This window comes from Pituophis catenifer, unplaced genomic scaffold, assembly GCF_029215685.1.
Source record: "Pituophis catenifer annectens isolate HBS135680 unplaced genomic scaffold, rPitCat1.0.hap2 SCAF_3, whole genome shotgun sequence".
Taxonomy (NCBI): Eukaryota; Metazoa; Chordata; class Lepidosauria; order Squamata; family Colubridae; genus Pituophis; species Pituophis catenifer.
In genome coordinates, this window is record NW_027256883.1 from 54,306,900 (window position 1) to 54,857,139 (window position 550,240).

The following is a 550,240-nucleotide window of genomic DNA, read 5'->3' on the forward strand; positions in this document are numbered from 1 at the left end:
CAATGATAGATTGTAAACAGTAGATTTTTCTTCAATAAAGGTTGATAGGCATACTCCGTATGGCCTTTTGTTGATACCAGGGAATGATGTTTTCCACTTTCTTTTTTCTTGGCAATGTAGCAATCGAAAAGGGGAACAGAACTAAGTTTATTTTAACTGCAATACCAGTAGCAGTTACACAGATATCAATAACTGGAGATACACAACTGCTTCAAAAGTTATGTGGCCTTTTTTAGTACTTCTAATAAAGTTAATTGGTAAGCTTGAATGTTCAAAAGATTTAAAAAATGGGGAAAAAATGAAATATGGAAAAAAAAACCTTTGTGGAAGTATGGAAAAGATTCTGCAGAACAGATCGAATGTGGACAAAGCACTCCATCAGTTTTCCATGACTTAAACAATATTTCTATTGTTTCTTTGCTCGTTTCTTATGTAGGTAGCACATACAAACCATATCAACCAAGATGGCTGTGTTTTTGGTAGTAAACTAAGATACCAATCACTCATGGTTTCAATTCCTTTCCCTGGTTAACTGTACTCAGTAATATTTCAAATACAGTTTCAGTATTTGTTCTTCTGTCTCAGGACCGTGTGCATTTTTCTATTATTTCCCTTTCCTTAGCATGGAAAAGACTCAAATAGCCCCACCTTCCCAATATCTACTGAATGAATGAGGGGAAGGGATTACATAGACACAGCCCCATACATTGCTTGACTGCAGGAAACCCATCCCTGCTGTCCATGCAGATGACCAATATGGAAAAAATAGCTCCAGACACACAGATTCTTTCTCCCAATGATAAAGGCACGGAGATTGAGGGGCGTGCCATGCACATATCCTAAGCAAGGAATAGGAGTAGCTTACACAACCGAATACTGGCAGTCCTCGACTTACGACCACAATTGAGACCAGAATTTCTGTTGTTAAGCAAGGCAGTAAAGTGGGTCATAGCCAATTTTACAACCTGTTTGCCAGGGGCGTTAAGCAAATGTGGGGTCCCCCATTGCTTGTTTGCTTGTTGGAAGCTGCCTGGGAAGGTTGCAAGTGACAATCATATGACCCCAAATTGTTGCAACTGTCAAATGTATGCCAATTGCCCAAATTTTGATCACATGATAGTTTTAGGTGTGAGTAGTGGTGAGTAAGTCACTTTTTCCAGGGCTGTTGTAACTTTGAATAGTCACTAAATGAATGGTTGTAAATCAAGGCATCCTTGTGCGGTAGTTCCTCTCAATAGGAGAATAATGCCCCTGCTTGCACTCTTGCTCCAAAATAACTGGGACTTGGGAAATGTTGACCTTGGCTCAATTGTGATAAAGCTGTGTAATGATAATCTGTTCCTTTTCAAATCACACCGCAGGGGGTGGAAGCATACTCATCACTTTGTTGTTCCCAGAGAAACATTATTCCACCTGCTCCTTCCAGCTCTGAATCACAACTCTGCCAGCAAATACAAAATTGTTCCTTCTGGCTCCCCTCTCAATTCTGTGCTGGAAGACTCCTCCCTAGCGGGTGGCCATGACTGAGATTCCAAATGCTTGGAATAATCAATTGCCTCATAGCATTCATTGCATTTAAGACCAAGCCACAGTAAAGGAAGGATCTCCTTTTGCATGGCTGCATTCGCTAACCAATTTATAAAGGAAAACCAAGGTTGGACCACTTTCCCCCCACATTCCTGTAGGAGTAATCTGCTGGAAGCAATATGACAATACATTCATGGGTTGATATGGCCAGAGCCTAAAGTTAGCATGGCCCAAGGGTGAAATCCAGCAGGTTCGGACAGGTTCTGGAAAATCGGCAGAGGAAATTTTGAGTAGTTTGGAGAACCAGCAAATATCACCTCTGGTTGGCCCCATGGGCTGGGAATGGAGATTTTGCAATATCCTTCCCCCAGGAGTGGGGAAGGATTGGAGATTTTGCAGTATCCTTCTCCTACCATGCCCACCAAGCCACACCCACAGAACTGGTAGTAAAAAAATTTGGATTTCACCACTGGCATGATATCTACCACATGTGTAGTTTTTGTTTCAGCTGGTAGATTCAAAACAACAAAGAAGCAAACACAATACAATAATGAGAAGAAATGGGGGGTGGGAATCAATAAAATTTAAGGGAGAATTGGTATAAAATGTTTTACAGGTGATATAACTCTATCAATAATTACCAAAGCAGACAAATCATATAACAATATATGTTGGAAATGCAACAAAAAGGAACATTTTATCATATATGATGGTCATATTAAAAAAACCCTCAAAAATACTGAATTTTTGAATTCTGAAAAAAATATAACAAAATATTCAGAAAATTCTAAAAATAAAATTTGAATTGAAATCATTAATATTTCTTTGATATAATTCCAGAAAATATAAATTAAAAAAATACAATTCATTAAGATACATGCTGACATCTACAATTTGCCACAACATGGGAAACTGACATATCTGTATTATAGAAATCTAACCAAATTTAAGCAGGAGCCCACATCACACAGGAAGGCAAATTTAGACATTTGTAATATGATTTCTGGAAAACAATTATGAGATCAATCCAAAATAACCAATTAAATGACGTAAACAGAAACTAGCAATATCCTTCAGAATTTAATGCTATGTGAAGCCATGGAAACAAATAAAAAAGTTCCATAATTTTTTTTCCCTGTAATGTTTTTTATCCATGCTTTATCATTGCAGTTGTTAAATTAGTAACATGGTTGTTATATGAATCTGGCTTCCCCATTGACTTTGCTTGTCAGAAGGTTACAAAAGGTGATCAAATGACTCTGGGACATTGCAATTGTCATAAATATGAACCAGTTGCCAAGCAATCATGTGATCATGGGTATGCTGTCATGTGAAAAACAATCATCACTTTTTTCACTGCCACTGTAATTTCAAACAGTCACTAAATAGATGGTTGTAAGTGGAGGACAACCTGTATTCTGTTTTAAATCCTCATCTTTCTAAAAATCTGTTAAAAACTTAAAAAAAGAGGGAGAGATGGGATGGGATGCATGTATTATAGTGCAGATAGTACACTCCATTCTCTCCCTACTTTGTCTAGTTTTGCACTAAGCCTAGGCGAGCAATGAATGAATGATCCTTTTGGTCAACCTTGACTACCGATGAATGCCTAGATAGGCTTGTGCAGTTGGTAACATTTTTGAAAATGGTTTACTGCATCTTCTTCTGGGATATTTTTTGACCTTCTAGACTAGGACTAAAAGAAAGTGATTGGTCCAATCATCCAACTAGCTTTAACGCCTAAGGGAGCATTAAAGCTCCCTAGTGCCTTTAATCAGTACCCCAAAAGGTAAAGGTAAAGGTTCCCCTTACACATATGTGCTAGCCGTTCCCAACTCTGGGGGGGGGGTGCTCATCTCCGTTTCAAAGCTGAAGAGCCAGCACTGTCCTAAGACATCTCCGTGGTCATTTGGCTGGCATGACTAAATGCCAAAGGTGCACAGAACACTGTTACCTTCCCACCAAAAGTGGTCCCTATTTTTCTACTTGCATTTTTTACGTGCTTTCCGAACTGCTAGGTTGGCAGTTCTAGGGACGCGGTGGCTCAGTGGCTAAGAAGCTGAGCTTGTCGATCGAAAGGTCGGCAGTTCAGTGGTTCGAATCCCTAGTGTTGCTTAACGGGGTGAGGTCCAGTTACTTGTCCCAGCTTCTGCCAACCATTACCCCAAACTGCCTCTAATTTAGATGGTGAATTACACCATCCCAATGTTTAGGACGAGTATGTGGCCACCTGCTAGACTGTGGCGTGGCTGAGGAAGGGCTGGGCAAGCGCCAGGGACTCTGAACGTGTAGAAAGCTGAGCCCCTAGTATGAAACGGCTCTTCCCGAGAGAAAGAGAAAGAGGGGGAGAGAGAGAGGGAGGGAGAGGGACGATTCACACGCCCACAGGCGCGTCCGGAGCAAAGGCTGAACAGGGGCAGCGCCAGTTGTTGCCGCTGCCATTGCTCCCTCCACCCCACCCCCCCCCAACTTCTGTGAAGTTGCCGAGTGAGCAAAGCCGGGCGGCTGAATCACGACCCGGGAGCCAATAAAAACGTTCATTTGAGGCAGCAGCTCCGCATTCATCCGCCGAAGGGCTTGAAATACGGGAGGCAGAGGGGAAGCAGCCGAGGCGACGCCAAAGCACCACAGCCATGAGGGAGATCGTGCACATCCAGGCGGGTCAGTGTGGAAACCAAATTGGAACCAAGGTATGATTTGGGGGGGGGTAAGGGGGGGAGAAAATCATCTCGCATTAGAAGGCCGAGAGTTTCATTATAAGCAGTGGGCGATGTCCAGCAATCCCCTAAAGACGGCCGCGCCTTTCCTTCGTCTCCCTTTTCACCTGTACGCCCTGGCTGCGAACCAGGCGAGGAGAAAGCCTCCCCTTTCCTTCGTCTTTAATGCTAAAAAAAAAAAAAAAAAGGAGGGGGGAGTGATGAGCAGTTTCGCTTCGCTGGGGGAGAAGATTCTTTAAAACTGCCGGCGCGCCTCCTGGCCGCGGAGAGCGCTTCCCTCACCAAACGGGAACTAAATGGAGCCGCTTCTTTCGCGTTGACCATACAAGGCTTTGGAAAAAATTGAAACGGGGGGGGGGGAATTCTGAAGCGGCGGGGAAGGAGGAGGGAGCGATTAAAAGCGGGAGAAAGGGGGGGGGGAAGGTTCCACTAGGATTTGAGGATCTTGAAACCGATTTCTTTTCCTTTGCAATTCCTCGATTCCCCCTGCCAGCCCGCCACACGTTTTCCCTGCTGGGTTGTTGCAGGGAGGGGCGGGGAGGCGCTGGCCTGAGCCTCCCTCAAGCACGCCTGGCATTCGGCAGCTGCTGGTTCCGCCACATGCCTTCCAGGCCGCCTCTGCCTCGGCCGCGGTGGGTGGGAGACAGGCGGGCGGCCGCGCAACGGACCCTGCGGGCTGCTGAGAACAGCGCCGCCCCTAAACCGTCCTTGTCCTTTCTGCTCCTCAGTTTTGGGAAGTGATCAGCGACGAGCACGGGATTGACCCGGCCGGAGGCTACGCTGGTGACTCAGCTTTGCAGCTGGAGAGGATCAGCGTCTACTACAATGAATCATCCGGTAAGTTGTACGGAGTTTCAGGCCTCCCCGCGATCTCTTTAGTGGGGAAGGAGAAAAATGGGAAGGGAGCAACCAGGATGCTCAGGCGTTTCCTTTAGAAAAAAAAATACAACCCCGAGCTGGCACACAAAGAGCAGCACATTCCCTGCCTTGCCTTAGGGTGCCCATGCCCAGAATTCCCAAGCATGGTGGGAAATTCTGGAAACGTCCCAATACTCCTTCGTGTTTTAGAAATTGCTCTGTGAATTTCAGCATACTTATTATCAAGCTGGCTTTTTTTTAAAAAAAACATTTTTTTAAAAAAAATACATACTGTCTCTTGCAGAAATAGGGGTACTGGGGGAGACAGAAATGAAGCATGAGACAAATATATTACATTTTTAATAATATGTGCTTTATTTGGCTCTCAGTAAGATAGCCCAAACTAGTGCCTGTCAGAGATGTCAGATTTTACCCTAATTCCCAATGTAAAAACCACACCTACCGCTTGTGATGCTCCTTTATATTGTTGAATGCTTTACATTGTTGAGTCATTCTTTTAAGAATGTCCCTCATTTGTAGTGAAAAATCTGTTCCTTTGTCAATCCTTGAACTTCATTACATAGTACCCTGAGAGACATTCTTTGTGGTCACATCTTTGGACAAAGGGCTGCTGATACTGCTGCCTCAAATTTTTCTCCTGACACATTTACTCAACTCCCTTCTCAACTGTTGCTGAATGCAAGTGTTGAGTGCAAGCCTGATGAAGAAGCAGAAGCAGCATGCATTGGCTGGAAGAGGCTTGCTGTCAGGAGTCATCAGTCCTTGACTTAAATGGAGAAATTACTTAATGAGCCCTCAGTTCCCAGGAACGGGAAATTGCAGTTCCTCTTCCACTGAGTGACATTTGTGAGTGTGGGTGCATGCATATTTACAACTACAATATGTGTAGCTGACTACTTACATACCATATCTTTTGCTTCCTACAGCATTGGGTGTGTGTGTGTGTGTGTGTGTAGAATAGTTGCCCAAAAGCTCTTTCTTGATTAGAGAAAAAATACGAGCGTGAAGTTTGGAAAACCTCAGCAACTAGCAGTGATTTACTGACATCAAGCCCTAATGTTTTGAGCTATTGTCCCAATCCAAAAGCATGAAATCCTGCCATTCTTTACAATTGTGAGCATGTTAAGCTTTGTCCTGGATTAATTTCAGATGAGGTAGTAGTCCATTTTCCTCTCCCCTTCCCTCCCCTCCCCAGGGTTCCTGACATTTCTGGCTGAATGAAACCTCTCACTAACTTTCCCCTTCTATTGAAGTACACAAGTTCCATTTGCTTATCCTTGCTTTATCTGATAGCATGGTAGGTAAACAAAAGAAGCTCTAATCACTGTCATGTTTATAACCGATGATGGTTATACTGGTTATTCTAATCCACTGTACTAGCATGACATACTAACCTGAGGCTAACAACAGAGCTATCATTCTCATCCAGACATGGCCAAGGACATGCCTTTGGGAAGCCAAAATCTGAATGCAATAGTTGTAATGGTATGTGGGAAAGACCTTGATGATCTGAAACCAAGAATCTCACTCACAAGGACAGTCCTGCAGGTGTTGGTCAAGACAGAGACTTCTCAAAACAAAAGAACAATTCATAATTGGACAATGTGACCTGTTCCATGGGAAGGGGGGAAAGAGCTATATTTTAACATGCGGAGTTGTGTGGGAAACGTTAGAGCTGGTTTTGCATTCTTCAGTGCTGAAATCATATACTCAATAAAGTTTTGCTTTGGGGATTTTGAAGTTCCTAGAAGTATCTGCTTTTGTTGGGTTTGTTAGTCGGACTGTTGACATTGGGCCCGTAAAGGTGTTTAGGCATGAAATTCTGTTTTTATAAACTGCACCAGCTTGGCATTTATATCCATAAATACTCACTCGATATGTCACCTGTTGCATGGATGTTGGAGTGAGCTTTACAGATTTTCAAAATGGGATGGCGTATGTACATTGGCTGAACTTAAACAAAAGCCTTGGTTAAGATTTCAATAAAGAGCCTTGGTGGCGCAGCAGACTAAAGCACTGTTAAGTAACACCAGCTGCCTGCAATTACTGCAAGTTCAAATCTCACCAGGCTCAAGGTTGACTCAGCCTTCCATCCTTTCGAGGTAGATAAAATGAGGACCCGGTTTGTGGGGGCAATAAGCTGACTTTGTATAAAAAAGAACACCGCTTGGGGGAGCCCAAAAGCCCTACTAAGCAGGTATATACAAAAGTATGAAGGCTATTGCTTAACGCATTGTAAGCCACCCTGAGTCTCCAGAAAAGGGCAACATATAAATCGAACCACTAAATAAATAAATAAAGGATAATTATTTAAAAGACATTTTTCCAAAGAACGGTAAGGAAATTGGTCCCTCTTTTTGAAATCAAATAAAAATTAAATAGTGTGGCAAATATTCAGAAATTCATGTAATAAGATGTGTAATCGGTTTTAATTTAATGTACATATCATTTCTTTTAGCCCAAACATATGTACCCAGAGCAATTTTGGTGGACTTGGAACCTGGAACCATGGATAGTGTTCGATCTGGCCCTTTTGGACAACTCTTTCGGCCTGATAATTTTATCTTTGGTATGTTGATGATATTCTGTTACAAAAAGAAAACTTCTCAAGGGCAATGGTTTAAATACATGCAGTAGACAATGCTTATGTATCCTTGCACATTGACAGCTTTGGTGGGTTCCTCTTGTTTCACATTAACTCCAAATGTAACAAAACTTCATACAGTTAGACAATGCATTTTTCTATAGTGCTGGCAGATTAAACTTGAATTTTTAATAAAAGATTTTTAAAAATGCGAACTGGAAAACCTATCCATTTTGGCACTAATGGGTGTGAATGGAATTCCTGCGTTACAGTGTCAGTATACCACAATGTACCTGAATATAAAATTATATGAAGCATTTTCTAAGAATGTTTTGACTATTACCTGGCAGCTTAGAGTTCCCAATATATGATAACACTTTTGAAAATGTTTAAATTTATATACATTTTGGAATGTGAAGATTCACCATTACAGATATTTTGAGTCTGCTTCACGACTTGGTAAATCAGACCTTTTTTCTATCATTTCAGGACAAACGGGTGCTGGAAATAACTGGGCCAAAGGACATTATACTGAAGGAGCAGAACTTGTAGATTCAGTGCTCGATATTGTGAGAAAAGAATGTGAACACTGTGATTGTTTGCAAGGATTTCAGCTCACTCATTCTCTTGGAGGAGGAACAGGTTCTGGGATGGGAACACTTCTCATCAGCAAAATTCGAGAGGAATATCCTGATAGAATAATGAATACATTTAGCGTCATGCCATCTCCCAAAGTATCTGACACTGTGGTAGAACCATATAATGCCACTCTCTCAGTCCATCAGCTGGTTGAAAATACAGATGAAACCTACTGTATTGATAATGAAGCGCTGTATGATATTTGCTTCCGTACTTTGAAGCTTACCACTCCAACATATGGAGATCTCAACCATTTGGTGTCTGCCACAATGAGTGGGGTGACAACATCACTACGTTTTCCTGGCCAACTAAATGCAGATTTACGCAAGTTGGCAGTAAATATGGTTCCATTCCCACGCTTACACTTCTTTATGCCTGGATTTGCTCCTTTGACTGCCCGAGGCAGCCAGCAGTACCGAGCACTTACAGTCCCAGAGCTCACTCAGCAAATGTTTGATGCCAAAAACATGATGGCAGCCTGTGATCCAAGACATGGACGATATCTGACAGTGGCCACAGTCTTCCGAGGTCCCATGTCTATGAAAGAAGTTGATGAACAGATGCTGGCCATCCAGAACAAGAACAGTAGCTACTTTGTAGAATGGATTCCAAATAATGTCAAAGTGGCTGTTTGTGATATAGCACCTCGTGGGCTCAAGATGGCCTCTACCTTTATCGGAAACAGCACCGCCATTCAAGAGCTCTTCAAAAGAATTTCAGAGCAGTTCTCTGCCATGTTTAGGAGAAAGGCTTTTCTCCACTGGTTTACCGGTGAAGGTATGGATGAGATGGAATTTACGGAAGCAGAAAGCAACATGAATGATCTCGTTTCTGAGTACCAACAGTACCAAGAAGCAACAGCAAATGATGGAGATGAAGCTTTTGAAGATGATGAGGAAGAAGTTAATGAATAAAGTTAATGAATAAAGTTAATACAATTCTCAAGTCTGAAGTGTTTGCTTTAGTGCTAACCATTTGCATGATATTAAGAATACCATAAGAGCTTAATTTTCAAAGGATTGATTTAGCCATTTTCTTTGGAATGGATCGTGAATGCTTTGCATCAAAGGTTTCCCCTGATTTATTTACTTGCTCAAGGGGGCTGTGAGAGCAAGACTTTTAACACACACACACACACACACACACACACACACACACACACACACGGCCCAAATTCTACAAAATGAGCATTATCCCTCCCATATTCATTAGGTTGGCTGAAGCAGCAAAATTAGTTTCTTGGTCATTTAAAACTAGAGTCATAAGTATAGTTTATAAATTACAGAGCTATCCCAGTTACATAATGGGCTTATGAGTGCACTTCATTTGATTTGGTGTTGATGCACATAAATGTTATACTGAAATAAGTAATTGTATCCGGCTCCTTGAAAGAAATGGAGATTTTTTCTTTTAAGAAAGTATACCCACCCCCCCATCCAACTGAAACAATTTACACCGCAATTCTATGCACGGTTACTTGAAAGTAAATATTTCTTACTCTAAATGGGATTTCTATCCAAGTAAATGTGTTTCAGAATTGCAGTGTTGCTATGTCTGCTCTTTTCTACCATGTATTGATTTGTTGGGAACAAACTCCATTAATTAAAAATAATTTTAAAATATAGTTTGCATATTCCATATTTATAAATGAATGCTTCAACACTGATGTTTTGGATTCTTTAAAAAAGTAACCTCCGAGGAAGTGGATGATTCTTTTGGAAGGTGAAGCCTTAAATTTCATGATAGAAAGGTATATTCTGAGGCTGTAGTTCCACATGTACCCTACCTAATTCCCAGAATTCTTTCAAACATTGTTACTAATTTTCCACTTTACATGTGATAGAATTAAAAACATTCCATGTTACACTAAATGTAATTTTGTTACATTGAAATGTAAATTAATTCACATGTTCTCTTTCTGGCTTCAGCAACTTTGCCTTTAGCCCCACCTATCTCTTTTGTAGTGCTAGCAAGCACAGCACCAGTCATTCTCTTGGGTAATCCCCATCACGTGGATGAACCAGACAGGTTGTCTGAATAGATGTCAGCACATTCCATAAGAATTCCAGTCTACTTCACCATCTGCCACATTAGATTTTTCTAAATGATCTGCCTGTCCTATGCTGACTTGGGACATTTTGGATTAGATAGTACGACACTTAGCCAGCATCAAGTGAAACAAACCACTTTCCAGCTGAACTCCCATTCCAGGTTGCAAAGATGTATCTCCAAGTGTATGCATATGAAATAACTACTATAGGAACCTAATGATTCATAGGATGAAGGCTGGGTTCTCTCAGATCTATCTAGCCTTTTTGATCCTTGATTCTTGTGCTAGCTCTTGTCACAATCCAGATGATGTGCCATTAGCGGTTGAATTTTTAATATCTTCTTTGAAGATCTCCAAACATGAAACTTTTTAGTGCTACAAAGTGGACTGGATTTTTCATGGGTCTATTTTCCACAATCTTACTATCCTTGTTTTGTTACAGGAAGTTCATAATGTACTATGAAGCTACAGATTTTGCCCCAGTGTTCTTCCTTTTGATAGTTGCTTCTAACATTTGTTGCTTTTTAGTTTGATGTTGTGGGAATACTTTTCTATTCTCTTTTTACTGATCTAGATACTTTTGCAGCAGTAATAGTCATGCCTTCTTTCTGCTTAATACCAGGTCATTTATGAGCAAGTTAAAGGATCTGTGTTAGCAGAGATCCCATTTTTTTTCGTTGTCAGCTGTTCAGTTTGCTTTATTCTAATTACTAATCTATAACAAGAACTCCAGCTTCTTAGTCTTACATATTGTTTGCTAATTAGTGGTCCGTCCATCCATCCTTTCTTGCTTGTGCGATCTATCTCTGGTTCTGAATAGGAAGATCATTATCATGTACATGTGTGTAAGCTCATATGATGATTTTACTTAATATCTAGAAAACAGTACAGAACAGATTATGGTACTTGATGTTATTTTTCATGTCAATTTACTATGGTAGATGGTACATGGTGAATTCTGATTTTTCTCATCTCACAGCCACACTTTATCAGCATGTCTATGGGACCACTAGTGTCCTTCAAAAAGTTACCATGTAATTTTTCATGTCTACATTTTTGTAGTTATTAGAAATCTAACAACTGGTTTATGATCTCATTACTGGCCCAAGGATCCAAGAGAATCTGCCTGTTTGCACAGTCCAGTGTGCTGACTTTATTTGATGTTTCTAAACTGTATTTACAAAATACATTTGTATGCTCAATATTTTACAATCTTATGTAGAAAAAAATCCACACTTTATTAAAATTGCAGTAATATAATTTAGATTTTACACTTCATTGCAGCCACAGACCCATATCTCTAATGAATAAGCTCTTTAGCAGGTTCCCAGTTTGGTCACTGATACCTGCAGGGTCTTTTTATTGGACAATAAGGTAAAGAAAATTGAAATCGGTGGTTGAAAACTATGTGCTTTAACAAAACATATTTAAGCAATGTGGGGTTCCAGGAAATACTCTATGATCAAACCCAACAATTTCAGGATATTAACAACTCACATTTGGTAGAGGCGATGAAAAGATACAAGAATTTTTCTGGTGTTCTGGGAAGTCTTACATTCCAGGGCAGTTTAAATATATCAGGTTACACAATTGTGATACAGATCTGAAAAGCTGCAATTCTAGAAAAGATTCAATGTAGACCCATTAGTTCTATGAACTATACTTTTTAAATCAGGAATTCTGGGAAACAAGCTTCCTGTGGATTCTGAATACTCTGTAGCGGGAAAAACCCACCCTTCCGGTTCATCAACCATGGCAGTCTTCCATAAAGCAGAGGATACTTGGACACCAGATTTTTGAAGTGTTTCCCCTTTACTTTTCAGCGCGCAACATAATACTGTGTCACTTTTATGTACAACACCATCATACTGCAACACTAAAAAGGCACATGTCCTCTGATCTGCCTGGCAATTCCCTCATCTGTTGCCTCTTCTTTCTCCTCACGTTCTTTGTTCCAGTCTTTAAGGCCTTCTGGAAGTGAAGTATCTTCATCTAAGCTGCCCGTGCCTTCAACAAATTCTTCATATGTAGATTTTTCAGCAAAAGGTCGGGGGCCAAGCATTTCAACCATATCACTCTTATCCAAAACCTCTTTCTCTAAGAGCCTTAAAGCCACCTGAAACAATAGGCATACATACATTACAAGGAAATTCAGCCTCTAATTTTTTCACTCCACAAACTTAATATAGTGCTTATGGATAAAAGAAATTCCAGATTTTTAAAACCATTAACCTCTGCTGAACATGTTCTGAGCATATTACAGTACTACTTATTACAAGGTCTTCCAGGTAAAAATATGCCGGATGAACTCTGCATTTCTCTATCCCTGTATTTCAAGCTTTCCAAAAAAGAAATGCATAATTTTTGTTCTGTTATGACTAAAACACCATCATTTATACTAATGAGATATCCGGAAATATCATTTCTGCTGCTCTCAAAGCTTTTGGTCAGTGATTATCGCTATTATTTTTGTATAATTGTAATTTTGAACAAATAACATGGTATGTTCAATAGATACGGATTTTTCTGATACACAGAGCTTAGTAAAACTCCTGTTCTTATACCGTGTTTCCCCGAAAATAAGACAGGGTCTTATTTTTTTTTGAACCCCGAAATAAGGGCTTGGCCTTATTTTCGGGGGGTCTTATTATTTTGGGGCACAATTTGGGGATGGCAGGTGGAGAGGGGGAGAAGCGAGGGGCAGGAAGCCCTGCCATGCCCAGCGAGAGAAGAGATGGCAAGAATCACAGCTGCTTTTGCAGCTGATTGAAGCTGCAAAAGCAGCAGGAGGCCTCACATGTCTTGCGCGCCCTTCAAGAACAGTCTTACCTCAATTGGTTGCCAAGAGCTTGGCCCCGATTGAGGCTCCCTATGGTGGAGCCCGCAGCCCGGCGCTTGAGAGGGTCTTGGGGGGAAATCCCCCTACCGTGCAGCTGGCTGGTTGAAAATCGGGCAGTCCTGGGAACCGCTCCCTGGCTGGACACGGAACTCCAGCAGGAAGGCATCTCCTTTGGGCTACTGAGCGCCCAAAACACACACACCGTTATTTCTTTGGGATCGCAGCAAGGACACCCGTCAGTATTGGAAGGCTGAAGGCTTCAGATGGAGCATTTTGGGGATGTGTGTCTGTGCTGTGATCCCAAGTAAAGAACGATTGGCAGGAAAAGGGGAAAGAGGCCGGCAGCTGGGGAGGTGCTCTGTAGATCTGGGCCGAGTTGCACAGCCCTTGCTGGCTCAGCTGATCAGCGGGCAGCAATTATGGGGCTGAACCTCCAGGAGGGTGACTGGAGAAGGGAAGGGCTGCCTCCTGTGCTGGCAACGCCCACCCCTTCATTAGGGCTTATTTTCAGGGGTGTATATGCGCACGGGCCTGGTGGCTCAGCAGACTGATAGCATTGTGATTAACACCAGCTGTCTGCAATTACTGTAAGTTCGAATCTCACGAGGCTCAAGGTTGACTCAGCCTTCCATCCTTTCTAAGGTAGGTAAATTGAGGACCCAGTTTGTGGAGGCAATAAGCTGACTTTGTATAAATATACAAAAGTATGAAGGCTATTGCTTAATGCATTGTAAGCCGCCCTGAGTCTCCAGAGAAGGGCAGTATATAAATCAAATTAAAAATAAATAAATAAAAAATCGGGCTTGACCTTATTTTTGGGACATGTCATATTTTCGGGGAAACACGGTACCTACACTCTTAAATAATAATTCTTGGTAACTGGAATTTGAAAAGAAAAAGGAATTGGAAGAAATGATTGTCCCCATTTCTTTGATCAACTAGAGGAAATCCTTATGTTCTCAGAAAATCAGGTTTGGACCCAAATCAGCAATGATCTTTTAACCTACTTAGGTAAGAATCGTAAATAGAACAAGAATGCATACCTTTTCTACCTCAGCCTTCTTTCCAGTAAGTAGAGATAGTGTCCTTTCGTAAGCTTTGTTAATAAGTATTCGCACTTCATCATCTATCAATCTTGCAGTTGCTTCACTGTAGGGTTTTTCTAACACCATGTCTCCTTGCCGGGGAAGATCGAATGAAATTTGGCCAACTTTTTCATTCATTCCAAACTGAACAATCTGAGGATAGAACAGCAGAGTAGTTAAGCGATTTTTACAACATTTAATCAAGAATCTAATATTAGTGGGTAGTTGTTTTCGGCGATAACATCTTAACTGACAAGCTGACCAACATTAATTGTTGATATGTTAATATGAAGTTGCCTTCTGAACAAGAACAGATTAAAAGTCCCAGTGAGTACCTCTGCCAGAGAATCGCTGGCCAGGAGCCAGGTTCTGACTTGAAAATCTCTCAGGAAGAAGGATTGCCCATTTGCACTCTGGAAAAGCTACTCCTCACCAAGCCACAAGAATTGAATTTCTTGATCTGTGATCCATTGAGAATTGAGCAGCTTGGGAGCAAAGGGATTTAAAATACACCCTTAAGTGCAGAATTAATGTTCATTTAATCAGCAAAAGCCTCACTTTCTTAATCACATTACACCCTAAAAGAGACATTCCAAATGGCAATAAAGATCAAAGACTCCCTGGATCAGGATTTAACATCAGACAATCAAGCAGAACAATATCCTAATCAAGGAACTACCAACTCAAACAAACAAGCAATAAACAACAGCTTCATTAAAGAAAAAACAACACCTCCACCAAGCTATTATAATACAAACCAAGAGCAAACCTCACCCTCTTCTATCACTGAAGATATTACCTAGTAGGGTAATAAAATGTCTGCAAGCAAACAACCAAGCTCAGAAAACACCAAGGATACCATAATACAATCCTGAGTTAATATAGTTACTTCTAGAGGCGAGGCTGCCTGGATGTCATGAGGGCCAACAGTTAAGTGCCATTAGACAGTAAGTCTTGCACTTGTACGGCCCCTTCTGCCAAATGCTTCTCTCCCAAGAATTGATGGATTGGGATATGACCTTTCAAAACAGTTCTTGGCCATTTGTTGAGTTACTGCATCTCCCTGGCTTCAGAGAGGAAGAGGAAAAAAGAAACAAAGACCACCATTTGCCACTTCACAGAAAAAAACAAAACAAAAACAGGCTTCCAGGGCTGATGTTCATTATTCCCACCTTGAATTGATATATGCAGTTAGCTTCATTGGCCCATCAAGTGACTAGGGCTCCTTATTCTAATTACAGCTTCTTAGTTCTGGCACACAAAAAACATTCTATGCCTGCTACATTGTACCAATTATTGTTCCTTTTATTCTTCTTTTCTTATCTTCAGTCTAAGGCAAAACCCTAAGGGAAAATAGCCCTTCTTTTTCTGTCAAAGGCATAGTTAGGCCTAAGGAGAAGTATCCTTCACTAGATGGAACAAAACCTAAGCCATATGTAAGTAATCCTTGACATATGGCTCTTATGGACCTTGCCCATTATGGTCATATGTTGGATGGTTGTAAAATGAGTCAGTCCAATTTTATGACTTTTTTGCTTCATTGTTAAGCAAACACCATGGTCATAAAATGAACACCATGGTTGCCAAGCCACTCAATGGTTCATTATAGGCATGGTTTTGCTGGTTTTTAGAAAAACTATCATAAAAGACAGACACAGCATCCGTGTGGCTGCAAATGGCCAGAGATGTAACTGTGTTGCCAAGCACACAAAATTCCATAACATGACCATGGAGGAAGTTCACCATTAGAATTTGGATCCAAGCCGTAAGTCCTCTTTTTTTGGGGTCTGTTGTAACTTTAAATGGTTGCTAACCAAACAGCTTGTAAATTGAAGACTACCTGTGTAAAGTTATGAGTGTTGCATAAAATGTGGATTTTTCTTTCTATTTCACAATATTAGTACTAATGAAGATTCCCCGGCATTATATAGCAGAAGATTCAAGATCAGTTTAAATACTGCTTCACAAACAGTATATGAATTAATGAATTTACTACCATTAGATAATATGACAGACACCAATTTAAATAGTTTGAGAAATCACTAGAGAAATTCATGGATTACATCACTATCAACAGACCTGTTAATTCTATTGTACCCACTAAAATTATCGGCAAGATACTTTATATATTAGTTGTTAGAGAGTTGGAGAGCTATTACTCTTACCCTTTGCTTCTATAATGCACTGTATGAACCATTTGTGATGTGGAATACCAGATTAGATAATCTTCACCTGATCCATAATGGCTTTTCTTATATTCCAAAGGAATGTGGTCTTTTAAATATGGATACCAGTCATTCTACTAAAATACTACTATTAATTGCAATTTAATAATTAGAATGAAACTTATACATATCTATTAAAATAAAATATTTAAGCTAATTGCATCAAATTTTGTAACAGACGTATTCAGTAGAAATTAGGGATTCCATAATTATTTAGTTATGAAGCCAATCATACAGGCAGTAGAAAGGATAATGCTGAAGTAACATCACGGAAATGTATGGAACCTGCTCAAGAATGCAATACACACACCTGTGCAGCAGTTCCCATTCATTCCTGTGTTCTCAGAGAGCTGCTTCGGAAGAGGCTCTTCCAGGATTTCACCCAATACAGCCTGTAAAGGGGATGAGGCACATGCTTAATGGCTATCCAGGAAAGTTCTGTTTAGCAATAAGACAGGCCCAATCTAAGCTGCTATGAGGAGACCCGAGCATTTCAGCATAAGTCTCTAGTTTCCCTGATTGCAGTTAATGTCAGTAGTCTAAAAGCCATTTAATTGGGAGATGCTAATCAAAATTATATAGTACTTTGAACAAGGCTAGATGATAAAATTTAAATGACCAAATCTGGTTTTTAATTTTTACATGAAGAAACAAAATTTTGGGAAGAAAGCAAACTCTTTTTCAGCCAGCAAAAGCTTTTTCAGCTTTTTCAACTTAGCAGATTTCAGATGAATCTTTGAGAGAAACTGGTATTGTCAGAAGATATTAAGAGGAAATAGCATGTACCAGCAATATTCTTGCCAAGCAAGATTTCTATAAAGGTGGTGAAAACACCAAGTAAAAATACAGACCTGAGCATATGCACTCTGAGTAACTTTCTTTAGGTCATCTTGGGCCCCTGTTGTAATTCTTGCAAAGAAGATTTGTTCTGACACACGTCCTCCCAAAGTCATACACATTCTGTCCATTAGCTGCTCTTTGGTGTACAGATACTGTTCTTTTGGCAAATACTGAGCATAGCCCAGTCCTTTACCACGAGGAATAATAGATACCTTGTGTCAGAAGAGAAATAAAAGTATTTTTATAATAAATAAACCAACAAATAAACAAGCAAGCATTAGCCTATAACAAATCCGTACTTCATATGATGGCTAGTTTAGTTAGTTTAGTTTGATTTATATACCGCCCTACTCCCGAAGGACTCAGGGCGGTGAACAGCCACAAGATAAAAACACATAAATACAACATTTAAAACAGAATAAAACCGAATTAAACAAATTGGCCGAAGACAGATTTAAAACACCCCAATAAATTAAGAACGAATTAAAATTTGCGTTTTAAAAAGGGAAAAAAATTAGGCCAGGCCAGCCTGATGGAATAAAAAGATCTTGAGAGCACGGCGGAAGGTGCGTAGATCCGGGATCCTCCGTATCTCCAGGGGGAGCTCATTCCAGATAGTAGGTGCCCCCACAGAGAAGGCTCTCCCCCTGGGGGCCGTCAGTCAACATTGTTTGGCTGATGGCACCCGGAGGAGCCCCTCTCTATGAGAGTGTACCGGCTGGTGGGAGGCTACTGGTGGCAGCAGGCGGTCCTGTAGATAACCAGGTCCTAAGCCATGGAGCGCTCTAAAGGTGGTAACCAAGACCTTGAAACGCACACGGAAGACCACCGGGAGCCAGTGCAGCTTGCGCAGGAGAGGTGTTACATGGGAACGCCATGTCGCTCCCATAACGACCTGCGCGGCCGCACTCTGCGCCAGTTGGAGCCTCCGGGTGCTCAAGGGGAGCCCCATGTAGAGAGCGTTGCAGTAGTCCAGGTAGGAAGTGACAAGGGCATGAGTGACCGTGCGTAAGGAGTCCCGATCCAGAAAGGGACACAACTGGTGAATCAGGCGGACCTGATGAAAAATCCTCCCGGTCACGGCCGTCAAATGCTCTTCTAAAGACAGCCGTGAATCCAGGAGGACGCCCAAGTTGCGAGCCCTCTCCGTGGGGGCCAGCGATTCACCCCCAATAGTCAGTGATGGCACCAACTGACTATATTAGGACATCGGAAACCACAGCCACTTGGTCTTGGATGGGTTGAGCCTGAGCCTGTTTCTCCCCATCCAGATCCGCACGGCCTCCAGGCACTGGGACATCACTTCAAGGGCATCGTTGGGGTGGTCCGGGTGGAGATGTACAGCTGAGTATCATCAGTGTACTGACGGTACTTCACCCCGAAACCACGGATGATCTTGCCCAGCGGCTTTACATAAATGTTGAACAGAAGGGTCGAGAGGACCAACCCTTGTGGCACCCCACATATGAGGCGCCTTGGGGTCGACCTCTGCCCCCCTGCCAACACAGACTGCAACCGGTCGGAGAGAAAGGAGGAGAACCATTGCAACACAGTGCCCCCCCCCTCCTAACTCTTCCAACCGGTGCAGCATGATACCATGGTCGATGGTATCAAAAGCCGCTGAGAGATCTATCTCTGCAAAGACATTTTTACATAAGAAATAATGTAAGACATGACTTTTGAATTCAAAGATGGTTAAAGTTGATTTAATAACCTTCCATTCTATATGAAATAGACAGAGGATTAATTAGAGGTCCTTGGTGCTCTCTGAGCTTGCTTGTTTTCTTGCAGGCATTTCATTACCCAAACTAGGTAACATCATCAGTGATAGATGATTAATTCAAGGAATCCTGGTTTGAAAGCCTGCATTGCAAAGTGGGATGCCAGGGAGATATATATAAGGCTCACCTATAATTTATCTCAACTGAGAAGCAATCCTTCAAAAGAACCTCTGTGGCAGATGTGAACATACCTTCAGAAGTGGATCAGCGTGTTCCAGAAACCATCCAGCAACTGCATGGCCAGCTTCATGATATGCAACTGTTTTTTTTTCTTCTGGTTGCAATACTTGTGTTTTCTTTTCCAGGCCTTTGATTGGTTAAATAAATCAATAAATCAATAAATCAGTGCATCAATTTCTGTGGAGCATATTTCTCAGCTGCTGTGCCAATGAGTGGCTAACAAGAAAACATGAAACTAGTGGATATTTTTTTTTTGTTCTCCCTCTGCATGAGTGAGGAATTACCACAAGAGAGGAAGAAGAAAAAATATGTTAAGGCAGAAACCACATTGGCTCCTACATACTATTTTCAAGTCAGAAGCAAAATATCATTGTTGCTTCATAACAGGGGTGCCAAAAATACAGAGTGTCAGCAAAAGCAAAGTTTTGTGGCCACCAAAGCCCCGAGTGGGGTTAAATAAATAAGACTGGGCTTTTTTGCAGTTTAAGGGTTTACAGATGAATGGGCAAAACAGGGGCCTTAAACCTTACAAATTCTTAAGGCACCTGTCTCATCTGTTTAAAACTCCAGCTCCCCTGCCCCTGGGTTGTAACTTTCATTGGGGGCATCTAACAAAAAAGGGGATCTTACTGCATTAGAGGAGCAAAATGCCATTTGACAATCAAAATTTTGACTGTCATGATTTTGTCATTCCTTCTAAATTTTTAATTCCCTCTTCCATCCCTGTAAATTATTCTACGGACACTGCACAGATGTTCATGGCATCAGTATGTTGCATAAAGCCTAGCACTGTCCATATATTAATGAAAGTATTTGCCAAACAAGCAACATTAGAACATGAATAAAAGAACCAACTGATAACAGCACAGATAATGTGTGAGCTCCTCACCTCCTATCACTCTTTCAATCGCTTGCTCAAAATGCTTTTGATTGATGGAATTTGCAAGATGTCTTGCAGCAATTAAGGCAGCTTCATTGCATACATTAGCTATATCTGCACCTAAAGGAAAGAAGGGATAAGAGACACATAACTCCAGGGTATTTTTTTATCATTTACCACAAGGATATTTTGAAATTTTGTATCTCAATGGCTAATGTTCCACCAAAATAAATGCTACACCTGGAAAAATCAAACTCCAAATAAATTTTGAGTCAATTAAAGATTATTTCTTCAGAATTAGGGCAAATAGCTAATATGCTGAGAAAAGAATCCATTCTGTATACCTAAATAATTGGAACCTAAATTAAAAGAAAAATTATTTGCCAAGCTCCAGAAATGTATGTTTGGTGTGCTCGAGGCTGACCTTATTTTGTTATTCACTTTTTTCCTTTGAGGTTCACTATGCCATCTTCAAAATAATCTTGGCATGTAATATCAGGAAGACTAAAAGCAAAGTCTTCAAATTCAGTATTTTTGTTATGCAGTGTATTAAGAACGCATTAGTAATTACATAGGATTACCTACCTGAAAATCCAGGGGTTAGTGATGCAAGTTTCCGTGCTAAATTATCTTTATTCAAGTTAATATCCAACTTAAGAGGTCTAAGGTGAACTTTGAAAATAGATGCTCTTCCCTTTATATCCGGTGGCCCTTGGAAAGTGTAAAAAATACTTTTAAAATGCATTTTTTACAAATATTTCAAACTTCTGTATACTTTTTATAAAAGCCAATAGTCGTCTCTAATTACTCCATTTCTCTCGCCTTCCACGTACAAAGAGTATCCAATTTGAGAATATTTTAGATAATAAGCAATGTCACATATTACGTTTGCTAAGATGCTCCAGGAAAAATAAGAATTTCATTTCATTTCCTCTCTGCGTAATATTGTTTAATATTTTTACAAGGCCAATATAGGGAACAGCTTACCAATGAAGATCTGTCTATCAAAACGACCTGGCCTCAGAAGTGCAGGATCCAGGATATCTGGCCTGTTGGTGCCTGCCAAGACGACGACGTTTGTTGCGGTGTTAAAACCTGTGAATGAATTTTTAGTAGTTACTGATTATTGCAAATATATTATTTTCCAAAATAGACCAATAAATTATGTTTTGACTCTTGATTATTCAGAAAAGCCTAATGAGGCAAAAATGCATTTAAGCTATATTAAACCGAAATTGTGGGAACTGTGCTACAACAAACATTGCTGAAAATTTTTTCCTTATTCCATAGTTCTTTACTGCATTTGTTTTCCAACTCTCAAAGTAAGTTACTTGGAAGCAATAGAATTTATTTCCATTTTATCTCTTTAAGAAAGTAGTTTTATGTTAATACCTAAGTAGTACGATGTACCAGAATTACTACAAAATTTAAATAGTTACCATCCATTTCTACTAGGAGTTGATTGAGTGTATTTTCTTGTTCACTTTGCCCTCCAAAGTTACTCCTTCCTCTCTTTCTTCCCACTGCATCTATTTCATCAATGAAGAGAATGCAAGGTGCATTTTTACGAGCCAGAACAAATAAATCACGAACCTTTGCAAGAGAATAGAAAGTATTTTCAATGATTTAGTTCCACCCCTTGTTTTTTATTCATCAGAAAGTTACAGCAAAGTCATGAAGTCAGGAATATTGTATTGTAGCCAATAAGCTAGACATAAAATGCATTTTGTGCAAATTATAAGATGTTTTAAAATGCATCAAACATACATTTTATGTTTAAACATAAAATTAAACATAAAAGTATTTTGTTGTTTGAGAGCCAAATATATAGAAGAGCTGGATCTAAAACGAATAAAGGTTGATCCAAATTCCATCTGCTAGAGCCGGATCATTTCAATTATAAGTATGCCCTGTTTATCCAGATAATATGAAAGGCTATATATCAGTGCTTACAAACAAAGAAACTTCAGCAAACATAGTAAGTACTATGTTTCCATCTTAGAAATACCAAAACAATCCATGCTCTGTTGCTAGACAATGCAATAAAATGTTACTTTAATCAGAACTGAAGGGGAAAAAAACTGCCTAGATCTCTTCAAAAAATTAGTACTAAATTGCTTCTCCCACATTTATTGATTATGCAATTCTACATTCATGATTCAGTTAGTACATTTCCAACATTGATAACCAAATAGATGAATCAACACTATCCTATATTCAGCTTATTTCACAAGAAACAGAATGTATGTACAGTATACTACTCCATTATTTAAGAAAACTATGAAAGAAGAATACATACTGTATTCAGATAGTATATCCACAACCTTACTCACTTTTATTACAGACAACTAATTGCCTATAATCTCTCCATACAGGTAAATATAATATATTTCATTGGCTATAAATAAAGAATCCAGTATAGCATATTTTGAAGTGAGATTTCAAAATGTGTACGTTAATGAAACAAAGGATTCAAAGTACAACAGTATTCACGTGACTGTTAATAAGAATGTAAAGAATAATAAATTGACATACAGTGAAAAAAACTGACAGTAAAAAGGACTACAGGTAGTCCTCAACTTATGACCGCAATTGAGCCCAACATTTCTGTTGTTAAATGAGACATTTGTTAAGTGAGTTTTGCCCCATTTTATGACCTTTCTTGCCATAATTGTTAAATGAATCACTGTTGTTGAAAGTTAGTAACTCAGTTGTTAAGTGAATTGGCTTCCCCATTGACTTTTCTTGTCAGAAGGTTGCAAAAGGACACAGCAACGGTCATAAATATGAACCAGTTGCCAAGCATCTAAGTTTGATCTTATGATCTCGGAAAGTTGTAACTATGAAAAATGGTCATAAGTCACATTTTCAGTGCCATTATAACTTTGAATGGTCACTAAACGAACTGTTTTAAGTCGAGGACTACCTGTACTAATGCAAGAATGAAGCAGGAACGGAAGGAAAATTTGATATACAGGTAGTCCTTATTTTGCAACCACAATTTGGACTGACAACTTGGTTAAGAGAAGCAGTTGCCAAGTGAAACTACAACTGTCCTTACAATCTTCAGCTTTTCTATGCTTTTCAAATCTGTGAAGGTTGGAAATGTGAGGATTGGCCATGAAGTTACTCTTTCATCACTATCATAAATGAGAAGAGTCACTAAACAGGACAGTCATTAGCCATAGAATATGAAAATGTTACACTGTGTTATGTGAAAAACTCTTAACAGATATGCTCTTATTTATTTTATTTTATTTTTACATCTGACTCCTTATTAGAAATAAAATAAAAGTAAAAAAAGGTAATAATATCTAATAAGGATATGCAAACTTGTGCATAAACTTTTTTAGTGGCATTTCAAGTCTGTTTCGTTCTGAATATGGATTGAAACATTCAGGCAGAAGGCGGTGGTGGGGAGAGATAGGGGAAAAATATCAAGGATGCTGTTGTTTTTGTCTGATACACTATGCAATATTGAGACCATGGGCAGAAGATGCTGGGAAGATGCATAGAGACAGATGGGATATATAGTGCTAGGAGCTGCTGAAGGAAGATGAGAAGAGAGCGGTCCCATGTCCTACTTACTTCACAGAATCATTCTACATTTTGTTTCAGCCAAATCACAGAACAAATGTCTGTGGATGTTGAAATAAAGTATTTTTTTTTGTTTCACACAGAACCCTAGAATCTAAATTATTTTATTCATAATTCTGTCCATATGCTGTTTTAAAAAATGCAACAAAATAGTCATGTTTATCCTACCTAAGGCTTCTGCAATACCGCATTATTAGCAGATAAAAGAACAATTGTATGCATGAAATATTGATAAATTGGAGATGTCAATGAATCACTGAAATTTCAAGACCTAATTAGTTAATACAAATTATACACCAGAAAAAATTGTTCAAGGAACCAGCAAATAATATTTTTCTTTAAAAAAAATCTTCATTGCATAGGGAATAAATTGAGAGAGTATTTTTTTTGGAAAAACCTGATTACTACCACACAGATTTTTATAATTCATCTCTGAACAGTATTATTAAAGCAAATGCTGCAGCTACCAATTTGGAGGAGTCAAGGTTTTGCTTACAAAATGTAATCTGAAATTGTTGACTGTGCTAGAATCTTAGAGGATAATTTTGTGATAGATTGTAACAGGATTTCTCTCTGTTAATCCCTACACACTGGAATATAACCTGTGTCTCCTAAATTTCATAAGGTTCCTATAGTAGTCCTCATTTAACCATTATCATATTGGTATATCAACAAGCTTGTTATAATTACTAATTAAAAGACCTAATATGATCTAATTAAAAGAAACAGACAGAAAACTGCACATCCAAAATAAGATTTCTTATAAACTGAGAGGGGTATCATTGAATGGGCTCAATTAAAAACTTTGGCACTTATAATTTGAAAAAGAACTGTAATCTGGATAATAAATAAAGTACAGAATATTATTAGGTTTTTAGGCTTTCAATGTTAACTATATCATTTTAATCAATGACACTGCAATAAAAGAGCAAAGTCATGGACTTACTCTAGCAGGACCCACACCAACAAACATCTCTAAGAATTCAGACCCATTGACTGTAATAAAAGGAACATTGGCTTCCCCGGCTGTTGCTTTTGCTAGTAGAGTTTTTCCAGTGCCTGGGGGTCCAGTCAGAATAGCACCCTAAGAAAAGATAGGGATTAAAAATTAAGCATGATTAAACACACAGACACAGAACACAGAGACACACAGAGAGAGAATCATCATCATTCATTTTTATCATAGTACTAGCAAAATTCAGCAAAAGGTTTCAATCGGAAGAAATGTGAAATATTTAAGAAGCTCAATTCAAATTATAAGATCTTATGTCAATACAGGGCACATACTTCCTACTGATGAGATGAAGCTAACATATATTAGCTTGCAAGGCAGTCTTTAGATTATAGCTCCCAACATGCACAGAGCAGTGTAAACATGTTTATTATTTTAAAAAAACTTGCAACCACCATTTGTTGAGGTTAATTTATATATAAAAGGTTTCTTTTTGTTTTGTTTTATCAAAAAGGAAGTAATAGGATTAAGTTAATTCAGCAACATCAACAGTGAGTTCTTTTCAATCCATAAATTAATAAACACATTTTTCTTATTCATGCAGATAATTAAAATAAACTAACATAAATAGAATGTAGGAAGATAATAAACTGTGACTAAGTTTGAAATTGCTATTCCATACCAAAGAAATTTCTAGATATTCTAGCTCTAAGTTAATGAACTCTCCTGAAAATTAGTACCTTTGGGATCTTTGCTCCAAGATCTTGATACTGCTTTGGGTTTTTCAGAAAGTTAACAAACTCCATTATCTCTAATTTAGCCTCCTCACAGCCAGCTACATCTTTGAACTTTACATCTATTTCATCTTTTAGGACTTTAGCAGTTGTTTCACCAACACTGAAGAGTCCACCCATTCCCCGGCCTCCTCGGCCTAATCCAGCAGCTCCTCTTCTTATTGAATATAGCAAAAAGCCAATTATAAGGACTGTTGGCAACATATTCAGCAGAAATGAACTAAAAAAAAGATAAAAAATGAAAATTGGCATGAAGCATGGCCTAGCCAAAATATTCAAGCAACTTGTCAAACTCAATGCATGGAAAGTACATTGCAATGCGTATATTTATTATGTTAGGAATCTTCTAAACTTAATAGAAAGGCTAATATTTCCATTAGCAGAATATCTTCTTTAAAATGTTTAGAAACACACCATCTATGTCCTAAGGAGAATACTGGATTTATTTTTCAGACTTTTAGCACTCCTTTAACTTATTGCAAACAGGTCTAAGTGTAAGAACTGCCACCTCGCATTCTGCTATCACTTGGTCCCAGTCTGCCATGAACTCCAGGAGACTGGATGGGGATGGGGAGTACACAGGGTAAAGAAGAGTTCACTGCATCAGCTAAAGATGTGACTTCAAGGTCAGATGGCTAAGAACGGACCGCAGCTGCATTTCAACACTCGGAGCAGCCGTTCTGAAAACATCTTTTTGGAATTTGATTGGACATTTGGGGGTCAGCATGGGATGATCCTAAGGGACAGGATTTTAGACTTGGGGATTTTGATGGGTGAATTTCAATTCTGGTTTAATGTCAGACCTGCCTCAACTTGAACCTTTAAGTAAGAATGATCCTTGACTCCATTCACTAAGAAAGGTAGTTTACTAAAGGTCAAGTGAAATACAGTAGAGCAAAGCCAGAACTGAAATGTGCGTGCCAAAATACCCAACATCCTGTCCCTTAGAATCCTCCCCATGCTGGCCCCCAAATATCCAATCAAATTCAAATTGTTTTCCAAATGATTGTTCCAAGTGTGGGTTGGAATGCAGCTGCAGTAAGTTCTCAGTCGCCTGACCTGAAGTCGCATCTCTAGCTGATACAGTGAACTCTTCGTTATCCCTGAGTACTCCCCCTTCCCATCCAATCTCCCCAAAGTGATAGCAGAGTGTGAGGTGGCAGTTCTAACACTAAGGTTAATTCTACTGAGGTAAGTGCAAACATAACTAAAGAGAACTTTGGATCCCAACCATTATTTAAAATGATGAAAAATGGAATTCAGATTAAAAACAAGGAAGCAATGGTTTATTTCATACATGTTACACACTGAAATAGCTAAAAAAAATCATTTCCCAAAATACTGAAAAAACTTAGCAGCAACTGCTCAAAAACCCGTATGTGAAGGTCATTTTTGCTTTTATCTCCGAGAAACCAACAAAGGCTTTAATGACTTAAATTATTCAAAATCTTATAAAAGCAGCTGCCCTTGCAAAAGTAAATCTTTATTTATAATTTTTTTCAAAAATTTCAGCCTTAGTCTCAATAACCCTTTAGAAGAGTTGTTTAATACTGCCTTCTAGTGATTTTTAAAGGTAAATTATAATGCAAAAATTAAAATATCTATAATTTAAAATGCTTACCCATCACTTTCTGCAGTATACAGTACTGGCAATTTGTTCTCTCCTTCTATGCCCATCTCCTGTTGGGCAGTTTCCAAGTTCCGCTCAAATGTATCCACACTCCCAATATTAAACCAAAGAAATTGCTGTAAATAGACCAAAATGGTAGCAATTTAGTTTTACTTCTTAAAGTAATTTTAGACAAATAATAACACTTAATTTCAAAGAAAAGGATTCCATTATGCATTAAGTGAATCAGAAAAAATATTTGATTGAATTGCTATTCAGCTTTTCATTCAGTTCAAATTGCCACATATAGTACTTTGTTCTATTTTTCCCCACAACAGTAACATGTTTAGTGTATATGTAACTAAGTTAGAGAATTCTGGATTCAAATACATACACTGATTTCAGAGGATTTTAAAGATTATTATACAGTTGAGACCAACAGATTTTCTTTTGGGGTTGATGAACAAGCAGTTGGAGAAAAAAATCATGGAAATAATTTGTTTTGTGCATAACTAAATTGAGACTACTGTATGCACAAAAATGAAAAGATTCGGCATTAACCCAATGGAGAAATGATTGATGAAGGTGATGGAACTTGCTGAGATGCATACATTGACTTCTTTGATGAGAGATAAGAATTATTTTAAAAAATAAAAATTATACATACATACATGTATACCATGTTTCCCCGAAAATAAGACCCTGTTTTATATTTTTTTGAACCCTGAAATAAGCGCTTGGCCTTTTTGCCATGTGCTCAAAAGCCTGATTGGGCTTATTATCAGGGAATGTCTTATTTTGGGGGAAAACAGGGTATATATCAAAAAAAGAGAGAAAAAAATGACCTTATGATTTATGGTTTTGATGATTAGAAACATATTATGACTTGAGATGATTAACAGATTAAAATTAAAAACATACATTTCTTAAAGTGCAGCAAAAAACCCCAACATTTCTGCTCTGCAAGCCATAGTTTTTGTCAACTGTATATGAAGACATAGACCTTTGCCATAATGCTACATAATGGGAGAGTCAGATGTTATTTAATTTATAGGAATGCATACAAGTATAAATGTTGCAGCCCTTGATGTTTGCAGATTACTATAAATTCAATTTACCCCATTAACAGGAGATTTCCCTGGAATAAAGACGACTCTAACAAAGCGTTTGTTCACTACTTCTAGTTTGTCCACCTATCAAAAAGAAAGGAAACATATTATTACCAGTATTCCTTGTTCATGTAATACTGTGTTTCTATTTGTATAAAGGCAGCAAAGTATTAGTACTAGATTTATTAACTTCTCCAAATTGTTCTCCTTGCTAATTAGAGGGTTTAAATCTTGAATCTGTGCTACAATCATATAAAAAAGACAAGCTAATGACCCACTCCCTGATACGATATAATCTCCAGGATATGCAATCTTTATATTCTATTTTTTCCCTCTGGAAATTCAAATCAATTTACATGGGCACATTTTTGTATTAATACAATAATAACAATAATAGAGTAGCTTGGATTGAGAGAGTGGACCCAGATCAACCAATAGGTTTCCATGGCTGAATCAAACTGGACCCCTCCAGTTCTAGTTTTAAGACTTTAACTACTATTCTACTTCAGTTTAAGGATCAATAAAACTGTTCCTTGTGTCAACTTTAGAATACTGTGAATACTATCTTCTGAAACACATGTATCTAGTTATACTAATTACAATGTTAAGTATCTGAACTCTGGCACACATTTGTTAATATACAAGTAAACAATGAGAGCACCCATAATATTTAGAAGCTAAAGTACTTTCTAGAAACTAAAGCACCTCATTAAAAAACTCACATATAAATATTAGTGTATTTGAGTCTTGTAACATGGAGAACCATCATACAGTGATTCTGGTTTCTACTGAATACAGGAAACTGCCTTATGCTAGCCAATCCATCACTCCATCAAGAACAGACAACCTATAAAGTTACAGATTTTGTGAACTTCAATTTTCAACAGATTCATGATAAATAGTAAGGAATGTCTAAATATTTTATCGTTCAGTTATGTCAGGTGAGTTACAGTTGTCCTCTTTTATGACTGGCATCAGTTCTAGGATTTTAGATAAGAGTCATTTTGTATCAGGGGGCATAAAGGATTGAGCCTTATGCATGGAAAACACTAGATCTGGTTACTATTCTTGATATTATATAGCTATTTTATTTACTTATAAAATGTTAACCCAAAACAGACTAAATGTTCTACAATTTTCTAGGCTAATCTGTGTTGAGGTGAGCTTAATCATATTGATTATAAATTATATAGCAATGCTATCTTTCATAAGATTACTTCCTATGGCTACTTACGACTCCTTTGGAAAGATAATTGTTGACAAAGTCTTTCCATGTGATTTCTCTTCCAGAATTCCTGAACATAACGTAATAGACTACCAGAGACCAGAAAAGAGAAGTTGAGATGAAATAATATCGGAACTCTTTATCATCCCAGGGAAAATCACCCTAAAAAGAAAGAAAAGGCATTACTACCTCCAGAAGACAATTATGTATGAAAAGATAACAAATTCTTATTTTATACTAACAAGCATGTAGCTTTTTAAATATCCTACCAATTACAGTATCTTTCAGTTTTATATTCTAAAAATATTTGAGTTCTGTACATTACCTGAAAATTAATTAAACGACAGGCACTATAAATTATAAATACAAGCAAAGATTATAGTTGAGAGAAAAACAGATGCTTACCACAAACACTGAGTTTAGGTTAGAGACTTATAAATTTAAAACACAGAGCGGCATAATTTGTATTGCCTTCTACACTAATAATTTGATTTAATAACATTTTCTTAAATTAACAACATTCCAAACGGAATATCATATGTTAATGTATTTATTTACTAAGTCTCCATTCCACAAGGACTTTGAGCTTATATTCCCTTCTCTCCAGATATTAGATAGCAGCTTTACACATTGCCTGTTTGGGCTAGGGTTAAGAAATAAAACAGGTATCAGTGGACTCTGTGCTAAAGAATCATCTCTTCCAGTAACTTCATACAAACGTGTATAAAAGGGATACAAGTGACGAGTCTTGCAGCACTTCATAACAGAGCAGCCCCAGGCTACTTTTCCTATCTCCACTACTACTGACTGGAACGTCTTCTTCAGAAACTATTGTAAAACAGTGCCTGTTGCTCTTAATCCTTGGGGGGGGGTAAGGGGGGGAATGGCCATCAGGCGAGTCCCACTACTGTATCCCAGTCCCACCACAGATCTTCCATATAGGCAGCCAATAAAGTTTCAGTACCATATTTAGTCTGAATCCCAACTGAAAAGTATAGTGAATGTTAGTCCACCATATTTTCAACAACTTTCCTAAAAAAGGAGATTAGATTATTGTTATTGTTGTTGGGTTGAGTATTCTTCAGGAGGGGATGTATCATCATTTCCTTCAGATAGAGCCATTGTCTCTCTCAAGAATCCATTATCTACACCTCCAACCCAACTTTCTGCTATCTCTTGGAAAAAGAATTGAAACCTTTTGTAATCTTGACCACCAGTTAGAATCTTCTTTCTTGCCACCTTTTTTGCCTCCACCACTACCTCCTCCACTGCCAGATTTGGAAGATTGCTGGGACTCAGCCTCCTTTGCATCTATAATAAACATACATATGTTTCAATGTAAATTATAAAAGATTTATTAAAATTATCAATCTGACATTCTCAGATATGGACAGTTCTGTATACACAATATTTATACAACATTAATCACTATAATAGTCGAACTAGAGCTTCAAGTAATTATACCACCATCAAAATTATATTTTGCACATCTAACCTAGAACTGTTGGGTATCAAGAAAGCATACAAATTTGATTAAGAACACTATTCCATCCAACATCTAATATTAACTGTTGTTGTCCTCTATTTCCCACCTAATTGAATACAGATATCATCATACAGGATAGTGCTATTGCAATACATGATGAGAAAGCTCCAGTCATTTTGGTGTGCCAATAATCTCAAAGCCAGACGGTCCACAACCTGAGGTCTCTGAAAACCTAGAATGTAATCTTGGAGTCTTTCAAAAGTTATCAAATGCCAAGTTTTAATGTAAGAAGGGGGGAATAATTAACTACACCATTATAGAACAATTATACTATTTTAATTAGATTTAAACATTAACAAAATTTTATTTGGGACCTATTTGACATTTTTTTGCAGAATGGTACTTCATTGAAAGAATTAGTGTAGTTGCTATAGAGAAAAGTATCTCTGGCAAGCATTGCCTTCCTTGTGTCAGGAGTCACATGGCTTCTTTCCCATAAACTACATAAAACTGCGAACATCTGATTCTGGAGTTTTTGCAATTTTACAAAGTTTGCGTCTACCCAGTCACTTCAAGATAATAACCTAAGAAAAATACTAATATTCAAATTATGTGATTATGCTACTACCATTAGAACATATAAATACTGAGGGAGACTGTTTTGTAATCAATTTACAAATAACAGATTTCAGGAAGATATCAAGAAATAAATTGATATGACTGGAATGTTTCAAAGACTGCTTGCAATTTTCCAGTACAGTATTGGATTTCAATAAGACAAGAAGCAATGGGTGGAAACTTATCATACATTTCCAGATATATTTATTAAAATATCTGTACTAATGTTATGACCCGCAAAATAGAAGGCTGAAAATTCAGTTTCATCTCCCAGGTGCTCTCTGGATCCTAAGGGAACTAAGGAAAGTTTAGCCTAACAAAGAGAAGGTTTAAGAATGACATGATAGTTGTCTTCCTATATTTGAAAGACTGTTACTGTGAAAAGATGGTTAGTTTATTCTCCAAAATAGCTGAAGGCAAGACAAGAAGCAATGGGTGGAAGCTTATCAGAGGGAGATCCAACCTGGAACTAAGAAGAAATTTCCTCACAGTGAAAACAATTAGAATAGAACAGCTTGCCTAATGGAATTTTGGGTGCTCCCTCACTGGAGGTTTTCAAGAAAGGAATGGACAACCATTTCTCCATGATGGAATAAGGACTCCTGCCTTGGGCAGTGGGTTGGACTACATGACCCCCAAGGTCCCTTCCAACCTTATGAGTCTATGATTCCCTGCATCCTGCTCCTACTTCTTGCTCTGAAGTAGCAGTTTAGGCATTCCTGCTGCAACCACTATCCTTCAGTTGTTCTATGGGCATTTTAACTGCAACTTTCACATTAGCTAAGAAAGAAAAAATCATGAAAGGGAATAGAAAGAAATTTAAAAATCATCGTAGCAGAGTCTCCAATGAATATAGTTTGAACTATCAATGAAGGCTAAACAACTAATTTTGTAACTTATGCAAAGATAAAGATTTCCTGGCATCATGCAGGACACAGATAAAAAAAAATTAGCACCAATTTCTAGCTATCTATTATCTATTTCTTTGCAAACAACTGATGGGGAAGGTGAAAATGTTTTTTGATGGATCTCTGTCCAGAAATGAGAGAGAGATAAACTGATTCTGAAGGAGATCTCTCATTCATGACAATATGACTGTTTGCAGACTAGGTTTCCAACTATATTATTTGCTGTGATTGCCCAGCTAATTCTGTTTCAGCTACTCCATCAGTAATGTCTTCAGGGATGAAAAGGTCAAAATTAGCAAGATGGCAGGTGGACTGTTACAATACAGGCTTCACTTCTTTAAGTAGGATATAATGCTGGCGGGTGTACAAAAGAAGTGGAACTTCCACCAACATTTTTCTTCTACACTCTTGCTGATTTTGACACCCTAGTCCTATGAGAACTATTGCCCTCCATGTTACCCCTTTTCTTCGCCCTCTTATTATTTATGACCACAACTGAAACCAAAATCTGAACTGAATCTGGCTTCCTGATTGACTTTGCTTGTCAGAAGATTGCAAAAGGTGATCACATGACCCTGGGACACTGCAACCGTCATAAATATGTGCCAGTTGCTAAGCATCTGAATTTTGATCACAGGACCATGGGGATGCTGCAATGGTTGTAAGTGTAAAAAACGGTCATAAGCCACTTTTTTCAGTGCTGTTGTAACTTTGAGCAGTCACTAAACAAATGATTGTAAGTCAAGGACTAACTGTAATATACACAACTATTAACAAATAATCAGCTCTTTGCTTTCGAGCAGCACCTTATAACAAATCTGACAATGAACTAGCAATTTAATATGATGAAGTCAAATCTGAAATGTGTGTAAACACAATATATTTTTTTTAAGCTAAAAGTTATTCACAGAAAGTAAAATAACACAAGTGAAGAACAGCAAAATTATCTTTAGAGGGAGACATCTGAACCAGTTTAAGCACTGAATTATACAATAAACATGCATACTAGTGCAAGTGATCATTTGAATTGATGAGTACTAAAATGGAAGTAACCAAGTTAATATTCATTCTACATACAGGCCTCTAATGTAAGAGGGTCTTGGTACCTTTGGGTTCCTCACTGGGATCTTTCGCATCATTAGGTTTCTTTCCCCCAGGAAAATATTTTTCAAATCCTATTAAAATAAAGCAGTGGAAATAAAAATCACCTTAACATTGATGCCCAAGACAGTAAAGTTTCATTATATAAATTATCAGGTGGCTTCCTGATAATTTATATAATGCAATTCAAGGTGCTGGTTATCACCTTTAAAGCCAAATAGCAAATAGCATCACTAGTGGAAGGACCAATTACCACAACCTGCTTCTGCTCATTGGGTGTAATCAAGAAGGATGGGTGTACTCTATAGATTCTGTCTACCTAACAGAGTCACTTTACAGATCCAGTAGGCACATCAATCTGATTGCAGCAGCTGTCTTCTGAAATGATACTTTTCAAAGATTTGTGTGACTCCCACCCTCATGATATTCCAGAAACTGGGGCGGGGGGAGGAGAAGGGGAGGAGAAACTCCAGTTGTTCTCCCAGGCTATGGAATAGGGTGGTAGAGGAGCGCCTTTTAATTTAGATTAATATTTTCTGGATTAAGACAGTATTTCCTTTTTTAAAAAAACATTTTTTCCTTTTATCTGTAAACTACCCAGTCAGCTAGCCTTGTCTGGGATTGATTAAATAAACAAATAAAATAAAAATCCCATTAATAAAAAAAAGTGAGACATAATTGTAACTTAGTTCTTCCATATATTTGTATTCCTAGATCCTTAATTCCATCAGGTGACTAATTCAGTTAAGCTACAGTTATTAAGCAAAGGAACTATACTTATTCAGGCTCACAAACACATTCCTTTTAATACCAAAAGAAGAGAAAAAATATTATCCTGGTGGATTCCAGTATAAAGAAGCAATGGACACGATGACTTCTGATTTGTGCTTTAGAATGATTTTTGACATTCGAAATTTGTATATATGTGCACATTTCTTATAAAAACAAAGCCACATTTAAGAGTACTGTATTTGATTCAGTTGGCATAAAGAAAAGGGACATCAAAAATCAAATATTTACCTATATTATTTATAGGAATGTTTTAAAACCTTTATAAATAATAATATAGTAGACATTTTGGCATTAAGCTAAAAATGTTACATTTCTTTTTATATCATAAAGACAACTCAATGTACTTTCTTTAGTTCCTTTTATCAATATTAAATTGGCCATTAATTGTTCAATTTCAGAAAATATGTCCATTTGTAGATATCTCCTTTGAATTTTTTAATTTTAAATTAAAAGAAAAAAGTATTTTGATTTGAAAGTACCTGGAACTAGAGAAAGTTTTCAAAAATTATGAAAATACATGAATAATTCTATTGATATCATTGAATTTTAAGATGTTGAAACTCAAATTATAGAATAGTTGAAGCATGCATATTATGAGTTTAAATCTCATTGCACATTATTAGCTTCCAATAAGTATTATCGATATTATAGGATTTCAGGAAGAGGTAGCTGCTGTATATCTTTTTAAGAAGGTATAAGGAATTTTCCAAATGGAAATGAAAATTTCATTGAATGCAATTGATTACATTTTAAACTTTGCTACTTTTTAATAAAATACACATTTTGCAGAAAATGACAATACATGAAACAATCATATTCTGAACAATCTTTTGAAATTAATGAGAGCTAGATTCCTTTTATCTCAGTGGATTTATTTAAAGTGACTGAATTTGAGTATTTTAAAAGCGTAATACAATCTGCAAATCACAGTTTCATCTCTCTCACCATTCAGAATAAGTCGTTACCTGTATACATACTTTTACATAAAGAATATAACAGTATAAGCTATATGGCATCACTATTATGTAACAATAATTACCTTTCGGAGGTTGGGAAAAGAGTTTTTGGTAAGCAGCAATTACATTTACAAGGACACTGCTTCTGTTTGTGGGAACCTGAGAGGTCACTTTATCATGAAGCTGAAAAAAATGAGAATGATCATTGTAAGAATGAAAATTTTTTCAATTTTAGGCACATTTAAAAGTAACTTAAGATGCTTACAATAAGGAATACCTGGTAAACTACATCCAATATTCTCTTAGATTTTAATTTACATAAACCTATCCAGAATTATATCTCACCGATGTCACACTTCCACTATATTGTACATTCCCTAATTTCTTCTGAATTTCTATGAGAGCCCCAGGAAAGCACTACTTGGAAATGGCTTTTAACATCCAACGATATCACACACGTACAGAAAGCACATTTGGAATTTCTTAACAGTCATATAAGAGTCTCATATCTAACAATATAGTGATCACCAAAAATGATCAGAAAGTCAATGAATGTGAGTAGGAGATGAGGCACAGATAAACCCTTTTAGCTCTTCCTTTATATCTATATAAGGCATGGAATACAGGTAGTTTTCACAATTAGAAATAAAATTGTCTGATAAAGGGAAAATAGAATGCTGTACCAAATGTATATGGAGATTCTTAGTCATCCAGGTCATGGTTGTCTCAAAGATACTTTTTCAAAAAGCAACTGGGCTACGTCTTTTTTTCCTTGAACAAAAAATATAGTCCAATTGCGTTTTGGAAAAGCATCTTTGAGACAGAATGCCGTACTGTAAAGTTCTGGCAACAAATTTAACAGAAGTCTTATTTTTCTGTTCAACGATTTGTAAGGTTCATATATTGTGCTAAGCTGGGATTGACTGAGTAACAGAACATGAAGGACTGGGTTATGCAAGCAACAAACCGACCATCTTATGGTTTAGCGTGGTAAGTGGTCCAGCCGTCCACTATACATTTTTGTGCTGGTTTTGAAAATCTGCACAAAAGAATCTGCGCTTCTTTTCTACAGCTTATAACTGAACAAAACTTCTTTAAGTTAATCTCTTTCCCAAGTAATATTTTTTTTCTACAATTACTTACCAGATAACTAAAGCATAATTAATATCTGTTAAAAAAAATCATGCGAAATAACATTCTTGCTTCCTTGTGGAAATCAGGCACTTAGCCAAGCATTTTACCAGAATCCCAGCACATGATATTATTAGAGAGCAGGGGATTCTGTTGCACTGTCATGCCTTTTAAACTTTCTGACGATGTCGAAGTTCACTCTTAAATCTGCGACAGAGGACGCCCCGTTTTAAAAGATTATAGGATATTCATTAGGATTAAGGTTGCCCTAAAGTGAGCGATCCTGACTGATCTGAACAGGCAGATCTGTTGCCGCGAGCAAAAACGCCACCGATGCAAATTTGCTTCGTCCCAGCCGCTGGCTCAGTCGATTCGGGTGATTAGGGGCTCAAAGCAGCGCTTATGGGGGGTGGGGGCAGCAGTGGAGACATAGGAAAGAAGACACCCATCTGCCCTTGCCCTGCTTATCGTATGTGACTCACCTGTCTCAAGGAGCGGGAGGGGACGGCTCGACCTCGGGACCAAAACTGCAGCTGAGCTCCGGGGACCCCAGTAGGGGTGCGCCGGCAACAACAGCGCGACAGCCAGAGGCAGCGATGAGCCATGGCCCCCCAAACAGGCCTAAAGGCCCCGCAAACACAACTCTCTCACGCCTCCTGAAGAGGCTGGACCACGCTCCTGGCGCTCCGACTGCGTCATCACGTCGACCTCCTCCTCCTCCTCCTCCTCCTCCTTTTTCCCATGCGCGCGCAGAGCCGTCTCCACGCCTGTCGTTTGCGTGCGAGCGTTCCGTTTCTTCTTGCAGCCCTGGAGCCGCGTTTCTTTTCTTTTCTTTTTTTCTTAATTGTGGAAGCGCCGCTGTTCCCCAAGGCGGTTTTCGAGCAACAGCGCTTTTCCAGAAGGATCTTTACACACATGAAAAAGATCAGCTAAAGTACCCCCAAAAATCCGAGCAAAGAGAATAAGTTTGAAAAGTTGTAAGTTTAGAATTGTATTTGCAGACCTTCTTCCTACATAACGAGTTTTCGCAGAGGAGGAGAAAGATGACTTACTTTTGTATGCTTTTGCTTCAAGACGTTAATTATAATAATAATTCGACTTGAACAGAGCAAATCAAATATAACTGGCTTGTTTTCTTTCAGAATTCTTAGAAGCACCTGGAAACTGGGCTACTAGATTCTACTTTGTGAGGAATACAACTATGGATTCATTGTGTTAAGGAAATTGTCCAGTAATTAATGGGATTTATGTTCAAGTAAGTAGAAATGGAATTGCCGCAATTATGTTAAATAAACATGAATTGTTTTCTAATTAAATGGTAATTATCCAGGAAATAAAAAAAACTTGGTTTCAAGTCTGCTCCCAATCTGAAAACTTTTTTTTCCCCGTATATGTCTATGGAGATTCTCAGTCATCCAGGCCATGGTTGTCCCAATGGTGCTTTTTCAAGAGGCAACTGGATTTTCTGGTTTTTCTTTGAAGACATTTTGCTTCTCATCCAAGAAGCTTCTTCAGCTCTGACTGGATGGTGGGGAATGGAAGGATTTATACTCCTTGTAGACAGCTGGATATTTGCATTCTTTTACCGAGTTAAATTCACCTTTTTTTTCTATACTTCAATTTTATAATGGCATGGTAGGTGTGACTGAACCACCTTGAACAGGAATATATAAACGTGGTACTCTGAGTTCTAGGACATTCTGACAAGCAGCAAGGGCATCAATAGTAAAAAAAAAAAAGATTTATCTTGGCCTTTGTTCACACTACTACGGGTATTGCATCACTGCATGATTGGTCTACCCTTCCTCCAGATAAAAAAAAATACAATTTGGAAAGGACTTAAAAGTGTATTTCACTAAAGGTTTTTAATCCAGGGAATAAAAGAGTTTAAATTACAAGGAAGTAGATTTGTACTGGGCATCTGAAAAAAAATTCTAACATTTAATACTAATCCAGTGGGTTGAACTACTAGAGATGCCTGGGGGGGAATTCTGGGAGTTGAAGTCCAGACCCCTTGAAGTTGCCATGGTTGAGAAACACTTTGTTTCTACTGATTTCGGTAGGATTTGTCCCGATAAAGCAGGACCGGATTGCATCTTTCATCAAAAAAAAATCCAGCAAACCCGAGATTTATTATTCTGCTTTCGGCACAGACTCGACTCGACCGAGGCTGCCTTTAATAAAACTCTGCGCGCGGTCACTCACGCAACGAAAAGCCGCTGTAGGAAAATGAAAAAAAAGGAAGAAAAAAAAAAAGCCGGCCGCTCACAGAGGCGGGGGGCGTGGCCTAGCCGCGTAGCAATGACGGCGCCGACCGACAAGGTGAACTCGGCGTCTCCGGCTTCAAGGGCGTTGCTGTCTTTCCTTGCGCGCTCGGCCCGCCTTTTCCCGCCTGCCAGAGCCGAGAGTGGTTGACCCTTCCAGGAGATGGTCTCTGCCCTTGCCTTGGTGACGCAGATGCTGACGTCTCGGGCCACATTCCTATCCGAGAAGCTCCGCCTTTTCCTTCTGAGCCCAGAAGCCGGTGCCTTCCGCCGCGCAGCCGTCGCCGTCGCTCTTTGCAGGATGAAGATCTGGAGCTCGGAACACGAATTCGGGTAAGGGAGGGCAGAAGGGCTCCGATGAGGTGGGGGGGGGGGGAGACGTAGCTTGACATCCAACACGTGTTCCTCTCTAGCCTGCTCTGTTGAAGATCTCCAGCTTTTCCTAGCTTGCTGTCTTCCCGTCCCTTTAAATTCCCTTTTAATGGGAAAGGCTTGAAGTGATCCGCTCTGCGGGCGTTAATGAAATCATGGTTTATTTCTTGGGTTTGCGTAGTGGGCTAATCCATAACCCACGATTTACAAACCAGGATCCTCGGAACGCTTTCTAAAGATAAAAGGAGGCAGACTCGTTTGGACTGGAGGTTTTTAAGAAGAGCCTGGACAGTCTACTTGTCTGAAATGATATAGGATTTCCTGCTTGAGCAGGGGGCTGGACTAGAAGACCTCCAAGGTCCCTCCCAGCTCTATTCTGAGTCAAGATGTTGTATGAACGCAGCCTGTAACCCCCAACCTATTGGGTAGCGCCAGGGAAACCCGTTTCCTACAACGTGTCTGCCTAATTGCTGTAGCTTTGCCGATCTCGTAGTCGTGATGTTGAAGACATAGGTGAAAAGTGGGAAGAGCTTTAAGTTGCCCTGTGTGTGTGTAGATAAAGGCACACTCATTTTGATTTCTTTAAGGCATTAATTCAGTATTTATAGTAACTAGGTCTTTTCCCCCCCTAGAGTTTCCTTCCTGTCCCTTATTGCAGGGAAAAGTAGTTCTTGATTTGCCCTCTAACAGAAACTGGTAAGAGGACACTTCTGCTAGGATGCTGGAAGGTCATCAAACTGCTGTTTACTTCCTCTATAAACCTGTGGTGATCCAGGTTAGGTAGCCGTTCGTGGATGATCTTAAAACCCTTACCTGTTCTGAGGTTTTTAGAAATAATTTTCTGATAAGTGTGCAATTTTAATAAACAGTTTGATTAAGTGACAAGTAAAATTAGTCCTAAATCTTCCTCTCTGGCCCCCACTGTTTTAACATTTTGAGGCTGCTTTGGTTGTGAAAAATCCAGAATTTGGATGTTGAGTTAAGTCCAAATTCTGGATTTTTCATAACCAAAGCAGCCTCAAAAATGTCAAAACAGTGGAGGCAAAGAGGAACATTTAGGATTAGTTTTACTTGTTACTTAATCAAACTGTTTATTTGTTTTTTCCTGGTTTATGTTTCTCTGTATGTATACATAAGAAACATTTTGCTTTCTAAATCCATTTCTTCTTTGCCTTCTTTTTCAGTAGGGAGTTTGTCCTTTCGGAGACCAAATTAATATAAAACAAACTTTTAGCACTTCAAGGAAGGGTGGCTAAAAGTAAGAGGTAATGTTGTGATATGTCTCCAGATATACAGATATGGAGGAAATAAATTCATGATACAATCATTTTGGAATTTTCTAAGTAGAGAATTTAGGACACTGTAAAAATTGTCTTCATTGTAATGGCTGTTGGATAATTTTTGTTTTGCATGAACAGAAGTTATATTTTCTCTCTAGCAAAATTATGTTTCTTGCATGGAAATTAGAATTAGTATTTCCTTAAATTTATTTGATACACTTGGTTTACATCTAAAGGCTTCAGTGATTGTCCAGTCATGAATAGCAGATACCTAAAAGTATCTGCTATTTTTAAGTAGCAAAATATGCTGGTAAATAGCTATGCTATTATAAAATCTTATGAAGTTTCATGATAAATCATAGGTCTTTCCTATTCACTGTTCTTTTCCCAGAATCTCACATAGTTTTTTCAGATGATACTCAATGTGTATGTGTGTGTGTGTCTGTCTGTCTGATTAATAGAATGAATATGAATAAGCCCAACATAGTATCCTTCAGCTATTCTAATTTTCAGACTTCTAAGTGATTCTGAAAAGTGCTGCTGCTTTAAGCATCACATTGAAGGTAATGAATTGATGTCTTTAAACATTCACACTTTTTTAGACTTCCATGAAAGCCTAAAGAAAAAGAGGGTACTTTAATAAATGGCAAGGTGGTTCTGAAGCATTTAATTTTTTTTGAAGCATGAGGAGTCCAGTTAAGTATGCCACTCTCGTCCTTGTGAGTTTTTTTCCTCCTGAATGTTTAAGGACATCTGAATGTGAACTTACCCTTTGTCACCTTTCTGTACAGTGTCTGGTTAGATTGCATAAGCCTTAAGATTGCACATATTGGTGTGATGAAAATCTTGTAATGTTACTGACATTTCACCAATTTTAAATCTGCATTTTTATTCTGCAATAGATATGAAAATGAGAATACATACCTGTGGCTGCAGTTTCCTACCAAAATTTATAAGACCCTCTTCTAATTACATCAATAATAATCTGCTAAGAGAGGACTTTTTAATTAATATGTGAAATAATTCCTTGGTGGGGGATCATTTTTTTAGAATGAAAAGTGAAGATGGTGCTTTATACTTAGCATATGTCAGTGCTCCTTCTACTAGAAATGGAAACAACATTTTTAAGACATGATGCAAATTGTGATGCAAAGGTAGCGGGTACAATGTGAACAGTGGTAAAAAGAAAAGAACATTTGTCCCAATAATTTAATATGGCTGGCTGCGTGAATGTGCTTTTGTCTAATTTATTGTATAGAAATGAGTATTGGATACGTATATCAAAAGAAATATAAAGGTAACTGACTGTAGTAGAAATTGGTTATTTTAAAGCAAAAAGAGGCAAAGTCAAGAGAAAGGGGTTAGCTTATAAATTTATGAAATAAGAATGCACGCTATGGAATGAACATTGAATACAAAAATGAGCAAGCGGTGTAAAAGAAGAGTGTTGAGATGGCTTGATTATAGAGAAAGAATGAGGATCAAATTGCAAAACGAGTATGTGAAGGAGAAGACAAAGAACATTAGGATTGCATGGAGTTGATGAATTACCTCTTCAAAAAGAGACCAATGAGGGCTTTAAAGAATAAAAACTATTGTGTGAAAAGCCATATAGAAAAGGTAAAAACCGAAACTGGGACATGTATTGAAGGTGTCTTTTCCTGGTCTTATTTTTTGTCTTTTAAATCTTTTGTTTATGTGTTACTCTTTTTCTAAGATTTGCATAACATTGCTTAACTAGACAAAGAACTGCATGATTGGTATGATGTATATCAGTGAACCAACACCCCAAAATAGCTGTCATCTTGCCAAAGTTTATTTAAGATTAAATCCCGAAACTTGAGATAGTCAATTTGAGTGGTGTAATGTAATGTATGTTATGCTTACCTTGTGTTTTTAAAATTCACATTATTATTTGTCTGACATTTAGTATCAAACATTTAGCTTTCAGCAAAAGCCTCAATCTATATGGAAGTGCCAGAAGATATAACTATATAGGTAGAGCTCACTTAAAGACAATAATTTAGACTAGAATTTCTATCACTAAGCAATGAAGTTATGAGTGTGATGTCACATGACCAGATTTCTTAGTGACAACAGTTCCTGTTGCTGATGTTAAGTGAGGACCTCATGTGATTGGGACTTGTGACTTCTTACCAGCTTCCAGCAAGTAAAGACAATGGGGAAGCTGATAGGAAGTTGCAAGTCTCCTTTGGTGGCTTTAAAAGCAGGGCAGTAGGTGTTTGAGGACTTGGGATGCAGACGTATGTGTGTGGGGGGGTTACTTTGTTGTGGTATGAGCCCGACAAGGCCAGCATGTGTGCACAGCACAAGTGCAACCAGATAGGTGGCTGCTTACCTGCTTGGGACCATGGTTTGGGATTTCTTTGAGAGAAAGAACAGCGGGAATTATTTACCATAGTAACTTGCAACCTTCCATGCTGGCTTCCCCATTGACTTTCTTATAGAAAGCCAGCAGAGAAGGTCACAAATGGTGATCACAGGATGCTATAAATGTAAGCCAGTTGCCAAGCATCTGAATCGTAGTCAAGTGATTGCAGGAGTGTTGAGATGGCCACAAATATGAATATTGGTCGTAAGTTTCACATCAACACTGTCCTAACTTTGAATAGTTGCTGAACAAGTGGTTGTTAACCGATAACTACCAGTATGCATTCTTGCCTAAAAAAAAGTTCCTGTCAGCTCTTCAGATTTGGAAAGAAAGAATGGAATGTACTGGCACACTGAATGAGATTGTACTACTGATGTGAATTGGTGAAGTTCTTGTTGCAATTATTTATCCTGTGTAAGACTCATGCTAAAAGATATGTTTAATGTGATTTGAAATTGCCAGTGCACATCAGAAAAGAGAGCATTTTGAGCATTTTATTTTATTTTTATCCTGCCTGTGTTATTATTTATAAATAACTCAAGGTGGCAAACATACCTAATACTCCTCCTTCCTCCTCCTATTTTTCCCACAACAACAGTCCTGTGAAATGAAGTGGTTGGACTGAGAGAATGACTGACCCAAAGTCCTCCAGCCAGCTTTTCATGTCTAAGACAGGTATAGAATTCACCGTCTCCTGGTTCCTAGGCCAGCACCTTAACTACTAGACTACACTGGCTTTTTCCCTGTGTTGGAGGAAATATTATTGCTCCTATTAAATTAAGAACCAAAGTGATTGAAAATAGATCCAACAAAGTATATTTTATTGGCAGGCCCAGATTATAGAAATCTCAGGCCTTCTCACTAAGGAACTGCAGAAGAATCCTGAACAAAGCATGGTTATAGAAGTTAGACATTTGGTTTGTTACTCTAAGTAAGAAAGATTAAGAAAAAATTGTAAATCATAGTGAGACCTTTGAATATGATGGCAAGTAACCTTGCTCTGGTGCTCCAGTATTCCTTCACACAATTAAGATTCCCTCTTGCTGTATACAGTCAGCACATTTTTTAAAACAATAGTGTTTAATGTATCTGCATGCTTCCTCCTCTTCTCTCATTCTGTTAACATTCTGAGGAAAGACTGGTTCTGGTTTCTGTTATCTGTTACTCCAGGGACATTGCACTAGTTTTCATTTCAAATTCTACTGTACAGTAAATTTTAAATTATGGGAGAGCTGTTAACTAAAAGAATAAATGAAGTATAAATGAATTAAACCTCCAGGCAAGTATTAATTATCAAGAGAATCTAACGGAAGCTTGAGCTATGTCATATTTTAGCATATGTGAATTGCAACAGAGCCACTTAAAAGAGAGATGTGGAACAAGTGATTCTATAGAAGAATGTTCTGTTCTTCTCCTTTCAATTCGAGTGATCTAATGGTACTTCTAAAAATCAAAGTCCAGCTTACATGTTCAGAATATACACGTGTTATGTACTGACTTATATTCAGCAGTCTGAGGCAAGTAGGGAACAAAGGTTATGAGTTGTAGTTTGGTTTATCATTGGATACTTCCAGACTGATCAGCAATAGTTTTCAAACTGACCTAGTTTCTTGAATAGGCATGCGTTGAATCATGAGGCCTTTGTCAGATATTTCATTTGCATAGTCAGTTTTCTGGAGCCATCAGAATTCAACATAAATGGAAAATATAAATAGATTTTAAGAGTGACAGATGAGACCTATCTAGGAATTTAAAACTTCCAGAAATACGGTAAGGGGGGAAAACAGACAAACTGTTAGAAATGAGAGAATATTTCCAGGTCAAGTGGATGTGACACAAGACTAAAAACTACTTTAAAAACTCATAACCATAATTGAAACAGTTTCTAAATACATTGTTGGCACTGGTGATTAGCAGAGCTCTGTTTTAAGAAAATCTTAAATACAGGATTGAATTTATATAACCTGAAAGATTTTCCTTTGAGTACAGTAGACCATTCCTAGATAGGAACTTGTTACAGAGAAAATTTTTCTTGTTAGTTTTTAAAATGAATAATATTTGCATTGGTATTATAATAGTATGATGTTCTTGTAATGCTGCTCATACTAAAAGAAATTCTGATATAATTCTTCCAATTGAAGAATAAAAGTAGAATCAGCATTAAAAGTACATTACACATGAAGATTTTATTCTTTATAAAATTAGCACATCATTTTATTGTACATTAATTTTACATTGGGCTAAACTTATGTCCTTTGGATTACGGGTGTGGAGGGCTGGTAATTAAAAAAATTGCATACATTTATTTTCTCCTAACTAACATAATATGGATGGGAAAAGTTGGGAGAAGAATTTAAAAATAGGGAGATTCAGGAGATACTGATTCCTTGGGGGGAGGGGCATTTTTTAATGCAAATTTTAAAAATTGCTGCTTGCATTGGACCTTCTTAAGGATGTATATTGATTAATTCTGTTCTATTTCATTTTTTTCAGGCATCCATGGGATACTGTAATAAAAGCTGCAATGAGAAAATACCCCAATCCTATGAACCCATCAGTGGTAGGAGTTGATGTCTTGGACCGAAGCCTTGATAATCAAGGAAGATTACATAGTCATCGCTTACTTAGTACAGAATGGGGTCTACCAAATATTGTAAAAGCTGTAAGTTACAAAAGCTAGTAATAAACAAAAACAAAACAAATAGAATGTTTTTACCAATTAACTTCCTAAATTATTACCCTCCTGGCTTCTTAATACAATGATCACTTTTGACCTTGCACGATTCTAGTGATAAATATTTAACATCGTTTTGTTAGAAAGAATTACAGTGTCTGTGAAGAACCATACTTTTAAAGATTTATGTTTATTGCATAATTTCTGTTCATGTGACTTTGGATTCTCATTTTTTTCTTTTTTTTCTTCAAGATTTTGGGAACAAATAGAACTGTTACATACATTAAAGAACATTCAGTAGTTGATCCAGTGGAAAAGACAATGGTATTGAGCTCCACAAATGTAAGTAATGAAGTCTGTTGTTTTTTTGCTTGCAGGACAAGAGGCTTGCTGAATGCTTTCTCTGGGTGTCTTTAATACAGTGTTTGAAGATTCTTTGAAAAATATAGTTGTAAGGCTGAAGTGGTAAATGAGGACAGAATACTAGATAATATTCAGTATCTCTGAAGTAAATCTTTGGAAAGTCATGCTGGGGATTATAGGTTTGAGAGTAGGGTGGGCATCCTAAAAGAATCACAATAAATTATTCTGCTTATATTGATATTTAAACTATGAGTCTTGAAACTCTTCAGGCTACAACCCCCAACAATGGGTTTAAGATTTTACCATTTTTTAAATGGTCCTTTTATTTGAGGAGTTGCAGATTTTTTTTCATTTAATATGAAAGAGTAAGTCAGAAATGATAAAAACTAATTTTTGTCTTTATTTTTCTAAGATAACGCTTACGAATCTTGTATCAGTGGATGAACGATTAGTTTATACACCTCATCCTGAAAATCCTGAAAAGTAAGTTTAGATGTTCTGCTTAAACAAAAGCATGAAAATTAAGAATCCTTTGTGTTCTAACTTTTTTTTCCCCCTTCCCTAGAACTCTTCTAACTCAAGAAGCAATTATTACAGTAAAAGGTGTTAGTCTCAGTAGTTACTTAGAAACTTTAATGGCCAACACAATATCGTCTAATGCTAGAAAGGTAGGTATATAATTTTTTTTATTGTGTTACTGTTACTACGATGGGGCCTTTTTAAGACTTAATTAGTACACATTGTCAATCCATTGCAACCCACAACTGACACAAACCTAAACTACATTTAATGTGAACTGATGTGAATTGTGAATTGTGCCAATAGATGGAATCCAAGATGCCCTCAATTAAAAACCTTTTAACAGAAATAAAAGAGTAGTCAAAATGCAGCACTATTTAGTAGTTTTTTTCCAGTATGATGCCATCTAGACATTTTGGATTATAATCCAATGTATAAATTGTCTGGGAGTGATGAGAGTTAAATTGAACAAAAGTCCCTTATTCAACATTTTGAAAACATATGGTGAATACATGATGGATGATGGGTGATGGATTGCCCATTCACAAACCATTTGTGCTTCCGGCAACCTCTGTACTTCCTAAACTATTCTGTCTTTTTTTTTAATTGCAGAGAGCATATTTATCACAGAAGCTTTGACCTACAGCTACACCCCATTTTATTTTTAAAAGAAAGTCATGGAATCCAGGGGATATTTAGAAATAAAAATTATGAGGCTGTTCTTTTGTCTTGCAATGTAGTAGCTTCCTTCTAATTTTATTTTTAAACATTAAGAATGAGGTAAGAGGTTTGAGGATAGGCCAAAGAAATGTCTGAGGCCCCTATTGGAATTCAAAGTCAATCCGTCTGAAAATCACTACATTGCTGAATGGTAGGGAAACATTACATTAAACATTCAATATAATTTTTAAAAAGTAAGATAAAGAACAGGAAAATGGCTATTAATTACCAGTGGTATTGCATATGTACTAATGATTGGGAACAATGGGCTAGGTTTCTTTTTCACATACATTTCTCTGTGTGTATGTGCTAGTTAAAATGGATATTTATAGCTAAAAGAGTAGAACGTATGTGGCTGAGATATAATCACATATTCAGTTTGAACCTGAATTGGAAATGTGACAGCTGGCCTCCTGAACATAGATCAAAGTATAGTATTTCTTATTGCTAATTAGCTTCCCCAGTGGGTTTCTGAAGGCACATAGGATTACAGAGGAAGCAAGCCAATCACCCACTTGCCATTTTTAGCCTCGAAAGTAGGAGAGGAGAAAGAAAGATGTTTATCTATTCATGTCTTTGGTTTATATTATGCATTAGCAACTGTTTAAGGAAGCAGTTACCACTGCATGATATGATGTGATGTGGGCACCTTCCTGAGGGAAATCTGGGAACGGGGGAACTATTTACAAGTTATTTAAAATTAAAATTGCCCAAATGTCATGGAATATAAAGTGAGAAAAGTGTGCAAAAGCTTGTTTTTCTCAAAGTTACAAGCTTGTAGGGACCATCCAAGAGTTCTTTCTTCCCAGCCCCTGGTTTCTTTGCAAATATAATCTGGCAACTACAATGTGGAATTCGTTCCAACTGTTCCATAGATGGTGTCATTGGACAACTCTCATCCAGTGTATCAGAAATAGCCAGTGGTATTGCTTTCTAAGTTCAGTAAGGTATGAAAAACATGGCATACTTTCTGTTATGGCTGCATTCCATTGAGAACAGTCTGCTTCTTCAGGGAAAGCTGAAGTCAGTAATTGACCTGTCTCCACTCTCTGTCCCTCACTTTACAGATTAGTGCAGATTGCAAATACCTGCTCTGTTTAGTGATAAATGAAAAAAAAATTAAGGTTGTAAAATGGTTACTTTAAATGATTGATGCTGCCTTTAAAATAAGGTGTGATACACACAGTCCATATGTTTGAGACATTGATGATAAACATGTTTTTCTCCAGCTATTGCTGGTCTTCATTGGGCATGATGGTTTAAGCTTCTGGAAGTGAAGGTTTTGCAGTATATGAAAAGGTACAAGTTTTCCATTCTGTGTTAGTGGGTAAGAGAAAGCTAGCATCATAAGCATGTCATCCTTTTCAATAATTTGTAGTGCAATTAATTTCAAATAATAAATATGGAGACTAGTCAGTGGTATTTTCATGTAAGTCGACAAGTCTGACAATCTGCAAGTCCCCTTTTTCCCCTGTGACTTTTGGTTTGTCCTAATTGCAGCACTTAATGTTTGCTATGAAATGTAACTTTGGGTTCTGTGAGGTGTAATCCTTATGTCCTTTAGAATTTAATGGCAAAATGTTAACTAAATAGTTCGCTCCTATAAAGTCTATTTTTTGGAAAAGATCCATATGATGAGATGCTGTTCACAGAATTTTGGGAAATATGATAAACAATCATTTTTACATTTACCTGCCTGTTTATAAAATTGTCAATGCATTGCTTGACCTAGTCATTTGCCTGCAGTTTTTCTGCAGTTTCTTCTTTTCTGTCCTAATTCTGAGACCACTAAACAGTCAATGTGCCTCTGTATTTTTCCTCCATTCAGCTGAGGTCACTTTAATTTTGTAACCAAGTGTCTAGATGGCAGTTATTTTTTAAGAATTTGTAACAGATAATCTCAAGTAGATGTTAAAAACAAGCGAGCAACAACACATGGACTTAGTTGACTCTTCAGTATTATATGATGGGATGCATGTTTATATGCTGTCAAAATCCCGCTTTGCTATACGTGTAAACTTTTTTTGGGGTAATCTTGCTTGCTATAGCTATGCAATTAAAAATGTTTAATTTTGTGAGAGGCTCTTATATTGTAGGCTTGATGATGGAATAACTGTTTGCTGCAAGTTGTACATTTTTTCTGTGTTGCTCCAGGGGTGGGATGCTCTTGAATGGACAATTCAACATTCTGAAAATGTTCTAAGCTAGCAGTCTCTTTCTACAGCTGCGTTTTGTACTAACTAGTGGTAACGTCAGCATTTGTTATCTTGGTATAGCATTTCAGCTTCTAGCAAGTACATGCATGTTGTGGTGATGTACCTTTAAAATGTTGCATGTTTTTATATGTATATACACACATTGCATATAGAGGAACAGTGCCCTTAATTCCTTAATTATTTAATCGGGGCTCCTTTGGTATCTAAATACTTTGTCATAGGAAGATTCTTAATCCAAGGGGAACAATTTAAAGTTATTTTTATATTCTTTGTTGTCGCTTTTTATGTAAAAAAGAATATTATTAGAATACTGGAGGAAATTTCTGACATTTCTATGTTGAATTGGTTGAAGAGCTCTATTGTAGCAGTACCTGTCATATCAGATGGATTATGTTTCAGGTCTGGGCATTGCAAGATTAGACGCAGGACTGATGTAGAAATATGATGCCAATTGTATTTAGTTAATTGATTGATAATGTGCCAAGAAGTCGTTATCAACTTGTAACCACCACATAGATTTTTCTGCATGGTGATCTCTTAACAGAACATTGTAATACAGCTTGTGCTAAAAGCTGTACAAATACAATCAGTGTACTCTGATTGTAATCTATAAGTATATAGATTCCAGCTGCTAGAATTTGACAGAGATAGATGGATGCTACCCAAAACCTCCTCATGAGGGGGCAGCCAATTTCAGGTTATTTATATCTCATGCCTTGCCTTTCTTGACAATGCAGTGGGAAAGAAGTGGGGAAGGTAGCAGTCTGCATACATATCATGATATATCTAAGTCAGACTATATGTACTACAGATGAAACTCGAAAAATTAGAATATCGTGCAAAAATTCATTTATTTCAGTAATGCAACTTAAAAGGTGAAACTAATATATGAGATAGACTCATTACATGCAAAGCGAGATAGTTCAAGCTTTGATTTGTCATAATTTTGGTGATTATGGCTTACAGCTCATGAAAACCCCAAATTCATAATCTCAGAAAATTAGAATATTGTAAAAAGGTTCAATATTCTAGGCTCAAAGTGTCCCACTCTAATCAGCTAATTAAGCCATAACACCTGCAAAGGGTTCCTGAGCCTTTAAATGGTCTTCCATAATACCTCAGCAATGCCACAGGCTGATAACATCCATGCCACGCCGCATTGAGGCAGTAATTGATGCAAAAGCGGCCCAAACCAAGTACTGAGTACATATGCACGCTTATACTTTTCAAAGGTCCGATATTGTTCTATGTACAATCTTTGTTTTATTGATTTCATGTAATATTCTAATTTTCTGAGATTGTGAATTTGGGGTTTTCATGAGCTGTAAACCATAATCATCAAAATTATGACAAATCAAGGCTTGAACTATCTTGCTTTGCATGTAATTAGTCTATCTCATATATTAGTTTCACCTTTTAAGTTGCATTACTGAAATAAATGAACTTTTGCATGATATTCTAATTTTTCGAGTTTCACCTGTATATTTACCCCATAGAAAGACAAGATTGCTTCCTCCAAATAATTAGGGGATTGGAATTAAAGTTATCGTTTTGAAGATTGGGCTTTATTTGGAAAGGGCTTCTTGTCTGATGAATGTAAGTCTTTTGTGACATCTAAATAGTCCTTCTCTCTTTTCTTTCACAAACCTTCCTTGAACTCATCTCCATCTCCTTCCTTCCTTCCTTCCTTCCTTCCTTCCTTCCTTCCTTCCTTCCTTCCTTCCTTCCTTCCTTCCTTCCTATATGATTCTTCATCTGGAGAGTGGTTTATGTGACAGAATGTTTGATATATGTGGATGAATGAATGGATTTATTTGCATTACAGTCTATTGATTTTAGAAAGTTATTCATTTGGTAGCCCCAGTTTTGTCTATTTCTGGAGTGTTGATTTTTTTTTTTTTTGTCCATCACATATTCATTTATTGGCAATGTGGAAAATTTCCAGCTGGTGAGTTAACCTCGTTTAAATGTAAACCTTGGGCATAAAATTTTGTCTAGAATTATATTTTTCTATCTACTTATTTTTAAAATTGGTAGCCTTGCGGAACCTTGTCTCCAATTCAGCATTGTCTTCCTTTGGATAAATGCAGTAGATATTGTTATCTTCATTGTTTACAGATACATGACAGCTTTTGTGCTTTTTAAGTGAACAGTCATACAAAACGTTTTGGCTCCAGTCGCATCTAATTCAAGCTAAAATGCTTAGCATATTCTTGAGATTAAAATGGCTTTCTCTTTTTCATTCTCCTTTGCGTATAAGGAGAAGCTAGAACTTTCTAGTTATAATTTATAATTATGCTTGTATCTAGATTAATACAATGAATGGCATAAACAACCAGTTGCTGTTCATTGGAATGTAATGAATTGCAGCTCAACTGAGATGTTACTTGAATTCACACTAATCAAGTAATATTTTCCATAATAAAAGTATTGATTTTATTTTTCTCCAATTGAATAACTTGTTTTCAAAGGTACATATTTTAGTTTCTGATAAAATTGTCAGTTATCTCTAGAAATAAATTTAGATAGGGCCCTTTTTACATTTTTCTATCAATCTTGGAATAGAATAATTTAATTTCTTTGCTTAATATCCTAATTTATAGGTGCAATATAGGTGCAACAAAGATGGTGCAATATTGTAATTTCTTTAAAAACTGTGATTTTTGGAGTGTGTGTATATAGTATGAAAATGGTACATGTTCACCATATCTTTTTAGTTGCCCTTAAATTAAAAACCATTAACATTGTGCCAATTTTGTACTACCATCATATGCATAAACATATTAAAGGTGCATGTAAAGGTGTAAATCTGCTTGCTTACAGTGTATATTAATACACTACTTTGAAGTACATTGCAAACTAATTCTTTGTCAGGATTGCTCTACCCATAACTAAGTTTATTAAAAGTAATTTAATTTATGTGTCTCCTTCAATTGCTATAAATGAAACTGTTCATTGCAACATAAACTTGGGAATTCAGACATTCGCTTATTTATCAGTATAATTGGAATTTGCTGAAATCAAATTGTTATTTCCCTTCCTAGAATTTATTTAAATATACATCCCCAAATTTTATTTAACCTGGAATTTTGTTGACATAGGTGAGAGATTTGAAGTAATGTTTAAAATTTCTGAAAATTGATATATCTTGCACTGTAAGAATGCAACAGTTCACGCTGTGTTTTGCAATCAACCAGTGAATGTCTTCTTTCAGCATGTTATTTTTCTATGTTGATGATTAATTTTCATCATTTTTAAAAAGATTTTTATTTAGAATTTTTAAAAGTAGATCTGAACTATGTAATTTGCAATACTGAAGCATGTTCAGATAGATAGTAGTTTAAAGATGGTTGATTTAGAATGAAAAACGTTGACATGTTTGCTGGCATCAAAAAATATGGAAATATTAACAATGAATATAGTTTGCAAAAATGTGAAACTACCTGAGAAAATAGATAATTGATCTGGATGCTCTTTAATAATTATGCAATTTGAGTCATATCTCTACCATAAAGCCTTTTATTAAGAGATACTGTAGTACTGAATTTAGATAATGACCTCACCCTAGATTCTTTTGGGAAAAGTCATGGCAGCTAAACTATCATAAATTCAGGATCAGTTATACTGTTGCAGGCCTAAAGTTGGAGTATGGATAGTTCTTAAGGCTCAGCCTTGGATCTGCTATATTTACTTGGTGCATTTTTCCTCACATCATAATTAAACTTCTATTAAGAATTCATATTTTTGCAATTTAGGGACAATACATGCAAATAGTACAATAAACTAGCAGATGAAGACAGAGTAGTAAGCACCATCTGATTATTTTTTTAATAAAAACAAAATTCCTGATTTGAGTGGTAGGTTTTGCAGTCATCATAGTAAGTGGGGCATAGGTAAGCAATTCTAATCAAGTTTCCTACTCCTACCTCACATATTTTTACAGAATTATAGTAAACTTGTTAGCTGGAGTATGTGCAGGTAGAATGTGGTTGATCTTGATTACATTAAAAAAAGGTAGGCTTGGATATGGTTAGCGCTTGATGACAAATTGTTGCAAATAAATTGTTGCCAGCTAATTCACTGCGTGTACTTGTGACATGGCTGTTACTTCATGTTGATGAGATTTTAGGTGTAAGTTTAGCTCTCTAAGGTGATTTGATTCTAAATATTTATGATAATTAAAAAGCCTGAAATTTTATTGAACATAATTGGCAGTTATTCACTGTCTATAAATTTATCTAAGTGGCAATAAATACTATTTGGAAGTCATTTTGAGCTAGAAGTAAAACTTTAGTTGTGCTATTTATAATCTACCTAAGTGTCCTTAAAACAGGTTGATGTACAAGTTTTTGTATTAACTTCAAAGATCAAAATATTAGTAAAACAGCACCAGCTATATATGAATATTCAATAGTCATAAATTAGGTAGGGTTTTGTATTAGTTTTAAAACCATTTCTTCAATTAAAATTTTATACGAAATTTATTTCAGGAACTCCAGGGCTGTGAACATGTTGAAAGGTTCTGGATTCATTGTGTTCTTCACCATGATTTGTAATGTCTTCTTTTAATCTTTAGTGTTAGGGAATTTCTCAAAGTTGGAAATAGCTAGCAATTTTTCCTGAGGTCTGAGGGGTGACAAACTGGCTTTTGAGATAACCTCAAGGACTGTAGAATTCTTACATAGCATTATTTTCTAGGACTAGCCCTTGAAGTATTATTTCAATTCCGGAAGGGAGAAAAAGAAATCAGAGAATTTTCTCATTTAGAAAAAGCAAAAAGATACTCTAATGTATTTTCTTTGTTGAGATTGTGTGGTAATGGTGAGTACAGTAATTCCAGTATTCTTAGTATTGTGGCTTGTGAAAAAAATTCACAACTTTTTTATTAAAACTTGGGTCATTGATATGTTTTGTTCTGGAAATATTTGTAAATCAATCTGTCTTTAACAGTCATCTAGAAATGTTTGAAACTTCATATTTGATTTGCTGGATTGAGAAAGTTATTCATTGGCATTCTTGGTATGCAATCTTGTAATTTAGTTGGCAAGGGCATTTTTTACAGAAAAATTGTGTCATTAGGTTAAATATTAAAAATTCTCAAAACAAGTTAAAATTAATGACGTTTCTTAAGAGAAGGAAGTCCAAGCAATAACCCTATCGTTTCAGTAGGACTAATAATACAGCAGCTATTTCATAATCTAGGCAGAAACAAATTACTTTGCTTTTGAAACTTTTTGGGTTCTGCCAGAGGAAAGTTTTACATACTTAGCATTGTTTCCAGTCAGTCAAATAACCTTTTCTTTTTCCATTACAGGGGCGTGAAGCTTTAGAATGGGTGATTGGTGAACTAACTTCAACACGAGACAGTATGAAATCAACAATGGCAGCTGCTTCAATGGAAAACTGATGAACTGTCACAATCTTTATTTTTCAAATACTTTTTTGATATACATATGGTATATAGGCAGGCAGAGAGAATGAGAGAGTCTTTTAATTTATAATCAGTTTTACAGGACACTTTTTTTTCCTCTTAACACTGAAGCATTTGGGGGACCCACTGCATTATAATTAAGTTTATTTTTATGTTTTTATATGGATTCAAGATATAGATACCTAATTCTCCACAGGACAGCGACCTCAAATTCAAGCTATTTACATGGATTTCAAACTGAAAGAATGATTGAAGATTAGTCTACATAAATACCAAGCTGTGTTTTGATGAAGAGCTATGTGAATACACTTTTGAATGTGCTCCTCTTTTTGCTGCTTGAATCTTAGCATTTATTTTTTTAAGTACAGTTGTAGTTCTTTGATGAAGTGCACAGGTAACAAAATATGGAGATTCTGTCAACCTATAGTGGCTATTTATTGTCATTGCACCTCGTAAAACGAAATTAAATGCCACCTTCAGTGTTTATTTGAGGGGGTGGGGTGGAATGCCAGTCCAAAATAATATTTTTCAAACTTGAACAACTTTAAAATATGTATACCTCAACTCCCTGGAAGTTGAAGTCCACATATCTTAAAGTTACCAAGCTTGAAAAACATTGATCCAGAAGAGATATACTGTAGAGGCATGTTCTGATTAATTTCCTTAATTTTGCAGCATGGCTTTTTGTTTTAAAGAAGCCTGTTTGGAGAATATACCAAGCAGTGCTCCTTGGCGAGTTACATTGTTTGTTTCAGGTTTCTGTGGTATTATTTTTGCACTGTTTGTAGAGGGATGAACAAGAAATGCCAACATTTTACCTCTTTATTTATATTCAAAGCACTGCTAAAAATAGGGGAGCAGATACTTTGCTACAAGATAGTAATCTGAATATTTTCTTGCCAGCTGATATTTAGTGTATTATTTATTTTGAAATGGGTTTGTTCTAATCATTTGTCAAAAGCCAACTAATACCTCAGAGGGAAATACTAGAAATAAAAAGCCGGTAGAGATATTTTCATACACTTAGGATAACTTCCTTGCTTAACTCATTATTTCACATCATGGATTAGAAGGTTGCAAAAAGGTTTTCTATGCCAGACTGTATTTCACATCCTGCTTTGAGAATTGGGTTTATCCTATCCATAGAACTGTATCTTTCACATGTTGTGAAACTCAAATTATTGCTCTTTGGAGCCAATAGCCTTCATAAAGTTAGTTCAAATATTGGTTCCGAATTTCAAAATTCAATGGAATGTTCTTTCTATTACAAATTAGAAATAGTTTTAGTAATGAAGACAAATTGGAGAACAGCTGTTTTAAGTTATGAAAGGAGTCTGTAACTTTGTATCTCAGAGAGTATGCAGTAAAAATTGGCTTGGATATTACAAAGATTTCATGAAATAGAATTAGTTTTCAGTCATTTTTAAAGCTAAGTTTTGTTTGCATATCTTTACATTTCATATAATTTAAGTTTTTATTTTTCTACAAGTAGTTCACTAAAGAATGAAAACCTGCTTTGTGGTATTTTCTCTAGAAATTGGAAGCAGGAAACATTTTAAATCATAGCATATCCAAGTAATTTCAAAGCTTTAAAAGGGGAAGGTGTAAGGCACATAATTGCTTTATTCCAGAGAGTTTTTTCAGAGAAACACAAACTGAAGAATGCCTTTACTATAGGAAAAGTACAATCCTATTCCCTATCCGTAATCCTGCTAAATTCTTTCTGTTGCCAAGGCTTTTCCAGTCTATAGATTTATTTATACCACTATTTTACATTTACTCATTCATTTGTTGGCATTACTATGTAATTAGCAACACTAATGGCAGGAATAATTCCCTATGTATGAATGAATGAGATCAACAGGGTCTATAGTGTCAAAATGTGCAAGATGATGGATGCAACATTGTTGTCTTACTGATTTGGAAATTTCCTATGAACCCTGCTGAATGAAGCCCTTCACTAAAAGAAAGCAAAAGCAAAATGTTACTGATCTCCAACTTACTCCATCTCACACTCTAACAGAGTAAAATAGATCAAAGAGAATTGGCAAGGAAAATAATAGTCTTAAGATTGTATTTTCAGTTTAACTGAAGAAGTGTAACCTTTATGCTCTGCACCACTTCCAGAAACTAATAGTGACTGTATGCAAGTGTCTTTTCAGGTTCATTATCTGCCAATGTTAGTTGCATGTTCAAATGTTTAGTTTATACTGTCCTTGAATCCATTTGGTCCTTAATTGGTCTTGTAACTTCTTTCTTATTTGCATGTGTTTTTTGTTTGCATTTAAAAATTCCTCAGTGTAAATTAAGACAAAGCTATGTATCTTCAAAAGATGTAGAAGTATTTGGAATAGGTGAAACTGTTTATGCCATGATCAGAGACATCTGTGCAAATTTTATTTTCTACCTGATTGGCTATTAAAATAGAAAAATGCTATCTTCCCTGATAATGGGGTCCAGTTTCTAGAATAAAGAAATCTTGATTTTAATAGAGATGAATAGACTGATTATTGGAAAACTTTTATTTCGTTTTCTGTTTCGGACAATCACATCAAAATCTCTGGTTTACATTCTTTTAGTTAATGTAGAAAACTGCCATGATTGATGAAAGGCAGCAACTACTTTTCAAATAACATTACTGTAGTGAGGTGAAACATTGAGGCACTCTATTCTAGGTCATTATTTTGTGATTTGAGTGAGTTCTACAAAGCGGCAAATCATTTGATCTCAAGTGTTAAATGCCATAATTTCTGAAATTATAAATTAATATGACCCACCTAGAGATGGAAAAAAAGTCTTGTTTTCTTTAGGAAAGCAGTCTGTTTTTATGTCAGTTGTTGAACAGGATAACCATATGCTGAGTCATAAAAACTAAAAAAGCACTAGCAAGGGTAGCAAATGTTCTAGAATGAGTCACTAAACTAAAGAATAGTTAGGTGTGCAGATTCCTTAATTTTGCATGACCTACTGTATGAAACACTTAAACCAATGGGGAATACATAAAATAGTGTTTATATTTTTTCCTAAAAGCTAGAAACTATACATTCAGACCAAGGGTAATTCTTATTTCCCTTGAGTTTTATCCTATCCAGGTCAATCCACTCCCTGAAATATAATTCATAAAAATGGTCCTAGAGATTATAACATTTTAAAATGTTATTTTTGTGTCATTGCATATAATAGATAATTGTGTTCAGGTGATGAGACAGAAACAATATTACAACTTTTTTATGAGTTTAATAATCCATAAACTGCAGGTGAATATTATGTGACAGGAAAACAAGCAGAAAAAGAATTATTGCCTTTTTCATTTACAAATCGTTATCCATCAGGGTAGCCAGCATGGTGACATAAAGTAGATTAAAGAATTTACAGTTGTGCTTCCTTTTCAAATCATTGCCAGGTACCATTGCAGGTTCAGAAACACAATAAAGAAAATTAAACAAGTGTGCAATTTTTTTCCTTGTAAGCATCCTGACTTTTGGTGAGCTGTATTGTATTGTTTTTTTAAAAAACAGCTATGTAGAAGACAGTAGGAAAAAAGTAAAAAAATGATTTTGACTTGTTTCCCCAAACATATTGTCTACTGGCAGAGAAGAAGCCTATATAACTTCTGTTTCATTACCATCATTTTCTCATTTATAGTGCAAGATAAAGCCATCACTACAGCAATAAGGACTTTCTGAGTATAATCAAGCGATGAAGCCTTATCATTTTAAAAATATCACTGAAACATACAATGGCTTTACTCAGTATTCTAAATCCAGCTCTAGTAAACTCAACTTTCTCCAATAATCCTTCATGCATTTGATTTTCATTTGTTCCTCCTATTTTTACCATATTATGATTTTCTTCTACCTTTGGCCTGGATGAATTTCCGGGTGAGCAAAGCCCACTCAGAAAGCAAGATTCAAAACAGAAGGAAGTCAATGAAGAAAAAAAAGGACAATAGTTTCCCTTCAGATACATGTCTCAAAGCTTTTTTGCAATAGCTTCATTTGCACACAAAAAAAAAAAGTCTTCAGTCAGGAACAAAATCTAAAATGTGAATATCATTATCTTAATTTGAATATAGAGTCATCTCTATACAAGTGAAGAATTATTGTTCTTGACAGCCAGCAGCAGTTTCCAGCAAAGGATTCTTGCTGGTGGAAAGCTGAGTACCTAATTTCTATAGCAGCTCTCTGTGTCATCTCATTAAAGATTTAGGATTTCCCCAGTCTTCCAGATCAAATTTTGAGAAATGGACATTGGCAAAAAGAATTGTGCTATGTATATGTGGCTTTTCCCTATGGATTCAGCCAAATCAAGGAATACTGTATCCAATCCATAGTTGTTAAAGTGACATTGTATTTTCTTATTTTACATATTTTCATGCATTTAAAAAGTACAGTTTTATACATGCCAATGGGCTTTGAAGCTTAGTGCAGATCACAGTATTGTGATACAAGGTCAGATGCTGGAATGTCTTAAGTTTCCTATATTTCGCTTGTGAATAGCATTGAACTGCAGAAAGACATTTGCTTGACGTCCCTTCCTAGTGAGTGGTAGGATAGGATTCTGACCCACCCAAGAGTTCGTCTAATTCTCTTATTGGTTGGAAAGTGTGGTGGCTGCCAAATCTAGGTTTAGTGGTGGTCTTTTTTTTACGTTTCCCACTTTTGGCAAGAATTTATCTTGGAAACAGAAAAGGAAAATCATATAAACTATAGGAATGCAAATAACAGAAATACATAATTTGCAAATGGTTCATTTAACTTTGACACACATGACGTGATGATCAGATGTGCTTTCAGAATCTGTACAGTAATCCAAGTCTTCTATTTGATTTTTCCCTCCTGGGGTGTACTTTTCTTTTGAAAGCATGCAGTCATGGAACATTTGGCTTGTGAAACAGCTTTGTCATATTCTCAACCAATTAGGCACACGACATTTGTGCAAAGCATTAAAAAACAATCACTTCACAAAATGGACCAGTACAAGCTAAATACCCTTCTGCATTGACGCCATATTCTCTGTAAGGTTCAAGACAAATATTTTGAAAACTTTTTCTTATGCAGAGACACACTGAAAACCTTCAAAGCAGCCAAACTGCTGAAAGAGTCTGTGCATTGGCAAAGCATTAACTTGGGTTTAAATTACAAAACAATTTGAGGTAGAGAAGAGAGTCTCAGTTTAATAAAATTCCAGCCAGATGACAATGTTCCTATGAATGTATTTGTTTTTTAATTTATGGGACCTTACACTGGAGTTGATTTTGAATTACATAGCATATGTTGATAAGCAATTACTAGGGGATAATATATAAGTAGATTTAAGCCCAGCTATAAAGAAAAAGGGAAAAGGGAAGTAATAGATTTTCATTTATACAATTTCTTCTTCAGTAGACTTTGCCTTAACAGAAAATAAGCTATTTAAATCAGTTCTGACATTTGTATTGTGAATGTAAGCATAATGTAATTATGACGGGGGTAGTTACGGATCAGAAAAATGGAAAATATTACAACTGTCTATTCATTTTTTAGCTTGAAGTATGGAATTTTGGAGTAAGCTATTTTTTTTAGTACAAATTGGTAAAACATTGTCTATATACAACTGCTGAATACAGATAGACCTCAACTTATAACCATTCATTTTAGGACTATTCAAAGGCACTGAAAAAAGTGACTTACACTTTCGACTGCTGCAGCATCTCCATCGTCATGTGATCAAAATAAAATCCAGACACTTGGCAGCCAGCATGTATTTTAACAATGGTTGCAATGTCCTGGGATCATGTGATCACCATTTGTGATCTGCCCAGCTGGCTTCCAACAAGCAAAATCAATGGGGGGAAAGTGGATTTGCTTAACAGCTGCGTGATTCCCTTAACTGCAGTGGTTCATTTAACAATTTTTGCAAAATAAGATTGTAAAATTGGGCATCTCATTTAACTAGTTTAGCAATAGAAACTCCAATCCCAATTGTGGTAGTTAAGGATTACCTATATTTCTCCTGTGCAGCCCAATACAAAATCTTTAATTCATTCATTTCATTAGAACATCAAATATATGTAGGCAACTATCCAACTATTGTCCTAAACATTTCAGGTTAATCTCACATACCAAAATTTTGTAAATACTTTGCTAGGAAATAAATTGATATATTAATATAATACTTAACTTTTTATGTTCTCCTTGGCCCCACATAAAACACAAAAAAAATGTGAAAACTATGGAAAATCTTTGTTGATGAGGATTTAATAAAATCCTGTAATATTTTATTAAATTTTATTAAAGTATTGTAGCCTACATTTCAAAAGATGGTTTCTGTAGATAAAAATAACCTATTTTTATTTTGTAATGAGAACTAGGTGATATAGCTAGAAGTTCAGCTGCATTGGAAGTGAATGTACAATACGGAAAGATTCTGGATAACTCAGGGTAATAAGGACTACCAGCTTGATGATAGAATGTGTGTGTAGATTTTAAGTTAAAGAGAGCAAAGAACCTAAGAAATTATTTGGTGATTAAGAGAAATGATTACTAATTATCTTGGAGCTTGTCAGTAATCACTCATGTTGTCACAACTCTAACATAGTTTTCAATAAATTACAAATATCTATGATCTTGTAGGATCATCAAATCTTTCAAGATTTGTTGTATTATGCACGAAATTTTAGCTATTTAATTTTCTAAAATTATGCCTTATTTAATATTTATTTGGGATATTGCATAATAATGCCTCTTTCTTGGAAAGATTGCTGACTTATTTTTATTATTACTTTTTTATATAGTTAGTTCATCACAAGATGTTTGTCATCTACAATTTGTTGTGACAGTTTCTATGGGAGCCCAATATTCATCCCCAAAATAGATGAATTCTTGATCCTTGGATATTAAATTTAATATTCAGAATTTCAGATAGGTTATGTAACAGTAAATTGTTTGGGGTATTCAAGGAATAATCAAATCAAAATATTAACGCTCAAGGATTAAGATGACAAAAATTTTGATAGTATATTTCATAAATATCTGGTTGGTAATTTATATAAGAAAATTTTGCCTATTTTGGAAGTGAACTGAGGTGTCACTCATTCTCTTTACAATATAAAAATGCAACCTTTTCCCATCATATATTGTATTTTGATTCTAAACATAAGCTAGGTCATTAAAACATAGCAGAGTAATTCCACAGATGATTTGCAAACAGATTAAATGGGCTGTTATATATATAAAAATAACCCAATTCCATACTAAGCGCCAGTTTTGTTTTAAAAAATCTGACTATAAAACAGTGCAAAAATGTGATGTTCAGTAGTATTTTAACTTAAAAACATTCAGTGTTTCTCCAACCTTTCGAAAACCAGAAAACAAAAACATTTCTTAATCCGAGACACATTGTCCTAAATTTCCAGGAAAAAAATCTTTACAGCCAAGATACTTACCCCTGTAAAAATGGGGTTAATAATAGACATGCTCCCATATTCTTAGCTACAGCAGTACTTACGTATTGCTCTATAATACAAATATACATATTTATCTTAACTTTCTCAGGATTATTACCCAGAGAACCCTAGTTTACAAAAGTTCATTCATATTAAAAACTAAACTTATAATGCATTCTGTCTCTATAAAGGGTTTTCTTTTGTTTATTTATAAAAGCTACAGGTAACACTATCACTAATATTCAGAGTACATTCCAAACAGGAGAAAAAAATATTATTTTGAACACACTAATTTTATTATAGTATAGCAGAAGCTGCAGGAAAATAATTACCCATTCAGGCTTCCAGCTTATTCAGTATTTTATACTAAGACTGAGATGGTATGGATTGATGAACCATTTCCAGCATATTAGCAAATCCTTCTTAATCTTGTGCTATAAGATATCAAGTTCTGTACAATAGGGGACTAGGTACATCAAGTTAACAAAATATGATTAATATTTAACTGGTAGCAAATGCCAATATGGTTTAAAATATACTAACACCATAATTTAGTTTTTCTTTAGATCTATCTACATATATATATATACATACATACATAGACACTCATCTTAAAAATAACTAAGGGATAAATAGGAAAAGTACAAATAAAGACTTCCTTTGTACACTGAACATATACAAGTAGACAACAATCTAGTATAGTTGCTTTCCTCGAATAAAACAAGCTTATTCGCTGGCCTGGTGGTAGGACAATTTCTTATTCTTTCTATAAATTATATAGAGCAGGGAAACCAATAAGCTAATGAAAATGTAAATGATCAAGTAGAACAAAGGAAAGAATGATGCTCTGGTTTTGATGAGTTTTCTAGGGATCTCATGAAGAGTAAATAAGGAGAAAGGCACAAGACTCAGATTTCATTGATAGTCCTCTCAGAAGGAGAGTATTCTGAAGTGCCTGGAGATGCCATGTAGAATGACTGTGTTTTTCTTTTTAATCTGGCTCGTTTGTTAGCCAGAGAGAGGCTGCGGCGGCTTGAATTAATGATTTCCGAAATGAACTTCTTGCAGTCCACGCACACTTCCATAGTGCTCCAGTCCTCCATGAGTTCTTTTGGAAAAAATGGTTCTTCAATTGACTTATCTACAGACTTTGACTTTGAGGACAACCTAAAAATAAAAGAACAATTCTGATCTTACTAGTACCATTCGTCTTTCCAATCATTCTAAAGAATTTCAGAAACCTTTTCAAGATTTTCTAGTTCTTAACATTTGGAGTAAAGAGAAAAAAGAAACCTGAAATAAGTCACTTGAATTTCTTAAGGTCGTTTTATTAATTTGTTTGTTTCTGTCTTCGAGTCACCGTTGACTCCTGGTGACTGCCTGGACAAGTCCCTACAGTTTTCTTGGCACAGTGTTTTGGAAGTTTGTCACTGCCTTCTTCTCAGGACTGAGAGAGAGTGACTGGCCCCAGGTCACCCAACAACACAAAAATAACCAATTTTATATAATCAGAACATTTAATCCCCAGGGAAAAAATTGCTGGTAAGAAAAGAAAGACTTAACTCATGAATTATAAAAGAAGGCAAGAAGGGCTAAGGTATTTCAGTAAATATATTCAAGAAAGGAAAAATGCAAATTTAATGAAAATAGGATGTAGGAATAGGAAATCTTCTTGCTATCTGAGAGACTGAGGGAAGGAGGACCTCATTTCAAGAATGAGGAAGATGTTCCCACTGCAGAGAACAATCCTTGGATCAGAGACCCATTTCCTTACTAAGAAGACTCCTATGGGATGTCAGACAGATGGCTTCTGACAGACATGTGGTATGACAGATTGGAGAGGAAGGAATATTAGATCTAACCAAGAGATAAGAGCTTGTTAGTAGCTCATAAACAGCATGATATCCAGATGACAAGAAACAATTCAAAATATTCCAACAGACTCTGTCTTAATGAACTCACTAATGAGGTTTGGAAACTCCTGCAGTTTCCAAAATTGTGTATTTACTCTTCATACTAGTATTAAAGACACTTCATTTAAGTTTCCCTGAGCTTGCTCAGTTGTGTGAGCTTGACATGTAGATCACATCATGACTTGCCTATTGGGTACAAAGGCATTTAGGCATCATGAGTCAGCTAGATGTAAAATACTAGATAGTGCAGGGAAGGAACAACAGTCATTTTGTTGGCACCAATAATATAAGGAAATATAGTGTGATAGTCTTAAATTTAGGTTAATAAAACAAACTGTAATCAAGCCTATCATACTAGTGTTTTCAGAAATATTACCTGTTCCAAATACAGGACTGGCAGAGCTCAGGAGTCTTAATGTATGTGAGATGATGCACAGGGGTTTATACAAGTGAAGATTCAAAAAAGTTTATATATGCACAAAAACTTTCCAAGAAGGATGCTTTGGTTGTCTGCCTTCTTCACAGAACGTTATGGTGTACTTCACAGAAAGTTACTCTGGAAGGTGTTAAAGGAATGTGAAGGGGAGGTGTCCTTTTGAGATCTGCCTAGAAGTTTGTTAAAATATTATTTATTTTAAGATAGGGAAAACATTTAGACCATAACTTCTAGAATTCTTTCTCAGCCTTTAGAAACAGCTACACTCTGGGTCATGTGACTGGGCAGAAGATAGGGGTGGGGGTGGGGGCTTAGAATTGAAGTGTTGGGAACATTTCAAGTGACTGACCAATTGCCACCTCCATATTGGGAGGAGAAATTCCAAGGTATGAATTTATTTGGAATCTTCCTCCATAGTCTCTGGAGAAAGCCATTTTGAATTCCGTATTTCTAGCTTCTTCTCCACCTCTAATTTGAGTTAGTGTTAGTGTTAATATCCATTAATTTGGAAAGATGAAAGGTGAGAAAGAAGAAAGAAATGAATCTCTGTCTATCGGTCTGTCTCTCTCCCCCATTATTAATTATAAGCATAACTTACCTTGGTATGCCCTTCAGTGACCTATGATGGCTGATGGGAGTTTTATCAGGCCTCATAAAGCTTTCTCCTTTCTGTAAAGCAGAAGGTCCCAGGGAAAAAATTGGAAGGGTGGAATATGGCTTTGATGGTAGGCGCATCTGTCATAAAAGCAGGGGAACAATGGTGAGATATAATTGCCCTGAGACTGCAAATGCCATACCATTTATAACACCCTACTCCAATATATTCTCAATAATATTGTATTGACTTTATGAACCTTAGTAAAATGCTATGATAACAAAACTTTCAACTATCTTGTAAGTATAATATTCCAAAAGCAAGTGCAGATTCTCATATTCAAAACTCGTCATTAAAGTTCATTGCATGACATTTGACCACTAACAATATCTCATTCAAAAAAACCTCTTATGTTTCTTTAGGAATAAAATTGGAGACGGATAAAATTTGAGATGGAATATTATATATACTATCTTGAATTCCAAAAGAAAAGTCAGAATTTAAAATGAACAGATAAAAATGAAATATTTAAACAAATAGAAACAGTTTAATAAACAGATTTTAGATTTTTGTTTTTAAACTTACTTTTTTACAGCACTGTGAACATACAGGCCTACAACATAAAAAAAGATTGGCTTTCTTAGTTCAAAGTAAAATTGTCTCTGGGGTCTATATTGCATTTTTCTTACAAAAATATTTTAAGAGTTACATACTATTTTTGAAATTCACTGGTTATTTTATTTTTCAGCACGAATAAAAAACACAGAAAAAAGCCAGAAGACTGGAACTGGATACCAGAAGCTTGTGTGCCCTTTCTAGATCCATCCCAGCTTCCCATGTGGGCTATTACTTCTCCTGTTCAAATCTAGTCTGCTTCACTAAGATGATTTAACTTGTAGAAACTCTTTTGGAAATAAAGAGGAAAAACCTCAATAGCCAAAATGAGCATCTTTCAAATAGTATGCTCACAGATTTTGGGTAATATATCACAATCTAAAACCAGAAATGGAAGGAACAAAATTCTCTTCCCCTAAGACGATTTAAAAACTGGACAAAGATTTAATTTGAGATTACAGCAGACTCTTATTTCAGAAATGCAGAAAGCAAATTATAAATGTGTGTTATGAAAAATTCAGAGGAATGTTATTCTTCAGAGCAATATAACAATCCATGTACAGTATAAATGCATGCAGTTTGTATACAGGCTTACAAGACCAAGACCGTTAATCTATTTTCTAAGTAAAGATGTCTCTTGCTATTTACTCATTTTATATTAGCTGCATGAACATCGTATGCCATAATTAGCATTGTTAGCTGCAAAGGTTTCCAATTTATATCTTTAAAGGTGCAAACCTTTAATCTGTTCAAATTCTTCTTTACTCGCCAAAAATTATCTTTCCTCCTTCCTTTCATATGCAAAACCAATAACAACAAAGTCATTAAAAATGGTTTAATAAGTACTTCATTTCTATCATTGTATTATTCAGCAATTTTTAATGATAGCCATGTGCTTACCTTTTACAAAACTGACAAGTATAGGACCAAGTGAAGAAAGAAAATCTTCTTGTGCGACAACAAAAACAGAGCTACAAAAATGGGAATAAGATAAGACTATTGATGTCTGTAAACAAACCTCAGCAAAGATACATAATCAAGTAGTTGTACACTTAATCACTTTAATTACATTTATTAAAATAGTTTTTCTCACTCTTTATAAAATACTCATTAAATGCTTTTATAATCCTTTGCTAACTGACATATCATCTTCTATATTAAGCATTTTGACAGCATAATAGAGAAGCATCCTGACGAAGAAGAACTATCATTGAGTTCAAGAACTGGATTCAAACTTATGCTCTGCAAAATTTTACTGGTGTTTGAGAAGGTGAAGATGGTGATTTATGTACTGATTTTTGTTCCTTTCCTCTGTGAATCTTGGTCAATGCTTTATATATAAAGCTACTCCAGAAGGCTGAACGATATTCGGAACAGGATATGATAAAATCTGCAAAAATCACTGTTGTGTCCCCTATTGAACATTTGTTAAAAGAAGGCACTCTACTATTTTCAGAAGAATAAGTCTCAATTTACAGATCTAATCTTTTCCTTTTGCACAAATATTTGAACCCATCTCTGCAAATTTTAACTTCCTGTGTATGATAATTTCTTTTCCATACGCCACTGTCCATATCTGTGGAAAATTAACACAGTTAGCTGTACCTTTCCCTTCTTTAGGGCAGTATAGACATCTTTGTATTGTTGATACTTCTCTAGTTCTGCCTTTACCAGCACTTGACGGATATGCATTACTTCTTCCACTGTGAGAGCCAGGCATTCCACTGGGTAGCAAAACTCCTCCTGAAAGGAAAAAAAAAAAGCTTTTTCAACTGTCTTTCTCAGAGCATTTCTCAGCTATCCATGTAAAGAGCCAGCCACCTGGTTAGTAATTTTAAAAGAAATAGATTTTACAATCAATATCAGAGAACATTTATATGATCACAGGCATCAAAACAGCAAAGACTTCAGAGATGCAGGCTAAAGAGGTTGTCCCTGAAAAAGCCTTTGATGGTTATTAAGCCAATCATTATGATGGTGTCTTTGATACCTTAAGATGCCTAGAGAAGCCAAAGAAACAGTTAGTAATCCAATCCAGAAGAAATTTTTATTCTGTGGTATTTTTTAACACAGTAAAATTATATGTATAATTTTCTTTATAGAATATTTAAAGAATTAGTTGCAAATTTGTACACCTTATATTCCTGCTGTTAGCATGAGTATCAATCCATTACAATTTGTTATAAGAAGTAGTATATAGATCTTTCTTCAACAGTAAAACACCATAATAGGTTATTAATGAGTTGAGTAAATCACCAGAATTGTTGATACCACGGAATAAAATGCACATCCCAAATTCACCTCTTTCATAGATTCTTGCCATAGATTTTGTTGAAAGACAGAATTCTTGCCCTAGCTAAATTATTTGTTGCAAATAATTTCATTTCTAAGTTATATAAAATGATATGCTAACCTTATTTTACTCTGTGAAAGAAAGACTACAAGGTTGGGAGCAAGAGGAAAATAAATAATCAGTAGTCTCCAGATGAATTAGGACATTCATTCATTCCTAAGCAATCTATGTTGCTTATAGCTCTTAAGGAAAAATGGTACAAATTCATATTATAAATGCAGCATAATGCTGCAAAATCCAACCAGATATGATGCTATTTTAAGTATCTTATAATTCTGTCTTTCAGTTCAGAAAAAATTTACAATGCAGAACTGGTAAAGAGAGTATATCACAGCCACCATATTTTAAAGAACAGCTATCTTACCAATCTAAAAATGGATCTCAAATACAAACTTCATCTTGCTCAAGATGCTTACAAATTGTGCCTTTTCTATCATTAACTTATTCATACTGAAGATGATGTGACTTCAGAGTCAAAATTTAGTGTGGTTTGCTATACTATATTAATCTTAGTATTACACTGGAAAATGCTATTTCCCCTACCACATGCTAAAGTCTTCATGTTTTATAGGTGTTTATAACTTTTCATCTTTTGCTTTCAGTTTTATTTATTTACTGCTTTTACAGAATTATCTAACTTATTTTAAAATAGTAATTTCTTTAGTGTTTTAAATTTCCATCACAAGTGGCTAGTCATGGGCTCCAAGACTCAATACATAAACGTTGATGTAGGATAGGATATACAATTACCCAGAAAAAAAATCAAGGAATATGATGGTAGGATTCTTTATATATGTTGATACTCTAATACAAAATGGTCTGCCCCCACATATTTGAAAGATTGTTGCCTTTCAATCCATATCTGAATGCCTTGCTCAGTCACTGATACTAAAACTACATCTGTCTATTGCAGTGCAGATTAATGAAAGTCCCTTTCCAAAAAAATATCATTGTCCTTCCTCCTTTCTGATAATTATTAAATACTGTAGTTATATTCAACTATTTAAATGATTAGTTTAAATTATTAAACAACTTGTCTTTTGCTGCTTATTTCATAACTTTGTTTAAAACTCCAATGCCCTTTAAGGGCTGATTAATTAGAAAAGGTGTGGGAGGAGGAACTAGCTCCTTCTTATCTATTTCCCAACAGTGTTTCTCCCCAAGCTACAACATGGTCCAATAACTTTCGTGACTAAGTAGATATTCCATCAAATAAATAATGTATGTATTAATGTAGATAGTGGTATCGCTGAGAAATTACTAGCTTTTTTATTTATTCATTTATAAAATACCATCAAATTATAAATTCATAACTTTTTGTCTTAGAAATATGATTTTTTTTTAAAAAATGTGCTTTCAGTGAACATCTATAACATCAGTGTGAAAATGAGAAGTCATGTTTGGAAATGTTTAGTACAGAGAGAACAAGTGAGAATAAAGCTAAATTGCTGTTCTCTATCAAATTGGTCAACTCAACTCTTTCTCCTGGCCTTATTATATGTAATAAATTATTAAAGTATTAATTAATACTTTTTGCTAATACTTATTACATATTACACTGGACAATTGAAATGTTTCATGTTATAATGGTAAAGCTATAACCATGAAGTATGACATATTATTTTCCAACTAATTTTTAGTTCTTTAAATTTAAAGAAAATGTTTCATCATGGTCTTCTCAGTATAGCTTCACTGATGTTTATTTTGAATAGCATATTACCAGAGTGTTTGTTCTCTTACTGAAAGTCCGGCTGAACTTCAAACTCTTCACATGTACAGATTGATCCCAACATTAATTCAAAAACAATTGTGCTTGTTGTGTGGATACTAGAGAAAGGAGACATGTGACAAAGACACTCTTGTTTCAAAACAGGAGTGACCTATATGCCTAGGTGGCTTCATGTATATGTGTCTACTAAATCCTTCACATAGGAATAATCCATATTTAAACCTTCAATTATCCAGCCACTCTGGCTATACTTTAAAAGCATTTTGAAGTACTACTAGAATTTTACATTTGACATTTTACAATGAAAACTAATAGAGAGAAATTCTTTAGAAAGTTCTCCAACCTCAAATAATATTAGGATAGTACTGTCGCTAAGACTTTTCTTCTAAAACATTATTGTATTATTGATAATAGACTAATATCATTCCTGATGTAGCTGAACTAATGTTTCTTTTTCATTAGAGGCAATTCAAGTAGCTGCTTGCAGGATGGATACAGTTGTTTACCAAGCTAAAATCCTCAGACAACTCTGAACAAGTTTATTATTATACTGTCAACTACGAAATACTAATATAGGAATAATTTCTATTAAATAACACATAATAAATATATTCGTAGTTTGCAAGTGAAGACTATAGTGAAGTAAAAAACTTTATAATGATAACGCCCAATGTATTTGTTTATTTTTGGTCCAATCCACTGAGAAAAATGCAGTAATTTGTGTAAAACAATATTCAACTACCTTGACATAAATTTCTTAATTGTAAGTTTTATCATCTGTAAATCTTAGTTTGGTTAAGCTTTCATTTAATGTTTGGCATATAAATTTATCTGTATGTAAATACACATTGAAAGATTAATTTATAATGTGACAACTTGGCCAAAATTGACATGTATGATTTTATGAGTTTGAATACGTTCTTAATTTTTCTAAACTATTTCTCTATTCTTGATTTTTTTTTTTTTACTTCTAAAAAGTTAAGATCATAAAAAGCTCCTCTCAAATAAACTTCTGATGTTACATTCTAGTTTGATTATCTTTCCCAGACAATTTCAACTTCCAGGCAAATTGATCAGTGAATACATGCACAAAAGAGTTCTGCAGGCACCGAAATAAATTTTAATCAAAATCCAGTGAAATCCTAAACCGTTAATGTCTTGCCACAGCTTAGGAATCTGTTCCCATTTGATGGGAAGGAAAGATTTCTAGGACAGTTTTAGAAAGCTCACAGTAGGAGGCAAACCTTTGAGACTTTCCACTGGTTAAAAACTCTTTCACATAGATAATACACAGTTCTGGCCATTCCAAACAAAGCTGCTTCAAAAGGATGAGAACTAAGCTGAGAAGTTGTATATATGGTTGCAAAAAGGGTCTTCCTTGGAACCTGAGCATTAGATAGGAAGTAGAAAAAGGAAGGCTAAACATAAATAAAACAGTTGTCTACCATTTTAGATAATATAACCCCAGCATTCATATTTCTTTATTTCTTATTGGGAAGTCAGCTCAATACAACCAGAATTACTGTACGACATAACACAAGCTCCTTGCTAATTCTGCTGGAAAAAACCATCACAAGATAAGCTCCCTGCTAATTCTGCTGGAAGAACCCATTCAACTTCCTTTTCAGTGGAAATGAGATTTATTTAAAGGTGGGATTTCTTTCACCAGAAGATAAGCAGTGACACTCCATCAATCCTGAAGGAAGGAATGAAGAAGGAGGATGTTAAATTTAACATAGGGTAATGTGACCTTATCTATGCCATTTTCTTTATACTTTAGAAACTGTAGAAACTGTTTGCTTAAAATTTTCTTAAATATAACTTTAATGGTATTGTTAAATGATAGTGAAACAGTTGAATTCAATGACAATTAATAAACTATTATAAAATGATATTTATGGCTTTTCCTAAAAACAAAAAATACATGTGATATCAGTTAATTTCCTAAGAAGAAAGCATAAGCTCAATAGGTATATATTTATTTTTGAATAACATAGTATTTTTTTTTAATTGCCATTTTGCATAGCAGGATTCATCCTCATAAACAAACACAACAATTACTGGCATAGGACTATATTCATTATGCCATTTCAGTTAAATGTGTTATTTAATCTTTAAATCTTTAAACAGATTGCATTCTTGTATGTAGATTTTGGTCCCAACTCTAGTTGACTTCTGGAAACTATTTTAAATTGGAACTTTTTTATTGGGTGTTTGAGCTCCGGCATCAGGTTTGCCTATTTGAATGTTAGGTTTTTTATATTTTCAATTTTATCAATATTATTGTTTTTTAATATTGTGATTTGCTACTAGTCTTTATAGAATTGTGACAGGATATAGATGTGCTTGACTGAGGGTTCAATTTCTTCCATGTTTGTAGTTCTCATATACATCCAAATGGAAATCTGCACAGAATACTAAGAGCTGATAAAAAATAAAGTTGCAGAATATACGGTAAGTTCAGGTACTATGGTAGAAAATTCTGACACTTTTAGGAAGTGTTGATGTATTTGGCTGAAATTTTAATCATTTCAGCCATTGCCTCCTGGGAATGTGGGAATTTTGGCATATCACTATAGGATTGAATAGATTCTGCTGCTTTGTGAACATTCATTCTATTTTAATTTTTTTAACACATTATAACTGCCTTGTTTTTAAGGAAACCAATATATAAAATGTTTAAAATAAATAAATACTTACAAGAAGTCTCCTCATTCTCATAAGACCAAACAACAACAGAAATATGGGGTTTTCCTTTTAGTACAAGATATAAAATATGAAATTATTTCTTATTCAGGAACTTCTGTAGTTTTAGTTTTTAAATTAACATTGATTACCCACTCCCCCTATTTGTATGCCATTCCAAGAAACTGATTTAGCAAAGCAAATGCCATGTGTGATACTGATGGTGCTCTGCTTGCTCTTAGGGGCTTATCTTGACCGACAGTGAGTTCTGGTAGATGGCAGTGCCATCCTTTGTTGTCTGAATGAAGGACTTTTCTAGCTTGTTCCTCCCAGAACAGACAAGAGGAAGAAGTCCAAATTAAATAGTTTCTGAGATCATGCCACACAAACCCTGGGAAAAAGCATCCATAATTTGTTAGTCTGAACTACTTTTTGAGATAAAACACCAGGAATAATTAGTTATGCGGCTTATTTTTTAACGAGCCACAATTATGAAAAATTCTGACTTGATGTTTTACAAAAACACAGGTAGTTTAAGTTTTATATTATTATATTCAGAGTTCTTGCTCTACTTTTGATCTCAAGAGCTAAAATAAGAATATAATTGTCAAATAGTATTACTTCTGCTAAAACAAACCAAGTTATAATCTGACTTTTTCTGTTGATAATATTTTTAGGATCATTTAAGAAAAAAAAACATGATGGACCTTATAAATCCACAGACAACTTCTAAAATTATATGATTTATTTAAAAGAAAGATGAGACTGGACTTTTCACAGCACATTTATTAGAAATGCCAGGTATCTCAGAAATGTTAAGGACTTTTTCTGTCATTAAAACATCAAAAACAATTTTTATGTAGTACATAAGAAATAACTGCTACACAAGTTTTTTGTATTTCTGAATGCCTGTATAGCTATACTTCAAAGAATTTTCACATGTACAAAACCATTATTCGCATAAAGCTATTTCTTAGAAAATAATTGCTCTTGTTCTGTACTCTGCATATGGAAATGACAAATGAGTTTAAGATTATCTAGGATCAGAAAGTGAATTCAAGTTAAAATGCATTTAATTTCTTGAGAAAGCAGCTCTGCTCTATGAATTAGTGACGGAATGTAAGTTAACTTCAACATGTTAAAAAATTAGCATCCAAATCAAATCTTCTTGAGCCAATGCAGAATAAGAAGGCTTTTTATTAAAACCAAACACACCCTTCTTCCTAAACCTGAATTCTTTCACTCTTTATCAATTTTAAGAATTCTTTTTACAAAAAAAATGATCTTACTTATAAAAATAGAGCCTTGGTACTACAGTGGTTTAAAGCACCCTGTTATTAACACAGCTGCCTGCAATTTACTGCTGGTTCGAATCTCTCCAAGGCTCAAGGTTGACTCAGCCTTCCATCCTTTCTAAGGTAGGTTAAATGAGGACCCAGTTTGTGGGGGCAATAAGCTGACTTTGTATAAAATATACAAAAGTATGAAGGCTATTGCTTAACGCACTGTAAGCCGCCCTGAGTCTCCGGAGAAGGGCGGCATATAAATCAAATTAAAAAAAAAAATAAAAAAATACAAGGATTTGGCATTCTGCTAGCTCCTAAAACAGGCATTTCATTCTCTTATGACAACTGTGTTTTATTGGAATCTACTTTCAGATAAAGTCACCTAACTCAATGTGCTGTATTTTCCTTTGATCCTTAAATAGATTCAATAATACTATATGACTACATGGCATTCTAGGTTCTTTAAATATAGTATGAGAAAAACTTATCAGCTTTTAATAACAGATTATAAATATGCAAAACCAGCAGTCAAAAAATTCATTTTCATGTACCATATAGAAGACATTTTACTTGCAGATATATTAATTTTATTAGCAAGGTTATATAAGAACATCAGCAATTAGGCCCAACATTCAAATCCTGAATTTAAAAGTTCAGAGTTATTTCATGTAGATCATACTTTCAACTTACAGGAAATAAAATTCAAGAGCTGTTCCAAAGTCTCACAATTTTGAGCTAAGGATTCCTCACAGCATATTTTTTACATATGGATTTTCTTCCCTCAGTGCTGGAATCACTATGTTTGACCCTTCAACCAATGATGAATTTGATCTACTATAATACTTACAAGGGATCTGGAGCTCTGTTTTGTGGGAGGCAAAAACTGCCGTACATTGGTTGGCGTTTCCTTCTCAATAGAATGTCGTCTCTGAGGTGGTTGTCTCCTTTCTGGCTGTGGTGTAGATGATATTGGCAAGAATTTTGGAGGCACTATAAATTTGATAAGGATGAATTATGTTCAGATTTTGTAAATTAATATTTTAACAGTACCTGTAATGATATCATAAAACTAGAATGAAAGTACAGTCGTATCATATATATCTCATCTCATCTTATATTGTATCATAATGCATACACACACACACACACACACACACACACACACACACACACACACAGAAATCTCTTTTAATCCATCCAGGTTCAAAATGTTTCTACTGTTGCAGGAAATCTTATTTGTTTTTAGCATTTTTACTCACCCTTTTTTCCAGGTGTGGTCTCCAGAAACACATCTTCCATCTGGGAGGGAGAAACACTACCACTACTGGATGATTTGGGTATAGACTCCTCCTGGAAATAATAAAATATGGCAATCAGGTGTTTCCCTTCTCCTTAATTGAGAAACAGTATAAACAATATACAGAAAAATATAGCATAATGTTTAATGATGCAGGATATGGAACTATACATGATCACCTGGTCATATTAATGAAAATGCTTCTAGGAAACAAAATATCACTATTTCTTGAAACAGCAGAAAATATTATAAAGGCCATATAATAGGCTGATAGCTATAAGCTTCTTGTCCATATGTGCAAGCTTCATAAACTAAAAGCAATTCAGTGGTGTACTATAGATATCAATAGTATTTATATTAAAGGATCATTCACACTGGGATTTTGTACAACCAAGGGTGAAGTGATAGCAAAGTGGACCAACTGAATGTAAAATGTTACCAACATCAGGAACATTACCTAATCCAAGGTTATTTATTTCATATAGATGGCTTTTCTAACATCTTCTAGCCAGAACTGGATACTGACACACAGACTGAATCTACATTTGACATCACAAAGATCTTTGCGTTTTAAACCTTGTAAAAATATGCAGCTTTTGCACTCTAATTTTATAATTTGGTTTTAATCTTAACAATAGTCATTAGGATTAATTGGATAAAACCACATTTTGTTCAAAATTATCTGAAAATTACTTTTACCAAACATACTATACAATACTTTAAGCAAAACAAGTCCCAATGTGACCAATAAAAGAAGTAAATGGAAATGAACCTATTACAGGTAGTCCTCAACTTATGACTGTAATTTAGCCTGGGTTTATGCCCTGATTTTGTCATTTTTGCAGTGATCATTAAGCAAATGCGGCAATCGTTAAGTGAATGATTGGTTGTTAAGTGAATACAGTGCTGGTTAAGTAAATCTATTGTCCACAATGGGTGTTTTTTGCCAGAAACCAGAAGTAAACGTTATTTTCTGACAAAAAAAAAAAATTGAGGTCATAAATTGAAGTCATGTGAGTGCAGGATATGGCAATTGTAAATGTAGGCTGGCTGCCAAGCACCCAAAATACGATCACCTTACTGCAGGAGGATGACCACTGAAACTTCAAATCTGGGTTGTAAGTAGTTTTGGGGAGGTCCTTCATAACTTGAATGGTTGCTAAATGACCGATTATAAGTCAAGGATTACTTGTAAAAATCTAAAACTGAAGGAATGTATTGTTGCTATGCATCTTACCTCTGAATCTGAGCTACCCAGTTCAGCCAAAGTGGGAGCTTTCAAAAGTCTCTTCCGCTGCACCGTTAATTTCATTGTTGTACCTAGGCCATTTACCTTTGCTTTGGATTCCAAGCTGCCATTTGCTATACAGCTTTCTAATAGCTTTTGGGAAGCTGCTGATGTGGGTACATCTAAGAAAAGCAGAAAAACAGCATGAATAAGCACTACTACTGTGGAATTTATCTTTTCTCCTAAAAAATACAATTATGTCAAGAATTGTGATATGACAGAAAATCAGTTGTGAGAACTAAAGTTTGTGGATATTTTTTTTTCCAAATGTGAAAAAAATGTGCTGGGAAAGTGACACAGCTTTATACATGGGGAGGGGGGCAGGCCCCATTTCATGGGACTTCTTCTCTGTCTCCTACACACACAAACATATCTCTTAAATCTGAGTTGCAATCCTCTCAAAAGAGATTTGCAAAGTGTTCTGTAAGTAAAGAATATTGCCAAGAGGAAGAACTTTCTTGTATCTTATTTGCATGTTAAGCTACTGATAAGTAGTTCTTAAAATGAAACTGATAAACACTATATTACTCCTGCATAGATACTTTGATATAAAATTATATGGAAATAATACAGGTAGTCTGGTTAACAATGGCGATTGGGACCAGGATTTCCATCACTAACTGATGTGGTCATAAAGTGTGATATCATATGCCTATATTGCTTCACAACAACAATCCTGGCATCATTGCCATCATTAAGTGAGGTCTGCAGGTCACTAAGCAAGGACCTCCTTGCAATTTCCTGCCAGCATCCAAAAAAACCAAGTCAGTGGGGAAACCTGCAGGAAGTTGCAAGTCTCAGGCAGTTTGAAAGCAGGCCAGCAGGCAGGTAAGTGGCTGTTGATAGGTGGGGGAAGCTATGTGAACAGCTATTAAGATGTGGTGAGAATGCAAATGGGGCTTTGGGTGCTTGCTGCCAGGCAGGGGAGGGTGCATAGGTGGCTGGTAATGCACAACATGAGTACGGCAGGGCTGACGGTGGCTGCTGCTGGGTGGGATAGACTGACTAGAATGAATTGCAGCCTTCTTTGCTGGTTTCCCCATTAACATTGCTTGTGGGAAGCTGACAGGGAAATTTCAAATCGTGATCACATAACTGCAGGATGCTGCAACTGTTGTGTGATTCTGTTGCCAAGCATCCAGATTGCGATCAGAGGCAGAACTTTAAAGACTGGTCATAATTTCCATTTGTTCAATACTGTCATAACTTTGAATGATTGCACTACCAGTGGTTGTTAACCAAGAGTTATCACATTTATGTATATATGTATGTATGTATGTAATTTATATGCCACCCTTCTCCCAAAGGACTCAGGGCGGCTTACAAAAGGAACATAAAAAAAAATACATAAACATTAAAATTGGTTTAAAATTGATTAAAATAAATTCAAATTCAAATTTTTTAAAATCAACCCTACGGATTCAGCCCATTTGATGAAAAAGCCACGTCTTCAATTCGCGGCGGAAGGAGAGGAGGTCACGGGCTGTCCTGGGGCCGGTGGGCAGCCCATTCCAGAGGGTCGCCGCTCCCACAGAGAATGCTCTCCCCCGGGGGCCGCCAGCCGACATTGCCTGGCTGACGGCACCCTGAGGAGGCCCGCTCTGTGTGAGCGCACCGGACAATGGGAGGATGGCAGGAGATGATCCTGTAGGTACCCCGGGCCTAAGCCATGTAGGGCTTTATAGGTGAGCACCTATAACATTTGAATATGTATCAACGTTGAGTTAGTACAGTATATATTCTATTACAAATTGATACTAAAATAATGCATTTGACATTTGAAATAGCGTTGCCCACATTTTTGAGTAATGGTTTATAGTTTAAAACAAACTGAAACAAAGAACATCTGTTAAGTAATAGTATATACCAAATATCCAGGGAAGCATAATAGCATTTATATGGGAATTCAGAGAACTTGAGCCATAGAATAGCTTGTTACTTGCTAAAAGTTATTTTTCGTCAAGCATGTAATAGGTAACAGATATAAATATAAACATAATTATGAATACATGAAATGGATACATATAAAAGGGAACATTAGGACAGGGACGGTCGGCAAGCTGGTGTGTTTATGAACACCCCTTAGAGACCTTTTAGGAATGGAGTGAGGTCGACAGTAGACAGTCTAAGGTTAAAGTTTTGTGGTTAGGGGAAGAAACCACAGAGTCAGGTAGTACATTCCAGGCATTAATGACTTTGTTACTGAAGTTGTATTTTCTGCAATCAAGTTTAGTGTGGTTTACCATAAGTTTGTATCTATTGTGTGCTCCTGTATTGTTGTGGTTGAAGCTGATGTAGTCATTGACAGGTAGGATATTGTGGCAGATAATTTTATGTGCTATGCTTAGGTCTGACTGAAGACGTCAAAGTTGTCTAATCCCAAAATTTGAAGTCTGGTGGCATAAGGTATTCTGTTGCGAGCAGAGGAGTGAAGGACTCTTCTCGCGAAATATCTCTGGACTTGTTCGATTGTATTAATGTACAATATGCATTTCAGGTTCCAGACAGATGAGCTGTATTCAAGAATTGGTCTAGCAAAAATTTTGTATGCCCTGGTTTGCAGCTCAATATTACTGGAGAAGAAGCTATGCAAGATTAGGTTAAAAACTTTTAATGCTTTTTTGGCAATGTTGTTACAGTGAGCTCTGGCACTTAGATCATTTGAGATGAGTACTCCAAGGTCCTTAACAGAGTGAGGGTCTATAAGGTTGTATCCACCCAGCTTGTATTTAGTGTTTTGATTTTTTTTTGCCAATATGTAAGACAGAACATTTGTTGGTTGAGATTTGGAGTTGCCAATTGTTTGACCATTCTGATAGATAGTCAAGGTCTTTTTGTAGGGTAGTAGCATTGTCGGTGGTGTTGAATAGTTTTACATCATCAGCGAAGAGAATGCAGTTGCTTATAATATGATCGCAAAGGTCGTTTATGTAAAGTATAAAGAGTGTGGGTCCTAAAATGCTTCCTTGGGGGACACCACTGTTAACTGGTGCAGAGTTTGATAGGGCATTCCCTATTTTGACTACTTGTTGCCTGTTTGATAGAAATGCAGCTATCCATTTATGCAGGGATCCAGAAATGCCATAAGATTTTAATTTTAGAAGTCGTGTACTACTGAATCAATGACTTTACAGAAGTCTATATAAATTGTGTCTATTGCTTTACCCTGGTCAAGTTGTGAAGTCCATATGTTTTTGCAGTGTAGGAGTTGCAGATTGCAGGACAGTTTTTTTCTGAAGCCAAACTGCTTGTTAGAGAGTAGGTTGTTTATCTCTAAGTAGAGGGTAATGGATTGGTTTATGATTAATTCCATGATTTTGCATGTGATGCAACATAATGAGATTGGTCTGTACTTTTCAACTAGGCTGGGGCCACCCTTTTTTAAAATAGGGATGACTGTGGCTAGTGACCATAAGCTAGGCATTATAATTTCTGATAAATGCAAAAAGAACACTGAGATAAGTATATTGTCTTTTCCTTAGAAATTTGATTAGAAACAATCAGCAATTCTGCTTTATAGCTTTTCTGCTTGTGGAACTGAAAAGACTACAAACAAAGGCGGGCATATGATTTCTGTAGATGATCCTATGTAATCCTAACTCTTATTGGGCAGAAAGCTCTTAACCCCAGAGGTTCCATAAAGAGGTAACAGAATTGGCGTTAAGACTTCACTAATCCATTGCCAATACCCTCTTTTAAAATGAGATATAAGCTTAAAGCTTGCACCTGAATTAATTTTTAAATTTTAAATCAGCTGCCTTTGTTTATTTCAGTAGAAAATAAAAGTCCCTTCAAAGTGTTCATATTTTAAATTTATCCATGTCATTATATTTTTCTTTGTATAATCAGCAATGGAGATTAATCAATCAGGCACTTGAAATGGCTAACATATTTTAGAAATGAATTTGGTTAACACATCTTGAAAAAGTTTTCTTCAAGTTGACCTTGATTCCTAAAGGTTTCATTGCATATCTTCTTCTTCTTCTTCCTCTTCCTCCTAGCATATTCCCGCAGATCAGGATCCGCTTTTCAGATCATGGATCACCACTTTGCATGGTTAGCTGTGTCTCTGGGGCGCAGGCCCGCAGCTTGCATGTCTTTGTTGATGATGTCTCACCATCTCTATTTTGGATGCCTGTGAGGTCGCTGGCTATTGATTTCTAGTTGGTATGCAGCCCTGGCCATGGTGGAAGGTGCTGCTCTCTGGATATGTCCATGCCAGCAGAGCCAGCCTTCTCTCATCTTATCTGGAATTGGTGCCACACCAAAATGCTGATGAATGGTGTCATTTGTGATGTGGTCAAGAAGAGAGAGGCTCAATATCCATCGGAGCATTTGCATTTCCATGGCATGGAGATAGTTTTCAATCCCTGTTGTTGTCGCCCAGGATTCAGTGCCATACAGTGCAACAGGGCCGGATGGTTGTTTATCATCCAAGGACAAATCACACACATTCCACTCAGTTCCTGAGCCCAGAGAGATGAACCAGGTTTCATCAAAATCAAAGTACTCACCTAGCCTATTACGCCTGACCTCATCAGGTGAAACAGGTTTTAGCTTTCTTTCAGATTTTATTTCTTCCAGAATTCTTTCATGGAGGCTACGTGGCCGTGGTGGAGTTGGCTTCAGTTTTCTTGCAGATGCCTGGAAAGTATAACGTATCTCAAAGAAAAATACTGACAATGCTTAAGAGATGTTCATCAATATACATGGCTTTACCTGAACTGCGTGTCCATTGAAATAAGATAATGGTAAATTTCTAAGCTACAATTTAAAAATAATAGATTGCTTGCTTACAATATAACGATGGTTTTTCAAGCAGCCACTACATATTCATTTAAATAGATTCTAACTCTTCTTCAGCCTAAACTATGTATTAAATATGTTTTAAATGGGAAAAGCACCCCTTGTCTGGCCACTGCACATGCTACAGGTTTGATTTTCTGGCTATCTGCCTAATACCTTGAATTGATATCAAAAAGAAGTTCTTTCTTGCAGAGCAAAGAAGAGACTTGAGAGGGATGGAGGAAGGTTATATCAATGCACAGATGACTGCTGAAAGAACCACAGTTATGAATTAGCACCTTGTTTGTCTTTGTAGTGGAAGTTTTAAGATGAGATTGGACAACCATTTGTCTGAAATGTTATATGGTTTCCTGCTTGAGCAGGAGGTTGGACTAGAAGACCTACAAGTTCCCTTCCAATTTTGTTATTCTGTTATTCTAGTATATGTATATCTGATTCACCCTAATGTGAACACATACACAAAGTCACATTTTCAGATAAGGGACAGATCAGGGGTGAAATCCAGTAGGTTCTAACAGGTTCTGGAGAACCAGTAGCGGAAATTTTAAGTAGTTCAGAGAACTGGCACATACCACCTCTGGCTGGCTCCAGAGTGGGGTGGGAATGGAGATTTTGCAATATCCTTCCCCCAGGAGGGGAGGGAATGGAGATTTTGCAGTATTCTTCCCCTGGAGTGGGGTGGGAATGGAGATTTTGCAATATCCTTCACCTGCCACATCCACCAAGCCACGCCCACAGAACTGGTAAAGAAAATTTTTGGATTTTACCCCGGTACAGATCCTCATATCCAGGGGTGGGTTTCAAAACCTGTCACTACCGATTCACTCATGAGCACACATGCGCTCGTGCATGTGCACGATGCTTCTGCGCATGTGCAGAAGCATCCGGGCAGGTGGGCGGAGCCTCCCACCGCTGCTACCGGTTCACCCAATCCGGTGCGAACCGGTAGCAACCCACCACTGCCCAGATCAGAACAGATGACAAAACCAACAGGCTAAAAGAAATACCAGCTGTAGCAGACAGATCAAATTGATATTGCATAAGGGATAGTGCATAAGGCATATTTCATAAAGGATGCTGATATGAAACAGCAAAAAAACATGAGATTTTATTTCAAAACAATTCCTCTAATGTGTATTAATTTTATATAAATGCATTTGAAGGATGTCAATGCTACAAAATATAAGAAAAAAATATGTGTTTTCTATATTTTAGATAAGACTGAGAGAAGCAATAGAAGAAACCTGAATATGGTTAAAGTAAAAAGATGTAGAAAATTTCTTGTTTTCATTAACTTTGCCCCCCTGCACCCTCCATTGTATTACATACAGGATTTAATGGAGGTCGAGACCGGATGAAGTCCAAGATAATTTCATGGGCACTCTTTTTTAATCGTGGAGGAATATCCCCATTGACCTAAAAGAGAGAAGAAAAATATCTATTATTCTGCTTGCACATCAGTATCATGCAATCCCAAAAGGCAATGAATTCCAGAACAAACATAATTGCAGTGGTTATTGAAATGCAGCCCATTGACCACTGGGAGGCAGGCACTATGTAACCAGTTTTATATTATCTGAAACCTATAAAATATAGCTACCCAGATGTTCAAAAGGTGTTCGGAAATTGAATTCATGGACCTTTGCACTTTAGATTACTCTATATAAAGCATTAGCTTTAGGATTATCACGTGATCAATGGTCACAGGAAGGGATACCTAGAAGCTATCCAAATTTTTTGGTAAAGCATTTATAACTTTCATATATACAATGAAATAAAATGAACTTCAATTTTATAAACTAGTGTTCCTGCTGTGAAGAGCAATTTTTGTTAAATCAATGTGATACAATACAAAAATCTATGCAGCTAGTTTTTATCTGCCATAGAAATAAGGTTCCTTTTTCTTGGGAAATAGCAGATCCTATAACATAGTCACTTTTATTGAAGTCGAGGTGATTTTCAAAATAGCTTGTAAAATTAACTAAGATTCTAATATTTTCAGGGCAAAAATTAAACAAAACAATATAAAACCCCTACAGAAGGCATTAGTTTTTCAAATTAACAAAAATAGTTCTCTTTTTTTGTTCTTTTTAGTAGTCCTAACATAATTTGAGGCTATACAAAGAATGATAAAATTTTGACGGAGTTTACCATAACTTTTCTTAAAGTATAGCGCTTGGATCGAATATCATCCATCAACATTTCATATGGCGTGAGCTGATATTCTATGGGAAGAGGGTTGTACTGACGTTCTTGAACTTTCTTAAGTTTTACGCCATTTCGCAAATCTCTCATAACTTGAACCCAAAACTGTGCCTGAAGTAGTTAAGAATAAAGGGTTAATAGGTGATGAAATTTGTATTATTGTATTTTAAGCCCTACTAAACTTAAATATTTATACTAAAATACTCATTATAACTTCTACATGTATCACAAAACAAATGATGCCTCAGCTTTTATAAACTAGAATTTATTTTATTGAATAGTGCGACAATTATCTTTTTCCAACTAATTTCCAATATTTCCAATATTTCTTTGGAAACATGTAAACAGGGTAAGAACAGTTATAAACAAGTAAGCAGTTAATTACCGTACATTGTCACATAATCAAATAATCAGTTGCATGTCTTGAAATTAATAGAGCACCTTAGAGTCATGTTTCTTAACTTCAGTAACAATAAATTCTTTATTATTTACTTTATAGAGGAAGAACAGATATAATATTAGCCATGATTTTATAGATTTTATATTTGTGCATCTTCGTATACATTTGATATAAACATTTGATATAGATTGTGTTGTCTGTCTATAAGTTTGTAATATAAAGCCATTACTTTATTTAAACAAGTAATCTCACCCAATCAGCAGTTTTTAATTCATCAAGATCAGTGCTAGAGTCTTTATTTCTTTCTTTGTCCATTTCCTGCATTTTCTTTAAATTCTATTAATTAAAAGAAAATTTATTTGTTTACAATAAGATCGATGCCCTACAAATATTGCTGAACTATAGCTATTAATTCTATGGTCAGTGATAAAGGATATTATGCATTATAATTTAGCAATACCTGAAACAACATCAGCACCATTACAGTTTAAAAAGATTTTAGACTCACATTTAAAAAGATTATAATTATCACATGTTTGTTTTGGCATTTGTCACTTCCAAACAATGTTTTTAACAGACACAATAAACAAGATAATTTGTTAACACACTGATATGAAAGGTATAGTGACAGTGGTGAAGGAACAAGATGGTGAGAAGTGAAAAGCTTGAATCTACTGTCAAGTCACAAAATGAATTTATATTAAATATATCAATTTAAAACTAAAATCCAAATAAATATAGTAATAGTGAAAGAGCCCAATACCAATATTGACAGATTTAAGTTATAATTATATGGTGCCACTGAAATCAAAATAATTATGACAAATGTAATTCACCAAAATAGAAGTTTAGTATTTGTAATTACAAAAACAATTGTTTTGGAGTGTCAATACTAAAGAACAGAAATATATGACATTTTTGAAATGCAAAAAGCCAAATGACTAAGTGATTTGTACATTGCTTACCTCTCTAGCACTTTTAATTTTGGCCAAGAATGTGTACAACTCCATTGTTTCAGCAAATAGTGCGCGACATACCGCTTGATAGTGATTTGGCGCATCTGATTGGGTTGGCAGATGGGTAGCGCAAAGCTATGCAAACATGTTACAATAAGATAATGAGTTTTGTTTTACAGAGGAAATATGAATGTCCAATTTATAGTTTAAGTATCAGAGAAATGTAATTTCACTTTTCAGTATCACAAAATATTTTAAACCATACTTGAATTATTCTTCATCCAAGAAAATAAAAAACAAATGTTGTTTATCCATACATCATCTAGCAATACCTAGAGCTATTTTGCCCATGAATATATGCATTAATAAAACCAGTGCATCTACAATAAATCCTAATAAAATAATTATACCAAAGGCTTGATAAAGTGAAAATTGCAATAGGAAAAAAACCAAAACAATGGGAGAATTATTTCTTCTCCAGGTTCATATGGATCAATATGAATTTAGCAAACTGCTTCCATGATCAGTATCAGCTTAAGAATTTCTTCTTCAAGTTAAAAAGCTTGGCAGATTTGTTTTTGACTGTACATTATTTACAATTAGCTCCAGATCTTCACTAAATTAAGACCTGGTTTAAAACAGGGGTGGGCAATTAATTTTCCCAATGGGGCACATGAGAAATTGGGACTGTTGTGGAGGGCTGCCATCATTCTCCCCCACCCTTGCTCCCAGCCCCACTGCCCCACCACTGCCAAGGGCTGGATAGGGAAGCCAAAGGCCTGGATGTGGCCAGCAGGCCGTAAAATGCCCAGGTCTTGTAAACAACCTTTAAGGTTTTGTTTTACAATTTATATGTAAACAAGACAGATTTCTCATGCAAAAAGTTCTTTCTGTTCATTTTTTTAAAAAAAAGTTTCAAAAAAGGAAATTCCTTTGTTTATAAATCCAACCAATCGGTGGCTAATCAGATAAAAAAAAAATCAAGCAATGCCAGTCTGAAGCTTCAGGCTACAATCCCACAACCCAGATTAATTAAAAAGTAAGTTTTCAATTTTGTGTTTCAAAAATAAAAAATAAAAATGGGGAAAAAAAATTTCTATATGAATATATTTCCAACTTTTTGAGAGTCAAGCTAATATCGGTATAAATTTCCCATGTTTCAATTTAAATGTAGCTCCAAAAATAAAGTTGCCGGAGAAGTGCTTATCTTTTCCAAAGAAAGTCTCTCTTTAACTGTGAAGATGATAAAATCCCAAAAGTGATTTAGAAATGTGGAAGATTAGTTCTACTGTCCATAAATTTGGCTATATCACAGTTGTGAACTCAAGGAAAATCTTGTCAGAAGGTTGCAAAAGGGGATCATATGACCCCGGGAGGCTGCACCCATTATAAATGTGAGTCAGTTGTCAAGTAACCAAATGTAAACCATGTGACGGGGATGTTGCAATGGTCATAAGTGTTAAAATTGTCATAAGTCACTTTTTTCAATGCCGTTGTAACTTCAAACGATTGCTAAGTGAACTGTTGTAAGTCGAGGACTACCTGTACAGGATAGCATAGCTTTCTTCAATACGCCAAAAAACAAAAAACAACCCTGAATTTAAAACGGCATTGGCCAAGAAAGATTAGCCTCAAAAAGAGAACACGTAGATACTTAGATACTGTGTAGTATTTAGGTGTGCAGCACTTTAGAATAAAGAATTAAAAAATGCTTGAGTTCACATGAGGGGACAAACATAGTGCCTATGTGCGAATACTTTCTTATTACAGCAAGATGGGGAAAAAACCTGGCTTTTCAAACAAGCCTTTTAGAATTTTTTTTATTTTTAAAGAATTTCATCATTACTTTATCCGAGTATACTTTTGTAAACCATCAAAGCTATCCAAACTCACTACATATACAGAAATCTTCTACCACAAGTAATATAATAATGGTTTAAAAAAACCTATAATTCTCTCACAGAGAAAATAGGCATGATTTGAGCAAACAAGGAAGCAAATTATAATTGTTCTTAAAGTTAAAATTTCGCAAGTGCATTTGTGTCATTGTGCTAGGAAGAAGTTTGCAGTCCAGATTTTGCATAAATATGGAACTGATGGTTGTTTGCTGAACATAGTAAGTGCAGCATATGATGAAAATAAACCATCTGTCAGAAAGGAATGCTTAGTGAAAGGTTGAAAACTGGGTTGGGATGGGGGAGAGCGTCTCCTTGGTTGCTTAATACTGTATATTTGTGGATAAAAGCGTAAGGAACATTTGAGGTATGCGTAAGGAATGTTTGCAGATGATGCTGTGTTATTGGTTTTAAGACAATGCTTCACCAATTTTTTCCTTCTTTATCCAAAACTACAGCAACTTGTGAATTTCTCATAAATGGACATATTTTGTTTTTTTCTAATTGTGGCACAGTCATGTAGACAACAAGTATATCACACAAACCCAAATTCTAAATGCTGTTACCTATGGTACAGTATTGTAGAAGGTTGCTTTGATCAGGTGAAATTGGAAATTTCTTTACCCAAATCTTCTCCTACACAGTACATAATAGATGTCCATTGGATGGCATATAACCAGGTGGATCTCAACAAGCTAAGCAGGATTGTATCTGTTTGATATTAGTTTACCGAATAGCTTTTAAAGTTGAAAGAAATGTTCAAAGAGAAGGCAATAGAAAACCATGCCTACATTATAGGCAGTTTTGACTTATAACCACAATGGAGCCTGGACTTTCTCTTGTAAATCATGACGGCCATAAGTTTAGATACCCATGTGATTGGGTCAGATTTTATTACTTTTTTTGCAGCCATTGTTAAGTGAACACTGTGGTCATTAAAGAAATGCTGAAGTCATTAAATGAATCATATTCTTCTTGGCTATTTTTTGTGGAACCCAGACAAAGAAGTCAGAAACTGGCAAACAATGTCAAAAATTGTGGTCATGGGTTCAAGGAATGCTACAATTGGCCACAAAATTGAGTTGGTTGTCAAATGCCTGAAATGCACTCATTGACTGCAGCTGTTTGACTGCGATGAGGTGTGCAGCTGTCAGACCTCTGGAACCAAGTTGTAAGTAGCTTGGAGGGTGTGTGAGTGGTTGTAACTTCAAACAGTTGCCAAACAACTGGTCATTAAGTGTGGAAGAAAGTCACCAGGAATCAATATTCACTCAAAGGCTATGTTAATATCTAGAGATAGTAACTACTTAAGATGTGAATATTGTATTTTGACAGAAAAACTTTCATGCTGAATTAAAAGGTAACTTTACAATGTTAAATAAATAAGGTTAAATAAAAGACTATTTACAGAAAAATAGTTTTTATGTACCCAACTTTGCATACTGCAAAAAAAATGTCCTTTAGCTTTTAATCTGACTGAGATAAACAGATCTCTCTGGTATGTGTTTATATGAAAATGGAATGTGCTAAGAATGTGTGGGTTGTAGAAGAATATTATATCAATGCAGTGATGAAATTCCCAAGAAGGTTTGTATTGGAATGACTGAAGTAGAAGACAATAGACTCTTGAAAACTGAAATGCAGTAAAAACAAAAAACAGGTTTGTGCCAAGGCACATATCAGATGAAAATAATATTTTAAATTAGAATATACTGTCAGGGTTAGGGTTAGGGTTAAGGTTTCTTAAATATCAACATTGGCTAAATAGGTTAAAACTATACCTTCATGACATCTCTATAAGACTGTATAACTTCAATATTGCCTTTATGTTCATCATCTGCAGCTTCATCCAGAGCTTCATAACCTTCATCTTTGGTTGCATCTGTTTCTACTGTATTAGTCATACGATCAATCAGTTGCTCCAAGGGAGGGCTGAGCTCCCGCTCTTCATTCTCTTTCAAGCTATAATCCAGTGCTTTATAAATAATAATTCCTAGGGATTCTATAACCTGAAAAAGGATTATACCAGGTTTTAGATAAATAGTCATTTTGCAACTTCTATCTTATTTAAGTTACAGTCTAAAATATCTGAAAAGCAACCGATTGCAAAAGACTAGCTTATATTAAATCAGTAGTTAAACAAGAAAAAAACTCTTACCAAATCAATATTATATAAGGAAAAATATATTACAATATAATCCAGACATTAACCAATGAATTTCTAATATGCAGCTTGCCCCCCCCCCCAACAAGCTATCTTGCTGATTGTACTTTTCAAAGTACTGAAATTGGATAAAATGGATGTGTTTAAATTTTTGTTTGTTGCTTTGAATAACCAGGCTGCAACCAGATTGCTTTCAATGTTATGCGATCATTCTTCCTTTGAACTCTACACATAGAAATGTGCTTTTTCTATGTTTCAGCTGTCTTCTGCTGAATAGGTATGACAAAGCTCAGTTGAGTAGAGCATCGCAAGCTTACTCCACATAATATAGGAAGAGAGTCTACTGTTAAGAGATTTAGGATCAGGGAGGAAAAGTGGGGATGAAAGGGAAAGTTCCAAGAGGAGAATGTAGGACAGAAATTAGAACTAATAGAAGGGAAATGGGACAAACATCCCTCTCAGTCTTGTTTTCAGAGCTACCCCTCCTAGTTCTTTCATGTTTGAAAGAGACTGAAATTTAAATAATAGACTTTAGTTAGTTTAATAAAGATAATTGACTTTAATGCAGATAATTAAAAAACTAATATAAGGAAGGGCTCTTTCTCGCTTTGTTATATATTTAATAAACAAGCATTAAAAACCAGACCTTTTAATTATATTATGATCTTTTATTTTCACGTTTCATGCTGTAATACAAAATCATGCATACCATTCTCCCACACTTGAACAGTATAATACAGCATTGTCCATAGGCTTGTTCTTTCCCTGAAGTTCTCATATTCATAAATAAAATAACAAAGCCTCAATGCATGTTTTTCCTTGTAAACAGTAAAAAAACTGTTTTGGGCCAAAATTCTTGCTTCTCTAATATTTCCTCAGGGCTATTTATTTCTTCAGCTTGTTTTTTTTAAAAGTTCAAAGATTATCTGTCATAGCAAATTATGTTTACTCTGCCATGTTAGAAATTTTGGTGCCACTTAATATTCTGATTTGCAAACTTCTGAAACATATCAATCCAAACTGAATGGATTACCACATAAAATATAATACCAATATTAATTAATTCATAGCAATAGCATAAATTACACTACAAATATACTAAGGAATTAGACCAATTGAAATTCAGTACAGATTATTTCTAAGTCGGCAAACAGATGACTAAACCATCCATTTTATTTAGGTTCTAATCAACAGTAAATTATCATAATATTCCATATAAAAATAATCCATATAATAGTTTAGACCACTGTAAACTAAACAATGAAACCAGATATTTAAGTACATACATTGTTCTCTTTACTAGCACATGACTTTTCTTCAACATTCTTGAGAACATTATGTACAGGTCAGAGAAAACTGTTTCACTCTTCAAATAGAAGGATTGTTAATTTTCCTATTTGGATATGTGAACTCCCTCAACAAACAAAGAAACCAAATATATTTAAAATTGTAGCTTCACAATTAACCTTTCATGAATTGCACACTGAAAGTCTATTGCCTATACAATTATAACAGAAGCAGTACTTTTAAATATTTAATTGCAGCTTTATAAATATTAACAAATTGGAGAACATGCAGGTAGATATTTTAAAGTGTCTCCTCTTGTATCAAGTTCATGGTACCTTGTATTGTTTAATGTCAACAACTACAGAGAAAGAACATTTTGGCTATTTGATTACACTGGTAATCTTTTAGATGACTGAATTAGTTCACTTTGATATTAATTAGTCAGTGTTGGATAATGCAAGTAATAAAGATATTTAGATTGCCGATTACTCCATATTTCAAAACTACAACAAATAGCTAGCTGGCCAGCTATACTGTTTTTACAGTTACAGGTAAATGTAATGTATGAATAAAGCATTACATCTGCATGATTGCAAAGTATTGTGAAATTCTGAATAGGGCAAATGCCAATATATTTTAACTAATTGGGAGCATACCTTTTTACATTCAACTAGTTTTGGATATAGATTTTCACCAAGTTCAATTTAAATGAGATCAGTGAAAGTCGTCCGATTGGTTGAATTGATAAGTTGTAGAGAAGTGAGCTCAGGAAAAATGCAGTATCCTTTGTTTGTGTAACTGTCTAATGTTAATATCAATCTGGGAGACTTACAAAAATCTATTTGTTCTTGTACTTTATCTCATAATATTTCTAGTGAACTTGACTGAAATCTAAGGTTTAGTAATAACTACAGACAATAAATCCATTGAATTTACTTTCGATATATTTTGGGATAAAAATGGACTATTTACCTAGTTCAGGGATGTCAAACTTAAGGCCCGTGGCCGGATGCGGCCCGCAATGTGGTCGGATCCAACCCGCGGGGCTGGCCTGAAAAATGTAAGGGGCTGGCCTGCGTCACTTCAGCCCAGTCTACCCAATGCTAAGAGGAAACATTGGGCCAGTGTGGCTTTAGTCCAGTCTACTTAATGCGAAGAGGAAACATTGGGCCAGTGTGGCTTCGGCCCGGTTTACCCAGTGCGAAGAGGAAACATGCCAGCAGTTTGGAGAGTGGTGTCAAACTGGACATGCCCACCCAGTTGGCCACACCCACCCAGTCAGCCACCGCCAGCTAGCCCCCTGAGGTTAACCACAGCCCTGACCTAGTTCCATATTATAGGCATGTATGTCGCTGAAGAGAAGTATATTCCAAACCTAAATACTAAATTAAAGAGTAGCTGAACAAATTAAAATAGAGAGCTAGCAGCAATGAAACAAATGGTTCCTCTACCTGAGGAACAATCTCACCCCAAAGGGATTAGCCTGCCCCACTCACTCCAGCAGAAGGTCATGCTGTAGATCCCATTGGTCAAGAAATTTCAGCTGGCAGGATCCTAGGTAAGAGCCTTTTCTGCTATGGCTACTGCCATAGCATTATACCATTGGAGATGAGATCTGCCCCCACTTTGCCAGCCTCTGGAAGGGCCTAAAAACCTGACTGTGCTGACTGGCTTAGGGCCGTGATGGGGGCATTGCACGCTGGAGTTGGCTACTGGATTAAGAACATCCCACCTCATCCCCTTCATGTAGTAGTTTAGCAAATTTCTTGTTAATTTTAATGTTTTAACATGTTTACATATTCTTTTTTTTGTACGGTAAGCCACCCTAGTTGTTTGATAGTGAGATGGGCAGCATACAGAATTAATTAATAATAAATAAATAAAATACAGCTACTGCAATAGCAGACGAAAACATCTCCCTTCCCTTAAAGAGTTTAGGGCAAAAATATTGGCATTACTTAAATTAAGATATGCACAAACATACACACACCCAATATTTAAAATCTTAACAGAACACCTGTGCTAACTATATTGCATGGAGTCCGTATTTGATCATATTCTTGCCATATATGTGAAATAAACAATCTTTTATTGTTTTATCAATGTATAAAATATAAAGAAAAATAAAACTATGTAACTTTATTGAAAGACAACTAGGATTGGTCCTCATAGTAGTAAACATCATAGTGTACCGCAGTTATGTAATTGTCATTTGGGCACTTGGCAACTGTTGACTAATTATGATGGTTGCTGAGTCTGGCAGCCACGTGATTGCCATTTGTGACCTTCACTTCCAATAAGCAAAGGCATTGGGGAAGTCAACAGGTTACAAATGGTGATCATGTGACATTGTACTTAATGAACACCTGGGATTTGCTTAACAATGGCAACAGCAACTGCCTTTGTAAGTCAACAGAGTTATGTAATGTCATGCTTTATGACTGCAACACTTAGCGATGGAGTTTTTAGTCTCAATTACTGTCATTAAACAAGAACTCCTTGTACGACTTCCTGGCTTCAGCTGTATTCATTGCAGCTAATCACATTTGGTCAGACTGAAATTGTAAATCAATGTTATTAAAAATGTCCCTGAAGTAGAGATGTAAGCAAAATCATTATTCATGCTTCTATTTGCTCTCCAGAATTTCAACTGGTGTATGTAGTATCCAGTGTTTAGCAAATTGTATGATTGGTTTGCTGTTGACTCCAAAGCATATTGGAAGTCTTATGAAACGTTAAACTTTCTGAATTGATCCAGTAAAAGATTTCTGTGTTCGAACTGTGTTTTTTTTCATGCATTAAGAGGGAGGGAGGGAGGGAGGGAGGAAGAACTCTCTGCCTCATGTCAGTGTTACAAATTGCTACTAAAAGCTTGTGACAAAATATATAAGAAACAATACTATGTTTCATATAAATTCTTACCTTTGTTTCAGAAAAATGTGAATGTTCAGATTTACCTAAAAATGTAAAAGGAAAAATTACTGTCACATTTAAAGGGGGGAAAAGTCAATTTTTAAAAAACTGAGAAAGTCTCAGTTGCATTCTGTCTATGAACTCGATAAAGGCAAGATTGAAAACCCTTTCATAATCAAAGTCATGTTAAAATCATCAGTTTTGAATGCATACATACACATCCTCTTTTACTTTGCAATCACATACATAACAAATAATACGTGAACAGAAACCATTTGAGTGTCATCTGCTTTTTTTCTTTTCTTTTTTTTTTAAAGAATATATGTCTATTTCCTTAAGAGTAAGGCCCATTAAACTCAGAGCACCCTCTAAGCGCAGGACAAACACATTCTGCTGGTTTGGTTATTCAATGTGTCCCTATAACTTTGTCTCCATCTTATCTTCAGCACACATCAAAGAGAGCTTAGGGTCATTTTTAACTGCTTGTTTTAAAGTACTGTTTTTCCTCTTTTATTAATATATATTTGGCTACATTAACAATGTAGTTGGTGACATGGGCAATAGTTGAAACTGCCTACCTATACTGCCTACCTATACTGACCACTCTAGGCTTTAGCACCTATGCTCCGTCACCTCTGACCCTGCATACTGTTTTCCATTCTGCTTTTGGGCAGTTGGTTTCTTTACAGCTGAGCTCTTCCTATGTTCTTCCTAGGTTTCTGAAACTGAGCCCCCAAACAAACACGTGGATCAGCCTGAGCCAAAGCTGACAACAGGAGAGGTAAATCTGCACAGTGAAGCAGGGCACAGAAAGCCATCTCTTTCACACCAATTCAGAGTGCAACTCTCCCATTTGTGCTACTTATTAATTAATACTAAATTTACTTGGTGACTGGAAAAGATGATTCTTTACCTGTCAGGTCTCCAAACACATTGATCAGGTTTATGGGACTAGAAATGTATTGGGTAAAGAGCCACCTATCTCTATTTGCAAGCATCCTTCAGCTAAAGATGAGGGGGTCAAACTATTTTCCAAACCACCAAAAGACAAGATGAGAAACAAGGGATGGAAACCAAGGGGAGAAGCAACATAGAACTAAGGAGAAGTTTCCTAACGGTGAGAGCAATCAAACAATGGAATAGCTTGCCTTCAGAAGTTGTGGGTGCTCCATCACTGGAGGCTTTCAAAAAGAGACTGGACAATCATTTATCTGAAATGGTATAGGGCTGTGATGGCGAACCTATGCAATGCGTGCCACAGGTGGCACGCAAAGCCCTCTCTGTGGGCACGCGCACCATCGCCAGCTGCTTTCCTGGGGTCCAGCACGTGTATGCGCCAGACAGCTGGTCCAGCGCGCAAACTCACTGGCCAGCTGCTCTCTTCTGGGTTCTGGCACACGCATGCGCGTCAACCAGCTGGTCTTCACTCAAGACCAGGTGACCGGTGCGCATGTGCGTGCCGAAACCCAAGAGAGAGCAGCTGGCCTGTGTGCATGCATGCCAGACCAGCTGTCTGGGGCGCATGCCTGTGACAAAACCCGGAAGTGCAGGTGGCCGCTGCGCACATGCGCACTGGCCAGCTGCTCTCTTCTGGGTTCCGGTGCTCTGGTGTGCAGGCACTCCAGTTTTGGCAGTCAGTGCTGAAAAGGTTAATCATCATTGGTATAGGGTCTCCTGCTTGAGCAGAGGTTGGACTAGAAGACATTCAAGGTCCCTTTAAAAAAAAAAAAAGCTAAGGGGAATAGTGATTTGAAGCCAGAGAATCCTGTTTTGCAATATAGCTCTCTCAGGAAATATCAGCAATTTTTCAGGCCAACTTTTTAATTCAAAAGTTCTCCCTCACTTCACCAGACTATTCCTCTGGTGCTCATTTGCTATTTTAGGGACTGGCTCACAATGATTGGTGGGTTGATTTGTTTCTTCTATCTCCTGCTGGGAGTCTATCTTCCAGGTGTTCAATCTGTGGCTGACTGAAAAGGGTAGAGAAGGGCTACAGGGAAAAGGGTGAAATCCTGATCCTGATTTAAGGAGTAAGGAAAAAATACCCAATAAAACAGAAGAGCCTCTGTTGTTTTACCAGGCAGCTTTAGAGATGTCCTGAAAATCAAGAGCCTGTTCTGCAGAGGTAAAGGAGGACTGTTGAATAAAGCAGAAAATATTCTTCTGCTTTGCTGGGCATGCCTACGCATCTTGATCTCACCTTGCAGATAAATTCTCTTTGTAACAAGTTTTGCTAGATGGCTAAGCCTATGGGTCTAGCCATGTGTTAAGGCTTGGTTCCTTCCAAGATAGCCCTTGCCCAAGATGGGGAAAACAGTTGATGGGTGTTTTTTCTGCCTGTGGGTGACACTTGACATCAAAGGAAACTAAGCTAGGGAAATTCACCAATAGCTTTGACAGACTTTAAACCTTTCTGACAGAATGTAAACTCATCCCTTGTTCCTTCAGAAACATAGATAACTAATAGGGAATACAGGTAATCCTTGATTTGTGACCGATCACAGCATTCAAAGTTACAATGGACACTCCCCCCTCCCCCAAAAAAAGTACTTATGACCTGGTTCCAAAGTTCTATTTTGGGCATTCAGCATTTACAAGCCATTTGCAGCATCTCATGTGGACCACAATTTTTGCTGAAAACAGGTGGGTTACTTCTGGCTTTCAGTAAAAATGCCCCATAGCAAACAATAGATTCACTTAACAATTGCAGCATTTGCTTAACAATTGCCATAAAGAAAGGTTTTAAAATCGGGTCAGGCATGGGATGGCCCAGTTTATGAGTATCACAACTTACAACTGAAATTGGCAGGTTTCATTATAGTTGTAAGTTGAAGACTTCCTGTATATTTGTTGCCCTTAAACTATTTACTGTATGAATAACTTTTGAGAGAATGATTTTGGAAAGCTAATTTAGCTTAGTGATTAAACACCAAGCTAGAACCTAGGGAACTGTTAATTCTAGTTCTGTTTTAGACATAAATGCCAGCTAGGTGACTTTGGGTGAGTCACTCTCTTTGTTGTTGTGGGGAAAATAGGAGAAGGAAGGAGTATTAAGTATGCTGCCTTAAGTTATCTATAAAAATGAAAAGATAGGATAAAAATACACAAATGTATATACTTGTTCGGATTTTCTATCACTTATCCAAAACCTGCAATAATTTATTCTGTTTTACTTTCAAACACAACTACCTTGGTATTTGATAAATTAATTCATCCTTTCAGATGCATTTCGGCCTTTCTTCTTGTTACATCTAGTAGGAAGGTGTCCAAGCTGGGGTTGTATTTGCTAATTATAAGAAAAGATTTGCTTTTCTATAAGAAAAAATGGTCCCAGTCTTATTAAGTAGAACTGTAGTGAAAGCACTGGTTAAAAAAATGATCCAGAAGATTTAAATAATTATAGACCAGTGGTCAATATAGACTTCCAGACCAAGATATTTGAATATGGTAGGTGACCTGATAGGTGATTAGACTTGACTTTTTTGGGGGGGAGGGGGGATGGATTTTCTAGATCCATTTCCTTCCGAGTTTATGCCTGATTTTTGCAACAAAACTGTGCTAGACAAGTATAACCCTGGACTTCAGCAGCTTTTGACACAATTCTTTATGGTACCTTTCCACAGAAGTTATCTCATCTAGGTGCTTTATACCAGAGTTCCAGAGTATACCAGAGTATACCAGAGTCTTTCTGGCTTTGCAGGCCATCCAGGGCGGAGGGGATATATCTGCATGAACAGTGGGGAAGTGTGCATGCACTCAGCTCCATTTGCACAAGGACAGGACTGCACGCCCACCGCTCACGCAAATGAAATGCATGCATGCTTGCCCGCTGTTTGTGTAAATGGGGATATGTGTTCACATGTGTGCACTCGCCCACCACTTCTGAGGCCTGGTTATGAGTGCCCTCAACAATGGTACAGCTTCTAATGTACTGGAAAAGTTCTTTAAAAATCAGGGGGATATTCAGAGATGTATCTGCCTTGAGATTAGCCCATGTTGAACTGTTCAGCATAGTCAAGTATCAGGAATTGAGCACAAAAACATTTTATAACATTCTGTAATATGTCATAAAATGCTTTATGATAATTTCTATGTCAAAAAACGTTTTATAAAATTTGCCAAATTTCAGTTCTACAGGAGTCATGGGTCTCAGATTTTGGATTCTGTTAAGTCAATCTACTTGAGGTACCTTTGTTGAAAAGATTTTGCCCTATGATACATGATTTTCTTCAGTTAAAGGTATAAACAAAAGAATTTTAGTAGTAAATACCTAAATTACTTTAAAAAGGCCTATCAATTTGTTTGTCTTGGGAAGACAGGGAACCCCCGCCCCCCCAGGCTAGCCTCACCTTTATCTCTGAGGGGTAAGGTGTTGGTATCTGACACCATTCCAAACTTCTGAGATAAACATTTCTACAACTCATTGTAATTTGTGGATAATCCCTCAATTCCTCTCCAAGTCAAAGATAGAAAAATATGTAAGTCTGTACTTATTTTATAATGAGATATTCCATTGTTTTTTGATGTTATCTCCTTAATCCATCCAATTTAATTGGTAAATTAAAGCACTGTATTCAGCTTGCCCAACATGAAGTTTAGAGTGGTTTATGAAATTGAAGCTTATTTTAATTTTAACTCCTTTTTCTTGCTGCAATATTACAACGATGTAATATTCCTTAGTGTTAATCATCAAAAATATTTAGCATAAGGGAATATACACACAGTCTGAAAAGAAATGAAGTTTACAGACCAGTGGTGGGTTGCCCCCGGTTTGGACTGGTTCGCAAGAACCAGTATTAAAACCGGTGGGAGGCTCCGCCCACTGACCCGGACATCATCATAGGTGATCTGCACATGCAGAAGAGCACGAGGATGCGGGAGCGATGTGAACCGGTAGTAAAGGTAAGTAGAACCCACCCCTGTTACAGACCCTTGAGTTTGTTTAGGCTAAGAAATTATTTAGTCTAAGTTAGCTGCTAAGTTTATCAAACCTGAGAATTTACTACTGTTCATAATTCTAGTAGTACTTAACAAGCAAGATTTATAGCATTATCATTTATAGTATTGTCATTGAGTTTAATGTAAAGGCAAATACCTACAGATGTATTCATCAAGGAAATGTTCCCCCCTTTTTAGAATGAAAAGCATATTCTTCCTCTTCAACTATTGGTACCGAACAATGTATCTCTCCTATTTCTGGTTCCATTTCTGATCAACAACTCATCTAACATATAAGACTTGAGTCTTTCAGCATTATTCATATCTTAGTGTATAACGTAATATTGCATCCATCAGTGCAAGAGTTTAGAGACAGCAAAAGTTGTTCACTGAAAACTAGCAAGAAATAAGTGGAAATATATTTTGTATTAAATCTTTCCTAATGTTAAATTTGAATCTGCTTTCATCTAATTTCATCTCATTGATTCTTGTCCTGCCCTCAGTTTCCATAATGAATAGATGGTCCCTTCTTGTATATGCCAGCTCTTTCGATATTTGTCCCAGATTTTTCTCTTGCAAGATAGATATATTCAGTTCTTTTAACTATTCCTTATACAGATTTGTTTCTAGACAACTTGCATTCTGATAGTTCTCACAGTCTTTTTAAAGTGGGAAGCCAACTATAGACTGACTAGTGCTGAGTACAATAAAACTACTACAAATAAAAGAAAGCTACACTTTGACATTTGAATATGTATTAAAAATGAAAATTACAAATGCATGTGTTATTAGTGACATTTTTAAGTCACTCAGCATGCCATCTTTGGCTAAAAGGATGAAAATTCTTCAGCTCAGCAAAAATGAAAAATGAAAAAAGATTGGTGATCATTGATTACTATGTCAACCATGTATATTATTTGCATGATCAAAAAAATATATAGGAACTATGGATTCTTACAAAATGTTTCTGTGTACACAAAGGGAGAGCATATTAGTGGCTAATGTTTCCTTTTGGCAATTCTTTTTCATATTTTTTTCATAATAAGATGTTGTTCAAAATAGATCATTTAGTTATATATCACTTCCTCTGTGGATCATGATCCTAATTTGGATCCCAGATTATTGTGGTCTTTTTTCTTTGAAAGGTAAGTGATTGTATTAATAACACTTTAAAGAAATGTACATGCAATGCAAAAATTAAGCCGGTCCTTAGGAAGATTTTATAAATCCAATATCTATCATTTAGCTAGAAGTCAGTCTCCTGTTTCTAGCCTGGTGTCTTAATCACTAGACCAAACTGGCTCTCACATTATTTCATGTGCAATTCCATATATTTCTTATTCAATTAATAAAACCAAAAGGTTTACATATGAAAGGGGAAGAGGTAAAATCAGGGTTTTAGAGAATTTTGTTGTCTCTGAAGAAAGTAATAAGACCCTGCTATTTGCAGATGGCCTTTTGTCAGACTGAAAGAAAAGAGTCTTTTTCCAAGTTGTTTCCAAGCGGTTCTCTTTAGAACAGGAATGGGCACTTTCCCAGAAACTTCTGCTCCACCCCCTCCTGTTTACAGAGAAGCACTGAGGAATCACCTCTCCTGACACAGAGGAAGGGAATGAATGCTCCATGGGATGGATTTTAGAGAGGGAAGTTCCTTCGCCTTCCAAAGTCTTTTCTTCTGGCAACGATCAGTGGAACAGAATTTTCCTGGGGAAAGAAACTAATACTTAGCTGAATTAGTTCCCCAAGTCTGACTCTAAATTATTGACTCCATTTATTTTTTTAAACAAAAGATGTCAAAATATATGTATTTGAATTGAGGTTTTAAATTCTAGATAGTGAAATCTTAATGACCTTGTGTATTCCCATTAGATCTGCACAGTAGGGAGATACAGTGAATCAATTTAACTTTGACAGTCTCTTATTTTCATTGTATGTACAAATTCAGAATCATGACTTAAATGACTAGTCAAATACTATAAAACTGAAAAGCAAACCCTAGATTTAGCGGTGAAATGCTACCGGTTTGCACCGGTTCAAGCGAACCGGTAGTGATAAAAACTACCAGATCAGGTGAACTGGTAATAAAAAAAGCAACTGGTTCATCTGAACCAGTATTTCCGACGATCAGCTGTGCCGCACAATTTAAAATCGCTAGAAAGTAGGAAATCCTGCTTTCTAGTGAATCTAAATCGCGCGGCAAAGCTGTTATCCCTCCCCTCGCTGTTCTACTTACCTTCCCAAGCCTTCTTTTTCTGTGTAAAGCGCGCTTTTGGCACGTACTGTGCATGCGTGTGCATGTGACACATGTGCGTTTGGCGCGCACAGTGCATGCGTGGGCAGCGAACTGGTGGCAAACTGGAGAAGATATCACCACTGCCTAGATTGATTAATTAGTTCAGTTATCAGGACAACAAAGAAACAAACTGCATCAACTGAAATGTAGCAATTCTGCCATATTTCCAGTGTTTTTGCAAGAGATCTTATCATATTCTGGCATTTTCAGTTGATACTGGTGAAATATTGTAAGATATGGCCGTTTAATTGTTGGTTGCTGGGGCGGGAGGATTTGCATCCACAGCCTGAAAAATATTGTAAAACCTCCCCGCCCCCCTGCTTTATTATTTCTACAGAAATCAAAGCTATAAAAAACATTCTGAGCTTCAGAACCACTGCTTAAGCTTTATATAATAATATTCTATTTAAAAATTCAACACTATAATGTTGTGCAAGAGAGTTGCATTTACTTTCACATTCTCTTAGAAAAAATGCTTAATCTATTGATGTTTAGTTATTAAAGCTAATTCACACTGAATTTGTATCTGAGAGATTCTATTTTGCATTATGGATGGAAATTATTATTTGGTTATTCCTCTTTAGAAAAAAATGTGCATGAACTATTCTCAGAGTTGCTCTGCATAATAGTAAATTGTAAAAGATATGTGAGAAACTGAATCATATTTAACCAAAACTACAACATATTCCCCCAGAGCACAAAATATTTCCATTTATTTTCCTAACATACATTTTGTGTTGTTCAACCTTTATCATGCATGATTAAAATAAAATGATCCAAGTTCAAAAAATGTTAACTCCTAGATTGGCTTCCATTTTTAACTATGTAAAAAACAAACCATTCCACAGAAAGTCTTCCTCCACCACATTCTTAGTGCATATTACAACGAACTTTTTCTGAAAACAACTGAGCTGAAATAATTGGATTCCTGCCATGAAGGAAAAGCATCTTTTGGAAATTTTGTACCAACTGAAGTAATTGGTTATAAAATATGGTAACTGTTCTTCAGTACTACTGTAAATTTGCTGTTATAGATGTATAATTACTTTTTTCTATTTTGTTTAGTGATATGGTACAGTCCATTATAGCTTGTGGAGCCATCATCTTCAATACCTAAATAAGCTCTGGAAGTTAAAAGAACAGCATTTTATATATAAGCAATAATGGGATTTGTCTTTTGCTTTGTTGTATGTGGTTCACAATTTGTGATTTATGGCTTATTCAATCAACTGTGATTTATACTCATGACTAAACAAACTCTGCTTCATGTGATATCAAATTAGATCCAAGAAAGAACTTTTTTTTTATCTTGACTCATAAATGTAAATATAATACAAATATATTATTTACATAAAATATTATATATTATGCATGTATTCATCTGTATTTATATTCTGCCCCAATCCCAAGTGACTTTGTGGCAGACAAAGAAATAAATGCAAAAAGCAATAAAATAATAAAATTCACTAATCAAAATACCACACTCAATAAAATCAACTGAAGCCAAAGTTTACTGAAGCTTATTGAAATTACAGAGATTATAGAACCTCAAAAGTTAAAATGTTTGCTATTTTTATCACAGCAAGTTTAGAGACTGCACTTCTGTCATTATTTTAACAGTCAATTCCTATGATCACCGTACTACTTAATAATCTTAAAAGTGGAGCAATGATAGAACAAAATCAGATTCTCCATTATGTCCAAGGCCTTGTTTTTGTCAAACAGGGGAAGATGTAGAAATAAAAGAGCATGGAAATTTTTAGAGAACAACACCTCTTCCCCAATTCAGTTGTGGCATATATCCAGGGATAAGTTCAGAGTATAGGTATTCTTCAATTTATGACAGCAATTGAGACAGGAATGTCCATCACTAAGCAGTGTGATCATAAAACCTGATCGCTCTGTTCAGTGATGGCAGTCCTTGCAGTCCTGGTTACTGTTGCTAACAGAACCCCACATCATTAAGTGAAGCAATTCTCGCTGGCTCCCCATAGCCAAGTCAATAGGGAAACTGGCAGGAAGTTGAAAGTACCAAATAGCTTGCAAGCAGGTAAAGTGGCTGATGCCAGGTGAGGAAGAGTGCAAGTAGGTGTGTGAGGATGCGAGGGAGATGTAGCGAGGCTTGGAGAAGGTGCACAAAGTTTCAAGGGGATGCATAAGGGTGCAAGGGAGAAACTGTAAGGGTTGGAGAGGGTTCTTAAGAGTGCAAGCCACAACTGGTAAGGCTAAGCCAGCTGTCAAGCACCCAGATTGTAATCATATATCTATGGGATGCTTGGATAGCTAGGCCTCTAGAGGGTTGGTTGTAACCATCCTGCTTTCAGCTCTGTCCTAATTTTGAATGGTCATTGAATGCACAGTTGTAAGTTGAGAACTACTGTACCTGTAATTTTACCTAGCTGATATTGCATCAGATACAACTTTGACAGCTCTTCAAAATATAAATAGATTTGATCAGTATACTGTATACTGAGTATACTGAGAACCACAGGGCAGAAGGCTGGGGATTCCAATTCCCTTTTCCAGAAGGACTTAGGATGTTTGGACACAGCTCATTTTGGGATACCAGATTAGTGGTTTCTGATGTCATCATGTATCTTCCAGGAGATATTCCAGTCATATAGAATATAATAATAATAATAATAATAATAATAATAATAATAATAATAATAATAATAATAATAATAATAATAATTTTATTTCTATACCGCCCTTCTCCCGAAGGACTCAGGGCGGTGTACAGCCTGTTTAAAAACACAAACAAAACAACAATATAAAATTTAAAATAATTAAATAAAGTGGCTCAGATTTAAAACCCCAATAAATTTAAATATCCCAATTTAAAAGCTATTGTGTTGTTAGTCCGGCCTGGTGGAATAATAGGGTCTTCAGTGAGCAGCGAAACGCCCGGAAGTCGGAGATCTTACGAATTTCCGGGGGCAGTTCGTTCCACAGGGATGGGGCTCCCACAGAGAAGGCCCTCCCCCTGGGCGCCGCCAGTCGACATAACTTGGTTGACGGCACCCTGAGGAGACCCTCCCTGTGGGAACGGACCGGTGACCTTATGGGGCTGCATTGCTAGCTCCCCAGAGCTCCTTCTGAATGTTTCAGAAGGAGAGGAAGCAATTGGGGTAAACTAATTCTATATGTGACCAAGAGCCACATTTTATTCATGGGGATTTATAGCGTCTCAGCCTACAATCTAATATGCAGGCTACATTTAAAACTGTCAGTTTTTATGTTTCTATATACTGTACCCATAAAGAAAAAATGGAGGGGTGGGGGAATTTATTTTAGAATTACTGATCAATAATATTAAGTCAGAACACAGCCATATATATTAAACATTATGTCAATTTTTCCTAACCTGGTGCTCTGTTCCAGTTATACTATACTTCATTATTCAAAGATTGAATCATTATCTCCTTTAGCAATGATGGATAAGATTCCGGTTGAAGGCTGTATTCATATCACACCACAATACTATGCTAAAATGTGATCACTAATCTGTACAGTGTGAATCCAAGGAGTATTATAAATGTATGGTTCAATGGGTTATGCAATCCCATGAAATTGAATTATTTCATATTGTATGACTACAAGTGCAATCTATTTGAGATGCTGCAGCTTTAAAAAAAGCATCTTTAGTATTTAATGCAAAACAGTGATTTAAGAAAAGACTAACCCTGAAATTACTGGACTACAGTAATTTATTCTTCAGTCACTTTACTGCAGTGCATCTTTCCTGTTATACAAGTTTTCTGCTTATAGCCTGGACAGCAATATTTTAATGAGAGAAAATGTAACGTTAGAAGTTTGGGCTTTATATTATATTAAAAGAAACTGGATTTGCAAGAAAATGTGGCTCTAAATGCTGCTTTGCTGATCCTAGAATAGACAGTCAATCGTATTCTTTTCTATGAGTTCATAAATTGTCAAAGGTTCAAAATGAAAAATCCATTTTTCCCATCCCCCCCAAGCTTGCCCTTAACTATTGCAAAGACTCTATAAAATTATTTGCATATAGCTTATGTTTTAAAAATATCTTATACCTCTTGCTTTTCAATTTCCCTACTTTTTCTTTCAGCATTCTTCACCTGAGGGAATGATGCAGAAAAGATATGAACTTCATTTTCCTCAAATGGAAATTTTTCTTTCAGCTCAACACATTCTAATGACTTACAGAGATATGAAGGATAGGATAGGACAGGATAGTGGAATCCCTTCTCTAAAAGGAAAAGGAATTACTCCAAGCAGAATGGTTATACTAAAGAGAGATTTAGTGGCTATATGTTTTATATTAATCAGTTAATAACATCTTCTCAAAAATATATTACCCCGGAAATTCAAATTTCCTAGCAATTTTCTTTCTCTTGAAGTTTGTAAAATGACATGACTTGCTTTATTTGAACTATTTGAATTTCTTTAATCCAGCGAAGTTTACTTCATTCACTCAATTTGTTTGTGGAATTTTATGACATATATAATCTTCAAAGAAAACATTGAAGCATTTGATTTACAACATTCCTAACATCAATATAAAGGAACACAAATATTTGTATTTTCTTCCCTTTTTTTCAGATTAAGAAAAAGGACCAATACAGGCAATGCTATCAGACGAATTCCATAAAAGTTTATAAGCCTTTGTATTCAACAACTTAAAAATAATTGTACTCACATGGCAACTTAAAACTTATTGCAATTGTTATTTATCTGATAACATTCTTTATAAGTTTATTTTTCACTACCACATAGTTTTCATTACCAATTGCCACATTTTTATTTTTTTTATTTATAAAGTATTTTTTAAAGAAAAAATTAAGACTAAATTAATCCACTTGTACTATCTTTTATCTAATAATGTATGTTATGTGAATTGACCCATTTGTAAACAATAATATCCCAACCAATTGTGGCTTATTTAACAATCCACTAAAAACCTGTGAATTAAAGTCATTTTGATGGACCTAGATTAATAATGGTATAGGAATATTGAGATCTTTCTGCAATGATCCGATAAATTTTTAAAACTTTCTAAATTAAAACATTGAATGAAATTCAGGAAATCCTCAACTTACAACCACAACTGAGCCCAAAATTTTTCTTGCTAAAAATTGTTAAGTGAGTTTTGCCCTATTTTATGATCTTTCTTGCCACAGTTGTTAAGCGAATCATTGCAGTTGTTAAATTAATAACATAGTTGTTAAGTAAATTTGGTTCCTCATTGATTTTACTTATCAAAAGGTCACAAAATATGATCACATGAACCCACAATCCTCATAAATATGAATCAGTTGCCAAGTGTTTGAATTTTGATCACGTGACCAGGGTATGCTGTAACGGACATAAATGTGAAAAATGGTCATTCACTTTTTTAAGTGCTGTTGTCATTTTCAGTCATTAACAGTCACTAAATGAACTGTTGTATGTCAAGGATTACCTGTAATACATCTTATTTATCAATGTCTGGCAATCTTTTTGATACAGAGCATAATATATTTGATGATGCAGTGTCTCGTTATAAATTTTTTACAGTAGAATGCTTTGTAAGTACAACATTAAATAGGTAATATTACTAAATCAACTTAATGGGGATTGCCAACAATATTGTTTACCTCCCACAGTAACACTGACATGTTTTGAAAGTATTAACAAGAATATAAACAACATGCTCTGTTAAATGCAAGCATAAATATTCCACATGGTTACATTTTTTTTAAAAAAAGGGAGAATTTTCTTTGATTATTACGGAAATGCTGACTATAAACTGAAACTCACAACATAAATTCAGCCTAACTAGAATGCCTGCAGTGTTCTTCCATATTTAATTTTAAGAGTCTGTCGATGCAAAAATAATCACTTGCACACATTCAGACTTTTTTTGCCCTACTTGTTTGCATGGGGATCTCCAGAATTTCCATATCTTTTAAAATCTTAGTTAGTCTAATAAAATTATTCTAATATGGAAGTTAGTAATATAATAGCTAAAAGAAAGAAGACAAGAGGAATACAGTAACTATTTCAGGTATTATAGACCAGTACTAAGAGGAATTATTTTTGTTATTCACTGCATTGGTATAAAAACCTGAACAGAAGGGACAGTCCCTCATCTGAAAACTCTGTGCCCTAATCCCAGACATGGAAATGCATCATAAAAACAATTACTGTGCTTGTGATATAGAGCTAGTATATTATTTAACTAGTTAATATAAGAATGTTAATTTAACACGTGTTTTAGAATTTAAGAATTCATTAATTAATTTTTAAGATTATGAAGGGCCAATATTAAGCAGATATTAACTACAGTAAATTCTATTATTTTCCATACAGTAGAGCATAAAAATCATATATCATATTTAGTTTACCCCCCAATTTTTTATTAGTCTTATTAGTTCTTGCTCTATTTTGTTCACTAGTAATCCATTTTAAAATTAGGATCTTTATGATGTGCAGCATGTATCACATTTCTTATGTAGTGTTTGATTGACAAAAAAAAAGACATAATCTGTTTATTGACAGAATGATTTTATGTTGAGTTGGCATTGGTTTAGGATGTTGACATGACTTTTAAAAATATGTTTATAATGACTACTATAGTCAGATGCTAACCCAAGCACGACTAAGTAAATATGGTATTTTATTACTCACATACATGAAGAGAAAATTATACATAATTGCTGAACCTGTCTGACATATTGTCCATAAGTACAATCTTGGTAGAGGAATTTAACAAGTCATATTTTATTTCCTGTATTCATTCTCAGCTTGCTTTCCATATTCTCGTTTCAATATACAATACTGATTAAAATATGAGATTCTAGATATTAGAACATGAACATAAATTTCTCACAAGACTGCCCATAACTATAAGATCAGGATGTAGTGTGCTATATTCATAGAATGTGTATTCAAATTATCAGCAACCTGATTTGCCTGGATGTAATACACAACACACACACACAAACACACACAGAGAGAGATAGAGAGCCAGTAGTCATTAAAACCTCTGCTAACAGCATGCCGGGACTCTGACAGCTGCTCTCTTTGTTTTGCTTTGCAGTGCCCTCCCCCACCATCATGCTGACCTATATGAGCAGCTTTGCATTGCTTTCTTTTCCAGGCTTTCATCAAGTAGGAGCAAAGAAAATTCTAGCTTGAGCAAGAAGCCAAAGCAATGCTGGTAAACACAGATACAGGCTTATCTTACTGAAATCAACTATAGTCATCCATATTGTGGTCCTGAAAATAACATTGCAATTACACATTTTTTTTTAGGTATTCCAAAATGCAATCTGTACAAATCATTTCCTGCAGACTCAAAAGTGTTTGCTTATATATCAGCCATAATGCAGCATTTGGGGGGGGGTGTCAAATGGTGAGATTTTCCTTTTTTATACATATATACATGTACATATGCATATACACATATATACATACATACACACATATGTGTGTATATGTATATATATAAATATATATATACATGTATATATGTATATGTATAAAAGAGGCCCGTTTATTGTAGGGAGGAGGGAGGGATGAAGAAATGCTAAGCGGAACAGTTTTAGTACAAGCTGTATAACCAGAAGCAATTTTGTACTGTAGGAAAAGCGGGAGGGGATGGGAGGGGAAGAAAATTTCACTAACGGAGGCAATCCATATTCCATTTTTTTTTAATTTAAAAAAAAACCCAGCAACAAGAGTTTAAACGGATGAAGAAATACTGATGGATGGCGGGTTGAAGGTAGGATGAGATTCCCCCTTAGATACTACTGACTAACAGTAAGATCAAGAGACGAGAGCAAATGGGGGAAACCGGGTGAGAGGGAGAGGAAACGGTTCCTCGCAAAAAACAAACAAACACAAAAAACCCAACCATCAAAGCCGAGCAGGGAAGCGGCCGGGCCGAGCCTAAGACCGCACCACCCTTACCTGCTCCGGGCGAGCTTCGAGCGGCGCCGCTTCCATTCAAAGTGACGGTCCCATCCCTCCAGATGCGGATGTCGGCAGGGCTCTCCACTCGGCGGCTCAGGCTTTCTCCGCGGCGACCCCCGGCGCGGAGGGAACCGCAGCACTGGTAGCAAACGGCCCACGCCTGCTCCTCGTTGATGGGCTGGTTGTAGAGCTTGAGGATCTCTTCCAGCGAGAGGGCTTCCCGCAGCATCGCAGCAGCCTGGCCTCCGCCGTAGCCCTCGTCCTCTCTGCGGCTGGAGGTGCCGGGCGAAGGCTCCTCGTCTCCCGCCGCCCCGGCGTAAGCCATTCCCTTTGCTGGAGAAGAAACCCCGGGCGGGAGCTGCTCTATCCGTCGCCCCTCGCTTTCGCCTCGCCCTCGCCTCAGCTGCTGCCCGCTGCCTTCATCTTCTCCCCAAACTCCTCCTTCCCCGCCAAAGCAGCCACCGCAGCCGAGCGCGTGAGCGGTGCAGGACAGCCCAATCCCGCGGGGAGAGGAATCCAGCCGGGAAGAATTGCGGACCGCCGGCCGAGTCAGCCGCTTCGAGGGCGGAGACTGTGGAAGGCGGGATTCACTTCATAGCAACCCAATGGCGTCCGCTGCCACCGACCGTTCTCTCCGGCTCGGCCGCCTCCTGTCTGTGGGAAAGCGGCGCGGCAAGAAGGGGCAAAAAAACGCCCTGTATTTATTCTGCGCGCGGGAGGATGGTACGGTACAGGCCGCCCTCGACTTGACCACCGTTGGTTTAGTGACCCTTCAAAGTTACAACGGCACTGAAAAATGTGATTTATGACCGTTTTTCACCCTTACGACTTTGCAGTGTTCTCCATAAGCATGTGATCAAAATTGAGGTGCTTGTGGCAACTGGTTCATGTTTATGATCTTTGCTGCATCCCAAGGTCATGCAATCCCCTTTTGCCACCTTCTGACAAGCAAAGTCAATGGGGAAGCCAGATTCACTTAACAACCGGGTTACTGATTTATCAGCTGCAGTGATTCACTTAACAATTGTGGCAAGAAAAGTCATAAAATGGGGCAAAAAAATAGGGGGCAAAAGATGGGGCAAAAGAAATTTAACAAATTTCTCACTTAGCAACATAAATTTTGGGCTCAGTTGTGGTTGTAAGTTGAGGATTACCTGTATTATAGTCCATATCAATATCCTGTGGTAAGAGAACCGACTGAGATTTCACAAAGAAGTCTGTCTTATCTTCGCTTAGACTTCATTCCTCAATTAAGAAGAATCTGCAATTCTTTTCCCACCAAGTGCACAAGATCCTGATGTATGCTTTGCTCTAGTGTACAGTACTGCATTCAAGGTTACATTCTGCCTTCTGATATCTACTTATGGCTTTTCCAATGCAATTTTGTGGGTTTGTATGAGACACTGAATCATAAAATGACTGGAATTCTATTGGCACAATTCACAATTTACATCAGTTCACATCAAATGCAGTTTAGGTTTGTGTCAGTAGTCGGTTGCAAAACCCGTTGCTACCGGTTCGCTCGTGTGTGTGTGTGTGCATGTGCATGATGCTTCTGCACATGCGCAGAAGCATCTGGCGCGAGTGGGCGGAGCCTCCCACCGCTGCCGCTACCGGTTTGCCAATCCAGGTAGAACCAGTAGCAACCCACTACTGGTTTGTGCTTTGTCTAAGCACAGCAGACCCTGACAATTACTCAAAGCCTTTGAACTAGCATCAGTGTGAGTAAACAATAATATACACTATCACTATGAGTACCATAAAAACAGATGCATAAGGAAATAGAGATAAACAATGCCACTCAGGACTGGAGTTCTGTTGTTTAGGGTTATGGAAGCATTGGTTCAAGTAATATTGTATAATTCTTTTTTTTTTTTTTTTTTTTTTTTTTTTTAATTTGATTTATATGCCGCCCTTCTCCGGAGACTCAGGGCGGCTTACAATGTGCTCAGCAATAGCCTTCATACTTTTGTATATTTTATACAAAGTCAGCTTATTGCCCCCACAAACTGGGTCCTCATTTAACCTACCTTAGAAAGGATGGAAGGCTGAGTCAACCTTGAGCCTTGGAGAGATTCGAACCAGCAGTAAATTGCAGGCAGCTGTGTTAATAACAGGGTGCTTTAAACCACTGTAGTACCAAGGCTCTTAATTCTTATCAAGAACTAGGATAGAAACAGGTGGAAAATGAGAAATGGGTGAATTTTAATAAATATTTATGCTATGCTTAACCTCCTTCACACAATATGTAAAGCTATAGGCTACCCTAGAGCCAAACTAATAAAATGGAACTTCACTTAATATTAGGCATAAATGAATTTATTTTAACCTGGATTCACTATGTTATACTATATAGAAAGTTTACACTGCACAGATTCAGACATTATTATCCTCAACATGTACATGCTCTACTCAGGCAAAATGTGGTTGAGTGATATACCATTATGTTGGTGTTTATTCTAAATGTAATAGTATATGGAAGTGATCTTGGGAGACAGGTGGAAGATCATTACCTAAGCTGCGGGTCCTTTTCCTGTCTCCCAAAATTATTCCCATATATCATCACTGTTAATGATCACATAGATTTTCTCTATGACTATTTGTCTGCAAGAGGGACACGGTGGCTCAGTGGCTAAGATGCTGAGCTTGTCAATCAAAAGGTTGGCAGTTCAGCAGTTCGAATCCCTAGTGCCGCATAACGGGGTGAGCTCCCATTACTTGTCCCAGCTTTTGCCAACTTAGCAGTTTGAAAGCACCTAAAAATGCAAGTAGAAAAATAGGGACCACCTTTGGTGGGAAGGTAACAGCGTTCTGTGCGCCTTTGGCGTTTAGTCATGCTGGCCACATGACCACGGAGATGTCTTTGGACAGCGCTGGCTCTTCGACTTTGAATTGGAGATGAGCACTGCGCCCCTAGAGTTGGGGACGACTAGCACATAAGTGCGAGGGGAACCATTACTGTTACCTTTTATTTGTCCGCAGCCTGTTCCTTCAGATCCTCCAGTGGTGTGCTATCACCATTGAGTTCATCCCCTTTCTGCTGCTGGTCCTCTTCTTGTCTTTCTTTTCAGCATTACAGATTTTTCCAGAGTTTGTCTTCACATTATGTATCCAAAGTACAGGTAATCATCAACTTATGACCACAATTTAGCCAAAATTTCTGTTGCTAAGTGAAACAGTTAAGTAGGTTTTGCTCCATTTTACCATTTTTCTTGCCACAGTTGTGAAATGAATTGCCACAGTTGTTAAATTAGTACAGTTGTTAAGTGAATCTGGCTTCTCCGAAGGTAGCAAAAGGGGATCACATGACCTTGGGACACTGCAGCCATCATAAATATGAGCCAGTTGCCAAGCGTTTGAATTTTGATCATGTGACCATGGGGATGCTGCAATGGCTGTAAGTGAGAAAAATGTCATGTCATCTTTTTCAGAACTGTTGTAACTTTGATGGTCATTAAATAAAGTGTTGTAAGTGAAAGACTACCTGTATAATTTGAGCCTGGTCATTTATGCATTGAGTGAGAATTCTAGGTTGATTTATTTGATGATCCTTTATTTTTTTGCCTGTTGATGTTTTCAGGAAACTTCTCCAACACTAAAGTTTAAAAGCATCAATACTCTATACTTTCTTTTTTCAAAACACCAGCTTTCAGTTTCAGAGTGATCTTTATAGATATAGATACATCATGACACCTGAATATCTGAGTATCTTTTGCAAGCTGTCTCATTATACTCTACCAGGTGGCATAGTCTGTGGCATATTTCTTGACTGCTAGTTATATTGATAATTGATCCTAAAGGACAGAAGTTAACTCACTCTTTCAATATCTTCACTGTCAATTCTAAAGCTGGTTACTATACCTGTTGTCGTTAATTTGTCTTTATATTTAACCTTACTCCCATATTTTTCTCTGTATTCATTGACTTTTATTATTAGAGCTTTCAGATAATTTCCACTTTCATCAGCATGGTGCAGTTATTGATGATTCCCCCTCCAATTAAAAAAAAAACAAACGTTCTCCCAATCCAGCTTCCCTCAATATATATTCTGCATAGATGTTGAATAAGTAAGGTGAAATATAAGCCTAGTTTCACTCCTTTAGGAGCCAGGCTTTTTGCCAGATTCTGTCAGTACAGTAGCTTTCTGACTAAAGTCTAGGTTTTGCATGAAGACAATGAGTTGTTCTGGAATTCTTATTTTTTCAAGAACATTCTACATTATTGTGCAATCAATAATGAAGCACATACTAATTTCTTTTTGGTATTCTATGGTATTATTTTCTTGGTATTATTTTCTTTCATGTTGGTATGTAGAGTAACTTCTTCCAATCTGTTGGCTACTGCACTGTTCTCCAGATTTGCTGGCATAGCTTAATAAGACCTTTACTGATTCTCCTTCTGTTGCTTGCTGTATTTCTGTAAATATTAATTCCCATAGCTTTCTGAGTTGGTAATAACTGAAGTTATTAATTTAATTTAATTTAATCTTCTTGTGCTAGAAAATTTGTAAGCAGGGATATCTTGATATATTGAATATTAACATCTCTATTGTACATAATTTCAGTATACTCCTTTCATCTTTGATTTATTTTTAATCAGTTACTATCTGTCCATTGGTGTCCTCTGGTATACCAGTTTGAAATGGAATGCCCTCCTAAGTTTACAGATCTTTTAAAAAACTCCTTTGATATCTTTGCAGATGTTGCTGTACTACTGCTTGTCTCTTCTAAAGTCTCTGAAATAGTTAAGATCCTTCTTGAGATCTTTGTCTTTCTGGTGTTTGGCTTCTTTTCTTGGCAATTTCCATGGTTTGTTCTGACATCCAGTATGATTCCTTCTGTTTCTTTTTACATGAATCTATAATGATTTCCTTAAGTGTATTCTACAGTTCCTCTGAAGTTCCAGATTTGAAAGTGATTTCTGATATTCTTCTTGAAAATGGTGGATATATGCTCAATATATTGTAGAAACTGCTTAGTATGTCTTCTACTTCAGCTTAACTGAGAACTTGGACGTAAGCAATTTCTGATCTGTTCCAGTCAACTCCAGCCACCTCTTTGCTATCATAACTGCTGTCTTCCAACTCTTTTTATCAGTGATGTATCAGTATGCAAGAAATCACACGGGGGGGGGGGGGGAGGAGGAATAAAAGTCTTTCTTTAATCCAATCCCAAACAGATAGATAACTATATATTTTAATCAAACAATTTTTAGATGATTTCTTTTAGAATGGAATGTGTTAGCAGCATCTGAAAAATAATTGAGATACCAGCAAAACCCATCTTTGAATAAGATTACATATGCACATATTAAGACATAATTTATCTATGGTTCTTGAATAAACTACAATTGGCTAAAGGTGTGCATTTTGATAAGGCATAATTTGTGAATTGCAAAATGCAGGAGTTTGATTCACATAATATCTAAGGCAAAACCAAACCATCTTGTAGCTTTTTTACATTGTGTAACCTCAGGACAGAAGGATGTAGCATCACAGGGGACCTCCCCCATGGTTCCCTCCCAAAAACCATAAAAGCCAAGGGGAAAGAAATGGACTTGCTGTTGCAAATCATCTTTGCATCAGTAGATAAATTTGGAAGCTTGTAAATTCCTGAAGTTTTATCTAGACTTGGTATCCTTGAGGAAAAACCTATTCCATGATGTGCAAACTTGATTTTTTTTTCTTATTATATGATCTAATGTGTCATATGAATTCAGCCATTAGAGTTTATTTAATCAATTATCTCAATGTGAAGACAAGACCACATTAAAATCAGAATTAAAATACTTCCGGTAAGTATGATGCTAATAGTTCATTTAGGTTACGAGATTTTCCTCGCTCCCAGAATTAGCACAGAATATATATGTATATGTATTTATTGCTAATCCATTGCTGTGAAATACAAGAAAAGAGTAGGTGTTTTGTTCTGCTGATAAAGAGATTTCATTAATATATTTTTTCTGCTTTCCTTTTGCTGTTTATTTTTTTACATGTTTTATTCATTTTAAAAAGTCTAATCTGTTCATGCTAATATGTGTGAAAGCTGCAACCTAATAGTTGCTGAACTTTGATTTAAAAAAATGTTGACTTCTGCTGACTATCCTGACACACCCAAGTTATTTTCTGGGCAACAGTACAGAAGTGGTTTGCCACTGCCTTTTAGGATGTTTTTTTCCCTTCCCAATTTAGCCTGCAGCCTTGGTTAATTCCTGGCATGGGCAGTTAAGCAAGATTTCTACAAACCCAACAGGAAATCATATTGGGCCAGAAGGAACCTTGGCATGAGTTTAATGAGGCTGCTTCAGACAGATGGATACAGTCCATGAATGCTTGTGTTGGGCTTCGAATATTTAGTGAGCTTTCAAAGTGGAATTTGTGCTCTAAACAGATTTCCTGAGATTTCACCGGCAACTGTGGCTGGCATATTTAGAGGCAAGATGGTCTGCTATGCAGATAATAGGCAACTGAACAGGAACTGGCTGGGCTCCTGTTTTTATAAGCAGGAATGCTGACTTCTGATTGGTCTTTAGCCAAACTCTTTTCTGATTGGAACAGGTTGGTGAAGCTTGATGAGACCTCCTATTTCTAGACGACCCTGTTCACTGAATGCTGAAGCACAACACTGCCAAATCCATAGCTCTGTCCATACAGTCTTTACCTAAAATTAATCTAATTATAATTAACCTAATTATAATTCTGAATTTGCAAAACATACTAAACGTAAATTATTCTCATGATCTGGATTTATAAAAACATGTTGGACTGAAATGTGAGTAGTTAATTTATGGTTCAATGAGTTGTATGAACACAATCTATAAGAAGAAACAGGCAGCAGAGGCAATAAAACCTACTCAATCGAATACTGAAGATCTATTAATCTGAGCACTTCCCTCCTTTGGCTCTTTTGGAACTATTATTATTATTATGAATATATTCACTAAATTATGAAATGTATAAGTGTAATATAAGTAGACAGGCAATATTTCCACAAGTAGGCTGAAGGCTGGCTTAAAGCCATTTATGAAAAGCATTGGCTTAGTCTTATTTTTCAGGAACATCAGCAATGATATGTTTAGTTGCAATATAGAATCAAAATCTGAATTGTAGATTAGCTGATCTTGAGTTATGATGGAAGTATGCATATTTATATCACAAACTAATCATTGTCCTTAACCCTTATGGACAGACTGAATCTCTTTTCTCCATTTGATTAGTATTTAGATTTTGTGTAAACTATTACAGTATGATTATACAGGAAGTTCCCACCTATCATTTTAGTAGAAAAACTGTATGCATTTTGCTGCTTTAATTTCTGGATGGTTTTATTGTTGTTAGAAACCTGATTTAGATTTTTACCAACTTAAACTTCTGGAAATCATTCATTATTAACATAAATTTTATTCCAATAAAATATATAAAATATATTATACAATTTCTGTCATGATATACAGTATAAAATTACACAGATCAATTCTAACAGTATAGCAGTATCCTTTATTAGGGATCCACCATATTGTATTCAAATATTTGTTTTTTAAATCTCCTGAAATCAGGAGTGATATGTGCTGCCAAAATCTGGAGGCAATTTACTCAAGTTTAAGTGGCATGATTTTTGTTACTGATGCTGCTTTTATTCAGAATTAAGAGAGTGAGTTGAAATGAGGTTAACTCTGAAAAATAGAATTAACCAAAGAGGTTAACTCTGAAAAATAAAAATCAGCATTTTTAGCTGAATTTTGGCCTGTTTGGCCTTTTTTTCAGGATTTTAAGGATGGGAACAGTTAGCATATAGAAGACAATCATTTCCAATTCCTCCTTTAATTTAAAACGGACCCAAAATAGTGATTCCAGGTGAGTGTGTTTTTTAAAGGCCCTAAAATGTCAGATATCACAGACTGCCTCCTGTTAGCTCTTTGAAAGCTGAGGAAGCTGAATAGCAATCCCAATATCTTTCAACATGAGGGAACCCTCCATAGCCTTAAATAGCTCCTTTAGTGTATATATCTACAGTAAGTAGACATAGAAACTAAGTCCATTAAAATCAATCCAAATGAATTCTATTTAACCAGGTTTGAGACCAGGATCAGCTTGCATTCATAACACACACAATATTTGACTTTCTATAAGGTTTGCATGTGATAACACACAATTTCACCTAAATATGCAAAAAAATTCTTAAAGTATACAACGGTATTTGCAAGCAAGCATGATCCAAACAGCACACGCAGATTCAGGATATGTGAATACTCTGACACGAACTGCAAGTCTCACTTGGTCCCCTCTACAGCACAAAATTTCTTCACAGAAAGGAGATCTATTTGAAGAAGCAGAAACATGAAGCGTTACTGTAATTTGATTGAAATAAATGGTACCTATAGTATATGTTGAGAATACTAATTATTACACAAAAAGGTTAACTTATTCAAGCTAGTTTAGAATCACATTATATAATAGAAGATTTGAAAGGGGCCATTTAGGCCATCAAGTCCAACCTCCTGATTGGGGAAGAATTCAAATGAATTGGGCATCTAGCCTCTGCTTGAACCAAGCAATGAAAAAGAACCTTACTAAACAGGCTCATTATGCTTTGGCTGAACACATTTATTAATTTTATGAGCTATGATCCATCTTGTGGCAGCAGCCTATCATCTATATATCTCAAACCAGGTCTCCAGAAACCAAATTTCAGCTGTTGACATGATTTGCATAGCCAATCAGATTTTTTTAGTTAAATAAATTAATATTCAATGTAATAGCAAGAATGATAGTTGTTTGGATTCTGGCCTTATCCATTGGTCAGGTAATAAAAGTGCAAATAATTGCAGGTAAACTTAGGTGTCAAGCAGTAGTCTTCTATACCTTCTCCTGAACTCAGACCGCGCATAGAGGAATGGAAGCAAATATCCTAGAGTCTCAATCCTGTCAACAGTCCCAAAGCATATTATGGCAATAATATCAAAAGCTAATGACAGAGTCAGGAGAACTGACAAGCTTACTTTCAATTTCTTGGTTCAGGTCATATACCAAGGTAATCAAAGCAATTTCACTATTAATAAAAAGTCTAAATAAAATGGATCCAGAAACTTGGTATCATTCTGAAGCCCTTCTTAATAACCTCAGTAAGAAATGAAACAAATTTTCCACATTAAATGGTGATGGTATTTCCCCACAAAAGTCTTGTTACTTACTGTATGGGGAAGTACATCCAAACTGACACTGTTTCTGCTAGCTATGAATATTGCATTACTCTGTTATTAGATTTTTATTCTGCCTCTTTTATACATAACTCAAGGCAGCAAACATACCTCATACCTCGGCTTCCTATTTTCCCCACAACCACCACCCTGTGAAATAGGTTTAGCGTGTGACCCTAAGTCACCCAGCTAGCTTTCATGCCTAAGGGTTGCATAGGAATCAAGTCTCCTGGTTTGTAGGCCAGCATCTTAACCACTGCACTGAACTGGCTCTTATAATTTCCTCATGATCCTTCCAATTTTCTATTCTGTTTGATTCAATATTGAATCAGATATCTTATTCAGAATGATAATATCAGACCAGTATCTTAGATAAAAATTATATTGAAAAAAAAAGGAAACAAGTTTTACCGAAGACATGAAGCAAATGCTCTCCTAGCATTTCTATACACAAAGTGAATGGGAAATCCTTTGAATGTATGACCATCTGGTACAGCCCTCCTAATAATATCTTGAAATTCTTCATTTCCTGAAGAAATTCCTGTTGTACGTTCAAGTTCATAGGCTGCCAAAGCTGGTGACAAGAAATAAGACAACTGATCGTCCCAAACTGTTGCAAGGCCAAGATCCTGTACATTGACAAAACAAAAAACATAAAAGGAGTTGATAATTGCCATTAATTATAAGAGAAGGAATAACAACTAATTTTGCTGGTTTATCTTTAGAAAAGATTACACACAATTTAGTTAAATAGTTTAATACTCTATTCTCACTCATAATATTTTTAGTTTACAAATCTGAATTATAAAACAATGTCATATGCCCTTCGATATCTATAGAGAAAATAGGTAAAGGGAAAACTATCACTTCTTTGAGTCCTTATTCTGTACTACTAAACTTTGTCACTTGAAAGCAATCATTGTAAGGACATTTTCAATTTTACTATTGCAGGTTATAAATGTTTGAAATGTATACGTTTTCTTAAAACACTTGGACAAGGTCAGAAGGTGAATGTTTAAGAAAGTTCATCACTTTTTTTTTTCTGATAGAAGGCACTTTCAAAAAATGTAAATTACATTACAGACATGGCCAAATTCTCTTGAAGATTGAAGAACAAAAAGATATTATGTTATTTTGTAAGATTTAGCTGGAAATGTGCAGGACAAAATGGGTGTTGACCACATTACAAATTGCAAACACCATAAAGTATTTTTTTTATTCAAAAAAAATGTTGGGGGTGGTGGTGTAAAGAGAATGTTCTAAAAATAAATCATATATCATTTAGCACATAAGTACTTTGAGCATTGTAACTTTTTTTACTGTACAATAAGAAAAAAATAAAAATATTAACTGTCTTGATCTGCCACCTAGTGGTGTAATGAATGACATGGAATCTCTGGGCTCTAAGCCTCTAAGCTTCTTCAGTGACTTTGTCCAGCAGAGTAATATAAAATCTTCAGGCTTTACCATTCTATCCGGGGATTATGTACAAATGAAACCTTTTCATCTTTTCTATTTTATTATTTAAGATACTCAGAAGAAAAATCCAGGATTATGTGAAAATCCTATATTTTTTTCTTTCAGTAAGGCCAAAGTATTTGAAAGGACACAATAAATGTTGTAAATAAAAATGGTGATAGCTCACTAAGATTACTAGGTGCAAATAGAAATACACATTATTTCCATAGCAAGGAAGATAAAGCAGGAATTGTTAATTTGATTACTTTATTTAAAGAGGAAAATATGTTGTTATTTGGATATCGCTTCTGGAATTTTTGCTTGTGAAGAAAAAAATGAAACTTGGTTTTGTTGATTAGAAAGATTTCGTGTTATAGAAATGGCTAGTTATATATTAATGTGTAAAAGCAAAAAGTTGAGGTTGGAGTGTGTTTATTTTGTACTGTGCTACGAAGAGTTGGAAGTCAATGCCTCCTTTTCTTTCTTTTTCTCTTCCCCCTTGTACTTACACCTCCTTTCCCCCGTTCCCATTCCCTCACTTAATTTCCTATTTTCTTTTGTTCTTTGTATTTTATATAATAAAAATATGAAAATCCCTATATTCATCCAGGTTAAAAAGTTAATAACTATACAAAGCAATATTCACTACTGTAAATAAACTTATGGATGTTATAATGAAGAGGAATTCACCATGTACTCTTTTTAATTTTTTAGAAAAATAGCAAATTCATTCCAAAGGGTGAAGGGCTGGGTAAAGGAAGGCACAGTAACATAATTTCTCACCTAACAGCCACTTCACTTAGCCATAAAGTTGACAGTCGCAATTGTGGTCACTAAACAAGGGGTATCTGTACTTCTACTAAGAATTGATTAGAATATAGATATACATTCTCATTTTTAAATTAACAATAATGAACTGTTGTCAGATTTACTTAAGTAACTCATTATCCCTTGCCAGAATTAGTTTCAATCCTACTTGACTCTGGCTGTTCTAAACAACCATACTCTTTTAAACATTAAGCTGTATGAAAAAGATTTGAGTTGATAGCAAAGTAACTGAGTCTGATAGAAAATAGGTCATATGATAGGAATATACTGACCCAGTACTGTTGTAGAACCAAGGACAGAAGATGAAATAGGAACAATTTAAAAACCAGAAGAAGCATTTAAGATACCTAGATGCAGCATTTAAAAATACAAAAGAAATATGAGGCAAATTTTAAAGAAGCATACACTTGTTAACTTAAAAGTAAATTGGCTTTAAAAAGTGAATGTACATATTTCATAGCGCTTACCAATAAAGACACCTACCTTCCTATGTTCTACGACTAACATTCTAAATTGCAATTCTAGTTCATTGCTTGCTGATGCAGCATCTGTTGTGGAACTACAGAGAGGAGGAAAAGATGGAAGTGCCGTTGTGGCCCCTGGAGAACACACAGATTTGATTGCTTCTCCACTCATTGGTTTCCATTTGGATTCATCATGCAAATCAAAGATACAAATTTCTACAGCATCAGAAGGCTGGCAGTTTGCCAAAAACTTCTGATGATTGAAGATACAGCCTATTGTTCTGTAAGGATATAGTGCCTTGGGTTGCTTAACATTTGGAGGATCATCAGGTTTGACAGGATTGTGGATGTATCTAAAGAACAAAAGACATGCCTTAATACAGCAAAAGTTAAATTAAATTTTAAATTAATCTAATGGATTAACTTTTTAGTCGACATTATGTTGGCATAGATGAGTTGCTGATTGTTCAACTTTAATTAAAAATACAGGGATGGGTTGAAGAATACACTTTCATTCAACAATACATCCATAAATACCTATGCAAACTCAAGAGCTAAGCCTGAATATCTGTTCTTCATTTCATAATGCAGTATTTCACCAGGACAGTTAGTTATCCTGTCCTCACCTTTGTACTTTTAGTCACCTTTCATTCTTATGCCAGCAGTTTTTCACCACAAAACAGCATTTCCATTGTGAAATTGCCTTGAAAAGATGGATGTTGTACTGAAACATTGGTTGCCTAAAGTTCTTGACAAATACACAATCAAGCCACCTAACCAGAATTGTGCCACTTATATAGACTACTGAGAAAATATCTTTTGGAGCTATACATATATTCTCATGGAATGTACATGTGGCCAAGTTGCTGACTTTTGACTGCAAAATAGTAATTATTTTGTATGGCATTTTAATGAAGTAGTGTGCTCAGTCTGAACGGAAACATTTTTGTTAAATAATAATTTGATCTACTGATTGGTTAAACAAAACTAAATGCTTTCCAATAGTTTGCATTCTGATATTTGAATTGTCATAACTTGCTATACTTTTACTACTTTTCTTACCTATGTCCTGTTAAACTCTCCCAGAAAGTAGTTATTCCATCAGTCCCGTAAGTCATCACCCATGTGTGAGGAGTGCCTTTAGCTTTTGTTCCTACACAAACAAACGCTTCCATCCCAAATCCCAATAGAAGACTACACAAAAGGTTAGCATGATCTTCACAATCACCCTGAAGAGGAGATATATTAAAGGTAGAACACAAACTTGTAAGAACTATTTTTATTTTTTTACAAAGTAAAACTTAACATCTAATTACAATGTAAGTGGCATATTATAACTAATGTAGCAACTATCTAATAACTGAGTTCTTGGCTCAAAAAAATTACCATTATTTATTGTTATAAATATATAGGAATATGTAAAATGTTCTCTTCCTTTACACATGAATAATTTCCTATGCTGGAAGGTCTATGTTTGTAAAGATTGGATGATCTATAGAAAAAAATGAAAGGTTGCAAAATAATCTCTTTCTAGAACAGAACACATACACACATCTACCATTAGTCTAGATTCATAGATTACCAACAATTTTATTACCGTCCAGGTCTCCTCTGAACCATCCCATTCTTAAATAATTTAGCATCTTATAGAAATAAATTTTCTGCACCATTTCTAGAATACCTTAAACTACTTCGACTTTGAGGAATTTATTTCTGAAATTCACTTCCCCTTCCAGAATATCAGAATCTGAATAGTTTCAGCATAATCCAAAGGAAAAATGAAAGTTTCTACAGTTAGTCCTTGAGTTACAACCGTAACTAAGCCTGCCCATTGCAGCCATAACTCGTGATGGTTGTAAAGCAGGTCAGTCATGGAAGGGCCCAACCTTCCAGAACTTTGAATCTGGTTCATGAGTATCCCAGGTAAATCAGCTGGAACTTCAAAGGACTACCTGTAATGCTCTTCAGGTTTTATTTCCAAATAGTTGGATTTTGCATATCCCTAGTTAACAAGATGAATATATACTATTAGAAAATGACAGACACATTTATTGGAGAAAGAAAACTCAGAACTTATTACTAAAAGGCAAATACCTCGTTATATTATATAGGAAATATATGCTAGAATTTGATCCTTATTTAGCAATACTAGGAAAAGGCACACATTGAACTTTGCTGCTTAACTATAGTTTTCTTTATGTCTATACTATAACATGTAAAATCATCTAAGCTGCTGTTTCATCAGTTCAGAGGCATGATAAATTTTATCACAGGACTTCTGGATGAAAGCCATCATATTCAAAATTGCTTGAACTATGAGTTAATAATATAGAAGAATTTAGATTTAAATTATACCTTGTTTCTACAGAGAAAGGCCAAAAGAGAACACCATTGTTCTTGTTTACTGTTTCCTCCCCCAATGATAGGGGCTTTTTCATAACCGATCACGTTGACAAATCTGGCAGCTTGCCGAGGTGTGTCCAGAAGTCGGCCTGCTCGAAGTGGCCTAATATATGAACATACTGGCCTGTTTATCCCATTTTCATCCTGAATGTAAAAGGTGTGTGAAAAAGCACATTAAATCAAATACAGTAAACATCTGCACACTTCAAAAATTATTATGAAGAATCAGGATGAAAAATAGCTGCCACTGTTTTAAGGAACTCACTTATTTGCTACTGTTTTTTCCCCAGGATATTTCTCAAACCATCTCTCCTTTAGCTTCTAAATCTAGATAAAGTCATATAGGAGATACAACTTAAGATCTTAATTTTAACCCTTAAAAAAACACCTGTATACAACTTCTCTTTTTTTTCTCCATCCAGTTGCTTGCTTCCTGCCTCACCAACTTTGGTATAATTGAAGCACAGGCTTCAACTTCTGCAATTGCCCGCCCAGCATATTCTCCCCCCCCATTTTTTTTTTTTTTTTTTTTTGCTGTTTCTGCTGGAAATGTGAGGGCTATTTTGTGCTTTGGATGAGAGAATAATTGACTATATGGATAGGAAATCAATATGGCCCCTTATTTTATTCCATTTTTTAAGTCTACTAGTGGCCAGGCAATTATACACAAATGTGACACATGCACACATTTATTGGAGAGAGAAAAAGTTTCAGGATTAGTTTCAATAGTTAACTTGTTAAAAATTGACAAAGCGGGAACCTAGTCATTGTACAAGAAATTAGCCTGCATTTACGATTTTTCTGTCTAGTCTTTTTTGCAGGTGGGAACTTAGAAGTGCCCTGCTTTCATATAAATACTACAGTACCTAGCTCAAGGTTTTCTAATAAGCTCCATTGTATTCAACCTTTGAATCTTGGTGTCTCTAGTCCTAGTCCTAGACCACCACTCTACTCCTTAGATGACACTGGTTTTGGTAACCAGAAAGGAATTTTTAAATTATCTGTATTTATATTCATCCATCTACATCTATAGATTATATCAAAAGGATTGTTATTACAGTGAATAAATTGTAGAATTATCATATCTGATAGATTTTTATTTTGTTTCCAGTTTTGTAACAAATTGGAAAAATTATATAACCACCCAGTATTTAATTATAATACAACTTTACTATCAATTTTTTCAACACTTATATAATGTGCAATATAAGGAATGAATTCAATTGTTGTTAAAAGCTACTAGATTCATTATAGCAAAATACTAAAAAGATAAAGTACATTCTTCTTTGGATCAATGGTTTTTAAAAGTGTAGTAGGAAGTAGCAATTGTTAAAAAAACTAGGCCAAGGTTTTTTCTAGAATCAATATGCATATTAAATGAAAATTAAAATACAATTGCATACATACACACAGAAATAATTCATCAATATTCTTTTTAGCAATGCTACCGTTGAATTCAAATGGTTATACTTCCACAATTGCATTTTTGTACTTTAAACAAATAATAATATTGTAAGATAATATTATTCAACTGGGCAATATACAGACAGATGTTGATAGTTCTCCTTACAGTCCTGAGCACCATCCCCCCACACTATTGATAATCCTCTAATTTCCAGAACATCTTTTGAAAGAGCACCAAACAATCATCAAAAAATTATCACTAGATTCTCTTATACTAGTCTGAATAAAACATAGTGATTACTTTTAAAAAACAGGTATGTTGAGATAAAAAGTTGGAACCAAGGCATTTAAAACTACTACAACTGAAGTAGTAGTTTCAAGTAGTTTCAAGTAGTTTTTCCTTCCAATGCATTGTTTAAAATGTAAATCATAGAGTCTATTTTATAATCATCAGATTTCTTGCAGATTTTTGTGTGTATATTATGTAAGTTAAATCTGAGGGCGGATGGTATTGCTGGTGTTTTGAAAGAGCTTTTCAGGCATGATGATGAAAGTGTTTGCTTATTCATAAATCAGCTGTCTAAGTGGGTGGATGATCATGTACATAATTTCATTGTGCTGTAGGGCAACAATTATTGAACTAAGGTAACTCAAATGGGTAATTTACAGAATGCTACTGGTAGGGCCGTGGGAATGAAATTTGGGGAAATTGTGGCTGCTTCAGCATCACCGCATCTTCTGACTACACTTCCCAGAAATGCATAGGTTACATTGTACAAAGGAAGAAGAGAAGGTGATGTCTGCATCCTCCTTTTCACTTCTGTCTGGTCCCTGTACTCAATTGGATGGCGGCAGGGCCCGATGACAGAATGGTGGCTACTTTGGCACAAAGGCTGAAATCTCCCAACAAGGAAAGGATAGGGAAACGAGTTGGATGTCTACTTGTGAGATAGTATTGTATTGACTGGGGAGTGCTCGTGATGACAGGTCAGCCTTCTTCTTCTTGAGAGGAGGCCCTTGGAGACATGCTGGGGAATAAGGGTGTACTTTTTCTTGCTCTCCACAGCTTTGCTCCCCCTCCCCTCTAGAAACGGGCAGACAATTCTGAACATTAGCTGAGGAGGGTGAGGAGTAGTAGTAATTTCCAACACTCCCTGCCAGCTTCCCACAAACAACATCCATGGGGAAGCTGGCAGGAAGTTGGGAATTGCTCCTAATCCCATTGCTTTTTTGCCCACATGTGGTCATTTTGTTTATCTGTTTAGGTAAGAAATATCTCTGAATGAATGACCCAGCTGGCATGGGTTAGTAAATAACTAAACTAAAGTTCCTAAGATTTTGTGGTGTCTGTTTCCTCACTGGCCTAACTTGAAAGGCTAACATATACTGAGTTCAGGGTAAATTTATTTCTACAGCCTTTTATTCCCATATTATATGAACTGTAAAGTCTAGAATATGGAATGGCATATTCCATACCTGGGCAAATATTTTCACTAGTCTTGAACTGTGTGAAGTCCTGATCTGTAAGTATTCTCTCCACCATTGCTTTGCATACACAAGAAACAAACGTTCTTTTTCTGCTGTTTTCTGCCGTTCTAAAGACATCTGTAATTGAAAAAACAACTATATGTTTCAGAATTCTTTTCTGAATTCAGAAAGTTTCATTATAAATCATAAAGCATATACCCTGCTAGTGTAAACTGAACTAATGGCTAGTATAAACATCTTGCTATTAAACAATACAGTAAATATTTATATAATTCAAGGTATAAATAACATGGTATAAATGTTGTAATTAAGCTCTAATCTTAAATCCGAATGTCCTTGGTTAATAAAGTGTAAGATACATTATTATTATATATTCTTATATATAAGAATAGTGTACTTCTGGCTGAGTAACACATTTCAAGAATGATTAAAACTTGATCCAAACTTCTTGTGGCATAGCAAAACAAAGAATACTTTGCCAGTAGTACATTTTTAATGATATTGACCAATTTTCAGAAAACTTTCAAAGATAAAGATAAATCCTTCCTATGAAATTCCATGCTTTTGCCCTGGCTTTTTTTATTGCAAGATTAGGCAAGAATTATCAAATACATACAAAATTAGAAACAGCTTTATTGTTTAGGACAGATTCAACAGTACCATGAATTGGCCATTTGCCACAGAAAATGTGAACTAGAATGCATATGTGATAATATTTTGAAAAACACCGGAGTTACTCATTCCATATTTCATATTCATTTTAATATTTATTACATTAACTTTGATTACAGGTAGTCCTCGACTTACAGTAGTTCATTTAGTGACCATTCAAAGTTATAATGGCATTGTAAAAAAAGTGACACTATAATTTTTCACACAACTTTTGCAGCATCCCCATGTGATCTAAATGCAGACATTTGGCAACTGTCTCACATTTATGATAGTGACAGTGTCCTGTAGTCACGTGGTCACCATTTGTGAACTTCTGACAAGCAAAGTCAATGAGAAAGCCAAATTCACTTAAAAACCATTAATTACTTAACAACTGCAGTAATTCACTTAACTGTGGCAAGAAAGGTCATAAAATGGAGCAAAATTCACTTAGCAACTGTCTCACTTAGCAATGAAAATTTTGGGCTCAATTGTGGTCGTAACTCTAGGACTACCTGTATTTAGGAGGGAAACCAGAATGTTTCAAGAAAACTACATGCTTGATAATACACAAATTTTAACTTGTGAAATAAATATTAAAATTTGCTTAACATTAAAATCAGTCTGAATTATATTAATATTATTGTTAATTAGAACATACCTGAGTATTAACTATTTCCTGAGAAAGAGTCTTGTTAAGTTTTGGATAGATTTCAAGTTTGATATTAAGTACTCCAACAGAAACCTTTGATTCTGAACCTTTGAATCAAAAGTTATAGAACAACTTTTGAACTTAAGAAAATAAACCTTTTACTAGATCAAGCATTCAAAATATATACAATATCCATATATAGTATTACTTAAATTTATAACTAGATTTATCATTATTAAATGTGTTTGAAGCCTGGGAGAAAGTTTTCCCAAAGCAGAAATTTAAATTTAAATAGGATCAGTTTGGACTATTAGCAATCAGCAAAACAAAGGACATAATAGAAAAAGGTCCAGCTATTCTGACTGAAGAATGAAGGGAAGATCAACAGAGAAACTAGACTTTCTGAAGTTGTACCCTAAGATGCCATTCTCTTTCCTCCTACATCTATAAATGTTATTGCTAAAATTCAGAAAAAGTACTTTTGAGAACTTTCTTCTATGAAATACGTTTTCATCACTATTAATTCCATCTTTTTTTCAAAGTTGCACCCAATATCATTTTCCACAATGTTAAAACAGGTTTTAAACTTACCTACACCAAGAAGTTCAACTGCCACATTTGTTATCCTGTTTTCTGCACTAAGGACAGATCGCCATTCTAAGAAATAGGATGCTACTAATGTGGTCTCACCCGAGGTGTCTGTTTTGATCAAGACAATGTGCACTGGATCACATATGGACAGCATAGTGGTAGTATCAACCATTTTGCTTCCTTCACCTGTCAACATCACATCCAACTAGGGTTAACTAAAAACTCCAATTAAAAGCGCTTCCCATTCATATTATTTGTTATCTATGTAAGTTCACTTAAAATTAATAAAAAATATTCAGCGTATACATGACATAATATTACATGAAAGTTTTTATCATGACAATTCAGCAATTCTTTATAACCAGTTTAAATCATGTAGAAAAAACAGCTGGGATTGGAAGTAGGGAAGGAAATATAGGTTTTGATTGAAAAAAAGGTTAGTAGGGAAAGAGTTAAGCACCTTATTCCCATTTGCTTTTCTTCCACCAGGAATCATTGAATTAAAAAAAGAATACACCAAATTCACTATAATGAAGTAGCTGGTTAGCTTGCTGTTTTACTGCAAGGTAATCCACAATGGGAAACAGTATTTCTAAATAGGCTACCAAGTTTTTAAAACTGGTGAGATACCAAATATGCTAAGAAACTCATTCATAAAGGAGCACCACATTTGAATTCAGATTACATTATATGAGAGCCAAGTAATTCTATTTATAGAATACATTTCTAGCTCTATTCATTAAAATGTTTAAAACTTTATGTAAAAAAGAAATCCCTGAAAATGCCATCTTGTACAGCTCAGAAATAAACCCCATCAATTTCTCTGAAATTTATTCCAGGTTAAACAAGTTTCTGAGCTTCCACATTAATAATCTTTTCAGATATATAATTTTCAGTACAGTAAAAATATACAAGTAAAAAAAAAAAGAAAGATAGAAAAAAGAAAAGGAATTAAAAGAGAAAAACAAAGTTATGTCTTCCACCCTTCTATCAAATAATTATCTATCAAAAAGTCATCAATTTGATCTTTTCTTGTTTCAACAAAAGCCCATATAAAGTTTGCAGTCTTTCAGATTAAAAAAAAATCTCATTTTTTATAATGTTTAGATTCTGATTGATGTACACATTTACTTACCTAAAGTATCCTTATGTACTTCAAGCAAAAATCCATCACTGAAATCTGGTTCACAGGCACACGGAACAGGTTTAGAGCTGAAACGCTGGTTCCGGAAATGTAAGTAAAGAGTGAAGGTAGAACAAGTTTGACCAGGCAAAGGTTCGGGTTCCTGAAGATGCTCTAGGAAAGCTTTCCCCCCCAAAACCTGAAGGTAAAGATACCTTCGTGTTGGATCAATATTTGCTGTAAAGTATTGGAAAAATATAAGGTAGTACAAATGGTATGTAAAAATACAGAAAGCATTTTTTAAAAATGAATAAGATCTTCAGAAGCCTTAAAAAGACTCATTTTAAAATAAGAATGTGCTTTACATTGTTCACCTAATATTTATTTTAAATGTATACATTATTTTTCTATCAAATCTATAACAACGTTGTGACTTATTTTAAAGGGAATTACAGAACTGTATTATTTAAGATCTAACAATCATATTTGATATATTTTTATAGGTATACATATTATATTTACCTTTTAGGCGAAAGATTAAGATTACAGATAATCCTTGCTTAGAAATAGAAACTGGGACCAGATTTTCAGTTGCTAAGTGGTTATAAAGAACAATGTCACCTGACTAGACTCCTTAGCAATGGCAGTTCTTGCTTACTATCATTAAACAAATCCTACATTAAATGTAACATCAGGTGATTATCCTTTGTGACCTCCTCCCAGCTTCTTCGTTGAGTTTTGCTCGTTGGATGTTGGTAATGAAGGTTGCAAATGGTGACCATATGAATGTGGGATGCTGCAATTTCATAACTCTGAGCTGATTGTCTAATACCTTGAATGCAATCATGTGACTGCAACTTTTGAAAGTATGAGGACTGGTCATATGTACTACTTGTTCAGCACTACTGAGTCATCATTAAGCAAGGATTACCTGAAACAGAGTTGTTTTATAAACTAACAAATTTACAAAAGGATGTCCAAAATATATAGAGGGGAAAGAAAATGAAAGTGTAAACAAATCACAGAATGAAAATAATCTTATTATTAAAGATTTATTAAGACAATATGTAACATACTTTTTTTCAATACTGCTGGTTGCCTGTCAACAAAGTGTGTAGTTGGCTTTGGAGTGGAAATTCTTTCCCTGTCGTTTATGTCCTACAGATATAATTAAAAGAAAATTAAGATAATTTTCAAATCAGATTTTCTTACAATTCTGTAAATCTTTTTTTTATTCTTACTTTGTTTTATTCTATCAAAATATCCAGCCTAAGGAAATAGCTTTATGATTCAGCACAGCTGGTTATTCCAACACTCATAAGCAAATAAAGTCTTTGGTATGTATTTTTTGAAATATGCATTAAATAAGAACATTCTAATATTTGCACTTCAGCAGGCCCAGGTACATTCTCTTATTTGTTGATTTGAAAACTAGTATATTTTTCAATTTTTTGGACAAGGTTGTAATTGAGGGAGAAATAGGATGCTTATTTATCTTTTATTGTTTGGTGAGAGCACACCAATTGGTAATGGTGGTAGAACTTTCTCATTCCTATTAAATTCAGGAATGGAGAAATTTGTTATGCTTATTCTCAATTTTAAGTACTCAGTGAGGCCAAAGTTGTCATTTACTTTCTGTCTCTTTTTTGAACCTCCTGCAGAATGGATTCTTAAGGATACAAATGAGATGGCATAGCAGGCAGAGGCAAGTTTATACCAAAGGTGGCAATATACACCAGGAATGGCCTTCCCCTGTGTCCTAACCCCCAAAAGCTATTTTCAAATAAGGCTGCATTTTATTCCATTTCACTAAAGAAACAGAATCATTTATATTGTTTTAGATAGATTTATATCACAAAGAAGCCTATCAGAAATTCTCTGTTCAAGGAGAGCAATAATTTTATTATGCTCATTAATATTGCTGCAGAATAGTTTTGTTTAATGCCAAACTGTACTCACAGACACAAAGTTGAGTTCTTTCATAACATCATCAATGATTCCTCGCTGTGCTAAGGCTTTCATTAGATCTTCTTCTGATAACTGTTGATGTTGAGGTGCCAATTCTTCTCTTATGGTCTCAGCAAGAACTGCTCGAATCCTGCTATGAACATCCATCTAAAAGAAAACATCTCTGTTAAGTATTTGTAAAATACATTCTTCCCAACCTTTCAAATAAGTCATTCTAAAACAAGAGCAGGATAATTCCCAGATGAAATTAAGTTCAGATTGGCTCTTCCATCAATAGAAGGCTTATTCCAATGTACAAAGGACATAGGCATCCATTGGCAGAATAATATTTTTGCCCATTCACCCTTCCTTCAGCATTACCTTTTCTGCTGCTCTGCAAGATCTTTTTATCAGAATAAAAAGAATAATATTTTTCAGCATAAGTTCAAGTGCAGAACTACATTGGAGTCACCAGCTTGTAGGACCCAACTGGTAAATTTTCTGGAAGGGACTGTAAACCTACCATCCCCAACGCTACTATAAGTGGAAATCCATTATTGTGATATTCATGATCCAATCAACATCTAAACAATTATAAAGTTGTAGTAACTGTCTCTTTTTAGCTACTGACTTCAAATGCAGTATTAATGTTGTTCTTACAAACTACTCAACAGCAGAAGAATGCACTTTTATATCCATACTTCATAAATATTGGCATTAAATCTTGATATTTTCAGTGTTTCCGTCTCTTCTTCATAGCTAACTCTTTTCAAAATGTATACGTATTTCTGAAATTAAATCCTAAATTCAGCTAGGTAAGTTAGTTTACAATTTATAGCCCTCTATACATTTACACTTCCACTGATTTTACTGATTTGTATGTGTTTAAACACATAATTTTTACAACTGAAAATAAGCTTTTAGCACCAGATTTACAATTTTATTTTCACTTTATATGTAGTTATAAAATGGGCTCAAACAAGTTTTTGACCAACTTATTTATTCTATTAATATTCTTCCTTTCAACTATGATTATAGGTAGTTGATGACTTACAACTACAATTGAGCACAACATTTCCATTGCTAAGTGAGACATTTGTTATGTGAGTTTTGCCCCACTTTACAATCTGGGACAATCTGATCATGGGAATGTTGTAATGGTCCTAAGTGTGAAAATCGGTCATAAGTCAGTTTTTTCAGTGCTGTTGTAATTTCAAAGAGATACTAAATTAAATGTTGTAAGTCAAGGACTACCTGTACTAGATCAACAACTACTAGCTACATTCTAAATTTAGAACTGGCATTTTTCCAGAAGTGAAGTTTTAATTTTAATCTTCACCATCCTGTATCAGTCTAGTCACAACAGTACATTGCCTCTTAACTCAATAATTCCACGAGGCCACTTTTTTTCCTGTCATTTCTTTTCTTTTTTTTTTTTTAAGTTTTATTAACATAAACAAACATAAAACACAAATACATGTAAACACTTATACATTAACAAAGAGTCAATCGACTAACTTCTAGAAAACCTTCGCATCGGTGATTAATGTCCATTTAACCAATTTTCCTTAATCATACTATTTACAAATTCACTTGCTTATACCTTAATATATTCATTGAAGTTCAACAATATCTTTCTACAAACATATTAACCATTTATTTATACAATCCTACGGCTCATCTCATGTATCTATTTCTACAATTCTTGAGTTATGTTCTCCTAATGTCCTATGTTGTTGGCCCTATCCTTCTTTCTAACCATGTGTACCATTTTTGCCAAACTAAATAAAAGTCAGTGTTCTCTTTATCTTGGAGCTCTTTTGTGAGCCTATCCATCTCTGCGCATTCATTTATTTTTGTTATTATTTTTTCTTCTGTTGGTATTATCTCGGATTTCCAATTCTGAGCGTACACTATACGTGCCGCTGTCAATATGTGGATGGTAAGATATTTTATCTCCTTGGTACACTGTGGTGTAGTCATTCCAAATAGAAAGAATTCTGGTTTCATTTCTACACTTTGCCTCGTTGTTTCTTCGATTATTCTCTTAATCTCTTGCCAGTAGCGTTGTGCCTTCCTGCAAGACCACCAGAGATGGTAGTATGTCCCCATTTGTGTCTTACACTTCCAACACATTGGTGATGTGTTTGGAAACATTTTAGCCAAACGTGCCGGAGGAAGGTGCCATCTATAAAATATCTTGTATAAATTTTCTTTGTATGGAATCGACAGTGTCATCTTATAATTTTCTGCCCATAGCTTGTCCCATCTATCCAACTCTATATTGTGACCTATATTTCTTGCCCAGCTTACCATGTTTTCTTTCACTGTTTCCTCCTCTAATTTATACCTTATTAAATATCCATAAATTTTAGATATTATTTTCTCATCTGTGCCTTTTAAAATTTTATCTAGTTCACTTGGTTGGCTTTGAAAATCATAATGTCTCCGGTCTGCTGTATATTTTGACTCAATTTGAAGATATGGCCACCAATCAATCATAATGCCTCGTCTTTCCAGTTCTTGTCTCGTAAGTAGGTCTCCCCCACTACTCAACAATTCTTGATATTTCCGCATCTTTCCTATTTCTATAGTGTTTGGATAAATTAGCGCCTCCATAGGCGACAACCATCGTGGGATTTTACTATAGTGTTGCCTTCTGATATCTTGCCATGTTTTATATAGTGCACCTCTTATTACATGTCTCTGGAAGTACGGATGTTGCTTGTCTGTGCCTTCTCACAGAAAGGCATGCCAACCTCGACTCAGATCAAATCCCTCCAAGTATAGCGTTCTCCTATTTGATAGATCTATCCATTCTCTGATCCAATTCAACGCCGCCGCCTTGTAATATAACTCCCAGTCTGGTAGACCTAGGCCTCCCTTCTCCTTTGTGTCCTGTAAGCATCTTATTTTAATTCTAGCTTTCTTTCCTTGCCAGATGTATTTCATTATTGTCTTATTGAGATCCTTAAAGAAATCTTTTCCCGGACCAATTGGTATCACTTGGAAGAGATATAGGAGTCTTGGTAATATGTTCATCTTTACAGACGCTATTCTGCCAAGAAATGATAGTTGTACCTTATTCCATCTTTCCAAGTCTTTTCTAATTTGCTTCATCAATTTAATGTAATTGTCCTCTCTAATAGTTGTTGCTTTTGTAGTAAGCCAAATTCCCAAATATTTTACTTTCTTCGCAATTTGCATTCCTAATTCTTCTTCTAATTTTTCCTCTTGTGTCATTGTCATATTTTTGGTCAAGACTTTGGTTTTTTGTTTATTGATCTTAAGCCCCGCCACTTTGCCATACTCCTCTATCTTCTCTAATAATTTGACTCCCGCTACTTCCGGTTGTTCCACTATGAAGACCACATCATCCGCGAAAGCCTGTAGTTTATACTCCTCATTCCTTATCTTCAGTCCTTTTATTTCTTCTTCCTTTCTTACTTCCTTTAGAAGGACTTCCAGTGAGATTATAAACAGTAGAGGCGATATCGGGCATCCTTGTCTTACCCCCTTTTGGATGCTTATTTTTTCGGCCATATCTCCATTAATTATAATTCTCGCTGTCTGGGAAGAATATATTTTCTTAATCATTTTCAGGAATTTGTCGCCGAAATTCATAATCTGCAGTTGTGCTATAAGGAATTTCCAGTTCAAATTGTCGAACGCCTTTTGCGCGTCGAGAAAGATTAGCGCTACCTGATTATTGATGTTTTGCTCGTAGTATTCGAGAACGTTTATTATTGTCCTCATGTTGTTTTTTATTTGTCTCCTTGGGACAAAACCATTTTGGTCGGGGTGTATATAATTATGTATAATTGTTTTCAGCCTCTGTGCTATAATTGTCGTGAATAGTTTATAATCTACATTTAACAGCGAGATGGGTCTATAATTTTGGACTTTAGTCGGATCCGTATCTTCTTTGGGGATGAGTGAGATAATTGTTTCAGCCCAAGATTTAGGTGTTTCTGCTTCCAGCAGTGCCTCATTGAGAACTTGTAGTAGTAGTTCATCTATTGCAGACTGGCAGTTTTTATAAAATTCCGTTGGAATTCCATCCGGACCTGGGACTTTGTTGTTCTTCTGTTTCTTTCGGGCTTCCATCAACTCCATCATTGTTATTGGTTTATTCAGTATTTCTCTGTGGGATTCCTCTAATTTCTGGATATTTGCTTTTTGCCTGTCATTTCTTTTCAAATTCATCAAAACAAATCAATGACCAAGTTTAAGCACTGGGTTTATGTCAAAAAAAATTGGCATTATGTAGTCTGAGAGCAATATACACCCAAGGTCTCCTTTTTATGATTTTTGGACCTATTTCTAATCATAACTGCTAATCACAAAGTTTCCTTCCATCTTTATTTAGGTAAAATTGCAATGTAAGCCTTTAAGCAGACATATATCATCATTAAAAAACAATTTCCACAAGCTTTCCTGCAAAAGCCCAAATTCCCTATTTCCCCACCTTTTCCACAGCCCTTCATCAGCCCCTCCTAAATGTTAAAGGTTGCCCAATCCATCACAAAACATAATCAAAAATAGGCTTGTTAGTTCTGGTAACACAAACCCATAGTTTATAATCCTATGTTGTCACAACTTGTCACAACATTCTAACCTAAGCCACAAGCGCCACATTTTGATTTAGCATGTGAAGCAAGCCTGAACATCGCCTTGATTTGATGAAGCAGAATAATGCCCTGGAATAGCTAAGGAGCATTTAGACTTTAAATGAACGAATAAAAATAGGTTAGAATCGCCTTTCCTAGAATTGCAACACTGAGTTCGCATCATCATTAGCCAGTATATTTCTGTCTAGTGTGCTACGTGAACAAAATTCCCGAACTTAGTTTTATCGTTTTCTGTGTCGAAGGAAACCTGACAAGAGCTGGGGGAAAAAACTACGATGAAATTAATCTTGGGCAAGTTGTTCGTTGTGGAATACCGTCAGCGAAATAAAAGACCCTCACCTTCGTCAGCTGCTGGTGAATGATTTCCTTCAGTTCCGAGGCTTTTTCTGGCGGCAAAGCCATCTTCCCCAACCGCCGTTACAAACAGCAGAAATCGCGTCAGTCGCCGAGAGAAAAACCCTTCGCCATCTCAGGCAACGCGGGCCCAAACCGCCCGCACCTCCCGCCCTCCCGCTCACTGGCCCGCGAGCGCTTGGCTTCTGCTCCGCGAGCGCCCATTGGCTCAATCGTCAGCCAACCGCGGCCTCTGACGCCCCACTCTTATCTGGGCAGCGGTCTTTCGTCCCAACCATCTTTCCAAAGTGCTTTGGCTAAGGTCTGTCCAAAACAGTCGCCTGACAAAAATCGCGGCCTTTTCTGTTCCCACCCTTCTTCCTATATTCCACTCTGGCAAGCAACTCGGTCAAAGAGATGTTTCGAAGTTGTTCTTTCTGCTCCGTTAAGCCGTTTTCAGTAAAGCTATTGCTACAAAGGAGAAAGGCTGACAGGCACCGACCGAACACCTATTTCTGTCAAGGACAGTAAGGGGACCTAATTAGGACGTAGAAACCGGCACGCTTTTCTCCCTGGTTTGGATCGCTGCGAGGTGTTTATTTCCTGGCTTCTTTTGTTGTTTGGTCCTTGCCGGGATGTTCGTTTCCTGTGATGGCTGTGCGTGCTCAGATTTCAAAGGCTTCACACTCCTTATGGTAAAATAAGCATTCATTTTCCTGAGTTTTATAGCCAAGTATCTATCTGGTCGTTGTCGGGCAACCAGAGAGCTGCGCACAGAAACGAGAGTGGCGCGTTTTTTTAACTCTGACCTCTTCAAGGGTCCGCTTGGTGAAGTTTTAGAGCAGGGTTGGGAAACTATGGCCCTTTTACGACTTGTGGACTTCAACTCCCAGAATTCCTGGGCCAGCCATGCTGTCTCAGGAATTCTGGGAGTTGAAGTCCACAACTAAAGGGGCTACGTTAATTCCCCACCTCTGTTTTAGAGGCATGTCGAAATCCTTGGGGTACGCTTGGAATTCATGGTCCTTTCTTTCTCCATGTCTTTTTCTTTTTTACTCATTGTGATAAAAAAGACACTATGGCTCACGACATGATCATTCCAGTTTTATAAAATAACTATCATTGGAAAACAATTCTACTTTGATTTTTTTTTAAAAAAAGGAGTAGAAGCTTTCTTTCAAACAAACAAAGACAATCTAGGTTTAGGACTAGATGTAGGACAATCTAGTCACTGGGATTTTTGCAGCCCAGAATGTAGTACAGCCCAGATTTTTGTAGTCCGTAAGTAGTCCTTGATTTATGACCACTCACTTATTGCCTGTTTAAAGTGATGACAGACCCACAAAAAGGGACTTACGATCTGGATTTGAAGTTCTAATGGCTAGGCCCTTTCTGAAGTCATGTGATTGCCTTTTGGATGCTCAGCTGCTGGCCTGCATTTATGGCTGTTTGTAGCATCCTGCAGTCACATAACGCAATTTATGGGTTTTTTCCCCAAAATCAATGTTTAATTCTGGCTCCATCAAAATACAAGTTGGTCATATGCATGCCTTGACTTAGGGGTCATGACATAAAATGGAAATTTCAGACTCCATTACAGTTGTAAGTGGAGAACTACCTGTAGTAGTACCTGAAGCTTCTGGTCTCAAGGAAACCAAATGTACTAATAGATTATTCATATGGTTCAGCAATGTTCTTGTATTAGGATTTTTTTATCAATTAACTATTGTAATGTGTTAAAAACCCAGTGTGCTATTGAGACCTTCTGAAATTGCCTGAAACTTTTGATGTATATGAGTTCAACAGTTTCTTGCTCAGTGGTTCTCTTAAAATTCCTTTTCCCCGAACAGTCACTTTAAGGTCTGCTGTGGGGGTCCCAGATTGGAGTTCGTTTACAATTTCTCTTGTTTTGACATTATTTTTGTATCTTAATTATGTACATTTTGGCAAATTTGCATATAATCCACTTTTAAGTAATCACATTTTGTGTCACCCCCCCCCCATATAAAATTAAATAGAAGTACAATATAATGGACATGTAATTTTCTAGTTCAAAAGTACTATTCAATTATTCATAAGGTAACTATTTGAGCTTTGTTTTAATGCAGTAGATAAATACAAAAGTATATAATCAATATGTTTGCAATTGATCAAGACATCAAGTGAATATATAAATACAGAATGTCTTTCAATTAACTTAAACAATATTGTAATTTAATCTTATGGTTTTACAATACAAAATAGATACATAGTTAATTTGATATGTTTTTCCAGCAAATTAGAAATAGAATTAGTATTTGAGATGATATAACTTAAAGTTGTCTTTTGTCTAATTTTAGCCAGCTGTATCAGTGGGCAATGTGGGCCAGCTAGCTATAGATTTAGTCATTTCTACACTTCATATGCCCAGAGTTGGTTACTTTTATACTGATTGTCTTGTGCCAATGGTTGGAAATAATCCATATGCAACAACTGAAGAAGATGCAACAGAACTATGCATAAATGCTGAAGGTAGGTGGTATAAATATAGTCTTTCCATCCACTAAATTGGGAATAGATTGGGTGCTTCAGACGTGTGTGTGTGATATGATTTATTTAAAGATGCTTTTGCAGAGCAGTTGGATCCCCCAAAAGATACTTACAAGTCAGTTTTGAAGTACTATTATTGCCCACTTCCTGTGTTATGAGACCCCATTTTGGGCACTCGGCAGCTGGTCCACATTTATGGCCATTTGCTGCACCCTGCAGTCATATGACTGCTACTTATGATGATTTTGCCAGAAACCAGGGTTTACTTTCAGTTGCTGCAAAAAAATGGGCCATTGAGAACAATGTATTTGCTTAACACTGCTGGGTTTGCTTTACCTCAAAAAAGCAGGGTCAGTCTTATGATGACCCACTTTGCAATCATCATGACTTACCGCTATAATTTCCAGGATCAGTTATGGTCATAACTTGAGGACTACCTTGTATTTTCATTACAGATGAAACCTTAATCAGTTAGTAACCAAAATGATTCATGCCAATGATCCTGAAGTTTAAAATCATTATGAGATATCAGAAAGATTGAAAACTGGGAACATATAAATGATGGATGTTTATAAAATGTTTTCTCTCTCTTTTTTTTTAAGGGATGCACTCTTGTTCTAAATCTTTTGTGTTAGGTTTTGTCAAAATGCAACAGAGGCATGATTGCAGAGCCCCTCTTAAATTTCCTGGCATCAACTGTAATATGATTGGTTACAGGTAATTTAATGTTAGTGCTGACATGTTGCTTATGCTATTTTTTTCAGTGTATGCAGCTACATCAAAAGAATTGGTGGTTCTACAGATCAGATCACCATTCATAAAGGTATGTATGCCTATGTATGATTATGGAAGGTTGTCACATAAGATGGCATGTGTATGGCTTAAGCATAAAGAAAGGCACAGAAATATAAAGGAGTAGACAATCCAAAGTTGCCTGATCACCTTGGAGAAAGAGGAGATAAATAACAGAAACCAGACTGTTATCTTTCTTTTGATAAGAAGGGAGGTATTGTTTATAATACATGAGGTTAGTTTTTCTAATTTGGCAGATTAGAGTCCCATCAGTAGAGAAGAAGGTAGAAGTGCTGGGATAGTCAAAATAGAGTCATCCCATAGTGTTATCAGAAGTAACATTCTACTTATAAAGGTCACTGTATGATTTACAATGGTTTGTTTATGATTCCTATGCAATTATTCTGGGAGTGTATTGCTCATAACTTTACTTAGTTTGAGGCTCTTTTGCATTCATTTGGATGGGAATCAAATGATCCCTGCACGCCAACAAAAGATACCTTGTGCATCCAAATGCTATGGTTTCTCCTTTAATTGGGCATTTGCCCCACAACAGAGACACAAATTAAAAGATAAATCTTCCTGTCAAAGTTGAATAATCATGATTATCTTACAAATAATTTTGACGAAGATTTTGGTAATGCAGCTTTATGAAAATATTGTTCACTCAGTGGTTTTAACTCTTTAAATTATTTTGATAAGACTGAAAAATAACTGGATCAATCAAATCATTTTTATTTTTCATTGGCAATAATTAAGATTTTTTTCTGCATAACTATACAAATTCCAGAGTGTTAAAACTACAGATGAATTGACAAGATTCAAAAATGCAAAGTTCTAACCTATTGCCTTGCTTTGCTTCCTGGTGTAATAAAAGAATAAATATAGATTGTTTTGTCAAATATTGCTGTCGTGGGTGAAAAACTCTGGATTTTCCAAAATTGTTCTCTTGTCAAGCAGTCATGCTTATCAGCGCAATGACCAACAGCTTCATGGGTAAGTCTTACAGATTATGTAATTGTATGCATAAGGCCAATTGAGCATTATACCAAGAGACATGTACTTTCCTAATAGAAGTTTCATCTCTTTCTGGCAACTCTCCTCATTCCTTCCAAATCTGCCTAGTGAGTTCCTCACATTTCCAGGATGAATCTGGTGCTGTAAGGAAGAAGGTAGAGAGAAGTAGAACTATCCATAGTAAAGTATATTCTGCTAGCTGAAAAGTACATTTAATAAGTTCCAAATTTGTGCAGTCAAGCCACAGTTTTAGTTTGTAATTACTTTTCTGGGCTGATATTATCCAAATCGATGAATTATTAGGAGAAACAAAAAGTCTGGATTTTTTTAAGCTCATATCTCTAGAGACTAGGTAGTTTTATACATATATAATATATATTTTAATTAATAATTATTGGTTGAGTCTACAATGTCCAGTTTATTAATTAGGATCTTAAGATTCAGCAGCAAAATAGTACTTTGGAGTGTATGGGTGTGCTCATGTCATGCCTGCCTGCTTCTGTTTGAAATATCTGGTCTTTTCATGAGATTAATTAGCTATCCTTTGCAGCTGTAGTATGATCTGAGAAAAACATGTTTAGTTTATGGAGTTGTTAGTTATATATTGGTTGTTATGCAAGTTCAAGACAGTCTTTGCGTACTAATGAAATGGATGAGAGTCATTAAGGGGCATAAAATGGAAGCACTGTGAATAAACATTTTTCTTGTCCAAGAATTATTGCTTTGAATAAGAGAGAGAATGTACAAGGCACTTTGCGGCCACAATTGCATTTTTCTAGTTTTCTGGCTGAAACCACTTTTGGACAGAGTAACCTGGTCACAATGATCCATTCATTAGCAATCTCAAGGACTTACTGTATTTTTCGGTGTATAAGATGCACTTTCCTCCCCTCAAAAAGTGGGTGGAAAGGTCTGTGCGTCTTATACAGGGAATGTTGCTGAAGCCCCGCCCACCCACTGGCTCCCACTCTTCGGCCTCTGCCTCCCAGCAATTTACCTCCTTGCAGCAAACAGCAAACAGCCTGGTCAGCTTCAACACAGACTGATTTAGCACAAGCAGCTGATTGGTGGTTGGATCGGCCTCCTGGAATACCACCTATCAACTGTTTCAGGCTGCAGGGATTGCCACTCCCGTCGCTGCCATCGCTGCCCATCGCTGCTGCCACCTATCGCCTCCTCTGTGCGCCCCCTTTTCAGCCTCTGTGTGTCCCATTTTCAGCCTCCGTGTGCCCCATTTTTGGCCTCTGCACGTCCTGTTTTTGGCCTGTTCCAGGCGGTAAGGATAGGTGGCGGCGGGGATGCCTGCTGCCTGGAACGGGCCAAAAACGGGACACACAGACACCGAAAATTGGGTGCGCAGAGGCCGAAAACGGGATGCATGGAGGCCAAAAATAGGGCATGCGGAGGTGGCGATAGGCGGCAGCAGTGATGGGTGGTGAAAGCGGCAACGAGTGGTGGTGATCCCTGCAGCCTGGAACAGCTGATAGGTGGTTTTCCAGGAGGCTGATCCCAACCACCAATCAGCTGCTTGTGCTGAAGCTAACCAGGCTGTTTGCTGTTTGCTGTTTGCTGCAAGGATGTAAATTGCTGGGAGGCAGAGGCAGATTTTTTCCCCCTTGATTTCCTCCCCAAAATCTAAGTGCGCCTTATAGTCTGGAGCATTTTATAGTCTGAAAAATATGGTACTTTATGAACTATAATTTAACTTATATTTTAACTTTCTATAAATATTTTAAAAGATGCTTTTCCCATTTGGGTTTTTTAAAAGTGAACTGAAAATAATGAATTAAACAAATTGTTAACCATTTATTAGCTATTTCTGCTAGATTTTAACTGGTTCTTTCAAAAGGTCATAGTTCTGATTTTTGCAGCTAAACTTAAATTTTATGGTTTGTTGACAGCACTTCATTGCGATACTTGATTTCACCTGCTGTTGACAAAACAGTGGGAGATATTTTGAAAAGACTGAGAGCCATTGAATTGGAGCAGATATCAGCATTTCCTGGAGCAAACGATGATAAAATATTCTATATTCCAGGAGGTGGTATTACAAAACTATTATTCACAGAGAGGTTGGTGAGACAGTAAAATTTGAATATTGAAAAATAACATTATATTTGAAAACTTTTTTTTTAATAGGAGGTAATCAATGAATCATTGCTTGGATAAAAAAAAAATCATAAAATTAAGCCTGAATGTCATGGATTAGTGTTATTTCTCAATAATATTTTTTTCCCATTCGTGTCTAATTCTTGGACACTGCCGGGAAAACTCTCTGCAGTTTTCTTGGCAAGGATTTTTAGAAGTGATTTGCCAATGCCTCCTTCCTAGGGCTGAGACAATGTGATAGACCCAAGGTCACACAACTGGCTTTGTGCTCAAGGCAGGGTTAGAATACCTGGTCTCTTTCTATTGTGATGCTTTAACTATGGTAGTATACCCAACTGGCTCTCATTTCTCCAATAATGGTGTTCTAATTGCATGCAATTGTTTTCTGAAATAGAGGAAAATTTCTGACCCAATTTATGAACTGGAAGTAATACAGCAGGTGCAATTTGAATTTTCCTTGGTCCCTGCTAAACTTTTAGCCATAATTAAAATAGTTCTTTAGATTTTAGTCTTAGATTCAAAAGTAAATGTTTTTTGTGTGCTCCTAATCTGTTAGTTTTCTTTAAAATGCCAGTTTTGTACACAATAACAGTTGGTTTCTTTCTGATTTTGATAAAACCTATTTCTAAGACAATTATTATGTCTTATTATGAGTTAATTAGAACTTTGATATCAAGCCTCTGTTACAACTTCACAAAATGGGCATTTATAAGACTTGATGTTCAATTTTTGAGTGGTTGAAAAGAAATGACTGACTTTTCTCAGGCTTCATGAATACTTCCCTTTCTTTTTAAAGTAGTTGTATCTTAGTGCTAAATCAAAAGTGTAAGAAGCAATAGAATAAAATATAAGCATATATTTTTATAATTAATGAATATCACCAATTAAAATGTAACTGTGACTAAAATGTTTAGTCACACCAACAGATGTTTCTTTCAATCCTTTAAATTTACTGAAACAGTATGTATGTACGTGACAATATCACTGTTAGAAAGCCCAGGAAAAACCATTAATACTTTGTTGAATTATCACACAATTTTCTGAATGATAGAGGCTTGCTTTGCTTTGTTAATGTGACTATTTGTATATAAAACTTACACAATGTGTGATATGTTGGTGCTAAGAAAAGCAAAGATGGATTAATTTAACAGTCCTGTTTTCTTTTGGGATAAAACCATTCTTTAAATATATAATGTATCCTGTTCCTCTTGTGTTCACAATTCACAGCATAATTTACACCAGAGATGAAGAGTTTGCTGAATTTCTCATCCCCTTCCTCATTTTATTTTTATTCCAGTTGTTCAAAAGGAATTCCACTGGTGGTTTTGCTGAAATTCTGCTCTGAAGGAGATAATATTCCTGATGCTTTTGCCCTTGCTGATTACCTTAATGAAACTTTACCACTAATTGCACCTCAGGTAAGTATGTGTTCCACTACTTTGATTTGGGGAGTTAAGGAAAACTTCAGAAAACTACATAAAATTGATTATGGGCCCAGAATTTAGTTGAAAGTGTACATATTTTTATTTTAAAACACCAGTTTTGTGACCTTTGATAGTTTATTGAAATAAAAACATATACACCACTATTTAAATAAATATATATACTATTTAAATTTAAATTAATTCAAATTAAAATGATATCCCAATAATAGTTAATATTTCAATGATTCTGTGTTAATTTATTAGTTAAAATATATCTTAAGAAAGCTTTATTGTAACCTATATTTGGGAAACCAGGAGGATTACAGCAAGGTGAACTTCCTATAGAAAGCTATTCCATAAAACAAATATTTCAGTAGAAAAGTATTTCCTTCTAGTGTTGCCTGTTCCTCCATGTCTCAGTTTTACAGTAATGAAGGATTATTGTAAGTTTTCTGTGGTTCCTGCGGATGGGTAAATTTTGATTGAAGGATAGAATTACGAAAGTGTATAGTATAGAATAAACTGCAACTGCAGATTAACAGAGATTTTAGTAGAAAAGCTCAAAACTACCATTGTGTCATAATGACCTCAAACTTTGCAGAATTATTCAGAATAATTCAAAAAGTTTGGTAAACTACAGATAGTCCTCATGTAATGACTATAATTTGGGACTGACAATTCTGACCCTAAGCGAAGCATCACTAAGTGGGAAATCACATGAACACAAACTATATTTTCTGCCTGGAAAGAGACAAAACAACTTAGTTTCATATCTTTGGCTTCTCTCCTAGCCAATTACATTTTGTACTGTAAGTTGTGCTGTCAAATGGTTGGTAATTAATAATAATAATAATAATAATAATAATAATAATAATAATAATAATAATAATAATAATAATAATTTATTTATTTATTTTGTATACCGCCCTTCTCCCGAAGGACTCGGGGCGGTGAACAGCCAGCAGATAAAATACAGAAAATACAAAAATTAAAACAATATTAAAAACCAATTAATTTAATTTGGCCCACAGCTAAAACACCCCCATATTAAAAAATCCATAATTTAGCAATTTAAAATTAAAGCAACTTAAAAAATATGGTCAGGTCAGCCCAGCTTGATGAAACAAAAACGTCTTTAAGGCACGGCGGAAAGTTCGCAGATCCAGGATCCACCGTATCTCCGGGGGCAACTCGTTCCAGAGGGTCGGTGCCCCCACAGAGAAGGCTCTCCCCCTGGGGGCCGCCAGCCGACATTGTTTGGCTGACGGAACCCTGAGGAGCCCCTCTCTGTGGGAGCGTACTGGTCGGTGGGAGGCTACTGGCGGCAGAAGCGGGTCTCGTAAATACCCGGGCGCTAAGCCATGGAGCGCTCTAAAGATGGTAACCAATACCTTGAAGCGCACCCGGAAGACTACTGGGAGCCAGTGCAGCTCGCGCAGAAGAGGTGTTACATGGGAGCGCCGAGTCGCCCCCATCACCCGCGTGGCCGCATTCTGGATCAGTTGGAGCCTCTGGGTGTTCAAGGGGAGCCCCATGTAGAGAGCATTACAGTAGTCCAAGCGGGATGTGACAAGGGCATGAGTGACCGTGCGTAAGGAATCCCGATCCAGAAAGGGACGCAACTGGTGGATCAGGTGAACCTGATAAAAAAAACCCCTGGCCACAGCCGTCATATGCTCTTCCAAAGACAGCCGTGTATCCAGAAGGACACCCAAGTTGCGAGCCCTCTCTGTGGGGGCCAACGACTCGCCCCCAAAAGTCAGCAATGGTACCAACTGACTATATCGGGATGCCGGAAGTCACAGCCACTCGGTCTTGGACGGGTTGAGCCTGAGCTGTTTCTCCCCATCCAGATCCGCACTGCCTCCAGGCACTGGGATATCACATCAAGGGCATCATTGGGTTGGTCCGGGACCACCGCAATGAGGACTATCTGTAGTCAATACCTTTTGATCCACTAGGCCACTCTAATAACTGTAACTGCCAGTTACCGAATGCTAGGTTTTAAATGTCAGGCCCAAAACCAGAAATGACATGTGGCAGTTTTTCCAAGGTGACTTCTGTAATGTTTCACAGCTATAGACAAAATTTTGCCAGATGAAAACACGATCTGTAATCTACAATCTATTTTGCAAGCTGTTAGGCAGGTCCTATGTTCACTCGCTTTTTCTCATACACTTTATGGGATGAATTGCTTCTTAGTCCCCTGAAATGCACCCTCTCCTTCCTGGGGATCCATCTCATTACATTTCATCACAAATATTTAGGTTAATGGATTTATACTGCTAGAAATAATTTGCTTTTTTTTTTTTTTTAAATCAAAGAGTACCACTTCTCAAGCAAAATCTTCACGATGGAAAATACCAAGTTCCTGGAAACTACTTTTTGGTAGTGGACTCCCATCTTCATTGTTTTAAATAATAGTTTTTCACGTAGTCCATTTGTATATAATCCAAGTTGTGTTTTGCATCTACAGGCCAATGTAATCTTGTATGCAATTAATGATCACTTTTCATGGATAATTTAATTTACCGGAGCAAACTTATTGTATCAAAACTGGGTAAATTTGGACATAAAATATATCCTTGGCATACTTTTGGTTCAAATATCAAAATGTTCCATGCTTCTTTTCATTATTCATATTTAATTTCGTCTTAAGAGTAATAAAGGAAAGCTGAGATGTTCAACATGTATATCACTCCCATTTTTTGGTCACATTTAGATACATGTAACATTTGGACAAGAGGCATTATAGGTTATGTGGTGATCTTATATACTCAGAAAATTGTGTACAAAATGAAGCAGTTTTTAGAAAATCATGGGTATTATATTTGACTCAAGTCGAAACTTAGCTTTGTTAAAACAGGAATTTGAGGCATATAAAAGTATGTGTTCATATTACAGGTATAAGGATGGTTTCGTTGTAAAATTGAAAAATGTGGTTTAGGGTTTTAAAGGGTTGCTTTTTTAATTTCTTTGTAGCTTTAATACTTGAAATTTAAGTACCCAAATTGCTGGATTTATATAAAGTAGTAGTTAAAAGGAAAGCAATGTTTTCAAATGAGTTGTTAGTATTTGGCAAATGTATTTCTAAGCTGGTTAAAACAATTCTGTCACTAAAGAAGAAACTGATATTGGAATGTCCCAAATGCAAAAGAACCTTTGACTTGTACCTTTTTTTAAAAAAATTCTGTGTTGAATTTGTTTAAACAAAAAAGTATTTCTCCTTATGAGCAATAGAATTCATTCGCGCAAGTTCCAGCGTTGTTCCAACTTTCACTTACTTGTCTAAAAATACGGTAAGTCTAATTCATCAACACTGCCATGGCTGAACATAGTTAATTTTAATCCAGATTCTTTAAATTTTTCAATTATTTGTATTTCCTGTTTTTAAACCGTTCAACTTCCTCAGAGATGTGTGAGAGTGGATTTGTATCAGTGAGATAATTATTTTCTTTTAAATACAAATTGATGGGAAAATGAACTTTTGAAAATACTCTGGACAGACCCTCTTTCCTCATTGAATCTTTTAATCTAAAATGTGTACCGTATTTTCCGGCATATAAAACGACTGGGCGTATAAGACGACCCCCGAATTTTCCTGCTAAAATCTAGGGTTTGGGCTATACTCGCCGTATAAGACTACCCCTCTTCCAACGCACACCAAATAAAAATTAAAAAACATCAACTGGCTCACCCACAATGTAAAAGCAGCTGTGCTAGACCCAAAATGGCTCCTGCAACAAGCAGGAACCTCACACAGCCACAAAAAGCCCAAAAAAACAACTTTCACACTTTACACACACACAACACAACACAATACAACACAACTGGCTCACCCACAATGTAAAAGCAGCTGTGCTAGACCCAAAATGGCCCCTGCAACAAGCAGGAACCTCACACAGCCACAAAAAGCCCAAAAAAACAACTTTCACACTTTACACACACACAACACAACACAACACAACTGGCTCACCCACAATGTAAAAGCAGCTGTGCTAGACCCAAAATGGCCCCTGCAACAAGCAGGAACCTCACACAGCCACAAAAAGCCCAAAAACCCAACTTTCACACTTTACACACACAAAATTCCACATACAGCTTTGTGAGATTTACTGGTATGTTTAAATGACAAAATCTGTCTTGGTAGTATTGGATATACCGTATTTTCCGGCGTATAAGACGACTTTTTAACACGTGAAAATCTTCTCAAAAGTCGGGTCGTCTTATACGCTGGGTGTCGTTCTCCTGTAACCAGGCAGACCAGCCCGAAAGGCTGACGAGCCTTAAATGGCTCTGGCGATCCAAGCTCTGACGATCTGCTAATCAGGCAACTCAGCTGGGATCACCAGAGCCATGTAAAAGGAAAAAACTTTTCTCCTTTCACATGTCTCTGGCGATCCAAGCTCTGACGATCTGCTAATCAGGCAACTCAGCTGAGATCGCCAGAGCCATGGAGAAGGAAAAAACTTTTCTCCTTTCACATGGCTCTGGCGATCCAAGCTCTGACGATCTGCTAATCAGGCAACTCAGCTGGGATTGCCAGAGCCATGTAAAAGGAAAAAACTTTTCTCCTTTCACATGGCTCTGATGATCCAAGCCCTGACGATCTGCTAATCAGGCAACTCAGCTGGGATCGCCAGAGCCATGGAGAAGGAAAAGTTTTCCCCCTCCAGCTTGCTTACCTTAGCTGCTTGCCTTGCTTCGCTTGCCTGAATCCATTCCATCAGCAAGCAACTCCCTGCCTACAATCAAGCAGGCAGGGAGTTGTGGACTTCAACTCCCAGAATTCCTCAGCCAGCAAAACAAAGCTGGCTGAGGAATTCTGGGAGTTGAAGTCTACAAGTCTTAAAGTTGCCACGGTTGGAGACTCCTGTTCTATTGGGTAAGTTTTTTTCCCCTTTGGGATCTTTAAAAAAAAAGTTAATTGTGGGTTTTTTTTAGTTCTTTTTTAGACCTAGCCATTTAAAGTTTAGGAAGTTTTAAATGTAGCTTTCATATAAAAATAAAAATAAAATAAAATAATATTTGTGCAGCTTTCTGAGATTTAGTGTGTTTTTGTAGTGTTTCACTCTAACTACACAAACACACAAATTCTCTATTTGTAATAAATTTGATAATGTGTTATGTTCTCACTGAAAATAGAACAGAATAAAACACAAGTAATAATTTAGAAATATTGTAGCTTAAATTGAGAGTATTAATAGATTAAAATAGCATTTCTCAGAGCATTGCCAGTATAATCTTTCTGAACTAGAAAAAATATACACACAACAGCATATAAATTAAAAAAAATATTTAATGCTGCCAAAAATATAAAAAAATACAAGAATGGCAGTACAAAGTATTTTGTGAATGTGATCTTACAACTCTCTACAGTTAATACAAGCATAAAACACGTAAGACAAATTCTCTTTTGCAAAGTCTCTTGCTGGTGATGTACTTCATTCCCTGTTTGTTTACGCTGTAAACAGATATTTATGAGGCCACTTGTGTATTGCTCAGACCTCATTTTTGTTTCCTGAAGAACAGTGATGTCCTGTTTTTGCATGTCAATAGTGTGTTATTATAGCTGAAGAACATTCTCAAGTCTTGGCAATTTAGGCGTCAGTCACTCTCGGCCTATAAACACATAATGTAAAAGAGTCACAAGTTCAGTACAGTCAGGAGTATAATTTAGGGTTTTATAACTGCAGTGCAAATATATTAGTAGCTTAAAACCAAAGATGAATTTATTAATGGATACTGCAGCTTGGATATAGACATACATGTGTGAGTATCTTGCTATAACAAAGTGTTCTTGAACTAATAGTTATAAAATTACAGAAAATCCATATTGCTATTGAATTGGTATAAGAAACAGTTCACTATCTGTTCCCTTTGAAATGAGCCACAAGTAAACTTTTTAAAATGTAGGCTATGCAGTAGTAGTATAGCAAGTATCTTAGCATTAGCTATCACATTTTAGAAAAAAAATCTAAAGAAAAACCTGCTGAATGTTATATAACATTAAAGGGCAAGAAGCAATATAAGAAATCAATATAATGACAATTACTGTTATAGAACTGAAAGAAACTAAAAATAGGAAGGTATTTTTAAAATGTTTAATAACTGCAATTAATTGAATCAATATATTAACAAGAATATATATTGATCAAGCATGTTTTCAAAAATGTATGTATTTATATTCATGAAAATAATGCAACAACTATTTCTTGGAAACTCTTAGAATTAAAGTATCCAGCTGCCTTATACTTTGTGTTTATGATTGGTATGATGTGGATTAATGAACCTGGACAAAAATAGACAATGTATATTCTCTATCAAATGTAGCCAAATGCTTACCGGAGGGAGCACTAAACCGTTAAAAGCTGAACAGAAAAATGCAGGGCTATAGTGCAGTAGAAGAATTCTTGTTTCTATCTTTGTAACTCCCAGGTATGGAAGGGAAACACTTCCAAAATCTTAGAAAGCTGCTGCTAATCACACAGTACACAATGTAAAGCAAGTCTATATTATTTATTTGGGGTAGAAATAGAACAGAATGCCTCAGCTGATTATCTTTGTGTATAGATGTACACCTAAAACAAAGCCTAGAAACTGTTTAATCTCAGAGGGAACATTTCCTTTTACTGTGCTTTGTTTCCTATGTAATAGATAAGTGTGTGTGTATGTGTGTGTGTATGTAACAACAGTTCTGCATCAATGCATGAAAATATTTTTTTAACAATTCTACCATACTTTGGTTTCAGCATCATGCACACATTTTCAAAATGGCAGCATGTCTGATAACTACAGCATAAAATGGAAGAGTTGAGGCCAGGTGTGATTGAGTGCTCTTCAGTTAAAATACACTTTTTATTATCTTTCAAATTATAAATTGTAGGCTAGAAAGGATGAAATAAATGGCAGTTTTATTTCCTAGTATTTATTTCTTTTATGCAATAAAGGGCATGAGGAACTTAGCATTAAATATTTCAGTGCTTTCAAAACATGGGGTGCTATTTTTTCAAGAGCAGAATTTATAAGAAACTTAGAGCATATATACTAACACTAGACTCTGTAAATTGTAATATTTAGCCATAAATTAATTATTGTTGGTTAAACCGAGGAGGTATTCTCACTGGCAACATGGTGTTTTCTTGGGGGAAGATTCCCCAGCAATTCTGAAGAGCTTGCAGGATATGAGAGCAAAAGAACATCCAGTTGCCCCAAACATACCAGCCACTTAACATATGCTGTGGCCCAGAAGTTTGTATTTTCATAGGGATCATATTGATCCATCCACTTTATAAAGTGATCTTTTGGAACATTTAAAGATGGTTAAAAATATTTTTATCAGGTCAGTCAGTTTAATTGTTTTAAGTTAGAGAATCTGAGATGAGGCTCATAAAATACTCATAAATATGGGTGCTATAAATGATGGATACCAAATGCTATGGTAATATTGTGTAGCATATGTGCGAGTTGTTTGCCAGAAACACAATTGGTTACTCTTGTTCAAATGTAGTGATGAAATGGAGATTGTTCCTAATATACAGCCTGTGCTATAGCTCAGTGCCAACAGCTTCAGAAATCTTCATTTGCACCCTCTTTCCCTGTTAAAACTGCATTATGGCTATTTGCTTCCATTTGTAATGCCTTTTTATTTTTTGAAATTACTGTCAAATTGGTAATGTGTTGCCTATTCCAATTATAATCAACAAAGAAGCTATAGAAGAATAGGACTCAAACCCAGTAAGACCCACAAAAAAGTTTCACATTTAATGGAATGTGTAAGCTTTAAATACAAGCTATGGCTTCCAACAGTAGCTGCAGTTTTAACAAAACATTTCTTCCAAAAAGGCAGCTTGAGACACAAGATCTAATCTCCCAGTAGCCTTATAAAATTAAATATTTCCAAATAAAATAGTAGATAAGAATACATATATGCATCTTACAAGTAAATGAAAACTGAGGAATAATTATTTGCTAACATTTAATTTCTGAAACAACAATTTATTAATCATTGCATTGGGAATGGTCCAGAAAGTGAGTTTCCAAGTCAATCTTGAAAAATTGGTGGTAGATTCACCAATCGTTCATTTCTATTGGATAAATTTATACAAATGTAGCTTTTAAAAATACAATTATTTACAAAATGATTATATAGTTATCAAATTCGCTTTATGTCTGCATAGTATAAATGGTTTGTGGTACATTAATAAAGAAATGTAACTTTTTGCATTCAGAATAACACCACACGGTTTATTGCTTCTATCATGTATGTAAATCATCCTTCTGGTGACTTGGCCATTCAGGCTATTATCTATTGAACTATCATATATACAGTTGTTGAAAATGTGCATTCTTTTATCTAATAAATGTATAATTTGAATCTAAGTGGCAATTTGGTTTCAGAAGTACCAGTATCGAAAAATCCTGAGACCAATTTGTGATCACGTTAATCACCGATGACAAGACTTCAATGCTGCAAGTTAAATTGTCACTGGTGAAGTAAAAACACATTTGTTTTGTCAGATGTGGCAGCAAACTTGGATCCATTTATTATATTCACTTTAAATCCCATTAAATCATGGGATATAAGATTCATTGTAGATGCAAGATTGCTCACTTACTTACATGAGCATGTACTGGGAATACAATTTCCAGGAAGAATAAGCTATAACAAATACGACTGAACCAAATCCAATCTTAATAACAATAGGCTTCCAATATAACCACCTTTTTCTTTTTCTTTCAGATTCACTCAGCCTATGTTTCATCTGTTGCACCATCTGTGCTGTGTTAGCTTTTTTATCTTCTCTCAGTCTTTTCCGTAAAGCCCTTAAAGAAAATAAAAACTTTAGTCAGCTTTGAGTTATTCCATATATCCCTTAATTACCAAGATGTATTGGCAATGCTTGAAAAGCAATAGTGAGTTTTAGAAGATTAAATTGAAGGATGCTGTGGGCACGAATGGTGATAACTACTGAAGTGCCTTCAGTTTAATAATCCTTCACCCCTGCTGTTCCTGGTGCCACTGTTAAATACGCAGGTCGTTAAGTGAGCATGGAGTACTTTGGGGGTAGGGCAGGCCCTGGGAGATCCACCACTCAGTAGGGTCCATGGAGGCAGATAAGCATCAAAAAAACTTTGCAAGCTCCATTATGGTTGTAGGTCAGGACAAATTGTAATTAATGTTAATCCATCAATGTACGATACTACTTGCCCTTACCTCAGAAGTATATTTTTTGATATGACATCTCTAGTATTTATAAGATTCTTAAAAACCAAACAAAAATAAATGAAAATTAAAAGCAATTTTCTTCTGCTAACAGAACTTGTCAGTGGATGTGTATTATTCTCTCCATCCTGTTCCACATCCTGGAAGTACATTCAAATGTCTGAAGATAAAATATCCATAGCAGAATGTGTATTGGCAGGGAACTGGTTCTTTGTTTCCTTCAGTGGCAAATAGATTCTCATACAAAGGGTATTTTCATACTGCCTTTCCATGTTCAGTGCTACTGATAAAAATAATTAAAATGTAATTGTTTCAAAATTGTTGGGACTATAAAATATAGAATTATTAGCTGTCAGGAATCCCAGGGGCCACCTCTGTTATTGTTACCACGCTCTAATTCAGCTAAAAGTCTACAGAATTCCAGGATGAATTATTTTATCAATTTAAAGACCGTCTTTGTAAAACTGACAAACTCTTCTCATTTGATACATTAGATAAAATTATTTTTTGTCCACCAGTCAGTTTTAATGTTATTATAAAACCATTACTTACTTGTCATCATTTGTATCTGAATCATTTTGAATGGGAGAGATCAGATCAACATCTCCTGGCTCCTGTTCTTCTAAAACCATGCTATTCCCATTGTATTTGTCTGCAGTAAGTTTAGTTGGGTGAGGAGGAAAACATTCAGAACTGGGTGCTTGGTCTTCTTTTGAGAGCTCCTTCCAGCGATACTAAATGGGAAAAAATGTCTTCAGTAGTTGAATCTTAAAAGAACAGTATACAGGTAGTCCCTGCTTAACTACTCTTAACTGGGACCGGATTTCTGTTATTAAGCGAAGTGGTTGTTAGGGGAAACATTACGTGACTGCAGCATTTAGTGGTGACAGTTCTGCTGGTTTTGCTGCCGTCATTAGGAGAAAGATGGTGAAGGTCAACTGAGAGTGGTGGAATGGAGGGCAGCCAAATGGGCAGAGACGGGAAGGCTATGGGAGTCGAAGCACGCACTGCAGTTCTGATAGTGGCTGAGCTACCAAGCATTGGAATTTTGATTATGTCACTGCAAGGGTGTTGCACTGGCTGTAACTCTGAGGACCGTCAGTAACTACAATGAGTTCAGTGCCATTGTAACTTTGAACAGTAACTGAATAAATGTTCATTAAGGGAGGAATACCTGTATTCTGCTTTGGTGAAATTTACTATGACCCATCCAGTGTGACTTAAAAAGCAGACAATGTATTTACCTGCATAGTGGAATCCCCCCTTATATATTTTGCTCCTTCTATTACAGCCATATATGAAAATCTTAGTTGATCAGGAGTCTGAATCAGTCCCATCCGATAATTTCTCATATTTAATAATATTTGCTTGATATCTACATGAAATGGGTCGTTTCTTTTTTCCATCTGGAAATGAAAAAACAACACAAAGTTTTGGTGGCAAATTAATAGACTAGTTCTCTTCAATTTTCATTTGATTTCAGTTTTAACCTGTCTTAAGATACTTGAGATTTTTTTAAATGAATAATTTTAATTTCTGTGGCAGCCCATTTGTACAATATCTGGGTAGCTAGCAGGGATTCAACATTAATGCAAGAATGAAATAGCCATTCCAAGGGAAGAGATTACAATGTACAAAATACTTGACTTCAATGGTGTATATACCTAGCATTCCAGTCCAATGTCTATGGAAGAAAGCAGGTCTTCGAGCCTTTGTAGAAGGCAGACTACGACTGGCTCAAAATCATCTAGACTAAGGGAGGCCTAGATCTCTGAGTCTACTGATTTCAAAGCCAACACTTTAATTACATCAAACTGCCTCTTCATTATGACAGTGAAAATAAGAACAATACCTTTTCTTGAAGCTGAGACTTGTTTTATAAATATAAATACAGAGCTATAAGAGTTTTGCTATAATAAGCTATTTTCAAATCAGTGAAGAGAATAATGTGTAGATATCTTAACAGTGTAATCCTCGAAATGAAAGGGATTTATAGGATAAAACCAAGACTACTATAACTTTTTTACTTTTCCTGGTAGAAATATGACTATTTCTGCTTCAGCAACCTAGTTTGTTACAGTGATAACAAGCTAGTTTTAGAGGTCTTCTGTTTCTTCATTTTCAGGAAAGACTATTCGTGAAACTGTCCAACCATATCTCAACCTTTGTGGTCCTAATCCGGCAAATCTTTTGCTTTTTGGGCAAGGAATCTCAGCTAGTTCATTCCTACTACAATTCATAGATAAATGATATTTCTTTCACATTAACTCACATTAATCTGGTTATTTTTAGATAAATAAACCTACCACAATAAGACATGTGTCTACCAATGAAAATGTACCAGAGCGTCCAATTCCAGCACTACAATGAATGACTGCAGGTCCATGTTCAGAATTCAGAGATCCAGATTTTCTGACTTTAAACAAGAAATTGAGGAATGAAGCTGGGGATTCAGGAACTCCAAAATCTGGCCATGTAGTATAGTGAAAATGGAATATTACCCTGGATTCAGCAGTCTAAAGAAAGAAAGAGCAATTTAGCAGGATACACCTGATATGCTAATGAAGTCAAGTAAAAGAACAAGTACTAGTTCAAATATGGTGAGGGAAAAGAATGAATTTCATAAAAAAGTCTAGCTGGCCTAGAAAGTAACATTCTGTGAATTCCTCTCTTTGAAAAGCATTCTGAAAAAAAATAATTAAAAAAACAAGACAACTGGAGAAAAACTGATTGATTCGATTGATTAATACTAATATTCAGTTACAAGGCAACACAAGAAATGAATTTATTTAGTAAAACAAAAATTTCAATTAAGTATTTTGATTATGATTTCTTTTTCAAATACTTCAGAAATCTGATTTCCTTTTACCATACTCTAGACTCTATGGTATGAGACTCCCTTCCAGCAGTCCCATAAAATATCAGGTTGTTTAAATGAAGTATTTGTATAAGAAACATTGAAAGAATGCCAATAGTATCTAATCCTTTCTCTACCTGCTTATTATCAGCCATTTCTCTGTGAATCAAGATGTAGGAGAAGGACTGGCAGAGTCAAGGGGATTGGTAAAAGAAGAATCAGCCTAAAATTAGTATGTAGTCACAAATAAACTAAACCCACCCTTCTTGACTGCCATTGATCCTTATCTAGCTGTAATCTGGTGCTGACCATTAGTTGAGAAGATACTTGTGCATAATCTTTTAGCAATACAACAGTTAAATTGAACATTCACATGTGGACCTGGTCTTTTACACCTGACATAAGCAGTGTTCACACTCCAAGTGCTATTGAAAAGCTATACAATTATGAATGATTTTAAAAACATTCTACTGCACTGAAATTTGTCTAAGCAAAATTAAATTAGTGGTAACAATATTATGAAGCTCTTTTTATGTGGTAAGCACAATTTTAGTAACTTACATCAATACATTCTAGCTGGAGTTGTCGTACTGTATAGTACGATTTGACATCTTCAGATTTTAGCTTCACACAAAATCCTGTTTCTCTGAATATAATGGGTTCCTCTTGTTTTGTTGGCCAGTACTGCGCACACTTCACCTACATTAGAAAATAAGAATACTGCAATTTGGCATACACATTTGACATGCATATATTCATTTACAGTTTGTGTAACTTATTTTGTATATTGAAAACAAATTTAATATCATTCAGGTTCACAAAATAACCTTCCAATCTCTACTAGATTCTAGATATTAAAATAAATAGTCCTGCATTTCAATTAAAAGTTGCAAGTCTAGAGTTCTTGATGAGCAGCCATATTAAGTTGGATTAAGTTGTAGTCAGATTTCATAGCTATATTTGGTTATGTCTGTCTACAGCAGAGTGTATACCAGTGGTATTTTAAATTCTTATTTCCTTTTATACATCAATACCAAAGGATTGGGAACCCTATCAAATACAATTAACTAATTTGAACTTTAAAAAAAAAAGGACAACTTACCGAATCTTTCTCAACAATTCTATTAAGCATGACAATTGCTTTGGTCTTTTGTTGCCATATCATTAGCCAGAAATGGCAACATGTGTTAGGAAGTGGACCCTATACAAGAGAAAGGAACACCACATAAACTTAGAACTAAACCTTTCCTGAAAGTCAGATTGTGGTAAAAAACTTACTTTCTTTTCTTTCTTTCTTTCTCCCTTTTTCTTTCTTTTCTTTTCCTGCCTTTATTGTTTTTAGATGGTGAACATGTCTAACATACCTTCCTCCTCTTACTTTTCTTACAACAACCCTGTGAAATGGGTTGGGCTGAGAGATAGTGACTAGCCAAAAGTCACCTACCTGGCTTTCACGGCTAAGGTTGATGGTGACTTTGTAATATACGTATGTATGTGTGCCTATGCACTTTCACAGCCTTATTGGTTAGGTCCTCCACAATAGCACCAGTTTCTCATGTGGCCCCTTGGGAAAATTAATTGATCTAGATTTAGTAACTTTTAGTTACCAGCTTCTCTGTATTCTATTGACCATGATTTAAGCCATCCCAGAAAGCTTCATTTCTTCATAAATTCAATCTTCGGAGAATTATTTCACCATTCACCCACCATAATTTATAAAGAACAGATCAAGTTATTACATTTGTTTCCTTTCTTTTAATTCCAAAGCTGTACTAATAGAACAAAATCCTAAATTATATTAACTCAAACATTAAATTAGGGAAATCTACATTAAAGTTGAGAGCAAGTTTTGTATAGTGATTCATAGCTTTAAACTGGAAACAAGGCTACTGTGATTTCTAGTCCTGCCTTGGGGGAATGCACCAGCTTGCTGATCTTGGGCCAGTAATTCTCTCTCAGCCTTAGGAAGGCAGTGGCAAGGCACTTCCAAAAATGTTGCCAGGAAAACTACATGGACTCACCATGTAGGCACCAACAGAAAAAAAGAGTTAAGAAACAGAAAAGTAAATCAGAGCAAGACTGGAAAAACAGAGAAGTCAAAGGGACCAACATTAGGCCCAGACTATTAGAATAGACTATATAACATAATATGATCAAACTGTGTTACTTAAAAGTCTAATAATTACCTGTGTTAATATATAAGTTCTTTGAGCTTCTTCATTAACCACCAAGCTGGCATTGATGTAATCATTGTCAGTATTCTGTAATATTACACGACTGTGATCATCTTGAAAAAATATTACCAGAAAAACATTAAGTTTCATATTATTAGCAATGCTATCAGTTAAGAAACTGTACTTCGAGATCAGCCAATTGGCCAACAAAATGCTTCTATCAGAACAATATATAATGAATATTTTATTCTCTTTCAGGTCTATCTGGAAAGGGGAAAAAAGACAACATTTCCTTGAGCATAATACTGTAGGGGCAATGGGGGGAATGGAGCGGATCCCAATTTATTTTATAACACATTATTACTTGCAGTATACATTTAATAAAAATTAAAATTTAATTAAAAATTTTGCAGCTTTGGAATTAAAAGAAAGGAAATTAAAAATTTAATTAAAATTAATAAAATAAAATATTCTAATATGAAAATTGAAATGTTGTACCATTAAATGTCACCTCCCTTTTATAGTAGTTCTGGAAAGAATGAAAGCAATTTAAAAGTGACAAAATACTTTAATGCAGAAACTCTAGAGTAATCTCCAAATGAAGAAGTAGCACAAGGCCTCTGTTGTGGTTCTCAGAAGCAAGCAAAATTTTAAGTGACATTATTGTTAAATTGCTTCAATTTCTCTAGGGGCTATCAATAAGTACACTTTACTGTCTCCAGTAAATACAAATTTGTCTCTAGATCTTTATATGTACCTAAATAATGCATCACATTCTGTATTACTTTTATAAATCTCCAGGCCTCCAGAAATCTAGATAAAATATTTTCTTCCTGATACATAGTTACTGTGTGGACACAACATACCATAACCTTGGTTAGCTAGCCATATTTTAGCTCATTGTTTGACTACTGTAAACTTAATGTTTCACATATACCCAGAAAATCTGACCAAGTATACTATTGTTAAGTTATTCATGGGTAGCATGTCATGAGAATATTGCCTGCATACCGTATTTTTCGGAGTATAAGACGCACCGGAGTATAAGATGTACCTACCTTAAGAGTTAAGAGGATGTATAAATCTAAGTAAAATATGATATATAGTTCAAAATAGAGAACCAAGAACATCACCTTAGTCTTCCTATCACTGGTTTAGTTCTTAATTTGATTTTATATAACTTTATGTGTCAGCATTTATAATTTATAATACAGAAATATGCTTAAAAGGTCACTTTTGAGTGTTTTAGATAACTACTTTATCAAGTATGTCAAAGACACTGCCTTTTCCTTCACTGCAGACAGTAGACATAAACAGAAATTTTAGCCCAATGTTAAAAATATATGCACAGAAACTATTGAAAACATGTTATGTCTAGTTAGTGAAATCAAATAAAGATAATCTATTACAATGAGGTTATGATAGCTTCAGAATACATTAAAATAATATTTAAACTTTAAATAGTGTTTCCTTCAACTTCAACTGTTTCAAACTGAATGATTAAGTTGCTTGTTTAGTAGCTCAATTTATTGGAACTTAAATGTTTCTACTGAATAGAAACCGAAGCTTTGGTAAATACTAGATAACATTTGCCAACAGGAAAAACTTAAGACCTTGTTATAGTAAATCACAGATACTGGTACTAATGTTCTCGGAAATATGATGTCAGCAAGTATAGTTTTAACCAATGAATCACCAAGAAGTTCCTCTTTGATTTCATATAACATAGAATTGCTTCATTTCTATGTTTTGTTCTACCAATGTCAATGAACAAGATTTCTCTATATCTTGTCAATCTTCAGTTCTACATACACAAAACCCCATATAGATAATGAAGAAAGAGATACCAACACAACTACCCAGTGAAAGAGAAAGGGTCCTTTCTCTTTAAAAGAGTGTTTTTTTCAACAGTTCCTGTAAGTAAAACATTCAAGAACTTTTGAAAACTGATCTTTTTCAGAAGGTGTATTCCTTGGGACCCCCTTTGTTTAGGAAATTATTATTAAAAAAAAACAAAACCCCTGATTCACGAACTCCTTAGTGTTCTGACCAAGGGCTAACACCTCAGCCAGGTGATTATGGGAAATTTGTTGTACTGATTTGATTATTGCTTGATCCATAATTTGCTAATTTTTGGGGGGGGATGTTGTCTAGTTTTTAAATAATCAAATGCAGAAAGAGTTATGCTTTCAGGAGTTGATCTCAAATAGAATAGATCCAATCCTTTGTCTCAGTGGAACAACCTCAAATTTATGTCACCTACAATCCTCATTTAGAAACTACATAATATACATTATAATATAACAGAAAATATCTACGGTATTTTTTTAAAAAATATATAGTGACAATCCAAAAGGGAAATACAAACATGGAATAGGAAAATAGTCAGATCACCAAAGAAAAATATTTTCGAGTAACTTTGAATTGTAGAGATTGTTGTCAAGAATGCTAAAACTGACTTTGTCCTTGTCTTCAAAATGGGAAGTGAGTTAGTCAGGGGAACTACAGATCAGTCAGCCTGATACTGATACCAGGAAAGATTTTAGAGCTTTTCATAAAGGGATCAACCCATAAGCAGCTAGAAAGCAATGCAATAATTACCAGAAGTCACCATAGATGAATATGTGAGATTTATTTTATTTCACTTTTTGATTAGCTTAGTACAGGGGTCTGCAACCTTAAACACTCAAGGAGACACTTGGGCCAATTTCCTACTAAAAACAAAACACCAGGAGCCACAAAACCTGGGTGGGTGTGGCCAACTCAACATCACTCACTCCCACCCAGTCTCATGACATACCCAGCCATGCCTACCAGGTTCTGTGGCTCCAGGTATTATCTTTTAAATAGCTCTCTCTTTCTCTCCCCCTCTCTTTCTCCCTCTCCCTTTCTAATCTCTTTCTCCCTCCCTTTCTCTCCGTCTCTCTCCCCCTCCCTCTCTATCTTTCTCATCTTTCTTTCCTTCTTTCTTTCTTTTGTTCTTTTTCTTTCTCCCTCCCTCCCTCCCTCCCTCCCTCTTTCCTTCTCCCTCTTTTTCCCTCTCTCATCTTTCTCCTTCTCATCTTTCTCCCTCTCTCCCCTTCCTCCCTCCCTTTCCCTCTTTCTCATCTTTCTCCCCCATCTCTCTTTCTCTTTCTTTCCCAAATATATGAAGCTCTTTTGTCCCCCTGCTGTGGCTCCCTGTCAGCTGGCTGGCCCCCCTGCCTTTCCTTCCTCCCCACTCCTTGCCTGCCCTGAGAAGAGAAGGGTGGTAGAGGAGGATGGAGACTCTTTCCGTATTTCAGAGGGGAATCGAAGCACCCCTCTCCTTGCCTCTTTTTCTGGCTCTTGTTGGGAGACGTGTGACTTTCTCCACCCTGAGACACCAACTGGGCCGCCCCAGCCGATGCTTTGCATCGTAACGGGCTCCAGGAGGAGAAGGAGGGGACGCCGTCTCCCCCATTATGCAATGTGCTAAGGAATAAGGAATAAGGGGAGATGTGTGACTTTCTCCGGTCCGAGACACTGGCTGGGGGGCGTCTCCTCATATTCTTCTCTCCGCCTCCGGGGCTGCTTGCTGTTCTTGCACTTAAATTTAGCGTGCTGCACAATGGTGGAGACGGCATCCCCTCCTGGAGCCCATTACAACACGCATTGGCTGCAGCCGGGGAGCCCAGCCAGTGTGTCTCAGCGCAAAGTCACGCATCTCCCCCAGCGGCTGAAGTGTGCACAGCACCAACAAGGGCCAGAAAAAGAGGCAAGTAGAGGTGCACTTCGCTCCTGCTCTGGAATACAGAGGAAGTTTCCATCCGCCGCAGTCGCTCTTCTCTTCTCTTCTCAGGGCAGCAGTGAGGGGCCACCCAGTGGTGGGATCATCTGACAGGGAGCTGCAGGAGAGGGCCCAAAGAGTCGCAGGTTGCCGACCACTGGCTTAGTAGATCGTAGAAATACTATAGAGCAGTGATGGCTAACCTTTTTGCCGTTGCGTGCCAAAAGCGGGGGGAGTGCAGGGAGGTTGCCCACATGTGCCTACACCCATAATCCAATGCGCCCCACCCCTGCACATGCGTGTCCCACCGCTTTTAGCACATGATGGCATGGTGGGCCCGGTAGGCCTGTTTTTCAGTCTCCCCAGGTTCCAGAGGCTTTCTAGGAGCCTGGGGAGGGCGAAAACGGCCTTCCCCATCCCCCCGGAGGCTGGAAACAGCCCATTTCTCAACTTCTGGTGGGACCGAAAGGCCCAATAATCAGCTGGCCGGTGCACACATACGTGCTGGAACTGAGCTACGGCAACGCTCATGTGCCCACTGATATGGCTCCGTGTGCCACCTGTGGCACCCATGCCATTGGTCCGCTATCACGGCTATAGAGAATATCTCTTGATTCCAGCATAGAATTCAATGGAAATACAGATAGTCCGTGATTTAAAACCACAGCTGAGCCCAAAATTTCTGTTGTTAAGTCACACATTTGTAAAGTGTGTTTTGCCCCCTTTTATGACCTTTCTTGCCTCAGTTGTTAAGCGAATCACCACAATTGCTAAGTTAGTAACCTAGTTGTTAACTGAATCTGGCTTCCTCATTGATTTTGCTTGTCAGATGATCGCAAAAGGGTATCATATCATCTTGGGTCAGAGCAATGGTCAGAAATATGAACCAGCTGCCAAGCATCTGAATTTTAATCACATGATCATAGGGATGCTGCAATGGTCGTAACTTCTGAAAAATGGTCATATGTCAGTGCAATTGTAACTTTGAACGGTCACTAAATGAACTGTTATAAGTTGAAAACTATCTGTATTCCAAAGCAATCTAAAAAGCAAGCCTGTTGTGTATGGGCTGCATAGCATGGAAACAAAAACACATTGCTTGCTCAATACCAAGAGCCTTGGTAGTACAGTGGTTTAAGGCACCCTGTTATTAAGCTGGTTATTAAGACCAGATGCCTGCAATTACTGCAGGTTCGAATCTCGCCAAGGCTCAAGGCTGACTCAGCCTTCCATCCTTTCTAAGGTAGGTAAATTGAGGACCCAGTTGTGGGGGCAATAAGCTGACTTTGTATAAATATACAAAAGTATGAAGGCTATTGCTTAGCGCACTGTAAGCCACCCTGAGTCTCCGGAGAAGGGCGGCATATAAATAATATATATATATATATATATATATATATATATATATATATATATATATATATATATATATATATATATATAATTTCCCAGTTTTTTCTTCAAAATGGAGAGACATATTAAGTGGTTAGAGCTAAATCCTGAATCCTATATTGTTCAACATTTTGTGGGTAAATATTACTTAAATTTGCAGATAAAAAAATGCAGATAAATTTGAAAAGAACAGAATTCAAAATTAACGTATTAAGGGAAATGGACTGACAACACACAAATGGACTGAAATGTAGGAGAGACAAATAACTGTTAGAAAAAAGTAAGAGCAGTTCATAATTGGAACCAATTACCTGAAGACTTGGCCTCCTGCTGAATAAGTTTAAACAGAGACTGAACAATTATCTGTTGGGGATTGCATGGAACAAGAAGTTGGACTCAGAGGCCCAAATAACTCCTTCTGTCCTTTGATTCTATGTAAACATTTTCATCTACCTGTTCTAATACCTCTCTATACTTCTAATACCACTCACAGTGGCCGACAGTTTAAAAAGATAGAACAGTAATTCAAAAAGAAACTGAAAATACATCAAAATGAGAGTGTTAAAGCCCAAGTAAAATATTGGAGACGTCTTGCACTTTCCAAGCTTCTACTTGTTCAATTCTTTAGAATTAGTTAATTTAATTCTATTCAAACATCACTACATTAATAAAGACAAAACACTCAGAAAATAATAGAATCAAATGTACTTATCACAACACAGTTCTGACTGTTTGTTCCAAAGAAGACGCTAAGAAACAAAGGAGACCGAGAATGTATCCACATCTCTTATTTCAATATTCTTAAGGCAAGTTCAGGTACTGTTAATTGTATACAAAAGATGCAGATACACAAAAAATTATAAAAAATATGGTAAAATCACTCAAATAACTGGAGGAATAAACTTGGAATTATTTGAAAAAATAATATATAAAATTATTGTAGATTTCATATGATCACAGAGTGCTGCTGCAGCCTCTTTGTGGTCAGTTTCAAGACAGAATACTGCTTAGAAGTCTTACATACAGTTCCACACTAACTTGAGTTCCACAGAGGTAACATGAAACATAAATCTTAAAGGATTATTTATTATTATTTCATGGGGCTGCTTTACTGGCTGTCCAGGGCCACATGTGGCCCGTGGACTACAGGTTGGACATACATGAATTATAGTAAATGAAATCTTACTTACATGGGCTAACATCTCTGTATCTGTTCCGAGTCCGGTTTTCTGCATACTTTGCCACTTTATGAGGATAATCACTGGATTGATGCCGGATATCCTTGAAAAAATAGTAATAGTTAACAAATCTTAATTGTCTGGGCGAAAAAAGATTTTGTAAAAACAAAAAGATATTACACAAATCAGTCATTCTTTAAAAGACACTATATATTTGATCAAGTTATTTCATCTTTCATTTTCATAGATTGAAAATTGTGCATTACAGGATAAGAAAAAGGCCTTGAATTTATGAGTTCATACCCACTTCTTTTTATACCACACAGAAATTCAGACTTTTGGTCTGTTTAAAAAAAAAAAGTCTATCCCAGTCACCTGAATATGGCAGTAGTTAAAAGACCTATGGATAAAGTTAAGGTAACATTGCATTCATAGTAACTCAACCTGACTTCATACATTGACTACTCCTGTACACCACAGGGGCTCTTGTCAGTATAGGTAGTCTCCGACTTATGACTACAATTCAGCCCAAAATTTCTATTGCTAACTGAAACATTTGTTAAGTGAATTTTGCTCCATTTTATGACCTTTCTTGCCACAGTTGTTAAGTGCATCATTGCAGTAATCGTTAGTAATACAGTTGTTAAGTGAATCTGGTTTCTCCATTGACTTTGCTTGTAAGGTTGCAAAAGCGGATCATAGGACCCCAGGACACTGCAACGGTCATAAATATGAGTCAGTTGCCAAGGGTCTGAATTTTGATCACATGACCATAGGAATGCTGCAACAGTGTTAAGTGTGAAAAATGACCGTAAGTCACATTTTTCAGTGCTGTTGTAACTTTGAACAGTCACTAAATGAACTGTTATAAGTTGAGGACTATCTGTATAATGATACTTTTGTTAACCAACTCATTAGCTTTACATAGAAGGCTGATTCATAAATGAAACACATTGAGAGGTTGCCACAGCACACTCATTCAAAACTAATCAATCCTATTTTAACAGTAAATTTGGGGCAAATATATATTTTCTTATAATTATCACTGTCAATACATCAACGATCCATATGTAGAAACATAACAGTGTTTAGTATAGTTATATTCTGTATGAGAAAAACAAATGTTAATTTCCTTCTGCAGACTAGATTTGTTCTGTTTTTCAAGTCCAAGAATTGGACAATCCCTATAGTTTTCTCGGCAAGATTTTGCATGTTATTGCCTCATTCTTAGAGCTGAGAGAAAGTAACTAGCCCAAGGTCACCCAGCTGGCTTTGTGCCTAAAGTGGGACTAGAACACATAGTCTAGTTTCTAGCCTGATGCCTTAATCAAACTGGTTCAAACTAGAATTTAAGTTCATCCAAACTGGACATAGGAGAAGAAAAATTATACTAGGTGTAAAAGTAGTATTTTTAACATTACATATATTTTATCCATTCACATTGAATGTAATGCAAATTTAACCAGTATGAATAATTTGTGGTTGACTTGTTGTGCAAACCCAGCCAAATGAATGAAGACATGCTTAAACAAATTTAGCTAATGACTTGGTTTCACACTGTACATTTTATTAATAGAAAAGCTTCCATTCACAGAAGATCCTATACCCATTTCCCATTATATCACCTCTTCTCTTGCTATAGATGGTTCCCCCAATGCTCAACTATAAACCCTTAGTAAGAATGGAATTACAAGCAAAATACCCTAGTTCCTATCCTCTGTAATGAGCAGAACTCCATTCAATTCCCTGTTTATATGGCTTTAAAAGAAATCTGAGAAGTATAAAAATTATATCATTGAATGAATATTCATAATAGTAACTAAAATGAAATGGTGGGGGTAATATACTGCTAATTACTAAAGACATAAAAGTACTCATAATTATCTATGCTTGATTTCAATAAGAATACTGCAGATAATTATTTGAGACAGTTCACAATTCGGGAGTCTTTTGTTCTGATCTAACAAGGCAAACCTTATCTCAGAAAACATATAATTATAGCAGAAAGCTTAAACAGAGATGTAAAATCAACCCTTGGCTATTCATATAGAGATATGTTGACTTAAGACTCATACCAGAGTGATAAAAACAACTTAATTTTTCCTACCAGCCTAAGAATTCAATCCGTATTTTCTAAGGCAGGGGTGTCAAACTCAGGTTGTCGTCACCTGACGTATCAGGACCTCCCCCCCTTCGTTTGACCAGGTGTGGGCGTGGCCAGTGCATGAAATTAAAAATTGAATGAGCTAAAACATGGTTCAGTTAATGACAGGGGGGCATATGAAAATACAGATACTGATTCTCAATGGAGTTTGACAATTTCATTCAGATTCCAAAAGTTACAACTTCAAAATCATGCTTAGCTTCTAAGGTGGTTCTAAATTCAAATAGCTGTAATACAAATTATTAAAACTGAATAAAAGAATTTTATGGCTAATTATAATTTCAAGTCCCCAATCTAATTGTTAAGTCAGTTATACATGTCCAGTTTAACACACATCATTATTGAGCATTATAATTACAATTTTGTCCAGGGAGGGATTTTCCTGCATAAGAAATTTCTTTCATCTCTTCTTCTGCTCATATGCTAAATTTCTTAACATAACATTCAATAATCTAGTTAAGTAAAATTCCTAACACAAGAGTTCATGAAACCCAACTAAAAACACTTTGCTTATTTACCAATGAAAAATAGCTAATTTCAAATAAGATCTCTAAATTACTTAAAATCATATTATATTGAGTATACAAATAGGCAGGATTGCGTGCATGGCAGTCACATTTTTATTATGCTTGCACAATTGCGGTATTTCACAAATTGCAAATTGCAACCATTTTAGGAACATTTTTTACCATCTCAGCTGCTGTCAGACTTTTGGTTAAAAGAGACAACATCTAATACTTTAAAAAAAAAGAACCCATAAAAATGGTGTGCTTCAAGTACTAGCATTGATATTTATCTATAAAACTGAAACCAATTTCAGTTTGATGTTTCAGTTCCTATCAGTCTGTGGCTCAGCACCTGGTGATATAAAGCCCCAGGGAGGAGCAAAGCGTAGCAGTAAAAATTCGTCACATTAATTGTGAAACTAGAAAGTTACACAATGGGACTCTATTAAAAACAGGGTAAGCTATATTTTTACTACGCTAAAAAGGTGCCAGTAACCTTGAGCATAAAAGGTTTACTGTATACCCAAGTCAATTAAAAACCTATAGATTAGGGCATTAAATAATTCAAATAACATTCACTTGATTCTCCTAATGGTTAGTTGAAACAGAATATTTCCTAGAATTTTTTGCTATTTTACATCAAAAACTCAAATTGAATTACAAGTCATCTTTAGTACTATTTCTGCTGGTGTTCACTTTAATATTACCATCAAACAAGTTACCTATCACAGTTCTGACTGGAAGATACCAATTCATCTTTTCTGATTTGTATTTGCAATCTTCCAACAGAGATAGGTAATACTCAGTTGTCATTTAGAACTATAACTTCACAACCTCCAGCTAGCATGTCCAACTGCCAAGAACTATAACTAGTAACTAGTATATAACACACTGTCAATTCTATTCCTACAAGACTCTTAAAGGACTTTGAGAATTCTTCTAACAAAAGCATCACACCTTCAATACTAATACTTTTTTTTTCTCCAATTACATGTGCAATGTAAGTAGTAAGATTAAAAAGTGGTAATTCAATCAAAACTTGAATACTTACAAATATGGATAATTATCCTATGTAAGACCATCACAATGAGTACCCTTATGCTAGGAACCATTTATAGATATAAATACAATACAGATGTCTCTCTGGAAATGTTTAGGCAACTATTCAATTGTAAATGTATTATTTTTTAATACTATTCCACCAGTTCATTTCTATTCAGCTTTTGGGGAATATCCTTGTCCTTAGCCTTGTACAGACATGAAGATTCAATGTTTGTATGCTTAACATTTAGGGTCATGCCTGCATCCTGTACAACCTCTTTCCCGAAATTCTATGAAAAGAGGAAGTTTTTTATTCCTTTAAAAAAATACTTTAGTGAACAGTTAAATCTGTTTAACTGTTAAATCTAACAACTCTAGTATCAACCAATTATTCTTGTGAGGACATAAAGCCTTTTCTTATTAGTATTAAATAGGCATAAATATTGACTCTAAAACGATACTGGTTTCATAATCCAACTTCAGTGATAAGTCTGCCATACAAGCTTAGGAAAGTTGTTATTTCGATATTTAGCTATTCTTGTATCCATTCAATAGGATCTAATTGAAATCTACAAGCAAATGCATACATCTGCTGTTTTTGAACACCCTAATGTTATAAGAAGCAACTTTACAGCGAGCTATTTCCAGTTTTAAACAAACTCATTCCATGCTAACCCTAACCAACAATTCCTTCACATAAACTAGGATTAAGGTTGACTAAAGCATCTGGAAAGCAATCAAGGCAGTTTGCTCTAACCTGGGTATCTCAACACTGAGCATGAAATACACTTCACCATATGACAATCGCATCACATTATGATCACTTGCAATTGTCCTCAAGGGCAATAATAATAACCTTTTCTTAGATGGCCCATTCCCCGTTAAAATACAGGTAGTCCTTGACTTACAACAGTTCATTTAGTGACCGTTTCAAGTTACAACAGCATTGAAAAAAGTGACTTACGATCATTTTTCATATTTATGTCCGTTGCCTCATCCCCCCCTCCCGGTCACGTGATTTATACTCAGATGCTTGACAACTGGTTCATATTTATGATGGTTGCAGTGTCCCTTCTGACAAGCAAAGCCAGATTCACTTAACAACCATGTCACTAATTTTAACAGCTGCAGCGATTCACTGAACAAACGTGGCAAGAAAAGTCGTAAAACGGGTGGTGGGGGATACAAATGTCTCGCTTAGCAACATAAATTCGGGGGGGGTGATCAATCGTGGTCGTAAGTCGAGAACTGCCAGTATTCGGTTCAAGAGTGAAGTTCAGGAGCCCAAGAAGCTGGTATCCAGAGTGTCCAGCAAGACAACCACGTGGGAACAAACCAGCGGGAGGTGCTCAGCTTTGCGTAACTTCCTCGCCCCCTGAACCCTTTGCCTCTCCCCGCTGCTTAAACTGGCGACGGAAGGCGCGTCGTTAGAAGCCTTTCGCTCGCTTCCCTTTCGGCCCTCAGTGCTTCTCGCCTCCCCTCCTGAAATTCCCGACATGCGCACTCCTCACCCCGAGCCTCTGCGCGTACCTGAGAATGCCCGTCGGGGCCCGGCGGTTTCTTCTCCTCTTCCGTTTGAAGCGGCCTCCGGGGGTTCCTAAACTTTCCCTCCCCCCGCGGCCCCACCCTCACTCACCAAGTAGCGGGGCTGCCAGTCATTAGCGTCGTCGATCTCCTGGAATTCCTCCTCTATCGTGGCGCTGACGGACATAATGGCGGCGATAGCCAGAAGGTTGGAGAAGAGCCGCTGGCAATCGGCAACTTCATCACCTACCTCCCGCTGCTGACAGGGCGAAGACGGCGAGCCCGCCCCCTCCGCCGCTCGCGTTACCTTCAACGAGCTTCCGCACCGTGCACGTACTCAGCGGGCTCCTCTGGAGCGGGACGCATGCGCATGGGCCGCCTATTGGATTAGCGCTAAACTCCGCCCTCTGTCGGAGAGGAGGGGGGACGAGAGAATGCGTACCTGGGATTGGGTCATTGGTCGCTTTGTGTGGGGAAGTTCCCGGAGTGGGTTGATTTCGAGGGCTGGGTTTTTGCGTCGAGCTAAGCTCCGATTGAATTGTGGTTTATTGAAGCACAGCTAAGCTAGGTTCAAGGTACGAAACGGACCATTACACCATTCGCATTACAACGGCCAGAGTTTGTGAATTATGAATAATGTGGTAATTTGGGGATAAATTGAATTGTGTGAACGCAAATATAGTGGCTTGTAAACGTTGGTTTATGGCTTAAGATGTTGCACGAGTGCATAACTTATTTGGTAAACTATAAGCAATATATAGCTTAACCCGATACGTTGAATCATTATCAGGCTTTTTGGGCTGATTTTTCTAAAAACCAACAGACCTAAGAACTGAATCTTTGACAGTATACATTTAAAACTTAAGTCTGATGGTAGGCGAATAATTTTTTGCTTTGCAAACGGCATAGTTTTATATTGTTTGTAAACCGTTTTGCGTGCCATTCAGTCACTTCTGAAATCTTGAGTCCTAGCATTTTTTTCAACAATTTCTCCAGCACCACATTCAAAGGCATATTTTCTTTCATCTTTCTGAAGGGTCAGCTTTCACAGGCATATGTTACATGAGAAAACCATAACCTTGGTTGTCGTTGTAATGTCTCTTTCAGGTCTCCCAAAATGCCAATGTTTGTCACGATATTTCCCCTCTGACAACATCCAATTTTTCTGGATTCAAAGTTTTGACATTCCGCGTACCAATCATATATCCATGTAGTATCAACTTTTTTTTGCCCCCCACGCATATCCATAGCGGGTCATCCTTTCAGCTTTAATTCAGCCACATAATAAATATAAGGGCATTCACTGCTTTTTAGAGGGCTACTCCAAAGTCTTCATTCCCTACCGGCCCATATTTCACGTGCTTTATCGATTTGAACAGAACTTCGACTTCTGCTAAATTTCTCTCGTAAACTTCCGGGGCTGTGTCTCTTTCCGTTTGAGGCAGTATTTCTTAGCCTCAAACAACTTTAAGACGCCTGGACTTCAACTCCCAGAATTCCGAGATTGGGACTAGGGAATTCTGGGATTGGAAGTCCACGCCTCCGTAGTTCTCCTTAGTCGAGCACACTAAGGGGAAAGAGTGCATGCGCTAGTGGCGAAAGCGACTCGTCGCTTTCTTATGGCGAAAGCTCGACGCTTAACGTAATTGTGGGAGGCCGGGCGCGCCTGTTTGAGCTGCGCGAAAGAGCATTCAATTTCGTGGAGGGAGGCGGAGAAAGAAGGATTCGCTGATTTTGCTGAGGAAAGAAACGTTTTTTGACCGAGACGGCGAAGCCGCCGGGATGTTCGTGGCGCGAAGCATCGCAGCTGATCACCGCGATCTCATCCACGATGTTTCTTTTGACTTCCATGGACGGCGCATGGCCACTTGCTCTAGTGACCAGAGTGTTAAGGTGTGGGGAAGGCTCGGAGCGAAACCCTATACTATATCTATGTCTATGTCTATGTCTGTATCTGTATCTGTATCTGTATCTGTATCTGTATCTGTATCTATATATCTATATCTATATCTATAAATTAATTAATTTAGGAAAATGAGTCAGTCAACATGCTCGTTCAGTCTAGTCGCAGTTTTCCTACGGGGTCCTTTCGCCCCAACTGGGTTTGGTAGAAAATGCAATTGCTGTGAATAGGATAACGGGATTCTTAAAGTTGAGAACCACGATTCAGGTCAGCATGTCAATAAGTAGAGGAGAGACCCACTTTGGCTGGGTTTGCACAACATGCTAAACTGATGGCATTTAGGTTTGGTACATTGCACGAAGCCAACCTTTGCCGTTTGAATTGGAAGCCACTGTTCGTGGTTTAGTAGTAGGTTTGAATCTTACCAACTGTGATTTACTATAGTACCCTAGTGTTAAGCAAACCGCATCTTAGTGTAATATATTAACCCTCTATTGCACTAAAGGCAAAGGGAATGATTAATAAGAATTGTACATTGACATTTTATCCTCTTACACTAGCCATGCTCTCCCTTACAGTTCCCATGTACTTATGGTCATTGGAATTTGAAAACATTTTTATATCAAAGTCTGTTTTTGCATGTTCAAATGGAATGGTAAACCTCAAATCTTACATAAAAATCAGAAGTTAAATAGTCTTATTCTTTCCTTAGTGTAATATGCTACCTAACAAACCCTAATGGTATCTTTTATGTCCTTAGTTCAAAGAGATTTTTGAGGTAACAAAACAAAAGTAAGTCACAAAATGTTCCCGTGACCAGAAACCCAAATTCATTTTTGTAATTGGAGAGGTTTAAATAGCCACAAATTAATGTAGTTAATGTAATGTAGTTTAACTACAAATGCTGTAGTTAAATAGTTGCAGAATTATTATGAAGCCTAATATGGCTAGATATTGTTTGATTTACTTCTTAATCAAAGATTGTTTGTTTCGAAGGAAAAACTTTTTGTACTTATTAAGAATATATGCAGCTGCTTATTTGTCTTATAGGTGACCTGGGATCTAGTTGGAGTGCTTGAGGAGTCTTTTTCTGATAAAATTTTCTACAAGAACTGTTATAAAGAATCATATATGTCTTCATTTTAAATGAGATATGTTTGCCTTACTAGGTTTGGGACAAAGGTGAAAATGGAGAATGGCATTGTACTGCCAGTTGGAAGGTAAGAATTTGAATCTAAAATAATTTAGTGTTATATAGAATATTAGTTGACATGTAAAACCTTAATAAAGGGAAACAATGAGTTCTAAAATCCTGTTAATGCGTACCTAAAGGTAATTTTCTTTGTTCTCAGTGAGACTAGGACTGCTAGATCTGACCTGCAAAATCTGGAGGGTCAGAAGAAGGAAACAAAGAGATACAGAAACTCTCAACACTTATTTATTTTATTTATTGGTTCGATTTATATGCCGCCCTTCTCCGGAGACTCAGGGCGGCTTACAATGTATTAAGCAATAGCTTTCATACTTTTGTATATACCTGCTTAGTAGGGCTTTCGGCCCCCCCAAGCGGTGTTCTTTTTTAAACAAAGTCAGCTTATTGCCCCCACAATCCGGGTCCTCATTTTACCTACCTCGAAAGGATGGAAGGCTGAGTCAACCTTGAGCCTGGTGAGATTTGAACTTGCAGTAATTGCAGGCAGCTGGTGCTACTTAACAGCACTTTAGTCTGCTGTGCCACCAAGGCTCTTTGGTGTCATCTCGTACATCCACATTTTTGCAGCTGCAATACTCACATAGAACTCACATCTTTGTAAATGTGTTTAGGATTGCAGTTTTTTGGGATAATATTAAAAACGGATGCAGAATTTTTGGACTTATTAATTTCTTCGGCTCTGAAATGGAGATGAGCACCGTCCCCTAGAGTCGGGAACAACTAGCACATATCTGCAAGGGGAACCTTTTTATCTACAGAAATCATGCAATCACTGATATACAAATATGGTTTAAATAAAGCATCAACAAATATATACAGGGATTCCTGTACTTATAACAAGGGTGTCAAACTCAAGGCTGGATCCGACCTGCAGGGTGTTTAGATCTGGTCCGTGGAGCCGCTCTGGAAACAGCGACTGGCCCATGGTGACTCTGCCAGTTAAACCATAACTCGGAAGGGCCACGTGCAGCCTCCCAAGCTCTGTTTTTGCTGGCAGAGCGTTTGGGCCACCACAGGTGCCCCCGACACAGGTGATGTTGAGCTGACCACACCCACCTTGGCCATGTGCATAGCCCTCCGTTCCCCCGAGGTCAAACACAACCCTGATGCGGCCCTCAATGAAATTGAGTTTGACACACCTGACTTATAACCACAATTGAGCCCAAAATTTCTGTTGTGAGACATTTGTTAAGGGAGCTTTTCCCCATTTTATGAACTTTTTTGCCACATTTGTTAAGTGAATCACTGTTAAGTTAGTAACATGGTTGTTAAGTGAAGCTGGCTTCCCCGCTGACTTTGCTTGTCAGAGGGTCCTAAAAGGTGATGAAATGACCCTGGGACTCTCTAACTATCATAAATATGAGTCAGTTGCCCAGCTTCTGAATTTTTATTGTGAGACCATGGGGATGCTGCAACTGTCGTAAATATGAAAAATGGCCATAAGTCATTTTTTCTGTGCCTTTGTAACTTTGAACAGTCATGAAATGAACTGTTGTAAGTCGAGGACTTACCTATATAAGATATGTGAACAATACAATATAGGAGATAAGATATTAAATTAAGATAAAACAATAATAAAATCGCCATAGAATTGCAATGGGATAATTCAATATCTAAGAAAGATTTACTGCTTCTGGTGTGACTGCAGTGAGGTCATCCCAGGTGTCTTGAAATTTCCTGAGGAGGACTGTATGTGTTATAGTTTGTTCCAGTGCACCCCAGTCATATTGTGGGCTCTTGTCTATTCCCCACTTAAACAGTTTTGCCTTAGTTCTGGCATGGCCCGTCCTGATTCTATTCAGGTGCTCTATATTTTTGGGCGCAACTGCATTCCTGAAAGTGGTTTTTTTTTGGACCTGGTGATCTGTTCGGCTTGTGGTTATTGAAAATTGCCCATCTTAATTTTTGGACTGGTGGATACAAATAGAATTTTGAGAATATGTTTTAGGAGCATTTACATCATGGCTGCCATTATTACAGCTTGTATTTTCACAATATTGCCTGCATGAGGGATAGGGCCATTAATCAATAGAGCAATTGGTATTCTTTATTTTTTCTTTAGTGCTATAGATACTAAAGCAGACTAGGTAAGGAGCCTGCCTTGTGGGTTGTGTGCAGGTTTGCTAGTGGCCACAGGCATATTGCTTATTCCCATTAAAGGTTGTTTTGGTTTAAATGCTGGGCCAACCTCTGTGATGTTTCACTTCACCAAAGTCATGGTGCTGTCTACCTTATTTTCTTGGATTTGCCATATAAGGTCACATTTGTCATATTTAGAATCTTTAGAACAGAAGCTTCCATTGATTTGGCTGATAGAAAATATGGCCATTGCTAGAATTTCTAGCTCCATGAAGATTCTACCCTTGCTTACTTGCATCCATATACAACTAAGCATTCAGATATTAGTGGATCTCTCGCATGCCAGCTTACGGAAGGCAAAAGCCTCTACCATAATATGAGACCTGTGTTCTTCCCTGATACACCTTTCTTCTGTCTCCTATAATGTCTTTTAATAAAACATGTAGCTTATGTTTCATTGACTATGTATAGCCTAGATGCATAGTCTATTATTGCTGTCTTTTTATCTTTGTTTTCTCATTTGCTCACCACTTTGCTTAATTATTGCTATAAAAGTTCTAAGGTGATGGTTCCAATTCTTCCTTTTGCAATTACCGTACTTTTAGGAGTAGAAGACGCACTTCCCCCCCTAAAAGTGAGTGAAAATTGTGGTGTGTCTTGTATACCGAATGTTGTCGAAGCTCTGCCCACCCGCTGGCCCCCACCCTTCGGTCATTTTCAGCCTCTGTGCGTTTCGTTTTTGGTCTCGGCACACCCCGTTTTAGACCCGTTCCAGGCTGCGGGGATCGCCGCCTCTGCGTCTTGCATTTTCGGCCTCCACATGCCCCATTTTTGACCTCCGTGCGTCACATGTTCGGCTGGTTCCAGAGAGCAGTGGCGGTGGCGGATGAATACCGAATAGCCAGATGAATACCGATGGATGCTGGTAGGCAGAGGCAGAATTTTTTTTCTCCTGTTTTCCTCCCCAAAAACTAATGTGCGTCTTATACTCTGGAGCATCTTATACTCTGAAAAATACGGTGCGTTTATTTGTAACATAGAGAAATAGTGGCTACTAAATTAACAAGGTTAGATCAAAGCACTAATTAATTTACAGTAATTTTAATTTATCTTAATTCTGCAGACACACAGTGGATCTGTGTGGCGTGTGACATGGGCTCATCCAGAATTTGGACAGGTCTTGGCTTCTTGCTCTTTTGATAGAACAGCTGCTGTTTGGGAAGAAATAGTAGGAGAATCAAATGATAAACTTCGGGGACAAAGTCACTGGGTAAGTGTTGAAAAATAGATAGTTTGAAATATTTAGAATTTATGATATCCTTGATAACAGTAAAATTTAGCAAACAAAATATTCAAATTAACAGATGTATTTTATATTTGTCATTTTCTTTCATATTTCTCTTTGCAAAATCCCATTATGAATCCCTATGATCTGTACATCTATTTCATTTATGCAAGAAGTTAGAATTGAAGCCAAAATCCTAGCAGAATTTTGTTTTTACACGGTTATTACTTAACAACCATTTGTTCAGCAACCATTTAAGTGGTGCTGAATGAATTGAGTTTATGACCAGTTCTCAAAGTTTTAGCTGTAGCAGTGCTCTTGCATTAATGTGGTAAAAATTTGGTCCATGTTTATGGCTGCAGCATTCAGTCCATATCTCCCCCATCTCTGCCTTTTTGGTTGCCATTCCTTATCCCAGCACCCCTTGGTTGACCTACTGGTGGTGGTATGGGATTTGTGTGCCAAAAGGAAGCCACTGCTGGATTCCCAATTTACTTCTTCAAAATCGATCAGAATTTTATTTTTCAAGAATCCCTTAATATTCATTTTTGTTTCTAGCACTCCGGTTTTTGTCCTCTTCTGGGAATAATATATTTCTATAAGCCATTTTGAAATATTAAGCAATCATATATTTTTCTTTGTAACTTTCTAATAATCTATTAATAATTTTCTTACAACTGCTGTATTTTTAGGTAAAGAGGACTACTTTGGTTGATAGTAGGACATCAGTTACAGATGTCAAATTTGCTCCCAAACATATGGGTCTCATGCTAGCAACGTGTTCAGCAGATGGAGTTGTTAGAATATATGAAGCTCCGGATGTTATGAATCTTAGTCAGTGGTCACTTCAACATGAAATTTCATGTAAATTAAGCTGCAGTTGTATTTCTTGGAATCCTTCAAGGTACGTTATTTAGAAAAACTACTGAATCATGAAAAAAAATCTCTCTTAATTTGAAACTAATTAATATGCATCTTTTTTCTGCAATTGGCATATAAAATTATAGTTTTTAGTATAGAAATTTTAGAACTGGAAGAAAATTTGGATTTATAATTGATGGATCAGTCAGCAGAGATGTAAGTGACTTTGAGGCTCTGGAAAGTTATTTTCAATCAAAATCTACTACTAAGAAAAAAAAACATTGAATTTCATTCTTATATGTGAATTTAAGCTATAAATAACACAGGGAGAATTTTGGTTTATCCATAGTTGTTTTAGATTAATTCTTTTATAGTTCTAATTATTAAAAATGTTGTCTAAGCATATTTTATTTTTAATTGTAGTTCTCGTGCCCATGCTCCTATGATAGCTGTAGGAAGTGATGATGGTAGTCCTAATATACTGGCTAAAGTACAGATATATGAATACAATGAAAATACCAGGTGAGTGGAAAAAACAGCTTTAATTATTGCTGAAACATTGAAGTATGAATAAAAATTACTAAAATGGCATTTGGGAATGAAATATATTAAATGGTTAGCATGCATTAGTTCTTGATATGTTTTTGGTTTTATAGTATAGCTATAGTGAGAATCCAAATAAAAAAATTCTACGAATAGAATTATATGAGTGTTCATCCATTCCATTTCTGTAGTCACCCATCTCAGTCAATGACTGGGCAGCTTACAATTCAAAAAAATAAAAAAATACTAAAAACATTTTAAAGCCAGAAAAACAATAGAAACATCCAAAATAAATATACATGGCAGTGAAGATACTTGGCTAGTTAACTGTACAGCCAAGAAATGCCCTTTCATAAATAGTGGTCCTCCATCGTAGTCCCCCAAATTAGTTAAGATTTGTTCATTATTCTATTGATAGTAATTGGAATCAGCTTAAAAAAATAAAGTCTGGCATAAAGTCGAGTAGAATTAAAAATTAAGTTTATGTGAAAGAATTTGGTTAATGCTTTTTGTTTTTCAAAAGGAAATTCTGGATGTAAGGTATGTTATATAAGAGAATAAATACTCTGTTTATATGTTACTCAGGAAGTATGCAAAAGCAGAAACCCTTATGACAGTTACAGATCCTGTGCATGACATTGCCTTTGCTCCAAACCTTGGAAGATCATTCCATATATTGGCAGTAGCTACCAAAGATGTACGAATATTCACATTAAAACCCCTAAGGTAAGTTTTTCAAGCAAGTCCTTTAATATAAAACATTTGTGCATAACTTTGTTCTCAAGGATGAGATAATCTAGTAATCTACCAATAGTAATTATTTAGCATTAATATTTAGCATTATTTAGCAATTAGCTCTTTAATAATTATTTTGTTGCAGCCATAAAGGGAAAATGCAGTTCTATTCTATGTTTTACTCTGATTTTTTCAAATGATTTATTATTAATATGTTAAAATGAAAGAACATATTTTTAAAAGTAACATGTATTGAGTAGGCTAAAGTACAATTCGGATGTGTACTTTTTTTAATAGAAAAGAACTGAGTACTTCATCTGGATTGACAAAATTTGAAGTTCAGTTAGTGGCCCAGTTTGATCATCACAATTCCCAAGTCTGGCGTGTGAGCTGGAATATAACTGGCACAGTACTTGCATCTTCAGGTGATGATGGATGTGTAAGGCTTTGGAAGGGTAAGCATCTTTCTTCCTTCCTTCCTTCCTTCCTTCCTTCCTTCCTTCCTTCCTTCCTTCCTTCCTTCCCTCCCTCCCTCCCTCCCTCCCTCCCTCCCTCCCTCCCTCATCTCATCGAGGCGACACAAGCATACAGTAAAATCATAAAATAAAATATTTAACCACAGTACAATTACAACACTGATTATTTTAAAAAGGCTAAGTAAGAGCACTGGATGTTCCAAACATACCTCAGCAGATCACCATTCCCTTGAGACCACCAGGCTTGTTGATATATTCAATTTTTGAGAGATTTCTGGAAGGATGGCAGAGAAAAGTCCATTCTCACCTTGGGTTGGGTAGTGGGGGATAACGTTACACAGAACAGGGGCAATGGCAGAAATTCCATCTCCTGTATCCTGCTAGATATAACTCCTTAGCAGATGGAACCCACAACATATTTCTTCTGCTGTGGTGGGATCTGCTGATGTAATTGAGGAAGAGGTAGCCCCTCAATCTGGTCCATGCCATGAAGGTCAAAATCAGCACCTTGAATTGTAGCTGGAAGCTAATTGGCAACCATGGCAGCTCATGGAACAGAGATGCAATACGTGGCATTCTAGGGACACACATAACTGCCTATGCTGCCACATTTTGCAGTGTGTTTCCGGGTGCAATTCAAGATGCTGGTGAATACCTATAAAGCACTACATGGCTTGGGACCAGGGTTCCTGAGGGATCATCCTTTTTCCAGAGTTCCTACCTGTAACAAGATCAAATAGGATGGGCATGCTGCAGATCCCGTTAGCCAAAGAATGTTGGCTGACAGGGACTAGGAGATAAGCTTTTTCTGCAGCAGCCTCTGCTCTGTGGAACATCTTGGCTTCGGAAGTTAGAAATAATGGAATTGGATAGTATAATAATGCAACCTGAGGCATTCATTAATGAGTTGTGGTCCATCCAAAGATACATAAGATGCAAAGGTGATGAACATGGAGAAATTATCAAAAAAATATTAAGATAACAATATGTGCAAAAGCATGCTTCGAGGAAGAAGGGATTCAGATTGACTTCCCCACAACTTTCTACAATGTAAAGGAGGGAAGGAAATGTAGTCAGACTTGCAAGATTCTGTTAGTGTAGCCAATCTCAATCATGCTGTATCTTTGGGAGCAGGAACAGTGAATTTACTGACCTTTTAAAAAATGCCGGCAGGCCAATTGTGCGGGCCTGATATAGATGATTGCCAGTTCATGCTGAGACCAATGATGGCAAAAGCATCCCTTTTCCAACAGCAGTAATCCTTGCTCAATGCCTCCAACTTCTATTTACGGTCTATGAGCATTTTCTTACATTTCATTTTAATTTTAAGAGTCATTAACTCAGTAAATTGCTAAATTCATTAATTATCAGCCTGAGATTTTTCCCATGGCAAATTTAATTTTTATTTCTACTCTATTGGATAATTATAATCTGAATATTTGATATAGCAATATTCAACTCCCAGCATTTCCCAGGCAGCCTGTATATTAACAGTAACTACGTAAGTAAAACTTTTTGCTAAAAATTCAAATGGGATTTGTATATTTCCATTTAGCTAATTATATGGATAACTGGAAGTGCACTGGAATACTGAAAGGCAATGGAAGTCCAGTCAATGCTAGTTCCACACAGCAGGGAGTTTTTAATGCTCCTGTTGGCACAGCAACTTCAACTCTCCAGAATTCAGTCAATGGAACATCGGTTGGCAGGTATGTTTTTTTTTTATGAGAGCTTCACATTATTAGTTCTCAATTCTCTGAATAGCTGATTCTATCCTCACTAAAAACTTGACCATATCTATCATTATTGTTTAATTACAAAAATCACTTCAGTTGTTCAGTTATGCTTGTTCTATTAGTGCTGCACCAGATGTGTTCTAATATACACAATGGACAAAATATGAACAAGCTTGCTTTCATTTATCAATCATCTATTTCAAATGCTGATATGCAGTAATCTGGAATAGGTGGGGATAGGAAGCACTATTCACTCTATTTTTTTCTGTTTACAATAATTATCTCATTTTTCTATAATTGACCACTAATTACCTTGCTATCTTTCAACCAAAATCCATACTAAACATCTTGAAGGGAGAGAAAATTAAATTTGCCAGCCTTTTAATACCTAGCTTCAAATCTATGGTCTAGCTGCATTCTGGGCCATGAGGTTTGAAATGAAATGTCAGGGCTGGAAAAGATGTAGAAAGTGATCAAAAATGATCAAGCAATTCAAACAAGTACTGTAAAGGAAAGGAGGTCTAGGATTCTTTATCTTGAAAAAAGGCAACTTAGAAGGACAGGATCAGGGTGGGTAAAATTATACAAGATGTAGAGGAAATGGGCAGGGAGATGTTTCTCTTCCTCCTAAAGCACTAAAATGGGTTATTCAGTGACACTGGCTGGATAACTGAAAGGAGATTTAGTGCAGATGAAAGAATTAATTCTTCACACAACGTATAATTAAATGCGGAATTCATTAGATGATGTAATAGCCAATAGCTTGGGTGATTTGAAGGGACCATTGGATAAATTTGGAGAAGGTTTACCAAGGCTAATTGATCTTGAAGACTCCACAATATTTCAGGTAGTAACATGTCTCTCCACTTGCAGGAGTGGCTTGATCCTTTGACTTCATAGTTTCCATATTCCTTTATCTTGAAATGTTTGGGAATAGGATCGTTCTTCAGTTTTGTTCTTTACCTGAAAATCAATTAGTTTAAATACTTTCAATACATGAATTATCATTGACTTACTAACTTTTTAGGACTGTCATTAGAATGGAATATAGCTATAATAGCTACATTGATTGTTAAAATACAAATATGTGATAGATTTATTGCCATTTTTATACAAATACAGGAGGAGATACCTTGATTATAAAATCAAGGTATTGTTAAATATAGCATATGTCTTTGGATGAAGCCAAGGTACTGGGCAGTTTACTATGCATTCAGAAAATATAGCTGTACTTATTTAGATAAATACATTCTTATTTCATAATTTTTTGTCCTAATATATACAATTTTCCTTATATTTGCTTTCACAATTGGATTTTGGAAAAGGGCAGGTGACAAACAGAAGAGAGATAAAACAATTGGTACATGGTAACATTTCTATACTTTTGCTATAGGATTCCTTGCGGTATATTACTGTGTTTCCCCGAAAATAAGACCCTGTCTTATATTTTTTTGAACCCTGAAATAAACGCTTGGCCTTATTGCCATGCGCTCAAAAGCCCAATTGGGCTTATTATTAGGGGCTGTCTTATTTTGGGGGAAACGGTATGTCACAATGATGGTGGTTGATCAAACATGAGGAAAGAGAAAAATAAAAGTACCTAACACTGCTTATGAGCCTGAAGACCTTCTGGGACTGCAGTTATTCAGCATAGCTAGCAAATATACTTTGTATATATTTCCATAAGAAAATAAGAAAAAATAAAAACTCATACATTTTCACCTTTTGTCCTTGTGCTTATTAAACTTACCAGCCTTACTACCAGTATAAATTAAACAAGATCTTGTTTTTACCAGTATTTCCCCTGAAGATTGTGCAAAGGTCTCATTTCAAATAATTTCAGGTTCAGAAATAAGAACATTTATGGAAAAAAAATCACCTGAAAATAATCTTACTTTTTGATAGCAGTTTGAAAGTAGAATAAAACCAGCTACATGTAATTCATTTCCTAAAGATTTTATGACAAGAATGTAAATTCTAGCTTTTAGAAACAAGTTGATGGGTGCTTTATTGGCTCTATGGCACAATGTTTTGGTACTTTGTTAATCAATTCAAGTAACACTACTAATGTGAGAAGATCAAAGTAATTATTTTCTACTTAACATAAAAGTGATGTTTGAAAAGTGATTGGAGAATTAATCAACCTACCAACTACTGCTTTACAGTATTCTTATTGTGCTTATAACCATGTGTGTCTAAAACTGTTATGCATTTTCCTTTCCCCATTTGTATTATGTCCTTTTTAACAGAAAGCACAGCTGATACCAAGCTAACTGGAGTAACTTTGCTGTTTTACTGCTTGTTGCATGCACACAGGAATGGAAAGCGATCTTTTTCCCTTCCCCATCGGCGTCTGACCTCTTCCAAAGACACCAGCAATCTGTCTACTACTAAATGCAAATCAAATCACTTTTTTAAAAAATGCTATATGTGTACTCTACTGCCAGCACAGTATGATCTTGTTGGAATCTAACAAAAAAAAAGTAACAGGATTCTCTTATGGATTCCATTTCTCAAAAAGACATGTTGCGAAAGAAAGACGGAAATCACTAATGTAAAGAGGATTATTGTCCTTGCATTCTAAGCTTGTTAGGAGATAAATCCTTAATGTAAAACAATTGGAGTAACTTTTTCATTTAAATTGTTTTGATTATTTTAACTTTGTTTGGCTTTTTGAAGTGTTCACATAGACTCTAAAACAATTAGTTTTGCTAATGGATTGTAGTATACAATTAGTCATAAACAGTGTGGACACATTGTAATTTGGCAACTGTGGAGTTGATATCAAATTTGGTATTATTTCAGAACTACTTCAGATGAAAATCACAAAACTATTAGTAACTAGTAACTATTAGTAACATATTTTTGTTGTCTTGATAAGAATGATCTGAACATACCTGATAATTGCATGTAATAGTAGCATGAATCCATGCAATAATTAGTAAGATTTCATCTTATTGGTTTTGTGATGGAAATCTAGTCCAAATGAATGTTTGTTCTATGGTATTATTAATTTGGTATGGGAATTATCATCTTGTGACCCCAACCAGTTCCTGCATTGCCAAGTATTTACACCTTGCTCTATTCAGTGCAGTTGTTGCCTTGAAATAAACCGAAGTGGTGTCCTAGGGCAAACATTCAATTAATGCCTTGTTTTATATAGTGGCATGTCAGTGTGGCTTTAAATATGTCTTGTCTCAAAATTTACTAACTTTTCTGTTCTGTAAATTTATGTACATTTCCAAAGATTGTAAAGATTACAAAGTTTTCTTCTATTACGGGTAAGTCATAGGAAGTAGTATGGAATGATCTTTTAAGCCATTAATTCAGAAGTTTTGATTATCTTGTGTTTTTTCCAGAGAGGTGTATATAAGCACACAGACTGTTATTGCAATGGAAAAAGAACTCTGTATATTGTGAAAATCTTAACATTGTAAAGCTATGTTTTTATCTTTAAGTTTGATGTATTCATCTGAGTAGAAATAATCTAAATTGGATGCAAATGAGCAGACCAATCTGGATATATAATTTGTGTCTGTTTTTCTGTAATTGTATTAAAACAGCATGATTTGTAGGAATAAATGAGAAGGCATGCAATAGTTCAGTTAACTTACATGTAGTACTGTATATTCATTTTACAATGAATGTAACATATTTTCTATTGTCTCATATGATAATTTTCCTTCTGAATAGTTTCTAGATTTTAAAAAATGATAATAACTTGAGCTGAGAATTTAATTTTGTTTCTTTCATTTTGTCCCAGCATGTTTCTCTCCTCTCTGGTTTTTGTATTTACCACTATTCTTTCTGTTTTTCCCTTCTGTGTGGTGTTCCTGTCTGAATTGTTTTCAGGTATTTTTTCCCCCCTCTGGATTCCCCATGGGCTGGATCAAGATGGTCCAGTTATGCCCAGCTCTTACCACCGCCACCTCCTCCTCCTCCTCTTCCTCCTCTGATAGAGCACTCTTGTGATGCTGACACTGCCAATATCCAGTATTCTCACCCTCGCAGACGATATATTTCTCGACCTCTTAAGCTCTTACGTGAACACGAAGGGGTTTGATGCATATTTAAAGGTGTATTAAAGCCTAACTCACATGCTTTAAAAAATCTATTTCTTTTGGCTGTTCTTTTTTTTTTTTTTACATTTTTTCCAACCATAATTCAGAATGGGTTTTTAAAGGCATGATCTGTAATACAAACTACAATATTTCAAATTTACTATGCTTAGTTCTGCAGATAATAAAAACTAGTTCTCTACTATTAACTCTCAACAAACTAATACAGCGTTCAGGATAAATTATGTGAAACAGTATTTTATCATTTAAAAACATTCAATTTGTTGTAATCTGTTAGTAATTTACTTTGTATTATTTGGAAATAATTTCTTAAATTTAAATACAGATGGAAAAAACTTCCCTATGGAGTATAGAAGTAAATTAAAAACTCTACATTTTTAGCATAAGAATCTTTTAGGTCATCAGATTCCTTAACTTTTTTCCAACTTTAGCAATTTCCTGAAACAGTCTTCAAAAATAAAGTACACATCCTTACAACAAAATAAGAATATTTGTTGTTTGTGTAAATGTTCTCATTGTATAATGATATCCACTAAAGTTATATAAAAATAACTCAATAAAACTTCAAGAAAGTATGTAGTGTGTTGTCTTCATTTACTTCAAAAAGTATAAGTAAAAATTTGGGAAATGATGGTGTACCTTATCTAAAGGTTTTGTTTATTTTTGTTTATTATTTATTTGTTTGAAAAAGAAATTGCCAGGAGGTGATAGAAAACTTTCATATTCAGAGGGGTGACAGATGAGAGTAATGGGACTGCTATATTAGACAGAAAAAATCTAGACCAGGGGTGTCAAACTTGATTTCATTGAGGGCCGCATCAGGTTTGTGTTTGACCTCGGGGGGCCGGGGTGGGTGTGGCCAGGGTGAGCATGGCCAGCATGTCACTTGTGTTGGGGGGCACCTCGGGTGTCCCAAGTACTCTGCCAGTATGGGCTCCCAAGCTCCGTTTTTGGCTACAAAGGCGTCCAACCGTCTGCCAGTGAAAACAGAACTTGGGGGGCCACAAATGGTCTTTGCGAGCTCCATTTTTGCTGGCAGAGGCATCATGGGTGGGCCTGCGGGCCAGATCTAAGCACCCTGTGGGCCAGATCCAGCCCCCGGGCTATGAGTTTGACACCCCTAATTTAGACAATTGGTAAATATCAAAGAGATATAAAAGCCTTTCTTTGCTGCAATCCAGTAATTGTCCAGATACTTGCATTCCTGAGAGAAATATATGGGCATCTCTACATTTGAAATGAAAAAAAGGGAAAAAAAGAAAAAATACATTAATCAAGAATCATAAGATACAATACTTACAGTCATAGATTACTAATAAGCAAATCATACTAGGATAGGTAATAGGAAGGATGAGAATAATAATAGTAATAGTCTTAGTAAGTAGTTTGACAGAGTTGTGGGAATTAGTTGTTTAGCAGAGTGATGGCATTCGGGGGTGGGTGAGTGGGTAACTCCTTGTGTCTAGTTCTGGTGTGCAATAGTATGAATCCTGCCAGTGTCACAAAGATGCTTTTTCCGAAAGGCAACTGGACTTCTTTTCCTTTGAAAACATTTCGCTTCTCTTCCAAAAAGTTTCTTCAGTTATATTTTTTCAGAAGTTTTTTCTTGGATGAGAAGTGAAATGTTTTCAAAGGAAAAAAAAAAACAAGAAAAAGTCCAGTTGCCTTTTAGGAAAAGGCACCTTTGGCGCAACCATGACCTGGATGATTGAGAATCTCCATAGACCTCCTGCCAGTGTATATACCTGGGAGGAAAAATACAAAGAATTATTTATTTATTGAATTTATATTGCTGCCTATTCGCACATGGTGACTTAAGGCGGCTTGCAGACTATAAAACCTCATTTAAAACAATAAATCTAATAAAAAGAATCAAATAAATTAATATAATGTAATAAAAACACAGACACCCTGCCCTGGTGACAGTGCATCACACACAATATTCCTAGAGGCTGAAGAACAGATTAGCTTCAAAACACAAGTGTGCCACACTGTTTTCTTTATAAGGTAAACTGAAGGATTTATTCTCAACAGCTGAGGAGCTGGGCCCTAATTATATTGCTGGAAGTCTATTGCTAGTTGCTACACAAGGCAATGCGATATATAGCACTAGCACTTAGACTTATATACTGCTTCATAGTGCTTTTACAACCCTCTCTAAGTGGTTTACAGTCAGCATCTTGCCCCCCAACATTCTGGGCCCTCATTTTACCAACCTCGGAAGGATGGAAGGCTGAGTCAACTTTAATCCGAGGCCCTGCAGAGTAATAATGTACTATATTTGAAGCCTTTTCCATCTTGCTCCAGAGCAGGTGTCTTCAAACTTGGCAGCTTTAAGACTTGTGGACTTCATCTCCCAGAATTCCCACCTAGGGTCCCAGTTAGGCTGGAGAATTCTGGGAGTTGAAGTCCACAAGTCTTAAAGCTGTCACGTTTGGGGATCCCTGCCCTAGTGTGTTTTGCCCTAGACTGCCCAAACTCGTGGCTTTCAAATGTATATCTTCCATTATCTCCCCGACATCTGTGTCTGTGGGCAAATTCCCGTGAATCGGGATTAGAGCGCAGGGTGCTTTCGTAGTTTTAACAAACCATCCACCGGTCACCGCTTCCTCAGGATTGAAGCTTGTTTGTTATCTCAGGGCCATTTGAAAGCAAGCGCGTCACTTCCTCTCGTCCAATCGAAAGGCCGCAGCCCTTCTCTTCTTTGGGTGATCTCACAATCCAATAGCCTTCGCGTCTCTGAGCTTCTAATCTCCGCCTTTTTTCTTGAACGAAAGCCTGAGCGGGTTTGCTGAGGGGCTTGAAGAGAAGGTGCGCGTGCGCATCGTTTCGGGAAGAAACGGGGGCGGGGGGAGGGGGGGGAAAAAAGGGGGACGGTGGGTGGGATATTTTCCTTTTCTGAGTTCGAGGGTGGTGGGATTTTTGAGGACTTCCGGGACGCCTTGGAGCGGTTTCCCGCGTGCCTCGAGACGCTCGCGCGCCCGGTCTGGCTCTTGCGCTTCGTTTGGGATTAGGTGAGCGTTTTGTTTCCTGCGCGTGCCGAAAGCGGCTAAATGCGAAGGGGGGGGCGAGGGGTGGAGGCGAAGTTAAGTCAGTTCCCGCTTTTCGTCGCGAGGCGCTCGGAACTTCTTAGTCCCCCCTCCCCCCCACTTTTTCCTACTCTCGCTGCGTTGGTACCGTCGGTTCGAGGAGCCGGTTTCGCGTGCGGGCGACGCGCTGAGGTAGCGGGAGGAGAGCCGGAGCCTCGCTCCATTGATAGGGAAGAGCTTTTGGCCAGGAGACGGAGACGAAATTGCGGTTCTCGTCCGCAGTGTTTTTGGCGGACGGGATTTTGGACACCTGTGAGCATCCCAGGTGTTAGTTACCTGGGTGCCCTTCCCTTACCTGAAGGGAGCCAATGCCGCTTCTGACTCGAAGTAAATTGGATAAACTTTCGCCAGCACTGATCCCCGTAAAACTTACCGAAGGACCCAACCTGTTGCTTTCCGGATATGTTGGGCAATGAGCCTATGAGAGTTAAGACCTGTCGCATCTGGAGAGCACCAGATGGAGGGAAGGATTAGCCTTCACCTTAGAATGTTTTTAATCACTTGCACACTAAGACTTTGCTGAGGAGGTCTGTTTATGCCTACTGGGGCAGAAGACGTGGTCACTAGAGCCTAAATTGTCAAGATTAAGATTAGAATAAATTATGATACAATCCAACTACTGTGAACAGCTGGGTGTTCCTCATGATCATCTTCTTGTCTGCTTCAGATACAGTTTTTAAACAAAACTGAGTACAAGTAACTCATTAAACAAAGGGGTTTTTATGGCAGGCACATGAAGACATAGATAAGTTCACAAAAGCTTTTAAGGATCTTTTCTGAACTACAGTTTATTTCTTCATGTGCCTGCCATAAAAAAGACCCTTGTTTAATGAATTGTTAGAAGTTCTAACAGAAAGACTAGTTTTGCTTTTACAGAAATGTGAGATACCTGTAGTCCTTGACTTACAACCACAATTGAGCCCAAAATTTATGTTGCTAATTGAGAAATTTGTTAAGTGAGTTTTGCCCAATTTTACGACTTTTCTTGTCACATTTGTTAACCAAATCACTGCAGCTGTTAAATTAGTAACACGGTTGTTAAGTGAATCTGGTTTCCCTATTGACTGCTTATCAGAAGGTTGCAAAAGGTGATCACATGACCACTCAACACTGCAACTGTCATAAATGTGAGTCAGTTGTGAAGCCTTGGAATATAAATCATGTGACAATGGGGATGCTGCAATGGTCATAAGAGTGAAAAATGGTCATAAGTCACTTTAAGTGCTGTTGGAACTTCGAATTGTCACTAAATGAACTGTTGTAAGTCGAGGACTACCTGTGTTATGCAATTAACATTGTTGAAGATTTTAGCTGAATGTTTTAATAGTAGAAGACAAGTATGTACAGTTTAGTTTGTTCCCTTGGTTTTGGACCACAATTTTTGCACTCCGTTGTCTTTGGAGGTGTTGGCTGGGTCTAGGGGCACTTGAAGTCTAAATGTTAGGGAGGCAATAAGTTGTTTAGCAGGATGTAAAATGTACAATATGAATAGGACATTCAGGTGTTTTCTGTACCCAAGTCATTGATGGCAATTGCACTACAGCAGTTGTACAAGTTAGGATTAGTTTAAAAATCTTAATAAAAACACATTTTCCCCTTCACTTTTAGCACCCTTTAGATGCTGAACACTCTGAAACAAACTGTTCATAATAATCAACATTAAAAGCTAAAATTAAATCAATGCATGTGGTGATTAAACAAACTGATAATGTTTTGTGAAAGAATTGACCATCCTTTTTTTGTTGCTGTAACAGTTAAATAAGGCTACCTCTTTGGTAAAATATTTAATATTAGTAAAGTGTAATTGTAATTTTCAGAATTATACTTGATTATTGAGCTACTTTAGTTTAGGTTGCAGAAATATATAGTACAGTAGAAAAGTAATACATAGCAATGTTAGAATTATAAGTTTAAAATTTATAAAATTATAAATTTCCTTGTTTATGTTTGTATTAAAACTTTCAGACACTATGAGACAAGAGTAATATGGAAGATTTCAAACATATTGGGGATGAGACATTTCCAAGTGTTTTGGTCAACTCTATAGCTAACCATACCAATGAAATTTTAGACAATATCACACTTTCATCAAATCTTGGTCTTCCAGTTGCCGCTTCAACAGAAACCAGACAAAAACCTGGTTCTCAAAGCAGGTAATGCACTTAATAGAATGTGTAAAAACTGAAAGATTTTTCATGGCTACTAATTTTTGAATCTTAAATTGTTTCCAGACCTAGCTTTTCATTTTGCAATGTTGAACTGTATTTGTACAATGTGCTTAGCCATTGTTAACTTGACCAGGGTTTATCTTATTAATATACTTCTTTTCATTTGCATGACATACTCACAAATTACCCTACTGCATTCTAGCCTAATGTGTTTTTTAAATAAGGGCATGGTTATTTATTTTGATACGGCTTTTTAGAAAAATGGTTCAAATAAAATATTAACAGCTGCTAAATACTTAAAATATAATTCATAATAACATGCTAATAACCAAGTTAAATAATGTAATTGAACTGGCAAGAACTATTAGAAAATTCCATTGGTGCATACTCTGGCTGTCTTGTTCAATATGTTTATTTAGAGTTGATTTGACCAGGGTCTGTTTAAACAACTCCATTAAGGCAGTAAATCAGATACTAACAGTTTAGGTTGAATTTCTAAAATGTAGTAAATTAAAATGGGCTGCTAGTTTGTGTGTCTTGCTGAGTGACAAGCACAACTTCTGCGCTTGGACTGGGGAAGAGTAAGGAGAGATTTCATAGGGACTCATAGAGGTGAAAGGCTGTCATAAAAAAAAAAAAAGGAATAGAATTAAAGTATTTCTTTTTCCAGTAGGAAATTGTGAATGAAATTTGAATTGTGAATGTCATTTTGAATGAAAATTTCAGAAAAAAACAGATCTTGACTAAACATTAGATAAAAAAACAAGAGCAGTTTGCCAGTGGATCAAAAGGTGTCAGTGGATATCTATTTAAACAACTTGTTAGCCCATTGAGTAATATTCCTAAATTTGCACAAGCCAAACCATGAACTAATCACATACACTGGTTTGCTAGTGATAAAAAGTCACTAGCCAGCTATATTTTTTTTAGTGTGTAGTGCTATCTCATATGAGTTGTGGCATGAACTAGATAATCCCTAGATTTCTTAAAATTCTGTAGTGAAGTTCTCAGACTTTGCATATTTTTGGATACATAAATAAATTGGTCTTCCAGTTGCTGGCATCTTTTAATACAGATACCTAATCAAATTTGTGGCTGGAAAAAATGAAAATTGTTTTTATCCTCCTTTATACTACAGCTGTTTTTAATATGTTTTTATACTTCTATTAAAAATTAGTTACTTTTTTTCCAAGTTGAGAACATGAAGGACAAGTAACTATTTTATTTCTTTTCATGCAGACTTTCTGATCATGCTTCTTACATTGAAAGGAAATTTTTGGCCACATTAGCATCTTCCTGTGGTGGTGAACTTGATTCAGATCCAAGAAAAAATCTTATGCCTAACTTTCACGATACTGTGTAAGATTTATATTAACCAATGGTACATTCTTTGATGCAAACTCCATAATTCTGGCATAATTAATAAGAATAGAATCTACTTCAATATTTCCTATGTCTGTTTATGGATTAGAATTTTAGGAATAAATTAACACTATTCATAATTCTCAAAATGCATTTGATAAGTTTCACAAAAAACTACAGATAGTCCTCAACTTATGACCATAACAACTCAAAATTTCCATTGCTAAATAAGTGTTATTTTGTTTTTTGTATTTTGTTCAGTGAATTTTGTCCCATTTTATGCCCTTTCTTGCCACAGTTGTTAAGTGACTCACTGCAATTGTTAAGTTAGTAACACAGTTATTAAATGAATCTGGCTTCCTCGTTGACTTTTCTTGTCAGAAGGTCGCAAAAGGTGATCACATCACCCCAGGATGGTGCAACCGTTATAAACATGAGTCAGTTGCCAAGCATTTGAATTCTGGTCATGTGATCAGGAGGATGCTGCAATGGTCGTAAGTGTGAAAAATGATCATGTCACTTTTTCAGTGCTGTTATAACTTTGAACGGTCACTAAGTGAATGGTTGTAAATCAAGGACTACCTGTAGTCAAAATTTCTTATTAAAAATTCAAATTCAAATAAATAAGCTAATATTTTAATATATATTTCTAACATTTTAATACGTTAGTCTGAATTTTGTGAGTATCATTATTATACAGTATGGTTGCCAAATTTATTTTTTTCTCTAAGGACGAGTCTTAGGTGAGTCTTTTGATTTTCTTCCACATGTGATATTTCAGCCTTCCCTAGATTATATAGTAATTCCTAAGCAAAGTGGCTTTTTAATTGTATATTTATCATCCAATTATATGGTATATTGAGACAGAAATGACTTTATAGTTGAAAAACAATTCTGTGATAAATCAACTTTAAATTTTCTTTTTGAAGCTCTGAAAGTAGATAATATGAACAATTGATTGGTTACATATTTTAAAAAGACAGAAATACACTTATATGTATTTAAAATCTGATTTTTTTCAAATATTTTTCTAAGTTTAATTATCTAAATTATTTTGCTACTAATGTTATCATTTAAAAAGAAACAGATTTATTATTAAAAAAAGAAATTGATATTTAACTAAAAAGTACTTTTTGAGCTTTATAAATCTAAATTCATGATTAAAAACCTAATTCTAATTTTCCCAGGGAAAACTGTAATAATGCTGCTGAGATTATCTTGGAGCCACCCCAAAAAGTTTTGCAGAGAAGACAAAGCCAAAACTCTACTGATGATTGCTTAGACAAAAATCCAAATAGCTTCCATGAAAAACATTTAGAAGGTATGCAATTTCAGTTGTATCTGTTGAGTCTTAACATTATCAGGAAATCCACAACAAACCTAATTACTGGAGTTCTGCTCAAAATGGTGTTTTATTCTAATATGTAAAATGGTGTAATGAATATATGCTGTATTAATTGTAATTGTGTTCTTATTTGTCAGTTAAGTAACATCAAGTCATCTGAAAATAATATCTGTTTCTAAAATAAAAACTCCAACATCTGCATACAGGTAGTTCTCAACTAATGACTTGTTGTTTAATGACTATTAACACAGAATTCAGAAAAGCTATTTATGACCTGTCCTCAAAGTTACGATTATTCCCTTCTTGGTCACATGATTGCATTTTGGTCTCTTGGCAACCGGCTCATATTTAAAGCCAGTTGAGGTGTCTTGCAGTCATGTGACTGCAATTGCAATTTACAACTTTTTTTCTGGTTTCCTCTGTTTTTTGCATTTTCTGGCAAAAAAAATACCCATTTATAAGAATTGACTTGCTTATGACTCGTTTTACCACCATAGTAAAAATGGTTGTAAAATTTAGTCCAATCACAGGTTGGTTTTACTTAAAGCTGCAATGACTTACAACCTCAATTCTGAGCTCCATTATTCTAAGTTGAGGTGTAGCTCATGTTGAATTACTTTCATGTGAGATTGGTAGCTGTATAAATAGGGTTAAATGATACTGTAGTAAATTGAAATATTGAAGAGTTATAAATCCTTAAAAACCCTTGCTTGTAGTAATGAATAACATATAGAGGAGAAAACAAGGTACCGGTAAATGTTCAAGCTAAACTCGTTTTCCATAGACTGAGATTAAGAAATTATTTCTAGCTTTCAAGTTATTACTAGAACATAGAATAATATAATTGGAAGGGACCTTGGAGGTCTTCTAGTCCAACCCTCCTCAAGCAGGAGACCTTAAATCAGGGATATCAAACTGGATTTCCAGGGCCAGATCAGCATTGTGGTTCTCTGCGGGCCAGCTGAGGGGGGGAGACGGGCCTGGACAGCTTCTGCAGCACCACACGCAGCCCCCCGCCCCCCCGCACTCTGTTTTGGCTGGCTGGGTGTTGCAGGAGGCCGTCCATGCTGAAAATGGCGCAAGGGGGTGTCTTAAGAAAAGTGACCTATGACTATTTTTTACACTGATGACCATTGTAGCATGATTTACATGTCACATGATTTACATTTGGGTGTTTGACAACTGATTCATACTTAGGATGGTTGCAGTATCCAGGGGTCATGTGACCATCTTTTGTGACCTGACAGGGAAAGTTAATGGAAACCCAGATTCACTTAACAACTGTGTTACTAATTTTAAAACTTCAGTGATTCGCTTCATGAATGTGGCAAGAAAAATCATAAAATGGACAAAATTCACTTAACAAATTTTTCACTTAGCGACATAAATTCTGGGCTCAGTTGTGGTTGTAAGTTGAGGTCTACCTTTAGTTTATTATCTTATTCTACATATTAATAGTAAAACTATTCACTGATAGAATCTTCATATAATCAGAAGTGCAGTCAGCCCAAAAGAGAATAATATCACATCTTTAGATAAAAAAGTGCTAATAATGGAGGGGGTTGAAAAGGAGAATAAATTTTTAAGAAATAAAACATTTTTGCCTAGACTATCAAATGTTTTCAGGTACAATTCAATTGTAAACTTCCCCAATAATATAGTTGTGATAATTAGATTTTAATTTTTGTACATATTTAATTGATCAGTTTTATTTTGTTAACTGCCTGGATCATCTTGCAGGACAGAAATGGGGGATAGAATTATAAATAAATTCATGAACAAGGTAAAATCTATTAAATTTTTTTGAATTATTGATGATTCATGTATAAGTTCTAATTCAAAAATAACACTCATGTCTGATGTTATTAGGAAGACTTGGTTATATTATGTGCTTGCAATGCAAGAGAAATTTGATTACTAAAATATAAGTGATTGTCATTTATAATTTAATGGATCTGTTTATTAGATTCAAATTCTTTCTTTCAGATTTGACAACTAAAGAATATATTTCCTTGGAAAAAGAAAATGAAAATCAGGTAACTTTTTTCGACCTTCTGTTAAAGTGCACTATATATATCTTTACTATATATACCTTTGCATCCTATAATTTCATTTTCCATTTCTGAACAATTACAGTATTTAAACAAATATCTGTAATCAGCCTAAGGAATTTTTGCACTGTTCAGATTATTTGACACTCCAGTTTGTATTTTATGAGATACTTTTTTCGTAAAAGTTATATGGTAAATACACTAAACCAAAATTTCACATGTGAATGGAGTGCTTCCTTTTTTAATCTGTAAGAACCCTTATGTAAGATTTTTCATTAATAGTTTAGGGGGAAGGATATTAGAACGGGTCAACCATTCTTTTATTTAGATAGACAAAAGATCTGGAAAGTTAATGCTCATCTGTACTGATATTTAATTTTAAAACTGCAAATTTTTGCCAGGTGGTAATAAAATGTGAATAGTAATCATCTATGTTGGCTTTGTGAATGAACTAAGCTGGGAATAGGATAGGATTTGTAAGAAGATACTTTGATACCATTACAGTCCTTTGAAACTACATAGGATTATTAAATGAAACCAGGACATTCATATATTATTGATGGAAGAAAAATTAGGCTTTTTTTTTTTTTTGGTCTTTCCTGGAAGTTCAACAATCCTGATAAATGCTGCTGTTTGTTATTTCCCTGATATCCAATCAGATATCAGGAGATGAGGGAATTAACATTTCTATCCATCCAATAGCACAAAGACAGATAAGAACCTGTAGATTGATTACATGTGCTCTAATATAAAATACCTTCAACCAGTCATTATGTTTAACTGGGAAGTTATTCTTAGCTGTGGTTGCCTGGGTTTGTACATTATGCTCAGCTCAATCTCTTGACCATAGTTTGAGGAATTAAAAAATGGAACACATTCTGACAAAATTGAAAGAATCATGAATTAATATAGGATTGAACCAAGCTATTATTTTTTTTGCCTTCTTTTGTATATTTACACTGTGATGATCCAAAACTACTGTATCCTACAATTTTATAGAACATTCCAAAAGTTGCTCTCTACTTTTTATCTTCTATAACAATGCCCTTATGCTATTAGCCCAGTGTTTCAGTCTTCATCTTAATAAATCTGAGCACAGCTGGAGCTCCTAAATTGATAATTGGTAGTTACTAAACATAATCCCCAAATCTTTTTGTAGTTACTCATTTCTGGGTCAGTGCTTGCTTTATATTTAGGTAGTCTGCATTTAATTGTCCATTTTTTAATTTATGAAATGTATTTGTTGCCCAATTAAATTGTAAGCCATTTAATTGTCTTGCATTTTGAAAGCTCCCTTTGGATTCTTTATCAGCCTGAATAGGTGCTCTTAATACTCTACAATACTTGTTTACCCAGGTTCATTCATAAAACAATTAAACAGAACTAATCCTAGTTCAAATATTTGGAAGATCCCGTTATATTGCTCATCTGTAATGTGTTTCTTTAATCAGTTGCTAATTTGTAAGATAATAATTCTTTTATAATTTAGGATCTTTTAGTGTGAAGCTTTGTTGAAATTTTTTTGGAAGTTCAGATATATAAAACACCTGCATAGTTGTGTAAAGCTCTATGGAATGGTATATAAGCCTAAGTACTATTGCTATATAAAACATCTGTATAGACTATGTATTTGTTGACACTTAAAATATTCCAAATATTTGATAAATCAGAATTTCCATCTTGGTTACTGAAACTGTATAAACTTCATTTTTTAAATTTAATATTTTCCACTAATTCATGTGGTGTACAATTAAGGATTTTAATTTTCTTGGATCTACTTTTAACCATCCATGTGGGATTTAAATGGAATAACTTTTATTATAAGCTCATTTTATCCATCTTGTGAGTTTTTCTTGGGACCTAATTTCTAAGAGTTCTGCAGATTATCAAACAAATAATTTATTAAAATTAATGTTTGCAGTTTGCTTCATTAGATCCTGATCAGAATGATATAGCAAGTGAAACAGCCAGCAATTCTGTGGCTGGGTTTTCCAGATTTATAGAAAATGAGAAATTGCTGAGCTTTGAGAGCCTCGAAGAATGTTCTGCAGGTATGAGATAAAAAGTTAAAATCTGGGGAATTTCTTCTGCTTCTAATGGTGATGTATCATATCAGCAAACAGATCATTGCATATATTGTGTTTTTTCATGCAGCTAAATGCTAATTTTAAATAACATAACTATTAAAAACAACAAACAACCTTCTAGAGATCACTGGTGATGATATGAAACGTTTAATAGCAAACCTTTATTTTCCATATTAGATTATGATATTGGAGATGAAGAATTCTGTGATGACCAGTTGGAAGCGTATTTTGAACAGCTTGTACTGCCAGAAATTGAAGATGCAGAGGAACATGGGGACTATATTAAAAGCATGGAATTAGCTCCAGAACAGGTATCCCTAAATGAAAAATCTGTCACTGTAATATTGAACATTTCAAATTGACAGTTTCGCTTTCTGAAACGATGCAATAAAGTTGGTAGTTTAAAGAAGAAGCTAAAATGAAGATTTATAAAAGGATGTAAATCAGTTGCTGGAAGTATGGAAACATGTAAGCTAAGCATTCTGTTTAAAAACATATCCTCATCTAGGCATGTGTAGAGTATACTGTTTGGGAGAACTATTCAGATAGTCCTTGACTTACAACAGTTCATTTAGTAACCGTTCAAAATTAAAATGACACTGAAAAAGTGTTTTTTTTTCCTCTTTATTTTCAAGATGTTTTTAAATCCTTTGGGGCAAATAGAGCAATTTAGGTATAGTAATGAACATGGCTGACTTCAGAGAGTTCAACTTGATTTAGAGTACAATCTTAATTATAAGAAGTAATAATATCTGGTTTTTTTGTTTTAATTGAAATATTTTCTACACTGGCTTCAATTTTGGTCAAGTAAATTTATTTTTTATTTGTGCGAAGTGGAACTAAAATTAGCATGATTAACATTAAGTAAATAATATTAGAGATTAAATTAGACATTTTGGTTAAAAAGTTGAAATTTAAACCTTTAACTTCTTCAGGAAAATTTTCAGATTCCAACTGTTTATCAACCAACAGTAAGAAATCATTCTCCTATTGCAAGTTATGAAGAATCATATGATGTTAAGGAAAAACATTACAGCATGCAAGAAGAACAATTCAAGTTGCCCATAGTTACAAGGGAAGAGGTACAGGATAATTAAACTTAGTTACATTTTTAGTGGAAATCAGTCTTAATATTGCTGGGACTTGTTAGTTATGAACTTTTGTAAATTGTAAATATATTTATTAACGCTAAATACATTATAAGTTGTCTTTTATTTCCTTCCTATGGAAGAACAATGAAAACTGTAAATTTAATCCTAAATCAGAGTACCGTAAGAGTTCTGATAAACTTTCTGTGGGAACAGCAGCAAATCTTTCCGAAATCAAAAGCAGAAAAACAGATTCTCAACATATTTGTTCAGAGATAGAAGGTAAGCTAACTTTGTAACTTTATTAATGTTTTTTTAATGTGTGTTAATCTGATCTAATTACCTAGTTAAAAGACAGTGCGGTATCTTTGCAAGCTTTAAACACTATTACATATAAATATAGAGTAAAAAAAATGAGATATATGTATTATGTAGTTTAAAAAGAAAACCTAAAATGTTTTAAGGCCACAATGTTGTTGGAATATTTTGCCTTCTAAATACTGGCTACTTTTAATTAAGCAAGAAATTTGAGTTGAGCACTTATGCATTAACTGAAAATTGATGGTATAAAATAATTATAGGCAATGGAAAAGCAATACTCTGGCAATATAGTTCTATTCCCAAAAATATCTTAAATTTATTTTAAAAAATTGGTACATTGCAGCTTTTGCTTCTAAAAACACAGCAGTAGTGAAGCCAAAGCTACAGCAAGGCGCATCATAGCCTTCTAGTTTAGAGAGGCTCTACCCCGAACAGGGACTACAGGGTTGTAAAAAGGGAATTTAGAGGCTGAGATAAAAAACCCAATATGTGCAAACCAGTTATCTGTATACCAGAAACTTAGATAGATTTCGTCTCATGGATTAGAAAATGTATATGAAAAAATGTTAACCATAAACAAATAACCATACATCACTGATAAATACCTATTTGATATTTAGCCACAGATCTTTTCTGTGTATTAATATATTAAAATTGGAAAGTAAATGAGCAAAAGGTATCTTAAATTCTAATTTAGCATTGTTTTAGTTATATATCACACTCTTTCAGCCCAACCCATTTCATAGGATTATTGTAGGGAAAACAGGATGTATATGTATATATATAATAAACTGAAAATTGTATTTATATAATTGCAGATTATCATGACTATGATAGGGAAGATGGAATATTCAAAATTACTACAGATGGCAGAAATGTAAGTTCAGGATGTAAGTCCTAAAATTTTATTGTAATAGACTAATTTTTAAATCTTGTATAAAAAGATTTTGAGTGCTTATTTGATTAAGTTTTTTTGCTTTTGATAAAAATTCTTCCTGATCAATCTTCTTTTGACTATCTATTAGGGATGTTTTGTTGTTTTGCATTTGCAAAAAAATTCTCATCTATTTCAAGTGCAAGTTCAATACAAAATTCTTGCTCTTATGGTTTTAAAACTAAGTTCGTGCTTCATTTTGTTACTGCATTTTGCAAAGTAAATCTTGTCCCAAACATATCTGCTTAATTGTCATACATATATTTAGTTATGACATTTGCACACAAGAAGGAAAAGGGAGACATCTTGACTGCTTTTCTAACTTAAAAATGCCCCTAAAAAGATAACCATAAAAGTTTTAGTCATAATAAAAATATTTTAAAAATAAAAATAAAATATTCAGAAGATTAGGAAGATTAGATTTTTATTTAGTTTTATGATAGGAGTCTAGTTATTTAACAAGCCACAAAAGAATCTAGTAAACCTACTGTGGGGAACATTTAACTGGATATATACTATTATTCCAAAGGTTGTCTCAAGCCTCGGAAGATATAAATCTCATTAGGATTGCTGAGAAAAGCCAATCCTCTTGAGAGAGAAGCATTTGGAACAGGAATTCCATAAGACATTTTACAATTAAAAGACTTTGGAAACAGTTAATACATCCAATAAGTAAGCAGTTAATACCTCAAAAACAATAAGCACATAATATTTTTATGACATGTATTGTACTGGAAAGCACCAATGAAAGTTTTGTAACATCTCCAAAAATAGTTATGTATGAAATACAGATACTCCTTGACTTATAACCCGTCTGTGCGAAGTTATAGCAGATCCCCCAAAAGCGACTTATAATACAGTTTCAAAGTTATAGCAACTATATCACCCCTGAAGTCAACCCTTAACACCAACCACAGGGATACTGCAGCGGGGCCCTTCACCTATCTCCCCTCATCACGCTAGTGGTTTCCTGAAGGCCATTGCCCAGGCATTAGGCCTGTTTTGCACTTCAATAGGCCCCATGTCGCCCATTGCACACTTATCTTTTGAAGATCTCCAGAGCTTGGGTTAGGAAAGGAGGGCGGCCACTCCATTCCCAGGCCATGTGGTGGCAAGCAGCCACCGTTTTTGGGACAGCTTTATTGAATTGTAACTGCTCCAAAATGGCAGCCAATTCCCAGGAATGAAGAGGCCTGTTTTGCTTCACTAATCCAAGCTCTGGAAAGCTCAGAGCTCTTTATTCGACTTTGTGGCATGATCCTGAACGCAGCCATTTTGGGGGCGGCTGCATTTAATTCTGGCTTCTCCAAAATGGTAACTCTTTCCAGGATTGTACCTTGTGGCTCAAGAACAGAATGGTCTCCCCTCCTTTCCTAACACAGCCTCTGGATATCTTTGAATGGTAAGTGTACAATGGGTGATATGGAATGAGAGTGTGGGACCCTGTGGCTTGGGAAGTAGGTCCAAAGTCTGTTGGAAGAGACAAGGGACAGAAAGTAGAGCATGAGGTGCCTCAGTGTGGGAGAATGCCTTGAGAGACCCAGGACAGGGCTTGCACTAGGCGTCCCAGGACCTCCCATGAGGCACTCTATACTCAGCCTAATGACCCATCTGCAACTGCAACAACTGCATCTGAAAGAGCCGGGATGTGGGATTATAATTGAGGCAATCACATAGGTGCTTCACTTAATGGCTGTCACAACTTCTGACCGAAATGGGCCGGTTCCATTATAGTCGCCGATTGTGGACTATTGTAAAACTGAGTAAGAATCACCAGGGTATCATGCAGCATGCTGTAGTTTAATCAGAACATGTTCACATCTAATTTTTCACTCAAGAGCAATAAAAAGCTGGTGCACTGTATCTCCTAAGTAAAAGAGGATCTCACTTCATTATTTTAAGGGTAGTGTGGTGCCTTTATATTATCTATCTTGTTTGTAATCACTAGTTTCAACTAGTAAAAGTTGTCCAATAGGTTTATTGTGTGACTGGCTTAATAATACATAACTATCCCAGAGAGGGTCTCCTCCGGGTGCCATCAGCCAAGTTATGTCGGCTGGCGACACCCAGGGGGAGGGCCTTCTCTGTGGGAGCCCCAGCCCTGTGGAATGAACTGCCCCCCGAAATACGAAAGATTTCCGACCTCCGGGTGTTTCGCTGCGCTCTGAAGACCCTGTTGTTCCGCCAGGCAGGGCTATTAACATAATGTTTTAAATTGGGGTATTTTAAATTTCTGGGATTTTAATTGGAGCCTAATTATTTAATGATTTTAAATTTTAAATTGTTGTTGTGTTTTTTGTGTTTTTAAATAGGCTGTACACCGCCCTGAGTCCTTCGGGAGAAGGGCGGTATAGAAATAAAATTATTATTATTATTATTATTATTATTATTATTATTATTATTATTATTATTATTATTATTATTATTAATAGCACTACATCTTTTTCTTGATAGCTTGAGAGGTTCAGCTTTGGTTGGTCTCTTGCTCTTTTATTTAGTGGTGGATGGAATCTATTTACAAATAAAAGTATCCAACGAAGCAGAATTGTTTCTGGTGATCATGAGCCAAAGAATCTGAGCATTGATAAAGTATTCCAAAGTTAATAAAAGTCTTTTATACAGGTAGTTCTCAAATTGCGATCACAATTGAGCCCAAATTTTTTGTTGTTAAGTGAAACATTTGTTAAGTGAGTTTTGCCCCATTTTACGATTTTTCTTTCCACAGTTGTTAAGTGAATCACTGCAGTTGATAGTAAGCTGGTAATGAATCTGGCTTCCCCATTGGCTTCACTTGTCAGGAGGTTTCAAAAGATGATCACGTGACCTTGGGACACAGCAACAGTCATAAGTATGAACCTGCTGCCAAGCATCTGAATTTTGATCAAATGATCATGGGGATGCTTCACAGATTGTAACTGAAAAACGGTCATAAGTCACTTTTTTCAGTGCCATTGTAATTTTGAACAGTCACTAAGTGAACTGTTGTAAGTCAAGGACTACCTGTATAAGAGTGGATTTTTCTGTTTTGTTTTGATGTCAAAAAATAACCTGGAAATATATCAGTTACTTGATAATGAAAAGAAAGATCATTTTAAAAACATAAAGCAACTTTTTTTTCCTTTTTATGTATTTTTGCTTTTTCATAAAAGAATGCCACAAATGAAATCATCTCTGAGCTAAATCTTGATTCACTCTACTTTAAATGTATTGAGGATAATGCTGCTTCTGAGATCTGGAATACAGAACAACAAATCAAATTTCCCAACCAGTGTCAAATGGCTAATGAAAATCACATTTCTTTAGCTGATGTTTATCTGTCCCCCACTATTTGCAAAGAATCTGAACATGATCAACATACAACAAAAGGTTAGTAAAATGCTAGGTCATTCAAAAGTTCTGGCACCATTCACCTTGCCATACCAACTAGAGTAAATTAGACTTTCTTAATTTTGCTTTGGCTGTTAATCTAAGAAACTCCTTGTCAGCAATTGCTGTGCTTTGCGCTTTATGAATCTGTAATTTAAATAACAAATAGTTTTAGATGATACATTTCATTTAGCATAGATAAGTTTGTTAATAGCTAATGAACAAAAATACAATTGAACCTTAAATATAATATTTGGTATTATAGTTTAGACAAAATAGCAGTTGTCTGTTATTTTGTCTGAAAGCAACAGCTAGTTGCTTTCTTAATTTCTCTTGCTTTTCTCCAGTAGATAGCAATAGCACTTAGACTTATATACCACCCCATATTGCTTTACAGCACTTTCTGAGCAGTTTAGAACCTCAGCATATTGCCCCCAACAATCTGGGTCCTCACCGACCTTGGAAGGCTGGAAAACTCACTTAGCCTTGAGCCTGTCAGGATCAAATTCTTTGCTGTGGGCAGAGTTAGCCTGCAATACTGCATTCTAACCACTGCACCACCAGGGCTCTTAATACAAACTTTCCTTACGTTAATTGTAAATTCTTACACATATGATATAAATTTTTTAACTTGAAATTTTAAAGACAACATAAAATTTATTTTTCAGAAGACCAGTCACATAATGTTGTATACCAAAATGAAGAGGGTAAATGGGTGACAGATCTTGCATATTATACCTCATTTGATAAAGAAGAAAAATCCAATGTTTCAGACATAAGTGGAGACTTTATAACTGGAGGTAAGTCTGATTATACTTTTCTTTTACAATTTCCTACTAGTAAATTTATAATTCTAAAATAGGATCCATTTGCTAGCTCACACTTGAAATAATTAATTTCTCAATATCAAGAATTACAAGAAATAAGTAAAATCACAAAATTACAAAGCTAATGCTTAATAATATGACTTGGTGTATTTGCTTCTAAAAATAAATAATGAATTTTAATATAGCTTCTTCAACTAGGAAACCTGGTTCACATAGAGAGACTACTGTGCTTTAGATTTTTAAAATGCATATAGTATTTGTTATGAGAACAGTGATACAGATACAGTATTCCAAATGGCTTAAATCTTTGGCAGTTATTTAACAGATATATTTTAATAGAAATGCATATATCTGCCATAGATATTCTAGTATAGATATTCTAGTCTATTTTAGTAGAAAGAAAATAATGCCTGTTCTTTTCATAAAGTTTATATAAGAAGTTATAAGAAATTAGAGTCTAGAGTGAGCCCTTGGGCTTCTGTTATAATTTGCCTTTAATTTTATTAAGTTAAGTATTCTCTTTTTTTCTCTCTCTTATTTCTTTCCTAACCCTTCTCAAAAGCTGAAGCGATAGCTATGATTGCCCAAGATCAGGAAGTATTTGAAAGGGAACACAGGTTTATGCAGGTAGGTAACATCAACATTAAATAGATACATTCTAGAATATTTGTATTAAACACCTAAAGATAATTTTTGATATTTTTGTGTTTTGTATAATTTCAGGAAGAGAAAATGGATGTGCAAAATATATCTGGATTAGAAGATGCATCTTGGAAATCAGTTAATAACCACAATATATTAAGAGAGTCTCAAAATGACTTTAATAGAGATGCAAGTTATTTACGACTTTCTCTGGGAGAATTCTTTGGTCAGAGATCTGAGGCTCTTGGTTGCCTTGGTGGAAGTGGTGATGTGAAACGGGTACATATATAGCTGCTTTTATATGCAGGAGACATGGTGTTTTTGCATTGTTTTCAATTAAAATTATTATAGTTTGTTGGCAGATTATTAAAAATAAAGATTCATTTGAAGAGTTTCAGGCAAGACAGAATACTTAACATATCACAATTTGGCTTCTGGAAACTTAATTTAAAAACCTTTGATAGTTCTATATCTGCAAACTACTGTAGACAAGATTGGACATCGATCTATAGAAACTATTGTTACACAGGATATAATATTCATTAGGGATACTTTCTTCAGTTGACTATTAGCAAGACAAACCTTCAAGAAACATTTGATATTGCTAGATTGAGCCCATACATTTCCCTGATACTGTTTAGCTTATCAATAAATGTATTGCTTTCTTTGTGTCTTTTTATAGCCGTCTTTTGGTTATCATATCACTTCTCCAAAGAAGAGACAGCCCATACCTTTGTTGAGGCAATCTGATATATATACAACAAACTTTGGTGAACAGGATTTGAATATTTCTAGTAATTGTCCAGGTAATTTCTACTTTAAATATAATATTTATTGTATGTTTAGATGTACTGATTGTATTTCATTCTGAATAGTTGTTTATTTTCTAGTATTAGATATCTCTTTTTACCAACCCTGGAGGAAAAGCTTAGATTTTTTCTCATGTTACTTACTGTGTGGCGAAGGGAATAGCATCTTTCTCCAGTTCTAGCCAGTTCTAACCTTGTCTTTCTCTAGGAAACAGAAATGTTCAATAGTTGGGGCAATTGTTCCCATAACCATAACAAATAGAGTAGTTTGCCCATTCTTAATTTTGCTTAATTTTTTATTATTTTATTTTAGTGTTTTATAGGCTCTCATGGCCAGCAAGCACATGGATAATAACTTACTGTCCATGGACACAGATTTCTCTGATAGCTGAAGTCAACCATTGATACTAGGTCCCAGTGACATAGGATTATTTCCTTTTAGTACTTAACTTCATTCCCTTCAGGGAAACATAATTAGTGCTATTGCTGCTGATTTACTGGGCATGAGCTGTGTGCTGTTCCTGGTGTGCAGTGAGCTTGTCAATGCTCCTTTGGGAAGCTGGATGGCTCAGACACTGGAATGAATGGAGGCTAGCAGTGCCAGCCACTCATCTCTCCCTCCCGATCCTTTAGAAAAAGAACAGTGAAAGGACACCAATACTATATTTTTTTCAGAACCGCTATTCTATCTGTTGTTGCATGTAATATTCCTATATATATTCCTTTGGAAGGAGTATAAATCCTTCTATTCATCACCATCCAGTCAGAGCTAAGAACCTTCTTGGATGAGAAGTGAAACGTCTTTTACAGAGAGGGCTGTAAAGCACTGTGAAGCAGTATATAAGTCTAAGTGCTATTGCTATCTTCAAAGAAAAACAAGAAAGTCCAGTTGCCTCTTGAAAAAAAGCACTTTTTTGTCTATAGTCAAAGTTATCTTTCATTTAAAAGATAGTATATTTGTTAGATAACCTTGAATTGTTGCTAAACCCTTTCCTAAAGAATCATACTGATCTGACCTCAGAGAGACTAGTTTCTTGGATTATTCATTTTTAGTCCTGATTAGAGAAATCAGACATTTTTCAGCAAGTCTTTGCTCTCTCTGTAAGACAGGCAACCTTACTTGCAGTTTGTAGACCCAGCTATGGCACAGCACTATATTCCTTGCCTAATCAGATGTAAGCTTCCAATATGAATAGAGACTAATGATGGAAATTCCTGAGACTCCATTATTGAATGTGTTGCTCCTCAAGAAACTTACAGTTCTTTTTAACTTGTTTGCATGTTCCCCTAGTATTAGGTATGGATTGGTTCCAAAATCCAGAAATTTTAATTGTGCTATAAAAATGGTCACAGGTTTATATCACATTCAGTATGTTTTCATGAGATTATTCTGTTATTTCTCTCATTTCACAAAGGTGATATTGTTGCCACCTCAAATTTTGAGCAATACATTCGTAATCCTAGTAGGTTGATCTGTTAATCCACTCCTGACTGGTCACACACCAAGAATCAGGCTCTCCTTTGTCTGCTATAGAAATACAGTATATAGGATGTACATGTAGACTTTTTTTGTACAGCTCAAGCAAGGCTTCCACCCACTTCAGGACCTGTCAATTGAAGACAGTGGTCCAGATTTTTTCTCATATATCCTTTCTGAAGACCTTGGAGTTCTTTTCATATTTGTCATTCCAAAAATTGGGAAAGAGCTATCTTTTCTTACAGAAATTAGCATTAAAAGATATCTAGGTCAATAGTAATTGGAAAGAGATATAGAGAATAAGTTCCATGTTTGATAATATTCTGAATCTTCTTTCTGTTTAATTTTCAATGTAAGTCTATCCGTTTTTGCACAGTCCAGTATCTTCCTAATTATCTCTTCGTCTCGTGGTATTTCTTCATTTTTCCAATATTGTGCAAATATAATCTGCTGTTAATACATGCAATATTAAATATATATTTTGCTTATCAAATTTTTCTGGGGCTTTACCTAATAGAAAAAGTTCAGGTTTAAAATCTACATAGTCCTCTCTATGATATGCAGTAGAAAATACTTCATGGACTTCACAATATATCTACTGACTACTTACTACCAAATATGGAGATATTTGCTTTATTTCTTATTGGGTGAGGTTTTTTTGTTTGGGTGAAACTAGATGATTAAAATCTGGCATCCGTAAAAGTCTACAGTAAGAAAATCTGAGCTCTGGTGGCTCAGCAGACTAAAGCACTGTTATTAACATCCACTTACATCTGCTGCCTGCAATTACTGCAAGTTCAAATCTCACCAGGCTCAAGGTTGACTCAGCCTTCCATCCTTTCTAAGGTAGGCAAAATGAGGACCCAGATTATGGGGGCAATAAGATGACTTTGTATAAATATACAAAAGTATGAAGGCTATTGCTTAACGCATTGTAAGCCGCCCTGAGTCTCCGGAGAAGGGCGGCATATAAAATCAAATTTAAAAAAAATCGATTCCACCAGATTTGAGATCCATTCCTACAGTGGACTGAGGGACAAGTGTAACCCGGAGAGCCATGATTGCAGTCATTAAGCAAAGTGGTCATGTGGTATCTCACTCAACTCAGATTTCGGGCCCAATGGTGGTCATACATGGAGGACTACTTGTAGTATAGGTGTTCATAAAGCATTCTTTGTGATCATAAATCATAGTTTATGAAATTATGTTTGGCGAATCCTCAACAATCACTATTTGCAAAGTTTGCTTTAAAATCTGTATGAAAAACTAAAGACCAGCACTTGTTCCTTAAAATGCTGGGCCTCTTTTCTCACTGTTATTAGTTTAACTAATGTCCTAACCTATTTAAATTACCTGGATTTTTGTTTGTCTTATCCGTTTTGTTCATTTCTTTAGGAGATGTAAAAGAAAACATTAAAAAGGAAGTTGCATTTGCTACTTCTGCTGTTGGTGAATCAGATATGCAGTCCAGAGAAAATAGAACTGTAAGTCTGCAAATAGATTTCCAAAATCAAAGCAAAAGTATTGATTAAAAAAGGTTTGGTTTTATAAAACTACTAAAATAGGTTTGCCATTTCTTTCAATATACAGTTATTCGTGTTGAGATTAGAATATAAAACATACTTTCTCTGAGGGAATATGATGTGGCACAATCAGCATTTGTGGTGCATAATGTCCAGTTATAATTGGGTCACTTTTTATAGACAAGTGGGTTGAGTAAGATTGTGATGAGTATTCAGATCAATTGAATCAAACATTTTAATTTTTAAACATTAAACATTTGAGTCATTTGTTTTTCCATTCAGAATCAACCTAGAGACAGAGAACTTGAAAGAAAGCACCTTCAACTTGAGCCCTCTGTCCTGAGTGTGAGCACAATTGCATCCGCGATTGCAAATGCTTCTGTTAGCGCTGAACCATCACAGCTAGCTGCTTTGATAATGGCACTTTCAAATAAAAATAAAGAAGGAATAAATGTTCCAGAAGGTGATAAACTCACAGACTTCTCAGTTGTCAATCAGTTATTATTGAGCAATATAGAAAATAGTACATTTGATATAGAAAAGTATCTCAGAAGAGCTGAAGAAGTTGAAAGTAACAATGAACAAGAAACCCTGATTAAACATGAAGAAATCACCATAGATCGGCACAAATTTTTGTCCACTCATGAATCCAAAACTCTTTCGGGAGATTCATCTAAAAACAATTTCAATACCGATCATGGAAAAGAGAAGCAGCATCTGGAAAAAATATATGAAGGAAACTGTGTTGGAGGATTGCATGGTAGCATTTCTTCTGAGCAGAAAACAGAAGTGGAATATGTGCAAGCATCATCTAATACAGTTGAATATTTTCCATCAAAAGAGCAGACTTCATTACAAAATTCAAAAGAGGAGCCACCTGAAAATACTGGAGTATCTTCAGAGACCGAGTTGCCATTAATGCCAAGTGAGTTTTAATATTTTTTTTGCTAACCTGACTTGAATTCAAAAGGCACTTTTATGACAAACAAGGAAAACAATTTTATATGGAAGTCTTGATTTGCCAGTTTGATTGAAATTGGGTAATAAACAGATAACTAAAGAAATGGAAATATGAATAGGTTTTTTTATTTAAGTGAAACAGCGAGCATTGTCAGAGGTTTCCCATTATACTTTCCTGGCTTATTTGGCATGAAATGTAAAATTGTGCATAAATATAGTAATAAAATATTAAGGTGCAAACCTATCTCTGGTTCATAAGAAGTAATAAAGGAAGTAAATGTAGCAGACAATTATTTGTTCTAGATTTATTTTTTGACTTATTTGGAAAATAGGCATACATGATATGCCTATAAATATGTGTAGTATTTGAGGATCATACAAGCTAGGTCATCGTGTAATTTGTTTACTTTGTTTTGTTTTGTTTAGCATAAAATTTCAATCAAGTTCTTATGGTTTTGAAATCATGGTTTTTGATTTGGTTTTACATATAAAAATAATGATCACAACTAGCTTAACTCTGTATTAAAAGAAATGATGTCATGTTTCTTTTAATACCAAAATTGAGTACTTTGGATCTTACGATCAGTTAAATAAATACATTACTGTAAAAGAAAATAATATTTTCTATTTTATCTTTCTTGCCCATCTAAAAGGAATGGGGAAGTCACATTCTGGAAAACATGAGTTAAAAAAGGAAAACTTGAGAGAAGTACCTAACATTTTTAATTTACTTATTTTTCTTATGAGTGTCCTTCAGTCCCAATTATTACAAATTGATGCATTAACTTTGTATTTTTATTTTTTTTAAAAAAACTAAGACATAATTGTACATGCTTTAGAAATAATCTGAAAAGTTTTTTTTAATTATCAAAATTAATTGAAATATTAAATAATTGGATTTTTATTCACTAAAAAGTGTGAGTTTTTTTTACATTCAAGTGTATTCAGAGTTTTACTTAATATGATTCAGTAGAGCACTCCATTTTACTTGTTAGATAAAGAAATGCATTAACATTGAAATAACAGAAAGCTGTGTCAAGCTAATGTACAGCTAAATGCATAATTTATTTTCTAGGAATGATACTGGACAAATTAGTTATGTCCCAGATTTAATTATTATGTTCAGTGAGAATCTTTCTACTGTTGTACCCATTCCGATTGCCCAGTTTTCAATCATTATTAATATTGATAATTATTTTTATGAAACGGTGCATTTGTATAAGTGAAGAAAATCAACCACAGATAATTGATCAATTGGTAACTCTATTTTTCCCTTTATCCAGCCAATTCTAAATCAGAGGAAAGAGCTAACACGAGCACCCTCCTTTTCGATTTAAAGGTTATACCAGTATTGGTTCCCCCTATTCCTAACAATGAAAAAGCTACAAATAAAGAGAATAGTACATGCTATAATGAAAAACATGTGACTTTTGAAAACATACATCTTGATAATCAGACTATAGTGGGTAAGTTAAAAATATTATACATGGATTTCTGCATGTCTGAGGGCAGTTTAATTTCTTTTTTCAGAGGACAATGACCTGCTATGATAGTGGTGTGTTACTCCACTTCATTTCTGGGGGAGTTTTACTCATCTCTGTTGAATATCTACTACTGTTTTTCAGAGTCTTCTCTCTTTCTTATTCTGCCTTTTATAGGTTAATTTTATATATAGTATTATTTGTACATAGATTGTTAGCTTTTGTTCCTTAATTTGTTGCTTGTTTAGAAAGACCCTAATTAAAAACAAAAATAACAGTGAGAAAGCCATACTATTTGTCCTCTTTCTAGAGTGGAACTACCCATTAAAGGGGAACTTTTCAATATCATATAATGTGTTCATCACTGTAGCTTAAGTTAAAAGGTGCTTATACTAAATTAGAATATTTTGTCAGCCAGAAATCCTGCGTATAATTTTTTTAAAAAACAGTTTTATCAGATTTAAACATGAATAAAAAGTAAATAACCAAAGAAAGAAAGAAAAAAAAAATCAGGTAAAAGTACAAAGAAAAAAAAGGGAAAGGTAAAGAAAAAAAAGAAAAAGAATGGCTTCTGACTTCCTTTGGTACAGATATAGATAAAAAGAAATACACCCAATTCTTATTTAAAATTAACAATAGTCTACATTTCTTATATAAACCCATATGGGACTTCCAAATATAACCTGTTAGGAGTTTTCCTAGCAACAACCGAATAAGCAATAACTATTTTAATTACTAGATCATAATATTGCAAGTTCTGTGGAAGATTCACTAATCCACCTGCTATCTTCTTGGAACATTCTGTTTATATTTGTATAATGCTATTAGGAATAAGAATACATTTTAGTTGAAGAATGCAACCTTTTATGGGGAAGTATTACAGGTTCTGCACTGGAGGGTTGTAAAGATAAATGCTATATTTCATGAGCAAGTGGCTATACTTGCCACTTGTTATATTATCTATGATATATATAATTTATAATAATACCATAAATTGCTTATCTTTATCAACATCCTTTTTCTCTGAAATAGAAAAATAGATGTTTGTGTTTTCTCCTATATATTAGTAAGACAGGGTATCAGAAGTAAATGTTTTACCAAATAATACCTGTAGTATCTCTGTATCAGCTGGCCGCCTTCTGGATCTTATATCTTCTGTGAGCCTCTCTTAGAATTAGATGCATAGTGGATTGTATATTTCCCTTTGGGAATTTCTTTTCATATAAGTTCACATATTTCTATTACTATGGTTTGAGTACTGTATTATAACTATTTGATGGACAGATAGTGGAAAGCAATCTATTTTATTTATTCAGTTTATAAACTGCCCCATTTATTCAAGCTTATTTGTTCAGCCAATTGATTGATTTTTACTTAGTATGTTGGATTATGAACTATAGTCATGATCGAGCTTTCAGCAAATTATAGTTTAAAAAATTGTCCCCCCTCCAGTTTAGTGCACTACAAATTCCTGCCTGATCTGAAAGGCAGAAGACACAGTAGTACATTCTGGAAGAAAATCACAATATTTAAGGAACTGGAAATACTATTTAGACATCACTAAGAAGAATTCAAAATATTTTTTCTAATATTCAGGTGAAGCTGTTGGAAGAACTGAACCAAAGCTTATGACATCAACGCCTGGTGTACAAATTTCAGATGAACAGTATAGCTTCAGACCTTCAACTTCCCCACTGACTCATTCATCTCCAAGTGAATCTTCAGGAGCTACCTTTACAGGGTAAGAGTTCTATGTATCTAACAGATAGACTATATTTATGTATGAGAGACAGATTGTTATGATGCTTTATCCTATAGTATTGCTTCCATGTTCTATATCACCAATTTGGTGTCTCAGGCAAAGATGGTCACCTTCTTTTTTAAAAACTAGGAATACAAAGGATTTGAAGTATTGCATTCAACCACTAAAGTGTCCTTCAGTTGAATTTATTCATCAACCTATCAGAAAATGTTATTTTTGTTTGTTAGGGAGTACCAATTTTTACCTTTGTTTCCTTTGTTAAGAATTCTTCTTTAAAGAGAAACTTTTCAGAAAGTTATTGAAGATATTTAAATTGACATTAGATTTTGCAGTTCCCCTAGTTGTATAAGTCATAGATATGTAGTTATTTTTCTTAAAGTCTCTGCTTTGTTTCTTAGGTCTGACTTTCCTTCTACATCACCCAACTTTAAGAAATCAACTTGCAATGACAATACATTACGACAATCAGTATACACTGATCCTAGCTTAGAACATTTGACTTTTGTTTCTGCCACTGAAAACACTTGTAAAAGTCTAGCTCTATCTAGTCCAACAAGATACAAAGTAAGTACTTTGTTAAATGCTAATGTTTATTTATATACAGACATTAAGGTCATACTGACTTTTCAGATTACACTTCATGGAATTGCAATAGAATGAAATGTTCGACAAGGACATGTATGTTATGTAACATTTTTCAAGCTCTGATTTCTGCCATGAAGGTTAATTACTTCTGTTTTAACTATAAATAGACTACCTCAGTTCAGAAGTTTTGAAATCTCAAATTTACAATGTAGTGAAATTAGTACTCAATTAAAGATATTGCACCTAAATTCACCAGGGCCTGGTGGCTCAGCAGACTGATAGTATTGTGATTAACACCAGCTGTCTGCAATTACTATAAGTTCGAATCTCATCAGGCTCAAGGTTGACTCAGCCTTCCATCCTTTCTAAGGTAGGTAAATTGAGGACCCAGTTTGTGGGGGCAATAAGCTGACTTGTATAAATATACAAAAGTATGAAGGCTATTGCTTAACGCATTGTAAGCCGCCCTGAGTCTCCGGAGAAGGACGGCATATAAATCAAATTTTTAAAAAATTTAAAAAATAAAATATATTTTATTTCACATTATATACAGATAGTCATTGCTTAACAATGGTAATTGGGACTCTAATTTCCATTGCTAAGCAATACAGTCGTACATTCAACATCATGACATAACTGCATTCCTAGTAGTCCCGTTTGCCATCTTTAAGCAAGGACCTTAGATGATCAGAACATGCAACTTCCTGCTTGTTTCCAACAACCAAAACCAGTAGTGAAGCTGGCAGGAAGTTACAAGTCCAGGTCACAATAAGCCTTTCTTCTGGTGGTTCACAAGCAAACTGGTGGAAATGGGTTCTAGTGAGTGCAGGTGGGTCCACTTGCACACCGGAGTTCAAAAAGATCATGTTATATTTGTCAAAGAATTTTTTTATGTCAGTAAATATATAGCAAAAATTAGTACAGGTAGTCCTTGCTTAATGACCAGTTGCTTAACTACTGTTTAAAGTTATGTTGGCCTTGGGAAGGGTATATTTTACAGTATGTAAAGCATTTATGAAATTTATGAAATAAAAAAATATATACACACCCGATCACAAGATTGTGATCTGGGTTCTTGGCAACCTATTCGCACTTATGACTAGTTGCAAAGCATCCCACAATCACATGCCAATATGTGATCTTCTCTGCCAGTTTCCCCAGAAAGTCTGAGGAGGGAAGCTGACAGGGAAGGTTCAAGCTGCTGCCACCTCCTGAGAGGATTCTTTTTTTGTTGCTGGGGGTTTTTCTGAAAGAGTTCCCTCCGTTCCATGCCTGCTTAGATCTCAACAGCCAAAATCCAAGTGGGCATAGAGCTCATATTCTTCTCCTCACTTCCATGAGCTTTCCACAGAGCAGGGAGAGAAGGACCACAAGCTCTGTGTATGCCTCACCTGCTAAAATTTAAGCAGGCACAGAACTCAAAATCTCTCCTCACCTCTACAGAGCCCTCAACTCTCAAAGGACTACTTATCTGCCTGTTGCTCTGTTTGCTTAACTACCCAAGAGATCACCTAATGATTGGAACCAGAAATGCTGAGATTGTCATTGAGTGAAGTGAACACCTAGGCATGTCACTTCACTCAGTGTCTGAGATTCCTGTCCCAATTGTGGTTATAAATTGAGGACTAACTATATAAAAATATTGTTATTAGCTATTTTTAAAAACAGACCTATTGATGATTTGAACTTATGTGTCCTTAATAAAATATTTCATTGTATATAATAAAGTATGTATTTCACCTAAGAACATATGCTGTGAATCCTAATCAGAATTTTAATGTTTTCTGTTTAGAGTAATCGTACCAGTGAGTTGAGTACCACAATAGTTTGGAATAGTCCAAGTTCATTAATGGAGACTCAAACAGGAAAAAACATTGCTTTGCAAAGTAACAAATCTCTATCATTAAGCAAAAATGCAAGAGCTAAGAGTCTAATTATAAATGAAAATGTAGATAATAACAATCAATGTGATAAGAAAAAATCAACTGGAGAACTTCCAACAACAAGCAAAGATCAATCCACACAGAACTGTAAAAAAAATAATGAACTGGATCAGGTTGATATGCCTGCAGTACAGCAGTATTACACAAATGCCGTACATGGACCAGGCTTACAGTCTCCCAAAAAACTGTCTACTTATAATGATTTAGGCAACTGTATTTCATTAAATCAAAATAGAGAGCTTTTTAAATCCCAGAGTGCAGCTTCAAAGCTTTCGTCAATGTCTTCTGGACTTCCAGCACTATTAGCAGGATGTTCTCTTAAATCAACTCCATTTGCCCAGCAATATTTGGGAAGCTTGCCAGCTCATACAAACGTTGTTTTGCCTCGGTACTGTCCACCAGTTCTTAGTGTTCCAGCAGGTCTGATTTATTCTACGATTCCTGTTGGTCACATTCAAAGCTCAGTAACTCCTGGAATAGCAGTAGGTTCCAGCACTGGGTCTGGAATGACAGGAACAACTCAGCGTTGCAATCTTACATCCAACCAAAATATCTTTAGTAGTACCTTGCATCCTGGGCAAGCACCTGATGCTGGGGGACTCAGGCAGAGGGAAGAATCAATGTCATTTGGGTTTGGTAAGTCAGTTAACTTTGATTTCAGTATATCATAGTCATGTAAACTGGATTTAGCAATATTTCTTTTTTTTCTTTTTCTTACCTCATGCTTTAATCCCTTTGGTTTACTGTTCTATTCCTATGCCTTGCATAGTGTTCATTAACTTGAAGGAGATTTTTAGTATGAATATAGATATACAGTAATTTCACAGTAATAATAGAATAATTTTCTCAAAGATTAACAAATTTGTGTGTACCAGTTGATCTGGTTCCAGAGTAAGAGACTTTCTCTCACACAGTTTACTTGATGAAACTCAAAGACTCTTATTCTAAAAAATATTTTCAAATAATTCTAATATAGTTGTTTTATTTTGCTATACTTGGTTAAATCATCTAAAAGCAGGTAACCATAAAATGATAGAAAGAAAGCTCTTTCCCCATCACCTATAATATAGTTTTGTAATATGTGAACATATTTTTCTAATGTTGAAATTATTTCTAAATAATACTTAATAGAATGAAAATCTTGATGGAAGTTGTGCTTTATTTGTTTTTACAAATAGAGTAAAACATAATATCTGATATTAAATGCTGTATTAAATCAAATTAGCAAATCACAGCTAAGGATTTTAAAACTATATGAGTATCTTTTATTTTAGTCGTATATTTAAAAATATGCTTACAACCAAATAAGGAATAAGTATTAACTATGTAACTATTTTTACTACTATAAAGAGGCTACTTGAATATAAAATGTCTTAACATCTAGCCATACTGTATTTTTTTTTACATTAGAACGTGTCAAAGTCCCAGAAGAAGTAAAATTCCCTAATTCTTGTTGTGTGGGTCTGACATCCCATGCTGTCCTTAACATTTTTAATCCATCTGAACGATGGCTACAAGTCAATATTTGCCTTCTTAGTATTATGCTTGATGGTGAAAAGGTATGTAATAAATCATATTCTTTAAAAAAATTAGTATTAAAAAATGGTGGGTAATTTTTATGTGCTCGGGAATTGAGCAAAAATACAATTAGAAATGGAGCTACAGCCTCTAGTAGCCTCAGGAAGATTTCTTAACTTGAAATCTCAGCATGTCATTGTGAAATTATATCAGTCTTGTCTTCTACATATTCTATTCCCAACTATTGGTTATGATTCTTCGTCAAACATCTATGTGATATTTATAATGAAGCTTTTATGTTCCTGTTCAAAATATAGGCCAATATAACCCTTGGGCCAAAAAGCAGAAAGATATTAATGTGATCAGCCCAGTCATACAACTTGGAGATTTTAGCTTCTATTTATGTCTCTATAATATATATGATTCATAATTATATTGAAAATTGTTTGTCATCCTATGTGCTTTTTTTTCGTTATAGGTGGACTCTTTGAAACACAGATGCCTGCTATTTAAGAGCAAAACTGTCATAGGACCTTGTGCTACAGAAGAACTAAAAATGCTCTTTTTACCCTGTCAAGCTGGAGTATTCCAGTGTGTACTTAATATTGCCTCTTGGCCATTTTCTGCAGATCCAGATATCATTGTTCAGGCAGAGGCTTTAGGATCTAGGGTAGTTGTGAATGCAATTGCTGAAAATCCTGATATAGAGGTAAAAATTAGGATATATTGAATACCTAGTTTGAATTATTTACAATAATTTATGACATACTTAAAAATGAAAAACGGTACTAATATTGCTCTATGGATTTAAGTTAGTAAAGCAATTAGGTATTTTTTCTGTGTACAACTGGGTGTATAAAAATAAAAGGTCTTTTGGCTTAAGTCAGCATATCATACTTTTTGGACATATGCTAGCTTGAAGAGTGAATTGAATGAAGATGCCTTGTAACAATCACTCTGCAAAAGTGGTAAATCCTTTTTCTGTCCCCACCCCCAATTCTTTTTTTTTTTTTTAGGTGGAAGCAGGAAGAACAAATTCTCTTGATTTTGGTGATTTGCCATATGGCAGCTGGAAAGCACTCCCATTGAAATTAACTAATAAAACTTGTGCTAGAATGCCAATCAGGCTTGTTATTCATGCAGTAAGTACACTCTATATATGCACAATATTTTGTCCCTTCATGGGTATTCTGAAATTAGTGACTGCTAGGTTAGGCTCACTGTTATCTTTATACAAAATTATGTGGCAAATCATGGATGAAATTGCAAACAATGTCCATGTTACTTTGTTCCAAAATTAGAAAAGCCCAATTGGTAGTAGCTGGATTATTTTTCCAAAGCCTTTATTACTATTCTACCAAGTGCTAGTCTGCAACATACAGACTGCTAGTTCCTTTACTGTTAATAATCAATTTGAAAAGACAAAAGCTGTTTACCATTTCATTATCTTCACTGTCAATTCTAAAACTGGTTGTTGTATTTATTGTCATTGATTTAATCGTTACATTTAATCAGATTCCTCTTTTTTCATTATGCTCCTTTCATCACTAGTGCTTACAGATCATTTGTATTTTCGATACCAGAGCAGCAGCATCTACATAGTATTGATTATTGAAGTTTCTTCCTCCAGTTTTAAAGCCATGCTCATCTAGATACATGTGTCTAGCTTTTCAAGACACATGTATAGTTTAAACTGAAGCTTTTTTAAAAAAGTTAGTGCTAATAATCATATACCTCCTTTTTAAAGGGGCTAATATAGGTTTCAAAATTTCCAGTGATAAAAAATAGGCATTTGGTAATATAGATTATCCCAAAAAGATTTCCATTGACAAAACTTAAAACAGTAGACTGTAAAAGAGTGAATATGAATAAAGCCTTGTGTCTAATACAGTGTGTAAAACATATTTATTTCAGAATGCTGTAGCATGGCGTTGTTTCACATTTTCCAAGGAACCAGTAAATCCATCTCTTAAAAGTGCAGTTCCCTCTTACAACATTTCTCAACTAGCAGCTCCATCTGTTATATCTCATGTAATGAATGCAAGCTGTAATACACAAGTAAGTAGCTTGAGACTAGAATACTGTTACACATTTGTATAAAAATGTATAGCTTTTAGCCACAGAGAAAATATGTTATGTTAAACTATGGCAACATTATTTTACCATATGCCAAAACTGTCCTACTTGGAGGTACAAATTTGATTTAGTAGTATACCTAATAAAGTAGGCCTGGTTGTGTCTTAAGAGGTTGTATATTAAAAAAAAGAATATTTGTACTTTCTATATTTTCACTTTGTATATAGTTTAAGATTATAAAGATTTCTTATATCATTGCTTAGTTTTTTTTACAATCATGGTTCTTTATAAGATTATGTAGCTCACTGAGGTCTTAACTTTTAATCAAATACTTTTAAAAATGGTACTTTCTGTATAATGGTTAATTCTATATCAGTATCTTTCTTCCCAGGATCCTGATGTTTTAGTAGTATGGGTCCAATTTCGTGCACCAAACAAGTGCACAAATTCAGGTACAGATTTGCTATATTCTAAAAGAAATTATGCTAAAAATCCTGTGACTAGGTTTAACTGTACATAAATATTTTTTAAAAAATGTTTGACCAACCTAGTATGGAAATTCCAACACATTCATATAATGCACCATTTATGGGGAAAGGGTGTACTTTAAGCCCAAATTTATGTAATTGGTATAGTTAGTACTTTTGCGGGGGAGGGGTTTGAATGCTATTTTACTCTATGAAGAAGGAGGCAGAAATTGATTGCTCCCTGTCTTTCTGCACAGAGAAAAAAAGTACTTTCCTTATGCACAAAAGGACTTGGAACTAATACAGGTTGACTTGATTTACAACAGTTCATTTAGTGACAGTTCAAAGTGACAACAGCACTGAAAAAAGTGACTTACGACAATTTTTCACACATACAGCCATTGCAGCATACCCATGGTCATGTGATCAAAATTCAGGTGCTTGGCAACTGACTCATATTTATGATGGTTGCAGTATCCTGGGGTCATGTGATTGCAAACCTCTGACAAGCAAAGTGAATTGGGGGGGTAGATTCATTTAACAGGGTTATTAATTTAACAACTGCAATGATTAATTTTAAAAAATCACTGTAAAATAATTATATGATAAAACCTCTATTATTGAATAGATGTTAAAAAGAAGTCCACAATTCTAAACAACTGAAAAGTAAATTAAAAAAAAACTTATGCCAATGATAAATCAAAGCAAGAGTAATAAGCAAAGACCCTAAATCAGGGGTGTCAAACTCGCGGTGTCATGCCAGCATCACGTGATGTATCGGGACTTTTTCCTCCTTCACTAAACTGGGCGGGGGTGGAGCCAGCACGTGACGCATCTGGACCGTGAGTTTGACACCCCTGCCCTAAATCATAAATGAATGGAAGCAAACATATCTGAAGGAGTAAAAATAAAACAAAACATGAAAGGTGGCAAAAAGCTTAACGCATTGTAAGCCGCCCTGAGTCTCCAGAGAAGGGCGGCATATAAATCAAATTAAAATATATATATATACAGTCAGGTCCAGAAATATTGGGATATCGACACAATTCTAACAACTTTGGCTCTATACACCACCACAATGGAGTTGGAATGAAACAAACACAATGTGCTTTAACTGCATACTGTCAGCTTTAATTTAAGGGTATGTACATCCAACTCAGGTGAACGGTGTAGGACTTACAGCAGTTTGTATATGTGCCTCCCACTTGTTAAGGGACCAAAAGTAATGGGACAGAACAATAATCATAAATCAAACTTTCCCTTCTTAATTCTTGGTTGCAAATCCTTTGCAGTCAATCACAGCCTGAAGTCTGGAATGCATAGACATCACCAGACGCTGGGTTTCATCCCTGGTGATGCTCTGCCAGGCCTCTACTCAACTGTCTTCAGTTCCTGCTTGTTCTTGGGGCATTTCCCCTTCAGTTTTGTCTTCAGCAAGTGAAATGCATGCTCAATGGGATTCAGGTCAGGTGATTGACTTGGCCATTGCATAACATTCCACTTCTGTCCGTTCAAAAACTCTTTGGTTGCTTTTGCAGTATGCTTTGGGTCATTGTCCATCTGCACTGTGAAGCTCTGTCCAATGAGTTCTGCAGCATTTGGCTGAATGTGAGCAGATAATATTGCCCGAAACACTTCAGAATTCATCCTGCTGCTTTTGTCAGCAGTCACATCATCAATAAATACAAGAGAACCAGTTCCATTGGCAGCCATACATGCCCACGCCATGACACTACCACCACCATGCTTCACTGATGAGGTGGTATGCTTAGGATCATGAGCAGTTCCTTTTCTTCTCCATTCTCTTCCCATCACTCTGGTACAAGTTGATCTTGGTCTCATCTGTCCATAAGATCTTGTTCCAGAACTGTGAAGGCTTTGTTAGATGTTGTTTGGCAAACTCTAATCTGGCCTTCCTGTTTTTGAGGCTCACCAATGGTTTACATCTTGTGGTGAACCCTCTGTATTCACTCTGATGAAGTCTTCTCTTGATTGTTGACTTTGACACACATACACCTACCTCCTGGAGAGTGTTCTTGATCTGGCCAACTGTTGTGAAGGATGTTTTCTTCACCAGGGAAAGAATTCTTCGGTCATCCACCACACTTGTTTTCCATGGTCTCCCAGGTCTTTTGGTGTTGCTGAGCTCACCGGTGCATTGCTTCTTTCTGAGAATGTTTCAAACAGTTGTTTTGGCCACGCTTAATGTTCTTGCTATTTCTCTGATGGGTTTGTTTTGTTTCTTCAGCCTAATGATGGCTTGTTTCACTGATAGTGACAGCTCTTTGGATCTCATCTTGAGAGTTGACAGCAACAGATTCCAAATGCAAATAGCACACTTGAAATGAACTCTGGGCCTTTTATCTGCACATTGTAATTGGGGTAATGAGGGAATATCACATACCTGGCCATGGAACAGTTGAGAAGCCAATTGTCCCATTACTTTTGGTCCCTTAACAAGTGGGAGGCACATATACAAACTGCTGTAAATCCTACACCGTTCACCTGAGTTGGATGTACATACCCTCAAATTAAAGCTGACAGTCTGCAGTTAACGCACATTGTGTTTGTTTCATTCCAACTCCATTGTGATGGTGTATAGAGCCAAAGATGTTAGAATTGTGTCGATGTCCCAATATTTCTGGACCTGACTGTATGTATGTATGTATGTATGTATGTATGTATGTATGTATGTATGTATATATATATATATATATATATATATGTAGGTCTTTGGTTATTCGGGTCTTCTCCCACGTAAAATTGAAGGTTTCTTGGCCAAGAAACCTTCAATTTTACGTGGGAGAAGACCCGAATAACCAAAGACCTACATACAAACACCCGCGAAAACCTGAGAAAACAAATATATATATATATATATATATATATATATATATATATATATATATATCCCTTTAACGAACAATTTCCATAAAAGGGGAACTCTATAGAAAAGCTGTATCTGCTCTCTGGCAGTCTGGTCATATCTCCGGGTGGATTTGTAAACAAGATACATGACAGTACCTCAGAATTCTGTGGGAATGGACTACACAGATTTCATAATTCTTTCTATGGCCTATTATACCAGAGAGGCATGATTGAAACTAAGCACATGCCCATATCCAATACTTTTATTCAGAGTTTCACTGTACTAATTATTATTGGGATTTCTATGCCACTTCATTCCATGTCAGTGCTAACCTGATTAGAAAAAGGATGATACATTAAATACAATGAAAAAAAGATACAAAAACAGTGCTGTCAGAATAGCCAGTTTTTACAGTCCTGCAAAAACCAGGAAGAAAGTGGTAGACCAGATGTGTGAGGCAATGGTTTCATAGAAGGGAGCCACTAGAACATATTCATTTAGATATTAAGGGCGGGGGGGGTGGGGGAGAATGAGTATTCCATAACCTCGTCCTTTGTTGTCAGTTTAATGCTATCCTGTTTGAAAACAATACCATATAAACAAATAAATGTTCTGGGTATTCTAAAAGATATTCTAAATAGTGTCATTTTAGTTATGGTATCATTTTGATATATGATTATATGATGAACTATTTGAGGACAAAGCTGACTCTAGAATGAGAAATGAGATTTTATGCTTGAACTTTTTCAGATTCTTTGGGACCAGCAGATGAGTACTTTGCAAGAATTGATGTGGAAATTGATTGTCCAGAGCCTGGTAATGTTTTAAAAAGTATACCTTTGAGTGCAAGGTCTGGAACCCCTAGGATATATGCTCCTAAGGGCCTACAGGTATTCTATAAAATCATTTTACAAAATGTAGACTATTTCTGTATTTGTTTTCTAAAGTAATGTATAAACTTTTTTTTCCAGACGTTATATATGTGTGCAAAAATAGGATCAGCAACAAAACAGCAGTTACCATTAAAGAATGCTGGGAATATAAAAGTTAATTTGAAGATCATGGTAGGTTTCTTAATTTTTATTCGTGGGAACTAATTTAAAATGATCAACTATTTAGGAGGTGGTGAATTAGATTAATATAATTGTTTATTATATTTAATAGACTCATTATAAGAATTTACTTGGTTCCATTTTGAAGATAAAATATATGACGAAACAATAATAAAAACTTGTTAATTTGATGAAACTAAAAGAATTTTAAATCTATTCTATAGTATTATGCCACCTTTTACAATTTTTACTGAAAAGTTTAACAATTATAAGAACTAATGCAAAAAAAAATAGAGCAGAGAAAATGAAAAGGGGAGATATAAAAGAAAAAGCTAAAAGTATAGTAAGAAAAAAAGGAGAAAGTAGAAAAAAGAGGAAGAAATAAAAAGATATAAAGAAGTGGCTTCCAATATTCTTCACAGCAGTTATAAATACAATTATATTTTAATATTTCTCTCTAAAGAATTCTGCTCTTTTCTAGACAGTTGAGCCAGATAACTGTATATCTATCAATCCTGAGGATCTGATTCTTATACCTGAAGAAGAACAAGAAGTAACTATTGAATTTTCTCCAAAGAACTGTAAAAATTCAGATAGGTAATATAGCATATTTTTAAAAATAATGATATTAAATAACTACTATTTTTTCTAGCCCATCTAACAATAATTTTGTTTTAACAGTGTTGTGAAAATAATGGTTTTGCCATCTGGGCCAGAATATAAAGTAACAGTGAAAGGTGATGTGTCAATGGAAGAGAACAAACCATTGGTACAAAAGTGCTCCAATTCAGAAGTTCCTCCGATTCTTTCCAACAAGCAGCTTTTGATATGGGGAGGTGTACAGGTTGGCAGAACAGTGTAAGTGTCAAGAACAACGTAAGCAGTGTATGCTTCTTTATTGATTTATAAAGCCTGAGCCACATTTTTAAGCAGCTTATTTAACTGAGTGATGATAAATGAAACCTTAAAGCAAGATTTTTCTAACATATACATGGCTTAAGGCTCTGTATTCCTCTGAGAAAATGCCTTGACATTGCACAGAAAAGGTTGCTACCAAACATACAACTATTTGTTACTCCTGTTACCAGGAGATTCTTACATGCTGTTAGTATATTTGTGAGAACATGAAGGAAGTCTCATTTGCGCCCACCTACCATAGAATGTGGTGGTCTGAATGTTTGATCTTTGAATTGTAATTGCATGTGTAGCAAGGCTTTGAGTGAAAAATAGTACATTGACCAAATGTAAATAGATCAAAATATGCCATATTGGAATATAAAATACTAATTTACACTCACAAAAATACAATTCACACACAAACTAGCTTCCGGCCTGCTGTTGCCCTCTCTTCTAGCAATCCCTTTTCTCCCTACTTCATGAACAATATCTGTCTTGTTGATCTCTGTTCAGTATAATTTACACCTCCAAACACATCTTCAAAAAGCAAAAAGTAAAATGTAGAAAGAGCATGGAAAAACTGCTCATTTTGAAAAAGTCTGATTGTTAGGCAGGATCCCACAAATTCACTCATGAGGGAAAAATATATTCACAATCTTTGTAAGTTAACAACCATGTAAGCTTTTAATGAGAAAGCAAAACAACAACACATTAGTTCTGTAATTGTGATACCGTCTTTTCTAACTTCAACTCTTCGTCTTGGGGAACTGATTTTTGAATATATCTCAACTGATCGGGGGAGGAGACTAACCCAAAACTGTTGCTCCACAATTATAATATTGATTAGGTTTGGCTATGCTTTGCTTAACATCCAAGTTTCCAGTCACAATTATGGTCACTAAACTAGGACTACCTGTAACCCATCTGTGACCTAGTTAAGCATATCATAAAAATCTGCTCTGTGGAATTGAAGAGTTCAAAAATATTTGGAAATATTAACACCACTGCTTTGCTTAGTAAGATGAAGAAAATAGTAAGGTTTGAGTAATTTGTACAACTTTCTCCTCTATGTTCTAACATATACTTAACTGTGAGTCTTTATTAAACTGTACCTTGAATAAATGGATAGCTTGCAAGCAGGTGCAGATCAATAAATTATTTACATTACTTAATAGTGAAATACTTATTTAACAAAGTAATCTGTTAATTGCATCCAAAATGCTTAGCCTTATAGAGCCCAACTATATCATTGCAGATACTAAATACGGTATTTAATCTTTGAAAAGCTAAGTAACTTAATACTTCATGTAATAAAATATAACCCGATACTTCATTAACAGTTAAATTGGTGATTGCTTTGACTTCCAAGTGATGCAGTTCTTTCTTGGTAGATTGAATATATTTCTTTAAAAATACATTTCCTGAGTATAAATAAACTGCCACCAAATGTTAAGTTATTGTAATTTTTAGGCAACAGAAACTAATTCTGAGAAATGACTCTTCATCAACTTCTCAGCAGTTAAGATTGCTAATAAGGGGTCAGGATCAAGACTGCTTCCAGGTGAGACAAAAAAATGGAAAATAAATCTGATTGGGAATGAGGCTATTTTTGTTTGTGATAATAAAATAACTGTAGTCTAGAATAATGGGTTTTTTTCAAGATGAAGCCCTCTGTATAGGATGGTAATTCCTAAGGTTTATAGTCATTGAATTCAGCAGAATTTGTCAATAAATATGAATAAATTACAAAGCTTATATGATTCAAGGCTAAATTTTTGAAAAAGATGTTGGTTTTATTTAATGTTAAGCAACTTTAAAATGTTTAGTGCTAATTTTGTTAAGAGTAAACCAGCATTCCTAGTAATTACCAGTTCTAAAGCCTATCTCTTGGGGAAGTGTTGTCATTTTCTAACAAAGCCCTTCTTCAGAAAGTTAATGCATGTAGATTGTTTTGACTCTATTGAGCCTGCACATGGAAAACATTACAAAATAGAAGTGGGTGTGAAAGGAAGATATTTTCATCCATTAGGATTTTTTGAATTGATGCTAATAAGATTTTAGAGATTTTGTTTGGTCAGAATGATTTGTCTTAATTTATAGAACTGTACAAATTATTTCAAACTAAAATTATTTATTGAGAATTTAACTCAGGTAAATTTAGTATGATTTTTTTTCCTTCTACATTTGTAGTTAAAAGTTGGAGAATATGTATACAATAACTGCGAAATCAAGATCCGCCCAAAGCACGATTATAGTATCTGTCTAACATTTACACCGTATCGTTTAACTTGCATGTTTGCAAAGTTGGAAATGAAACAGCTTGGTGTTCTATCTCAGCTAGGAATCAAATTCACTGTAAGTTGTCTTCTCTACTTATAATTTGATGCTTAAGTATTTTTACTACATTGTTTTTCTTCAGTTCTAAAATAAATTTAGATGATACATATTTAAATTTAAATTGGGAAAAAAATAGAACATGATCAGAATAAGTTCTACACTACCACAGTTTCTCATTCCCAAGAGAACAAAATACCCTTGAACTTCTGATATTTCTTGTCATTATGGACTTTTCAGTGTACTTTTCAGTGTTTACATTTACTATTATCTGTGAAATTTTAAATTTTATTTTTAACATAATCTATTTAGCCTGTCTGAATTCAGTCTCTGACCATGTTGCACTATTGTAATACACTGTGGCTGCTGTTTCCTGACAGAGGGAGTACATATTTTTGTTCTGATTAATATAGGGGAATGAGAACTCAAGAAATTATAATCCCCATCCATGCTAAAATATGTATTACTTCATATTACAAGACTTGTATCACTTAGTGGTAAAATTGTATATTTATTTGAATGGCACAGTTATAAACTTTCTTAAGAAAAGCAGAAAAAAGACGTGCAGATAAAATAAAATATAGTATGGCTTAAGAGATATAAGAGCTTTAAACGCCACTTCAGGACTTTTTTTACAGACATATTTTAAAAAAGATCAAGTTGCTGATTTGATTGTGTTATGCTGCCCTGAGTGGCTGGGGTTCTTTATGGGTTTTTATAACGTGATGGATTTTTTAAAAATGTTGTAAGCCACTAGACTAGAGTCACGTACGTATGAGTTGGGCAGCTATATTTGTTTGTTTAATTAATAAAAAAATAACAAGGAAGGCATTTTCTGGTTCTATCATATGTATATACAGTAGATACTCCTAATGATGGCTTATCACTGTTAACTGCATTTTGATTAAACTTCTTTTTTTTTTTTTGGAAAAAGTTTTAAAACAAACACAATTTCCCCACAACCCCCCCTCCCAACCCCCCTCCCCCTCCCCGACTTCCCAGAGCAGAACACAAGGTATTTCTATTGACCTTTAACAATAAGCTAAATTGCATAACCAATCATTAAACTAACACCCCTATAAAAAAATTTCTTAACCCCCCATATATAAAATCCTATTTCTTAAACATAATACTTCTAATATCACTTATATAACGCTTATACAAATAAAAGAAATCATTCATAAGCTATTTGATATTTTTTGGTCTGATACTTATTTTGTATATAATCAATCCATCTTCTCCAGTCCTGTATGTACCTTTCTTGTGTGTGATCCTTCAAATATGCTGAAATTTTAGCCATTTCAGCTAAATTAGTTACTTTCAATATCCAGTCATCAATAGTAGGCAAAAAGTCCTTCTTCCAGTGTTGTGCTACCAACAATCTTGCTGCTGTTATCAAGTTCAAAATCAATTTAGTCTCTGCAACTGTACAGTCCGTAGTTATACCCAGTAAGAACAACTGTGGAGTAAATTTCAGTCTCTTTTTAAGAATATTCTGCATCACCCACCAAATCTTTATCCAAAATGCTTTGATTTTTCTACAAGTCCACCATATATGATAATAAGTTGCATCATCACAGTCACATCTCCAACATTTAGCTTGCACATTAGAATACATACATGATAATTTTTTAGGATCTAAATGCCATCTATAAAACATTTTATAAAAATTTTCTCTTAAATTTTGTGCTTCTGTAAATTTCACATTTCTAATCTAAATCTTTTCCCAAGTCTCCATCATTACTGATTAAACTTCTTGAAACACTATTCAGTTAGTATTACATATCTAATTAATCTTGTTTTAAAAATAATGCTTGCTGATTAACCATTGTGCTATTCGTGGTCTATATTCAGTGTCATAAGCATGGACCTTGTTCATACAATTATGGATTTTCTTATGTTGTGATAATCCCCTCCAATATAAACTTTATACAGTATGTGGGAGCAAATAGGTGAGTACATAGAGGAGAAAGCAATCTTTCAGACATGGTATCTCTAAGTAGTTTAAACCTTTCTAGTGTTAACATTATGTTAACTTGGTAAGTGGGTGTACCTGAAGATCTTTATGCACTTTCATAATTTAGGATCCCCCTTTTTCTTGAACTAAGCAAATGAAAAGCAATATGAAGGGACTCTTTCAATTAATGTCATTCCTGTTTGTGTTTTTTTTTTCTCTGTCTTTTAGATACCATTGTATGGTTATGGAGGAAAAAGCAACGTGAGATTAGAAGATGTTAAAAAACATGCTAACAGATATATATTAGGATTGCCTGATTTAGCACCTGGTAAAACAAGTCATACTACTTTCTCTGTACAAAATACGGGCTGCCGGGCTGCCTATGTAAAAGCATTGTGTTTTAAAAACATTTATGAAAAAAGTGTCATTGATCCAAATACAATGAGAATCCTTCCAGAAAAGTTCATTCTTAAAGAAGGTTCGAAGCAGGTAAAGCCAGCCATGTAATTGCTTGGATAAATATGACCTTTGTAAATTCTTAGGCATTTCAAGATATCAGTTTAATTATAATTTTGTATATTTTTAATCAAATATAGTAGTGCTTACAAAAATATGTGAAATTTAATACAATAATAACTGTCTCTCACAGAGAATTGCAGTTACATATATTCCCTCTGAAGAAATCAAGAATTCATCATCAGTGTTGTCTACAATTTGCTTATTTTATGGTGATGAAATTTTGAGACAACAATGTTGCAGGTAAGATCTGTTTTTTTGAAAGCCAAAATACTTTAAAAACTCATAGCTATTCCTTTAACAGTCATTCTGTTCACAGTCTAAGATAATTGGTTCAGAGAAAGAGAGTAAATTCAAATATCAGGAAATTAATTCCATATACTGAAATAATTTGCATTTATGCAGGTTTTAATCTATATTATATAAGGTTTTTGTCTGTTCTTGAGATTTAATAGTTCAATTTATTGAATCTATAATTTGTTTAAAATATACTAGATTCAGGGGACTTTTAATGTTGCCTTTCAGTTAGCTTCATTTTTTCTTTATGGTACTAACAATCCTAATCAAATGCCAATAGTACAATGTCAACGTCAATTGTACTATTCACATCAAAGGGCAATTTAACAAGGACCGGTAGATTTATAAATTATTCATTAATGTAAGAGTTCTGAGGTTTGTCTTGACAGTGCTGATAATTGTTAAATTGTTGAACAGTGAATCACAGCATCTCAAATACATTCTTCCATGTGCTTACAATTTTAATCTGAGATTTAGTTGGAAACTGTTTTATACTGCAGACGGCTCCAGTGGAAAGCCTCTAGACTAATGTAATTCCAGTTGAATATGTCCCACCTGCATTTTTCAGAACTCTATTTGATAATCTGAAAGATTCTGATTTTTTTAATGATTCATGCATATTGGAGACCTGTCAGATCATGATTTTTAAAAATGTATTCTAATGGCAGGTTATTATTATGAATCTCTTTAACAGACCAAAAAGAATATTAACTTTGGTTTCAGAAAAACCCATGTTTATGGGTTTTATTAGTTATAGTCTCTAAAATCTTTACTTCTTGAGTCCCATCATCATGTAGAGGACTCAGAATAGATAACTCTCTTCAGGAACTACTACAAAGTGAAATTATTGTTGCTCAGAATTCTTTGTAGATGGATGAAGGAACAAATGGAGTGTTTTATTCCACGGAAGGCATCTAAAGCAAATAATTGTTAGTAAGGTTCTTAGGTTAGACATGAATGTTTAAAGTGTTGGATAATGTCTTTTTCCTTATAGAATCAAAATTACATTGATTTTAAATTTCATCCATTGTTATATTGTGTTTATATATAACAAGGAGTAGCTCAGTAGTAGCTTGTTAGTACTCTTGGATATGCTGCTTTTAAACCGGTACAACTGGAACCACTATTTTTATACCATATAATATTTTTCTTTTATCAACTACTTCATGGAGCTAATGTTATCTTTAAAATCATATTAAAATTTTCTACTTAGAACAATACAACATAAACCTGAACAATTGCAAAAAATACTTTCTCCTGATAATCCGGTAGTAAATATTAAATTTGATGAAGAATTTCTTGGAGAAGAGCTGGTGGAAGAAGGTATTCTGAAATTCTATGTCATATTATATATATACACTTAAAATGTATTGCCTTTTTTGCATTCCTCTCTCACTTTCTAAATACCATTGTATTATAAAACCAATGCAGATGCAGAGATCAGATTCTACTGACATTGATTCTATTTCTACTTCCTCCAGGGTGATTATATCCTTCTCACTCCCTCTGTCATGATTCTATGACACTAGCTATGATTCCCATTAGAATAGAATAACAGAGTTGGAAGGGACCTTGGAGGTCTTCTAGTCCAAACCTCCGCTTAGGCAGGAAACCCTACATCACTTCAGACAAATGGTTATCCAACATCTTCTTAAAAACTTCCGGTGTTGGAGCATTCACAACTTCTGGAGGCAAGTTGTTCCACTGATTAATTGTTCTAAATGTCAGGAAATTTCTCCTTACTTGTAAGTTGCTTCTCTCCTTGATTAGTTTCCACCCATTGCTTTTTGTCCTACCCTCAGGCGCTTTGGAGAATAGTTTGACTCTCTCTTCTTTGTGGCAGCCCCTGAGATATTGGAACACTGCTATCATGTCTCCCCTAGTCCTTCTTTTCATTAAATTAGACATACCCAGTTCCTGCAACCGTTCTTCATATGTTTTAGTCTCCAGTCCCTTAATCATGTTTGTTGCTCTTCTTTGCACTCTTTTCCACATCTTTTTTGCTTTGTGGCGACCAAAACTGAATGCAGTATTCCAGGTGTATCCTTACCAAGGCATTATAAAGTGGTATTAACATTTCACGTGATCTTGATTCTATCCCTCTGTTTATGCAGCCTAGAACTGTGTTGGCTTTTTTGGCAACTGCTGCATACTGTTGGTTCATATTTAAATGGTTGTCCACTAGGACTCCAAGATCCCTCTCACAGTTACTACTATTGAGCAAGGTACCACATATACTGTACATTCGTTGGGCTTTTGACACACACTGCATATACTTGGCATTTGATTGAATGCCAGTCACTTTTGCTAACGAATTGTCAATCAGACATTTTCACTAATTTACTTTTTTTCCCTTCTATTTCTGAAATTAATTTTTGACCTCAGCCAAACGTTTTTTCTTAACTTATAGTTCCTAGGTAGCTTATTAATATTTTTTGTCTTGGTTTGTATTAGTATTTTTATTTGCTATGCAAATAAAAAATTAAGCTCAGGATTAAACATCTCTCCCCCCCAACTCCAATAACTCTTCAGTGTGGTAGGTTGGGCTGAGAGAGGCTGGCTGGACCAAAGCCACTTTCATCCCTTCAAAGCAGGCCAGGTCAAGAAACAGATATGAAAGGGATACCAGGAATGCTGCTTTATTGTCATAATAATAAAGGAACAGAATCTAAAAGCCTGATTCTTTTTCTTCTTGATTCATCTTGTACTAAAATTGAATTATTTTGAGTTTTGTCTCTCATACTTGCTTCATTTTAGGACTGTGTAATCTGTTCTACAAATCTGTTCTGTCCCCGTCTCACACACGCACACCAGCAATCGACCAAGAGTTAAAATAAACCAGCAGGCAAGAATTTCCTTTGATAGCAGAATTGGCAGCAACCCAGTGGCTGCTTGCCAAAAGTTTTTACTTACAAAGGAAGGTTTATCTCCTCCGACCAAAAACATCAAAGTAAGTCCACAAAAGCCAAAGAATAGTCAAGTCCAGTCCAAAAATCAATCCAAGCAGAGCATATAACAAAGTTCCAGAAATGCAGAATGACTTGCTAGCTTTCAGTTTTGTCCGTCACAAAGCCTGAATGGCCACCACACCCCCTTTTATCCCCTGTAGGGTGTGGTCCAGTGACTCAGCTTAACCTCTGGCATGCCTCCTTCTCTGCTGCGCGCGCTTGTCTTTCCGACGCTGTCGGGGATCCAGCCAAGACTTATCTCCGTCGCTGTCTAACTGTGGCTGCTCGGAAGTGCCTGGCTCCTGGCCTATCTCTTCTCCTTCGGAAGACACCTGAGACATTGCCAGAGAGGAGGGTCCTGGAGAGGGAGGCCTTGCCAACTCCTCTCCTTCACTTTCGGAGTCTTCTCCCTCCGATAAGACAGGCTCGGGGGTCAGAGTCACAACACAATCCTTCAGTAGTTCCTTTCTTCCTTCTTTGAGGTTAGCTCTTAACTCCTTTATAATCACTCATTGAGATTCTGTGACTGAAGTCAAACCTGGGTCTTCTGGCTGCTCCAATTCTTTAAGACATCATTCCACATTGCTGTATGTCTACTTCACTTACCATATACAATACAGCCAATTATTTTAAGAATTGTTATAGATATTTAATGGCACTAGCTGGTTTTTCCATTGACATTACTTGGACAAAATTTTAAGAAAAATCTGTTCAGATGATCCAATCCGTCTCAAAAAAGTCCAGAGCAAATAGAAGATTCCTGCAACCCTGTATGTAGAGTCCATTTGTTATTGTTTTCATTACCATTGAACTTGTCTGTGAAATTATTTGAGAACACATTCCACATAAGGTGACACTATAAAGATTTATTAATGGGATGCAAAACTATAATATAGGAATGGTGGAGCTTTTCTTTCATTAATTCAATTTACCTAATTAATTATGTTCTAGTATATGACCTTCCACAACACCTAAATGATCTCCAGTATTTTTTGACAAACATGCGAAAGATTACACTCTCTGTTGTTAATGATTCTGCCAGCACCGTATCTGATACTAGGCCATCTTCAGTACATCAAGTGGCATTGGAGAGGTAATGGCTTATTTACTTTTTTAAAAAGAATGCTTTAAATTGCTAATGAAATAAAATTTAAATCTTTAAATTGTTAATAAACAGTTCCTTATTAAATAAGGGAATTACAAATAAAATAAAAAAAAAATAGATCTTAGCGGACAATTAACGTGCACCAGTAAATTTTAACACTGTGTATCTGAATGAAATGTATTTTTAACTCATGTAGTTCTGATATCTTTTCTCTTTGTTTTATTTTGTTTAGAACAAAATTATAAAGTTTAGAAAATGTAGCCCAAGAATAAGAGTAAAATTACTCTCACATGACACTATCATGGGTATGGTTCTATAGTCCCTTTCTTTCTCAGGAATTCCAGGGAAAGAACAGTTTATGATTCTAGAACTGTTTTGAAAAACTTCACCTAGGAGCTGGAAAAGTCAATGTTTCTTAGTTTCTCCTTTGGAAAATGTGTGAAGTTGAGAAATTTGAAGGGAGGGGAAAAGGAAGCATATGGGGTTTCAAGGAAGGGGAGGACCTGTCTTTTTTTCTTTGACATTTATGTGGCTGTCTATCTTTAGCAAATAACTCTGGGTGGCTCACTATACACAATAGTTTAAGAATGAGAAAAATCTAAATACAAACAGACACAATAAATACACATAAAAAAGGCAAGGCACTTTATGCTTTAGCCTCCATTACAAGTTCGTTGATATTGGGCTCTATTACATTTAGCCCTAAATATTTTGCAGATAGTCTTCGGCTTATGACCCTAATGGAGCCTGCCCATGATCATCATCTGTTGTACCAGTCCAGGGGTGGGTTCTACTTACCTCCGCTACTGGTTCGCAACAGGAGCGCGTGCTTGCGCTTCTGCGCATGCGCAGATCATCTGTGATGACTTCTGGGCAGGTGGGCGGAGCCTCCCACTGCCATTACTACCGGTTTGCAAGAACCAGACCAAACCCACCACTGTAACAGTCATAAAACTTGGTGATTGTCTTTCAGTTACATTTGTCCCTCTTTATTCTCCTAATAGCTAGTAATTAACTAGTTTTTAACTATTTAAAGACCTGGTTTTCCTGAGAAGTCTGCTATGACTCTGGATGTACTACCCGTTAAAGGACCTCATGGCTGTGCCCTATCTTCAAAAAATGATGGCCTAAATGAAAATACCCTTGTTTCTCATGAAACCTGGACTCTTCAACCAGACTTCTTGATTCTCACAGCTCCTTTTCAAAGTGAGTAACTTTTCAAGTTTAGTACATAATAAAAATATTGTTGCAATCTTTTCCCTGTTGATTTAGTCTTATATTTATTTGAAAATTATTAATCATACAATATAATGGGACCTTGGAATGTGATAAATCTCCATCTTGAAAAATCAGTTACCAATTCAGAAAAAATGAATATCATTTTTTGTCAAAATTTACAAGTTTGTTTAAGTAACAGTAAATATATATAATGTTTATAATTCAAATATTTGTGGAAGATATCTGAAAACTCATGCAATTCTTATTTCAAAAGGTGGTGCAACAGTTACTAAATATACACAAATAACGAATAACTCAAACCGATCATTGAAATTTGAACTATCATGGCCTGCTCATTGTCTTACAGTAACTCCTCAACATGGAACTATTGAACCAGGGTATGTACTTCTGTTGTTTCTGAATATTTAATGAGAACAGATAGATAATGCCTGTTGATTCTGTATTCATTTACCTGAAAGTGTCATTGAATTCAGAATATACGAATGGAATTATACTGTGAGTCTAATGAATTTCATTTTGTTATATGAGTTTTTCTATGGCCATGTGTGGCTCCTAATGTTGTCATTTGATTGTAATTCTTGATGAGTTACAAACTGAGTCTGTATAGAGTAAATTGATTGTTCAACTTCAATAAATTAATTGCATTCTAATTGCAAATTTTATTTTTGTCCTATTCCTCCAACTTTGAGGTGTATTTCCTAACACTCAAGAAAACACAACTGCTTTAGAAAGTATGTTTTTTTTGGTGTTTTATAGAATATGATAATCTGAAAGCAGTAGAATCCATTACAAATTAACACTAAAAAGTTAATAGCCTTTCTGCTGTTCACATATCTTTTGTGTATATATGGTATATAGTGAAATATTTTTCCACATTGCAGGTTATGTGAACATGGATATTTTGAACACTTTTTATATACGATATAATTAAATAAGTGGTGTTCTAGTGCTTTATGAATGTTTTGCTAAATGATCCATCAGTATATGAACTTTTTCATTATAATTCCTTAACCACTGTGAAGTTTATGATTCTTCTATACAAATCAAAGTATTATAAATTTATTACGTCAAGTTTTCTCATTTCACTTAAGTTCAGAACTATTGAATTCATTTTCTAGGAGCAATATTTCAATTCATGTGAGTCCGAATCCATCACTTGCAGATAATAAATCAATATTTCCATGGAGTGGCCTTATATACATACTTTGTGATGGTGGACAAAAAGTAAGTGTTTCAAAAAAATGTGCCAAAGTTCTAAAATAAAGCATTACTCATGATATCACACCAGTTTTAATATTGTAAGCATCCGTATTTTCTGAAAAATATGGGGAGGGACTGCAGAGAAAATTGCAATGGAATAACAAATATGAATCTTTGAACTCTGTTTAGAAGGCCTAGAGCTTTATACTTGTTAGTGGAAAAAATAAGTACTTACTGTATTTTTCGGAGTATAAGATAAACCGGAGTATAAGACACACCTTAATTTTTGGGGAGGAAAACAAGAATTCTGCCTCTGCCTACCAGCATCAAGATCAGCCGCATCCACATTTTCACTCGATTTTGATAACGAGCAGCACAGATCTTTTTACCCATTTAAAACAAACCCTATCACTCTACACTCATTTAACTGGAATGAGTGGGTTGGGGGATGATTTTCAAGGGGACAGAAGAGGGACTTGGCACCAAAGGCTCTGATCCCAAGACACCCCTGTCTTCCTACCTATAGCAATGTGAGGAGCCGCCACCGCCTAAGCCAGTGGTTCTCAACCTTCCTAATGTCGCGACCCATTCTTCATGTTGTGGTGACCCCCAACCAGGGGTGGGTTCTAATTTTTTTTACTATCGGTTCTGTGGGTGTGGCTTATTTTGTGGGCGTGGCTTGGAGGTCATGTGACTGGGTGGGCGTGGCTAGCTGGTCATGTGACCGGGTGGCCATGGCTATGTGTATAGGGACTACTCAGAGGGCTGAAAAAAGTAATTTCTGACTGGTCCTCAGACTTTTGACTGGTCCTCACACTTATGACCATCTTCACATTTATGCCCGTGCAGCATTCTTAACAACCATGTCACTCATTTCACAACTGCTTCTCTTCACCATGGTATCCTTTTATGCACATGGACTACTCAGAGGGCTGAAAAAAGTGATTTCTGACAGGTCCTCGCACTTTTGACCGGTCTTCGCACTTATGCTGGTCATCATTTATGCCCATTGTAGCATTCTTAACAACCGTGTCACTCATTTCACAACTGCTTCTCTTCACCATGGTGACAAGATAGGGCAAAAAGGTAAAATGTGAGGACAGTCGTAAGTTCGAGGACTGGTCAAAAGTGCGAGGACCAGTCAGAAATAATTTTTTCAGCCCTCTGAGTAGTCCATATGCATAAAAGGATACAGCAATAGAGAGGGATGAAGGAAGGGAAGGGAAATTAGAGTAGGAGTGAGGGTAAGAGAGGGAGGAAGAGAGGAGGAGAAGGAGAAAGGAAGAGAAGTAGGAAGGAGAAGAAGAGGGGGAGGAAGAGAAAGTAAGAAGGAAAAGAAAGAGAGAGGTGGTAGGTTTGAGAAGAAAGATTGTTGTACAATAAAAAAGATGAAAGGGAAGAAAGCCAACCCCAAACAAATATAAAGATATTAAGATAAAGAATGAATTGTTAAACTTTAAAGAATAAAAGAGAACAAATATGAATAAATAACAATAATTAGAAACACACATACAAACATACAATGTATTTTCTTTGAACAGAGTATTTGGCCGGTTCACAAATTTAAACAGTGTTTAGTCATTTCAATTAAATTTACAATTTCTATATTTCCTTTTTGCCATATTTATTCCTCATCTATTTTTGTAAAAAACCAATATTACCCTTCATCTTCATCTCTAATCTTAATCAAATTCAATTTTTCCCTTCTATTCTATATTATACCCTTCCCATTGTCATCTATTTTTATATCCATCCTCACATTGGTTAATTATGTAATATTACAGTTGTTTAATATAAATTCAACATTTTAATATAAATCAATTAGTTATATAACTACCTTTTTTGTATATTAATCAATATGAACATGAATATTCCAATTATTTCTATGCAATCCAATTTCTTACAAATCAATTAATTATATTTACCAATAATAATAAACCAAATAATTTTCCCCATATATTCCTCCAAACCACAACTTAACCATTTCTGCTTTCAACACAATATACAATTAATAGTATCTCAATTAGTACAATTCCCTAGTTAAATAGATCTTTTTTGTTTTGTGTTTTAAAATCTTGAACCTCCTCTTTTGCCCTAAATTTCCCATTGTTTGCAGTTTTGCACCTACCTTTTTTGGTGAGGAAAAAGAAAAAGAAAAATCTCTCTCTGCCTCATTTTGTCACATTGCAGCAAAGACCCTGCTTTACTTTCAGTTTTGTTTTTCAGCATAGCTAGGGGGGGGGAAAATCTGCTCCTCTCTTTGCAGCTAGCAACAGAGCCCTCCGCAAAACAGCTGAGAGCAAATCAGCTGAGAATCCGGAGGCTGATCAAATCAACTTATGGTAATTAACCTATGCTGAAGCTGAAAGGGGCTGTTTTTTTCTACTTTTGCAGGGACCGGTCTTCTCATTTGTTTTCTTTTAACCCTGATCAGCTGTAGGGCGGCCCTTTGAAGCCCCGCAACAAGAATTTAAACGGTTTGTTTCCCTCTAGCCATCAGCTGGGACTCAGGAGGCAGCAATAGATTGGGAGTGGGCGGGGTAAGCAAACGGCGACCGGCGATCCAACAGAGGGTGAGTGAAGGCGTGGGGGGGGCAAGAGAGGGTTTTGACGACCCCTGTGAAATGGCTGTTCAACCCTCAAAGGGGTCGCGACCCCCAGGTTGAGAACCGCTGGCCTAAGCCCTCTCTGTGCCCAGGAGCCAAGCCGAGCGGGAGCCCCTAAAGTGAAACGTCCCTCCTTTCCAGCCACCACTACCTGTTGGCCGGATTCCCCCAATGCGTTTCAGGCAGCGGCCAGTTCCCCTGCAATGTGCGGCAGGGAACCGGGAACCGTTTTGGAATCAGGATAGATTCCAAAGACAGCTTTCCTTCCTGATTCCAAAGGAAAGCGTTTTCGGGCGTCAGACCCGCGATCCCCTTCCTGAATCCAAACATGGAGTATGCAGAGGCAAAAAAATTGCATCGCGTTTCAGGCGGCGGATCTGGCTAAGAGGAAAGAGAAGGTGAGTCTTCTAAGAAGGAGGACGAGCCACCGTGGTGATGGGATTTTACATTTAGTCACTATGGCATTAGCAATGGAGTTGCCAGTCCCAATTTTGGTTGCTAAGCAAGAGCTAACTCTATATTTTACAAAAATATTAAATCATATCTTGTAGTCTTTGTGTTTTTATCTGCCTTAGTATTATTGTTTTATAACTCCCATAAAAATAAGAGAGAAAAATCTGTTTATGGAAATTTTAGCTATATCTCAATTAGAACAGGAGCAAGAAACTTACATGCATTATGTCATCTGACAAAAAAATTCATCTGGATCACAGGAATTCCTTCATCGCATGGTTTAAATAACAATTCTTGTAATAATAGCAGTGTAGCCAAATCATTCTGATCTTGAAAATTTTTTAAATTCATTGTTCTTTTTAAAAAATTCACTTACTCATTTGAAATCAATGAATCAAGTCTATTAGATCAAGTATAATTGTTGGAAAGATTGTTGATTAAGTTCTATTTGTACAATTAAGAGCCTATAACTGTAGGGAAAAAAACAGTTTCTCTTGCTCTTCTATGTAGAAGCTAATTATTTATTTCTTTTTTATCCTTATGCCCAATAATTCTGATTTATAGCATTTAAGGAACATTCAACATACAACACATAGAGATGAAATTAGTAATTCCAAAGTATGAGTTATTCTTCTAGTTTATTTGGTTGAGATTAATTTTTTTTCTTCCTGTATAAAGCACATGTGATAAACCAACTCATATATAATTCTTAAAAATATCCGACAGTAATTAAATTAGTTGCTTGTTAAAAGCATATTTTAAATTATTAAGTATACATCTTTTAATAATTGCACATTTTAAAACCATCTTGAACTAATAAAACAGACTTTCCCAAAAACAATGTTATAGGAGCTTGATTAGATATAACAATAGAATTTATATTACTGGGATCTAATTAATCAATGAAGGATTGAGATCAGGAGCAACTCTTGTAAGAGATTGAAGAAAAATATAAACTAAAAGTAATGGATTCAAATGTTATATAGGTTTAAAATGTGTTCCATGTATATAATATAAACATACTTGAAATAGTATCATGATCCATTAAAAAAGAACATTGATTAAAACTACCCTTTATAATTATCTGGTAAAAAGTATCTTTTAAAATAAAAAATATTAATCGGTCCAAATATGTAATCACAGAAAATAAAAACTATCAGATATATCTTGGTTCTACAAGTAAATTAAAAAAAAACCTAATCAAAATTATTATTTTGACGTCAGCATTCTTAAACTGCACCTAGACACTAGCAATTGATAAAGTGAGCAAGAGCACACAAAACTTTACATCTTTTAATAAAACTTGTTAGTTGGAAAATATGCTATCAGACTTCTTTTGACTTGCCATCATAGATTGAGACTACTCTCTTTTTACAGTGTCTAGTTTTCTAGCAAAGCTTAAATTACCATAATGTCAAACTGTCCATCTCCCCAGTAAGAAATCCTTATCAGGAAAAATGGAAAATGAAAAATAGAAATGGAAATGAAGATTTCTTGAAATCTTCTCTTTCCAAGTGATCTATTTAAGAAAGTATCCTTCCTTTCATGAACAAATATTAATGCCTGTTACTTTCCACAAAGCAATAATAATATAAATAAAATATATATTTAGTAAAATATATAGTTTTTAATCATATCTATAAATTCATTAATAGTGGAAATATTCGGTAATCTCATACTTTAATAATTCTTAATTTAAAAAATAGAATAAAACCACACAATATTTTTTAAAAATAAACATTTTCAATAGCATCTGAATCAAGATATTTTACTATGTCTTCCTGAGAACTTGCAAGAAGGCTCTAAGCCTTAAATCGACAAATGATGTTGTAAATTCTACTGTTGTACAACAAAACACTTTTAAAAGATTTAAATTCATGTTTTCTATTAAGCTGTTGATAGGATTGTTTGTTTTAGTGGTTACATTTATTATTTTCAAATTGCAGTTGCATTGTAGAAATTAATTCCTTAGTATGTTAGGGTATGTGTCTTAAATGGCACTTCTAAATGGATATCCATATGTTAACTCAAGACAATAGAAAAAGATATGAATTTTATGTCTTTCTATTATGTATAGCTTGTTAAGGTTCAAATTCGGGAAAATATCACTGAGAAGTCATCTGAAAAGAGCTCACTAACTGCTAAAATGGGTGGTCAACAACAGTCTGAACTAGCTCTTACTCACATACAACCATGCCAGAAAAAACAGCTGACCAAACTTGAAGTAAAAAATCGGACCATATTTTTTCCTGAGACAAAATCTGGTGAACATTCAGGTAAATTCTAACTTAGGTATATTGGTATCCTTGGGGCACATGTTTTTAGTGCTAAGAGAGGGAGAGAGAGACACACAGAGAAAGAGAGAGAGAATAAAAACAAAGAATAAGCTCAATTCTAGCATTGCAGAATCTTTTCACTGTCTTTGCTGTCTCTTTTTTTATAGGGATGTAGAAAGCAGGCCCAAAATCATGTAAGCCTGAGATTTCCTGCCATCCCTCAAGGGAGGGTACAGGATGGCTCAAAAGGCAGAGATTGGGGGGGAATGGGGGGAGATAGTTGAAGACAGTCCCTTAGTTTACTGAGGTTCAGGGCTGGGAAGGAACCAAACCTGGAATGGCTTGGCTTGGGATGGGATGGATAGTCAAACCTGCAATTCTTGGTTAACAACCGCAATGCTGAGTGCTGGGATTGCCATTACAGGTCATTGTGGTCACGTGATATCTCACTTGATGACTGTACCGATTTAACAATGGAAATTCCAATCCCATTGTGATCATAAACTGAGGACTATTGCATGAACTGCTGTGTGACTCTTCAGATTCAGCCTTCAGAAAATGCTGGAGTAAGAAGAGAATATTTGTATCACATTGGTCTTCTGTAGGAAAGCAGCAATACTGTAGTTACAACTTATTATCACTTCTGACCAAATAAGCAGCTTAGATTTTCAACAAACTGCTTGTTTCTGTGGACTGCTGTGAAATTTACCATTAGCATTTTATTGTTTGGCCATTTTATTTTACAGAAAAATACCTAGAGATTGAAAATAATGGAGATGAAAAATTGAAGTGGTTTTTGACTTCTTTTGCACCACCCTATGTCAAGGTTAGTTTTAAAAAAATCTTTGTTTTCAAAGATTGGGACAAGAAAATTTTTTAAAAGAAAAATTTCTACATAAATTCTAGTAAAGAAATAATCTGTTCATTTAAGCAATTTGTTTTGTGCTTTTACCAGTCTTTGCAGTCATTCTCTGCAACTATTTATTAAATATGGTTTATTCAAAGCACAGTGTAGGTTAACATGCTTTTCATTCTTCAATTAAAAAACTAGTTAACCAGGATATATGAACAACTGTAATTACAGCTATTGCTAACTTACATACTGCTGATGTAAAAGTTTGGATCAAATCAGAAAGTGAAATCATTTGTATTAAATCTTATATTATTGCAGAAAACAATTTCACATTTCATTCAATAATCTTGATTGTTTTAATAAGAAAGTATTTTCTTACATACAAGAAAAGTTTGTTAAATACCATATGTAGAAAATCTGTTATATCACCAGAAGAGCAGGTGTGGGTAGAATGTTTGGTAAAGCTCTGTTTAATAAAAACCTGCTTTTTATTTTAAGAAAACATTTCAGAATTTACTAGACAACCCATGACCCACCATGTCACCATGTCAGAGATATTTTCTTAACTGATAAGCAGATTGGCCATGGGTGGGCAAAAAAAACACTGGGAGAAGAAGGAAATTGTGACTTCCAGGCAGTTTCTCCCTTGGTTTTGCTTGTGGGAAACTGGGAGGGAGTGTCGGAAATCCCATCACCAAACTGCGGTGGTGGGGCGCAGCTGCATAGCTACTATTTTGCCAACACAATCATTGAGATTTCATTCCTATGGGAGTAGTGGGTCCTGGATTTTGAATGCATTCTTTAAAATAGCTTATTTGAGGTACTTTGATTAAAAAAATGTTGCCCTATGACTGTTTCACCTTGTTGAAAATTACAAAAAGACAAATGTAGATTTAATGCTTTTGAAAATGTGCTAATTAAAGGCAGTATATATCAGGTTTAAAACCATCAGCCTTAGTTTGTTCACTTACATTGTTATATGAAATTCATTTGTTGAGTCAAGGAATGATAGATGTATTTTTAGTGAAAACTTGAAATAATTTTAAGTGTTTCATAATAGCAGTATTGATAAACAAAAAAAACAATGTTCACATAATGGTTACACCATGAAATAAATATATTACTGAAACTCATCATCTCTGGTCAATCAAAAGTAATGTAATTAAAGATTGTTTAAGCACTGCTTCATATAACTAATAGTTTTGATTAATAATTGTTTAATTTTAGGATGTTGATGAAAATGGAGATGTTTACAGAGCTACATATGCTGCTTTCCAATGTTCCTATCTTTCAGGTACTCTTGAAATTTGTGGAAAAGAAAAAGTAAGTCACTATTTGATCATGTTCATAGTAATTAGTTGCATTTTTAGCTGATTTTACTTTAAAGGAAGAGAAGATGTCCCAAACTCCTAAGTTATAAATGATAAAATTGTTCCTCAAGACAGGTTGTTGTGGAAATTTCTATTTTGAAAATAAATCAAGCATATCAGTAAGATTTTATTAGTTGGTCCTAAATATACGAACTTGTCAGCCCAGGTTCAAGACCCAAGTGCCACGTGAAGAAGTGAGCTCCTGTTACATCCTCAGTTAAGAAACAGACATAAGCACCACTTCCTAGAGTCAGAAACAACTGGACAGGGGAAACTCTTACCTTTATACGAAAGCATTATTCTCTGAGTACATTGCACAAAATGAATGCTTTGTGTTGGAATAATTTCCAATTATTCTGAAGTAGTTGCTATTCCAGTATCTTTACCCTTTATGTATTCATAAAGATACTTTTCTTGCCTTTTAACTTCACATTCTGGGTGAATCATGTTACTAGGGGCTATAGAGAGCCAGACTTTCAAGGTCATCGTGTGTTTAGGTACAAACAGGAATTAAGATTAGGTACAAACCTTAAAGCAACTATGTCTTTAAGTTGACATGACTGAGCCCTGCAGCTGATGTGCAAACCCTGGACAAGATATGCTTAGTTTAAGGTGTTTCCAATATATGCTCTTTGCCTTAAGGGTCATCTGCTATCCAATATTAGCAAGATTAATTTTAATTTTGTTACCTTTACCATATATTGTGGCAATTCTGGCAGTTGAGCAGAAAAGAATGGTGAAATACAGGCCTAAGATACAAGTTTTTTTGTTTGTTTGTTTATTTTCAAAAGTTTATCAAAAGTTCATTTTCATTTTCATTTCATTCTGTTGTTTTCAAAGGATAGTTATATTCTAAAGTCCTTGATCCATACAAAAAAAATCTGTTCTTTTTTCTCTATGGCATGTTTTCCTTTTCTTAATTCAAACAGTGAAGAGTGTTTTCTACACAAATTTATAAGGAAAGAAGTAGAATAGGTCAGAGGCATAAGACAAGGCAGTAGGGCAGTTCCTTCTGGGAAATTAGGCTGTTGCCATCTCTATTGCCTACAGTTAGTTTCATCTCCCCGCTCCCCCTTCCACCATCATCCCAGTCTAACCATTTCCATAGTGACCACTAGGTGATAGTAAAGAACAACAAATGCAGCTTTATGCCAAATGGCTCTGGAAAAAATTCCTAAACAAAGTGGACACACACACACACACACACACAAACAGAGGGGGGGGGGCAGCTCAGACTGAAGTCCACCCTCAGCCATAGAAACTTATTGAGAAATTCATCATCTCTCAGCCCAAACTACTTTATAGGGTTGTTCTCAATTAATTTCCTCTGAGATCCTAAAAAGTAAAGGCAAGATAAATTAACTAACATTAAATTACTTTTGCTTCAATGTTAGCTATCTGCTTCAGGCATTATTTATTCGTTAAATATATATGCCTCCTGACCCCCCAGCTATGGTTCATAGCTTAGCATGTCTACTAAACTCACCCAGTTGCAGCTATGTCAGCAAACTGCTTAAACAAATTAGTCTGGAGTGTTGGCAGAGAAGAGGAACTCTTCTAGTAAGGACTGTGTTCTCCTCCATGTGTATGAGACTTGTACTAAAGTCTATATTCAGTAATACCTGTGGATCTTATTGCATGATGGAAAAGAGAATAGCAATACTACACTAAAGACCATAATATTTCTCTGCAAATATTATTGACACATGTCACTACTGCTGTGCAAACTTCATTGGCTGCCTGTTGGCTTCCACATGGAGTCAAGGTGATGGTTATTACTTTTAAAGCCCTTTTATGGCATTAGACTTGGTTACTGAGGTTTCTGCTTACCCAGTGTGTTTGGACCGAGTTGATAAATTCCAGATCCCTTCATTAAATGTTGTCATTTTATGAGACCTAATCAGTGTACCTTCTCTACTCCATCCTCTGGAATAACATTCCCCAGAGATACAGACAGCATGTTGTCTCTTGAGGGTCCAAAAAGCCTTTAAAACCTGGCTTGGTCTCAGGCCTGGGGTTAATATGTTGGTGGGGAGAGTATAGGTGTGGTTGGTTTTAATGGTTGCTTTCAGTCCAGACTGTCTTGCTTCATTTTCTTTATGCTTTTAATTGTTTTAATTATTAATTATATTTCTAAGCCACCCATAGTTCTTAGGTGAACATATTTAAACTAAGTTTTGCAATGTGTTTTTTTTTTAAATAAAATCATGTCATAATGTTCGAATATAGTTCATTCTATTAATTCAATCAAGTTTGGTCAAATAGTCATACAGTCATGATTTTCTATTTTTTTTGATAGATTATAGTGTCGTTTCTACCTAGAGACAAAGGGCACTATTCTCAGTTTTGGGATCTTGAGTGTCACCCATTGCATGAGCCTCATTTGACAGACAAATATAGACTTCAGTTTTGTGGAATGGTAAGAATATGAATGATTTAGTTATTTTTTGTTTGAATTAGAGTCATAATTATAACAATCCTTTTACATAGAATTGAAGAAGAAAAAAAACACCCCTATGGTAAACAATTTGTGTGTTTATGTATAATTGCTTTCTGATTAAAGCCTTAAAATGAACTATTTAAATAGAATATTTTTGTGAAATCTTATGTTATATACTTTGTAAAATACCAGCATTTGATAAAATACTAGCACTTGCCTTTTACAACTTTTCCTACACTCTAGCAAATATAATGATACTAACCTTACTATGAAAGTATCAGCTTTAAAAAGTAGTTTTGGTTTACTTAATTTCTGTTGAATAAAATTAGTTGGTTGATTCGTTTCTGCATAATTAATGGATAAAAAGCATAGCATTTCTCTAATTAGTTATGTTTTGTAATTTATATATTGTAACAGAGTATCCTAAGCAGTAAACAGTTAAAAAACAAAGTATCCACATCATCATTGGTAAAAATCAATATTCGAGATGTATCACAAAGGAGAGAATACCTCAGTATATTTGATCACAACATATGGTATGTAAATTGGATGATTTATAAAATACATTTCTCCATATTCATTCTAAAGAAAGTAAATTCTCAATGTTTTAAATATACATTCTATTTAGTATTTTATGAGATCTACAAACTGCTATGTAATAAAATCAAGGCCATAGATTTGCCTTGTACAAGGATTTGATTTTTAGTGTGTTGGGTGATCTATTATTTTGATCCATGAATCCTGATTTATGGTATAACATTATGTACAAGCCAAGCTAAAACATGGTTATTTTACAAACCATGATTCAATACGGCTGAGCATGATGATAAAATATAAGTGGTGCTTTTCAGTCATGCTTCTCTAAAAATCAAAGCTTATTAAGTGTAATCCCAAACTGATTTTTTCCCCCAGGGAATAAATTTACCCAAATAAAGATCAAACTTCTTATGAGAAACAATAATATTTTACATTCAGAGCCCTTAACAAACACGAGATGCAAAACTATGAAGTAGTCTACATCTAAATACTCTCTACTCAACTAAACATCTTAGTATTGTTCAAAGATTGGGGAAAAATGCAGTTTTATTTTGCGAGCATGAAAAATAATTCAGATGTTTCTTAAGAATAAAATAGTGACATGGATTGGTCTTATAAAAGACATTTTGTAAGTAACTTCTCAATTACAAATACCAATTAAAACAGAGGATTATTTTTAGTAGCATTTTTTCTTTTTTTTAAACCAGGAAAGGGGTATATGCCCAAGAAGATGTCTATACATTTCCTGCAACTAAGGTTGGCGAATCAAGTACATTGAAAATCAGCATGAAGAATTATTCTATGTCTTCCTGCCAGGTATATTGACTTCTAAGCATTGTTTAAAGTTGCATTTGATAAATCTTCACACCAACATACCTAACACTTAATACTTGTTCTCATGTTAAAGTTATTTCAATCATTGTCTTTTGCTAATTTACTTTCCAGTAGAAAGTAATAATTATTAAAATCGGAAACCATATTAAATGTAAATCCTAATATTGAAATATGTATCATAATTTGTAGGCCAAGCTTAGCTATTATATATTTTTTTCTCCCTGGAACCTGCATATGGCTGTTTTAATTGAAATTTATGGCTCATGAGGGATTATATACTTGCTGGGTAGTGAATAAAATAACTCAAATATTTTAAACAATTATTAAATTACAGCTCAACTTTAGAAGTCCTGGAGACCCTTTTTATATCAAGCATTCCCATTATAATTTGAGGTGAGTGAAAATGTATTTTTTTTCTTAAGACGGTAGGAGGCATACAGATACTCCTTTCTTTATAATCGGTCATTTTATGACTGTTTGAGGTTAAGATGGCCATGGAACAATTACTTTATGGCCCATGAAGCAGATAGGATGGTTGTGCCTACAGAGGGAGAGGTGGTACAATGAACTACATTGAAGCAGCAGTTTTGCAGGAAGGGAACATTCCAAGGAGAGGGACAAGACAAAAAACAACACAACTTATATCTGGATCAGAGACAGAGAGTTAGGACAGCCACTTCCTATAATGTCTCAAGGTAAATCCATTATGGTGAGGGTAATATAGGGTAATCTGGCAAGATTCTGGTGTGAACAAATAAAGAACTGAATTTTGGCTGGATTTTTCTATGTGGTTCTTGAGCTGGGTTTGACAGTATCCCCAGCCTTAATAAATGGATACACTGCCCCTCAATCATGTAACTGCATGCCGGGCAGGTCAGCTTTATGACTAGTTGTTGTGTTCCGCAGGCACTTCACTAATGTACATCTACCAGATTCACAATATTTATTCATATCTTATTTTTATTATTTTTATAATAACTCAAGGCAATGAATATATCCAACCTACCCTTTTCCTCCTATTTTCCCCACAAGAACAACTTGTGAGGTGAGTTGTTATTCTGTTTCATTCTTCATTCTTGTGCTCCTACTTAAGTCACTGGGAGGGAGGAGCACAGAGGACTAGTTATACAGTATGTACATTAGTGAGTGTGAATGCATTTAAATGTTTCTATATTAAACTTTGGAGTGAAAATACTGATTACCTATAGCCTACAGCAGCAGCAAGAAATCCTTTTCCATTCATAGATTCACATTTTTAAAATAAATATTTGGGTCACTGAGAGCAGCAGATGAATATACCTGGTGTATAACAATGTCACAGAGTATATGGAACTGAAGCATTGATAAATGGGAAAGTTTGCTGCCAAAATTTGGCAGGACAGTCTGGGAATATGTTTGGTGCCACTTGTGACCCACAAATTGCCTACTCTGTATTAGGTATTACAGTTGCTTTTTAGCTTATTTGATTGCCCTAGGCACCCTTATTTAGCAATAGCACTTAGGTTTATATACCGCTTCACGGTGCTTTATAGCCCTCTCTAAGCGGTTTATAGAGTCAGCATATTGCCCTCAACAATCTGGGACCTCATTTTACTGACCTTGGAAGATGGAAAGCTGAGTCAACCTTGAGCCAGTGAGGATCGAACACCTGGCAGTTAGCAGAATTAGCCTGCAATACTGCATTCTAACCACTGTGCCACAACAGTTCAGTTCTTGTCAGACATGTAAGTTTGTCTTGAATAGTGTTGATGTTTTAGAAGAAATTGTTGTCATTATGAACTAGGGGGTAGTCCTTGCTTAAAAATCACTTGTTCAGTCACAATTCTAAGTTGTGACATCATTGAATGAGTGGCACTTACAACTAATCTGAAAAATTCAAGCCATTGCACCATTCTAACTGCGATAATGGTGCTTTGTAACTAGCTCGTACTTTTGAAAGTTGCAGCACCCTGTGGTCATATAATTGCCATTTGTGCCTTTCCTGCTGTCTAACCCGCAAACAAAATCAATGCAGAAGCCAGCAGGGAAAGTTGAAAGTCACTCTGGTAGGTGCCCCTAGCCTCCCTCCATTTATATAGTGAGGTGTCCTGCTTCCCCCATCTTCCCTGTATTTGCATGGCTCCCTCTTTCCTCTGGCCACCTTTCATCTGGCATAATGGCCTCCTTCTCTGGCCCCACATCATTCCTATGGTGTTGCATGGTGCCCTTTTTTATTCAGCCTCCTTTTGCCTATGCACAGCCTACACCTCCCCCCTCCTCCCTGCAGTAACCCCACAGTCTTTACCTCAGGTTCCCACTGCTTCTCACACAACAGTTTGTGTGTCCTGGAGTTACAACAGCAACTGGGTCTGCAGTTATCACTAAGAGTTAGCAATCACATGACAACACTCTTTACAACCATATTGTTCAGTGATGGCAATCCTGGTTCCAACTGCCTCATGCCTTAAGGACTACTTGTAAACAACTAAGAATGTAATCTATATAGACAGTTTCTGTTTCCTCTCCAGAATAGCACACCAGCTGATAAGCTGTAATATACTATTATGATAAGAAAATACTCTGCTGGTAATAGAGCTCCAGAACTTTCTTTTTCTCAATCTAAATAAGTTGAAGAAGTCTGTTAAATACTAATCTAATTCTTATACATTTTTTCTCACAGATGTCACCACTACTGCAATTTACCAGTCCAATTCAAACCAAGGTCCCCAGGCATTTTCAAATGCTTATTGGTGGTTGAGACAGATAAAAGTGGAACTCTTACTATTCAACTAATTGGTGAGGGTTTGGCAGAAAAATAGTTAAATATGTTGTTAACCATGCAGACTATGACTAAATTATTAAATTTCCATTTTTGTATACAAAATAAATGTATAGGGAACTCAAATATTTGTAAATTTTAATAAAGTAAATTTATTAATGTATGTTATCATGGAACCAGTGCACTTTTGCTGTTGAAAGCAGCAATGTAAGTAACCTTTGTTTTGATTATGATTTCTCAAATGACAATGTATGAATTCATTTTTTAAAAAAAAATAAAGCTTTCTTTAAATATTTTCCCTTTTATTGTGTTTATTGCTAACTCTCCTTTATATTTCCTACATGAATATTTTGTATCTAATAAAATCAAACTCTATAACTTTCAACTGTATTGTTGAAGTTGCCTGATTTGCTGATTACTGCAGTACAAGTTCCCATAATATGGTCTTAGGCCAGATGGCAATGGTGTTATTAAACCTCATCTAGGAATGTTTGAATTGGAAGATTGAATTGGAATTTGTATGTTTAAAAGTGGCAAAGGTTCTGTGAATGTTTTCACTTAAATCATTTCTTTCAGATGGACTGAAAATGATAACATTGTTACAAAGCATTTATAATAAAGTAACTGTCTCAAGGGCAGGCAAATTGTTCTGGATACTTTCACAAATGAAGATTAAATCTGTCCAGAAGTTGAGTATTATATAATGGTTCCAAGTAGACCACTTGATTCCAGTTGATTGAAAACAGTAAATTAATTGTGTGACCTGTGTTGAAACTCTTGGCAGTCAATACTATATAAAAGATCATTGACTATTGTAATAATGAGTACTGGTACTACAGTCTCTACTATGGATATACAGATTATAAGAAATCTCTGATTGTTCTGTTTGGATCTAGCTGCAGTTAATATGTATTATGTTTCCTAGAAGTGCTACTAGAATTTTATTAAATAAGCTATAGATATATTAGCAGGTTTCCCACAATCTTCCTGCCCAGATACTATTTTCAGCAGCGCCCAGTCTGCTACTTACAGTATGGAATTAACAGTAGTTTGCATGTTCACCTCTGTAAGAACAGACATTATATTCTTCTCGGTCTCTGTGTGTTGCCTTGGAGGGGAAGATGATGGCAGGACTTTCTTGGGTGCCATCCAAGCAATTAAAAGCAGACCTTCTAGGATATCAAACCAGAAGATAACTAACTATTTCTGCTTTGAGTAGCAGCACTAAACAGTTTGTTGAGATAACAACATGTCAGGGAGTGAAGGCATATTCCAATCTCTGTCTGACTGCAACAGCATCTCAGCCAGGTGTCTCCTAAATAAACCTGAAGGATTTAAGTGCAGTGGAGAACACTGGCTTCAATATGGGGAACAAAGAGGAGAGTATTAGGCCACCCTGCCAAGGACTGCTACCTCTATGCAGCTGTTTGAGAATCTGCTTCTTTGCATGACAGAAAAACTAAGAGCCACAAAAAGAACCATTGTAAGTGTGTTCAGGTTTGCACTCTTGATAGAAACTATAATCTTATTTTTAGATGTTTTTTTTTGTTGTTGTTGTTACTCAAAGCTTATTATTTATTACCTAAGTTAGCCCCCTCCTCCAGGATCTCATCGGAGGTATCAATTGAATTCTTAAACCAACAATCTTGAATTAAAGTTACTGATCACTGAAAGATGCCAGCAACTCCCGTGCACTCATTTATATACACTCATAAATAAAACAGGCATCTCGTTACCCAAAGTACTAACTTTGGGATGGAGTAGGGTCTCTCTCTCTCTCTCTCTCTCCCTCCCTCCCTCCCTCCCTCCCTCCCTCTCTATTTTTGTATTTAAATTTTTTATTAGCCATTTTCTACACTTTACATCATAATTCCCATCTTTACAACTCTCCTGTACTGGTATACATTCATATTATATATACTATTATAAATACACTATTTAGTTGTTATTTATTTATTTTTACATTCTACATTTTATAACAACTTACTATAATACTATACATTCTTTATCTTTTAGTTTGTTATCCATCTTGTTGATTTCCTAATCATTGCATCTACTATCTAACCAGTTATACCATGCATTCCAAATCAAATAATATTCCGTTTCTCCTTTATCTTTTATTTCCATTGTCAGCCTATCCATCTCTGCGCAGTCTAATATTTTCTTTATCACCATTTCTTCAGCTGGTTTATTTCCATTTTTCCAATTTTGCACGTAAACAATTCTAGCCGCTGTCATTACATGTAATATTAAATATTGGGTTTTTAAATTGTTGTTCCTTGTTAATATGCCTAATAAGAATATCTCTGGTTTTAGCTCTATTTGTTGTTTTACTATTTCCTCTAGCCACTTTCTTATCCTTATTCAGTATTTTTTTGCTATTGGGCATGTCCACCACATTTAATAATATGTTCCCTGTGTCTGTTTACATTTCCAACATTCTGGTGATCTGTTTAGAAACATTTTAGATGGCTTTTAAAACCATCAAATGTAAAGCTAAACTTTTATAATCAGATATATTAAGCCCTGTTGAATTTTGTGAATTTTATTTCTGAGAGGTGTGCAGAAGATAGCGCTGGAGATAATTTTCTATCTTTGGTAGGCAACTTTGGAGTACCTCCAGATGCTTGAGACTCATGCCTTCATAATACCCATCTCTGCATTGTGTTATAAGAGATCAACCAGTAATATAAACTCCAAAAAGTACATAGCTATGACCTCTTTTTTTCTTCTTTCCCAATCCATAATATGAGTATGAGGTAGTTATATAACTCTGATTTTTTTTTCCTCTTCAATAAAGAGCTTCTGTGGATTTTAGCTGCACTAATAGCACTGGAAATGTCCTTTGTTCCTTGAGGAAACTTGAAAGTTCTCTGGCAAAGACACTGTGAAGTTGGAAGGAGCTCTCCGGAACATACTTGGGAATCAAGTCTTCAAACTCTTTGTGTTAATTTGTATGATTTCCAAATTGGAATGCTGAGGGCCATATTGAGTCTTTAATAAACAGTAGGTTCATTAGGTAAGTAATTGTAAGAAAATAGTCCTCTGTAATGAAATAAAATCAGCAGGAGGGTTACTAGGCTACTTCCTTTCTTACCTTCCTTTCACATGTCCTATAGGGTAGCGGTAGGTAATACTCATCCTGCATAGAATTCTCTCTCTTTGTGAACATTCTGTCACCAGTCAAAGCTGTCCAGTATGTCATGGAGTATTGTGTTTGTGTCAGAGAAATAAAAAGAGATTAGAAGGCTACAAAGAACAGAGAATAGGGGAGTAAATAGTGTTTAGGAGGAGAAAAAAGTTAAAGAAACTTTTATCAAAAGGTCTGTTACAGCTGGAACAAGAGAGATCGTTGGGTGTTCTCTGTAACTTGCTTGATACTTGCTAGAAATATTCAAATGCTTATTTTGTATTGCTAGATAGTACATTCACCAGATAATACAATCCTTTCAGAACATGTAAGATTTATGCCAGGAAATGTTAGGAATAGTTTTATAACACCCACAAGGAATATTTGTACTAAATGAAGTCCCTAAAATGCATTTTTACAAAAGTTTCCTTGGAAAATCCATCCAAGCCTTTAATGAGAAACATCAATTTCTTTTTGGTTCAGATTTTTTCCCCCTCCTGAATATTTTCCTCTTGTTTGTGGGCTATGGACATTGCATAGACAGAATAGAATGATTAGAGCCTCATCACTGGGCACAGAGTACCTGTTCTTTTGTAGTTTAGCAGTTATCATTTACCAGAAAGAAATGTCCATTTGCTTATATGCATTTAAAGAATGCTATCTCTCATCTTACTTATTTGAATGAAAGGCAACTTAAATAAAAGTTTTCAATGAAAAATTCCCACAGACAGATTAATACATACCCTTATGTAATTAATAAAGCATTACAAAGTACTTATGCATCATTCAGATAAATTTAAACTATTTTCTCTAGGTGTGTCAATAAGAGAAACAGATAACATATTTGTTCATATTTGTAGCAAATAATTTCCTCAGTGCTCTTACTAATGTCTGAAGTGCATTTGAAATATTTCCCACTAAGTGGGAGCCACCTGTACTTGAATGGAGCCCAGTTGTGGAGTACTTGTAAATTTTGAAGTGCAGGATGTTGCCATAACAATATACAAACCAGCAGTGCATAGCAAAACTCATAAATAGCTAGGAACATCTTGCTCGTAACACAATGCATGTACTGTACAGGTAGTCTTCAACGTACAACCACAATTGAGCCCAAAATTCATGTTAAGTGAACAATTTATTAAGTGAATTTTGTCCCATTTTACGACTTTTTTTGACAAAATTGTTAAGTGAATTACTGCAGTTGTTAAATTGGTAACATGATTGTTAAGTGAATCTGGTTTCCCCATTGAGTTTTCTTGTCAGAAGATCATTAAAGGGGCTCACATGACTCTGGGACACTGCAACTGTCATAAAGCTGACATAAAACTGTCAGCTGTCAAGCATCCAAATTAAATCATGTAACAATAGGAATGATACAATGGGCATTAGCAGGAGTGAAATGTAAAATTTGTTACTACCGGAGGGCGTGGGCATGGCGTGATGAGGAGGGGGTAATGTGACTGGGTGGGCGTGGCCAACTTTTTTTAAAAAAAAACTTTTCAAAGCATTTTTTCTAATGCTTTTTAAAAAATGCCTCTGATGATCAGGCAACTCAGCTGGGATCGTCAGAGACTTTTCAAAGCATTAAACGAATCTTAATGTTAAAAAAAAATAGAATTATTTTATTTTTGCCAATATGCTGGCTGGGGAATTCTAAGAGTTAAAGTGCACATACGGTATCTTAACAGTTGTCAAGTTTGAAAAACACTGATGTAGTTCTTTGCCACAATTTAATGTTAATTAATCTTGATTTATTTTCTTACTAGATTATACCTACTTTTCTGAAAGCTTTGCAAAATATGGAAGTTCAGCAGCCAGACAGACTACAGGGCCTTCTCATATATAATACTATATTTGCTGCATTCTGTCCAAATTACCTGCATTCTGAGCCAAACATTTCCACAAATGGCATTTGCAAGGTTTCAATTTCATATATTTTCAGTGCAAAAGCTGCCTTTTAAAAAGTGCCTCTGTTGTTATTTCAAATTGTTTTATTTTATTATTACTTTTTTTAGCTCCTGGTGACAAGCGCCATTTGAACTTTAGAACCACCCACGCTTTAAATGCAGTAGTGTGAATAGGCTTCAAAATTCCTTTGGGTTTTCTAATCTTTTGTACTTTGATATGGTTTACACAGACAAAAGACTACAGGAGTTCCATTTATCCACTTAATAGTTAAAAGACAAAGGGTGGGAGAGCTGGGTGGGAGAGAGAGAGAGACTTAAACTGAAGTGCCCTCTTACAAGTGTATTAAAACCCATTTTGTTTACTCTCAACTTCCAAAATGCCTTAGGCAGCTTATCATGCCATCTTAGCAAATTACTCATGTTGGGCACAAGCCCTGCTCCTAACAGTCACACAATACCCAACACAAAATCTGACATTTTAATCACTCAAATCACATGTAGATAAATTATCTGTACTCCTTAGTATGTATAATGGCCTGTCAAAGCATAGCTGGTGAATATTTATCAGTGCTTTGGTGAAAGAATCCCATCATTTGAAAAAGTGAACTGAGTTGGGAACTAGCTGTTACTGCCTACAATCTAATTAGAAATTCAGACAGTAATAGAAATGTTGCTACTTCTGTTTTCTAGTTGACTATAATAAGGATAGCACTTTCAATTTTTTAAAAATATACTATTCAACTATCTTTTTGTAATTATTATCTTACTTGCAGTCTATTCAGTACTAGAATAAGTTTATAGTGTAGTAACTATTTTAAAAAAGCAGTGCAGGTTATTTGGTATAATAATGTAATAAGATAAAAGACAATATATTAGATAAGATAAGTTCATTGCTCCTTCTTTGATTAACATTCCTTTGGTGTTTTTATTGTATTAATATTAAAGTCGTGTCAACATTTAACATCACCTTGATTGTACTCAATCTAGTACTGTTTACAGAACTTTTCTATATTTTTCTAGACTGAAAAACGACTGCATCTTCCAATTAATTGCCACATGAAGATGAGACTATTAACTGCTTTTATTAAAAGCAGTAAGCACTTGGGACCCATCAGTCTCCCTATGTCATCTGACATGGTGAGAATCTTATTAGTGAGGAGCAGTCTTATAAGTCTGGAGGATGGGTTGGAAATATGTATTATACCCCGCCATGTACGGTATATCATTTTAATCGAGTAGCTACCCATAGTATGTTCTTAACATTCCAAATGTTCATACCATCTTGTAAATTTGTGTCCTTCATTTAGAATTGCTGTACATGTAACCATTGTTTAAGTAATCGTTCTGGGAAGAATAAATTATGTATTCAATAAAGAATTTTTAAAAATCATGTAGTATACATGAAGGATTGTGTCAATAATTGTCAAGATACTTCCTTTATTCCTGGTGATGAATATTTTTATAAGAGCTTATGGGATGCAGCCAAGCCCCCAAATTCTGACCTGAGGCAAGGTAATGCAAAATAGTGGCAAGGTGTTTTATTTGAACCTTTCTGATCAGTCCTGAACATCAATAAAGCACCTGATTATGGAACTCTAGAGCACTATAATGGCTAACATCATCATAGTACAGTACCAGCAAAAAACACACATTTTGCAAGTAATTTCTCCATATTATATTGAGATAGAATATAACAGAAGTTTTTCCAGTTCTTCCTCTGGATCTGAGCATCACTGCAATGGCACCAGTTCAGGCCATTCTGACTGGACTTCCAACTAGATCAAATAATCCTTCTATGCTCCTCGCTTTGTACCTCTCAAAGCTGGAAACAGTAATAACAGTTCTTAGGTTGCATTTAACATATTAGGAAGATCTATAGCATTTTTGTTGTATTATACAATGTGTTGGTAATCAGTAACCTTTCTAGCATTCATAAAAGCGATGACAAGTAGAAATAACTCTTGTCTTTTTTTTTCTATACTGAAGAAGAGCTTTCTTAGTAAAATTCAATTTTTTTTTATCACAGGTCAGCAAACTAGCCTAAATAAAACTTATTAAGAACTTAGTTTACCGAGTTAGAATCTTTGATGTCTCTACATTTCTTTAGTGTAATCTACTAGAAGCTGGTTTCAGTAGATGGCAGCATCTGGCTGGTCTCAGAGACTAACTTAAGTCTGGTTAGTAAGTGAATTTATGACTTTCAGGACTTGACTGGAGTAGTTGACTGGAAAGCTAAACAGCATCCTAGAAGAAGGCAGTGGCAAACCATTTCTCTACAGTATTATTGCTAACTTGTCCATGCATCTCATCTCAATAGTTCATTTTATACTAGGTTAGTATCACCAACGTGTTTGCTGCTCTAATTCCTACAATGTTTGAGCAGCATAGCTAAAATTTTACTTGGCTTGGAAGCCTAACCTAAATGACAGCAATACAAGAATTCTGTAATCAGTGATATGAAGTAAATGCCCACCTTTGAGTGATTTTTAAAAAAACTTGTTTCCCCTAGCTTTAAATTAGGATACTAGATGGACCGGCTTTGGGTTGGAAATTATGTCCATTTTTTGGTAGTATGTTTACATATTGTTGGTCTTTTATCTTGTGAAGAGACCCAACATTCTGGTCTAGGGTACATATAATAGATTTTTGCAGTTGAGTTCCCTACAAATGAGAGGATCAGTGGAAATAAGGTTAGTTTTATTTAATAGGTAACAAAGGCTAATAAAGAGCATTCTAAATATAGTTTATTATTATCTAAACTAGGTTGTTTTATTTCACTGCAATGAAGAAGGTGAAAGTAGTTTGCTGGGTTGAACATGTACTGTTTATGGTTGTGCTGGCTGGGGATTGTATGAATTGAAATCAAAACACACCTGGAGCATTCAAGTTTGGAACATGCAATTGTAGAAAGTTACTCTCAGTGAAGGCCATCCCTAACTCTAGAAATGTGCATTTGAACGGCTTCTTTTGGAGCTACAATGCCTTTTTTCTCTTGCGGGATGGGCAAAGTTTTACGGAGTGCCTTATTTGGCGATGTGCTATATGAGCAATTGGATAACGTTCTCCATACGGTCCTTTTTTTTTAAGTACAGCGAGGTAGGCTGGAAGAGCCGAGGAGGACTTGCATGCACGATCGCCTCCCCAAAGTGCCCCACAGCAAGAAGGTCGAAACAGAAGCGAGGCATCTATCTGCTTTCGGTGAAGGCGCTTAGAACCGCTTCTAACGTGGAAGTTTGGAAGCTGGTTCCTTCAACAGATTTTGTTCCCCAATGTATTTCCCCAAGAAATTCTCAGCCTCCAGCCGAAGGGGGGGGGGGAGGGATTGACTTTGAAACTGGATCCCCTCCCGCGTCTTCGCTTCTACATTGGCCGATGCCGAGGCGAACTTAAAAGAGGCTTAATGAACTACGGCCAAGTCACGGCCTTCCCTTTTGACAGGGGATTTTTTTTCCAGTGGGGGGGGCGGGGAGAGTGGGAAGAAGCAGCTCCCCGAATAAAACAGATCTGCAGCGTCGACAAGCCTGCAGAGAAGTTTGCACCAGAGCGGCAGAGCACCGGGTTGGTTGCCCTTTGCCGAAAGGGAATTGCGCCGGAATGTGACCAAAGAAGAGGCCCTGCAAACTGTGAAAAACCCAGGCAAGCCCCCGCGGGAGAATAACTTTTCTTCCCTCGCCGCTGGGCCAGTTGGCGGGCAGAGGCCGGTCCGGCTCCTTTGCACATCCGACCCTGCAGGTGTCAGTAGAGGCTGCGAATAGGCGCGCGAGGGGCTGGGCAGGAAGCTCGTCCTCCCTTCCCCCCCCCTCCCTCCTTCCCTCCCGCGGCCCCGCTCCTTTCTTCCCGCGGCTCCGGGTCTGCTGCCTGCTGTCACGAAGAGCCAGACTAGCTGCAGCCGGGCAGCAGCCGGGGAGGGACGGGAGGGGGCGGAGGAGCCGGGAGCAGCAGACGCAGCCTCCGCGCGCAGGAGACAGACTGAAGGGAGGAGGAGGCGGAGGCGGCGGCTGCGAGGGTCTTCAGCTGCTCTGCGAAAGGCAGCCCTCCGCCCTGGGGCGGGTGAGATGGAGGGGCTTTCGGAGGGAAGGTGAGTGGGGACAGCCTGGCGGGCTTTTTCCTTCTCCAGCCTTTGCCTGGCGGCGGGATGCGGCTGTCGCTCCCCGCCAAGGCAGACAGGAGTTGCTACTCCAGGACGACGACCTAGACAGCTAGCAACTAAGTCCCGGGCAAAGTGAGGGGAGGCCCAAGTTAAGGTCTGGGGCTGTTAAAGGGACCAGGCGCTGCCGGGCTTGCTCTGGGGAAGGTACCTCGCCTTCTCCTTTGTGCCTTTGGTTGCTGCCGATCTCCCGGCTCGGCAGGCGAAGTGCGCGCGGGAGCCGAGGGGATGCGCGGATGCTGGCAGGCAGGCAGGCAGGCAGGCAGACGGACAGGTCTCCCTCAGCGAAAGATGCGGTCGGAAAACGCCGGTTAAAACAAGAGGTTTAGACTCTTGACAGCGGCCGGACTTCTCCAAACTGCAGATGGCCGGGAAACTTGGCCACATTTGGACTCCTCGCCTATCTTTCAGGAGGCGAAAAGACAACAGGAAATCTAGAACCGAGTAACCCCGCGGGGCTTCCCTTACCCGCTCGTGTCCCTCGTCAGCCAGGCTTCTTTCTGGAGGCATGTCGCTTACAAGAAGTTAGCCCCGTGCTATTGCTCTTTTATTTAGTTAAAATGGGGGAGGGGGGGTTGTTCTCCTTGGTGAGGGCTTTGGGTTTCTCCGTACGTGTCGTCTGCATGCTCCCGAGTATACTGTTTTTGTTGTCTCATCCTTATATGGTAAATAAAGCTAGAAAGACGAAAGGCATACGTTGGAACTGGTAGTTTAGACGGGCTGTTCTGGAGATCTGAGGAGCGTTTCAGCGTTGTGAGAGAACGGGAGCTGCATCTCATGTAATTTATAAGTAACTCTTTATAGCGTGGGACCGTTTAATAAGAATGAAATGCATTACCGAAAAGGGAGAAATGACAAATAATTTTCCAGATCGGTGTTCGAAGTATATGTGAATATTCTTGTCATCGTTCGGAATAGTTAAGTGTTCAATCCCGGTCAGTAAAAACACACATCCGCTTGACTATGTATTCCAAAATAGTCTGAAGAAACTATCACAAAGGGGACTGTGTGCTATGAACTGTATTATGGAATCATATATGTAATTTTCATAGGAGAGGTGATAAGTGTCCACTTAAGACTGAACTAATGGGAAATCAATACTGGAAGAAATTGTTTTTTCTGTTTGTACATCTTTCAGTTTATATATGCTTACACTTTTCTTTAAGTTCGTTTTTGTTATAAATGATGATAAATTTATACTATACTATTTATACTATAAATTTATACATGTTTATTTTATCTTACATATGTAAAATTTTGCTTCCTTGATTATCAGAATACTTTAATGGCAAGGGTGTTTTTAAAAAGTTGAAATGAACAATCAGATAATTCTATATGTTGCTTTCTTATTTTGACCTTTTTTTTCCAAAGAAAAGCCCAGAAATTGTCATATGGTACATAGCTTAAGTTAGGGTGACAGAGAGGTATAAATCCCTCCATGCTCAATACAACTGTAAGTAGTTGTATGTAGTAGCGTACAACTACTTGTAGTTGAAAGTCCCTGTAATGAGGATACTGACTTTTAGCAAATGATTCTTAATAGCTTCTTGTTTCTAATTGTTTTTGATTAGCATTTTGAATTTCCTTGCATTTCAAAGTTACTCCTGAAGCACTGATTTATATTTGTCTAATCTGATATAAGTCTCATTTAATGGAAATTTTATGTTTAGTTTTCTCCACAACTCTTTGCAGGTGGTACAGTTATTCTGGAGATACTATGAAGCATGTAAATATTGTGGCTTCCCTGTTACTGGAAATAAACGAGATATGTTATTGGTAAAGACATTATGAAGGATGGCATAATTAAAACTGGTGAATGTCCCAACTTCATTGCCAGCTGAAATAGTGAGAAAATGTTCTGCATGTCTGTGTCTGTAATGTACACATATTAAGTTACTGACTGTGAATGAACCACAAATTTGTACAGTGGCAGAATCTTAACTGCAAAACATCCTATATCCACATATATGTATATGTGTTGTTCTTTGACATACTATTTAATTCTACCATAAGCCTTACATAATTATTTCTACATATGCACAGGTGATAGATGTTCCTGTTATTAAATGTTAACAATGTAATGGGATAAGAGAGGAGGAATACAAACCGGCAACTTTGAATACCAACCAACTAACTTATTTTTATCATAATGATAATGTGCATTGAGTCTACAAATGTTTTTCTCCACTTAAAAATGTGAGCAAAATCTGGCATGAAACTCCTTTGTGTGTACTTTTTTCACTCCCCCATTCCAATGATAGCAGTAGCTATGTGGTTGTATCTATGAATGGAAACATTTAGTAATACAAAGATTGATGCCATGCTGCTCACTTGATCTGCTGAAGAGGCAGCATGCGCAAAGGTGTGAGCACCTGTGCCCTGTCCTTGTGGACAATGTGTCTTTTTTTTCTTGCCTTCCCTAAACCTTTCTTTAATTAAACGTTGGTGTCAGTGTAACTTATCATATTGTGAGACAAGCACAGAAAATTGATGTGTGATTTCTAATAGAGGCATAATACAGTTTAAGGGGGGAAAAAATCCCCTAAAAAAATCCTAAACTGTTCCACTTTCTCTGAAACATCACCTTTTTAGTGCAGCTCTGATTCCTTAGGATCATCAAAACATTGTCATATTTAAATTAATGTTCTGATTTATAAATTGTTCTAAGCAGGGGTGAAATGCTCCTGGTTCGGACTGGCTTGGGCGAATAGGTAGCGGAGATTGGGGCTGGTTTGCCGAACCGGGAGCAATGGCTGGCTGGCCACGCCCCCGAACCAGTCCACGGCCCACAGTCCTGCCATGCTTGCCTGCCTTCCACACTGCCTTCCTAGTGTCCTGGCGGCTAGCTTGCGAAGGCAGGCAAGCGGAAGCCCACGTGGAAGGCAGGCAAGCATGGCAGGGCTGCAGGGAAGGAGCTAGCACCTGACCTACTCCCTGAGACTCAGGGAGTAGGTCAGGTGGAGCTGGCTGACTCAGGGCTGCTCAGAAGCCATCCCCGCCGCTGCCAGAAGTTTGGATGCCTCGGCTTCAGATCGCTCCCTCCCTCCCTCACACACATACATAAAAACAGAAGTTGGAGAGTTCTCTTATTTGCTCTCTCTCCGAGTGCCCCATGCACAGCCCATTTGAGGAAAGGGCACGCACAGCTGGGCACATGTGGCTGCAGGAGGAGGCCCGGGTGGAAGGTGGCTTTTTCTGCAGCATCCCCCTCCCCTCTTTGGATCGCCCTGCAAGGGGGAGGCTCTGCCTTTGCAGAAATGGGGTGGGCGGTTTGTATGGAGGATTGGGGGGGGGGAAATGCGCGGCCCTCTGGGATGAAGAGCAGGGCAAGAGAAGGCTCCGAGGTTCGCTTGGGCAGTCAAGCCAGAGGGAAACTCAAAGCATTGGGGGCTTCAGAAAGGCAGAATGTGCTTTTGTGCAGCTCCTGGCTTCTGTGACATTCTGTGAAAGACAGAATGTGCTTCTTTGTCAGAATGTGGAGCTCTTGGCTCTAACAGTGAATGACATGAGTGACGTCAAATTGGCCATGCCCACCCAGTCACATGACCACCAGGCCACGCCCACCAAGTCACACCCACAGAACTGGTAGCAAAAAAATTTAGATTTCACCCCTGGTTCTAAGCCATTGTTTGCTTGGACTTAAAAGAACCCACTATTGGTTGAGTGTACTCACCCAATAGACCAAAAACCATAGTTTACAAACTTTCTTCCAAAATCAAATGAAACACATTATAGCTTGTTTAACCCAAACAGTTTCTAAGATATATTCCCTATTAGGATCTCAGATTCTTACAGTTCTCAAGTCAAAATAATAATGCTATATCTTCATAATTCATTACTAGGAAGAATGAATGAATACTTTAGTATGGTCTTTGACCAGTAGGCAGCTAAAATATATTCAGCATAAAGCACATATTAATGGATATAAGGTAATGGTAAAATAGTTAGAATTCAAGATATTTAAGCTTTTTAAAAGATGCTCTAAAATTTCATATAACAATTTCATCCCTGAGGTTTCTTGCTCATGTTGAATTCTCCTAACTCCTAAATAAAATGCTGTAACTGAATACAGTATGTAGCTTTATAACATCTATCTGCCAATAGATATTGAATAGGAAATGTATCTGGATAGCCTGGGACATTTTAAAAATAAAGGCTAATTTATTTTTAGAAGAGTTGGAACAAAATTTACCATATAAAACGTTGTTTCAGTCTCTCCTGGTTTATCTGGACAAAGTTTCTAGAGCAGTGGCCCCCAATCTTTTGGGCACCAGGGATTGATTCCATGGAGAAAGGTTTTTCTGTGGACCAGAGGGGTCGTTAAATGTCTATGGAGATTCTCAGTCATCCAGGCCATGGTTGTTCCCAAAGGTGCTTTTTCAAGAGGCAACTGGACTTTCTGGTTTTTCCTTGAAGACGTTTTGCTTCTCATCCAAAAAACTTCTTGGAGAGCTGAAGAAGCTTCTTGGATGAGAAGTGAAACGTCTTCAAGGAAAAACCAGAAAGTCCAGTTGCCTCTTGAAAAAGGACCTTTGGGACGGAGGGGTCATTGTTTTGCATGTTGCCTGCATCTCGCAGATGGGGCTTCACTTGTTTGTATGGATTGGTTTCTGGCATGCGACAGCCCGGTGCCAGTCCATGGCCCGGGGGTTGAGGATTCCTGCTCTGGACTTTGGGACTTGTGGACTTCAACTCCCAGAATTTCTTAGCCAGTATGGCCGGTTGAGGAATTCTGGGAGTTAAAGTCCACAAGTCCTAAAGTTGCCAAGGTACATGACTGGAATATTATGGTATCTATGGTAAATACCTATGAAAATTTGGCATAGATTAGAGAAAATAATGGAGAATATTTCTGGATTCCCAGTGTACAGGTCTTAAAAATTCCGTTTAGGTTGTTCTGTGAATCTGTCTCCCAGGTCTGCTGTTCCTGCTTTTGGCTATCTAGACTTACCAGTAATAATTCCTTAGACACAAAGCTGTAGGAATATAGTAACCTTAGATATATAATTGTCCATGATGCTAGAGGAAACAGCCCATTTGGAGCCAAGTTGAGCCTTAGCAAAGCAAATAAAATGACTAGTCAGATTTTGGCTTCATTTCTAAAGAGCTTGGTTTCTAATCTCAGTGCCACATTAGGGACACATCTGGGGTGGGGGGCAGGAAAAAGAATGTTAAAAACACTGATTTTATTTTTTCAAGAGACCTGAAGTTAAAATAAAAGCTTAATTATAGCTATGGAATAACTGTGGAACAAATTTTTACCATTAGCAGTTTTATGTCAGTTGAAATAAAATTCCATCTCTGCATCCAAAGAAATTTTAATATTGTTATGACATTTTTGGGGAGGCATAATTGATGTGAAGTTTTCATTCTGGAGGCTTGAAAAACTTCTAGATATTAAAGATGTATTATCTGCTCTACAGCATGATCATCTAACCATCACTTGTGAATGTCAATGCTACTAGAAAAGATCATGACTTTTGTTTCTTGATAACTAATAGTTAATTGTTGTTCTTTAGGGTGTTGGGTAAAAACCTTGACTGTTCTGAGCCCAATCTGGGTTCATCACTAGAAAGAGATCCCTACTGTTTGAACATGTTTCCCATTACATTTTCTTCACATGCTTTATCTTATACTTTTTCTGCTTTTTAATGTATATTTCATACATACATAAAGCTTTCAGGATTTTACTTGTTCAGTTGTTGATCTTCTATATATACACAATGCTTACTTTCAACAGTGAGACAATTGCGTTCTTTTATTACTACCCACCATAATTTATTTCCTTCAGAAATTCTTGGATATTTGTGAATATAGATCTCCTAAGTACTGTGGACATTTATCAATGCTTTGTGGCATCCTAGTAGCACAGCTACGTAGTCACTTGAGAGTTTTAACTATGCATTTATTATAATGGTTTTAAATAGTGTTTCACATTCCAGGCAGATTTGCAGTTTCCTCAGCCAAACCAGCTTTTAAAACAAATGTCCAGGGTGTTTACGAAATTCTTGAGATATGCCTATGTTTAGCACAATTAAGCATTCACATTTATATGCCTTAAGTTGCATGCCTCATGTAGCAATACATAAATAAATTTAGAAAGAATTTGAATTTCTTAGAAATACTATTATTTGGAATAAATTCAGGAGAAAATTATATTTCAGAGGAAAGACATAGTTGCACTTACTGAATAATTTCTTCTTTAATAATTGCCACTGAATGAATATTTCCTATACATGAAGCTGCCTTTTCCAATGTTTTCTTCCAGATGTCTTGGATAACAGTTCTAATCCCTTCTATTACTACGTAGTGGTCATACTTGCTGCTAGTAATTTGAGTTATATAGACAAACAAATCTGGAATATCAGTCTGGAAGAGAAGACCTAGAAACTCAATCATTATTGGCAATAACAAAAACATATATTTGAAAACAAATTTTTGCCAGTCGCACTCATTTAGCTCAGCTTTTTGTAAAGATTTGGTACCAATATATATGGTACCATATTGCTTCCTAGTTACTGGTTCTGACATGCCATTTGATAACGAACTATGGAAATGATTGGATAACATTTTCAAATGAAGATTGTTATGCTAGCTGTAAGAGGACATTGCTAAGAGATGTTTGAGATGTATGAGTATATTAAACATAGCCAAAGTGAAAGGGATCTTATTTGCAGTAGAAAAAAATCAAAAGGATTAACTGCCTGTATCTTAAGATATTTTCATCTTGATTTTTGATATTCCTTAATGATGCACTGCTGTTCATATATGAGTAATTTTTAAAAACCAAATGTTTTTTAATTATAATTGTTATGTAAGTGGAATTTAAATTGCACTTAAATAAATTTCAATATTTGGTAAACTGCATGGGTATGTAGAAGAAACTGGTTTTGATATACAAGTTTATTATTGTGACAGATCTATTGTTTATTTGCACAAATACATGTCATAAGAAACTCTACCTTTTCAGAAAATGGTCATACTTATATCTCAATTCCATTTCTTGTGAACCTATGGTATATAACAGTGTACAGTAGTTTTATTTGGAGATGTGACTTATACATGCAACTTCAGTTATACTGAACTGCTGTCCAGAGAGGATTTGAAATCATGAAGAAGTGAAGTAAATTTTCTCTGTAGAGTCAATTTTTAGATGAAATGTGATTGACTTTTCTAGCAGGAAAGGAACTTGAGAGAGTACATGAAAATTAATTTGGTGATGTTCTTAGAATGCACTAAAACATAGTGAGGATACAGAATATTTGCCATAAATTTGCATAAACACAAAATAATCCTAAAAAGAGAGAATTTGTAAGCTGCATATCAATAGCCAAAATTACTTTTTCATTGCTGTACTTTCCATTTGAAATGGGTAGACATCTTTTCAGTTTGATTGACTGATTATTGACTGTTAAGTCCTCAGTATTGGTGTGTTTTTCTTCATCTACCTTGTTTAATTAATTCTCTGTGAGGGAACAGAATTTGTGTTTATTTTGTAAAGCTGCAGTCATGCTGCATAATTTGACTTGTAGTTTTATACAATTTAGCATAATTTGGCTTACTTTTGAGAACTCACGTACAGAATTGCAAGATGAAAAAGTTAAAGGTAAGTTGACTTTTAATATCCTGCCTAACTCTTTAACCTATGAATGAGTGTAAAATTATGTTGCAGCTGTGCCACTTTGCATAATTTACATTATGATTACAAGATGTACAAAGCCTTATTTATGGAAACAGTTTTAGAAAAAAATGCTCACTTATTTCACAAATTGCTTGGGAATTATGTATTATTAATGTCCGTTCTGGTTCTGTTTTCGGCTTTAAAGTAGGTCTTGATAGTATAACTGGTTTCAATAGTTGCTTTGTACAGCACTGCTGTCTGTGTTTGACCTCTCACTTTTGGCAGTGTTCTGCTGTGATTCTAATTTTTGTCTGTATTCGAGGCTTTGATATTTCTAGCCTTTTTAAGGTTTAATTTTCTCTCCATTTTTCTGAAACAGTGGTTGTATCAACAATAGGGGCTAAAGAGAGCTTAGTGATAAAAAATGAGAATAAAAATAAATGACAGGAACTTGTCATATATTTGTTTCTTTGTCTACATACAGTATTTCTTTTTCTACATTTGATATAATCTATGGGCTATATATGAATGTCCTCCAACATTTAGCTACAGGCTTAATTTATCAAGGCAGATTCAGATGTGCAACTTTTCAGCCTCTGACATTACCAAAGAAGGAACATGGTGGTATTTGCTTGTACTCTGACTGATTCATGCCCTTACTTAAAGCCTTCCTTATTGGTGTATTAATTGAGGAAACAGCAGAAAGACAAGCTTCCTTACTGGCAAATAGTTACATACATGTAAGACTACTCCCTAATTTATAAAGTGGAAAAGGGGGCTTTAACCGAGAATCCAAGGAATAATATCTGTATACAGGTAGTCCTCAACTTACAACCTGAATTGGAACCAGAGTTCCTGTTGCTAAGCAAGGCGGATGTTAAGATAGCCACACCCAATTTTGCAACCTTTTTTGCCACCATTGTTAATTGAATCACTGTGGTTGTTAAGTGAATCATGTGGTTGTTAAGTGAATTCAGATTTCTCCATTTGTTTGTTGGGAGCCGGCTGGGAAAGTTGCAGATGGTGATCACATGACCCTGGGATGCTATATGCCAGTTGCCAAATAGTCAAATTTTGTTCGCATGAGCTGGGGAATGCTACAACGGTAATAAGTGCAAGAAGTTTGCTTAAATTTCTTTGGTTCACTAAAGCAGCAATGTGTGCAAGAAATGATAGATTTGTCAGACTGTTATGTGACAGTGCAAGCCTGTGCTTGCCAAAATCCAGACAGTCTGTCAACATTACATGTTGGAGATAAATAAATTACTGTGTCTTAAGACAGAAATGTCATTGCATTTGATGCAGTTCTGTGATACATACTTATAGATTTCTGCTAATACTATGTATTCCAGTGAGATCAGGTAACAAGTTTAGCACCTATTTATTTATTTTGTTTACAATCTGAACTTTTATAATGTCTCTTTGTTATTTATGGACAGTATAAACAGGTAGAACTGATTTTCTAAGACAACAATTTAACATGATAACCCTCCGTATATCTCCCTTCTTTAAGATAACTATTACAATATGGAAATTCTTTTGGAAAGAATCAGGAGGACTGTAGTTATGGAATCTCAAATTTTGCATTTTGGTAGTCAGAGTTCCCTTCTTGTTTGGATTGAAGTGATTCGAACTAGAATCCAAAAGCTGGATTTAATAGTGGTCGTTATTACAGGAAAAGTAAAAATTACAAGAATTCCAGCAAGTATTGTTTTCAAATGAGATCCCATATATTATCTCTGTATGTTGGTATATCTTTATATATTTTGCAATTTTAATGTGCAAAACTCTTGTCCACTTTCTCCTCCTTTTTCTGTGCAGAGTGTTGGATATCTTTGTCATTTTGTGAAATACTAGCAGTCTTCATCTGTTCTTTGTTATGGTAAGTGTCAGTCTTCTTACTGTGTGAGAAGTAACTTTCACATCTGCCTGGGAATTGCTAGTGGCAGACTGAAAATTAATTATTGTAAATTATTTTTTGTTTTGAGTATTTTATCTGCTTATCAACTTGAGTTCCACAGCTGTACGCACAATTTTAGGCACCCCTAGTTAGATTGTAAATTTTAGTGAATCCCTAAGTGAACAAAAGCTGACACAATCTCTGTGTGGTAGAAAATTAAACATACTATAACATTGCAGGATCCAATTTGAGTTGGTCACCAGGACCAAAGGTTTATTCTTCTGAGCTTTTGGGCTTGAGCTGGAGCCCATCATCAGGGAACATCTGTCTCTTCAGAATATGGGTATCGGGCTGTTCTACACATTGTATTTATATGGTTCCTGGATGTTTGTAGCTTTTGGTTATTAATTAGGATGTTGAGGGTTGGCTATTAAGTCATTAATTGTTGTTTCCTTGTGCTGCAATGCCCTATGCTCCTAAATGTTTGATATGCTGGTGGTAAATCAGTACTCCTATTAACTAACAAAGGGGGTCCAATAATTTCTCTGGCTATTGTTGTCTTTGCTCAGTCAACAATTGTCATAGTTGTGAAATTGAACACGTCATTGTTCATTACAATGTGAAGCTACCAATGAGTTTGGGTCTCCTCATTTAACTGCTTTCTCATGTTCTTGCAATCTGGTGGTTAGCTTCCTCCCCATCTGTCTCACATAGTGGCAGGGCAATCTGTGCTGGGAATCTGATAAATTTACAGTCGAAGTTTCTCTCAATCTTTGCAGTGCATACTTAGGAGCCAAGACAGGGGTAAAATCCAGCCAGTTCTATCTGGCTCAGGCGAACTGGTAGCAGCGACTGTGGGAGGCTCATGATGTTGCTTTTTTAAGCCTCTGCTCATGCGCAGATGACAGCACGCACACATTGGCGAACCGGTAGGGAAGGTAAGTAAATTTCACCCCGAGACAAGGGTGCAGTGGCACAATGAAACAACAATTAATGACTTAATATCCAGCCATCAACACCCTAATTAACAACATTCAAGGGGGTCAGACTTCGACCTCTTGTGCCTGTGCAAGGATTCCAGACTAATTTCCCGCTGGACTCCTCTCCCTGGCTCTGCCAATCTCTCTTCAGCACTAGTACCACTAGCCCAAATACCTGTTTCATCTGTAGCTTATCCTTGTTCTTCATTCGGTTACCATCATTACTCTTTGTTTAAATTTTACCCTTATTTTTGTAGCAGAAATCCCACCTTGCTGAACTCCAAAAGATATTAGAATGTATACTCTATTTTTGGTTTCTCACCATGAAACTATTTGTGCTCTATGTTACCCATGGGGGAAGCTCTGAAACTGAGAGACAGGAAAGCTGTTATAGAACATCTTTTGACACCTTCATTTTACCAATGAGCCTGGACTGAAGTGTTGCAGAATGTGCATTAATTGAACAACAACAACAAATCCATTCTGGCTCCTTAATGTGAGATGTTGAGAAAGTACTTAAGAATTTCTGATACTCCAAGATCTGTATGAAGGCAGCACTTTTTATTTAAAATTTCCAATTGGAATATTTGTTTGATTAAGGAAAGTCATATCTTTTCCTAGTAATGATCCTTGAACATGCAGGCTGTTCATAGTTGGATTTGAAATAATGAAATTTGTAGTGGTGAATGCAAAATATATATCGCTTTAAACCAAAAACAAATCATGTTCTGGGAGTTATGTTGAATTCTTTAAAATCAGGCATAATTTGGCAGAAACAAAACCTGGAACATTTTGATTATTTTGGGTTTTGGCTGAAATAAAAAAATGCTGTATAGAGAAAGGCCGATGCATGTCATTCTCTTCTTCCTCTCAGCAACTCTTACTGACTTGCATGCCTCTTTGATTTTTCTAAAGCAATTCTAGAATATGACAGATTTTTTTTTCATGTTCTTGCAAGATAGCTTTTTCCAGGATCTGAGCAGTGAAAAGGTAATTTGCCTTTGAGCCAAACAGGTTTTTGTTTCACAGTTTAGTTAATTGCTGTTTCTGTTATTAAGTAGTGTGGTTGTGTGCACATTATATTTTAGGTTTTTTATCCTCTATTATCGGTAATCAAGATTTTTTGAAAGTTAAAAAGAAAGATCAAGGGCACACATTTTGGCTACCCAGTTGTTTCTCCTAAACTGAATTGAATATTCACTTTGAAAGGCTGCTTTGTATGGTGGTAGTCCTTGTCCCTCTACTCAGAGCAAGAAAGAATCAACCTCATAAATTTTGTAATTGTCTCAGCACATTAACACAAACTCCATTGCTAAAAGGTTGAATAGAAAATATTAGTTAGCAATGACATCAAAAGTTCTGAATGTCTAAATATAGGGTATTTAAGTTGAAAATGCATACTTAAATGCAATTATTGGCAGCATGGGTCCTCTGAAACAATTAATTCACCCAGTAAAATGTTAAATTACCAGCCTACTTGCTGACAAAGCATACTTCTGGTTCTGTTTTAAAAAACAAAAACGTAATATGCTACAGGCTACACTTGTTTGCAGAACATTGGGTTTAGAGTCAAAATCCTAGGCTTCTGGATAAATAAATAATACTTTAATTGCCTAGGTCTGTTTTCAGAAAGTATGTCAGAATATAAAATCAACAGATTAATTAGACTTCAATTAAAACAGCATTAGTGTATAAAGTGTAAAATTGCTGCTGTAAAAGTTTTATTCTTAGGTGGCACAAATGTATTCTTTTCATACTGTTAGACTTGTTAATAGCATGCATTCAACATGCATTTAATTGGATAGTTAATGGCACATATGGTGTTTATAAGAAATACACCTCTATGGAGGAAAAATGGGCATACAGAGGTGTTTTTTTTAAGGCATTGCTATGGGTCAAAGGAAAATATTGTCTATCAGATAGTTGTGCAGTGTATTTGAATGGTCTTTAATGATAGTAATTTATTAAATTTATTTGCCGCCTGACTTCCAGTGGCTCTGGGAAGTTTACTAATTGTTAAAAACACTAAAACAAGGAAAATACAAAAATACAAAAACAATCCAAAACAAAAGAACAGAGATGACAAAGAAAGCAAACCTAGATGCGAACAAGGGAAAGGAAGAAAAAGGTGTCAGTTGTCTTTGTCAAAAGCCCTGGGCAAAGACAGGTGTTATCAAGGCTCTTCAAAATACCAGTGGTGGGGGGGAAGCATTAAAAGGTTTGGGAGAATCTGATTATGAAGGGCAAGCACTGCTACAAGTGCACTTCCAAGGTCTGATAAGTGCATTGTTTAATCAATGGATCATGCCAATTCTGCCAGATTGAATCAGATGGTTAGATAGTATGGGAAACAGGGATCCCTCATGTAACCAGATCCTATGCCTTGTAGCACTTTATTGGTAAAGACCAGCACTTTGAATTGTACCCAGAAGCAAATTGAAAACCAGTGCAGCTTGCAAAGCAGAGGTGTTAGATGGGAAAACCTATGCATGGCAATCATTGCTTTGAAGTTGTAGTCTGCACTAACTGAAGCTTCTGGCTGGGCTTCAAGGACAGCCTCATGTACAGTGTATTGCAGTAGTCAAGCCATGAAGTGAACAGGATATGGGTGACTGTCTGAAAAGCTCCCTCTTGCCTCCAGTCTTGAATGTTCTGTTCTACTGTAAAAGAACAATATTATTTCCCTATATTTAATCTTTTTCTAGAAAGATTGATGCTAAATAATAGCACAAAATATTTTTAGGTTTTTATATGACTGTTAGCAGGATAATATAGGTTAGCTTTACACAATTCAGTGCACTTGAGAGGTGTAAAATGCTTCCAAAAGATATGTTGGCTGTGAGTAATGAAAGTTATAGTCCAACACATTTTGAAAACACCAAATTACCGTATTTTTCACACTATAAGATGCACTTTCCCTCCCAAAAAGTGGATGGAAATGTCTGTGTGTCTTATAGAGCGAATATTACGGCGAGGGGGAGGGCGGTTGGTGCAGCAGTGGGGGCTGTCACTGCTGCCGCCATTCGCTGCCACTGGGGAATGCTGGAGCCTTCGCTGCCTAGCAGCTTATTGGCGGTTATTATTAAAGTTATAGTCTAAATTTTTCAGTATTATTATTAATCCTAGTGAGCCTTTTCTCAGATCTGAAGTCTGAAATGTATTTGTATTTCAGGCAAATTAATGTCTCTGAAATTCACTTTGCAAAATGAAGATAACTCTGAGCCATAAAATAATGTTGACATACCTTAGTGCTTGCATGATAGGTTGTAGATCTGTCCACAAAAAAATAGAATAGAATAGAATTTTTATTGGCCAAGAGTGATTGGACACACAAGGAATTTGTCTTGGTGCATATGCTCTCAGTGTACAAAAAATAGTGATTTGGAGGAAGTGTAATATTTTCCTTTTGCCCTATAACAAACTTAGTTTTTCCTTTTAATCTCATTAGCTTCTGAAAAAAAGTCAGAAAAGATAGGACCAGTGGTGGGTTCCTCCCGGTTCCGCCAAGCTGGTAGCGGTGATGATATGACGTCACCAAACTGGCCCACCCGCCAGGACGCTTCTGTGCATGCGCAGAAGTGTTGCTTGAGCGTGCATCCACCCATGAGCAAACCGGTAGTGACGGGTTTTGAAATTCACCCCTGAATGAAACCCATTTTACTAGTTTTATCTCAAACCTGAAACCAATATGAATTACAGACTGGGCTTGTATCCGGGAAATTTAATTTTTGAGCTTTACAAAACCTCCAGCTTCTGACATGTTTTTGTCTTGCTTTCCTTTCAGATTGCAATTATAATTTTGTTTTCATGTCACAGTAGGTTTATATTAAAACATTGCTTCTGGCATCCATTTTTAATAATGAAATTTGATGAAAGAACCCTTGTTAGAATAGAGGCTAAATACTTACGAGCCCATTGAAATTGAGTGGCTAATAAATTAAATTAAATAAACGAATAAATAAGGGTGGGGAATGTAAGGACCTCTAAATCATTTAACCTCTCATAATCTTTATATTTCTTTTGTAACACCTACAATCTCTTGCCATTGTTCATAATGGTTGGAAATTCAAATGATGGAAATTCAGATCCAAAACTTTGCAGGGTTGTTCAATACTTGAATTCTATTCTGTGGAAAAAAGTTGAGATTAATCTGTTTAATTAATCAATGGGAAAAGATTAGTTAATATTTTCTATTGCCTATTTAGCATTTTGCTTTTTTTATTCTCACAACTTTGTTACCAAATAAATGATCATTCATACAAGTTGCCCACTTAAATAATTTTAGACACTAACCTTATATTTCTACCCTGGTGTTCTACTTGCCCAGTTGGCAAGTAAAAGGAATGATTCACAGTTGGGTTATTTCATTTATTTATTTTTATTTATTTATTTATTGTCATATTTATATGCCGCCCTTCTCCCGAGGGATTTGGGGCGGCTCACAGAATAAACAGTCCAACAGTAAATAGAATTAAAATGTTAAAATCCAATTTAAAACCCCAAATCCCAAATAAAGAATACACAGCAGATCAGGGAATTTGCTGAAAAAGCCATGTCTTTAGGTTGGCGCGGAAGGTGTGGAGGTTGGGGGCCGTCTGGAGCCCAGTGGGTAAACCAGTGGGTAATTCCAGAGGGTCGGTGCGACCATAGAGAATGCCCTCATCCTGGGGGCCGCCAGCTGACACTGTCTGACCGATGGAACCCGGAGGAGGGCAGTCCTATGTGAGTGCATTGGGCAGTGGGAGGCTGGTAGGAGGTGGTCCTGCAAGTACCCCGGGCCCATGCCATGAAGGGCTTTATAGGTGAGCACCAGCACCTTGAAGCGGATCCGGAGGACCACCAGCAACCAGTGCAGCTCGCGCAACAATGGTGTTATATGGGAGTAACGGGAAGCATCCGTAACTACCCGCGCGGCCGCATTCTGGACCAGTTGGAGCCTCCGGGTACACCCCAAGGGCAGCCCCAAGGGCAACCATATTTAGTTTAACATATGGTTTGTCTTTTGAGTATTGGACTTCATTTTGATTATTGAATAGTTCAAAATTATTTTGAATGCCTCAAAATTCCTCTTTCATGATATCATTCACTTTCATGATAAACCTAATGGGACTAGAATATTGTAGATATAAATAGCAGGATTTATAACACAATAACAGAATGACACAGTTGGAAGGGACCTTGGAGGTCTTCTAATCCAACCCCCTGCTCAAGCAGGAAATCCTATATATTTTAAGATAAATGGTTGACTAATCTCTTCATCACTTCATCATAAAGTGATGGCATTAAACATTGTGACGGTAACGTGGGAAATGAAACCAGTATGATCCTATCCACCTGACTGATGCTTAGCACATTTTGAAGATGTTAAATGGGTTATCTATGTGAAGAAAAATGTACGGTGTATATGTGCTTTTACATTCCTATATAGAAGATTTCTTTATCCTAGGCATACTTTAAGGAACATACAGTAATTTTGAATGCTTCTGAATTTAGGAGTAAATCTAACAACATAGACAGTTTATTCTCCAAGCTTAGAATACACAATGCATTATTTTATTGACTTTAAGTCCTGTTCTGTTTTGGTTCCAAGCAAATGTATTGATAATGGGGAAAGATTCTTAAAATAAAGTTGGTTGTCATAAGAAATTAGTACAACTTAAATGAAAATGTCTCAATGGGAACAATGACCTTTTAAATTCTAATTTAGGAATGAATTAACTACTGTGAAGTTTTATGAGTCACAGTGAATTATACGTATTAATTACTTGATAGTCTTGCATACACTAAAAGCAGTGGTTATCCAAATGGGTCTTCAGCTGCCAGACCAAGCTGAATGATATTAAATTGCTTGATCAGGATGTCACGTCTTAAAAGTGTTTCCTGCTCTATGATTCTTTTAATGAAGTGAAGTTGAAATATAGCATAGTTAAAACAAGAAATTGACTATTTATTGTCTTCTTGATGGGCTGCAAAATAGGGGAAATTGCTGTTGGCAGACATTCACATTCTGATACCTTGTAGCTAGATTCAGAAATTTTAAATTATACATACTGTATTTTTCAGACTATAAGACGCATCGGAGTATAAAATGGACCTTAGTTTTTGAAGAAGAAAATAAGAAAAAAGCTGATTGGCGGGTGGATTGGCCTCTTGGAATACCCCCAATCAGCTGTTCCCAGAGGTGAATTTTAGCAACAGGTTCGTTGGTTATGAGCTCTGTGCCTTGCTTGTTTTTCAGCCTCTGAAACCTCCATTTCAGAGACTTTTTTTCTGAAGCTCCGTTTCAGAGGCTTTTTTTGCCGGGCTGGGTGGGGCTACATTCAGAGTATAAAATGCACCCAGATTTTCACCCTCTTTTTTTGGGGAAAAAGGTGTGTCTTATACTCCGAAAAATACTGTACTTCTCATGGATGCCTCATAGTATGGGTTTTATTATTAGAATGTAAGCACCAAGGACTTCTAGGAGAAGAACATCTATTATACACTGGTATTTTTTCTCACAGTATTAACTTCGATCTAATTTTTTTAAGTATCTTCCTTTTTTCATGTTCTCTGCAGCTAGATGCTACTGTTATATATTAACAGCTCAAAGAGCATTTAAAAATGAGGTGGTGCTTACTTTTATTTTGTTGAGACTGGATTATTAACTAACTATAAAGTAGATACTCAATTTGGGAACCAGCATTCTTTTATGCAAGATACAAAAATGTGGTTGTCAGTTTTATTTCCCTGTTCTAGAGTTCTATTGACTTTAAGGATATCCCTTAAAGGCCTGTGGGACTGGTCTCAGTGTAGGTAATTTTTCTGAGGATACAGCAGTGATTAAAAATAATGTCACATAATTATGTTTTCTAAGACCTTCATTCCAGGCCTCCCTTACTTGAATCAAACAGATTGCAGAATAGCCAGCCCAGGAAATAATGCTGTGATTAAAACTCTATTGGGTCATTATTGTCTATCATAGTGCTTCTTAACCTCAGCAAATTTAAGACATGGGAACTTCAAGTCCCAGAATTTCCCGACCAGCATGGCTTGCTGGAAAATCCTGAGATTTGAAGTCCACACGTTAACATTGCTGAGATTAAGAAACACTGGTCTATTATATGCAGGGATATTGTGCCAGTGGATGCTTCATCTTAGCATATTTGGAGCTATTCTGAAAATACAGAAGCCCAGTAAAAGAGTCTTAATTATATGGCTTCTATGCTCTGGGGAAAAGAAAACATTTGGACTTTCTGAGCCACCATGTTAAGGGAATTTGGTCTTGTACGGGGTTAAATTGCCTCTGGCTGTGTTGGAAATAAAGTTAGAATTAGTTAGAATAACAGACTTGGAAGGGACCTTGGAGGGCTTCTGGTCCAATCCCCTGCTCAGGCATAGTAGGTTTTTATATTTCAGTAGAGTAGGAATGAACTATAGGGTATACTTTCTAACTCATCTCCAGTATCCCCACTGGCCAGTGTTGAATTATTCATAGTTTGTTGCCACATCTTAGAACTAGCTTGGCAGCAGTTTTACTCAGAAATATAGCAAGTAATAGCCAGGAAGACCAATTGAAATGTACTGCATGATAGTATGTTATTTTAGTTTAAGGTGCTGCATGACATGCTTTATGAAATGACTTGAAAAGAAAGCTTCCATTGATGTTTTTTATGTTATGAAAATGGAAGAATAGAATATCGTAAGTTGTTCATTTTAACAATATAGTAATTGATCTGGTATAAAAATATTGTAAATTCAAAAGCAATGGATAGTTTTTCAAATTCAGACGATGCCTATCTGAGTAAACTAGATCTTGTTGGTTGAGTCAGCCATGCTTCCTTATACACATGTTATGATTACTCAGAAAAAAATTGCTTTCTATTCTTTGCCCAAATACAGAAAAAAAAACTCTAGGCTCCACAATAATTCTTACGATGCAAGATTATCAGCAGCTTCAAAGGCAACCTCTTTTTGATAAGAAATTCTGGTTTGGTAAGAAAACCTGTACCTTGGGGCACAGAATGGTAACTTTGACAGGAAATAATATGTAATTTCATGGGAAGAAAAACCAAAATATGCCTGGAAAGGCAAAAAGAACATGCCTATTGATTGGATAGGTTATTGCCTAGTTCATGCTAAGAAATTACTATTTGTTTGTTTGTTTGTTTATTTGTCAACAAGTACAAGGAAACAAGTAACAGTATAGACATAGACATGGACACATGAAAAAATCTGGCACAAATAAAAGGATATAAATAAGCAAAATATAGCCATAAACACATAAAATGAGTACATATAAATGGACATATAATGTCCTATCTAAGTACTAGCTGCTCATAAACACGAGCACAAAAATCAAATATATAAACCTAATTGAAAACACTCCTTTCCAGAATAATATCCACATTGAAAAACAAAAAGAATAGGCCAACTGAGGATAAGTACTTTTATCTATATAGAATACTGACTGGAAAAAAGGGTGGAGAAATTGTTAGAACCTTAAACAGAAGCACTCTATTTAGATCATAGCATGTTTTTTCCAGAGCTCCACTTTGGGGAACCTTTTGATACTAAGCCAGTGAAATACACTATTGCTCAATTGTGTACATAATTATTTTAGTGAATTGTTTATAATGACTTAATTATATATTTTTTAATAAAGCAGCATTTTGTTGAAGTAGGAAACGTCTTGACTACCAAATGTTAGCTAAGAATAGAAACTAAAACTGAAAGCCCAGACTTTCCATAATTTAATATACGTTTGTCCAGTCATGCTCTTGACTTTAAAAACTGACTTTTTTAAAAAAGGCCCTGTAGGTGTCTGGTTTCTGGATATCTAATTTCAAAGCAGAACTGATCAGAAATGATACTTGCTGTTTCATCTAACTAGGGAAGTACCGTACTTCATAAAGTTGCTGCATCAACATGACATGACATGAGATTACACCAGGTCTGTATGATATACCAGGTTATTAGCATGTATATTGGGTCATTGAACAGTAGGAAATCTCCAAAGATGTTTTGGTATTATAGATACTATATAAAGTGACATTTCATATGAAACTGTAGTAAAGAAACATGAATATAATTATAAAAACAATTGCCTGAGAAGCAATAATCTTTCCATAAGTTTGAGATAATTTTGGAAGGCATCTTGTAATTCTTTTCCTATTTTTTTTTATTATTTACAGTTGCAACAATTAAGTTCCCTAGGTATATTAAAATAATTTGATTAAAAACTTATTCAGTGACATGAGTGAGGAATATTGTTGCCTACATTGTGAGAAAAATTGATATTCAAGCAATTTAGAAGGTTGCCATTGTGTCCAATATTGGAATGTTAAAGGAGAGAAAAAGAAGTTACATTTAACTTCGGCTAAACTTAATTACAGGTATTGAAAATAAATGAAATCTCCATATGAAAATAAGCAGGGTTGTATACTCCTAGGCCAGTTTGAATTCTGGCTGTAATTGGGTCTATTTAAGAATAATAAAAAACTTGTGGGAGATAAATTTGGAAATAATAACAACAGCAGTGAGACAATATTATAGTTATTCAATGCACTATAATAAAATCTTACTAAACGTTGTGAAGGTGATTTGCCCCTTTTTGAATCTTTTTACCAGAAGTATTTGGTCTATCCTGTAATTATATTAAAACAATTCTTTCATGATTTAGCTGCAGCCATTAATGGGAAAAAACCCTCAATTTTGAATCAGCAGTGTCATTTTTCTTTATGTGTTGTTTCTAAAGAAGTGAAATAAGATTATTGAATATGTGCAAATCTGATAAAGCTGACATATACTCAAGATAATAATGACAAAATTATTTTAGACTTGAATTCTGAAACCAAGCATAACGAGAGCTTTGTTACAGTATGCTGGTGTTTTTAACTAGGAAAACAAGCTTGGTTTAATCTTATGAAAGACATAATAAGTCATCTTGTATAATCTTGTATAATCACTACTATTCATGTGAAAAGAGAATTTTTATTCTTTTCATGTTTGTGATTCATGTTTCATATATAAATCAGTATTCTTCTTCCTCATATAACTGGAAAGTCCCTGTGCATTCAATTTCCCTTAAATTTCATGAAACACAGAATGGTGATGAGCTCATTCTTTACCTTTTCATTTCTGAAAAAAAGTTCTTTCATGTTTGTATCAGAGTCAATGATTGTGCCAGATTTTCATCTTGAGATTTCTTCCCCCTCCTGCTCCCACGCAATAGTTTATGAGATTTTGGTGTTTTTTCATGAGATCGTTGGGGGAGATTACAGAAAATCCAAAGACATTTTATGGGACCTGAAAAAATTATTGGCCCTTTACCTGGGTTCAGTGGAAACTTGTTTTCTAAGCCTAATTACTGTGAATATTCAAAAGATAGAGGTGTTGTGCTGGATGACAATATATATTGGCATGTGTTATATTATGTTATGATCTTTTAATGATGTATATTGTGAGAGATGACAGTACATTCTAATCTAGCTATTAACAGTGGTACAACATGTATGTATTTTACATTTTAAATATTTTTTTCAGCTTTTAGGGTATTAAACAAACAACAATTAAGCTTTATAAACAATAACTTAAACAAAAAGAGCCAGTGGTAATAAAGTATTCTGTTTCAAAGGATTAAAAGTAAAATATATTGTGGTCCTATAAAACAAAACTTTAGTAGAAGACCACATAACTTTTTTTTTAATACAATGTATTCTTGGAATTGACCTGCATATCTAGCAATTTCATGAGCATGTTCATACTTTTTTTTTCTTTTGCAGCAGTATGAATATCATCTACCAGTGCCTTTTTTCAGGATGTGTTTTCAATTTCCACTCTGGCTTAGACACCTGGAATTTCCTGGTATTCTCAATTTATGCACTGACCAGACCCAGCCTCTCTTAATTCCTGTCTAGATAAGAAAAACCATGTGGCATTTGCTGAAACAAATTAGGCTTGTAAACTGGCTTAAAAGCCAGTAAAGATGGGCACTGATACATTTTTGTAAAGGTTTTCCAGAGATATGGTTCAGGTCCTGAATAAGACAGGTTCCTAGACTAAACCATTAACTGTATTCAGTTAATTGTAATAATTTGAATAAAATTGTCGTTTGTCTTGGGACTTTCTGCCTGAAGATATGAAAATTGGAGAACCAAATGTGAGCTTACATGCATATAATCAGAGCAGGCTACTCAGCAATTTGAAAACAAATTAGAATCTTAAGACATTAGCTCTTTATAAAGAACACTTTAATCTGTTGGCTAAAAGGCTTTGGTCATAAGAGTTTTCTAGGATAAACGATCCTGCTTAGAACAAGAAGGTTAATACTATACAAGACCCACCAAGAACATTCTGGTCATTGGTGCTAGTTATGAAGAATATCTGTACCTCAGTTGATTGTACTGGAGGTAGGACAGTGTTGGTGGGAGTGGGCTTACAAGTTCTTTGGTTGGGCTGTTTACTGTTGGTTTGTTTGGCAGTTCCTTGATTGGGATATTGTTTACTTGATTGTTGGTCTGATGTTAATTTTGGAATTAATGTATGCTCTTCTGGGTGCTGATTGCTGGTGGGGAGGTCTTTTTGTTCCCTTTTTGGCTTGCTGATTGTCTCTTTTACATATCTCAAAGATGCAATTGGACTATGTTTTTTCCTTGAGGAAAACATTTCGCTTCTCATCCAAGAAGCTTTTTCAGTTCTGGCCGAATGGTGGGGTAGTACTGTGATGGCGAACCTATGGCATGCATGCCAGAGGTGGCACGCAGCACTCTCTCTGTGGGCACGCGAGCCATCACCCCAGTTCAGCTCTGCCATGTATGCATGTGCACCTCCCGCCAGCCAGCTGGTCTTCGGGGCTTGGGGTGTGTACGGGAGGGGGAGAGGCGCATGGGGCCCCCGCACGTGCATGCATGGACCACCCCTGCGCGTACATGCACAGAGGGCGGGGCACAGGCACCGCACATGCATTGCATTTTGGGGGTTTGCACGCACACGTGTTTTGGGCACTCAGTCCAGAAATGGTTAGCCATTATTGGGGTAGTAGCTTCTTCGATCAGAAGTGAAACATTTTCCTCAAGAAAAACATAGTCCAGTTGCCTTTTGAAAAAACATCTTTGAGACAACCATAACCTGGATGATTGAGAATCTCCATAGACTCTTTTGCATAGTATTTAGATATTGTTTATATCTGTCGTGGCTCCATTACCTGAGCCTGTGTCATCGGCAGGAGAGGACACTGAGAGTGAAGAAGAGGAGTTGGCAAGGCCTCCCTCTCCAGGACCCTCCTCTCTGGCAATGCCTTCGGTGTCCGCTGAAGGGCAAGAGATAGGGCCGGGGCCAAGCATGTCCACGCAGCCACAGATGGACAGTGATGAGAGTAATAAGTCTTGGCTGGACCCACGCCAGCATCGCAGAGATAAGCGTGTGCAACAGAAGAAAAGGCATGCGCGAGATTAGGCTGAGTCACTGGACCACACCCCACAGGATATAAAAGGGAGTGTGGTGGCCAGTCAAACCTTGTGACGAACAAAGCTGAAAGCTTCCACGCCATTCTGCATTGCCGGACTTTTGCTATAAGACTTAGCTGGACTATCTCTGTACTTGATTACCTCCGTAATTATTGAGCTGTTTCTTTTGATGTATCAGAAGTGGGGAGAAGTTATCTCTCCTCTTTGTAAATAATAAACTCTTGGCAGGCACCCACTAGGTTGTTGCCAAGTTCCGTTATCTTAAGGAAAAGGATTTTGCCGGCTGGTTTGGTCTTTAACTCCTGAACGTCTGTTGGTGTGTGTGCATGTGGTTGAGGACAGAACAATATATGTGTGTCTATTAATGGATAATTTGTCAGAGTGCCAGGCTTCTAGAAATTCCCTAGCATTTTTGGAGTTGGCTTGGTCAAGAATGGTCATGGTTTCCCATTGAAACATTGATTAAGTCTGTCTCATATGTTGTGAAATTAAAGATTTTTTATCATGTCTTGTGACTGCTAGTTGGTGTTCGTGGATGCATTCTGCCAGTTTTCTGCCTGTTTGTCCTACATAGTGGCTGTTGCAGTCATTACAGTCGAAGACCACTCCCACCAACGCTGACAGGACAAGCCACTAGAATATAAAGTGAGAGCAAATCCCACTCCTTACTAGCACCGATGATGTTACCTAGTTTGGGTAATGAAATGTCTGCAAGAAAACAACCAAGGCCAGGGAACACCAAGGACTTCTAAGAATCTGAGAGATATGCACTTTAAGAAAAGCAAACAATAACGTGAAGTTAAAAACTAATTTCTATTTTGTTAGCATAGAAATTTTATGCTTGAATCAAACTAGTGACTTTTTAAATGCAGCTTTCATAAGATATTGTGAAAATATTAATTTAAGGACAGTGGACCAATGATCAAACGGATTCACATTGGATCTCCTTGGATGGTTGCAAGATGCATTCAATCGCACATAAGGTTGTGAATAACCTTTTCATTCAAACAGTGTGTATGATGTACCAGTTCCGTCTGTTAGCAACTTCTACATTTTTCTAGTCCTGTGAATAAATCAGGTTTATTTTTAGTCTTGTTTTGAACTACTTTACAAATATATGCTCCAGGCTTCCTTCATTCTTGATGCAATTTTATCCACTGGAGACATTCATTATTCTTCTTTCACTTTATGAATATTGTTTTCAACCCAATACATTCAGCAGTCTAACTTTCTTAAGAGCAAGCACCTGGTCTTCCATTCATGTGGAATTACATGACAAATTGTACAATGTTAATGTTCTGAGTTATATTCCCTGTGTGCTTGAATAGAAGGCTACATAGATACTTATCACTTTATCTGTATGCATTTCTGTACTTCTTTATTGTTTCTGAGCTTCTTACTATTTTGTTCAGCACTTTGTACTTATAATACTCTCAAATGAAGCACTTCAATAGCTCATGTTGTTTTATGCTGGCATTAAATAACTGTTGAAGATTCTCAGTCATCCAGTAGAATTCTCTGAAAGGTGAGTCATGGCAACTGTACTTCTTATTGATTCGAAACATTTAGCTGCTTGGAACAAGCTATTTGGATAAGCAAACCAATAAGAAAAAAAATCCATGACTCAACTTCCAGACATATTAAATAACTGGATACCATTCATGTTACTTTGTACTTTCCAGATATGTAGCCAAAAGAACAGGGAAAAAGACTATGGTGGAATGGAAGAGTATGCATTAAAATGCACATATGTAGAGACCATTGGGCTGCTGTATGGTGTTTTGAATGATCCTTTTCAATCCCTTAAAATGAGAAGCTTCTTTCATGTGGCCTTTATCAGATCATTTTATGTAAACTAGGCTGATCTTTAAAAAACCGAGTGTGCGATAATTACTCCAAACTGAGCTGCAATAGTTTTTGTATGTCACCAAAAACAATATATTGAAGAGACATGGCCCCCTATATTTTCTCCCTGACTTACTGAGGGTATCATCAGGTTTTTACCAAGGCTCATTCTAGCGCACCCCCCCTCCTTAAGTGCTGTTGCAGAGTAGATAATTCAAACTCCTCATGTCTTATCCTGCCCCAAGGGATACAAGAGGTAGATTTTGATAAACCCTGTTAAATTGATAAATTTAATAAATAAATAAAAATATTGCAGGTTTTATACTTAATTGCATTAAGATACATAATATTGGACTGAAGCAAACTGGTGCTTTCTTAAAATTTCTGTTTCTTAAAAACGATCTATTTTTTAGTGACTGGAAACTCATACAGTGATTTCTTTGCCTTATATATGGTACTCTTTTTGATGTCTTTTAAGGTTCTACATCTGTACGCTTTCATTTGGTCCTTTGCAGTGGATAATACTCAAATGATTTGAGGAATATATATATATATCATAAGAAACTAACATAATCATAAACATAAACAGAATAAAGAAAACAGAGAAATAAAAAAAAATACAAGTATGATTATAAAGCTATATCTCTACGATTACCCAAAAGGTCCACTTTTTTCAATTATTCATTTCCGCCCCTAATCACCGAAATCACAAGTTATAAATGCATTTTTTTCTATTTCATGCAAAACGTTTATATGGGGTTTCCAATCAGCCATAAATGTAGATACTGTCTTTAATCAAAGAAGTTAATTTAGCCATCTCTGCAAGTTCCTTCATCTTCACCAACAGCCTTTTTATATGTCCACCAACATTATAAAATGTGCTTTCATGTTCACATTTCCAGTAAAGATTTGAACAATGTTTGTACATTTGAGACAATTTATTAGGTGACAAATATCAATGATGCATCATTTTATAAAAATTTAAGGTTAGAACATAATGTAAATTTCAATCCTTTCAACAACATATTTTTCCATTGATTCATTTGTATATTGTAGTCAAAATTTTAGCCAATTTTATCATTTCTTCACTTGATTTTCTTCTTTCTCATATTTCAACAAAAGTGTATACATTTTAGTAATAGCATGATCACTATTAGTACATAGTTTTATTTCAAATTCAGTCTTACATTGTTCAAACCCATACAATTCCTTATCACTTAAAATTTTTCTGATAATTGTACATAAGAAAACCATTGACAAGTATATCTTTCTGTTGTCAAATCATCACTTGGTTTGATGTTTTTTATTTTCCTGTGACTTCTGACTTTTCATTAGGAAGAATCACAATGTAATTTTTTCTTAGTTATGAAGAAAAAATTGAGCTAACCTAACATGATTATAATATGCTGAACATGATAGTGTATATAATAAAGTTATAGCCATCAGGAAATAAACTTATGATTACTGTCTGAAGAATCTTTCCATTTCTTTTGCTCCTTGGTGATATCTACCTTTCTCCTCTTTGTCTTCTAATATAGTTCCTCTTTGTTATCATGTTTGGTTCTGCAAGCTTTCATTTTGCGTCCTTTATGGAATATTTTTAAAAAACCTATGCAACATCCTGTATCCAGAATGGAAGTTCCTATTGTTTTGTATTTAGTGGATAGATAGAGCTGATTTCTCTATTTTCATTTGATAATATCTTTAAATTTACTATTGGTTCATAATGTAATTTCCCTAGATAGTTTAGAAGTAAACATTAGAGAATCTCAAATAAGTTTGTAAAAATAAAATGTGCAAACTATGCAAAATTCAAAGCACTGAAGAAACCATTCTTCAAATCACATCAAAGGTAATATGAAAGATTGGGTTTAGAAATCATCTATGGTCTAGCACAGGGGTCTGCAACCTTAAACACTCAAAGAGCCATCTGGACCTGTTTCCCACAGAAAAGAAAACACTGGGAGCCAGAAAACCCTTCCCATGCCTGACTATTTCTAGAGCGGCCACAAAACTAGCTTATGTAGTTGAATTAAACCTTCCGTTTTCTTCTGAAATTTTTCTTTTCTTGGATTTATCCATGGTTGGCCTACTGGGGGATGAAAAGCTCAATAAATTGTGTGCCGGTGGGTGTCGCACATTGGCGGATGTGATGCATATTTTGAGTAACAGGCAGCCGCAGCAGAGGGATGAAAGAGCCATATGCGGCTCCAGAGCCACGGGTTGCTGATCCCTGGTCTAGCACAAGGTTTTTCAATCTTGGCAACTTTAAGATAGCTGGAGAATTCTGCGAATTGAAGTCCACACATCTTAAAATTGCCAGGATTGAAAAACACTGGTATAGCATTTCATAAATCTGAGAACATAATGTACAGCACCATTCAAGTAATTATGTGCATTCACATTAGCTCCTTTGTAATAGCATAATTTATTATTGACATTTTACATTAGAAGTATCTTATGCCAAATTATTCTTTCTACTTTCCAGATATATTTCTGACTTAATGCTTTTTATTCTCTGCCTCTCTCTCTGTCTCTGTCTCTGTCTCTGTCTCTCTCTCTCTCTCTCTCTCTCTCTGAACTTTGAAGTCTATTATACATCACTTGTGAAGTTTAGGACACATTTCACATAACTTGCTATGTTCTTTCTGTGTGCATATGTCTACTCAAATGTTTCTCTATAGTCTAAGCTTCCAGTTTGGGATGTGCAAGATGCTATATGATTTCCAAATTTGATTATTTATTTAATTGACCATTTCAATTTCAATTTCCATTTGCTACACCATTGCCCAAAATTATTTTTACCATAGCAGTACAGGTGGAATCCTCCCTCTACTTAGTTTGTTCTGAAGACCTTTTTATTACACAAGCATTTAAAATAACTAATAGATTTTCTAGTCTTGACCCATGGAGTTTGAAAATAGCAGGAATAGTTGCACTTTAGTCAGATTGATTCTCTCTCCAATTCCAAGACTGTTATTACACTAATTGGCAGTGGCAATAGGATACTTAAGCATATAATGTAGTAGTTGTTTAGGAAGATCTAACTTCAAATGCCTATTTGACTGACTAGACTTTGTATTTCAACCTAATTTATCATATAAGAAGGAAGGTCCTATGAACTGAAGTGACAATGCATCACTTTAAAATTGGGTCCTTAGAACAATTGTGACTGTATGTGTTAGAGTATATGGGAATTGTATTCATGTTCCAAGCATAGTAGAAAATAAGGGCCTGTACCGGATTTCAACAACTCAGATACATATCAGTTACTTATGTATACTGTGATTAGCATGAAGAATAAATTGGAGGGAAAGGATCAATATGTAAAAAGTACACACCAGAACTTGGGGGTAATTGCAAATTTATTCATACCATCTGTTAGGTGAAAATATTGGCATTATTACACTGAAGTAGTAGTCTCACTGAAGGTGCTGTTCCCTGGACAACATTTATACCTGTAAAACTGTGACATAACATCTGATTTAAACAAAATATTTCTCTGTCAGGATGATGGAAAAATTGTACATGTAGGAATTATCTCAGTGAACATTTTCTTACAGTGGTTTATTTTGAGTACTTTGCTAACATATTTTCATGCAAGTCTAGTTCGTTAAGAAATTGTGATGAAAAGTGTTTGGGATGATCTGAAGAGCAGCACTACTGACTAATATAGAAGCTTACTTGAATGGGAAACCATGTACAAGATGCTTGAAGTCGTGACTAGAAACTCATTGGAAAGTTTCAATTTTAGCTCTTTTAACATTGCACATTTTGCGTGTACAATGAGAGTGTACGATGATAGTTTATACTCTGTAATAGTGACGGGTATTAGAAGCACAAAGATTTAATGTACATTATAATGAAGTTGAAACTTGTAAAGAATTTGGTACATGCATTTGTAGTTAGGAATTTATTGATATAAATAGGTACCTTGTACCTATTTATAACATTATTGCTTATTACTTTTAATGCTTGCCACCTTTGATTTTCTAAATTAGAATAACATCTAGCAGCTGGAAGTTACACTAGAGTTGTTCTGGTTACCATACTAGGCAATTCTTAATGGCAATGTCCTTAAAAGCTGACCTATGATTACAACCCACAGTTTTGCTGTCATTTAGCTAGAGGGGACATGTGTTACTGTCGTAATCAATTGATGAGATTGGATGGATGACCGAATGATGAAACTGTGGGCTGGGTGTTTAGCTTGACATCTTGTCTGTGACAAAATAGCAGAATGGATTCATGGGCAGCATTTCTTCCATCATCTTTATCCTCAAGATAGAATTATCTGTGCACTTTGACATTCTATAATGCTAATTGAGATTAACAAAAACCACAAGTATAATCACATTTTCATATTAATAAAACTAACATGCGTTATAGTACGTCTCATTTCTTGGTAGTTTTTCCTCTGTTCTTCTGTGACAGAAGTAAATATATTCGATGTGCTTTTTTGAGAATTTAAGAATGTATTTTCTCATTAACAGTTTAACAAGACATTTTTTAAATGATGGTAAACCAGATATTTTGCTTATAAAGCAATGATTGATAGTCTCTTTTTGTTGAAGGCCTATCCGCCTTCAAACATCTGTTGAAACAAATAGCTCTGCAGAAAACTAATAAGACACTTGTCTAATGTCTGGCAGCCAGGCGTTCCAAAGCAAAGGGATTGCTTCAGAGAAGCCATGCTTTCACATTCATAGCCCTTTCACTGCTCATGAAAGTGGGATCCTAAAAAACCGTCTGCCCACATGGACTGCGGAGATTCTACCTAGAGGAGGAAATTTACTATATATAGAACTATATATAAGGCTTAGTTTTCTACTTCCTTTCTTTTTGACCCATTCATTATTCCTTTAATCTTTTTATATGGCCAACTGATCTCAGTGCACTACTTTTATGCTGGCTATTCTTTTTATCCCATTAATTCAGCACAAATTAATTCTTGAGTTTATCTTTCTTTCTTTGTTGTACCGTTTCTACTGCATTCAACTTTTTATGTTTCTCTTAAAATATCCAATTGTTGCATCCATATAAAAAAGGAGACAGAAGAAAAATTGATAGAATCCTTCAAAATTATGACTTGGTTTGGAAAAAAGTAGTAAATGACCAGACTTTCGAAGTTTCAGAAGATGAAGGAGACTTGTCAGTGGCATCTATACATTTAATAGAAAAGAAACAATTGAACTTTTCTTCACAAACTCTTGATAAACTTTGGTTTTACAGACGAAGGAATGAACTGATTTATATAAGCATGAAGAGGCGATTTGGGGGCTCTAAATCAGAGGAAACTTTTTTAAAAAGGGGACAATTTTTGCAGTTATATCAACCTCAAATTAAAATGAAAAACCTCCTCAAAATAGAAGTAGGAGGGATGCAGAAAGATTGGAAAAAATATAAAAAGAAAGCAAGAATGGAAGATTAATCTTTTCTTTTGGCTTTGTAATTGTTCTACTCATGGTTAAAAATGATTATGTTGTAGGTATTATAACTACTGAGGGGGGAAAAAGTATAAAGTTAAATATTGATTTTTAAATATGATGTACTAATGGTTGATTAATCCTTTTTGGTTTTTCAGTTTATGTATTAATGGTTAATTATGTTGTTGATTATCTTTTAAATTTTAAAAATTGGAGGGAGGAATAATGAAGGGGGGAAATTTAGAAACTTAAGAAATGTAGAAATTTAATTAGTGAATATCTAAGGTTTATTTTTTGTTATGAGATTTTAAAATAAGAAACCAAGAATGGAAGATTATTTTTTTTTTTTTTTGGCTTTGCAGTTGTTCTATTCATGGTTTAAATTGATTATGTTTCAGGTGTTATAACTACTGAGGGGGAAAAAGTATAAAGTTGAATATTGATTTTTAAATATGATGTATTAATGGTTGATTAATCTTTTTTGGTTTTCTAGTTAATGTACTAATGGTTAATTATAAAAATGTAGAAATTTAATTAGTGAATATCTAAGGTTTATTTTTTGTTATGAGATTTCAAAATATCTGAACTTTGAGAAAAGTAGGAGGGGGAAAAATGTTTTTAGGTTTGAATGTTTAAGATTTGTTAATGGTTTTAAAATTCTTAGAGTTATTGGATTACATGTTACTTTGTGTTTATATAAAGGGAGGTTGATGAAATTGTAAAAGGGGAGTTAAGGGGTCTTGGGAGTTATTAAATCTTGCAGTTAGCTAGTTTATTTTAGCGAATGTTTGGTGAAATCTATGCCCTGTTTTTGTTCTGGGAAGTCGGGGGTGGGGGGTGGTGAGGAGGGGTTGAAGATTGAGTTTACCAAATTGATTTTTTTTTCTTTTTTTCTGATGATAGTATGAATGATTGTTTATATTGTATACTTGTTTGATCAGAAAATAAAAACTTTTTTATTAAAAAAAAAAAGGAGACAGAAGCATATTTTTACATGCAGCCATTTTCACTTCTTTTGACAAACTTTTATTCTTCATAACAAATCTTACATTACCTACTTATTTTATACCAGCATTTGCAAAATTTAAAATGTCTTTTTCCCATCACACACAAACCTACCTACCTACCTACCTACCTACCTACCTATCATCTATTATCTATCTATCTATCTATCTATCTATCTATCTATCTATCTATCTATCTATCTATCTATCTATCTAATCATTCACTCCCATTTTCCCATTCAAATTCACTTTGATCTTTGACACATTAAGTTTCAGATCCATACTCTTCGCGGCATCATAAAATCTAACACCAACTGCAAATCATTCAAGTTCTAATCTAAAGCAACACCAGTTTATCTATGTACAATAATATGTGTCTCCAACCAACACAGTTCTAAGAGTACCCGAAACACTGATATAAGAGCTGATTCCCAGACTGATAAAGATACAACAGCTATTATATAAACAACCAGCTGCAAACTTCTTCACTATCAGCAAAGATCAGAAAAAGGCTTTGAGAAAGAAAATCAGAGAAACTCTACCTAATGTGCATCAAGATATTTTGGATTTAAATTGAAAATAGCTCACTTGCTGAAATCCCTGTATCCCTTACCCTTTCATCTCAACAAACATTGCTAAACAGAATTTTGTGAATATTGTACTTGGAAAATAAACCATTTTTTGTTCAGGCAGCTGCCAAAGAGCTTGTCTTTTACTTATTCATGTATCCATCAAACAAGGAAGGGGGCTATCAAACATGCTTATTCCTAATTCCTGTTCAATGTTGAAAATTTGCTAAGCATTCCATTTATTTTCACACATGTTTTACTTCTAAATATATACCGCTATTACACATTCAGCAACCAACCTTCAATTCATGCAAAACACTCCATTAATTTAAGCTTATTCACTTTATCATATGCTTTTAGTGTATCAACAAATATGTAATTTTTTTCTCACTTTCATACATTTCTCAGTGACTTGTTGGCAAGCTAAAAATGTAGTTTGCTTGTCCCTTCCTACCATAAAGCCATATTGTGGTTCCCAAATTTTGCTCATTGTCACCTGTTGAATCTTTTGAACAGAATTCTGCTAAACACCTTCCCAGGAACATTTAACAAAGTAATTCTGCTACATTCCATTCCCCACTATCCTGTCAGAGCTGAAGAAGCTTCTTGGATGAGGAGTGAAATGTCTTCAAAAGAAAAAAACAAAGTCCGTTGCCTCCTGAAAAAGCACCTTTGGGACAACCATGACCTGGATGACTGAGAATCTCTACAGACTTTAATTCTACTACAGTTTTTTTTTTCATTAATTCTCTCTATCTTTGCCTTTATAGAGGGGAACAATCATGGCATTCTCCTAGCTGCTGGTATCAAATTAATTAACATGGTAATTAACATTGTGTTTAACTCACTTTTTATATACAAGCATAACCTGTCAACTAAAGAACAGAGTCCCTGGGTCAGAGTCAAGATCATCACTCCCCTCCCAGACCTTAACATTATGAATGTAAGATTTGAGACCTTAAATCTGGAATAGGATAGCATCCATTCCCAAAACTCAGAAAATTTGGTAATGCATGCCAGATCACGTAGTCACCTCTCACCAATCATGGATAAATATAATCTCAATACAAATGGATTACCAGCAATATCTTGAGACTAATGTCATTGATGATCCAGGCTTTCAACCAAGCATGCAGCAAATTGCTCTTCCATTAAAGCCTTTCCTAAAGCCCCCTTCAGTGCTTCTCCCAACCTGTCATGTATAGAATAAATTGTCCTTCTCCCCAATGTTAGGTACCTTATATGTCCAGCCCTACCTTTGCTGCAAGCCAGCAGGACCACAGTGGCCCCAGATCATCCCAGGCCCAAATGCAACCATGCTTACCATAAGAATAGAACTGTTTTTTTTAAAAAAACAAACAAACTCTTTCAAACAGGCCACATTCCATGAAAATAAAACATTTAAACCAATTAATCTATTAGTTTATCTGGCTAAATTGTAAAATGTGGTGTAAAATTTTATATATATGATCTATTTCCCAAACTAGATGGTATTCCCTGTTTATTTTTCATTACTGTTTTCATTTGCAAAGGAATAAACAGTTGTAAAATACTGATTCAGTAAGTTTCGGAAAGAGGTTGGAGAACATTTCACAAAGCTTCTAATACTGTCATATGGAAGCAGTGTTCCTGCTTATTGGAAAGATCAAAAGTTTAAACTGCTCTCCTGCACTGTAACATGTTGTATTAACAGCAGATTCATTTATTTCCTAATTAACAAAAAGTGTTCTTTTTATTTAAGCCATCTGGCCACAGAGCATGTTGTTTAACTGCTTGCTGTTACAGTTTGGAGCCACAGAGATGGGAGGGGGGAATGTTTTGGCTCTTATTTTGGCTAGCGACTAAATCAATGCTGTAGGTGTATTAACACACATACTTGTCATTGCAGCATTTACTCCTTATTGATCAGGCATACCACACACACACACACACACACACACACACACACACACACACGATTTCTTTTTACAGGCAAAACACTTTTAACATTGACAGTTGGTTCATGCCACTCGGCAGTTGCAATTGAGTGCTGCCGTTCTCTTTCCATATCAATAGTACTGTCTACAGCAAATATTTTTCAATGACCTTTTGCTCTAGACACTTGGGCACATTATGTGAAAAAAAAATACTCTTTTGTCATGTCTTCATTCATGATGTATAAAAATTATGCATACTTATATTTATATTTATTTAGTTATTTGCTAATTCTGAAAGGTCTGCAGCTTTCTACTGATCCTTTCTTGATTGCTTGATGTATACAGCAGCTATGTTTACTTACCTTGCATTGCACCGATAAAAGGAATTCTGGCTAGAAATCTGATTTTTAAATTACAGACATACCCATTATAGGTAGTCCTCAATTTATGACCATAACAGAGCCTGGAATTTCTGTCATAGATTATGATGGTCATTTGTCAAGACATGCATTTAACCATTTCATGACCTGTTTTATAGTGGTTGTTAAGCAAATGATGTGATTGTTAAGCACATGCATATATCCATATGGATGGTTGGTTTTTTTTTTGCCAGAAACTGGCCCCAAAGGCCAAAAACCAGAAAAACAACTAGTAAACCACAATCATGACCATGGAATGCGGCACCCAGCTGTGAAGGTGACCTGGTTGCCAAGTGCCTGAAGTGCTGTCATGTGACCATGGGTATGTGTGCGTGTGCAACTTTCCAATGTCCAGAGTTGGTTCCTAAGTAGCTTTTGGGGACGGGTTCATTGTAACTTATTGGTCGTAAATCAAGGACTACCTATATATATGAGACTATAAATAATTATACTTTCCAATTGATGTATTCTGCTTTTACTTAACTTTCCAAAGAGAGACAATTTGTTGTAGTGGTTAAGACATCAGACTAGAAGCTAGGTGACTGTGAGTTCTAGTCACTGAGCTGTTGATAAACTATTCAGATTGACGAGTCTGTAGCGTTAGAGGGCCAGATGTGATTTTATGGGCTTCTTGTGTTACTTAATCCTCTTTAAGCATATGTTGCCTCAACAATTGTCTGGGTTCTGTAACCAGATTCCTGATTCCAAAATGATGAGTAGTTTTCCTAGGAAGCACTGAAAGCAAAAGACCTGTTTCCTGTATAATATGCAAAGATTGAAGTGTTTGGCCATATCAGTTTTCTCTGAAGCTCAACATTTTTCCATAACATGACGTCTACCTCAATAAATTAGGAAACTGACATTGTTCCTACAGTGTTGTTGTTCAAAGTCATCTTGCAGTTCCTGTTGAAATGCAGTGCCCTGCTGTATTTCTCTTATCTTTCATGTTTTTCCTCCTTTTGTATTTGTACATTTATTAGCTATTGCATGTGCTCTGTTGCATTGCTCTTCTGAAATAATTTTGATGAATGAGTCCATCCTATATTATTTTTATTGTAAGACTTCTTTACAAATATTTGTAGAAAGTTGTCTGTGATTAGCATCATTTATTTTCCTTTTAAATGGATTTGGCATTTACAAAATTTGAAAAAAACATATACTTGAATTTTCCTCTGTGGAAAGATAAAGATAAAGCAGCAGGAGAGGAAAGGAAACATGATATTGGTTTGGCTCTAGGTTGATTATTTTCCTTTGATCTGAAGGAACGGCATCATTCCTGCAGTTTAATGTGGAAGGAGAAATCAAAAAGTGGGACTAGCTCTGTTTAATTTGAATGTCTGGCTTAAAAATTCTAAATGGTTTGCCCTCATGCTCACTCTCCTCTTTAGTATAAATTCCCATCTAGTGTTGGTGTTTGAGTCATGGTATGTGGGTGTACTTTTAATGTGCTATCATTTATACTAACTTTTCTGGTCTTTTCTCCTTAGGTAATTGAATTGCCAAATTGTACAATGAGTCTCATTTTATAATGTATTAGGAAACAAAACAGCTACATTCTATAAAGAACTTACAATATATTATCAGCAACAAATGATCTAGTTTTCATCTGTAGTTTAAAATTTGATCTGACCAAATGAAATATATAGTAGCAACTAATCACCTGTCAATTAACTTTCATTGTGATATCTTGAAATAAAACACAAGAAGAGCCCTACTGGATAAGGCTACAAATCCAACTGGATTCTAAAAACATTCTAACCATATTTACTATATTTTAGTTTTTAAATCCACATCCTTTCCAGCACTTGGGTTTTAACAATAAGTCTCTGTTGATTTATATTTTGATAAAACCATGAAATGAAGCAGCTATTTTGCAAAATGGTAAAATTAAAATTGTCTCCCTGATTAACAGAATGAGAATTTAACAAAAGAAAAGAAGAATTCTTGTTTATTTATTTATTTATTTATTTATTATTGAATTTCTATACCGCCCTTCTCCCTGAGGACTCAGGGCGGTGTACAGCCAAAATTAAAAAACATGCAGGACAAATATTAAAAAACAATTAAAAGATATATAAATTTGGCCCAATTAAAACTCATTACCAATTAAAACATTTAAAACATTTAAAAAACAATTAAAAATTTCATCTTAAGCCAGCCCGGCTTGCTTGAAAAAATGGGTTTTAAGGGCACGACGGAAGGCACTGAGGTCCTGGATTCTCCTTATCTCTGGGGGGAGCTGATTCCAGAGGGTAGGTGCCCCCACAGAGAAGGCCCTCCCCCTGGGGGTCACCAGCCTACACTGTCTGGCTGATGGCACCCTGAGGAGGCCCTCTCTGTGGGAGTGCACGGGTCGATGGGAGGTCGTCGGTAGCAGCAGGCGGTCTCGGAGATAGCTAGGCCCTATGCCATGGAGCGCTTTGAAGGTGATAACCAACACCTTGAAGCGCACCCGGAAGACCACCGGGAGCCAGTGCAGCTCGCACAGGAGCGGTGTTACATGGGAGTGCCATGCTGCTTCCGTCACTACCCATGCTGCTGCGTTCTGGACCAGCTGGAGCCTCTGGGTGCTCCTCAAGGGGAGCCCCATGTAGAGAGCGCTGCAGTAGTCAAGGCGAGAGGTGACGAGGGCATGAGGGACTGTGCACAGGGAATCCCGATCAAGAAAGGGCCGCAACTGGCGAATCAGGCGAACCTGACAAAAGGTCCTCCTGGTTACAGCCGTCAGATGTTCCTCCAAGGACAGCTGCATATCCAGGAGGACTCCCAGATTGCGAGCCCTCTCTGTGGGGGCTAATGACTCGCCCCCAATAGTCAGTGATGGAGTCAACTGACTATATCGGGATGCCGGGAGTCACAGCCACTCAGTCTTGGAAGGGTTGAGCTTGAGCCTGTTCCTCCCCATCCAGACCCGCACAGCCTCCAGGCACTGGGACATCACTTCAAGGGCATCGTTGGGGTGGCCTGGGATGGAGATGTACAGCTGGGTGTCATCAGCGTACTGGTGGTATCTCACCCCAAAGCCACGGATGATCTCACCCAGCGGCTTCACATAAATGTTGAACAGAAGGGGCGAGAGGACCAATCCCTGCGGCACTCCACAAATGAGAGGCCTCGAGGTCGACCTCTGCCCCCCTGCCAACACAAACTGCGACCGGTCGGAGAGAAAGGAGGAGAACCACCGTAACACGGTGCCTCCCACCCCCAACTCTTCCAGCCGGTGCAGCATGAGACCATGGTCGATGGTATCAAAAGCCGCTGAGAGGTCTAACAGGACCAGAACAGAGGAGCAACCCCTGTCCCGAGCCCTCCAGAGATCATCAACCAACGTGACCAATGCCGTTTCTGTGCTGTGCCCAGACCTGAAACCCGACTGGAACGGATCTAGATAAGATGTTTCCTCCAGGAATTGCGGAAACTATCGTGCAACCACACTCTCAACAACCTTTGCCATAAAGCGAAGGTTGGAGACAGGACGATAGTTGGCCAATATTGCCGGATCCAGGGACTCTTCCAGGCCTCTTTCAAGGTGGTGGGGAAGTAACCCTCACTCAATGAAGCGTTAATAACACCCTGAAGCCAGCCTCATGTAACCTCCCGGGAAGCCAGTACCAACCAGGAGGGACACGGGTCCAGTAAACATGTGGCCGCACTAAGTCTCCCCAAAATCCTGTCCACATCATCGGGAGTCACAGCATCAAACTCCTCCCAGATAACATTCTCAAGACTATTCCTTGTCACCCTGCCCTGATCTACCCAGTCAGAGTCCAAATCCCCTCGGATCTGAGCGATTTTGTCATACAGGTATTGTCCGAAATCCTCCGCCCTGCCTTCCAAGGGATCCTCCCGCACTCCCGGATGGAGCAGGGAGCGGGTTACCCTGAACAGGGCGGCCGGACGATTCCCTGATGACGCAATAGAGGCGGAAAAGTAATTAAACTTTGCCGTCTTTATCGCCACTAGGTAGGCCTTAATATGCGACCTTACCCGTGTTCGGTCAGATTCAGCGAGACTGGCCCTCCAACCGTTCTCCAGGCGTCTTTTCCGGCGCTTCATTTCCCTCAGCTCCTCAGTGAACCAAGGAGCTGCACGGGATCGGCACCGGGTCAGAGGCCGCAAAGGCACGACTCGGTCCAAGGCCCCACTAGCCGCCCGGTCCCAGGCGGCTACCAGCTCCTCAGCCGAGTCATGTGCTAGAACCTCAGGAAATGGCCCAAGCTCCATCTGTAACCTCTTGGGATCCATCAGGCGCCTGGGGCGGATCCATCTAATTGGATCCGCCTCCCTGCGGCGGGGGGCAGCGGTTCGAAAATCCAGGTGAAGGAGTGAGTGGTCTGTCCATGACAAGGGTTCCACATCTATATCCCCAATAACCAGACCACTCAACCACTGGCCAGAAACAAAAATCAGATCCAGAGTGTGACCTCCCCTGTGAGTAGGGCCATGAACTAACTGGGTCAGGTCCATGGCCGTCATGGAAGCCATCAACTCCCGAGCCACCTCAGACGTTTCACCAACGGATGGCAAGTTGAAGTCACCCATGACTAAGAGCCTGGGTGTATCTACTGCCACCGTGGCTATCACGTCGAGTAGCTCAGGTAGGGCTGTTGCCACGCGGCAGGGAGCCAGGTACGTAAGCAACAAGCCCATCTGAACCCCCCGACCCCACCTCACAAGGAGGGACTCACATCCGGCTATCTGAGGCACAGTGGTCTCCCTAGGACCCAGATCCTCATTAATAATAACCGCCACCCCCCCGCCCCTCCCCTGGGCCCTCGGCTGATGGAATGCTCTGAAGCCTGGTGGGCACATTTCAACCAGAGGGACACCGCCCTCCGGGCCCAACCAGGTCTCCGTAATACCCGCCAGGTCCGCTCCTCCCTCTTGTATAAGATCGTGAATGAGGGGGGCCTTATTTACCATTGACCTAGTGTTGCATAACATCAGCCGAAGGCCCAGATCCTGAGTATCTAAGCCACCTAGTCTCCGAGAGGAGCCATGGGGACCGGGGCAAGCAATTGCTCTCAAACAGCGAGTGCAAGCCCCCAACACATGATATGGTCCCCTGCTCCCGCCATATCTGCCCCTCCCATCTACCGTGCTGATGGTACAGACCTCATAGGTATCGTCCCCCATCCTGTTCCCAGTCCCTCGACCAGCACCTCCCAAGTCGTTACCCTGTGCCGGGCTCGGCTCTGACCCTGGTGGATTTCCCCCCCCACCCCCCAGAGTCTTCTTCCCAATTTCTCTAGAAAGATCATTACAAACCCCCCTCCCAGAACCCCTTAAAATCTTAAAAAATTTCCCTAAAAACCCCCACAAATTCTTCCGTGCTCCATGCCATCTCTCTGGACTCCAAAGTCCGTCATCGAGATAGGCCCTCGATAATGTGGAGGGCCAAACCTGCGAGAGGGGAGAATCTCGCAGGGAGAGGAGTTCCGACACCGAATTGTTGTGTTGGTTTTGCCCTCTATAGATAAAGCAAAGAGTTTTCTACAAATACTCATTCCAGAGTTAACTATTTAGAAATAATAATGTTCCCAAGTGCATAAAACATATTCCATCTTTTTAGTTTAAGCATTACAAGATCTCTTCTAAATTTTAAATCCTAAATCCTAACATTTGAGTAAAGGTTCATTAATAACATTATTATGAAGTTGTGGCCCCTGTCTTCGGAACAGCAGCCCTCATGAAGATAGGCTACAGCTCCCATTCTTCAAATGTGCTGGAAATCTCTTAAAACCTGGCTCTGTTTTCAGGCCTGGGGTTAAAGTGTCTGTGGAATCCATGGCAATTTTTCTTGTTTCTGAGTTTTATTTATGGGGTTTTGTTCAGATGGTCATGATTCTTTTACATTATATATTCTTTCAAATATAGTAAGCTGTCCAGAGTCTTTTTGGAGTTGGGCAGCTCAACATCCAATAAACAAAACCAACCAACCAACCAACAAATCATAGTTTAAAGAAATGTTTTACATAATAAGGCAGGTGTCTCTAAACCTGGCAACTTGAAGACTTTTGGACTTCAACTCCCAGAATTCCTCAGCCAGCCATTGCTGCTGAGGAATTGTGGGAGTTGAAGTCCACAAGTCTTCGAGTTGCCAAGTTTGGATAGCTCTGTAATAAGGCCATTGTACCAGCATAAAATAATCTAGCTTGATTATTTTCTTACTTGACTATTTATCTAATGCTTACTTGGTAACTACTCACTTAATTTTAATTTGTTTCTCTTCTAATTGCAGCTGAGAGCTGTGGAAGATTTATCTTAAATTATGTATCCTAATTTATGTATCCTTAAAGTAATCCTACTTTAAGATGTATCTTAAAATATGTACACCTGTTTTTGTGCATATGATAGTTGATATACATACTAATTCACCAAACAGTCCTATTTCTAATTATACAGAAGCAACAACTATACAGATCATTCTGTAGAGAATAGTAGAGTTGAAAGGGATCTTGGAGGTCTTCTAGTTCAACCCCCTGCAGGAAACCATATATCATCATGGACAAGTGACTGTCCAATATAGACAAATGGCTGTCTTAAGTATGCATTGAATGAAACAAAATTGAAAGTAATAATAGAGATCATGAAAAGTTTGCAGCTAATAATGTTACTTCCTGTACTTGGATGCTTCATAGCCCAAGAAAACACATAGTTGTAGCAAGCCAAACATCTGGCTGTCATTTGAAAGAATTTGAATTTAGAAATATATGCATTCTGTTCTACACTTGGGAAAGAAAACTGAAAGCAGTAACGGAGCAACCTGGCATATATAATTTTAAATGTCTGGAGAAAAACTATTTCTAATTGTATTTGCTAAATAATAAAACTAGTAAAAGTTTACTGCATAGGAAATGTTTAGGTTTATAAGGGCTTAAAATTAATTTGGATGATTTATATTAATATGCTAGTTTAGAATGAGGAATGTAGCAACCTGAATTAGATGAGAATTGCCTATATTGGTTCATGCATTTTAAAATGATAGACCTGTGAATTTTAGTTAGGAAATGGTATATAGAATACCGTTTTTATTAGATGATTTACCTCTAAAGTTCCTGGCACATGACGATAACAGGATATGACAAACACAGCCTTGAGAATTTCCTCTAGAATTCTAGAGAGGGATTTTCCAGTAAGACTTGCTCATTTTTTTCTCAAATGTCTGGCTGATCACTTGAGGGTGACATATGGTAGAAACATGCTTTAAGGGACAAGCCTCCTGTATGGCAAACAGTACCATGCAAAACAGACAGATGGTGGCTTATTCAACCTTGGAAAGTTGTTTAATCCTACATACTGGCAAAGTCTAAGTAGAGAGAGACAAAGAGAAAGCTATACAACCCTAATGGCATCTGAAACAAAGATGTGATAAAAATTCTCACAAACAGCTTTGTACTTTGAATGTAACAATGTTGCTCTGGTATAATCAAATAGAACAATCTGACTGTTTCAAAATATATATAGTAAATAGCAGCAAATATAGCCTGTTGTTTGAAATTCATTTTAAAAGTGCATATTTGAAAAGACATTAATTTGAATTGTTCAATTGCTCAGGAGAGGGATGCATTTTTAAAAGTCTATTCTTATTTACTTGTTTGCTAATTATACTTTCCTTTCTCAAAGTCTTTAGTATTTATTATATTTTTTATTTGCATGGTTGATTGATGATGTACTATCATACATAATCTATGCAACTGCATAGATGAGTTTTCTCCATAACAATCTACCCCTAACTTGGTTTTTCCATCTTTAATGGTACACCCACCACCATTGTAACAGAGCCCATGCTGATGGTCATCTTCTCTTTTCTTCTATCTTTTACCAGCATTATCACTTCCTTTAGACAATGAGGTCTTTACATACAAGTGGTCCTTAATTTACAACCACAATTGGGACCAAAGTGCTAAATGATACGGTTGTTCAGTGAGTTCGCCTGATTTTATGAGTGCGTTTTGCCATGGTTGTTAAGTAAATCCAATTTCCCCCCATTGACTTTGCTTGTTGGAAGCCAAGGAAGATCAGGAAGACCCTGGGATTTTGCAACCATAGTAAATGCATGCTGGTTGCCAAGTATCCGAATCACGATCACTTGACCACGGGGATGCTGTGAAAATCATAAGTTGAAGAACTAGTTGTAAATCACTTTTTCCAGTGCCATTGCAATTTCAAATAGTCATTAAGTGAATGGCTGTAAGTTGAAGACTACCTGTAATGTGTCCAAAGTAGGATAATTTGAGCTTGGTCATTTGTACCTTGAGCTAGAACTCCTACGTTGATTTATACAGTAATCCACTTGCTTGGTTTCTTGGCTGTCCAGGTATTCTCAGGAGTTTTCTCCAACACCAAAGTTCAAAAGCGCCAATACTCTTTCTAGCCTGCTTCTTCATTCCTTCTATAATACGTAATAAAAAACTACTGTGTGCAAAATAACATACACTTTTGGAATGTATGTAAAAACAGTAAAAAATACTAGTAAGCTTGTTTAATTTTTTCTAATTATTTTTTAAATATTTTAAAAGCTTGTATGCTGGAAACTATTACTTCTTAGCAATTATGACATAAGTATAATAATTAAGAATAATAATTAGCGAAAGAAAGTCAAGTAGATATTTATTTTCTTCTGTAGAAAAATGTACTATTTTTGTCCTCTGAATAGTTGTTAATTTGTCTTGAAAATCCATATTTCAGCTGAGATCACAATAGAGGTTCATCAAGGTCTTGCTGGAGAAGAATTCTTGGAAATTTAAAACAATTTTTGTCTGTTTCTCTCCACAGAATAACTGAAATTACTGGCTGAACAGGATGATTATTAATTAAATAGAATTCAAAGCTGTACTGTGGCTTCCTGAATCAATTGTGGTGAGTAACACAATTTATATGTTATATATATATAACATATTGAAAAGAGGCCGCAAAATATGAATAGACAAGATGACACCTCTAGGTTATCAAGTATTTGGAAACCTGCACTAACGGAAACTCGAGTTTTAACATCAGAGGATAGGCAGAGATCCCAACAGGCAACCAATGGTGTTGTATTGCCTGCCAGAATCCTTTCCTCTTTGCAGATGATAGCTAGCAATAGGGAGAGAGAGAGAACCGAGCCAGAAGATATGCTGAGATCTCAGCAGGCAACCAGTGGTGCTGTGATGCCTACTAGAATCTTTACCTCTTTGCAGTTAACAGTTAGTAATAGGGAACCAGAGAAAGCTGGACCGTTAACACGCAATCAGGCTGCAGCTAGGATAATGAAGCAGGACCCACAGCTTCTAAACTGATAGTAAAGGCCGAAGATACAAGGTAGAGAGCTTGTTAAAATGTTGCCAAACCTTTAAAGTGTTCGTTAGGATTTTAGCCAGAGTTTTAAAAGACCTTACAAAGTGTTTTGTTGGGATTTTAGAGGATTTTGAGCTGGGATCTTAGCCAGGATTTTAAGCATTTTAACTAACAGACTTTTAATGACGCGGGAAAACACCCGAGAGTTTAACTTTATATATATGCTCATGTGCGCATGTACGCTCATATATTGGAATGATTGGCTGCTTTGTCATTCACATTTGCAAAGTGATCTGCTTAGGTTTTCACAATACCTAATCAAAATCAAAGGTAACACATTCAAATAAGGTTTTCAATTATAGTTGTCCATAGGAGATATTGTCAACTATTTTTAATTTGTCTGTGGCAAAAGCCAACAATACAAAACTCAAAACATTTCACTTCCAGTTATTGTCTTAAATAAAACTAAATTAAAAAGTACCATTAAAAGATGGCATTGCAGCAACTTCCTAGTTGCTTTGCCCAATGTTTCGTCTCTGAAGAGTTTTGGGACAAAATTAGGGCCTTCCACATTGCTGCAGATAGAGAAGGAACAATATAAAAAGAAACAAAACCAGCAACTCTGGAAAGTAGTGGAGCTCTGTCGCCAGAGAACATTTCAAGAAACAGGCGTCATCTTCAGATGCAGACCTGGTAACTCTGTTATATTTCAAATTGCTTTTCAAGGACACAAATATAACAGAAACGGAAAATTGTTTCTGGCTTACACTATCCAGTCTACGGGCTAAGTTGCCTCTTTCACATTGTAGGATATAAAAAATAATTTCCATCAAATTGGTTTGCTGCACACTTTGGTGGCCACAAACTTCTCTTAAACACTTGATTCAAAAAGACATATATTTCCATGTCTACAGGCTACTAGATGAAATGTTTGACACATGCAGTACTTAGGATACAAGCCCGCTGTTTGTGGAAATAGCTTGTCTGCCTAAAAATAGACAAAAGGTTTCATTGTTTCTAGGAAAAATGAACACAAGTGTGTTTTTTGGACATTGTGATGAAATAACAAGCCCATACCAAAGATAAACTTTTTCACCCCTTCTATGTCAGAGAAAAACCATATGAACATAAATCAAAGCTGACAATTTGATTTGCAAACGTGTATACGGTTAATGTTCATACAGGTGTAGTACATAATGCAGGAGAATATTTTAACTCTTCTATAGCCTGTGTAAAAAGATTGTCATACAATACCTTTGTTGTTGTTTTTGTCTTTTATTTGATATTTAATGCACTATAATGTATTATAGTGATTTCTCTCTTGACCAGTTGTCAAAAAGTTATAGTTCTTGACCAGTTATTAAAAAGTAGATCAAAATAGTTGATTGAGCTTTCATCAATTAAACAAAGTTTTCCTGATATCTGGGAATTTCTTCCTCACTTTGGAATTTGATATGTACTGCATTGCCTATTTATTGATTGCTTTTTTTATTCACTTTGTCTGCTTGCTCTGTGAGTAGAGCAAGTATTTTACTGACACTATAAGTTCCCAGTTCTTGAAGACCTGCAGAAGTACCATATCTGATATTAGACATATAATTAAGAAATCTGAGAAGGAAAGAATCTAAAGACTAAATGTAATTCCATTTGTGTGCTATATTGTTGATTAGAAACAATGAATGACACATTGCTACTCTAGTACTTCCATACTTAATTTCAATACTAATATTAAGTCTTGATAAATGCTTGGAACAAAGCCCACTGTTATTGGCTGGAATTCTAAGCAATATTCTAATCAGGAAAAGGAAGTAATTTCTATCACTTCAGATTTTAACCTTTCTCACAGGATGCAATCCTGTTCCCAGATTCCTCAAATCAATAATACTACTGTATGTTTTCAGGTGCAAGGGGAAGAGGAGCTCCATTCCATGGTAATGAAAACTATTCTTGACTGTGGAAAAGAAATCAGGATCCAAATAACTGTGTAATTGAAAATTATTTGGGGGAGGGCACTCCAACAGTGTGTGTTATCCAATTGTATTATACACAGCATAGATTAAACTAAGGTCTCCAGAAACTAGAGGTTTAGAAATGAAACAAACAAAATGTTAAAAAGTTATGATATTTATGTAGTTACTTACCAAGCACAAAATATATAAAAGCATAAAATATATAAAAGTAACCAATCCAAGGCATGTCACAACTTTTGAGCACCCCTAATGTTTGAAAATTGAAAGTTGAAATATTTGACATGCCCTAAATTGGGTAGCGTATGCTGAAAGGTATTAAGGAAGAAAAGGATGGACCCAAGCTAAAATCAGGTTATGCAAGAGAAATTTGAAGAGATAATATTTTTTCCTGATTTAAAAACGTACATTTGAGAACTAATTGGACTTTTTTCACAACGTTCTAAAAGCCTGGGCTTTTTATGCTTTCAGGCAGCTCCTCCTAGAGTCTAGTCTGTTGCACTTAGTTTTCTTAGCAAATCCCATCTTTATTACAGACTTGATTCTGCAGCTGCCTTGCCTATAATTCTTTTGAAGTTCAAATAGCTTCCAACATGGAGTGGACTGCAGACTTTGCCTCTGTGTGTTTTGGTTATGTAACAGATGAGATCATCAGAAGAACTGTGAGATGATCTCAACTGAGGGGAAATGAGAAACTTGAGCAGGAAAGAGAGAATTTTTTAAGCCGTATATAAAAAGTAGCTGCTACTTCCATAGCAGGTATCTTGAAATATCAAGAAAGTATAGTAAAATCATACTACATTTTGTTTTCCCTTCCAACTGGCAAATAATAGATGGAGGATCAGTCAAAGGAGCAGAAGAAACTACTGTAGTCACATTTTCTACAATGTCTTTGATTAGCACTTCATTTTCCCATGTACCTTTGATTCTTCATTCCTCATACTTTGGATATATAGTACAAAGTGTATAGTGTAGTATAGTGTAATGTAGTATAGTATTAATATTGTATAGTATTACCATGTTTCTCCAAAAAGAAGGCTGGGTCTTATTTTCCTTTGACCCCTGAAAAAACGGCTAGGCCTTCTTTTTGGAGGGTTCTAATTATTGACTCACCTCGCAGCGGTGACACCAACAGCTCCGCCCAGTAGGAGCCCGCTGCTAGCCCACTTCTTCTGTGGCCCCTTGCTGCCACTCGCACACATCGCCCTGGCCTCCGTTTCGCCTTCAGATGCCTGCCAGAAGGAATCTGCAGCAGATAACGGAGCTCTATTATCGGCTGCAGATGCCTTCCAGCAGGCATCTAAAGGCGAAATGGAGGCCGGGGTGATGCGTGCGAGTGGCGGCAAGCAGCTGCAGAAGAAAGAGAGGCAGGTGTCAGGGTGTGCAAGGCCTGGTAAGTAGAGCAGCTCCATCCCCCATTCCCACCCTAGCTTATTTTTTACCTGTGTGCCTCGCCCCACCCCCTGCACCCTGGGGTGGGCGGGGTCTTAATTAGGGCTAATTTTGTGGGTGGGGCTTAATTTGATCGCATGCGCTCAAAAACATGATAGGGCTTCTTTTCAAGGTGGGTCGTCTTTTTGGAGAAACACAGTAGTATTAGTATAGTGTATATTAGTGTATAATATAAAAAAAGCATTCTCAGAAAGGTTTACTATAAGATTTTACTTGGAGTAATACATTGTCCATTTTGTAAAAATGTGGCTAATTTTCTTATTGAGGCAAAATTGCTGGTCTCATATGTACACAAACCTATCAAGAATGTTAGAGCTACTGAATATCTCAGTAGATGGCAGCACCTGCCTGACCTTGTTTGAACTGGATCGGGGCTCAAGTCTCAGTATTTGGATGAGAGACCACAAGGGAATACTAGACTATAGGTTAGAGCAGAAAATCAGAAGCATTATGGAAGAAGGCAGTGGTGGTAATTCACTTCCAAAAGATTTCAAAAAAATTTCATATATGCGTTGATGAAATCACTGTGAATTGACTTCAAGTCAAAGGGGCCTTGATCTTTACTGAGAGAGCCATAACAGCCTAACTTATACCAAACACGAAGCCATTGGCACATCATGCTTAGCTAAAACTATGAGTTAATAAGTTCAATAAGCTTATTTAACAAACCAGGTTGTAAAATATATATCTTTAATCTGTCTTGTTTCATCTTCAGAATGGATGTATAGGTGAGCTTGAATACATTAAAAACACTCCAATTTTAAATGTTATAATTATCATATTTATATATGGTCTAATAAGTTGTATTTCACATGCAGTAAGAAGCTATAATGATAGTCCTATTTGTAACATATTTATATCCCATCTACAGATACTATTTTTATTTTATTTATTTTTTATTTTATATCAAATTTATATACCGCCCTTCTCCCTGAGGACCCTATTTTACAGCCAAATAAAAATATAGACTACAAACATTAAAATACTATTAAAAAGATATATATAAATTTGGCCCCGTAATTAAAAAACAATGACAAACCAATATTTTGTGATTAATTCTGGTTTAGATTTTTTTTAATGGTTTGTTTCTTCTAAATTATAATTAAAATTAATTATAGTTTTGGATTCAAACGTATCAGTACATTTCAGTAAATTAAAGATAGAAGGAATACTATAATAAATATGCTTCTAAATATTCTCCTCTTGGGTCTATAGGAAGAGAGGAAAAATGCAGATGCTGAAGCCATAGCCTACTTTAAATCTGGATTGGATCTCAGTGTGGCCTGAAATTAAATATAAGACTAATCAATTGATTATGCTGCATCAGTTATTAGAATCTGAATTTACTACATGCTGTGCCAAAATAAGGAATTGGAAAGCAAAGCCAGTACATTAAAGTGACCTACATATCTGAACATAGTTTAGAACAGGATTGTACTATATTTCTTGGCAGCTACAACTGTGCTGGCATAGACATCTCAGCAATTTATTCTTTGTAGCTGCTTTTCCCTTGGCTCTTTCTCAAAGGAGCTTCGTTTCCAGTTACAAGAAGCAAAGATTTGGGTGCATAATAATTGAGAAGTCAGGTAAATGAAACTCAGAAATAACAGCATGCCATGCATATGTGGGACAAGCAATTTACTTTCTAACCTTTGATAATGTTCAAATGAAATCTCAATTTTCATGATATATTAATGAAAACTGAAGTGTTGCGTTAATGCAGATGAGTGAGCCATTCTTCAAGTCATCAAAAGAGAAAGGAAAAATAATAATTAGAAATCATGCTTGAAAGAACTATCTGTTGTGCTTTTAATGGCAGGTTGGCATTTTTCTCCCACCCCTCAAATCATGCTAGAAGAAAATTACCAGTGAGTCATGATATGCTGTAAGTGCTCCAGCAAGAGCATTTAAGAGTATGATTCATAAATAACTGCTTCAGGAGATTAAAAAAATACCTTACAAAGGCTTCATTTACAGGATGAATGTAATCAGTTTAAGTTTGTAACATGTATTAATTCTAGGTATTTTTAAAGCAATTTACTGGAAATTCACTATCAGTCTCACCCTCTAGATTTTTCTTGGGTAAAATGATATGTCTCAGATGTTTTAGGAATACACCACACAGTAGCTTATTTTGGGGCCTTATCATGGACAGATAGATTTATATACTAATATGCACATTTTCCTAAAGACATCTATGTTGAGTATTAAACGTCTATTTCAGCATAATGATGGTAAATCTGGATTCAGAAGAAATTCATGTTTAAACAATCCTGTCTTCAAATCTTCTGTGTGAAAAAGGACCTGCATAAATGATGGGATCTTGGCTGATCATATGATTAGAGTAGAAATACAAAGTATTTCAGCAGGGTCTTTGAACTGCTGGCTTGGACTCAGAATGACACAAATGATTCCAGGCTAAAGAACTTAAGTAGGGTCAGGTCAAAAACTAATTAAACTAAATAAGGTTAATAGGATTATTTCCCATGTACTTAATTCACTCATATATAAAAATTACAACTTAGTGGCAAGTTTTGTAGAGACTTAAGGATTATATCTAAGTCCTTTGGAAATCACAGGTAGCCTGGTGATTTGGGTTTTCACTGGATTAAAGAAAAGAAAACAGAAAGTGGTAGACAAGTCTTTCATGTAGCCATTGTTATTCTGTCTTAATAGGGATGCTGACACGTAGATCTTGTGGAAGAATAGGCAGCAGCATCAAGATCAGAACAATGTTTACCATTGTTGTATTCCTTTTTTTCCTGTATCTATTTTACTTTCATAAAAGAAAAAAAATATTCACATAAAAAAGATAATTTCTTTTATCTTTATTATATAATAAATAAATAATATAAACACTTAAGATAATTATTTAGATTAAAGATAATGAGATAAAATTATCTCATTATTGGTGACCTTTTCTAATTTTTCCTGTTTATTTTACACCCAAATTAATTTTCCTAACATTGGGGTTGTAATATCAACCTTCATGAGCAATTGAAGATATTGGTGGTTAGTGGGATTTTCTATATGTCCCCAGAGCATTTTTTAAATTTTTTCCCCCTATTTAGTATCAGTTTAACTGAATTTTATAGTTATAAAACTCAGTTAAACGCTTCATTATCAGGGGTCGGGTGGGGAAAAAATGGAAAAAATAAATGTATCTTTGGCTCTAATATCTGGTTGTTCCCCTTTCGGAAGCCATAGTCTTTGAAGCAGTATATAAGTCTAAGTGCTATTGGTATTAAAAATGTCTTCTGCGACATAACTCTTATCTTAGCCTTGTCTATCCAGTGCACATTTTTCCAGAAGTCCTGGTGTTTGTTTAGGTATCCATGAGCAAACTTTAGTGTTGCCGTGATGTTCTCTCCTGACAGCAAAGATTTTCTTCTTGTACATCTGTGCGGGTCTGGATGGGGAGAAATAGGCTCAGGCTCAAGCCTTCCAAGACCGAGTGGCTGTGGCTCCCGGCGTCCCGGTATAGTCAGCTGGTGCCATCGCTGACTATTGGGGGTGAATCTTTGCCCCCCACAGAGAGGGCTCGCAATCTGGTTGTCCTCCTGGATGCACGGCTGTCTTTAGAAGAGCATATGATGGCCATGGCCAGGGGGGCCTTTTATCAGGTTTGCCTGGTACGCCAGTTGCAGCCCTTTCTGGACTGGGACGCCTTGCGCATGGTCACTCATGCCCTTGTCACATCCCGTCTGGACTACTGCAACACTCTCTAAATTGGGCTGCTCTTGAAGAGCACTCGGACGCTCCAACTGGTCCAGAATGCAGCCACGTGGGTGGTTATAGGTACGACTTGTTGCGCCCATGTGACACCTCTCCTGCGCAAGCTGCACTGGCTCCCAGTGGTCTTCCGGGTGCGATTCAAGGTGTTGGTTACCACTTTTAAAGCGCTCCATGGCTTAGGACCCGGGTACTTGCAAGACTGACTTCTGCCACCAATAGCCTCCAACCAGCCAATCCGCTCACACAGAGAAGGACTCCTCAGGGTGCCGTTGGCCAAGCAATGTCAGCTGGCAACCCCCAGGGGGAGAGCCTTCTCTGTGGGAGCTCCTGCCCTTTGGAACGAACTGCCCCCGGAAATACGCAAGATCTCCGACCTCCGCTGTGCCCTTAAGACCCTACTGTTTCGCCAGGCAGGGCTAACTCTGTAATTATTTTAAATTGGGAGTTTTAAATTGGGGGTTTTAATCCGGGCCAAAATTGTGTAATATTTTTAATAATTTTAAATTTTGATATTTGTATATTTTTTGTTTTAAAATGGCTGTACACCGCCCCTTCGGGAATCCTTCGGGAGAGGGGCGGTATAGAAATAATAATAATAATAATAATAATAATAATAATAATAATAATAATAATAAGGCAGGTCTTGAGAATGTTATCTGGGATGAGTTTGATCATCTGACCCCAGATGACGTGGACAGGATTCTGGGTAGATTGAACGCAACCACATGTTTGTTGGACCCATGTCCCTCCTGGTTAGTGCTGGCTTCCCGGGAGGTGACGCGAGGCTGGCTCCAGGGGATTATAAATGCTTCATTGGGTGAGGGTGCCTTCCCCGCCGCCTTGAAAGAGGCGGTGGTGAGGCCTCTCCTCAAGAAGCCCTCCCTGCACCCGGCAGTATTGGCTAATTATTGTCCAGTCTCCAACCTTCGCTTTGTGGCGAAGGTTGTTGAGAGTGTGGTTGCGCGACAGCTTCCCCAGTACCTGGATGAAACGTTGTATCTGGACCGTTCCAGTCAGGTTTCAGACCTGGGTACAGCACGGAAACGGCATTGGTCGTGTTGGTTGATGATCTCTGGAGGGCTCAGGACAGGAGCTGCTCCTCTGTCCTGGTCCTGTTAGATCTCTTAGCGGCTTTTGATACCATCGACCATGGTATCATGCTGCACCGGTTGGAAGAGTTGGGGGTGGGAGGCACCATACTACGGTGATTCTCCTCCTTTCTCTCTGACCGGTTGCAATCTGTGTTGACAGGGGGGCAGAGGTTGACCCCGAGGGGTGCTGCAGGGATCGGTCCTCTCGCCCCTTTTGTTCAACATTTATGTAAAGCCGCAGGGTGAGATCATCCGTGGTTTTGGGGTGAAGTACCATCAGTACGCTGACGACACCCAGCTGTACATCTCCACCCTGGACCACCCCAACGATGCCCTTGAAGTGATGTCCCGGTGTCTGGCGGCCGTACGGATCTGGATGGGAGAAACAGGCTCAGGCTCAACCCATCCAAGACTGAGTGGCTGTGGTTTCCGACATCCCGATATAGTCAGCTGGTGCAATCGCTGACTATTGGGGGTGAATCTTGGCCCCCACGGAAGGGGCTCGCAACTTGGGCGTCCCTCTGGATTCACGGCTATCTTTAGAAGAGCACTTGATGGCCGTGACCGGGAGGATTTTTCATCAGATTCGCCTGATCCGCCAGTTGCGTCCCTTTCTAGATCGGGACTCTCTACACACAATAACTCATGCCCTTGTCACCTCTCGTCTGGACTATTGTAACGCTCTCTACATGGGGCTCCTCTTGAGGAGTACTCGGAGGCTCCAACTGGCGCAGAGTGCGGCTGCGCGGGTGGTTATGGGAGCGATGTGGAGTTCCCATGTAACACCTCTCCTGCGCGAGCTGCACTGGCTCCGGTGGTCTTCTGAGTGCGCTTCAAGGTTCTGGTTATCACCTTTAAAGCGCTCCATGGCTTAGGACCTGGTTATCTACGGGACCCCCTGCTACCACCAATAGCCTCCCACTGGCCAGTACGCTCCCATAGAGAGGGGCTTCTCCGGGTGCCGTCAGCCAAACAATGTCGACTGGCGGCCCATAGGGGAAGAGCCTTCTCTGTGGGGGCACCTACGATCTGGAACGGAGATACGGGGGATCCCAGATCTGCGCACCTTCCGTTGCGCGCTTAAGACTTTTTTATTTCATCAAGCTGGCCTGGCCTAAATCCTCTCCCCTTTTTAAATGTAAATTTTAATTTGTTTTTAAATTATGGGGTATTTTAAATTTAGCCAAATTATTTAATTTGTTTTTAATTTATTTTAATTTTTTGTATTTATGTGTTTTATCTTGTGGCTGTTTACCGCCCTGAGTCCTTCGGGAGAAGGCGGTATAGAAATTTAATAAAATAAAATTATTATTATTATTATTATTATTATTATTATTATTATTATTATTATTATTATTATTATTACACCTCCCATGTATATCTAATGTGCACAGTTTCTCTCAAACAGTAGACTTTCACATATTGACATCAATAGTGGCAAGAGCTACTTGTTAATCATGTTAAAAAACTTCTGGAGTTTTTCAAGACTTCTTTCAACGTCTTTCATTCAGCTCTTATTCCGCACTTTGTAAGATATCTTGACCTGGACATGTTGGCAGTTGTTTGAAATCTTCTTCACTTATAGATGATATTCTAGACAAATGGAATGTTTGATATCCAATTGTTGCCAGTCTTTTAATATCCCTTCCCAGACTCATATGTATCTATAACCTTTGTTCTGAAGCCCTACGTGTCTTCAATACCATATACTTGTACAACAAAGAGCAAAGCATACAGATATTTGATCATATAGTTTGATGTCTGAAGTTTCAGTAAGACAGGTTTCTCCCAGATCTTCTCTATTGAGGATCTAATCATTTGCACCTGATAACATCTGATTCTAATTTTGGGTATTTGAGATAGTACTTAATGTAGGTTTGTACTACATTTTCCACATGTGATATGTACACTATATTTATTTAAGTTACACAGTGGAATACAGAATGTAAATGATGTTTATTATATCTTTTTATCAATGTTGAAATGAAGATCAAATATCTGTATGTTGAAATATGTTGAAAAAATTTAAAAAAACCCTCAATGGGTGTATTTACTTCTTTGCATGACTGTATACAGACTATTTGTTTATTAATTTAGTATAGAACATACCTTTTGTAGTATCTGTAGTTTCCATGCAGGGAGGGCACTTTAGGATAATTGTCTTTATCTTCTTATATATCAACTGGAAACTTGTTAAGTAGACATATTTCAAGTTGTGATATAGCTACAACGAGTGTGCTGAAATTCAACAGCATTGCAGAAAACCTAATATCAGTGGCTGTAACCTACTAGATGTCCTCTACAGAAACACCAAAGTGACTTTGTGGACTGCTGAGACTCAGTCTGTTGCAATTGGCATCAGTTGCTCCAGGCAAGTAATCACAAGAAACTGACCTTGGCAAAAAGCACATTTTACACTTCAGTGCTATTCAATTGTCTGTGTGAGAGAGAAAAAAAAACAAGCAAGCAAGAGGGAAAGAGCTGGCACTGTCCACACGTCTAAAAATTAAACTTTCTGAGATGAAGTATTAATGTATGTGAACAACTTTGGAAATACTGTATTTCTGGGAAGGATATTTTACAACCCCCTTTCCTCTCCTCAAATAAAATGACAAAAAGCAGCTATTTTAAAAATATCTCTCTTCCATTGTGCACAACTCTCAACTATTTTTAGTTCCTAATGTTGCCAGACATACTATATTTCAAAGTAAAATTTGTTTGAAAATTATGGTGCATAATTTCCAGTTTGGTTTGCACTTACCACACTCTGAGTCAATCCCTGTATCTAGATCAGAGCAAGCACATATGCCACTCATTGCAGGTAACAAAAATAAATATGGCTTGATGCTTATTTATTGGACATCAGCAAACATCAGAACAGTTAACTGACAGAAACAGGACAAAGGCAGACAAAAAACAAAAAAACAAAAAGAACCTCCCCTCCCCCCTGCAAACAAGCATGAATTTAGATTATCAATGTATTTATATTAGCATATACATCAAAAGAACACAATTATTTAACGCTGTTGAAAACAAAATTGTTGGTAATTAGCATGAATAATCGCAAAGAGAATAGTCTGGTTATTCCAGTTTTAATTTGTTAATGTACATAACAGCAGAATGGAGATGAAAAGCAAGACACCAGGTGATCCTCTATTCTGCAACATTAAAGGGACAATTTGGTGGATGGGGATAATTATCCTAAATAAAATTTAGGATTTCTAAATCCTTTTAGAATTATTAGAAAATCAGGCCTTAACATGAATCGTAACTACAGGTTGAACTTTTGCAAACATTACTGCTAGATATGTCTTCAAGTTACAATTTTGCTGTTGAAATGTACCATTAGGAACAGAATGTTGGGCTAAGGTTCTGCAGTTCAGGACACGTTCGGTGCAATAAAAATTTTGGGGAAACTTGTAGCCTTGCCCTCCTCCCTCATTTTATTCTCTCTCCCCCTCCCCCACTTATTGGACATCTTTCATTGCCAATCCTTGCCACCTTTGCTTTCTTTATTTTTTAAAAGTATTTTTGTGGTCTGCGATGTGAAGGTACAACTCTATGTGGCATTCAGAGAGCCTTTATGTGATCTCATTTGATCCCACTTGGAGAAACAAATATGCTAAGTGCAAGTGACAGTGAGTTCACTCTGCAGCGCATCCATTCTTTAGAAGTGAAATGTAGTCTGGTATTTTAAAACTTTTTAAGGCCATGGAACCTGTTAAAAAAAAAAAACTAGGACTTTGATCAAGTGAGCAAAATCTCGAGTGATAAAAGAATTAGCTATTAGCCTTTCATGGAAGCCCATCAAATTGTCATACAACCCTAAATTGTGCAGAACACAGGTTGAAAAACCCTTGTGCATTGTGTCGAGGTCAGAAGAAGTCATTACTCCTTTGTTATTCTGCATTACTTGCATCATATCTCGAGTTATTGTGTCCAGTTCTGGATATCCAATGTTAAAATGATTATTGTTCTATGGTGGTCATCCTTCAGATTATCAATCAAAATGACAAGGAGGCGGGAGGGAAAAAACTTGCAAGGAATAGTTTGAGGTGATGAGGATGTTTACTTTTGAGAAGACTGTGGGGATATATCTTAGCTATTTTTAAGTATTTGACGGATTGTTTTGCAAATGATAATGGTTAAGAATTGTTTAGCTTTGATCCAGGAAATGGAACAAGAAACAATTGGTTTAAATAACTTACACTTTGTTCACAAAACCTGTCCAGAGTGGGATCTGAGTAACTGGGAAGGAAGGAAGGAAGGATGGATGGATGCCCTACTGGAAAGAGCTGTTCAATACCTCTGTGGCCGGAGCTGGAGGAATTTCTTTCATTGGAGATATTCAAACTGAACTTGCTCAGTCATCTGTCAGGGTTGTATAATTGTAGACTGCTGCAGAGTGTTGATAGTCTCCTAAGGTTGATCCTTTTCAACCCTTACATTCTATGTACAGAGAAAAAAAGAATATGTGATAATAATGGGAAAAGACTGAAACACTGAGAAACTTTTAAGAAGGAATGGAGAGCAGAGTGTTAAAATGTATAACAAAAATCGAATAAAGTAGGGAGAAAGCCCAGAATAACATTACTATAGTTGTACAAAATTATAACATGTAAATACATAATGTAGAAGTAGTCTTTCAGTTTGGAATCCTAGAATGCATAAGAACCAAGTTTTATTTAAAGAAGTTCCCAAGAAGTCTTATTTAAGATTAGATTTGGATTTTCTTCTGCAATGTCACAGTTGAAGGTTCAGGGTACCATACAAATTGCTGATTATATATTTTTACTTATGTGTTTATGTGTTCACTGTGCGATGTATGAGAGTGTGTGTGGATGTCTTGTTTCTAGTATAAGAAATTTATAAATTTGCATAATAATATTTAAATGAATAGTTTTTTTAATGAAGATGACAGGGTACCATTTGTAAATTTTTTAAGAAACAAAAATTAGCTTATTAGTATTTTTGCAGAGAGTAGTAAAAATCAAATCTCTTTCTTTTTCTAAATCCCCAGATCAGAAAAATACAGATCACAGACATCAATATCTCTAGATAGTATTTTGAGAACCCTAAAGTTGAATGAATGTTTTTTTCTAAAAAAATTAGAAATGACTGAAATTTCAAGAGACTTCTTTGTATTTTGTAGAGTTTACGTGAGATCACGGAGAAGAGAGTTTTGAAACTAGTTATATTTTAGACAACGGGAAAAATTTTTTTTTGGTATCTCTGCGTTAAGTTGCACAGTTGTGCTTAGTACCTGCAATGATTATATGTCATGTAGCTGCTTCATAAGATCATCCTAACTGTCTGCTGAAGCAGCTTGAGGCCCAGCTTCTTAAGACCTTAAGAAATCTCTAGATGAAAATAAAAGAAGAGATTGCAAATCAAGACTTATTCAATCTAAAAAAAAAACCCCAAATGTCAATAGGCAAATATAACCAATACAAAAAAGTGAATAAGAAGTTGAAGTAGTAACAGACTCCTTTTTAGTCTCAGAAAGTTCACAAGCATAATGATTGTAGCTATGATACAAAGAAAAGTTATAGGAGGAAGAATATGATAGCTATACACCAAATGTGGAAGTGAAGGGTCAGTTACACTGACAACAAAGGTATGTGTTTTCGAGCCCAAGGTTTGATATATGGCTGTGAAAGATTGAACACGATAAATTCGTATCTTTGCACTGTGTTGTAAAAATTGTTGATAATATTTTGAATTGCAACAAGAACAATTGCCAGAATACCATTAGACTGCTCACTGAAAAATTAATAATAAAACAAAAGTGTAACTATTTTGGACATATAATACAAAGTCAAGAGTCATTGGAAAAGAACCTGATACTTGGAAAAGTGGAAGGCCATTGAAAAAGAAGCTGACAGAAGACAGGTGGCTCAATATTATCACTGATGACAGAAGCCTGAGCTTGTAAGAATTCAAAGAGGCAGTTGCTGACAGATAGTCCTGACAAAGGGATATCCCTTGGGTAGTGAAGAGTTAGAAGTGACTGAATAACTACACCATTGCCACAGCTTCCACCTAAAATTACACACTGAAGCCAATAACAACATGGCTTAGTAGAATTTACAGAAGAGGCAAGTGTCCCATATTAGTTGTTGAAATTGTAAAGGACAATGAATTTTAGATTTTTAATGAAACAACCAAAGTTATTACAGTGTTTTTGGAATTGAGAATTATTGTTAGCAAAGTGGTCTAATGAATATTTTTTCAAAACATGCTATGTTTGGTTTATAATTAATTTTTCCTCCCTGGTATTCTTGGTTTTTGTTTTCTTTTTAAAAAATATTTAGCGATTTATTTTAAATTGATGAAGTCATTAGAGTTGCTACAAGGATAAATTTTAATTAGTGTTTTGTAAAGCACTTTCTTATATAAATAAGATTTTCAGAACAATTGTAATGTATTGAATTGACTGTTCACAGAAAAATAAAATAGGAAAAAATGATGATACATAGCTGTAAATTTGAACAAATTGGAGTAGCATATGTGATCATTGAGACAATTGAACAGACTTTGTGATTTCAATTCAGGAGAGGGGCACTCTAAATTGGGCGGACTACTAGGTAGGTAGGTAGATAGGTAGATGATAGATAGATAGATAGATAGATAGATAGATAGATAGATAGATAGATAGACAGATAGATTCTTCCACTGTAGTAGGTCAGTATTGAATTCTTGGCTGAAAGAAATGGGAAGAATGGCTTGGATATCTAACTATTTATTGTTTTGTTTAGACTGTTTATCACTTAAATCCCTGAATGATATATCAATGACAAAAATGTTATAACCATTTCAATCATGCAAACATATAAAATATGTTTATAATAAAATTTAATATGATAAAATCTTCTATTCAAATAGAATCAAATCAAATTGATGAAAGATTTAAAAAATCAAAACAATTAAAGATTGAAAAGTATTTTTTAGTTGACCAGAACCTGGCTAAAATAAAGACAATTCTATTATTGTGTTCAGAAGTAACTTCTGCAGAGGTGGCACAACTAGCTAATTAAATTTATTTATTTATTTATTTATTTATTTATTTATTTATTTATTTATTTATTTATTTATTTAATTATATTTTTATACCGCCCTTCTCCCGAAGGACTCAGGGCGGTGAACAGCCATAATAAAACAATATACAAGACGAATTTAAAAACCATATTAAAATAATTCAATTTTGGCCGAATTTAAAATTCCCATTCTAAAACCCTTATAAAACATATTAAAATCCATATTTAAAACCCAATTAAAATGATTGTCCCATCAGACCGGCTTGTTGGAATAACAGGGTCTTCAGCACATGACGGAAGGCACGGAGGTCGGGGATCCTTCATATATCTGGGGGCAATTCGTTCCATAGGGCAGGAGCCCCCACAGAGAAGGCTCTCCCCCTGGGAGTTGCCAGTTGACATTGTTTGGCCGACGGCACCCTGAGGAGGCCCTCTCTGTGGGAGCGTATCGGTCAGTGGGAGGCAGTCAGTGGCAGCAGGCAGTCCTGTAAATATCCAGGCCCTAAGCCATGGAGCACTTTAAAGGTGGTAACAAACACCTTGAAACGCACCCAGAAGACCACTGGGAGCCAGTGCAGCTTGCGCAAGAGAGGTGTTACATGGGAGTGACGAGTCGCCCCCATTATCACTCGCGTGGCCGCATTCTGGACTAGTTGGAGCCTCTGGGTGCTTCTCAAAAAATGTTTAATTAATTTTCTTAACTTCAGATTTCTGGTAAGAGTAGTAGTTTTTAATTTCCAAAATGCAATGGACCTAATTTCATGGGGCTAATGTTTACAAGGCCATATTTTATTCATGTATTATACAATAGAGTTCATTATATGCTGCTTTTCTACATGTTTATTAGGACAGTCCAACGTAATGAGCATGAGAAAACTTAAAGATAAAGTTTCTTTAAGTGTATGATCCAGTGTCAAATCATACAATTGTTGTCTCCTTTATTTTCATAGTGTACCATATAAAACCACTGTGATAGTCTGCTCTGTGCGATTCAAGGTGTTGGTCACCACCTTTAAAGTGCTCCATGGCTTAGGACCGGGGTATATACGAGACCGCCTTCTGCCATCAACAACCTCCCACCGGCCAATACACTCCCACAGAGAGGGGCTCTCAGGGTGCCGTCGGCCAAACAATGCCGACTGGCGACACCCAGGGGGAGAGCCTTCTCTGTGGGGGCACCAGCCCTCTGGAATGAGCTGCCCCTAGAGCTCTGTCTTAGCCCCGACCTGCGTACTTTTTGCCATGCCCTTAAGACCCTCTTGTTCCAGCAAGCCGGACTAGCCTAATACGAATTTTATTATGGGTGTATGTGTGTTTTAATTCGGCCAAACAATGCTGACTGGCGACACCCAGGGGGAGAGCCTTCTCTGTGGGGGCACCAGCCCTCTGGAATGAGCTGCCTCTAGAGCTCCATCTTAGTCCCGACCTGCGTACTTTTCGCCACGGCCTTAAGACCCTCTTGTTCCAGCAAGCCAGACTGGGCTAATACAAATGTTATTATGGGTTTATGTGTGTTTTAATTTGCGGGCCAATTTTATAAATTGATTTTAATTTGGTTTTAAATTTTATAAATCTGTCTGTTTTAATATGGCTGTACACCACCCTGAGTCCTTCGGGAGAAGGGCGGTATAGAAATCTAATAAACTTCAAACTTCAAACTTCAAACTGCTGTTTTACAAACATAGTTTCTGAATTTTTTCAGACATAGTGAAATAGATGTATCTTTTTGGATCTTGGTCTATCAACTGGTCCATTGGACTGAATTGTATACAACATATACATTCTACATATTTCTCTATATACAGTTGCCCAAATGCATTCCATACTCATTAATTTGTGAATGAGTATTCCTGCAAGTTATTCCAGTATGTTTCTGCTAGCTCATTTAAATAGGCATCTGGAATATTTTTCACAGGATTGCCTCTCACCAAATTGCATAGGTAACACATTAGGACAAATGTTTTCATTTGTGTGGGCTCCTGATAATAGCTCCAAAAGCCAGCCCCCAAATGCAACATGTTTCATTGGATCTGGACCATATACACCTTGACTGGTCATGGAGACAGATACTAGATGGATTGACCTCTGTATTTGGTATTTGTTCTCATTTTAAAAAGTATTGGAAGATGTTGGGAAAATTACGTGATATCTATTCATGACTTACAGTACAGACACCAGTAATATTGTAATTTTGTTAATCTTGAACTATTCAATCCATTGACTCCATTTTTGCTTTCATGGGCATTTAACATAATACTGTGCAAACAAAGCAAACCAAAATAAAGCTACTACATTCAGCTATTCCTGAAGAAGGCTTATAATTAATATCCCATTGGCAATTCCCTGCTGTTTCAAGCACCATGTTTTCTCCCTTATTCAAATATAGAGCATTGGACGATGAGATTTATTTTGTTTGGAAGTGTGGCTTTGTCAAAACCTCCAAAATGTCACTGTGAGATTAATCAGACTCCCTGAAAAAGTTCAACAGACTTGGTATTTCTTTTGCAATTATTGGTTTTATTTGGTGTGCTTCTTGGAGCAGATCTTGATGCTTAAATGATACTTTTTTTTACAAGAGGGGTATGTTTTACCAAAGATTGGAGCAATTGATATGACATTGGGAAGAAGGTGATTGGGGGCAAAATTATTATTTCATTAAATGATGTTGCACTTTTCTTAATCATTTCTAGCTTTAGTTTCTCTTTTTGCATCTGTTATCAGATGTTCCAGTTAATAAATTTGCTTCCAGAAGTCAGTTTTTTTTTTAAATAATCCTAATGGCATTTCTGTTAGCTGCAAGTATTTCTTCTTTGCTATTAGGGACTGAAAGTATTGTGAGGCAAATATGTAGATTTTCATGTTCTAAACCATCATTCATTCATTGAGCTATTCAAAATGGAAATTGCTTTTAATGCCAATTTACAGCTTCTAGTAAATAAACTATTATTTTTCACTAGATATTATGAATGTGTGGTGCTTCAATTTGAAAAGAGTTTGTACAAAACAGTTTCTTGGATTTCCTTTCCAAACAAAATAGTCCCTTCTTAAGAGTGAGGCAAAGTGCTAGGTTGCTTTGCCTTAAATTTATTCTGGAGTTTGCACTATGTGAGAAGCGTTCCAAAGTGCTGGTTGAAATGCTTCCAGTTGGGCAGCTTTGGGAAATGATGCATGATTGCTTTCAGTGTACATCCAGTCTTCACTGGATGATCCTAAGCATTAATTTACTAGCATGTGAAATTAAGGAAATTGTTTGCATACTCTGTTACATCTCTTTTCTTTAATATTGGTGTATAGACTGATCTCTATCAATCAGTTGGTCACTGGGTTGCTTTTGTTTGGTTAAAATCTTTACAGATACTAGTCTTCCAACTAGGAATGTCCAGAGTGCTGATCTGACTTCATCTTCCAGGGTTCTTAGAGGTAAATAGAAATAAGTTTTATGGTATCTTAGATATTGCCAGTTCTACAACACAGAATTTCAGGATACTCCTTCCATCTTTGTATGATCTTCTTTGAATCAGTTATTCTCTGTCCATTAGCATTCCTTAGCATACCAATTCAAAATTGGAACATCCTCCCAAGTTAAGAAATCTTTTGGAAGATTTTCCTTGTTTTTCTATGTCTATTTCCATTTTTAATGTCTGTACAGATGTTGTTGTATATTGTTTCTTGTCTCTTTTAACAGCTGTCTGAAATGCTTTGTTAAATTCCTTCCTGAGATCTTTGTCTTTCTTGGCTTTGGTTTCCCTTCTCTTCTTGGCAATTTTCACTGTCTGTACTGACATCCAGTTTAGTTTCTTCTGTTCCTTGGTCTTTGGCAGTCTCTTTTCACAGTCATTCTTAACAATTTCTTTGATTTCATTCCACAGTTCCTCTGGTTTTCTATCATGAGACTCAGAATCTCAAACCAATTTTTATATTCTCCTTGAAAACATCAAGATCACATCAAGAAACCAGTTGGCTTTGTTTTTCTGCTTTAGCTTAACTTGGAACTTGTACCTGAGCAGTTTGTAATCTCTTCCATAATCAGTCTGTGGCCATCCCTTTTCGGTTATAACTGATACCCTGCCCACTACAGAACAGAGATTGGAGAGGAAGGGATTTCAATAGAGTAATCTATTTGCGTAACATATCCCCAGCCTCAACTTGCCAGCATGTTCACATTGCTTTTGATGTATACAAGACAGTAAACAGGCACTTGCACATTCTGTGGTTCTACAGAGAGTGGTTAGGAGACAAGGAAAAAAAAAGGTGTAAAACTGAGTGGTCTTGTTTCTTTCCAGCTGGAAAGCAGTCTCAGTTATTTGATTTACAACTTAGTGACCATTTGGCTTAGCGACAAGAGTTGCTGGTCCCAATTAGTATTGTTATGTAAGCACTGCTTGTAGTCAATTTGATTTCTGTTCATTCTTTCTGTTAATGTCCATGTATAGAGATGTCTTTTTGGTTTTTTTGAAAAATGTTTTGGCAATGAAGAAAACATTGGATTGACAGAAACTGATGAGTTGCTCTCCTGCTTTGTTTCTGTTTTCTTGGCCATACAGTCCAAACGCTGTATGTTTTTTTCCTTGCTATTTTAATTTTGGCATTGCAGTCTCCAATCAAGAGCAGCACAATTTGCTTGTATGTTTTGCCAATTTCAGATTGAGCTTGACCATAACAACTTCCTTCACTTCTGTATCAATGAATGGAGCACAAACTTTGGTAACCATCATGTTAAATGGGTTGCCTATGAAAACTAGTATTTTTCAATTTTTGACTGCCCTGTACCCTATCTTATATTGCCATATTGTTCCTACAATGAATGCAACACCATTCCTTCTTTGTTTTTCATGATTGATAGCAATCACCTTCAATCCATTTCATTTGTTGATACCTAAGATGCCAAAATATAGTTGTTTCATTTAATCTTTCACTGTGTTTCTTAAATTCCATGTTCCTATTGCCATTTTTTTCTTTTCAATTTTGAATTAGTTTCTGCAGCAGTTAGACATCCAGCAGGCTATAACACCGTTAATACTCCACAAACAATCTTCTGCTGCTCATCAGTAGCAGTTATTTGAAGAACCACCTACACTAAGCCATCCTATCAGGAGAGGCTCTTGTCTGCTAAGGAGTTCCAGCTGATGGACCCAGGAAATGAGCCTTTCCTGCCAAAGCACCTACCATTTAGAACATCATTCTCCCCAAGGTGAAACTAACTGTACTGACTATCTGGAACCCTTAAAATGTGATTTCCTCAGCAGGCTTGGGGATTTCATAGTAATAAGGTTCTGCTGGTGTGGTTCCATTGTATGTGCACTTTCCAATGATCTTATTTATGTTTAATTGTTTCAATACTTATTTCAGATTTGTTTTTAATTGTTTAACACAATTTAAATACCATCCACAGTCGTATTAATGAGAAAGTGATTATATAAATTTGAATTAAAATAAATATGTACATAAATAAATAAATAAATACATACATACATACATACATACATACATACATACATACATTTTGAGTGCTATCCAGCCTGAGGGATCCGGTTCTTCTACCATTATTGGTCATTCTATTTTGTCCATTCATGTAATTTTCTTAGTAAAATACAGGATTGGTTTAAACTTTCCTCTCCCCAACAATATAGGATGGTGCATTTGCCATTGTTGCTAATGTAATCATCCACTTCAGTCGTGATGGCGAACCTATGGCACATGTGCCTGAAGTGGCACCCGGAACTTTGTCACCTGGCTCATGAGACTTTGCCCATTCTTGGTGCACATGTGCACACAAGAATCAACTGGCCTTCGTGTGTGCGACAGTACCAGAAACTGGAAGAGTTGGTCTTCCATTTTCCTGCGTGATCATGCGCACCGGCCAGCTGATCGTCGTGCATGCATGTGCACCAGAAATCCAGAAGACTAGCTGACCAACATGCATGTACGCACCAGAAACCGGAACTTCATTTTCGGGGCACGCATGCACCCTGGGTAGCTCCTCTTCTGGGTTGCAGGCCAGACAAGTGCTCCCTTTTCGGCACTCGGTTCCAAAAAGGTTCGCCATCACTGATTTACAGCATCTTCCTATAGTACTGTCGTCTGATATAGATACCTACTAGCTTTGCCTGGACAGCTGGGATGACTTTCATACATTGGACGACCCTGTTGGGAGAATATATACTTGGGGCACATGCCAGCATTTTCTGCTCAACCCTCTCAGGAACAACTCCCCAGGACAATGAATCAGTGAAGAGGGTAGAAAGTGGAGCCAAATAGTCAGAGTTCCCAATCACAACCCAACCTTAGTCAATATAACAAGACAATTTATTATACCAGAGTAATGTGATTGTTGTTTTGAACTCAAGAGAAGATATAGGGTACAGTAGTCCTTGGTTAATTATTATCTGTCCAGTGACTGTCTGAAGTTATGAAGAGTTCCTTGAAATCCCCTTTGTAATCATGATCTTGAGTGTTTGGCAACCACGCTTACGATGGTTGCAGAATCCTATGGTCATGTGATCACAATTTGCCAGCTTCCTACAAGCAAAGTTACTCCACCAGCCACTCTGCATTTGTGCACCCTTGCACATCATCAGTGAACCTTGTTGCGTTTGTGCCATGCCTGTCTGGACACTCACACACCCTCCTTCACCTGGCAGCCACTATCCCAAGGCCCTCCATGTTTATGCTGTGCTTTTCCTGCCACCCAAACAGTCTCACTGTGTTTGTGCCATGCCTCCTCTGATACTCATGCACCCTCCTTGGCCATTTGTGCTCTATGGCACTTCTGCACCACTGAGCTTCTGCTGTGCTGGTCACTTATGCATCCTTCCTGTCCTCTTACATACCCTTCCTAAGCATTGTTGATCACACATCACACCTCCCTGGCCACTCATGCATCCTCCTTTATCTGGCAGCAGACATCAGTAAAAGAAGCCCTAAAGAGTAATGTTGTAAGCATTATGTTAGTTAGAGTTTGTTTATCCATTGTGCACTGTCTGGGTCCAAAATGATCTCTAATGCCATTTTACATTGAAATGACATTTTAAGTATCTTTCACATAACTTGCTATTTGATTCTTTTAGCTGGAGCTGCCAATAACAAAATTTCACCATTTGCTATGTTTGTGTACCTATATAGTATTTTTTCTGTGGCAACAGAGGCACAAGATTTATTTACTTTATGTAGATTTATTATTCTGCTTCATTGTATTGTGCATGGCCAAATTAGGTACAGTATATGAGTGGGGAAGAGTAGCAGCCTTGTGTTCATTATTTAGAACTCTGAAGATAGTTAACCATCAAACAAGGTATAAATTGCTTGGCATGAATAGCATACTACAAAATCTGAATTCTATTATGGTGAGAATTCCTTTATTATAGATCCTTGTAGTCAACATCAGGAGTGTCAAACTTGCGGCCCACAGGCCAGATGTGTCACACGCTGGTCACGCCTACCCCCGGTTTAGTGAAGGGGAAAAAAGAATCATGTGACAATGTGACACCGCGAGTTTGACACCCCTGATCTACATTGTGAGGATTCCCCTAGTACAGTATATGATCACCTTTTCTGCTTCTGCATTTATTGTGAATACTTTGTTAACATTTTAAAAACTAAACAAACTAGATAATTTAGAAATGGAGAAAATAAAGTGTGTGTGTCTCTGTGTGTTTAACAGTGAACTGATCTTGAATTGTGAGTTGGTAAGAAATATTCATGAATATCTGGCACAACTTGAATTCCCCTTCTACTTTAAGGTCACTTCAACATTCAAAACCTCTTCTTGTCTGGAGCATTCTTTCTCTAGATATATGCTAATACACTGTGAAAGTGTTCATCATGCCTGGATGGATCCTGCTGATAAACTACTGCCTGGAGATCTTTCCAAGTGCTAATGTGTCAAAGTGCCTCCGAGCACAGAATGAACATCATTAGTGCTTTCTAAAGGTCGTATCTGCTGAAGTTAGCTCGCACAGTCCGGGATAGATATTCTTTTTGAAGGATTTGGAGAGGATTTTTGGAACCAAGCATTAAAGAAAGAAAATCTGAATTGTTGGGAGGGGGTTGTAGAAAACTGCCTAATTGGTAATATGTTTTTTAAGAAGTAGCACTATTAACTTATTTCACAGTTTTGATATTCTTGGATCCTTTGAAATATTGCAAAGTTGAATTATTCTTAAAGCTGTTTAGGTGATAACAATATAAAAATATAACAGGTGAGATCCAAGGTCTAGTATTGATAAAATTATAATGATATAATTGGCCAAACTAAATACAAGCCATGTTTTTCTTTAAAAAAAGAGATAGTGGAATAGAGTTTATTACTACAAAAAGAATTAAGATTTAGACTTTACATTAATCAGAAAAGCAACCTCTTCTGGGTTAGCGCTGGATGAGGAGATTACATTTTATTAAATAAAATGGAAAACTGATTTGATAGCAACATGAGTAACATAAGTGAATAATAATTAATACTCTGAGATGAAAATTAGCTAAAATAATCAAACACAATGAACAGCCATCTTGGCAAATGAATCCAATATTTCATTTTGGAAATTTAATTTAATTTAATTAATTCAATTTATATGCCGCCCCTCTCTGAAGACAAAGTAAAACATTATGTGACAGTTTTGAATCTAGGAATAAGTGTAGCCTTTATAAAATAAATTACATTTATGTGTTAACAATCTTTCTTTTAGGTTTTCCTATTAATTGATCAATATGCAATCAAGTTTTTAACAGTATTGTAACCTTATGATTCAAAAAGATTCCTACAGCAGTGACTAATCCATTAGCTAAATGTTACCATATAGTTTAATACAAGTGACGAATTTCTTACGGTAATATTACTTCTTTTTGTAGCCTTATATATGTTTAATGTTCTTTTCCATTTAACCAGCATATCTAGTTCTCTTACATTAATTAAGAATATTTTTATTATCCTGCATTTTTACATTAATTTTGTTTTTAATGTTTTATTTTCTAGTTTATTAAAAATGAAATGTATATATTTAGTCCTCAGAATAAATGAGTACTTACTCAATCCTTAATGTGTGTATTCTTGTTCCTTTTTTCAGACAACAGTAATATAACTACTGCTATTATTCCAAGTATTGTGCTTTAGTAATTTTATGTGCCAGATATTATAGCAGTAATATATAATAATTTTGAATACATATTGTATCTTCACTGATAAGAAATCTATATATATTGAATTATTTTGCTTTCTATAGTAAATGATTTTTACCCTATCCTATTTTTCTACTAAGCACTTTATTTTTTTAACATATAATTCATTTTAATTTTTTTAGCTAAAATCATATTTTCATTTTTAAAATTAATTTAATTTGTAAAAGTTTGTTTTAACTGTAGTTATTGTTTTAGAATATATAAAATCAATTCCAAAGCTAAATCTTATTCATTTAAGATTTTTATATAGCTCCAATTACCAGGGGTGGGCTTCAAAAATTTTAGCAAGGGGTTCTCTGCCCGGTTGCTGGGTGGAGATGGCCATGATGGGCATTGCCTAGTTGGCCTCCTGCACAGCGGCGGGGGGCGGCAGAGTTTTTTGCCCTCCCCGGGCTCAGGAGACTTTCCTCGAGCCTCTGGGAGGGCGAAAAGTAATCCTTCCCGAACTTCCAGTAGGTCTGTTTTTCGCCCTCTCAGAGCCTCTACATGTGCCCTGCACTTACCTGCATCCAAAATTGGCTGTATGGGGACTTCTGGGAGGGGTGGGGACTCCTGGGAGGGGTGGGGTGGGTGGGGGCAGCCAGGAGTGGGATTTGGGGGTTCTCCAAATTGCACAGAATCTTAGCTAGAGGTTCTCTCGAACCCCTGCATACCCCCAGCAGCCCACCCCTGCCAATCACACAACTTCGGGTAGTACACGAGATTCTGAAAATGCAATCTTATTAAATAATATAATCTAATAAAAGCAATATAAAATAGATGTCTAGTAATAACTGATAGGTCTTCCTGTAATTTCTTTGATTCTCTCCATTTACTTCATTCATTGTTTTCTTCCTACTTTCCTTAGTCTTAATTAAGGCATTATTAATTTTTGAAAATACTCACTTTACTTTTAAAAGAATTATGTCTTAATTTTGTTGTAACTTATAAATAAGAAAAAATGAATTAAAGTAGATATTTTATTTACTCCCCAAAGTTATAAATTCAACTGAACAGTGGTAGATTTCATTGATGCTAGAAATAGATTTAAATTTAAGTTTCTTGCTATTTTATACTGAGTATAAAATGAGTAATACAATTGGGCTATTTGATCTATATATAGGAGATTTGTTCAGTCTGAATGTTTTGGATGTTAAGTGTAACTTTATCCAATTAATACTTTAAAAAAATACAGCACCACTTATAGGGAATTTCTAAAACAAAATGTCACTTGAAATGATTGGGGTTTTTTTTTCTGGAAAAGAAAGGTGCAACCCTCTTAATAACTAACTGAGAACAAAGGTTCTGTTTTTGCCCATAGTCAAAAAAGAGGAAAACATTTAGGGCATATCCGCATTTATTGTTTAAGTAACTACTTCTGTCCTTTGCTCGTGGAATTTAATGCTAAACTAGTTTAAGAAAATGCTGTCTAGATTGAGATATTTTGGCAAGTCACCATGCCAGTGGACAATTCTTACATTACTGTGCCCTCACTTCTTTTTTTACCTAGAAAAAATAAGTACTTTCTTTCCTGTGGATGGCTCTCCCTGGACACACACAAATGTATGCACACATACACATGTATATATAAAGTTGCAGCATGAAAGTGCATGTAGGCATAACAATCCAGAAAGTGTAATCATTCTACCTCAGGTAGCTAAAAGGTTAATAAAATGGTATATCCCTGGATTTGCTTAAAAAAAGAGGGAGGACTAGTTACCTCAGGAAAAGGAAATAGTAATTTAAAAAAGTTCTGCCAGGTTCTCCTTGAAGGCAAGAATTTTATCAATTGTGCTATTGCAGTATTTTAAGGGAACATGGGGAACACTGACTCTGTTGAAGTCATTCCCTTTTCTGCAAAGTAGTCAATGAACTCCTGGAATCAGCCTGCAACAAACTGCTGTTGAAAGTGGTCAGGAGTGAAAAGTGGACTTCAGAATTGGAGCAGAAAAATACGCCCTGAATTATCATAATCAGTTTCTGCCTTCCAGTAATGATTGTCTGCCAGTTCTAGCAGTGGGACCACTGTGTAATGCAGCTTAATGCAATCTGGGGCTATATCATTTATTCCTTGCTGCCTCAGAAACAGATAAAGATTGAATATTTTCACTCCTCTGTTTCTGGAGTGCTTTGAAATTGTAACCAACCACGTAAATTCTCAGATTACTTCATGGAATTATTTCCAGGTTAAGGTTTCAAAGAAATCCTATCCACTGGGTGAAATTTAAAGTACAGTTTCTGCCACTGTTTTGTATGCTTTAGCAGAATTTGGAAGAATAAAGTTTGTTTTTATCATTGGTTTGTTTAGTTTGTAAAGATAAGACTTCAGAGGAAATGAACTGATCAGTTTGAAACATGATGTCATGGAGTGTATTGATTAGTTCTAGAGAACATAAGAGATAGGCTTTCCTGTCTTTTATGCTTATACTTTTTATTAGATTCAATAAAATTTCTTGTTGCATTTCAAACACTTTTTTCGCAGAAGCATTTCAGTTAATGTCTTTGAAAAACTGCATTATATAGCATTTAACTTAGCACTCTGTTGTTACATATGAAAGTGATGTTACAGAAATTCACATTATTAGTAATCTAATGAATAAAATGTGTTGTGCCTTCAGACTGATACAAAGACACATTGGTTCTCATTTTTAAAATATATATTGCAAACCTTTTACATTTTATAACTGAGGGTGTGTAATAGTACTAGTCGATAAGAACATGTAATCAGTAGTGTGAAGAAATAATTTTTTTAAAATGAAGCAAGGTCAGGGTTAGATCTGGATCTTGTTAGAAAAGACTTAAAAGGAAAAGTCAGCTAATGTCACAGGTAACCAGGGGTGGGATTGATGTTCAAGACGGAAGAGAATTTGAATGGCAGTGCCCCTCCTTGTGCTTGTGAGACTAACTAAAATTGGGTTTCTTTATTTTCTCTACATCTAGCTGGCAATATGAAAATGAGATAGGGTGATATTTACCTGAACAGAATATATCCCTGAATTTAAGAAGACTATATTCCCTGTATATAGTTTTATCAATTTTAGTATGCAATATTTGGATCCAAAATAGGCAAAAGTTGCTTATTGCCTATATCAGTGTTTTTCAAACTTTGCAATTTTAAGATGTGTAGACTTTAAATTCCAGAATTCCCCTACCAGTATGACCTACTTGCTGTACTTGTTGAAAGGAATTTAAATGAATTGTTCCCTTTTTTGAACTCATGTCAGAGCAGCTTGAACTAACAAAATGCATGTTTAAATTAAGAAGGCATTAAGAGGTGGTCATATGTGGTTGTACACCATATTACTGTTTCTGGTGTTGCCCGCTGGAATTCTGGGATTTTCCAGAGCCCCTATAGCAACTGTGGGAGCTTCAGAAAAGGTACAGCTCCTTTAAAAGGTTGCCACAAGTACAGCAAGGGTACCCATGAAAGACCTAAAGCAACTTTCCTGTTTCAAATTCAAATCCTGCATATCTCTATTACCTAGGTTTCTTGACTGTAATTTAAAGTAATTCTGGAGATTTCATGTTCCTTTTTAAATACATGGTAACAATTTTTCTAATATCCTGCAAAGTGGCCAGCATTTTTGTTAGTTATTATTGCTCCCCCTTGCTGGATAAATTAAGCTGATATGACTTATTAACCCCCCATTTCCTAACTCTTTGTTCCCTCTTTGCTGCTAATTTCTTTTATTCCCATGAGTGGAAATAAAATGAAGCCTGTCCCTAAATTACAGATTATTTGAGAGAAAGAAACCTTATCTCTCTAATGGGTAAATATAGCATTATTTTAAGATTTGTTATTGGAGGTCTTGATTTATAAGAACTAGTCCTCTTGACCACTAAATATATATGAATACCAGTGTAGATGATTGACAGATGAAGAGCTATATTTAAAATCCATTCCATATATACTTTATATTCATTGACCCACTAAACAGATTTGGCATGAAGCTGCAATTGGTTTTGTATGCTCATTTGCAATGCATATCTGCATGGTGTGAAATCTGTCCGAAGCTATGAGGTTTCTTCATTAGACATTAATCATTCTAATCAGGATCAGACCGCTACATACTTTTGGGTATGTAAGTATGGAAGAAATTTTATATGCTACAGAAGTAGTGTGACAGGTAGTTAGTCTGGATCCAAAATGTATCAAACATCACAACTAATGAAGCTTACTGTTCTTAGAGAAATATATTTAACAAAAGTTTTCTTAACTTTAGTAGCATAGTATCGCAATGGGGAGCTTTATTGCAATGTTGCTATACAATTAATACTGCAGCCACAGAAGATCTCATAATTCCATTCAAGTAGGTTCACTGGTTTGAATGTCCAGAGGTTGGTTTATCTGACATTATTGAATTGATTTTATTGGCCTATTTCTCATATGTATTTTACTATTGATGTTTGCCTACTATTATGAATGACAAGATGTGGAAATACTGTGCACAAGTGTGTATTTAATTTTATTTTGATGTTAAAGCACTACGTTTGTTGGATTTCGATTGGTTTTTGTCCCAACATATCCAAGAACAAAATACAGGGATTGCTTCAGGTTTTCAGATGTTTGTATATTTTGTTTAGTTTTTCACTAACTTCCTGATAGCAAATTGTAGTTAAAGTTCAAAGCCTTGAGGGAGATGATTGCAGCTACAAGGGATATAGAAAATACTGTTTGAATTCACAGAAAGAACACATTGCTTGACTTCTAAATTATAGAACCTGATTATTATTTATGAACTTGAGAGTTGGTATTCTAATGACGAGTTGTTACTTGAGGGGAGGTTTGCAGAGTTTTGATTAATTGGTCTGCTACTTCTGCTCTTCTGGCTTTCTGAAATTATGGTGTTTTTCTCATTGTCAGCTCTCTTTTGTATTCACTGCCAAAGTAAAGTGATTTTATTTCTTTAATTTGGTTGCACTAGTGGAATTGAATTAACCTCCTAAGAAGTAAAAAGAGACTTCGCAATTATCCAGAGCTTTTGTTGATTGATGAGTTGATAACAGTTAGTACTTATTGCTCTTACTGGTATATACATTTCTGCCTATTACTTCTTGGTTTATTTTACCTTTTCTTAAAGATACCCTGAAAGTTGTGTGCAATAATATTATTGTATGTGGATATTGCAGTATTACAGATTCTGCCTATTAAAGGAAGGAAGTAATTATGATGATTATAATTTTTTAAAAATCCTCTTACCTGATCCCTCTTGGCTACAGGTTTGATTATCAAGGATTCCTGTATAGATATGTTCCATTTCCTTTTTTACTCTTTCCAAGTCAGTGAAATATTGGAAAGAAATTATATAAAGGGTTGCCAGATTCTTTCTATGTGTGAGAAAGAAAACTGAACAGAACAACTGCATTTTTCAGTTAATAGCAATAGAAATAGTACTTTAGGCTTATATACTGCTTCATAATGCTTTATAGTCTTCTCTAAGCAGTTTACAGAGTCACCATATTGCCCCCAACAATCTGGCTCCTCATTTTACCGACCTTGGAAGCATGGAAGGCTGAGTCAACCTTCAGAAAGTGAGAATTGAACTGCTGGCAGTCAGCAGAATTAGCCTGCAATACTGCATTCTCCAGTGATAGCTGTGGCATCGTCCAGAAATGGGTTGCTTCAGTCAGATCTGCATATGGATAAAAAAACTACCATATTTTCTGGCGTATAAGACGACTGGGCGTATAAGACGACCCCCGAATTTTCCTGTTAAAATATAGGGTTTGGGCTATACTCGCTGTATAAAACTACCCCTCCCAACGCACACCAAATAAAAATTAAAAAAACATCAACTGGCTCACCCACAATGTAAAAGCAGTTGTGCTAGACCCAAAATGGCCCCTGAAACAAGCAGGAACCTCACACAGCCACAAAAAGCCCCAAAAAACAACTTTCACACTTTACACACACACAACACAACACAACACAACACAACTGGCTCATCCACAATGTAAAAGCAGCTGTGCTATACCCAAAATGGCCCCTGCAACAAGCAGGAACCTCACACAGCCACAAAAAGCCCCAAAACCCAACTTTCACACTTTACACACACAAAATTCCACATACAGCTTTGTGAGATTTTGTGTGTTTGTGTAGTTAGAGTGAAACACTACAGAAACACACTAAATCTCAGAAAGCTGCACAAATATTATTTTATTTTATTTTATTTTTATTTTTATATCAAAGCTAAATTTAAAACTTCCTAAACTTTAAATGGCTAGGTCTAAAAAAGAACAACTAAAAAAAATCCCAATTAACTATTTTTTTTTAAAGATCCCAAAGGGGAAAAAAACTTACCCAATAGAACAGGGGTCTCCAACCTTGGCAACTTTAAGACTTGTAGACTTCAACTCCCAGAATTCCTCAGCCAGCTTTGTTTTGCTGGCTGAGGAATTCTGGGAGTTGAAGTCCACAACTCCCTGCCTGCTTGATTGCAGGCAGGGAGTTGCTTGCTGATGGAATGGATTCAGGCAAGCGAAGCAAGGCAAGCAGCTAAGGCAGTGGTTCTCAACCTTCCTAATGCCGCGACCCTTTAATACGGTTCCTCATGTTGTGGTGACCCCCCAAAATATGTGTTTTCCAATGGTCTTATGCCAGGGGTCCCCAACCTTTTGGACCTCAGGGACCACCAACTTCATAATTTTAAATTTCGCGGACCACTAATACGAATCCAGTGCACCGCTTGCTGAAGCACCTGGACTCCCAGTAGGGGATGGGGCCCTTCAGGCACTTTCCCTCCTCTCTGTCTCTCTCTCTCTCTGTCTCCCACTCTTTCTCTCTCATTCTCTTTCTCCCCCTCTTTCTCTCTCTCTCCCCACTCTCTCTCTCTCATTCTGATTCTCTCATTCTGATTCTCTTTCATTTTGTCTCTCTCTCTCTCATTCTCTCTCTGATTCTTTGATTCTCTTTGATTCTCTGTCTCTTTCTCTGTCTCTCATTCTCTCTCTCTCACTCTCTCTCTCTCTGATTCTCTCTGTCTCTTTCTCTCATTCTCTTTCATTCTGTCTTTCTCTCTCTCTGTCTCATTCTGATTCTCTCTCTCTCATTCTCTCTTTCATTCTTTGTCTCTTTCTCTTTCTCTCTCTGTCTCATTCTGATTCTCTCTCTTTCTCTCTCATTCTCTCTCTCTCTCTCTCATCTCATGGGCCAGCCAGTGTCTTGGGGCTGAGAGGAAGTCAAGCATCTCCCTGAGAGACTGAGGGCCAGAAGAATTGTGGGAGCGAAGCACTACTTGAACTTGTGCGGCATGAGCATTCGCTTTGGTATATTTGCGCCAGCCGATGGCCAAGGCAGCCCTCATCTCTCTGCTGAAAGTGCAGCATCAGGATTCTGCCTTGGTATATTTGCGGTGCAAGGCAGCCTTCGTTTCCTGCTGCTTGGGACTCAGAGCGGTAAATGGTGACTGGTCTGGGGAGCAGCTGGATTTTGCTCTCCATTGCGGACGCCAGATCAGCCCCCTGCAAGATCTCATCTTTCGAGGAGCGCTTCCTGAAGTGGCACTGGAAACTTTGGTCGGGCTCCTTGAGAGACGAGAGCTTGCAGGGGGCTGATCTGGCATCCGCAATGGAGAGCAAAATCCGACTGCTCCCCAGACCAGTCACCATTTACCGCTCCGAGTCCCAAGCAGCAGGAGATGAGGGCTGCCTTGTGCTGCAAATATACCAAGGCAGAATCCTGATGCCACTCTTACAGCAGAGAGAAGAAGCCGGATTTTGCTCTCCATTGCAGACACCAGATCGCCCCCCTGCAAGCTCTCCTCTCTTAAGGAGCCCAACCAAAGTTTCCAGCCCCGCTTCAGGGAGCGCTCCTCGAGAGACGAGAGCTTGCAGGGGGCCGATCTGGCATCCGGATTAGAGAGCAAAATCCAGCTGCTCTCCGGATCAGACGCCATTTACCACTCTGAGTCCCAGGCAGCAGGAGAGGAGGGCTGCCTTGCGCCACTGGCTGGCACAAATATACCAAGGCGGAATGCTGTTGCCGTACAAATGAAAGTAGTGCTTCACTCCCACAGCTTCCAGCCATCGCAAACGCCACTTCTTCCAGCTTCTGCCGCCCCCTCCCCCACCGCCACAACAGTGCCATTCATTCCGGATGGCAAGGGCTGCTCTCGTTTTTCTGTATTGCACCACCTGCAAAAATGCGAAAATACAAAAATTTCTCCATGGATCACCGGTTGGTGATCACTGTCTTAGGCGACCCCTGTGAAAGGGTTTTTTGACCCCCAACCACTGAGCTAAGGTAAGCAAGCTGGAGAGGGAAAAGTTTTTCCCTTCTCCATGGCTCTGGCGATCCAAGCTGAGTTGCCTGATTAGCAGATCGTCACAGCTTGGATCGCCAGAGCCATTTAAGGCTCGTCAGAGCCTTTCGGGCTGGTCTGCCTGGTTACAGGAGAACGACACCCGGTGTATAAGATGACCCCTGACTTTTGAGAAGATTTTCATGTGTTAAAAAGTCGTCTTATACGCCGGAAAATATAGTATTATAGTTTTTTGACCATGCCTCTGGCTCCTCCCTCTTAGGCTCAGTTTTGACTCAGTTGGCCTGAGAGAAACATATCTTACAGATCTGGCTCTCAGCCCATGTCTGTTTGATTCTTATATATCACTGTAAGTTTTTTTTGACTATTTTAAAGTTTTCCTTTTTCTAAGGGGACTGGTCTACCAGGCTTTTAATTTCTGAGCCTACTGGTCTACCCAGATTTTTTAAATTTTTTTTGGAGCATCCTGGTCTACCAGGTTTCTCTTTCACTCCTGGTGGCTGCCATTTTGAAAACCTTTTTCAGGCGGCCATTTTTATTTTTATTTTTATTTTTATTCCTTTCAAGTGGGCATTCTGGAACTTCCATTACCACCAACTTCTAAAGAGCCCAGAACGCTATACCGCCAACTTCTAACATGCAAAATCTGGAAACAGCTCCAGGCTCACATTTTTCAATCGCGGATGCCCACAGCTTCCAGATTGCCGATGATCAGCTGTACGGCGGCCCTTTGAAGCGCCATGGCCCTTGAAATAGCTTTTTTTTTGCTGCTTTGCCACCAATGAGAGCAGCGGAGAGGCCTGGAAACATTTTGGCCTCATTTTTTTTCTGCTATTCCACCAACGGAGTTTCAATAGGAGAGGTGCTCATTCATAGTTTGCACTCTCCTTGTGGCAATATTCTGGTCACTGGGCTTGATCTCCTGCCTGTGACCGTGGACGCTGGGAGTGGGCCAGATCTAGGGTTCTCCCTAGATAGCCCCTCCTTGAGTAGTATAAGTCCTGCTCATGTGTGTGCTGGCTAGTCCGGTCTTCTCCGGCACAGCCGCCGCCATTTACTCTGCCATGTGGCAAAAGTGAAACTACAGCATTCCCAGTCGCCATCTTGGACACAGTGAGTACAATTTTAAAATGGCAGATCGCTCTTCCCATGGGGAGGGAGCTGGGACTTCCACTGGGAAAAAGGCCACTTGCAAGTGCAAGCATGTTTCTAAGGCAGAGGAAAAAGATCTTGAAAGGAGACACAAGTCTTTAGAAAAGCAAATTTCCAAAGTTGCTGCTAATTTTTTTTTTTTAATTTGATTTATATGCCGCCCTTCTCCGGAGACTCAGGGCGGCTTACAATGCTTTAAGCAATAGCCTTCATTCTTTTGTATATTTTATACAAAGTCAGCTTATTGCCCCCACAAACTGGGTCCTCATTTCACCTACCTTAGAAAGGATGGAAGGCTGAGTCAACCTTGAGCCTTGGAGAGATTCGAACCAGCAGAAATTGCAGGCAGCTGTGTTAATAACAGGGTGCACTAAACCCCTGTACTATCAAGGCTCTTTGACTGATTTGACTGATAAGCAGATCTGTTCCCATCCTAGTACCTCTTCTCCTCAGACCCCTCCCCCAAATCAGACTTGGTCACCAGAAGGGGAAGGAAGGGTTTTTCTTCAGGGGGAACAAGGATCAATTCAAAATCCCTTTGCCTGCCAATTAGCTACTCTTGTAACTCCTGAAGCTGGTGAAATTTCAGCAACAGCAGCTTCTGTAAGGGAGTCTCCTCTACCAGAACAACTTCCAGAGGATCCATTTAAAGACTTGCCAGAAGGTTTGCAACTCCTTATAGACCGAGTCATTGCTTCACGCATGGCATCTGTTTTCCAAGATCATCACTCTGGATCAACTATTTCAGAACATTCCATTCAAGTTAGGGGTTCTCCTTCTGCCAGTTTAACTGGTTCCCATTCACCTGAAGCTTCCAGAGCTAGTGAGGCCTTTGCCTTTGAAGAAGAACGTCACTCTGATTTTTCTGATGATGGAGTGATCCCAGACAAACTTGCCTTTACAGGCCTTTTTCCTCCACATAGATTCCAGTCCTTACTTCATAAGGCAGGAATCACTGCTGCCCTCAAAGAGAATGATTCCCTCACGGAGGTTCAGGAAGCTCAACAAGGCCAACCCCAAGGTTTATTTTCTGAACCTGCTCCTGAACAGTGTTTTATTCCGGCTCCACAATTATTTATAGACATGGTGCAAAAACAATGGGCAATCCCTGCAGCTGTTTCTTCAGCAAATGGGGCAGATAAGAAGTATTACTCTGCTGCCCCCAAGTTTGCCCAATTGTTGCAGGTCCCTTCTGTGGATAGTTCTGTTGCAGCACTATCATCATCCTCTTCGTTTGTGGCCGCGGATACCTCAGATGGTCTCCGCTCTGAGGATAAGAAATTTGACCTTTTTTAAAAGAAGAATCAACAGGCTGCGTCCTCGGCTATTCAAGCGGCTTCCTCAGCCTCATTTTTCAATCGCACCACTATTCTTTGGCTTCATCAGTTGCAGGCCAGGGTGGCCCCTGGCGAGGCTCGCCTCCATCAGGACATTAACAAGATCATTGCAGCTACTCAGTTTTCTGCTGACGCTACGTTAAACACTGCCAAGTACGCATTTAGAGCTCTGGCTTCTACAGTGTCAGCCCGCAGATTGCTTTGGCTTCGCCAGTGGTCAGCAGACCTCAAAGCTAAATGGCGTTTGGCTGCAGCTCCTTATACAGGAGAAAAGCTTTTTGGTGAGTCACTTGAGCCGCTACTTATTGAACAAGGGATAAACGTAAAATTCTCCCTTCATCCACTAGAAGAGCTGACAGGCGATCTTCCCCATTTTACAGGAAGCAATCTTTCTGTGCCTATTCACAGGGCGGCTCTTCCCATCAGGTCTACCCTCAGGGATCAAATCGATTGGTTGATCGTCAGTCCTTTCGGGACAGGTCCAAACAATTTCCTCAGTCCAAGCGATTTTTTTTGCGGTTCAGGTTACCGCCAATCCTGCGGCCACAAATGACTCATCGCCTCCCATTGGGGGCCGACTGGTCCTCTTTGCAGACAGGTGGGAACATTCAAACTCAGATCATTGGGTACTTTCGGTGGTAAAATTTGGACTTCCCCTAGAATTTCTCTCCCACCCCCCAAACCGCTTTCTTCAGTGCCCTCCTTTAAAAAGCTCAACCAGGCGACAACTGATGGACCAGGCTGTCCAACACCTCCTGTAGATTCAGGCTATAGAGGAGGTTCCAAAAAGCCTGTGGACGGGGCTATTATTCCATTCTTTTCGTGGTACCAAAACTTTCGGGGGGAGCTATTCTAGATCTAAAAGCCCTTAATTCCCACATAGTCTACCGAAAGTTCAAAATGTGCTCCCTGATCTCCATTTTACAGGGGATTTGTCCAAATGATTTCCTGGTCTCAATAGATCTCATGGAGGAGGATGATGATGATGATGATGATGATGATGATGATGATGATGATGATTAATATTATTATGACTTCTTTACCGCTTCCTAGTGCTTTACAGCCCTCTCTAAGCAGTTTACAAAGTTTACAAAGTTAGCATATAGCATATTGCATTAGCATTACCATATTGACCCCAACAGTCTGGGTCTTCATTAGCTCCACAGTCCCATTTTACCGGCCCATCACAAGTACCTGCGCTTCAGGTATGTAGGCAGGCATCTACAATACGGGGCCCTTCCCTTCGGTCTGGTCTCGGCCCCAAGGAGCTTCACGAAGGTCCTGGCCACCGTGGCGACTCACCTATGGCTGATTCCGGTCAGACTTCAGGCATACTTGGACGATATATTGATCCAGGCTCCATCATACAACCAAGCCCTTCAAGATCTCAATCTCACGATACAAACCTTGAGCGAACATGGATTCTTGGTCAATTACAAAAAAAGTCAGTTAGTTCCAGTCACCAGGATTGTTTATCTGGGTGCCATCATTGACTCAGTGCAGGTGGCGCTGTCTCTGGACAGGAGGAACGACATACGGGAGTTAATAGCCCAGATTCACAAGAGCCCATCAGTTCCCTTGGCCACCCTGTCCAAGTTACTAGGCAAGTTGGTCTCATGCGTTCAAATTGTTCCCTGGGTGTGCCTTCATGCTCGACATCTGCAGTGGTTCCTGCTTCCTTTTCAACGGGCTTGACAGGCTCACACAATGACCAAGATCAGAGTTCCTCTTTCAGTCAGGCGATCTCTTCATTGGTGGATGTCGTCTTCTCTGGACAAGGGGTGTTTTTCATGGATCACAAAAGACTTGTTCTCACTACGGACGCCAGTCTTTCAGGCTGGGGAGCCCACCTCGATTTTCAAGTAGCACAAGGCCGCTGGTCTGCCAAGGACCTATCCAATCCAATCAATTGGCTAGAGTTAAAGGCCATCCGTCTAGCCCTCAGACATTCTCCAGCGCGCTGCTTGGAGAATCCAAAGCGTGGGTAATGTTCACGGTGAGTTTGTAGAGACTGAGTGTGTATCACTTTAAATTTCTTGCCTCGGTTCCGCCTCCTCTGCTCGACTGATGTCAGTTTAGATCACTCAGTCGAGTGGAAGAGACTGAACTTCGGCTTGCTCTGGCAATTCTCATCACTCATTTCACCCACGCTTTGGATTTTCTCTGCCTTCTTCATTTTTTCATTTCCCCTTTATTTCTGGACTGTTTACCTGGCTTGACATTGGACTGTTTTCACGTTTACGAGGGGTGGTGAGTCCTCCCGGGGCCTTGGCCCGGCCTGGGGTTTGAATCCAGGCAGCAAAACATCTGTCGCTCCCCAATCACTCACGGCACTGACTAACTGGATTGACGGCCTCTGAGTCCCTGCTACCGGCTGGAGCAAACTCAGAAGCTAAACTTTCGGACCGCTTAGCTTGAAGCCCTGCTGCCTGGCTAGCGCGTCCTGGCGCCCTTTTTTCCTCCCGATTCGAGCCTCCGGAGCGGAATCGCCTGAGCGACCGCCGGCTTGCGCCCCTGTTTTCAGGGTCTCGTTGGTTGATCGACCCTCTGCGGCATCGCCCCGATTACCTCCCTGACCGTTGCTGCCGTTATTATTGCCGCGAAGCTGAGGCGGGCTTTTGCAATTTCCCGCCCGCCGCCATTTTGGACTCTCACTTTCTGTCGGCGGACTGATCACCTCCTCGCTTACTAGCCGCGCCTATTTTACTCGGCAGATCGCTTCCCGCCTGCCTTCTCCGTCACTGGGACTGCGTCGGCTGAGGATTCCCCGTATTCAAGGGGGGCGACGGCTTTGCGGCTCGCTGCCCCCGTGGCTGTGTCTATCTCATTGTTTGGCGCAAGCGCACGAGTCTCTTGACCTGCCTTATGCCGTTTTTTTGTCTTTCAAGTTGTCGGATTGTCAGTTTGATCCTACGGCCTGACAGCTCTGACCAGCTTAGCCTTACTGGGACTTTTTGGGGGTGCACTGGTGGCTTTCCCCTTGGATCCAGAGGACATCTGTTGGCGCTCCCTTATTGTCTTATACCACCATTAGTGATCCCACCTGTTATTTGTTTGTTGCCCTACAAATAAAAAAAAATTCATAGGTCACCTCGCTTAGTGACCACTATATTCTTCCATGGCGGATCCAGACCTGTCATCCGACCCCGACCTTTCTGATGGTCAGTCGGTTGTGCAGCCTGTTCCAACTACTAAGCCTGCTAAGTCATGATCCCGTGCCTCGCAGACCACCTCCGCCCCTCCAGCTTCCGCCTCTCAGGCTACTACTGGTGGTCCTTCCAAAAGCAAGGAGGAGCAACGGAGGCACTGCGCCCTGGAGCGCCAAGTTCAGCTGGCCCAGCAAAAAGCCCTGGCTGCTGACCCCAAACCGTTGCCTGCAGTCTTCGGCCCTGTACCCGCCGCTCAGCCTACCTTGGAATCGGGTTCTCAACCATCTTCGGACAGGACTGTTTCACCTGCTGACTTGGCCGGGATCTCCCCAGACGCCGCTCAACCTATGGCGGGCCCAGCACCTCAACGATCCTCAGGACGCATCGCCCCTTCGGCAACCTATACTCCCACAGCTGCTGGTCTCCGCCACGGAGAAAATGTCCATCCTGATCTACCGTTGGACGTCCAGTCCTTTGTGGCGGCTACCATTTCCAATCTAATGGCTTCAGGCACCTGTTCTGCGGCCACCGCTCCGACTCCTCATCCACCTCCTCAGAATCCACCAGAGACCATTTCTGGCCGCTACCTTGACTATGACTACTACCAGGATTCGGCCCACAGTGAGGACTCTAATTGGGAGGAGGAGGACCATAGGGAGTTGGATTTCTCAGAGGACGAAGGCCTCCTGCCGGACAGGCCTCCACTCACCCGGCTTTTCCGTCCTGCCTTGTTTAAATCTCTGCTACACAAGGCCAAAGTTTCCACTAATTTGGTGGATTCCTCCGACCAACAAGCCGTTCCCGCGTCCTCACTCCCTACCGATGGCCTCTTCAACGTCCAGGCTGCGGCTCAGGACTTCATTCCCTGCCCCCAGCTTTTTGCAGAGGTAATTCAGCGGCCTTGGGGCCTGCCCGCTTCCTTACCAGCCCCAGCGGTCTGGATAGAAAGTTGTACTGTTCTGCACCTAATCTCCAGGAGATGCTACAGCTACCATCTGTGGACGCTCCCGTGGCCCAGCTGACGGCGACCTCGGTTCTGACTGGCGACGTTGCGGATGGATTGCGCACTGAGGACAAAAGAGCTGAAGCTCTTATGCGCAAAAACCATCAAGCGGCCGCCTGGACAATTAGAGCAGCAATATCAGCATCATTTTTTAGTCGCGCATCTCTTATTTGGCTCCACAAGTTACAGGACCGCCTTCCTCCTGACGACAAACGTTTACACCAGGACATTAACAAACTGGTAGTGGCCACGGAATACTCCGCAGACGCCTCCCTTGACGCGGCTAAGTTTGCCTCCCGTTCCCTTGCCACTACAGTCGCTTCCCGCCGTCTCCTGTGGCTCCAACAGTGGCGGGCGGACAATAAGTCTAAATGGCAGCTGGCCTCTGTTCCATTCAAGGGGGAGAATCTATTTGGTGAAGCGCTCGACCCCATTCTGGTCAAGGATAAAGACAAGAGAAAAGTGATGCCGACATCTTATAGACAGGGGGAACATCGTTACTCGTCTTACCCGCAGCGGCCGCCCTTTCGGGCGGATCCTGGATCCAGCGGGTCCTATCAATACCGTCCTCAAAATCAAGGGTTCTACAGACCTCCCGACAGACCCAGCTTTCGGGACAGGGGCCGTCCCCAGTCATCTTTCAAGAGACCTACCCGGGGCTCATCCAACCGCCCCTTCCGGACGGGGAAATGACCCTCTCCGATCGGCTCCCATTGGAGGACGGTTACACCTTTTCAGGGCCCAATGGCAGCTAACCACTATGGACACTTGGGTCCAGCAGACTATATCTCTCGGACTTACGCTGGAATTCAGTTCCCTTCCTCCTCCCAAATTCACCCGCTGCCCTGTTCCATCCAACCCATTAAAGCAGGCCTTAATGGAGACGGAGATACAGCACCTCTTGGACATCCGGGCCATAGAACCGGTCCCTCTACAACACCAAGGGACCGGCTTCTACTGCGTCTTTTTCCTGGTGCCCAAAAGTTTGGGGGGATGGAGAGGAATCTTGGATTTAAAGGCACTCAACAAATTCATAAAGTACCATCAATTCAAAATGCAAACACTGTGGTCGATTCTGGACTGTGTTCGTCCGGGCAACCTGATGACTTCCATCGATCTGAAGGAAGCCTACCTGCACATCCCCATCCGTGCAGTGCATCGCCGCTTCCTCCGATTCACCTACGACAATCGGCATTTTCAATACCGGGCCATGCCGTTCGGCCTCTCGTCGGCACCCCAGGTCTTCACGAAAATGTTGGTGGCCGTGGCTGCCTCTGTCCGGCTGCTCCCTGTCCGACTATACTGTTACCTAGACGACATCCTTATCCTGTCGTCGTCGCCTGCCCAAGTGGTACGGGATCTCGAGACGGTGACGTCTTCTCTTCAGTCGCACGGGTTCACGCTAAACACAGAGAAAAGTCATCTCCATCCGACAACCCGGATTCTTCACCTAGGGGCGATCCTGGACTCTCAGCTGGGCATGGTTTTTCTGTCGGAGGAGCGTCTTCTCAGTATTCCATCCCTGGTTTCCCAGGTCTTGTCGCTTCCAAGGGTTCCACTGCTGCTTCTATTGACTCTATTAGGGAAGATGATATCTTGTATATCCATCGTACCTTGGGCCAAGTTCCACTCCAGGCCCCTACAATGGTACCTCTTACCTTTTCAGAGGGCTCGGCGCAAGATCCCGAGTCCAGTTGCCTTCAAGAGTACGCGATTCCCTACTCTGGTGGACCTCGCCATCTGTGCTCTCCGGGAGTTTGTTCCATGTCCCACCCTGAGTGACGGTCACCACGGACGCGAGCCTGCTGGGCTGGGGTGCCCACCTCCGATCCCACGTCATGCAGGGCCGCTGGTCTCTGGCAGAAGCGGCCAACGACATAAATTGGTTGGAGCTCCGAGCGATCAGGCTCGCTCTGCTACACTTCCACCCTCTCGTGGAGGGCCAACACGTCTGGATACTCACGGACAACGTGACTGCGAAGGCACACGTAAACCGCGAGGGGGGATGCGCTCTGTGCCTCTGATGACCGAGGCGACCAGACTTCTATCTTGGGCAGAGCTTCACACTCTGTCATTGACGGCGGACCATATCTCCGGGACCGACAACCGCCAGGTGGACTGGCTCAGCCGACAGCAAATTGACCAAGCGGAGTGGCGCCTCCACCCATCCCTCTTCCGCGAGCTGTCCTCCAGGTTCGGCCATCCTATCTTCGATCTGTTTGCGCATCCAACCAACACTCAACTGCCACAGTTCTTTTCAAGGTTCCAGTGCCCCACGGCAGAAGGTGTCAATGCCCTCCTCTGTCCCTGGCCTCGGGGCCTGCTCTATGCCTTCCTCCCCATCCCGCTCCTGCCGAGGGTGATCCGGAAGATTCTCCTGGAACAAGCGGGCGTCCTCCTAGTCGCCCCTCACTGGCCACGCAGATCGTGGTTCGCCGATCTGGTGGGCCTCTCGGTGGTTCCTCCATGGCGGATTCCGAACCACAAGTTCTCTCTCAGCCAGGGGGTCATACTGCATCCAGATCCCCAGTGGTTGCAGTTGACCATCTGGCACTTGAGAGGATCCGCCTGACCAAGGACAACCTTTCGGGAGGGGTTATCTCAATCATCCAGGCCTCCAGATGGCCTTCTACAACAAGAATTTACAATGCCACCTGGCGTTCCTTCTGTTCCTGGTCCGCCTCTCGTCACTCCGACCCAACTTCTGCATCAGCGGCTGACGTCTTGGAATTCCTGCACGCCGGATTCGATAAAGGGTTCATGGCAAGCACGCTCCGCAGACACGTGGCCGCCTTGGACACCGTTCTTTCCAACAGCTTTGATATTCCCCTTTCTTGCAATCCGTGTATCAGGTCCTTCCTGAGCGGTGCATCTAATCTCCGACCTCCCAGTATTCATCGTTACCCTACGTGGGACCTTCCTCTTGTACTCCAAGCCCTTACGTCTCCTCCCTTCGAACCCTTGGGGTCGGTTGGATTACGTCTCCTTACTCTCAAAGTCGTATTCCTAGTCGCAATAACATCGGTGAGACGGATTTTGGAATTGGCAGCCCTGTCCGTCCATGACGACTTGTGCATTTTCCACCCTAATGGAGTGGTCCTCCGCATGGACCCTTCCTTTATGCTGAAAGTAAATTCAGTCTTCCATCGTGCACAGGAGCTGATCCTTCCGGATTTCTGCCCGGATCCCAGACACTCGTTGGAGAGCCAATGGCATACTCTAGATGTTCGGAGGGCTTTACGTCGCTACATCAAATGTACCTCGACCTTCTGCCATACAGAAGCCCTGTTTGTCTCTTTTCTTCCGGCATCCCTGGGCAAGAAGGTTTCCGCTACTACCATCGGACGATGGCTGAAACCCTGCATTTGCAAGGTCTACACTGTATCGGGTAGACCGCTCCCGGGCAAAGTCCTACCGCATTCAACCAGAAGTGCTTTTACGTCTGCTGCGTGGGCAACTCAAGCCTCGGTTTCTGAAATTTGCAGAGCGGCCACTTCTCCCCGTTCATCAAACATTACAAGATTGACTCATTTGCGGCGGCCGACGCTGCCTTTGGTCGCTGAGTATTGCAATCTGTTGTGGCCTCCAGACCTAACCCGGACCTGCCTGAGGGCCCCCCCTGAGGGACTTACTTGGGTATATCCCACGCTTTGGATTCTCCAAGCAGTGCGCTGGAGAACGGACATTGCTTACCTGAATGTCCCTTCTTGGCGCGCTGATGGAGAATCCAACCCACCCTATCCTGACGGATTCCGGTCCGGTTACTCTGACTGTGGTTGGCAGTCTGCCTTCCTTGCCCTCGTGAACTAAACTGACATCAGTCGAGCAGAGGAGGCGGAACTGAGGCAAGAAATTTAAAGTGATACACACTCAGTCTCTACAAATTCACCGTGAATGCTTTGGATTCTCCATCAGCGCGCCGAGAAGGGACATTCAGGTAAGCAATGTCCGTTTTCAACAGGTGGTGCAGAATCACCATATCCTCATCTTGACAGACAACATCGCAGCAAAGGCACATGTCAATCACCAAGGGGGGACACACTCGAGATGACTCATGGAGGAGTCTTTTCGTCTGGGCAAGTGGGCCAAAAAGAACGTCTTCTCCATACGGGGGGAACACATTGTGGAGACGGAGAACATTCAAGCGGACTTTCTCAGCCGAACTCAGGTGGACAATACCGAATGGCAGCTCCATCCGGACATATTCCTCGACATATTTGGGACTCCGGTCATCAATCTCCTTGCAACAAACCTGAACACTCAGCTTCCTCAGTTCTTTTCAAGATTCCCAACACCAGGGGCAGAAGGTGTCAACACCCTTCGAATCAAGTGGCCCCCCAGTCTTCACTACACCTTTCCTCCATTACCCCTGATTCCAGTGCTGCTTCAGAAAGTCATCACTGACAAGGCAGAAATCATCCTGGTGGCCCCTCATTGGCCGCGTCGACCATGATTCACGGACCTGATCAGTCTCTCCATCTCTTGACCATGGAGGATTCCCTCAGATCAGATCATCCTGCGCCAGGGTGTCCTGACTCATCCAGAACCTCAATGGCTCCAACTGACTGCCTGGCACTTGAAAGGGTCCTTCTGAAGTGAGATAAATATTCAGACAGAGTTATCCACACTGTACAAGCCACTAGACGTAGGTCCACAATTAGGCTTTACAATGCCACCTGGTTGACCTTTTATAGATGGTGCACCTCCCACCAGATTAATCAACTTTCGCCCCGCAGGTACTTGAATTTCTTCAGGATAGCTTAGACCGCAGCCTGGCCCACAGCACCATTCGGCGCCATATAGCAGCTATCTCCTCGGTATTGTCAGGTAACGCAGGGGAGCCCCTTACTCAACACCCAGTCATTAAAATTTTTTTTACAGGGTGCCAGTCACTTACGGCCCTCAAGTGTCCATCGATATCCCACCTGGGATTTAACCAAGGTGCTTAATGCATTGACTGGGGCTCCCTTCGAACCCCTCCAGACTGTCCATCTCCATTTCCTCACTATGAAAGTAGCCTTTCTAGTGGCCATAACGTTAGCTCGACATATATCCAAGTTGGCAGTGCTTTCAGTTAGGGAGGACCTCTGCCTTTTCCGTCCAGACACCGTTGTCTTGCGACTGGATCCTTCCTTTATTCCAAAAGTGAATTCTCCTTTCCATAGGGCACAGGAGGTTATCCTCCCTAATTTTTGTCTAAGACTATCTTATGGTTTGGAGCGGAGGTGGCACACTCTAGATGTGAGACGAGCTCTCAAAATTTATATTAAAAAAACAGCTCCCTTTAGAAGATCTGAGGCATTATTTGTTTCCTTTCTCCCAAATTCATTAGGGTCTAAGGTCTCCTCCACGACCATTGGTTGATGGTTCAGAGTCTTCATAGCCTTGGCCCATCGAGCTCAGGCAATTCCTGTTCCCAGGCACATCACGGCCCACTCCATGAGAAGCGCGGCCACCTCAGCAGCTTCGGCAACACACGCCTTCCTTGAGGAGATCTGCCGGGTGGCCATCTGGTCTTCCCCTTCACCCTTCATCCGCCATTATAAATTAGATGTTTTCACTTCGGCGGAAGCATCTTTCAGAAGGAGGGTGTTACAGCAGGTGCATCAAGCCGGGGTCTCTCCGGGCCCTTTGACATCCCACCCTTGGGAACGCCAAAAACTTTGGTAAGTCCCATGTCTGGACAATGCCACAGCTATCACTGGAGAATGGGCATTGATCCTACCTTAAATGCCGATTCTCAGAGACGCTGTGGCATCATCCAGCCCCTCCCTCTGTACTCAGGGCCTGTAGTGGATTTCTCTAATGTCAAAGGAGTTTTTATTCAGTACGGAGCTTTGGACCGGTATTCTGTCTTCAACAGCGTTGGTTCCTGTTGGAGTATTTCTTCTGGCCTTTCTTCGCCGAAACTGAGCCTAAGAGGGAGGAGCCAGAGGCGTGGTCAAAAAACTATGACTCAGCCCATATGCAGATCCAACTGATCTGCATGTCTGGACGATGCCACAGCGTCTCTGAGAATCGGCATTTAAGATAGGACCAATGCCCATTCTAACCACTGCACCACCATAATAATATGGTGGGAGAATCTGAATTTGAAAAAGGTGAAAAATTGGTCAAAAATTCTAATGCATCATTATGGAGAAACAGAGGGCAGGAGTCCAAGTGGTAGAACTGCAACTATAGAGGGGTTCTTTTTACATCCAGAGTACTCATAATGTAGCCTCAGAATAAGATCTTCATAACCTGAGGGCTCAGGCCAGCTGGAGTTCAGTTCCTCTCAAATCAAAATACTTTTATCTGGTAAATGCTGAGGAAATTAATTATAGTGACTCCTCAGATAGGCTTGGCAAGCATTCTTTCTTACTATAGATACACAAAAGAGTGTATTGATTCATGGATGAGGACATATATGCTCCTTTTCATATCTACCTGGGTTCTTCTGGCTTCATAAGATCTTCATAGAATGAGGACTCAGACCAACTGGAGTTCAGTTCCTCTCAAATCTAAATGTTTTTATCTGCTAAATGCTGAAGAAATTAATTATAGTGACTCCTCAGATAGGCTTGGCAAGCATTCTTTCTTACTACAAATACACAAAAAAGTGTATTGATTTGTGGATGAGGACATGTATGCTCCTTTTCATAACTACCTTGGTTCTTTTGGCTTAAATTTCATCATGCTTGCTTTGAACTTCTATCAAACTCCATACACACACTTCAGTTGATTTGGGTCAAGACTAATGGGGTGTGACTGAAAAGCAAATCTAAAGTCCTCTTGGCTGATGGAACTAATTTCATAGTTCTTTCAATCTATGAGTTTTTTCTCCTTTGGATATGCTATTCCTGATGCTGATTGGATACAAAAAGAAAAGATACAGACAGAACAATACCTGTTGATTTCTGAGTTGTGCTGTGTAAAGACATCTTCATTTTCTTGCCCCCTTTTGTCTCAGCTATGTACAAAATGAAACTCGTGAAAAGGTCTTCATGAAAGTTTATTTGGCACTCTAACGTGAATGATTCAGACGAGTCCTTTTCGATGGAGGAAAGTATACTCCTTGTACTTCAAATGCCAACAGATTTGTGCTAGCCTTCACCCTTGACTTTTACTGTGACTACTTGAAAAACCCTGCCAGACTTTGAGAACATGTTACCTAATCTCACTAAACTTTGCTACATACTGAAATATTGTGCCTTGAGTATTTTTCTAATCTTGATCATGATTTTTTTTTCAATCAGTCCTGCTATAATAATGCCAGAGATCTCTGTTGATGGAAAACAGAAAACAGAAAACAATTGCGCTGTTGTGTGAGACATTGGTCTTCATTAAATGAGAAATCTAGACAAACTATAAGGTTTTATTTCTATATTTGTACACACACACACACACACACACACACACACACACTATATTGTGTTTGAAAGACATGTTATGTTCTGGTTTTAATCTACTGTTGTCCTCTAACAGAAAGTGAAAGAAAAATACAGATTTAAGAAGCTAAATTATATAATTGAAGAGCAACAGATGGTGAAAAACTGTCTGGAACCTAGAGGTTTTTTTTCCATTTCTGATTTTGAAAGTTTGATGAAAAAAAAATCTAAAAATTGGATGCATGCCTGTTATGCATGTGTATTTAAATGCTTTAAAGAAAGTGAAAAATATATTCCATCATTTCTCTCATGAAAAATGTACTCCATCATCTCTCTCCTATCAAATTAATCCCCCATTTCATTAATGCAGGAATTTAAATTAAAATATTCCTGATAGTTAACCTCTGGCCTATGGTTAAACATAGGCAACCAAGTGAAGTTCACCAACTCTCCAGGTAATTGTTATCACTATCATGCAGATTTCTTTTAAGACTGTTTTCTTCACATTCACATTAAATCTGTTTTTCTGCAACATAAATCCTGAATTTATGAGAGAAAAACATTGTCCTATGACATCCTGTCAGCTTTACCAGGTAGACCAGACAGGAAACATGATTAGATAACTAATTCTACATTATTGTAAAACTGTGTTAACAGATTATTGCAAGCCTGAAAATACAATTCTTTCACCTTTTTCTTTACAGTCTGAGAAACTAGGGAGAATCCCTTTTGAACCTCTTATCCTGCCTATAATTCAGCTACAGCTATGATGTCACTTTTCTGACCATTCCCTAGGCAGCATCTCTTTGTTCCACATATCTTTACACGTTCTTTCAAATACTTGAAAAATGCTGTCATACTCACCCTCACTCCCAGTTCTTTCAATTTCTCTTCATAAATTTCCAATTTCTTGTTCATATTGTTTTTCTCCAAACCTTACCCAGAACTATATATAATACTGAATGTTGGTCTGACCAACACAGAATAAAATGGAACAACTACTCCCTTTAGTTATAAACTATATTTCTGTGATGCAGCCTAAAATTGCCTTTACTTTTATTGATAGACGCTGAGGGTAGAAATTGAGGGCTAGAAAGCGAGACTGCTTTCAAGTAGCAGGCCTGATGTCCCTGAGATCAGCTTACCCTTGAATTTCTGCCCTCTCCTGCTCTGGAGTCCTGAGTACTCTCTGAGTTTGGTTGATCGCCTACAAACATGAGTTAACATCAGTGCAAGAGAGTGTAGGGTTTGTTTCCTGTTTTATATATACATATATATCTATATATCTATATCTATATCTATATCTATATCTATATCTATATCTATATCTATATCTATATCTATATCTATATCTATATCTATATCTATCTATCTATCTATCTATCTATCTATCTATCTATCTATCTATCTATCTATAATAGTTTGCCCTGCCAACATTGCTGGGGATGTAATTTTGTCTTTGCTAATTCCTTGATTAGGGTGTTGTTTTCTACTTGATTGTTTGTCTGGTGTTAATCCTTGCTTATCTGGGTGTTGGCTGCTAGAGGGGATATGTTTTCTTTGTTGCATAAATATGGTTTATTTAGGTGTCAGTTGATGGCTGACTTGCCAAGCTTCCAGGAATTCCCTAATATTTTTTTGATTTAGCTTAGTGTAGGATGCTCACAAATTCCCAATTGAAACTATGATTGAGTCTGTCCAAGCTAAATCCAAAAACATTGGTTACTTGGCTTCATCTCTAAACTTTCCCTTTCCTTCTCTGGTCTCATGCAGCTTTGGAGGCCTCAGGTGTCTCCGAGGTTTTGTGATAGCCTAGAGAGCCAAGAAGTACTATACTGGATTCTCCAGCTTCCACCAATGACAGAGTTCTCCCCACTAGCTCATTGGTTGTGGGTACCAGACAAATACATAGAGGCACAGACACATGCACCCTCCACAGAAGTAAAAAGCATTCAGACAAACCCAGAAGAACTGGAAAGAAGGGAAAAAATATAAAATTATAACGTTACAGTGGCCCACATTAACAGGAAATATACCCAGAAATGTATTTTAGCAATAAATTGAAACTGATTAAAAGTGGTATTTGCTTTATAAAATGGCACTGACTAGAAAAGTTACAAAAAATGAAATTTTCAATGGCTCAATTTTATCAATTTATTTTAACAACTCTATATTATAGATGAATGTCTTATTCTATTCTATGATTTAACCTGGGGAGGTAATTGAAGTTAGATTTCTTTATGGAAAAAAAAAACCCTAGTAATACAGTTCATTCAGTCACTATTATTCATTTGAATGGTTGTTGATTTTCTTTTAAGAACATTATAATGACATTGTATGTCAGGATTTTTGGAGTAGGAATTGATTCTTTCATTGTTGTGAGGATTTGTTTGTGTGAGGTACTTGCCAAAATGCTATGAAGTAATGCTGTAGCTGTGTGTGTGTACACTATATATATTTTTTATATATATTAACAAACAAGATGGACCGATGACATCAGCCAGTATTGTGGGCCCAATTGGCAAAAGAAAGCTCAGGACTGTATTGGTTGGGAACATGCGGAAGAGGCCTTCATCCTGCAGTGGATAGACAATGGCTAAATACCGTATTTTTTGGAGTATAAGACACACTTTTTTCCCTCCTAAAACAGGCTGAAAATTTGGGTGTGTCTTATACTCCGAATGTAGCTTTTTTGAAGCTTTTTTTCAGCCGTAACGAGGTGCTAGCGAGTGAAGCAATCTACCTCAGACTCTCAGCTGTGCTTTAGAAGCTTTTTCAGTGAAGCAATCTTCCCTGCTTTGCCTGCTCCATCTGACTCTCAGCTGTGAAGTTTTTTTTCAGCCCTAATGAGGCGCTTGTGAGTGAAGCGATCTCCGTTGTTTGCCTGCTTTTCTCATTGCTTCTCTCTCCAAAGATCAATTGTGCTTTAGAAGCTGTTTTTTATCCCCAAGCAGGGGATAAAAACCAACAAACTAATGTGCTGAAGCTGACCAGACTAAGGACGCTAGCCAGATGAATACCTGGTAGGCAGATTCCCCCCGCTTTTCCTCCCCCAAAACTAAGCTGCGTCTTCTTCTCCGGTGCATCTTATACTCCGAAAAATACAGTAAATGTTACTGTGGGATGCTGCAGTGTCATGATTGTGAACTGCTTGCCAAGTGCATGAATTTTGATCATGTGACTGGGAATACTGCAACAGCTTCGAGAAGTCACCAAACAAGGGGTCATTAAATGAAGATTACTTGTATATTTAGCACACTTAAAGAACATCCAAAGTGCCTAATAAAATATTTTGCCTTTAAAAAGTTGTGAGATATGAGGTTCTAGCTATCTTGAACTAATTTCGCAGTTTATTTATAAATGATGTCACCCAAATATAGACATGTTCATGAAAGCGTATAGGTTTAAATATTATATAAAACTCTAGTGTGCAGTAGTAAGTAACTGAAAGCATTTTCAAAAAGTATTAGCTATCTCTTTTCTTCAGATATGGAAAACTGCTAAGAATGAAAGCACTGTTTTATAATCAAATTCAGTAGGAGCACGGTGGATCGCATGATAAGCATGCTGGGTTGGAGGTTAGCAAGACTGCATCGGGTTGGGGTGAGCTCTCTTCCTTTGCTCCAGCTCCTGACAGGAACATGAAAGGACATGGCAGGCAGCTCCCCTCCGTACACAAAAGGGAAAATGGCTGGAGAAAAGAAACTTCTTTTCGTCAGCTCCATGTTGCAGTTCCCCTCCCTTCCATGGGCAGAAGGGAACTCCAACCTCAAATGCTAATAGAATTTTGGCATGGAGTGTTTTCAGCATTGGGCATGCTGAAACCCGAGAAACTAGAGGAAGTCCTCTTGTTTTTGGGACTGGCTGCAAAAGCCTCATCCTGCAAATGCCCTGTGCCAGAATCCTGCTTGGATTTTGGGACTGACTTTTTCATCCAGCCTCCTTGAAAACAAATGCATAGCTTGGCAGAAAAGCACTGCCCTGCAGAGTGAAATCAATCCATCAAGCACTGCTTTTGCTCTCAAGGAGGCTGGGTGAAAATGTCCCTTCCTTTTTCGCCTAGCGTCCTTGAAAGCAAAAAGCACTTCTTGATACATTGATCTTGCATGGCGGGGTAGAATTTTGTCTGCTAAGCAGTGTTTTTGCTCTCAAGGAGTTTGAGTGAAAAAGTTCCTTCCAAAATCCAAGTAGGATTTTGGGCCTTTTTCAGCCAGCCTCCAGGAACAAAAGGGAGTCCTCTGGGCAGGCAGCAGGAACTTGCAAACTTCCCTGCCAAATTCCCCATTGACTTTTTGGGGAAGCTGGCAGAGAAGATTGCATATGCTGATCACATGGAATGAGTTTGGGCACCAGTTATAAGTCCCTTCGTCCAGCTCCATCGTAATTTCAACAGTCGCTGAACAAATAACCATTAAGCGAGGACTACCTGTAGACACACATAGTCAGGGACACAGTGGCTCAGTGGCTAAGATGCTGAGCTTGTCAATCAGAAAGTTGGCAGTTCAGCGGTTCGAATCCCTAGCACTGCGTAATGGGGTGAGCTCCTGTTACTTGTCCCAGCTTCTGCCAACCTAGCAGTTCGAAAGCACGTAAAAAATGCAAGTAGAAAAATAGGGACCACTTTGGTGGGAAGATAACAGTGCTCTATGCGCCTTCGGTGTTGAGTCATGCTGGCCACATGACCACGGAGACGTCTTCGGACAGCACTGGCTCTTCGGTTTAGAAACGGAGATGAGCACTGCTCCTAGAACTGGAAATGACTAGCACACATGTGCAGGGGAACCTTTACCTTTTTTACCTGCAGACAGATTCTCCTCACTTGCACCAACCATACCAAATAATTATGTTGGGGAAAGGATGGTTGCAATAAAAAGAGAAAGAATGATAAAGGTGAAGGACAAAAATAATTGATGAGTAGTAATGTTTGATAAAGTTTAAGGAAAGAAAAAAGTACAAACATTTCTTCTGAAAAATTAGACTTTTTTGTTGTAGAATTCATTCATTCAAAATGTTTTTTATTTATTTTATATCCCAACACACTAGGGCTGTGTACAGGAAAAACTGCAAGCAGAATGAGCACTGTTCTCATTCATACCTGAAAGTCCTTCATTTCAGCTATTGAAAAACGTATTTTCCAATGACAAAAAGTTACTTTAAAAAGTGACACAATCCCAAATTTTCCCATTACAAATATTCAGTATCCTTTTTCATCTTAAGGGATCAAAAACAGTATATTATTATAGAAAAGTACAGTTTTGTAATAGTTCTCAGTCAGTACCTCCAAGAGCTTTGCAAAAAACAAACAAACAAACCTCTTTGCAAAAACTATTTGACCTTCTGTGAGAGTAAATAGGAACAAAACATGCTGTTAAGAACGTTGATTTGGGTTATGTTAGGCAACAAAATCAATTTTGACAAATCATAAGTTGTTTATGCTAACCTACCATACAAGACATACTTCATGAAATGTTATTTTCGTTTTGATATTATTATCTATTCTTCCATCTTCTCTGAGAGCACTCAATGCCTTCTTCAATAAAATAAATAAATATGAAAAAAATCTGTGAAGAGCAATGGAAATAAATTAATTCAAATGAAAAAAGAATGATTAAAGAGGAAGGTTTTGAATGCAGAAAGAACATAGGCAAGTACAACTCTTGAGAAAGTCTTTTACTTTGGGTTTAATATCCAGACTTTAGAAGCTTCTTTAGGAGAGCTGTTATGTATTGATACTTTTGAGCGGGAGTTTCAAACCTGCCTACGTTTCTGATTGGCTAACAGTCCCTCCAGGATTGTATATAAGGAGGGCTGCAGCCTCTGAGTTTTTGCTGAAGTCTCACTGTAAATTAAAGAGCTGTTGTCACTTGCTTGGTTGTGTCTCTCGTTATTCCCGAACCACTTCATTGGCGACGAGGATGGGATTGAGAGCACAAGAAGCGAACCAGTGAGACCACGAGCTTCAGCTAGGCGACGAGGCGAACTACAGGAGGCATACCGATCATGTCTGCCTACGTTCCGCCCAAGCCTTTTGATCCGACCCGCGAAAAATGGGTCTCATACCTAACGAGATTCGAATGCTCGCTTGAAGCCAGCGACATGCAGGGGCTCTCCGCTAATCGGAAGAGAGCCCTCTTCCTAAGCCACTGCGGACCCGACGTGTTCGAGATGGCAGAGTCACTGTGTGAGCCAACTCCTGTCCAGACTGTCTCCTGGGACACCCTGATGGCCACGCTCCGGGCTCACTATGCCCCCGTGCCCTCCAAGTTCGTGCAACGGTACCAACTCAGACAGCGCGTTCAGCGAGAGGGAGAACCGGTCAGCGCATACATGGCCAGCCTAAGAAAAGCCGCAACCCATTGCGACTATAGAGACTTAGACGATGCGTTGCTCGAGCAACTGATCTGTGGTGTTCGGGACATTAGGCTGCAACGGCGCCTGCTCGCCAAGCCTGATTTGACGCTTGCTGGAGCCCTAGACGAGGCCAGGGCTCACGAAGCCTCCACAAAAGCCGCAGAAACGCTGCAGCGTCCGCTGACCAGCAAAGACAACCCCAAGTCTGCCCCGGTGCACAGAGAAGACGCCGGATCCAGCTCTGAGTCCGAGTCGGATGAGGACGTTTTCCGAACCGAGCACCAGAGAAAAGATACAGGCAGCCCGCGGCGAAGCTGTCCCAGCTGTGGAGGGCACCATGACAGACTGTCCTGCAAATACAGGGAGGCCATCTGCAGGCGTTGCGAGAAAAAAGGGCACTTGGCGCGAGTCTGTAGGGCCATTCTGCCCAGAAAGCACCAACCACGTGAGCGCCGCAGCCAACCAGAATCGACGCGCCAGAAACAGCCAACGAGAGAAGGCGGCGCGAAAAAACGGCGCGAATTTGAACCTCGAGACGGCCGCAGCATTCACATAGACCAGGCCAGCGCGGAAGTCGAGGACAAAGTCAGCACGGTGGTCGAAATCAACGGCAAGCCATGCTCGATGGAGATCGACACCGGATCAGCTCTCTCCATAATGTCTTGGGCGACCCTAAAGACCCTCCTGCCATCGTTCCGGAAGGACCAGCTCTCCAAACAGAGACTGCGCATCCTAGACTACCAGGGGAACCGAGTCCCCCTCGAAGGCGTGGGCACGTTCCGAGTCACCTACGGAGACTACGAAAGAGACCTGCCGCTGACCATCGTCACGAAGCAGCTTCCCAGCCTTCTCGGCATGGGGTGGTTCCGAGCCCTCGGCATGGGCTTCACCGGCGTCCACCAGATGCTCAAGTCATCGTTAAAAGACAGTCTCCTGACCGAGTTCCAGGACGTTTTCGGGGACACGTTGGGCAAGTATGTGGGGACCCCTATCTCCCTTAATTTAGACCCCAACGTAGCCCAAATAAGACTCAAGGCCAGACGGGTGCCTTTCGCATTGAAACCAAAGATCGATGCGGAACTGGACAAATTAATTAAACAAGGGGTGTTGGTTCCCGTTGACCATGCAAAGTGGGAAACCCCTATAGTGACCCCAGTAAAGTCTGACGGCTCAATTAGGATCTGCGCCGACTACAAGTGCACGATCAACAAGGCTTTGCAGCCGAGCGCCTATCCGGTGCCGATCGTGCATCATCTACTACACTCCCTGGGGCCCGGAAAATTTTTTGCCAAATTAGACCTGGCTCAAGCTTATCAACAATTACCAGTTGATGATGCCACGGCAGAGGCGCAAACAATTGTGACTCATAGGGGTGCTTTCAAATGCACCAGGCTCCAGTTTGGGGTGAGCGTTGCACCCGGCCTGTTTCAAAGCACCATGGAGCGCCTCCTGCAAGGGCTCCCCGGAGTGGTGCCCTATTTTGATGACTTTCTAGTCAGCGCTCAGGACGAACGTCAGTTAGGGGACAGAGTAAGGAACGTCCTTTCTAGATTTAGGGAAGCGGGACTAAGGCTAAAGAAAAATAAATGTATGATCGCTGTCCCCTCCGTTGAATTTTTGGGGTACAGGGTGGACGGCACAGGCATCCACCCTACCGAAAGCAAGGTGAGAGCGATTAAGAGCGCACCTGCCCCCAAGACCAAAGCAGAGCTCCAAGCCTTCCTTGGACTGCTCAATTTTTACTCAATGTTCCTGAAAGACAAAGCTACCGTCGCAGATCCCCTTCACAAACTATTGGGGAAGAATGTACCATGGGTCTGGGGGAAACCACAAGCAGCCGCTTTTGAGGCAGTAAAGAGACTTCTATCAGAAGACAGTTTCCTAATCCAATACAACGCAGCGCTACCGCTTGTATTGGTTTGTGACGCCTCCCCCGTAGGAGTTGGTGCCGTCCTGGGCCATAGACTGCCGAACGGCCTAGAGGCGCCCATTGCGTTTTACTCTCGCACTCTGTCAAGCGCAGAGCGAAACTATAGCCAATTGGACAGAGAGGCTCTGGCTGCAATTGCGGGGGTTAAAAAGTTCCACGAATACCTTTTTGGCCGGCAATTCGAACTTGTGACTGATCACCGGCCCTTGCTAGGACTTTTGGCAGGCGACAGGCCCACCCCCGCTGCTCTTTCCCCACGTTTGACTAGATGGGCTATTTTTCTTTCGGCCTATTCATATCAGCTGGTACATCGACCCGGACGGACCCTGGGTCACGCGGATGCCCTCAGCCGCTGTCCCCTGCCTGACTTACTGACCAACCCTACACCAGAGGCCTCCGTCCTCCTATTGGACACATTAACTTTGGGACCTATTTCCTCTGTCGATGTGGCAAAAGCCTCAGCCAGGGACCCGATCATTCGTACTGTGATGGGGTGGGTGCTGAAAGGGTGGCCGGTCAAGGTGGACGGGGGGGACTACCAAGGTTTTGTAAACAAACGAAATGAACTGTTTACGCAAGGTGGTTGTTTGTTGTGGGGTGACAGGGTGGTAGTGCCAGAAAAATTGCGAACAAGGGTTCTAGAAGGGCATCCGGGCATTGTCAGAATGAAAAGTTTAGCCCGCAGTTATGTATGGTGGCCCAACATGGACCAAGTTATCTCCGAGTGGGTGGGGAAGTGCAGACCCTGCCAGGAGTCTCGGCCTGATCCCCCGGTAGCGCCCATTCGGGAGTGGGAGAAACCAAAGGGGCCATGGGGGAGGATCCATATTGATTTTGCTGGCCCCTTCCATGGGCAAACATTTTTAATTGTAGTAGACGCCTTTTCGAAATGGCTTGAAATAATCCTAATGCCCTCTACCACAGCCGAGGCAGTCATTAAAGTCCTTCGCAAGCTGTTTGCCACACATGGCCTACCGGATACTCTAGTATCTGACAACGGCCCTCAATTCACAGCAACCCTGTTCGAGGGATACTTGGCCGGACTGGGCATCCGCCATGCCCTATCGGCCCCGTTCCACCCGGCTTCTAATGGATTGGCCGAACGTTTTGTAAGAACGGCCAAAGAGGCCCTATCCAGACTGGATAACGGAGACTGGCAGGCCAGGATAGACCAATTCTTAGCTGTCCAGCATGCCACACCATGCACTGCCACAGGGAGAAGCCCAGCAGAGCTCCTCATGGGCAGGAAGCTTCGGTGCGTGTTAGATAGGCTTCACCCCAACTATTCACACGAAAACTTCAAAGGAGAGACCTCTGGACTAAGACAGTTTCAGGTTGGGTCCCCGGTGTTCGCTCGGAACTATGCCAGCGGACCGCTGTGGGTTGCAGGAACCATAGTGGGCATAACAGGCCCGAAATCGTATACGGTAGACGTAGGGGTAGACAGACTCTGGAAGCGCCACATAGACCAACTAAGAAAAAGGGTAGTCGGCGAAGCAAACATAAATTTAGACATCTCCGAGCCTAACTATAACAACTTTCCCAAAACAGCTAACTCAAGCCCGGGTTCGCGAGAATACTTAGCTGACAAGCCCTGGTTCCAGCGCTGCCCCAGCGAGTCGCCACTCCCAACCGGGGATAACCACGCCCCGGACAAAATCCAGGAGGTTCCATTGGCGGAGCCGGGAGAGACGGAAAGTCCCTCCGACCAGCTCGACGCCCCACCAAACACTGAACTGCGCAGGTCAACTAGAACGAGAACTCGGCCTGGGCACCTGCGAGATTTTGTGTGTACTTATGTAAATTTTTGAATGTTAGTGCCTTCTGGGAAGGGAGGGGTGTTATGTATTGATACTTTTGAGCGGGAGTTTCAAACCTGCCTACGTTTCTGATTGGCTAACAGTCCCTCCAGGATTGTATATAAGGAGGGCTGCAGCCTCTGAGTTTTTGCTGAAGTCTCCCTGTAAATTAAAGAGCTGTTGTCACTTGCTTGGTTGTGTCTCTCGTTATTCCCGAACCACTTCAAGAGCTTTTCCTATTACCTTTAATCAGGGCTGAAATGCTCCTGGTTCGGACCGGATCACCCAATCCAGTAGTGATGGCGGCGGTTAGTTCAGAGAACCAGTAGCAAAAATCCCTGCTTCCTTCCCATTCCCAGCTGAGCCACACGATCATCAGAGGCTTTTTTTTATTTTTAAAAGCAACTTTTCTACAACCTCTTCGGCCGGAAAAATGCTTTTAAAAGCCTCTGACGATCCCAGCTGAGTTGCCTGATTGTCAGAGGCTTTTAAAAGCATTTTTTGACAACCTCTTCGGCCCACAGAACCGGTAGTAACAAATTTTACATTTCACCACTGCCTTTAATGTCTAGTCATGATCATATGAAGTCTCTCAGCCAGGCCTCAAGCTATTTAAGCCCTTAATGCTCACAATTAATATCTTAAACTATGCTTGAAAAATAATTGTTTACCAATGAGGGTCTTCCAGACCAGAAGTAATATAGACCTAATGTTGTCCATCAGTAAGCAGCCTAGTTGTTGCATTTTATATAATTAAACATTCCGGACAATTGTTCTGGGCAGCCCACATAGAGTCTACTGCAGCAGTTAAGTAACACAGGTAATTTTATAAATCCATTTGTGGAATGATTGCAGCTGGTGCACAAATCATAATTATGCAAATTGATTATTTGCTGCTGCCGCCAACTGGGAATCTATGAATTACTGTGAACCTGGGGAACAGTGAAAGAACCTGCCTTCCTTCCTTTTCCTGCCATGGTGTTTTTTCTTTGAGGTAGTCCTGAAAAGAAGCAACAGCCATGAGTAGTAGCACTACTTTTATCGTAATGTTACAATACTAGAATATTACAAATCTGAGCTCCCCTTCCCTTATTTTTATTCTTCTGAAAACTAAGAACCTTTTGAGACACTTTCTCTACCCCAAGCCCTCCTTGGACTCAGGTTTCATTTATCAGACCATTGCCTAGATTATGACTGTCCCTCCTGTCTCCTAAGATCATTCCCGCATTCTGTTACATCTGGCCATGGAAGTCTTGAGCCATATTGGTAATTTCTCAGTGATCCCTCCCAAGATGTTGCCTGTTTTCCTAGATCCATTCTTCAATTGTAAGGCCTTCCGTACTCTTAAGGAAAGTTGACCTCTTTGTGCACATTTTATATTTTTCTCTAATAATTTAGTGTTAGTAAATTTATATGGAATGAGAAAAGAGCCAGAGTTAAATTTAACATTTTACAAAATTTTAAGTTTTCTAAATATCAGAGTCAACACTGTATAAATACCAATGGACCCAAATAATATAATGTACTATTTGGGTTTTATGATAATCAAATAAAGCAATATTTTAAAAAGTTGGTGTTATGGCAGCTATGCCCCCCCCCCCCCAAACAGGCAAAGTTTATTGGCCTTAAGACAACAATGATCCAGTGAGGCTAGATGAGTGGAAACAGCCCTAACTTAGATTGGGAAGCTCAAATATTGGAAATTAATGAGCAGTCAAGGATTCCAGGATCTGATCTACTTCAATGAAAAGGAATGAGAGAAGGCATCCAATAGGCAAGTGATTGACTTACTGGCTTGTCCACCGAATCTTCATCTAAGCAGATGACAACCTTCTCTTTCTGAGATTGCTGCAAACTGTTGCTAGCTGTGCTGTTCCTTCAGGGCTTCTTGAAATATGCATGATGAACACACTTTATTTTGAGGAGTCCTTTTTAGTATGGCAGTGATGATTTTATCTGGTTTGGGTAATGAAACATCTGCACAAAGCTCAGAGAGACCAAGGACCCCTCATTTCAACCCCGAGCTACAAATATTCCCTTTTATTGGTACACTTTATTTTGAATGTGTCTGAGTCAATAATAATAGAATTAGTGTGGACATGCATTGTAGACAGGGGTGGATTCTACTTACCTTTACTACCGGTTCGCAGCGGGGCCATGCGCGTGCTCTTCTGCGCAAGTGCAGAAGCATTTTGATGATGTCGGGGTCAGTGGGTGGAGCCTCCTGCCGGTTTTATTACTGGTTCTATAGAACCGGTGCGAACCGGGGGCAACCCACCACTGATTGTAGGGCAGCAAATAAATGTTATCCTTGGCTTGTTGCGTTTAGAAGAACTTGAAAGATGCATATATTTGTACCATTTTACTAAGAGTATGTAGATTTTGGAAATATTACAGGTTAGAGTATAATTTTAGCCATTCTCCAACAAATGTAGTTGATTTATTACTTCCTTTGTTTAACTTCATATGATGGGTGTATTATTACCACAATGATTGAAAAGTTAATTTCAGCTCTCAGTATGGTAACTATTTGGCAGTATATAGTTAGTGCATTTTTTTTGGTGCGTGTTACACAACTGAGTTAAAATGGAGGGAGAACAGATTTGTCTGGGGTACATTTCTGGTAGAAATGTATGTATAGACTACAGTTTTTGTTCTTAAAATGTTCTCCATTCACACTGACATGCAGATATAACCTATGACGACACATTCCATGTTAATTTCTTTTGACTAGTATCTGAATTGTGTATATTTTTTATTACCTGTTTTCTTATAATTCACAGCAACTTGGAGCGAAAGATAAAAATCTTTCAGAATTTTTGTATTCTTCAGGAGATGTGGAGTTAAGATAAATATGGGCCGAGCTGCTGACAGAAGAATCTTGTTTAATTTTCTATGGTATTTCCTGAGGCTTATTTTCTAGTTACCAGTGTACAGTATTAGACATTTTTAATGAAATACATGTATTATTAATATTGAACACTTCCATCATTTCTCTTTTATAACATAGATGTGGCATGTGATTGGACATGAAGACTCTTCATGTATCAATCTTGTTTTTCAAAGCTGCCAGTACTCAGTTATTAAAGGAAAAAGAAAGTAAAATCTAGCTCAGTTTTGTAAACATTAGTGTTATAAGCAACCTGCATCTGATTGTGTCTGCAGGTTTTTAGACACTGTTTGCTTGTCTGGGTAATGTTCCATTTGCACTTCTTTATTTAGCAGCCAGACGGAAGATGTTGACTACTAAGACATTGTAAATAAATCAGATTCATTTGTGCAGCATGGTTTGCTTTGGATAAGAAGACCATTCTGCTTTTCTGAGTAACATGTATAAGAGTCTTGGATTTATTTATTTTTTGTTGCTCTATATTCATTTGACTCTTGAATAGCTGTTGGTTATGGCAGACACAATTTTAACATTACTGACTGATTCATCTTTCCAAGAAGACAGATTTCTACAGGTTTTTTTTAAAAAAAAGTGGAACCAAAGTTTGACCAGTATCATTTCTAAAGATCAACAGTAAAACTGCATTTACCAAATTAAGTAGTTAATTCATCTACTGAAAATTTGCTTTCCCACCTTGGAGATACCAATCATTGTTGCAAATGAAGCATGTGCTTAACAAAATAGGTAAAAAAGGATGTCTACACACATGCCTTCTCTCTCTCTCTCTCTCTCTCCCTCTCTCCCTCTCCCTCTCTCTCTCTCTCTCTCTCTCTCTCACACACACACACACACACACACACACACACACTCTTAAAGCTTTCACTACTGGTTTGCTTGTGGGCTTGTGTGCATGCAACACTTCTGCACATGCGCAGAAGTGTCTGGGTAGGTGGGTGGAGCCTCCCGCCCCCACCGCTACTGGTTCGTCCAATCCGGGGCGAACCGGTAGCAACCCACCACTGTTCCCAATTGTGTTCAAATGATACAGCCATCCTTCCCAACCATCATATAATAAAATAGTAGTTTCAGTTTTGAATCTTTATATGTGGATTGGCAGCGCCAGAAATTAGTGTGATTGTGTGTTTGAGATTTCTCATGACGGTGGGCACGGCAATCATGCCTGGGGAGTGACACTGCCTTGCTCCAATGAGACCGAGTCTGTTGTAAAGTTTTTAAGTCCCACCTCTTCCTGTGTAGTCCAGTTTTTCGACTCGGTCTTCTCTGGGACAGTCGTGTGTAGTTTCTCTGTTATATTTAGAGTATTTACTCTGCTTTTTTAATTTAATTTTATTTTTGTTATTTCTAATTGATTCTAACTGGAGCGAGAAAGGCTTTTGCTAGAAACCGTTCTGAGCTGCTTGAGCGGTTTCGGTCTGCCGGCTGGCAAAACCATTTAAAAAAAATATATTTTTTTTTCTTCTGCCCACGAGCTTGCTCCGTGGCATTTCTGAGCCCAGAAAAATTATTTGGAGCCCTGAGGAGCCGTTTTTTGGCAATTCTGAAGGATTTCTGAAGGGCTGTGAGCTGTTTCAAGGGCTTTGGCTCTACAGCTGATTGGCGCGAAGTTCCTACCACGCCTGTGTTTGTCGCGCCAAGCCAGACGGCTAGCGATCTCAGCGTTCTCAAAAGGCATACAACAGCAAGTATTTGGGATTTTTCTGTTAGCTTGGCTCCTGTAATCTATTATTTGGTGGCTGTTTTCTCTAATTTGTGCTGTGGGAGGCTTGTCTTTAAGAATCTCTGGAAATTTAAATTGGAAATTCAAAATGGCCAACGCCATTCCTTCTAAGGCTTCTCGCAAGTCATCCAAAAGAAAGCAGCAGCATGGGCCTGACCCAGGGGAGGGCTGTTCTTCCCACACACCCCCTTCTACTAAAATAGCTCGATCATCTGCTTCTAAAGGATCTAAATCCTCTAAAGATGAGGAAAGACGCCACAGAGCCATGGAAAGGGCTTTTAAAAAGGCTCAAGCTGATAAGAACAAAGCTCCAGGCCCATCCCAGTCTTCCTCCCTCTCTGTAATGGCTCCTCCCACAGATGTTCAAGCTACTAGATCACAGCCATCTCATATCCTTCTCTATCTCCAGATAGATCATTGCAAGGTGATACAAATTTGGCAGATGCTTCCACTGTTTTTCCAGCATCCACAGCAGAGTCCAGCATTAATCAAGCTGAAACTCAAGATGTTGCTCTGACTGCTCCTGCTCAGTCAGGTTCTGAAATTAGTGGTGGTGGTGGTGGTGGTGGTGTGATCATTCTTCTCCTGCCCAAGATATTCCAGAAATTTCTTCTGCTCTAGTCTCCCTCATTTCTATGGCCATCCGCCAGGGTATTGCTGAAGGTCTTCATCAGCGGGCTCCTTCTGAGGCTTCAGAGATGCAGAGCCATCAGGGCCATTCTCATAGGCATCAAGAGTCAAGAGGTACTGTAAATCATCATGAGGCTCATGACTCTCCTCAATCTGATAGTCAGGATTCACTGTCTGAGGGTGAGATCATTCCAGATCAAGAACTTTCTGAGGATGAAGGCCTAGAACCAGACCAACTGGCATTTGTGGCCTATTCAAACCTCAGATGTTTAGATCCTTGTTATTCAAAGCTCAAACCATTACATGTATGGGTGTCCCCAGTTCAAGCTCTGATTCCTCTTCTTTATCCTCTGATCCAACAACATCTGTTTTTTCTGGAACCCACTGTCCAAGCTGAAGTTGATCCTGCTCCCAAACTGTTTTCAGACGTAGTTCAGAGACAATGGAACTTCCCAAGTACAGGTCCTCTTCCTAATTCACTGGACAAACGTTTCTATAACTTGGCAACTGACTTTTCCAATATATTACAGGTTCCTTCTGTGGATTCTCCTGTAGTAGCTTTGTCTTCATCGTCTCCAGTTTCAGGCCCAGCGGAAGAGGTTTTGCGCCCGGAGGACAAAAGAGAGGAGCGAAATCTCATTAAAGGACATCAGGCTTCTTCCTGGTCTGTACAAGCTTCTTCTGCAGCCTCTTTCTTCAACCGCGCTACCATCCTGTGGCTGAAACAACTCCAGGAGAGAATTCCAGCCACTGATCATAGGTCTCATCAGGACTTAAACAAAATTTTGGCAGTGGTGGAATTCTCTGCAGATGCCACCCTCAATGCAGCTCGATTTTCTTCTAAGGCTATTGGTTCTTCAGTTACTTCTCAGCGTCTCCTCTGGCTCAAAAATTGGCAGGTAGATCAAAGAGCCAAATGGTGCCTAGCTTCTTCTCCTTTCCAGGGTGAAAAGTTGTTTGGGGCTCCTCTAGAACCCCTCTTGGTTGAGACTAAAGACCATCGTAAAATCTTGCCATCTATTTCTAGGAGGTCAGAGATCCGCCTACAGACTTCCTTTCGTGTGGGATCCTTTCGGGCCCACGACTCCAGTTTCTACCAGCAACATTCCACTCGGTCTTTTCATCCACGAGGATCTCAACAACAGGACTCTCAGGTCAGACAGGGGTACAGGTTCTCCTCCAGGAGACCGTTCAGAGGCTCCAGAGGCCGGCCTTTTCGCCGAGCCCGTTAATTCTCCTCCTGATTCTAGGTTGGGGGCAAGTTATCCTTTTTCGCTGATATATGGGATAACACAGTTTCAGATTCTTGGGTTAAAGATACTATTAGATTCAGCCTAGCTCTTGAGTTCCGCTCCAACCCCCCAATTGTTTTCTGCGCTGTCCTTTGTCCTTGGATAGAGCCAAAGGTGCTCGTGTTACGGCGGCCATTGAACATCTTTGGCTGATAAAAGCCATCTGTCCCTTCTCTCCAACGGGGTCAGGGATTCTATTCCCGTTTATTCCTAGTGCAAAAACCTTCGGGGGATTGGAGGACTATTCTAGATTTAAAATCTTTGAACCGGTATATAATTTACCGCCGGTTCAAGATGCAATCTCCACACTATTCTTTTAGCGATTAGAGAGGGAGATTTTATGTCCTCTATTGATTTGACGGAAGCTTACTTACACATTCCTATTCTCCCTGCCCATCGTAGATTCCTCAGGTTCTGTTACAATGGTAAACATTACCAGTACAAAGCTCTTCCATTTGGTTTATCTTCAGCGCCTAGGGCGTTTAAAAAAATTATGGCGGCCCTTATTTCTCACATTTCCTCCATTCCGGTCAGGATTCTTTTTTACCTGGATAACATACTCATCCTTTCCCAATCTGAGCTTTAGGCTCATTGGGACGTGGCCACATCTCTCGAGATATTAAGGACTCATAGGTTTTCCATTAACTGGAAGAAGAGTCATTTGACTCCTTCTACCCGTCTTCAGCACCTGGGGTCTGTAATCGATACAGTGTCAGCTAAGGTTTTCCTATCCCAGGATCGACAAGATAGTCTCTGTGATATGGCCCGTAGGTTTGTTCAGTCCAGGTCAGCTTCCCTACTGAGCTTGTCTAACCTGCTAGGCAAGATGGTATCCTGTTATGGTATTGTACCCTGGTCTCGTCTTCACAGCAGGGAGTTGCAGTGGTTTCTTCTACCCTACCAGCGGAACCTCAACAGTCCCTCAACCTCCCTCCTACATCTGACCACCAACGCCATCGAGTCTCTCAAATGGTGGTCACCAGAGAATGTTTCCAAGGGCTGCTCATTCCTGGAACCGCAACGGTTAGTCATAACGCAACCTCCCCTAGTAGGTTGGGGAGCTCATCTGGAGACGCACATGATTCAAGGCAGGTGGACCCCTCCAGAATGAGACCTCAACATAAATCTCCTAGAACTCAGGGCAATCTTCCTCGCACTTCAGGGATTCCTGGCCCAGGTCCAGGGCAGAGATGTCCTAGTCCTCACGGACAACATCACTGAGCTCTACTTCAAGAGTCTCTTCAGCTGGGGCTCTGGGCCGAGTCCCACCTAATTTCTCTCCGGGCAGAACACATTTCGGGGGTGTCCAATGTTCAAGCGGACTCCCTCAGCCGCAATCCAATCGACCCGGCAAAGTGGAGCCTACACCCTTGTCTATTCCAGGAGCTTTCCAGGAGGTTCGGCCATCCTCAGGTGGATCTGTTCACCTCAGCAGTCAACCATCAACTATCCCGTTTCTTTTCCCATTTCCCAGCTCAGGGGCGGAAACAGTCGATGCCTTACGCAGCCCGTGGCCAAAAGGAATCCTTCTCTACGCCTTTCCTCCGTTCCCTCTGGTAGCCAAGGTAGTCCGGAAACTCATCAGAGAGGGGGCAGAACTGGTGGCCCCCCATTGGCCTCGCCATCCTTGGTTTGCGGACCTAGTGTCCCTGTCAGTGGCCCCTCCCTGGAGGATTCCCGACAGTCAGGTGTCACTGTTACAAGGACAGCTAGTTCACCCAGATCCACAGTCCTTCCAGCTAGCCGTCTGGAGATTGAGCGGTTCCTCTTGACGGAGGCTCAAGTTCCGCCGGATGTCATCACAACCATTCAGGCCTCTCAACGCGGATCTACGACTCATATTTACGACGCCACATGCACTGCTTTCTCCAAATGGTGTAGACGGTGCAGTATCATTCCCACGTCAGCATCAGTAGTTCAGATCCTTGGTTTCCTACAAGAAGGTTTCTCTTCAGGTCTCTCTCCGAATACTCTACGATGCCAGGTATCAGCGATTTCATCTATTCTGTCTTACTCATCAGCTCTATCGCTGTCTAAAGATCCTTTGATTTGCAGTTTTTTACGTGGAGCTACAAACCTCAGGCCTCCAGTCATACACAGGTTCCCTACTTGGGACCTTACCAAGGTATTGTCAGCACTCACTAGGCACCCCTTTGAACCTCTTTGGGAGGTGAACCTCAAATTTCTGTCTTTCAAGATCTCTTTCCTGGTGGCCATAACTTCAGCCCGCCAGATTTCAGAGTTGGCGGCCCTGTCGGTCAGACAAGATCTGTGTATTTTTCATGCAGACAAGGTGGTCCTGAGTCTGGATCCGGCATTTATTCCCAAGATTAACTCTGTCTTTCACAGATCTCAGGAGCTTGTTCTTCCCAATTTCTGCCCTTCTCCTCAACACCGACTAGAACAGACATGGCACACTCTAGACATTCGCAGAGCCCTTAAGATCTACATTGCCCGCACATCTTCTTTCCATCGCATGGAAGCTCTTTTTGTCGCCTTCCAGCCTTCGTCCATGGGCACCAAGCTGTCTTCTTCGGCCATTGGCCGGTGGATCAGGGCTACCATAGCTATGGCGTATTCAGTCCAGGCCTTGCTGGTTGGAATATTATGGCACACTCCACAAGTAGTGCGGCCACATCAGCGGCCTGGTCCACCAGGGCCTCCCTGGAGGAAGTTTGCAGGGCGGCCATCTGGTCCTCTCCTACTCTGTTCATCCGGCATTACCGGTTGGATTCCTATGCCTCGGCTGATGCAGCATTTGGAAGGAGAGTGTTGCAAGGAGTACATCTGGAGACTGCTTCCCGGGTCCGGCCTGATCCCACCCTATAGGACATTGGCTTTGGTATGTCCCAGGCATGACTGCCGTGCCCACTGTCATGAGAATGGGCATTGGTCTTACCTGATACGCCCTTTCTGTGATAGGTGGGCACGGCAGTCAGCCCCTCCCTGTTGGGCCGTTCCCGGACATGGGGGTGGGTGGCAATCTCATGTATGTTCTAATTTTCCAGACACGACAGTCTGCTGATCTACCTCGTCTCAAAACTGGACTACACAAGAAGAGGCAGGACTTAAGAACTTTACAGCAGACTCGGTCTCATTGGAGCAAGGCAGTGTCACTCCCCAGGCATGACTGCCATGCCCACCTATCACAGAAAGGGCATATCAGGTAAGACCAACGCCCATTCTCTGAGAGTTTATCCTCAATAAATGTTTTAAATATCAAGGGCCTTAAATCATTCTCCCGCCCCCCACCCTTCTTCTTGCCTCAGCCTGGAATGAGGATCTGCTTTGCATTTTTTTGTGTTCTGAATTTAGCAGATTCATTTTAGTTGAGCCCCTGGGGATTAAAATATTGTTTTACCTGCTATTAAAATGTTACAAAATCTCATTATAAAGTATAAAGTTTATTTTCTCCACCAGGAAGCAAGATTTTATACTGGCATGTATCTTTACTTTTCTCTCAACACTTTCAAGTTAAGATTCTGACTTCAATCGGAATCTGAAGAAAGGGCTGGAGGAAAATTACTTGTTTACATTTGGTTTCAGGCTAAAGATGGTTCCCTTCCCTTCCAACAATCAGCAATTTTTGCTAGGTTGGATCACATAGTGGCACATCAGCATTCTTGTTTGTTGTTTCTGATAGTAACACTGTTTCAGTCTAGAGGTTTCAGTCAATTTTTTTTTTTTAAATAAATGTCATTCCTGGGTGTTGTTGGCTGAGGATTATTTATTTCTTGGTCAGTGTTTATAAAACCAAAGTCTGCTTCCAAGTTTTGATTCCTAAAATGTACTAAAGCATCTTGGCAGTACATCTGCAAATCAATACACTTTTCACAGCAGTTATAATAGCAAGTGAATTTACTGTTGAGAGGAAGACTTTTATTTTCTCACATTCAAACTATTATGTTGTAAGTGCTGAGGAAATGTGATACACTTAAAATAAAAATAGTAGCTCAAGAGAAGAATTGCATGTCAGATGGAAAGTACGCTTATATTTACTAGGTAGATTGTCCAGAGAAGCACCAAAATATTCAGAGCTGTCCAGAAATTGATCTTCTCCAGTGAGGTTACAAATCTTGAGAATTTTAGTCCTAAGAAGCCACCAGTGCAGAAGATTGGGGAAACTTAGATAACCACCATTATTTACTAGTCATATGAAATAAAGCTATTCAAATCCTTAGATATGTTTTGGAATGTACAAAGTTTGCACAATGCATCTTTTCTCTAGACTGACATGATTGCTTTGAAAGCTACTTGTTTCCTAGTGATTGTGCATGCATGGCCACTTTAAGTGATTTTCCTTTATTTTGCTTAACTAGATCCATTGTTACTTTCTGTATTGAATCCAGGCAGATTTGACCAAATGATTCACCACATATATTGCTTGTTTATTGTTACTGGATTTTAGTAACCTAGCTATAATGTTATATAATTTAAAAATTAATATTTAACTCGTTCAATTTTGGCATCGCCTGACTCCAACCGGGTTTGAGTAGTGCACAATTAAACCAACAACAAAAAATCAGGAAACAATAATTATGAAAATTTAAAAGAATAAACAACAAAAATCAATTACTTATTTGGTTAACTGCATCCATGCACAGTCTAGGAGGGATCCTAGCTACCTCAAATCCATAGTTTAAGAACAGGTTTTCTGAAATATCAGAAGGTGGAAGTGGTGTATTTTGGGAGTATCATTCGATATGACAGGGCTGTTACAGAGAAGACATGCTTCTGGGGTTCTGGTAGGTAACATTGATATATGAAAGAGTGTGCCATCTTTCTGGGATTGAACCAATTGGACTGTAATGGTATCTGGTAGTGAACTTGGGAGACAAGGGGAAGAGTCACAGCCAGGGGAACAGTCAAGAGGCAGCTTAGCCCTCAAAAGGAATGTGAGTGTGGCAAACTTCTCGGAAGGAATTCTTCCTAGTTTCTTGGGCTATAAAGGTGATGAGGGAGAAATGTACTTTCAAATTTACCCTGTTAATATAATCTTATAATAAAGTACAATTAGTTCACCTGGGCATGCAACCTGTCTGGACTACCTCTCAATAATTAAGGGCTACCATAAACAGGAGAGGGTCAACCCATTCTCCAAAGCACCTGAGGGCAAGACAAGAAACAATGGATAGAAATTAATCAAGAAGAGAACCAACCTAGAATTAAGGAGAAATTTCCCAACACTTAGAAAAATTAATCAGTGGAATGCTTCCAGAAGTTGTTGATGCTCCAATACTGGAATTTTTAAAAAAGAGATAGGACAATCGAAGATTAGTCTGAAATGGTATAGGTCTCCTGCTTGAGCAGGGGGTTGTACTAGGAGATCTGATCTCCAAGGTCCCTTCCAACTTTTTTATTCGGTCACTCTGTTATTCAAGTGAAATGGGCTGATTCTGGGGAAGATAAGGTGTCCCTCAAATGACCAGGCATAATGCCTTGCAAATGTGTCATATAGGACTACCTTGTCCATTCCACTAAATTCTGGACTGGTTGAAGCTTTCAAGTGGTCTTGAAGGATAGCCCATACAGAGTACATTGCAGTTGTTAAGCTGAGATGTACTATAAAATAGTAATATTATAACACAAGATGATGGTGATGTTATCCATTCTGTCATGTCCACATTTTTTAAAAAAATACCTTAGTTGGCAAAAATATTCACAGTGAATATCTTTACTGTTGTTTAATATTGTTTTTGATAGTTGGTTTTGAATTGATCTTTTAGGAAAATATTTGAATTCTCAGCTATGTTATATGTACATAGTCTAAGGTTTTATCTCAAAAGGTAAATGTTGAAAGCACAATGTCATATCCAACTTCCTGCTTTTTAATGCTTTCATAAAGTGAGAATAAGATCTGATAAAATGATAATTACATCTTAGAACTGAAGGTCTTGATTTTTTTACTTTTTCCTATTAACTGCAATTTTGTTATTGTGCAGCTGCCCCATTTTACTAAATACGGCTTTTGAAATGTAAATCATATCATGTTCTAAAATGTATTATTGACATCATTCAAGACTGTCTTTGCATTTCAAAGGCATATGCAATCATACTTAGATCTCAACAAAATTCTAACAAATCCCTTTTAATGTGTATAATCAGTTCCTGCTAAATGGGGCTCTGTGTGTGTGTGTGTGTGTGTGTGTGTGTGTTTGTACATGCATGCTTTCATTCCTTGAATGTTGTAGATCTTGCCATAATTCATCTTAAAACATCTTTCTTTTCAATTTCTTAGCCTGCACAAGTGAACGGTGAAGCTCAAAGTGATCACCAGAAAAGGAGTGAAGAATATCTCTGGCTGACTCTAAGCAAAATGCGCACACAAACAAGCGATAGAACCCTATGATGTCCTCCAAGCAGAGACTTAGACTAAATGTTGAACTTCTTTTTATGCATGAAATGGCTGCTATCTTCTTCACAAATACAATGGCTATAATTCTTTGTCAGGACAGTTGAGGCACTTCACCTGCACTTGCCATTTGAATTTGAGACACATCCTATTTTCCCTAGGTCTTAAAAGACCTGAGAACAGGTGGGAACCGAAGGATGTTAAATGCTGGATTGGGATAAAAAAATGGACACTCACATGTGAAGATGGAAGTAACTTGATCCCTCCAACTGCATAAACTGCCTCTGGAAAGGAAAGGTTAAGATTGGAGTCACAAGCTTTAGTGGAAGAGCAGTATGCAGGAAGCTGGTTTTCAGGCCACAAACGCTTTCACAGGTAAGGATTTTGTTTGTTCTGAAATATAATCTTCTGATGCATTTTTGCATCAGATGTAAGGATTTGAGATATGCAAATCAAAGCCTTGCACTCTTAAAGTTTATTACAGTTGTATATCAACAGATGCTTTTATTGATATCCTTCTGATGAGAATTAGATTAATATCCAACTGGAGAAGTATTATTAAATATTTCAGTTAGTTTTCATTCAGTGCTAGGCATGAAACATGATAGAGGATATAAAGTTTTATATAGATTTCCAGAATATTACGTGGTGAATTTGTTTTTCAAATATCAAATGCTAGATTACCTTGTATAGCTGCATGCTGTTTTTTATTTAAAAGATAAAATTCATAAGTTTTATATCAATTTTGTTAAATTTAATATGCCTGCTGTTGAAAAACTGGAATTGTGCAAGTTATGTCTCATCAAGGAGCCTCTCAAACTTTTCTCAGTTAAAGCTTTTAACCTTTACTTTTTGGTCAGAAAAGCTTGGGAAATCATGAACAACAGTAAGGGGTGACTCTTTAGACTCCAACAGAGGTTATTTGGAAAAACGTAGTGGTCATACAATGTAACTCTAGTCGGACAAATTTTTTTTCATATGTGGGTGAATTTGAAAATTTAAATCAGTAAATTGGATGTGGTTTGTTTCTGTTTTTTTGTTACAAGGTTTTTGGGAACCCTACAATAAAAAGAAATAAATATCTTTCAGGGTTGCAGTCATTTTTTCACAGCTCGATTTAGTGAAATTCTAGTAGATACCATAATAATCTATCAAAGGAAATTTAGACACATTCTTCTAGCACTATTGTTATAGTTTAATGATTTAGCTGTTTCTGTTGGCAGAAATTAGAAGTGGTAGGTCGGTTGAGTTTGTCATCTTGCGGAGTTAACTGAGTGATCTGATTTTCTAAGGGTCCAATACAGACTATTGGATTACTGTGTTAAATTCCACTGAAGCTGATGAGACATTGATTTCAATACAGACTAAAGCTTCTTAAATGAATCTGAATCCTAGCAATTAAAAATAACGAAGTGGACATTAATCCAACTCATCCTAAACTGTCCCACTGAAATTTTGGAATGTCTGTTATAATGCTTATGTCAAGGATTGTTATGAGAAGATCTCATCCGCAAATGTCTTCTATATAATAGGATGTTTGCCTTAAGACATTTCCAATCTTTATATGCTTCCTTCAGGGCTGCATTCTGTTTTGACCTAGGTGATTAGGAAAAGAAAACCTTCTGAAATATGTACAGAGAGCTTATATATGGCATATATGCTTATGCTAATAACTTGCAACAAGTCAAAATTATCAGTGGGAGTTGATATAGTTAAGATTATGCTGTGTCAGATAGAAACCACGTGAAATGGATCTTAAAGAAAATGACTGAAAATTGCAGAATAGATCAAAATATTTTTTCCATATTTAGAATCTATAAAGCATTCTGTATGATTAGAGACATTTCTGACTGTTAAGCAAAATATATATTCCCCAAGTTTGTTCCTGTTTAACATGGTATACATAGTCCTCGACTTACAACCACAATTGAGCCCAAAATGTTGATTGCTAAGCAAGACAATTAAGTGAGTTCTCCATAGTGTGGTAATGGGAGGTGCCAGGCTGGGTTATTCTATACTCTAGGTCTATGGACTGAGTTGAATCTTTTGAGGTTCCGCCTCCCTGGTGATGTTCCCCAGTTTTTTCAACTCAGTCTTAGCTTATGGACACATTTTCCTTCGCTCCAGAGCTTCTGAGCTGAGCTGGAATAATTCCCTGGAAATTTTTTTTATTTTTTATTTTTTGTTTTTGTTTTTCCTTTATAAGGATTTTGACTTTATTTCTTTTTGACTTTGGATTTGTTTGCAGCTGGAGAGGGCTCTCCATGGCTACGGATTGGAGCTGGGGGGGTGGCCCTCTCCAGCGCCTCCCACCCTCTCCATTCCCCACAGATAATTTGTCTGTGTGTTTGGGGTGTTGCTTTGCGGGGTGTTAGCCCCAGTGCTTGCGGCTGGCCTCCATTTTTCCAGAGTGCCGAGTTTAGAGTCGCCGGAGCCACACCAACCTCTGTGAGCCTTGGTGCGGTTTTCCCTTGGTCCCTTTGTTCTTGCGCCAGTCAGCTGTAGGGTGGGCTCGCTCTTTGCTGCTGGTGATTTTACAGAGCTTTGCGGCCGCGCCAGCCTCTTGCAACCTGGGTGTGGGCCATTTCTTTTGCCGCTTGTTACAGTTAGGCACGGAGCTGTGGCAGAGCCGCTGGACCATGCTAGCCTTCCATAGCCTGGCGCGGTTCCTGTTTATTCGGAAATAGTCGTGGCGGCTTTGTTTCCCGCACTTTCCTCCTGCAGCCTTCAGTCTGGGCAGCTTCGCTCCCCCGGCATTCTTGACTTGCCACAAGCTGGTGGGCTCTCTGCAACATTCAAATTATTTCTGCCATAGATCACTTCTATTTTGTGTAAAATAACATAAGGTTATGTAATATTTTGTGCTAAGGGTTGTTACTAGATATTCTTTACTTCATACACATAGAGAAAATTTCAAAATTAAGAAAATAGAATTACAAATGTAACCCTTTAACTAGCGAAGTTGTGGTGCATTTTAAAACTACATTAGAGTATTTTTATGAACTTTAATGTTGCTTCACTATGAAGACTGCCACAATAGTTCGTATCCTTATTTTAGAGGCACAATATTTTTAAAGCTTTAGTTAGAAGGCCAACAGAAAGAATAATGAAATAATTGCTCACCCTGATCTAAATAGTTTGCGGGAGGTAGCATAATGCTCACCAGGCAGTTTGGATTGTAACTCTAACCAGCTCTATCCAGTATGGCTAATGATCAGAAATAACAGGTGTTGTACATAAAAAAGGTCTATTGCAGTTTTGCGTGGTTTGATTTTCAAAAAAGATTAATAAATGATTAATCATTGAGAATGTTTAATTTCATTATAGTAGAATATTTAGTCCTTATATATGTATATATATATAAGACTATCTGTAAAGTGTATTTATATTTATGAATATTACATGGTTAATTCAAAATCATTTTCCTTATGTATCCCACCATAGAAAATTACAAAGGAAGAATATAATACGGGTAAATTTTCCCACTATTGCTTCTCAGGATCCTGTCTGATGGAAAGTTTATGGTTAAAAAGCACACCCTGTGTTCGAGATACCTGGATACTTTCAGTTAAATCTTGTTCAAGTTTCCCTTTGATTAATTAACAGAGAGAGCTAAACTTTAGAAATACAAGCAGTTCTCACTTAAATTGCAAAGGATTAAAAAAATTGTGACATTTGGTAGAAGATCAGTATTCTTTCCTGAAAGAAATTTCATTGTTCACAAATTGTGACAAGTTCTACATATGACAGAGATTGAATCTCAATGGTAGTTCATGCTTTGTATGTCAAAGGTCCCAAGTTTAATCTTTAACATCTCTTGGTTACTCTAGAAAAGTTTCCTTCCTGAAAGGGGGAAAGCTACTGTTTGTCAGTACTGACAATACTGAGCTAGGCAGACTGACTGTATGACTCAATAGATTGGAACATCCTGTGTTCCTTTCACAACTTTGTATAAGTGCAAATCCAGCTGGCAATGCTTTAAAGCATCCAAAGATACTGTTGAGGGGACTATAATTATGAGGAGGCAATGACAGAGTGAAAAAAAATGGCAGCAAATTATAGCATAGTCTGCAAATCCCGAAGAGCTCTGCTATTATGGACCAGTCTAAAAAAGGAAGACAAAAGAAGAAGAAGAAGAAGAAGAGAACAGATTGGCTGTTTGTGAATAAAAGAGTGATAGGTTTCTAGAAAATTTCCAAATGTTTATGAGTTAACAGGGTAATTGTTTCAAACTGTCTGCTTTTGGTATCTTTGATAAACTCAGTTTCAGTTCCTGTCAGATGCAAAATGACAGTTCAAGTGTCAGCTCCTCTGCTGATCTCTGAACAAAATGTTGTGAAAGTTTCCTTTTACTTACAACTTTCTATACGACCCAATCCTACTGGCTTTGGATGATTTACAAAAATATGTTCAGATAATATTCTAGAAAGTATAAACTTATATCTAAACTGATATAAACTGGTATAAACTGATGTAGACAATGCTTACTTCAAATCCAGAAGTTGTTTGTTCCTTATACAAGCTTGTCAGCTTGTATAACTGACAAAGAAAATAATTGCTGATGAAGAATTCAGGCAACTTTAAATCCTTCAGAATAATTTTTCCAGAGTATGTTTTCCTAAACTGGTGCTCTCCAGATGTGTCTGTTGGCTGATGAGAGTTGTTAGTCCTAAACAAATTTGAGACAATTATTCTGGAACTTAGAAGGCTTAGGATATTATCTTCAGATGTTAAAAAGTTCTTAAACTATTATTTAAAAGCACACATGCCGGCTTTTAAATGATATTGCTTGAATGTGTGATCCTAAAGATACAAAGCTAAACTTTCTGAGGTAACTTATGAGGAAAGTGCTGATTGAAATTCTATCACATTTTGAGGGAAATGTTTTAGAGAATTTTTTTTCTACCACAAAAAAAAAAATTGACTGCCCTATTTCCCGATGTAAGTTTTTCTCATAAGAAATACATGAGTATCCTGATATAATTTATTTTTATAATGGACCTGTTAGGGTTCCAAATAACACCCCCAATGAAAGAAGACTCTGAGGCTTAAAGTTCCTCAAGTTCCATTTAATAGAGATGTCGTATTGGCACATCTGGAAAAACCTGAATCTGAAAGCTTCCAGGTTTTCTCCACCCAAAAGAAAGTTCAAGTCCCTGCCCAGCACCCACATGTCCATCACATGGTCCAATCAAGCACCATCCCAACTGCAGATGCCTCCCAGTTCCAGCCCTCAGGGTGCAGGGCAAGTTATCCTTGACTCTCTGAGAAAGGAATGTTATTATGACTATATATCACCCATGCTCCATACAATCCCTCCTCCCAATTTCCCACGGTAGTAAATGTGGCAGGCCTGAAGGCCCAATGCAAAAGATGGCTTCCAGGCCTGACAGGACCACAGTATTCTGGAGTTTTTTGTTGTTTACTGTGATTGTCAAATTAATTTCATCAGAGATTTCGAAAATCATAATGTTTGAAACTGACGTTCTTGGAAAAGTTTGTATGCAAATTTAATAGAATTATTAAAAAGTGATGTCATGATGTGCAAATCCAGTCATTGTAGTCGTTAAGTTATGGTTTATGCTTTAATGTAATATATGAATGAAACTAACTGTAGTACCACAAAATGTGATCCTGCATAGTATATAAACCCAGAAAAAATATACTTTCCCAGAGAAGCCTGAGCTCCCAATTCCAGTTTATTTGAGATTAAGCCCACTGAGCTTGGTAAAATTTATTTATGAATAAAGATTTATGAAGTGGGGAAACGACTATAAAAGGATCCCTTTCTTGGCAGAGAGATGGATATTTTTAACTCTATTATACTATAAAAACAGGTACTACTTTTTTAATAAGAGAAAATGGCAACAATAATTCGCCATGTCTGGATTTATGTGAACAGATGGTATGCAGGAAAGAACAGGGAAACTCCAGGGAAGTGTGAGCTGTCCACTGAGCCTTTTCTGGTGTTCTGGTTCTGACACTGTCCCAATGCTACATTATCTAATTCTGCAGTATTATGAGTTAAAAAAAAAAACCACACACACACACACCTAAGAGATGGCCAGTTTTCTGGCTGCTCTGACATTTGTTTTCTCTCTCTCGTTTCTCTCATATGATTTAAGGACCATTCATATAAGGAGTTTGCTAGCAAAAATGCAGAACTCAGTATTTCTTTTCCTTTAAAAAAATGATCATAGCTACAAAAAATCTATTTTTGGAATAAACATCTGTGCACAAACGGTGCTTCTGAGACTGACATTGGTAAAAACTACTTAGAACATAGTCAGTAGAACCTGGATACACTGTATGTTGGCTATGAATGGGGGACATGGAACTTTGTAAACAGGGTAGATAGGGGCTCAGAAAAGCATGAAATATTTATTTAGGATATGAGCGATTCAGAAATTGTATGTTTATCCTGGAAGCTTAGACTATACAAACCCGTAATTTATATTGGCGGAAGATGAATATGCAGCCTGGATGTGTATTCAATCAGTGCAGAGTTAAATGGAAAAACTTGAAATTGCAAATGACGCACTCTTTCCCCCCTCTCCTGCATCTTATTATATTTGAGTTGTTTATCTTGAAATAAATGCTCTGTATATTTCGTTACAAATATTGTTTCAGTTGTCCCAGCCAAGACATTGGACAGACATGGGACCAGCCAGTAAAATGAATATATATATCTCCACTGAAATTTATTTTAAAGAATCAATTCTGCCCAGCAATTAATATTTTCCTTGTTGAAGAAAAAACACTTTCTTGCCAGAATGTTGAAAAATCCCATTCCATTTCATACATTAGTGGAAAGAAGATGTGCCTGATTGTAGCAAATATGGTTGTAAAAGTTAGACTAGATTAACATATTGAATGATATGATTTATTTATTTAATATGTGTGTGTGTTTGTAGGAGAAGAGCAGGCAGGGCTGGAGGGCTGCAGAGTTAAACACATCATCAGCTTATAGTTACTATGTTCCCACGAGTGCTCCGAGTCCAACCTCTCCTGAATTCCATTGACTCTTATCTGGATGCCAATTTAGCGTTGAACTTTATTTGACCAGATCCTTGTGTTTAGCTATGCTTGAATAAATGTTCTCTGCTGCAACCTAATTGGTGGTTCTGATTCTTTGAGCCTGACGCTTTAATATTAAATTGTTTTTCAGACAATTTGTTAATAAAGTGATAAAAACAGAATCCTTTTGGTGTATCATGTGACCTTCATTTGGTTGATGGATAGCCATCATGCTGATAGGGAAGAAGCAGATATTTATGCAGATTGAATATTCACTGTTTTATTTTAAATGTTTGTTTTTATTTAGATTTATTTTTTAATCATTTATTAAATTTATTTGACCTATGTTAGAGTTAGACCCCACTGACATCCCATTTTTAATCTATTAGTAATTTTAGAAACAGTTGTGTCTTGTGCTCTTTACAGGGAACATGGAACATATTTGCAGCATATGAAATATTCTGGCACAAGAATATCTGAATATACATAATTCATGTTCACAATTGATATGGAACAACAGTGAATTTATACAATAATGATAATCAGGAACCATACTGTTTGAATTGGGTGACTATGTATACTGTATGTTCTAAATAAATAAGTCCAAGTCAGTTAGGAATTTTAACCTGTTCAAATAAATTAGTAAACTTTAAAGTTTTCTTTTATTTTGTTTCTATCTTGTTTCTTTTTGCTGTTAGTTGTGAAGTCATGTCCGACCCATCGTGACCCCATGGACAACGTTCCTTCTTAGAAGCTGCTAAGAAAGATTTGCTGTATTGACAACATTATGTGGGAATCCTAATTATCTGTAGCATATTATTTATTTGTTTATAATTATTTGTAGCATATTGTAAACTGGATTCCTTTGGTAAATTTGTACTGATACACATTATTATACATTTCAATAAATTGTGAAAGAATATGTGGTAGTTTTTCATATGGTAATATATTTGATGATCCTAATATAGACCCTATACTTTTTAAGGTAAATTTATCTTTAAAGTTTTTTCCCCCAGTGTTTTAGTTCTGTGTCTGAAAATGAAAAAGCTTCTATTAGATACTACCCAGTTTTAATTTGTCATGTGCCTACAAGCATTCTCTTATTTTATATGCCAAAGTTATCAAGGTGACCATGCTGCCATTACATATCATTTGAACCCGAGAACCTATGAAATTGGCTTTGTCGCTCAAGAATCATACTTAGAAATAAATAATTAGAATTAAAGTAGATAACCCATGACCCAAAGACTCTTTGTTTCAGAGATATTTCCTTACCTAAACAAAGAAACAGAATGAACATGGAAGGGCAAAAAATTAGCTACTACTGGTTCGCAAGAACCGGTAGTAAAACTGGCGGGATGCTCTGCCCACTGACCTGGACCTCATCATAGGTGATCTGCACATGCACAGAAGCTTCTGCGCATGTGCAGAAGGGCACAGGCGAGATGCGAACCAGTAGTAAAGGTAAGTAACCTACCCCTGGTGCGAAGATGTAGTGGAAGTTGGCGAGGGCTGGTGTGGCACAGATTGGGAAGGGTGCATGGGAGTGCATGAGTGGCTGTTGTGGCATAAGCACAGAGAGGTTGGGGAGATTGCATGGATGGGCAGATTTACCCAAGCAACTTATGACTTTCCCTCTTAGCATTCCCATTGTGGACATTCCCTGCAAGTTTCCCACAAACACAAGGGAGCATGGTCAATCACAGTTGACTTTTCACTTCCTGCCAGCTTCCCCATTTCCCTTTTATGTGTAGTCCTATGTGTCTGATAAATGCCATTGTAGATCAGTATATGTGACATTAAAATTGTGATGCATTTTGGATGTCTGGTTTATAATGTCTTTATTAAAATTGTATGATAGTTAAATTGTTACAATGTTATACATTTCAACTGTACTTTTTGGATCTGTCCTATGACAGATGCTGAGAGAGTAAGGGGGTGGTATTTGACTATTATGTAAAAGATAGAAGGAAAATAAGATAAAATGAGGTACAGAGTACATTCAGAGTAAGGAGAAGAGTGAACAAAAAGAAAAGGAAATATGTTCTTAAGGGGTGACATTTTCACAGTATTTCTTGGAGTTGCTTGGAAACTAGAAATCATTAGGTTATGAATTGTATGATACTTATACATTTCATTATAATATACCTTTTGAGAAAAAAAATTGTACAGTGTCTCTTAATATAATAAGATAGAAATACCTGCCCTGATTTGGTTAAAACTCAGTTCAGGTTCCTTATTACTTTTCTGTAATGATTACAAAGCTGTGGAAACCTGAGAGCAAAGGATGCTAAGTAAAATGGTGCACTAAAGAAACTAGTAAAAGGGTGCACTAGAACTTGGAATGGTTGGTAGTAAGCAGCATTGATATTGTATCATAAAGCATTGGCTTAATGTGGCCTACGTCATACCTGACTGCCATATTTTTTGCTCAATGATGCTGAAATCTTGAGAGATTTCTGTTCTAGCTGTGCCACACTTGCTCTTGATCAACAGCTGGAGGTAGTGGAAGTAGTAAAATTCACAAGATTAGAGCACAGCAACGGACATGAACAGGCGCAAAGTTGTAGGGGATATCCTGAAATTATTTTGGCTTAAAACAAATATAAGCATACCTAATATGTGATAAAATATTGTCCTAATCATAAATTGACACCTAAAATAAATACTAACTTTGTGTGCTAAAATGACTTGGAGTTACTGAATGCTGTGCACTATGATGAAAATAATTATAGCATGTTAAATATGTGGTTTGCTTTATAAATGTAGTCTTTGTAAGCATGTTGCTTTTCCATTTTTTAATTTACTTGGGAGGCATTTAAAAGTTGAACTTTGATATCATCTGCTGATATGGAAGATACATAAACTGTGTACCAGCTGTTCATGTAACATTCTTTCATTGTAAAAGGATGATGTCAATCTTGTACCTACATAACACACACGAGAAGATGTAAACTTTGCCGTCTGTATGTCCCTTCTTTAATAAATGTTAGAGAAACATCTGTCTTAAAGTGATACCACTTTTTTAAATTCATGAGAAAACATATTAATTTAATTGCAATATTTTGTTGCCATAAATGGTATACCACAAAAATCTTGTGGGGAAATAATGGAAAAGGATGGTTCTTATTTGTCTTCAATTTTTTTTTGAGAGAATCTTCTAAAAATAGAAGACAGTTTTGATGATACAGGACAGAAGAAAAGCAAAGAGGGTGCAAAACAGAAAGTTTGAATTGCCCCAGCTATCTTTGCCTCATTCTCCACTAATCTCTTGGTGGAGAATGAGGCAAAGCCACTTGCTTTAACCCTATCCCATAATTGATTATCATTATTGAGAAAATGTATCCTCAAAGCAGAAATATTTATTATTTCTATTATAAAAAGACACAGTGCAGGTTCTTCAGGTTGAAAATGCTTAATGTCATACTCCTGATATATTTGGGAAAATGGCATTTTGGGTAAGATGATGCTAAACTGTGTTTCAGCATGAGTGTTAAATATTACAACTAATTCCTTGCTGTTTGAAGCATACTGATAAATCAAGAAAAGTCTATTCTTTCTCATTCACCCCTTCTGTGACAGTTTACCAACATTAAGGATTTTGCTTACTGGGGAAGATGCTCTTTTTCAAGATTCAATTTGCAAGCTCAGTAAATCCAATATAGACTTAATGATCATACTTATGTTCTGGACTGGAGAATTGAAGAGAGGCACCTGGATCCTTCACGCTCCACAAGCATCTCTGAAATTTATTGTGGTCCTTGGAACCAGGCCATTCTCTCCGCTTCCTGTACTTAAGGGTTTAATTGGAATTCTGGGAATATTAGAGGGGGGAAGGACTCGACTAGTAACAGCAGAAGTGCTTAAATATATAGTGGGTCAATTTCTAATGTGAACTGACCCTGAACAAATATTGTTAATGGAGTGTTGGGAACTGATAGCAGAAAGCTGAGAGAAAGTGGATTTGAACCTTTGCCCTTTTGATGCTATAGAGGAAATTGGTAATGCAATAAAATGACTGTTCATTTATTAATGACAGCTTAAGTTGAACTACTGTAATCCACTGCCTTCTTTCCTTTCCTAAATTCTCTCAAATTTATCTTTGTTCGCAGACATGGCCTAGAAATATAAAAGGCAGTCTTGGAAAGCAAATCCTTTTGCTTATTAATGTGTTTTATTAATGATATTCTGAAAGTTTGTAGAAGATGGCCATTGTTTGAATTCATAAAGATCTGGGCATTTTTTTGACCAGTTAAAACATGTTTGAAATAGAATGATTTTATTTTCAATGTCTTTATAGGGACACCCAGTAAATGATTGCAGAATGTTAGATAGGAGATGCAGTAAAACTTGAGGGAATTTTGACATTTAACAAAAGGTTTTTTGTAGTTGATTAGCATTAATACATTTGAAATTTTATTTTCCTGAGAGTTTTAATTTTTTGTTCGTTTATTCTAATCTTGTTTAATTCAGATTTGAGTTAAATTCATTTTTTAAAAATCAAGATAAACAGTACTTTAATTCTAAAATCAAAACCTCCTTTGAAAGGAGATGGTAGTTGTAATTAGACAGCCTTCCAATGGTTACCAATTTTCTCTTCCAACTGGTTTAATTTTTTTCATTATTCTAATGAAGTAATAGTTTGCTCTTATTTTCTAACTGTCAAGCTGCAGTTTGATTATGCCACCTCTTCATGATGGACTATATCAGGAAATAACTACTGCAAGGATTACAGGGATGCCATACTTGTAGGATATAATAAAAGAATCTTCAAAGCTGCCTGAATTTTTCTTGGCTATGTCTAATAGCAAATAGAATCAAGGTGGGGATATTTTTTTTGGGGGGGGGGTGTTCCCTCAGGTTTTCTGCTTTCCGCTTTTTCTTTTCTAGGATTAGTCTGTTTTTCCTCTCTTAGCTTTTATATTCTTTCATCAAATTATCTCCACATTCTTCTACACATTAAGAAAATTTAGATTGTTAGGGGAGAAGAAAAGGAGATGCCTATTTATGTATTTTTAAATATACCAGGGAATTGACTGAATTAAGTTGTACAATAGAGACATTACTACCATTTTATATTGGAAACAATTGTTTTGCAAGCTCAAAATATACTTTTACTGCAGTGCACTCTATATGGGGCTGATTTTCAAGACCGTCTGAAATAACCAGTGCAGAATGCACTAGCAACAGTTTTTGATGCCCTATGAAATGCCCCATGCTCAGGGTATATCACTTCTCTGTGAACTGTACTGCCTTTCAATTCCTGATACAATTCTTTAAAAAAAAAGAATTGCTGGTTACCATATTTAAAAATCCAAATGGCATGGGACCAGTTTATTTGTGGAATCACCTCTCCCTGATTTGATTCAAAGAAGGGCCGGTGTCTTTAAGTGTTGCTCTCTAATAAAGAGAGTGCATCTTCTCAATACCAAACCCAGCCTTTTGGAACATCCCCATGAGATCCAGCTGGCCCCTACCCTCCTGGCCTTCCAAAAAGTCTTGAAGACCTGGCTTTTCCCACAAGCATTGGGATATGGGGCTGGATCCCAAGAAAGTTGTCTGTGAAGTTTCCGAAAGATGCCCTAATTAATTTATGAGCCACGAGCCAAGCTTCAAAAGAAATACAGTCATTTATGGCAACTTGAAAGTTTTGCAAGTTGACATTGTCTGTTTGACTTTGTTGGACTGCAGGGGAGCATACTTTGTGTTGAGGTGCTGTGTTTATGTTGGTTTTATGCTTTTATTTAATTATTGTTGTAATACGATCACAATTGAGCGCAACATTTCTATGGCTAAGCAAGACAGTTGTTAAGTGAGTTTTGTTCCATTTTACAACCTTTCTTGTCACATTTGTTAAGTGAATCATTGCAGTACTATAGTTGTTAAGTGAATCTGGCTTCCCCATTGACTTTGCTTGTCAGAAGGTCGCAAAAGATGATCACATGACTCCGGGATACTGCAACCGTCATAAATATAAACCAGTTACCAAGTGTCCAAACTTCAATCACATGATGGTGGGTCTACTGCAATGATCGTTAAGTGTGAAAAATGGTCACAAATCACTTTTTCAATTCCATTGTAACTTCGGTGATCACTAAATGAATGGTTGTAAGTCGAGGACTACTTGTATCTCCAGGATTATAATACATAAGATGATGGCTATATAAATAAAACAGAATATATATATAGCTCAGGGCTGTATCTCAAAGCTATATAAATCTGCTTATAGCAATAGCACTTAGACTTATATATTGCTTCACAGTGCTTTACATCCCTCTACAGCCCACTATAAGCCCAATAGTCTTACAGTGTCAGCCTATTGCCCCAAACAATCTGGGTCCTCATTTTACCCACCTCGGAAAGATGGAAGGCTGAGTCAATCTTGAGCTGGTGAGACTCGAACTGCCAAACTGCTGGCAGTTGGCAGCAGAATTAGCCTGCAGTTCTGCATTTTAACCACTGCACCACCAATACGTACATACATACATTCACAGTGATTGAAACAGGGGTTTTGAATTCAACACTTTTTCTCAAATTTAAAATACTTTGAATTCAAACATTTTTGTAATCTGTTTTGCAACTTTCAATCCTACTCTCTGTATTTTCAAATAATGTAGAAAGAGAACAAATCTTTGCAAGCTGATGCAGATGGCAGTATATTTAATTTGTAAGCGTTTGGCTAATGAGGAATATAGACTAGGGTTAGCGTCTCTTACAGTAATGTTTTTACAATGAGTGCTGTGCCTTTGCAAATGATTTTTAAAAAATAAATGCAAGCTGTGTATGCAAGCTGGACTATAACTATGGCATGAACAAATTCTGTTTGAAATTCATCTCCCTGTGCCCACTTGGCTCTTGCTTTATGCAAGAGGTGGAAATTTCCCAGGGATGCTAATGAGAGTTTTTTAGCTACAAATAAGCTACCTGGGGAGACAGCAGTTGTGATTGAGACTGTTGTATAGCTAAAGAATCCCATGTAGCTCTCCTACAGTTACCCCTCTGACTATATTACAGTGACAGTTCAACATGCCTCCTCTATTTATCTTTATTTTCTTTTAAATAATCCTACCCAAAGTTTCTGTCTTGAAACAATGGTGATTTGTATAAATAAACTTATAACCAGTGGTGGTATTCAACTGGTTCTATCTGGTTTGGGCAAACTGGTAGTGGCGGCTGTGGGAGGCTCCGCCCACCCGCCTGGATGTCATCACGTCCCCTTTTTGATGCTCTGTGCATACACGGAAGGCTGCGCATGTGCGGAGGTGGCACGTGTGCTCACATTTGCAAACCAGTAGCAAAGGTAAGTGAATACCACCCCTGCTTATAACATAAGGGTGATCCACTACTGCCCATGATCCTATTGAGAACAGCTAGAGAGTATACAAATTCACTGCTCTGCAGTATGAAAGTATTCACTAAACACACACACAAATCCATTATTACTGGTAATATTATTGCTATAAGAACAGTTTTTGGGAGATATTGAAAGTACTTTGTGTACCTAAACTATAAAACATAAGGTACCCCATACCTTCATAGTAAATAGGGGAAAAGATTTGGTCTGTGTGGTTGAAGTCAAGGCTTTTCAAACTGTTGGAAAAAATGCCCTGGAACCCTTATAAAGAGATAAAGCTTCAGTCAGGGGTGAAATGCTCCCGGTTCGGACCGGATCAGGTGAGCCGGTAGCGATTATGGCAGGTAGTTCGGCGAACTGGTAGCCATGGTGACACGAGGCTCTGCCCACCCACCCGGGTGTCGTTACTTCCTGGTTTTAACCAGGAAGTAATGTGTTTTTACCCTCTGCGCATGCACAGAAGGTTTTGTGCAAGCGCAAAGGATCTGCGCGAACATGTGACACACGTGTGTGTGAGCAAAGCGAGCATGTGCGTGCGGCACGTGCACTTCCGAACCGGTAAGGAAGGTAAGTAGATTTCACCCCTGGCTTCAGTGATAGAAAATTGGTATGTTCAAGTGAATTTTTTTTTTTTTTTTTTTTTTTGCTATTAGTCTCATGGAACTCCATCAAGTTCTTGAGGAACTGTGTAGTAATCTGTGGAATGGAGTTTGAGAACAGTAGTTTAGGTGCCAGCAGGAAGTTTATCATCATGTTTTTTGGAAGACTGCTATCAAATTTCAGTTCATTTATGTCATTTTTGTTTACTAAATTAGGTTTCTAGATTGGATTTAACAGTAGTCAAAAAAACTTACGTTTGGGTTTGTTTTTTTTAAGGGAAGATATTAAAAACATGGCACAGGAAATATATGTTAAGAATCTCTCCTCACATTGCATAGTGCTGAACTTGTCTTGTGGCATCTGTGAAGAGAAATTGTAAAGTGGGGGCATTTTGTGTAGTCTCATGATAGCTAGCATGCCATGCTCTTCTCCCTCCCTCCTTCCCTGTCCTTTTAATGGCGAAACAATGGTGTCATGGTGGCTATGCTGATACCTTATGACAAAGAGATTGAGAGAAAACCACCAAGCAGCCAGTGCTTTGGCTCAAATTGAGCTGTGGGTTCCCTGAAACAGGGAAGCTGCTGTTCTGTCAACATCTGCCTGCACAAAAAAATATACATTTCAGCTAAGGGATATTTGAAATGTGCTTGACTCATCTCCCCTTCCCACAGTGTTTGAAAAATGGTAATAAATTAAAGTTTTAATCCTGTTTGCTTGCTTATATGCCATCAAATCATTTTTGATCCTAGAGACCTCATAGATAGATTTTCTCCATGATGAACATTTTATATTTTTTGCCCATGTGGTTTTTTTTTTGGTAAAAATTCAGGAGTTGTTTACCATTGCCTTTTCCTGCACAGTATGAATTGATGTCTTTGCCATTGTCACCAAAGTGATCATCTGCCTCTGGCATCTTCCTGTATCAGTGCTGCCCAGTATAGATATCTGCTTGCTTTAGCTAGGCAGCTGGGATGATCTTCACACTTTAAGTGACCTGCTGGGAATATATGCCCTTGGCTTACATTCCCAACATTCTTCACTCATCTCTCCCAGAACACTTCACTACCACAATGAGGCAACACAGCAGGACTTGGGAGGGTTTAGTTCTGACCACATTATAAACAATGACTTGTTGTTCAATCATTATTACCTTCTTCTGTAAGAAATGGTGTTGACATCATTTGTATGCAATTAATACTGCAAAATCTGTGATAAAATTTAAACCTACGGAGTAGCTCCATTCTAATTTGGTGATTGGGTTCATACAATCTAAGATGTAATTTGTTTGGTTTTAGGTTAGTGCACTGTGAGAATGCAGCTATTGTGATTTATTAAAAATTCATTTGCTTGTTTATTCAATTTCTGTGTCCGCCAATCTCAGTCAGTGACTTTGGGCGGTTTTTCTTACAGTTAAGAAAATATATTACAATTTTTAAAATATAAAACAATAAAAGCTTATTTTACTGATAAAACCAGTAAAAAATCAACAAAAATATTAAAACATTTAGAAAAATTAATCCACTATGTATAAGTCATGCAGGTAAATATTTTTTTAATGCTGACCATTGCTTGTAATTTGCCTTTGATTCCAAAAAATATGTGTGCATTGTGTGGATATTATTTCATGAATTATGAACAAAATTGGATTTTTTAAATTCAGAAATTAAATTTTCTTCATTTTATAAATTGTAGGAGGATCCATATGGCTTTTCTCTAGTTTGCTACCACATCACTATTTTTGAACAAGAATCCAATGCAACCTACAAAGTATTTTTAAAAAGTTTTTGGCTGGTCCTGTCAATTCTTTGACAGTGAAAATTTTGGATTTTTTTTTATTCCAGAGGAACTGTGGGGCTGCAAATCTATGTATAAATAGACCATGCTCTGTTTTTCTGGTCTGTTAAATTTCAGAATCATGAGTTTCTTTCTCCAAGGTTGATTTTCTAACAACTTTTCACTTGATAGACAAAATAACTAGGTGTCTTTTGCTTCCTATTCCTTTAACCCCCTTTCATGTTTGTCTGCTTCATTAGCATTTATAGAGCCAGACGTAGCAGCCTAATATGCGAGCAACTTAGAATTTACTCACTTATATTTGGACCTGTAAATTGCTATTTAAGCACCTGCTGTTCCTGGGATCAATATACCTCACTTTGTTTACTTCTTCCAGCATTATTCTTCCATCCGATATGTACCGTATATGCATCTAGAAAATTTGGGTTGGTTGGAGCACTAGTAATACTAGTATGACTAGCTTCTAAATTCATAAGAAAATTTAAGGGAAAAACGTGTATTTATATGCCATTCATCCTACTGTTCAGTAACTTTGGGCACCTTGCAACAATATAAAGCAATTATAATGTTAAAACATTAAAAACATTAGTTAAAATTTAAAACATTAAAAGTGAACAAAAACTAGATTAAAAAGGGACCAGTACATAAATGAGAAACCAATATATAAACGGGGTGGAAGTGGGATTTACAGTAGTCTACTAACCACCTCCAGAAAGCAGCTGCTTATATATAATACAGTGCTTTGCTTTTTTAGAAAGCTAGTCATTGAAGAAATGCTAAGACGAAATATGAATGTTTTCTGAGAAGAGGTCATGGTACCATTTTTAGCTTATAAAGTCTGGTTTGGTTGTACTGCAATTTAATACCAAATGAGACAACTAATCCCACTGAAGCCCAGTTGAATAAAGTAGCCTAATAATATAATCCTAACCTAGCCAGCACTACCAACAAAAGATGGCAACCAACTTTGTAGCAGAATTGATAAAAATTGTGTCTTGCTTTTATCAGGGATACTGAAATTTGAAATCAGAACATTCTTCTTCTTTGAGATGTAATCTGCTAAGAATTAAGGCTGATTTAGAGTTGTCTGCAACTACACATGAACATTAGATGTACCTACAGTTCAAAGGGGTTGATGGGCATGTGGAGATTGCTGATGGTTGCATACAGTCTGACGCACACACCTCCCGAATACCAACTGTGCATTGTGTGGAGGTGTACATCCTGCATGCTGATTGGTTGATCTGATTCTTACAACACCAGGAGCATTTGAGCAATAATGTTTAAATTTGGTAACATATAAAAGGAGCAGCTGTGCAACTGTTTCTGAACAACAGTGTGCTGTTCTGTGCAGTGCAGCAGAAGGCCTTTCCACAGCCCATTGTGCTCTAAATAATTATGATTGATTCTTGTGGTGGGGTATTGCAGGCAGTGGTACTGGTAGTGGTGCAGATAGAGAGGTATGATTTCAATCACTTAATATACAGGTTACTTAATGAGCTTGATATGAGTAGCATCTTCATTAATGAGCTGTTATTTAAGGAAATGGATTAGAGGATTTTACATTTATGACGATCACCTACAACACCCTCAGACTAATTTCCTTCATCAATTAGATGAATTCTACTTATCACTATATTCATATATATAAAATGTGAGAATTATATTTATTTATTTATTTATTTATTTATTTAATTAAATTTTTATACCGCCCTTCTCCAAAATAGGACTCAGGGCGGTGCACAGCCAAGGTAAAAACAAGACATATATACAAACATGGTGAATCTAAAAAACTATTTAAAATAATTAAATGTTTTGGCCGAATTAAAACCATTTCCAATTTAAAATCAATTTAAAAATTAAAAAATTTGGTCAAGCCAGCCCAGCTTGTTGGAATAAATAGGTTTTTAGGGCCCGACGAAAAATCCGGAGGTCTGTTATTATGCGTAATTCTGGGGGGAGGGTGTTCCAGAGGGTAGGCGCCACCACATGGTAATGATATGCAGTAGATAACATACTGTGCTGTAGTGGTTAGAATGCAGTATTGCAGGCTGATTCTGCCCATTGCCAGGAGTTTAATCCTGACTGGCTCAAGATTGACACAACCTTCCATCCTTCTGAGGTCAGTAAAATGAGGATCCAGATTGTTGGGGGCAATATGCTGACCCTTAGAGAGGGCTGTAAAGCATAATAAAGTGGCATATACAGTAAGTCTAAGTGCTATTGCTAAAACAATGGAAACTTCAAGAAATGTGGAATAACTATGATCCCCATTCAAAGCATCCCTAATTGATGGTGATATAGTCATCATGATAGGACTGTTTTATAGTGGCTGGAAACCACCATTATCCAACCACCAAAGAATTAAATAAAAAATTATTATGAGGTTCCCCTTTGAGTTTTCTTTGTTCGGAACTTAATTGACAAAAGGTGGAAAAAAAATTCTAGATGTTTCCTTTCTGATATCAGGCTCTTGCACTGTTTTGCCTACAAACTGCCGCAATTGTTTTGGGTAAAGTAGATGGCATATTTCATCAAGTCTGGCAAATGCAAGAATTTTCCTGCTACCATGACTGATGTGGTCAGACCTTGTGATAATCTTGCCAAGATCAATGTGAAGACAGAGTTGGCCTCTGAACTAATTGTAGCATCTATTTGTATATAAAATTACAAATGTAATAAGTGATTTTACAAGGGAACACACATAGAACAGTGGACAAAGGAGTATTGAATTACACTATACAAACTATACTGAATTAACTGATGTATAAAAGTACAATGAATGAATAAAAAAATATCATTTACCCATAACTGATATAAATTCTTTTCTTTTCTCGCCTACATACAAAAAGTTCTACAAAAAGAGAGGAAGCCTTTTTAAAAAATCACTAGACATTTAGCTTCAATGATTCCTATCATCTGGGTTAGAGATTGTTCTGTAACTGACCACTGAGGATTATAATTATGGCTTGAAACTGAAGAAGGAAGCAAAATAGCTTTGAAAAGTTATTTATAAAACACACTCCTGCTGGCTTATCTTTAAAAATGGAATCAGCCAATTCTTCCCCCACCTTCTCCTGTCTAGACTAGCTGCGTAATAACTCAATTTATGAAGATCTCTCTGGTGTGTCATTAGGTTCAATTGCTAGTTAACTTTAGTTTCCTTGTCAGTGTAATTCAAGGTCACTGGCTGTTCCTGACAGCATTGTTAGCATACCAGGTGATAGGATTGTTTCTATATCCTCAGGTATAATATATCTGGACATGCTAGTTTCAGCTGTTAATCTGGGTCTACATGCTGGCCTTTTTGTATTTTAACCTTGTTTTTCTTCTGATTTATGATCGTATTTTCTTTAAAAAATACATAACACGTTGCTCTCTGTTATGGTCCCCATCCTTACTGGAGACCTCACAGCTGCAATTTATATTGCTGGGAGTAATCCATTTGGTGTGCAGAACAAAAAAGAAAATGATAATATATTTTCAGGACATTTACAGGTGCTTAGTCATTCAAATGTATCTTTAAAAAATCCATCTAAAACCATTGTGGATAATAAGGCATGTATGAAAAAAGAAGAGGCAAATTTAACTGAGAAGAATTGCTTTGAATAAATTATTTCTCAGTGACTGCTTTAAGGATAAGCATTATTATAATTTGCTTTCTGCCAAATTGGAAAATATTTCAGGAAATAACAATTCCAATGGATTAAAAAATGCATGCAAAAGAAAAATATTATATTGTATACAAAAGGCACCATTTAGCTTAATTTTGATATAAATTGCTGAAACATGGCACACAAAGCAATATTCTTATTCATTCCCAAAGTCAGTACATATCCAGAATGACTTTTTTAATACTGTTGAATAATTGTCTTCTTTAAAGACAATATGTTGATAATTCAGCCTATAATGATAGAATCCACATTTGGATATACAGTTTAATATCATGTTTATATCCTTAAGGAACAATGATGGTTGTAAGCCAATATTTATTAAGAATTGGAACATTATTTGAAAAGGTCATATTGTATGACAAGTCTTTTCTCTTCCATATTCCACTTCCCACATAGTGATTCTGCTAATCAGTCCCTTTGAACCTTATCTGTGGAATTTAAAAGCATGGAAAAGTCAGTTTATAATGGAAATTGTGAAAATGAATTCTGGAATATATAATCAATAACCCTGCTGAAAAAATAGTCTTTCTTAAATCTACACGGATATGTCCCTATGTTTTTTTGGTAACATTTTGGAAGTAGTTTGCCATTCATAATTTCTGAGATTTTTCTTTTAATGTCTCAATCTAGCCTACATTTGTAAGGTTTCCTGCCCCCCCACCCAATCCCTCTACCAATCAGATTCAGTCATGTTTAGCTTTTTCAAGATCAGCAGCCCTGACGAAGTGCTGTCACCTGCTATGGCTAAATTATTGGCAAGGCATATTGCCTAATGTAGAGTTAGACTTAAAGAAGTATCTCTAGAATAAAATATTTTTTCAATTACTTTTTAAATATTTATTAAGATAAATATGACTGATTGTTTGAATTTTTAAAAATTTGGTTATTCTTTTGTTTTTGTAGCATTTTTAAAAGAAATACAACATAAAATAATTTAAGGGGTTTTATTTTTGGAGGAAAAAACCACAATTTAATTATTTAGCCATTACCTCTAGAAAATGTTAAATAGGAAACTCTAAACCTTCTAGAACAGTGTGCAGCCATATGTTTTCTGTTAAACCTAAATGCTCAATTTGTATACAATATAGGAAACTGTCTGCCCAAGAACAGACATTCCTGGGAGGAGAATGAACGAATTGTGGCCTTTACTGGACTCTTGGACTAGATAGTGTACTTTTTTTTTAATTCAGTGGGGAAAACAGTATTCGACTACAACATTATTTTTCTTATGAACTTTCAAGTTGCGAACTTTTTGTCAGTATGAACAAACTTGTTTGCAACTTCAGCTAAAGGGTTCTGGAAGTCAGGAGAAGGTGGGAAAGGATTAGAACTGACTTTCTCTTGCATATTTTTTATGCTTGTTTGGATTTTATGCTAGTTTGGATGAACAAACTAGATTTACGAACTACCTCTCAGAATCTAATCTAACCTGTTTGTAAGTAGTGTACTGTCTATATTGTGATTCTCCAGTTTATTGCCATCTGGATTGTTTAAAAAGTGGGCAAATTCATAGTCCTGGATGGATTATTGCAGATTACATATAAAAGCTGAAACATTTTGTAGTTTTTTTTTTTTTTAAAAAGATTAGTAGGGCCACTAATAATTATATCTTTTCAAAGTAGAGTATGTTCCAAACAGATATAGTACCAGACATGGCTTATGCTGGATCAGTTCAAATATAATATACATTAAATACTAGCATTTCTAACACAAAGCTTCTGAAGTGAAAAATAGGTTTAAAAGCAGCTGCATTTTTTAACAAAAAACCTGCAGTTTATTTTTATATACATATACAGCATATATTTATGATGAACATTTTCTGTTAAATAAATTCTACCATTCATCTTCTGATTTTAGTCTCTCTCAGGTGTGAAAACTTTTAAAATAAAGAAAAATCCTGAAACACAAATTTAGTAATACAGTAATGAGAATGGTTAGCAGAAATTGTAAAACAACTGAGAACTCCATATGAATGAGAAGCTTACTTAATAGGCATGGAATGAAAAGAGCTTTCCATGCTTATTGAATTTCATATACTGTATGAAACAATAGAAGTTGTGGGATCTGCCCACCGTTTAAATTGGCCTTCCTTAAACAGAAAAGCTCTTTGGTGAGTTAAACAGCCTTCTGTGCATGCGCAGTGCTCATGCATTATGTACGGGCGGGTGGGCGGAGCCTCCTGCAGTCACTGCTACTGGTTCACCCAATCCAGAGAGAACCGGCTGAATCCTACCACTGATGTGGTTATGTTATGTTATGTTATGTTATGTTATGTTATGTTATGTTATGTTATGTTATGTTATGTTATATTATTTATTTTGTCATGTTTATGTAATGCATATTGGAGATGGTAACCCTTTAAGAACTGTGTGCAACAAAATTTAATTTTAATGTATGCTGATTAGTGTATATTTAAAGTGACTTAGAGTTATTATAAGTCTAAGACCAACTCTTCTAATGGTCATTAAGTGAGTCATCCACCCGCTCAATGATCATGATCTTGGCTCTCCCAGCTCCAACTCCCATGTGGTCTGCATTGGGCCTTGCAGTATTGAATGGCTACTGAATGATTAGTCATTAAGCAAGTAATAAATGTGAGCAAGACATTTAAACAACTCTTGAATGCATAGGGAGAAGTCAACCAACAAGCCAGGAAAATAAGTGCTACTCATATATGGGTATCCAACATTGTTGACTGTAAATGTCTAATGTATTTGTGATGAATATGGTTATGCTGACATTCCTTCTGCCACTTAAATTATTATTAAATTGTATTGTACTTAACATTCCTGTTCAAGGATCAAATGAGTAGAAAAGTCTTTTACTGTCATATCTTACATGTGTATTGAATATGTTGTACTACAGATCTGATATACAATGAAACAGAAAATAGATTGTATTCATTTGTGCTTTCCTTTTATTGTGTACCTTTTCAGAGTGCAAATTCACCTGCACCAGTGGCAAATGCTTATATCGTGCCTCACTGCTCTGTAATGAACAGAATGATTGTGGGGATAATAGCGATGAAGAGAACTGCTTACTTGTAACTGAACATCCACCTCCAAGCATCTTCAGCTGTGAGTACTTGCCAGTTATAAGTTTGCTGTGAATTTTGTTATATTTCTTTTGTTATTGCTGGTATTGTTGGGGGATACTAGAATCGAAGTAGAAACTGGTCACTGTATGTAATTATTACAACAGAGAATAAAAATATAGTCATAGTTGTGATTTATCATATTCTTTCTTCTCAGTTGCTATGCTTTATTAGTACATTAAATTTTCATCAAAAAAGAAGACACTGGGAATTTAATTGCTTAAAACAGAGGTCCCCAACCCTGGTCCATGGACTGGCACTGAGCCATGGCATGCCAGCAATCGGGCCACGCAAACAAGCAAAGCTCCATCCTCAGGATGCAGGCAGCACATGAAACCACACCCCCTCAGGCCCATGGAAAAACCTCTCTCCACAGAACCCGTCCTGGTGCCCAAAAGGTTGGGGGCCACTAGTTTTTAGCACTAATTTCTCATGCTCATTGATAGAACTTCATACAACTAATATGTATGAGCTAATATGCTCATTATTCGGAAAACAGAAGAGGCTAACAGTTTGTCAGTGATGGAGGTTTCAGGATTATCTAGGCTGAGTAGGAGTATCCATGTGGCAAGCAGCCAAATATTAGCAGAAGGACTGAGTAAAACTAGACTGGTTTTCATATGTATTGTCTGCCATTAGATATGTATAGATTTTTTTTCTTTTTTTTTCTTTTTTAAATTTGATTTATATGCCGCCGTTCTCCGGAGACTCAGGGCAGCTTACAATGCATTAAGCAATAGCCTTCATACTTTTGTATATTTATACAAAGTCATCTTATTGCCCCCACAAACTGGGTCCTCAATTTACCTACCTTAGAAAGGATGGAAGGCTGAGTCAACCTTGAGCCTGGTGAGATTCAAATTTACAGTAATTGCAGACAGCTGGTGTTAATCACAATGCTATTAGTCTGCTGAGCCACCAGGCCCGTTTTGACCTTTTAAAACACAGAAAGCAATTTGTTTCAGACTCTTAAAGAGGATCCTTTGGATTTTGTCCAGTTTTAATTTTGCCGAAAATCTAAGTATTTATAGGATGGCATATAGTATCTAAAACATGATGTACTTTTAATGCTTTTTTTTTTGGCCCAGTTCTGTCCAGCCAAAAATTATTTTGATATAATTACAAACCATATTTTCACATTAGGTTTTAAATGCAGAGAAATTCTAATATGGTATATATTCCATGATAATATAGCCTTTCTGGTAGCATCAAAGTGAGCTTTCCTTCATATTATTCAAAAAGATTATATAAGATAGTGACTTTCTTTTTAATTACGCTTTAAATAGTGAAGATTAATATAAGACATTTCATTGCTCAAGCAAACAAATAAGAGACAATATAATCTCTATTGTCAGAGTATTTGACAGAATTTGACAGAATAGAACACAATCCTGTTGAATTCAGTAGCTGAACTGAAGACAAATCCTATGATTTTGTTCAAAGATTTTGAAAAGGTTGCTTAGAATAATATATCATATATATTTCCAGATAAGCCAAAAATTTTAGGTGTCAAAATATACTCCCAAAATTGAATTAGGATTATCAACAGATGGGTTTATCTGTGAGTATATGTGACAACAAAGTACTTTTTAAAAGTATCCACATATCCCGTATATATTCGTATATAAACCCACCCATGGATAGGCTGACCTTCAATTTTTTAACCAAATTACAATGAAACAACGTACCATTGGTAAAAATTAAAATATGAAAATTTTGAGCATTGGTTTATTAGCAGGTGAGTCATTTTTCATGATATTTTGATTAAAATTTCAAGGGTTGGCTTGTCCGCTGATGGGCTCATATACACGCATGTATAGTATTTTTAAAAATGAATTAATTGGAGCATCTTAACAAGTACATAGAGCACTAGTGTCACAGCCATCACATTAATCTTAAAAGCTGTGGTGGCACAGTGGTTAGAATGCAGTACTGCAGGCTAATTCTGCTAACTGTCGACTGCCAGCAGTTTGGTAGTTCAAGTCTCACCGGCTCAAGGTTGACTCAGCCTTCCATCCTTCCAAGGTCAGTAAAATGAGGCCCAGATTGTTGGGGGCAATATTCTGACTTTTAAAACCGCTTAGCGAGGGCTGTAAAGCACTGTGAAGTGGTATATAAGTCTAAGTGCAATTGCTATTGCTATTAACAATCAGAATTTGTGTATACATCGTCTGATATACAAATCTTGCCTTTTGCTGTAAATTAAGTGTTTGGCTTTAATGGGATGACATTAGTGTGGAATCATGAGTTCCTATAACGTACCAGAGATGAAAAACACCTAATTGACTGGAAGGTAATTTAGAAAGCGTGTAGTTTCCTTGGAGAAGAAACTTTGAATAAAATGATGCTGTTTCTAAAGCGAGTAAGCTGTGACTGAGTTTTTACAAAATGAAAATGGCAAGCTTGGGTATTTCACAGGATGCCAATATTAGCAAAGAAGTTTTCTGACCATGCTCTTGCACTTTGTTCATATGCTAGTTTAGCTGAGAGAATTTCCAGATTATATTCCATCAGTGAGAGGAGGTTGAATCTGTCCCAATTTGTATTTGCGCTTGCTGCAAATCTGAATTTCTGCCAATGGATTTTACTTTAGTGTGACACCTGACTGGAAATGCTCACTGATGTATTTCAGTGGTGGGTTGCCCCCCACTTCACACCGGTTCTATAGAACTGGTAGTAAAACCGGCAGGAGGCCCCACCCACTGACTCCGACGTCACCAAAACGCTTTTGTGGATGCGCAGAAGAGCGCGCGCACACATGAGCAAAGTGAGCACATGTGCGCAGCCCCGCTGCGAACCGGTAATAAAGGTAAGTAGAACCCACCCCTGATGTATTTCCACTATCTCCTTGCTTATTCTAGGTTTTAGAGTTACACTGGAATCCTTTTAATAAACAGTTGCAGTTGTCTTAGGACCGAAACTGTAGATATGTCTAAAGCATTTAAAGATTTGAACACAGGTAGTTCTCAACTTACAATCACAATTGGGACTGGAAAATTTGTTGCTGTGGTCGTTAATTGAGGCATCACACGATTGCACCTAATTTTATTATCCTTTTTTGTCATAATCATTAAGCAAATCCAAACAGTTAAGGTAGACAGTTAAGACATCAGTTAAGACAGTTAAGATGTCTACCTCATTAAGGTAGACATCCCATGATTGCGATTTGTGACCTTCCCTGCCAGTTTCCCCTTTGACGTTGCTTGCTGAAAGCTTGCTAGGAAGGTTGTAAATGAGAATTGCACGATCCTGGAATGCAGTGGTGAAATCCAATTTTTTTTTTACTTTTGGTTCTGTGGGTGTGGCTTGATGGGCGTGGCATGGTGTGGCTTGGTGGGCAAGGCAGGGGAAGGATACTGCAAAATCTCCATTCCCACCCCACTCCATGGGAAGGATACTGCAAAATACCCATTCCCTCCCCACTCCTGGGGGAAGGATATTGCAAAATCTCCATTCCCCCCCACTCTGGGGCCAGCCAGAGGTGGTATTTGCTGGTTCTCCGAACTGCTCAAAATTTCTGCTACCGGTTCTCCAGAACCTGTCAGAACCTGCTGGTTTTCACCCCTGCTGGAATGCTGTAATGGTTGTAAACACATGCTGGTTGCCAAGTGCCAAAATCGTGATCACATGACTACAGACGCACTACGATGGTCATAAGTGCGAGAATCAATCATTGCTATTTCACGGCTGTCATAACATTGAATGATTGATAAACTAACGGTTATAAATAGAGGATTCCCTATATCAGATTTGTAGAATACCTTTTAAATTTGAAGTGATTTCATTTGCCTCTAAATAATAAAATGTATGTTAATAATTCTTTTACTTTGTAAATTAATTTTTTGAGTAGGAGCTTTTTGTTTTACAGCTGTACATAATGGCAGAATTCTTCAAACGTCTATAGATTCATAGACACAGATTTATTCTCCATCCTTATCCATTGCTCAGTTGGATGCATACAACTGAGTGCTGCTTGTGTTTCTATCACCCAACCTTCCTTTGGGACCATCTCTATAGAGCTCTTCTTGAAAAGGTTTATCTCGCTGATCAGCTGTTGAGCAAAGTGTTTTTCTGCTGCACCTCCTTTCCCACCAAACAGAACATTATGAATTTTCAGCTTCTTTTCATGCAGGCTTTCTTGGCATGAAGCCAGATTGGGGAGGATGCTAGATTTTGTGCATTAATAGATTCCAGATGTTTTTAAGCATTCCACATGTTGATAGTGTTGGGCCAGGTGCAGTGATAGAACAACTTGCCCAGCAGTTTTAAATTACAAGGGAAGTGAAATACTGCTCATTCAGCAGCACAATTAATTAATGCATTGTTACAGTTACTTTAATTATAGCATTCTGTACTTTTGCATTAGATATATCCTTTCTGAGGAGTACTTAACAACCAAATATACTGATGACAGAAGTGGTAAGGATTTATCATTGTGGTTTTTGCCACATTTGGTGCATTATGCTTTAATGGTTATAAAACTTGACATTTCAGAATGATTGCCATGATCTATTATTAAGACCATAGAAAATTTGGGACAAAGAGACATAGTCAATATTCTTTGTAGCCTGGATGCAAGGAAAGCAAATATATCAATATGATTTTATAGCTTTTTTCATATTCATATGCCCACTGTAAGAGAATATAAATCCACTTTCTATTCTGGGTCAGAGCATGTAGACTCTGAGAATACAGATAATACAGAGGAAGAGCTGTACAGAAGAAATGATGGAATTGCAGATTGGTAAATTCAAAACATTGATTGAGAATTCTGTCTTACTCAATTTATTGTCTAAATTGCATGTTTTCTCTTCCATGCCCTTGTAGCCCAAAATAATAATTCTGCAAGAAATCTTTGCACCTTTATTGTATTGGCATTGTTCACTGTACAGAGTTAATTTGTGTGCTTGGAGTAGAGGAGCATCATCAATTCCTTACTGATTTACAGGAGAAATGCTTTGATGAGTAAGGCTTCTGCTCATATGTTAGTAAAATTTAGCTGTACTGCCTGTTGCATGACTTCATACTAAAATAATCTTAGGTATATTCTGCATCCAATTGAAATAGTATATATTAACGTTTTATAAAACTCAAATGAATAAGAAGTTACTTATTTCGACCAAGGATAAATGGGAAGTGGATAGATAGATGGTAGTTTATTTGGTCAAACAAATAAAGAGATGGTAGATAACCAGTTAATTTTTTTTTTTTTTTGCAAGAATTATCAAGTGTCAAGTGAAAGGACAAACATTTATTGACAATGTTAAATAATTTAAAATAGTTTATTAATTTGCTAAAAAGATTGGCGAAAGAGAGAAAAAATCTGGCCCAGAGATTGGTTACACTCTACTTATTAACTGCAAAACTCTATACGTAGTTAATAATATTCTTGTAAAAACATTGACACTGTTATGCCAACATTATTTTCATTCAGCCTGTATTTCATGACATTGCTCCAGGAGATACAATGGATTTCACAGATATGATAATTGTAACATGATTTCTTGCTCATATTTCATTGTTCAGAAATGTAGCCAGGATGTATAAATAGGAATGACAATCTTAGATTATAAAATTATGGTTCCATTCAAGTACTTAAATGTTAAAAAGCAAGTGTAAAATAATCACATTGTTATTATCAGTCTGTGATGTATTTGAAAACTATACCATACTACTCCCATACTACTCCCTATACTATACTACTATACCATACTACTCCCTAAATTTTGTGAATCCTTTTCATAATGTCAAATGCAGCATTAATAGAATTTTGTGGAAATGTGTGTGTGTTTTATAAATTTTGTGGGTTAAGCAACTTTTAAATACACCAGACTTTTAAATACATTCCAAAGGATTTAGAACATGTTTATAATACAGTAAGGACATTATCTACATGTAGTTCACACAGGGAGTTTTTGAAAGGTACTGTTTACCTATATCAGATAAATGACTGATCTCTCTCTCTCTCTCTCTCTCTCTCTCTCTCTCTCTCCCTCCCTCCCTCCCTCCCTCCCTCCCCCTCCCTCCCTCCCTTTCTTCCCACTCCCTCCCCACCTCTTTTTCAGGAGTGCTGCATTGAAGGGCTGACCCTCATCTGGGTTACTCTTTCATTTATTACAATATGTAGCCGTCTGGTATAGATGTTAATGAAAGTCTGACACTGCCGTTTTAAGAACTGCAACAATGATAGTAATTTTCAGTGTCAGATTATGCTTCACAGAAGAAAAAAATATTGGGGGAGGAATGAGAGAGAAAGAGTGAAAAAAAAAAATCCAGTTCTAATAGAGTTTGCCATCAGCCTGGCTGTGCCAGACAGATGGATCATGAATACTGTCTAGACACTCTCTGCCTGAGTGAAGCTGTGGTCTCTAAGGACGAACAGTGAGATGCTGGTTTAAGTAATGGGGGGAAGCCAAACTGCATTCTCTTCTAATCAGATAACAATCAATGCAGATTACGCTTCATCAGGCCTGAGAAATGGCCCTCTGTTACTGATAACGGGTCAAAACCTATTTCAGTTGAAACTTATCTATGACTAGATGTTAGGGAGAAAGAATAGAGCAGAATTATAGGCAGTTATAAATCTTGATTTCAACAATTTGTTGCTGAAATATTCAGAATAATTGTAGGTGGAGTAGTGGAGGGCAGAAAAGCGATCTGATATTACTACAAAACGTGTGCGCAGCACTTTTTAGTTACCTTTTTAACCTACACTTGATAAATAACTGAGAAATAATTTACTGAATTATTTTCTTCTTAGGAGAGACGGTAGAAATTCTACCGTTCCTGATAGTCATTTTAGGTCATCTGCTTTCATTAATTGTTTACCTAACAGGTATCATATTATGATAAATGTGTCTGGGAAGTCATAATAAAATGCTGGATAGATTTTGCTGGTTGTTTTGAGCATCCCCACTGCCTACGTGCCAAACAAGAAAAAAAGCAAAATGCAAATATCTCAGATATGTCTGGTTTCTCCCCCCGCCTCAAAAACAAAAACAAATAGGGGGTGGTTTTCTTCCCACCCACCCCAAAAGACAAAGAGGAGCAAGGAATGGGATGCAACTGAAAAAAAAATGGTCGTCTTTAGTTTGGTTGGTTTTAATCTCAGCTAATAGTTGCATTAGTTTCAGATTGTCAGATTAACTTTATTATTTTATTATGAAGACCATTTATTTTAGAATTTTATATTTCTAATCTGATTGATAATGTAGGAAATGTATACTCAGGAAAAAATATAACAGATAATTTGTAACATTAAAGGTAGAATAATAAAGTAGAGATCTTAATAGCTCTTGTTCATTTACCTGTGCAATTAGATTTACCAGGAACCAATTCTGTAGTTATTGCTGAGTTACAATTAGGCCAAAACAAGATTCTGCATGTTTTTATAGAAAGCAAGTTGTACAAAAAAAAAAAAAGCCTTATCTATGTACTATATTAACAAAATAGATACTTTATCTGCTAATGCTTCAGAAGTGGGAAGAAATAGGGAAAGTTCCATATATAGATTTTTGGCACTTTCTGCATACTTTCCTAGTTGTATCGATGTGGATTGGATCATAACACAGATTAATAGTGTTGAGTGTTTCTAGTACTTCTTTGTCCTTACTAGAAGCGTGATGTACAGAAATTCAAACTATAGCAACCTCTCCTCCTTTGTGTTTGTTGTAACACTGATGGAGGAAGCTTCATTTTGGAATTTCTGCTAGAAACTGAGAAGCAGTTTTGTTCTTAACATAATAATGCTATTGAAAGGCATTGTTTCTTCATTCTTTTTCCTCTTGCATGTTTAACTACATAGAAATCCTGAATTCTTTTGATGCAAACTATGTTTCTCTGTTTATCTTTTGTCAGGGGTTTAACCAGCAAGTTGTGTCATGAGAGGACCCCTGGGAGTTGACCTAGATTCCTTGAAGAAGTATGTCTTGGAAGAGATTTGACAGAATCTGACTGAAAAAAGATAGGACTGCAGGATATGGGTCTAGGACAGAGGCAACACTAGACTATACCTAGAAAAGAGTTAAATATAGCAAAGTTAGGAGAAATGAGATATAAAATATCAGAAGGAGAAGCAGATATGCACAATATATCCACTGGGGAAATATATCTGTAATATATTTTAATTATTGAGACAAATTCCTTGTGTCTAATAACATTTGGCCAAATAAAGTGTTGTGTTGTGTTGTGTTGTGTTGTGTTGTGTTGTGTTGTGTTGTGTTGTGCTGTGTTGTGTTGTGCTGTGTTGTGTTCTATTCTGTTCTTAAAGTTACATCCTATCTTTTTCAGGCGCTCAAGGCAGTAAATATATTGTTTCCTCCTGCCGTTTATTTTCGCACAATGATAGTCCAGTGAGATAAACTAACTCACCTGCTGAGTTTCCATGGCTGAGGGTGAGCCTGAACTTGGGTTCCCTACTGCTAGTTCAACACAATATCATATCGCACAATAACACAATATGATTTGAGGTATTCACTAACAACATATTAGTTAAAATAACTCTGTGTAGAGCTGGACATTAGAAATATTGCACACGTGTTAAAATTTTATGCTTGAGGTTGTCTATTAGTAAATGGAAAAAGACAATTGGATTAATAAGGAGCAGAGACAAGAGTGTGTATATGTGTGCATGTGCATGTTTGTTTGTATTGCCCTTTCTTGATAACTCTTCTCCAGTGACCCTAACCAAATGCAATCAATACTCTACCAATGACTTTGGTTCTTCTTCCTTTTTAGTCTCAAGACCATCTTGATAATGGGTCTTAACCTTGTACTCAAGAAATGGACACTGAAAGTTGCCTGCATTTTTCTCCTGAAAATAAAATACTTTATTCATTAGCAATGATGTATGGCATTGTAATTTATGTAGGACTGAAGTGCAGAAAAGAACAAATTATGGCTTCTTTTATTCCCAAACCTGCTTCGAGTCCTTTTTACTAAATCACCCAATATTTGTTGAATCACCTAAACTTACAGTTCCAGCTAAATGGAAAAAAACGCTATTTAGAAAGTGTGGATCCCATTTTGAGAACGAAAAAGACTGAGAATAGCCTAGTGTTGTGTACCATTGTAATATTAAAGAAAAGAACAGTCTGTTTTTTATTCTACATATATAACTTTAGGGTTTTTTAAATTCTACAAATAATTGTACAAAATAATATATAAAAATCCACAGTGCATTTTTAATGACTCAGTGACATCAGGCCAGGAGATAATACAACTCTCCAAAACCTTTTAGACTTACATTGAACTCTTGTGTATTAGTTTCTTCAGATAATGAATATTTTTTTAAAATGTAGCAAGAATCCGTAGGATATTGGTACAGCATGTGATTTACATTAGGGAGAACAAGATAACCAATTCCAAATTTTGCAGAAGGGAAACATATTGTGAGCTTTTTAATGTTGGCAAGTCAAGGGCAGTTACATGGTACTCAGTTTGGGACTTGATTGGCCCTCTGAATCAGAACTAAGACCAGTGTTTAAAGAGTTTCAAGACAAGATTTGGAGAAACTTGAAATTTTAGCACTTACTCAGAAGTCTATAAATAGGGAAGAGTAGTCATTCATTACCTCTCTTCCTGATCCCACAAAAATTTCTCTGTATCCTTTTTAGGCCTAGAATTCAAATAGGATACTTCCTTTTCCTAAGGACCACTCAAGGAAATGTTTTTTTAAAATCACATAGCAGATGCTAGAACATAATGTGTTCTTTTGTTAAGCATCTTTTTTTAAATGACATTTTGAAAGTGGGACATGCAGAAACAGGAAAGCTAGCAAAGTTGATGTACTATGCATAACTTATTGAACAATTTTGTTTCAGATTTTTTCCATGTTTTTTTTTATTTCAGATCAACACAAAATTGAAATATAAGATAATCAAATGTAATTCATTCTTCTAAATTTATTTTACTATTTATTTTTTATTTATTAAATTTATATGATGCCCATCTCATGTCAAGCATGGCTTAGAGGAAATTTCCCATTAAAAACATTAAGTAATATTATTTATTATTAATGAGCCAGTTTAAATCCTGTTGGGATGAAGATATTTTTATTGTGCTGCTTTCCAAGCATTTCCTTTGCAGCCTCTTAGCAGTATCCTCAACGTACAACCACAAGTTATGACTGGAATCTTCAGTCATTGAGTGAAACAGTTGTTAAACAAGACATCATATGAGTGATTTGCTCAATGATTGCTCAATGACTGCAATCCCAGCGCTCTTAGTTGTGGTCATTAAGCGATCTTCCAGCTTCTTAAGCTGATGGAGTGAAAGAGCTGCCTGCCACAGGCATTCTGTTCTGCATGAGTCCAAATCTTCCAGGGGCAGTTCTTTTGCATTCAAAGAATTGCCCTAGGGACTATGCCCCATGCAGGGCCGAAACCCTCTGACAGAGTGGGCAGCTCTTTCCCCCTCAGAGAGCTGCCCGCCAGAACAATTAGGCCCCACATGGGGTTGAATGACTCTGGTAGGCAGCCCTTTCACTCTCAAAGAGTATAGCTAAAAAAGGTTTGTCGCGAAACCTAGGCAGGATCTTGGTATGGAGTATTTGCAGCATAGGATGTTTGCAATCAGCTCCAGAAATGAGAGGCAATCTTCTTGTCTCCAGATGCTGCTGATAAATGCCCATCGTACAAAATCTTTGTGCCAAAATCCTGCCTTGATTTCAAGACAGACCTTTTTCAGCCAGCCAGCCCCCAGAGACAACAGGGATTCCTCACAGCAGCACTTTGTAACCTTCCTGCCAGCTCCCCCATTGACTTTCTGGGGAAGCCAGTAGGGAAGATTGCAAATGAAAATCACATGAACATAGAGTGCTTGACAACCAGTTGTATTATGTACCATGGAGTACATAACTTGCAATGGGCATACCTTCAAGGCATGGTTCATAAGTTCCTTCATTCAGCAAATCATAATTTCAAACAAAGGGTTGTTAAGCGAGGACTATCTATATTCAAACTGATATACTTTATAATGAAATATATCTGTTATGATTCTAAAACAGAGTCATATTGGATTTGAATTTATACATAGGTATTATAATTTTGTCTTTTTTGTCCCCTTTCTCCATTTCTTTTTTGTATCTTTTTTCCTTTCTTTCCCCACATTAAAACAAGAAAGTAAAATGAAGTTTAAGCAGGGGATGGAGTTGTTATTCCTTAAACTAGATTCAATAACTATCTAATTATCACTTTGTATTTGTTTCCCCAAATTACATGTAATGAATTGGCTGCTGATAGCCTAATTTAAGTTTATTTTACACAATCTAACTGTGCATCAATAGGGCAACCCAAGACATTTTGTTGTTCTCTCTAATTCTATTCCTTTAATCTAAATGAGATACTATATGAGCCAGTTTGGTGTTGTGGTTAAGGTATTGGCACAGAAACTAGGAAAGTGTGATTTTAGGTGTTCCTTAGTGGTGGGTTGCTCCCGGTCCTGTTCAGTTCTTTAGAACCAGTAGTAAAAGCGGCGGGAGACTCCGCCCACCCGCACGGAGGTCATAAATGACGATCTGCGCATGCTCAGAAGTGAGCACGCTTCCGTTGCGAACCAGTAGTAAAGGTAAGTAGAATCCACCCCTGCCTTAGACCCAAAAGCTGGCTGGGGGATTTTTGGGGGGGGGGTTGCTCTCTCTTAGACCAACACACCTTTCAGTGTTGTTGCTGTAGAAAAATTGGAGGAAAATACTACAGTGATTAGACCATTATCTTCTGGTTCTCGGCTATACCATGATTCTGGTTGATTGACCACTTGGATCTGGAAATCCCACAGGATCTTAGCCCTGTTAGTTTTCACAACCTTCTGTGGAATCTCCCATTGGGGCTTGGGGAGAGTCTAATCCATACATGTTGTAGATATTGCCATATACAATGGCAGTTACTTGGTTGTGCCATTCATGCTGTTCCTACCTGCATCTTACAACCTGGCACTGTGTGTTGGACTCTGAGGCCTCTCTGCATAATCTGTACCTCAAATCCTGCCTTATGTGGTGCTTCTATGGATCTGGTGCTTAGGGCTTGTTCTTGTGTTGTAATGATCAGGACCTCAGTGCTGCCTTTTAGTCAAGGCACTTCCAGCCACTGGTTGGATTTCCCAATGCCTGCCTCTCAGCTATCTGTCGATGGAACATCCCATGCAGGGTCTTGTCTTGCCATGGCACTTCCTCTGCTTGATCTTCCTCCATGTCTTCCGCTGCCTTGGATATTCTCTCAGCAGCTCATTTTACTGATGTATTCTTGGATGCTCTGTGTTTCATAGGATAGCGGCTTTGACACTCACCAGATCCTTCCTACTATCTTTCCAGCGTGTGTATAGTCTTTGGGTTTACTAGATAACACTGGCCCATTGTCAGCATCAAAATAACATTCACACTATTTTTATTATTATCCATTGCAAAGTCAGCCAGATTTTTGGACTGGATTTGTCATTTTTGTCTGTCTGTCAAGTCCTTCCCAAGGACCTGGGATAGGCAGACATGGATGTTTGCTGATGTTATGAATATCATCACAGGATGAATGGTGCGACTTTCCAAATAAAGGTTCCTTTTCCAATTGACTGATAGTGAATTTGTCAATGCCAATGGAGTTCAAGTGCTGCGCCACTTGTTTTCTTTTGCCACAGTTGTTCTATTTCTGTTTGTAGGTCTTTGTATTTTTTGCCTTTTCCAGTTTTTTCCCTTCTGTTCTGCTGTTTCCCTACCTGTTCTTCCAGGTACTGCCACATCTACTATCCAGACTTTTTTGTCTTTCTTTTTATTATTATTATTATTGTTTATTAAATTTTTATACCACCCTTCTCCCAAAGGACGCAGGGCGGTGTACAGCCATATTAAAACAAACATATACCATAAAATTTAAAAAAAAATTAAAATATATAAAATTTGGCCCTTATGTTAAAAACTACAAACACCCAATTAAAATTCATATTCTAAGCCAGCCCGGCCTGTTGAAATAAAAGAGTCTTAAGGGCACGGCGAAAGGTATGTAGGTTGGGAATCATGCGAATCTCCGGGGGCAGTTCGTTCCAGAGGGCAGGTGCCCCCACAGAGAAGGCTCTCCCCTGGGTTCACCAGTCGACATTGTTTAGCTGACGGCACCCTGAGGAGTCCCTCTCTGTGGGAGCATATTGGCCGGTGGGAGGCTATCAGTGGCAAAAGGCGATCTCGTACATACCCAGGTCCTATTCTTATTGACAATTTGTAAGTCTGGCATGTTATATGGCATGTACGTGTGTCTGCTATTCTGGATGATGCTAGTATTGAAGAAAAGCAATCAGAAAAAAAAATACTGGGATTTGCAGATTGAAATTGAATGCTTATGGGGGGGGGGGGAAGTTCGCTGTTATATCAGTTTTATGTTAATGACAGCCTAACCTCACATCCTATGTTAATAATAGACCCATATTTAGGAACAGCTTGGATAATTAATTATGAGTAAAAGCTAATGCATCCATTATAATATTAATTTTTCTTGTATTTTTGAAATGGTTGGTGAATAATTTCAAGGCATGCAAATCCCATTTCTGTTCAAGAGTTAAACAAATCATTCCTGGCCACTCCAAATAATCCCTTCTTTTGACAATATTACTCCAATTTTGTCAACCACCAACAGATATCTTAGCATTTAGCGTGGATGTCTGAAGCTTTTTGTGATTATTGGATTCTGCATGAATTGGAACTAAAGGCATATTAATAGTGATATGCCTGATTTTTGATAGTTCTAGTGTTATTGTTTTTGATTTCTTACATTTATGGAGTCTTCAGTAGAAATTAGTTCTTCCTTTAAATTTATCCTACCTGAACCACCATAACTGCTTCTCCACACTTTTTTTCTACTTGCTATGCAGAGAATATAACACATGACTTTTGATATAGATTAGGAATTAGGAAAAGAGGATGCAATAAATGGAAATAAGAAACATGGTATATTAATTTGATGTCATGGAATTCTAAAGAGATAGATATAATTTGCCAGGAAATAAATATTTTCATAGATCCTCTGAAGAAGTTAGTTTGTACATGTTTGTACAAATTGTAATTTGTACTTCTAAGATACATCTACTTTTAAAGATTGTACACAATCTTTGTTGCAAAATCTTCTGTAACATGAACCAGTAACTAATTTAGAGAACTCCATTAATCTGACTATTCATTTTGGACATGACAAAGAATTGTAGGATCAGGAAGAATGAAACACTTTCTTTTCCTGCACATACGTTATGTATGAAGATCCTGTTAAGATCAGCTGGAGGTATACTTTTTGATTCACCCTTCTCTTTTGATCTTGTCAAATACAGAATAGAAGGACACAGGGTAGTATTAGTAAAGTTTGTGAATACAGAGTCTGACACCTAGTAACACCTTGATAGAAATAGAAAGCTGTGAACACAGTATTAAAATATGCTAACAAGCTGCAGTAACTAATGGGCTGAATTTTACACTGCAGATGTTCATTCCGGCACTTGTGAGAATGCGGTAACAAATGTGTAGGGTAGCTGTCAGCAATATTCTTGGCATTACCAGGTTCTGAAATACTCACTTTTTGCTACAGTTTATATAGAATGCTTTTCTGGAATAAATAGAAGACATCTAATAATACAACTCAAACAAACAAACAAAACTTGAAGCCAAAGAAAAAAGTCTATCCTTTAGCTAGATATAGTTCTTTGATGATCAGATCACATATATTGAATTGTAAATAGTTTTACATGCATTAAACATGCATTAAATATAAAGCATGTGATTTGACTAGCTTAATTAAGTCACATGGCTCTGCTGACAATTTTTTTTAATGGAAGTATGTGCTGCAAGGTGCTGCATAAAAATATTTTATGCAGTGCTTGGATGGGTAGATGGAGGGATGCATGTGGATATGTGTCTGTTTGTTTAAGCCGCATACCTCTTCATGTATTCAATATGTGTGTGTTATCTTTTTCTCTGAGTTTAAGAAAAGTTCCAAAATGTAAAGAGAGAGACGAAGAGAAATCAGTTAAAAATGTGGTGATGTTTCTGAGAATATAGGAGACTTCATGGAATTAAGGTTCAGGATGTTCCTGTTTATTTAAATAACTTAGTTCTTGTTCCATTACAGTAAATGCCAACTTTTTACCTGCTGTTCCATTGATTATTATCCGTTTCCTATATTTCTATGTCAGTATGATAGAATGAATAAAAACAAAACAAAAGAAAAAAACTTTAAACTATACCTCCTAAAGTTCTTATTTGTAATGTAAGTTCTAAATATGCTTCAGAACAGAAAGCCTGTTCTGAGACATGATCAGCTACCATTATCTTTTTTTCAACTAACAAACCCAGAAGGCAGCAGTTTTCAGAGTCTGCCACTGATCAATTTCTTTATAATTTCATAATTTCATTTCAGAACTTTTGTTTCACAGCCATCACTCAATTATTATTAGATACCTAAAAGATAGGCATATGTGGGAAAAGTGGTTAAGATCTGAAATGCTTTTTGTCAGCTTGGTTGATATTAATATAAACAGCATTTATTTACAACATTCTATCCTCAACATGAAATCTGTCAAAGTGGGTGTGAAGTAGGTGTAGATGCTTAGTTTTCCATGGAACATACCGTAAATGCCCCCTTAGTTATGCATTTGCCTAAATATATTTAATATTAAAATGGTAGCAGATCCTTTGTAGGTCTACTTAAATGGTTGGTCCCATGTAGTGTATTACATCTGTTGTTGACTATAATTGTGGAAGGGCAGTGTGATTGAGTTTGTAGCTGCAGTGTAGTGTAGTGGTTAAGACATTAGGCTACATCTTTGGAGGCCCAGATTTAAGTCCACTCTCAGTAATGAAGCTCACTGGGAGATTTTTCAACCAACTTTTTTATTCCAGCCTATTTCATTGAGTTGGTGTGGGTGAGACTAGAAGAGACAGTGCTATGACACCTTGACTTTTAAAATAATCAGGATAAAATCTAATGAATAAAGTCAATAAATAAATAAATGATTTTCCTAATGGCATTAGACATAGTCTTTATAAATTTCCCTGACAAAATCCATGATAGTATCAAGTCAAAAGAAGACAATTGTATGCATTGTTTTCTGCTCTCGCATTTATGCTTAAGTCCTTCCATCCAGATAAACAAATCAGACCTTAAAATCACAATTGCTGTATAGGCTGCAGAATCATATGGATCATAAAATGATGTCATGCAGTAGTGGGTGTTAGCCACATTCTTCCCAGTACCAGTGTTTATTAATATCTTAACTGAAATAGGAGAAAGAAAATATATTTGGGTTGCTGTCTTTTTCTGCAAGAATGTTTGATCTATAGGCAAAACCACATGTACATGATTTGTACTTTTCATTTAGCCTGGATATTGTTGACCATCTCACAGAGAGCATGGCCTTGCTTTCAAGATAGTTGTGTAACTTCGCCACTTATTTTGGTTTATCATGGTGGGAGCTAAATAGCAAATCTATCTGGGAACAATTGTATGGTTTGCACTAACCCACATTAGATACTGTTTTTCAAAAAAGATATTTCCTAGCAGATATAATTATGGATTTCCTGAGAAATGACTAAATAAATTACAGTAACTGAGTTCACACAACATCCTTCTCTAAAAACAAATAAACAACATTATGGTTTAGCACAGCAGAAGAACCTAGCCAATATAAGGAATAAATAAACCAAACCCCATAATTACTCTTTGTGCTACTCTCTGTTCTGTTAATAAATTAGCATGCCTCATGCAAAACAACATTTTTGACAGTTTTATAGTTGAATGAAATTTCCAGGAAGGGTAGTCCACTTCCAAGAATCTATCCAAAATCTAGAGTTTCTCTGTATTAATAACAGCACTTCTCCCTGGTGTTCTTCAAACTGTTGAAACATTTTTGACTTGTTTCTAGCAGGCCCCAGCATTCCTCACCAAATTTGCATCAGTGCCAGTCAAATATTTGCCAGATGCTTCTTGGAATCATTTTATCTTTACAGACTTTTATACTGATCCCACCTTTAACAATAAGTGCCTATGAACTGTACAATGTTTGCTTTTGTCATTCTTCATATCTTTTTTATACTGAACACCTGTTGTTTTCACTGAGTTATCTGCAGCACTTATGATCAGCCAACTGCCCTTTGATATTTATACTAAACTGCCAGGCAATAATGCTATAATTTTATACAGTATATTCTTGTTGAAGAGATTAATAATGCATTTTATACTTTCATAATTATAATCTGGATATTATTTCATACCCAGAAAATCTGTTAGAAAACAACAGAGGCATCTAAAATTCCGAACAACAGGCGTAATTTCTGAGTGAGAACATGGTTGATGGCCCTCAGATATTATTGATTGATTTATTAAATTTATATGCTGCCCATCTCACTGTCAAACATCAATGTCTATCTGGGGACTGTCTGTCTCTCATAGTTTCTGCCTATTGTATATGATCTCACAGAGTTGGCAAGTCCTATTAATTAAACAGTTTCACTTAAGAGGACCCAGTGGGCCTTTTCCTGTTGCAGCACCTGCCTTCTAGAAAAGCATATTCCAAACATCCATACAACCCCTATCCTTGCTTCATTTAAATGTTCTCTAAAACAAAAAGTTTTTCTCTACTCTTGAAGAAGGATGGGTGCTAGGGCTCTTATGACACTGTGTATCTCAGGATGAATGTTCTCATTTTCTTCCAGATACATGCTATTCTTCCCTTTGATTTTTTTTTAGTCTTTTTATTGTAATAAGCTGCATAGTGTCATTATAAAGCTGGGTAGCATCCTGCTTATTACAATTTAGTGTAATTTTTTATTGTTTGTGTTTTGATTGTTTTTCATCATTGGGCTGAAATCTAAGTCAATGAGTTTAGGGTTCCTCTTTAAAGAATTCATAATCTTATAAAGGGTAGGCTTTTACCTTTTATGCTGGGAGGAAGATAGTTGCAAAGAACTGAAATAATTTCTGTGAGAAATAGCTCATAGTGCTATTGAAGAAAAAATAACCTTGAAATTATGCCAGTAGTTAATTTTACAGCCATGAAGGACTTTTTAAGTAATCATGTTGGCTCGGTTTGAATATCCTGCACCTGGTCATGAAACAATAGTAGACAATAGCACTGGAACTGTATATTGAAGTATGTTATAAATAACTTGCTTGCAAGCCAAATTGTGAGGATTAATGCATTTTCTCCATTAAAATCTCTCACAGAACGCTTTCTGACCAGAAATGTTTCAGAAAATGAAATAGTAGTTCACCACCCTTTAATAAAAGATTTATTATTTTCAGTGTCAAGAGACAATGGGTATTACTCTTTAAAGTTTTATATACAATTTAAAAACACTTTTAAATTCTTCCCTACTTTGTGACTATTTAAATGATGAAAAATGGATAAAATACATTATAAATAGTTAATAAATATTGTGGCATAAATATTCTAGGCAAAATGTGCAGTCTTGCTGAGAATGTATACTATTTAAAAATAAAACAAAACCAGGTGTTTGCTAAGAGAAGAGAAAGTATATGTAATTGTATGCATATCGTAAATAGAATGATTTTTTTCTTCTGATGAACCTCTGCAGTGTTGTTCGATCTTGTTCCTTGATTGTAATTGAACTAATATTGACACAGAATCTTTTTCAAACATACAGCTTGTAATTTGCTGTTGTTATTTTCAAGTAATGTTGATCTATTGAGTGCTGCAATGGCATTTCTGAAGATTAGTTCTCATCAATTATTTTTGATATACCTAGATATGATATCATTTCAAGTACCATGTTGGGTACTTATTTTAGAAATAGAACATTTTGCTTCAAATATGAAACCATGTGTGTGTGTGTGTGTGTGTATGTATTCATATTCCAGTTTTTTAAAGTATGTGTAAGCAGTGATTTCTGGTGGTAGACATCTACTTATTTAGATTATATTGAGAGATGAGAAAACATTTACAGATATTATGAGGGGGTGTTGCATTAACATATGCATATTCAGGCACAAGATACAGTTGCTGCATGGCAAATAGTACTTTTAGCTCCATTTCTTATTATACCACTCATGGTGAGTGCTTGCCACTTACGCACACTGTGAAAACATACAGTGTTAAAGTAATTTGTCTTCAGTTTCAGCTATTTTTTTAATACTTCTAAAGAAAAAAAAGAAATACTTCACATAAAGATATGTAAAAATTCAAAAAAAATATTCCATCTTTACCACATAATGTTATCAGATCTTCAGTAGAGGTCCTGTTGATATCTATAGGCCATCTGAGTGAACAAAGAACACAAGAGTTCAATTCTTGTTTCACATATTTCTTAAATTTTAATAAAAATTTAATAAAATGAAAATTTAATAAAATGAAATAAAGACATCCAACATCCAATGTATTTCCACCAGACAGTAATCACCCCCTACCTTTATGCTTTCTGAGGACTTGGCTTTGCTTCAAATAAGAGGGAGGTCAATTAGAAGTTTATCCTCTGAAATGCATGATACATGGCCACTTTAATACCAGCTTTTGTTTTCTGTTTCAGTGGAAAATATAACATAAGAGAGCAAGAGTCATATGTTATCATACATTATGGAACTCACAATCATTCAGCCATATATTCCTATAACATTGTGATTTTTCTGAAGACTTGGTTTTCAAATAAGATGTCTTTTGGGATACTTTGTATGACAAAATAGCAAGGCTCTCTGCCAACGTAACAAACAATTAAATGTATACCTGAAGCATTGCCTACTGTACTTTGCTGAGTGCAAGTTATAAACATTTGCATAAGGCCCTAATTCTACTCCCTAATCCCGTCAGACCATTTTAGTTGTATGTGGTGCCATTAATTACTGCAGGGACAAAAAGCAAAGAACACCATTGGCTATTTAGAGCACTAACCAATCGGAGAGTGCAGCAATGCCCGTCATAGTGATCTGCTCCAAGCTACTGCAGATCGCGGAGCAACGAAATCCTCTTTCCTTCGTTACATGCAAATAAGAAATAAAATAAATTAGGAAATAAAATAAAATGGACCACCTCTACCCTCCTTCTAAAACATAAAAGCAATTGTCATAAAGGGGGGGAAGTGTGACACTACTATCCTTCCTCTGCATTTATATTCCTATCTGTAGTGCTGAAAGGACAGCTTGCCAGCAGTACTGCAACCAGGTTCTTTTCCCACTAGCTGTAATTATGGTTGCATGTTGCTGTGATGATCAGAATAGGGGGAAGGGAAAGTAAATTCTAAATAATCCCTTGATATAGCCATCATGTCTTTGTCTTTGGTGAGGAAAGAGAGAGACATTATCCTGAAATAATAATAAAAAAAATCTCCTATCCCATACCTCCCACAAAAAATGGGGGAAGGAAAAGCTTCCTCCCATTCACAAGGCAAACTTTAAAAAAAAAATACTAGGGGAAGCAATCTAGTGTTTTACAACTAACAGGCCAGAGATAAGTAGGAAATGGAAAGATACTTGTCACTTTCACTCCAGTTCCAATTCCAATTCCCTGGGCTTAGGAACATTTGTGACTACCTGAAGAAGTCACAATCATTCTTGGCTGTACTTCACAGTGGAATCAGTTAAGATGGTGTATATTTGTCTGGTTTGTTTGTTTGTTTGTTTATAGGATGCAAATACCATATATGGAAGCATTTTTTATTTCCCAATAGTTCCTACTGCAGCCTCTACTTTGATTTGGGAAAAAAAGAGTTGTATTTCCTGAGATATTTATTAAAAAGGTAAGGAAATGCAAGGAAACAGAAATAGAGAATAAAGCAGACTAGGGCTTGCGAGTAGATCTATCTATCTATCTATCTATCTATCTATCTATCTATCTATCTATCTATTTACTTACTTAATTTATATTGCCACCTATTCATCCATGGCTACTCATTTTGGGTAGAAATTAATGTATATCTGGGATTGCTGCTCCTAAAATGTTTTAAAAGCTCAGGAAGATAGTTTTTATGCAAGCCCAGTTAAAAAGGAGATTCATTGTATTTTGAATTCATCTCTTGTAAACAGCAGTACAATTTACCCATTAAATTAGCTGTTTAATAGTGATACGCCAAATGTAAATTTCCTTCACCGCTTACCTCCAGTTTTAGTTTGAAAGGTATGCTATATAAACCCATTAATCCTTCATTTGAATTGTATGCTGGAGGACTATATTTTCCTGTGTCTGATGCACTCCATAATGAAGATAGGTTTGACCATTCATGATGTAAAGTTCAAAACCATTCATACTAATATTAGGATAAAATTTAAGTGAAGTTGCTTCTCTCTATATTTCATTTAGAAATAATCATTTTTACAGATAACATAACAGGAGGAATTACATAGTAATTTATCATAAAATGAAATACTTGATGCATTGGTTTCACTTATAAGAAGAAAAAAAATGTTAGTATAACTTTTGCATACATAGCATATTTTATTATATGATACAGTATCATATCTTCATATTATACATGTCTCTGAGGTCAATTATATGTACATTGTTTCTATTCATGTTGAAAGTTGAGGAAAGTAAATATAATAGAATAGAATATATTTGTAAGCCCCCCAGAAATACCTTGAGCTAAGATGGATGGCCTATAAATTTTATAAATGAATAAATAAAAATAGACTTCACAAAAAGAATTAAAGGCACAGTGCCTTAACTTATTATTCTGAGATTTAAGTTGAAATATATACAGACACACCATCTTTACTTGATATAAATGGGGAAAAAAACCTTTCTCCCCTATTCTATCCAAATCTGTGTACAGTACTATGAAACTTTCTTCCTTCAGTAGCTTTCCCCCCCCACCTCTGATCTTTTAGATCAGATCAGCTGTGCACACAGATATAATGGAAAGAATAGCTGTTTCAGTCAGGCACTACTATATACAAGCGTTACTTAAATAATGGGAACAGCAGGGTAGGATTTTCCAGTTGTTTCTGGAAAACCCATCCAAGTTTATACATCTGGCATAAGGGATTAAAATATGTAAAACATCATTAGTCATTCAGTAAATAATGTCCTTGAAAATGTAATGCAGTAATACTTGTACTTAGACTGCCATACAGACATTTAAATACAAAATATTCTGCATGCAGAAATCTGGAAAACACAGTCAGGAAAATAAAACAGTGATATAGTGATAGGATTTACTTAGTACAGTAAACCATAATATAATTTGCCTGTTTGTTCTTTTGTGTAGACCTAGGCACACAATTATTCAATGAAGAATGAGTATATAGGCACATCTTAGTACAGGTTAGCAGTTTCCTCTTGATCAAAAGCTGGAACTTGCTCCCCGATCAAGTGTTCCTTTGTATTATCTATCTATTTAGAAAATGTATATAGCTGTTCAACTCGCATGATCATTGGGCAACATATGTCCCTTGTATGACTTTTTCTCACAAAAATGGTAGGTGTACAGGCTTCTAAATAGACTGAAGTTAATGCATTGTTCTTTTTTAACTGCAGAAAATGCTTGCTAGAATATTTACTTTCTTTTGCTGTTTTTTTTAAACTTGTGGAATTATGTAATAGATCACAGTTATACCATTTGGTTTCCATTTTATACCATGAAATATACATTCTTCTGCTGTTATAGACCTTGTTTGGAGGTCTAGCACCAGCATTGGGAACAGCTCAGTTGCTGTTATATGATCTCCAGTAAACCACCTGGAAGTCATATTTGGGGCAAGTGTTTTCAGATGCATGTCTCCACATATTTCTGACCTAGTTCACAAAATACTCTTAGTGATATATAAGAATTTGACGGTTCTGAATTACAATGTTGTATGAATTATGCATTGTGGAGTTTTCAGTAAATCATTTCATTAAATCATGATTACACAAACTATAGGCTAGTACAATATAATTTACTGGAATTGTAAGCTTAGCAATAGAAGAGTCAGATGACAGAATTCAGTAGGCAGATACTGATTGCTGACAAATAGCCTAGGATAGCAAATGTCAGTAAGAATTGGACTGAAATAAAAAGGGTCCCAGTATTTAATGAATATTATGAATTGTATTATTGCATGATTCTAATTTAGTATGCTATTCCAGTTTAATATATTACTCTACTTTATCCTTCAATTTTAGTTCTTCTGTTGCTTTTAATTGTTTCCTGGCACATCAACTACAGTCTGCTTTTCTTTATAATTTCCCTTGATAATTCAATTCTACAAAGATAGATTTATGGTGTTTTTTTTTTTTTTTGTTACACACACACTGTGTTAAAAAGAACTGATTTATGCTGCTGCATATCTGCTGGGTTAATTGTGCAAAGAAATAATTAAATTTGAACTTAAAACTGACCTGAAAGATTGCTGATATTTTTTGGCAAGTGTGTGGACAGTATACTGACAATAAAAGACAGGGAAGAAGAAGAAGAGTTTTAAAAAACACTCTGTTTTACTGATCATATCTTCCAAATCATGGTGACACTGGGGCCCTTTACAATAACACTCTCCTGGCTTTGTACTGAGGCATGTACTGTATATTGTTTCACAGCAATTGGTTTTCTTAAAGCAGTTGGGAAGGCTTTCAGAAAAGCAGTTTGCCATTTTCAGAGATTTTTGTTTGGTAACTTCAACCATTTAAAGCTTGCCTGGGCTGCTGCCAATATGCTCAGCAAATGCTCCAGGGGTGAGACTGAAATGTTTGTTGTTGTTTTTTAAAAGGAAAATTTAAATCATTTTCTTAATACATACTTCGAAGATCTGCTTCAGAACTGAAATTAAGTTTTTCTTCTTACCTTGAATAACATTTTTTTTAAAAAAAAAAAAAACTTGTATTCCACTCAAAGGCCTTTCTTATTAAAAACACTTTTATTTTTAAAAACCTATGTTCCACTATGCCCAGCGAGAAATTCAAGCAAAAGCTTTGTGAGATTATACTTGGTTCCTCATATTCTGCAGAGGGAAAGGGATTTATAATCCCAAAAAGAAAAATACACAAAATTCATTAAAAGAAGAAAAATATAAATATCGTCAAGCACAGAACAAATGCAGAGAACCAAGCAATATAAGGGGTGGATGTGGGTGGAAAACCCATCTTGGGTCCATATAGTAAATGATAGAAGAATGAGTAACAACTAGATTTTCAGTTTGGGGATTTGCTTAACTGCAGTACAATTTGTCATTTGGTTTGAAAGACAGATTGAATAAACTGATACACAAAATGCCTCTGAATTGAAACACATATAAACATACAGAGGAAGGAGTTCGAAAGGAGCAAATCAATAAATAAAATTTTGAACTACATACTATGTACGGTGCATCAATGAAAAGATATCCTATTTCTGATATACATGCTTTGCTTTAGAGTAAAGAAGAATATTAAAGGATAGAGCCGATTACTTTCTTAGCATTACAGGTAGTTTGATATTTAGTCATTTGTTTGAGAAACAGTGCCTGCATGTATGAGAAAGAAAGCATGTCCTTGAAGATTTTTTCCCCCTGTCTGCCTCCTCCTCTATGCTGTGACAGCAGATACCCAAACTAAAAATGTTTGTCATAAGTCAGAGTACTTTTGATCCCAGAATAGATGAGACTGAATGTGGCCTTCAGTATTCATAACATAAACAAAGTTATGATTATGTCATAGCAACAAGCACTGTGATTACACATAAAGTTTGATTGAGGACTCCTTTTGGAGAGCATCCAAAATATCACAGGTACTTATGTCTTAGTGTGAATGCCCTAAATAATTTCAGAAATCAGAGAGGCCACTCATATTATAGTATATCATAGGAGGCCTTCTCTGATTTGTTGTCAGATTAGATATTTCCTACTTAGGTGAAAACAGTTAATCAAAAGGTCTTAGATCTTGACAGCATAAATCATGTAGAGAAGACCATCAAGTGAATTGTTCATATGCCTTCAAGAACCTCTTAAAGAATGGATAATGGCTGGGTGCATATTATGAGGTGTCAAACAGCAACCATTCAAGTCATTGTCCATTTGCAATGTTTTCATGAACACTATAATTTCCACAAATAATTTTCAAATAATTTAATCTTATTTTGTTATTTGCTTTTATCATTAAAACATACATTGGCTTAACTCATTTATATAATTCAGCAAGTTGGAATAGTTGGGAAGTATAAAATGTTTAAGAAAGTGGCTGCTAAGATTTACAGGAAGTCCTTGGGTTCCTGTAAATTGGAACAGCAATTGGGACTGGGATTGCTATCACTAAGTAATGAGGACATAAAGTGTGATATGATATGTCCACATTGTTTATGGACAACAGTCTGAGTAGTCCCAATAGCTGTTGTAACCTGAGGACATTTGGGTTTTTAAATTGAAAGCAGTAGGAGTCCCTGATAAAGTACATACAGGTGTTGCAGGGGGTTGCAGGAGATGGGGGATGCCTGGGAAGTCTGACAGAGGATGGAAATGGGCTTAGGAGGCCTAGTGCAGGCTGTGTGTGAGGGTGGGAAGGCAAGAGGATGGATGGTACAGCATGCTGGGAGCACAAGCAAATGGGCTAGCATGGTATGGCACAGGCACAGAATTTCCCACAAACTGAAATGCTATTTGTATTCCTAGGAAACATTACTATAATTCATGCTGTCACTTCTGTCCATATTTGTATGTTTGTATACCAAAATCATATTGTTATATAATTATAGAATACACTTATATATAATAGTCCACAGAAAACTGAAATTTCTAATAGTCATTCCCTGGTGTTTTAGTGAAGAGGCAGGTTATTTATTCAGTTCTGTTTGAGTACTCTGTTTTGGTGGCAGTCTGCTGTTCAACTCCATGGAATGACATTCAATTCTAGTGAACATGATTGGTGTCAAACCAGTGCTGGTATATTGATGAATTGCTGTATTTTTTGAGAGGTGTTGCTCTAACAGTTAAAAACTTTTGTTAACTTCTGAGGGAACAGAAGGAGGAATGGATACTGTTAGAAGTGTCTATTTTTATTCTTTTTTTGGCTTTTAACAAAGAAATAAATCTCTATAAGGATTATTAGAATTCTTTATAATTTTTAAATATAATAATTTAATATAGCTCACCTATTGTTGTTTGGAATTTATTCTTGTGAATAACAAGATCTATGGGATCTTGACTACAGGCAATCCTACAGGCCTGTAGCCTACTACAGGCCTTGCCTATAGCCTACAGGTAATTGCCTTGACTACAGGCAATTTATGACCATTTATTTAATGATGGCTCAAGTTATAACAGCTTGGGAAAAGTGACTTATGACCTGTACTCACACTTATGACCATTGCACCAGCCTTGTGATCGTGTGATCGAAGTACAGGCACTTGGTCACCAGCTTGCATATTCAACTGGTTGCAGTGTCCTCTGGCCATTATGTCGATTTCCAACAAAAGAGACTAATGAGGAAGCTTGATTTATTTAATGATTGTGTGATTTCCTTAATGGCCATGTGATTCACATAAGGATCACATGGATTTGCTTAAGACTGCCGTAAAATTTTGGTAAAATCGGGTCCAAGTTGACTTATGACCACAACAATTTATGATGCAAATTCTGATCCCAATTGTGGTTGTAAGACAAGAATTACCTCTATGATATGGTGATAAAGAGTTCCAGAAATCTCAAGGGAGTGTTCTCAGTCATTGATAGACATATACTGAAATTATTTTTACACAGGAATGTGTAGCAGATAAATTAGGGCTATATGTTTCCCTTGAGTTCCCCAACTCCCTCTTTTCACTATATGAAAAGGGAGTTCTGATTAAATCTTCCCAGGATTTGAGAGCTCTGCTGCAGTTGAAGTTACCATCATATGAGGAAGCTTGTAAGGGTTAGGTGAGTGCACATAAGTCCCTTCTAAAACTTACCATCCAAAGCAATGACACAGAAAGAATGCCATCACAAATTGTAGCAATCCCACAGCCTAACCTATTGCACATCAACAAGAGATTAGTCTGTATTGCTGCCTGCACATAGCATAATATGGCAGAATCATTTTAGGGCATTGGTTGGTTGATTTTCTATTTTTCTTTCTGTTCCCACCCAATGGGAAGACGAACCAACTGTTCTTCCTAAAATGTGTATAGGGTGGGATTAGCTGGTAAACTCTATGCCTTTTGTTGGAATGGCTGTTTTTATGTTTTATTTTCTGTTTCCTGTGGTGGTTGTTGCTGATTTTCTGTCTTCTTTTTTAAATTAAATAAAATTAATGGGAGATAATAAATACAAATATATGTTAGCTAGTCTATTTTATTCTAAATTATTTTGCAAAGACTCACATTCATATATCAGTTATAAGCTTACATTTTTGTATCTCTTAATCTTATCTGTGTTTTGTAGGAGAGCTCCCTTGCAAATATTACCTAGCAACAAAAATAGTTTGCTTTATTTGTGGTTGAAAAATAAGAGAGGAAAAGGCAAAATTTAAATATTGATGTTTAATATTCTTGTAGCTTTTACTTTATCTGATCTAGAGGAATGTCCTCAGTGAACTTAGGAAATAGTCATTATCTCAAATTGCCTTTAAAAACGTGAAGGTGGCAGATTGCCACAGGTGACTGGCCTTTTCTAGGTTTAGAAACTAATTAGATCTAAATAAAATAAGATATTGTCTCACCACTGTTAGAAACAGAAAACCTAAGACACATTTGATGTTTCTTAGAGATCAGTTGATAAACTAATACCAGTATATTAGACCATCTTTCAAAACATTAGATTTTTGCCCCACAGGACTTTGGGCAGGGGTGTAAGCTGTGTGTTGTCAAAAAATCTTGTTACACATTAAAAAACAAAAACAAATGGAGCTTCAACTGCACCATTGTGGCCACAATCTTAACTTCCTTTTTCATCATACCTGTAGATAGCCATGGTTTTGTAAATACAGGTTGTTCTCGTTCAGGGACTGAAGTTACAGTAGCACCAAACCACTGTAACCAAGTCCTTGCAGTCATGTTTTAGTGCTTAGCAGCCAATGATTGCAACATCCCACAGTCACATCATTGTTATTTGTGATGTTTTACACTGCCAGCTTCCAACAGGCAAAATCAATGGGAAAGCCAGTAGATCAGTAATATTGGTCACATATCCACAGGATGTTGAACCATACAGGATTGTGCTTTACCACTGTGTTAGTTAGTGACAGAGTTGCTGGTCCCAATCATTAAGCAAGGACCATTTGTAGATTAAGCCTCTACTGTAATCCTTTCACAGCTCAAATAACAAGTCTAAAGGGGATGGTTCAGTTTTGATGTTTTTATGGAACAAGTTTAATCACTGAGTTTGTTACCCAAAAGGCTATTAGATTATTCTTTGTCACTAAATTCACAAAATGGTGTGTACGTGTTTGTATTTTCAACTAGAATTTGCTTTACTGAACTCAAGTATATCTATATACATGTATCATTCTACAAATTTGCTATTTTAGCTAGAATGTAGGAAAATAGTCTGTAAGAGTTGAAAGGGGCTTTGGAAATTGTCAGATCTAACCAAACCTGGGCTAAATTCTTTTGGCCTCAGCACACAATAATATCCATTTCCTACCAGATTTATTATTTCACCTCCCTTCCATCTTTTTTTTCCTCTTTTGGCCACTAGCCAGAAAATAGCTGGATTTTTTCTACTTTCTGCATAGACTGACTAATAATAACAATTAATTTAGCTTTTCTCTTGCAAGAAAGAGAGAGGACACCAAATGTGCAGCTCTTAACTGAAAATATATTACCAGAATCATCAGAGGTCAGCAGCCTTAATGGCCCATTGAAAAACAGTCCCACAGATATCACAGATACCCCTCAGTTTATGTCTATTCATTAACAATTATTCAAAATTACTATAGTGCTGAAAATATAGACATAAGACCAGTCTGGCTGTCACAACAGCCCCACAGTCACATAATTGGCATTGCAGTGAGCCACAGTCTCATGATCACTAACTGTGATCTTCCCTGCTGGCTTCCTACAAGCAAAGTCAATGGGGGACCCAGTAAGGAAGGTGGCAAAATAGCTTTGATAAGTCACTCCTGCCGCTTTTTCTGCCCTGCAACATCAGTTTCCCTGAGTCCCCCACTGGTCTTCCCAAGGCCTGCCCTTCCCAAGGCCTCCCTGATCAGGGCAGCCTCATCCAGCATAATGGAATTTATGAATGAATTTAGGGGGGAAAGGGGAAGAGATGCTTCCTAGGAAATAATCAGGCAGGAGAGGCAGGAGCCCCCAATAGATTAACAGTCAGAGAAAGAAATTTAGGAAGGACCCACCCTCATGAATCGGTTAAAAGAAAAGTTTGTGCCTTTAGACTTGCAAGATTCTATTAATGTAGCTTTACAATAAAGTAGAATTAGTTTATATTGTCATGTTTTCTGAACTGGGACCGCTGGCATCAGTCTTGCAAGTCTAAAAGTGGAAACTTCCCGCCTCCACTTTCAAATGAGCCATTTGGACAGGTCCTTCTTAAGTTTCTTTCACTCACTGTTAAGCACTGGTGGGCTGCAACATCCCCCCTCTTGAGCACTCCCTCCCACCTTCCTTCCTGTGGTCCCACCCGGGTCTTTACCTGGAACTCCTGCCTCTTCCCACTTAACAACCTGGGTGTCCTGAAGTTATGATGGCAAGAAGGACTGCTGGGATTGTTATTGCTAAGATGTTGCATTTTACAACTGCATCTCTTAGCAGTGGCAATCTTGGTCCCAATTGCTGTTGTAACCCGAGGACTACCTTTTCCCCTTACAGGATCTACACTACATCCTTTTCTTGGGAAAGCATTCAAATGAATTCATATCTTAAAGTAAAGCCATAAATAAGCAATTCAGGGGGAGCCCTTGTGATGATTGGTTCCTGGTAATATACCATGTCTAATCTTTTGTTTACTTCTAATAAGTGAATTTGTGATAAAGGGGGGGTGGGGATTACTCATATTGATGTGACGCGGGTTGCTATCATTTTTACAGATATTTAAAGAAAATCCTATGGAGCATAAAGACACTTACCTCTGAATATTCATGGTTGGATTCGATTGCAGATGCAAACAGTTTAACAAAGGTCAATCTTATTGAGTTCAAGGAGAAGTCTGCCTAAAATATTCGGAAGAGAATATTGTGAGAATATTTTATAACAAAGGGCCCATGCATTAACACAATTGAGACAAAACTATAGTTTGGCAACTGTGTTTTAGAATTAAAAGTTAATCATAACAACAGTAAGCCTAACTTTGTTGAAACATTGTCTACAGTTTAGGATATTGGAAAGCAAGCCTGCAGTTATCTGAACTGTGAGGAAAGCAGATATATATTTAACAGGTACTTTCCCTGCATTTGCAGTGAATGCAAATTAAGAGTTGAGAAAAAGATTTATTTGTATTTAGAACAGTGTAGTGAGAGACTATAATTTGACTCTCTTGCCTTCTTAAATTTAACATTCTCGGTAACACATTTTCCCAATGTGAATTCCACAGTGTGAGAAACAGGGGATGTTAATGATAGTGATAGCATGACCTAGCACTGGAAATAAAAATAGCCTGGGAATGTGTGAGAGAGGCTTGGGATAAAAGATGTGGAGAAATTGAGGTGGTGTTTTGCTGTAATTACTTCACCATTAATAAGAGAGAATTCCTGAAAATCAGTGATTTTTTTCCACCCTTGTAACGTAAGATACGTCTTCTTAAAGTTCCCCCATTACATCTGACTGACATTAGCCTGTTTGCTTATCTTAATTGTATGTCTAGTTATTAGGAGTGCATTGCTCAGTTATCTAGCAATCAAGTGAACAGTTGTCCCAGCTGCCTCAAATGCAGAATAAAGTGCTGTTTATTTAATAAGCCTTGGTTTAACAAACCATGGTTTTATTATGGTACATTAAATCTCACATTCAAAAAGCAACTTCAACTGGTAAACTTTCCTTTCAGTTTGATTAACAATATTGCAGGATGGTGACTGTAAGCAGAGAATTAGCTTGCTTCTCTATTTCCTGCATGGCTGAATGAAGAACATGTGTTCATATATGTTATAGCATTCCATATGTCCTTGGATTTCTGGCTGTCCCAGCAACTCTGCAGTCATGTGATTGCAATCTGGGTGCTTGGCAACAAATTTGCATTTACAAGTGGTTGCCAAGAACCTGTGAGTACATGATCATAATTTGCAACTTTTCCTGCCAGCTTCCTCAGAAAACCAATGGGGAAGCCAGCAGGGAAGGTCTCAAGTTCTGGGATAAGTCTCCACCACCCACACACCCTCTCCCTAAGCCTCTCTGCATTCATGCAGTGCTGGCCACTTGCTGCCCCTCACTACCCATGCTGCACCCTTGTGCAGTTTTCCTGCCCCATGTGATGCCTCTCATATTCCCTTGCACACTCAACATATCCTCCCCAGCTGTGCCATGCCTCTTGTGCACACTACATACCCTCCCCAATCTGTGCAAAACTCCCATTTAACCCATTGCACCTTCACTTATTCTCCTTGACTCTCCTCTGTACCCCCCCAACCCATTACTTTCTCCCCCACCTGGCAGCAGCCATACTTGTCTGCAGGCCTACACTTGCAGTTTCCTGCTGGCTCCTCCACTGACTTTGATTGTGGGAAGCCAGTAGGAAGTTGCCTTGCTTAATGACCATGGGATTCAGTTAATGACAGAAACCAAGATGCTGGTGTTGCGGTTGCTAAGCAATGTGGCCATGCTTAATGATTGCATTGCTTAGCAATTTAGGTCCCACTTGCTGTTGTAAATTGAGGAGCATCTGTAGATATGGATATAAGTGAGTTGGTTTGAGGGCTATTCCATATTATTTGAGCTTATGTCAGCAGCAGTTCCCCTATCATCTGTGTATACATGCTGTGGGCCCCATCGACCTCCATGCCGTGGGCCCCATCAGCCAAGGTATACCGCTGGTGGGGTCCAGGAGAAAAGCCTACACTCCTGCCCTTTGGAACATCTTGTCCCCTGGAGTGAGGTCAGCTCCTACCGTCCTGACCTTCTGCAAGAGCTTAAAGACCTGGCTCTACCAGTTGGCTTGGGGCTTCAGTGGTGTGTGTGTGTATGTGTGTGTGTGAACATCAGGGGTGGTTGATAGATTAATAATAGATCTCATCTCCCAACCGGCTCAACCTACTTCTCCCTCCTTCTCCCTCCCTGTCTTTTAGTTAGCTTGGGTATTTATGTTTTATTTTTACAGTATTTTATTTGTATTGTTTACAGGTGTGGTATAGTTGTATCTTTTTAATACTTGTAAGAGTTACCCTGTGGTAAGATGTGTGACCAATAAGTTTAATAAACAAACAAACAACTAAATAAAATACATGAACATGCAGAGAGGAGGATTCCTCAAAGCAGCTGCAGAGTTTAAGTTGCAAATGATATTCAAGGTCCTATTATCTTCCAAGCTAACATATAATATACATTTTTTAAAAAGCTATATATGTGTGTGTCTGTATATATGTGTGTGTGTGTGTATATATGTGTGTGTATATGTATATGTATATGTATATGTATATGTATATGTATATGTATATGTATATGTATATGTATATGTATATGTATATGTTATGGCGGTGCCATACTTCTGATTCAATTCCTATGTTCAAATTATGAATATGTAAACATAACACCTATCTGGAACTCTGCATCTTTTCCTGAGATTACAGAGCAGCTGCAGAAAGTAACTGAGCAAGTCTGGAAAAGGATGCAGCTGTTCTAAAGAGTTGCAAATAGGTGTAATGTTCACATTACCACGTGCTCTGAAGTACTACTTTCATTTTATTTCTAAATGCTGTACTGCATCTCTCATATCTTCCAACAGGGGAGATTTTATATGCCTGGAATTTGTTAAATTAAATCTATTAAATATTTGAACTCAATCTTATCTCAGAGGCTTAGTGAATGCAGATACAATACACTTACTGTCAGAGTCTGATCTTTAATATCTGGTTTCTAGGAGATTCAATTGACAATATATTCTGCTTCATTATTTAAATGCATATTTTAGAAATAGACATCTGTTCAATACTGGGATCATTCCTGGCGAAAGTACAAAACATCTTTTCAGGCCAGCATCATTTATTGTATCTGTTCAAGTGAAACAAATAACTTAACCTTTACTTTAAAAAGTAAAAGTAAAGATTAAAAAAAATAACACATCCCTATGTTGATAATCGAATGACAAAAATAGATCCTTACTACAGTTCCCTTTCTTGACACATTTAGATCCAGGTATCAGTCTTTTTTTTTTTAATTAAAGGAGGGTTGCAAGTGATATCTGCAATGAGTTAGCTTACCTGTATTTTTAGCACAGGATAAACCATAGATATATGCCTGTGTTCAAGTTACATAGAAATTTAAAGTTGAAATTATCCGTTCTCACCATGAACAATGATGCTCATTTCCTGTCCTCTTTGAGTGTCAGGGAAAAACAGTACCTTCCTGTCCTTCAGCCTTGAGAGGACATTATTTGTTTTCAGAAAAATCTTTTAAAATTAAATTGGATTTCAAATGTTACGTACAGAATCCTCAAATGATATCAAATTAAAAGAAAGCAGTTCTGCATTATAGGATCCTGGATTGACCTCTATGTAAGTATCCCTCCATTTGTACACTTGCTGCTGAAAAGTATTATTGACATTGCAGGTTACTAACGTTTCTGTCTAGCAGTGGACGCTCTCCCACAATTCATCTCTGCTCCTGTTGGATGTGACTTGATTGTCAAGAGTAGCTGCTGCTGAAATTATTCTTACAGGCCACTATGCATGAAATGGAGCTAGTGGTGAAGGAAGATAATCAACATGATGTTTGGCTAACTGCCATTTGTCCTAATTAGCACAATTATTGAAATGCAATATTAGCTAGGAATTAAAGTCCAGGACATCTAAAGGACATCAGGATAGCAAATGCTGAAGATATTATATGCTTCAGAGTTCCATAATTCTTAGATTACTGATAATTACTTGAACTTAATTATTTGGCATGTTGTTTTTATGCTTAATTACTATTTGGCAGAATGTCTTTAAAAGGAAAAGAAAAGTAAATATAATTCCTTATGAAAAACATATCAGTAGTTTCTTTCCTTCTATGCTCAACAATATTTCTATTTGTTGCATTAAAATCACAGAAGAAAACAATAAGTTTATTTTATTTAGTTATATTGAATACTATCGATTATCAGGGAATTTTAATTTATTAGCCTCTTGCCTTGGTGACTCTTATTAATTTTTGGATCCTATATTTTATTTCTTGGGGCATGTTTATCCATTTCTTTTTGATCTCTAATAATGATCAGTATCCTATTTTTAAAACTTAAAACTAGTCAAAGACTACTAGACATTTATTTGCAAGTAGGGGGGTGTGTGAACTTTTTTCTTTGTAATATTTTCAAATGCAGTTTTAATATACATTTACAGGGTTGCTTAAAAGTTTGTGATGCTTTTAGATTTTCAACGTTTCTGCATAAATGTGACATAAAATGTGATCTGTTCTCTACACCAGTTCTAAAACTAGATAAAGAGAACTCAGTTAAATAAATGAATCAAAGCATTATACTTATTTATTTATACTTAAATGGACAACAAACACTTTGTCTAAACCACAATTTTTATTTGATATTGTTTGAATCTACATAGCTGGTATTTCAGAGGAATTGGTAAGAATAGTAAGTAGCATTCTCTGGTGACATGCCCCTTATTATCGTGTAAAAGGACTTTAGAGTAGACCAACCTTCCTTAGCCTTGGAACATCTTTCATAGCCTCCAGATGCAACGGAAATGAAATTTTCAGATTTCCCCTGGCTTAAGAATTTTGATGTTGCTGTCCTAATGGATTTAGAGGGTGACAGGATGGAAAGAGCTGCTCTAATATTAAAGCCTTTACTTTACCTTATAGTCATCTAATAATTTCAACTATTCTTTGACATGATACAATCTCTGGAGCAGTGGTTCTCAACCTGTGGTTTGCAGTGATCCAACCAGCACACAAGTAAAGAATTCAGCAGGAGTCATGTATAAAAGAAACTTCTTTATATACAGTAATATAAAGCATGATGCACATATACAATACCCATGCAACAGAAGCCAAAACCAGAACTCAGAAGCACAGGCCAGGCTCCGAGCTGTCTGACATGGCTCTCAGTCACCAAACAGTTCCCATTGGCTGACTTGTTGTTATGGTTATCCCAGCTCATAATTTCTTACATACTGACAGGTTTGTCACAAGGGGTCCGCGAAGTCTTGAAGAAATGTTATGATTTAAATCTTGAGTTAAATCTTGGAGGTCTGTGGCCACAAAAGGTATTTAAAGGGAGTCCATGGTGAAGAAAAGGTTGAGAACCATTGTCCTAGAGGGATTGAATATCTTCGCTATTCTTCACAACCAGTGTTCAGTAACTGCATTTATTTCCTCCAATTTTTAGCACTGCATGAAAACCAATATTGATTATGTACCATTAATGTAGTGTCATTTCTTAGCAATCGCATGGATAAATTGTCTCTACAATGTCCTCAGATTCTTCCAATGGTACCTCTAACTCACAATGATTGAGTTTCTACCTTGCTGCTGGGTTGACCTCTTTTCTTTTTCCTCTACTTACCCCAGCATTATAGATTTCTTCAGAGAGCAAGATCTTTGCATAGTATGTCCAAAATATGATAATTTGAGACTGGTCACTGTTGCTTCAAGTGGATTGATTTGTTCTATGATCCATTTGTTGGTTTTCTTGGCTGTCCATAGTATTCTTGGGATTTTTCTCCAAAACCAACATTCAAAACCATCAATAATCTTTGTATCCTGCTTCTTCCAAATACAGTTTGCACTTCCATAGAATGTCACAGGGAAAATCATTCCCTGCATAATTCTAATATTGGTAACCGTAGTTGACAATAGTAGCAGAAGCTATCTATTCTTTCAGTATTTTTATTGTCATTTCTAAGCTGTTTTTAAATCACATTACAATTATTGGCATTCCTGTAATGTCCTTTCTATTGAAGCATCCTTTTGATGCTGTTATGCCAAAAACAGGCTATTGCCTGATGACTACTTAGTAAAAGTATTTAAATTACAGTAGATTCAAACAGAACATTTAGACTGAAACCAAATAGGTCCTTTAAATCTGTCTAGTTGGTTATGTGTGTCTGTTATAAATCAACTGCATTTGGTTTATGTGGATAAAATGGAATAAATCAATTTCTTTGGAATTGTCTACATTGTGGTTGCCATTTCTACATGCAAAGTTATAAGAGTCATTATGTGCCCATTGAATATGTTGTCTTATCCTTTTTCTCTTTTTTCTCTTTTTGCATGGAACAAAAGTGCAGTGTAGTTTATTATCAACATCTTATGATAGAGATTGCACATAAATGGATTAACAGAGGTATTTACAAGTCATGAGTAAACACTACCAGGTGGAAAGAATTTTTTTAAATGCCGTACCAAACTGTTCTTGGCTGAACACAGTGTAACTAGTACTTTGTTTTTAATTAGCATGAAATTATCACAGAATTTTTAAAAAGGTAAAATGAAAATCTGGATGATAAATAAGCATGCAGTAATATCTGTTGATTTTCTTTCTAATCCTAGATCTAAGTAAAATAAAGAGATTCAGACTAATGAGAAAAAGATCATTTTTTTTAAGTTGCAACTGTGCACATATTGATCTGGACTCTGGAGTAAGGTCCATTGAAGATTAGCATGACATTTGAAATATGTTTCTCAGTTTTTTCTTCCCAGAGCTCCTGTCTTATGTACTAAGAGTTTTTCACTCAACAGAAAAAAAGGATTATTAACTGCTACTTAACCAATTTCAAAACATATAAAGTCTGCATGTGTGTATATATGTATGTATGTATGTGTGTGTGTGTGTGTGTGTGTATGTGTGTATACACACACATACAGTTATATATACACCCACCCACATACACCCACACCCACACAGAGAGAGAGATGTGTATACATACAGATGTGTATACATACATATATTTTTCTATTTCTATTTTTTCTATTTTAATCTAATTTTTATACCGCCCTTCTCCCGAAGGACTCAGGGCGGTGCACAGCCAAAGATAAAAACAAGTACATATATAAAATTTAAAAACAATTTAAAAACATATTAAATAATTTGGCCCCGACGTTATTAAAACAAAAACAACTCATTAAAATTAATATTTAGGCCAACCCAGCTTGTTGGAATAATAACATCTTGAGGGCACGGCGAAAGGTGCGCAGGTCAGGAATCATCCGTATGTCCGGGGGCAATTCGTTCCAGAGGGCGAGTGCCCCCACACAGAAGGCTCTCCCCCTGGGTGTCGCCAGTCGACATTGTTTGACCGACTGTACCCTGAGGAGTCCCTCTCTGTGGGAGCGCACTGGCCGGTGGGAGGCTATCAGTAGCAGAAGGCGATCTCATAAGTACCCAGGTCCTAAGCCATGGAGCGCTTTAAAGATGGTAATCAACATCTTGAATCGCACCCGGAAGACCACCGGGAGCCAGTGCAGCTTGCGCAGGAGTGGTGTTACATGGGAGCACCGTGTCGCTCCCATAATCACCCACGCGGCTGCATTCTGGACCAGTTGGAGCCTCCGGGTGCTCTTCAAGGGGAGCCCCATGTAGAGAGCATTACAGTAGTCCAGATGGGAATATATACCCACAACTATCTGGTTTTCTTTTGTATAATGTTCAGTAACTGCATTTGTACATTTGTATAACTACCTTGTATAAGATAAACCTCATTTAGTGACTATAGTTGGGACTGGCAATTTACTCAGTGGAACTACTTGCCTCCAGAAGTTGTGAATGCTCCAACACTGGAAGTTTTTAAGAAGAGATTAGACAACCATTTGTCTGAAATGGTATAAGGTTTCCTACCTGAGCAGGAGACTGGATTAGAAGACCTCCAAGGTCCTGTTCAACTGTTATTCTATATTCATTAAGTAAAGTGGTCTCCAAGTGAAATCACACCTATGCTTATTATCTTATTTCATTTGGATATCTGCAAAGTTATGAGGAAATGTGCACAATCAGATTCATTGTCTTCATTGTGATCATATGGCTCGAATTCATGGATTAAACCTAGTTTCCTTATTTATTGATGTATTCCAGTATTTTTCAGTTGTGATATAGTAGCTGTGTCCTCTACATCAAGAGGAAAAGATTGCAATAACAAAAAGACCTTTTCACTATAAATTGGACCGTTGAAGAGATCTGTAAATCCAGTTCTGTTACTGGAAAAAAAATCCTGAGGTGATCATGGAACTTTTTCCAGTTGGTGGAGAGAGGAAAAAAACTGGTATATAATCTCCTTAATCCTGCACTAAGTATTGCAAATATTATTTTATTATTTATTTATTTTTATTTTATCAAATTTATATACCTTCCTACTCCCGAAGGACTCAGGGCGGTGAACAGCCAAAAAATAAAACACATAGATTACAAAATTTAAAAGACAGTATAAAACCACATTAGATAATTTGGCCTGGGACAAATTAAATATATGGAAGGTTTATATATTGCATTAAGCCAAAATGTGATTTGCTAGTTTTTATTTATTTATGAATAAGATTTATATTCCAATTTTGTAGAAGAGCTCAAGGTGGCATACATATTGCTTCCTTTTCCTATTTTTCCTCATAACAACCGTGTCAGGTAAGATGGACCGAGAGACTATGATTGGCCCAAAGTCACTAAGTGAACTTCTGTGACTATGCATGTGAGTCTGGGTCTTCCTTAATCCAGTACATTTACATTACACCACACTGGTTGTATATGACCCAATCATTGCAGTTTCTAAGACATGGTTTATGGTTCTGAATTTATGTAATTCAAATGAACTGTGGTTTACTCAATAAAGCAACCAAACAAGTTTTGCTCTGTGTAGATATGTCCTTTTGTGCAACTTAGCATCCAATTTCTTTTTATGAAATGTCTGAGGCTATTTTATTGGTCTCCCTCTTGGTCTTCAGGCCTCTGCTTTTAGCACTCCATCCCACACAAAATTGTATATGGGAATGACCTTGAGGGAAGAGGGGAAGAGATGCTTTCTAGGGAATAACCAGACAAGAGAGGGAGGAGCCCGCAGTTCCTTAACGGTCAAAGAAATAAAATTAGGAAGAATGTGCGCTAATTGTAATAAGGCTGTAATAAGAGTAGGCAGGGATTTCTACTTTCAGACTTATAAGATTCTGTTAATGTAGCCTTACAATAAAGTAGAATTGGTCTTGTTTCCTGTCTGATTTACCTGGGTGGGCTGACACATACACACATGAAAAAATAGTCCCATTTTTATTTGTAAAACGTTGGAATATGTGTATGTGATATTCTGTGTGATAGCTGTTTTCTCTAGGAATGTATTTCCTTCAAAGCCATCTTTAACTCTCACCCCGAGCCCTGTTAAATTGAACTACAGGAAACTGTCAGTTGTTAGAAGAAACATTGCTTTTTAAATTCCTAATAACAGTTTGTATACTACACAGCAGATGTATAAAAAGCAGACCCTGGAACAAAGTTGGCTGTTGTTAAGGTTTTATTTGGAGGGAGACAAGCACTGTTTGTCACTAAAAACCTGTACATTTTTTATGCAATATGGTTCAACAGCAGTTTTACTTTTTGAAGATTTTCTATAACTTCTTTGTCATATAAGCAACTTCAGCTTATATTTTTCTATTATATTCAATATTAGATAATAGTCTTATGTCTATAGAACAGATTTTTAAAAAACAAAGACAACTGAATTTAATTTACATGTCGTCCTCAACTTACAACCGTAATTGAGCCCAGATTTACAATCATAAGTCTTTGCAGTTATTAAACAGGTGACCACATGAACGTGCCTGATTTTATTATCGTTTTTGCAGTCATTAAATTAACACCATGGTCCTTAAGTGAATCTATTTTACCCAATTGGCATTCTTTGTCAGAAATTGGATGTAAACACCAGAAACTGTCAAAAAATTTCAAAAATCATGGCCATATGATTGCACTGCAAATGGCCATAGAGGTGCCAAAGGGTCCAAAATATGATCTTTTGAATGCAGTGTGTGTGTGTGTGCTGCTGTTGTAATTTTAGAATTGGATTTTAAAATCAGATCATAATTGACTTGCAGCAGCTTAAAACAAAGTAATAAATTCATGTCTCCTATTTAAAAAGTATCATGACATTATGCTAAGTCACTACATTTCTCTGTTAAGGTTTTCATTTTTTTTTCCCCCAAATAGGAAAGTCCATTTCATAATGAGTGTCACTACAGAAGCAATAGGATATGGTATCAATATCTCTAGCTGATGGGCTGTCTGTCCTGAGATTGGTGGACACCCTTGGCACATCTTACCTCTTGTCGAAATGTGATCTAGTCAGGATGGGACAACAGCAAGTCTTGTCAAGAGGCCCAAATACTGTGCATAATTTTCATGCCAGCATAATGATAAAGCATGCCACCATAGCGACCAGAGATGAGCAATTTAATTTTTTCTTCTTGTTTTACAAGAAGGAAAGGTTGTGTGTTTTATTGTGAAACACAGTGGGTGGGAGAAGGTTCTTGTTACTGTGTGGCAACCAAACCCTGATTGGCTGAGAGTTCTCTGTTTCCAACCACTGAGGAACAAAGTCGAGTGATACTTGCCTCTCAGTACTTAGTGAGCTGTACCAACTCTCAAGCACGTACGGTATACATGGCCATTTCCATAGTATCCTCATGTCATAATACTTGTGAAATGAGTTAGGCAGCCTACGCAACCCTGGCTGCACTTTAAATATGGAACAAGACGAGTTTGATGAAGGAAAGGTTGACCATCTGGGAGTGCTTGTGGTTTGGCAATAACTAGAGGTCCATAGGGTACCCATTCCTTTTACAAGATTTAAAGTTATTAAAATGTAAAAATCAGCATTATTGTTTTCATGCAGAGGAATGTATATGAAGCTGGCCTTCAGTGAGCAAACCTTTAGCTTACCAGATGCAGAAGATGTCAACTAATACTAAATTATATGATGCCTAAAATGAATGTTCTGTTGCCAAATTTGTTTGCAGGGCAGAGAAAGCCTAATCTAATCCCCCAGACTATTTCCTGGGAAAAATTCAAATTCCTTTCTCCAAACCCCCTTTACATGTGAAACAGGATATCATCAACAACTCATTTAAAGAATTCTGAGCCCAGGAATTTGTTTATGTTCCAAAAATGAGCTGAGTTCACTATTCTGCCACATGTAAATATAACAATATGGTTTAAAGCAGCAGAGAAACCATCCCATTGCTGTTATTGTACATTAAACTACCGATAGTCAACTTCCTTGTTGATCTGCTGCAAATCATCCAGAGATTTACCATCAGATCTCAATTGAACCCATAACATGTGTGGCAGCATGATAGCCTTCTATCTTCCCTGGCTTTGGCCTTTACAGATATGCTGATTAAATATGATAATATTTCAGAAGGTATGCATTCATACGTATTAATATTGATGACAGTCCTAGCAATAATCAGATTGGTAGCAGAATCACATTAATGTGGTCTCCCGCAGCAGAAATATTTACCCTGCCAGTTAGAAAGATTGGCATTAAAGCTAGACATTACCTCATTTTCCTGGGCAGACAGCCTATTTCTATGCTAAGCAAGTCTGCAGGAGTGAACAACTGAATACCTGCCTGATTAGCTCTGCAGCGGCAGGTCTTGGTTGGAAGTGATTTCTCTTAGTGTGTTCCTTCTTTTGCTTGTTCTCCATCTCTGCAAGCTTTGTCACTATGCATTATCAAACCGTGTTTTTCATCTTGAAGGGCACATTGCAGGGAAGATTTGCCAGACAGGAGGGCAAGGATGAATGCTGATCCAGATTGGAAAGGTCACTGTGAACAGAAGGAAGAAGAGTAAATGTGTGTGTGTGTGTGTGTTTGTGTGTGTATCAGGAGTGTGTGATTCCCCCCCTCCCTATTTCTGCCTACATATATCTGTGCCAGGTAGGAGAAAGTGGATTAATGAGGAAAGTTAGATGAAAGGATTTTGCTTTAAAAAAAAGACGATTCTGTTCTGAGTGTGGGAGATAGTTCTAGTCTGGAGGCGAGTGGGACTTAGTTGACAGCAGTATCTTCTTAAAACTTTGTTATTTGGATGCAGATCCTTCTTGCTTGGCAATACAATTACTTAAAATCTTTTCCACCTGGCATTTGTGTTGTTGTCATTATTTATGAATCTCAAAATCCTTTACAGACTCGGTAGTCTGGGATTTCCCTTGCTGTTCACACAAGGAATCTTGTATCATGGGTTTTGACACCGCCCTAGCATCCTTTCCCAAAGTTCATGGGAGGCCTCTCTCTAATTGGCAGCTACAGTATTTTTTCCCCCTTACTGTCATTCACAAAAGGCAGTAATGTGGTATTAAACTGTACCCAAGAACACCTTGGGTTAACAACTTTTGGGGGAAAAGATGCATTTATTACAAGAATCCTTTCACTGACCTGTTTAAGTTCATTAGATTTATTTGCTCTATGTCCTGTTTGAAAGCTGCTCTGTATTGAAAAATATACAGTGAAATAATATTCAAAAACGTATCATAGTATTACTACATTGGCTGGTTTATTAGTGTTTCCTGTTGGTAGAATGAAGAATTGTGTGACTTCTATACCAATATAATGTTTCTCATCCTATCCCAAAGGTGCTTTTTCAAGAGGCAACTGGATTTTCTGGTTTTTCAAACCAGAACCTGGATGACTGAGAATATCCATAGATGTTTCTGATCCTAGAAGAAATAATGTTTCTAGGTTTCTAGAATTCTGCTAGGGCTTTAGTGACTCTTCTTTGCACCTTTATGCTTTGGTGCTCTAGAAAAGAGTGAAAGAAAAGAATACATGCCTTTCACTTTTGCAGCACAGGCAGCTTTCATTGTCCTTTTGTGCATATTTGTGATCTTAGTGACATTTAGTACATTCAGTTTAGTTACTCCATTTAATGGTAGTACTTAGACTGCTTTCCATACAAGAATGAGGCTCTCTCTCTAGAACACTAAATAAGTTCTAAAAGTGCCAGGCACATGAATTATTTGATGGTAAAGAGGGAAAGGTGCTTAATGATGTCAACAGTTGCAAAGTTGCCATAAATTTACTAAAGAAAACCTCCAAAACATTGTTCTCTCATTTACTAATTGTGTGCAGTGGGACCCACTCACTAATAAGCAGTTCTGTTTAAATGTCTCAATTATTCACTTACTGTATGAATGGGTCTCATGAACATTGCAGCCCAATGGTTGCTGATTGTAGTTGATAACCCCATAAAATTAACAATCCTTATAATTCAGTTATTTAGCCGAATTTTTCAGTTGATTGATATCTGCTCACAAATAAATGGTTGTTTCCACACTGAGAATTTTTTTAAAAAGCATTTATATTAATTTAACCACATTAGAACTTCAATTGCAGAAAAAGATACAAAAAGGATATGCAATAGGAATGAGTTTAATGAAAAAAAAGTTTCTGTGAATTTGAAGGATTACTCTGGGAAAGAATTTTGAAAATCATAAATGCTTGATTAAGCCAGTAACAGCAGTTATTAATAGTGATACATTACAACTTTGAAGAGTTTATTAGATTTCTATACCGACCTTCTCCCGAAGGACTCAGGGTGGTGTACAGCCATATTAAAACACATAGATTTATAAAATTTAAAACCAATTAAAATCAAATATAAAAATTTGACCGTGAATTAAAACATACATACATTTTAAAAATTCATACTAGGCCAGTCCGGCTTGCTGAAACAGAAGGGTCTTAAGGGTGCGGTGAAAAGTACGCAGGTCGGGGCTAAGATGAAGCTCTAGGGGCAGCTCATTCCAGAGGGCTGGTGCCCCCACAGAGAAGGGTCTCCCCCGGGTGTCGCCAGTCAGCATTGTTTGGCCGACGGCACCCTGAGGAGCCCCTCTCTGTGGGAGCGTATTGGCCGGTGGGAGGTTGTTGCTGGCAGAAAGCGGTCTCGTATATACCCCGGTCCTAAGCCATGGAGCGCTTTAAAGATGGTAACCAACACCTTGAATCGCACCCTGAAGACCACCGGGAGCCAGTGCAGCTCACGCAGGAGGGGTGTTACGTGGGTGCGCCGAGTCGCACCCATAACCACCTGCGAGGTCACATTCTGGACCAGTTGGAGCCTCCGAGTGCTCTTAAGGGGAGCCCCATGTAGAGAGCGTTGCAATAGTCCAGACAGGACGTGACGAGTGCATGAGTGACCGTGCGCAGGGCATCCCGGTCCAGAAAGGGACGCAACTGGTGCATCAGGTGAACCTGATAAAAAGCTCCCCTGGCCACGGCCATTATGTGGTGCATCCAGGAGAACACCCAAGTTGCAAGCCCTCTCTGAGGGGGCCAAGGTCTCGCCCCCAATAGTCAGCGATGGAACCAGCTGACTATACCGGGACGCCGGGAGCCACAGCCACTGTGAATATAACACATTGGAAAGAGCTATATATTTCTAATCCAATCATATTTATATCTTACAAAATATAGAAAATAATGTAGAGGCATGTCATGATTTATAAAAGACTCTTGAAATCAAACCTATTTATCCAAGGTATAATTGTAGTAATGAGTCAGGCAAGGTTCATTTTACATAATGCCTTACTACAGTAAATAGTGGTAAAATAATTCCTGCTCAGTTAATTCTGTGGATGTGGAATTCTCAGTTTGTTTTAAAATAAGTTTCTATGAATATTTTAGTTGATAAAATTTGGATGCATCATTATAAAAGCTCAAGGGGAGCTTCCAATTAAAACACAATAAAAGAAATATAAATCTGATACCTCCCATATTTTTTTCCTTCTGAAAGAATTAATGAAAATTAGTGAAGCTGAACTTCCTCTTAAGAAAAGCAGAATACTATGTAAGATGTTACAGACTGAATATGGTAATATTATGACATTTTGAATTTTAGCAACAATTGATGTTATTATAGCAGAGATGGAACAGTCTGGAAACATGACCTTATAAGATCCTGTTTCTTTGCTGAAGAAAAATGTGGGAAGAACTTATACTGGTACTCATTTGCAGGGATTTTACGATATGTGAGAACTGATGAAGTAAGGGTCCTGTATAAATTCTATAGGTAAAGGAAAAGGTTTCCCTGCACATGCATGCTAGTCATTTCTGGCCCTAGGGGCGGTGCTCATCTCTGTTTCTAAGCTGAAGAGCCAGCGCTGTCCGAAGATGTCTTCATGGTCATGTGGCTGGCATGACTAAACACCGAAGGCACATGGAACGCTGTTACCTTTCCACCAAAGTGGTCCCTATTTTTCTACTTGCATTTTTACGTGCTTTCAAACTGCTAGGTTGGCAGAAGCTAGGACAAGTAACAGGAGCTCGCTCCGTTATGCAACGCTAGGGATTCGAACCACTGAACTGCTTATCTTCTGATCGACAAGCTCAGCGTCTTAGCCACTGAGCCATCACATCCCCATAAACTCTATACTAGTGTTCTATACTGTAGATCAATAGCTTGCATTCCTCTTGTGTGGGGTAGGTTTTTCCCAATTTCCTTGGATTTGCTTCCCTAAAGACTACAATACTAGGGGAGGAAGGGAGATTCAACAGTGTTTAATTTACACTTCAATGTGCAAAACAAAAGGAGAGAGAAAAAAACTTTCTGAATCACTGAAGGATGAGGCGTCAGAGTGAAGCAGTTACAATTGTTATTCAGAGCAATTGGATCACGAAACTTCTGTAATTTTGATGTTCCAGAGTATGTGAATGGGTTTATTTTTAGACTACAATTTACCATAAGTCATTATAGGTACCAATTGATGCAGCACACAACACCAGAGCAAAAAGAAAATATCCAAAATATTATTCAGAGGTAGCTGTTTTATTTCCCAACATCATCTAAAATTTTCAATTTGACAATTTATAAGTATTGAGGAATAAATAAAACAAGTTGGATAGAATCTAGTATTCTATCTTTTCTCAGCATTCTGCCTTCCTCAGGCTTATTATATGGTCAAAATAGTTAAACCTTGCCAAAGGTAGGATCAGGCAGCTAACTTCAGCAGGCAGAGATGAAAAAGAACAGTTCTTGAGGAGCTATTTCTTACTTTCTTTCTCATCTTTCTCCCCTCCCTTTCTCACCCCCACCCCTAAAAAGACAGAGAGAAATAACAATTCTTCCATCTTCTGTTCTCCATATGTCACTTGCTGCAATGCCAGGCTTGGCCAAGGTAAACTGCTGTTTTCATTTGCTACCTTCCCTTTCTTTTCTCCTTGGACAAGTGTGTGCCTCCATGTCAATAGGTTGTTGTTGTTGTTGTTGTTGTTGTTGTTGTTGTTGTTGTTGCCAGCTTGATTGCTTGTAAAACCGAGGAAAGCAGAAAAGAAGCAGTTGGGATCTGATTTATAGGTTTCACATAATTTATTTTTAACTGACTGATTTATTTGTAGGGTTTCTATCCTGCCTTCATTCAGAAGCTCAAGATGGTACATGTAGGGTACAGATAGTCCTCAACTAATTGCCACAATTGAGCCCAAAATTTCCTTTGATAAGTAATAGAGTTGTTAAGTGACTTTTGCACCAGTTTAGCACCTTTCTTGCTACAGTTAAGTGAACCATTGTGACTGTTAAGTTAGTAACATGGTTGTTAAATGAATCTGGCTTCCCCATTGGCTTTGCTTATTAGAAGGTCGCAAAAAGTGATCACATGACCCCGGGACACTGCAACTATCATAAATATGAATCAGTTGCCCAGTGTCCTAATTTTGAGCAGGGATGTTGCAATGGTTGTAATGGTGAAAAATGGTCATAAGTCATTCTTTTCAGTGCTAGTGTAATTTTGAATAATCACTAAATGGTTGTAAATCAAGGACACCTGTATGCTAAACATACTGTGATATACACAAGCCTAGATTTTCAAACACTGTCCCTAGAAGCATAGGAATAAATGAGCAACTAAATATAGTATGCCTGCCTAGGTAGGACCATATATACTATTAAAGTTGTGTAGTGGTTTCAGACAGATTTGTTTCCTAACCACTTTCTATACCATGCATAATTATATGCACCTTGTCATTTGCCTCTTCCCCTTGTCGTTTTTCTAAAAATAAAAGGCCCAATTTTTGAACTTTTCTTCATGTGGGAGTTTTATCAGTCCCCTAATCATATTGGTTCCAAAATATTCTGCATGTTTTCTAGTTCTACAGTGTTCTTTTAGAGATTATGTGTCGTGATTGTGGTGATACATTGTATACATTTTACTGAATGGTTTGTTTGAATTTGTACTGATTTAGCACACATTTCTTTTTCCCCATTTCTTCTTCCCCCTGAAAATCTGAGCCATCTCCCTCCAGAGCAGTGGGCAAAGAAACTGCAAAAGGAGTGAGAAGCTGTTTTTCACTGGTTGGAGAACACTGATAGCAGAGTTCTATTCCTGGAAATTCAAGGTCTAATAATATATTACATCTACTGTGTAGCATGCAGCTGCCCTGCTAATTTTCTTTTAATTTAGGGAAATGTTGAGCCCTGTATCAGGTCCTACAGCCTCTCACTCTGCCATCCATTTTGGTTCCCTGTAAATTGTCCCATTTTTAATAGTCAAGGTGGTGAGTTAAAAAAATGCAGACAAAGTGATTCCCTGACTTTAATTAATTTTCTGCATTCTTAACTCAAAAAACCAATAATGTTTTTTAATGGATTAATGGAGTTAGTGTATAATAAACATAGGATTGTTTGATAAATGTTGAAGTCCATAAATATGCATGTGACACAATGTGAAAGAACATCATTTTGTGTCCTTCCTTCCATTTACTGGCCTACGGCTGGAAGCAGTTCTTTGGTCTGACAAAAAGATGCTCTTTGCTCCTACTGGTTCTCTGTGAACTAAATAGACAACTAAAAGATCTTTCATTCAGCTTTAAAGAACTGGTTTTCTGTGTATGTTTCTTTCTCTCCATTCCTGCTTTATGTGTTTTAGAACAGAAGGTTCTAGATCCGTGATGGCGAACCTATGGCACACGTGCCAGCGGTGGCACGGAGCCCCCTCTCTGATGGCACACGAGCCGTCGCCCCAGTTCAGCTCTGCCACGCATGCGTGCGTACCTCCCACCGGCCAGCTACTCTCTGTGTCTCTGCTGTGCATATGCAGGGGTGGGCGGGGTGCATGCAGGGATCTATGTGCGCATGCCAGGTGGCATGCAGGGGGGGCCATTGGCGCATGCATGGGGACCGCACACACATTGCATTTTGAGGGTTTGGCCGTGCACTCACACATGTTTGGGCATTCGGTCCGGAAAAGGTTAGCCAACACTGTTCTAGATGAACACTTCCTGTTTTCTATAGTCTTTTTAAAAATTTGTGTAGCTTCCCTCCCCGCCCCCGCCAACTGATAGGCAAGGTGTAAAATGATTCAAATAAATAGAACAATAAGCAATTTACATATACCTTTACATATATTTTATAATAGACTAATCGAAAGTGTGCTCCACTGAGTTTCCTTTCCTTGAAATGGTTAAGTATCAGATTGCAGTTTTACAATCTGTTATATCATAAGTGGGGGAAAAAAGCTCAAATGGCTTGAAAGTGCAGAAAAATAATCTGTCTTTAAATGAAGGAAAATCAGACACTTTGTTTCTCTAACACCTCCCCCCCCCCCAATTAAGGAACAATGTTCTCTTTGTTTTTAGAGATTAAAAAGATACTTGGAGAATAATGTGAAGTCAACATAAAACTAAAAATAATTATATTATTTTAAATAAAACATCCAAATTATTTGTATAAAAGAAAAGAAATATTCAAGTGGAAAGTCTATATTTAAAAGGTGAACTGACCTCATAAGTAAGTTGGAATACCCAATGTAATCAAAATATTCCTTCTGATTGTTATTATTATTATTATTATTATTATTATTATTATTATTATTATTATTATTTTTACAATACTTTTAAATCCACATTGGACTATTCAAAATGGAATGGTTTTAGAGGACATTTTAGTGACGTGCTTCTTTAGCACAAAAATCCAGTTGGTTTATTACCCAGAATGTCTCAGTTTGGAATGTAAATATCCCAGCTGCCTGATGCATGGAAATTTATAAGCCTCACATGATAAATTGTTTCCCTTTCCTCTAGAGGGCAATTAGAGCTACTTAGAGAATGACCTGTTTTTAGTAACTTCAGAAATATTTGCAGAGACTGCTTTTGTGCAATTGGGTTCAAAAGGCGATCCACAAGTCAGAGAGACTTTGGTTATAAGTTATTCTGATCACTGGAAAATAATTACTTTGTGTAAAAAAACCAAGTAAAAAGGCAGTTACTATATACAAACAAATTACTTTGCAAATAAACACAGTCTGGATTCACGCATTAGATGGTAGCAGAACTTATACGAAACAATTGTGTTCAGTATTTGCTTATTTAAAGTAACAGAAGGAAGAATAAACAAAAGACATGTTTTCCTTCCATTCCTTTTCTTCTATTCGTCTCTGATTCTAGGAGAGAGGTCCCTGGAGTTTTCTCAGCAAGATAGTTGGCCATTGCTTCCTTCCTAGGACTGAGAGAAAGTGACTGGCCCATGGTCATCCAGCTGGCTTTGTGGAGAATTTCTGGTCTCCCAGTTTCTAGCCTGATGCCTTAACCACTATACTAAACTGGACCTTACAACACGTAGATATATGCATTAAAATTACGTACAATATTTTGTAAATGCATGAAAAAAATTAGTTACTAGAAAATAAAGAGATAACAAAACATTTCTAAAAGCTGGATTACTGAATTTTATGAATTTTAAAGATAAGACTATGAATTTTTAAGAATTATATTGCATTACATTGCAAGATAATTTAAAAGAATCAATATCAAATAATATTTGCTTAGATATTATAGTAAGTGAAAAGTAATATAAATGATTCATAGTCCTAAAAAAAACCCCACCCTGTGACTATAGGTAAGCAAAAAAGCAGCGGGAGTTGGAGTGATTTCTAGCTTCCTGTTGGCTTCCCCACTGAATTTCCTTCTAGAAAGCTGGCAGGGAGCATCAGAAACCCCTTCCCCTTCCCTTTCCCCTTGCTCTTCCTCTTCCCCTTCCCCTTCCCCTTGCTCTTCCCCTTCCCCTTCCCCTTCCCCTTCCTCTTCCCCTTCCCTTGCCAAGCCCCTTCCCCTTCTGGATGAAGTCACTCAAAAACCTGCTCTTTGTTTTCCAATGATTTTTTTTTTACTCTTAGCACATCTAGTCCATTTTTAGTAACTGAATTATAAATTAAAAAGTGTTCAGTATAGCTTACTTACCTAAGCCTACTATAAAATTCAGTGTTTTTGGAAAATGAGTACATCCAGATTTGTCCCTCTACTGCTGGTATATATGAGAGCTAATCTCCCTTTTGCTTTATGATCTGTTTATATTATACATTGCAAATTGATTTTTAAAAAGTTGCATTAAAGTTGTTGACATTTAACAAACTTCTTCATGCTGAGCACTAGTACTTGATATAGAATAAAATATAGTAATGTATGAGCATAGAGACTTTTGTGTGCCAAGTTAATAAAACATACTGGAAACATGTTTGGTATTTACTTATAAGAGTATTCCAGCAATTATTTTATCCATGTAATAAGCAGCAGCTAATGCTTACGTTATATTTTTAATTGAAGAGCTTAATATAATAGAAAGGTTTAATGTAATCCAAATCATTTTAGGGTAAGGAATCTTCCTTCCTTTCTATATGAAATGGACCTATGAAGTTAAAGGGAAGCAGGACACAAATATGTTTTCCCATATATGCATATGTTTTCCCATGTGAGTACAATGTATTTGGCTTTGATTCAGATATTTGAGTGGCACCTGAGAATGGATTCCCTAAACACAGTGAGATGGAATTCCTGTGAAGGCAGTCATTTGCTAAAAGCAAAATAATTATCTAATGTTATAGCAAAATCTTGCAATTAACTGCACATTGTTGCCTTTAGTTTCACTAGTATTATTTATAGAAGTCAGAAGGATACCTGCCACTGTCTTCTTCCTCTTCCTCTTCTTTCTGTTTTCCCTCTTCTTCTCTCTCCCTGTCTTCTTTTTCTTTTTTTCCTTCCTTCTCTTTATTTTCCTCTTTACCACTGTCCCATTAGATCCCATTTAGCAGCAAAAAGCAGATCACTTTTACTTTTCTCTTGGTTTGTACAGTCCCAAATTCAAAGACGTTAAGAGTATCTTTACCTCCTTCATTGGATGTTTCTAAACTTAGATTCCCTATATTTAAGATTTTTTCTTCCATCTGACTGTATATTTCTATATGAAAAGTTGCTCCTAGAAGTTTGGAAGGCCTGAATACTTCCACAAGGTTGCAACATTAGGTGTATCCTGAACTAGTTAATAGCTTCAGGAACATGAATAAATTTTAGACAAGTTGCTGTTAGAAAGCCTCTATCAAATCAATGTCTTTATGTCCATTTTTTGTCTTTCCTCCACACTATTTGTCTGGTGTATTTGAAAATAGGTGTTATAAAGCTGTTGCAACTATTGTAAGAGCCTATACTGGACTACAGTAGAGTAAAATAATGATTTCTCAAAAGCAAATAACTTAAAGCATTTTTGAACTATTGTCAATTTGCAAAAAAAATTGACATATTACAAATTTGACTGCATATCAGAGAGGGATCCTAATACAACAGTATTGTGTTCGGTCAATTCACAATTGGAACATAGGAAACGTATTGTGAGTGCCTGCAGTGCAACTTTGCTAAGCGATACAGATAAAGTGCCAAGAAAAATATAAACATATTCATATGTAAGATAGTAGAATCATAGAGTTGGAAAAGGCCTTGAAGCCTACCATGTCAAAGTCCTTGCTCAGTATAGGAAATATAGAGTTAACACTTTCTTAGCATATAGTTCTCTCCTTGAATATCTTGATGGGGGGGAAAATCTGCAACCACCTCAGTTAGTTCATTTATTGTACTATCCTTGTAAAGTTTTATAGGTGGATAGGTGGTTTTTAATCCAAATCTAGAGAACCAAGGTCCATAAGAGCTTGTTCGACTACTCTTTAGTGCAACAGAAAATAAATCGTTGCACTGTATTTGGTATCATATCAACAAAACATTCTTGTTTTTCCCCAAATGTCTACTGTAGAGTTCAGAGCCTGCTGCCTGCACTGCCATGCTGATGATCTGCCAGGAAAATTGCCTGCAATATTTCTTGTACATACTGTTCATATACCATACAAAATTTTACTTTACTAAAACCTGATGAGTTGATGATGTTTTACTACTGATGAGTTAAAGCATACCTGATTCTTATGTTATAGTTTAAAAAGACTGTCCAATCAGATCTGAAAAATGATATCAGTGCACATTATGAAATCAAAAGTCAAAAGTACAAATTGGGGAGTACATATACTTCTTTTCAATTCAAAAACTTCAAGCTGAAATGAATCTATATATGATTCTACTTGAACTCTTTCAAGTTTATTTATGTATTACATTTTATCAAGCCATTATTACTTTATAAGTAACTCAAGTCAGCGAGCATACATAACATTCTTTCCTCCTCTATTTTCCTCCTTTTTGAAGAACAATTCTATTTATTAAATGACCTAACTCAGGAAACAGATTTTAAAAATATAAATACTCTTGAAGTATAGGAATATTCTTGGGAAGCTGCCCAAAGTCTTTTATTTATTTATTTATTTATTTATTTTATTGAATTTCTATACCGCCCTACTCCCGAAGGACTTGATTGCAGTGATATACAGTAGTACCCTATTTAATAAATAGAGTGACAAGTTTCAGTTATTACAGAAATTGCAATTGGCAGGGATCTTTCATAGAACTAGAATTTTTAATTCATCCAAAAGAATGGTTTAGGGAAGTAAAAAGAATGTACTTCGTACATTCTTGAAAATTAAAGAATATACTGTTGCTGCAGGGTGCAGCAACTTTGGAAAGTTAGCTAGGGTCTTTCAAAACATACTAACAACATAATAAAAAGTACGTTGGATGATATCAAAGGCCTGTTTGGCCAGTATTCTATTCTTCTAGTGGTTGACTGCAGGCCCATGTGAATCTTATGCCCATGTTAATGGGCATAATAGCATTAGTTGTATACAAAAAGAATGGGCAAGTGCCCAGAATCATTATTCATCTGTTGTAATTGCAGCTGATTTCCACAAATTTTCTATACGTGCATCTTTCTGAGTCATTGTACATAGACACATAAACATTTACAGCATTTTACAGCATTTTTCTGCTGTAAATGGAGCATTTTGAAGCTCAACAGATATTAGATTTATCTCTTATGGTGAGTACATTTTATGACCCCATCTAATTTCTAAGACCAATCCTTAAAATCAGTAATAGAATGCTTTTCTGGCTATTTTTTTTAAAGATAAAAGAGAAACAAATTGATAACATCGTTAATGCTATACATCTATTATTTTACTATTGGATGATAGTGCAATCAATTGTTGGGTTGTTAGTGCTTTCTGACTTGCTATTCTTCCTGTCTGTTACCAGGCTAGATAATGTCTTCATGGCATGACTGATCGGAGTCTAATAGCTGTTTACATATGGTAGCTAGTCATACTTACCTTGATTAGGGTATTGTTTTTCCTTAATTTCTTCTGGTTGGGACATTGCTTTGTTCTATTTCTGGTGCTTATTCCTGCTTGTCTGGATACTGCAAATAAAGTTAGCATTGGGTCTGCTGAGTTCAGAGTTGCATTATTCTTTCGGTGGTGAAGCAGGTCATTGTTTTCAGTTGGGTACCAGTATAATGTTCACGTGTACATGTGAATATGCACGTGTGTGATGATGATGCCTTGTCTTGGAGCCTGTCATGCAGAGCCAAGATTTTTTTCCCTTGGATTTGGGGAATCAGCCTTCCTTCCTTCCTTCCTTCCTTCCTTCCTTCCTTCCTTCCTTCCTTCCTTCCTTCCTTCCTTCCTTCCCTCCCTCCCTCCCTCCCTCCCTCCCTCCCTCCCTCCCTCCCTAAATAGATGCTTTGTGTCTTGCCTTTCAAAGAGCAGGTAAGTGATTTGCAGCTAGAATTACAAGAGTTTTCATGAACTTTAAAAAAGAAATCTGGACCCACAGGTGTCTCATCAATGCCTATCCTTGATGAAAATATATCCAACATAGGAGAGCAATAAAGGATTGCAGATTTTACTCAACTAGTTGTTGATGACTATGGGGGGGGTGCTCATATCTGTTTCAAGGCATTGAGACATCGATTTCTGAAGACATTTCAGCAATCATGTGGCCAGTATGATGTCATGGAACACTTCCCATCAAAGTGGTACCTAATTATCTACTCGCATTTGCATGCTTTTGAACTGCTAGGTTGGCAGGAGGTGGGGCAGGGATGGGAGGTCACCTCATCATGGGGCACTTGGGTCTCCAACCTGGTCTGCCAGCTTTCCAGCCAACAAACTTAGTGCCTTAATCACTGAGCCACTGCGCTGCCAAGTAGCTTTATTTTTAGTAGAGCAATAGCAGCAGTTATTACTCTTGTATAGCACCAAGTAGAGAAAATTACACCATTGGCAACACACTCCATGGTTGAAGATAGGTGTTTTTCATAGCTTTTTTCCTTCACCCTTTCCTGTATTGTTTGGGATCTCTTGCCTGTGAAACATTTACTCTGTCATTCTACTCCTACCTTAATGCACATATGTGGAATGTTTTCTTTTGTTTCCAAGTTTAAATCGAGATTTTAAGAAATTCAAATTTTGTCAGTTTAATATTAGTTACAGCTCTGGCAACTTTGGATGCTTTTTTCAAATCATGCTGCCAATGATTAGAATGAGCTACAGTAACATTGAAATCTCAGTGGTGTTGCACTTAAGAGTTTCTGTGTCATGAGGTTTTGTATGTGCTTGATTTTATTTTAAACAGAATGGATATTGCTCTGTTTAATACAAGACTCTTCTAAAGGAGGTCTAAATGTAAAAGTTATAACTGTTATTGTGAAATTAATGGCTGCTTTAATAGCTGCTTTATAAATTTACTGTAGATGGTAAGGTTTGGTTTTTATGTTTCATGGAAAATGAACGGCAGCCCTGACAGCTTTTTCTTTTGTATGAAATCTGCTGTCTATTATTCATACTGAGAGGTCAATCAAAGATCAGTCATTAATTTTACTTTGCTCATATTTCATTTCATACTGTGTCTAGCAAGATATTATTTAAATGTTTGAATGATTTGCATTTTTCCTTCCTACTCACCTCCCACTCTCAATACTTTAATGGTTCTTTAACCAGGCAAATCTTTATTCAGTGAGTTTGCAATACATAACTTCAAAAGAGAATTCAAACAAGATTTCAGTTTTGTCTTCATCTTTGACCAACACCATTTATCAAACAGTTCAAAGAATTGGCTTCCATTTCTCAAACTTATACGTAACTTATATTCTCTCTCTCTCTCTCCCCCTCCCCACCCCCGTCTCTCTCAATGTATTGCTTTCTGACCAATTTCGGCTCTAGCATCTAGCAAGTTGTTTTATGTTAGGGAGGGAGTAATGGACTGCTGTCTGGATAAATCTTACCTTAATATTTTGTTCACTAAAGATGATTTCAAAACAGAAAAGTGCCTATGAGCACATTAAAGAAAAGATAGCTACCATTTTTTTCCAGGATCAGAACTGTGGCACATGGAGAGAGAGATTTTAACTTTTTGTCTAGATATGGTTCCAGTGAAAATTACTCAAAGTATTGCTATTTTCATGGGGAAAAATCCCACTGGAAATATTGGTTTTCCCAATTGATTGGGCATCTTGAAAAAATAGGAAGGTTGAAGGTTGAAAAACTACTGAAGTTTTTTTTAAAAAAAATACTGCACTATAAGGAACGCAGACTCTGAATACCTCTTCATATGCTATATAGGAATAACTATGGTGATATATGACAAAACTGAACCTATTGGGAAAAACAGAATAACAGAGTTGGAAGGGACCTTGGAGGTCTTCTAGTCTAACACCCTGCTCAGGAAACCCTACACCACTTCAGACAAATGGTTTTCTAATCTCTTCTTAAAAACTTCCAGTGTTGGAGCATTCACAACTTCTGGAGGCAAGTAGTGCCACTGAGTAAATTGCCAGTCCCAACTATAGTCACTAAATGAGGTTTACCTTATACAAAGTAGTTATACAAATGTACAAATGCAGTTACTGAACATTATATAAAAGAAAACCGGACTACTATAATGGTCTCTACATGGGGCACCCCTCGAAGAGCACCTGGAGGCTCCAACTGGTCCAGAATGCGGCCACGTGGGTGATTATGGGAGCGACACGGCGCTCCCATGTAACACCACTCCTGCGCAAGCTGCACTGGCTCCTGGTGGTCTTCCGGGTGCGATTCAAGGTGTTGGTTACCATCTTTAAAGTGCTCCATGGCTTAGGACCTGAGTACTTACGAGATCGCCTTCTGCTACCGATAGCCTCCCACCGGCCAGTGCGCTCCCACAGAGAGGGACTCCTCAGGGTACAGTCGGTCAAACAATGTCGACTGGCGACACCCAGGGGGAGAGCCTTCTGTGTGGGGGCACTCGCCCTCTGGAACGAATTGCCCCCGGAGATACGAATGATTCCTGACCTGCGCACCTTTCGCCGTGCCCTCAAAACGTTATTATTCCAACAAGCTGGGTTGGCCTAAATATTAATTTTAATGGGTTGTTTTTGTTTTAATAATGTCGGGACCGAATTATTTAATATGTTTTTAAATTGTTTTTAAATTTTATATATGTACTTGTTTTTATCTTTGGCTGTATTCCAACTCCATTGAGGAATACACGTTGAGTGCAGTTGGTCAGCCAGTTACGAATCCATCTGGTGGTGATCATTTCTAAGTTACATAAATTTGGACAACTAATAGATGGCAGTAAAGAGCTGCTGATGGGAATTTATAACTCTGCCACATAGCAATTACCAAAAAAAATTTCAGGTCATATGTACAGTTTAGGCCTAACAAAACCAACTTCAATTAAATTTTAGCTCAGTAATAGACTGCATAGTGATGGCTTCACTTTTACTGATAAATGTTAGTCAAAGTCTTAGGACTCTAGAAACTGCATGTAACCGAATATATGGATGCTGGTGGCGGAGAACGGCTGTAAGGAGCTCTCCCAAAAGCAAATTAAGTTTTTCTTTTTAATGTTTTAAAGTATTTTTATATTTTTAACTCACTTTTAATCTATTTTTAATCTATACCGGACTCTTACAAAGCACATATAGTGTGGCTACTGTTTGTTTTAGACATATTTTAACAATACTACAACCTGCATTCCTGGCCTAGGCTACTCCCGTGACTCCTCCTTGCAAGGCCTGAAATTCGGATTACTGGACTTGTTGACAAACCTCACTGGAGACCCCTAACTTCGGAGGGGATTTTGAGCTGTTTGTTTTTGGAACGAGTACAGTAAGGAACTGGCTGCAGACGCTCCCGGTAGGCCTGCCTTTAATGAAACCTTATCAGCTTTTTAGTCTCCTTCCCCCACATATTTCCCTGTGAAATAATTTAAACAATTTAAACATTTCTGAAAATAGATGATAGCAAAGAAGTAGGAGTAAAAGACAAGCCGTTGTTTGGAAAGGAGATTGGTTTTTACCTCTGTGGTGCCTCGGCTGAGACCATCATTAAGGCCTACCTTAACTACGATTGCCGAGGGAGGATAAATTATTGCGATATTTAATTTCGTTGGGAGATACTGGATCAACTATCTACCAGAATGGGAAAGAAAAGTAAGAGGCAGAGAGCTTGCTCTCTCTCCCCAAAATCTATGACAGAACTTAATTACTCCAAGCCTCTTGAACAGCTTAAATTGGATGACTTTATGGAGAGGTGTAATCCAGAACCCCAATCTGAACTTCGAACTTTGTCTCTGTCGACTGTATCATTGGGAGAGGGAGATACAGAAGGGGAGTTTTCTTCCCGGATTTCAGATTCAAACTCGCCTGCTAGAATGGGTGATTTTTCAAGCTCTATCCCCTCTCCTACTTCTAGCTGCTTAAAAGAAGTTCCGACATATTCAGACCTCAGAGAGATGGTCTGTACTCAGAGTATGTTAACTGCGCACACAGTAGATTCAATATATGACTTACTGACATCGATCGAAAGAGACATCGAGAGGATCTTCCAATTCTTAAATGGCCCTCACTCTGCAGCTAAGGAGGGTGAGATTGCACACCGTCCTGACGCGCGGAGAGAGTGGGAAGGTGTAAGACCTCAACCCAAACAACAAAGCATTGCAAGTACTGATGCTAACCCTCATCAAGGAAGAAGGTTGTTAAAGAAACAAATCGCTTTAAGGATAAGGAAAATCCCATGCAATAGAGGACGATGGACTTCAAAGGAAAGGATAACCCTCTCACTTGCACAGCTATTGAAATCTGATCCTTTATTAATAGATCTACTCAGATATGAAAAACTTCCCCAGCATAGCAATTGTGTTCGACTAATACTGCATTTTGACAGCAATACTATACCGAACGCTGTAATGAAAAGAAAAGGATCCCTGCTCAGATTTGAAGTCATTCCTACAAGAGTCTTCTCGAGTGGGCCTATTAAACCGCTTTTACAAGGACTTAACCAAACATCAAAAATGGTACCTAGGAACCACTCTGCTACCTCCAGGGTCTTTCCTCCAGAATCCAGAGAAACTATGGAGGCAGGCCAGATCAGGGAGGTCCCACATATGAAGGCAAGCACCGACAAACCAGAGGATGTTATAATCAGCGAATTTGTCTCCTTGTCTCCAAAGGAGCAAAGGTCGATGTTAATTGAATTTGATTTATTAAGATCTTCGCTAGCAGAAGCCTGTAGTTCAACGAGAAGGCTATCCAAGTCGGAAGAATGGGGAAAGCATGTGCAGACAAGGCCTAAAGTCATTAAGTCCGTCCAGCGGGATAGAAGGGAAGGCAAAAGTCTTTTCAAAGAAACAAAGACCATGAATGTAGCGGCAGAAGTTCACCCTCCCCCAACAGTGCAACTGCCTGTCGCATCTTCCTTAAGAACGGAGGAGGCACTTCCGCAACAAACAGAGGCCACTTTTGACTCCTTTGGCACTCCAGAGAAGGCGGTGGTAGTAATTCCGGACCCCTCCACCAGAAGGGTGGAGGAAGAGACACAAGGAGTAGTGCCTCGGGGTGACTGACTAGACAACAAATGGCCAACAACTAGGGTATCTTATATCCCTAGCCTTTCCCTCCTGTCCTGGAATATAGCGGGCTGGAAAGGCATTGCAAACCGGATGGATTTTATAAAATTGATTTCAACACATCATCTCATCCTCCTTCAAGAAACCTGGCTGACTACTAATGATCCACAGATCAGCTTACCGGGTTTTGCCTCATGGCATAAACCGGCAGGCAAAGTCAATTTAAGAGGGAGGGCAATTGGGGGCTTAACCACGTTGGTCAAAAGGGATACGGGATGGAAGGGTGAAGAAATTTCTTTAGATCCTCAATTCCAATATATTCTGCCTATTAGATGTACGTTCAGGGGGATGGACTTAATCTTAATTAATGTATATATCGCTCCATTTTCATTCCACCTTCTAGGAAGGGATTTGTGGGATGAATTAGATTCAGTATTAGCTACCTTAAAGGGACGCTTTCCCCAAGCAAAAATTATATTAGCTGGAGATACTAATGCAAGACTAGGTCCCTCAATGAAGAGCTATGCTAACCGAGGCCTGGTACCAACTGGTTACTTTTATAATGAGTTCACTTGGTCCTCAATGGACAAGAGGACCAATAAATATGCCCAGAGGTTAATTTCCCTGCTGTTTATGAATGATATGCAAGTACTTAGTGGCTTGAGTGATGGGTATATATATCCCTATACTTTCTCGTCCAACAAAACCTCAACCTCTATCGATTATATCTGCACTTCCTCTAGTTTAGTACACCATTTTTCAGAAGTAAGAGCTATATTTAGAGAGGAAAGTAACCACTTTCCCATCACGGCTCTGGTTTCACTCTCTTCAGAAGTTAGGCCTCATTCAAGAGAGGAAATTGACACCTTAGCAAACGCCCGGGTTTATAACTATAAAAGGTTATATTGGCACAGACTTGATGTCAAATCTGTCACCACTTATTTGGGCTCAGACGAAGCCAGACACCTAGCAAGGGAAATCTCCCAATCTAAGCCCGGAGACAACACCCCAATGCCAGCTTATACAGAGCTAACTTCTACTCTTAGTAACTTAATGATCCAGAACGATAGAAAAGTAGATGGGATCTCTAGAAAGTGGTTTGATGATGATTGCCATAACTTGAGGTCAAATCTAAGAGCCGCAGTTAAGAAAGTTAACCGATCCAGACAGGATGGTGATTATTCAAATATGGTTCAACTCAGGAGAGCATACATATCCCTACTGAAAAACAAGAAAAGTAGCTATAACACCATGATGTGGAAAGAGGTAGAAATGGCAGTGAAATCCCAATTCCCTACGATCTTTTGGCATAAGATAGCCGGTATATTAAAACAACGTTCCCCATTTATGGACACTGATATATCAGCAGTAAAATGGGAGAAGCACTATCTTGCTTTATTTGATGGTAACAATACAACAAATGTCTTGCAATTGGATATCCTCCAGCAAGAATTAAGGAAATGTCCGGAATGGACACCAGTTACCCCTACCGAAGTTAAGCATATAATTCAATCCTTAAAGGCCGGGAAGGCCCCTGGAGAGGACTTGTTGCCTCCTGAACTCTTTAGGTCCAACATTGACTTTTGGGTACTGGTGCTGGTAGCACTGTTTACTTATATCGATAAAGTAGGGATAATCCCTGAAGGGTGGAGGTTAGCTATAGTTTTTCCAATTTTTAAGAAAGGTGACAGAGCTGCCCCATCCAACTACCGACCCATCAGTCTTCTTAATATAATTTCAAAAATGTATACGAAACATCTCCTAAATAAAATAGAGGACTGGTGCTTGGATAAGGAAATTCTGGCAAATGAGCAGGCAGGTTTTAGATCAGGTAGATCTACCATAGATAATTGTTTTGTCCTTTCCCACTTAATTAATAAATACAAGACCCAGGGGAAAAAGCTGTATACCGCCTTTATTGACCTTACTGCTGCTTTTGATTCTATAGATAGGAACCACTTGTGGAAGAAACTACAAGTTATGGGGATGGACCCCAGACTTATTTTGTTGATCAGGATTCTCTATACTAATACAGCAATTAGAGTCAGATATGCAGCAAATGGGGCCTCAACAAACAGCATACCGACAATTAGAGGAGTGAGGCAAGGCTGCCTGCTGGGCCCTACTCTTTTTAACCTTTATATAAATGATATCCCAGCGCAGCTGGATGATCTTCTGACGCACAGCCTCCAAATAGGCTCTAGATTTATTAACATATTAATGTATGCGATGACTTAGTGTTGTTTTCTAGAACCCAAATAGGAATGAGGAGACTTCTTGACAAGCTCACATGTTACTGTACTGCAAACCACTTGACTATAAATGTAGCTAAATCAAAAGTTTTAGTCTTTGGCAATAAGAATAAAAAGCACAATTGGCAGATTAATGACACAAAAATTGAGCAAGTTACCCAATATACTTATCTTGGAATTGTTTTTTCCAGTGCAAGAGGTTAGACTCTGCACCATCAATACCTTTCTCAAAAAGTCAGAGCAGGAGCAAGCCTTGTATCCAAATTAAGTAAACGAATCCAACCAACCTCCATTTTACCTCTTCGTAAAGTCTTTCAGGCTAAACTTGTTCCGATCATGCTCTATGGTGCTGAAATTTGGGGTCTTACAGAGGCCCCCATATTAGAGAGAACTCAAAATAATTTGTTAAGGAGGATGCTTGGGGTAAACAATTCCACTTCAGCTGCAGCCGTCAGAGCTGAATTGGGACATTTCTCACTGTACACCTATACAATCACTAGGGCGGTAGCCTACTGGCTAAAAATGACCCAGATGGATGCCAGCAGACTCCCTAAAATATGTCTAGAGGAACAGCAGATTTCAAATCCTCAAAGGTATTCCTGGCTAACCCGGCTGTCAGAAATATTGAACCGATATGGCGTAGGGTTCCCGTTGTGTGACACACTGAACCAAGTTAAACAACGGATTAAAGATATACATGGGCAAATGGACATGGCAACCCTTTCAACTAATCATTCCTTTAAACTGCTGGCAGCAGTTAAAGCAACTTTCACTCTGGAAAAGTATTTACATTTAGAAATGCCATCAGTGGAGAGACAGGTATTTGTTAAGTTTAGATTTGAACTTCTAGATACCAACGTTAGATTCGGCCATTATCGGAAAATCCCGTATGACAAAAGAATATGCATATGTGGGGTAAACGTCGTGGAGGACACGGTGCATATAATATTCGAATGTAGTCTCTATCAAGAAGTAAGAAAACAATATCTGTCCCCAATTATAAATAAATTTCCCCACTGGAATATAAGCCAAAAATTAGCATTTCTGTTGAGGGCTGACTCTCCTCCCCTGGTAAGAGCGATCACTCGATACCTTAAAAGAATTACGGCAATACGAGCCAGTTATATCAAAAAAAATTTTATCGATTGTAAGGAAGATGAGCTCAGTTAGAGAGGAGCTATCCTATTTGGGTTATCTAGTCTTGGCAACTTAGCTATTGAAATTTGATATTGTAAAATTTTAATGTCATCTATCATATATTTTTAGATTGCTATTTTTGTAACTGTTTTATCTTTTTCCCTTTTTCTTTTCTGTTTTGTTTGAAAAGGCCTTCGGGCTATTCAATAAACTATACTATATGGATGCTGGTTCTTGTCTGGTCAAGCAAAAAGACAACACAGTGAAATCCAATTGAATCCAATCCTGCCAAAGTAAAGCTATAATTCTGTACCCTAATAAATATATTAGGCGAGATGGATGTCATGTAAATTGAATAAATAAATAAATACATCCTGAAATATTCTAGTGTATGGATACTCTGAACCTCTTTTTCCCTTCCCCATCCATCATGGGATTTTGCAATCTCTTAATTTGGGTTTCTCTATGGAATGTACCGCTTCCTCCCTGAGAAAGCTCTGGGCTGCCAAGATTCCCCTCTACTCCAGGTGCACATTCCATCACAATTCTCCTTTCTCTGTGGTTGGGTCTTGTCAGTGTTGACAGGGGAAAGAGTGACCTCTCTGGGCTGGGAACATTTCATTTTAGCTCCCATATGGGGTTAAATTTCCCTCTTTATGACTGGTATAATGTAGGTATTTTATTAATCTCTCAACTCCTGGAAAAAGTACAGGTGGCAGCTGTAGCTAAGAAAGCCTTCACACAAATCCATCTTGTGCCTCAATTGCACCTTTACCTTGACGGGGTAAAATTAATCACTTTTTGTCACTTTGGGCATGTATTATTGGAATACACTCAATAGGGAACTGCTTTTAAAACTATTGGGATTAAGATTTACAATCTGTTAAAAATTAGCATCTGGAAATATTCTGATAGAACAGAGAGTTACATATGAAAACATTAACAGCAATAAAAATATCCAATCTCATGACTAAGAGGCAATTGCAATGCTCCAGCCTTCCTGTACTGAAGGATCATCTGGGATTATCCAAACTTCCTAAAATGCAGAAGAAAAGGGCTGATTGTACAATTTCAGTTTATGTCAAAGAAGATTAGAAAAAGAAAGAAAATAAGAGTAGCTATTCAGGAGAGAAGCATCAGTATAGGAAACATTGGTTCATTGCCTGACTTCTTAAATGTAAAGTAGATTGATTTAACAGAACAAAATGGAAATTATGAGTCATGTACACTTCTTTGCTCATCAAAATATCTCCTTTTTGGACCTGTGGTGCTAACAGATTGAAGAACTGTAGCAAACAGATTCACAAACCAACAAGTTCAAACATACCTTTGCAGCAAAACAAACACATGCAGATTAGTGTGGCATAATGGTTAAGATGCAGATGGAAGTTCATCTTCAGCCATGGGAGCTCACTGGGTGACTTGCCAGTCACTCTGCCCCAGACAAGCCTATCTCATATATTAGATATTGTGGAGGAAAATGATAGGAGGCAGTTGTATGGAGACTTACTTGAGCTCCTGAAGAAAAGTCAGGATACCAATGTTACAGACAAACAAACAAACAAAATATACCATGTGTGGTATCAATAGAATCCCAGTGCCTATGTATCTAAACATAGCAAATCAATCAATACTGGATCAGTGGTGGGATTCAAATTTTTTTACTACCGGTTCTGTGGGCATGGCTTGGTGGGCGTGGCTTGGTTTGGTGGGCAAGGCTTGTTGGGTGTGGCAGGGGAAGGATACTGCAAAATCCCCATTTCTTCCCGATCAGCTAGGACTCAGGAGGCAGAGAATAGATGAGGGCGGGCCCAGTCAGAGGTGGTATTTACCGGTTCTCTGAACTACTCAAAATTTCCACTACTGGTTCTCCAGAACTGGTCAGAACCTGCTGAATACCACCTCTGTACTGGATCCCTTCTCATTGTCCTTCCTCTCAAGACCTATTTAACTGGCTTAATTCCCAGCTATTGTGCATTCAGTAGTGTTTAGGAGATTTTGTTTGGGGAATGTATTTTGTCCTAAACTAGGAGGTGGGAGTGGAAAACGGTCTTAGAAGAAAGGCTTAAAAAATACCCACAAACACAAAAATGACTCTGATGCATCTCTAGTAAGCAGGAGACTATCAGGGCCAGTACACCCACCCAATTAATTGGAAAAAATAATTCCCCCAAATTAGCAAGCAAACTTTTTAAGGGGCCTTTTTAAAAAGGGGGGGGAGGGGAGTTTTATTTTAAACTCAGAAGGAGATTAATTTCAAAAGCAGGGGATGGGCGAAGTGGGTCTGCCTCTCTTTTTCTTTCCATCTAAACATAATTACCTCACTACACTAAATCAAAAGTGTAACTAAACCTCCCCCAAAAAATCTATTCTAAAACGGGAATCAAGGCTCTGACAGTTACTCCAAGTCACCAAAAGTCCAGCAGAAGCACCTGTCCACTGGGAAATCCAGCTGATTGCTCACCATGCCATCTGCTTCTTAAATACCTGTTGTTTTGCTCCAAAATGCCACCAAACTAAGCCAGTAGTACTAGGAAAATGACTGGTCTGTTTTGGCTGTTTTGGCTTAGGCAGAAGATTTCTAGACATAACATCCCAATCTTTTGTTATGGGAGCAAGACAGCTTCCAGTAACAGCACCTAAAATGGCATGGAACACCTCAAACAATTTCTACCCAAAGTAAATCCATGCCAAAAGAACTGGAACTTTCACATTTTGTATTATGTACAAGCTGCTCAAAACAGCTGTCTCATGAATGAGATGGTTGTATTAGATCTATTTTGCCCAGCTCTGCATCTACAGTCCAGACTAAAGAAAGCAACTGTTTTAAAACTGAGTGTTTTTGTATTGATTATGGTCTTGCCAAATTTTACAGGAGATTTATTTCAAAATAAATCAGCATTACATGAATCAGATCCACTAATCTTGTCTCTTAGAGAAAGATTAAGTAGTTAAGAGGTTTTATTTGAAGAAAACAAAATTGGTCTGTGATATCATGAGCAATGCGCCTATTTTTTTCCCAGATGGAAATAAGGCAATCAAATAGATTTTCCGAATCCTTTCTCTCCTTTCTAACATAACTAACACATTTTCTGAAAGACATCAGTCCTAGCTAAAAGCTAGTTATGTTTATGCAGCAGGTTGCTAAATATATTTACAGTCCTTTCCAGAAGTTCAATAGGGGATTCGACTATGGTAATTTATTAGTCTGCTTCAAAAAAGCTGCTGTTTGAAATTAAAGTAAATCTGTCTGTGCTATTTGCAGAGATGCTAGAAATACTCTCACTTCAAATAAATGGTAGAAAAGAAAATTTAATCATTTGGACATACAGTGTCATTACTGCAATTTGAATAGTTTTAATGACATGTGAAGCAAGACCGATCTGAAAGGAAAAATCTCTGATAATCTCTAAATTGAGACATTTAAGAATAGTCTCGCCTTTACTTTGATGAAAAATTGTTTTTAAATAAAAATATTAAGACACATCTAAAATGCTAAATTAATATTGATTAATCAGTTAATTGAGCCTCTTTTTAAATATTGTTATTTAAAATTGAAAAACCTGAAAGTAAGGGTGAGAAGGGGAGTGACAGATGTTCTTATTCCTCCTGATTACCCTCTCAGCCCCTCATATGATGTCACTGTATCCCTGGAAAGCTTCTTCAACTGTTTCAGCAACCCTGAAAATATTGCCAATTCCCATTTAAAGGATTCAGAGGAGAAATGAGGTAGATAGTAGGAAGCTTGTCCCTTTCAGTCTAATTTCAGCACTGAATATTTGACTCTTCACACTTTTTCTTTTTTGTCAATGCTTCTTTGAGGGAGGGGGTCTTCCCCGCCTCTTTTAAGGAGGCGGTGGTTCGACCCCTTCTCAAGAAGCCTGCCCTGGATCCAGACTCACTTAATAACTATCAGCCTGTCTCCAACCTTCGCTTTATAGCGAAGGTTGTTGAGTCAGTGGTGGTGCAACAGCTCCCACAGTTCCTGGAGGAAACAGAGTTCCTAGACCCGTACCAATCGGGGTTCCGGCGTGGGTACAGCACGGAAATGGCATTGGTCGCTCTGGTGAATGATCTCTGGCGGGCCCAGGATGGAGGCTGTTCCTCCACCCTGGTCCTACTTGACCTCTCAGCGGCTTTCGATACCATCGACCATGGTATCTTACTGCAGCAATTTGAGGGGTTGTGGGTAGGAGGCACTGTCTTACAGTGGTTCTCCTCCTACCTCTCAGGTTGCTCGCAGTTTGTATGGCCAGGGGGACAGAGGTCCACCCCGAGGCCCCTAATCTGTGGGGTGCCTCAGGGGTCGGTTCTCTCCCCCCTACTCTTTAACATCTATATGAAGCCACTGGGTGAGATCATTCGTGGTTTCGGGCTGAGGTATCATCAATATGCCGATTATACTCAGCTATACATCTCCACCCCGGACCACCCCGGGGATGCCCTTTCTGTGATGTCCCGATGCCTGGAGGCGGTACGGGCCTGGATGGGTAGGAACAGGCTCAGACTCAACCCTTCCAAGACTGAGTAGCTGTGGATGCTGGCACCTCGTGTTCTAGAAGTCCCATCACTTTTGATGGGGGGGGAGGTACTTGCTCCCGTTGAAATGGCCTGCAACTTGGGTGTCCTCCTGGATTCCTGGCTGTCGCTGGGAGACCATCTGACGGCCGTGACCAGGGGGCTTTCACGCAGGTTCGCCTGGTGTGCCAGTTGCGCCCTTTCCTAGACCGAGATGCCCTTCGCACAGTCACTCATGCCCTGGTTACTTCTCGCTTGGATTACTGCAACTCCCTCTACATGGGGCTGCCCTTGAGGTGCACCCGGAGGCTCCAGTGGTCCAGAATGCGGCCACGTGGGTTGTTACTCCCGTGTAACACCTCTCCTACGCGAGCTGCACTGGTTACCAGTGGTCCTCCGGATCCGCTTCAAGGTGCTGGTACTTACCTATAAATCCCTTTGTGGCTTAGGTCCGGGGTATTTGCAGGACCATCTCCTACCAGCCTCCCACCATCCTGTCCGCTCACACAGGGCTGCCCTCCTCAGGGTACCGTCGACCAGACAATGTCGGCTGGTGACGTCCAGGGGTAGAGCGTTCTCTGTGGGTGCTCCTGCCTTCTGGAATGAGTTACCCACCGAGCTTCGGACGGCGCCTGATCTCCGCTCCTTCCGTCAAGGCCTAAAGACTTGGCTGTTTCAACAAATGGGCTGATTCTGATTTTTGGGTTTTATTTTATTTGTTCCTTGTTTTAATTGGTTTTAATTAGGATTTTTCTCCATTATTGTATGTTTTTAACTTTTGTTCGCGGCCCTGAGTCCTTCGGGAGAAGGGCGGCATATAAATATTTATAAATAAATAAATAAATAAAATAAATTAAACAAAATAAATTAAAGGCAAGATATAAGAAAAAGAAACCTAAATAGAATTAATCTAATTTACAGTAGTAACATTAATTGCAGCTCTCCTTACTTTTCTATGCTTGAAAATCAATCTTAATTCTGTCATATAATGCCACCAACTCATACGTTGTCTCATGTTTTTTTAAATTTCTCACTTCTCACCTTTTGAGGATTGCTTCAATTCTGTCTAATCCCAACTTTCTTGCTGGTTGGGAAGCGAAACGGCTTCAAGAAAAAACCAAAGTAAGTCCAGTTTCTTGCTGATCTTTCCCTTCCTCTGGAGTAATTTATTCTTCCTTCATATATTTATTATTTTTCTTTGAACCTCATTTGGTCACTATATGACTAAACTATCTCGACATACTTCTTTTGTATTGTTCCCTTATTTTTACATTCAGTATGCATTTGTTGTTGTTTACTTCCCCTCAACTCATTCATGATACTACTGCTTGAATAGTACCTTGAATACTTCATGCAGCTTACTTTCCCCCCCCTGAGATACCCAACTCTCATTTCCATTAAATAAAGTGGGCGGAAGCACTTTTATACGCAGCTATTTTTGCTTCTTTTGGCAAACAGTCAAACATAAAAGAAGTAAGAGGACCTAAGACATCCTTGTATTGCACCCAGCTTAATCTACAAACATCAACTCCGTATTCATGCAAAAGGTTTCATCATTCAAACCTACTCAATTTGTCATGTTTTTTCCCCTGAATCAATGCACTTCCTCATGTCCATATATTTCTCAGTGATTTGCCAAAAAGCAAAAACCAGGTCTGTACTTATTTGACCAAGCATAAGGATTCCCTAATGTGCATGTCCTAATTTGTTTATTATCTCCTATCAATCAGAACATCACAAAACACCTTCCCCAGGGATGTGAAACACCCTATAATTTTTACCTTTACTCTTGAAAAAGAAAACAATGACAGCATTCTTCTAATCAGCAAGAACGTATTTACGTACATTAAACAAGTCAATCGTTCCATAAACAAATCACATCTATATTTTAGCATTTCTTCAGGTACACTACTTCCCTGTGTCTATAGCCTTGCCATTTTTCAAAACAAAGTATTACTTCCTTTTCATCAAGTTTTTTTTTCTGGAATACTAACATTTATAGCATATATTTCAATTCTACTTTTATACTGAATTCATACCAATCTCCAAATTATGCCTTCCAGCATTCCCTCATTTTGATTTCATTCCAAATGATTGCATTGCTTTTATTCTTTATACATCTCACTCTGTTGGAGGCTCCTTTTCATCTGCTTCCAAAACTTTATACTTTTTCATCAAAACTGCTCTGTAAATCTCTCTTATGTTCTGGGGGTTGGATCAGGTTGTATTCGAGTAATAGGTGTACAAAAACCTTTCATGTAGCAGATAAAAATACAAAAAAAAAAAGCAAATCATTTTTTGGTATTATAATGGAAAGTTATGATTCTGACTGACCAAAAGTAATCTAACTTATCTCAACTGCACTAAAAAGCATTGTTGGATTGGTGTTTATGGGAGTCTGATGGCGCTTGTGGCCCAGCTTCAGAGCTTGGCCCCATCTGGGGAACACTGGGGAAGACAAATTCACCCCACCCCCCAAGTAGGCATCCTGATTTTCTTTGTCATATAAGCTTAACTATTTCTTGTTCTTTTTTGGCTACATTCTTTACAATTTTTTTTCTATACATATACATTGTCCAATATCTTTCTCTTATCTTCAGTTTTTTGCAGTATTTCCTGATATGCATCTTTTCTCTCCATAGCTTTTTTCAACTCATTTTTTCATCAAGCATGTTTTCCTTTAGTGTAACTCAGCACACTTCTGTAACACTTTATTAAAATGACTCTTTTCAAAGCTGCTTTCACATAATCTTTCCTTATAGCCACTTTTCATTCATGTTGTTGTGAAAGGAATTTATTTTCTAATACTTATTTTAAAATGACTGCTTTGGATTTTACTTTCCTGCAGTCATTCTTCTTTTATTTATTTATTTATTTATTTATTTATTTATTTATTTATTTATTTATTTATTAATGGAACTTGTATGCCGCCCTATCTCCAATGGACTCAGAGTGGCTCACAACAATTAAAACAAAGCAAACAAACCATTAAAACAAAAATCCAAGTTAAAATTAACAAAAATTCAATAAAACCCAGTTAAAATTCTATTAAAATCCTCATCAGTCCAGGGCAGCCAGGTGAAATAGCCACGTTTTCAGGCCACGGCAGAAAGAGCGAAGGTCGGAGGCCACCCGGAGCTCCAGAGGGAGTTGATTCCAAAGGGTGGGTGCGCCCACAGAAAAAGCTCTCTCCCTCGGGGTAGACAGCCGACACTGTCTGGCCGATGGCACCCTGAGTAAGCCCTCTCTGTGGGAACGCACAGGGCAATGGGAAGCTGTTGCTGGCTGCAGATGGTCTGCCAAAATTCCCGGGCCTAAGCCTTTTATTCTTATTACCTTCATATATTTTTCTTCTGTGCATAATATGCTTTTTCAAAATCCATTGTTAACATTAATAAAAATGTCCCATATTTGTAACCTGTAATTATTGTTACATTTTTGTAATTGTTTCATTCTTCATAAGCAATCCAGTTAATTAAGTTTTTCTATTCATTCATTTTCCACAAAGGAATGTGTATATGCACAAATAGACATATTTAAACCACAAGACTAATATTAACTTTATTTCTTTTCAGGACTCTCAGTGAGCCAATCACTTTTCATCTCTTTATCCATCTATTAATGTTACCTGATGAGTAAAGTGTCCCTTACATTTATTCAGATTGTTGCATTTCTCCCCCAAAACTAAAATCTTATTTTTTTTTATTACCCACTTTTCAATTTATTGCACAACCTATCTTAACAGCAATTTAAAAAACCACAGACTATGAAACACAATGAATTGGTCCATTTTTAATACAATATTTTATTAAGTCATATATAACTATTTGCAGGAGCTATTTTTCATTCATACTACAACCAGTTGTTAGTATTCCTATGAGGCTGTCCAAATTATTCTAATAGCCCACAATAAATTGTTATTCGCTATCTTGAGCATTATAAATTTAGGAAGAAAAAAAGAGCTAAACCAAGTTGTAAATGTTAGACAATGATGGACAAGAATGTACATTTTCACATAAACTAGATGTGTCAAGCCAAGATGGAATTGAAGGCATAGTTCAAGCAAGACTGTCATATCTTTAGAGAAAGGCAGGTTTAAATTAGGACAAAACAATACAAAGATGGATTAAACACAATAGATGCAGAACCGATTACATTTCCAACAATTTCTTTTATACAACAGAATCCCCAATAGTTTTTTTTTTTTTTTAAATTTGATTTATATGCCGCCCTTCTCCGGAGACTCAGGGCGGCTTACAGTGCGTTAAGCAATAGCCTTCATACTTTTGTATATTTATACAAAGTCAGCTTATTGCCCCCACAAACTGGGTCCTCAATTTACCTACCTTAGAAAGGATGGAAGGCTGAGTCAACCTTGAGCCTGGCGAGATTCGATCTTACTTTAATTGCAGACAGCTGGTGTTAAATTACAGTGCTTCTGTCTGTTGAGCTAAACCAGGCTCCCAATAGTTATTGGGAAAATTATCAATAGATAGCGCTGAATTATGAAACTTACCATTTTATTGAAACAATAAAAAATATACAGATCCTTATTAATAATGTTTGAACAATTTGGTAATTGTTCATGTTGTTTCTCGTTTTATGAAGACATAGATCAAATTCTGAGTTGGCTTAATTTATTTTTGTTGGAATAATAATCTAAATACAATTTTACAGTTATTCTATGTTACTTGAGCTAATTACCTTTGTTTTTACTGGACTTTTTAATTTAAAAAAGCTATAATATTACAGAATGCCCATATGGTATAAAATGAGGTGTAAAATCCACATTGCGAATGTGTTTATTTTTTCCCACAGGAGCTCTATAAAGTATAATTAGTACTCCTTATGAGATACAAAGTTATAAATAAATGTATCATGGTATTAGGTAAGAATAATTTGCTGTACTTGTTCAAATTTATGTTATCTTTCTCTCCTATATAGCCTGTTTGAAATTAAATGTAGTCATTTAGACTGACCGATTTATAAATAAAGCTACACTTTATTCAATAGTTAACCTGTTTTCAACTATCACAAACTAGTTGTTATGATTTTGAATGGCCTAAAAATATCTAAAAACTTGGTATTTTATCTGAGTATTGCTTATATAATCAGTCTGTTCTTACCATCAACTCCTGTTTTTAAGCAATAGTGTATATCATAAAGAGATGATTACAAATTAACAATGGGATTCTGTTTTTTTCTTCTTTTTTGTCTGGAATTTTTTGTGATTGTCTTTAGCTATAAGTTACAAAACATCATTTAAAACATTGTTGCAGAAATTATCATGCTCTATTAAAGACTTACATAGATAAGTGTGGCAGATTGCATTATTATTCACTAGAAAAAGGCCTGAGAAGGAATGCTCAAACTTGAGGAAAAGGATAGAGGTGTGTATGCCGAGTGTAAGCTTGGTAGTGCCAAGCTGTCATTTAACAATTAGAAAACAGCCCATTTGAAGTTAATCAAAGCCTAGGAGGGTTACATAATATAGAAAGAAAGGGCTATTATTTTATTATTATTATAGATATGTTCTTATTCTGTACTTATTTGAAATGACTGCTTTCGCATAAATATAAGCTGTACTGTAGCCATAGGAAAGCCATAACTTTATTATTTTGCACAGGCAGAAACATTGCACAGATTCAGTACAGATAAGGAATCCAAAATAACAAGTTTTGTTATTGAAACCCTGATATTTTCTAAAGTATAAGACTTTCTGTGCATTCCTAGTAAGTCTGTAAGGTCATGTCTGTCTATAAACTAATCATAAGATCTCTTGGTGCATCAGTACATTATTACTCTAGATACAGCAGATTACTATCACTATGCAATACTGTTTTATACTAGCATTGCAAATGTGTTGTGGCAGCAACAATATGATTGCATTATATTTAGATTTGATTGGTGAATATAAGCAGTCCAATTTTGTAAAACAGTTTGTATATACTAAGCTTCTGCAATATGACATATATATTCTTTCTAGAAATGATGGATATATATAGTGCATACAGTTATTTATTACATGTACGTATATGTACACCGCCCTGAGTCCCGCAGGAGAAGGGCGGTATAGAAATAAAACAACAATAATAATAATAATAATAATAATAATAATAATAATAATAATGATGATGATGATGATGATGTGTATCTTGTATTGTTGCCACTGAAGAAAAGGCTGTGTTGTGTCATATAGTATAACATTTATCACTATATGCCTTTGGCTTTAGCAGTTGTTTCAGTCTCTTGTTAGGATGGGATTAATTATTGTAAAAATAAACTTTAGTTTGTTACAGTATATTGCCACTAGCAATATCAACTTGTATGGAGAGTACAATTTTTTCATTGGGTGAAACAGGCATAAAGTTAAAAACTATGAATCTTTTAAAAATTGCAGGAATAAGAAAATATGAAATTGGTAGAGTTATAGTGAAAAATCCTGAGATTATAGGAAACTCATGCATATATAACAATGCAATAGACTTGTATACTGTTCCATAGTGCTTTACAGCACTCCCTATGCAATGTCATCATATATAACAATATAACAAACTCAGCTATATATAACGATGCCCATTTTTTTCTCCTATAACAACAATCTTGTGAGGTATGTTGGGCTGAAAGAGAGCAATTGACTCAAAATTATTCAGTGATTTTCATGGCTGACAGTGATCTTGAATTCTGGATCCTCACAATCCTAATCCAACAGTTTCACCAAAATATCACATTGGATTTACATTTCACATTTTGTGATCTGTTTACCCTAGTAGGGTGAGAGTCTAACTAACCTTCAACTTTTAGAACATTCACATTTCACATTTATTCTGCCACTATTCCTATTTTTAATAATTAAGGCACTGTTTTCACTATGGTTCTTCCTTTCTTCCGTGCCATACTCCAGATTGAGGTAGCCCTCAATTAACAATCATTTGTTCAGTAATTGTACAAAATCATGATGGTGCTGAATAAAGAAATTTAAGACCCGTGCACAAAGTTAGCATCTTTGCAGCAGCCCTGAGATCATGATGGTGATCATGAGGTGCTTGGCAACTCATTTGCACTGACAGTGATCCAAAGACCCAAGCCCCATTCAACCCAAGCCCCCCACCCCAGGAAAGGAGTTTCCTTCTGCACAAAGAGCTAAGGAACTGCCTACCCTCACGTGGCAGGCAGCTTTTTGTTTCATCCATTTAACAACCAATGCAGTCGTTAAGTGAAGAGTGCCTGAGTGGCACAGCAGACTAATGCTACTGTTAAAAGGTAGTATTTAGCTTCCAGCTGCCTGCAATTACTGCAAGTTCAATTCTCACCAGGCTCAAGGTTGACTCAGCCTTCCATCCTTTCTAAGGTAGGTAAAATGAGGACCCGGTTTGTGGGGGCAATAAGCTGACTTTGTATAAAATATACAAAAGTATGAAGGCTATTGCTTAACGCATTGTAAGCCGCCCTGAGTCTCCGGAGAAGGGCGGCATATAAATAATAATAATAATAATAATAATAATAATAATAATAATAATAATAATAATAATAATAATAATAATAAGTGGTCACACGAGCATCTCACTTAATGATTATAATGACATGCCTGAAATTCCAGGCTCAATTGTGGTTATTAGGTAGGGATACCTATATTTGTAAATTTTTGATAAATATGCTCTGATATGATCCTGATTATGAAGTTTACATATGAAGCTTGGTACAATGGAATTTTCCCATAACTTTTTTTGCTAGACATTGCCACTGCACAAGCTGAATCTTTGTTGGTATTGTGCTACATCAGGGGTTCATGTTGTCGTCATATGACATATTGCAACTTTCCCCCCTTCACTAAAACAGAGATGGGCATGGCCAGTGCGTGATGGATCTGACCCATAGGCCGCGAGTTTGACACCCCTGTGCTACATGAACTGACCTATTACAAAATACCTGAAACATCAGAAATTTTTAGAGCCTATATTCCTTCTTTTGCCCATACTATCATCGTTTTTTTTCCTCTTTTCATGAAATGTCTTAATGTTAATATTAATACTTCAAATATAAGTGGAGAACCAGCTTGAAGGCCCAGCTGGTCACAGGAATACTTTTATAGCAAATAACACAGATTTGTATTGCTTGGGCAGCTGTTCCCTTGTCACAAGACAGGAGAGTTGTTGTCATATTCCTAGACATTTAAGACAATGCACAATGGTATTAATGTGACAGGCATGAACTGTAGAATACTCTTTGTATCACAGTGAATTAGATGAACATGGACTGAATTAGGCTTTAATTTGTTTCATTTTATTTGCAATCACTACTCTCTTGATTTGAAGTTTCCCAGATGGGGCTGTGGGCTATGAGCAAAGATATAATTTTAGAACAGCTTCGTCGTTGGACTTTCTAATGCATCACTACGGCCATAACAGCAGAAGGATGTAATGTTATACTTAGTGAGGTTACACTTGTCCTTGTGTCTTCCTGAAAACTGAGAAGTAACTGTATTTCCAGGCTAGAAATCCTGCATTTTTGTGTATCTTACGTATCTTCAAAGTGTTGTATATTTTGTACAATAGATTGTAGTTCCTGATTCTTAATTCAAAATTCTTGCACTGATCTGTAAAGTCCCATGAAGGGCTCTATAGGTTAACACCAGAACCTTGAATCTCACCCGGAGGGCAACCGGCAACCAATGTAAGCCGCGCAGGAGAGGTGTAATATGGGAGTATCGGGACCCTCCCGCAACAACCTGTGTGGCTGCATTCTGTACCAGCTGAAGCCTTCGGGTGGTCTTCAAGGGCAGCCCCAGGTAGAGAGCATTGCAGTAGTCGATCCGGGAGGTGACTAGCGCATGAGTGACTGTGTGTAGGGCATCTTGGTCCAAGTATAGGTGCAACTGGCGCACTAGGCGAACCTGGGCAAACACCCCCTGGTCACACCCTGCTGATCACGGCCGTGATATGACCCTCCAAACTCAGCCATGAGTCCAGGAGGATGCCCAAGTTGCGCGCCCTGTCTACGGGGGGCAACACCTTGCCCCCAATAGACAGAGTTGGAACTTCTTGCTCGGGCCGAGATGCCAGTATCCACAGCCACTGGGTCTTGGCCGGGTTGAGTCAAAGCCTGTTACATGCAGATCTGTACCCCTTCCAGGCACCGGGACATCACGTCGAGGGCATCACTGGGCTGGTTCGGGGTGGATATAAAAAGCTGGGTATCATCAGCGTACTGATGATACCCCACCCCAGAACCACGGATGATCTCTCCCAGCGGCTTCATGTAAATGTTGAACAGAAGGAGCAAGAGGACCGAATTACAATATTTGTTTCATTGCTTTTTATAATGATATTGTTTTATACACTGATACACTTTAACTAAAGGATAGCATATAAATCTGTAAGATAATTAGTCGGACAAAAATAATTGTTATCATAGGATCAACTCGTAAGTTAAAAGTTCAAAGGAAATAGCATCTCTAGTTGAAAGATCTGGATATGACTCCTGCCGGAGTACATGTTGGCTACAAATCTCCTTGATTTGTTTATATTGGTATTGTAGTAAATAATGATGTTGAATAGAAAGGTCTGGATATTCCTCACTACTCTTCAACTCTTTGGCATTGTTTATGTGAGGGAGATAAGACAAATAAACAAATAAATAAATACAAAGATGTTTTGTTAGCAACTGACTGCATATCACTTAGCAACATCAATATTTTTGTGCACAAATAAATGTCTCTAGCTCCATGCAGGTTAGATGAGCGTATGCACTGTGTGTCTATGTGATACTGACCTTGTATGCAGAAAGGTCAGTCTGCCCGGTTGATTATTGGTTAGTTCTTAATTTGGATGTCTAGACATTTTGTTCACCGAGAATGAAAGGCAGGCTTTTAAAGATATGAGGATAGAGACAAACCACGAACAGAAAATAACAAACCTGTCCTTCATTTTTTTTCTTTTAAAGACCACCAATATTATCTTGATCACTATTTGTATGTGAGTGTGTGCGTATAAAAATAAAAGTAAATATAAAATTTCAAATGAGATAGATACTTTAAAATCAAAAGGGTTCTGGTAGCACCTTTTCCAGCTAACACATCTATTAAAAGGCATACGTTTTTGTGAGCTACCGCTCACTTCATCACATATAGAGTGGCTAAATTGAAGTCAGGTTTAAATTGGTGTGAGTTGTTTTTGTGTGGGAAGGAAGCTAGGTTGGTTATGCAGATGCTAAATTACACATGAGACAGCTTGAAAATACCTAATCAAGTTAACAATTGAAATGTGTTAAAAACACAATGTGCTTGCTGAAATCTTGAGGTAGTTGGAAACCTTTGGTTGTATGTAAATTCAACCATCTCTTGGTTAATCCTGCTATTATAGCCTTTTCTCCCAAAATGCTCACTTTCAGGTCTCCATATTTCTTGGGAAGTTGAAATACTCGAATGCTACTTTGTCCTTTTTTGAATCCAAAGGTCCAATGCATGTCCATTATTTTTTAGCTGAAAGTTCGTCCCATTTGTTCTATGTAGAATCCAATGGGGCTTTGCTGGCAAATAGTAGCAGATACCACATTGCAAGATAAACATACGAAAGCCCCTTTTATCTTGTTTTGTATGTATGTGTAGTGGCCGGTGATAGTGTAGACCAGGGCTGTCAAACTTGGCCTGTGGGCCGGATGTGTCATGTGCTGGCCATTCCCATGCCCGGTTTAGCGAAGGGGGAAAAAATCCTGATATGTCACGTGACAACGTGTGTTTGACATCCCTGGTGTAGACATATATATTTGTAACAGGATTTGATTCCCATGTTAGTATTATTGTCCTATTGTTTCCTGTTGTTTGTGAGAATCTGTTTCAGATTGCATGGCTGTCTGTAAATAAGTATGGTCTTCCATTCAGTGCCTGTCATTGTCCACAATGCTCCATTGCTTATTAATAGTAGGTTTGAGTGGTTTAATTTGTGAGCTGAAAGTGGCAACCAGTGATATTTTCTTATTCTGTTTTTGTGGTCTGTTTTTTAATAGGTTCTCCTTGGGAATTGATTTAACTCTGTTGATTTGTTTACAGTATTGATCTAGTTGAGTAAGTAGTTCAGTTTCCTAAATACTTGGTTTAATTGCATCAGTTGAGATAACAAGAGGGTCAGAACAAATGAATACAAAGTCACCAGTCTGTGGTTATAGAAAAGGTGTGTTTTATTGGCATCAATGATAATGGTGGCTATATGTGTATTTTTGGAGAATATTGGTGTATAGGGCCCCAATATTCATATTGGTTAAAATGGTGTTATTATGAAGATTCCCCATGAAATTCAATTGCCTTAGAAAATCTGTGTGTCCTTTATGTAGCTGGGATCAGTTTTTTTGACAAGAACTTCTCTTCAATGAATTCCAAATAACAATTTAATTCTCTTTCTTTTATTTCTTCTTTGTTTAGTTTCCCCAAATGTGCTTAATGAGGATTTGATTTCTAACTGAAACAGTCCTTACATCTTTTCTTTCTACATCTTCATAGGGAAGTTAGGAGAGGATTAGCTGCAGACTGATCTAGGCTTGATTCAGCATTTGATGAAAATGCAATTTTTGCTGGAATGATGTTGCCCATATGATATATCTAATATCCAAACACTTATGTTTATTCACCCACTGAAGTACTATCCGCTCAAGAAAAGTTGTAATTTTTCCAGGAACGGAGTTAGGTGTTTTCAACTTGCATTTTATAATAACAAACTTATTTTTATATTATAATATTAGTATGTTAAATTATAAATTATGCTATATTAGAAACTTAATACTGGAAACTGAAACCTATGCAAATACGCATTTTAATTCCTGTATTTTCCCTCTTCACCAAGATTTATCCAATCTGTACATATTCAAAGTCAGTAGCCTTTTACTCAGCATAGGCTTCAGTTTAATATTATGGCAAAGATAACTTAGAAAATGTCTCTTTCTGCAAGGAGCAGGAAGTGGGCTTTTTTTTTTTTTTGTCCTTTCCAGTATACAGTGAAAAGTGATTTCCTGGTATTAGAGGGAACTGAGTCTTCATTTTTCAGAAAAATGACAAAAAAGATCTGGTTAAGATGGGAACTCTAAACCCATGTGTTTGCTTGTCAGTCTTGCATTTTCCCTTATATGACAAAGGGATATTAAGAATTATGCAGAGCCTATGAGCATGACCAAATTTCTTTGAATATTCAGTCTCTTGGGGGAGGGAGATTTCCATTTGGGACTTTATCTGGATTAATCTCAGGAAGTTCACATAATATTTGATTGATTTATATTTAGGGCTTTAAAAATTTAAAAACTTTTAGCATTTATTCCTTTTCTACATGACTCCTGTAGAATATTTTTTTTCCAAATGAAAGGATAATGTCTTTAATTTACCTCGCTATTTTCTGTCTACTCTATAACTTGATTTTTAACTAAAACTGAACTGAATTTTATCTCAGTCTTTTAATCACAAAGTATGTCAGTTACTGCAAAGCCCTATTTGCTTAACATTTTAGCCTTCCCTATCTCCCAAAAGCTAAAAATAAATGCCTGTCATTTATTATAATAAGCTTCTGAATTATAGCTGCCCCAAATAGTCTAACCCGTTGACCATCTGTATACAGTATTGATTGCTGATGTAATGTTGGTGCTGGAGAGACAGCTTCCCTATTTTAAGTTGGTCTGTTGATTGCACTGTTTGTTCCTCTCTTAACAACCACCATTCAGCTTCAATATTGTTCCAAAAAGTTCCTATCTTTTTTCAGGCTAGATGTAAGTTTACAAAAAAAGAAGCAGTATAAACAAGGACAATCCAGACCTTTTACTGCATCCCTTGTATCATGGAATTTGGATTTTCTTTCTCCATTAGGTATCATTATGGGGGAAACCTTCAGATACGATAGATTTAAAGAAGTCGAGTAATATGATTAACTGCATGAAGCTCTAACATATGGGTCATGGCACATCTATCTTAGCTATTTTTCTACCGACCTATTTCTTTGTCTTCACAATATGGGCAGAAGTGATAATAATGATTGAAAATTAATCTTCCTCATTTCCCTAAAAGTTACAAGATTTCCTAGAAGGCAGACTCTGCTATATGAGTACTATAAAGACTTTCTCCTTGTAAGTATGTATTACTGATAGATAAATTACAGGTAGATAAGATAGAAATGCTGTCAGAATTGCAAGTAGTATTGTAGATCTATTGCAAACAGTAAAGGTGATTCTCACTGAAATGGTATCTTTATTTCATTTTACCCACACAGTAACATTCCTGTAAGGTGAGATGGGCTGTGAGAGATGGATAAGCCCAAAACTTTTCAATATGTATTAAAAATTTCTCTTAATGAGGATTTTATTTGCAAAGGGTTGAAACTCTGTCTGCTGTGGAATAGATTTAATACATGTAATACATACTCACAAGAAAAAAGAGAAATTACAACTATTACAATATTAAGAGTTAGATCTCTGAGTATAATTGTAATTGTACACTCATTTATTGTGTTTATATCTCACCTTTTTGCCATAAGTTCATCATAATGCTTCCTCTTGCCCTCAGTTTTATTTCACGAACATTCCACTCATCATTATCATCATCAAGTCTCAAAGATGCATATTCACAAACAATGAAGAATCAATTAGGTCAAATTAATTTTGCATTCACATTTCATAAATTTCTAATTCTTATTGTACAAATGCACAAACACAGAAAGACTATATTGCTATAAAAGAGAAACATGATTTAGGTAGCATTCCCTGCCCACATTAATATGAACAGACATGTTAATTCATTTTCCTAATTTAGAAATAGAAAAGGCAACAACATGTGTCTAATAGACCATACAAATTATGGAACAGGCAAAGACGGAAGAGTAATAATACAGGTAGTCCTCAACTTACGGCCACAAAATTTCCCAAAATTTCTGTTGTCAAATGAGACATTCATTCAGTGAATTTTGCCCCATTTTATGACCTTTCTTGCCTCAGTTGTTAAGTGAATCACTGCAGCTAATAAGTTAGTATTAATATGAAATAAGTGCAACCTATAATAGTATCCTTATTTGGCTTAGAAGAACTATAATATAATGTTAATGAAAAATAGAGGATAAAAACCTATGAGACAGCTTATCATATATCATATAAATAGTTAACTAAGAACTGAAGAATACACGATGCATTTGCTCTTTAAGATAACCCTGAGAATATAATATATAGATCTCAAAAAGAAGTAAGTTGTTAATTATTTTAGAGTCTCTAAGAATTAAAGTGGTGGGGTGAGAAGAATATGCAACAGTGGAACACACTCAGAGCGATTTATATAATACAGGTAATCATTGACTTATAACTATAATTGAGCCCAAAATTTCTGTTGTTAAGTGAGACATTTGTTAAGTGAGTTTTGCCCCATTTTACAACCTTTCTTGCTTCAGTTGAAAAGCAAATCACAGTAGTTGATAAATTAGTAACCCAGTTGTTAAGTGAATCTGGCTTCCCTATTGACTTTGCTTGTCAGAAGGTTGCAAAAGGTGATCCACATGATTTTGGGACACAGCAATGGTCGTAAGTATGAACCAATTGCCAAGCAGCTGAATTTTGATCAAGTGACTGCGGGGATGCTGCAATGGTTGTAACTGTGAAAAAAGGTTATGAGTCACATTTTTCAGTGCTATTGTGACTTTGAATGGTCACTAAACCAACTGTTGTAAGTCGAGGACTACCTGTATTTACAAAATACGGAGTAGGGGGTGATAAAGAAATAATAAAGTTGGGATGCTGACAGATCTTGGAAAGAGTAGGTAATAATGAACATGGGTTAAAATTGGGCAATTTAGAAACTTATCGGATATCATTTTTAATTCTTCTCACCCACTGGCAATTTTTATGATGCAGAAACTTTTCCATCTCAAAGCCACTGTTTCTGTCGGAGGGAATTCTCACTATGCTATACTGGGATTCATGATTATTAAAAACAAAAAAACCAATATATTTGATTTGACCATAGAAGAGTTATCCCAAACATTGGGTGAGGGAGGCATAAAATACCTAGAAAGATTCTAGGTGGCTTTATTGTTTTGAAATCTGGCTCCTGGAGATAAAAAAACCCGGGTCACTAAGAACAATAATGATATTTTAATCTCACTATGAACTTCCTGACTTGTTAGGAAGTCATCGTCGTCCCCCCCACACACTTAGGGATTCATATTGGTTAATTCAAAGACTAAGAAGCAGGGTGCAGGCTTGTAATAAAACAGACATGTAAGATACTGATCTCTCTTTGGGGAATCTAATAAACAGAGGAAACATGTGCCTCTCTTTAATTTAAAAGCAGAGGCACATGAACAGTAACAATTACAGCCTTTGTTCCTGGCAGTTCTACAAGCTTCCTATTTTGGCTGCCTTTTCCGGAACTGAAATGGAAACCTTGAGCCAAGGTGTCTGGCGAATGTCTAACAAGCAAACATGTGGCCAGAGAGCCAGCATATTTCAACTCCTCTGAAACAGGTGTTTTCTCATCATAAATCCCAATAACCCATCAATTGTGTCTTATTTATGAATAAAGCTCATTGAATTTAGCTCATGCCAACTTTTTAAAAATTCCAAACTCATTGTTCTTTTCTTTACATTTTAAAATCGACAACACAGCCATTAGAAGTAGAACTCTGAAACTTTTTTTAATAGTAATGGTGTACTGTATGGGCTATACATTATATGTTTCTCCTTCCCTTGCTGCAGCCTAAATTTAAACATGTTACATTTGTCATACTGAAGAACATTTTTGCACTGGTTAAAAATCTCAAGAATGGTTGGAAAGAAAATGCTGCTGCATCTGAAAATAATGTGTACTTTGCATGCCTGAACCCTCAAAATGGTAAAGTTTGGCATGATTGTCATCCCTGAAGTAATATTTTCCAAGGAACTGGCTAAGAACAACAGACAGAAACCTTTCAAACTACACAGTCAGGATGGATGGATGTTTGCAGCCATAGGAAGGTAAGTACAGGTAGTCCTCAATTTATGACCACATTTGGGATAAGAATTTTCATCATGAGTCAGTGCGGCCATAAAATAAATTATGTGACTGGACTAGATTTTATGACCATTTTTACTGTAGTCATCAAGCAAATTATGTGGTCATTATGTACAGCCAGCTTCCCCAACCTATGTTTTTTTGTCAGAGACCAGTTGGGAAGGTTGAAAGCGGGACACTGGAACTGGTCATAAATGCGAGCCGGTTGCCAAGTGCCTAAATTGGGATCATGTGTCTATGGCAGTGGTGTGATAGTCGTAAATATGAGGACAGATCATAAATCACTTTTTCTAATGCCATCATAACTTTGAACCTTTGTTAAACGGTCGTAAGTCAATGACTACCTGTAGTTGACTCCCTAGTAATTCCATGGTCAGATTACTTCAGGACAGTAAGTCTTGGAGCAAAGAGCATTGATACAATATTAGAGAGATTTTTTTTAAATCTCAGGCAGCAAAACAGCTAGGGCCAGCCATACATTTAAATGACAAACTATCCCAGTATTCTCTTCATTTTGCAGTAGACTTGTTTAACAAAATATTTCCAAAGCAATATTTTGTCACCGGATCAGGGCTACAGCTAGATTCCTAACACTTTTGGTAAGTAATGTGGGAGGACCTGCCTCAGTTTCACATGTAACTTTAGACTGAAAATCTTGCAGCCTGATGCCTGCCTTATGGAAATCTAGTCTGTTCTACACAAGCAGTATACACCAGGAGTGGAAATGGATGGAACTAGGATATGTACAGTAAAAAATACTGACCTTATCTACAATGCAACATAAAGAAAGCAAAAACCTGGACAAATATGCCATTGTTATTACTTCTGCATTGCTAGGGGTTTGCTTGAGAGTCCTCACTAGATATAGTCAATTTTATGATACTAAATAGTTACAAATACCCTATTTTTCAGACTATAAGACACACCTAGATTTCGAAGAGGAAAACAAGAAAAAAAAGTTTTTGGCCTCTGTGCGTCTGGCTTATGCCCTCCCCGGCCCCCAGGAGCACTCTGCAGGCCTCCCAAACCCTCTGCGTGTCCCGTTTTTGTGAAAAGCTGGTCTGTTTTTCGTCTCCCAACCCCCCACATCCTGTTTTTGTCCTCCCCAGCCCCCAGGAGCACTCTGAAGGCCTCCCAAATCCTCTGCGTGTCCCGTTGCCAAAAACAGGATGCGCGGGGAGGGGTTTTGGGAGGCCAAATCAGGGCCATATTCAGTCTATAAGATGCACTGACATTTCCACCCAGTTTTTTTGGGTGGGGAAAGTGCATCTTATAGTCTGAAAAATACGGTAGCTATTGGAGGCAGGGACTTCCATTACCAAAGAACTACTATTCTTAACTAACTAGTGTGTGGCTCTGGAGAATGCTGATGCAAGGGTGCTAATTCTTTGACTGGAGTTAAAGTTTGAGGGCTGGGTGGTACATTCACACAAAATACTTATAAGCCAAGGTTAACCTTGGCTTATTCAAACCTGTTTTCTGGATTTACATGCTGCACTAGACCATAAACTAGCACTGTTGGGTTTGCATCATAAGCAAACGATGCCAACTGAAGGTCAGGTCCGTGTGTCTTGCATGCAGAATTATGATCTTGTCATAAACATTTTCACAATAGCTTTACAGTGTGACTGATTCTTAATGTACAAAAGTGTTAAGTTTACCTCAACAAGTAGGAAGTCAGGTGATCCAGTGAAGGCATTTAGTGCTTTTAATAGAAATAAGACAGCTTCATCACAATTCTTACATTGCCTCTGAAAAACTATGAAATAATCTTTCCACCTCTGGTCCTTCAAAATGGTTATTACTGAGTGTGCGTCCTTTAAAACCATTTGAATTTGTGGAAGTGACAGGGGCAACTTTCAAAAATATTTGCTGCCAAGTTTCCTGTACTGTGATCTTAAAATAGAGCAGACTGGGAAAAGAAGGGAGGATCTTTAGTGAGCACTTGCTGTTTGGGGTTTTTACTTGATCTATATCACTAGTCAAGTTCTTTGTAAGTAGAAAGGAACTCACCCCACCCGCTTCCTCTTTTCAGGCTATTTTGGGACTGCTGTGAAGTTCAGAGTGTACTTTCTCATCCAGAGTAGTACTTTTTTTTTTTAACTGTGATCTTTTTCTGGTAAATTACATTTTAATCTTTGTGGGAGGCAGCAATAAGGATATGATTAAACCTCTGCTATCAATGTGAATTTAGCACTGCTAAATGATTTTCTTGGGTGGTATATCTTTATTTACTATGTGCTGTTCTTAATATTCCATTACTTGATAGATTTCAGCTCAGATTGGGGCCAAGATTCACAGAGTGAGGAGGTCCAACTAAGGAAACTCAAGAAATAGATATGAAAAGGACAAACACAGCCATGCCTTTCTTTAGATCACACTCCGCACCATCTTCATCCAGATACAATATCATATGGTCCAATTTATACACCAGCTCACTGTTCTATGGAAGTGAGCAATGCTACACTGCAAACTTGATAGTCTGTTGGTCTTTTTTTCAAGCTAAAAGTTTAGAAAGGTCTGATGAGGCTGAAATATCCTACTGATATGGGGCTAGGGATACAATTCCATTTTCCAAATAGGGTAATTAATTCCTGATCTTAAAAGTTAAGAATTGTCTGAGACAATATCCCTCCTTGCTGCACAGCTAATCATTCTGTGTTTGACTAATCAAGTACTAAGAAAAATAGTGTTCTGGGGGAAGGTGTGTTGTCCAAAAAGCCAAGGCAGTTATTGTGAACGCATAACAGAAATCCTGCTTTTTTAGGTGCATGGTATCCATTGAAAGGGGGCATGGCCTCAAATGTGCACTCATAACCACCATCCTTACTTTTTTGTTTATCTACCCATGATGCCCCCTGAGCATGTCTGAATTAGTCCCAGCTTTGGTATCTGTTTCTTAATGTGTTAAATGCAAACATTTGATGAAATAAGATATTTGTTAGGTAGAAGCACAGGGGCCAAAAGAAAAAGAGGAAGACAATTAACACCCTACTTTGTATCTTTACCTTTTCATTCTCCAACACTGTTCCTCCCCACCACTTTAAAATAAATATGAGGAAATAGTACAAGTGGCTCTTGATTCTTTGTTCTGTTCTCTCAATCTTTCACTGTCCGTGTTTGAATACTTCAAACACATGAGAATATGTTGCAGCTGTGGTGCCTTGGAATCTCTCCTGATATCACATTCATCACATCTGTGTCCTGGTTAGTTTATCTAATCACTGCTCCCTCTCTTTCCAAGGCAGAGGCACGCTGCCTAGAACATCTTATTACTTTCATCGGAGTGGCAGATCTCCAAGGCTCTCTCAGCAGTCATCCTGAAACAGGAGGGGAAAGCTGACATAGCTCTTATTTTCTTTTATAGTATCTTAGCTTGGTTTACCACACTGAATACAGTCCCTTCCCTTTAAGGAGAGTGGAGAGGTTAATGCAGGGGCTAAATTAAACGGTATAGAGCCAAAAACCATGCCGATTGGCTGAAACTTCACATTTCCCCTATTTATCTTGATTATCTGAGCAGTGAAAATTTTGGAAAGAAGTCAAAGAAATTGGGCTGTATTTAACTAGCTTGGGGAAAAAAAAAACATTACATTTTTGATGCATAAGCCCGGAAATTTTGTTCACCATGCCAAAAGATTGTTAGATCTAACTTCCTATCTGGTTGCTATTTGGTATAAGTTCCTCCAGCATAGAAGAGTCCAATTCAGCCACCTATGTTTTTGAAATTTTGGTAGGGCAATCCAGTTTCCAAATCCACTGTCCCCAAAGAGCCAAATTATTATAAAATTGAATTTTCTGTCACTGTGCCTGGTTCATTGTTGAGATCATTCTTGTCAGACAGCCAGTGAGTATAGAAACCTCATTCAATCAACAGGTTTGGGAAATTATCAAAAACACAAATCTAAAGTTTTAAAAAAACAAGGATATTCAGCTTTTTTTTTTTTTTTTTTTTTGGGACTGGAAAGCTCTTCAGGAAAGAATCATAAGATTGGAGGACGGAAAAGAACAAAGAAAGCTTCAACTACTTTCTTCTTGCTACAAATATTGTAGCTACGGTAAATGTTTGGGAGGCATTTAGTCCTGAAGCTTCATTTTAAAGTCAACACGCCTCTGTCCTGAAATGTACAAGGCCATTTAAACATGTACAAAATATATTCATTCAATTTCTACAGCCTCCCATTTCAACCAAGTGACTCTGGGCAGCATATAATTCTAAAGCCATAGAACAGTAAAAATAATTCAAAACAATAAAACAATAAAAACATCCAAAGAATAAATACATACAGCAGCCAAGATAGTTAACCAATTTATAGTAAAGCAAAGAAATGGGTAAAGTTGGAACAAGGCTGAGGGTGGTTTTATTCCAATAAAATGAAGTTTTATTGTAACCACTGAACAATCAATTCTTGGAAGGTTTAACTTAGTAAGATAGTATTCTATTCAGCCATGTTTTTAAAATTAGGTTTGCAAAGTTGTGTTACACCTGAGATTGGTATAGTTTGTTAGAGCATTTTGGTTGTTTTGCTTTTAGCAGAAAATTCTTGACAGCTGTGTGGGCTAGGAGGCATTTGTGTTATAAATTGGATTGGTATTAGAAATGTTACATCCCTGTGTTGGAAATGGCAATATTTAACTGGGTACAGCAAAAAAAAAAAAAAAAAACCACCCCAAAAAAACCAGTTTGTCATAGGAAAGAGCTTTTCCTAAGATTAAAAAAAAGGTCTTGCAGGTTGGGCTTTGGCAAATTGTAAATACAAAAGGTAATCTTTTTTAAGGTAAAGTTTGCATGAAATTACAGCTGCAGAAAGGTGGAGGCACATCCCATTTCAGTTTGGATGATTAAATGGCATAGGACCCGGGTACCTTTGAGACCGTCTTCTGCCACCAATAGCCTCCCACCGACCAGTCCGCTCCCACAGAGAGGGTCTCCTCAGGGTGCCATCAACCAAGTTATGTCAGCTGGCGACACCCAGGGGGAGGGCCTTCTCTGTGGGAGCCCCAGCCCTGTAGAATGAACTGCCCCCGGAAATACGTAAGATCTCCGACCTCCGGGTGTTTCGTTGCGCATTGAAGACTCTGTTGTTCCGCCAGGCCGGCCTATCAACATAATAATTTTAATTGGGATATTTTAAATTTTGGGGGTTTTAATCCGGCCAAATTTATTTAATTATTTTAATTTTTAATCATTGTTGTGTCCTGTGCTTTTTAAATTGGCTGTACACCGCCCTGAGTCCTTCGGGAGAAGGGCGGTATAGAAATAAAATAATAATAATAATAATAATAATAATAATAATAATAATAATAATAATAATAATTGTTATTATTATTATTAAATATTTCAGTTTATCTGAGGGTCAGAAAACAGGACAATTCTATTCGTGTGAAACTTTTTCTTTCTCCAAATGCAGAAATAAACCAGAATTTGTTGACCATTTATAAAAGAAAGATGGAAAGAAGTGACTGAGGAGGTCAATGACAACTGTACTCCTGAAAGGAGAATGTATTTTTGTGAATACATCAGCTGCAATGATCTCAGTCCCAGACAGTTCATCCCATGTGATGTCCTTTTCTGAGAGCAGTTATTGTAAGCAGCTGAAGCTTGAACAGTCATAAATTCTAGGAGGCATCAGTCATTTGGCTTGTGCCAGCCTGAGAGCAGGAACTCTTCTCACTCCTGGCCTTATCCAGGTGGTGCAGTGCAAAGACAGATTGCTCATTTGCTATCACAACAGCCTGTTGCTACAATTTTCTTGGTCCAGAGAAATAATTCCTTGCTTGTAAAAGCTTGGTCATAAAGTTGGCACAGGGGCCTGAGAGTGGGTTGGTTTAATTTGGTTTGGGTGTGCCATGCAGTTGGGCAACAAGCAGCCATACCTGATATAAATATCATAAGATAAAGTTGCCCTAACCACGCTAAAGATCTACCATTTTTATCTTATTAATGGAACAAAATTGACTTCCAGCTTCTCTTCCTCTTTTCCCCCCCTTCTCTCCTTCCCCTTACCCCAGACACATTAAACTAACTTCCAAGTATCAAAGTCTCTCAAGGAAAAAAAGCCATATCCTCTTGTACCATTCCCATTCCTAAAAGGGAGAAAAAAATATCAGCTCATAAGAAAAAACAACAACCCTAAAGAGTTCTTATTAAACACCTGCACTTGCCAAAACTGCACATTTTATGGTTCTCTAGGGAGGAGCAAAAAACAGTAACAGAGCCTTTCAATGTTTTCCATTCCAATTCCTCTCCCTGGCAAGAATCCTTTTGTGTATTGGGATCTTGAAAGCTGAATGCTTTTCCACAGGGTATCATTTTGTTTTAGTTGGAAACACTGAAAATGTACGGATTAGAGAGGTCAGCAAATGGAATGTTATTACGTATTGCCTTTGAAATTCCAGCATGGAAATGTCAGCAGTTCATTTTTCTTCGAAATCTAAAATTTGCTGTAAATATGGAACATAGTTACTGCATCATATACATTTTCTCATGTAATGATTTGCAAAGTTTGGAAGGGTTTTCTTTTAGAAAACTACAGCTTCTGGTTAGCATGTTTTTAATTGACTATCAATTTGGTTTTTATTTGATTTCTTTATAATAGACGTTATTTTTATATCTGCATGGTTTAATTCTGTGAGAAACTCAACAGCATGTTAAAAAACAACTGCAAATCAAAAATATTTTGAATGATGTTATATTAATGCTAGAAAATGGTTACAGAACAGAATGCTGGAAAATAACGATGTGCATTGTGATGGATAAGAATACATTTGAAAAAAAATGTTCTAGAACACATTTTGTATGATTTGTGCTGTACCCTATGTTGTAAAATGAATTAATATTTAATGATATCACCACAAGCTTATAAATAAATTAGCAACACTTAATAACGTCTGATATTAGTAAATTAATAATCCATATCATAAAGCCTATAATACTAAATTATGCCACAAAACATCAGTGCTTAGTATATCTTGGCCTTGCCACTGTTTGAGAAACATATGTTCCAGACTGTGGTAGACTTTTGAGTTTGTCATCTACTTTATACTGCATTTTGAATATAATTTCCCCTCTTTGAAACGTCTATATTTTGTTTCAAATATTCAGCAGAACTTGAGCAGTTGTATGGGACTCTATGTATTTTACCTACTATGGTGAAAAGAAAAGCCATAGCTACAATTTTGTTTTTTATATGCAAAAACCCAAAATGTGAAAAAAGTTATACAGTCAGAGTTACTACATAAATTACTTCCAGGGTTTGCAATACTATACCTACCACATAGAAGTCTTCCCATTGATAATACAGATCAGTTTATGATGTAGTTAGCTGTCTCATGCTGTGATTGCTTGGTCATCTGGAATAATTAATATATGATTAATGTTTTCTTTGCTATTGGTTACCTTGCATATTAAATATCAACTTGTTAGATAAGTAATATGGTTCTATTATTTTTTCCATCTGGTTATTTCCTTTTTTGCGCTGTTACCAGTAAATTGAGATTCTTGTCATTGCTGCTTTACACTTACTCATTTAATAACTCCAACTTTGTACTTACTGTTTGCTTTCATATTAATTTTAAAGAGCCACCAATTTTCCAGTCACACAGAAGTTGATATATGTGCAAAGTACAATTCTGGACTAAGATCACATTTCAAAGGTATTTGAAAAGGTGATGAGCTTCATTCTTGGCTTTCTGCTATCTTATGTTAGGAAAATACTAGTCAAAACAAAAACACAGAGCACTTGCAGATACTTTATATTTGTGTATGTATTTAATCATTAATTATTCAATACCATTTATAGGCTACCGAACTCTCTATGACTCTGGATGGCTTACAATTTAAATAATAAAATACAACTATTTTTCTTAGTACAGAACCTATAATGGAATTGCTGTTATTCGAAGATAGACTTCCTGTTTTGGAGATGGATTTGTTTTACTCTTTACTCTTCAGTTTAATAGCCTACTTTGTGTTTTAAGGTTGCTAATATAAAACATATATAATGTGTCCATAGATTGAAAGAAGTAATATAATATCCACTCTCTGCCAGTCTCTTTGGCTGATTTGAATCAGTAGTTAACTTGCAGCATTTTGTTAGCTGCGCCATGTATAAAATATAATTACTGCCGTCTCCTCCCCCTCCTCCCCCCCCCCGGTTCCCCTCTTTTTCCTCCTCCTCCTTGTTGACTCCTACATGGACTAGTCCCTAAAGTTTTTTTGTGAGATTTTTTTTTGGAAGTAGCTTATCATTGCTTGCTTCCAAGGGCTGAGAAAAAGTGACAGGCCGATGGTCATCAGCTTACCTAGTCTATGGTGAGACTAGGACTAACAGTTTCTCCTGATGCTTTAACCACTATATCAAACTGACTACCTGTTGTGGCCCGTATGCGGCCTTTGCAGCTAGTAGCTGATTCAGACAGCGAGGAAGCTGGTGTGGTGCTGCGCCAGCAGCCTGTGCAGCTGGCACTCGAGTCAGACAATGAGGAGGCTGGAGAAGATGTGCCAGAGGCGGGGATTCAGCCAGGGCCTTCAGAACCTCCAGAAGCTCACTTAAGTGAAGAGGATGAAGAGGAGGAGCCTCTTCTTGATGCATGGACGCGCAGAGCTGCCAAAAGGCAGGAGTGGCTCCTCAGGAAGAGGTCTCCTCGAGAGTAAGGCTTGGGGCTAATTGGCAACTCCCTTAGCCTATTTAAGGAGGAACGCCGACTGAAGCAATTTGCAGGGAACAACTTCGTTCACATACCTTCGTGTCTTGTCTTGCTTATCCTATCAGCTTCCTGCAAATTGCTTCTGGGCATTCTGCCAATCACAGTAAGCTTTCGGTATTATTCTTTGAACTCTTGGCAGCTGTTAATGCAGTTAATTAACAGCCGTTGTTGTAAAAAACTGGTTTATTTAGTAAACTAAGATTTGAACGGACTTTGTGTGTGCTGCGTTCTTTGGGGTCCGTAGCTGGGGCAGAACACTACCAGTGATAGATTTTTGATGTTTTGATTCAATGTTCTGTGCTACTGAAGAACATTATGAGCACCAATTTCATGCAGTGAGACCACAAGGTTTGCAAACAGAAGATTACACAGACTGAAAAAAGCCCTCTGGTTTTTTTTTTCTCTCCTTGCTCATACTGCATCCATATACATGAATTCACACATGAGCAACTGGGGAGAATACAGTAGAAAGCCTCTATATTAGTGATGGCGAACCTCTTAGATACCGAGTGCCCAAACTGTGCAGGTGCACATGCCCAAACTGAAAGATGTGCCTTTTGCATAGCTCTCATACATTAAAGCTTTTTCAGCATTGGTCTATACTGAAACAAGTGCTTCAGAAGCTATGTTGACTAATCTACCAAACAACCATTTTCTGTCTTCTTCTGTAGAAAAATATGGATTTGTGCAGAAAACATGACAAAACCCAGCTAATAACTTCTTTCTCTGCTGTTTCTTTGATATAACAGTATCATACTAATAATAATCTTCAACTGGAATACATAAGCCACAAAATACCTCTCATCTTGTATAAAGTACAATACAAACCATGTTTCTATTTTATTTCAGATACTCTTATTTATCTCTAGTAAATACTAATTTAAGTGTCATAAATCAAATTGTTGGTTTTTTCTTTTTTGTATGATTTATCTTTACAATTTGTAGTACATTTTGTATTTAGTGAAAGTCTATCTTGAAGACAAATCAGAATATTTCTTTTATCTAAAGAGAATCTAAACAATTCCTAATCATGGTGGATTCATTATCTGCATCCTAAGATACCTGCTCTTTTGACTTATACAGTTTGCATTGCAGACCTGAAATTAGTTCTGTCAGATGTAAATGCCTTATTCTCTAATGTGTAAATAATGTATATATGGAACTTCAGGGGTTAACTTATTTTTTGGACTTTAATGTATTCATAATTTACCACTCCCATTCCTGGCTCCACCCCTTGTATATATAAGGAGCCATCCTCCCCATTTTCCTGGCTTCTATCTTGAATATTCAGCGAATATAGAATGCCTATTATGATTAAAGAGAAATATATTTAAATCTCTAACTTCTATTATCTTTATTGAGTCTGATCCTGAAAATATTGCAACAAGCTGGTAGCAGAGGATGGTTAATTGACTCAATAAGTAATTAAAAATGTCCAAGAAAGATAGGCCCAACACCAGGGCCTACAGCAAAGAAATAGAAACTGATCAAGAGATGATCAACGAATCCACCAATGCGATTTCGAGAGAATCCGAAGAATACACCACTGAAGAAGAAGAATTGATGAGTGAAAATAACGACCAGGAAGAAATTGAGATAGAAAATAACGAACTCAGGTCAGAGATATTAAAGATACTAAAAAGCCAAAAGAATGATGAAAGCCTCATCGCGGACCTCCAGGAGATGCTGAGGAACAGCGGAGCAGCGAGAGAGAAAAACGTCATTAAAGAAAAACCCAAAGATCAAAAAACTGTGAGTGAAATGACTACTGAGAAAATAGTTGTAAAAAAGAAAAGATGTGACCTCGCGCGAAATTTTGAATGGCAGCCATCTTGGTTTCAACGAACTTCAAAAGAGAGTGAAGCAGAGCCAATCAAAACGCTCAGTTCAAAATTTCTCGCGCGAAAAACGCTATCAGACGAAGAAAGTGAAAAAGAAGTCTCAAACTCTTCAGATGAACCAAAATCAGAAAGTGAAGACGATTTAACAAAGTCTCAAGTAAAGTCAGCAATAAAAACGCTTTTTGCTGCTTTTGGGCCAAGATTGAAAATTTCCAAGACATCAACGAAGAAGCAAGAAATCAAACCGACAACTCAAGACCTGCACGCTCCCATCCTGACTTCGAAAACGACGACACCCGAGCCCAGAGAGCCATGCCGATTCCGTCCTACACCGCAGACAGAATCGAGTGCCAGCGCACACAAGAGAAAGAGAAGAACCGTCGCCATCACCAAAGCCCCAAAAACCGAGCCAGAGACCGACTCATCTGAAGAGGAGTGGATCGAGAGAGCTGAAATGGAGAGAACCTTCCACAACGGCGCCAAAGAAGAAATGAGCAACGCGCATGTACAAAACTACGTAGACGGCCCCGAAAGACTTGAACTGGCCAGAGAACCGCGCAGACTCGTTACAAGCATCCCAATGCCGTTCTGTAATTTCCTGCACTTGAGAGACCACGGACTGCCTCAGGTTGTAAGTAATGGACAAAATAATGTGGGGAACTTACCCAGTGACTTCCCAAAACTTAGAGTTGATGGCATTAATTTACAAGAGTGGTACCAACAGCTTCAGGTTATTTTCATGAAAGAAAATTTACTATTCTTTATAACTAGTCCTCCAAGAAGACCTTGGACTTTAAAAATAGATTGTTTACATCATAGAGCATTTTTCATAATAATTTCTAGCGTGTCTCCTGCAATGTATCATAGCATCAAACCAAACCTAACTGTATCAGAAATAATTCAATGCATGTTTAATCTATTTCACAGCGATAGCGTAGCCACGACCACAAGAATGTCTAAGGATTTCTTTTCTTCTAGAGTGAAACCAGGGGTTTCTATAAGTGAGCATTTGATAAATCTAAACAAAATAAGAGCTGAGCTGCAATTGAGGGGGGAAGTGATTTCAGATCAAACAATGAAAAGTGTTATTATCAATTCACTTGATCCATCATGGGATAGCTTTATGTCACACTTAGATACCATTAATTTGGGATATTTATCAATAGAAAGTCTATCTAACAAATTGATAGCAGAAGACAATTCAAGAAAAAATCGTTCCAGTAACCAAACAGAACACAAACCTTTTAGGAAAGTAGTCTTTCAAGATAAATATAATGAGGCCTTTAGATGCCACAATTGTGGATCCAGGGAACACAGTAGAAGAGACTGTCCCAAAGTCCCAAGGGAGAGACATAGGCCAGAATATAGGAGCAAATACAATTACAGACAATCTTCCACAGATAGACACAAATATAGAAGTCCACCAAATTACAGAGAAAGTAGAGGGAGTAGAGAAAATTCAAAAGAGAGAAAATCTGGGTCACTAAATGGGCTAAATAAACAAGACAGCACCAGAACACAACAAGATGAGAACAATAATTGGCTTATTGATTCTGGTGCAACAAATCACACCACTAACAACAAAAGTATATTATCTTCATTTACAGAAGATAAGTTTGTGATAAAGGTAGCTAATCAAGAAAAGGTTCAAGTATTAGGCAGAGGAAATGTGACCTTGCCTGGTTTAGGGAAAATAGAGGGGGTATTATTAATCCCAGAAATACCTCACAACATACTGAGTGCTATAAAACTAAGCAGAGAATCTGACATCAATATAGTTTTCTCAAAGGGGAAAGCAACTATAGAAAAGAACAAAACAAATGTAGGTACTGTGATGATAAAAGGGGGTCTACCCTATCTGATAACCAAAGAAAGATGGTTACATAACATTGATTCAAATATGGAAGATTGTATTGAAGCAGATGATGAAAATGTCAGTAACTGTGACAATGATGAATGTAAAATAACTCATGATAACAAAAATACACACAATGAGAAGAAACCAAAAATAGGTAAACCAATTCATGATGAGTGTGCTCACATCTTACATAGGAAGTTAGGACATGCAAGCTTTCCCGTAGTACAAAAAATGACTGAACACGCAGAAGGTGTCAAAATAAAAAATTGTGAAAATTATTTGGAATGCTCAGTATGTAAATCCACCAAACTAAAAACCAGTCCCAGACCAAAAAAATCTAACAGATCAACTAACAATATTTTTGATTTGGTACATATGGACTTAGTTGGTCCATTAACTCCATCAATTACCTATAGAAAACGTTACTTCCTAACAATAGTGGATGATTACAGTCGCTATGGTTTTGTTTACACATTAAAGCACAAGGATGAAACCTTTCAGAAATTTAAGGAATTCTACAAACGAATAGAAACACAGCATAATATCAGAATAAAACAAATTATGACAGATAGGGGATGTGAATTCATGTCTAAAGAATTCTCCCAATGGTTAAAGGATAGAGGGATGCTACATTTCACGTCCAATCCATTTTCTGCATTTCAAAATGGGATTGCAGAGAGAAAGAATTCCACACTACAAACCATGATTAGATGCACATTAGAGGATGCTGGTTTAGGCAAACAATTTTGGTCAGAAGCCTTACATTATTCAAATTACACTCAAAATAGAACATGGTCCAGTATTGTGAATAAGACACCATATGAGGTGATGTACAATAGAAAACCTAAATTAGCGCACATGCACATATTTGGAGTTACTGCAGACGTACACATACCTAAACAATTGAGGAGAAAGGGAGAAAACGTATCCAGGAGATTAAGATTCATGGGATACGAAACTGGAACCAAAGGGTACAGATTCATTGATAATAATAACAAATTTATAGTATCCAGAACAGCTGTGTTCCATGAGCAGGCCAATTGGTCTAAATTGCACCTTAATGAAATATTTCCTAATAAAAGCAAAGATAATATATCTTGCGAGGAAGGAACAACAGAAAATCAAAATATTAACAAAAGTAAGAACAAAACCAAAACTTGGACAAATAGTCAGCATAAAATAAAGACAGACACATTAACAAAAAAGGAAGCCAGATATTTGCATGACAACCATAGCAAACCTGAAAGAAATATTAGAAACAATAGAAACCAAATACCAAATAAATACAAAGATTACATAATGCATATGGATGGAGAACAAATAACACCTAATACATATGAGGAAGTATTGAAACTTCCCCGTGAAGAAAGAGAAAAATGGGAACTAGCTATGGAAAAAGAGATGGAAAGTTTACAAGGATTAAATGTATTCACACCTGCGATCGCACCTAAGGATAAAACAATTATAGGTACCAGGTGGATTTATAAAATTAAGAATTTGGAAGGAGGTAATACCTTATACAAGGCCAGACTAGTTGCACAAGGTTATGCACAAAAATATCCAGAAGACTATACTGACACTTATTCACCAACAGTGAGAACAGAGAGTGTCAAAACAGCTCTTGTAGTAGCATCTGCACTCAATCTGGACGTGTTTCAATATGACATACAGACTGCATACTTACACGCAAAATTAGATAAGGAAATATATGTAAGAGCACCACACAGTCAATACACTAATAAGAACGAAATTTGGTTATTAAATAAAAGTCTGTACGGATTGAAGCAATCTGGCAAAAGATGGTACGATTGTTTGGTAAAAGTACTTAAGACCATGGATTTCAACGCCACCACTGCTGATAACTGTTTCTTTGTAAAAAAGAGTAATGATCATATTGAATTTGTATTAATTTATGTGGATGATATTTTATATATTGGAAAGCATAAAGAGAGCAGGGAAATCTTTGTAAATAAGTTAAACGAACATTTCACATTGAAATCACTAGGTAGAGTGAATAAATACCTTGGTGTACAAATTAACAAAACTAAAAGGGGATTCAAACTTACTCAGAAAGATAAAATCATTGAACTCCTAAACAAATGTAACTTAAATAATGCCAAAACATGTGACACACCTATGCAAACTGATTTTCTTAGAAACACTGATGAATCTTCCCCTGAGTTTAAAGACAACACATTTTACAGATCAGTTATAGGTTCACTCCTTTATATATCTAATTGGACTAGGCCAGATATTGCATTACCTCTCAATTTATTGTCAAGATATGTTAGCAAACCAACCTTGTATCATTGGGAAGCTGTCAAAAGAATTTTAAGATATCTGAAAAGTACATTAGATTTTTGTTTAATATTGGAACCAAATAATGACAAAGAACCAAAAATTACTTGTTATGCTGATGCAGATTGGGCTGGTGATACATCATGCAGAAAGAGTACCTCTGGTTATGTTTTTCTATTGAACGATTGTCCAGTTTACTGGTATACTGGTAAACAAGAACTGGTAGCCACTTCTACCACAGAAGCGGAATATGTTTGCTTGTCTAAAGCTGCAAATAACCTTGTATGGTTCAATGATTTGATCACAGATGTTTGGAAGAAACCTACTTTACCATTTATTATGCATGAAGACAATAAAGCGGCCATTGAAATATCTAGATCCGATGCAATTGGACAAAGGTCCAGGCATATTGATATAAAATTTAAGCACGTGAGACAACTATCTCAAGACGGATTCATCAAAGCAATACATTGTGATACTTCTGAACAATTAGCTGATATATTAACAAAACCCTTACCTTCTAAACAACACAAATATTTAACTTCTAAATTATATGTATTATATTGTCCTGAATCTGAATGTAACTGGTGTTGTATAACGAACCGGCATTTAGAGGGGGATTTGTCAGATGTAAATGCCTTATTCTCTAATGTGTAAATAATGTATATATGGAACTTCAGGGGTTAACTTATTTTTTGGACTTTAATGTATTCATAATTTACCACTCCCATTCCTGGCTCCACCCCTTGTATATATAAGGAGCCATCCTCCCCATTTTCCTGGCTTCTATCTTGAATATTCAGCGAATATAGAATGCCTATTATGATTAAAGAGAAATATATTTAAATCTCTAACTTCTATTATCTTTATTGAGTCTGATCCTGAAAATATTGCAACAAGTTCCTCTACTCCAGTTGTGTCCAAGGATGATTTCCAAGGGAAGTTTTGGGTGATCCTTGCTGCCAGGATCATAACTCTATTCCAGTACTCTAACGAGAAACAGCAATCACAAATGCTCCATATATGTTCCCTGTATAAACCTGTATACTAACCTCTAGTACTAAATGATTGTATTTTGCCATTTAGCAGAAACAGCTGAACAGGCCAGAATAAGAACTGGTGTTCTTAAAGCAATTGTGGGGTCATAGCAGGGGTGAAATGCTTCCGCTTCGGACCGGTTTGGCCGAACCTGTAGCGATGGCAGCCGGTGGTTCAGAGAACCGGTAGTGATGGTGGTGTGAGGTTCTGCCCACCCACCCGGTCGTCATTACTTCCTGGTTTTAACCAGGAAGTAACCTGTTTTTTACCCTCTGCGCATGCACAGAAGGGTTTGCACATGTGCAGAGGGTCCAAGTCCACATGTGACACACGTGCACTTCTGAACCAGTTGGGAAGGTAAGTAGATTTCACCCGTGGGTCATAGGAAAAAGTTTATAACCGCAAAAATGAAATGAAATGAAACCCGTAGAAGAAATGTAAGATCTGAATTCTTACAGTGCAGTTCTTTTATTTGCAGTTCCTTATGTGTGTTAAATCTGAAATGGGAAACTGATGTGTGTAGGTAGACCAATCAGTCAACTCATTTGTTCATTAACGCAAAAAAGAAAAGTAGCCCTGAGAACTATGATTCTGGTTGATTTCACAGCCAAAGAAGGATTGGTAGGGTGTAGAGGAGAATGAGAAAACTTCAGGGATTAGATAGGAGGAGGTGGTCTCACATGGTCTGGGAACAGTGAATAAGTCATGACAGCTCATGGCAGAACAAGGAGATGGTATGGAAATGACCATAGAAGCCTGTATTAAGGAGTTTCAGTCCTCCTTTTTTTCCATTGTTTGAGGTGGATCTATTAAAAGGTAGGTAGGTAGGTAGGTAGGTAGGTAGGTGGGTAGATAGATAGATAAATAGATAGATAGATAGATAGATAGATAGATAGATAGATAGATAGATAGATAGATAGATAGATAGATAGATCTAATTTGATGCAATGTTCTCAATGGGCCACAAGATGGTGTTGGTGTTGGTCTGTTATAATGAAAGAGCTAAGGTATGATCTCTACTTCCAAATCAGATTTCAGCTCACTCACAAGAAGCTACAGTAATAAAAAGCCAAAGTAAATATTCCTTGCAACAGCCAGATATTATATAGAATGCCCTTCTTGTGGAGAGATCAGGAGACAATAAGCAGCTCCCACTAATAAAAATTAAAATTCCAATGTTTTGGCTAAACTTGATTATCTCTTTTTTCCTAGTAGAATTCTCACCAAGCAACAGTTTTCTGCTTCTTGTCTCTGGACCTCCCCTGGCTTCTTAGGATAATTCCAAACATTTATCATAGCTATCAGGAAGATAAAATGAGATACTTGTTTTTCTAGCTTAAGCACAGAAGCTGTTTCTCTGTTTTCCTGTAGTTCTGCTTTTGGTTTTTAAAAGAACAAAGCTCTTTCCTATCTAAGAAAAGAGGAGTGAGGCATTTGGCTATGTCATGACAGAGGCATCATATTCTCCTGTATGACAAAGGACATCTTTCTCTGTTGAATATTGATTGGAACTCAGATGCTGTCTGACTGCTGGCAGTCTGGCTGGCAGTGAATGTGAGGTGTGAGTTTACAATCTGCATCTGCACTACAGTAACTTTTTTTTTTTTAGAAGAACAATTTCTGCAAATACCTGGGTGTTCATATCATTTTCATTAAAGCACCTACTATCATGTATCAGAAGACAGAAATAGAATCAAATATATGTATATCAGTGGTGAAATCCAATTTTTTTTACTACCGGTTCTGTGGGCATGGCTTGGTGGGCGTGGCTTTGTGGATGTGGCAAGGGAAGGATACTGCAAAATCTCCATTCCCTCCCCACTCATGGGAGAAGGATATTGCAAAATCTCCATTCCCACCCCACTCTGGGGCCAGCCAGAAGTGGTATTTGCCGGTTCTCCGAACTGCTCAAAATTTCCGCTCCCAGTTTTCCAGAACCTGTCAGAACCTGCTGGATTTCACCCCTGTATATGTTCATGTATATAGGTATAGTACCTATATACATGAACATATATCCCCCCCAGTTTAAAATGCAAATCTAGTTCTTCACAAACCCAATTATATGAGACTGAAGACACAAATTCCCCACTAGAAATGTGGCTTATAATGAATGATATGTAATTCATTATCTCTTATTTAAACAATTTATTTCAAAAAAATAATAATGAACTATTAATAACATTGGTAGATAATTTTATTACTTATGAGAGGAACACAAGAAGAAAAGAATTAGTTAGGGACAACTCATATTCCACCAGTAAGCCTGGCTCAAGCTGCTAATAAAACAGATTCAAAAGTCATGCAAAGACAGGGGGGAAAAGCAAAAATAACTTTATGTCCTTGGGAGCAATTGTGGGATCAGTGGTCTTCATGGAACCATAGCACATTATCTATTTACATTCCAGAATAGTGGACCCAGTCTAAAAAAATCTATTACATTCCATCTTTAATTATACATTTGAGGCTCTTTACATAAGACTCCCTAATGTTTGTCAATTGACTGTGATAAGTAAAATATCACACCAGAATGACCTGGTAGGTATGTCATCTAAGAAATATGAGATGGGGATATGGAATATTTCAGTCAGCTTTTGACTCAGCTGCCTTACTTGTAAGCCTAAATAATACTGTTAATTGCTGTATTGGCAAAGTTGTACAGCTTATGTTAGCCATATGCTATTATTTTTACTTAGCCACAGTCTTGGGTGCATTTTATTTAAATAATATACTGCTTTCTATAATCCTCACGTGCTATCAGATCTTCTTGTCTTCTCAAGTTGATTTTAAAGTCATATAAATAGTTTAAATTGATTTCTGAATTAGAAAGATTATTTTTGTGCCGATCTTTAACCTCTTTCTCTTTCATATCTGCTACTTCCACCTGTGCTTCATTTTCATGAGATTAGAGCAATTAGCATATTAAGGTGTTTAGGGCATTAACTTCTAATGGGTCAGTTTAGTCTGTCTGAGTTGCTCACCTCCCATAAAGGTTAGAGAGTTTTAAAATACCTTGTCTTGCACAAGTGAAGTCTAGACATATCTGAGTAAGCTTTAAAGTTTCAGGGATTGCCTGAGATTTGTCTATCAAGTAGAAGAGTAATGATGACGAAACATGATTGTAGAGATGATCTACGCTTGTATCTAAATGTGAGACTGAAAAATACTTGTGTGCTTAAGTTATGATACAAAAATAGTATGCTGCATTTCAAAGGAGTTAATTATAATGTGATTTTTTGGACTAATACATCTGCTTAAGGGAATTGTTAGAGGAATGACCTATTCTGATTGGTCGATTAAATCCCCCAAAATATGAAGTTTGAGAGAGTAGGCTCTAATATGACTCTTGGGACAGAGTTTATACAAAAAGTCCTTGACTTACAACCATTCATTTAATGATTGAAGTTACAACGGCACTGAAAAAAAATGACAATTTTTCACACTTACGACTGTTGTGGCATTCTCATGGCCATGTGATCAAAATTCGGATGCTTGGCGATGGTTGCAGTGTCCCGGGGTCATGTGATCATCTTTTACAACCTTCTGACAAGCAAAGTCAATGGAAAAGCCAGATTCATTAAACAACTGTGTTCCTATCTGAATTGCAGTGATTCACTTAACAACTGTGGCAAGAAAGGTCATAAAATAGGGCAAAACTCATTTAACAACTGTCTCACTTAACAACAGAAATTTTGGGTACATAAGTCGTGGACTACCTGTAATCTTTTACCTCGTTTTCCTGTAAGCAGTACTTGAAGGGCTGTCATAAGGAAGAGTTGTGAATTTATACTCCATATTACATGAGGGTAAAATAAGAATCAAAGAGAGAAGCTTTGCAGACAGATCGATCCAAATTCAAAATAAGGCGGGATTTCTTCACTGTGAAAATGACCAAGCAGTTGAATACCCGGCCACTGATTCTCTAAGTTGACTCAGAATAGGATTCAGTCCTGTAGACTTTACTATCTAAGTTTATATAGTGACCCATCTCAGATATATCACTCTGGATAGCACACAAAATTAAAATCACAAAATACAGTACAACAATTGATAAAAAAAAAATGATAATAAAAACCATTAAACTGTTAAAGCTATAAAAACATAATTTGCAGGAGAATTTACAGTAGTTAGCTTCTCTAACAATACAACCACATTACAGCAGTTGTGAAATCCAATTTTTTTTACTACCGGTTCTGTGGGTGTGGCTTGGTGGGCGTGACTTGGTGGGCGTGGCAGGGAAGGATACTGCAAAATCCCCATTCCCTCCCCACTCCTGGGGCCAGCTAAAGGTAGTATTTGCCAGTTCTCTGAACTACTCAAAATTTCCGCTACCGGTTCTCCAGAACCTGTCAGAACCTGTTGGATTTCACCCCTGAATTACAGGTTCTATAGTCATGTTACTAGGATCTCAGGCCAGATTGCAAGGCCCTGTTTTTAAGCCTTTCCAAAAGACCAACAAAGTAGGGTCAATATGACCTCAGAAGGAATGATGTTCAAAGGGAAGATGCCGTGGCAGAGAAGCTCTCCTCTTGTCTCCAGTTAGATGACAGCCCTTAGTGAACAGGACCTGCAATATGACCTTCCTGCTGGGCCTAATGAAATGGGTAGATGTATTTCCACAACTTGCCCCATATGATGTAGGTCGTTATAGGTCATTACCAGCAAAATTTGCCATAGCTTTCATTAAAATTTATGCAGATTTTCAAAAACCTGCTCTCCAATTCACAATTTTGAGTAAGAATTCTTTATTTGGAACTGAGCTCCTGAATCATAAACTTTCTAAGGAATTAATCTTTAAGGATTAATTTAGTTTTATCTGAAAAATATACAAATGGCAGTTAATGTTTCCCTCATAAGGTTGCTTAAATTTGGAGTGTGCTTTTCTTTTTCTTAACGGTTTGTCACTGGGGTTATAATACTTCATCTGGATTATTGTGTTCAAAGACACTGCAAACATTTTAATTAGTTATATTAAAAGAATCTTTTGTTTAAATGATTAACTGAACTATTTTTAATGAGTACACATTCTAAGACTTTATTAATCATATCCGGTGAATATTATCCATGCAAGCACAATTAAATATTCCTGCAAGGATGATGAGCCAACCTATTAACTGTTGGGTCAGAGTCTTCTACTACTTAGTAAGAAAACAAGGTTGTAATACTTGCCCTCCTTTTCCCAATGGTAAGAATTTCCAAAGGAGTGTCTCTTACTCCATTTGGTTCCTGTTTAGAAATAGGTCACAATATTAATTTATATACAACTAAGAAGGCTAACTAGGCTTAATCAACACAAGACCCACCAAACATTGTAGTTATGTAGTCTTGGTTTACAGTTAAATTCAAATCTCTCTCTCTCTCTCTCTCTCTCTCTCTCTCTCTCTCTCTCTCTCTCTCTTACACACACACACACTTTACATACAAAAAAGAAAGAAAATATATAAAGAAAAGCTAGAAATAAGAAAAAAGATGAGTGCAAACAGCAATATAATTAGAGAGAAAAAAGATGATTCAAGTAGTGACATCTGAACTTCTTTGCAACAGCTAAAAACAATTTATCCCTCTTCCCTCCTTAAGATTATGTTAGAGATTCCTTCTATAGTCAGCCCTTTCTTCAGTCAGTAAATTCAGAAATCACCATTTACTTTTTTCCACTTTCAGCAAAAAGTCCGTGAAAAATTTCTAAACTTTTATAATTATTGTTATATTCCTGACCAGACAAGTCATATTGGCATTTCTGCTCATTCTGCCATGTTTACATGAAATAGAAGAAGAAATTAAAGTTTGCATGATAAAATGGACTAAGAACTTCCATTGTTGGTATTTCACTATTTCTCGATTGTTGTGGATCTTGCTGCAGTTACCATATATAAAATCGATCTTCTGTAAGTCTTTTCTAACTGATTATTTATATGTCCCATAAAAATGGTCTAATTTTATTCTAATTTTTTTTTCTGTACCATATGTATTTGATTACTTTTTGTGTGCGTATGTGCTTTTTCTCAGGTTCTTAGTGTATGGTAAAATGCCCATGTTTGTCACATTTTCATGTGATATACCTGGATATATCTTAGTTTCTCTGCGTCATATACAGTACATCATTTTATTAAAAAAATTCTTAAATTATAACACAATGTGAATTTCAGTCCTTTTAACCACATTCCTTCCTGCTGATCCACCTACATGTTTTAACTAAACTTCTTAGTCCATTTTATCATGCAAACTTTAACTTGTTCTTCTATTTCAAATTTCAACAAAAGTTTATATAGTCAGTTTTGCAAAGTTTTGCAGTCACAAATTATCAATTGTACAGAGTTCCATTTCAAATTCCATCTATTGTGCAATTCCAGTTACTTTTTTATTTATATTAAATCTTCCTTTTCATTGTGCATACGAAAAACATTAAAAACTATATCCTTTTGCAATTGATTATTCCCTGACTTCATCTTAAATTCTCCGTGTTCTTGTACTAATAGATCTTGAAGTGTCGCCGTAGAACAAGTGTCTTGTCTTCTTCTTGAAACTGCACAAATCAATCTCTTGGTACTTTTCTTAATTTTGCATATCTTGTATTCTATACATTTGTCCAAGTTTGCATCCATACCTTCATCTTATTCAAAAATAGATAGTTTATTGATTGATTAGTCTTATAACCATATTAAATAAATAAATATATAAATAAAGTGAAATAAAATATAAGGTCTATTTCTAAGATAAAACAGGAATTCATTGTAAAGATTTGATGTAATCCTCTTTTCTATTATTCACTGTCTCTCTGTAAATGATCTCCTTTCTATAATTTTCACTGCTTTTCCAATAGTAGCCATTTTTTCTGATTTGTAATCCAGAAAGGAAAAGTAAAAAGTTAAAATTTCCCCCCCATCTGCCAAATCCATAACTCTTTAGTCCCTTTCAGCCTCTGTAGAACTATAGTCAGTGACCTTTTATAACTTCTGTTTTTTCTTGTTTCTGTACTTATCACTTTCTTTAACAAAATCAACCAATCAACATTTAGCTAATTTAAACAATGTTCTTCCCCACATATTTATGTAGTTATCTATGGTAATTCCAAAGTACTTTAAATAAACTAATATTCCAAATTTAGCTGTTCTCTTAGCCCATTTTTAACTTTTATATTTTAAATTATTGGCAATCTTTTTGCTTCCTTTAAACCCTTATAATTTTGGGGTTGTTTATGTTAATTTTTCCCACAGGTTGAAGGTGCACTCACTAGGTGGTTTAGGGTGCTCTGCCCTGAGTCTGTCTTAATTTGCACTCACATAGTGTATTTGATTATTTACAGACAGGATTCTAAATGAAGAATTCTTCATATATTCAGTATTCAGTCTATATAGCTGGCTTTCTACTTCTTTTTTTAATAACTATCACACCATAATTCACATAATAGTTACACAAATAAGTTTTGTGCAACCTAGTTTACCTACTTATTGACTAATCAAGGCAAAATTTATCCCAGACTCTTAACTGGGCTTCTAAAAGGTAATTGAATTTCTGGAAATGAAGATTGGGTGAATGCCTGCATTTTTATATATTTGAGAGTGCTTAGAGGACTCCAACTACTTTTTGTAGAGCTGCTCTTCTGCTGTACTTCAGGCTCTTAAGGATTTAAGAGATTCAGTATGCAATGAAATTGGAGGGTTCTTCCATTTTCTAGAGCCAAATAAACTACTGAAAGGGTTCTGTTTCATGTTTTGTTCCATGATCTAATTTATTTGTGCTACTGCCTTCAGAGAAGAAATAAATGGTGTGGTTCATTATTTCATACAAATATACAGTTTGTCTATTAATTGCCATATGCTAAGAAATAAATAAAAGCCAAATAAATAAAATGTACATTTCAAAAATGTACAAATTAGAAAATGTAAACTTTGATTCCTTGAACCTTCTATTATGATGCGAATGCTGTGATGGTGATAATGGTACATAAATAGTACTACCTTTTCCACTATTAATATTTTAGATGTCTCCTCCACCAATCAAAAATGTATAAGATCCTTGATATTTAAGATGTAATTGAATTAGGTTACTGAGTCTGTATCTTTTATCTTGGAAAAATAGCATAATAGTAACTCAGTAATTTAGATATCAGATCTGGGCTTTTGATTGCATTCATATCATTTCCTAAAGTTTCCTATATTTTGCTAATTCTTGGGCTCTTTCACTGTTCTCTCCTGAAATGCACATTTATTCTAAATTTGCAAAATTGCATTCTTTGGGTGAAACAGTTTGCCATCTGAAAGCTATCACAGATTCAAGTTTATATGGATATTGTACAGTTAGAAGAGATAGATTTGCAGGTCAGATACAACAGCATTCATAACATTCTGGGGAGATGTTTTTTTATTATGTTTTTGTTTACATTGTTTTTTATGGTCTACAAAGTTGCTGCTTACATGAATATATTTCCAAACTTTATCAGCCTTAAATTAAATTAGGTTTTAAACCTAATTATATTTGTACAAACACAAATGGGCCAATACAACTGATTCAGGAATTTTGTTAAAGCTTGCCTTTAGAAAACAAAGCAGCTATATAATTCTTACTGCTTTGATTTCACTTGCTTTTCATTAATAGTCAATTGCAAATAATAAAGAGCAAAAAAATTCATTTTGCTCTTTCTCATTTGTAATTAAGTAGTACCTCTAATTAGTTGGAGAATGCATGCAAAATCCCAGTAAAAACTTTTACATATTTGTTTTCTGGTTTACTGTATGTTATAACTATTTGCTCCGATGTCTAGAAAGGTTTTCCTCCCTATGAGTAATTCAACATTTTCCTTAGGAATGAACGAAATGCCTGCTGTGAACTTCTGTTCCAAGCATTTTGAGCTTTTATACAGAGCTTGACAGCATTCAAGATTTCCTGTCCATATAGGTTATTAGGTGCTGCTTATCCTTTAGTTCTACTGCCTGGTGAAATATTAGATAACGGAGTAAGAGCTTATCGGAACGTATGTCTGAAGTGACAAATATGGCAGCCTTTCAGCAAAAAAGGCTAATGCACACAAGGTCCTCTTTCTGGCTTAGAATAAGAATGAGCTCCACGCACATCTTGTCCCATTGACAATGGTCAAATGCATACAGTGTGATTTCCATACCGTCCAGACATCCTCAGCACCTAATATGTACCTGTCTAGTCAGCTTTCCTGGAACAGAGAGCTGGAGTTTGTTATTAAGACTAATTTCTAATATATTGCAAACACAACTTTTATTGACATGTTTTATCCCAGAGCATACAAGGTAAGCTGCATGAATTTGTTTACTTTTAGTGACAAATAACTGCCACCCACCTTTGTTTTGTATTTTAAACCTGACAGTCTTCTAAAATGCTTTTAGGATTAAATTTTAATTGCTTCAGACAGAAGAAAAAGGAATGCTGACTAGGCAGGGATATAAGCCACTGACTGAATTCTACAAATATGTTTGTATTTTTTTTTCTTCCTTTCCCCCTCATTTCTTTTGCTGCCCATTACAATTAGAAGAGCTCAGTTTTGATAGTAGGCAAGGTTTAGCTCAGCATAACTTGCATTGTTATTGATTGCTTAAAAAAAATGAGATCAGAATGGATGGCTAAAATCACCAAACTATGGGATGGAAGAGTTGATAAAGGGAGAATCTTATTAGTGTCCTTCAATCATTTTTTTTTTTTAAAAAGTATTTGGAGTACCGTAGAGGGTAAGAACTTGATTATGGTATAATATATTTTAATCTGATAAAGTTAGCTCAAATCTTAACCGTTTACGATACTTGATTATGAACTGTCAAATGCCTCCCTGAAGTGTTAGGCTATAATTTCCTTGTTCAATGGGAATGTCATGTTTAAATTAGGCATACCATATCCGGATTGCAAAAAACCTCTCCATTTTACTAAATGGGGGAAAAATGATTTTTTGTATAGTAATTGTCTGGAGTTTTGTAGCCCAGATATAGTATATCTAACCTAAATTATCACAAAACATATAGTTTTAGGATATCAAACAAACTGCTTTTGATGGGATATGAATTTGTTTTTAACCTCATTCATATAAGGAGTACATATTTATAATGTTATGAAGGAAAGTTTTCCTGTTTAATAGGGACATTGTATTGCTTCTTGCGGTTTTTCTCTGTAGCAGGGCAATATTTTAAAGCTATCTGTTTAGAACAAATCTTCAGTTTTGTCTTGGATATACAAAATACGGTGCAAATGGCTTATTTCCATTAGAAGAAAAACATACATAATGCTTATCATTGATTTAATACTAGTATTGTATTACCAAGTGACACATTGAAAACAGCCGTAATTGGGACCCATTTCTGAGGACTGATGGACTACAACAGATAGGGGACAAACGACTAAGGAGAGATGAAGGGTTGGCTGTATATAGAAGTCAAGAATTAAGTACTAGTCAAGGACAATAGGAGGGTATGTTCCATCTTGAGTTCCTGTACAAAAAACAGGGTATAAATCAGATAAAACATTATGTAATATGTGGGTCCATTTAAAATAAATCAGATTACTAAGAGAAATATGTTTATCAACTCCTCAAGGCCACAACATGGCATCGTTGCACTAGCTGCCAACTCAAACGTGCAGATTCAGATGCTGAGAGTTTGGCTAATTTATTTCTCCATACCGAAACTGAAGTCAGTAACCAAATAGGTAGGGCTAAATGTTTGTCCATTTGGATTTCTCTTTATTACCCTTTCAACTTTCAGTAGGGGAATCCCAATGCCATGATATAAACTGTTTTTGAAATAAAGTAAGTCAATCCAATGGTCTGTTAAATATAATAGTAAAATAGCGTAGTTGTGCCACAACAGTTAAGAAACTGCTAACAATAAATCTGTGGAGATGCTCAGTCATCCAGGTCATGGTTGTCTCAAAAGTTTTTCAAGAGGCAACTGGACTTTCTGGTTCTTCAGAGCTGAAGAAGCTTCTTGGATGAGAAGCAAAACATCTTCAAAGAAAAAAGAAAAACCAGGAAGTCCAGTTGCCTCTTGAAAAAGCACCTTTGGGTGCTAACAATAAGGTTGACATTAACCATGTTAATACCTGAAAACTTTGCTCTTCATCAGATCCAAACAATTCATTTAATTCCTCTGAAACCAGATGCAGGTTTAGGAGGGTAGAAGCATTATCATTTCCAAATTTGGGGAAGCTTTAAGCTTAATCAGTTTTAAGACAGGTTAATTTTTACTAGGGAATTTACTGGGGTGCAGGGTGGATTTGATTTAAATCAAACTGATTTAAATCACAATTTAAATCACAATTTAAATCACTAGTCAGTAAGGCTTGATTTAAATCATAGTTTTCTACATAAAGACTAATTCTTGCTGGTATAACTTTAATATGCAAGTAGATGAAGATTTTTAGAATAACAACTTTTCATATTAGTTTTTTTGTTCCCAGTTTAATAGGTTAATCATTCATATTTGGACAACTTTTCTGTTGTACTTAGGAAGAAGAAAAATAATCATTACCTTAATAATAACAATTTAAATAGATTTATTCAACTGAAACAATAACATTACAGCATATGTTATTTGCTTAAACAAATATCCATGTTTGTTAACTAATTTGGCTAAACAAAATATATATATTTTAAGAAACTTAGACTGTCAGTCCAGCCTACACATGAAAAACTTAAATACTGTCCTCTGTAGCTCACTCGTCATCTTCATCTTCTTCTTTGTTCATAATCTGGAAAAGAAAAACAAGCTTTCCTGCTTTATCGGATCCCAAACAATTTCTCAATTTAGAATGAATGAGTCCAAAGGAAGAGAATATTCTTTCAAGGCCTGCAGAAGAAGCTACTGCTGTTAAAAGTGAAAAGTGGTTCCAGGAGGGGAGGGTTTTTTCTTTCTTTTAGGTGATAGTGATATGTGGCTGTGGGTGTCTGATGATGATGATGATGCTAATGAAGCACTATCCTGGATGGATAACTCTGAAACTGTAGAACAGGAGGATGGTGATCTTGAAGGTGGATAGTTTCCAGAATCCATGAATTCCCCTAAACAAAAAAGTCAATGCTGTTATTTTATTGTTTATGCAATTTCTGCTTATTGTACACAGCACTGCCCCAAAAGGAATATTTGCTTTTCTTCATAACTTCATAACTGTACCAAATGACAGTAACATGCAGTAATAATAAGAAATATAATTTTGCTCAAACATGACAGTTCAAGGCAGTCTTTAGAAATATGATTCAATATAAATGTTTACCAACCTGAAGATCCTGCCTGTTCAAATGTGTTTCTTTGGTCATCTTCATCACAGCACTTCTCATGATGTTGCCTCATTCAGGCCACCAGGCCTTGCATTTCTTTGTTGCAGTGTTTGCAGTTTGCACGCATGCCTGCCTTACCGATAGGTAAAGGAACTTCATTAAAATATTGCCAAACTGGGTCTCTTTTATGGTCTGCTGCCATTATAGGTTTTTTCCTCCAAGGAAAGAATGTGATAAACCTCAGGTCATACACACAAAAAGATCCAAAGACTTGTCTGTCTGTGGCTGTGCAGTATTGTGCTCAGAAAGTTTCACTTTCATTTTGTACTGCTTGTCTGCTTGCCCCTTCCTCCTCACACTTAGTTTCACTTTCTTCTTGTGCAGATTTATTCCACTCCAAACAATCAGAAAAATATTGTTTCTCTTCTATTCACTGAACTTCTTGAAACTTAGCACTGAATGGGTTGATTCTGTATTCATAGGTTTGTAGAACAATAGGATTAAGGTCTTTTTCTCAACTCTGTTCATGTTATAACATTTTTGCTGTGAAGAAGAGGCATATGATCTCTGCTGAGTCAAATTCAGTTTTGAGAACTGCAAAAGTAAACCAAGCATCTGTGATAATATCTTGTAGGCAGAGAAACTGCCCAATAATCTTACAAAAACCTCTGGAAGAGCATGACATTGTGAATGGATTAATGGAATTTATTTACCAAAAAAATTAAACATATACAGCCTTATTCTACATAATTAAAAAACTAATCTTTATTTCATGATGGAATAACCTTTGGATGGTAATATATTTTCCTCAAAAAGCATTTTATTTAAAAAAATCCGATTTAAATAAAAAAAATCTGATTTTTTTTATTTTTTAAAAAAAAATCATTGATTTTTATCCACCCTGCTGGGGTGACATTAATTAAACTTTCTCTTTTTCATGTCATTTAATTGTTTAAATCATTCAAGTTAAGCTTTCTTTTTCCAATGTATTAGGGAATGTTGAGGTGGGAGTCAGAAAAGGCTGATATGTAAAACACAGATAATTTCTCAGCTGCAAGGCCATCAAACACCACACTGAGAGGCTTGCTAACTGATAGGAAAATCAGGTGATAGAAACAAGTTAAACTATGGCAGACAAAAGAGTCTTTTGCCTCACTTCACTTTGGCAGTGGGAAACAACTATTTTCTATGACTTCATTCATCTTTGCAGTAAAGATTGTACTGCAGCTATATTGCTATAGCTCAGGGGTGGGCAACTATGGCGATTTTATGACCTGTGGACTTCGATTCCCAGAGTTCCTGAGACAGACGTGCTGGCTTAGGAATTCTGGGAGTTGAAGTCCACAGGTCATAAAGTTGCCATAGGTGCCCACCCCTGCTATAGATATAGATAGCTAAGCTACTGTATATCAGGGGAGCTTCTGCCTAGCTCATCCAAAGAGCTGAGCTAAATGCAAAGTGTCCAAAAAAAAAATGTGATTTACTGTTGAATCAGTTAGGGAAGCCTTGACAATTAGCATTTAGAATTCCTATTTATATAAATATTATGAAGTTGAATATCATAGTGTCTATTTGATTGCAATTAAAAGAGCAGGAATCATCCTCACAATAAAAATGATAGTTCAAGAAAGTAACCTGCTATATTATACATGTTTCATTTGAGTGGGCATCATTTTGTTTTTCTCATCACGCCATATTTTATAGTCCTATGGGGAAAATTTCTACAAGTAATGTCTGCTTCCCAAGACAAATACCTTCAGGTATGGCATGATTCAACGGACAAAGAATTTTTGGTATAATATAGTGGTTGAGCAATGGGAACACATGTGGACAAACAGACTGAAATTTACACTGAGCTGTAATTTTAAAGAAAACTTTTACAAACTGATATATTATTGATACCTAATGTCTGACAAATTATCAAAGATGTATAAGGGTATCTCAAATGAATGTTGGAAATGTAATTGTAAAGAAGGAACTTTTTATCATATTTGGTGAGCTTATGTTAGACCAAAGAAATATTGGGGTCAGAAGATTCTTATAATATATGTGAAATTGAGAACAGAAATGTTTGTTTTAGGACTACTATACTAGGGTATGGGTCAGGAGTGGGTTCTACTTACCTTTACTACTGGTTCGCAACAGGATCGCCTTGCTTCTGCGTGCGCACCTTGCTTCTGCGTATGTGCCTTGCTTCTGCACATGTGCAGATCACTGATGATGACATCTGGGGCGGTGGGAGAGCCCTCCCACCGATTTTATTACCAGTTCTTACGAACCGGTCTGAACCGGGGGCAACCCACCACTGGTATGGGTTCCTCACCCCTACTACAGCCAAGAGTTTTCACTGTAACAATAAAAACAGAATAAAGTTCACTGAGTGAAATTCTGCTCACAATGTTCGGACTGGTGAAAAAACATGACCAATTTATATTTAGAAGTTATCCTTTGGAATGGATTTCCTGGGAGCAAGTGGATTGAAGGGTGGAATTGCTGAATTCTGCCAACGAAAGTGTTTTGCTAGATCAGAAACATTCCATGGTTTGAAAAGTCATTCCATTCACAGAAGGCCCCCTTTGGATCTAAGCAAAGATTCATACATTTGGGGCAAGATAGCTAAACAGTACACAGATGTTGTCATGAACATGCCCTTTCTTTTCTAGGGAAGCTCTCTATTATCTTCCAAAACAAAAGAGGGAGCAAATCTCATAATCTTTAAGAAAAAGAGATGAATCCCATAGTTGGGATTAATGAAAACAAGAAGGTCTGGTTCTGGATCAGAGACCATATGGGCTTCATATAAGAAACAGATACATAGATAACAATATTGCTAAAAACTCACAATGAAGTTCAGCTTCCTTCCCTCCCTCCCTCCCCTTTCCAGGGTCTACACTAATAAACAGGATATACTAGAAATGTTTACTGTTTTCTACTAAACTTGATAACCCACTGGTAGATTTGTTTAGTCTTTTTAGCAAAAGTGGACAAAGGATCGAAATTGTGAGGGTCTTCGTGTTCCATAGACAGTTTTTGTTAAAGAAGAATAGAGTGCTATTGTTGAATATAGGTTTTTTTAAAACACTGTGCTCTGTTTAGCCTATGCCAACTGCTGAAACTAAGAACTTAAAACTTTTTTTCTTGAAGATTTATTAAGCTTGGCACAAAATCCTTCTTCTTACTAAGGATTAGGAGCTTGCCAGGTTTAAATTCTTTTAACTTTAGTCATGTGATTAGAATAGATTGCTCCAAACAGGAGAGGAATTTTTATTCTCCCAGTAAGTGAAACCAGTGGAAAATGTTTCTCATAAAGCCTTCAGAAATATTTTTACATAGAAGCCAGGTTTGGGAAAGTATACTCTTAAATTGAGTGGTAAGAATAGGTTATTAATGAGGTCTGATTCAGACCTTATCAAGTTGTTATTTCAGAAGGCTGTTGGACTAATATTGCTCATTGAGCAGGCTCCAAAAGATCCAGAGCAACATTAGAAGACAGAATTTGTGATACCAACTATTTGCCAGCTATCCAGTTTTAATAAACATATGCTTTCAATTCCCATCATATTTGATGAGGGTTTGAACAATATTACATTCTTGCTTTTGAAACACAGAATGGCAGTGGTGTTGTAGCTGCTCTGGGGCCTCCTTTCTTTTAAAACACAGATATAGCTTGCCATCAAGAATAAGTGGCAACAAGATCTAGTCATTAGTAGGTTACAGTCCAGTTGCCTCTTGAAAAAAGAATCTTTGGGACAACTTTGACTTGGATGACTGAGAATCTGCGTAGTAGTATTATTTCTTTACCATGGCTATTTAAACCTCCACAATTCACATTCTTCCTGCAGGTTTTCTAAAATGCAGGCTGTTAACATGGTATATTCTTGTTTCAATCCTCTTTGCAGAGAGTCCTTTACTTACAACCATTCATATAGCAACCATTTAAAGCTACACTTAAAAAAGTGACTTATGACCAGTCCTCACACTTATGACCATTGCAGCAGCCCCATGGTCACAATTACAATCTGCGATCTTCCCAGCCAGCTTCTGATAAGTCAATTGGATTCACTGAACAATCATGTGAGTCACTTAACAACCATGGCAGAAAAGGTAATAAAATTAGACATGATTCACTTAACAAATATCTTGTTGAACAACAGAAATTCTGGTCCCAATTGTGGTCATAAATTGAGGATTTACCTGTATTACAAAATCCACCTTATGCTTATTTCTCTCTCCAGGTTTTCACTCATTGCAGATTTTTTTTTTCTTCCCGGGCAACTTATTTGTTTCTATCCTATTTTATTTAATTTTAATTTTATACTGTTTATATATTCCAGTAATTAGGTTATTTCATTTCATCCATCAAAAAATAATTCAGTTTTTCCCAGTCTGTAAATAAAGATTAACAAGCTGTCTGTCTGATGTCACTGGAATTTGATAAAATATTCTGTTAAATGAATAGCGAGTTTATTGCTTCTTGTGCTCATATTTTTGCTGAGATTTCAAGGTTGCATATATGACAATATTTCATAATAACCCTATGAAGTAGGTTGGGATGTGGGATAGTGTAAGTAACACAAAGTTACCCTCCATGAAAATTTGGGGGGGGGTGATTTAAGTCTAAAACCAAGTCTAAGATCACTACAGTACTGGGCTGCGTAAAGAAAATAATGACTGTAAATAAACAAACTTTATTTCAATTACTCTAAACTGGGAAGACTGTTTAATATTTGAGTAATATTTATGCATGCCATATTTAATTAATTACATTCATAATTTTAATACTTTGAAGCTTTTGTTAACAGCAGTGGAACTGGCACAAAAATGTTTGTCTCTCTCAGCCAGACACACTATGAAACCCAAAGCAAGATTATGAAGTATTGCGCAGACAGACATATGGCATTCTTGCTTCTCCTTTGTGGTTGGAATCAACACTCAGGGGTGGCTCAGAGCTGTCTGCAATAACTGTGCATAGTTTCTGCATCTGAGTGAGTCAGGAAGCGTCTGTTGTTGTGTGGTTTTAGCTGGCTCACAATACCATGAAATGTCTAGTTTCTAAGTGTGGCAAAGTTCAGCAAAGTTTTAAAAACAGCAGGTGTTTTCCACTTTCCTATCAAGGCAAGGTAGCTTCTATAGAAGGTGGTACGAAATGAGTGAGTCAACTTGGTTTTTAAAAAATAGCAATAAAAACCCTAAAAGCTCCCTTAACCCTGCCTTTAGAAGCAATGTTGACATAGTTAATATACTGAGTCTAGACAGAAGGATCCTTCTAAAATACTTGTTTGTTGCAGTAAATCGACTTGGCAAATCGCTGTTATCCAAACAATTTCTGATCTAATAAATTTCACTGGTAGGAAAACTGATTTTTGTATTTAAATATGCAGTTATATAGATGTAAAAGACACATATGCTGCCAAGACCTGTCTTGGCCTTTTCTGAATCCTGTTTAAAGTTAAATTAGGTTTTTTTTAACCATATAATGATGGAATAGAGAACAATAACATTAATAATTTTATCATGATAGGTGTTAGCATCAAGTGAATAGTATTTGAGGAAAATTACAAAATCTGATGTTCCAACCTTACAACGTCATTGTGATATTTCTATTTAGGACAAGTCATTTTAGAAGCCCATACTATCTACAGTTCCTTAGTACTCTACATCAGTGGTGGGTTGCTACCGGTTCGCCCTGCATCGGGCAAACTGGTAGTGGTGGTGGGAGGCTCTGCCCACCCGCCCGGAACCCTTCTGTGCTCACATGAGCGAGTGAGCGCCCATCTACGAGCGAACCGGTAGTGACGGGTTTTGAAACCCGCCCCTGCTCTACATCCTGTTTCTCTTTCACCATCTGTGCTAGATGACTTGCTAACAATTCAGTTTAGGCAAGTGAATATTTTACCTATTATGAGCTACATTGTAGCCCCAAAGGGACTAATTGTAGAAGAAAAGTGAATACTCCTTTTGTAAGTAAAATGCTGTTAATGGTTTGTTTAGTGACATATATTTCAACAACATGGCTTTTAGTTTTTATGTCAAGAAAGAATAAAATACTTGCATTGCAGAGATGCTGGAATGGTGGCACCCCTGCTAATTCTGTCTTTGTTATTCACTTTTAGCTATCTCTATGGATAGATAATAAATGAGGTGCTGTCTCAGATTTTTAATGCAGATCTCTAATGCATCTTTTTTGTTACTGCTTGAATGGAAAGAAAAGAATAAGGATGAAGTCTTCTTTTGATAATTAATGGAAAAAAATCCTAAGTACTGTCACTACTTCTTAAATAGAAAAAGAGGATTCATGCTTGATATTCAGTCATGATCAACTGTGCTGTTCATCAAAATAAATAAGTACAAAAATGCTTGCATAAAATACGTTGCCAACATCTTGAAATGCTTCTTTACTAAGTCTAGTTTTTACTTAAATGGTAAAGTCTGTCTGCTGAATACGTAGATAAACATTGTTGCTGGGTTTGTATAAATTAATATTTTTCTGTAAATTAAACAACAGCACAGTGAAAACTGTATCAGATTAAATGATATTATTATAGACTTCAAAGTTGCTGCACAGACAACCACATGATCCATATAGAGATATCACCAGGAAAATTCTGAAAGATAGAAGCATTATTTTGATAAGTCTCAGCAGCCCTTAAGAATTCCGATGAAGTTTTGCAGAACTAATTACAACCATAGTGTTTTATAAAGATTGTCACTCAGGGACAGTGTGAGTTATAATTCTCTTTTAAGCATAAAAACCTGGATGGGTAACTTTGGCCAGTCACTTTCTCTCAGTCCAGGGTCACCTCTCAGGACTGCTGTTTTGGAACAAAATAAAAGCAGGACCATTATTAAATTGTACAAAATCAAGGTGGGATATAAATCTTTTTTCATCTGTGACACGTATAGTAAAATTTGTGGGTTGGCATTTTTCCCCCTTCATGTTCTTTGCATTATGGAATAGTTCAGAGTATCCCCTCACTTATACTTTAACGTGCTATAGTTCAGACATAGGCTTAATACTACAGAAGAACTGGCTGTAGATCAAAGAGCTATTATAAGGCACACCTGGCTGTTCAGTTCCTCTGTCTTAAGGCATGCTCCTCCACAAGTTGACACACATCCATACTCCAGATGAACCCACATCACAGAAATATATATATATAAAGGAGTGCTGTGTACTAAAGGCACCTGCTCAATTAACAGTTTTATTTCCAGTCTTTTTTGTTGACTGGTTTGGCATGTGTGGTTTTTCCTGTTACTTCATGAGGAAGTCTGGGGTAGCCAAAGATATTAGCTCATCTCACCAAGTAGCCATAATGCAAAGATATCGGATTCCTGTAAAAGGAGGAAATCATTTGGGCCATTTTGGTTAAGGGTTATAAAGAAATCAAAAGAATGACTGAATTAGCCAGTAATTGAATTGAATGAAAGTAACTCTAAACTAATGTTTAACATTACAGTTGCCTACACAGAATTTTTATTCTTGCCCAATCTGGCATTTAGGAATTGTCTCACATGAAAAAAAACCTGAATCAATTATCCCAAGCCAGGCTACACATTCCCTTTTTCCTTTATTATGCTGTATTAATCTGCAGTGAGAAATGCCTTACTCATATTTTAATCTGTTTATTACATTTCTGTCACACCCTTCCTCCAAGGAAATCAAAAACATAAGGAGAGGTGATCCCTGGTGTGAGTGAGAAACAATTGCTGTACAGATCCACAAGTTTCAGGCCTTAGGTCCTATATAAAGGGCAGCAAAATTAACTTTTTAAAAGGCATTTATTTAAAATAAATTGGCATAATTGCATTACTTTGTATTCCAGAAATGGAGTATGAAACTATAACGAAGTTTAAAACCTAATACATTTTCTATTATATATATCCATGGAATTGTCTTCATCTCATTACATCAGTCCTTCTTATCTAATTAGGTAGGGAAGGCATGTTGTCGACCCCTTCAGCTAAAGAATTCTGACTGGAAGGGTCCAAGAAAATAACCTTTTCTGCCCTTGTCTCCACCCCGTGGGACATTCACCCTCTGGAGTGAGACGGGCCCTCCACTCTCTTGGTCTTCTAGAAAGGTATAAATACTCTTGCTCATAGAAACATGAAGCCATGATGCTGGTTAGCACCATCTTCCTACTTTTTAAATCAACTTTCACTCTGATGGTTAATTCATCCTTGCCTTTTAAATTTTATATATTGTTTTTATGGTTTGATATTTTATCTGCCCAGAATCTCTCTGTCAGGGAGATGAGCAGTTTTAAAATTTGATCAATAAATAAAATAAATAAAAGACAAGTTTTGTTTAAAGAAATAAGGTGATATTCTACAGGAAACATTTGCAAAGCATGATTCCCTAAAGATGCCAACTTTAATCTTATATTTGTCACTTAACAATAACTTTCTAATCTTGATGGGAAAAGTCTGCTTGTTTGGAGGGTGAAATATGTGTTTCTCACAAAATATTCTAGATAAACCTTGCTTATCAGAAATTTCACTTTCTTTGAATAATACAGTATTACAGATTCCTTGTCTTGTATTGCTTACATAAATCTAAACTGGGTTTCAGTTGTTTTAACTTTAATGCTTTAAGGGTAGTTTGAATTTTTTATTTTTATTTTTGTGTTTATGCTCTTTTCTCATATGTGAGGGGAGGAAAAGAAATCAAAAGGAAGAAAGTCAACCTTGAAAGAGTAGGCCAGCTTGACTCTAATGATTGCATCCATGCAGTTTTTCTTGGTTGTATTATGGAAATGCTGTTTGCCACCACCTTCTTCTGCCACATTGTTGTTTTTAACTTCCCATCCATCCTGTAGCCCTAGAATTTCCCATCCAAGTATTAACAATCTTTTACGTTGCTGAAATCAACCAAGTCCACTATCCCATGGAAGGCATCATAGGTAAAAGACAAGATTGCTAAATTAATCACAAAAGGCAAAAAGGCACTCTGATCTATGACATGGTACTTCTTCATTTCATCTCTTGTGAATTAAGCTTCAGGATCCATTTTATGTTTTAAAAATAGACCTCTTTCATTCCTCCCTTAGCTTGTTCCAGTCTAGATTAGAATTTAAGATCTGATACTGCTTTTTCTAGGAAACACTCTTCTAGGAAATACTCTAATGTTTGATATTGTGCAATTTTTGATCTATTCTTTCACTGATACTGTGTTTCTCTATGAAGAATGTAGGTTTGTGTGTATGCAATGATGTAGCATCTAAGGGCACACATTTGTTGTTGACTCCGATATAAAGTTTCTTTTTTTCTGTTAAATTGGTAGTGTTTAACTTATGAGGGTATAGACGAATGTTTCAAAAAATAATTCATATAGAGATAACAGCTTCAAAATGGAATCCCCTCTCCCCCCAATTATGATGTAAATAGCTGGTCCTTTATTATCTTGAGGAACACAGAGGATACTGACAAATGAACACGAGATTTAGAGAGCAAGAAAATATATTCTGTGTTGCAGTCTTGTTTCAAAAGTACTGAAATATGTTTTTTGTATTTGGAGAGTTGGATATTTTGGCATGTTATCTAGGGAGATAGTTGTGTGGCAATTATCTGATAGATGTGCAGCAACTTTTCCTCATAAATCTAAAAATGTTTTATTTAGAAAGAATTCAAGCTAATGCCTTAAGAAAATAATGCTTTGTAACAAGTATTTTTGTACTGTTTTTCAGTACAGGTAGTCCTCAACTTATGACCACAATTGAGCCCAAAATTTAAGTTGCTAAATGAGACATTTGTTAAGTGAGCTTTGCCCCATTTTATGACCTTTCTTGCCACAGTTGTAAAATGAATCATTGCAGTTGTTAAGTTAGTAACATGGTTATTAAGTGAATCTGGCTTCCCCATTGACTTTGCTTATTAGGAAATTGCAAAAGTTGATCACATGACCCCAGGATATTGCAACTATCATAAATATGAACCAGTTGCCAAGCATCTGAATTTTGATCACATGTCCATGTTGAAATAGTCGTGTGAAAAATGGTCATAAGTCACTTTTTTCAGTGCCATTGTAACTTTGAAATCATTAAACAAACTATTGTAAGTTGAAGACTACTGGTACTTGTACATTTATTTCTATTCTAAAGAGAAAAATATTCATGTTGGGGAGGCAATAGTGAATAGAAAATATGTAACTGGGTTGTAGCTTTAGGCCCATGTCAGGAATCTAAAATATTCTCAGTATGTTTTCACAATTCTAATAGCATATTTAGATGTAGACTGTACTTCTTTATTTTAAACAAATGTTTTATGTAAACATTCAATATATACTGCCTTTGGTAAAGAATTTAGCATCTGTAATCTTTGAGATTACACACTAACACTTCTCAGAAGGATTGCTTGTCCATCTGTCTTTGATTGTTTGTGTCCACTCTCTTGGTTTGGTTGTTGCACGTAGGCTGCCATATACGGTATAACCTTCCAAGGAAATCAGGCTGACAGTATGTGTTGTACAGATTTTTTTTCCAAAGTAATTCCAATCCACATATATATCAACATTATTGTGAAGTTTGAAAATACGGAGTGCATGCATATTATTCTCATTTGCAAAGCTTAGAACTTTTCAGTATAAATTTACAAATTAAATTTTACTAATTCTGACAGATAGTAAGTAGAACGTCTTTTTCATTTCTGTATTTATAAATGAAGTAAATTGTTCTAAAAGTGAAGGCTATTCGTGGATAAAATAGGATTTTAAAACTTGATCTTCCATGCCCATGTGGATACATCTCAATCTTAATCTTAAAATAGCTTTTGAAAGGGTGGGGTTCATTCTTTCTGCAAAGCTTAATGGCTTCAGCCAGATGAGGCATTTCATGGAAGAATATAGCCTGTGGGTGGATCCATGAGGATGGTGTGGATCAAGCACAGCTGTGTTTATTTATGAAATGAGATTTTAAGTCAAGCCTTGGAAAGATGATTTTTTTAAAAAATTATGTTAGTTTTTAAAGTAGTTATTAATATCATTTTTTAAAGAAGCTTTAATGCTGAGTTAATATAGATGCCTAAACACGACTTTCATTTTAAATCCTTCCTCCAAACTTATTTCTTCTGGCTTGTGTTTCTAATCTTCAAGCTGGTGCCATCTGTTTACTTGCTCACACCTAATCACATTAAAACTAAAATATTATTTGAAATGATAAAAAGAGGAACAGTCACATTTATTTCTATTTCCTTTTAAAATGTTTCCTCCTCATCTTTTGTTTATCTAGCCCTGGAATCAACTGTAATGAGTTTGCAAGACTCTGGACCCCTCGAGACATTCCTTGGCACCTGACTAGGCCTCTTACTACACCCCATTAAAACATTATAAATTTTGAAAAGTAAAAAACATTTTTATAACCTCATCTGACTTCCATTTCCCCTGGTCATAAGAAGAGAAGAGAAAAGACAAGATAAGACACTAATAGATTGAGTTCGTTTCCCAACTGCCAAAACTTTTTTTCATGTGGTATGTACAGAATTTAAAGACTAGTAGATGTAAATTAATGCCCAAATGATCAAGTGGAAAGTAGGGAGAAATTTGTATGGGTGTGTGTCAGTGGTGGGTTGCTCCCGGTTGTCCGGTTCTTGAGAACCGATAGTAAAAACAGGAGGCTCCACCCACCCGCCCTGTGTGTGCAGATTTGGTGATCTGCGCACACACGCTCCGGTTGAAAACTGGTAGTAAAGGTAAGTAGAACCCACCCCTGGTGTGTGCGTGTGTGTGCGTGAGAGACAGACAACAGATAGTTCTTTCAGGGCTCACTTTGCCTGCGATGCATGAATGCCTAAGGGATATGTGCCAGTGTGGCTGGAGTCACACATCATGTGATCTTCATATCCTGGACCCCTTCCTGCCATAGGATAATCCCTTGGTAGTTCCTTATGACACCACTTAAATCTAGTCTATAGGGGCTTGGGCCAGGGGTGGGTTCTACTTATCTTTACTACCGGTTCCCAACGGGATCGCATGCACAGATCACCTATGAAGACATATGGGGCGGGGGACGGACCCTCCCACTGGTTCTTGTGAACCGGTCCAAACCGGGGGCAACCCACCCCTGGCTTGGCCCCTTATAATTTATGTTAGCTATCTGATGATTAAAGGGTAATATAACGAGAAAAAAATTATTTCAATAATGCTACTGCCTGTTTGAATACTTGAGAAGTCTGTGATTCAAAAATTCTTTCAACTCTCTCCACTTCTCCCCAACTTGATAGAGATCTCACAAAGCTAATAAACAACAGTATGCTTTTAAAAAGATGGATATGGTACTGTGGTAGTGTGTTACAAATCTCTCTGACCCTCCTGTAGGATAATTTTTCCACTTTTCCTCTTTTGTAAAAGACAGTATGTTGCTTTAATTTCTGTGCTTATTCAAAACTATTATTTTCGACATTGTAGGAGAAAAGTCTATGGTACCAAACCTTTTACTATACTTTCCCGAGGTCTAAAAAACAGGGAGTATTATATAGCTATGCTGCTTTTTTTTCCTTAAGAACTTGGCACAAATTGTGTTAGATTATACTAAGAAAAATGACAGCTGTGTGTCTTGATTAGATGTTTGAATCCAAATCATTTCTTTATCTGCTGTTAAACGGCGTTTAAATTAGGCTGTTCACAGAGATCCACTTTTAATGGCTTAGGCTGTCATTACATGATCCAGAGAGGACTATATATAATTACATACAAGAAGTCGTGACTATTTGTTCCAAACTGGAGAGTGGAATACGTAGGGTAGGCAGATTTATACATTTTATTCACAATTCTACCGAAACACACTTGCGTCTATTATACACCCCCACACACTTTTTTTTTTTTTTTTGAAAAGCTGGTAAGGCAAAAAGATTGCCTCAAAGCTTGGCAGGCAGCCAAACTATCCTTTTTTTTAAGCTCCCAAAGCGCTTCGTACAGAAACCGGCCGGCGGCCGGGCGACGGGACCGACGGAAGGCTGCCGCGATCTTCGCCTTAGCAACGAACGGCAGCTGCTGGGAGCGACGGGGCTTCAGCCGCGTGCCGCCCAGGCGGCGACGGAGGACACGTGCAAGCATTTCCCAATAGCCAGAGAGCGGGGAGGGAGTCCCGCCAAGGCTCTTCCTAGAGCGGCTCCTGCGATCCCGGCGCTGCCCCGGGGGCTCGGAGTGACGCACGTCACGTTGGAGGAGAGAGGCGGAAGGTAAAAGAGAAGCTCGCCAAGTCTCCGCTGAGCTTTGGCCGAAAGCAGCCGAGGCGGTCGCGGGCGGGAAGTTGGTAAGAGCGGCGTCGCCTTCGCCTTCCTTTCCCCTCACTCCTTATTCAACTTCCCTCCCCCTCTCCTCCCTTCCCCAGCCTTAAAAAAAAAACCCGAACGGGGCTCTTGTCGACCGGGTGGCTCTTAACTCGGGGAGCGCGCGGTTTATTTCCCGGCGAGCTCATTGAGGCGGTCGGCTGTTGCCTTGTCTTGCCGGCGGGGACTTTGGCCCCGCGGTCGGTGGCTTTTAGGGCGGTCGAGAGGCGTCTCGAGGGCTCCGCCTCCGTCCGGGAAGCATGAAAGGCCCCCGAGAAGCATTTCTTCCTCTCCGCCTTCCTTCCCTGGTTCCCCATTCGGGGCTCTGGTTTTTCTCCGGGCCAGCGGCTCTCGGCAACCTTGAGCTTCGGAGCAGCTCGGCCGAGTAGCGTCTAAAGGCCGGCTTGCCGTCGTCTGGAGGGCGGGAGAGCCGCCGCCGCTGCCTAAGCGAGCAAAGGGAAGTCCGGCCGAGCATAGCTTTTGAAGAAGAAGTCCGAAGCGATGCTCCTCTGCTCGCAGCGGGGCTCCCACTCGAGCGGAGAAGAGCCCGAGGATGCCCGCCGAGGAGCTTAACGCTACCACTTTGAAAGATGCTCGGTCGAAAGACCTGCTTTTTCACAGAGGTATTCCAGCAAACCCCCCCCCCCCCCACCCGCTCTTTTCTCGCGTAGTGTCCCCGCTTTGAAATTTCTTCTGAAAGGCTGCTTTTAATTGTCCTAGTGCCTCGGTGCTACCTTCCGTCCGGTAATTATTTCTCTCTGCAATTCTGGGCTTATGTCTGGGCAACGACACGGTACCCCCATCTGGGTCCCTAATTCAGAAATGGGCAATGTGGCCTCTCCTTAGGCTCTGGGCTTAGCTGGGTATTAAGACCAGACTGTATGGCCGTCGGCAAGGAACTCAGGGGAGAGCTTTCCCAGACAGAGAATCGTTTTAGTCGTCCCTGTTTACAATAACGGCAGCTGAATGAATGAATGAATGAATGAATGAATGAATGAATAAATAACAATAACAACAAACTGCTTCCTCTTTAATGCATGCCTATAGGTGACAAAGCCTATGTATATCAAGGATTTATATTTATTATAGACCAAGGAGCAGTGCAAAAATGTATTAGAGTATCATCAAAACGGTTATCTAGAAGAATTATCTTGATTTGTATCTTTGGCCTTTCGTTTATTTACTTTTTTATTTTCTGCTTCACTTTTTTTCTGTTTTCCCAAAGGCCACCAGATATTTTAGCAAATCATTGCAAATGTAAGTCTTTTCTAACATTGTTGCCTTAATGAAGAATTATTCACGATCAATACTTTTTTACACTTAGGCTGATGTTTCCTTACTGAATGGATCATTTTGAGTTTGATAAGAAAAAAGGAGAGAAAGGACCAAAGCATCTCTTTATAATTTGGAAAACCAATTATTTTGTAACCCAAATTTCCTGGGCTAGAGATTCTCTTCCTCCCTTCTCGCACTTGCAATTAAATAAGTTTTTGTGTATCATGGTAATGTTCAGACAAAAAGAGGAAACACTTTCTTGTAAAAAGAGGAAATGCTCTTTTGTAAAAATATTCAGAGCTCTTGATTTAGTTTAGAAAGCTACACATTTGGCAGATGCAGAAGTAATGGTATTCCATCTATCACTGTATTTCTAGGAAAGCTAAATTAACTACATTAAAATTACTCATGTCTGTTTCACAATAATGCAGTTGGCTCAACTGTTGGGTTATGGGCGTTTAAATTAATATTCGGAAATCCCTTAGTTCAGAGATAGTTGCTTTTAAAACTGAAACTTGTCTTCTAGCTGAGGGAGAGCTTACAGGATACAGAATCAAAGGGAACATTTTGTACCTTCCTGTCACTAATTAAAAGTATAAGGACCTGTAGAAAAATAAAATGTATAGTTGCATATAAAGTTCTTGAACAAAGCAATAGAGATCTGTAATTGGCTGGATTGAAATTGTATCTAGCTAATACAGATTATTGTGAGAAAGTAGCTTGTAAAGCAGAAAAGGATAAATGATCAGTGTATTTTTTTTCAAACTGTACATAAAGTTGCTTTAAGCATGGAAATAACTGACAATATATAGGGAAATATGATCTCCTGCACTGTGTAGTCTATTTAAGAAATGTGACTTAGAACATGTGTCTTTATTGAAAATGTTGCTAGGTTTAACATTTTCAACATTTCAGTCCTAACCCATTTATACCTTTCACTATTAATAGAGAGGATGTTGACCAATACTTTTTAAAGATGTTAATTCTTATTCTTTCCCAAATTATTAGAAGCAATTCTGAATGAAAAAAAAATACTTCACTGTGTTTTACATTTACCAATCCCAATTTACAAGAAAAGAAATGCAGATACACTCTCTGTACTTTTTTATAATTATTTTTAGAATTAATTTGAATGTTTTGCATTTAAACATTCCTCTTGAGAAACTGAATACATTTATGAATTACAGAACCTATTGCAAGAGATTATAAGATTTAACATGATACCAAAATTGTGCATTTTGCCTATAATTGTTTTCATTACAGAGTATTTTGGCAATGGTCAAAGGCATGTTTTGGTTGAAAAGTGGCTGAATTCTAGTCTATATGTGGGCAAACAAAGGCTTGAATTTTGAGGAGTTCTTACACATATGAACAAGTACATTATCAGTCATTGATGTGCTTTTTTCTGTTAATTTTAACAGCTAAAGGTGTGATTCTTCAAGATTAATGATGCGACGTTTGTCCCAAAGTGCCATCATTTTAATTGATGCTGTAATTGAATCCAAGGCGTGTAAAGCAATTATGTCTTCTAAAAGGAAAACATAATGCCCAGGGGCATTTTTTAAAAAATCTTAAAGTCTTTTTTTAGGGGCATTGTGACTTTGAAAAACCACAGTGACTTTCTAGATTAATATCTCATCACCATGGTTTCACTGAAATAACAAAACAAAACAAATCAAGCAAAGGCAATCTCTGATCATTTTGGTGGTTATTGGCTTTAATAAGAGCAGTGTACATTAAGGATTTGTTTTTCTTGAACCAAATCCTTCTAGTTATTAATTCCATTATTATTATTATTATTTATTGAATTTCTATACTACCCTTCTCCCGAAGGACTCAGGGCGGTGAACAGAATAAGATTTCAGATACATATAATATTTTTTTTATTTTTTATTTTATAAACAGTAAATAATAAATTGAGTCAACTTAGTGTATCTGCTAAAACCTTGGCATAGAATTTAGATGTTTATGCTAGCCCTGCTTGTTGAAACAGAAATGTCTTCAGGGCACTTTATCATTATAAAATGATAGCAGGAATAGCTGGTTGCACGTATGAGTATAATAGCAATAATAATAGTAGAATGTTAGAATGGTTTTCTTCTATGATCTGTTCTTTTTTTAGTTACTAATATGTAATACTTAGCATGTTTTTACATAGCCAGAGGAGAATCCTTAGAACTATTTGTGGAAACATTTGTATGAAGATTGTGTTTCTTTGCTTTATAGAATATTTTAAAAAGGTACAACTTAACAAAACAGCATGAGAATATATCAGTTTTGGCCACTTTTGCTATCTCTTTACATAGCATGAGGTATATGACCTGTTGCAATAATAAATAGTATTTTAATATCTGTCTCTTTCTTTCTGCCTTGAAGGATATGTTTTCACACAGTCCTATTATTGGCTTACTTTGAGTATGCTTACTATATACTTTCTAAATGCAATAAGAATTGTATATGTACCATGTTTCCCCGAAAATAAGATCCTGTTTTATATTTTTTTGAACCCTGAAATAAGCGCTTGGCCTTATTGCCATGCGCTCAAAAGCCTGATTGGGCTTGTTATCAGAGGATGTCTTATTTTGGGGGAAACAGGTTAGATGTTACAACAATTATCCCATTACACTTCAGATTTTTTATCTGTTTATTATATGCTTGATCTAGGTCTGTGTCATTAATTACCCTGCAAGCTAAACTTGATGAAATCATTTCTAAAAGAAGGCATGATTACATTGAATTGTAAGATGTGTACAGATCAAAACTCAAAGCATGGTGGGGATTGACTTTTGAAGAGGAGCAAATCTCAATACTGAAGACATAAACAATTCATCTCTGCTATTTCAGTGCTATTTAGTACTTAACTGTCCATAAACAATTATTTTTCTTCTGCGTCTTGGGAATATTTTCATTACTGCGCAGAATTTTGTTTTTTCTTTGACACATTGTGCAATTTATATGTATTGGAAAATTTATTGGAGTTTTGCTGTTTCTTGTTTCTGGCTTTAAATTATATCTTTTTTCTTTTCCTTACAGCGGAACTAGAGTTTATTCAGATTATCATCATCATAGTGGTGATAACTGTTATGATAGTAGTGATCATCTGCTTGCTGAATCATTATAAGGGGTCAACAAGGTCCTTCATCAGTCGTCAGAGCCAAAGCAGGAGGCAAGAGGATTCTTTACAACCAGTGAGTTTAAATTTTTACATATCACTTTCCTTAGGTACAAGAAGCAATGCTTTTGTAGCAGTTTTCTTAATCTTCTTCACTTGGCACACTCCATATGTATTAGGACCTCAGCTCCTGTTGGATTTATATCCTCAGTACATCTTGGGGACACCTGGTGGCAAGAGCTAATTTTCTTGCTTGTCGGCAGTTCAGGGCTAAGCAAAGGAAATAATAGCAATAGTCTCTGATGGATCTCCATATTATTTCATAAAGTTGATTTTCACTTTATGCTAATTGATATAGCAAAATATGTTGTCATTTGGGAGGTAGGTTGCCTTCCTGGAACTGATGACTAGACAAGGACGGTATTTATATATTAGTAATGCTTTGAAGGTAAAGATGAAATCAGCAATCGGATGACTTCATGGATATATTGATCCTGTTTCCTTGACAGCTATATGGAAATGGTTTTGCCAGTGCCTTACATGTACTTTTTAATTTTACAGTTTACCTTATAGCCCTGGTCTGTACTAACCAGATTAGACTCTTATTTAATTTTCCAAGATTATTAAAGATCAGCTAATATTTTTGCTGTTTTTTTAAATCAATCAGTTTGTACAGCTTTTAAAAAGGCTTTGTTTGCAATCTCATGCTTCGACCCAAAAGACTTGGGACAGGCATTCTGTGAGGTTCCTATAGCATAGTGAACTAATTGGAGAGAAAAGCAAGTTTTATGCATAATTGAGGCTTTATTTTTTAATCTCAGTCCCAAATGAGAATTTGTCTTCTGTGAATAGAAGCTGTGTGCCTAATGAACAAAGAAAGATGTCAACTGTTGCTAAAAACAGAAATAGAAATGACACCATATATGAAATAGAAGAAACTTTGCCTTTTTGTTTTAACCAACTTCTGCTTTGTTTTTTTTTTAAACAAATTTGTTTTTTTAAAAACAAAGCAGAAGTAGATAAAACAAAAAGGCAAAAATATATTGTTTTGACTGCTCTTTCAATTAATTAAACTCTTGCAAAGGTTAAAGAAAGGATAGTTTATTCCCTCTGGAAAATATCTTGATGCAGGAAAAATAAGTTTGAGCAGACATAATTGTTTCCTTAAAAAACAAACCTTTAAAAATTAAGGACAATCTGCTTTCATTTTAATGAATGTGTGTGGTTTCTTGTGCTGTGTGTGTATTTATTTTAGGCCACTGCAGCAATCTAGTTTCATAGGGGAAAATAATAATTGGGACACAGATGGCTCCTAATGCCTGACAGCTAGTCCTTAAAGAACCTGCATCTTTTCCTGGGCTTGCATAGAAGAAAATGACATGTTTAGTTTAGGGTGGTCACCATGTGTGTATCCATGCACACTTCCAAAAATCTGTTTCCTTTCTAATCCAAATTTCTGCATAGACCTTTTATTCTTATTGATTAAATTATATACTTCCCAGAGCCCATCTTCAAGTTAAATGGGCAGTTAAGAAATAAAATATAAATAAGTAAGTAAGTAAGTAAATAAGTTAATAGTGGCAGTGCAGATTGTATTATTAAATTTAGAAAATTTGCAGATGAATAATGCGTAAGGCTACTGCAAACTTCTTAGCTATGTATAAAAGTATATGTAAACCTTTTTTCATTTGAAATAAAAGTATTCCCTAAGATTGAACTAGGGTATGACATTAATGTTTTTAAAGGAAACTCTGTCTTACATCACTGCAGGTTTATGAATAGCTAAAATGTATATATTTTCCTCCTATCCCATAAATTCATAATTTGTTACAGCTATACTGTGAAAAGCTTATAGCAGACCACCTTGAATAATCATCATGTGAAGAAGCTGCCCTATGTGGCTGCAAACTATTAGTCCATTTAGATTCCTTGTCGGCTTTGTACAGTAGAATTTCAGAGTTCTCTGAGTGGTATTAGATCAGAGTTTCTCAACTTTGGCAACTTTTAAGAAGTTTGGACTTCAACTCCCAGAATTTCCCAGTCAACATGCTGACTAGAGAAATTCTGGGTTTTGAGATGAGATCCACCCTTCTTAAATTTAACAAGGTTGAGAAATACTGTATTAGATGATGGGATAAAGAGTAGGGGTAGTTCTGCAATAGGATGGTGAAGCAGTAGAAAGGTAAAAGAGAGGAACACACATTTCCTCAGAGCAGTTGCTGAGAATTGGACAGATTTCAGCTGACAGAGGAAATAGGGAGGACAGGATGTGAAACTGCTCTTTCACCGGTCCTTTCATTTTCTTTAAAATCACTTTTAGACATTTGTGCATTGAATCAGTATATGAGTAAAGGCATGAGTGTTCTGACTTCATCCTTCCTTCTGACACTATACTCACTAGTTTGGATTACTGCTGGATATTTGTTTACATGAATGTCTGCCTGGCAGAAGCCTTACAACTTTAGCCATTATATAGCATTATAAGAGACCCAATTTGATGTAGTAGTTAAGGTATCAGACTAGAAACCGGGAGACCACAAGCTCTAGTCCCACTTTATACACAGAGCCAGCTGAGTGACCTTGGACCAATCACTTTCAGCCCTAGCAAGGAGCCAATGGAAAACCACTTCTGAAAACATTACAGAGAAAAATGCAAGAAAAAAAAGCATATATTGCCTCATTGTTTAAGAAAACAGACAACATAAAATTCTAATCTTGGAAAAATATTTTCCCAGTGTTTTCAGATTTTTTTTCAGGTTTTCAACAAACTTCACTTTCATTTCTAATTTCTTTGTGTTTATGTGATTCTATATATTTTCCGGTGAAATACAACTTTTCTCAAACTATGTGCTTAGAATACCTTGTCCATTTTAATGCATTATGAACGTACATTTCAAAGAAATATTTTTAAAGAAATAAAATGGGTCTCTTCTCTGCCCCAAGGGAGGGTTAGACAGTATCTAGGACAAAAGGCTTTGGTGTGCAACAGTAATATTCAGTATTTAAGACCTCTTGCTGCCACCTAGAGATGACATTAAAAATAATACTCTAAACCATTTATTGGTGAATGCAACAAAACTTTTATGTATTACTGTGAATATATTTTTGTGAGACACGCACACACAAAACACACTTTTAAAGACTGATGAAAGAATCCAGGGTTTACAAATATTAATGCTGGGCAAGGATATGTGCTTCATTGCTGAAGAAAATCTTTATGATAGGATGTATACAAATTTCTATTGATGAGCCATGCCCATTTTTGTTAGTGATTCAAAAGCTTTAACCTATAAATACTCATATCTGAAATTGGCATTCATCTCTATTTTAGTCCAATGTACAGATCGTATGTCGGTTTAACAGATGAATTGTTGAATTAATATTTATAATCCTGTGTAATGTAGAAGAACAGTGTGCTAGAAGTACAACCTGCTTTATTTCTGAGAAATGGTTACAAATGGAATTTTAATTCTAAAGAGGAACTATTCTGTAAGGGTAAACTTGAAGAATAGCAGAGAGTGGAGAAAATCTCCATCCAAAGGAAATAGTGAAGGAGAGAACTCTTATTTGATCACAGATTTGTTTGGGCATGGAATGACAAATTGCACCCAGAACTGCATTCTGGCATGTTCTATATACCAGCACCGTATTTTTCAGAGTATAAGACGCACCTTCCCCCCCCTAAAAGAGGCTGAAAATTTGGGTGTGTCTTATACTCTGAATGTAGCTTTTTCGAAGCTTTTTTTTTCAGCCCTAACGATGCTAGCCATCTTCCACGCACTTTGCTTGCTACCTCCAACTCTCAGCTGTGTTTTAGAAGCTGTGTTTTTTATCCTCAAGCAGGGGATAAAAAGCGTGCATGCTCAAAACCAGCAAATTAATGTGCTGAAGCTGACCAGACTAAGGATGCTAGCCTGATGATACCTAGTAGGCAGATTTCCCCCCCCACTATTTTCCTCCCCAAAAACTAAGCTGCGTCTTATACTCCGAAAAATACAGTAATTATAAGGGACAATTAATTGATGGAAGTCTGTTCCCACCTATTTTTAAATTCTATACTCTATAAAATTGTATTTATTTGAATGTTTCAGTTGTCACTGTGTTTTGCTATTAAATAAATGGTTTTCAGCAAATGTGTTTGTTTTAGTGAACATCTTAAATCAATTTCCAAATCTCATGTTAGTGATTTTGGTGGCCAAGTCGTGCTTTTCATTTTTGTTCATGAATGACTTACTTTATATAGTGGTTTAGGCAGAAGTAGTAATATTTTATCAATCATAATCATAATACAGGCAGCATTAATGTTTTTTTTTATTTGTAGAATGTAGCAACCTAAATTTAGTTAAATTTAAAAATCCATTGGCTCCAAATTCCCAAATTCTTTTATATTATCCATGTTCACCCTTTACTAAAATTCACACTGATGATCTTTGGCACCTGCTGCTTTGACCGACGTGACAGCAGCTTCCTGCTGTTTTCTAGAGGACTTGTATTTTGTATGCACATTGGATTTCACATGAGACAGAGCACACAGTCTTAACTAATAAGGAAAACAAGGCACGTTTACTTCTACAGGCAATAACATTGATGTTAGGAGGAAAGCAGATATCACTAGAACAACATTTTCCAGCGTTTATCTAGAACAAACATATAATGTGCACTTTGAATTTGTAACAGTATGTAATGCTTTGCCTGCAAAGGGAAAAATAGTGTGCTGGATTGTGCATGACACATAGCACCAATAAGAACATGACTTTTCCCAAGATTATACTACTCTCAGCTGAGAGTGGACTGATGATGTTACCTAGTTTGGATAATGAAATGTCTACAGGAAAACAACCAACCTCAGTGAGCACCAAAGGCTCCTCATATCAACCCTGAGCTACAAATAGTCTCCATATCAGCTTGAATTCACTTTCACATTATTTATTTATAATATTTATTTGCCGCCCATCTCGTATCCAAAGACTCTGGACATTCATGGCATTTCTAGTATTATAAGCCCAATAACTGAAAACCATTGCATTTATAATAATTAACCACAATTTAGTTCCCATTGATTATAATTAAAAGTTGGATTCAGATCCTAGATGAAGAGAGTACATTGACAGAGTGCTGTGTATATAGAAGCATTTGTACACATTTTTCATGAGGGTAATTTTGTTAATTCTGTCACTGTTGGAATGTTTGACAGTTTGTAGCAAGTTTATGGATTCAGGAAATGGGGTCTTAACTCAAAGTTTCTTCAGCCAAATAAACATTAAGTGAAGATGCTGAGTTAAGATATTCAGTAGAATGAAGCACTTGCTTCAGTGCTTTCTTGGTGGTGGATATAAAGATTAAAGTGTCTTTATTTAAAATAAAATTATGTCATCTTTTAAACATGTAAATAGCTTAAAATGTTTGACTATTTCCTGACTGCATGATAGTTATACAGAAACATGAGACATAAATTAAATAAGAGATAAGAGTATAAAATACTATGAGATCTTTATAATAACTTTTTATTTGTATAGATTTAGTTTTCATAGTGACTGGATCAGAAATGTTGCATGTTGCATATGAAATTCTTGTTATTGATGGTGCTACCCACCTCACCTTGTTACTGCTTTCTTTAGGCTTTTTTAAGGTGCTTAACTTAGAAAAGCAAAATTCCAGAAACATGTTCATACTCTAAGAAGAAACAAGGGCCAACTTCACTTACATTTAATAGTGTAACAAACATGACCTACCAATACGTTTTTAATGCCATCCCCATGACATTACATCCATCTATTCTCATCTCATGAGTGAGACAGATTGGTAGTACAAGTTTTAAAGTAATATATTTTGCTTTATTCTGCCTCAATGAAGGGCAGCCACAAAATGCAAAAAAATCTGTTAGGCTTAGTTCAGTGACAGTCAGATGACAGTACTGACTTGAGAGAATGGTTATAGATACAGGATAGGAATCAGCAGTGGGGACTGCTGATTATAGATTGATATACTTTGAGTAGAGAGCACTTCAGCTTGGCAGTGGAGAAAGACCTATAGCCTTGTTAGAAAAAAAACCACTGTGTTTTGTGAGTGTATATGTGTATTTGAGGGATAAGTTCCAAGAGTAGTGTAATTTAAGAATATGATGCTAAACAAGATGATATCAAAATTGTATGCAAAATAGATCAGTGGAACTGAACCTAGCATGGGGAAAACAGTGAATATTATTACCTTGTCTCTCTAATCATATTGCACACGCATTGACCAGGCAGTCCTCAGGATCTTCGATAAAGCTTTGGAAGATCTTATTCTCATGATCCTTATGACTAAATACTGTGCCCAAGCCTCCGTTACACTGTAGTTTCCGCATTACATGGAAAAATTCATTTATAGAGGAATTGCTGCAAACAATTGTCCTGAAACCTGTTGTACTTATTCATTAATTATGATTCTTTAATGAAGATATTGCACAGCAGAATTTCCTGTCCAATTATATTGGAAGGGAGGGATCCCTGTTCTTAAGTAGCCTTATAGCGTTATAAGCAGGGTTATAAAGGAAACTTTTCTTCTTCTGTGAAGTAGCATTCCCACAGGGATTAGATTAGCATCAATCCTATGGCATTTAGGACAGTCATTGAGACCTAGCTATTCTAGGAGGTATTTAGAGACTGGTTAGAAAAATGAAATCTCTCTCTCTCTCTCTCTCTCTCTCTCTCTCCCTCCCTCCCTCCCCCTCTTTCTCTCTCTCACACACACGAATTAAATGGTGCTTTATCTTATTTCTTGGTTAAATTATATTATACTTTCTATTTTGTTACTCTATTTGGAGATTGGAATGTACAGTGCTTATAGTCATTTGCAACTGAATTATGTTATGAGCTTGAATAAGAAATAAAAATGAAGTATATAGATTTAGCATCATAGGCCTTAGATCAAAACACACTCACCTCAGTGTTTGTGGAGATTCTCAGTCATCCAGGTCATGGTTGTCCCAAAGATGCTTTTTCAAGAGGCAACTGTACTTTCTGGTTTTCTTTGAAGACCTTTCGCTTCTCATCCAAGAAGCTTCTTCAGCTCTGACTGAAGAAGCTTCTTCAGCTTCTTCTTCCCCACTATCCAGTCAGAGCTAAAGAAGCTATTTGGATGAGAAGCAAAACCTCTTCAAAGAAAAAACAGTTGCCTCTTGAAAAAGCACCTTTGGGACACTCACTGCAGAATTGGCCCCAAGCTATTAGGGCACAAAGTAAGAAAATTCCAGAAACATGTTCATATTCTAAGAAGATACAAGGGCCAACTCTTGGGTGAAGTACCACCAGTACACTGATGACACTCAGCTGTACATCTCCACCCCGGACCACCCCAATGATGCCCTTGAAGTGATGTCCCAGTGCCTGGAGGCTGTATGGATCTGGATGGGGAGAAACAGACTAAGGCTCAACCCATCCAAGACCGAGTGCCTGTGGTTTCCAACATCCTGATATAGTCAGTTGGTGCCATCACTGACTATTGCGGGCGAATCGTTGACCCCCATGGAGAGGGCTCGCAACTTGGGTGTCCTCCTGGACTCACAGCTGTCTTTAGAAGAGCACTTGACGGCTGTGGCCGGGAGGGCATTTTATCAGTTCGCCTGATTCACCAGTTGCGTCCCTTTCTGGATCGGTACTCGTTAAATACGGTCACTCATGCCCTCGTCACTTCCCGCCTGGACTACTGCAATAATGCTCTCTACACAGGGCTCCCCTTGAGGAGTAACCCGGAGGCTCCAGCTAGTCCAGAATGCGGCCGCGCGGATGGTTATGGGAGCGACGTGGCACTCCCATGTGATCCCCCTCCTGCGCAAGCTGCACTGGCTCCCGGTGGTCTTCCAGGTGCGCTTCAATGTTTTGGTTACCACCTTTAGAGCGCTCCATGGCTTAGGACTGGGGTATCTACGAGACCGCCTTCTGCCACCAGTAGCCTCTCACCGACCAGTATGCTCCCATAGAGAGGGACTTCTTAGGGTGCCGTCGGTCAAACAGTGTCGACTGGCAGCCCCCAGGGGGAGAGCCTTCTCTGTGGGGGCACCTGCCATCTGGAACGAGCTCCCCCAGGAGATACGGAGGATCCCGGATCTGCGCGCTTTCCGCCATGACCTCAAAACATTCCTATTCCAGCAGGCCGGCCTGGCCTAACCTCTCTTTTAAACTGTTTTTAAATTTTTTAAATTTTAAATTTGTCTTGTAAATATGGGGTGTTTTAAATTTTGTTCTCTGGGCCAATTTATTTAATTGTATTTTAATGGTTTTTTAACATTTGTATTATATGTGTTTTATCTTTTGGCTGTTCACTGCCCTGAGTCCTTCGGGAGTAGGGCGGTATACAAATTCAATAAATAATAATAATAATAATAATAATAATAATAATAATAATAATAATAATAATAATAATAATAATAATGGACCCAGATGGAGTTAGACAATTTGGACAGAAAAACAAGGAAGCTTATGACAATGAATCATGCCTTGCACCCTAAAAGTGATGTTGACCAATTATATTTACCAAGAGCAGAGGGTGGTCGAGGACTCCTACAAGTAAAGCAGATTGTGGAAGAAGAAAAATGCAGCTTGAATGATTACATCCAGAAAAGTGAAGAACCAATGATTAAGGAAGTAAATAAAGGATGCCTTTTAAAGATAACTAAAACAAAAGCAGAATATAAGAAAGAAGTAATTGAGCAGCGAGCTGAAAATTGGAAACACAAAACTCTGCATGGCCAATACTTGAAAAGTATTGAATACTTGAAAAGTATTGAAGACAAAGCTGACCAGAAACTAACTTGGAACTGGTTAAGATCAGGAGTACTGAAAAAAGAAACAAAAAGCTTTATTTTGGCAGCTCAAGAACAAGCCCTAGCCACAAACTGCATGAAGGCAAAAATTCAACATGTTACCACCAACAGCAAATGCCACCTCTGCAATGAGAAAGATGAGACAGTCGACCACCTGATTAGTGGGTGCAGCAAAATTTCACAAACTGACTACCTACAACGCCATGACCGTGTTGCTAAAATCATTCACTGGAAATTGTGCCAGAAGTTTGGATTTGAGTACAGCAAAAACCACTGGGAACATCAGGTTGAGAAAGTTTTAGAGAATGAGAAACTCAAGATCTTGTGGGACTTTAGGATTCAGACTGACAGGCACTTGGTCCACAACACACCTGACATAACAATAGTTGAAAAGAAAAAAGTATGGTTCATTGACATTGCAATACCTGGTGATGCACGAATTGAAGATAAGCAGCAAGAAAAAATCACAAAGTACCGGGACTTACAAATTGAAGTTGAGCGACTGTGGAAAAAGAAATCGTGTGTTGTCCCGATTGTAATTGGAGCCCTTGGAGCAATACCCAAAGGGCTACCCCGCTATTTAGAAATTCTAAATTTGCCGGACTTGAACATTTTGACTCTACAAAAAACCACCTTACTCGGAACAGCTTACATCCTCCGACGATACCTTAACAGTTCCTAGGTCCTTGGTTAGGACTCGAGCTGCTGAGCTATTAACCAGCCTCAAAGGCTGTGAATCTCACTAAAGATTAACCAATAAATAATAATAATAATAACTGCTCCACTTACATTTAATAGTGTAACAAACATGACCTGCCAATATGTTTTTAATGCCATCCCCATGACATTACATCTGAAATGTGTATGCTTCAGTAGAAATTGTGCACTAATGTTGAAGTTATGACAGTAATTAACCCTGGCAATTACAGGTCATAATGGTCATAAAGCAGGTCACCATATCACCAGACATGATTTTATTAAATTTTCTGCAGCAGTCAAGTGAACATGATGGTAATTAAGCAAATCCATTGATTATTGCTGGGCAGTTTTTTCTGGAAAGCAGAAATAAACACCGGTTTCGAGAAAAACTTCATAAATTGTGGTCACATGAGTACATGGTGCTGCAAATGGGTGTAAATGCAGGTAAGATGTTGAGCGTCCAAAATGTGGTCATGTGACCACAGGAGGGGCTGCAGAACTTCAAAACCAAGTTGTAAGTAGCTTTTTGGAGGTCCATCATGACTTCAGTCGTTAAGTGACTGGTGGTAAGTTGAGGACTACCTGTAAAACCCACACATGTAAGTGGCATGTAGCTCTTAAATGCTGAAGCTTTTCTTTTTTTTCTTTGTGTCCTAGGAGGGGTGTCTGTGGCCTTCTGACAGCTCATCTTCTCGACAAGGACCTTCAGAGGTAAGCCACAGAAAGGATCACCAGGGATTCCTTCTTATTTTGAAATTTCAATTATTTGATTTTCTAATGGAGAGGGAAGCAATGTAGTATGGAAGTCACATGTGGCATTGTGGCAATTATGTTGCTGCTCTTAACTATAAGCATATACCTGTAGATTTCAGAATTAAAAAGTATTATAGAAGGAAGAGAAAGTTGATTGCTGTGGTTGCACATTTACCTGAACTTCAGTTTCCCTGCAATACTGTATTGACAAATACTATGGAAAGTGCTTGGAAGATTACATTGGAATATGCTTTCTTAAGGAATTGTTCTGCTTTTAGATAATTTTGTAAAGCAGTATAATAATCATAATAAGATCTCCTAAGGAATCTTTTTTCCCTCTGAAATTGTTTCAACACCAAATTGGATTTTTTAAAATGTATGTGTTTGTATGTATGTGTGCACTCAAAATGTTGCATGCATTTCTGAATATTTTTTAGGTTTGACTATACTGATTGCTTTACATTGCAGATTATGTATGCCCCACGTTCCAGGGATAGATTTACCGCTCCATCTTTTCTGCAGCGAGAACATTTCAGTCGCTTCCAGCCAACTTATCCCTATGTGCAGCACGAGATTGATCTGCCTCCTACAATCTCTCTTTCTGATGGTGAAGAGCCACCACCATACCAAGGGCCCTGCACTCTGCAGCTTCGGGATCCAGAACAACAGATGGAACTTAACAGAGAATCCGTGAGGGCACCACCAAACAGAACTATATTTGACAGCGACTTGATAGATGTTTCAGTATATAATGCGGGCCCTTGCCCACCAAGCAGCAATTCGGGAATAAGTGCAACCAATTATAGCAGTAATGGAAGGATGGAAGGACCACCCCCAACTTACAGTGAGGTCATGGGGCATTATCCGGGTTCCTCTTTTTTCCATCACCAGCAAAGCAACGCGCCTTCTTCATCACAGAGGGGGAGCAGACTTCAGTTTCAGCAGAACAATTCAGAGAGCACAATAGTCCCTATTGAAAGCAAAGACAGGAAACCAGGAAACTTTGTCTAGTTTCTTTTTCCGTGTGCACTTGAAGAGAGACGGGAGAATCAAACAGGAGCATAAGGGAAGCTTCTATGCCCCTGTGCACAATATTGTTAAAAGTTCATGTGACACAATTTAGTAAAACCAAACGTACAAAGCTGTTCTTTATTTCCGATTCCTTTAATGGGAAGTGCATGAAAATTGTTTTGAAATAATTGCAACCTTCCAGTCAGTTTGGCCATGAGCAGTGTTTTTTAAAAAATATATTATTTTTTTAATAACGTATTTGAATTATTTAATTTTAAGAAGTAACAGGCACAGAAACATTGGCCTGTTTTATAGTAAGTTAAAGCCTAAAAGAGGAGAGTTAAGAAAGATTACTAGCTAAATGGGGGCAAAATTGGCCAGTTTGCTTTCCCTCCCTTCTCCCAGAATATATGATTTCTTTTTTCCTGTTTCCACATTTATGTTGTGTGCCAAGTTTTTTTAGAAAAAAAAAACTAAAAGAATACAAGGAGTTAATTTGTGTTGTGATACTAGTGTGTTAAATTTGCACTATCTTTCATGTTTTAAATATCTACGAAGGAACTGTTTTACCTATAAGGTTCTTCTATAAGGTGTCTTTTCACCTTTTCATTATTAGCCCCCAGGACTTTGCCCAGGCCTCTATTGATGATCCCATTTTGGGGCATACAGATTTAAATAGGTTTCTTATCATTCTACATAACTGACAATAAATGATAGAAGATGTTTTAACATGTTACTGTTTGCAATAATTTTGCATTCAAATAGGGTATCAGCAAATTCTCTTAGAAATTTATAGGTGGAAGAAAGCAAATGTGAAAATACAGAAGCACCTTCTTTAGGTGGTTTTTAGCTACAAGCCATTTGTTATACTAGAACAGATTAAATGCCACATTTACTTTTTTTTGTAACTATAGCTATAACTTAACTGCTTGTCACCCTTTTTTTTTTTACACGATTCAGTGTCAGTAGTACTTAAAGCTTTTGCAAATTTTTATCTTCAGTGTAGTCCATAATATATTCAGTCATATAGCCTTACTTACATCATACAATAAATGATTTAAAAAGTACAACATGGATTCTGCTGTTAAATTATAATTATGTTGCTTAATATTAGTTTTTTGTGTTTTACTTTCTAAAGACAGTGATCTATTCTCAGTCTGCGTTTCTTATCTGATAATGTGGGAATAATTGATTGCAGAATGCTACCAGGAACTGCTTCAGAGTATTAATCAGTTTTACAATTGGTTAATGTTGTTCTGCATCAAATTGATTTTAAATCTATTGTGCAAGCAATCACATAATGTTTTAGATCTTTTTTTCTTAATTGAAATTTCTTACTCTCTTGAATGCCACATTAGGACTGCTCCAGTTTTTAGACTTGGACTCTAAAGTATTCCAGCAATTTTGATCTGTTTTGGAATCCTCAGTTATTGGCTTTTATGCTTGATCGTGTATTTTTAGTAAATTGAAAGAGTTTTGAAGGAAATGGTTTTCTATTCAAAAGCACAGCTAAAGCACAACAGGCACTTCAAATATGGTGAGCAAATGAACTTTAAAAGAAAACAAAAGAAAATCTATAGAGTTCTGATATTCTGGGCAAAATTGCAATTGCAGACAAGTTTCCTTCAAATTTTCCTTTTTTATGGTTTTTATAGGCAACATTTTCCTAATTGAAATAGTCTAACAAGGACATCAATGGCACTATAACAATGTACTGTACTGATACCTTTGTTCTGTTTGCAGAATTTTTTTTCTCTTTCCGGAGGACTTCTATAACCTGAAGTAAGTTAGAGTGAAATCTGGAATCTGAACTCAGTTTCTGATCTATGCAGAGTTTTTATGCCAAAATAGCATGTGTGGTGGATGTGTGTTTTAATTCCATCTCTGTCTGGAAGCTTTCATAAACCTTAAAAGTGAACTCAATGACTAGCTTGAAAAAATCCTTAAATAACAATTCTGTTGTAAGGATAGAATCCTGTTTTTGTAATTGGGTAGAATCTGTTTATGTCCTGATTATGTAGCCATGATTTAGAAGCTATTTTTCTGATCCTTGTGATCTTTACTGATTCACATATCTGTCATGTGACAATTGTAAAAACTCTGTGATATATATGTGAAACAGCCATTACAAGTTGGCATCTTCAAGTTTTCATATTTGGTGAACATTGTTTCTTTCAATAGATGTAAATTTTTTTTGATACTATTTGGTGTTGCCCGTTTAAAAATGTAAGACTGAAATCCAGTGACTATTTTTGAAACCCTGATTTCCAAATGAAATTTCTCTGAACTAAAACTCAGAATGACATAGTCATATATGACATATTTTAAATTATAACTCGGGTTTAGCCAAGAGAGCAAAACTCACGTTAATACAGTTTTATAGTTATATAAAAATATTCATTGTATGAATGGATAATTAAGTCAACCCTACTTTTTGACTTTGGAAGTTGTCAGTCTTAACTGGAAACTCTTGAATATGTAGATGGAAAGTCGGTATAATGATTAAATGCTTGAAATTGAATTTTATGTACTATTTATTCAAAATGATATTTCATAAAAAGTAATTTTATTTGATGTTAAACCCAATATTAATTTAAGCACTGACATAATTTTTAGATTACTAGAAAACTCCCTCAAACTGCTAAACTCTATTTCATTTTTTTTCTTTTTTTTCCCCTTCCCCAAATGTTTTACTGTTTTGGTCCCATTATTGCTGAAAGCTCTGGATAGTTCTTGTATTAGGATTCAAAATGGGCTACAATGTAGGAACAGATGCTTTAGAAATGAGCCTTTCCTTGTGCAATGTAATTACTGGAATTTCCTTTAAATAATGCCATTTTGGAACAGTGCCATAACAATCTCAGTAGGTTGATTTTATGTTTCTTTTTTTCCCTTTTTTCTTCCAACTCTTTTTTGAACCTGGCACCTCTGTATTATCTTCTCTTACTACTGTCATATTTATATTTTCCAGAAATGTTGTTTGAAAGCTTTATCTCAAATTCATATGAAAGCAGTCTGTTTAGGAGTTAGAATAGGAATTAATGGGAAGCTTAGAAATATGTTAATTCTAGAGTGTTGCTTCAGAAACGGCATCTTCAAATGGTATTTTATAGGGCAAATATTTTTAATGAGATAGATTCATAAGAGTGAAGTATTTGGGACTTTTAAAGGTTGAAATTATTTGTCTCTCTTTTAATGGTGAAAATGCTGTCAGCTTAAATCTGAAACTGAGTATTTTGGGCTTTTGGGATCCAGATGAAATGTTAAGAAGGATAGTGATAAGTTGTAGTGACAAGTCTTATGAAAACATTTTGTAAGGTGGAGCATCAAATGACAGCCTCCCTACATCAGTATTTATCTTACTAAAAGCTGACTAAAAGTTATTGCAGTAGGAAATGTCATACTTTTCTGCAACCTGGCAGTCAAAATAGAGTAGTATTGTCCATTTTATGACCCTTTCAAAATTGGTTGTCTATCTGTCTAATAATGGGTTGGCCTTGTCCAGGAGCTAGCAATACATAACATGCAAGCCACATCTACATGATAAAATTATTGTAATAAAATTAATTTCATGTTTTGCATTTTTTTTAAAAAGGAGCAACATTTATAGACAAACCAGCAGTTTATTCAAAATTGTATACATTAGTAATTTTATACCTATATATACAAGGCATAATTAATCCAAACTTTTGAAAAATGCAGTCCATGAAAATTTTCTTTTGATACGTAATTACAGTTGTGTGCAGCTCTCAACCATCTAAATATCAAATGTTATAAATAAGTTGTGTATATTTGTAATGCACAAACGTATACATAAACAGTCTTTTTTTACTTAGGTCATCTTTTAATTAAGATAGAGGGTCTTGCTTAACCCAGGAATAATTGCTATTTATTTTCAGGTTAGAATCCAGTTAGTTATTCTTATCAAATTTTTTTTATCAAATAAAAAATGTCGTAGTATAAGTTTTCTGTATTCAAAGAATAAGCACACACAGGAATTAGTAACAGAATTAATATAAACACTTTCTTAATTAACAAAAATCATTATTTCATTTGTTCTGAAACCTTTCTTTCATTAAAGTATTCCTCATCATGTACAACATAGTTGATTAGGATCTCAGAAGTCTAGCTGTAACCTCAAAAGTTCTCCACTTGCCAAAAAAGTCATATAGAAATAAATGGCTTTAATCTGCTTTTAAACCATACAATTAAAGCCCATCTCCCCTCCTTTTTTTTTTCCTTTTTCAGATTACTTGTAGCAATCTATATATAACTACGCAGTAATGAGTCTTGTGGTTTGTTTTGATATATTGTAACCACATACAGGCTTACAACCTAAATGTTCTAAATTAAGTCTCATTAACTCAATTTGTCATCCTATATGCATTTCCAAGAATTAGACAATATGCCTATATGCATTTCCAAGAATTAGCCAACAAACAATATGTTTGTTGTGTATGAAACACAGCAATGTATGTTATACTTTCAGCTTCTTACAATGTCATGTAGTATCCTTGTGCAACATAGGTATAGATACTGGATTCTTTCTCTGCATGCTTTATGCTCCATAACTTCAGATAATTTGCACAGGACCTCTTAGGATCATAAGGTTGGGGAAGGAAGAAGATTTTATATGTGAGGTTTAAGGTATTTGTGAAGTAAATTGGGTTAGTTTTCACTGATCAAGTGTATTGATCTTTCCAAAGGCATGTAACATCCTTTTAAATATTGGTGCGGAAGTGGGTATTAAATTCAAGAAAAACATATATGAATCTCAATTGCAGGCAATTTGAGTCTAAATCTCTCAGTGATGTTGAAGGACAATTAAGTGGACAATTTGTATTTATAAACTAACACATTTGATCAAACCATTTAAACTCTTTAATATCAAAAACTACATTGTCATGAAGTTATGCTTGATTATACTTATGCCCTAAGTTCTGGACAGAAAAGTTTTGTAGTGCTTGTTAAGATGAGTTACTGCTGATATAGAAAGGAAATCAGCCTGTTGCTGATGAGGCTCAAAGAGACAGAAATTTCTCTGTTGCATATTTAAATGCATAAGTATTTAAGGGGCTAATTTGACCTCATGGAAGCAGAGAGATTGCAAGGGCAAATGATCTATAACCATTTCCAAGAGATGGAGATGAGATTTATTTGTATGCAACAGAACACAACAGTGATAACATATTGTTCTACATTAGTTTTCTAAACCAAAACTATATTGCAATTTTCTAGATTGAAACCTTGATTGTATTGAAAAGTCAGTCTCTTAGGTCCTAAATATATAACAATGTATAACAATAAAGACAAAATATAAAAAACTATGCCCTGAGACCTTTATTTTGTAAAGAAGAGACAATTTATCATAATTCCAAGGACATAGATTTTTCAGGACCATTATCCCTAACTTTTGCAATGTGAGAGCTTGAAATTTCTGTATTAGGAACAGATACATTTTAATTCTGGAATATATTTGTGGCTAAAATATAAGGGCAAAACTTTGCATGTTTATTTAACTGGATAATTTTTATTTAGTAGACTTAGTCTAAATAAACACAGTATATGGATGGATATTTTGCAGTATTACTTGGGGTGGGGAAAGAAAGGCATGAATCTGCAAGCTACTAAGGAATTGTGTTAATTCTGTGTTAAATAGATAAAAGTGAGAAATTATAAATGAATGACTTGGGGCCTAATATATTGTTTCTGAAGTGGGGATCGTACATACCCCACCTCCATACCCCTTCATATATGTGGCAATCACAGCCCATACATATAATCTCTTAAATTGTGAGATGATTCTGTATCAGTTATATTTTTTGGCTTTTTTCAAAATTACACTGTGGTGATCTTGGGATTTTTCCTGCTGAGCCCCTAAATCCTGCCTATCAACATAAAACTGCAGAGTTTGCTCTGTTTTATATTTTGTAAATTAATGAATGCTCTTTATTTAAATACTCATACTACTCTTTATATGAAGAGCTTAAAGATGATATTACTCTGTTCATACTTCAATTTAGTGAACAAATAATGTAAACATTTTATAAGTAAACTCCCTTGAAACTTTATTATTTGGGGGGGGCATTTTTCATTACAAAAATAATGAATTATATATTATACTCTTCAACAACTTTTCAATTTTTTATTATTGCTACTTTTTTAGAAGGATCATGTTTACGATAGTACAATGCTATCTCATTTTATAAGCCTTCTGTACCTTTTGATGCGGAATGTGTTTCTACCATCTGAGATGTCTAGAAAGCACCAAGCCTTCATCTTGGGGGGAGATGAATGAGGGTTGGGGAGATCCCTAATGTTTTGAGGATTGAAGTATATGCTGTGTTAATGCTCCAGTTACCTCTCTAAGTTTCCACATCACATTGGCCCTTTAGACTAATGTTTGTGACCCTTTCAGCTTGAATGTTTGAAGAACATTATTAATAGCTACCCAGAGTTGCCTTGAATTGCAAGATTGAGTGGCATATAAATTAAATAAATAAAATTATTGGCAAGGGATGAGAGGGGTGTTGGCAGTTTAGCATATAACTAGCATACAGATATTCTTCATTAGCATAGCATATATTTTGGAAGGAGCAGGGGTCACAGGAAGTATGGATTTTCTGAGCTCTCAAGCTGAAAGCCTTACTTTAATCGCATTGCCTGCTCCTAGCAACAGCAGATCCTTGTTTTGAATGCTGTGTTGTTTTATCATTTCCTCGCTTTCTCCTACATATCAGAAAAACTGAATAAACAACATAGGTAGGGTCAATTATGTTCCCATATGTAATCTCAAATATAATTAATTTGGTCTTTTTTTTTTTTCATTCTTAATAATAGTAAAGAAGTTTCATTTCTGGCTTTGCTAAATAAAGTGAATCTGTCCCATCTTTGGATCCTAATTATAACTGGCATTGTGTCTCTTATTTCTTTGTTAATTCTGTTCTCCATTTTTACTTGTTTCAGCTCTGGTGAATGCTGTTCTCATAATACAGTTTCAGCCATTTACTAAATCCAATCTGGGCAGCACCATTGTACTATTCAGCAATTTTTGATATAGAAACCACCCATTTTCCTACATTTTGTAGGAAGTATATCCATAGTTAAGCCCTGGAAAGTCCTTGTGCTATCTTGAAACAAATCAATCACTACACCATCATTTCTTCTCTTTCTATGGATAAATGGAATTTAGACTTGCAATTCTGATGCAGTATTAAATTTGTTTGATAGAAGCACTTGCATTTCTGTTTAAAATAATAGGGATGGAGAAAGGGAGAGGAGGTGCATAGAAATTGCTCTGCAATATTCCTTTGAAATATATGAAACTTTTATTCAATAATACTTGTGTTTAAAATGAAATGCACCCCCTCCCCTTGTGGGGGTAGCCAAATGTACTTGTTCCACAAGATCTTACAGTAAAATCAATAGATTTTTAATACTTTGTTTATGCAGCTACCTTTCATGCTTGGTCAATTCAAACATAGGTTTATACTGTTGTCCAAGAGTTGAGATTTAATTAAATTAGATCATGGATTTAATTAATAATAAAGCTAGTTAAGAATGTCTATTTATTCTTGACAACTTGAGGGAATTCAGCTTTACACTGCAGAAGCATTTTTGAGTATGCATGAATTATTTCACTTGAAGTCAAATTCCCATTAATTCACCTTTGCCATATATGTTCTCTTCTTCCTTCTAACTTCTTTTCTTTGGTTAATGTCAGATTTTTCTCACTGTCCAGGGACTCTTTATAAATTAGAGTAGGTTGAATTGTTTTGATTCAAGTCTTTTCATTTGGGGGATTTTTTTCTTTTCTTTTATATAATTCAACCTTTGTACGCATGTAATCTTTATCTCTTAGTTCAATGTACAGATGTGAAAATAATTTGGTAAAATTAGTGTCCTTTAACTGATAAGAAAGAAATCAGATTACTGTTACTTGAAGAAACTTCCTAATTTCATGTCTGTCATTTTGAAAAGTGTACGTTCTCTATTACTTAAAAGGGAGTATGGTCTAGGTGCAATGCTCTAGGAACAATATAAATATGCATTTCCTCTTCTGGATAGATTTGAAGGAAGTCCGTCACATTTGGCTAGACAGGATAAGTCATTACTTGTTTTCTGTATGAAAACCTTCTTCTGAAATATTTCTGAATATTTCTTCTGAAATATTGTTCCTCTGTATCTTCCAGAGAAGAGAAACAAGGCTCAGTTCATTAAATCATTGTCTGGCCACAATTAATTTGACTTGAATATATGATATGAGAATGCACACTGTGGTTCTTAATAATTGAATATTTTGCATGGTAAGCCATAAAACAGTAAAGTTCATTTTGCTCCTTTCCATCTTTGAATTTGTCAAAACAGATAGTTAAGCCACAAATAAAGTATTCTTCTGTTTTAAAAGAGAAAATTCTCCATTCCCACTCTATGTGAACTTCGGTCTTAACAAATACAGTACAAATTGTTCACTGAGTTCTGCCATTATTCTGGATACATGACCTATGAAAACATCCTAAAGATACCAAGTTTCCTAATCTGCTCCCTTATTATCTAACATGTAAAGAAACATCAGGTTTCATCTCTGAACAACCTCTCAAGCTTTACTTTTGCTCAGCTCTGAAATACGCTGTTCTTTAGGGGATAATGGATACTTGGGTTCAGTGCTCTTTTAAATATACTAATTTTACAGGTTAGTGGTTTACTGCTTCTGATACTGCCTTCCTACAATACTCAATGAACAGTGACAACAAATAGAAAACATGCATTGGAGAATGGGCTAATGCTGATTTCCTCAACCATGATGTATTTCAGAAATCCTGCATTACAACTTCCATCTTTCCATTTAGAAAGGAAGAAAAGAAAGTGGCCACCAAAATTTTTAAAAAAACTTTAAAAATGATCTTAATTGCCACTAAGGTAAAAACTAAATTGAACAAATAATTATAAATTTATAAATGTAAATGAATAAATGAGGCAACCCTTATCAAGGGTGTTACAAAAAAAATTACACAATTTAATCCACCTTAAAGATTCATATGTAAATAAAGACCACTTTTAACAGCATATTTGGAATGTGCAGTAGAAGGAGCACTTTAAAAAACTTTTTAAAATTAGTTTTATTTCACTTTAAAGCTAAAGTCAAAACAACAAAGTCAATATAACAAAAATATCCGGGAGCTACTAAAAATTCCCATTAAAAGAAGGGAAGATCTATACTTTTGGAGAGGGCAATGACTTCACAAATTAAATTCATATTTGAAATTATTTTGTTCATCTTTTGTCCCTTTCCAATTACGCTTTACAGTTTTAATGAAATACAGTAGACCACTTCAGGTCACTGAAAATATCTAGGTGATTTTTGCTATTTTTCTGATTATTAACAATGCTGTTTTGACTGAAAAAAGACATAAGAGTGAGAATCTACAAAGAGAAGTATTTTGCATATTTATCTTAACTGCTTATCAGCAAAATCATTTCATTGAAAGAATGCTGTCAGAAATGCTTGAAGGGGAGCAATAGTTTAATTTCATAGACGTTTCTATTTAAAAGGACTTGGCATGTCCAACTGAAAAAAAGTGATAAGGCTGGAAATGAATTAATATATCATTTTTTTGTGCAAAAAAGATATTTTAGGCATATACTTTGGAGAGAAAGGGAAAGTGAAGGCAAAGGGAATGAAAAGTGCAGTATCTGAGGATCAAATCAATAGTAAATATTGTCTGTCCTCATTTTGTCCCCTGAGGATTAAACTATTTCAGAGTAATTTCTTTTTTTGTTTTCTTAATAAAGTTTTTATTACTACTTTGTTCTATGATCCAGAAACATATTTCTAAAATTTGATCTTTATTTCCATTAAATGCTTTGCTAAATTTACCTTATGATTTTTATATTCCTTAAATAACTTGCAATCCTGAGAGGTTTTTTTACCTACATAATTGAGAGATGAGCTTTATGTTATATCTATGATATTTATGTTATAATACATTGTGAACCTTGTAAGTAATGTCTCTGCCCCTCTACTAGATTATTAATTTACAGTAGACTGGCATACCTACAAGGAAAATGGCCTTCTGTTTGGGAAGTCTTGTGGCAATCCTGTATTATGGTAAAATGTTCCTTACGTTAAAATCACTTCCAAGCAGAAGTGTTGGATGTAGGAAAAATGGGAAGTATATTATTTCTCTTCATTAAGAGGCCACCAAGTTGAAGAAGACTAGAGGTGGAAAGTTAAAGGGGAATATTGAAGGTGAAACCAAGTAATCATGAACTTCAGAATGTCTATAGAGATTCTCAGTCATCTAGGTCGTGGTTGTCCCAAAGATGCTTTTCCAAGGCAACTGAATTTTGTTTTTTACTTGAAGACATTTCACTACTCATCCAAGAAACGTCTTCAATTCTGGAGGAGCTTCTTGGACAAGAAGTGAAATGTCTTCAGAAAAAGCTTCTTGGATGAGAAGCAAAACATCTTCAAGGAAAAAAACAAAGTCCAGTTGACTTTTGAAAAAGCACCTTAGTGATGAACTTCAGAAGTTTTTGATTAGGAAATACTTATTTAGGAATTGACATTACACCATTCAGTGCTGGAAACCTCCATCTGGGAGCTTGTATCTTGTTAACTCTACCAAAGCATTCACTGATTGGGCTGGCTGTTACAAATGCTTCAGCCCTAAACTTTCTTACTTGGAAGTGAGCCCTATAAAAATGGAAGGGATTTGCCTCCAAGTAATTGGATGGGAGGTGATTTGTTGCTATTTTGATGCTGCTTTGAATGGTTTGTGAGATTATGTGGAGACAATGTGGCATGTGCTAAAGACCTTATGGGCATTCCTGTGCTTCTTATTTACCCTCTGCCTTCCCCCTGCCCCCTTTTGGTGGATTGGCCTCTTATGTTCCTCTGGGGATATTGGACACATTAATGCATGTATGTAGATGAGAATGTAGTTGAAAGGATTCCGCATGTTTATAGTTTCTAAAGTAACTTAAGAGCCTCCTGCTCAGCAGACAGAGCCCCTCTTCCCCACTGTCTGAATCAACAACACTCATTGAAGTCAATGGAAAGATTCCGAAGGGGTCAAATGACTCTTCCGAGCGAGCTAACTTTATGCTCTCTTTTTGTTGTGCCTCATTTAAAATGGTGCTCTTTCTTTTTTTTTTGCGGCTTATCTCCTCTGCTTTTGATGTTTTAGGTGCTCATGAACATATTATACACATATCCTACCCAATGGGTAGAACAAAATGAAATCCATTTTTAATATTGTAAAATGTTCTGCTGGAGAGAAGATAACTGAGCACAAAAGGACTCACAACTTGATAATTGCTTACGCATCTTTAGTTTGTGTTTTGTAAGAGAATTTGCAATGGAATGCATTCAGAAAAGAAATCCAAATATTTTTATTTTATTACGAAATATCCAAACGATTTAAGGGAAAAAGGAAGCCTGGAACAAACCACTTTCAGCTAATCTACAACAGTGATTGATACATGAATCTTTATTTATTAGGAGATTTTTGTGAGTATGTTTATATTGACACTTTTTTAAAAAGTCAGTTTTAACTGTGGGTAGCTGCTAGTTTGATTTTTTTCCTGTTCTTAATAAAATTGGACCAGTATTCAATCCATTATTTATTATTCCCTATCAATCTCAGTATGGACCAGATCTTGTGAGCCATTGTTTTTTAAATACCAATATTTTTAAAAACTACATTATGAACTTGGCTTTAAAACATCCCTGAAAAATATAAGGTGTATAATTTTACCAAATGAATTTTTTTAAAAGATGCCATTTCTACTTTTAAAATTTTCAAAGTGGTGTTTTTAAGGGGTACATGTTTGTATTTAGTATACATCTTTTTACATATATAGTGTATGTTCACAATCCATGCAAAAGTGCACTCTCAGAGGATCTGAAGCAACATTCAACATTCATAGCATCCCTGAAACAATATATCTACATATCTATGTTGCCCACTCCATGTACTTGCTGTGTTTTTTATTCGATGCACAACACTGTCGTATTTGTGTGTCTTTTCCTATAGTTGTGTATGATTTTTTTTAAAAAAAGGTTTGTCTGAATGTTACATGTTGATATTTGAAATACTTTAAATTAGAATGACTTCTGAAGAACGTGGATTACAATTTTTCTGTATTTCCCTCTTCAGGTTCTCTCATTTCCTGGTTGATGACTTAAATATTACAAACATTATCCTATTGAATCTAAGTAGTACATTTTGGATTCTTTGATTTTCATTTGGAGAATGAGATGAGTTTTAGTTTCTGGATTACACACCAGAAAAACACTCTTTTATTTGGCAGATACTGATCTCAGCGTGATTGCCTTGGCAAGCCAAGTTTACCACCTGTCCATGCCAAGGTCTGTTTTGAGGTCTTATCTTGATGGGCAAAGCAGATATTTTAGAAGAATAAAGCAGGTTTTAACACTGAAAACAACTCAGTCTTTTCCCCCCTTAAGCTCATTCAGTATCCCATGATCCAGCAATGGGAGACCTCTTCATTGAAACAGAGTCTATTGGTCTACTGGGTTTCTTATTTTGAATCTGATTTAACTCAGTAGAACTGTCCTACTCTGCTCATATTTTAAAATTAGTCCCTAGCTGCTACAATCTGGGACCACAAATTAATGGATCATGCCACACATACTCTACTGTTGTCATCATAGGTAGGCTACAATTCTCTCCCCCCCACCCCCAATACCTATTAGTAGTTTGGCCATCTTCTAGCTTCAAGCAGATCAAAGTTTCAAGTACATGTGTTAAGAATAATAAAGTTTGACTGCCATGAACGGAAGTCATCACTTAACTATTTGTGGGAAGGACTGACCTGAAGATGAAAGAGTAGATGGTCTTCACAGGGCAATTATCATAGTCAAAGAAGTTTAGAAGTATGGTTTTACTCTATTCTTACTAGATAATTGGTTAGAATTATGGGTGTTTCAGTAGAATACATCTGGAAGAGATCAGGCTGGGAAAATTATATTGGCTTACCTTAATTTTTATATGTACCTTCATTAGAGTTTTGCTAATATCCTCATAGATACAGACAATACTTATGTCTTGTACTAGGTTATTAACTGATATACAGCCCTCCCTGTAGTGAGAAGTTTTCAATTTCAAATGGACTGTTCTGTTCCTCTTTTTTGCACATGTGATGCAATTAGGTTCACAAAAAACTATGCCTAATTAATTGGTATTAATTAAACAGGGACATGAAATTTTAAGTTTTATTGGTTTGATGATGTATTGCTCAGTTTTGTGTTTACCCTGCATTATGGCAATGCTTTGCACAGTACGGAAAGCTTGCATCTGTGTGAACGTCATGCCAGGTGCAAGTTGCGAATTGCAATAACCTTTGCTGTGTATAGCCTGAGGACCAAACAAGATGCTGCTCCTTTCAGAATTGCCAGCCTGTGAAGCTTGCAGTGGTGGAAGGTATGACAGAATGTATTGTTAGAAGTCATTCATATTTTAGGACAAACGAAAAGACATACATATATTTTTCAGGGGAAATGGCACCCAAGGCCTATTACCCAACAAGCAAAAAGCTATTTCAACCGAGTAACCATTGATTTATCTCTAGTACAGAAGCAATTTGCACAGCAAATGATCTTTAGGATAGCTGACTTTGATACAGAAAATGTCATAGTATTTTCAGACACCTGTCTATTAGCTATTGATTTCCTGTCACAAAACAAAAAGACCTTTTGGAGGAACATTTCTGTAGGAAAGTGGTGGTCAATCTCCATTTAATTCCCCTCCTGCAAGGCTTGTGTTGCCTCTCTATAAAGTCCCTTAGAGGCTGCTAAGAAAAGGTAGGATCACAAACATCTTTCTGCTTTGTGCCTGCTTTCAGCACACTGTTTAGTTACATAGTAATGCTAATTTCCACATTTAATATGTAATAGCCCAATAAGGCTGCTGCTTTTTCCCCATGGGTCATATTTCTCGTTTTTTTTATCTACCCTGATTGCTTGGTATGTATTCAGTTTGTTTCAAGAGTGTTTTTTAAAAAAAAATGACAATAAAATACAGCACTATTCTTGATATTTAGCCTTTCATTTAAAGTTTGCTTTTTAAATGTTTTCAAAAGGGAAAATATGTTGTGGCTTTTATTGAAACTTTTCAAAAGCTGTTTATGTGAAGTTACATGATTCTTGCTTTGCTTTAAGAGACTTTCCTTTTAACGCAACTTAATCCCAATCTGGAAACTTCTTGCCTTTTTTCCCCTAGAGCTCCCAGCTTTCCCGATCAGCATGGATAACAGGAACTGTAGTAGAACATACCTTCAAGGCACAAGATTGGGAAAGCTCCTTTTATACTAATCAGATTGCTATTTAATTTTAATGTAACTTGTGGTTATATGCAGAAAAAGACTTTTTAACAGTTGTGTACCTGCCTCCTCCTAACTGAGTAAATGGTGATGTTTTAATTTCTAGACCTAAGGTCTGTTCTTGCAATACTTTTAAGGAAAAATATTGCTCTAAGTGCTATTGTTAGTTTTAAATACAAATTTTATGCTTGTTCTTAAGAAGCTGTGGTCAAACTGCAGAACAAAACTATTAAAAAATGCAGCATTAATTGGTCTCTTGTTTTTTTCCCCCCTCCTTTTTGCTCAGATAGACTATATTCTAAACCAGAAACACCTAAGAGTGTTACTGATAAGCATTCCTATTTCTTGACTGAGAAATACTATTGCATTAGGAATAAGAGCGAGGAAAAATAATTGTTTATTTGTAATTTTAGATATGTATCCCTTCTATTTTCTAGGAATAAGATGGTGTACATTATATTTTCTCCTCTAATTTCTACATACAAGGTCTCTGTCTGGTAGGTTGGAGTCAGACTCAGAGACTCCTGAAGTCATCCATTGAATTTGCATGGTTGACAGTGGGCTAGAACCAGAGTTTCCCAATCTTAATCCAGGCTCAACCACTGTACCACACTGCTGTCTGGATAAAGATGGGTTAGGATTTTACATTGTATGGAATAGTGCACCATCATTTCTGACAGTGAGAACAATCAACCAATGGAACAGCTTGCCTTCAGAAATTGTGGCAGCTTCATCACTGGAGGCTTTCAAGAAGAGATTGGACTGCCATTTGTCAGAAATGGTGTAGGGTCTCCTACTTGGGCAGGGAGTTGGACTAGATGACCTGCAAGGTCCCTTCCAATTCTGTTAATCTGATCTAGGTTTAGGTTTAGGTTTTATTTGATTTATATACCACCCTACTCCCGAAGGACTCAGGGCAGTGAACAGCCACAAGATAAAACACATAAATACAAAATTTAAAAGCAAAATAAAACTGAATTAAACAATTTGGCCCAACGCAGATTTAAAACACCCCAATAATTAAGAACAGATTAAAATTTACATTTTAAAAGGGAAAAAAAGGGAAAATTAGGCCAGGCCAGCCTGATGGAATAAAAAGGTCTTGAGAGCGCGGTGGAAGGCGCGCAGATCCGGGATCCTCCATATCTCCAGGCGGAGCTCATTCCAGATGGTAGGTGCCCTCACAGAGAAGGCTCTCCCCCTGGGGGCCACCAGTCGACATTGTTTGGCTGACGGCACCCGGAGGAGCCTCTCTATGAGAGCGTACCGGCCGGTGGGAGGCTACTGGTGGCAGCAGGCGGTCCCGTAGATAACCAGGTCCTAAGCCATGGAGCACTCCAAAGGTGGTAACTTTTTATAGTGTTTTGAGTCATAAGGAGTTAAAGACCTAGAAAGAATTTGAAGTCAACAATTTGTTAGCATATTTTAATTTTATGTTTGGGAGTGCTATACCCTGTGCTTGTTCTGGGAAGTCAGGGAGGGGGGTGGGGGGATGGGTGGGAGGGCAAAGGGAAAGGGATGGGGTGAGGGAGGAAGGGTGGGGGGGAGAAAATGTTTGTATTTCCTATAAAACTTTTCAATAAAAAAAATAAAGGTAACCAAAACCTTGAAGCGCACACGGAAGACCACCGGGAGCCAGTGCAGCTTGCACAGGAGAGGTGTTACATGGGAACGCCATGTCGCTCCCATAACCACCCGCGCGGCCGCACTCTGTGCCAGTTGGAGCCTCCGAGTGCTCCTCAAGGGGAGCCCCATGTAGAGAGCGTTACAGTAGTCCAGGTGGGAAGTGACGAGGGCATGAGTGACCGTGCGTAAGGAGTCCCAATCCAGAAAGGGATGCAACTGGCGAATCAGGCGAACCTGATGAAAAATCCTCCCGGTCACGGCCATCAAGTGCTCTTCTAAAGACAGCTGTGAATCCAGGAGGACGCCCAAGTTGCAAGCCCTCTCCATGGGGGCCAGCGACTCGCCCC

The 550,240-nt window shown here is 37.0% G+C and overlaps 10 protein-coding genes and 1 long non-coding RNA gene across 22 annotated transcripts; 7 read left to right on the top strand and 4 right to left on the bottom strand.

Annotated features, from left to right (window-relative positions):
- Window positions 1–4,076: 4,076 nt before the first annotated feature.
- On the top strand, window positions 4,077–9,260 carry TUBB6 (tubulin beta 6 class V). Its single transcript, XM_070942393.1, has 4 exons — window positions 4,077–4,217; window positions 4,973–5,081; window positions 7,582–7,692; window positions 8,197–9,260. Exons 1-4 carry the CDS (start codon window positions 4,161–4,163, stop codon window positions 9,258–9,260), a joined length of 1,341 nt encoding a protein of 446 aa, XP_070798494.1. The 5' UTR covers window positions 4,077–4,160.
- Window positions 9,261–11,423: 2,163 nt separating this feature from the next.
- On the bottom strand, window positions 11,424–37,148 carry AFG3L2 (AFG3 like matrix AAA peptidase subunit 2). Its single transcript, XM_070940636.1, has 17 exons — window positions 36,987–37,148; window positions 35,457–35,556; window positions 33,631–33,699; window positions 30,708–30,823; window positions 29,522–29,674; window positions 28,297–28,371; window positions 27,191–27,315; window positions 25,516–25,789; window positions 24,770–24,907; window positions 21,666–21,819; window positions 21,214–21,321; window positions 20,812–20,937; window positions 20,236–20,346; window positions 19,358–19,473; window positions 17,397–17,597; window positions 14,279–14,473; window positions 11,424–12,512 (listed from the first exon to the last, which is right to left on the bottom strand). Exons 1-17 carry the CDS (start codon window positions 37,107–37,109, stop codon window positions 12,273–12,275), a joined length of 2,424 nt encoding a protein of 807 aa, XP_070796737.1. The 5' UTR covers window positions 37,110–37,148; the 3' UTR covers window positions 11,424–12,272.
- Window positions 37,149–38,995: 1,847 nt separating this feature from the next.
- Window positions 38,996–57,230, top strand: PRELID3A (PRELI domain containing 3A). 3 transcript variants are annotated; one of them, XM_070942396.1, is made up of 7 exons: window positions 39,071–39,101; window positions 43,411–43,487; window positions 45,306–45,474; window positions 45,739–45,828; window positions 46,262–46,332; window positions 46,415–46,517; window positions 54,619–57,230. In XM_070942396.1, exons 3-7 carry the CDS (start codon window positions 45,337–45,339, stop codon window positions 54,709–54,711), a joined length of 495 nt encoding a protein of 164 aa, XP_070798497.1. In that variant the 5' UTR covers window positions 39,071–39,101; window positions 43,411–43,487; window positions 45,306–45,336; the 3' UTR covers window positions 54,712–57,230. The 3 variants fall into 3 exon arrangements, with proteins under 3 accessions (XP_070798495.1, XP_070798498.1, XP_070798497.1); XM_070942394.1 differs by lacking the exon at window positions 43,411–43,487 and having other exon boundaries at window positions 38,996–39,101; XM_070942397.1 differs by lacking the exons at window positions 43,411–43,487; window positions 54,619–57,230 and adding an exon at window positions 46,981–47,056 and having other exon boundaries at window positions 39,021–39,101.
- Window positions 57,231–63,069: 5,839 nt separating this feature from the next.
- SPIRE1 (spire type actin nucleation factor 1) lies at window positions 63,070–88,539 on the bottom strand. Of its 2 annotated transcripts, XM_070942398.1 has the most exons (16): window positions 88,402–88,539; window positions 84,735–84,860; window positions 84,022–84,105; window positions 83,316–83,480; window positions 82,494–82,580; window positions 80,873–81,002; window positions 78,920–78,943; window positions 78,714–78,731; window positions 76,308–76,480; window positions 75,033–75,123; window positions 74,621–74,763; window positions 67,326–67,463; window positions 66,621–66,691; window positions 65,691–65,718; window positions 65,109–65,245; window positions 63,070–63,328 (listed from the first exon to the last, which is right to left on the bottom strand). In XM_070942398.1, exons 1-16 carry the CDS (start codon window positions 88,522–88,524, stop codon window positions 63,070–63,072), a joined length of 1,797 nt encoding a protein of 598 aa, XP_070798499.1. In that variant the 5' UTR covers window positions 88,525–88,539. The 2 variants fall into 2 exon arrangements, with proteins under 2 accessions (XP_070798499.1, XP_070798500.1); XM_070942399.1 differs by lacking the exons at window positions 78,714–78,731; window positions 78,920–78,943.
- Window positions 88,540–115,635: 27,096 nt separating this feature from the next.
- Window positions 115,636–135,469, bottom strand: CEP76 (centrosomal protein 76). Its single transcript, XM_070942400.1, has 12 exons — window positions 135,325–135,469; window positions 130,367–130,522; window positions 129,484–129,565; window positions 128,420–128,644; window positions 127,285–127,470; window positions 126,703–126,800; window positions 125,379–125,507; window positions 122,451–122,642; window positions 121,158–121,324; window positions 120,115–120,448; window positions 117,757–117,974; window positions 115,636–116,465 (listed from the first exon to the last, which is right to left on the bottom strand). Exons 1-12 carry the CDS (start codon window positions 135,385–135,387, stop codon window positions 116,327–116,329), a joined length of 1,989 nt encoding a protein of 662 aa, XP_070798501.1. The 5' UTR covers window positions 135,388–135,469; the 3' UTR covers window positions 115,636–116,326.
- Window positions 135,470–135,898: 429 nt separating this feature from the next.
- PSMG2 (proteasome assembly chaperone 2) lies at window positions 135,899–145,827 on the top strand. Of its 2 annotated transcripts, XM_070942401.1 has the most exons (7): window positions 135,899–136,013; window positions 137,658–137,829; window positions 138,612–138,670; window positions 139,517–139,635; window positions 141,558–141,728; window positions 143,063–143,183; window positions 145,514–145,827. In XM_070942401.1, exons 1-7 carry the CDS (start codon window positions 135,954–135,956, stop codon window positions 145,604–145,606), a joined length of 795 nt encoding a protein of 264 aa, XP_070798502.1. In that variant the 5' UTR covers window positions 135,899–135,953; the 3' UTR covers window positions 145,607–145,827. The 2 variants fall into 2 exon arrangements, with proteins under 2 accessions (XP_070798502.1, XP_070798503.1); XM_070942402.1 differs by lacking the exon at window positions 141,558–141,728.
- A 2,643-nt stretch (window positions 145,828–148,470) lies between these two features.
- On the bottom strand, window positions 148,471–169,333 carry PTPN2 (protein tyrosine phosphatase non-receptor type 2). Of its 3 annotated transcripts, XM_070940638.1 has the most exons (10): window positions 169,112–169,329; window positions 163,777–163,867; window positions 157,459–157,559; window positions 156,375–156,473; window positions 155,834–155,971; window positions 154,722–154,931; window positions 153,660–153,821; window positions 152,968–153,149; window positions 151,914–152,015; window positions 148,471–148,811 (listed from the first exon to the last, which is right to left on the bottom strand). In XM_070940638.1, exons 1-10 carry the CDS (start codon window positions 169,184–169,186, stop codon window positions 148,790–148,792), a joined length of 1,182 nt encoding a protein of 393 aa, XP_070796739.1. In that variant the 5' UTR covers window positions 169,187–169,329; the 3' UTR covers window positions 148,471–148,789. The 3 variants fall into 3 exon arrangements, with proteins under 3 accessions (XP_070796739.1, XP_070796740.1, XP_070796738.1); XM_070940639.1 differs by lacking the exon at window positions 157,459–157,559 and having other exon boundaries at window positions 169,112–169,328; XM_070940637.1 differs by lacking the exon at window positions 148,471–148,811 and having other exon boundaries at window positions 150,932–152,015; window positions 169,112–169,333.
- A 156-nt stretch (window positions 169,334–169,489) lies between these two features.
- On the top strand, window positions 169,490–184,484 carry SEH1L (SEH1 like nucleoporin). 4 transcript variants are annotated; one of them, XM_070942406.1, is made up of 9 exons: window positions 169,490–169,574; window positions 172,072–172,122; window positions 175,361–175,464; window positions 176,172–176,383; window positions 176,764–176,862; window positions 177,469–177,609; window positions 177,916–178,073; window positions 179,650–179,803; window positions 183,683–184,484. In XM_070942406.1, the coding sequence occupies exons 2-9, from the start codon at window positions 172,098–172,100 to the stop codon at window positions 183,891–183,893; spliced, it is 1,104 nt and encodes a 367-aa protein (XP_070798507.1). In that variant the 5' UTR covers window positions 169,490–169,574; window positions 172,072–172,097; the 3' UTR covers window positions 183,894–184,484. The 4 variants fall into 4 exon arrangements, with proteins under 4 accessions (XP_070798507.1, XP_070798504.1, XP_070798508.1 ...); XM_070942403.1 differs by lacking the exon at window positions 169,490–169,574 and adding an exon at window positions 170,654–170,892 and having other exon boundaries at window positions 175,318–175,464; XM_070942407.1 differs by lacking the exons at window positions 169,490–169,574; window positions 183,683–184,484 and adding exons at window positions 170,654–170,892; window positions 182,080–182,368 and having other exon boundaries at window positions 175,318–175,464.
- Window positions 184,485–186,824: 2,340 nt separating this feature from the next.
- Window positions 186,825–248,627, top strand: CEP192 (centrosomal protein 192). Its single transcript, XM_070940640.1, has 47 exons — window positions 186,825–186,923; window positions 188,964–189,151; window positions 190,406–190,525; window positions 191,716–191,849; window positions 193,860–193,909; window positions 195,846–195,975; window positions 196,189–196,322; window positions 196,947–197,093; window positions 197,243–197,381; window positions 198,239–198,297; window positions 201,504–201,720; window positions 202,389–202,520; window positions 203,110–203,174; window positions 203,271–203,468; window positions 203,872–203,995; window positions 206,871–206,959; window positions 207,281–207,923; window positions 209,242–209,424; window positions 211,036–211,180; window positions 211,600–211,765; window positions 213,579–214,365; window positions 215,140–215,288; window positions 215,726–215,956; window positions 216,264–216,389; window positions 217,162–217,305; window positions 217,715–217,775; window positions 221,410–221,549; window positions 221,631–221,723; window positions 222,193–222,308; window positions 222,393–222,569; window positions 224,079–224,169; window positions 224,799–224,963; window positions 227,128–227,388; window positions 227,549–227,658; window positions 228,926–229,035; window positions 231,612–231,753; window positions 232,802–232,971; window positions 233,258–233,381; window positions 234,123–234,228; window positions 239,341–239,539; window positions 240,286–240,365; window positions 241,620–241,715; window positions 244,062–244,181; window positions 244,620–244,738; window positions 245,447–245,555; window positions 245,908–245,966; window positions 248,233–248,627. The coding sequence occupies exons 2-47, from the start codon at window positions 188,985–188,987 to the stop codon at window positions 248,369–248,371; spliced, it is 7,266 nt and encodes a 2,421-aa protein (XP_070796741.1). The 5' UTR covers window positions 186,825–186,923; window positions 188,964–188,984; the 3' UTR covers window positions 248,372–248,627.
- Window positions 248,628–257,293: 8,666 nt separating this feature from the next.
- LOC139315904 (uncharacterized) lies at window positions 257,294–378,389 on the top strand. 2 transcript variants are annotated; one of them, XR_011600302.1, is made up of 5 exons: window positions 257,294–257,446; window positions 300,420–300,503; window positions 302,822–302,851; window positions 370,493–370,981; window positions 378,322–378,389. It is a non-coding gene; the product is annotated as an uncharacterized lncRNA (long non-coding RNA). The 2 variants fall into 2 exon arrangements; XR_011600303.1 differs by lacking the exon at window positions 302,822–302,851.
- Window positions 378,390–394,071: 15,682 nt separating this feature from the next.
- LDLRAD4 (low density lipoprotein receptor class A domain containing 4) lies at window positions 394,072–534,991 on the top strand. Of its 2 annotated transcripts, none has more exons than XM_070940642.1 (4): window positions 394,072–394,122; window positions 522,577–522,731; window positions 532,815–532,868; window positions 533,379–534,991. In XM_070940642.1, exons 2-4 carry the CDS (start codon window positions 522,627–522,629, stop codon window positions 533,919–533,921), a joined length of 702 nt encoding a protein of 233 aa, XP_070796743.1. In that variant the 5' UTR covers window positions 394,072–394,122; window positions 522,577–522,626; the 3' UTR covers window positions 533,922–534,991. The 2 variants fall into 2 exon arrangements, with proteins under 2 accessions (XP_070796743.1, XP_070796742.1); XM_070940641.1 differs by lacking the exon at window positions 394,072–394,122 and adding an exon at window positions 518,167–518,252.
- Window positions 534,992–550,240: the final 15,249 nt, after the last annotated feature.

Coding starts and splice junctions, on each gene's coding strand:
- TUBB6 (XM_070942393.1), top strand. CDS start 4,161: ATGAGGGAGATCGTGCACATCCAGGCGGGTCAGTGTGGAAACCAAATT. Junction 4,218..4,972: donor GAAACCAAATTGGAACCAAG/GTATGATTTGGG, acceptor TCTGCTCCTCAG/TTTTGGGAAGTGATCAGCGA. Junction 7,693..8,196: donor GCCTGATAATTTTATCTTTG/GTATGTTGATGA, acceptor CTATCATTTCAG/GACAAACGGGTGCTGGAAAT.
- AFG3L2 (XM_070940636.1), bottom strand. CDS start 37,109: ATGGCTCATCGCTGCCTCTGGCTGTCGCGCTGTTGTTGCCGGCGCACC. Junction 25,790..27,190: donor TATACTGCAGAAAGTGATGG/GTAAGCATTTTA, acceptor TCTTTTTTTTAG/TTCATTTCTGCTGAATATGT. Junction 20,938..21,213: donor TGATAGACAGATCTTCATTG/GTAAGCTGTTCC, acceptor ACACTTTCCAAG/GGCCACCGGATATAAAGGGA.
- PRELID3A (XM_070942394.1), top strand. CDS start 39,070: ATGAAGATCTGGAGCTCGGAACACGAATTCGG. Junction 45,475..45,738: donor TACCAAATATTGTAAAAGCT/GTAAGTTACAAA, acceptor TTTTTCTTCAAG/ATTTTGGGAACAAATAGAAC. Junction 46,333..46,414: donor CATCCTGAAAATCCTGAAAA/GTAAGTTTAGAT, acceptor CCCCTTCCCTAG/AACTCTTCTAACTCAAGAAG.
- SPIRE1 (XM_070942398.1), bottom strand. CDS start 88,524: ATGACTAATACAGTAGAAACAGATGCAACCAAAGATGAAGGTTATGAA. Junction 83,481..84,021: donor AATTAAAAACTGCTGATTGG/GTGAGATTACTT, acceptor TAACTACTTCAG/GCACAGTTTTGGGTTCAAGT. Junction 63,329..65,108: donor TCACTGAAGGGCATACCAAG/GTAAGTTATGCT, acceptor TTTTATTTTTAG/GTTGTCCTCAAAGTCAAAGT.
- CEP76 (XM_070942400.1), bottom strand. CDS start 135,387: ATGGCTTTGCCGCCAGAAAAAGCCTCGGAACTGAAGGAAATCATTCAC. Junction 130,523..135,324: donor TTCACCAGCAGCTGACGAAG/GTGAGGGTCTTT, acceptor GTTTTCTTTTAG/ATGGATGTTCATAGCAGGAT. Junction 126,801..127,284: donor AGTTGAACTTCTTGGTGTAG/GTAAGTTTAAAA, acceptor TTTGATTCAAAG/GTTCAGAATCAAAGGTTTCT.
- PSMG2 (XM_070942401.1), top strand. CDS start 135,954: ATGTTCGTTTCCTGTGATGGCTGTGCGTGCTCAGATTTCAAAGGCTTC. Junction 137,830..138,611: donor ACTATGCATAAATGCTGAAG/GTAGGTGGTATA, acceptor TATTTTTTTCAG/TGTATGCAGCTACATCAAAA. Junction 143,184..145,513: donor TACCACTAATTGCACCTCAG/GTAAGTATGTGT, acceptor TTTAAATCAAAG/AGTACCACTTCTCAAGCAAA.
- PTPN2 (XM_070940637.1), bottom strand. CDS start 169,186: ATGTCCGTCAGCGCCACGATAGAGGAGGAATTCCAGGAGATCGACGAC. Junction 163,868..169,111: donor ACTGGCAGCCCCGCTACTTG/GTGAGTGAGGGT, acceptor TATTTTTTCAAG/GATATCCGGCATCAATCCAG. Junction 154,932..155,833: donor TCCAGCTAGAATGTATTGAT/GTAAGTTACTAA, acceptor TTCTTTCTTTAG/ACTGCTGAATCCAGGGTAAT.
- SEH1L (XM_070942403.1), top strand. CDS start 170,782: ATGTTCGTGGCGCGAAGCATCGCAGCTGATCACCGCGATCTCATCCAC. Junction 170,893..172,071: donor CTAGTGACCAGAGTGTTAAG/GTGTGGGGAAGG, acceptor TTGCCTTACTAG/GTTTGGGACAAAGGTGAAAA. Junction 172,123..175,317: donor ATTGTACTGCCAGTTGGAAG/GTAAGAATTTGA, acceptor TTAATTCTGCAG/ACACACAGTGGATCTGTGTG.
- CEP192 (XM_070940640.1), top strand. CDS start 188,985: ATGGAAGATTTCAAACATATTGGGGATGAGACATTTCCAAGTGTTTTG. Junction 203,175..203,270: donor GGGAACACAGGTTTATGCAG/GTAGGTAACATC, acceptor GTATAATTTCAG/GAAGAGAAAATGGATGTGCA. Junction 239,540..240,285: donor AAAATCTGGTGAACATTCAG/GTAAATTCTAAC, acceptor TTTATTTTACAG/AAAAATACCTAGAGATTGAA.
- LDLRAD4 (XM_070940642.1), top strand. CDS start 522,627: ATGATAGTAGTGATCATCTGCTTGCTGAATCATTATAAGGGGTCAACA. Junction 522,732..532,814: donor AAGAGGATTCTTTACAACCA/GTGAGTTTAAAT, acceptor TTTGTGTCCTAG/GAGGGGTGTCTGTGGCCTTC. Junction 532,869..533,378: donor CTCGACAAGGACCTTCAGAG/GTAAGCCACAGA, acceptor TTTACATTGCAG/ATTATGTATGCCCCACGTTC.